The sequence below is a fragment of the Rhinolophus hipposideros genome (genome assembly GCF_964194185.1).
Source record: "Rhinolophus hipposideros genome assembly, chromosome: 23".
NCBI classification, from domain to species: Eukaryota; Metazoa; Chordata; class Mammalia; order Chiroptera; family Rhinolophidae; genus Rhinolophus; species Rhinolophus hipposideros.
Genome location: NC_138069.1, coordinates 6708285 through 7285000, shown reverse-complemented (window position 1 = coordinate 7285000; position 576716 = coordinate 6708285). Strand labels below are relative to the sequence as shown.

At 42.2% G+C, this 576716-nt stretch overlaps 8 protein-coding genes and 1 pseudogene across 35 annotated transcripts; 4 read left to right on the top strand and 5 right to left on the bottom strand.

Annotated features, from left to right (window-relative positions):
• Positions 1-116168: 116168 nt before the first annotated feature.
• On the bottom strand, positions 116169-155654 carry LOC308491980 (isochorismatase domain-containing protein 1-like; annotated as a pseudogene). The gene is made up of 5 exons: positions 155468-155654; positions 124277-124789; positions 117941-118064; positions 117650-117835; positions 116169-116348 (listed from the first exon to the last, which is right to left on the bottom strand). The product of its transcript is annotated as an isochorismatase domain-containing protein 1-like (transcript).
• A 12055-nt stretch (positions 155655-167709) lies between these two features.
• KPNA7 (karyopherin subunit alpha 7) lies at positions 167710-193507 on the top strand (the record flags this gene model as incomplete). The annotated part of the gene is made up of 9 exons (XM_081035563.1): positions 167710-167775; positions 169415-169540; positions 182363-182445; positions 182876-183144; positions 184493-184575; positions 186595-186858; positions 188295-188528; positions 189964-190146; positions 193364-193507. 9 exons carry the CDS (start codon positions 167710-167712, stop codon positions 193505-193507), a joined length of 1452 nt encoding a protein of 483 aa, XP_080891689.1.
• A 24330-nt stretch (positions 193508-217837) lies between these two features.
• On the top strand, positions 217838-319566 carry SMURF1 (SMAD specific E3 ubiquitin protein ligase 1). 5 transcript variants are annotated; one of them, XM_081036080.1, is made up of 19 exons: positions 217869-218211; positions 287690-287728; positions 288871-288979; positions 290159-290292; positions 290438-290503; positions 291748-291823; positions 293272-293513; positions 294290-294374; positions 295008-295085; positions 295982-296128; positions 297182-297380; positions 299004-299107; positions 307025-307139; positions 308355-308533; positions 310202-310339; positions 311134-311254; positions 312665-312866; positions 314431-314506; positions 316346-319566. In XM_081036080.1, exons 1-19 carry the CDS (start codon positions 218157-218159, stop codon positions 316443-316445), a joined length of 2265 nt encoding a protein of 754 aa, XP_080892206.1. In that variant the 5' UTR covers positions 217869-218156; the 3' UTR covers positions 316446-319566. The 5 variants fall into 5 exon arrangements, with proteins under 5 accessions (XP_080892208.1, XP_080892209.1, XP_080892206.1 ...); XM_081036079.1 differs by having other exon boundaries at positions 314422-314506; positions 316346-319565; XM_081036082.1 differs by lacking the exon at positions 295008-295085 and having other exon boundaries at positions 217838-218211; positions 314422-314506; positions 316346-319565.
• An 11657-nt stretch (positions 319567-331223) lies between these two features.
• On the bottom strand, positions 331224-451686 carry TRRAP (transformation/transcription domain associated protein). 17 transcript variants are annotated; one of them, XM_081034885.1, is made up of 73 exons: positions 451549-451686; positions 448447-448607; positions 448039-448088; positions 442905-443015; positions 441790-441894; positions 440690-440773; positions 438835-438891; positions 437398-437523; positions 435676-435753; positions 435385-435473; positions 434460-434556; positions 433512-433650; positions 430493-430571; positions 428674-428908; positions 427635-428001; positions 427447-427544; positions 426810-427004; positions 425936-426127; positions 423797-423962; positions 421912-422168; positions 419894-420094; positions 414083-414234; positions 409888-410087; positions 408253-408470; positions 407928-408125; positions 407027-407287; positions 406373-406534; positions 404093-404189; positions 402614-402735; positions 401238-401408; positions 397765-397833; positions 395205-395258; positions 395066-395086; positions 393341-393460; positions 392985-393104; positions 392459-392620; positions 392186-392367; positions 391760-391958; positions 391185-391313; positions 388953-389219; positions 387459-387665; positions 386515-386673; positions 386266-386400; positions 384837-384947; positions 383719-383865; positions 381727-381940; positions 380872-380997; positions 378682-378828; positions 377326-377528; positions 376591-376712; positions 376061-376274; positions 373669-373848; positions 371380-371526; positions 369917-370036; positions 369416-369703; positions 369113-369250; positions 368339-368451; positions 367758-367893; positions 364159-364350; positions 358496-358724; positions 357627-357892; positions 356963-357063; positions 354210-354411; positions 352814-352978; positions 351228-351318; positions 349729-349928; positions 348686-348947; positions 347185-347410; positions 345983-346200; positions 344456-344640; positions 336719-336922; positions 336436-336630; positions 331224-332349 (listed from the first exon to the last, which is right to left on the bottom strand). In XM_081034885.1, the coding sequence occupies exons 2-73, from the start codon at positions 448544-448546 to the stop codon at positions 332065-332067; spliced, it is 11658 nt and encodes a 3885-aa protein (XP_080891011.1). In that variant the 5' UTR covers positions 448547-448607; positions 451549-451686; the 3' UTR covers positions 331224-332064. The 17 variants fall into 17 exon arrangements, 16 of the variants coding, with proteins under 16 accessions (XP_080891011.1, XP_080891025.1, XP_080891023.1 ...); XM_081034899.1 differs by having other exon boundaries at positions 349729-349874; XM_081034897.1 differs by having other exon boundaries at positions 358529-358724.
• Positions 451687-458545: 6859 nt separating this feature from the next.
• NOP16 (NOP16 nucleolar protein) lies at positions 458546-463630 on the bottom strand. Its single transcript, XM_081034883.1, has 5 exons — positions 463363-463630; positions 463162-463270; positions 461935-462004; positions 459496-459602; positions 458546-458958 (listed from the first exon to the last, which is right to left on the bottom strand). Exons 1-5 carry the CDS (start codon positions 463467-463469, stop codon positions 458815-458817), a joined length of 537 nt encoding a protein of 178 aa, XP_080891009.1. The 5' UTR covers positions 463470-463630; the 3' UTR covers positions 458546-458814.
• A 112-nt stretch (positions 463631-463742) lies between these two features.
• On the top strand, positions 463743-464398 carry HIGD2A (HIG1 hypoxia inducible domain family member 2A; the record flags this gene model as incomplete). Its single annotated transcript, XM_081034884.1, has 2 exons — positions 463743-463896; positions 464232-464398. 2 exons carry the CDS (start codon positions 463743-463745, stop codon positions 464396-464398), a joined length of 321 nt encoding a protein of 106 aa, XP_080891010.1.
• A 2420-nt stretch (positions 464399-466818) lies between these two features.
• On the bottom strand, positions 466819-484736 carry CLTB (clathrin light chain B). Of its 2 annotated transcripts, XM_081034881.1 has the most exons (6): positions 484201-484736; positions 479170-479216; positions 472158-472275; positions 471820-471931; positions 470115-470168; positions 466819-467272 (listed from the first exon to the last, which is right to left on the bottom strand). In XM_081034881.1, the coding sequence occupies exons 1-6, from the start codon at positions 484385-484387 to the stop codon at positions 467101-467103; spliced, it is 690 nt and encodes a 229-aa protein (XP_080891007.1). In that variant the 5' UTR covers positions 484388-484736; the 3' UTR covers positions 466819-467100. The 2 variants fall into 2 exon arrangements, with proteins under 2 accessions (XP_080891007.1, XP_080891008.1); XM_081034882.1 differs by lacking the exon at positions 470115-470168.
• Positions 484737-500257: 15521 nt separating this feature from the next.
• Positions 500258-554401, top strand: FAF2 (Fas associated factor family member 2). Of its 2 annotated transcripts, none has more exons than XM_081034878.1 (11): positions 500258-500395; positions 527209-527277; positions 536182-536316; positions 538078-538154; positions 540674-540812; positions 542425-542510; positions 542609-542700; positions 544058-544235; positions 545540-545711; positions 546289-546432; positions 551168-554401. In XM_081034878.1, the coding sequence occupies exons 1-11, from the start codon at positions 500333-500335 to the stop codon at positions 551348-551350; spliced, it is 1338 nt and encodes a 445-aa protein (XP_080891004.1). In that variant the 5' UTR covers positions 500258-500332; the 3' UTR covers positions 551351-554401. The 2 variants fall into 2 exon arrangements, with proteins under 2 accessions (XP_080891004.1, XP_080891005.1); XM_081034879.1 differs by lacking the exon at positions 500258-500395 and adding an exon at positions 501002-501164.
• An 11198-nt stretch (positions 554402-565599) lies between these two features.
• On the bottom strand, positions 565600-576324 carry RNF44 (ring finger protein 44). Of its 5 annotated transcripts, none has more exons than XM_081035928.1 (11): positions 576111-576324; positions 571031-571182; positions 570638-570818; positions 570079-570246; positions 569494-569667; positions 569235-569396; positions 569031-569155; positions 568621-568708; positions 568416-568537; positions 568178-568277; positions 565600-567998 (listed from the first exon to the last, which is right to left on the bottom strand). In XM_081035928.1, exons 2-11 carry the CDS (start codon positions 571135-571137, stop codon positions 567936-567938), a joined length of 1290 nt encoding a protein of 429 aa, XP_080892054.1. In that variant the 5' UTR covers positions 571138-571182; positions 576111-576324; the 3' UTR covers positions 565600-567935. The 5 variants fall into 5 exon arrangements, with proteins under 5 accessions (XP_080892054.1, XP_080892053.1, XP_080892052.1 ...); XM_081035927.1 differs by having other exon boundaries at positions 569494-569670; positions 576111-576242; XM_081035926.1 differs by lacking the exon at positions 576111-576324 and adding an exon at positions 575347-575699 and having other exon boundaries at positions 569494-569670.
• Positions 576325-576716: the final 392 nt, after the last annotated feature.

The following is a 576716-nucleotide window of genomic DNA, read 5'->3' as shown; positions in this document are numbered from 1 at the left end:
TGAACTAAGAACTTTCCTGTTATTTACTGAGAAAGCACTTCTCTCCTTGACTACAGGACCTACCTATTATTTTATCCCAGATCTTGAGGCAAAACACAGCTCAAGAACTTACAAAACCCAGCTTCTTGTTCACAGACTCTTAACCAGGTGTACTGAGAAACTGCTAAAAGTGGGTCACAACCAAAAATAATGGGTCAATACAAAAAGACTTAGGGAATCATGCAAAATAAGTGACCTCTTTTATTACTATAACTGATTACTTCAAACATATTTTTTTAAATCAGCTTTGTTTTAAGGTCACTCGAGCATTATAAAACTTAGTTAGAAGTTACTTCAAAGTCTCGTCACTGGCTTTTCATTTTGTTAATGTTAATACACAGAACAGAAATAACAGGCATGATTTAGAACTCAGAACAAACTGCAGAACCTACAGAGTTCCCAAGTGCCTAGATCTTGGAAAAAGAACAGAAATATCAAACATCCCTACACCTCAGTACAATAGTTAAAATAAAAGAAGCTTCTCTGTGTACCTGCATTGTGAACTGGTCTCAGTTTTTATTGTCATAGACATGTATCAGAATGCTAGCCAAGCCAAAACACCTGGGTCTTTAGAATTGAGCTTTCATACACATTCTCTGTTGAATTATTGAGTCCATGTGTCAAGTTTCTGCCTTCCTGATCACATCTGACCTAGAGGGTTCTATCGGTGGAGTTGGGCCAATCAAATATTACCTCTCAAGAATTTTAACTGAAGGGGACAGATAGACTGGCAAAAACAAGTGAGGAGACAGCGTGCATGCACGTGTGTACATGCACACACATGCACACACGCGCGTGCAAACACTCACAAACACACACACTGGAGTGCATGCATAAATCTCAGATGAGGCACATGGCTTGTAAGAAAATACTTGCTCTCCTGAAATCCACCCCACCTCTCCTTCTGGCTAATATACGAATAACTAGGAACAAAACCTCAGCCTGGCCCAACTGGGAAAGTACTGACCCTACCAAAAGATAAAGGGGTTATTCATATGAGAATCTTCAAGATGTGGCAAATAGGTTTCAGCAGGAACTCAGAGAACATGCCTGGGAGTGGGACCCAAGGGTACTACCATGTTTCCCCGAAAATAAGACCTAGACAAACAATCAGCTCTAATGCATCTTTTGGAGCAAAAATTAATGTAAGACCTTATATTATATTATATTACATTACATTGTATTATATTATATTAAAGACCTGGTCTTATAGTAAAATAAGCCCGGGTCTTATATTAATTTTTGTTCTAAAAGATGTATTAGAGCTAATGGTCCGACTATGTCTTACTTTCCGGGAAACATGGTAAACCAGGGTAGAATATATAGCTGGATAATGGAGAGTTTGCTGATTGGGGATATTCTCCCAAGACTTAGAATCAATGTATTTGCAACAACTCCTCCTAAAGGGGGTCCAAATGAGGTGAAGGTGCTAGAACTGCCTTGGCATTGTTGGCGAAGGGAACGAAAGGCTCAGATGTAGCATATTTGTGTGAATCTATTATAAAAGACTCAAGAACATATCAGGTGACTGTTCACCCAGAGGAAAAGTAGAACATGCCTTGCACTAACACATAAAGAGATATGCTAGTGAAGAGGTTACAACATCCCTGAGAAGCTCAGTAATGGCTGTCCTCTGCTGGTCAGCCATTACTGGATTGATCGGAGGGATGGTGTTATAGAACTGGGATCTCTGTTAACAACTGAGGGATGATGGGATTCTGGAACAGAAGAGGCCAGGTAGCAATACTTAAGCATCAGAGTCAACTTTGATGTAATTACCCCAGGTGGCAGCAAGGCCAGATTGCTAACCAAGGGACCCTGGCCCATGGAGATGCATGATGATGGCTAATAAACACAGGGGCCAGATGGGTGGGAAACCGTGCTTCATGTTACAGGCTGAAATCTGTCCTGATTAGGCATTCATAGAATGACCACCAAGTGGATTTGGGGATTCAATGGCCTCACTATTAGATGGACCTGGTCAAGATTTTATTACTTGTATATGTCATATGGGGCTATGACAGCATTTTGGGGCCCTTTAGTGAAAATGATAGATCAGATCTTGTACACAAAAGACTTGGAAAGATCTAGACAGTTTTTCTAGTGTTCAATTACCTAGTAAGTGGCTGTTGATCCCCTTTTACAAGTAGACAAAGCCTATCCAAGCAAATCTCTAACTGCTGAATAAGGAAACAAAATAATCCCAATGGTAAAACAAATAGCTGCTAAAGTTTGGCAAATATTGTTTATTCCCCTTATAGCAGCATTAGAAGATGAAGATATGGATGGATGAATTAACCATTCTTAGGAAGTGAAAAGGAAAATAACACATTTTACCCAAATTGAACACAGAAAAATGCAGGTCTTGCATATCCTTAGGGAGCTCATTTCTCCTGAACACATGGCAACTGTTACGCTTTTGTGATCTTTATCACTGAGGTTGTCTTTTCTAAAGAACACCATCAATGGGAACCCAAGAAGTCCTAAAACAGTTTCTATTCCCTGAAGATTGTGTCTTGTTAATAAAATCTCAGAGAATACAACTGCCCCATTCATTCACTTCTCCTATTAATATGTGACCCAATAGATCCAAATACTCCCATTTTTCCTACTTGCTCCCATTTTCCAATTTCTGCCTTTGCCCATGCCATTCTCAGTACTTATAAAGTTGCTTTCTTTTTTTTCTTTTTTTTTTTAATTTATTAGTTTCAGGTGTACAAGACAAGGTAATACTTAGACGTTCATCATTTATATCCCTCACACTGTGAACCCCCCTCCCCCCATCCACTATCCCTCTGACCTCGCACCGAGCCATCACATTATATATATAAAATTATAGTTGGCATTCATTATTGTTTAGCTTCTGGTGTACAATGCCATGATCAGGCATCCACAGTATCCCTGAGGTGGTCTCCCAAATAGGACACATGTCCATCGGATACCCAACAAAATCTTTACAACATTATTGAATAAGTTCCCCAAATTAATTTTCAAAAACCCTGAGGCCATTTTGTGGTTACCATTTCCTAATCCCTTCACCTTCCCCCTTATCCACACCCCCCTCACCCCCGCCCATCTAACAACTCTCAGTTTTTCCTTTTTGTCCCCAAAACTGTTAAAGTTGCTTTCTTAACCATCTCCTTTCCCTAGCCTCATTTTGGGATTGCCTGGTTGCTAAAACCCACCTCAGAGATTACCTTCAGCTTTCTGTCTTTTCAGCTCAGAATAGTAGTGGTTAACAGATGGATCTTAGAGTCAGACTGAATTTGACACCTAGCTCAACTACTTCCTAGTTAGGGGCAAATTAACCTAACTAGTTTCCTCCTCTATGAAATGGAGATTAAAGGTTTAACTTGCCAGAGGATTATGTGAGGATCAAATAAATTAACATATGGAAAACACTAGACCACTGACTAATGCAGAGTTTTCCATGTGGCTCAGCTATCAAGTGCCAAAAGTGAAATCAATCCTCTCCTCCTCTAGCACTTTTTATTCTTCTTTACCAATCTCTCTCTACATTGCATTAGTTAACATGTACAGCAAACTGGGTCTTTTCTAAGGGTAGAATAAAAGCCTTCCTTATTTTTTATCCTCTATAGCGTTTGCATACTCTAAGAATGGGAAAAACCTTTACTGAGCATACAATATGTGCCAGAAATGATGTGAACTTCTTCTATGCAGTACCTCATTTCATCTTCATAATAACCCCGTGTGGCAAGTAATATTAGTCATCCCCAATTTGCAGGTGAAGAAATAGGTTTAGAGAGATTAAGTAACTTGCTCAATGTTACATGGTTAACAGGAATTTTCTGATACCAAGTCCCAAACTCTTAACCACTGTTACATAGTCTCCTAGTTGCTATACCCTAAAAATATTAAATGACCATAATCTTTACCATAAAAATTTGTATAGATTCTGCTGTGTGGTGGGCATACCATAAATAACCATTACCTGACTTAGAGAGTCATGTTGGACCATTTTCACTGTAAAGAATGAAGTTAACAATAAAGTTTAAAGAATTGATTATTGAGCCATAGAGGGAACTGAAGCACATTCACCCATACAGCTGTTGTACGGAGTCTGGTTACTCAGAGTGGTCCAGCAGCATCAGCATTACCTGGAGGCCTGCTAGAAATACAGAATAATCTTGCACCCCACCCAGATGCACTGAATTACAATCTATATCTTAATAAGATCTCCAGTTCAAGAATCATTTTCATAGAATCATGAACTAACAATTCTTTACTTCTTAACAATAGAATACATGAAAATTGTTTGGAGATTTTCTTTTTTAAAAGTAAATGTTAAGAGATCATGGAATAAAATATGGAAGGAAATGATAGGAGTCCCTTTTTGAGAAGTTATTTTAAAATAATAAATGATAATCTATCTAAGAATCCTCAACTAGGAAAAAGTTCCTGAGCCTGTGAAAGATTCTAATTCTAGAATATAAGCGTCCTGAAAGCAGCGTCTCATTTATTGCTGTATTATCGATACATAGAAGAGTACCTGGCACATAGTAGGGACACTAGCGATGTATGATGAATGAATAAACATATGTTTTTAAAATTCTTAGAGCAATTTGAGTATATCCTCCAAAAAGTAGGATTGGGAAAGGAATAACTTCTAGTATTCTACTGGCTCAAACTTTAGCGATGTGATTTGTTTTAAGTGTCCTAATATAGAACAGGTTTTCTGCCATTAAGGACACAAGGAGAAGATAACACAATGTTAATAACTTAATATCCCTTACATAAAGGACAATCATGGATTGCATAGCAGAAAGGAAAATAAATCATCTTTTCTTGATGGCCGGGTATCAGTTCCATTTTCTTGTTTTAGAAAAGTCTTGAGCATAATAAACTCTGAAGTTTGTTCTTTGAATGGTTATCCCATGAGTTTTGCTGGGGACAAGACGACTAACTCGGCACCTATTTCTAGACACCAGGGAGCACGTCTCAGAACAGGCCCAAAAGAAAGCCAGATCTCTAGCTCAGTTTATAGAGAACACCTGTTTGTACTCGAGCATCTACTCTTAATGATGAACTCTCACAGTATGTCACATCCTCTTTCTACGCTCACCCTCAAGGCCAGACATATAATCCTGACGATATCATGAAGAAACACAATAAATATGTATCCAGATGTCAAATCATACACGGTCTAATTAACCCTTAAGTTTATAGTTAAATTGAACAAACGTAGACACGAAAGCCCTTGTCTCATTAATTACATACTGAGTGACTTAGATTTCTTCTTATCCTTAAGTATTAATAATACCTGATTCATTTACTGATTTCACAACTAGAATGTTACAAAGGTTGCCGATGTTTGACTATCTTGCATCCACCATTAGTGCTGTGAAGGAAGGAGTCATCTATTCTAGAGTGTTAGAACAAAAATGGGTTTTTTTCCATTGTAAATAGAAATTTTGAAATGCTTTTAGCTACATAACTGAAATAAAAGCAGTACAACTATTATTGTCCCACAAAGCCACCTATAATGACAGTGTCATGACAATAGCAAATTTTGTACTTATTTTGGTTTTTTTAAACATAACTATTTCTTTCTAAGGAAGATCATTCTAAAATTTTGTGTTTAGTTTTACCATCATGACAAAAATGAAATGTGTAAGGAAAAGCAAATTTACTTTGTAAGAGTTTAATGCTAGCAAAGCACTTAAACAGGACGCTTTTCTCCAGAGAGGTTCTTGGCCACGTCCTGGTGGTGCCTGCCTCCGAAAGCCATCTGCTTGCCTCTCAGATAACTCTCCTGGGTAAACCCAGGGCAGTATTTCCTATGACAAGGAAAACTGAAAATATCTGCAGTGGAATGAAGCAGTATTTCAATCTACGGAGCAAAGTAATTCCAAAGGGTTGATGGATGAGAGGTCGAAAATGTCAAGTGCTCCAAAAATTAAATAGTTCACTCGTAAATCATTCAACCTAGGCAAGAGCAAAAATAATAGTGCTTGTCTTAACAACCACATTCCAACCACAGTGACAATACTGCTTTCTCGGGTAATCCCTAAACAGCAGCATGTTAGGGAACATAGGCAGGACAGAGAATAGAAATATCCATCTTCATGGGCGGAACCCTAAGACAAAGGTCCAAAGAGTAATCGAAAAGAGCAGCTCTCATGCAGCTGCTCATGCAGAGAGCAAAAGAAAAATTCCCCCTCCCCCAAAAAAAACACCCAGAAATGTGTCTTTCAATAGAAAGATCCCTAAAATACTTCTACAACTAGAAGAACACTGAGCATAACAGTCACCTTAGGCTGAAATAGACAAAGGAATTGCAAGGACTTGGGCTTGGGACAGGCCTGCTTTTTCCTTTTTGATTTTACAAATCGAAAGATGTTTAAAAGGTTCAAGGTAAGTAGATATCAACTTAATCATACAGATGTGAGTTGCCATGTCCAGGTAGGTAAATGCTGCCTGAGGCGGCTTCCCTAAAAGTGCAGAATGTCACATGACTTTTGTCTATTGTCTTCTTGAACCCGTGTTTTGACTGAAATATAGCAGTTACTGGCATATTTGAAACCAAGGGTTCTCATAATTCTGATTTGATTTAAACTGTAGTTTTGAAACAATCCTTTTTTCCTTCCTCTTTCTCAGCACCCTTCACTGACCAGAGACCTGAGTCTCTCACTTTGATGACTGTTGACCGCTGAGGCAGCAGAAGACAAGAGCTGGTTCTGCTTAAGGTCACAAGGTCTAAGCTCCTGGCAGGCTCAAGATAACATCTTCATCTAGGATGTGTTGCAGCCCCTGTGCCCTAAGAAGAGACAAACGCCTTGGCCACCTCTCCTTCAAATCTGTTCTGGAGGCAGGAGCTGCTGACCTTGGAGTTGTCCTCAAGACCTGAAAAAATGATTTATTACCCTTATCTCATCTCCAACCCATCAGCTCCTAACACGACCCAAACCCCTAAACCCAGGTGTCTTGAGATTTTGTCCTGTAAAATCTGTACCCTACACACTGGGGAGTCTGGTCTTTCAAAGCATGAGCTCGCCTGTCTCTGGATCAGCCAGTTCTAACAAACTTATTCCTTTCTTTACTGCAACACCTGCTTGTGCATTTTTTGGCTACAGTGTGCAGGCAGGCAACCTTAATTATTAGGGCTTGGTAACATATTCTTCTAAAACTTTATATTTATATTTATATGTGTGTGTGTTTATTTGTGGAGAATATAAACAAACTTTATATGTATGGTTGGTTTGTTTTCTCCACAAATAAAAGCATACTTTATATATACACAGGTACTATTCTGAACCTGGTCTCTTTTTGCCAAAAATATATTTCGGAGCTATTTTTTTGTTAGCACATAAACATCTGCCTCACTTTAAGGGACTAGATAATAATATTGATTGGATGGCCCTGCATTTATTTAACTTGTCATTAAAACAAGTTTTGTTCTTTACAATTAAAAGTAATGCAGGGAGCTCTTTATAAAGTTATCGCTGTACATATGTACGAATATGTGTATAGGATAAACTTGCAAATATTGACTGCTGGTCAAAATCTGTTCCTAATTTTGATAGACCTCATCAAATTGTCCTTTGAGGATATCAATTGTCCCTTGAAAAGCGTTTAATCCACCACCAAAACTTTACGAGGGTGTCTGTTTACACATATCCTCATCCACCCTGTATTTGACCTTTGATAAATCTGATAGGTAAAATGGCATTTTAATTTTTATTTTCAAAATTATGAATATTAACATCTATTCATATTTTAAACACCATTTTTATTTCTTTAAATGTAAATATGGATCGTTCATCTTTCATGGATTTGTCAAAGCCCATTAAGTTCCATATTTCATCAAATCTAAGACATGATTAATTGTAGCATAAAGGAAAAAAAATCTCTGCCCATCAAATTAAAAACATTGTTTTCTTATCACCTACAATTTGTAATTTGAACATATTAAAATAATCCTTTTACGCTTAAGTAGGCAGATCGTTCTATCATATTTGGCTCTTGCACATATAGACAGGAAATAAAGTCAAACAAATTTCTCCAATTCGATGTCTGACTCTTCAGAATCACTTGGCAACACTGAGTCCTCTCCGTCCATGGTTTTCCCTGTCACACTGTCTTCTGTGCGATCAAGAGTAGTGTTAGCACTGAGTAAAGCATTCCTTAAAAACAGTTCCTCCAAGAAGTGAAAGCCACCAGGCCTGGGTTATTGAGCTGACTTTGCAATTAAGTAGAGTGACTAGCCTGCTCTAGACTCCAGAGGCAGGAACGTTGCTGACCGCGTCTAATACCCCACCTCCCTTCTCATGGCACCTGATTCCTACAGTGATGCCATTTTAAGAAGCTTCCCCGCATCCCTATTCTAGAGATGTTGAAATGTGAGGAAGATGTGAAATGCAACTAACAAAATCCTTCATAAAGAAACTAGCCTTTGCGTTAGGGTTATAAATATTTATTTTATTTTATTTTGACTAATATTTTTATCATTGAGAACACTTACATTTTCATGTGTTCAAATGTTTTTCTGTTTGTTTGTTTGTTTGTTTTTTATGGAGTATGAATTTTGTGTCTTCAGCCTCCCCACACCAATATTATAGAAAATTAAAACCATATTTTCCAAGGAACAGTTTTGTTTTTCAGCTTTTAAATTTCTGATCTAATAGATGTAGTGTATGTGTTGGTTGTGTGTTCAGTAGAATGTCTGAGGTAGAATTCTAGCTTTCTTTGTTCCCAAATAATTACCCAGGTTTCCCACCATCATCATATACTGCTAAAGTTTCACATCTGTGTTAGTTTATTTTATAGTTTATCTTCCTCTCTTTTATATGTTGATCTATTTATATTCTCATAAAGTGCAACAAAATTGTCTTCTGTAGTGACTTTGTGAAATATTATAAATCTTGCAAGGCCACTGGGTTTTCAATACTCCCTGTCCTTAAGTTTTCTGCATTTATTTGAGTGCTTATTTCTCGAGTTTTCTGATCAGTTTAAGTTACAAAAAATCATTTTCCTCCTTTATTGTCACAATACTGAACTTACATAATTTAGAGAGTTGCAATCTCTAGAATACCAATGTATTAAAAACAACGAACTCATTCTATTTATTCAAATCTCATTTGATGTTTTAAAGCTTTCGATTACATAAGTCCAGTTAACTTAATATTAAATTTCTATCTCAGTATTTTATTATTTGATTGCTATTGTGAATAGGTTTTATCTAACATTTTCTAACTAGTTACAATTAATATATAAGAAAGCTATTGATATCATAACCAGGCTGATTACTCCAAATTCTTCTTAGTTTTAATATTTTGCATGATTTTGAGTTTTCCAAGAATACAATCACATTTTCTATAAAAAATTATAATTTTGCCTCAACTTTCAGTTTTTAAAACTTTTTGTAAAATGTGTGGAATATCATTTATTGATATGTCCACAATATTACACAATATTAAAAATAAAAGGCACTTGGGTGGCCAATTAGCTCAGTTGGTTAGAGCATGGTACTAATAACACCAAGGTTCCCAGTTCGATTCCCACATGGGCCACTGTGAACTGCACCCTCCTTTAAAAAAAAATTTTTTTAAAGGACAAAAATAAAGGGCACTTTGATGGTAATGCTTCAAGTAGTTCAGCCTTGAGCATGACACTGGAACTTTCTCAGAGATACAATTTCTATTAAGAAAGTATCCATCTCTACCTAATTTATAGATTTTTGTGGGGTTTTCTTGAGGAAATAGAAGTTAAATTTTTCAATGCCGTTTCTACTGCTATGATCTTTCTTGGACCTATTAGTGTTGCTTTAGAATGATCTACTAGAATCATATTAATGGCAGAATTAACATAAGGAACTGGATTATTGAATTATCCTTACATTACAGGAAAATTTCCCAATTTAGTAATGGTGTGAATTTTTTAATGTGAGGCTATATTTGTTAATATTTTATTTTGGACTCTTTGTACTATGTCCCTAAGAAATATTTATTGGCAGAAGTTTTTGTGATGCTTATGTGTTTCATTTTGGTGCTACCTTTTTTAAGTTTTGATGTATTACCTTTGCTTCATAAAAATAGACTTTTTCTTTTTCTCTGGTTAATAGTTCTGAAGAATTATCAGAATTCACTGGTGAATTTGAATGGTTCTACAACTTTTGCTAGGCAACACATGGATAACATTTCAAATTCTGCCAGGAAATTGCTCTGCTAAAATTCTCTATCATTCGGTGGTCAATTTTGATGTTTTATCATTTATTGGAAAAATATTTTATTAAGGTTTTCAAATGTATTTGCATTATTTGAACAAAATATGCTTATATATAATTCTTGCAATCTAGTTATTTATGTGTTTCTGCATTTCACCATTTTAATCATTGTTTATTAACTAGTAGTTTTAGGGGAAAAATTTTCTTTTTCTTGGGTCTAGTTTACTGGGTTTTCCAAAGAATCATTGTTTTGATTTGATTATTAACTCTTTTTTTTTTCTGTTTCCTTTTTCACTAATATCTATCTTCATCTTTACTAGTTCCTTCTGAATGTTTTTCTTAGATTTATTTTGTTTTCTACATTTGTCATTCAGTTCTAACTTTAATGCACCACGGTCAGAGAATGAGATAGTTTTCATTTAATTGAACTGATTGAAGTTTCATAAAAAGCACAATATGTAGTCAATTTACTAAATGCTCTAAGACACAGTAAAGATGTCTTCTGTATTTTCATAGTATAAAAATATACCAAAAAAATATATACAGAGTACATGGCACTTCCTATGGTGGGACAATTCCATGGCCCACTCGTGCCCCCAGATTTGTATTCCAAGTGAAAGTCTCTTGACGAAGCCCTTCAAGTCTTAAAGGACAGTGTCTAAGATACACTAAAATATACATACTCTTCAGTATGTTCCTTGATTTGGCCAAAATTGCAGTGTTTGTCTACCACTCTTTGCAATTAGTAGACTGGATTTTGAATGTGTACTAATGTCATTGAAGATGAAGCTTTCTTTTTTTCTTTTAATTGGTGTCATTGAGAAACACATTAACATTGCCATCTTCAGCTAGAAGAATTCCACTTTGTGTTTACTGAAATAATTTATAAGTTTGAGTTTCTCCTGATACAGTTGATTCGTTTTTGAAATCTTCAGTGGGGAGAGTAAAAAAAGCTTATATCAAATTTTTAACCTTTCTCTACCAGCAAATACTTTAGAGGCTTTTCAATTTCTCAATTTTCACCTCTTTTCAGGATGTTCAGAAGTTTCTATCATTATGGCAGACTGAGCAAAACCCTATACAATGACACATAGAAATTACAGATAATATATCACAAAGAATGAAATTTAATGCCATGCCAAGTTTGAAACTGAGAATATATCTAAGTTCTAGAAATAAAGAGGGAATTCAAAGTCACAAAGATAATTGAGTGAACATAGAATTGCTCGTAGGAATACTGGGCATAACACCCGAGAACTTACAGGAAGTTGGGCCTGATGCCAATGTGGAAAAGGTGTTTGGAATTGATCCACCTTCATAAAAGTGAATATCACCGAGTGTTACCTTATCTGTAGTAAGGGGCTAAAATATCACGACAAGCCTGAAAGTTTAACAAAAATTATGACAGGATAAATGGGACTTCTATTGCCCTAGAGTTGACAACTTGGACCCACAGATGAAAATACAGGCACTAAACATCCCTTATTCTAGAAAGAAACATCAATGTCTGGGGCTTCCTAAAAGTTTCCAGAACTGGCCCTACTATAATTAACTATCACCTAAGACCAAATGTAAGTAAAACATAAATCAGAGCAATTCTTGGGGGTTGGACTGAAGTCTACAGCATTGTAGGAAAATAGAATGTCCCCAATGAAAGATACTATTCCTCCTCCCCATGGGGAGAATGTAAGCTTACTAATAATATCTTCATTTCTCACAGTGACGAGTAAATAGATGTGGATAAATCAGGTAGATAAAACAAGAAATAGAAACTTTTAGTAAGCAAGGAAGGTATCAAAGACTAATAGCTTATTTTAAAATGACCAAGAGGTAAACATGTTAAGCAAAGTTACAAAAATGTGGATGTCTAATGAATAATGAATGCACACAACCCTTGAATTCATGATAACACCCCAAAACTAAATGCTAATTCAACATTGGAAATAACAAAAATAATTTAATAACCCAGCTGTCACTTGATTAACTGGAGCATCACTAAATGTGGGACAATCCAAATGTGCAACAAATTAATGGCAGAAAAAATGAGAGGAAATAGAGAGGCACACTATTCTAGAACAAAAGATGCTTAAAAAAAATAATCAAATCCAATGAGTGGACCTTGTTTAGACCTTAAGTCAAACAAGCCAGCTGGGAAAAAAATTTTTTGAGAAAATGGGAAATTTAAGGATTGAGCATTAGATTATTTGAAAGTGTTAATGATAATATTAGGTATAATAAAATTATGGTTATGTAACAAAACATGCATTTTTTAGAGATGCATACATAAATACATATGGAAAAAATGTAAAAGTTGGAATTAACTTTAAATGATTTCAGTAAAGAGTAAAAAGAAAAAAATGAATAAACCAAAGTGGCAAAAAATAATTGATAGTTGTTGAATCTAGATGATGGGTATATGGGGGCTCATTATACTACTATTATTTCCACTTTAGTGTACATTAAATTTATATCAGAACTTTAAATAATGTATGTTGCTTACTAACTGCTTTAATACAGCTGTTTGACACTAGTTTGGAATGTTGATTTTATTTATCTTCACACATTCCTAAAATGATTTCCTAACAAGACAAAATTAACCTCTAGGCTTAACCTTGCAAAACTCTAACATGAATATTAAAGTCAAAACAGAAAAATTATCATCATAAAACTTAAGAACTGGGATGAATTACATTTCTGAACAATATAATGAGCTAGTTGCCTGAATCAACCTTTCCACCACAAACAGTATGTATTCCTTGATATAATGTAGAAAACATCTTCCTCAATGCATTAAGGAGTTATCATGAGAGTAAGAAATACTCAAGTCTAAAAAAATTTTAAAAAGCAGGACTCTTAGAATATAAGTAGAGAACTGCTGGCTGCAGTCACTGGATGGTATTTGCCTTTGAAAGAGTAATAATAGTGTGTTCTTCCCCAGGGAATTGAGCACCAAGAACTGTATCATCCTATAGTAGTTAGCCACTAATCCTTTAAACCTGGGTACAGGGTTGAAAAAGGAAAATATCACTGTTGATAATTTGTAACCAAAATCTGTTTTAAAGACCAAATTGTAATGATTCTAACTAAAAGAAAAAAACTCAGGCAAAATTTTCATTCTGATTGATTCAGAACCATTAGTATCCCTGGGCATTGGAAGGAGCAAATGAAAAATCTCTGTGGAAAAGACCTCTCCCTTCCAAGTTCTCAAAGATTGTTCAAAAATAAAATAAGGAAAATAGCATCATATCAAAAATAATGAAACACTCAAGAGCACTGTTAAGAAGGTACAGCCATCAACAGAACCAGACTAGGTATGGATGGCCCAAATAGTCAAAGTGGAAAATAACCATAATGAATATATTAAAGGCTCCAGAGCAAAAGGTGGATGACATATATGAACAGTTGGGGAATTTTAGCAGAGAAATGAAATATTTAGAAAAAGTCAAATGGATAGAAATAAAATATGTAATAACAAAAATTAACTTCACCAGGCCCATCAGTAGATAGGACACATCTGAGGAAAAAAAGAGTGAATTTGAAGATAAATCAATACAAATTGACCCAAACTGAAACACTTAGAGAAAAATGAGTTAGGAGGTGGGAGAGGGATAGAAAACAAGAGAACCTAAGAATTGTGGGAGGGCAGACAGGTGGCTCAGTTGGTTAGAGCACGGGCTCTGGGCAACAGGGCTGCTGGTTCTATTCCCACATGGGCCAGCGAACTACGCCCTCCGCAACTAGAATGAAGTCAATGAGCCGCTGCTGAGCACTCGAGTGGCCAGATGGCTCAGTTGGTTGGAACATGTGCTCTCAACCACACAGGTGCTGGTTAAACTCCCGCAAGGGATAGTGGGCTGTGCCCTCTGCAACTAACAATGGCAACTGGACCTGGAGTTGAGCTGCGCCCTCCACAACTACGGTTGAAAGGACAACAACTTGACTTGAATGGAGCTGATGAAACACCAATGTACTATGGAAAAGTGATGAGAGTCCTGGGAAAAACACACCACTGTTCCCCAATAAAAAGTCCTGGAAATACACTGTTCCCCAATAAAGTCCTATTCCCCTTCCCCAATAAAATCTTTAAAAAAAAATTGTGGGAAAGTATCAACTGGTCTAATATATATGTAGTTGAAGGCCCCAGAGGGAGAACAGAAGAAACATTGGAAGAGAAAAGGCTGAGAAATTTTATTTTAAAAAGTCATCAGTCACTATAAAGCTCAGAACATCAAATATTTTTAAAAATCATACTTCATCTGCTGAAATCCAGACATAAAAAGAAAACCTTGCAGGAAGTCAAAGGAAAAAGTGGGGGAAAGTATTTATAGAGCAACAAAGATAAGAATGATAGCAGACTTCTCATCAGAAACTAGGCAAGCCAACAAAAAAAAAAAACACGTTAGCAAACTTTACATAGTGAAACTATCTTTTCAAAAACTGGAGAAACAGATTTTTCAGAAAAAAACAAAATACATTAACAGTAGAACTGCACCATAGGAAATGTTAGAAGTTCAAGAAAAACGAACGTCATACCAGATAGAAACTTGCTATGTTTAATTGCTCTGACAGTAATCATCTAAAGAAAAATAGTAGCAATGTACTATGGAAAAGTGACATGCAGTATCAAGATAACACGAAAAATAAGAGGGAAGAATTTGAAATATATTGTTACAAAGTTCTTACACTACATGACAAGTACTCATATAATAATACTATTTGAAGGTAGACTAGCTATTTAAAGGTATATATGGTAAATTCTAGGGAATCCACTTTACAAAAATGAGAAAAGACGTATAAATAATAAGCCAATAATAGAGGTAAAGTGGAAGCAATAGAGAAAAAAAACTTCAATTAATAAAATGCAAGCAGAAAGAAAAAAAAGAAATGATGAAACAAGTAGAAATTATTAAGCAAGATGGTAGCTTTTAACCATATAAATAATTACATTGAATGTAAATGGCACAAATATGCATTAGTTAGAAGTCTGAGATTGTCATGCTGTATTTTAAAATAACTTAAATATACGTATGCTTTCTATAAGAAATACCTGTCAACTATACAGAAATATAGTAAAAGACGATGGGAAATAATATACTGTGCAAACACGAATAAAAAACAACAAAAATCTGGACTGGTGATAAAGTAGACTTCAGAACAAAGAATATTATCAGGTATCAATAGGTACATTACACAGTGATGAAAGGGTTCATTCACCAAAAAGTCATAGCAATCCTAAAAATGTATACATCTAACAAAAGAGTCTCAAAATACATGAAACAAAAAGTCATGGAACTGAAAACAGAAATAAACAAAGCACAACTATATTTAGAGATTTCAATACTCCTCTCTCAATAATTGACAAAACAAGAACAAGTCATTAAGAACATATAAGACCAGCAAAAAACTACCAGCCTATTTGTCCTAAGTGACAATTATAAAACAATTCCACCAAACAACAAAATACACATTATTTTCAAGTATACATGTCACTAGGGAGGGTAAGGTGAAAGCTATATTGATTCTGAGACATCTCCAAAGTTCTCTATCTTTAGGGAAACACTATCTCTACTTTCAAACACATGTTTGTTATTCAAAAATGCCCTCTGTTCAGAGGCTTGAACTGCCCAGGACTGCAAGAAACTCAGGGAGAATTATACCCCCATAACAAGAAGCTGTAAGATATTTCAAGGAATCGCAATCACAGAATTTGCGTTCTATGATCATAATGCAACTAAATTAGAGACCAACAACAAATTATTAATTCAGTCAAAGGCAAAGAGATAGTCTCAAATGAAATTAGAAATGTTTTCAATTAAAAAGAAAATAAAAATATAAAGTATTAAAATTCACAGGGTACAGCTAGAACAGTGGTTAAAATTTATAGAATTAAATGCTTATATTTGAAAAATTAAAAACTGTGTTAAACAAATCAAGTATTAACCTTAAGAAACTAAAAAAAATGAGCAATTTAAACATAAGAACAAAAATCAATGAAATTGTAAACAAAAGAGAGAAAGATATCAATGAAACCAGAAGCTGAATCTGTGTAGGGATCAATAAAATTGATAACCTTCTTGACAGACACATAAAAAAGCCATGAGAGAGAGGAGACACAAAATACCTATATTAGGAACAAAAGGAATATTCCTGTGGCTCCAAAAGGCATTAAAAAGAATAAAACAATATCACCAGTGTTTGCCCATATATTCAACAACTTAATGAAATACATGTAGATCAAAAGGACAGAAAGGAAGCCCAGAAACAGACCCACAGGGAAAAATAGCACCTAAATCATACTTTATATGACATATAAAATGGACCTAAATATAAAGCCTAAGTTAAATTAATTGAAAACTTAAAATACCATTTATTATAACATCAAAATATATGACCTGCATGGGAGTAGATTTAAAAAAATAATATGCAAGTACTGTACAATTTTAAACTGTTGTAAAGATATTAAAGATGGTCTAAGTAATTGGTGAGATATATCATGTTCACACTTGGAACACTTACTATTATGTCATTTCTCTTTAATTCCATCTGTAAATTTAACAAAATCTACTGCAAATTTTAGCACACTTATTCATATAAAAAGCTGATTCTTAGATTTATATAAAAATGGAATGGATCTAAAATAGCTTACACACATTTTTAAAGAAAGAATAAAGCTGTAGGAATTACATTATCTAATTTCAAAACTCGTAATAATGCTATAGTAATCAAGACTGCGTAAGGACAGTCTTCTCCTTGACAGATCAATTGAACAAAATAGGAAGTTCAGAAATTCATCCACATATATAGGTATATAGTCAATTGATTTTCCACGTTTTCAAGATAATTCAATGTATTAAGGAAAATATTCCCAGCAAATGGTACTAGAATGACCAGATATTTCTATGTAGAAAATAGTAAAATTTGACTCTTATGCCATACTGCACATGAAAACTAATTTAAATAACCACAGATTTAACTCAAAAGCTGTATCTGTAAAAGTCCGAAAGGAAAACAAAAGAGAAAGACTTCACAAATCTGCAAGTAGGCAAAGATTTTTTTAGATAAAAGTTTTTCATGGCAAGGGCCATGACACACAGAATAATTTTGCTCTTTGAAAGTCACTGGCTGGACGTAATCAAATGGTGGCGTGAGGTAAGCCTCTGTAAAGCTCCCCTGGAATTTACAACTAATCAAACAACAATAACTCCACAAAGGACTCCGTGCACAGCAGACAGGCAAGCCAAAGAGGCCCACTACTGAATTCACCTAAAAGTGGGCGAATCGCCCGAGCTGGGGAGGAGGGAAGGGAGAAGTGCAAAGACAGAACCTCGCGGGCGCAGGACGCAGACCTAGCTCAGTGCTCCGAGCTCACTGCCTCCCGGAACTACCGCAGCTGCGGAAGAGGAAGAACTCAGACTGCTAGGGCTCCGCTTATGTCCCACAGGGCTAATAGAACAGAATAAAACAAGGCTGAACCCAATGCTCATGGCAGAGACCTCAGAGAAAAGACTGAGGGAAGAAAGCTGAAAACAGTGGTTTAAGCCCTCACTGCCGAGCAGAGAACGGAAGCCTTAGGCACTAAGACTAGCCGCCCCCTCCCAACCCTCCCAGAGCTCGCCCCGCCCCCACCTGCCCGGTGCTAGAAGCAATAAAGTAGCAGTGTCAGATCAAAGGACAGAATATTTCCTGTTCTGAGAACTGTGGACCGCAGACACAGATTCGCAGCCCAACTACTTCCGTCAAAGGGGAGGGAGCCATGGAAGCAGGACTGGCTGTGGTGGTGGTCGCTGCCATTGCTCTGGGCCACCTCTCACAACTCACCCTGCCCCTGGCCCCACCTATCTGGGCGGATCCCTGCAGGAGTAAACAGAACTGCTGAAACACTTGGGCCCTGAATCTGGTACAGGAACAGCTTTGTAACTTCAAAAGCTCTCCACATCCCTGCATGGACATGTCACCCTATGACGCAGGTGAACTGTTAACAGAGGAGAAGCCCATCTTCCAGGGAATCCCCCCATTGTGTGAGAAGCTGGAATAGTGCAGAGAAAACATAACACTACAGTGTGAAAGAGAAAAAAAGGCTGCAATCGGAGAAAAAATAAAACATTCTACTAACATGTACTGGAAAACAAAAGTAAAACCTCTTCCTATCAACCTGTTGTAGAACCCACTCCTGTAGATGTCTAGGAAGTGAAATAATAAATCATCAATTGCCATGAATAACCAAGGCAACAAGACAGCTCAGAAAGAAAGTGAAAAGTCTCCAGAAAATGAACATAAAGATATGGAAATATGTGACTTAAGTCACAGAAAATTCAAGATTGCAGTTCTGAAAAAAAACGAGATGCAAGAAAACACAGAAAGGCAGTTTAATGAACTCAGAAACACAATCAAAGAACAACATGGAGAGTGACGTCATAGGAATGGCGGCAGTGGGGTGCACTTTCTGAGTTCTCCTCCGGATCTTGTTGCAAACGGGACATATAAGCCATCGAGGAGTTCTTTGCTCATCACGCAGAACAGCTGGGAGACTCGTGGAAGAATTACTTGAAGGTGCGTGCTACCTGCGAGCAGGGGAAGAGGCAGGACAGCGAAGTGGAAACGTGCCCCCCCCATGGCAGAGCCGCGGCCCGGCGGTGCCCGAAGCTCCAGGGACACTAGGGACCCAGGGCAGAATGGAGAACACAAGAGCCAGGAGAACAGCTAAGAGACTCGTGGAAGGTTTGCTTAGGGGTGCGCTAGTTGGGCGAGCAGGGGAGGAAAGAAGAGGGCGAGAGGAAATGCGCCATGCCCCCCCCCACAGTAGAGCCGCGGCCCTGCAGCACACCAACAGCAGCAGCAGCGCGGGAGCCAGGAGCCGAGAACAGAACAGAGAACACAAAAGCCAGGAGGTGGGCTCTTTCCCTGTGTCCCAAGGCTGACCTCTGCCACCGAGGCGGGCGGCTGGTGGGCCCTTGGGCAGACAAAGAACACAGACTCCACACCTGGGCCTCTCCCCCTGCTCTTCTAATCCTACCCCCGCCCTTCCAGAGACTTAAACTGACCCCTGAACTGAGGAGTAGTGTCAGATTACAGAGGAGCCTCAGTGCTCAGGCTCTGGGAAAATTGGAAGCCAGCTCTTACGCACGGAAGAGGCTGGGAGGAATGGGATTTTCGCTGGACGAGGAGAGAGGAGACTCCTCCACCCCAGCCACCACGTTTTTGGGCCTGCGGGAGGAGTGTGACACAGCTGACCTGGGAGAGAGAAGACCCCTCCATCCCCAGGTCCCACCCTTTCTGGCTGGCCTGGGGCAGGGCAAGTGCAACTGTGGAGGCACTCCCTGAGATCAGCAGTAAGCGACAGAGGCAGCTTCTGGCTTTCAGCGGCTCAAAAATCTCTTACCCGCGTCCCCCCCTCACCCCCCCACACACACACTGACAAAGTGTCCTAAGTCTCAGGGCTGGTGGTGCTACTCTCAGCGTGCATATGTGCAGGTAAAGGCAGAAACTGCACACACTCTCTAAAACATGTCATCCAGACCCCTCAGCCCCTCACATTTAAATCTACAGTCGCAAATTCACTCTGGGCACCAGGTGACCGGTGCTGCCTGCACAAAGGGAAGGGGACTCTTTGGCACAGCAGAGGACAACCTGGAGATTACTTGGTGAGATTAAGCCTAGACTGGTGCTGCTTCTTGTTTTGCTTGGCGTTGTTTCTTTTTTTTTTCCATTCTTTCTTTTTTTTTTCATTTTGTTTTGTTTTCCTTTGTTTTGCTTTGTTTTTTGTTTTTGTTTTGTTTTTGTTTTTGTTTTTGTTTGTTTTGTTTTGCTCTGTTTTGTCTTTATTTCTTTGATATCTTTGCCGGTGTTGAATGGGGGTTGTCGGTTGTTTTACATGTGAATGTACTTGATTTTTTTTCTCTGTTGTTGTTGTTGTTGTTGTGTGTGGTGATTTGCTTAGTTCTGAAACTGCCTACCAGGGCCCAGCTTAAGAGGCACAAGATTCAACATATCCAGAAGCCAACTCCAGACCAAACCAGAGTACTAACGGGTTTGACCTACAAGTCACACACCCACAGGGAATTCTCTGCAGGCACAAGAGCCCATAGAGGCCAAACCTCATTTAAGTGGTCAATCCTTATGCAGCAGAACACCCTGCAGTGGGCAGAGCCAAGTCTCACAACTAGTCAGCATAGGAGTTAAACCCACCTACTCACAAGCAAAAAGCAATTAAAGTTATTCTTGAACAGGACAATATACACAACACAAGAGTCATCTTTAGAGCACACGCAGAGGAGAAGTACAGAGTAGTGAAAGTCAAATATAAAGGACATATACTACATAAGATAACCCAACAAAAACTAAGAACTCTAAGGGATCTACCTCATACATAAAAGCAAACACAGAGAGTCAGCCAGAATGGGGAGAAAAAGAAACATGTCCCAAATAAAAGAACAGAAGAAACCTCCACAACTGGAACCAAATGAAGCAGAGGTGACCAACCTATCAGAGACAGAGTACAGAACACTGGTGATAAGAATGTTTAAGGAGCTTAGAGAAGACATAAAGAAGGATGTAGAAATCATAACAAACAACCAGTTAAACTAAAGAACACAATTACCGAAATTAAGAACTCACTTGAAGGAATTACCAGCAGGTTAGATGAAGCAGAGGATCGAATCAGCGACTTAGAAGACAAGTTAGCAGAGATCACCCAAACAGAACAACAGAAAGAAAAAAGAATAAAAAACAATGAAGATGGTTTAAGAGACCTCTGGGATAACATCAAGTGCAACAACATGCGCATCATAGGAATACCAGAAGGTGAAGAGAGAAAGCAAGGGATTGAGAACATATTTGAAGTAATAATGTCCGAAAACTTCTCTAACCTGATGAAGGAAACCAACATACAAGCCCAGGAAGTGCAGAGAGTTTCAACCAGGATAAACCCAAACAGGCCCACAACAAGACACATTATAGTTAAAATGGCAAAGATTAAAGACGAACAGAGAATCCTAAAACCAGCAAAAGAAAGACAGAGGGTTACATACAAGGGACCTCCCATAAGACCATCAAATGACTTTTCTACAGAAACATTGAAGGCCAGGAGGGAGTGGCAGGAGATACTCAAAGTGATGGAACACAAAGGCCTACAACCTACATTGCTTTATCCAGCAAGGCTTTCATTTAAAGTTGATGGAGAGATAAAGAGCTTCCCAGAAAAGAATAAACTGAAGGAATTTATTACCATCAAGCCAGCATTGCAAGAAATACTAAAAGGACTTCTATAAATAGAAGAAAGATGAAAACAATATAACTACAAATTTTAAAAATGGCAATAACTATGTACCTATCAATAATCACTTTAAATGTAAACAGATTAAATGCTCTAATCAAGAGACATATGGTGGCTGAGTGGATAAGGAAGCAAGACCCTTGTATATGCTGTATACAAGAGGCTCACCTCAGATGAAAAGACACACACAGGCTGAAACCGAAGGATTGGAGTAAGATATTTCATGCCAATGGAAATGAGAAAAAAAGCTGGAGTTGCAATACTTATATCAGACAAAATAGACTTTAAAATGAAGAACATATTAAAAGACAAAGATGGGCACTATATAATAATAAAGGGATCAATCCGACAAGAGGACATAGTAAATATCTATGCACCTAACATAGGAGTGCCTAAATATATAAAACAGGTACTGACTGATATAAAGACAGAGATCAACAGTAACACTATCGTAGTAGGGGACTTCAACACACCTCTGACAACAAAGGACAGGTCCTCCAGACAGAACATCAATATGTAAACAACAGCCTTAAATGATACATTGGATTTAATCGACATTTTCAGAGCATTTCACCCCAAATCTGGAGAATACACATTCATCTCAAGCGCACATGGAACATTTTCCAAGATAGATCATATGTTAGGCCACAAAAACAAGTCTTGATAAATTTAAGAAAACTGAAATCATACCAATTTTCTTCTCTGACCACAGTGCTATGAAATTAGAAATGAACTACAGGAAAAAAACTGGAAGACACACCAATTCATGGAGGTTGACTAACTTATTACTAAATAATGAATGGGTCATGCAAGTGATCAAGGAAGAAATCAAAAGATATCTCGTGACAAATGAGAATGAGAACATGACGACCCAAAATCTATGGGATGCCGCGAAAGCAGTCCTAAGAGGGAAATTCATATCACTGCAGGCCTACCTAAAGAAACAAGAAACATCACTAATTGACAGTTTATCTTCATTCTTAAGGGATCTGGAAAAAGAACAGCAAAATAAGCCCAAGGGGAACACAAGGAAGGAGATAATAAAGATCAGAGCAGAAATAAGTGAAATAGAAACCAGAAAAACAATACAAAAAATCAATGAATCCAAGAGTTGGTTCTTAGAGAAGATAAACAAAATTGACAAACCTTTAGCCAGACTCATTTAAAAAAGGAGAGAGAGGACCCAAAATAATAAAATCAGAATAAAATCAGAAATTAAATGTAAGTGACAACAGAAATGTAAGTGAAATGTAAGTGACAACAGACACCGCAGAAATACAAAAAATTTTAAGAAACTACTATGAGCACCTATATGCCAACAAATTTAACAATCTGGAAGAAAGGGACAACTTTCTAGAGGCGTACAACCTTCCAAGGCTAACTCAAGAAGAAACAGAAAACCTGAATAGACTGATTACCACCAGAGAAATTGAATCAGTAATCAACAGTCTCCCAACAAACAAAAGCCCTGGACCAGATGGCTTAACAGGCGAATTTTTCGAAATGTTAAAAAAAGAATTATCACCTATTCTCCTCAAACTCTTCCAAAAAATCCAGAAGGAGGGAAGACTCCCAAACACTTTTTACGAAGCCACTATCACCCTGATCCCAAAATCAGACAAAGACACCACAAAAAAAGAAAACTGCAGGCCGATATCTCTAATGAACATAGATGCAAAAATCCTCCACAAATTTTTAGTGAACAGAATTCAGCAATACATTAAAAAGATCGTACAGCATGATCAAGTGAGATTTATCCCTGGTATGCAAGGGTGGTTCAAATCTTCAAATCAATTAATGTGTTACACCACATTAACAAAATGAAAAATAAAAATCACATGATCATATCGATAGATGCAGAAGAAGCATTTGATAAAATCCAGCAACAATTTATGATAAAAACCCTTAAGAAAGTGGGAATAAAGGGATCATATCTCAACATAACAAAGGCCATATATGACAAACCTACAGCTAACATCATACTCAATGGGGAAAAGCTAAAACCATTCCCCCTAAGATCAGGAACAAGGCAAGGTTGCCCACTATCTCCACTTCTATTCAACATAGTGCTGGAAGTTTTAGCCACAGCAATCAGACAAGAAAAAGAAAGAAAAGGCATCCAAATTGGTAAGGAGGAAGTAAAATTATCATTATATGCAGATGATATGATACTATATAAAGAGAAACCTAAAGACTCAACCAAGAAACTATTAGAGCTGATAGATGAATTTAGTAAAGTAGCAGGATACAAAATTAATATTCACAAATCAGTTGCATTTGTATATACCAATGATAAAATATCAGAAGGAGAAATTGAAAAAACAATTCCATTTACAATTGCTCCAAAGACTATAAAATATCTGGGAATAAATCTAACCAAAGATGTAAAAGATCTGTACTCAGAAAATTATAAGACACTGAAGAAAGAAATGAAAGAAGACATAAATAGATTTAAACCATTCCATGTTCATGAATAGAAAGAATTAATATAGTTAAAATGTCTATACTGCCTAAGGCAATATACATATTTTACGCAAATCCTATCAAACTACCTACGGCGTTTTTCACAGAAATGGAACATATAATCCTAAAATTTATATGGGACCATAAAAGACCCCGGATAGCCTCAACACTCTTGAGAAATAAGAACAAAGTGGGAGGTATAACGATACCTGACTTCAAATTATACTACAAGGCTACACTAATCAAAACAGCATGGTACTAGCATTAAAATAGACACATAGATCAATGGAACAGAATAGAGAGTCCAGAAATAAACCCATGCCTATATAGCCATTTAATCTATGACAATGGAAGCAAGAATGTACGATGGGATAAAAACAGTCTGTTCAATAAATGGTGCTGGGAAACCTGGACAGACACATGCAAGAAAATGAAGCTGGACCACTCCCTTACACCATATACAAAAATAAATTCAAAATGGCTTAAAGTCTTAAATGTAAGATCTGAAACTATAAAATATCTAGAAGAAAATATAAAAAGAAACTTCACAGACATTACCTGGAGTAAGATTTTTACTGATATATCTCCTCACGCAAGGGAAGTAAGACAAAAAATAAACATGTGGAATTATATCAAACTAAAAAGTCTTTTCACAGCAAAGGAAACCATCTTAAAACAAAAAGGGATCCTACTGAATGGGAAAGGATATTTGCCAATGATATATCTGATAAGGGATTAATATCACAAATATATAAAAAAAGTCACTCAACTCAACTCCAATAAAACAAACAACCCAATTAAAAAATGGGCAGAGGACTTGAGGAGACATTTTTCTAAAAATGTCATACAGATGGCAAACAGACATATGAAGAAATGCTCAACCTCACTAACCATCAGAGAAATGCAAATAAAAACCACAATGAGATACCACCTCTCCCCAGTCAAAATGGCTATCATCAATAAATCAACAAACAACAAATGCTGGCGCGGATGTGGAGAAAAGGGAACACTAGTGCACTTTTGGTGGGATTGCAGAATGGTGCAGTCACTGTGGAAAACGGTATGGAGGTATCTCAGAAATCTGAAAATGGAAGTAGCCTATGATCCAGTAATTCCACTCCTAGGCATCTATCGGGAGAAATCCAAAACTCCAATTCAAAAATCTGTATGCACTCCTATGTTTATTTCAGCACTATGCACAATACCCAAGACATAAAAACAAGCCCATCGGTAGATGACTGGATTAAGAAACTGTGGTACATTTATACAATGGAGTATTACGCAGCCATTAAGAAGAAAGAAATCTTATCATTTGCAACAACATGGATGAATCTAGAGAACATTATGTTAAGTGAAATAAGTCAGAAAGAGAAAGACAAGTACCATATGATCTCACTTATATGCGGAATCTAAAGAAAAGAATAAGTGAATGAACTAATCAGAAACAGTTTGGGGGACAAAGAGGAAAAACTGTGGGTTGTTAGATGGGGGGGGGATAAGGGGGAAGGTGAGAGGATTAGAAAACAGTCGGTAACCACAAGATGGCCTCATGGTTTTTGAAAATTAATTTGGGGAACGTAATCAATAATGTTGTAAAGACTTTGTAGGGTATCCAATGGACATGTGTCCCATTTGGGAGACCAGTCAGGGATGCTATAGATGCCTGATCATGGCACTGTACACCAGAAGCTAAACAATAATGAATGCCAATTCTAATTTTAAATATATAATGTGATGGCTCAGTGCGATGTCGGAGGGATAGTGGATGGGGGAGGAGGGTCTACAGTGTGAGGGATATAAATGATGAATGTCTAAGTATTACCTTGTCTTGTACACCTGAAACTAATAAAACATAAAAAAAAAAAACATGAACATTTTACCAAAGAGATTGAAATTTTAAAAAAAGAACCAAATAGAATTTCTGGAGATTAATAACTCAATAAAAGAAATGAAGAATGAAATAGCCAGCGTAGGTAGTACTGTTGACCAGATGGAGGAAGGTCTCAGTGACATCGAAGATAGAAACCTGAAAATGACACGGATGGAAGAAGAAAGAGACTTGAGACTTAAAAGAAATGAAAGAACTCTACAAGAACTTTCTGACTCCATCACAAAGAGCCCATATAAAAATAATGGGCATACTAGAAGGAGAAGAAAGAGAGAAGGCCACAGAGAGTATATTCAAACAAATAGTCGATGAGAACTTCCCCAACATATGAAAAGAACTGGATCCTCAAATCCAAGAAGCAAATAGAACACCTAATTACCTCAATCCCAACAGGCCTTCTCCAAGGCACATTGTATTGAAGCTGTCTAAAATTAACACCAAAGAAAGAATCCTCAAGGCAGCCAGGGAAATAAAGACAGTAACCTACAAAGGAAAGCCATTAGATTATCATCAGATTTTTTCAGCAGAAACTCTACAAGCCAGGAGGGAGTGGAACCAAATATTCAAACTATTGAAAGAGAGAAATTATGAGCCAAGAATAATATATCCAGCAAAGACATCCTTTAGATATGAAGGGGGAATAAAGACCTTACCAGACATACAGAAGCTGAGGGAATTTTCTAATACATGACCTGAACTACAAGAAATACTAAAGGAGGCTATTCGACCACCATCAACAGAGACAATTTGTGCCATAACAAGGCATAAATGGGGGAGAGTAAAGGCGTGAACCGGAATATGGGAATGGAGAAAGTAGGCATGCTGAAGAAAATGGATAACTCTAAATATCAAACTTTCTTTTACATAAACTTTATGGTAGCCACTCAAAAAAAAATCCAGAACTGAAATATATACTGTAATAAAAGAAGAAACAGAGAGAAACATCGTAGAATGCCACCACACAGAAATAATAGGCAACAACAAAAAGGCAAAGAAACAATGGAGACACAGTCTTTCCAGAAAACTAAAGATAGAATGATAGGAAATCCTCACATATCAATAATCACCCTAAATGTAAATGGACTGAACTCACCAATAAAAAGGCACAGAGTAGCAGATTGGATCAAAAAAACTAAACCCAACCATATGCTCTCTCCAAGAGACACATCTCAGCTACAAGGATAAGCATAGACTCAAAGTGAAAAGGTGGATATTGACACTCCAAGCAAATAGTATCCAGAGAAAAATCAGGTGTAGCCATAATGATATCAGATGAAACAGACTTCAGGATGAAAAAGGTAACAAAAGACAAAGATGGACATTTCATAATAGTAAAGGGGCCTACACAACAAGAAAACATAACAGTCATCAATATATATGTTCCAAATCAGGGAGCACCAAAATATACCAAGCAACTACTAACAGAACTAAAGGGAGAAATTTACCAAAACACAATTATACTAGGGGACCTAAATACATCATTGATGGCTATGAATAGATCATCGAAACAGAAAATGAAGAAATAGTAGCCCTAAATGACACATTAGATGAAATGGACATAATTGACATCTATAGAGCACTTCATCCTTGAACAACCTATACATTTTTTTCTAGTGTACATGGAACATTCTCAAGGATAGACAATATATTGGGACATAAAACTAGCCTCAGCAAATTTAAGAAGATTGAAATCATACCAAGCATATTCTCTGCTCACAAAGCTTTGAAATTGGACATCAACTGCAAAAAGAAAGCAAGAAAAACCACAAATACATGGAGATTAAACAACATACTTTTAAATAACGTCCGGGTCAAAAAAGAAATTAGAGGAGAGATCAAAAGATACATAGAAACAAATGAGAATGAAAATGCATCCTACCAAAATTTTTGGGATGCAGCAAAGGCAGTTTTAAGAGGGAAATTTATATAACAGGCCTATCTCAAGAAACAAGAAAAATCCCAAATAAATAACCTCATGTTACACCTTAAAGAACTAGAAAAAGAAGAACAAATGAAACCCAAGGTCAGCTGAAGAAAGGATATAATAAAAATCAGGCAGAACTAAATGAAATAGAGAACAAAAAGATAATAGAAAAATCAACCTAAAATGAAAAAGAGGAAGTTATCACGGACACCACAGAAATACAAAGGATCATCCAAGAATACTATGAATACTATGCCACCAAATTCAATAACCTAGAAAAAACGAACAATTTCTTAGAAACATATAACCTTCCAAGGCTGAACCATGAAGAACTGGAAAATCTAAACAGACCGATCACCAGTAACGAAAATGAATCAGTCATCTAAAACCTTCCGGGACCAGATGGCTTCACTAGTGAATTCTACCAAACCTTCAAACAGGATCTAATACCAATCCTGCTCAAACTCTTCCAAAAAATTGAAGAAGAGACAGTACACCTTAACTCATTTTATGAGGCCAACATTACCCTGATACCAAAACCTGGTAAGGACAACACAAAAAAAGAAAATTACAGACCAATATTTCTGATGACTACAGATACAAAAATCCTAAACTAACTTCTAGCAAATCGAATTCAACAATGGATTAAAAAGATTATTCACCACGATCAAGTGGGGTTCATCCCCGGGGCACAAGCATGGTTCAACATCCGCAAATCCATCAATGTGATACATCACATAAACCAAATAAAGGACAGAAATCATATGATTATATCAATTGATGCAGAAAAAGTGTTTGACAAGATACAACATCCATTTATGTTTAAAACACTTAATAAAATAGGTATAGAAGGAAAATACCTTAACATAAAAAAGGCCATATATGACAAGCCCTCAACTAATCTCATAATTAATGTTGGAAAACTGAAGCCCTTTGCTCTATGTTCAGGAACACTACAGGGCTGTCCCTTATCACATCTGCTTTTCAAAATAGTGTTGGAAGTCCTTGCCAGAGCAATCAGGCAGAAAGAAAGAAATAAAAGGCAGCCAAATTGGGAATGAAGAAGTTACATTGTCACTCTTTGCAGATGACATGTTGCTATATATAGAAAACCCTAAAGACTCCACCAAAAAGCTATTAGAAACAATCAACGAATACAGTAAAGTTGCTGGCTACAAAATCAACGTGCAAAAGTCCATTGCATTCCTATATACTAACAATGAAATCTCAGAAAAAGAAATACAAAAAACAATCCCCTTTGCAATTGCAGCAAAAAGAATAAAATACCTAGGGATAAACTTAACTAAGGATGTAAAGGACCTTTATGCTGAAAACTATAAGACATTTTTGAAAGAAATTGAAGAAGACACAAAGAAATGGAAAGACATTGCGTGCTCATGCTTTGGAAGAATCAACATAGTTAAAATGGCCATATTACCCAAAGCAATATACAGATTTAATGCAATCCTCATCAAAATCCCAATGGCATTTTTTAAAGAAATAGAACAAAAAAATCATCAGATTTGTTTGGAACCACAAAAGACTCCGAATAGCCAAAGCAATCTTAAGAAAAAAGAACAATACTGGAGGTATCGCACTCCCTGACTTTAGCTTGTACTACAGGGCTACAATAATCAAAACAGCATGGTATTGGCAGAAAAAGAGACACATAGACCAATGGAATAGAATTGAGAACCAAGAAATAAAATCACATAAATATGGACAGATAATTTTTGACAAAGAAGCTAAAAACATACAATGGAGGAAAGACAGCCTCTTCAATAAATGGTGCTGGCAGAATTGGATAGCCACGTGCAAAAGAATGAAACTGGACTGTTATCTGTCACCATGTACCAAAATTAATTCAAAATGGATCAAAGACTGTTATCTGTCACCATGTACCAAAATTAATTCAAAATGGATCAAAGACTTAAGCATAAGACCTGACACAATAAACTGCATAGAAGAAAACACGGGTACTAAACTTATGACTTTGAACCTTGGGTTCAAAGAGCATTTTATGAATTTGACTCCAAAGGCAATGGACGTAAAAGCTAAAATAAACAAATGGGAGTATATGAAACTTGAAAGCTTCTGCACAGCAAAAGAAACCATCGACAAATTAAAGAGGCAACCTCTGAATGGGAGAAGATTTTCGCAGACAGTGCCTCTGATAAGGGGCTAATATCCAAAATATATAAGGAACTCATGAAACTCAACAACAGAAAAACAAACAACCCAATTGAAAAATGGGCAGAGGACCTGAAGAGACATTTCTCCAAAGAGGACATACATACAAATGGCAAATAGACATATGAAAAAATGCTCAACATCCCTAATCATCAGTGAAATGCAAATAAAAACCACAATGAGATATCACCTCACCCCAGTCAGAATGGCTGTCATCAACAAGACAAATAATAACAAGCGTTGGAGAGGCTGTGGAGAAAAAGGAACCCTCATACACTGTTGGTGCGAATGCAGACTGGTGCAGCCGCTATGGAAGGCAGTGTGGAGATTTCTCAAAAAAATACAAATAGAATTACCATATGACCCAGCAATCCCTCTCCTGGGTATCTACCCAAATAATCCGAAAACATTTATCCATAAAGACACGTGTGCTCCAATGTTCACTGCAGTTTTATTTATGGTGGCCTAGACATGGAAACAACCAAAATGTTCTTCGATAGATGAATGGATAAAGAAGTTGTGGTATATATACACAATGGAATACTATTCGGCGTTAAGGAAAGATGATATAGGAGCATTTGTGACAACATGGATGGATCTTGAGAGTATAATGCTAAGTGAAATAAGTCAGACAGAAAAAGCAGAGAACCCTATGATTTCACTGATGTGTGTTATATGAACCAACAACAACAAAAGAAGAAGCAAACAAATGAGAAACAAAAACTCATAGACACAGACAATAGTCTAATGGTTACTAGAGAGTAAGGGGGGAAAGGGTGGTAGATGAGAGTAAAGGAGATCAAATATATGGTGATGGAAGAACTGACTTTGGGTGGTGAACACACAATGGGATTTATAGATGATGTAATACAGAATTGTACACCTGAAATCTATGTAACTTTACTGACAATTGTCACCCCAATAAACTTGAATTTAAAAAAAAGAATCAGATACAAGAAAGTCACTGTAAGAAAATGAAATGACCAGAAACAGACTCGGAGAAAATATTTCAATGAAAGTATCTGTATACAACCTATACCTCAGGAAAATTTTATAAAAACCTAAATAAACCTTGATAGTAGAAAATAATAATAACTTGTTAAGTTACTAAAACAAGGCAAAAATGTACAGCAACTTTAAGTTCTTAAAAAGGTAAGGAAATGAATGAAGTCAACATTTTCTAAGACCCTTGTCTGCAAGTGAATTTTAAAAGTTGACTATAGATTTTGATAGACTTTAAGATGCAACCATTTATATTAGAGAAGTAGATAGAATTTATCACTTCTAAATTAGCATTATTTTTAAAAATTGAGAAAAAGGGGCGGCAGTTAGCTCAGTTGGTTAGAGTGCGAGCTCTTAACAACAGGGTTGCTGATTGGATACCTCCATTGCCAGTGAGCTGTGCCCTCCACAACTAGATTAAAGACAATGAGCTGCCGCTGAGCTTCCAGCAGGGTGGCTGGATGGCTCAGTTGGTTAAAGGGCAAGTTCTTAACAACAAGGTTGCTGTTTCAATTACCACGTGGGATGGTGGGCTGTGCTCCTGGCAACTAAGATTGAAGGACAACAACTTGACTTAGAGCTGATGGGTCCTGGAAAAAACACACAGTTACCCAATAAATTTTTTTAAAAAGTTTTTTTCTCAGAAAAAAATGTTTATTATCCTGAAAGGAAAGAGAAACCTACAAGATGCAGGACAAGGAGTACAAAAGTCTAAGACTGTCATACTTGATTTTCAAAAATCAACTTTAATATGAGGAGACATATCAAAACATATAGTGAAAGTAAAATGATGGAAAGAATTTTACTAGGCAAATTATCACCAAAAGATAGTTATAGTATTAATATCAGACAAAACAGACATCAACAAAAAAAGCACTACTAAAGATGATCATTTTATGGAGAAAAACATTCTATTCCCCAGGAAGATATCAATTCTGCATTTTAAATCTAATAACACATCAAAATGTATGAAAACCTAGTGAAAGGGAAATAGGATTCATGTTGTTACCAAGTTGGTCAGGGTTCAATGTTTCAAAAATGGAGTATTTTTTCCTCCAAAAATATGCCATCTACATTCCAGTAAAATCCAATTCTCTGATTTAAGGATTTTCCCTGTTCACACAATGACTGAAGCATTTTGTGTCCACTTGGCCCCAATAACCAGTCACCCTCCTTTTGTGGACAAAAGCTCCACAGATGGAAAATATACAGTGTGAGTATGTTTCACTCCATTCATTTCTCCTACTATTAGCACAGCACATTCCTGAGCTAAATCCCTCTTTAACTGATGTTGCAGAAAAATTGTGACATAAAATGATCAATGTTGTGCCACTGAACTCTAAAGATGAAAAATGAAAGTAAAAATGTTTACTTTGGATTCAACAGAGAGCATACTGAAAAAAGATTTCAAATGTCAATAAAGATAATTTTTCTTCTCTTCACTCCCATTTTTGTAACAGGCTGGTCTTCTATAAAACACATCACCCGCCAGATTCCATACCATATGTCAATCATAAAACAAAGAAACTTGCTGATGTGTGGAGGTTAAGTAATCTTTAAATGACATCTCTGCTAGTGGTGACATAAAACTGGAAATATTTGAAATTTTTATTCATTCTCAAGTTTCTATGGTTACAATTTTTTAAAGTTATTAAAATACATTCAGCACATACACAAAAATTCATCTTTGGCAATAGTAATCTATAGGTAGTTTTATGCCCTTTACATAGCAAATATTGCTGAAATTTGAAAAATTTTAGTAAATTAAATCTTCTAAAGGACTCTCAATGTCAGTTTTTGGGTTTTTTTTTCTGGCATATCTGTTGGTGAGGCAAATAATTCTCTCAATATAAGTGTCCATCCCTCAATGTATATAATTTTGACGTTGATATTTTTCCATTATATACATACTAAAAACATAATGGTTGCTATAAACTATCAAAGGCTTATACAATTATAAAAACAGAATTTAACATGAAAGTTCATGTTTAGTGATTTAAACATTTTTCTGCATATTTGCTTAGTTTTGATGTGGTACAAACACAACTTAGTATGTTTATAATGGCAATATTTTTTTTCAAGTGTGCATATGGACTTATATCATTGAGATTTTCCCCTTCTTTCTCTGGAAAACGTTTAGAAAAATATTGATTAAATCTAGCTCTGTCTTTGGGCAGGAATATGACTCAATTATCTCTAACTTGTGTTCTCTTGAAAGACACTGAGAATATTGATTTCGGTTTCCTCAATACACTATTCTAAGATTTAAAATCCTCAGAGATATGAGATAACTACCAACCAAGACTTTTTAAACCAATCATCTCTTCTCTTAGATGCAGGTCACTTACTGAGTGAGGAGGAGCTTCCCAGCCATGACTGGAAATCAAAGCGTCAAGGGAATTTTAATCCAATTGCATTACCCCTAGAAAACAAATACCATAGCCCAAACCAGTGACTGCCTCTCCACATATCATAAAACACTGTCTCTAATGTTAGGACCCAATTTAGAGCTGTGACAGAAACACAAGTCAAACCAACTCAATCAAAAAATGGGATCGCCATAATATCGAAGGCAACTCCAGAAACTGAAGGGGAAGCTGGAACCTGGGAGGTTCAAGTAGTCAGGACTCCCTGTCCATTTCTAATCTCTGCTTCTTTAGCACATGGGTCTCATGCTCTCCTACCAGATTAGCTTTTTGCATGCCCTCAGGGGCATGCCACCGTCATCTCTGTGTTCATGCCCAAATTACAGAAGTAATGCATGAGGATAGCAAAACAATAACAACAAAATGTAAAATGGAAAGTAAGACTTTCACTCAAGTAATAGGGGAAACAGGCAGGCAATTTTATCAGAACTAAAGGATAAGGGTCTCAAAATGGGAACCAATAATCAAGTGCTTAGCATAATGAATGGAAGAAAAAATTATGTCATTCTACGTAATGAACGATAAAGATCCCTAAATCTCCAAGGGGTGAGGGACCTCTGCAAAGAAAAGAGGAATCACAAAGTCTCTGGCTTCTCCACCAAAACTGAGTACAAGTCAGTTTTATATAGTCCAAAGCCCATCATTCTCTACACATCCAAATTATCACTCACGAGAGAACAGAATGAAAATCTTCTTCAGTCAGCCAAGGACTCAAACATGTTATGTCCCATGATTTCATAAGTATTTACCAGAAAATATTTTAAAATCAAGTGAGGGAATAAACCAAGAAGAAGGAAGGTCTACATCTACAAAACATCTAATCCAGTTTCCTCTCCTTGATTTCCAAAGTTACATATTTAAGTTTTTGGAAATTGGTTTGATGCATGTACCACACCTGGTAGAACAAGATAGAGTAGAGCAGGACGGGTGATCCCAAGGTCAGACCTAGAGCAACAGGGCTAGTTCAGAGCAGGGAGATGTAGGACTGTGCAAGGATGGTCCTCAGAGGGGCAGAAATAAAAGCTGGCAGAGGTCGGGATCCATGTGACATCACACACTATAAGGAGTAAATGTCATATACTGTAAGGTGTGTGACTGAGCTGTATGTGTACTTGAGGGGAAAATGCACTAAACATCTACAAAGCAATCATTTACAACATAAAGCAAAAAATTACAAATGTTAGGAAACTCAGCTACAGCCCATTGCTTGAATCAGCACGGAGCAGTATTTCCATAAGTATGCAAACGCTGACTCCTGATTTAACTATAAATTGTGGTATGGTAATATTGAGAGAACTATATGTGGGTGGTACAGCTAAGCCTTCACTCCAAAGAGAAGTCTTAGGTAATATCTAAACAGAGCAGTGAAAGCCTATCATTTAGAAAAAGTAAGTTAAATACAAAGAAAAAAAGAAAACAAACTAAGAGTTGAAAGTGATTGCTTTTATAAAATTTATAGAATGCTTTGATTTATTAACTACATGTAATCATTTGATGAAAATAAAAATTAATTTAAAATAAACAAAAGTAGTCTTCCCCACCCCATTTATATTCCCCAGAAATAACCACTGAAAACAGTGTCTATTCTATTCATTCTGGTGCTTACTATTAAACTTCAAATAATATGCTTACTTTGTATTTTTTAACAGAATTTGAGATATATTTATTCTCATATGTGAAATATAAGGAATTTTATACATTTATACTACCTTCCAATTCTTGTGCTCCTCTCAATTTTTATTAGTCATGTTATCACTTATTCATATACTCAAAAACATTTATTGAACCGCCACTATACATAAATGAACAAAATGAAAACCTTGCCATTGTGGAGTTCACATTCTAAAAGGAGAAGACAAAAAAAGTAAACAAATAAACAATGAACACAAGCAAATAATATAGCGATATTAGAAAATGACAAGGCTGTGCACGTGCCAGGCCAGAGACGCTACAATTGCTTGGTCACCATTATCGCTGGGCACAGACCCACCAAGAGAGGCCCCAGAGGATCTCCTGCTTTTCAGAGACATGTGTCTCCACATTTACTGTACATCATCAGCCATGGCTCCTCCTGGCCACCAGTGAATTATCCTTGCCAACGGTACCTCCTTTCTGGATCTGAGCGTCTGTGGGCATGAGGAGCTGGAAGTCTCCATGTAGTACTCACCCCTGCAAGTTCAGTAGACCCCACCAGCACCCTGTCCTCTGAAAGAAGCATTCTAAGAACCTAGAAACGTCTATGCCTGCAAGCACAGGAATGGCAACTCTACAAGGGGGTCACCCCAGGTGATGGTGAGAAGAGCCCATCTTGCTACAACCCCTATAGTTCCCAAAGTACTGTATTCTACTTAATGAGAAAACACCACTATGTGCTGGACAATTGGTTCACAGCCTGTAGGACAATCCAGACCATCAGAGTTTTGTCCTCCAGCTGGTGTCTTACCTGAGCCTACGACAGGCTAGTCCATCATTCTACTTCTGGGTCGTGAGGCATACGGAAAGTAGATTCCACTGTCGTGAGCCAGTTATTAGATCTCTTGATATACAATATGTTTCTTTGTTGGAGACTATGTTGTATAGAATACCCATAACAGTGGATTATGCACTCTAAACCCAGGAAAAAGTGAACATACATAGGCACTGTGGGCAGGCGAGAAAACCACGTGTCCTTAGAAGGATGAATTGCTGCCCCTCAATGATGGAAGATCACATCAATCTGCCACTAAGTGGCTGGGCTATGTCCTTGAACAACAGGGCGGCGTTGGTCTCCGTTACTGATACCCACCCTCTCAAGCACATGCACTGTCCTAGTACTTCTAGAATAGTTCTAGCATATTTGTCACTTCCTGCTACCTGGTCCAGTTAGCATGATGCCAACAATGTACTAGTTTACCGGCATGATGTTCTATACAATAGCAAGGTGACAGAGGTCCCTGCAAACTTTGTCATGACATAAATCAGGGAGAATTAACATAGCCCAAAACAAGAGTATAAATATCTCTCGCTTCTCTTCCCACATAAAGGTAAATTGATGCTGATTTTCCATGTGGGAACTGAGAATAATACCGTGAATTGTATGTTCCAAACGTTAGAGAATTTAATTATCTGTTTAAGTGAAAATATCAGGTCTGGTATAGCAGCTGAGACAAAGACCACTACTTGGGTCAGTTCAGAGGCCTTTTTTTTTTTTTTGCAGGAGGCAAATAGGTGAATTAAAAGGGGTTATATTGGCAACCACTGCTCCTGCGGTCTTTGAAGATTAGAATATCTTGAAATTCCTGGAGAAATGCAATTATGCTTCAGACTTGATTTTTTTGTGCAAGGCTGGAATGTTTTCTATCTGGCCCTTCTTACTTAGCCCTTATTGGCTATTACTTCATAGGTTGGCAAAAAAAATTGAGGCTTCTGTCAGTTACTGAGTCAGTGTGTTTATCCCTACTTACCTACTTACACAGGTACCCACTAGAACCACTGTAACAGTAACTTTTGTGCCAGAACTCCATTTAACAGCCCTATAGCTTCTTTTCTAATTAGAGAACCGTGGTGGTGATTCAGATCGCCTGGTAGCAGCATCAGTTCAGAAATCATATACCAGAATATTCAAACAGTCTAAATATTCCACTTACACCAGCATACAGTTAACCTGGTAAGTAGCTGTTCATTCCTTTGGGAATGGATCAGAGGAATGTTTGTCATATGTACTTGCGGTTTGGGAAGTTCCTTCCAGAAGGATCTTCAATCAGTGGGTTCCGGGTCACTGAACTGGCTTTGATCTGGAAACTGGGTGAAGAACTGTGATTTTTCCATTGCAGAGGCTGACATCAGCTTTCTGCTTGCCAAGTTTGGATTATTTATTCTTATTTTATTTTTATATTTTTGGGTCAGACAAGCCAAATCACGTCCAAATTAGTAATTTATCTATCTCACCATTTGTACATCAGAATCTATTAGCCATCTGCAGATATGGGCGGGGGGTGTCAAAGCACTCTTGAAGTTATTATGTCCACTTTGCCTCAGGTAGGTAAGTGCCACTAGCTGGCTTCTGCAATTTCCCTTCAAACCAGGAACGCCACACATCTCCTAGAGTCAATCCAGCCTACAGAGGAAAGCATCGCCAAACTTCTCAGACACTGGTATCTCCCTCAGGCATTCCATTGCCTTAGTGAATCAAATCCGTACAATGCTGGACAGTGGATGGAGTGCGGGCTTTGTAATTACATGGGTCATGTGTTAACACCGGCTCAGCTATGCACTAACTGTGACATTAACTTCTGAACTGGAGTTTTCTCAGCTGCAACTATGAAGCAAAAATATCTACTTTGCAGTGTTGCTTTCAAGGTTCAAAACACTCTAGCACAATACCTAAGACATACATGCACTCAAAAAATATTTCTTCCTCTTCTTTCCTGTCACAAGGAAACTCATAACATCCCCTCATTTTCCACACCCACTTTTTACCACTTACTCATAATCCACTCACTATGTCTATAATTTTTACCTATAATTCTCAAAAACAGTGAAGGCATTAAGCAATGTCAGGGATTCCTTCCCTTCTTTTCCTGATGTCTCTTTTTTTAATTAAAATTTATTGGGGTGAAAATGATTAGTAAAATAACATAGGTTTCAGACATACAATTCTTTAATACATCATCTATATATCGGCACTGTGTATTAACCACCCAAAGTCAGTTCTCCTTCTATCACCATATATTTAACCCCATTTACCCTCATCTACCAACTGCCTCCCCCCTTTACCCTCTGGTAACCACTAAACTATTATCTATGTCTGTGAGTTTTTGTTCCTTTATTTGTTTGTCTTGTTCCTTTGTTGCTTTCAGTTTTATATCCGACATATCAGTGAAATCATAGGGTTCTCAACTTTTTCTGTGTGACTTATTTCACTTAGCCTAATAATCTCAAGATCCATCCATTTTGTTGCAAATGGCACTATTTCATCTTTTCTAATAGCAGAATAGTGTCCATTGTATATATATACCACATCTTCTTTATCCAATCATCTATCAAAGGACACTTTGGTTATTTCCATGTCTAGGTCACGATAAATAAAAATTTCCCTCAATTTCCACTAAGAATACAGTAAAACGTGCCAAATTTATAATGATGGCTTGTCCTACAATTTTTAAACTAAAATAAGAAAACTAAGATATTGTTAGGATTTGCATAAATTGTAAAAGCTTATGTATATTATACATATTCTAGAAAAATCACAATTTTTCTGGCTAAGAAATAGGCAGTACTAAAACTGAAAAAAATTATCCTCTTGGAAATATTAGTTCCAGTGGAGTTTTTTTCTAAATACTTGAATTCATAAAGATTTTTTAAATCTTTTAGCACCAAGAACAGAAAAGTATAGTATAATGGAAACTATGACCTGAAACTCTAAACTAACCAGTTCTCTGTTTGATTCACTCAAGTCTCTATTTCAGGTTCTTCAGATCAAGTGTAAGCAAACTACTGTCTGCAGGCAAATCTGGCCCACCACCTGTTTTTATAAAGTTTAACTGGACATAGTCACACCCATTCATTCCCTGATTGTCCACAGCTCCTGTTGGGCTACAGCAGCTGGGTTGAGTGGTTGTGACAGAGACCATCTAGCCTACCTGGAAAGCCTAAAATATTTCCTCTGGCTTTTACAGAAAAAGATTGCCAATCTATAATCTCTAACATGGATCATGAGGGGTATCACAGACAATTGTGTTCAAATTCACATCACAAATAGTTAAACCAGCATTAGTGGAATGTAGGCATTGCTGAGTACATCTGGAGTCACTGAATGAAAACCTATGTTCGGAGTTATTTTCTTTCTTATACTTGTAACATTTTGAATCTGTGAATGAATGGTCATCTTCCTAAAGGTGAACCAAGTACTGAGTGAGTTCTTCTCGAATGCTACCATCTACAATTACAAATATTATAAAAGATGTCTTCCAACCGACTAAGAAGGTAACTTAAACATTGCTTTGTTCTTTGAAATGCCATATACGAAAACTATGAATAAATGGCTAATTCTGGATAAAATTTCTGAAGTATACTTAACGAAAGCTCTAGAACACAACTTTCCTGGTTAGAATTGCCACAAGTCAACTCTCTAATCTCAGATTAAAGACTGTACTACCTAGGCTTCAGCCAAAGTTTTGTAATTTCACATGAGACATTAAGGTGAGCCATGTAAGGTTTTGAAGAAAGCCTGGAAGCTGACCACAAGTACTATTTTGTTAAAACCAGACTAAAGCAATCGATGGTAAATGCATATCCATTTTCATCAATCGTGACTTGAAGCATACTGGTAAGATTCCCATTCCGTTAAGAATGAATAAAAATGCTGAAGCAGTGCCCTGTCACTTTGATTTGTCCTGGCTGAACTTGGTTTCTGGTGATATTTTGTAGGGAGGAAACTCTTCTTCTTTCCATTGCCAATCTCTTGGAAATTCTAAGTCAAAGTTTGATTTCTATCTGCATGATCTTACTGGTTTTAATCGCATTTTCTAAAAGTACTTTTCCTGGAACACAGGACCCTACTGAACTCAAAGCACTCTTGCTCTTGGCATTCTGGCTAAGAAATTAGGCCTTTTCCCACCACCATTAGTTTTTTATCCCCTCTTTCCACCTACTCCCTCCTCACTTGCTCATTAAAATATTAGAATGGATAGCATCTGTGAAGAGATGTTATTACTGAGCAAGTCAAAACCCACAGCTAATACCAAGTAGAGAAAACGTCCCTGGTTTTTATGCGGAAACTGACCAGTGCACAAACAGATTCAGATTCACGGATAAATTTGCAAGCTTGGTTTGTCCAGAGGGTGCTCCCTCATATGCGTGGTGGATAGCTCTGTGTTAAGAAGGCATTTTTGCCCATCATCCAGCCCCATTTCACCATGCAGCCTCAGTGAGGGCTCTCCTTCCTGCTGTCCAGTTCAGTCACACTGCTAGGATTCCTGAAGCACTACAACCTTCTGTGACCTTCCTCCTGCCTATACACACCCTCCTAATGTCTCTTCTCCATCTAAATCCTACCCGGTCCTCAAACCTCAGCCTTGGTCTAACACATTCTTTGACCACTCCGTTTTGTAACTGTTTTCTATGAAAATCCTAGAGCACTCTCTCTTCCACTTCTCAGACACCACGTGTACTAACTTACCATGTTTCCCCAAAAATAAGACCTAACAGGACCATCAGCTCTAATGCATCTCTTGGAGCAAAAATTAATATAAGACCGGGTCTCTATAATGGGATGGGATGGGATGGGATGGGATACGATACGATACGATACGATACGATACGATACGATACGATACGATACGATACGATATGATACGATACTGGGTCTTATATTAATTTTTGCTCCAAAAGACGCATTCGAGCTGATGGTCTGGCTAGGTCTTATTTTCGGGGAAACACGGTATAACCTATTTCTCTTTTCCAGCATGTTGTCTTATCTCTGGCATATTATCCAATATCTTCCCCAATATTCACAGCAATTCCCAAAATGAGTCTGGTCTTTCCTGAGCACAGGAATACTCCCTAGTCTGGTCACTGTCATAGCCTCATCACACTGGCTCATGCTCCCACCCATCTAGCAGGGAAAGTGGGGCCACATGATTGACAGCCCAACTGAAATCGAGTGGAATTACAGAAGCGAAGCTCACAAAGAGAAAAAGGATGCAGGTCAGGCAAAATTTTCAAATGTTAACTGCACAAATTAAGTTCCAGTATTAAGTAGATAAATCCTTCAGGGTTTGAGATCAAACAACTAGAATTAAGAATGAACTCTGAGGCTTTTAATGCAAATTCTTCAAAAGCACAAGTAAATTCTCAGGCAACCAGGAAATTGGTTCAAATGATTGAAGAGATGAGCAACCCTCCTTTGCTTACTAGGACCCTTGTGATTACACCAAGCCCACCTGGATAATTTCAGATCATCTCCCCATCTCAACACCGTTTATTTAATCACATTTGGAAAATCCATTTTGCCAAGTAAGATAACATGTTTACAGGTTCCAAGGATTAGGACTCGGATATTTTGGGAGGCCATGTTACTGTCACTCAGGTTCATTTCCTGCTTGCATTTTCAGGCAAATATTAAAGAATTTTGCTTGTGCAATTGTTTTTAAAGAAAGGAGGGACAGAAAAGGCTGATTGCACTTCATAGGACAGGTCTTAGGGTATCTAAAGCAGAGTTTTCTCCAGAATAATTCTTTATAGAGCCCTCAGTGAATGAGGTTTCTAATTTGAATCTTCAGGAGGAAGTTTTCTGGAGTGCACCCACACATTCTTGAGGTGAGTATTCTTGGGGGGAGTGGGACATCATTTTAAATGAGGAGATGACCTGTGCAGATAGGTCAAGGTTAGACAGACAATAGAGATATGTATGGCGCTGATGAACCCAGCATCCAAACAGCTACTGGGCAAAATCTTTCTTGAGACTAAAATTTTTTAAATGCAAAGCACCAATTCAAAAAGATACCTACACCCCTACATTCACTGCAGCATTATTTACAATAGCCAAGATATGGAAGCAGCCTAAGTGTCCATCAATGAATGATGGATAAAGAACAAGTGGTACATATATACAATAGAATATTACTCAGCCATAAAACAGAGTGAAATTTTTCTATTTGCGACAGCATAGATGGACCTAGAGGGTATTATGCAAGTGAAATAAGTCAGACAGAGAAAGACAAATACCATATGATCTCAGTTGTAAATGGAATCTAAAGAACAAAATAAACAAACAGAACAGAAACAGACCCATAGATACAGAGAACAAACTGATGATAGTCACCAGATGAGAAGGGGTTATTGGGGAACAGGTGAAAAGGGGGAAGGGATTAAGAAGTACAAATTGCCAGTTATAAAAACATTCACAGGGATGTAAAGTACAGCATAAGGAATACAGTCAATAATATTGTAATAACAATAATAAATGTATGGTCAGATGGGTACTAGACTTACTGGGTTGATCACTTCAGAAGATATGTAAATGTCTAATCACTATGTTGTACACCTGAAACTAACATAATATTGTATGTCAACTGTAATTGGAAACTAAATTAATTTTTAAAAATTCCCAATGAGGGACTGGAAAACACGGTTTCATAGGAGAGACAGCTTTGGATTGACTATAAGAAGAAAAGGAATGGAATTCATTTCAATAGTTACCTTTTCTTTAAGAGCATGATCTTTTATGTGAACATAGGGACCAGGTAACGCTTGAAAGTCTGAAAGTGGACTCTATTTGCTCGCTGAAAATGACAGCATGCACAGGGGAATATGATTAAGCTGGTTGGTAATACAGTAGTACCTCAGTTTTCAAACATATCCGTTAATGAACATTTCGGTTTACAAACACTGTAAACCAGGAAGTAAGTGCTTTGGTTCTCGACATGCCTCGGAAGTCAAATATGTCACGTGGCTTCGTTGAGTGCAAGATCCTGAGGCCTAGCTAGCGGCTGTTTTCGAATGTTTCAGAACTTGAACGGTCTTCCAGAACAGATTACGTTCGAAAACCGAGGTACCACTGTAATAGGATCTACCTCCACCTCATGCCAAGACTGTAGAAGGGCAGAGTCCAAAATCCTACAATGAACTAGAACAGCATCTCAAAGTCAGTCTGAACTATAATGACGATTCAAGCCTGGAGACTCGGACACCTCTGTCTTCTTAAATGACTAACCCATTGGTGTGTTGTCTGAGCCTACAGGCTGCAATAAAGCAAGAATAATATATATGGATATATATATATATGGATATAATAATAATATATATGGATATATGTATATATATCCATTCTTTTAATGTTTTTTACAGCATGATATCAGCACTTAGATTTTTTGGCTAAAAGATGATTGCTTACTTAACATTTTAATACTAGGAAGAAACATTAAGAAGCTTTTAAAGTGGTATTGAAATTTTAGGATATGGTCTTGACTTACTGATAAGTGAGAAACATCCATAAAATAAATGGAAATTTATCTTCACAGCCACATATACGTATATATTAAGTAGAGCTATGCCGTACCTGTTAGAATTAGGGAAATGTGTTATCCAAGACCGACATACATTTCTACGGACTATAAACTCATTGAAAACTGAAAACTTCTCTCAGCTTCCAGAAACTGACAGTTAGGGAGGCAAATCGTGCATCAGAAGTAGAAGAAAGGAGTGGATGAACCACCTGTGAAAACAGGGAACCCAAGGGTCCCTGTTGAGTCCGTATGGGGTCATTCTTACTGAATCTGATCAAATATGCCCTAAACGAACAAGGAACTCTTATGAGAAGGTCAAGAGAACAAAAAATATAAATCTCAATAGTCTTTTCAAATTCAGTACAGTCTGGTGTCGTAAGGTGGCCAGGTAGCACTCTATACGCCTCCCCCACTATCCCCACCCCCACCCCCACAGCTAACATTTTCTTTCTTTCCTTTATAAGAAACTTGGCTCCTTAGCTACACTAAGCTCCAAGAATGGTGAAAATGTTCCTTGCAGCCAAATCTTGTTCTCTGGGAAAACAGACCACAGGCAGGCAGGCTTTAGTTTATTGAAAGAGCTATATTTTAAGTGTTCCTTGGAATATAAATAGGTTAGTACTTGGAATTAATTCTCATAAAAACCATGCTGTGAATGAGACTTACCACTTTGCAAGTTCTCAAAAGTCTATTTAACCTATATTGTTCTTGAAGCATGGTTTCAATGGCACTATTTTAATTAGTTACCTACCACTCAACTTTTTTTTGAATATCAATTTCTTTCTTTCACATAGTTGCAGAGGTATGCTGTGATACAAAGTTTATAGTCTCTGAAATTACTTTTCCCATTCTAATAGCCTGCCATTGCCAAGGAAGATGATCATAGGAACAAGAAGTGAATTTATCTATATCCATACGTAGGCCTATATCTATTTACCTAGCTATTCAGAATCTTGACTCAAGACTTCCAAGAACACACATGTACTCAAGGCCACATCCCACCCCCTGTTGTTCTGTTCTTTCTTAGCAATGACAGACTATGAGCAGGATGGGAAAGACACTCCCAGATACTATAAACTTTGTACTGCGAGGTAGCTCTACAACCACGTGAAAAAAACAACAATCAATCATCTTGTTCAGAGGTCCCACCAAGCTGGAAGCCAGAAGATTAAACGCAACACAGCATTTTCTCAGACATGCATAGCACTTAAAAATATCCTGAATTACTGATTGGCATTTAAAAATTGGATCGACCTCACACACAAATCTAGATGTTTATCTTAAGAGACTGGAAGGTTGGCGAGACCAGGCCCATGTCTTGAATGCTCTTTGATATTTGAATGGCCGTTTAAAATTGAATGGCTGCTGTGTTTTTCCATGGCGATGCCCCTTCCTCAGGGTGCCAGCGTCTCCACTGCTCCTCCTCATCCTACAGCAGGCTGTGTTCCCTGTGTTTGTACTAACAGACTTCTCTCCGGATGCATCTGCTTTACAGCCTGACTGTTTGTTCTGAATCAGAATACAAGTGGTCACTCCTCTCATGGAGGAAGTGGGGACTGGCCCAGAACACAGTCCTCCCATCATTCCCAGGCATCGGCCATTTCCAGGAGTGTGTGCACTTGGAACATCGCCTACCGCCTAACAATAGATCTGCATTAAAACTTCAGAACAACTTTGCTTAAGCAATGTCTTAGGCTTGTAAGCAAATGGAAAAGACACTTTAGAAAGTAACACGTTGTACTCTTGGTTGTTTGACAAATAAGGATGCAGATAATTGGAAAACATTTTTTTCCTGGATGGCTGACATTCTAATTTCTATACTTCCATCTACTTTCTATTTTCAGCTACACTTCAAAAAGTTTTTCTTTAATCTTTTGGAAACGGGAGAAAACACGCAAATGGTTATATTGAACTCCAAATGTGATTTGAAGGCCCCCATGATGTCTATCACACCTCTCAAAGCAATCCTCTAAGTCACACCTGTTCGCCATGCTAACACGTATCCAAGGGAAGCCTTCTGCTCCCCCTCTTCAAAATAAAGCAGCATTCTAAGACTCTCACATACAGAAATTCTGGAGTCTTCCCTTAAATGATATTTAAACAACCCAAATGAAAAGTAAGTTCTCTCAGTTAAACCCCCAGTTCCTCTCCTGTAAGGCACCGCCACTAACAACCGGCAAACTTGTTGTTAAGAGCTGGCATGCTAACCAACTGAGCCATCTGGCCTCCCCTCTGGAAGCTCAGTGGCAGCTCTTTGTCTTCAATCTAGTTGTGGAAGGTACAGCTCACTGGCCTATGTAGGAATTGAACCAGCAACCCTGTTGTTCAGAGCTCACACTCTAACCATCTGAGCCATCCGGCTGTCCCTCTTTCTACCCTTTTGGAGGCTTTTCTTTTTTTTAACTTAAAAGCAGGACCAAGAAAGTACTGATACAACCACTCAAAGGCAATAATAGTTTCTATTCGTAGCTGATATAATACTCTCTATAAAACTTTCATCAATGAGGTATTAAGGAAAAACCAATTCACTCTAAACTGGATTTTTCAGCTGAATTTCCTAATTTGAATAATCTCTCGCAGTATTTGAGACTACTGAATAGAGGGTCAGTCTTTTAGCTTTTCATGACCTTGCCCGTGGTTTCCCCAAGATGTTTCCCGAGTTTTCTCATGACTGCGAGGTAAAGGTATCTCCCAAGTGTGTTCGCGAACTGGATACATTGAAATACAACCAACCCTTTACCCAGGTGACTACTGTCATCTGCTGCTGTGTGCTTCTTCCCACAGGTTGCAATTCATTCATTGTACAGGTATGACCAAGTATATAAAACACATCAGACACTTCCCTAGGCACTGGGCTGAAGTGGTAAACAAAACCAAAAATCCTAACTTTCAGAGCGTACATTCTAGCCAAACAATAAACAAATGAATAAAAGATTATTAGTTTAATTATTATAAGTCCAACAGGGGAACAAAAAGTAGAAATGGAGATAGGGAAGGTTGCTATTATTACAAGGTCATCATGGAAAGAAGGCCCCTACTGAGAAAGTGACATTACAGAAAAGATGTGAGTCTATGCACCATACAATCATCTAGAGAAGGAGAAGTGAGCAAGGTACGAAATCCACCTTCAATCCATCATCTATTTTTGTACATCCCTTGAGCTAACAATGGTTGTCATATCTTTCAATTATTGAAGAACATCAAAAGAATATTTTGTACCCCATTAAAATTATATAAAAATTCTAATTTCAGTGTTTAGAAATAAAGTTTTCTTGAAACACAGTCATGTCCCTTTGTTTGTGTACTGCCTATGGCTGCTTTTACACTACAACTGCAAAGATAAGTTGAAACAGTGATCAGGTATGCAAGGTTGAAAATATTAACTCTTTGGCCCTTTACAGAAAAAATCTTGCTGACCTCTAACCTAGAGCAAGAGTATTCCAAGGGTTCTTTTTTCTTTATGCCATTTTTGAGTATCTACAGACTTTCAAATTAGATCTTCATTATGGATTTTATCCTTTGCTTTTTACCTCTTTAATCTAATTAATGGTTTGCATCGAATTAATAAAATATTTTCTGATATTTATATTATGATTCCCAACTTGGGTTGCATTTCACTGGCATGTCTTTGTCCATCCTAACTTTCATTCTAATTCAGGTGTCAGTGCCCTTCAGCCAAGAAGACCAAGAAGTCATCTATAGTTGAACAAATTTGGGTTTATAACGTGCTGCAGTGGGGGAGACCACATGTCATAGGAACCATGGAGTGGTTCTTAGTAAGAGGGTGTTACAGCATTTGGGTTTGTGTTAGGTGATTTGGAAAAAGGCTCAGGGAAGTAGGGCTTGGCTAAGGGTTACATGATGTAATGAAGTGGGAGAAATGTTATGATTGTATCTTTAAAATTCTTATCTGTGATATGAGAAGAATGAAACAAGGCTAACCTATAATTGGCAAAGCAGCAGCAGTCACTCATATTAACCATATTAATCATGGGAGGGGTATATCTGAGCATTTTTGTGGTTTGGACAATCTTCTTTCTTATCTGTGTTCAGACATGACTACAGAGTGGTTTAGTTTGCCTTGATCCATTACAGTGACAGAGTGACTTTCTGATGCTGCTGTTCTGTGAAATTGTCACGTTCAGTGGAAGAATAGCCAGATCCTCCTAGCAACAATAAGGTCTAGATGATATAAAAAATAAGGCAATCAACAATTCTTTATTCAAACTATTCTTCAAAAATGGAGAAATAAAGACATTTCCAAATAATCAAAGACTAAAAGAATTCAATGCTATCAAACCTTATTTACAAGACATACTAAAAAATCCTTCAGGCCAAAAGGAAATGACATCAGACAGAAAATTAAATCCACATGAAGAAATAAAGAGCACCAGTAATGGTAATTACTTAAATATAAAAGAAAGTATGAATATATTTTTTTTATTTTCTTCTCTTGACTGACATAGAAGTACATAAAAACATATAAAACTATAACTTCTATCATATAATATTTAAGAATGTAATATATATGACAATAGCACAAAGGATAAGAAAAGGGAGAGAGCCATATTAGAGCAAAGTTTATTTTATTGGAATTAAGTTAGCATTAATCTGAAGAGGACTGTTTTAAATTAAGATGCACATTAGAATCTCCAAGGAACTATTAAAAAAAAAACTCCAAAAAAAATGTTTTCAAGAAGAATTAAAGTGATATCCTAACAAAGATCGATTTAATGCTTTAAAAGAAAAAAAGAAAAAAAGCAGTAAAGCAGGAAGGAGAACAGTAAATAGCAAAATGTCTTATTTAATCATCACAATAATTACATTAAATGTAAATGTATTAAACACCCTGATCTAAAGGTAGAGATTGGCAAAATTATACATACGTATACATGATACAAGTACCTTCTAATCCATAAGATACAAACTTTAGTTTTAACAATACAAAGAGCTGAAAGTAAAAAGGAATGGGGAAATTATACCAGGCAAATAGTAACCATAAGAGAACTGAAAAGACTATACCAGTATCAAAAGAAAATACACTTTCAGAGTAAAAAATGATAAATGATCAATTCAACAGAAAAACATAAAACACATAAACATATATGTACCCAAAAGTATAACCCCAAAATACATAAATTTGAAAAAATAATAATTACAAAACTGAGGGGAGAAAGAGAGATTTCGACAACAATAATTAGATATTTCAACACTACACTCTCAATAATGAACAGCAACTAGACCAAAAATTAGCAGGGATAGAGAAGATTGGACAACACTAGCAACCAAACTGATCTAACTGATCTCTCTCAAACACTCCATCCACCACACAGCAGCACACATATTCTTTTCAAGTACAGATGGAACATTCTCCAGAATAAACTACATCCCAGGTCATAAGTCATACCTCCAGACATTTCAAAGGATTAAAACACTATAAAGCACGTGATTACAAATCAACAACAGAAGGAAATTTGGGAATTCATGAATATTAGAAAGTAAACAACATACTTCTAAATACCCATTATGTTTTCATTAATATAAAATACCCAGAAAAGGCAACTCTGTAGAGATAGAATGTAGACTAGTGATTGCCTAGTGAGAGCCAGGACTTAGAACCACGATTTACTGCAAAGAAACATCAGGAATCTTTATAGGTGATGGAAATGTTGTCAAACTAGATTGTGGTGATGGCTGCACACCTATGTAAATTTACAAAACAATCACTGAGTCCTACCTTTAAAATGGGAGAATTTTATGGTACGTAAGGCACACGCGGTCTGACAATTAAATTCGCGAACTCACCCTACAAGAAATGCTACATACCTCACTGCTGACTATCACTATAGTCACTTTTGAAGTACTCCCTTTGGGAAGCTATGCACCAATGCCAGCACCTAGTCCACCCTTCAAAGCAATTTTGGAACTCTTTTTCTGGAATGGCCATCAGAGCTGTCATTGTATTACCCTTGATGTCCTGAATGTCATCAAAATGTCTTCATTTCAATATTTCCTTTATCTTTGGGTAAAGAAAGCAGTCATTGGCGGCCAGATCAGGTGAGTAGGGAGGGTGTTCCAATACAGTTGTTTACTGGCTAAAAACTCCCTCACAGACAGCAGTGTGACCTGGTGCATTGTCATGATGCAAGAGCCATGAATTGGCAAAAAGTTCAGGTCATCTAACTTTTTCACACAGCCTTTTCAGCACTTCCAAATAGTAAACTTGGTTAACTGTTTGTCCAGTTGGTACAAATTCATAATAAAGAATCCCTCTGATATCAAAAAAGGTTAGCAACATCGTTTTGACTCTTAATTTGGACTGACGGAAATTTTTTGGTCATGGAGAATTGGCTGACTTTCATTGTGCACTTTGACGCTTTGTTTCAGGGTTGTATTGGTACACCTATTTCATCACCAGTGATAAGACAGCCAAAAACATTGTCTTGACTCTCCAAAAGGTCTTGGCAAACTTCGACTCTCCTTTGCTTTTGTTCGTTGGTGAGTTTCTTTGGGACCATCTTTGCGCACACCTTTCTCATGCCAAGATTTTCAGTTAAGATTTTCCTAACTGTTTCTCTATCGATGTTTACTTGGTCTGCTATGCTTCTCACAATCAACCAACGATTTTGACACACAAGTCAACAAATTTTTGCAATGTTTTCATCAGTTCTGCTCATTACTGGCCGCCCTGACCTCTCTTCATCAGTGACATGTTCTCTCCCCTCAGAAAAATGTTTAATCCATTTGTACACTGCCATTTTCTTCATGGCATTATCCCCATAAACTTGGACTAACATGTCCCTGATTTCACTTCCACTCTTGCCAAGTTTAACAAGAAATTTAATGTTTGTTCATTGCTCTAATTCAAGCTCAGACATTCTCGCGATGGCACACAAAAACATGCAACAACAATAATGAATGCCACTCATCAAGACACCGCCATATGTCAACACGAACACAGCTGTGAGATACTGATGCACCAAGGTTATGAAACCTTACCAAACTGTTTTTACAGTGTTGCCAATGTAAGCCCATGATGGCAAGTTCATGAACTTAATTGTCAGTCCTCATATATGATATGTAATGTTTCTAATTAAGCCATAGGTTAAATAAATCAAAAAAGAATTAGAAACTATTTTTCTCTGAAAGAACATAAAATGACAACATACCAAAATTTGTGACATGTTGCTAAAGCTGTACTTAAAAAAAAGTTATAGTAGTAAATGCCTACATTAGAAAAGAAGAAGGTCTTCTATATTAGAAAAGAAGAAGCTAAAGACTAGAAAAAGAAGAGCCAGTTAAACCCAAATTAGGAAGACTGAAGAAAAGAATAAATGTTCGGGGTAAGGGGGAGAGATCAATAAAATAGAAAACAAAGAATAGAGAAAAATCAACAAAACCAAAAGCTGGTTCTTTAAAAAGTTCAATAAAATTGATAAACAATTCACCAGGCTGAACAGGTAAAATACGAAAGACGTTTACCAAGATCAGAAATGAGAGATATGGCATCGAGACATATTCTACAGATATAAAAAGATAAGGAAACACTATTTTTAAAACTTTATGAAAATAAATTCAAAACTTAGATGAAATGGACAAACTCCTTGAAATATATACACAAACAAAGCTCACTTAAAATGAAACAGATAACCTAAATAGTCTTATATAAATTTAAGAAATTTAATTTGTAATGAAAACAATCTTCCTACATTGAAAATTCCACACCTAGTTTTCTTTAATGGTGAATTCTAATAAATATGTATAGAATTCTATACAAAAAAAACTTTCAAAAAATTGAAGAGGGGGGATACCGTGTTTCCCCAAAAATAAGACCTAGACAGACCATCAGCTCTAATGCATCTTTTGGAACAAAAATTAATGTAAGACCTAGTCTTATTTTAATATAAGACCGGGAATATAATATAATATAATATAATATAATATAAGGCCAGGTCTTATATTAATTATTGCTCCAAAAGATGCATTAGAGCTGATGGTCTGGATGGTTTCACTTTTGGGGAAACACAGTACTTTCCAATTTATTCTCTGAAGCCCTGATCCCAACACCAGACAAAGACATTGTAAGAAAATGACAGACCCAAATCCCTCATGAACATAAATGCAAAAATTCTAAAATTTTAAACAAATGAAGCAGTATAAAAAGAGGGTAACAATCATAACTAAGCAGAGTTTTCCCAGAAATGTCAGGCTGACTTAACATTCAGAAGTCAACGAATGTAATTCATTATGTTTGCAAACTAAAAAGAGAAAAACTATATCATGTCAATTGATGCGCAAAAAGTATTTGACAACATCCAACATCTATTCCAAATGGTGAAATCTCAGCAAATTAGAAACAGAACTTTTACAGCATGATAAAGCACCCTCAACCCTGCTCTAACCACGAGAAAACCATGAGACAAACCAAAATGAAAGACATAGTGTAAAATACCTGACCAGTAATTTAAAATGTCAAGGTTATCAAAAACAAGAAATGTTTAGAAACAGTTATGTCTCTTTAAACTCCTTTGGGCTGTAACAGCTAAATGTAATGTGATATTTTGGATTGGATCCTGGAAAAAGACATTAGGGAAAAACGAATACATTTCAAATAAAATACGGAGTTTAGTCAATATAGAAAAAAAGGAACAAATTACTGATACATGCAACAACATAGATGAATCTTAAAAGAATAATGCTAAGTGAAGGAAACCAGGCAAAAAAAGGGTATACACCTCATATTATTCCAATAGTGAGGATAGTTGCAGGACACAGTTGTGGGAGTAGGATCTCAGGGAAGTGTTCCCAGTCTCTGAAAGGGATTTTACTGTTCCATCTTTTTACATGTTTTATGGGTGGTCAACTTGTTCCAGGGAGACATTTCATTCTCTTTACATGGAAAATCCGGAGAAACTAAGTTTTGCTAAAGAACACAATAATTTAATAGAAAATAAGGTACCTGCTATTTGTCATCGCTATACCTGCCCTAGGCCAGATACTAAATTAGTTATAAAGTGTTAGTATCAGGAATTTTAATTCAATTCAACTCATGACATTGTTTAAGGAGAATGGGACTTCAAGGACTTGGGGGGATCCCTGTACAGGAAGAGACAATTGCTCTTCCAAGTTTATGTAAACAGAGCTTGGCTTGCTGTAAAGCTGGTAAGTTTATCACTTTCTCAAATGTTCTATCGCCTCCAAGGATATTCTTTTTTGGAATACACTTATGTGACTTTTCTTTATCCCTTTTTTCCTACTACCGTCAACCACCCTATAGCAGCTGGTTTCAATGAACACTTTGAAAGTCAGCAGATTACTCCCAACTGAAATGTCCAGCCTTGATCTTGTACCCTTCTGGCAGTGCTTTATGTCTTCTTACTGGTTGTTTCCCCTAAGAATAAATATATTTGCTTTCCTCACACATAGTTTTAAAAACGCCTCTTATTTTTGCCAAAGATACAACCATCCCCCTCGGTCCCCAGACTCACATTATTGGAATAACTGTTTAATCCTTTCTCCCCCTTCATCTCACATCCAATCCATCACCAAGTCTTTCCAAATGCCTTACCCAAGTCAAAGCTCATATTACCTAATATCTGTACTCTTGAGATGACCTTCCTTCTCTTGCCTCCATTCATTCTCTGTTCCGAAACAAGCTGTGCACTCTCCTACAACACTTTTAAATATCTTTTCGCTGACACCTCTTTCTGTACAAGAGTCTATACTTCCCAAGGTCTGCTATAATAAATCCAAACTTCAGTGTCCAGCATTCAGTACCTTGTTATCAACTGCTCTTCTGTATATTTGTACACCTCAAAAAAAAAAATCTGTTTGCTTTTAGTTTAGGAAACTCCCTAAACTAAGAGTTTACTGTGTGCTAATTTGCACACATGGTTCTCATAATAAACTTATAAAATAGATACTACTATCATCACCATTTTACAGATGAGGAAACCAAGAATCAAAAAATCAAAGTAATTTAAAAAATAACTTAAAAAAATTTTTAATCAAAGTAATTTGTCATAGGTCACTCAGTTTGTAAGTGGTAGAGTTATTACTTTTTTCTAGATCATTCTGACTCCAAAGTTGTACTCTAAACTACCATACTCTACTGCCTTCACACCCAGTACCTGCCTTTGCAGGTGTTGTTTCCTCCTAGAATCTCTCCTCTCCTTCAGTCTTCTCCATTTTGAGTCACCCATCTGTGCATTCCCTTCTGTGGCTCTTGTCTACTGTATCTGTTTGCTCCTGCTTATATAGGTGGTCTGCATTCAAAGCTGCAGAAACTGCAACTTTGAGAATTACAGGTGTCTTGTACAGCCTGTATTGCCAGCACTTAGTAAAGTGCCTCCTCAATTGAACATGATCAATACATATCTGTCAAATGAAAAACAAAAAAACAGAAATAAAGAATGGAAGTTCCATGTCTTTGAATCTTTTCGGTGGTTAGTACACTTCTCTGCACATAATACTTGATAAACTGCTATCTCGCTATGCTCCTTATACTTTAACTATGCCAGTGCATGTAAATGCTGTGGGTTTTTGTTTAAATCCTTGAAATTATCTGGGTTCTCTTAGATTTTTTTCTCTTTAGACCATGAATGTGCACAGATTAGGCAAGCAATGGCCGTGCACGAGAAAGCATTCAGAGGCTGGAGCTACTTTCCCTCAGACCAACAAACGTGGGGTTTGGGCATCTCACACCACATGGAAATGAAATAGAATTGAAAATGGCCATAAAACAGTAGAGCCTATGCACAACGGGCAATATTTTAACATTTGAGTATCGTCCTTTCAAGGTCCAACATGATGACTGCCATTGTTGCTAGTGAGAAGACACCTTAAAATAAATACCTGGATAACAAGAGATATATGGAAAAAGAAGAGAAGTGATATTTGCATTTACATAGCATTCTACCATTCCCATAATCATTTCACAATCATTCTGTTTCCACCCTTAAAACAACACAAGCCAAGACAGTTTTTATTATTATCCCAATTTTACTTACAATGTTATAAACACCATGAGATTAAATTATTTCTGCAAAGTGATGAGGCCAACAAGCCAGAAAACTGGGGACCGACAGTCAGGTTTTCTGAACCACAAGCCAATATTCTGACATATTTCAATGTTGCTGTGTTCGCAGCCAATAATTCATTCACAATTGCTTGTTTTGAGATCCAGGGGTATATTTGTTAAACAGTGCTACCACCTGCTGGTAAGTTGTCCAAAAATTCACATTATAGCAAATCCTAAAACGGCCCCCAAAACATGTACAAAGGTAACCACTTTATTATGATAACTACTTTTATCTACCACATTCTCTAACTGTACTTCCTGTTGTCCCACCCTGTCTACTTAGGCACTTCTTTATAAAGTAGCCCAAAGAATCTTGCAAGATTAAATGTCTAAACATTTCTCATCTCAAGAATTTATAATTACATAAGTTTTCTCAACTTTCTAGAATGTGCATATTTGGGAGAACAGTTTACCAAACTTTTATACACTATGATACCAAATTTGGTGCCTACCTGGAATGTCAACCAGTAATTTTCAATTTTGTGTGCACATGAAACTCATATGATGAGCTGAAAACACAGCTCTCTCTCTGAGAGAGTCAATTTTATGTGTCAAATGGAGTGGGCCACAGAGTGCCTGATGAAACATATTTCTAGGTGTATGTGTGAGGTTGTTTCCAGATGAGATTGGTATTTGAATCCGAGAACTCGATAGCTTGACCTCCCCAAAGTGGTTGGGCATCTTACCCACTAGGGCCCCGAATAGAACAAAAGGCAGGAGGAACAGGAATTCCCTCCTTTTTTTCTTGCCTCACTGATGAAGCTGAGACATTTCATGTCATCTCATCTCTTCCTGCTTTAGGACTTGGATTCACACCAGAGGCTCCCCTAGTTGTCAGGTGTTCTAACTCTTACTGAAGTACATCACTGGCTTTCCTGGGCCTCCAGTTTACTAGTCCTGAGACTTCTCAGCGTCCATAATCATGTGAGCCAATTCCTATCAGATCCTATTATATATGTTATATGACATACAATACAGATGAGAGATGATTTACACAGAGAAATCACGTCTGTATAGATCTATATATGTCCTATTGGTTCTGTTTCTCTAAAGTACCCTGATTAATACAGATTTTTTTGTACCAAGAGCGGTTTTAGAAGAACAGATTGTTAAAGATGAGTTTTCTGAATTGGTTCTGGGGTTTCTGGGATTGGCATTCTGATTTGATTAGATTAGATTTGATTTGATTAGATCTAAAGGCCCTATTTCTAGTAATAGAGAGAGCACTCAGAGACCATGGCGTGATCGGGCAATAAAGATACAGAAAACATCTGCACTGGCTATTCTTAACCAGTGACTTATAAGTAAGGAGCTGGGTAACGCCGTATGACACTTTCTAAGATTTTTAGAAAACATGAATCGAAAGATGTCGGCTGGTTGCTCCTCGTGTCCCTGGAGAAAGCGGTTCAAGGAAAGGGTGAGCTCAGGGATCTGAATTCCTAGCTCAGGCACGGCATCAATAACCTAAGAGCCGAATGTGCCCCCTGAAGGGGACTCATCTCCTGTAGCCTCCAGGCTGAAACTGCTGAGAAGGAAAAGCAAGACCTCGCACTGTGGCTGGCTGAATCACAATGGAAGTTAAACTGCAGCCTTGCAAGGTGTGTACTGTGAGGGTATCGGTTGAGAAAGAACGGGATTCTGTATGCTTGCACGGGGACATGCAGGAAGACCCTGATGAAGCTGGGGACACTGAGCCCCTAAATTCCGAGGAGCCTTCTTTTGCCAGTGGGAGGAGCCTCTCCACCTTCATTTGAGGACATTAAACCTGCATTGCCTGAGAAAGCTGTAATGGCCTCCTGATCGTCTTCAGCACCCATCTGACCACACCTCTTTGCTTGTAGACCTATAACTAGGTGCGAGTCCCAGCAGGCCTGTATCCCACATGAATGCTCACCAAGCTTATGACGTTGGTTAGTTAATCATGGTGTTCCTAGAAGTGAAATAAATAGGAAACTACTCAATTCTTAATCTGTATAAGCAGAAAAGTTCTAGGTTAAGGGAACAAAGGTCAAAACTGAGTTTTCAGGTGAGGTACAGCGTGTGATCCATGGGGAGACAGGCATGCTACACTCCAAAAAAATGTGCTAGAGTGTTAAATTTATACAGACAGAAATCTAGGCAATGTGTGTGAAAATGGGTACTAAGAGTGTGAAATAATGGCATAATAAACATAAAGTTGGGTCAGGCTGAATTTATTGCCACGTGCTCACTAAGCAGAGGTTCTGCATGTCAGTTGAAGCTCGGGGGTTAGGAAGGGCTCTAACAGTTTGGTTGGTTGGCTGAAACGCGGACCAAAAGGTGGCCCACAGCGAGCGAATTGGAAATGCAGCACATGCCTTACTTTAGTGTAGAGGAAGGCATTCACAGACCTAGGGAGATGGAATATGAGAGTAGCTTCGCCTCTTAAGACGTACTCACCCACCCCAGGAGTATCCAGAAATACATTTGACCAAGATAGTGAGACATGAATTTGTGAGGGGAGCCTCCACACCCTTAAAGAGCTTTATGACTGCTCTTCTCTGAAAGCCACCTCACAGCAGAACTGTAGTCACTGAATTGGAAAATCTGAATGCAGTGGGAGTAATTGGATCATGAGCTGGCAGCGGCCAAGTGACAATACTCAGTCACCAAAGATGAGGTGGATGTGGCCACTGTAATAGACAGCAGTCAGAGCAGCCATCAGAACAGTGTGACTCAAGCAAATCGATGACACTGGTTAGTTAATCACGGTGTTCCTAGAAGTGAAATAAATAAGAAAGCTACTTTATTCCTACTTATTCTGTATAAGCAGAAAAGTTCTAGGTTAAGGGAACAAAAGTCAAAACTGAACCAACAGAATAGAAAATCATAGCTCCTCAGTCAATTCCTAGACTTGAACCACTTTACAGACCCAAAACCCCCTGAATGAGGGGGAGGCCTGGTCCCCTAAAGGGAGGACCCCATTACACTACCAAAAATGTATACTGTTAACTTTTCTCCCAGCCTTCCCAAAATGGACCTATGGCCTTATGCCAGGGTAACTGTACATTGGGGAAAAGAAACTAATCAGACCTTTCGGGGACTACTGAACACTGGCTCTAAACTAACATTGATTCCAGGAGACCCAAAACATCACTATGGCCTACCAATCAGAGGAGGGGTTTATGCAGGTCAAGTGATGAGCTCAGGTCCATCTCACAGTGGGTCCAGAGGGTCCCTGAATGCATACTGTGGTTATTTCCCCTTTTCCAGAATGCATAATTGAAACAGATATATATTTCATCTGGCAGAACCGTCACATTGGTTCCCTGACCTGTGGAGTGAAGGCTATTATGGTAGGAAAGGCCAAGCAGAAGCCATTAGAATTGTTTCTACCTGGGAAAATAGGAAGCCGGAGGTAATACTACATTCCTGGAGGGACTGAAGAGATTAATGCCACCATCAAGAACTGAAAGATGCAGGGGCAGTAATTCTCACTACATTCCCACTCCACTCTCCTACTTGGCCTGTGCAAAAGACAGATGGATCTTAAAGAATGACAGATTATTATTATAAGCTTACCTAAGCGGTGACTCCAACTGCTGCTACTGTATTAGATGAGATTTCATTGCTTGGGCAAATTAACACATCCCCTGGCACTGTACCTAGTATGCAGTTATTGATCTGATAAATGCTCTTTTTTTCTATCCCGGTCCTTAAGGTGGGTTGTTTTGTTGTTGTTGTTCAGCTAACAGGGCCAGCAATACACCTTCCCTGTCCTACCTTATGGGTATATATCACAACTCTCCAGCCCTATGTCATAATTTAGTTCACAGAGCTGTTGATCACCTTTCCCTTCCACAAGCTATCATACTGATCTATTACATTAATGACAATTAGGATGATTGGACCTAGTGAGCAAGAAATAGCAAGTAGCCTACACTTGGTGTTACCGACCCACCAATCCATAAAGTTGGGCTTGTAGAGCAATATTTCACAATCAAGTTGAAGTGGTATATACATGATCAGCCCCAAGCAGTCCCTGAAAGTACAAGTTACATGAGAAAGTGGCACAAATGCCCATGCCTCCCTCCCGCCCGCCCTCTCTCTCCCAGTTTGTATCTACAGCCTCATGGGGATTTCCTTACCATCAGCTGGCAGAAGATGGAAGCCTGGTTTACAAATGGTTCCGCACAATATGCAGGCACCACCTGAAAGTGGACAGATGAGGCACTATAGGCCCGCTCTGGGACATCCCTGAGGGACCACAGTGAAGGGAAATCCCCCCAGTGAGCAGCACACCTGGTCCTGTACTTTGCTTGGAAGGAGAAATGGCCAGACATGCAAATATATACCCATTCATGGGCTGTGGACTGGATGGTCAACGATTTGGAAAGAACGTGACTGGGAAATTGATGACCAGGACACTTGGGGAAGAAGGATTGGGATAGACCTCTCTGGGCAAAAAGCGTATGGAGATATTTGTGTCTCATGTGAAAACTCACCAATGAGTGACCTCAGCAGAGGAGGATTTTAATAATCAAGTGGATAGGCTAACCTTTCCTGTAGAGACCAGCCCCTTTCCCCAGCCACTCCTGTCACTGTCCTATGGGCTCCGGAACAAAGTGGCCATGATGGCAGGGATGGAGGTGATGCATGGGCTCAGCAACATGGACTTCCACTTACCAAGGCCAACCTGGCGATTGTCACCACTCAGCGCCCAATCTGCCCACAATAGAGACCAATTCTGAGCCCACGATATGGCACCATTCCCTGAGGTGATCCGCCAGCTACCTGGAGGCAGGTTGATTACATTCATCATGGAAGGGGCACTGTTTTGTCTTTACGAGAATAGACACTTACTCCAGATATGGATTTGCCTTCCGTGCACTCAACACTTCTACAAAAACCACCACCCAAGGACTCACAGAATACTTTATCCACCCTCACAGTATCCCACACAGCATTGTTTCTGATCAAGGGACTCACTTCACAGCAAAAGAAGAGCAGCAATAGGCCCATGCTCATGGAATTCACTGGCCTCACCACGTTCCCTACCATCCTGAAGCAGCTGGCTTAATAGAATGGTGGAATCGCCTTTTGAAGATTCAATTACAGCACCAGGTAGGTGGCAGCCCCTGCAGGGCTGGGGCAAGGTTCTCCAGAAAGTTGTACGTATATGCTCTGAATCAGCATCCAGTATATGATGCTGTGTCTCCCACAGGTCCAGGAATCACGGGATGGAAATAGACGTGGGATCACTCAATATTACCCTGGTACCTACTAGCAAAATGTTGCTTTGTGTTCCTGAGACTTTATGCTCTGCGGGCCTAGAGATCTTAGTTCCAGAGGGAGATATGTTTCTACCACGAGACACAACAATGAACTGGAAATTAAGACTACCACCAGGCGGGCTCCTCACGCCTCTGAATTAACAAAGAAGGGAGTTTCAGTGTCAGCTGGGATTGATTTATACCAAGGGGAAATTGGGCTACTGCTCTACAATGGAGGCAAGGAGCAGTATGTCTGGAATACAGGCAGTTCCTTAGGCATCATTTAGGATTACCATATCCTAGGGTCAATGGAAAACTATACTAACCCAATCCAGGAAGGATTAGTGATGACCCAGACTCTTCAGGAATGAAGATTTGGGTGACCCCACCAGCTAAAGGACCATGAACAACTGAGGTACTAGCGGATGACAAACGGAATACAGAATGGGTAGTGGTAGAAGGTAGTTACACATACCAGCTACACCATGAGACCAGTTACAGAAAGTAGGACTATTTCTATTATTTGCCATGTATATATGCATACACACGTATATATACATATACATACATATATGTATACAGAATATATACATATATACTCACACACATTTGTTTTCTTTCCTCTCTTACTCCTTTATCGTGTGACATAATACTGATTTTATATTATAGTAATTTAGTATTAATTTAACATCACTGTCACGCAGGGTGTCATGTGGTGTCTCTGGTCCCACTCCCCACATAAGAACACAGGACATGGTGAGGCCAAAAAGGAACACCCACAGAGCCACAGATTGGGAAGTCATACCACTATATTCTCGCTGGTGGCTGGATTGGAGACACAGGAAGCAGGAGCCATAAGTTCCGAAACCCACCATCCACTTGTCTCTGCCAACCAACCACACTTGCTAACTGCAGTCCGCCTCCCTGCAATCCACAATCCACACTCTGCTCTTGCTAGTTCAGCCACTATCTTCTTGCTAGCCCCCATTTTGCTACTAGCGTAGCCACAGCAGTTATATTAGTGGCCAGTGGCTCACTGGTTACAGCTGATGGCCATCCAATCACAGTTGATAGCCATTTACTACCTGAGCCAGCACCTTTCCATGTAAGGCCGAGAGCCTGGAAACTGCTCTCCTGGCTCTGTCTCCACAATCACAGTGTGTGTTATGGGATATCATGGAGAAGAGTAAACGTCACTGAAGGACTTTACCTGTTTGAGGGAAGGAGTTAGTACATCTTCCGTTACACACAGCACTGTTGTCTCATAATAGGCAGAATTATGACCTTGTTATTGTCTTCATTTGGAGATTAATTATTGTTTAAGGAGATACATGTATAGGTGCCACGTTAACAAGAGGTAAAGTTGTAATGGTTAATTTTGGATATCAACTTGAGTGAGCCTAGATTAAACATTATTTCTGGGAGTTTCTGTGAGGATATTTCAAGATGATATTAGCATTTGAATCAGTGGACTCAATAAAGTAGCTTGCCCTCCCCAGTGTAGGTGCACCATCTAATCTGTTGAGGCCTAAACAGAATAAAAGGCAGAGGAAGAAGGAATTTGTCCCTTTTCCTGCCTCATTGTTTGAGCTGGGACATTCCATTTCATTTTTTCTGGCCCTCAGACCAGGATTTACATCATCATCTGCTCTGATTCTCAGGCTTTCAGACTTGGAGTGAATAACACCACCAGCTTTCCTGGTTCTCCAGCTTGGAGATGCCCGATTGTAGGAGTTTTCAGCCTCCACAATCACATTAGCCAATTTCTCATAATAAATTTCCACATGTACATATCACCCTCACCCACGCCCACACACATATCCTACTGAGTTTGTTTCTCTGGAGAACTCTAGTACATTTGATTTCTTTTCCGAACATTCTAATTTGCTCCTTTCTGAGATGGAGTCAGAAAAAAAGTAGTTTTGTTTTTAATAAGCATCCCAAGTGATTCTCATGATAAGGAAAGTTGCAAAGCTCTGACTTAAGCAAGCAATTTATCCTGGTTCTACCCAAGGTTGGCTCAGTGAGTCTGACCAAGTCAAAGAAACTTTCTAAAACTCAGTCCTTCATAAGTATGGGGATTGTAGCAGAATCCAATAACTAGATATACTCTACGAAACTGCCATTGTGCACATTCTCTTTCCAAAAGAAAAACTTTTGGATAGCCATAAAATTGATCTATGGAAAGCAAAGCCATATGTGATAACTGAATTTTCACAACTGAGATTACTGGAAAAAGCTTAAGTATTTAGTCAGGAATGTTACACTTTCAATTAATAACCCCACTGTAGCATGAATGAGCTGCAAAAAAAAAAGAAAGTTAACCTTACAAAATAAAGGAAAAAAGAAAAAAGACTCGATATCAGTGGGCTCAGGAAAGTAAGAACTAATGTGCTTTTGAACTAGATGTTTTATCACAATCCTTTACCCATTCAGAGTCTAACTGAACAATGCCAGAGCAGAAAGATAACAACCAGGAGAGACTGTTAAGAGATTCCTGGCTGTAATTGCATTAGCTAATAGCCTCCAGATGCTGAAATTCAAAGCCCCACAATTAGGAGAAAATTCTTGAAAAATTAGCCTCACTTGGAGAGTGTTGAATATGTAAACGAATAATGTTAAGAGAAGTGGGAGCTGATTTAGGACAGACTGACCTGGGGAAAGGCAGATGAAGCCATTGAGTGCCTTACAGACGTACTCTCTATCCTGTAAAACCAATACTGGCAACATACGAGATCCTTCCAGTGAGTGAAACCATCTGGGACTCATTAAAATAAAGCACAAGAATACAGAAGATCTATGACTCCCACTCTCCACTCCTTTGTCCTCAGACTCACCAGCACTCAGCATCACAAGGAGAGCTAACCCTTCCATGTGGTAAACAAGCACATGATCCAGGAAGGGGACTGAGGTAGTTGGTTAGGAACCGGCTTTGCCACCTCATGTTTAAGATTTCTGGATTCATAGGCATGCCTTCATCTGGTCATTAAAAAATCCTCTTTCTTATCCTCATTTACATGTTGCACATCTCCAGATGTTGTGGTTCGACTTCAAAGCTGCCTTACAGTTTAGCCGGATTTTAACTATGAGAGACTGTGAGCTGTGACAGAAGAGTTGAACCACAACTGACAGTCTCACTCAGCGGCAATCCAATCATTTTTCCTGTTGACTGAAGGACTTCACCGAACTGCTCCATTCAGAGTGACAACAGGAGTAAACACCTAATCCTAAAGTTTATATGAAATGACAAAAGACCCCAAATAGCCAAAGAAATATTGAGAAAGAACAAATTGGGAGGTATCATACTCCCTGATATCAAACTATAGTACAAAGCTACAATAATCAAAACAGTGTGGTACTGGCAGAAAAACAGATATACAGCTCAATGGAATAGAACAGAGAGCCCAGAAATAAATCCTCACTTATATGGTCAATTAATCTAGGACAAAGGAGGCAAAAATGTACAATGGGGTAAAGACAGTCCCTTCAATAAGTGGTATTGAGAAACTGGACAAATACATGCAAAAAAATCAAATGGACCACTTTCTTACAACATATACAAAAATAAATTCAAAATGGATTAGACTTAAATGTAAGACCTGAAACCATATAACTCTTACCATGTTTCCCCAAAAATAAGACCTAACCAGAAAATAAGCCCTAGCGTGATTTTTCAGGATGACATCCCCTGAACATAAGCCCTAATGCATTTTTTGGAGCAAAAATTAATATAAGACCCAGTCTTATTTTCGGGGAAACATGGTAGAAGAAAACATAGGTAGTAAAGTCTGACATTGCTTTTACCGTGTTTCCCTGAAAATAAGACCTAGCCAGACCATCAGCTCTAATGTGTCTTTTGGAGCAAAAATTAATATAAAACCTGGTATTATATTATATTATATTACATTACATACGACCCAGTCTTATTTTTCTTATTTTTAATGTAAAATAAGACCGGGTCTTATATTAATTTTTGCTCCAAAAGACGCATTAGAGCTGATAGTCCAGCTAGACCTTATTTTGGGGGAAACACGGTAGCAATATCTTTTTCGATATATTTCCTCAGGCAAGGGCAACAAAAGGAAAAATAAACAAATGAGACAACATCAAACTAAAAAGATTTTGCATGGTGAAGGAAACCAACAAACAAAAAAAAGACATCCAACTGAATAGGAGAAGATATCCATCATCAATGGTACATCCAACAGGAGGTTAAAATCCAAAATATATAAGGAATTCATACAATTTAACACCAAGAAAAAACAAACAGGGGCAGCTGGATGGCTCAGTTGGTTATAGTGTGAGCTCTCCACACAAGGTTGCTGGTTGAATTCCCACATGGGATGGTGGGCCTGCAACTAAAGGTTGAAAATGGCACTGGACTTGGAGCTGAGCTGCGCCCTCCACAACTAGATTGAAGGACAATGACTTGGAGCTGATGGGCCCTGGAGAAACACACTGTTCCCCAATATTCCCCAATAAAATTTAAAAAAGAAAGAAAAAACAAACAATTCAATTAAAAATTGGGCAGAGGACATGAAAAGACATTTCTCCAAAGGGGACATACAGATGGCCAACAGACACATGAAAAGATCCTCAACATCACTGATCATCAAGGAAATGCCATAATGAGATATCACCTCACACCTCTCAGAATGGCTATCATCAATAAATTAACAAACAAATATTGGTGAAGATGTGGAGAAAAGGGAACCCTCATCACTGTTGGTAGGATTGCAAATTGATATAGCCACTGTGGAAAACAATGGAAATTCCTCAAAAAAATTAAAAATATAATTACAATATGACCCATCAATTCCAGTTCTGGGTATTTATCCAAAGAAATCCAAAGCACTAATTGGAAAAAGTCTATGTACCCCTATGTTCATTGCAACATTATTTACAATAGCCAAGATAAGGAAGCAACCTAGGTGTCCATCAATAGACAAATGGATGAAGAAGATATGAGATATATATATATATATATATATATATATATATATATATATATATATATATATATATATACACACATATATATATGTATGTATGTATAGCCTCCCCCCCAAATAAAAAGTGTGTGTGTGTGTGTGTGTGTGTGTTTACCAGGGGTGCCAAAAAATATGTACAAGTGGACACTTTGCTCAACATTTTTCAAGCAGTACTCCTCCATAATCAGAAGTATCTGGATGCTGATGGTAACCACTTTGAGCACCTCTCAAAGTGATTAATTGCAGAAGTCAAACATGACTTGTATTCATCTTATGTTGTCAGTATATATTGAGTATTATAATTTTAATAGTTTTTTTTCCTTTCATAGTTTTTTGGCACCTTTTGTATATATATATATATACAATGGAATATTATTCAGCAATAAAAAGGAACGAAATTTTACCATTTGCAACAATATGGGTATTACACTAAGGGAAATAAATCAGACAAAGACAAATATTGTACGATTTCACTTATATGTGAAATCTAAATAAACAAAAATGAATAAATAAAACAGAAACTGACCCATAGATATAGACAATAATTTGATGGTTGCCCAAGGGGAGGGGAATGAGAAAATGTTTTTTAAGTTTTATCTGGGTTTTTTGTTGTTGTTGTTGTTGTTGTTAGTTTATCTTGAGAAACAGTGCCGGTCCCTGGAAACAGTTATATGTGGAGGAAGAGTTCAAGTTATTAAACAAAAACTGTTGAAACTCCTACCACCACGCTCTTCTATCTGTCTGCACTGAGAGTATTCCAGCCTGAGCCCAAATTCCCCATTTCTAATGCCAGGCTTCGCCCTTTAACCGACAGGTCCATATAGGACCTGGAAAGGCTCTGTGCCCTGAAGGTTCTGAGTGGCTTGATTCATCCTTAAAGAGACCTGGCCTTTGTTCATAGCCTGGGAGTCTTCACATCCCTCAGAGGATGTGGGCACATCTTGCTTTCTAACAGTCAGGAAAGCAGGGAAGTATCAGAGTGAAGCTTCTGGGCGCAGCACCTGGAGGACCAGCTGTAGGAAAGAGGACCACGGGAAGCAGAACATCAAGACATCGAGTTCTTTCCCACTTGCAATGCTTGAGACCCCATATTGGCATCTCTCACTTAAAACACCACAGTCCTAGGACGCTGGCATCCAAGATACCATCCAAACTCCTCAATCTGGTCCCGGTAGAGCAGCCCCACCCATGTGTCTGTCCCTGTGGCCTCACACTTCCTCACACCCTTGGCTTCTTTCCACCTCCACCCTTTATTCCAGGATGGGGCTGCCTCCCAACCCTCTACTGGAGAAGCTGAAAGTTGTCCAAGGTCACACAGGCTGAACATAGCCTCCTTCCCCCCACCCACCCCCCAAAAAGGTGTGTTATGTGTGTGTGTGGGGTGTGTGTGTGTGTGTGTGTGTGTGTGTGTGTGTGCTCGCGCTAGACAGTTTGTTTTGTGATTTTTATGTGAATATTAATAGATTTCTCAGTTTTATTTGGAGCAACAAACCTTATAGTCAACGCAATATTTGTATCCTGTCCAGTATAACCTTTTACTTCCAGAGGAAATATAATTAGTACCTTTGAGACAGACACTCTGGGGGCTTTAAAGTAGGAAACAAAGAACTTGATTGATATCAATAAAAATAGCAACTTTAAGTTAAAAGCCTAGTCTATAAATTGAATTCTGTGTCATAAATCCATTTTTCTTAAAATGTTAGCAATGAAATATAAAGGAGCCAAAGTTATCTCATTTTTAAAAAATCACAGAATATTTAAATATTTATACTAGAATAGTAAAGTATAAATTTAAATATTTTAATAATTCACATGCCCATAGTGTATTTTAAATATCTATTCCTAAGAAAATTTTAAATAAAAATTATAGCACAGGTAAGAATAATGATGCCTTTCATTTTGGCGGTGGGGGGTCCCATTGTCCATACTTATTCATTCAACACAAGCTATTTGTTGAACACCTACAAAGTTCTAGGCACTTTTGTAGGTACTTGGAATTCATCAATGAAAAAGACAGATAAAGATCGCTACTTGCATGGAGCTTATATTCCAGCGTGGACAGAAAGAAGTGAAGAATAAACATGGTAAATTAGTAAGCTATCTACCATGTTAGAAGGTAACAAGTGCCTTGGGGAAGCAAAGTAAACCAGAGTAAAAGAGATCGAGGCTGCCAGACTTGTATGTATAAAATCCTCACCCAATCAATCAAGTATATGAGTATGTATTTTTCCATCACACCAATATTTTAATGAAACATAATAGTACAAAAAATATCCTATGTTACAAACGCCATATGCATAGGTGCCCTCTGACCCAAGGTTTATTACATAATAAACATTCCTTTGGATTGAGAGTTCCTTTGGAATTCCAGTTGAATTACATTCCATTGATTTCTTCATAATATCTCATGTAAAAAAGTCACAAGAAAAGTCCAATTCAAAATTACAGGACATCTATAATTTATTTTTCTGTGAAACTTTTTTCAGGTGAAACAGTTAAGCTAAAATTTTACTACAATATGTTTCTCTCTCAAGAAACCAGAAAACTGTAAGATATTATCCAGTGTAAGGTTAAAAGTAGATTAACCTTGGACTAGTTAATATGATTATGATTTATCATCCTATGCTTTATGAGTATAAATATTCTGATTTATCATTATGATTTCTCTTATAACACATTAGTTAATTCTGGAAAATTTAGAATGGTCAATAGGTACACAAGTTTAATATCTTAATTTTTCCTTTTTTTTCTTTTTTTTAATTTATTGGGGTGACAATTGTTAGTAAAATTACATAGATTTCAGGTGTACAATTCTGTATTACATCATCTATAAATCCCATTGTGTGTTCACCACCCAGAATCAGATCTCCTTCCATCACCTTATATTTCATTCCCCTTACCCTCATCTCCCACCCCCTAACCCCTCCTTACCCTCTGGTAACGACTAAAATATTGTCTGTGTCTATGAGTTTTTGTTTCTCATTTGTTTGTCTTGTTCTTTTGTTGTTTTTGGTTTATATACCTCATATCAGTGAAATCATAGGGTTCTCTGCTTTTTCTGTGTGACTTATTTCGCTTAGCATTATACTCTCAAGATCCATCCATGTTGTCACAAATGCTCCTATATCATCTTTCCTTAACGCGGAATAGTATTCCATTGTGTATATATACCACAACTTCTTTATCCATTCATCTATCGAAGAACATTTTGGTTGTTTCCATATCTTGGCCACCATAAACAAAGCTGCAACTAACATTGGAGCACACATGTCTTTATGGATAAATGTCTTCAGATTTTTTGGGTAGATACCCAGCAGAGGGATTGCTGGGTTATATGGTAATTCTATTTGTAATATTTTGAGGAACCTCCACACTGCCTTCCATAGCGGCTGCACCAGTCTGCATTCCCACCAACAGTGTATGAGGGTTCCTTTTCTCCACAGCCTCTCCAACACTTGTTACTATTTGTCTTGTTGATGATAGCCATTCTGACTGGGGTGAGGTGATATCTCATTGTGGTTTTAATTTGCATTTCACTGATGATTAGGGAAGTTGAGCATTTTTTCATATGTCTATTTGCCATTTGTATGTCCTCTTTGGAGAAATGTCTCTTCAGGTCCTCTGTCCATTTTTCAATTGGGTTGTTTGTTTTTTTGTTGTTGAGTTTCATGAGTTCCTTGTATATTTTGGATATTAGCCTCTTATCGGAGGCACTGTTTGCAAAAATCTTCTCCCATTCAGTTGGTTGCCTCTTTATTTTGTCGATGGTTTCTTTTGCTGAGCAGAAGCTTTTAAGTTTCATACAGTCCCATTTGTTTATTTTAGCTTTTACTTCCATTGCCTTTGGAGTCAAATTCATAAAATGCTCTTTGAACCCAAGGTTCATAAGTTTAGTACCTATGTTTTCTTCAATGCAGTTTATTGTGTCAGGTCTTATGCTTAAGTCTTTGATCCATTTTGAATTAATTTTGGTACATGGTGACAGATAACAGTCCAGTTTCATTCTTTTGCATGTGGCTATCCAATTCTCCCAGCACCATTTATTGAAGAGGTGTCTTTCCTCCATTGTATGTTCTTAGCTTCTCTGTCAAAAATTATCTGTCCATATTTATGTAGTTTTATTTCTGGGTTCTCAGTTCTATTCCATTGGTCTATGTGTCTGTTTTTCTGCCAATATCATGCTGTTTTGATTATTGTAGCCCTGTAGTACAAGCTAAAATCAGGGAGTGCGATACCTCCAGCATTATTCTTTTTTCTGAACATTGCTTTGGCTATTCGGGGTCTTTTGTGGTTCCAAACAAATCTGATGATTTTTTGTTCTATTTCTTTTAAAAATGCCATTGGGATTTTCATGGGGATTGCATTAAATCTGTATATTGCCTTGGGTAATATGGCCATTTTAACTTTGTTGATTCTTCCAATCCATGAGCACGGAATGTCTTTCCATTTCTTTGTGTCTTCTTCAATTTCTTTCAAAAATGTCTTAAAGTTTTCAGCATATAAATCCTTCACATCCTTGGTTAAGTATTTTATTCTTTTTGCTGCAACTGCAAAAGGAATTGTTTTTTGTATTTCTTTTTCTGAGATTTCATTGTTAGTATATAGAAATGCAATGAACTTTTGTACTTTGATTTGTAGCCAGCAGCTTTACTGTATTCGTTGATTGCTTCTAATAGCTTTTTGGTGGAATCTTTAGGGCTTTCTGTATATAGCATCATGTCATCTGCAAAGAGTGATAACTTAACTTCTTCATTCCCAATTTGGATGCCTTTTATTTCTTTCTCTTGCCTGTTACTCTGACAAGGACTCCCAACACTATGTTGAAAACCACAGGTGATAGGGGACAGCCCTGTCGTATTCCTAATCATAGAGCAAAGGGCTTCAGTTTTTCACCATTAATTATGAGATTAGCTGAGGGCTTGTCATAAGTGGCCTTTATTATGTTAAGGTATTTTCCTTCTATACCTATTTTATTAAGTGTTTTAATCATAAATGGATGTTGTATCTTGTCAAATGTTTTTTCTGCATCAATTGATATAATCATATGATTTCTGTCCTTTATTTTGTTTATGTGATGTATCACATTGATGGATTTGAAATGTTGAACCATCCTTGTGCCCCGGGGATGAAACCCACTTGGTTGTGGTGAATAATCTTTTTAATGCATTGTTGTATTCTATTTGCTAGAATTTTGTTTAGGATTTTTGTATTGGTATTCATTAGAGATATTGGTCTGTAGTTTTATTTTTTTGTCTTGTCTTTACCAGGTTTTGGTATCAGGGTAATGTTGGCCTCATAAAATGAGTTAAGGTGTACTGTCTCTTCTTCAATTTTTTGGAAGAGTTTGAACAGGATTGAGGATTAGATCCTGTTTGAAGGTTTGGTAGAATTCACTAGTGAAGCCATCTGGTCCCGGACTTTTGCTTTTGGGAAGGTTTTGGATGACTGATTCAATTTCGTTACTGGTGATCGGTCTGTTTAGATTTTCCAGTTCTTCATGGTTCAGCCTTGGAAGGCTATATGTTTCTAAGAACTTGACCGTTTCTTCTAGGTTATTGAATTTAGTGGCATATAGTCCTTCATAGTATTCTTGGATGATCCTTTGTATTTCTGTGGTGTCCGTGATAACTTCCCCTTTTTCATTTCTGATTTTGTTAATTAGTGTCTTCTCTCTTCTTATCTTAGTGAGTCTAGCCAAGGGTTTGTCGATTTTGTTATTCTTTTCAAACAACCAGCTCCTTGTCACATTCATTTTTTTTCTATTGTCTTTTTGTTCTCTATTTCATTTAGATCTGCTCTGATTTTTGTTATTTCCTTCCTTCTGCTGACCTTGGGTTTCACTTCTTCTTCTTTTTCTAGTTCTTTAAGGTGCAACATGAGGTTATTTATTTGTGATTTTTCTTGTTTCTTGAGATAGGCCTGTAATGATATAAATTTCCCTCTTAAAACTGCTTTCAATGCATCCCAAAAATTTTGCTAGGATGTATATTTATTGTCATTTCTTTCTGTGTATCTTTTGATCTCTCCTCTAATTTCTTCTTTGACCCAGTCGTTCTTTAAAATTATGTCATTTAATCTCCATGTATCTTTTTTCCTGCTTTCTTTTCGCAGTTGATATCCAAAATCAAAGCCTTGTGATCAGAGAATATGTTTGGTATGATATCAATCTTCTTAAATTTGCTGAGGCTCATTTTATGTCCCAATATATGGTCTATCCTTTAGAATGTTCCATGTACACTCGAAAAGAATGTATAGTCTGATGTTTTAGGATGAAGTGCTCTATATATGTCAATTGTGTCCATTTCATCTAATGTGTCATTTAGGGCTGCTATTTCGTTATTTATTTTCTGTTTGGATGATCTGTCCATAGCTGTCAATAATGTATTTAAATCCCCTAGTATAATTGTGTTTTGGTCAATTTCTCCCTTTAGTTCTGTTAGTAGTTGCTTGGTATATTTTGGTGCTCCCTGATTGGGGGCATAAATATTGATGACTGTTATGTCTTTGGTTGTATAGTGCCGTTTACCAATATGAAATGTCCAACTTTGTCTCTTGTTACCTTTTTCACATTGAAGTCTGTTTCATCTGATATCATTATGGCTACACCTGATTTTCTCTGGGTACCTTTTGCTTAGAGTGTCAATTTCCACCCTTTCACTTTGAATCTATGCTTGTCCTTGTAGCTGAGATGCGTCTCTTGGAGACAGCATACGGTTGGGTTTAGTTTTTTGATCCAATCTGCCACTCTGTGCCTTTTTATTGGTGAGTTCAGTCCATTTACATTTAGGGTGATTATTGATACGTGAGGATTTCCTGTCATTGTATTTTAGTTTTCTGGTAAGGCTGTGTCTCCATTGTTTCTTTGCTTTTCTGTTATTGTCAATTATTTCTCTGTGGTGGTATTCTATGATGTTTCCCTCTGTTTCTTCTTTTATTACAGTATATATTTCAGTTCTGGATTTTTTTTGAGTGGTTACCCTTAAGTTTATGTAAAATAAAGTTTGATATTTAGAGTATTCCATTTTCTTCAGCACGCTTACTTTCTCCATTCCCATATTCCGGTTCAGGCCTTTACTCTCCCCCTTTTTATGTTGCCACAAATTGTCTCTATTGATGTGGTCGAATAGCCTCCTTTAGTATTTCTTGTAGTGCAGGTCATGTATTAGAAAATTTCCTCAGCTTCTGTATGTCTGCAAAGGTCTTTATTCCTCCTTCATATGTAAAGGATATTTTTGCTGGATGTATTATTCTTGGCTCATAATTTGCCTCTTTCAATAGTTCGAATATTTGGTTCCACTCCCTCCTGGCTTATAGAGTTTCTGCTGAAAAATCTGATGATAATCTAATGGGCTTTCCTTTGTAGGTTACCGTCTTCTTTTCCCTGGCTGCCTTGAGGATTCTTTCTTTGTCGTTGATTTTAGACAACTTCAATACAATGTGCCTTGGAGAAGGCCTGTTGGGATTGAGGTAATTAGGTATTCTATTTGCTTCTTGGATTCAAGGATCCAGTTCTGTCCACAAGTTTGAGAAGTTCTCATCAACAATTTGAATATATTCTCTGTTCCCTTCTCTCTTTCTTCTCCATCTGGTATGCCTATTATTCTCATATTGCTCTTTCTGATGGAGTCGGAAAGTTCTTGTAGAGTTCTTTCATTTCTTTCAAGTGTCAAGTCTTATTCTTCTTCTATCTTTGTAATTTCCAGGTTTCTATCTTCAATGTCTCTGATTCTTTCCTCCATCTGGTTATTTCATTCTTAATTTTTCTATTGAGTTCTTAACTTCAGAAATTCCATTTGGTTGTTTTTTAAAATTTCAATCTCTTTCATAAAATGTTCATGTTGTTCTTTGATTGAATTTCTGAGTTCATTAAATTGCCTTTCTGTGTTTTCTTGCATCTCATTGAGTTTTTTCAGAACTGCAATCTTGAATTCTCTGTCATTTAAGTCACATATTTCCATAACTTTAAGTTCCTTTTCTGGAGACTTTTCACTCTTTCTGAGCTGTCTTGTTGCCTTGCTTATTCATGGCAATTACTGATGTATTATTTCTCTTCCTAGACATCTACAGGAGTGGCTTCTGCAACAGGCTGATGGGAAGAGGTCTTTCTTTTGTTTTCCAGTACTTGTTGGTATAATGTTTTATTTTCTCTCCAACTGCAGCCTTTTATTCCTCTCTCACACATTAGTGCGATGTTTTCTCTGCACTATTCCAGCTTCTCACACAATGGGGGCATTCCTTGGGAAACAGGCTTCTCCTCTGTTAACAGTTCGCCTGGGTCATAGCGCGCCACGTCCCTGTGGGAATGCGGAGAGTTTTTGAAGTTCCAAAGCTCTTCCTGCACCAGATTCAGAGCCCGTATGTTTCAGCAGTTCTGTTTACTCCTGCAGGGATCCACCCAGATAGGTGGGGCCAGGGGCACAGTGAGTTGTGAGAGGTGGCCCAGAGCAATGGGCGACCACCACCACAGCCAGGCCCTCTTCCTCAGATCCCTCCCCTTTGCCGGAACCAGTTGGGCTTAGAATCCACATCTGTGGTCCACAGCTCCCAGAACAGCAAATACTCTGCTCCTTCGATCTGACACTGCCACTGTTCCGCTTCCAGCACCAGGCAGGTCAGGTTGGGGCGAGCTCTGAAAGGGAAGGGAAGGGCGGCTAGTCTCAGTGCCTAAGGCTTCCATTCGCTGAGGCGGTGAGGGCTTAAACCACCGTTTTCAGCCTTCTTCTCTCAGTCGTTTCTTTGAGGTCTCTGCCGTGAGCGTTGGGTTCAGCCGTGTTATATGCTGATCCCTCAGCCCTGTTGGTCATAAGCGGAGCCCTAGCAGTCCGAGTTCTTCCCTCTCCCGCAGCTGCAGTAGTTCCGAGATGCAGCGAGCTCGGAGCACTGAGCTAGGTCTGCGTCCTGCGCCCGCGGGGCTCCGTCTCCGCACTTCTCCCTTCCCTCCTCCCCTGCTCGCACAATTTTCCCACCTTTAGGTGAATTCAGTAGTGGGCCTCTCTATCCTGCCTGTCCACCATGCAGGCAATCCCTTGTGGAGCCATTGCTGTTCGATTAGTTGTAATTTCTAGGGGAGCCTTACTAGGCTCACCTCATGTCGCCATTTTGATCCTCTTACTGTCTTAATTTTAACAGCACTCAATAATTTTCTATTGCAAAACCGAGTAGACTTTGAAGTGGCTCAGACATAGCTATGCATGTTGCGTAGTTAATACTGGTTCACTGACCCAAAACAGCAGAAAACAGAGGTGCATATGAATGCTCCCTGGGAATAATAATTGGCCTGTCCAAAGTCAGCTTCAGTTACCAGAGAAGAGGCCAATTGCCTCTGAGAAGCACCTGTTGTGATGAAAAGTGACAGCCTAGTGGAATGTTCATACTGTAAACTTTGGGCCAGAGGGCATCTGAGTCACAGACAGCCACAGACACGTCTGCAGAACAAAAACCAGTCAGTCATCAGCATTTCCTGCTCTCCACAGCCCAAGGTAGTCGCATGGCTTCGAGGTAGCTTTAGCACCAGTAATTAAAACTACTTTAAAAAAAAAAAAAAAAAGAATTTTTATAACATATGAAATCACTATAGTCTTAGAAAATTATTAAGATTCCTGAAATTTAATAATGGTAATATTTGGGAGAACAAAAGAATCATACTAGATAAGACTCACAGAACATTAAAAAACCTAGAAGCCTGGCATCTCCACAAATAACCAGCTGAAAACATGGCCTCCTCCCACTTTGCAGCACTCCTGCCCCTTACCCCCAACCCCTTCATGTCTTTGCTTGTTTATTTAGATTTAATTTTGCCTTCTTCTCCTCCTCTAAACAATGGTAATGAAACCTAACAGGAGTGAAGGTGACTAGGCCATCAGGGAAGTGGAAGACACTGAAGTGTAACAGGGCAGAAAGTTTTGTGCGGCTAGCAAACTCAGTGTGTATCTTTTAGAGGGATTAATGAAATGACATCATTCTTGGGATCTTGGTCATGGGAACACACCCATGTTCATCACTCTTCTGTCGCTTTTAACTTCACAGTAAATGGATGTGAGGTTCACTTGTCAGCTCAAGTTAGAAATCTAAATGCTTTTGTCAAAATCATGATGTTAATGATATTCATGCTCATTTCAAGAATTCTTTTTTAAAAAATGTGATATACTCTTGGCTCATGGGCAAAGGCATTCATTGTCCTGTCCACAAAGTACAAAAAGTTTAAGACATATCTTATCCTCTATATCCTATGTCCAGTTTAGCAAGGAATTTCAGATGTACAAAATTAGTTCTTTAGAGCCAATTGCACACAACAGAAAACTTAGGATGGAAACAAGCCTAGAATTGGTTGGGTGGGAGAAGACAAGAGAAATGCACTCTCCTTTCTCCACCTCCCCAAGCTAGAGAGAGGGGCTACTGAGAGAGGGGCAAATTTAATACAAACTCAGGCTCCTTGTAGCTTTGGGTATCACAACTAATGGAACAGGAGCTCTCTCATTGTTTCCATGGAAATGTGGACCTCTGCACAGTCCTCTTCTACCTCATAGTTCTTTCTTCTACTAAACCATAATCAGTTTAAACTCAAGGATAATATTAAAATGTTTCTGCAATTCTTGCAACCAACACAGTGCTTTGCTCACAGAAGACAGTAAATAATAAAAATGCTTGGTTATATGACCCAAGTAATACCCCAATCATCAAATATTCCCTTATTGTTTTTCAAAGGCTGATGCTAATCTTCTGCAGATTAGACAAAACACTAGCTGTTTTGTTGTAAAAATAAATAAATAAATAAGTTCAGCACCCTGCTTAGGTTTCATCAGACACCAAACATATAGTATTTAAATGTTATAAAACTCCGTGAAGTATACAAGACTCTCTTGGCCTAGGAACATGGTCTGCACAGGTCATTCTAAAAGCATATTGATCACGAGTAGTATTCTAAAAGTACTCTTCTCAAATGTGTGCTCATAATTCATTCTTATTTTAAAAGACTTACTTGTAGACTACAAAAGGTGCATAGACAAGTTTCGTGTTTAATCAGAGTTACTTAACTGAAGTCAAATTTAAAATACATCTATTAGAAATTAAATTATACATGCTTTGACTCTATGTAAACGAAATCCCAGTCACTGGGATGAAATGTTTAGGCATATATTCTCTTGTTAAATTGGAACAGGTCTTCCTACTTTACGCAATGACAAAAGGTTTAAATGACAATGCAAGGTTCTTAGCTTATAAAGGGGTCATGAGAAACTGTTCTCAAAGGAAAACCCTTTCCTCTTAAAATAATTTTGCTAGGAGATTTTCTACTTCCATCATCTTGCCCATTTCCAGCCCTGTCTTTTCATTAACCAATGAAAAAGAGTTTAAATGATTTTGGTAAATGGAATTTACCAGGAAACCAAGTGATTTCATAAATTAAATAGAATCTTTGGGGAGGGGCAGCAATGTGAGGAAGCAGTGGGGGGTCACCTGTTTGCAGAAATCAGTAACAAGTTTCTACCTGTAACGACTCTTACAAACTTACAAAGTGGAGAATGGGAAGACATTTTTATGAATACCTGGCACAAAGAAGTTTTTCAAAAAGTAAAAATAAAAAAATAACAGGCAGGTACATCATCAGGAGAAGTAGCATAAAGAACAGGGTCTCTTCAGGATCAGTGTCAGATATGGTCTTACTTAATATTTAAGTTTGCAAACAGCCATAGTAAACATCTCTGGACATTGAAATACCAAACTGATGAGGGGAGGGCTCTAAAGGTTATAGGGACAGACAGACATATTCCAGGTAAGGTCAAGTTAGGGTGTATAGTAATATAGTTAGAGGGAAGGGAATCTATAGAGCCCATCATCAATCGTAATCCAGGGGGCTCATTTCTATGCTTCTGGACACCTGAACCCAACACAGAACAGTGGTCATGAAAGTGATGAAGCAGACATACATGGAAGGAAAAGGGACAAGAACTGTCACAGAGCACCTGGTCTGTGCCTTATATAATGCTTTTTAAAAAGAACACTTTCATAAGCAGTAATAGGATTAGAGACTTTTTCCCGAAAGTAAGAATTGTTGAAAAAAACTAAAAAAATACAGTTTTAGATATGTACATATGCATATATGTTGATGCCCTCAATGAGATATTAAGGAAATCTGAGTATTTTTGGCTCTTCAACTAATTTTCTGAGTCTAATAGCAAGGACAATAACCAAGTCCTCCCACAATAATCCTTTGGTGTTTCTGCCAGACAGAGCACAGACTTAGATGGAAATCATTCATTTAGTTAATCCATGTCCTGAAAACACATAAAGGAACAACCTCTTCTTTGGTTAACTGTCTGTAAAAGTTTTAAAAATATGTATGTTGGTGCTTGTGATGGAAGTCCTTTAATTTTCCCTATATATGTCTTATATATTTAAAAATGTAATAAGAAAAAAATTCCCCTTAAAGTCACCTTTATCAACCAAATAAAGTGCAAACAAGTCTCGCCTGTTTGAGAGAGTGCAGAGTGTGCACCCCCGCTGTTTCATGGTTATTTAATTATGCAATGATTCATCAAATTCTCATTTAGTCAGAGGATTATAAAAAAAGAAATCATAATGAATTCGTCACTGAGGATAAGTCCACCAAGGAGCAGGATTTTGAAAGTTACATTGCTGGTTTCCTTCCTTGCTGGGCCGTAAGCCTAGCATTCCGCATGTTGGTTAGAAATCACTCACCAGTGAGAATGATGAGGAACTTTCAAGATGTGTTGATGGGATATTGGGATGTGCTCAACTTACCTCTGCCTGCTGGCATTCTTCTGTGTCCGCTTATGGTTTTTATGTCAGAGAAGGTTATTTTAAAGTCAGAAGACAGTTTTGGAAATGCTGTGGCTGTGAAAAATGCATGAAGTCAATCTCAGATGACTCTATCAAGTAGATAACAGTAACCATCTTGACTGGGTCCTGGCTGAGGCACAAATTTTAAGCAACTCTCCTAACTCAATGTATCAGAGAGTTCCAGAGTGAAGACTGAAACCCTAGAATCTGACCCTGTCACTACTACCATGGAGGAACCCTTGCCCATTTGAACACTGGCTATAGGTGAGTATAGCAGAAAAAGGCCTGTGGAGGTGTGAGGCTAACAAGCTTACCTGAGATTGGCAGAGGAAGGTTAGGATGAAAAGGGAGCTCCTTGGTGCTCATTCAAAAATTACACATATCCCTGCTTCTCCTCCTCCTTCCTGCAACAATAAAGCAACACAGAAATGAATAAATTTCTAACAGTGAAGAAATTTGTAGGTGGACATTTGGGAATTAGAGACTAAATTTTCTGGAAGTCTGAAAAAGTCCAGCAGGTCTTCCAATATAGTGTTTTACTTCCAACATAGTCAAGATGCTGTAGGAACTTAATTCTTTTACAAGTGCCTCACTTAGCCTATGGTGAAGTAGGTCTCATTACATGTCGGTTCACTTAAGGTTATGGAACCTAGCAAAGACATTAACTGAAGACTTACGGTATATGGAAATCTGATAAGGAAAAAGAAAGACCAGGAGGAAACCAAAATGCAGGGGAAAGCCAAACTCCCCAGAATGGATAAGTGAAATGGAGGCATGGATCACAGGAGTAAAAGGAGCAAAATAAAACAGGAGTTTTTATTTCACGTCTTTCTATAGAGCAAACACACTAGCAAATACACCTACACATGCACACATACCCCTTGCACACACACACCATGCTTACTTACGTCCTTCTTCCCATCATAAAACACACTTAACCTCTTCTAAAAAAATTGTCAAGAGCTGTCTAGAGAAACTACAGTACACATGGGGGTGTGGATACCCCAGAAAAAGTCCTCATTCTAGGATTTGGGGAAACTCCTAATTTAGAAGGCAGTTCTCTGCCTCTGACTGCAAAACTTGTCCGTCAACAAGACACACCCACAGGGAAAGAAAGGCAGAGATTCCACTCAGCCTTCTCATTCAGCGGAGAGTCCTATGAGTAAAGCGCATGTACATATACAACATCAGAAACCCACACCTGGTGTTTGGTATAAAAGGCACAGTTTTTTTATTTTTAAATATGAACAAACAACCTCTAATTACTGGCTATATGAAGATAGCCGGCAGTAAAGAAAATAAGATCAACAGATAGAACTGATCTTGATAAACAAATAATTCAGGGACAAAAAGACACTTTTAAAAATGTTACCAAGCATCCCAGAAGACCTTAGATTATATTGCACCCAATGTTAATGTCTGTTCAACTGGCCTAGAATCTGACCAGTCCAAATTAGCATAGGAATCAGTGGACTCTGAGAAGTCTGCCTTCAAAGAAAGAATGCGATGACTCTGGGCCAGCCTGGTGGCTCAGGTGGTTGGAGCACTGTGCTCCTAACGCCGAGGTCTCCAGTTCGATTCCCACGTGGGCCAGTGAGCTGCGCCCTCTACAGGTAAGATTGTGAACAACAGCTCTCCCTGGAGCCGGGCTGCCGTGCATTGCCATGTAGCGGCCGACCAATGACTGGCAACCAACTGCCTCAGCCGGGGGAGCGCACGGCTCATAACACCAGCGTGGGCCAGGGAGCTGGGTCCTACACAACTAGACTGACAAACAAGGGCTTGAACCGGAGTAGGGTGGGGAGGCTGAAGAAGAGGGGGAAAAACAAAAAAGAATGCAATGACTTGATTCAATAAGTAAATGTTTGAAGGGATTTAGATAATTCTTTTTATAAGAAAAAAATGAAGGGTTTTAAAAAATAAAATAGTATTTAGCAAAAACTAAATCTAAAGCAAATTAAAGTGTGCCATGATTTTTGAGCACTAAAGTAGGAGAAAGGAAAACTCATTTGACTTGTATGGATTCCCAGCACATAATTACATTTTGCAGTAGAGTATTTATATGCCCATAATAATGTAAGTTATATATTGCTTTCCAACATTTATAATTAATCTATAGATAAGGCAAAAAAGACAATGTTGATAGCAAAAAAAAAAAAGTAAGTTTGCCTGTCTTAAGTGTCTGTATTAATTTCCTATAATTTAGGGATTAATTTTCTATTGCTATATAACAAATTAACTAAAATCTCTCAGTTCCAAGAGGCCACTCTCAGGTAATAGCCATGTGGCCCTCTTGCAACATGGGGATTACTTTTTCAATTCCACAAGAAGAATCTCCCTCCAGTCTTATACAAAGCAGTGAGTAGCTCATCACCTTTGTCACTGTCCCATCAGATTCCCATGCCTAGGCCTCACTCAAGGTGAAGGGAATTATATACAGTATATACCATGTTTCCCCCAAAATATGACCTAGTGGGACAATCAGCTCTAATGCATCTTTTGGAGCAAAAATTAATATAAGTCCCGGTATTATACATTATATTATATTATATTATACCCAGTCTTATATTATATAAGATGTGGTCTTATAGTAAAATAAGACTGGGTCTTATATTAATTTTTGCTCCAAAAGACGCATTAGAGCTGATTGTCCAGCTAGGTCTTGTTTTCAGGGAAACACAGTATATACTAGGGGGTGGGAGCTTTAGGGGTCATTTTAGAACTCTGCAGACACTATTTAAAAGTGAGTGTGGCCTAGATTTAGTGACTGGCTTCTGAAGACTAGAGTATGAAAAACAGTAACTTGACAGTAGAGAAGCCTGGCAAACACTACCTTAACCAATGATGAAGGTTAACGTCACCTGGGATGTCATGTGGATGTCATTTACCCACCATGTGATGTGTTGTAGATACTTTAATTCTTTGGTATTCTTTCCAAAATCTCACAATCCTGGTATAATCATGAAAAATATTATGGTACATCAGCCAAAATACCCAACCAGTACTCAAACTTTCAAGGTCATTGAAAATAAGACAGAAACCGTCAGACCAGAAGAGGATAAGGAAATATGATGAGTAAATGAATTGTGTGCTGGACTGGGACCTGGAACAGAAATGGTTCAGAAACAGAAAAACTAGTGAAATACAAATGAAATCCAGCATTTAGTTACTAGTAATGTACCAGTGTTGTTTTCTTACTTTTGACAAAAGTACCTTGGATATGTAAGAAGGTAATAGGAGAAACTATATGATTATTTTTATTTAAAAAATTGATGTTCAAATATATGGTGATGGAAGGAGAACTGACTCTAGGTGGTGAACACACAATGGGATTTATAGATGATACAGAATTTTATACCTGAAACCTATGTAACTTTACTAACAATTGTCACGCCAATAAACTTTAATTAAAAAAATAGATGTTACAGATGACAGAAATTAAGAAGTAGAGAGTCACTGGTATTTATGCCTAACATAGTAGAGAGGCAAGGGAAACTGCTTAAAGCTGACAGCAAGAAGATAAAAGAAATCATGTTAAGTGACAAACATAACCCACAGAAGGGGTAATTTAATCAGTTTTGGGAGGAAGGTGAGCACAGACAAGGTGGGTACAGTATAAGTGCACATACAAGGGTGTCAACTTTTTAAAAATACACATATGTACATACACATACATACACGTACACAAGTGTACACATACATGTACATACCACATACACATACACACACATATATATATACATACATATAAATGTAACTTAGAGGAATTAACCATCAGAAGTAAAAATAGAAATTGCTGAGTGACTAGTTCTTATACAGAGGGTGCCAAAAAAATATACACACATTTTAAGAAAGGAAAACTATTAAAATTGTAATACCTCGGTTTTCAAACACCTCCGTTGACGAACATTTCGTTTTACGAACACAGTAAACCCGGAAGTAAATGCTTCAGTTTTCGAACATACCTCCGAAGTTGAACATGTCATGTTCAACTTGCACTGAGTGCAAGATCCTGAGGCCTAGCTGTCGGCTGTTTTCGAACATTTCAGAACATGAACGGTCTTCCGCAACGAATTATGTTTGAAAACCAGGGTACCACTGTACTCAATATATACCTATAGCAAAAGATGAATACAAGTCATATTTGACTTCTGCAATTACAAGAGGTGCTCAAAGTGGTTACCATCAACATCCAGACACTTCTGATTACGGTGAACTACTGCTTGACCAACGTTGACCAAAGTGTCCACTTGTATACATTTTTTTGGCACCCCCAGTATATTGCTTATAAGAATGTAAAGTGGTGCGACTGCTTTGGAAATCTGTCTGCCAGTTTCTACTAGAGCTCTGTAAACATACAACCTATGATCTAGTCCTACTCCTACTCCTACTAATATACCTACTAATATGCATACAAATGTGTGCACATGTTCACTAAAGAGTCATCTACAAGGTTGTTCGCAGGCAGCACTATTCATCACAGCCCAAAGCTGCAACCACAAATGTCCTTTAATTTTGATCAAGTTCAAAAACAGGCCAAAGTAATCTATTAGAAGTCAGATCAGAATTTACCTTTAAAGGGAGAGAGAAATGAGAAAAAAGGCACAAGAGGGGCTTTTGAAAAACTGATAATGTTCCAATTCTTGATTTACTGGTTACCTGAGTTTGGTCACTGGGTGCACTCATTGACATGTTCAGGTATGGTTTGCACACTTTTCTGGGCATATATTATTTAAAAAGGCTTTTTAAAAGAGGTTGGTGTTTAGGGATGGGCATGTTGTTTTTTATTATAGAAATTTTATACTATTTTATTTTTAGAACGTGTTTTAAAAATTTGAATTTTAAACTGAGGCCAGAGATTATCTGGTTTACTTTTCTATCTCCAGCATAAAATATGTGGCCTACTAGATAGTAGGTGTATGGAATGAGTTGTGTGAATGCATGAAAGAATAAGTGGCAACCTGGGAGTTGCTGGGAACTCTGCAAATAAAGGGCTGGAAGAACATGAAACTGTTTCAACAGAGAGCCAAAAATTATATGTACATATAACTAACTTGGAAAATGAACAGTTAACTGTATTTGATTTACAGATGTGAAGGGAACCATCACACACCTATTAGAAGGGCCAAACCCCAGAACCCTGACAACACCAAATGCTCACAAGGATCTGGAGCAATGGGAACTCCCATGCATTGCTGGTGGGGATACAAAATGGGGCAGCCACTGTGGAAGACAGTTTGGAGGTTTCATCTAAAACTAAACACACTCTTACCATACTCTGTTGTCTTTATCCAAAGGAGTTGAAAACTTATCTCCACACAAAAACACTGTACATGAATGGTCATAACAGCTTTATTCATAATTACCAAAACTTGGAAGCAAGATGCCCTTCAGTAGATGAATGGATTAATAAACTGTGGCTCATCCAGACAATGGAATGGTATTCAGCACTAAAAAGAAGTGAACTGTCAAGCCCTGGAAAATACATGAAGGAAACTTAAATGTATGAAAAAAGCCAACCTGAAAGCTACATACTGTAAGATTCCAACTATATGACATTCTGGAAAAGGCAAAACTACGGAGACAATGAAAAGACCAGTTCTTGCCAGGGATCGGGAAGTCTGTGTGTCGGGGGGCAGGAAGTAGATGAAGAGGCAGCGCACAGAGGATTGTTAGGGTTAGGAAAATATTCTGTATGATATTATAATGACTGTATGTAATTTAACATTGGCCCAAATCCACATAATGTACAATACCAAGAGAGAACCTAAGGTAAACTATGGGCTTTGGGCAATTATGATGTGTCAATGTAAGTTCATCCTTGGTTAAAAAAAAAAGTTTCATTAATGATGGGGAAGGCTAAAAGAGGGAAGGGGTTGAGAAATCTCTACACTGCCCTCTCAACTTTTTGGTAAGCCAGAAACTGCTGTAAAGAAATGAAGTCTTAAAAAATAATTTTTTCTGGAAAATAGAAAAAAAGTTATGAAAGGAGACTTAGGAATGGCACTAAAGAATAAGATGGAATGAATGCAGTAGTACTCAATCAAAATGGCGGCGTGATGTGAGCCACTGTAAAGCGCCCCTGGAATTTACAACTAATCAGACAACAATAACTCCACAAAGGCCTCCCTGCAGAGCACACAGGCAAGATGAAGAGGCCCACTACTGAATTCACCTAAAGGTGGGAGAATCGCGCAAGCGGGGGAGGAGGGAAGGGAGAAGTGCGGAGACGGAGCCGCGCGGGCGCAGGACGCAGACCTAGCTCAGTGCTCCAAGCTCGCTGCATCCCAGAACTACCGCAGCTGTGGGACAGGGAAGAACTCGGACTGCTAGGGCTCCGCTTATGGCCCACAGGGCTAAGGGGGCAGCATATAACACGGCTGAACCCAATGCTCACGACAGAGACCTCGGAGAAAAGACTGAAGAAAGATGGCTGAAATGGTGGTTTAAGTCCTCACTGCCGAGCAGAGAATGGAAGCCTTAGGCACTGAGACTAGCCGACCCCTCCCTACCCTCCCAAAGCTCGCCCCACCCGTCTGCCCAGTGCTAGAAGCAGAACAGAAGCAGTGTCACATCAAAAGGAAGCATATTTGCTGTTCTGAGAACTCTGGACCGCAGACACAGATTTGCAGCCCAACTAATTCTGGCAAAGGGGAGGGAGCTGTGGAAGCGGGACCAGGTGAGGTGGTGGTCCCCACCATTGCTCTGGGCCACCTCTCACAACTCACCCCGCCCCTGGCCCCACCGATCTGGGTGGATCCCTGCAGGAGTAAACAGAACTACTGAAACATACAGGCTCTGATTCTGGTGCAGGAAGAGCTTTGGAACTTCAAAAGCTCTCAGCATCCCCACAGGGACGTTGTGCACTATGACCCAGGCGAACTGTTAACAGAGGAGAAGCCTGTTTCCCAGGGAATCCCCCCATTGTGTGAGAAGCTGGAATAGTACAGAGAAAACATAGTACTACTGTATGAGAGAGGGAGATAAAGGATGCAGTCGGAGAGAAAATAAAACATTATAACAACAAGTACTGGAAAACAAAAGAAAGACCTCTTCCCATCAACCTGTTGCAGAAGCCACTCCTGTAGATGACTAGGAAGAGAAATAATACATCAGTAATTGCTGTGAATAAGCAAGGCAACAAGACAGCACAGAAAGAAAGTGAAAAGTCTCCAGAAAAGGAACTTAAAGTTATGGAAATATGTGACTTAAATGACAGAGAATTCAAGATTGCAGTTCTGAAAAACACTCAAAGAGATGCAAGAAAACACAGAAAGACAATTTAATGAACTCAGAAATGCAATTAAAGAACAACATGAGCATTTTACGAAACAGATTGAAATTTTAAAAAAGAACCAAATGGAATTTCTGGAGATTAAGAACTCAACAGAAGAAATTAAGAATGAAATAACCAGCTTAAGAGTAGAGTTGACCAGATGGAGGAAAGAATCAGAGACATCGATGATAGAAACCTGGAAATTACAAAGATGGAAGAAGAAAGAGACTTGAGACTTGAAAGAAATGAAAGAACTCTACAAGAACTTTCCGACTCCATCAGAAAGAGCAATATGAGAATAATGGGCATACCAGACGGAGAAGAAAGAGAGAAGGGAACAGAGAATATATTCAAACAAATTGTTGATGAGAACTTCTCAAACTTGTGGACAGAACTGGATCCTCGAATCCAATAAGCAAATAGAACACCTAATTACCTCAATCCCAACAGGCCTTCTCCAAAGCACATTGTATCGAAGCTGTTTAAAATCAACGACAAAGAAAGAATCCTCAAGGCAGCCAGGGGAAAGAAGATGGTAACCCACAAAAGGAAGCTCATTAGATTATCATCAGATTTTTCAGCAGAAACTCTACAATCCAGGACGGAGTGGAACCAAATATTCAAACTATGGAAAGAGAGAAATTATGAGGCAAGAATAATACATCCAGAAAAGATATCCTTTAGATATGAAGGAGAAATAAAGACCTTTCCAGGCATACAGAAGCTGAGGAAATTTTCTAATATACGACCTGCACTACAAGAAATACTAAAGGAGGGTATTCGACCACCATCAACAGGGACAATTTGTGGCAACATAAAAAGGGGGAGAGTAAAGGCCTGAACCGGAATATGGGAATGGAGAAAGTAAGTGTGCTGAAGAAAATGGAGTACTCTAAATATCAAACTATATTTTACATAAACTTAAGCGTAACCACTCAAAAAAATATCCAGAACTGAAATATATACTGTAATAAAAGAAGAAACAGAGGGAAACATCATAGAATACCACCACACAGAAATAATAGACAACAAAAAGGCAAAGAAACAATGGAGACACAGCCTTACCAGAAAACTAAAATACAATGACAGGAAATCCTCACGTATCAATAATCACCCTAAATGTAAATGGACTGAACTCACCAATAAAAAGGCACAGAGTAGCAGATTGGATCAAAAAACTAAACCCAACCATATGCTGTCTCCAAGAAACACATTTCAGCTACAAGGACAAGCATAGACTCAAAGTGAAAGGGTGGAAATTAACATTCCAAGCAAATGGTACCCAGAGAAAATCATGTGTAGCTATAATGATATCAGATGAAACAGAATTCAGGATGAAAAAGGTAACAAGAGACAAAGTTGGACATTTCATAATGGTAAAGGGGACTATACAACAAGAAGACATAACAGTCATCAATATTTATGCCCCCAATCAGGGAGCACCGAAATATACCAAGCAACTACTAACAGAACTAAAGGGAGAAATTGAGCAAAACACAATCATACTAGGGGACTTAAATACATCATTGACAGCTATGGATAGATCATCCAAACAGAAAATAAATAACAAAATAGCAGCCCTAAATGACACATTAGATGAAATGGACAAAATTGACATATATAGAGCACTTCATCCTAAAACATCAGACATAAAACATTCTTTTCGAGTGTACATGGAACATTCTCAAGGATAGAAAATATATTGGGACATAAAATCAGCCTCAGCAAATTTAAGAAGATTGAAATCATACCAAGCATATTCTCTGATCACAAGGCTTTGAAATTAGATATCAACTGCAAAAAGAAAGCAGGAAAAAACACAAATACATGGAGATTAAACAACATACTTTTAAAGAACGACTGTGTCAAAGAAGAAATTAGAGGAGAGATCAAAAGATACACAGAAACAAATGACAATGAAAATACATCCTACCAAAATTTTTGGGATGCAGCGGAAGCAGTGTTAAGAGGGAAATTTATATTATTACAGGACTATCTCAAGAAACAAGAAAAATACCAAATAAATAACCTCATGTTGCACCTTAAAGAACTAGAAAAAGAAAAACAAGTGAAACCCAAGGTTAACAGAATAAAGCAAATAACAGAAATCAGAGCAGAACTTATCATCAATAAATCAACAAACAACAAATGCTGGCGTGGATGTGGAGAAAAGGGAACGCTAGTGCACTGTTGGTGGAATTGCAGATTAGTGCAGCCACTATGGAAAACAGTATGGAGGTATCTCAGAAATCTGAAAATGGAACTACCCTATGATCCAGTAATTCCACTCCTAGGCATCTACCCGGAGAAATCCAAAACTCCAATTCAAAAATCTGTATGCACTCCTATGTTTATTGCAGTACTTTACACAATAGCCAAGATATGGAAACAACCGAAATGCCCATCGGTAGATGACTGGATTAAGAAGCTGTGGTACATTTATACAATGGAGTATTACGCAGCCATAAAGAAGAAAGAAATCTTATCATTTGCAGCAATATGGATGGATCTAGAGAACATTATGTTAAGTGAAATAAGTCAGAAAGAGAAAGACAAGTACCATATGATTTCACTTATATATGGAATCTAAAGAAAAGACTATGTGAATGAACTAATCAGAAACAGTTTTGGGGACACAAAGAAAAACCGAGAGTTGTTAGATGGGGGGGGGGGGGTTGGGGATAAGGCAGCTGGTAACCACAAGATGGCCTCAGGGTTTTTTCGAAAATTAATTTGGGGAAGGTATTCAATAATGTTGTAAAGATTTTGTTGGGTATCCGATGGACATGCGTCCTATTTGGGAGACCACCTCAGGGATACTGTGGATACCTGATCATGGCATTGTACACCAGAAGCTAAACATTAATGAATGCCAACTATAATTTTATATATATAATGTGATGGTTCAGTGTGAGGTCGGAGGGATAGTGGATGGGGGGAGGAAGGTTCACAGTGTGAGGGATATAAGTGATGAACGTCTAAGTATTACCTTGTCTTGTACACGTGAAACTAATAGAAAGAAAGAAAGAAAGAAAGAAAGAAAGAAAGAAAGAAAGAAAGAAAGAAAGAAAGAAAGAAAGAAAGAAAGAAAGAAAGAAAGAAAGAAAGAAATCAGAGCAGAACTAAATGAAATAGAGAACAAAAAGACAATAGAAAAAATTAATGTGACAAAGGGCTGGTTCTTTGAAAAGATTAACAAAATCGACAAACCCTTGGCTAGACTCACTAAGATAAGAAGAGAGAAGACACTAATTAACAAAATCAGAAATGAAAAAAGGGGAGTTATCATGGACACCACAGAAATACAAAGGATCATCCAAGAATATTATGAAGGACTATATGCCACCAAATTCAATAACCTAGAAGAAATGGTCAAGTTCTTACAAACATATAGCCTTCCAAGGCTGAACCATGAAGAACTGGAAAATCTAAACAGACCGATCACCAGTAACAAAATTGAATCAGTCATCCAAAACCTTCCCAAAAGCAAAAGTCCTAGACCAGATGGCTTCACTAGTGAATTCTACCAAACCTTCAAACAGGATCTAATACCAATCCTGTTCAAACTCTTCCAAAAAATTGAAGAAGAGAGAGTACTCCCTAACTCATTTTATGAAACCAACATTACCCTGATACCAAAACCTGGTAAGGACAACACAAAAAAAGGAAATTACAGACCAATGTCTCTGATGAATACCAATACAAAAATCCTAAACAAAATTCTAGCAAATGGAATGCAACAATGCATTACAAAGATTATTCATCACGACCAAGCGGGATTCATCCCAGGGTACAAAGATGGTTCAACATCCGCAAATCCATCAATGTGATACATTAAATAAACAATATAAAGGACAAAAATCATATGATTATATCAATTGATGCAGAAAAAGCATTTGACAAGATACAACATCCAATTATGATTAAAACACTTAATAAAATAGGTATAGAAGGAAAATATCTTAACATAATAAAGGCCATCTATGACAAGCCCTCAGCTAATCTCATAATTAATGGTGAAAAACTGAAGCCCTTTGCTCTACGTTCAGGAACACGACAGGGCTGTCCCCTATCACCTCTTCTTTTCAACATAGTGTTGGAAGTCCTTGCCAGAGCAAGCAGACAAGAGAAAGAAATAAAAGACATCCAAATTGGGAATGAAGAAGTTAAATTATCACTCTTTGCAGATGACATGATGCTATATATAGAAAACCCTAAAGACTCCACCAAAAAGCTATTAGAAACAATCAACGAATACAGTAAAGTTACTGGCTACAAAATCAACGTACAAAAGTCCATTGCATTCTTATACACTAACAATGACATCTCAGAAAAAGAAATACAAAAAACAATTCCCTTTGCAATTGCAGCAAAAAGAATAAAATACCTAGGAATAAACTTAACCAAGGATGTGAAGGATATATATGCTGAAAACTTTAAGACATTTTTGAAAGAAATTGAAGAAGACACAAAGAAATGGAAAAACATTCTGTACTCATGGATTGGAAGAATCAACATAGTTAAAATGGCCATATTACCCAAAGCAATATACAGATTTAACACAATCCCCATCAAAATCCCAATGACATTTTTTAAAGAAATAGAACAAAAAATCATCAGATTCGTTTGGAACCACAAAAGACCCTGAATAGCCAAAGCAATCTTAAGAGAAAAGAACAATACTGGAGATATCGCACTCCCTGATTTTAGCTTGTACTACAGGGCTACAATAATCAAAACAGCATGGTATTGGCAGAAAAACAGACCCATAGACCAATGGAATAGAATTGAGAATCCAGAAATAAAACCACATAAATATGGACAGATAATTTTTGACAAAGAAGCTAAAAACATACAATGGAGGAAAGACAGCCTCTTCAATAAATGGTGCTGGGAGAATTGGATAGCCTCGTGCAAAAGAACGAAACTGGACTGTTATCTGTCACCATGTACCAAAATTAATTCAAAGTGGATCAAAGACTTAAGCATAAGACCTGACACAATAAACTGCATAGAAGAAAACATCGGTACTAAACTTATGGACCTTGGGTTCAAAGAGCATTTTATGAATTTGACTCCAAAGGCAAGGGAAGTAAAAGCTAAAAAAAACAAATGGGAGTATATGAAACTTAAAAGCTTCTGCACAGCAAAAGAAACCATCGACAAAATAAAGAGGCAACCAACTGAATGGGAGAAGATTTTTGCAAACAGTGCCTCCGATAAGGGGCTAATATCCAAAATATACAAGGAACTCATGAAACTCAACAACAAAAATCAAACAACCCAATTGAAAAATGGGCAGAGGACCTGAAGAGACATTTCTCCAAAGAGGACATACAAATGGCAAATAGACATATGAAAAAATGCTCATCACTAATCATCAGTGAAATGCAAATAAAAACCACAATGAGATATCACCTCACCCCAGTTAGAATGGCTATCATCAACAAGACAAATAGTAACAAGTGTTAGAGAGGCTGTGGAGAAAAAGGACCCTCATACACTGTTGGTGGGAATGCAGACTGGTGCAGCCGCTATGGAAGGCAGTGTGGAGGTTCCTCAAAAAATTACAAATAGAATTACCATATGACTCAGCAATTTCTCTCCTGGGTATCTACCCAAAAAATTTGAAAACATTTATCCATAAAGACACGTGTGCTCCAATGTTCATTGCAGCTTTGTTTATGGTGGCCAAGACATGGAAACAACCAAAATGTCCTTTGATAGACGAATAGATAAAGAAGTAGTGGTATATATACACAATGGAATACTATTCGGCAGCAAGAAAAGATGATATAGGAACATTTGTGACAACATGGATGGATCTTGAGAGTATAATGCTAAGCGAAATAAGTCAGACAGAAAAAGCAGAGAACCCTATGATTTCACTGATATGTGGTATATAAACCAAAAACAACAAAAGAACAAGACAAACAAATGAGAAACAAAAACTCATAGACACAAACAATAGTTTAGTGGTTACCAGAGGGTAAGGGGGGGTTGGGGGGGTGGAAGATTAGGGTAAGGAGGATCAAATATATGGTGATGGAAGGAGAACTGACTCTGGGTGGTGAACAATGGGATTTATAGATGATGTATTACAGAATTGTACACCTGAAATCTATGTAGTTTCACTAACAATTGTCACCCCAATAAATTTTTTTAAAAAAGAATAAGATTAACAGAAAGAATCTAATGTACCCCAATTTTATGTATCAAATAGGCTTAACCACATCTTGTGATATTTTGGGTTTCAAAGTTCCTTGTATGCATGTGGTCAAACATTGGAGCAAGTTATCAAAAGTAACTTCTCTCCAAATATCCTTAAAATAGAAATTCCTTTTTGCCTTCAGTTTTTTAAAAGCAACTCAGTTTTTGTGGGTAAATAAACCACAGAGATGTGCGAGCATGCACAGGTATGTGTGTGCCTGTGTGTGTGTCTGTGCACACGCCTGTCCCTCAAATGTCTGCCTTTTGGCAAAAACCCTTTTGCAGGCATTTTGCTAAATTTACCCTAAAACACTAAATCATACTGTTGGTTTGAAAAGTGGCCATGTACACGGAGGGCACAAAGACACCAAAGAAAAAGGCAGACCACTCCAGATTGGCAGGTGGCAATTCCAATAAGCCTGGGCTTGTTTTGGTGGCCACGAGACCAGTAACTCTCCACACCCACCGCCAGAATCCTAAAAGTTTATATAGAGGCTTTACCTGGTGTCCGACTGGATGGTGGCCCCCCTATAAGGTGTCCACGACTCTGGGAGCCTACGGCAGCAGCAGACTACCAAAAGGTAGGCGGCGCCAGCTTTGGCCAACAGGGTGGCACGCCATCCAAAGGTTTGAGAGGACCACCAATTCAACAAGGGGTCACGTTTCTCCCAGGCAGATCGCATTTCCGGCTTCTGGCGCAGCTCCTCCCGGCTTCCCGAGATTGAGTGTTCATGTGCAGAAACTGCTCCACAGCCCTTCGGAGAGCTTTCGCCGGCACCATACTCTACTTACTGCACTAAGTGTAATGCAGGATCTGAGCTCCCAGCAGGATATGGGAGGCCAAAAAGGAAGACCAACGGAGCCATAGATAGGGGAGTCATAACACTATATTCTCCATGGCGGCTGGTTCAAGACACAAGAAGGAAACATCCGCCAGTACCTCAACAAGGAGTCTTCCTGCACCAGTCTCGCTGGCAGCCAGGCGAGACACAGGAAGTAGGATCCACATGATCCTCACCATCCATAATCCGCATTTCCTAACCACAATACGCACTTGCTAGTTTAGCCATAGCAATTATATACAAAACAATAGTGGCTAATGGCCAACTGGTTACAGCTGATGGCCATCTAATAACCGAGCCAACACCTTTCCACATGAGGCGGAGAGCCTGGAAACTGCTCTCTGGGACTCTGCCCCTACACCTGGGTTCAGTCACGTATTTATTCCAGATGGTCTCAATACCTTACTCTCTCAAAATTCCATTCTTTGAAAGTGCTCCAGCTCTGGGAAGGTGGGCAGAGCATGCATTCCACAAATGGGGGATGGGGTGAGGAGCCTCTGAGTTCCGGTTTCAACTTGAGGTCAACACAGGGTCACATCCTCTTAATGACCTCCTCCAACAAATACTTGCTGTTCCTAAAGCCTGTTTGTTAGGCAATCTAGATTGAAAACTCCACCTTCATTTTCCAGGTTTCTATCAGAGCACCTGTCATTTTGACAATTTTAAATGACAACATAACCTGATTGATTGTATACTCACGATCTTTCACAGAAATGCAGCTTTGTCCCTTGCATACGTGTCCCATGTAAAATTATTCCAGACATTTGTCCACTGACTACTGATTACCTTATCAATTAACATAGTTTATTTTAACATGGTGGCCCTGGAAGAAGCCAGGAAAGTGGGATTTGGGCTCTGGCTTGGCACCTGTGTGTGAAAACTTAGACAAATCACCTATCTCCCTAAACCTTTGTTTCCTCAACAGTAAAATACAAGTATTAACTCAGTATTCTCCCTATGTTAGTCCAAATGTCATGGAATTATTTTCATCGTGAAGGTTGAACATGATCTTTGGGACATATGCTTGGATATCACAATATAATTAGCTTACACCCTAACATTCACGTAAAACAAATTCTTAAGCACTACTGTGAAAGAAAGTCTGTTCTTTCTCATGGTGGCTGGATGTCTTCATATTTCAGGTGGGAAATTGCAAAGTCTTTCTTGCTTCCCAAGTCATCTAGCTACTCTTGGACTTTTCTTCCCCAACTAAGACTTGTGGCCCAATAGTGTATCTTTTGGAGGGAAAGAAAATATTACATGAAGGTGAGAATTAGCCTCAAATAAGAACACTTGAACACTTTGGCCTATAATTTGGAAACTTCTTTCCATTTCATTCTTCCAAGCAATCTTTTTTAAGTTTTAAAAATCATGTCAACTGGTCAGCTTTTTGTCTACCAAGAAACACTGATAGTTTGAGTATGCTCACAAACTTTAAAATGTCAGGTTAAAAAATTTCCAGCACGGTAAAGCCTATTAATTTTAACTACTAAGAACACGTGTTTGTTTTCATTTTTTATATCTGGTTGATTGGGTTTAATTAAATAACTCTCCTCAAGTTTTAGTACTAGAGGGAAGTTCAGTTTATTTTCAAAAGATTAAAAGGGAACTCTAAACATTTCCCATAAAGGCAACTGTGGGGAAAGAGCCCCAGAGAGCAGTTTCCAGGCTCTCGGCCTCACATAGAAAGGTGCTGGCTCAGGTAGTAAATGGCCGTCAACTGTGATTGGATCAGCCATTAGCTGTGGCTAGTTGGCTGTCAGCTGTAACCAGTGAGCCATTGGCCACTAATATAACTGCTGTGGCTACACTAACAAAAAATGGGGGCTATCAAGAAGATGGTGGCTGAGCCTGTAAGCGGAGCAGTGAGGCTTGCGAACAGTGTGGCTCCTGCTTCCTGTGTCTCCAACCCAGCCGCCAGCGAGAATATAGTGGTATGGCTCCCCTACCTATGGCTCCTTGGGTGTTCCTTTTTGGCCTCACCATGTCCTGCGTTCTTATGTGGGGAGCGGGAGATGACACCTCGCCTGTCACCCCGCACGACAGCAACCTTAACAATAAATAGTTCAGGTTAGAGACCTAGGAACACTGCATAATCAACAAGACGCAACACTCTGAGAACAAAAGGAAAAGTGCTTCTACTACTACAAAACATATGTCCTTGAATCTGTCACTTAACTTCTCTAACCCTAGTTTTCACATCTGTCTAATGGGAACATTATTAAATTCTAAATGCACATAGAGTTGAGGGGATAAAACATGAGCTCAGAACTATGAGAATCATGTTTCACTCTAGACAAATATAAGGGCTATAGTGAAAGCATACAATTAAGAGCTGGGCTGAGAATTAGTGACATCATTTTGCTCCTAATATCTTGAAGCAAATGATCCCACCCACCTGGGGCTCAAATTTCTCATCTGTAAATGAGGGGGTGATATTAGACAATTTGGTTTCCCTATCAATCAGGAAGTTTAATGACTGAATAATTGCAAGCTGGGTACACTTATGATTTAGTAAGTGTGTGAGTCTGGGTGAAATGACTGTCTTGGTCTCACGTAGCCCACTGGGGCAGGACTCAAATCCAGTGCATTTTCCACTCTGCCATTTTAGAGAGTCTGCAGATCCCAAACACTTTCTAAATGTTCCTAAATTAATCAACAAATACCTATTGAGGGCCTCCTACATGCCAAGAAACATGCTAAGCTCTAAATAAAAAACATATTTGAACTTGTTAAAAATGGCTTCTCTCTTCCATTGCTCTCTCCTCAATAGAAACTTTCAAAAATAAAACAAAAACAAATCTCTTTGATAAATAAAAATTACAATGTACATTTAAGTGCATCAATATCTGTTGAGTTTCCCAAATAAATCTTGGGTGTTTCATTAGCTAGTGAAGCTGTTTTCTTGTTTTAGACTAGCACATTCTTTCAACATGAATGTCTCCATTGTCCTATGTCTCCATGATACAAGACAAACACAATTCTTGCACAATAATTTAAATAGTCCATGCAAAAACCGTTACTTGAAAGTAATCTACATTTTTGTAGCAATTTACAGGAAATACAGGGATGTGTTCATATATACACATAATAACTATTCCTATGAATTTCTGTAAACACATTTTCTTGTGTTTAATTTGCTTTAAGAAATTGTAAAGGGAAAATAAAAGCAACAAACATGTATTCAGTGACATTTTAGTGCCTATGATTAGAATGGTACTTTTATGACTACCATATTATCAAAACACTAAAAATTGAATCTCAAAGGTCAAGGTGGTGTCACAGGGAGAGAGAATAGTCTCAGGGATTTTGATTTCAGGGAAAACCCCTTACCCATTCCCCCCACAACAAATGTTTTCTAAATTCTTGCTAAGATTCAACATCCCTCCAGAATGGCACAAAACCTTCCATCCACAAAATGCAAAAATCCCAGGAAGGAGTAAAATATCTACCTCTATTTGTTAGTTACAGTTCTCAGCTAAGAAAGGCGGGTTTGAGAGCACATAGCACAGAGAGTGCCCACAGGACCTAATGCCACAGGAAGGTAGAAATGGACACTTTCCCAGATAGAGCTGAATCAGGAAGCAGAGATGAGAGACCACCTGGGTCTACTTCAAAATTTTATCCAATGTTAGGTCATGACAATGCTTGAAGTACCACCATTAAAGTAGACTTTAAAATGTGCCTTAAACTGGCACTAAGTCTCTGTAGGATTTGCAAGTGTATTTAAGAATCCTTCAACTGAGAGTTTTCGATTGGCCTGTATTCATTTTGATGCTGGAAGCAAGGCAAATTTGTTTTGCTAGTTGAAAAGCCGACAATTATCTTTTTCAGTGATACTTCCACTTGGAAGACTTCTTCAGAGAAAAATGTATCCCTTCCTCAGGTTAGTACTTGTCAACCAAAGGGACTTAGACGTCTATTAATTCTGAAAGACTTTTCCCCTTGAGCATGGGTGACTCAAGTTTGAGACACAAAGGCTAAGTATGAAAACTTACAAAGAAACAACCATTTATGCAGAAGGTGACCTAGCTATTTCCATTCAGTCTGAATCTACTCCATGCAGAAAAGAAGAATTCCGTAAGTAGACTTCAAGAAAGGCTCAGCATATAATTGTGCAGAGGACTTAAAGCCACTAAAGAAATGCGATGTCTATCTGAGGGCTAGACTAAGAGACATGTTTCCTCGGAGACGATAATTGAACATCCTACAGCTTACTGGGATATGTCCTTCAAGCCCTAGGGTGCTTATTCTTGGTATTTTCTTATGCGACCACTGCCATCAAAACCATTTGAGACAAGCTGATAAAACTACAGAGGCATGGCCCAGCCCCAGCCCCACTGATTCAAATTTTGGGGGCAAAAGCCTAAAAATCCGCTTTATATTATGCTCCCCAGGTCATTTTGATACACACAGAGATTAAGAACTACCACTCAGCGTTAACAGGTAATTATGCAACAACACAGCACCTATCCCTAAATAGCCCCATGTCTTCCTCCCCACCACATATAAGATGTAGTATGTATTGAAAATGGTAAACATGTCAGGTACAATGCCATTCTGTTATCATCCAGGGGCATCAGTGGTAAGAGAAATGTCTCCACAGTCTCTTCATGTTTTTTTCATTCTTAAAATTCTCAAAATACTTTGCTGTCACAAGAAGTTTGGAAAAATGATGTCTCAGAAGTCTACTATTATCTTGACATGATGATGGCTGTAAATAAGTTAGTATATTACACATTTTTGTTTACAGCTAGGGCCTTCCTGGCCCAATTCAATAGGTAACATGTCAAAATACTCAGGAATAAGCAGAGAATCGTTTCTTTGGTTAAAATATTTCAACCTGATATGATACTTAAAAAGAACAAATGTTCGTCTTTTGACTAGAATAAATTAAGTAATCTGTATTTCTGATAAGGTAAGTACATTCACTGGAGGAATTTAGAAAATACAAAAAGGTATAGAACAAAAGATACTGAATATCAGCCTTAACTAGAACATAAGCTCTATAAGCAGGGCTTTTTCTTCAGGCATCACTGTATATACAGTTATTTGACTGGTTCCTTGAACTAGGCAAATTGGCTATTCAATAAATACTTGTTTAATTTGATTGAAATAGATAACTATTATTGACATTTTGTTACATTTCCTGTCAACCATTTTATCCATCCATGTCTCCTCCCTCATAAACATTCATTTATGTAAGATGTTTCATTCCTTAAGAGAAATTGTTATACTAGAATTTAAAGAACACACACACACACACGTATGTATATATGTATGTGTATGTATATATATATATATATATATATATATATATATACACATTTATATACTTTTTTTAAATTTACTATCTTTCCTCTGGAAAGTTTGTACCAACTTATACACAAAGCTGTATCAAATTGCGTTTTTGTTTGTTTACTTTTGGAAGTATTAGGAACAATGGTACTTTCCTATTTTTACTTGCATTTTTGGATGATTAATAACTTTGAATTTTTTTTCATGCTAAGGTCATTTGCATTCTTTTTTTTGATAAATGCCTGATAATTTCCTATTTTCCCATATTTCTAATGGTAAAAAAGCTGCCATGTTTTAAAACTGGTAACAAGTCTTTACCTAAAAAAGAATCTAACTTCTTTTTAATAGAATGCTGCAGAATTTTCCCCAGTCGATGTTTGCCTTTTAACATTACAGGGTTTTGTCCAATATAACATTTTAGTTATTTTTTGGTCACATTTACTAGTATTTTCTTATGACTTTTTTCAACCTGAAGATAAAAGGTGCATATCTGCTCATTACAAATGGGGGATCATTAGTTTAGAGTTCAATTTGGTGAAAGTGTCTCTCTTGGGAAATGTGACCTGACTTACAATATTAAATAAATTGTAAATAAATGAATAAAGTTCTGCCATAACTTCAAAATTATGAGAAATTTGTAAAAAAAAAAAAAAAAGTTGATCTATTATTGAGTTAACGTCTTTGATGAAAGAAATACAAGTTATAAGTATGAATATTTAGAATACTTTTTTTTCTTACAATGTGGCCCTTATATAATATTTATTATTATTTACTTTTCCTTCAGATTGAATAAGGTAGGCTTAGAAAATGACCATTCATTTTAAGGTCTTAGTCATCTTTTCGAAACTACCTTATTAATCAATATTCTCTACCTTGTTGAGAATATTGATAGTTCATTCTGCCATGTAAACGAACTTTAATCTAAACCCAGTCTACTTTGTCAATTTTTGAGTGTGGTTCTCTGAGAGAAAACAAACACTGTATTTAGAAGCTACAGATGTAAGCTTATATTCCCCTGAATTTACCAGCTCACTCCTGTCCTTATTTTAGAATTGACAGTAAAATCAATTATCATGAGAATGCAACTGAATTCAGTTAACATTTATTTTTAAAGGAATACAGGAACCAGGCTCATCTTGCTTTTAAAATAACCTAGAAAGAAAGTCCAACTCAGTATGGTGAAAATTCACTTCAGTTTTAATGTTTAAGTGAAATAATGCATACACACTATTTTGTTATAAAATTCAAAGAATTCTCTCAGAATATTATTCCTAAATTTTGTATAAAGGGGGTGTTTCTTTGTCTTTAATAACCTGAGACCATACAACTACACTAGAATTCACTAGAGAAAACAATGCATTGTTGTATTATGGCTTTGCCAAAAGTCTATATTGGATTTAAATTATGATGTTTTGTAGTATTTCCTATACTGATACAATCTAACTCCATTTAAAAAAAAATCATAACACATTTCTGAATACCTAAAATAAAGAATTTAGTTTCGATAAATATTTGGGTGAAAATTTAAATTTTTATTATATATGACAGTATTGTTAGTAATTATGGATGTTTCACTCTTGAAGTCTTAGATGAATCAGAATTTCTCTCAAGTAGGTAAGTGCCTTAAGGTTGGATCATTCCTTATTATGTCTTTGTATTCTCAGAATCTGTCTAACATGTAGAACACACATACATACACAAAAATTGATGTTGACAGAATGAACCTGCAGAGAGAAGAATGGCTAGAGACAGAACACAGCCAGGAGAAAGAAAAATTACCCCCCTCTAGTTTGGTTTTAGTCCGATTTCTGACTATTAATAATAAAGGGAAGAAGACAATCAGATTGCAAAGTACCAACAAATACCAACAGTTAGGTCTCATTAGCAAAACTCCCAGCAGAGCACTGGAGTTTTATTGTAGTTGCTCATTTCCTGTCCCCTGCACAGTAACTTCCTTATTCAGCCTTCGCTGCATGCACAGTGCAGAGGAGGCACTGAATACAAATGTCAAATGTATGCATTCATGAAGAACACAAATAAGTAGTTTAAGATCACCTGAGGCATTTATATCAAATAGTATATGCTTCTTGTTAGCTAAAAATAGTAAGCATGCTAATTCAAAAATAATTTTCTAATTTATAAATTTTCATGGTTGTGGGGGGGTCTCTTTTTTGCTAATTGACACTTGCCCTAACACAAAAACATGAAACACCAGCTAAGAATGGAGAGTTCGGCTCTATAGAGCTTCAACACTTTATAGCAACACCTGATGCTAAGTCTCAGGTACACAGTTCTCTTAACACTCAACCAGTAAACACCAAAGTCAAAACAAGAGCCAGAGTTGCGAGCTTCAGCCTAATTACCTGTCATTCTATACTGAGACAAACTACACAATGTTTTGGATCAAAGCAATATTTTCCATCACTGATGTTTATTTTGTTAATTTATTTTTCAATTACAGTTCATATACAATATTATATTAGTTTTGGGTGTACAACATAGTATTCGATTTTTATATGCCTTACGAAGGGATCACTGCAATAAATCTAGTACCTATTATAAATTTACATTTATATAAACAGTAAGCAAGGAGTCCTCATTTTTCATAGCTTGGTTCAACTTTTCTGTATTTGAGGTTACCAGGTCTTAAAGTTTTGGTTACCAAATAAACAGCTCTGGGGGAGCCCGAAGGCCTGGGGGAACCCGAAGGCCACGATGGATTCTGATTAGGATGACACAGATGGCTGACTGAAAAGGTAAGTTTGCATGACAGTATTTCTTTCATAAAGGAAATTGATAACTTCTAAGGTTACATTTACTGGACATTTCTCAGATTTCTAAGTTAGCCTTCATAATCTCTCAATATATCGTACATCTAAGTTTATTACAATTGACACCAAAGATATATACCTTTCCACAAACAAAAACAGAAAACCAGGGGGAAAATACCTAAGAACCTGCTATTAAAACAGACTCCGAAAGAATTGTTGGCAATAACTCAGTGAGAAGAGATCCTGTATTTTCATTTTCTTCAAATGGTTTCTAGGTTATCAGATACATTTTTATAAAATGAAAGCTGAGATACCACCAGAATGTAAGCTCTGCAAGGCAGGAACTTTTTTTACTTTTCCATAAATGAGAATTATGTGAAAAATAAATAAGAAAACAAGAGCAGAGCGAGCTGCTATGGATAAAGCCATGTTGAGAGCCTTATTTCCACAGTGTGCCCAAGGGGGCGCCATCGAGCTCCCCGTGCATGTTCTGTGACAAAGTACGTGGCATCCACGTGTGCTTATAGGGACCTTGCAGGCCTCTGAGCAGCCAAAGCATTGTGTCATGTTGTCCTAGACAAGCTTTATCCGTTTGCCCCAAAGTACCCTAGAGATGTTAATAGCTTTTCTTTTTTAGTCCCCTTATGATAGAAAGATTGAAAGCCACTGTAGCACATGACACAGAAATTAGCCTATTAAACTTGAACATGTGTGATCTGTTGGCCACTGTGACCAAAGAACCTTAGTGAGAATCTTAAAGTACCTTTGATTGGAGGCTCATCCACATGAATTAGCTTTCCAGCATGGCCCACAAAGCCAAATAAACTGAATTGCTCAACTGAGTTACTTAGTTTGTCTGGGGGGAAAAAAGAACTTACTTTTCATATTAATGAGGATCATTTGGCTTATTGGGGATACTTCTGGTTCTTTATGATAAGCCACGCCATCTGCATAAGGAAAGACAGTTATTTTTCTATTTATATAACTGGAAGGAATGTAACTAGTTCATTTTTTTAAAAAAAAAAAAAACCTGCTTGAATTTGCGTAGACATTAAAGAAAGGGGAGCCAAAGTCCTTGATAAACACCACTTCAGATGAATATCTTCTATCTGGAGAAGAGGGATTGGGCTTTGACAAGTATTGAGAGCTGACACTACGCTAAGCACTTTAGAAACATCATATGAAGTTCTCTCATAAATAGCACAAGAGATCCCATTTTTTACAGCTGAATAAACTGTACTTCACAGGAGTAAATGAAGATATACTTTGATTTATTCCAAGTGATCTCTAAGTCCCTCAGGTAAGACACCTGGTTGATTGAGCCATTCCTGTAGCTTATTGAGGGCCTGCATTTGGGTGACGGGAGCACTGACGCTACCCACCACCCCATCAGAATGACCCCTTTGAGGTCTGTGCAAACAGTCCAGGTGGTTGCGCATAAGCATGTTACTTTTTGAAAAGGTCCCCGATGATTTTGCTGCGTAGACAGACTGAAACACAGAGCGAAGGACTGCCTGTTTACAAACTAGGAGTTGACTAACTCTTAAATCTACCTTCAAAAGTAGCAGCTGAAGAGTTAATTAGTGTAAATAATCAGAAAACATTCACACCGAGATATAACCACTAACAGTCTTGGTAGCAGGTGAAATTCTCCCAGTGCCTTGCTTAATATAAATTATCACATGACTCTATAGTACAACTATTAGGTGAAGACAAGTTCATAGATCTACCATGTTTCCCCCAAAATAAGACCTAACCGGAAAATAAGCCCTAGCATGATTTTTCAGGATGACATGCCCTGAATATAAGTCCTAATGCATCTTTTGGAGCAAACCTTACTATAAGACCAGTCTTATTTTGGGGGAAACGCAGTATACGAATGGAGAACTACATAGAATGAAGGAAATTGAACTAAGGCAGTTAATTGTTTTCAACCTTGGTAGCATATTAAACACATTGGGACAGTTTTTTTTAAATATTGATGCCCAGGACTCACCACACATCAATTAAACCCACATCTCCCGAGGTAGGCCTGGATACAGGTACATTTTTTTTTTAACTCCCTGGTGATTTTAACTTGTAGCTGTGATTAAGAACCACTGTCCTAAGGCTTAAAAGTGAGGTTCAATCGGTCACTTGATAATTAGGCAATGCTTCTCAAACTTGAACCGGCATAGGAATCACCTCAAATTCTGTTAAACTACAGGTTGTCTTGGTCGTATGGGTGGGGCCTGAGGTGCTGCGTTTGCCACACGCATGGTGGTGAGGCTGTGAGCTGCACATGGAGTAGCAAGGTTTCCGAGCAAAGGTTCTGAGGTGGCTGCACCCTGGAACCGCCTGGGGAGTTAAAAACCCTCCAATACCTGAGTCCCACCCACGGGGATTGATTTCATTGGTGTGGGACATGCTCTGGGTATCGGAGCTTTAAAAGCTCCCCAGGTGATTCTAATTGGTACAAAAGTTGAGACCACTGCCTTAGAGACCTTATAAAGAGTGAAACAGAGACCTCTAGTAAACAAACCTGAATGAGCAGGAATCAGAAGAGCATCACGTGCAGGGGATGCTGTATCTAAGAGCGATCTGCTGGGCTATGAACCAGCATCTAAAACATCAGGCTTTTCATGTTCTCTAGATTTGGAAGCTCTGCCATCACTGCATACCCGTGGTGCCAACCTGGTATATCTAAGTAGGGCCTGCCCTTTAGAAGGTACATGCACGTTCCCATGTGCCAGGCATACCTGTCCCATCTCATTTATTTGTATTACCTGCCTCGCTCCATGGGCAATCAAATTTGAGACTCTTTGTTAACCAATGCCTAGTGTCATTGACTCCAGGCCACTTGGCAATGATTCACAGGTCCTCAGCAGAGCTGTCTTCCATCAACAGTGACCAGACATAAAATGAATAATTAGCCCACTCAGAATTCGTAGACATTGCCCAGGTATATGGATTAAAGAGCTATCCTTCCCCACAGCTGATACTTACGAATATTCAAAGGCCACAGAGTTAGTGAGGGACCCGTAAAACAAAGTGCTCACATTCCAACTCTCAGCTCCAGGCACTGAACTTCTGTGTGTGAGGATAATTGGAACAAGCTGACATGGTTATGAGAATTATGCATAGCAAAGTGCCTGGCTCACAGTAAGGGCTCAATCCATGTCAAGCTGCTCTTATAACCCATGTGGTGCCTATGCCTTTCACCTGTGCACAGGAGCTGGGCATGCCCAGTGCACCTTGGGCAGCAATTTTTAGACAGCTAGACTATAAGCTCCTTCAAGTGACTATATTGGCACATTTCCTATCCAGTTAAGAAGAGGCTGGAAAATACTTTGTATATTAACCCAAACCAACCAACCACCAAACAAACCCTACCAGAAGGAATTAAAATGAAAAGCTCTGGACTTGAAAAGCCCTAATCCATCTGGGGAGATGTTGTCATGTGGCATTTCCTAGTTGTGTCCACTACCCCATCTTTGTACTAACCACCCTGTGACACCTTTGCTTGGTCTCTCACTGTACTGGGTTCCTTCAGAAACAATAGCTCTCTTTCTACCACCCAGGGGAGGCTTCCACAAGGTAGGTAATCAATACAGCAGTACTGAAAGAACAAACAAATAAACCCTTACGCAGTAGTACCTCGGTTTTCGAACATCTCCATTGATGAACATTTCAGTTTACGAATGCCGTAACCCAGAAGTGAATGCTTCGGTTTTTGAACACGCCTCGGAAGTCGAACATGTCATGCAGCTTCCGCTGAGTACAAGATGCTGAGGCCTAGCTGTCGGCTGTTTTCTAATGTGCAGAACTCCAACGGTCTTCCAGAACGGATTTCGTTCAAAAACCAAGGTACCACTGTACACTCATCCCCAAGAACTCTTGGTAACTACGGTTTGCTTGTATTATGTTTCTTATGTGTTAAAATACTTCAAAACCTATGCTGCCAGTTATCATTGACAAAACAGCTTCTGTTGGATGATGTTAATATAAATGAATCCTTATGCACCTGGACTTACATCTTTACACGAAGTAGAATTTGTGTACCATGCAAATGTTAACAATTAATAATGATAGAACGCTTGTTGATTTTTCCAGAACTGTGCTTTGCTATTTTGCAAGTTAGCATAGATGGAAATCATTTAACACTTTCCTTTCCCAAGCTGTCTTTCACTTATATATTTATTAGGTCTTTCAATAGAGTAGAAGCTATTCAAGAGGTAAAGAGATGCTAAACCCATTTTGAGAAGTTTCGACCAAACAAGCTGATCTAAACATAGTACTATTTAGCAAATTTGTGTATTCACAGAATTTATTCCAAGATCTAAAAAGTCTATAAAAATGTGTTTCAAAAAACTAAGCACTGAGCTCTCATTCATTTGTTCTTTAAAAAAATCTTATCTCAAACAATGTAGTCAATCTACACTATCTCTACACTAGTCCAGATATTCCATAAAGATAATTTTTAAAATGCTCCCAACATGCTTATGCCTTATCCAATCATTGTATTTTTTTACAGTTATCAAAGTCCTGCATTTATAATTGTTTGCATTTTCCAAGATACATAGCTCTCTAAGTTAAATAGGGCACCCCTGATTGAGCAATTACAATGATTTCTTTCCTCTTCTAAGACTCCATTTAACACTTGAATGAAACCAGCCATACTGTGTTTGTGTTGCTTGGTTATATGAAAATTCTGAGGCTCAAGTTTTTGCCTTAGGTAACTTGTAGATATGACTTTAAACGAAGGTTTTCAGAAAAGTATAACACCTAATATCTAGATGAAGGGGTAGGTATGTTTTTTGCCTTTTCATCCAACTCCATTTCCTGTATAGAGAACCTGGAGATCTCCCAGAAAGGCTCATTGAAGGCTGCTCCAGACAGAGAGAACTGGGGTAAGAACCAGAGCCTTGCCAGATTCCGCTCTTCCCACCACAGTGCTCTGTCTGTCTGTCGGGAGATACAGTCCCCCTTGGGCATCTTGCACTCCTACATGTCCTACTGGGTGTGTCATGTCTTCAAAGCCCCAAACATGGCACCCAGCCCATTTCCCAATGTTGTTTATGCAGCTGGTAACCTTAAAGGATGAAATTTGCCCAAGTATAAAAGCTATTAAGAATGGAGCCAAGTCATTTCAATTATACAATGAGTCACATAACCAGTGACTCTGTCCAGTATGAAAAGGAAAATCCCTCATTCTCTTTCCTACCAATTCCCTTCACCACTAACCCCAACCATTTTTTTTTTATTTGAAAAGGAAGATACGTGTATGTGTGTGTGTTATAGACACACACACAATGTTATATCTAAACCATGCTGACTGCAGGAATAAATTCCTGAAATCCAGTATTGACATCACAAGATGCAGAGTATTTCAATTTTGTCAAATTCTCCAAAAAAATAAAGCATGCAAACAATACAACCAAAAAGACACTAATATTTGGGTGGCGGCTAACAATTTACACTTCCATTCTTCATTCCTATGTTTCATGCATTCTTTATAGGGTCTTCAGGTCTTGGAATAATCTCCACATTTCCAATAATTGATAAGGCATTTCACATTTACAGTTGGGGCTGCCAAACAGGCTATTTTGAAAGCACAACATGCATTTTCCAGAGGTCCCATTCAAAGTGGCATGTATCTGAGACACGTTAGCAATGAGTACTTGTGTATTAACTAGAGGTTCTAAGACACATCACCTTTCATTTCTTGTATTTACTGTCTGAAGTGGGAGAAACATTTCCACAAGGAAGCAGCTGCTAGAACAATGAACAAATCCAAAGCCATGTGACTTTGAGTTGAGTAGTGAATATACACAGTGGAACTAGCAATTACATCAGGAAATGAAGCCGCACATATGACAGATGTACTCTAAGTTGACCATTTTCTGCCATGAAAAACACAAAAAGTTAACCTCACAATAAAATTAAAAAAAAAAAACTCTACCATGTTTCCCTGAAAATAAGACCTAGCCAGACAATCAGCTCTAATGCGTCTTTTGGAGCAAAAATTAATATAAGATCCAGTCTTATTTTACTATAAGACCGAGTCTATAATATAATATAATATAATAAATATAATATAGTATAATATAGTATAATATATAATATCCGGTCTTATAGTAGAATTATATATTATATTATATTATACTATATATTATATAATATATAATAGACTGGGTCTTATATTAATAGACCGGGTCTTATATTAATTTTTGCTCCAAAAGATTAATAGACCAGGTCTTATATTAATTTTTGCTCCAAAAGATGCATTAGAGCTGATTTTCCAGCTAGGTCCTATTTTCGGGAAAACAAGGTATTAACATAATAGACTATAGGATATACAGAGGGTGCCAAAAAAAGTATACACATTTTAAGGAAAAAACTATTAAAATTATAATACTCAATATATGCCAGTAACAAAAGATGAATACACATGTATACATATTTTTGGCACCCCCGGTATATTTTCCTTGCCTGCCCCACTTTTCTAGAAACAAATTAACAGGAGCTAATTAGAATTTAAGATACAGGCTTATTCTCTAGATGGCATCCCACTTATTTCCTTCCTCTTCTTCACGAGTGCAAATTTAAAAAACACAACAAACCAAACAAAGCAAGTATATTGGTTTTCTATAGCTGCATCACAAATGCTCACAAACTTAGTGGCTTAAAACAAGAGGAACTTATGACGTCACAGTCTGGAGGCCAGAAGTCCAGGTACCACTGGCTGCATTCTCTGATCAGGGTCTCACAAGGCAGAAATGAAGGCATCAACCAGCCCGTGCTCTTACCTGGGGGCTCTGAGGGAGGCTTTGCTTCCCAACTCACTCAGGTTGTTTGCTGAATTCAGTTCCTGGTGAGCATACAGCTTAGGTCCCCATTCCAACACGCCTGCATTCTTAGCCTTGTAGTGTGCCACCCACCCGGGCTCCCAAGTCAGCACTGAGAACCTTCATCCCCTTTCACCAGGAAAAGCCCAGGCCCTTTTAAGAGCTCGCCTAATTAGATTGAACCATAAAGGCTATCTCCCTGCCTCAAGGTGAACTGATTTGAGACCACAGTTACCCCAGCAAAACTCTCCACAGCTGTACCAAGATTAGTGTTGGATTGCCTGAGTGGGTGACGGTGTGTGGGCACCAGTGTGGGCGCCTTGGGGCCATTTCAGAATTGTTTCCTACAGCAGGAAAAGCAGGATTATAATCTCTCCAATAGGAATTACAGGTTACCTATTTCACCTGACCACCATTTTAGATTGGAATCTCTTCTCAAAATAAACTTAAAAAAATTTTTTTATTAGTTTCAGGTGTACAAAGCAACATAATAGTTAGACATTGAAACCCCTCATAAAGTGATGACCCACCCCTCAAGCTACTACCCCTCTGACATTGTCGTGGGGGGCGGCCTGCGGGGTCTCTGGTCCCGCTCCCCACATAAGAACGCAGGACACGGTGAGGCCAAAAAGGAACACCCATGGAGCCATAGATAGGGGAGTCAAACCAATATATTCTCGCTGGCGACTGGGCTGGAGACACAGGAAGCAGGATCTACATAATCTGCAACCCGCCGTCCTAACAGCAGTCCGCGCTTGCCAGCCACCATCTTCTTGCTAGCCCCCATTTTTCTGCTAGCATAGTCACAGCAGTTGGCTTACGAGTTACAGCTGACGGCCAACTAGCCACAGCTGATGGCCATCTGATCACAGTTGATGGCCATTTACTACCCCAGCCAGCACCTTTCTATGTGAGGCCGAGAGCCTGGAAATTGCTTTCTGGGGCTCTGTCCCCACAGACATCTTATATAGCTATTACAACACCATTGACTATCTTCCCTAAGTTGTACTCCACATTCCATGACCGTATATACCTATATATTTAGTTATAGTTGACATTCAGTATTATTCTACGTCAGCTTCAGGTGTATAGTGCATTGGACACAGTCTATGACGTGATCCCCGTGGTAAGTCCATCTGGCACCTTACATGGTCTTTATAACACTGTTGATCATATTCCCCATACTGTATTGACTATCAGTTTGTATTTCTTAATGCCTTCACATTTTTCACCCTGCCCCCAACCCCATTCCCATCTATCACCCTGATAGATCTAGTACCTATCTGGCACCATTACAATATTATTGACTATATTCTTATGCTATATAAAAATAAACTTTCCTAATAAAATGTCTATTGTTCATGCTTAGAAGATAAAGGAAAGCCACATGGAAATAATTCTAAAAGCCAATAGCAGTTATTTTAAAAATCCATGTCAATTATATCTAAGTAGTTGATGTATCTCAAAATGGTAGCCTAGTGATTTTTTTGTTTTTCTAGCTTCAAAGAAATTTTATTTTTAAAAATTATTTTAATTATGCTCAAAGTACTATACTGTTGGGTGTTTTTTTATTCCTATCCCCCCACCTCCCCACCCTTTGGAAACCATCAGCTTGTTATAGCTCTGGGTCTGTTTCTGCTTTGCTTTATTTCTTTTTTAGTCTAGTGATTTCTAAATTCTCTTCAATCAAGGGTTAAGCAGTGATAATAATGCTCCATGAAGGATTAAGGAAGCATTAGTAATGTGGGGCTATTGATTTGTAGTTATTTGGCAATGAAAATGATGATACTTTTCCTATTATCAGCCATTCTCCTGAGTTAGAAAACCATCCGAAAGAAGTCTAGATGGAAGATGGTGACACAGAGAAAGCTATCAGCACCAGGAGGATCCAATTAGCTTTGCTCATGTGAAATAGTGTACTGTTTTATAGACTGTAAAACATATCCTTTTTATTGTTCTTTCCTTCTGATAATCCTTGGCATTACCAATTAATGTACAGGTCAGGTGTTAAGTAACCTGGTTCTCACTCCATTGTGCCTTTAACTACCTGTGCAGTTTTAGAAACAGCATTTACCTCTGGGCCTCACTAGTCGCATTTGTGAAGTAAAACAATTTTAGAATTTCACAGCTAAAATGGACCTTTGAGATCAGACCTTTAAGTTCCAGCCAGCTCTCAAGTCCTATTTACCCAAATATCCACTTTTAAAAAGGGAAACTATCCCCCCCCAATTAGAGAAATGTAATAATTTAATGGATATAGATAGCAGGGTATTTGGTTACCTGGCTGAAATAACTTATCATTTTTATTACTTTTAACTTAAGTTTCTGCACATGTTTAAGCATTTCATCAAATGAAGAGTCTTGATCCTGCTCCTGACCCCCTTTGTGATTCAGTACACTAGACAATTCTGCTTATGTTTTCAAGTTCTTTATTTATATCAGTTCAAAGATTTGGTTATCCTACAAAATTACAGACACTTCCAAATTCAAAGCCTAATGTATTAACATCAATTTAGTTTTCCTATAATAATAATAATACCTTGTCACCTTGCTTTGCATGATCTACAAAAAAGGCAGAATTCACAGTTACGTTACTCTGAATTTTACTGTTGTATTGCCATTCCTGAACCTTTGATGTAACTTAATTCAGTCCACATTACTGATTTTTGTACCAGACCATAAGTTTCGTAGAGGCATCTTTTTATCCTCAACACATAGCACAATTTTTAGAACTTAGTAGGTTCTCAAAATATGTTTCCAGAATGAGTACAGAAAATATACGGGTCCCATTTTCAAGGAGCTTACAATCTAGTGGGAAAGATGGATGTTAGACCAGTGAGACCCATTTCACACTTTTAACATACAGAACTGTAAGATAATAAATTCGTGTTAAGCCACTAGCTTTGTGCTAATTTGTTTTGGTAGCTGTAGGAAACCAATCAGAGTCACAACCTTGGTTTCAGCTCTAAAAAGGCTTCACTGTGGTGGCATTGCACAAGAAAGGAAGGGCTTGGGGCAGTGAAGGGAAACAGGTGTTATTAGTTAAATCCTTGTCCTCAGAGTGTGGTCCCTTCGGAGCAGCACTGGTGGAAACTGGTCTTTTTTTTTTTTGAAATGCGGAAATGTCAGGCCCACCCCAGACCTACTGATCCAAAGTCAGCATTTTAACAAGTTCCCCAGGGGATTAGCATTCATATTAAAGTTTGAGAAGAACTAGGTTAAATATGTTAAAACCTACTTCAAAATGTGGAGAGATCTTTGATATTTCTTTACTGACACAAAAGTTTGCTGTAAAAAAAAATTGGTAAACACACTCACGAGAAGAATGCTAGGCTGCGGCTTCTTCTCACTGACAAAAGAACAAGCATTTCTACTGCTCTGAAATCAAGAAGAAGGCCCTTCAGTAAAATCCATTTGCCCCTTCCTTTCAGGACATTCCTTCTTTGAAAATTCCCATGAGTTAAAACATTATAAATGTCAAAAACTTTATACCCTTAAACAAATATTAGAATCCCTGGAAAAATACAACGTCATGTTGTGGGGGACAAAATAATTTCCTTCACATAATACATTTTAACTACTTTAATATAAAATACAGCAATATTCCATAGTTCACATATTTTTACAAAATTGTTTTAAAACCCTCTAATACGTGTTTAATGAAAATAAATTTATTTCAGGGTAGCCATGACTACAAAATTAATACTACCAAACTATTACTGATGCCTTTTGATTAACAATAATTGGAGAGTAGGAAGGTGGAGAAAATACCAAACAAAAATATGGATGTTCTAAAAGTACATTTTATCCAGCCTTTATCTTTTTGCTAAATATTGTGCATATTAGATGACGTATTCACGATGTATTAGACAATGTAAAGATATTCAACTAAAGTAATACTTCAAAGATTTTAAAACAGCCGTCCAGTAATGATATGGTATTATAAATCATCCTGTCAGTTTACAAAATTAAAACGAGCAATGACCTAGTGAGTCTTTCCAAGTAAAAGATTCAGCTGAAAAGAGAACTTTAACAGAGAATTAGTGATGTTGACCAGAATGAGAAAATCAGCATAATCAAGAAAGATATATAATCACTGAACCTAATTTTCTCTGGTTAGATCAACGCAGCTCACTCAACAAGTAAGGTGGCTGTCTTGTGAGGTGAAGGGTGACATGGAGCAGCGTTCTGTTTTGAAATTTTCATATCACAATCCTATTTGAATCACCCCGTAAATAAAAGCACTGAATCTGTGTTAACATTATAACATATGTCTTACAATAATCCAAACGTCAAAACATTTTTCCATACATCTTTTTCTTTATAGTACACAATTTAAGAAAACGTCATAAGTGTGGCACTTTTGAAAGTTATGATCAATGGATACAGTATAGATAAAACAGGCATCTGCACTGTAATATTTTTTAATAAATAAAAGCACATGAACAAAAAAAAAGGTAAGCAGCACCGGAAGCCTTTGACATTTACAACTAAATGCTGGTGCCCAAATGGTCTAGCTGGTTAAGTTTTATTGAGAGACACAAAGAAAAGGGGGGGAAAAGAGCCAATTTTACCTTGACATTTTAATTCTAGTAGGGACAAGAGCTTGTCTGGTTTCAGTCCTATCACCTGATTGTGAGGAGTACACCTGTCCACCAGCCCTTCCAATGTCCTTTGGAAAGCAGACCTGACTCGGGTGCACTTACTTAGATTCTGAATTTCCTTGAATTTTAGATGGCCTTTATCTCCAGCTACAGCAGAAGAGCCTCACTCATAGTTAATACGCATGATCCCAGTTCAAGCAAGATGTTTTAAAAAACAAAAAAAGGATAAAGACAAATCAGGAAGTAAGCATAAAAATGCACACTACATTAAAAGGGCAGAAAGTATGCTGGGACAGAGCAATTGGTGTCCTATTTCTGTTAAACCATGGTTCTTCGCCATCCCATCCAATTCAGTGATGGGAACAGATTCTAAACTAGCCCCACCACAACCCATCGTAATTATTCTCAATATTAGTAATATTAGTAATATTACTAGAAACAAGTACAAGAAAACATGTAGCCGACATTATGACTTACATATACCAGGAATAGAAGGGAAATCAAGGCTAAGGACTGTACACAATGCTTCTTAATTTCTTTTTTCCGTCTCCAAGCATCTGTCATACAGCATGGGTGTCCTTCCCATAAGTAAGAAGTGCCTGTTGGTAGAAAAGCCTTGTGTAAGGTTTCAGAATGTGCCCCTGGATGATATCAGAACCACCACCGCCATTATTAACTTGTTAGAATCACTAAAACAGAGTATAATAAATGTAAGTTTGCATCAAGTTTCACTGACAGGTCAAAGAATATCCTTGCCAAATTGCTCCAGTGGAATCACAATAAAGAACTAAATAAAGGACAGAAATCTCAAGGAGGGAGAAAAGGGAGGAAAAAGCCAGAGGAAGGGAGGAGGGCAAAGAGGAGAAAGTTGAGGAAAGGGGGGAGCAGGCAATGGAGGAAGGGGACAAGAAGACAATTCTAGAGTAGAGATTCATTCTCTGGATGTATTTGTTATCAGAAACTCTAGACAAAAAAATGGGCCAACTGTCATCCCCAGAAACATTCACTGTAAGAACCATGGAAGATGACGCGGTTAGAAAAATTCCTGGGCAAGTCAGAGGAAAAGACCAAGACACAGATCCGTCTCTTGTCGTAGAGGAGGAGTCACCTGAATAGCCAGGACACCCCTGTAGAATGAAAGTCAATCCTCTTTCAGATGGTTTTCCATCCGCAGGCCCACCCTTTTCCCTGGCAGACTCTTCCTTTTTGTCCCTAAGGACACAGAAGGAAGTATAAGCCATTGGATCTCAACAACCAGGACAGAGGAGCGTGCAGAGCAGCTGACCAGAACTCTCAAGAAATGTAAAAACTGCAGAGAGTTACGCAGGAAAGAAGAAGAAAAAGCAAGGTTGCAAGTGCCCTTTTATGTTGGGACGAATACCACAGGGTGTGTTAGCTCTGAGTTTTTTTAAAGGTTCTGGAAACTAATTTCCTCCTCCTTACTTTTCAGTCAACTCCTGACTATCTTATCAAAACCCTTAGAAATCTCAAAGGACTGTGTGCTTGTTTCAGACAGAAGGGCAGGGAACAAATCTCGGACTCGCTGCAGCTCAGCCACGTGACTGTGCAGTCATGCCAGCTCAGCTCTCAACCCCTCCAGCTGGCTGCCCTGCCCTGCCTTCCTTACCGCTCATTGTTCAATCAATGGACTTTCAGTGATTCAGTCTAAATCTGAATCTCACACTTGCAATGTCTGTGAAAGCGCTTTACATACTCCAAAGTGCCAACGAGGGTCAGTTGTCACTAATCTTTCTAGTCTGCAGTATGGCAGGAGGAACAGAAAGTTGTTCCCAGATCTGAGGAAGAACTCTGATGACCCAGGAAGAAGCCAGATTTCCCTAGAACTCTGCTGACCAGAGCCTGGTCCACTCTAGGCCAACCATCCTCGATGATGCTCAGAGTCAGGTCCCTCCCAGTGACAGGGGTAGGCTGGGATGCTCCAGGCACAGAAATACGTTATAGTAAATTGAAACCTACACTTAGCTTCAAGACTGAGATATGACCAATACTGATTGAATTCCAAAATACTCAGGCAAAAACCTGTGTTAGGGGGATGGCTCAGCAGAATGCCAAGGTTTTAGATCAGGCTTGTAGACCTTCTTACAGTGCCTGCCCAGCCCCAATCTGAAAGGGTACCTGAGCAGGGAGGAGAGCAGCAGCTTTTCCAGATACTGACAGGTTCCAGCCCACCCCCTACAATACTAGTCCCAAACTTACTTGCTTTCCTGGCTTACAAAGGGGCAATTAAAACTCCAGTTTTAATTGGGTACATGGCTAAGAGGTTTCCAAAATTCTTCCCTTACACTCGCAAACCCAGTCCAACTAGGCCAAAGGAAAGGAAAGATTACTTTGACCCACTAACCGAAAAATGAAAAAGCACAAAGCCATGATAGCCTCAGAGAGGGCAGGGGAGGGAAAGACAAACCCATTACCTTCTCAAGTAATACTAACAACTCCCCAGGAGTACAAGAATGTCAAGTTCAAGAGAGGGCTGTATTCTATTTGACTCTGCATTTACTCTACAACTCTACTAGTTGAAAGAAACAATGACAGATGGCAGGGGCTCAAAAAATTTTGTTGAATAAAGTACACAGCACAGACCCCGGCACAGAAGTTTCAGTATTGGTAACCATAAATCTTATTAGTATAATCATCTTAGCTGGCAGTATGGATGGGCTTAGGAATTATCTTCAGGAGTTGTGTTCTAAAGGAACAGAGAAGAAGGGGAGCTGGCCAGATTGCTATTTAACTTTCACAGCCATAGAATAAAAGAGAAAACTTAACACCAATAATTTCAGGACACACTACAACACCCCCATATCAAATTCAGACTAAGAGGAAACATCTGAAATGTGGCACGTCTCCCCCCAATATGACCCAATTCTTTTTTCCCTCTCAACCCAACAGTGTAACCCAAGGCAATGCTATTCATTCCAGACTCTTCCAAATACCCAAACCATACTCTTTCCTTCCCTTCTCAAAACTTCTCAGGACAAGTCCCTTCTGGGTCTTGGACACTAATGTATGATTATACGTTTCTGGTAAGACTAACCTCATGAAGACCAAAAAAAATCAATAAAAATAAAAGCAGCAGCTAACATTTGGGTGTTTACTGTATCAGGCACAGTACCAAGCGCTTTCAGCACATTCTCTCACCTAAATCCTTCCCCGAAGTGGATATTATTATTTTCGTGTCACCAGTGAAAAATCATGAGGCATAGGCATTAGGTATTAGATAATTTGTCCAAGGACACAAATTTACAAAATGCCAGAAGCTGCATTCAAATCCATGTTATCCCTCCACTGTTTGGACTCCTAGTCACTGAGATTACAGACTACTTCTCAAAGGATGAGGTTCAGATGGTAAATAGCTATGTTTTTATTCTGAGTCCTGTGAGAAGACAGAATTGCCAACAACAAAAAGCTTCCGAAATAAACACCATAATAAATACATGTCTAAAAAATGCATATGGCTATAGAACAAAAGTCCTTGAAATGTCTTTACAAGCAAGGGAGATTTGGGGGTTTTGTATGTTTTTAGTTTTCACTTCCTTGGAAACACTTCAAGTTCTGGACCTCAGCATTTCCATAAAGATAAATTATCCACAGGGGAAAACTGCTGCTTGCTGAGAGGTGAGCATCTGACATTGGAAGTGTTTAAACTCAGATTACTGAAGAAATCTGAAAAGCAGAAGTTGATTAACTCATGACTGTAAGAATAGCTAACGATCTTCACTGAGATGGAAACAACAACACTTAGCACCTAACTACCAGAGAACCCAATGGTCCAAACGGACTTAAAAGTAGATAAACAAAATTAAGAAAACCATTTCTACTTGTAATCCCCAAACACGGCTCACTGCTTCAGCAGTAACAGAGAAGAAAGGCCAACCAGGCCTGAACACCATTGCAACTGCCAGCTCCCACCTGCTCCCACTGACTTTACCCCCACCTTTATTTCCTCTGACTCTTTCTGATGTGGCCTAACTCACCGCCCCAGGGAACACGTTAGAGAAAGATCCTTTAGCAATCCCATAGAGAAAGTGGTGCATAGGCCAGCTTGTGCGTGGACACTGGAGGGTCTCATTAAAAAAGGTTTACATTTGCCATTCTCAATAAAAATAATCAGTTAAAGAACTTGGCAACTCAATTCATACACACATTACTATAAAATTATTACAGAATTAGAATTAAACGTGAGAGAGAGAGGAGAGAGAGAGAGAGAGAGAGAGAGAGGGAGAGAGAGAGGGAGGGAGAGAGAGATCTACAATATGGAGTGAATGTTTCAAAGGATTATGTGGTAGGTTGCTTTTCAACATCTTGGAATAGGAAATGCTTAAGTAACACTACTGTTACGCAACCCTGATTAAAAATCATTGACTCTCTGACTCCATGGTCCATCCTGACTTCTACTGCAGAGAGCCATGAAACACCGTGAGAGGTGTGCCCAGGCAGTGACACACCTCTTCCCAGGAATTCAAATCTGAGGAAACCTAATATGAGGTTGAACCAGGCTTAGGCCACTGAGCCCTAGGTTTGCCTAGAGCTTGCCTGAGTTAAACCTACATGAGCTGTTTTTAACTTGCAAATCTCTAAATGGTTGCTATTAAGCTTACTGGCATACTCTTAGTTCATGCATAAAACTACAGCAAAGTTATGAGAAAAGATATAAAAGATCTTTTGGCATCACTAGAAATCTAGACCTAAGGAGACAGAAGATATAAAATAAAATATGGTGGTGAGGCCTCAAAGGTCAGGCAGCACATCATCCAGACCCTGGAAATTACTGCATCTGATATTGTCAGACCACGCTCAAACTTAAGAGATAAATCTTCCATGGCTGTTACATATTCTATATTCTTTAAATTTACTTGGAAAACTTGGTAAATGATTTGTTTTCAAGCAGGACATTTACCTTAAGAGCAAACATCCTGTCCATGGTGCTTCTCGATGAGGTGGCATCAGCAAGAATACGAACCCCAATACCATGGCCAACCAGCTCCAGAGCTGTTTGTTGGATGCATGTGAGTCTAATGGAAAATAAAAACTCCCATAACGCCGTCAATGAAAAGCATTTTACAAAGTGCGGCAGCGTGATAAAGCAGAGAGAGCACTAAGCCTAACCCCCATGCCCTACACCTAGCTTTGCCTCTAAGACGCCAGGTGGCCTTGTGCTTAAACAGCGTCTCTGGCTTTGGTTTCCTCTTTGTAGACTCAGGAATCGAATGACATCAATGTTCCTTATACTAGAAATCATGGACATATTCTTAGGGCTTTGTGAGAATTTTTTAAAGGATTGTCACCTATGTCATTTGGGTGGCCTTTGTACAGCTGACTGCTACCAGTAGGTTTTGATGCCACTCCGTTGGGTTTATTTCAGAATTTACACCAAGTGCCTCAGACAAAGAATTCAGACTGTGAAAGGAGTGGGAAAACTGAGTCGTTCCAAGGCACCCAGGAGTAAAGGTAGGCCAAGTTAAAAATAACTTGTGACACAGGCAGAAAAAATACAGCATATATCACCAGCAAATGCATTATACAGATTCCATCTCTGTAAGCAGTAACTTGTAACAATTCATTAGCAGAGACTGTAGAGTAAAAACATGCTCCAACAATAACTGGATTATACAACCAATGAAAGCAGATTTCACTAATGCCATGATGTCAAACTTACCTTCACATGACAGGAGAGCTTTGGAGAATATCAACTGACACCTCATTAAAATTAGCACTGGAGGACTGCTCAAAAATGATTTTCATTACGCATGAGGTCTAATAATGATGAACGAGCAAAAAAAGTGCAAAAGTCAGCAACAGCATTTAGGGTGACATTTATACAAACAGGCTTCCTCTATACTGTCATTTTTGAAGTCAAAATACAGAGATATAAACGTACATCTAAACCTGAGACTATACTTTTCTATTATCAAAACCTACTCCTATAAAACCGACTATCAAAATAGTATAAGTATATTAAATTATTGTTATTTGGATTTCATTGTTTTTATAGTTTTTTTCATAATTTTTGAATTTTAGTTCAACAGTTTTTTAAAAGCCATGAATAAATATTTACATTCTGTTTGTACATGTTCTCGTCTATACTATGGGGAGACCTAGAGTATTTAGCTCAGAGGGTTGCTGTGGGAGTTTAATGAATTAATATATATAAAGTATTTAGATCACTGCCATGCAAAAAGGCAACACTTTATAAACAGTGGCTATTTTTCATCATGATTATCACCTACACGGTATTCTATATTCAAAATTGCATTCTGGAAATATCAGGTTTTCCACAAATGATATTATGTCCAAAACGTAACAGGTACTTACTCCTACTCCAAATCACACAACACTCCTGATTCCAGGAACCTCTGCTAATGCTGGTACTACTTCTGATAATACCACTGAAAACTTGGTCTTTGCAAGTACCAACCTTACACCTATTAAATCAATTTCTTGAACAACGCTTCCAAGACCTTTAGGGTACTGTTCTGTTATAAAAACTGGAATTCCTAAAATCTGGGCCCCTTATAACTGGAAAAACAATAGCAACAATAAAGATAATTAGCAATACACAGATGTTTGTATATATGAATGTAGATAATGCTTCAATAAATTGGAGAAATTAAACAAGCATACCGATCTTTGTCCCACTCTAATAATATCCCCAAAATACTTGATAGATAGCTGGTCTGAACCTTTCCTGCATATCACAGCAAAAAAACACAGTGCTTGCAGGTGTAAGATTTCCTAGGGTAGTGAGCTGAGGACAAAAGAAAAAAGAATGATTTAGCACTCATTACACAATGACATTTTTTGCAGTGAGGTCAATCAAGGAAGAAAAACGGTCCTTGTGTTTGACCCTGTAAGTCAATTTCTACAACTATTATCCTAAAGAAATAATCTGAATTACAGAAAAAAAAAATCCATGAATATGTTCAATGAATTGTTTGTAATAGTGAAAATTAGCAATAAACCAAGGACAACAATACAGAAATTATTTCACAAATTTTAACACATTCACATGACAAAATATTTTTAGCCAATTAAAATAACTTATGTATATGGTTTCAAAGAATTTGTACCATCTATGAAGAAATTATCATAATCTAATGTTAATGTTAAAAACAGTACAGCTCAATAGCATTTCCGTAATGTAAAAATATGAGTAAAAAGTAGAAGCAAATATATGAAAATAATAACTAGTGGTTATACAGTTAGGGGTAGTGGTAATATTTTTTCTTTATGCCTTTCTTATATTTTCCAAGGTCTATTTAAAAACATTTCCCAAATGCTATTTAAAAATCTGTATTACTTTTATAATCAGAAAAAAATGTTACAACCATAAAAAACTTAAATTTGATGATGGCATTGCTTACAGAGTAAAATTTAAAATAATCTGTAGCAGAGACCATGGAACATAAAACCCAAAAGCAGGTAGAAACAAATCCAAAATTACTGCTATCCAACAAGCTTTTGTTAAATTACACACTGACTATATAATTCAAGGACTTCTTACTTTAACCCATGAATTCCTCTTAAGGCAAAACTTTGTAGATAACTAAAAATGCTGTTCACAGTCAAACATTTACATATTTCAACTACAAGATAGCAAATTAAAAGTGGACTTGACCAAATGCCATCACAAGTAAAAATGCAGCAATTACACATCACATATTAAGGAGCATGAAAAAAATCACATATAAAAATATGTGTGTATGTATATACTCACATTCTTATATCTACATAGATTGCTACATATATACATAAATAATACACATTTCAATCTATTTAAATACAAAAAGTTGATCACAGCCAATGGCTTCCTCAAGCAAGAGTTTAAGAGATCAATTTCAAGTATAAATTTTTTTGTCATAGCTGGGATTTGACCTTAGATTTCATATTCAAAAGATTTTTCATTCACAAGTTCCATTATTACCATTATCATGACTGTATTTACCCTCCTTCACAACCACAGATCCTGTGACCACTTTCTAACAATGGCTGCCACATCTGCGAGGCCTGGGCTCCTCCCCGCTCAGTCCCCCTGGGTACTCAGGACAGACACACACAGGGTGGCTGGCCTTGCTCAGTGATGCCGTGCACCAGTCCTGTTCTCTCCATAAAAGTGATGCATGTGAGTGCTACATGTTGAATTGTGGCCTCCAAAAGCCATATGTTGAATTCCTCCCCCTCAGTGCCTCAGAAAGTGACTTTATTTGGAAATTGAGTCACTGAAAATATAATTAGTTAAGGTGAGGTCATACTGGAGCAGGGTGGGTGCCTAATCCAACAAGACTGGTGTCCTTATAAAAATGGGAAATTTGGACATGGAGGCCTGTGAACATGAAGGCAGAGATCAGGGAGACCTGTCCATAAGCCAAGCAATGCCAAAGATGGCCAGCAAATCACCAAAAGCCAGGAAAGAGGCATGGAACAGATTCTCCCTCGCAGCCCAGAAGGAACCAACCCTGATCTCTAGCTTCCAGAACTGAGAGAAAATAAGTTCCTGTTGTATTAATATAAGCCACAAAGTTTATGGTACTGTGTCACAGCAGCAGACTAGCAAACTACCACAGTGAGTAAACAGTGTATCTTTAGGCATGATTAAAGTTTGAAATTGTCAATATGATGTTTTCAAAATTCTGGTAGTCTAGTATGGTTACAAAATAGACAGGATCTGCTTGGGAGAGAGTCCAGAGGAGAGATGGGGGATCATTACTTCACTTAGAAGTGTTTCCAAGGAAATCTGAAACCACAAGTATAGTAAGACCTTGCTCCAATACTGCCTCACTTAAAGGAGGGGTCTGTGTCACGTGACTCCCCCGGGTTACAAGACTCCCAACACAGTACAGCCTGTGGACACAAGAATCTAGGCCCAAATCTCAATTTCACCAATTTCAATTCCATGAAATTAGACAAATCATTAACATCTCCAAAGAGCAGTTTCTTAATCTGTAACAAAGCAAGAAAAAATGGTATCGACCTCATAAGACTATTGCAAGAATTAAAAGAGTTTCATGCAATCTGTCAATAAATGTATTAGGCGAATGAATATCCGTCATATAGGAAACATACAGTATACTTTGAAGTTCAGCACACGGTAAAAAAAAAAAAATTTAACCTCATTAATTTTAATGAGGTTAAAATACCATTTACTACAAAGATCCCTTAAAAATAATATATACAGAAATACTAATATTGCCTAACTTGTTATGTTAACCTAGTCTGCAGAATGAAGAAAATGACCCATAAAGTGGATTTCTAAACGTCACCAAAAGACTCTCATTACATGAAACAAGTTTGGGGCTTTTTAATTTAGGCTGCAAAAGAATATTTATTTCAACCTGCTCCTCACCACATGCTCCCATGGTGAAGATTCCAAATCCAAAAATCACTACCTTCAAACTAGCCCAAGGGGAGCAGATTCCTTTCCCTGCCTTCTTTCCAAACCCTGCCTTCTCTCCCTTCCCACCATGAACTCCAGGGTCTCTTTGAGCTATAAAATGTCTGTGCCCGTTTTAAAAAATAGTAGTAGTAATGAACTTCCAAGAAATGAGAGCTGGAGCCGAATCTATTCCCAATTAACCATCTTGGGAAAAGGTCAAAATAACCTTCCCAGGGAAGCCCTTGCCTTCTGCCCACACACCGCTGCGAGAGTCTTTCCTGCTCTGCACAGAAGCAAAATCCTCTCACTGGGGTCCTTCTCACAATGGCTGTTTCTTCCTGTCTTCTATGTGGGCTCGGCCTCCCCTGGTGACAAGCTGGAAAATACATGGGCAGTGGTACAACATCAAATCTATGTGAGTTTCCAGGTTGAATGTTTCCATTAGTTAAAACCTGGGAAATACTTCTTGAAATTTTAAAACTTGTCAGTCACAAAAATGACCTAAATTCCCACTGCATAATCCTCTCATTTCTTCCCCTGCATCTTAAAATTCCTCAGACTTCAAGCATCTGACCGAGCCACGAAGATGCATAAGCCATGCTTGAAACAAGCTGTCTTCAGCTACCTGAGCTGTCAGTAGACACTTAGTCACTTGGACAGAATTCTTTCAGAAACAAAGACACTAAAAAGTGACTACAGCCTAATACTGGTAAAGGGGTCCTTAAGGATCAGTCCTCACAGACGCCCCCACGGAGAGGAACGAGCAACCACTCTGTTTTACAAGGTCCTCAGCAGTGACAGTCAGAACAAGCATGAAAGCAAACTCAGACCCCTATGTAAACGAAGAATACATTCTAGAATATATAGTATGTGAGCCAGGACGACAGCAGCTCTAAGGCTTACATCTGGAGAAACAACAAGTCACATTATTTAAGCAGTGGACGACATGTGACCAAACTTCTGTTCTTTGTCCCAGCCTCTGGGAGACGGCGCCTACCACCCCAGCAGCATGGCCTCACTAATGGGCTGTCATGAGTCTTTCTTAAGTGACAGGCATCTATTCCAAAAACCAGTGAACAGCATCAAAACAAACGCTATTACAAACTCAAGTCTGTGGCTTTTCTTCCATTCTGCTTGATATTTTCATTAAGCCTCAAAAGAACACGAATGCTATGGTTAGCTCTCAGGGAGGATCTCCATGTTCTTTGCTATCTCCATTACGGCGGAACCCTGGGCAATTCCTTCTATGTTCTGCTCTTCTGCAAAATGAGTTCGATTATTTGGTAAGGAACAAGAATTGGGTCTTATCCATGTTGGCACTCACTATGCCAGGCACTTATAGCCGCCACTGAAATGTTTGTGGAATGATCTCTATGGTCTTGTCTAGCCATAAAATGTCCCTGTCTCTGTGATTATACAGCTAGTTTCCAAAAATATATAGTAAAATGGTCATGAAAAGAAATATCTTCCCTTTCTCTTCTGAGAGTGTATATACATAACATACATGTATGTACGTGTGCATATAAATATATATCTTCTCATATGAATAGAAAGTTATCAGAATAGGTATATGGACATGTATGTGGGGTATGTATATGTATATGTGTGTATCCCCTTTTTAAGCTGGTGGAGGCACCTGGCTGAAGAAGTCAAAGTATTATGATTACCAAAATGAAATAATATAAAAGAAAAATATTTTTAAACACTTTACAATGTATCAAGTATTATATAACAGATACTTAAGAATTCTTGGACTCTTAGTGAGAAAAAAATAACATGTTTAAAAGGATAGAACAGAATAGCATATTGCTATTATTCTATTTTAAACATCACCACAAAAAAACTAACTACACATTATCTCCTATACCAAGCAAAATATTTCAAAAGCCACAAGTGACCTGAATTATATGTCTTTTGAGAATGTGCAAGACATTTCAAGTATACACATATAGTATATTATTAATTTCCAGAGTGGTTAATTAAAAAGAGTTGTCAAACCCAGGCCTTGAATTTTTCAAAATAAAAAATCCTATCTTGCGCGGGGGGAGGCGCGGAGGGGGGAGGGAACCTTATAAACGTCAGGGGGGGCTCATTTGGCGTCCCATCTTATGAGGTGCCCGCCTACCCTTCTCCCTCCCAACCGTACACGACATCATCACAAAGAAGTCAGCCTGTTCAGTGTAGCTCCATGCAGCCTCAGATGTTGGATTCCCACCTTTATTAATGGCTGTTAAAGATGCATCAAACTTCACAGGTATTTTGACAACAGTAATCTAAAGACAGACAAGGAAGGCTGCAGAGAGGTGTCAGCCACGAAAATTCTTGAAGACATAAAAATAGAGAGTGGTCAACACCTCGGAACCACAATTCTCCAAATTCTCCATATGGACAGCACGGCAAATTCTGGGGTGTCAGAAACCATCTGTCTCCCTCTTGGCTCTCCAGAGGTGGACAGTGGACTGGCAAAGCCTTTGTCCTCTGAACACAGGAACTTTATTCATGTGAAAGTACCTGTTCTGGAAGCTTCTGGGTGCTGTGGTGACAGGAAACAAGACCAACTCCACGGTCAACTATAGCTTGGGAACAACCACCACAAAAAAAAAAAAAAAAAACTAGAGAATAATCCTCAGAAAATAACATTTGAATTTTACAATGCCCTCTAACCCCAAATTCCACATTTCAGTTTGGTCTTCTGAAGAAATGGCTTCATTTCTCAACCAGGGGGATGGCTTCATTTCTCAACCAGGGGAAAAGTGTTGATGGTGTAGTACCTAAACCATGTTCTTTCTTTTAAAAAAATATAAATCCTCCAGTGAATTCTCTGAGCGTAAAAAGAGGACAGGAGACCGACCCGCCGGAGTATGAAAACATGGCTTAGAAAAAAATTTAAAAGCTATCACATAATCCTCAGACATCACAACTTACTCAGCACGACCAGGAAATCGTGATCTAGCTAAAGTTGATATTTAAGACGGTGTTGCAGTCCTGTGGTCACATGACGTTTTCAGTGTAGGAGGGGCCTGTGTGATCAGATTCAGCTGACAGTGACCAGGAAGAGGCCAAGCAAATGGTTATTTCACTGAAGTTTAGGGGAGGCTTAAGTTCAAGAGACCGACAGATGTGGCAGAGGATGGGAAGGGGGCTGCCTCCTGAAGTTTGGGTTTCCGCACGCGGTGCACACAGCTCCGGGGAACACGCCCCAAGGCCAATACTCCCACGCCTCTGCACCCCCGGTTCTGCGTCCCCCGAAATAAACACAGCCACCACCGCACAGCTCTTGGGTCATGCAGGAAGCCGGGACTGCTCCTGGCACGGCAGGCGCACGTGGGCGGCGGAGGACCACACGCGTGGGGGCCCAGCAGAGAAGCCCCCGCCCCCGCCTCGACAGAGGACAGCTGGTGACCGTCACCTCCGAACAGGCACATTCTCAGGGCCGTCCCCGAGGCCGGCGAAAGAGGCGCGGCCCTTCGGCCCGGGCGAGGCGCTCGGGGCCCGGGCGGGGCGGGGCACCCGAGGAGCGCGGCGGGGACACGGACGCCCGAGGACCCGGAGCGACGCGGGGCGCGCGGCCGTCCCGCAGGATCCACGCGGCTCCGCAGCTGCACCCCGCGCACTCGCAGCGCTCGCTCACCGCGAAGCCCTCGGGCAGGTCCACGTACGCGCCCCACGCCTCCGCAAAGAGCTGCGCCCCAAATTCGCGGCGCACGTGGAGCAGGTCGCCGTACGGGCTCAGGAACTGCTGGGTGAGCAGCTCGGGGCCCGCGTCCTGCGGCACCGACCAGGGCCGCGCGAAGAGCGACGCGCAGAAGAGCACGGCGTCCCCGCGCCCCCGCCGCCGCTCCGGTGCGCGAAGGGGCGGGTCCCGGCGGGCTCGGCTCCGGGGGGGCGGGGGGGTCCGGGAGCGCGCGCGCCCAGGAGAGCCTGCGCCCCCGCCGCCGCCCCCTCCCGCTGTCCCCGCGGCCGCACACTGCCCCTCCCGCAGCCTCTCCAACCGTCCGCAGGGAGCCCGGTCGCCTCGGCTGCCTCGGTGCTGTGGTCCACAGGCGAGGTTTGGCACGCCCCTCCCACCCCGCTCCCCCCATCTTCGAAGGATCGGTGTTCTGGGGGGGGGGGTATGGAGTTGTGCTTGGGGACACAGGGCTGCCGGGCTGAAGCCGCTGGCCCGCGTTACCTGCCCGCCTCGCACAGAGGCCCGCAGTCCCCCCGCAGCTGGCGGCAGTAATCTTACCAACAGGACGGGTTGATGGAGCTTCTAAGAGCCGCGGAGTTTACTGTGCTTCCTGAGGGCCGTTGCAAGGCTCAGGATTTGGTAGGGTTTTCAGCCTCACGGAACACAGTATCTCTGGGAACGGATTTGAGATCTTGACCTCCCGTTATTTCAGCCCAATTTCCGGGAGAACTTGGAACGAGAATGGCAAACTATAAGGAGGTTTGAGAGTAAAAATCAGGACTTTCTAATCCTCTGCCTTAGGAACACTGTAAGAAACTATAAGTAACTTGAGTTAGATGAGCGTACACTCTGAGCGACGTCTCCTTAACACCAACTCCTGGGAAGGTAGGGCATGAGTCGAAACATAAAATTAGATTTTAGATATTAGTGGTTTCCAATTCTTACAATGTAATAACTTTTAAGGCATTGCTGACATTTGGAATGGACACCGCTTTTTCATGTGGGCGCTATCGTGTGTATTTGTCGTGTTTTGCAGCACCCTGTCCTCTATCCACTAGATGCCAGTAGCACTCCACTCCTCCCCAGTCTTCAGACTCTGAAGTGTTTTCAGACATTGCCAAATATCCCCCAGGAGGCAAATTTGCCCCCAGCTGAGGACCACTGCTTTAAACTGATGCTAAGACCGCCCTTTGGCCTTTATTACTCATTTGTACCCAAGCTACTGAAAATAGTCTGTTTTCTGGCTTCTTCTGAAATTAAGAGGTTACAATTAAAACTTGTTTGAACCCATCAGACCCAAAATGATATTTTTGCACATATCACTCTGTTGCAAGGTCTTCAGTACGCAGACTTGCAAATGTGTGCTAATAAGACAAAGGTACTTCCTCTACGATGACTGATTTTAAAAGGTACCTATTCTAGGTGGACTAATTTTAAGTGTTCCTTCCAAGCTATGGGCAAGACCTGACAGAACCTTTCCATCCACACCAGTGCTACCACCCAAGACCAAACAACCATCATCCCTCATCTGGCTGTAATACCATCCTCATAAATGGTGCCCATTCTTTGATTTTCATGCCCCTAAAGTCCATATTACCACATGACAATCAGTGAAGTACTTTTGCAAAATAATAATTTCAGAGTACATCACTTTTCTGTTCAAAATTCTCCAGCACATAGACCTCAAGAAAATCTAGATATTGGAATTAAGAGAAAAGAAGTTTGTAATAGTTATTACAAGTACATTTAAGAATGTAAAGGATGGTCATAAGAATGAACAGATGGAGAATATCAGCAGAGAAATTAAAAAGACAAAAAAATAAACAAATAAAAGTTTAAAATGGAAAAGTACAAGATCTGAAATGAAAAATTCACTGGATAATCTAAATATCAGATTATAGGTTGCAGAAGAAATTATTAGTGAAATTGTAAGCTAATGGAAATTATCTAATGTGAAGAACAGAAAGATTTGGGGTGTTATCTCCACTTTATTTTTTAAATTTAATTTAATTTTCAACTTATTTTTCAGTTACAGTTGACATACAATATTAATTTCAGGTGTACAACATACTGTGTAGACATATATATACCTTATGAAGTGACCACCCCAATAAATCTAATACCCATCTGACACCAAACATAGTTATTACAGTATTATTGACTGCGTTCCCTATGCTGTACTTTACATCCCCATGACTATTTTTATAACTGGCAACTTGTACTTCTTAATAACTTTTACCTTTTTTGCCCATCCCCTCAACCCTACTCCCCTCTGGAGACCCATCAGTTTGTTCTCCATATCTATGAGTCTGTTTCTATTTTGTTTGTTTATTTATTTTTTTCTTTAGATTCCACATGTAAGTGAGATGATATGGATTTGCCTTTCTCTGTCTGACTTATCTCCTTGGCATAATACCCTCTAGAGCCATCCATGTTTTCACAAAGGCAAAATTTCATTCACTTTTATGGCTGAGTAATGTTTCATTGTATATATGTACCACCTCGTCTTTATTCATTCATCTGTCAATGGGTACTTAGATTCCTTCCATATCTTGGCTATTGTAAATAATGCTTCAGTGAACATAGGGGTGCATATATCTTTTTGTATTAGTGTTTTGGATTTCTTTGAATAAATACCCAGAAGTGGAATTACTGGGTCATATGGTAGTTCTGTTTTTCATTTTTTAAGGAACCTCCATACTGGTTTCCATAGTGGCTACACCAATTTACAATCCTTCCAACAATGCATGAGGGTTCTCTTTTCTCCACATCTTCACCAACATTTGTTGTTTGTTGATTTATTCATAATAGCCATTCTGAAAGGTGTGAAGCAATATTGTGGTTTCGATTTGCATTTCCATGATAATTAATGATATTGAGCATCTTTTCATGTGTCTGTTGGCCATCTATATAGTCTCTTTGGAGAAATGTCTATTCAGGTCCTCTGCCTATTTTCACTTGCATCGTTTATTGGTTTTTTTCTCTTTTTTTTTTCTTTTTTCTGTTATAAAACAGTAAGCAACCTGGATTCTTTCTTTCTTTTTTTTTTTTAAATTTATTGGGATGACAATTGTTAATGAAATTACATAGATTTCAGGTGTACAATTCTGTATTACATCATCTATAAATCCCATGGTGTGTTCACTACCCAGAGTCAGTTCTCCTTCCATCACCATATATTTGATTCCCTTTACTACCGCCCCCCTTTCTCCTTACCCTTTGGTAACCACTAAACTATTTGTCTGTGTCTATGAGTTTTTGTTTCTCATTTGTTTGTCTTGTTCTTTTGTTGTTTTTGGTTTATATACCACATATCAGTGAAATCATAGGGTCCTCTGCTTTTTCTGTCTGACTTATTTTGCTTAGCATTATACTCTCAAGATCCATCCATGTTGTCACAAATGTTCCTATATCATCTTTTCTTGCTGCTGAATAGTATTCCATTGTGTATATATACCACAACTTCTTTATCCATTTATCTATCGAAGGACATTTTGGCTGTTTACATGACTTGGCCACTGTAAACAAAGCTGCAATTAACATTGGAGCACACGTGTCTTTATGGATAAATGTTTTCAAATTTTTTTGGGTAGATACCCAGGAGAGCGATTGCTGGGTCATATGGTAATTCTATTCGTAATTTCTTGAGGAACCTCCACACTGCCTTCCATAGTGGTTGCACCAGTCTGCATTCCCACCAACAGTGTATGAGGGTTCCTTTTTCTCCACAGCCTCTCCAACACTTGTTACTATTTGTCTTGTTGGTGATAGCCATTCTAACGGGTGAGGTGATATCTCATTGTGGTTTTTATTTGCATTTCTCTGATGATTAGTGATGTTGAGCATTTTTTCGTATATTTATTTGCCATTTATATGTCCTCTTTGGAGAAACGTCTCTTCAGGTCCTCTGCCCAATTTTCAATGGGGTTGTTTGTATTTTGTTGTTGATCTTCATGACTTCCTTGTATATTTTGGATGTTAGCCGCTTATCGGAGCCACTGTTTGCAAAAATCTTCTCCCATTCAATCGGTTGCCTCTTTATTTTGTCGATTGTTTCTTTTGCTGTGCAGAAGCTTTTAAATTTCACATAGTCTCATTGTCTATTTTAGCTTTTACTTCCATTGCCTTTGGAGTCAAATTCATAAAATGCTCTTTGAACCCAAGATCCATAAGTTTAGTACCTATGTTTTCTTCAATGCAGTTTATTGTGTCAGGTCTTATGCTTAAGTCTTTGATCCATTTTCAATTAATTTTGATACATGGTGACAGATTGCAGTCCAGTTTCATTCTTCTGCACGTGGCTATCCAATTCTCCAAGCACCATTTATTGAAGAGGCTGTCTTTCTTCCATTGTACGTTTTTAGCTTCTTTGTCAAAAATTATCTGTCCATATTTATGTGGTTTTATTTCTGGGTTCTCAATTCTATTCCATTGGTCTATGTGTCTGTTTTTCTGTCAATACCATGCTGCTTTGATTATTGTAGCCTTGTAGTACAAGCTAATGTTAGGGAGTGCGATACCTCCAGTATTCTTTTTTTTAAGATTGCTTTGGCTGTTCGGGGTCTTTTGTGATTGCAAACAAATCTGATTATTTCTTGTTCTATTTCTTTTAAAAATGCCATTGGGATTTTGATGGGGATTGCATTAAATCTGTATATTGCTTTGGGTAATATGGCCATTTCACCTATGTTGATTCTTCCAATCCATGAGCACAGAATGTCTTTCCATTTCTTTGTGTCTTTTTCAATTTCTTTCAAAAATGTCTTATAGTTTTCAGCATATAAATCCTTCACGTCCTTGGTTAAGTTTATTCCTAGGTATCTTATTCTATTTGCTGCAATTGCAAAAGGAATTGTTTTTTGTATTTTTTTTTCTGAGACTTCATTGTTAGTATACAGGAATGCAGTGGACTTTTATACGTTGATTTTGTAGCCAGCAACTTGACTGTATTCGTTGATTGTTTCTAATAGCTTTCTGGTGGAGTCGTTAGGGTTTTCTATATATAGCATCATGTCATCTGCAAAGAAGGACAATGTAACTTCTTCATTCCCAATTTGGATGCCTTTTATTTCTTTCTTTCTGCCTGATTGCTCTGGCAAGGACTTCCAACACTATGTTGAAAAGCAGAGGTGGAGACGTCATCTAAATGGCTGCGTGAGCTGAGCCTCTGTAAAGTTCCCCTGGAATTTACAACTAATCAAACAACAATAACTGCACAAAGGACTCCCTGCACAGCACACAGGCAAGACGAAGAGGCCCACTACTGAATTCACCTAAAGGTGGGATAATCGCGCGAGCAGTGGAGGAGGGAAGGGAGAAGTGCGGAGACAGAGCCGCGTGGGCGCATGACGCAGACCTAGCTCCGTGCTCCGAGCTGGCTGCATCCCGGAACTACCGAAACTGCGGGAGAGGGAAGAACTCGGACTGCTAGGGCTCTTTTGGCCCACAGGGATGCGGGGCAGCATATGCTGAACCCAACACTCACGGCACAGACCTTGGAGAAAAGACTGACAAAATACGGCTGAAATCGGTGGTTTAAGTCCTCACTGCCAAGCAGAGAACGGAAGACTTAGGCACTGAGACTAGCCGCCCCCTCCCTACCAACCCAGAGCTTGCCCCATCCCCACCTGCCTGGTGCTAGAAGCGGAACAATAGCAGTGTCAGATCAAAAGAACAGAATATTTGCTGTTCTGACAACTGTGGACCGCAGACACAGATTCTCAGCCCAACTAGTTCTAGAAAGGGGAGGGAGCTGTGGAAGCGGAACTGGCTGTGGTGGTGGTCGCCACCATTGCTCTGGGCCACCTCTCACAAATCACCCCACCCCTGGCCCCACCTATCTGGGTGGATCCCTGCAGGAGTAAACAGAACTGCTGAAACATATGGGCTCTGAATCTGGTGCAGGAAGAGCTTTGGAACTTCAAAAGCTCTCCGCATCCCCACAGGGACGTGGCGCACTATGACCCAGGGGAACTGTTAACAGAGGAGAAGCCTGTTTCCCAGGGAATCCCCCCATTGTGTAAGAAGCTGGAATAGTGCAGAGAAAACATAGCACTACTGTGTGAGAGGGAAAAAAAGGCTGCAGTCGGAGAGAAAATAAAACATTCTACCAACAAGTACTGGAAAACAAAAGAAAGACCTCTTCCTATCAACCTGTTGCAGAAGCCACTCCTATCGATGTCTAGGAAGAGAAATAATACATCAGTAATTGCCATGCATAACAAAGGCAACAAGACTGCTCAGAAAGAAAGTGAAAAGTCTCCAGAAAAGGAACTTAAAGATATGGAAATATGTGACTTAAATGACAGAGAATTCAAGATTGCAGTTCTGAAAAAAACTCAACGAGATGCAAGAAAACACAGAAAGGCAATTTAATGAACTCAGAAATGCAATGAAAGAACAACATGAGCATTTTACGAAAGAGATTGAAATTTAAAAAAGAACCAAATGGAATTTCTGGAGATTAAGAACTCAATAGAAGACATTAAGAATGAAATAACCAGCTTAGGTAGTAGAGTTGACCAGATGGAGGAAAGAATCAGTGACATCGAAGATAGGAACCTGGAAATTACACAGATGGAAGAAGAAAGAGACTTGAGGCTTAAAAGAAATGAAAGAACTCTACAAGAACTTTCTGACTCTATCAGAAAGAGCAATATAAGAATAATGGGCATACCAGAAGGAGAAGAAAGAGAGAAGGGAACAGAGAATATATTCAAACAAACTGTTGATGAGAACTTCCCAAACGTGGACAGAACTGGATCCTCGAATCCAAGAATCAAATAGAACACCTAATTACCTCAATCCCAACAGGCCTTCTCCAAGGCTCATTGTATTGAAGCTGTCTAAAATCAATGCCAAAGAAAGAATCCTCAAGGCAGCCAGGGAAAAGAAGACGGTAACCTACAAAGGAAACTCCATTAGATTATCATCAGAGTTTTCAGCAGAAACTCTACAAGCCAGGAGTGAGTGGAACCAAATATTCAAACTATTGAAAGAGAGAAATTATGAGCCAAGAATAATATATCCAGCAAAGATATCCTATAAATATGAAGGAGGAATAATAGACCTTTGCAGACATACAGAAGCTGAGGGAATTTTCTCATACACGACCTGCACTACAAGAAATACTAAAGGAGGCTATTCGACCACCACAGGGACAATTTTTGGCAACATAAAAAGGGGGAGAGTAAAGACCTGAAACGGAATATGGGAATGGAGAAAGTAAGCGAGCTGAAGAAAATGGAATACTCTAAATATCAAACTTTCTTTTACATAAACTTAAGGCTAACCACTTAAAAAAAAAATCCAGATCTCAAATATGTACTGTAATGAAAGAAGAAACAGAGGGAAACATCATACAATATCACCACACAGAAATAACAGACAACAACAAAAAGGCAAAGAAACAATGGAGACACAGCCTTACCAGAAAACTAAAGATAGAATGACAGGAAATCCTCACGATCAATAATCACCCTAAATGTAAATTGACTGAACTCACCAATAAAAAGGCACAGAGTAGCAGATTGGATCAAAAAACTAAACCCAACATTATGCTGTCTCCAAAAGACACCTCAGCTACAGGAACAAGTATAGACTCAAAGTGAAAGGGTGGAAATTGACACTCCAAGCAAATGGTACCCAGAGAAAATCAGGTGTAGCCATAAGGATATCAGATGAAACAGACTTCAGTGTGAAAAAGATAACAAGAGACAAAGATGGACATTTCATAATGGTAAAGGGGACTATACAACAAGAAGACATAACAGTCATCAATATTTATGCCCCCAATCAGGGAGCACCGAAATATACCAAGCAACTACTAACAGAACTAAAGGGAGAAATTGACCAAAACATAATCATACTAGGGGACTTAAATACATCATTGACAGCAATGGATAGATCATCCAAACAGAAAATAAATAACGAAATAGCAGCCCTAAATGACACATCAGATGAAATGGACATAATTGACATATATAGAGCACTTCATCCTAAAATATCAGACTATACATTCTCTTCGAGTGTACATGGAACATTCTCAAGGATAGACCATATATTGGGACACAAAATCAGCCTCAGCAAATTTAAGAAGATTGAAATCATACCAAGTATATTCTCTGATCACAAAGCTTTGAAATTGGATATCAACTGCAAAAAGAAAGCAGGAAAAACCAAAAATACAAGGAGATTAAACAACATACTTTTAAAGAACGACTGGGTCAAAGAAGAAATTAGAGGAGAGATCAAAGATACATAAAAACAAATGACAATGAAAATACATCGTACCAAAATTTTTGGGATGCAGCAAAAGCAGTTTTAAGAGGGAAATTTATATCATTACAAGCCTATCTCAAGAAACAAGAAAAATACCAAATAAATAACCTCATGTTGCACCTTAAAGAACTAGAAAAAGAAGAAGAAGTGAAACCCAAGGTCAGCAGAAGAAAGGAAATAACAAAACTCAGAGCAGAACTCAATGAAATAGAGAACAAAAAGACAATAGAAAAAATGAATGTGACAAAGAGCTGGTTCCTTGAAAAAATTAACAAAATTGATAAACCCTTGGCTAGACTCACTAGGATAAGAAGAGAGAAGACACTAATTAACAAAATCAGAAATGAAAAAGGGGAAGTTATCACGGACACCACAGAAATACAAAGGATCATCCAAGAATACTATGAAGGACTATATACCACCAAATTCAATAACCTAGAAGAAATGGACAAGTTCTTAGAAACATATAGCCTTCCAAGGTTGAACGATGAAGAACTGGAAAGTCTAAACAGACTGATCACCAGTAACGAAATTGAATCAGTCATCCAAAACCTTCCCAAAAGCAAAAGTTCTGGACCAGATGGCTTCACTAGTGAATTCTACCAAACCTTCAAACAGGACCTAATATCAATCCTGTTCAATCACTTCCGAAAAATTGAAGAGGCAGTACTCTCTAACTCATTTTATGAGGCCAACATTACCCTGATACCAAAACCTGGTAAGGACAACACAAAAAAAAAAAACTACAGACAAATATCTCTGATGAATACAGATGTGAAAATCCTAAACAAAATTCTAGCAAATCGAATACAACAATGCATTAAAAAGATTATTCATCACGACCCGGGGCACAAAATTGGTTCAACATCCGCAAATCCATCAATGTGATACATTAGATAAACAATATATGGACAAAAATCATATGATTCTATCAATTGATGTAGAAAAAGCATTTGACAAGATACAACATCCATTTATGATTAAAACACTTAATAAAATAGGTATAGAAGGAAAATACCTTATCATAATAAAGGCCATCTATGACAAGCCCTCAGCTAATCTCATAATTAATGGTGAAAAACTGAAGCCCTCTACTCTACGTCAGGAACATGACAGGGCTGTCCCCTATCACCTCTGCTTTTCAACATAGTGTTGGAAGTCCTTGCCAGAGCAATCAGGCAAGAGAAAGAAATAAAAAGGCATCCAAATTGGGAATGAAGAAGTTAAATTATCACCCTTTGCAGATGACATGATGCTATATATAGAAAACCCTAAAGCCTCCAACAAAAAGCTATTAGAAACAATCAACAAATACAGTAAAGTTGCTGGCTTCAAAATCAATGTACAAAAGTCGATTGCATTCCTATATACTAACAATGAAATCTCAGAAAAAGAAATACAAAAACAATTCCCTTTGCAATTGCAGCAAAAAGAATAAAATACCTAGGAATAAACTTAACCAAGGATGTGAAGGATTTATATGCTGAAAACTATGAAATTTTTAAAGAAATTGAAGAAGACACAAAGAAATGGAAAGAGATTCCATGCTCATGGATTGGAAGAATCAACATAGTTAAATGGCCATATTACCCAAAACAATATACAGATCTAATGCAATCCCCATCAAAATCCCAATGGCATTTTTAAAAGAAATAGAACAAGAAATCATCAGATTTGTTTGCAACCACAAAAGACCCCGAATAGCCAAAGCAATCTTAAGAAAAAGAACAATACTGGAGGTATCGCACTCCCTGACTTTAGCTTGTACTACAAAGCTACAATAATCAAAACAGCATAGTATTGGCAGAAAAACAGACACATAGACCAATGGAATAGAATTGAGAACCCAGAAATAAAATCACATAAATATGGACAGATAATTTTTGACAAAGAAGCTAAAAACATACAATGGAGAAAAGACAGCCTCTTCAATAAATGGTGCTTGGAGAATTGGATAGCCACGTGCAAAAGAATGAAACTGGACTGTTATCTGTCACCATGTACCAAAATTAATTCAAAATCGATCAAAGACTTAAGCATAAGACCTTATACAATAAACTGCATAGAAAAAACCATAGGACCTTGGGTTCAAAGAGCATTTTATGAATTTGACTCCAAAGGCAATGGAAGTAAAAGCTAAAATAAACGAATGGGACTATATGAAACTTAAAAGCTTCTGCACAGCAAAAGAAACCATCGACAAAATAAAGAGGCAACCAACTGAATGGGAGAAAATTTTTGCAGACAGTGCCTCCGATAAGGGGCTAATATCCAAAATATACAAGGAACTCATGAAGCTCAACAACAAAAAAACAAACAACCCAATTGAAAAATGGGCAGAGGACCTGAAGAGACATTTCTCCAAAGAGGACATACAAATGGCAAATAGACATATGAAAAAATGCTCAATATCACTAATCATCAGAGAAATGCAAATAAAAACCACAATGAGATGTTACCTCACCACAGTCAAAATGGCTATCATCAACAAGACAAATAGTAATGAGTGTTGGGGAGGCTATGGAGAAAAAGGAATCCTCATACACTGTTGGTGGGAATGCAAACTGGTGCAGCCGTTATGGAAGGCAGTGTGGAGGTTCCTCAACAAATTACAAATAGAATTACCATATGACCCAGCAATCCCTCTCCTGGGTATTTACCCAAAAAATCTGAAAACATTTATCCATAAAGATACGTGTGCTCCAATGTTCATTGCAGCTTTGTTTACAGTGGCCAAAACATGGAAACAACCAAAATGTCCTTCGATAGATGAATGGATAAAGAAGTTGTGGTATATATACACAATGGAATACTATTTGGCGGTAAGAAAAGATGATATAGGAACATTTGTGACAACATGGATGGATCTTGAGAGTATAATGCTAAGCAAAATAAGTCAGACAGAAAAAGCAGAGAACCATATGATTTCACTGATATGTGGTATATACACCAAAACAACAAAAGAACAAGACAAACAAATGAGAAACAAAAACTCATAGACACAGACAATAGTTTAGTGGTTACCAGAGGGTAAGGGGGGGTTGGAGGGGTGGAAGATGAGGGTAAGGGGTATCAAATATATGGTGATGGAAGGAGAACTGACTCTGGGTGGTGAACACACAATGGGATTTATAGATGATGTAATACAGAATTGTACACCTGAAATCTATGTAATTTTACTAACAAATGTCACCCCAATAAATTAAAAAAAAAGAAAAAAGAAATGAAAAATAAATTGTCTGCAATCGACTTTCTTAGAAGGAAGCATTTAAGCTGTGATCTGAGTGGTAAGAAAAAGTATCCCAGACGGAGAGAAGAACAAGTGGTAGAGCGCTTTGAGTTCAACAAGCCTAGTATGTTTGAGGAATGACGTGGTTGGAAGGTAGTGAATCGTATGAGATGAGAGATGTGAACAATGGTTGTAACTACATAAAGAATTTGTTTTTGTTCCAAATAAAATGTTTTAATCAGGAAAATGGCATGAAAACATTTATGATTTTTAAAAATTCATCGTAGTAGGAGAACTGCTTGTAGGAGGTCAAAAGTAGGAGTAAGGGAGACCGGCTTGGTTGGCTGTTATAGTCATCCAGGTAAGAGGTGGTGGCAGATGGCTCCGGGGCAGTGGTTCTCAGTGGGGGCAATTTTCCCACAGCATATTTGGCAATGTCTGGACACACCTGGTTGTCACAGTTGGGAACTGGGATGCTGCTGGCACCTAACAGGTAGAGGCCAAAGACGGTGCCAAGAACCCAGAAATGCACAGGGCAGCCCCCCACAGTGAAAAATGATTCGGCCCAAAATGTCAGTAGTGCCAAGGCTGAGGAACCCTGCTCCAGGCTGTTGGTTCTGTAACTGGAAATGAGTGGATGAATATGCTATTTTTTGGAGGTATAAGCAAGGTATCTTTCTATAGACGATGTGAGAGATGAAAAGGCAGCAATCCAGAATCCTAGCTTTTGTGCTTGACTATCTGGCAATGCCAGAGTGCCGTTCCTGAGAAGAAGACTAGGCGTTTAACATATTAGGGGTGAGAACCAAGAATTCTGTCTTGGTCATGTTAAGTTTGAGATACTTATGAGGTATCAAAAGCAGGTGGTGAGTAGGGAGTTGCACATAAGTGTCTAGACCTCACAGGAGAGGAGGTCACGATATGAGACATTAGCACAAAGAAGATATTTAAACCATATAGGTAGATGAGATCACCTGGAGGGAAAGAGCTAGGGTAGAAAATAGGGCCAATGACAGGGAGTTAAGGTTAAGCAAAGGTGGTGAAAGTAGGAATGAGATTGATAAGGAATAGATACTGAGATAGGGAAAAAAACTCTGGACACTGAAATCATGAAAGTTAAAAAAGTATTCGTGTTACATCGAGCCAAATGAAAACTGCCTAACTCACTTTAGACCTACTACAAAACCAGAAAGTTCATATAGTTCCACCTCACAGAAAGAAAGAATGACCAACTATGTCAAACACTGCCAGGAGGTTGTGATGAGAATGCACGTGGAGAGTATGGTGACACAAAGGCTCTTGGTGACTTTGAGAAGGGCAGTTCCAGTGGAATATAGGGCGTAAATCCTGGTTTTAGTGAGCTAAAAGAGAAAATTGGTGGTGAGAAAAGAGTCAAGCATTTATTTAGATTAAGAGGGACAGAGATTTAGAAAAACTTATTTAATGATAGAAAATGCTAGAAATGTTAGATTACTGTGCTGCACTGGTGAGAATAAACCAGGAGGAAGGGACAGATTTACGGTGCAGTGGGAGAGAGGATGTTTGAAAGATTACGGTCCTTGAAAAGGATGGAATCCAGAGCATAGAAGGGGGTTGGGGCTTCTTGTAGGATCAGAGACATTTGTTCTATTGAGAATGAAAGGCAGAGAGGTTGGGTAAACATACAGGCAGGTTAATAACTTTGGAGTAAGAAAATTAGGGAGTTGTCCAATTACACTTTCTTCTTTATCGTATATAACTGTATACTATTCTTAAGCATCTATTATCCTTAATTCTTGGTATAATTTAGATATATATTACTATATTAAAGGCAGTCATAATTTTGACTTGGTATGGTATTCCTAACTTTATCTTTAATTATTTTCTTTTCAAAGAACATACTTTCAGAGCCTTATTTCTACTTTAATACATTCACCTTGCCATGACCATCTTTTGAAGATAGAAAGAGATTTATAATGTATTATACTTTGTATTTCAGAATTTACATCAGCAAGTTTTTGTCCAGTGCTGAGTCTGGTTCATTTTTCAATAAAGGGACTCCTGGAGAGCAAAGGGAAAAAAGCAAAATTGTATACTCCTGCCCAAATCTTTAACTCCCACTGTCTCCAAAATTTATCCAGCCATTTGATACTCATCTTTTTCATAAGATTACTTATGAAGTGTGCACACCACATGAAGGCAGAGACTATGTCCATCTCTCATCAAAGTATTCCCAGTAGCACAGTGCCTGTCAAATAATACAAACTCATAAATACTTGAACAAATCAGTGAACAACTAAATTTGATTTCTCTTTCTCCTTAATATTCTTTTTATTCTCTGTTGAGTAACTTGAAGTCATTTCCCACCCTCTTCCCAAAGATGTAATGTACAGTACTCCCTCGATATCCACGGGAATTGCTTTCAGGACCCCCATGGATACCGAAATCCACAGATGGTCAAGGCCCTTATATAAAATGGTGTAATATTTGCACATAACCTACAGCACATGCTCCAGTATACTTTAAATCATCCCTAGATTACTTATAATACCTAATACAATGTAAGTGCTATAATACCTAATACAATGTAAGTGCTATACAATGTAAGTAAGTGTTATACTGTATTATTTAGGGAATAATGACAAGAAAAAAAGTGTGTACATGTTCAATGCAGACTCAACCATCGTAGGCCTACCTACATAGCACACGTCAGCGACAAGGTAACTTTTTTAAAAAAATATTTTTGATCCACAGTTGGTTGAATGCCTAAGATGTGGGTACAGAGGGCCAACAGCTTAGTGGGCCCCAAGGTCCCTGAACTTAAATTATTGACAATCTGAATGTATTTGTATATATTGTATCAATTACAAATACTGTTACTTGCAAGAAACAGAATACCTGGCAAATAGATTACATTTGCATGTAACTAGAAATCCCGAGGACAGTTGGTGGCTGCAGTGGGGGCAGCAGACATATAATGTCATAGCTTAAGGTCTGTATCTGTGATTCTCTCACCCTTCCTCTCACTGTCCCATGATACACACTGCAATTCCAAGCATCACACAACTGTATTCTGTGGCTGGAAGCAAGGGCAGCACAAGGGAGAGACATCTCTCTGCTTCCTTTGTCATTACTGCAGAAAAACATATCTGTTCCGGAAACCCTTGCTTAAGCAAACTTCTCCGGGCATGTCATTGGCCAGAAGTGGGCCACCCTTAAACTTAAAATAGGTGATCTTAGTACTAAGGAAGAAGGAGGTAGTGGCTTCTGGTGGGGGAAAAAAAAGAATAAGGGCTATAAAGTATCACAAAGTTAGCCAAATTCAGCTTTTCATCTTGGACTTTGCTTAGTGAAGGCAGCAGATGGCATTGCCCCAATTCCCACTCCATTATTCTACTCGCCATCTTGGGGTGGTTTTCAACACACGAGTGCTGTGAGTGAAGCAGACAGGGAGGCCTTGTGCTTTCTCCACTCAGCTAATATGTGTCTGTGTGGCCTCTGTGGCTACTTTATATTGTCAATTCTTTCATCTCCATGAAATTTTAAAACCTAGCTGTGAAGAGTTTAAGTGATTTCTCATAATCTCCTCTCTGGAGCTAAAACTTGGTGGAAAGATTTCTATAATTAATACTGCTTTGATGGCAGTAACAACTTTCGTAGACAGGATATTTCCCCAATTTAAATTTATTTAAAAGTTGGACTATCTCCTATTACTTTTTCAGGAACAACCTCTCCAATCCTATTATGATACCCCCCCCCAAATGTTGTGCTACTGGATTTTTCAGCTTTAGAGAGTAAAGAAAACAATATTTGGAGCTAAAATAAATAAATTTAAAAACCTAATGGAACTTTGTGTGCACAAATTATTTTACGTTCCCTGAGCCTTATTTAAGTCAATTGTCTAGTTAATCCTCCATGTTTTTTAATAAATTTGTGCTTCCACCTTTTTTGGACTCTCTGTTGAATATTTATTGCTCACCAGGTCAAAGAATAAGCACTTTTTATATATTACTTAATTTGATTCATATAATAATCCAATGACGCAATGTTTTCTCTCTCCTTTGCCTCTAAGTCCCCGCAGTTTACCAAGAAAACAGGCCCAGAGAGGTGAAATAGGGTTTGGGCTCATGTAACTTGTCCCTGCAGAGTAGGAGCTCAGTAAGAGACGAGTTTATCTGACTCCAAAAGTTTGTGGTCACTATAGTAGACCACTTTCTCTTACATGAGTTACTTATCATTCTTTGGGAATTAATATTGCTTTGATGCCAGCATCTACTTTGGGAAGCAAATTTTAGCTCCAGATACTGTTGAGAATGACTGTTTTCAAGGCTTTGACAAATGCCTCCCATACCCTTCCAGGTGATTTTACTACCTAGACTATAAATAGGACATCTTCTTGTTTAAGCAGAAAGGGGAGGCTATAGAGTATGGCCACTGCCTCCCTTATCTAAGGCGACAGGGGTCCCTTCTCCCTTGTTGCATATGATTAAAAGTTCTGCTGGTAGAAAGTGCACTGCCAAATGGCATGTTCTATTCACTTCCCTCCTCAGAATAAGCTTCTGTCTGGAACCCCCTTCTGTGCTCAGACACAAATTCCCTGAAAATACAGTTAGCGATCCTTGAGCTGTCCAGTTCTCAGTATTTCAGAGTGTAAACTTCTGGCTATTTTCTTGGCATACTAATAACAAACACTTGTTATAATGCTTAGCATGTTACAAGCATGGGTATAAGTATGTGTATTCATTTCCTGTGCCTGCTTTAACAAATTGCCACACACTAGGCAACTTAAAACAACCAGAGTTTATTCTCTCACAGTCCTAGAGGCCAGAAGTCTGAAATCAGTATCACTGGGGCAAAATTAAGATGTCAGCAGAGCCATACTCCCTCTGAAGACTCCAGAGGAGAATCTGTGCCTTGCGTCTTTCAGCTTCTGGTGGCTGTTGGCATTCTTTGACTTGAGATCACATCGTTCCAATCTCTGCCTCCATCCTTACCTTTCTATGTCTGTCTGTGGTCATACCTCCCTCTGCCTCTCTCTTGTATGGATACATATTATTGCGTTTAGAGTTCACCTGGATAATCTCTTCATATCAAGATCCTTAATCCCATCTGCAAAGATGCTTTTCACCATATAAAGTAACATTTACAGGTTCCAGGGATTAGGACCAGACATCTTTGGGAGCCATGATTCATCCTACTGCAGTATTTTACACATATAACTCACTCGATCACACAGCCATTGAGATAAATATTGTCATTATTCCCATTTGCTGATGAGAAAACTGAGGCAGAGACACATCATACAATTTATCCAAGATTATATAGTCAGTAAGGAGCAGTGTCTGAATTTAAACCCAGGAAATTTGTGACCTTAAAAAACAGCTGCCACTATAAGTTTAAAAAAAAAAAATGTTCCTATGGAGTTCTCCAGACTGAATGTGTCAAGTAGAAGTCAAATGAAAAGAGGTTTTTCCTTTAAAGGCAGTAGACCTACATTGTGAAATTTCCCCAGTTTCTCATCTTTGGCAGGACTCCTTGTTCCACCGTGTACTTTTATCATCTTATACATACACAGTCACTGTAAGTGCAGGGCTGTTAGAGTAATGTGAGAAAAGTGTGCTGTATAAACTGCATGCAATTGAGGTATTTGCTGAACAAATGGACTTTTTAACCAATCCATTAAAGAAACACCATGTTTGAGTTGGCAATAAGCAGTAAACAAGTTAGATACACCTTATCATTTTTAAATTTTAAGACAGGCCCTTCCAGTACAGCTTGCTGGACTCCTGTGCCCCCAATACCCCAGCCTAGTAAAGTTTCTTCTGCAACCCCTAGATTCCAGGAAAGGGTTCTCTAGACTGAACATCCTATGTCATCTAACTGTCACACTTCTAGCAGACAATCCCAAAAGTACGTTATCAGAAGTGAAATTAAACTGAGGTTTATTAAATATCACCACATTCATCTCTTATTGAGTTTGTATTCTACTAGGACTATGTGAGGTTCAACTTTCCATACCTTTTTGCCTATTATCTAACAGACGTTTTCTCTTTTTTTGCCAGTCTTATGGTGTCTAATGATTGCTCTCTGCCATTTTTATTTTCTTTTCACTGATTAATTATGAGGTTAAACATTTTTCTTATTTTTGTTTTAGACATTTAGATTTCATCTTATATCAATTGTAACTCTTTGCCATTTGTGTTTATCTTTTACTTATTAATTTACAGAGTTGTTTTTTTTTTTTCAAAACTGAACTCCTTTTAAAATATAAGCATCCCAAATGTCATTGCCTATTTTGTGGCCTGATCTGTTGTTTAACGAATAAACTTAAAAATCAAACTATGGAAGTGATGTAAGCATCATGGCAGAGTGAGAAGTCTCCTTTGTTTCTCTTCTTAAATTTACAAGTCTCCTTAAATTATAACTATAACTCAACAGAGGATCCTCTGCACAACACACACACACATGCCCAGAAGATCCATGCATTGGGACATCTGAAGGCAGGTGGACTGGAATTAGTAGGGGCGGCAGGACAGGGACAGTTGCCATAGATGCAGCTCGGTGCCCACTGAGGCTCCCGTGAGTGCAGCAGCAGTGGAGAAATCAGGCTACAGCACTCACATTATGGCCTGGAGCATCAGAGGGACAGAAGTAATAGTCCCCCAAGGAAAGGCATCTCTCTTTTCCTCTCCCCATTGCAGCAGACCCCAGTAGAGGTCGCTGGAAAGCTTAAAACAACACAGCTCTACTGACAGCCATTACTGGAAAGGGGGTGGAGCAGCAAGATCTGGAGCTTGCCTCCATCATGGCAGAGTGAGAAGTCTGCCATGGGGCTAGCGACCATTAGTAAAAAGGAGGTAGTGCTGGGAGCTCACAAAACTGGTTCTCCACTACCGGCCACATACCCCCACCACAGTGGTAGTGCCCCATAACCAAGGTGAGCTGGTCACAGAGGAGACACCCCCATCCCATTGGCTATGCAGCATTTTCCTTAATCAAAGTGCTGCTGTTCCACTGCGACCCCAAAGGTGCAAATAGATAAGAGAGGACAACAATTTGTATTATAATATCATAGAGTGGAAAACAAAACAAGAAAAGTACCCTACATATCAACCTCTGAATTGTTGACAAAGAAAGAATTCTCAAAGCAACCAGGGAGGAAAAGACTGTAACTTACAAAGGAAACTTCATTAGATTATCATCAGATTTTTTCAGCAGACACCTTACAAGCCAGGAGAGAGTGGGATGAAATATTCAAAATATTGAAAAAGATAAACCATCAGCCAAGAATAATATATACAGCAGTTAACCTTTAGATATGAAGGAGAAAGAAAGGCTTTCCCAGACAAACAAAAGCTGAGGGAATTTACCACCACAAAGCCTGCATTACAAGAAATGTTGAAAGAAGCTCTTCTACCTGAAACCAAAAGTATACAAAACTTTGAGTAAGATGAGAGACAGAAACTGTATTTCTGAAAAGGGTATTAATAAATTATAGCATAAAGGTTAAAGATGGTGAAAAAAGCATTTTTAAAAAGACTATAATTTCTGTAATTTGGAAGTGAATGCACAGTACCAAAATGGATAATTTGTGACAACAAAAACATGAAAGGGGAAGAGGAAAAGGACTAAACTTGCACAGGTGAATGAAGATAAGATGCAATCAGAAGAAAAATTACTATTGTATGTATGCAATATTTTTTTACATAAATGTAATAGTAACCATGAAACAAAAATCTAGAGCTGAGACATGTAACATAAAAAATAAAGGAAATGGAGGGGAAAAAAATCATAGATTACCACCAAACTAAACAGAAAGAAACACAAAGGAAAAGAAACAATGGAGATTCAGAGCTACCAGAAAATAAAGATTAAGTGACTGTAGTAAATCCTCAAATATCAGTAATCACCCTAAATGTAAATGGACTGAACTCACTAGTTAGAAGGCACGGAGTAGTTGGATGTAGTTAAAAAACAAGACCCAACTATATGTTCCCTTCAGGAGACCCATCTCAGCTACAAAGACAAACATAGGCTCAAAGGGAAGGAGTGGAAGATGATATTGCAAACAAATGGTATCCAAAGAGAATCAGGTATAACTGTACTTATATCAAACTAAATAGATTTTGAGATTTAAAAAAGTAACAAGAGACAAAGATAGACATTTTATAATCATAAAGGGAACAATTCATCAAGCAGACATAACAATTATTTATATACATGCACTCAACCTAGAAGCACCAAAACATATAAAGCAATTACTAACAGACCTAAAGGGAGAAACTGATAAAAATACAAGTATAGTAGGGGACCTGAGTACCCTATTGACAGCAATGGATAAATCATCTAAACAGAAAGTTACTAAGGAAATATTGGCCTTAAATGACACACTGGACCAAATGGACATAATCAATATTTATAGAACTTTCCATCCAAAAACAACAGAATATACATTCTTCTCAAGTGCACAGGTAACATTCTGAAGGATATGTTGGGGCACAAAACTAGTCTCAGTAAATTTAACAAGATTGAAATTATAAGTATATTTTCCAACCACTGTGGTATGAAACTGGAAATTAACTGTAAGAAGGAAGCTGGAAAAACCACAAATATGTGGGGATTATACAACATGCTACTGAACAACTATTGGGTCAAAGGAGAAATAAAAGATCAAAAGATACATAGAGACAAACAAAAATGAGAATACGAAATACCAAAATTTGGGGGATGCTGCAAAAGTGGTACTAATGGGGAAGTTTATAACATCATCGACCTATCTCATGAAACAAGAAAAATCTCAAATAAACAGCCTAACATTACACCTCAAAGAACTAGAAAAAGAAGAACAAAGCCAAAAGTCAGTGAAAATAAGGAAATAATAAAAATTAGAGTAGAAATAAATGAAATAGAAAACAAAAAGACAATAGAAAAAAATTAATGAAACAAAGATCTGGCTATACTTACTAAGGAAAAAAGGGAAAAGACTCAACTAATATCAGAAATGGAAGAGGAAAAGTTACAACTGACACTACAGAAATACAAAGGACTACAATAAGAATACTATGAAAGGGTGTACACCACCAAATGCAGTGACCTAGAAGAAATGGACAAATTCTTAGAAATATATAACTTTTCTAGACTGAACCATGAAGAATAGCAAAACTTAAATAGACCAATCCCTAGTAAGGAAATTGAAACAATAATCAAAAACCTCTCAAAAACAAAAGTCCAGGACCAAATGACTTCACTGGTGAACTCTACCAAACATTCAAAGAAGATTTAATACCTATCCTTCTCAGACTCTTCCAAAATATCGAAGAGGGGGTAATACTGCCTAACTCATTTCATGAGGCCAACATTACCTTGATACCAAAACAAGGCAAGGACAACACAAAAAAAGAAAATTGCATAGATGAACTAGAAAATTACTCTGATGACTATAGATGCAAAAATACTAGCAAACCAAATACAACAATACATTAAAAGGATAATACAACATGGTCAATGGGGTTTATTCCAGAGATGCAAGTATGGTTCAACATACACAAATTGATGTGATATACCACATTAACAAAAGGTAAAAATCATGTGATCATATCAATAGATGCAGAAAAAGCATTTGTCAGGATACAACATCCATTTATGATTAAAAAGACTATAATTTCTGCAATTTGGAAATGAATACATAGCACCAAAATGGATAATTTGACAACAAAAACATAAAAGGGGAAGAGGAAAAGGACCAAACTTGCACAGGTGAATGAAGATAAGACATAATCAAAGGAAAAATTACTATTGTCTGTATGAATTTTTTTTTACATAAATGTAACTCAATAAAATGGGTGTGGAAGGAAAGTACCTCAACGTAATAAAGGCCATATATGACAAACCCTCAACTAATATATTCAGTGGTGAAAAACTGAAAGCTTTTCCTCTGAGATCACAAACAAGACAAGGAAGCCCCTCTCACTACTATTATGCTTTACTTCATCCTCCATCATGACAATGCCTGTGTCACACATTGCTTCTTGTACATGGCAAGTTCCGTCATATAAAAACATTAGTGTGTCCTCATCCACTTTATTCACTGAATCTGGTACCATGCGACTTCTGGCTCTTCCCCAAAGTCAAAATGATCATGGAAGAAAAATGTTTTTAATCGATTCAGCCACGACAGTGCAACTAAAGACACTCATGAAAGAGGACTTCCAGAACTGCTTTAGAAAGTGACAAGAATGATTGGATAAGTATGTTCAAAACAAGGGGGAGTATTTTAAGGGGGATTAATGACAATGTGTCTTTTACTGTAATAAATTTTTAAAAATTTAAACATTCACCATATTTTTTATTACACCTCATAGAATAAAAGGTCCTCAAATTTGTATGGAACTACAAAAGACCCCAAAAAACCAAAGCAATCCTGAGAAAAAAGAGCAAACCCATAGGTATCATGCTCCCTGACTGGCTGAAAAACAGACCAATAAAACAGAATTGAAAGCCCAGAAATAAACCCAACCATATATAGGCAACTAATTTTCAACAAAGGGGCCAGAAACCTACAATGGAGAAAGGAAGTATCTTTAGTAAATGGTGTTCGGAAAACTGGAAAGCCACGTACAAAAGATTGAAACTAGACTGCTATCTGACACCATTCACAAAAATTAACTCAAAATGGATTAAAGACTTGAATATAAGACTTTAATATAAGACCAGAAACAATAAAATACATAAAGAAAATATAGGCACTAAACTTATGGACCTTGGTCTTAAATATATTTTTGTGAACTTGACCCCAAAGGCAAGGGAAGTAAAAGCAAAAACAAATGAATGGGACTAGATCAAACCAAAAAGCTTCTGCAGAGCAAAAAAAAAAAAAAAGCCATTAACAAAACAAAGAGGCAAACAACCAAATGGGAGAAGTTACCTCTGATAAGGGACTAATACCCGAAATATATAAAGAACTCATGCAACTCAACAACAACAAAATCCAATGAAATAATAGGTAGAGTATGTGAACACTTTTTCAAAGTAGACATACAGATGACTAACAAAAGGTAAAAATTATGTGATCATATCAATAGATGCAGAAAAAGCATTTGTCAAGATACAACATCCGTTTATGATTAAAAGGACTATAATATCTGCAATTTGGAAATGAATACATAGTACCAAAATGGATAATTTGTGACAACAAAAACATAAAAGGGGAAGACGAAAAGGACAAGACATGAAAAGATGCTCAACATCACTAGTTATAAGGGAAATGCAAATCAAAACCACAATGAACTTCCACCTCACACCTGTCAAAATGGCTATTATCAATAAGACAAGTAATAAGTGTTGGAGAGGTTGTGGGAAAAAAGGAACCCTCACACACTTCTGCTGGGAATGTAAATTGGTGCAGCCGCTATGGAAAGCAGTATGGAGGTTTCTCAGAAAATTAATACAGCTACCACATGACCCTGCAATTCCTCTTCTGAGTATCTACCCCCCAAAATTTGAAAACAGTTATTCATAAAGATATGTGAACCCCTATGTTCATTGCAGCATTAGTCACAATAGCTAAGACATGCAAACAACCTAAGTGTCCTTCAGTGAATGAATGGATAAAACCGATGTGGTACATATATGCAGGTAAATACTCCTCAGACATGGAAAATGAAATATTGTCACTTGCAACAATATGGATGGATATGGAATGTTACGCTAAGTGAAATAAGTCAGATTGAAAAGGACAAAACCACATGATTATACTCATGTGGGATAAAAAAGAAAAAGCAACAAATGAACAAACAAAACAAACCTACAAGCAAACAAAAAAAAACCCTCATAAATACAGACAAGAGAATGGTGGTTACCAGAGGGGAAAAAAGGTGGGGAGAGGACAAAGAGAGTAAAGGGGGTCAAATACAAGGTGATGGATGTTGTATTATAAAGTATACACTTGCAATCACATTATTAACCAATGTTAAACCAATACATTTAATAAAAATTTGTAATTCACAAAATATTAAACATGCATGATATGGTAGTCATAGATCTAATGGCAAGTCTAATAAGCACTGTAGTTTTGAAGCAATGAGAATTCACAATCTTTTGAGCTCTCTGCAACAATCATAATACGCTATGAAAATATTAGTGTCTTCCATTGCTGACAAAGTCATAGGTACTGCTAATATGACTTATGTGTCGCCTGTTAAAAAAGGGAGGAAATGGTACATTTCAGTTAAAGGCAGTGAAACTCACGATGGGATTGTTTTCCCCCTGAAGATCCCTGAGTCCAGAATAAGAACCCTCCCCAATCCCTCCTGATGGTCACTGAGAATCCCTGGGCTGGGAGTCCTCGGTTTCCACAGATAGCTTCGAGCAGTCTTTGTCCTGCATCCAGGAGAGTTGGGTCTCAATTAGCCAGCCCTTTCTGGAAGCTATGGTTGCTCAACATAATTTTTTTTTTTTTTTGTCATTTGTTGTCCCTGACGGCTCAATTGCATTGTCATCCTCCCCTTTCTTCTACCTCCCCCCCTGCAGTTCAAGCCCTTGTTTCTTAGTCTAGCTGTGTAGGACACAGCTCCCTGGCCCATGCTGGTGTTATGAGCCTTGCGCTCCCCCTGGCTGAGGCAATTGGTCACCGGTTGGCTGCTCACAGCAGCTCATGGCAGCTCTCGCTGGCTGCCGGCGGCTCATAGCAGCACGTGGTAGCCCGCACCAACCTCCAGCTGCTCACAGCAGCCCAGCTCCAGGGACAGCTGTTGTTCACAATCTTAGCTGTAGAGGGAGCAGCTCACTGGCCCATGTGGGAATCGAACCGGCTTCCTCCGTGTTAGAAGCACAGCGCTCCAACTACCTGAGCCACCAGGCCAGCCTGGCATTGTCTTTTTAGCTGTCTCATTTTCACGTTTCTGTTTAACATAAATGGAAGTCACCAGGGAAATGAGACCAAAATCCACATAAAAAGAAAATGCAAGTATTGGCCAAGTCAGACTAAAATGCATTAGACTTGTCATTAAAACAAAACAACTGCTTGTCTTTAATTGTTCTAATGGGGAAGGAAAGGCCAGACCTTCTCCTTTGTTTATTCCAATATGGCTGCTTGTACTTTTTAAAATAGGGTTTTGCTGTGAACCACAAACTAAGATGTCATTGCTGTTGTCCTGGCCTGGTGGCCTGGGGCACAGACCCCAGGACTAGACACTGCCCATAGGGCTGTGCGGCCTCTGACACCAGGTTCCACCCCTCTCACTGGCCACCAGCCTCCTGTTCAGTTGTGACCCCCACTCCCAGGCGCCCCCTACATCCAAACCACTACTATCTCTCCAACAACAGCACTTTCCAGGCATTTTTTGATAACCAAGACCCATTTTTTAAATTCATGAACCACAAAACTTAGAAAAAAACTCAACTCGTTATGTTGGCTATATTTTAACAAAACTCTTTAAAAATAAAAGACAAAAAACTCAGCTTGCTGAATGCAAAAGCTAAACACATCGTCAGGAGGAAGTGATGCATTACAGAGCCCAGGAAGCGCAGGCTGGGATTGAAGCCACTGTGAATCCAGTACCCCCTCCATCCCCTCATGGAAGGTGGGTGGTGCAGTGGAGTGGGGCTGATCGGCGTTCACACCCCAGCCACGCCTGCCTCAGTGTGGAACGCAGCACGAGTCCTGGCAGCTCTCTCCTCACTGGTAGGCCCAGGTCCCTTGGAACACTGAGTGAGATGCCCTCTCTGCAGCCTCTGGGGCAGGCAGGTGCTCAAAAAATGCTTAGCCCCTACTCCCCCTTGCTCATCTCTCATTATTACGTCTAATTTCCTCAGGTGGCTCCTCCACGGCACCCCGCATCCCATTTCCCACCTCTGCCAGCATCCTCTGTGGTACCCACTTGAGGCCATCCTGGAAGAGACTGGGTGCCCAGCAGGTCTGAGCCAGCAAAACCTTGGAAAAGAAAAGAACCCCTCAGGGCTCCAGTGGCTCAGCTGGTCTCATCTTCCAGTGCCTGACTGGACGCTCCAGTCGGTCAGGGCGATCAGTGAATGTTCTAATTCTAGGACAGTTGCCTTCGTCCCATGGCCCTTGTGGGGAGATTGTTGACCTGAGCCCAGGGGTGCAGTCTGTGGGAAGAAATAGAACAGCTGGCTAATGAGTTTTCCTGTAACTGCGCTCATGGATGGGGCCGACTCAAGGAGGAGGACCGGGTTGACTCACCCAAAGCCTTTGGTGTGGATGAGCCTGGATAGCCAATTGCTTGATGAGTTTGTCCTTTTCACATGCTCAGGCCAGCAAGCCAGTGTGAGCTTGAACTTCAGTTGTGCAAACACGGCGATGGGCCCCCTTCAGCCCACCAGGGCCCTCAGAGGCCACGTGGCATCATGGTGCAGTGCCAGCTTTGAGTTCTAAAGCCCTGCCTCTAACTCCTCCGTGGCTTCTATGCATGTTTTGTTATTGAGCAAGTCCCTGCCCTCTCTGGGCTTGCCTTTCGCATCTGTAAAATGGAATGGATAGACTCTAAGAGTCCTTTGTGCCCTTCTCTAGCTCGGAGATGACCTCTGAGTCTGGAGGCAAAAACTGCCTGGGGAACTCTCCTCCTGGCATCTGCCATCGCCCCTATCTCCACCCTCCAGACCTTAACTCACTTTTTTTTAACTGACAAAAAGTATTAACATAAAATTAACCATTTCAAGTGACTAACTCAATGGCATTTAGTATATTCACAAAATTGTGCAACTACCATCTCTATCTAGTTTCAAAACATTGTCATCAGCCCAAAAGAAAAACTAGTACCCGGGAAACAGTTTCTTGCTGAGCCCCCCGCCACCACCAATCTGCTTTCTGTCTCTATAGTTTTATCTATTCTAGATATTCCATCTGGATGGAATCATACAATATACGATCTTTTGTGTCTGGCTACTTTCATTTAGTGTAATATTTTCAAACTTCATCCATGTGGTAGCCTGTGTCAGTGCTCCATTCCTTTTTATGCTGAAGAATATTCCATTGTATGTATAAACCACAATTTCTTTCTCCATTTGTGTATCAATGGACATTGGGGTTGTTTCCACCTTTCAGCTATTGTGAGTAGTACTGCTCTAACAGTAAGTGTACATGTGTTTATTTGCGCACCCATTTTCGGTCCTTTGGGATAAGTACCTAGGAATGGAATTGCTGGATCATTTGGTGATTCTACGTTTAGTTTTTTGAGGAACCATCAAACTTTCCCACAGCAGCCGAATCATTCCACCTTCCTACCAGCAATTCACAAGGGTTCCAATTTTTCCATATCCTCACCAACATTGTTATTTTCCTTTTTTGTTTTTATTATTACCATCCTACTGGGTGTAAAGCGGTATCTTATTATGTGTGGTTTTTTTACATCTCCCTAACGGCCGATGTTCAGCATCTTTTCACGCTGGTCATTTGTATATCTATGGGAAAATATCCATTCAGTCCTTTGTCCGCTTTTTGTTGGATTGTTTGTCTTTCTGTTGTTGAGTTGTAAGAGTTTTTTAATATATTTTAGATACCAAAGGTTTACCAAACATATGATTGACAAATATTTTCTCCCATTTTGTAGGCTTTTTCACTTTCTTGATCATGTCCTTTGATGCACAAAAGTTAATTTTAATGAAGTCCAATCTCTCTATTTTTTTCTTTTGTCACCTGTGCTTTTAGGGTCATATTTAAGGAACCACTGCCAAATTCAAGGTCATGAAGGTTTGCCCTGTGTTTTCTTCTAAGAATTGTATGGTTTTAGCTTTTATATTTAGGTTATTGATGTCTCAGTTCACTCTTAAAGGAAAAAGAAACCTACCTGAGCACAGAGCGGACTTCCTTTTTGGTCTCTCTGAGTTTGGGCTGGGAAGCAGCTACTTTAAACCCAAAGAACCTTTTATTTAGTACATATTTTCCAGATGCTTTCTGTTATCACCTGATACCTATGGCGTGTTATTGTATTCTGACCACTGGAATCCTGCAGTGAAGGATCGGATTACTAAGCAATTATGACATTGATCTTCACTAACACCTGCTCTGCCTGAATACTTCACACCTGAGGGTGAACCACACTTCTTCCTTGCTGGGCCTCAGTTTCCCCAAAGGTAAAATAAGATTTTGGCTGAGGTGCCTGCAAGTATGGCTCTTGTTAAGTGCTGCTGAGATGTCATGTCACCACTGTGCTGCTCCCCAAATTCTGACCACCTGACGGGTTGTTATTAATTTCTTTAGCAGGAGAACTTTTCATGGGCAGACCCTTGGGCAGAAGTCTGTGTTGTAAACAGATAAAAGTGGATCTTCTCTGAGTAGAGCAGGAGAGGGGGGCCTTCCCATGGTGCCCTCTCCCTGGGGTCTTTGAGGGCAGTGCCCAGATATCCAGGAAATGCTGTGGGGGGAGTCCGTCTTTGGAATGTCCCCCCCAACGCCTGGGCTCTGGGGTACTCTGACTTACTCCTACATGATCTTCACTCTCAGGTGTGAAGTATTCAGGCAGAGCAGCTGTTAGTGAAGATCGATGTCATAATTGCTTAGTAATCCAATCCTTCATTGTGGGATTCCAGTGGTCAGAATACAATAACACGCCATAGGTATCAGGTGATAACAGAAAGCATCTGGAAAACATTAATATGTGCTAAATAAAGCCTAATGAGAATGGGGGCCAGTGAGAAGAAACAAGACCCTGTCCCACCATGATTCTAGGAGGGGATGTTCCCAGCAGGAGGTTTTCCATCCAGCCCCAGCAGGAAAGAGCACGCTCCAATGGAGTCACTGCCTAGAGTTTAATGGGGCAGGGTTAAGGGGGACACAGAGGGGATGGTGAGCTGCCCCCCACCTCTGGAGAGGCAATGGGAAAACAACCACACCCCAGATATATCTGCAGGAAAACTGTGTCCCTCTGGGGGATGGCGCAGCTACTGCCCAACTGGACCCAGCTGGGCTAGTTGTCTCTCCGGCCTGCTCACACATCTCCTCCCCACATCTCCTGTAGCCAAACCCAACCAGAATCCAGAGAGCAGGGACCTGGAGAGGCAGGGATATAAGGCAGTGTGGCGAAGGGTGGCAAATGGATCCGGAGCAAATGTTGGACATCTAGAAACTGCCGCTTGGTCCCTCATGGTTTGAGCTTCTCATAGGGGAGTTTTTAATGGTCAGTGTTCCAGAAAGTTCCATTTCAGTAAGAATGCTTGGTCTGGGGAAGGCCCTCGAAGAACTTCAAGTGACTACTACTTCCCAATGTAGTTGTAGTAATGTAGGTGGGTGCATGCAAGGCTCTCTGCCTTTATGTATACAGTACGAATCACACTGGATTTGGAATGAATCTGGCTCATAAAGATATTTGAGGGAAGCTTAGTGATGTCTTTCTCTGGAGAGCTAACTGACTTAAATCCCCTAGGGGAAAGAAAATTCCCTGGAGTCACGGGTTGGTGCCAGTACAAAAAATAAAAACAAAGGGCTCCCATGTCCATTATCTCGTTTTGATCCTTCCAACAACCTGGGCAGGTGGGTGGGCAGATGAGTAATGACCTACCTTTAGCAGATAAGAAAATTTGCCCAAAGACACACAGCAAGTCAGCATCTAAGACATGGCTTTTTTCTTTCTAGCATTTATCGTTGTCCAACAATGCATTATAGATCTATCAGATGATTTCTAGGCTCTTTCCCCCTTAGAATGTAAGCAAGGTGAGAGTAAGGGCTTGGCCTGGTCCCTTTACTGAGAGGTAGTAGAGTATGGTGGTCAAGTACTTGGACTCTGAACCAGATTCTCTGGGTTTACTCTTTACTAGCTCTGTGTCCTCTCCGTGCCTCAGTGTTCTTGTCTGTAAAATGGGGATAATAGTGGTACTTAGCAAATAGGCTTGTTCTGAGAATTAAATGAGCTCATATATGGAAAGTGCCTGGCACCTACGAGGCACCTATGAGTATTTGTTGAATGAATGAAAGCCAGAGCCTTGTCACAGTAACAATGACGGCACACACCATACTTTGTTTGGTTGGTCGTGGAAGTGGGAATTGTCTTGGCATCCACATTTAAAAACCCCTGCACTTGGCATACGGAGGACTGGGCCTGCTAGCCCTCTGTCAGTCTCTCCCCGCCCTGCCCCCTCTTCCTTCCTTTCCCCAGTTCTTTGAGCTCCGTGCCAAGTTCTTAGTTAGACGCTAGCAAAGATATACAATTAACTAGACACTTTCTCCACCTTCAAGGAGTTTGCAGTGTTGCCTCTTGGCCTCTGGTGGGGAAACCCTGTGCTGAGTGCTTAATGGGTGAATAATGGACAATGGACGGGGGAGGGCAGTGGAGGTACGGGAGATACAGGTGGAGGAGAGGGAGGAACCGTGATCAATCGTGTGCCTTCTGCTCCTCTGTCAGCCTGAAGACCCCCATCATCGGTGCCCTTGGAGAGTCCCCCAGTGCCAGAACCACAGCCCAGAGACTCAGCTGGAACCAAGTGTGCAGTCAAGGTCAGTCGAAATACATCGGACCCCCATCTAGTCCAGGGCCAGGAAGCCAAAGCTACAGATTTCCTGGTGTGTGCCAGGCCCCCTTTCTATGAAGCAAAGTGCCAGTTATAAAAAGGCCAAAGAGAGCGCGCTTCCCAGCCTACGAGAACTCCTGCTATCCACCACTCAACAGCCACTTGCTCCACACTTTAGTGGGCAACCACAGGGGCAGGCCCTGTGCTGGGTCCTACTGCTTCTGAGGCCAGTCAGGATGGTGGGGGGTATGTGGGCGGGTGTGGTCTTCTCTCCTTGCTTAAAATGAGAAGTGTGGCCTTGTCCAATTGGATACGAAGTATTGGCTTCTAGAACATTCTTAGAATGCAGAAACCTCCCAAGTGGAAAGAGTTGCGTGCTTTGAGCCTCAATTCTGACCTTAGGCAAGTCACTTAACTGCCATGTGCCCCCATTTCTTCACTATCAAATTGGAATAATAATAATAACTAATCTCACAGAATTATGAAACGATCAAGTGGGATTATGGATTTGGAAATGGTTCTTTAAAATTTTAATCATCATCAATTAATAACATTGAACATCTTTTCAGGTGCTTGTTTGTCACCCGCATATCCTCAGGTGAAGTCTCTGTTTTATCATTTGCCTATGTTTTTAACATTAGGCAGTTTGTTTTCTTACTGAATTGAGAGAGTTCTTTATTCCAGATATGAAGCTGTTGTGGGGTATCTGCTTTGTAAATATTTTTTTCTTGGTCTGTAGCTTATCTTGAAAATGCTTTTAAGTAGTAGACGCTACCTACATGTTAAGGGTCTCCCCGAATGACTCAGGATGGAGACCTCAAGAAATTGCACGCCCATCCACTTATGCGTGTCTCCTGGGCTGCCTTCCTGGAGCACGTCAGGCTCCTCTGACTGAGCAAGGTCGAGGGTTGGAGTTACGAGTTTTGATAACTTGGCTCAGGGCTGGTAGTGGGAGGGGAGAGAACAGTCAGAATAGCCTTCTCAGACCTCGGTGTTCCTCAGCTGGTTTCTGCAGGTGCCTGCAGGGTTGTGTGTTCAACAGCCTGATCCCCGGCTCTCCATGGGAGTGACTCATGACTATCCCACTTCCACATTCCACACAGTTTGGATGTGTAGGTTATTGTCAGGCTGCTGAGACAGGGGGGCAGGCTAGGCCCAAACCTCTAGGGTATTCGGCCTCTAGAGCCCTCTGCTCTGGAGAAGAGCAGCTGACACAAGCCTGAGGCTTCCGGCCCTCCCACCAGCCTTGGGCCCAGAGCAGCCCCTCATCGGGCAGTGCCCACACCAGGTTCCTGCCTCCATTCCTTGGGGGAATCCCTTTAGAAGCCCAAGTGTCATCAAAGGTCATCTTTCCTTACTCCCTCCCTCCGCCCTTCCTCCCTCTCCCTCCCATCCTCAGACAACTCTGAGGTGGCTTTCCATAGAAAGGAACAAAGGGGGAAATTCTGTAGGAAACTACTGTTGGGGTGGTCAAACAAATTGTAAGAATGAAAAGTGGAGCCAACTTAAACATCTATCCATAGGGGATTAGTTAATAATGTGAAAATGAATAAAGGTGCAATGGATATTTTTAAAACTAACAATGTAAATTCTTATTTGTTGGCACAGAGCAAGGTCCACAGCCCACTGTTATTTTGTGGTTTTGTTTTGTTTTTGGGGTTTTTTTAAAGGGTTATAGAACAGCTCCAGCCCGTTTTGTAAATAGGTGTACCTAGAGCCTATCTGAAAGGATGCTGAGCTAGGTGATCACACCCGTTCGTTCTGGGTGGTAGGATTTCAGGGCTTTTTTGTTGTTCTTGTTAAACCTTTAAATTTATGTTGCCTGAAGGTTTTTCAATTAGTAGGACTATTTTAAGGATCTGAAATTATTTTTTTAGGAAAGAAAGGAAACAAATGTCAGTGGATGTGTCTTAAGAGACTCTCTTTGGTTTTCCACCGCAGGGTGGTAATTAAAGGGTCCTTCCTGGCATATTCCAAAAACTACAGTCACAGATGTTGTTTGCCACCTTGGAGGAAGGGGGTTCAGTGCCCTCCAGGGAGGGGTGCAGGATGAAACTTTGGCAGGTGGAGGAAAATTCACAGTGTGCTTCTTGAAGACCAAACATAAACACGGAGTCTGGGCCAAGAAATAGCCCCTTGCCCCAGAGACCCCTGGAATTCTACAGGGTCATGTCAGGCAGGGGACAGCCTGCCAGGTCACTGCTGGAAGCTTCTTCACAGGCTCTAAAATGGCAGGTGGGGCCTAGGACAGGTTTCTCTGAACCTAAGGCTCTGGAATTTGGGGCAGAGACAAGCTGGCACCTGGACAAGGGGTTCTCCAAACTCAGCCCAGCTTAAAAAGTCTCTGATTCCAAGCCAACTGGAGATTTCCTAATTAATTGTGAATTCTATGGGATCCCAGGAATATAGTAGTCAGATTTATGGAAGATAAATTTCCCCCACTGCATTTCTTTCTTTTTCATACTGCATTTAGACTTAATATCCCAATTCGATTTTATTTGGCACTAAAGTGCTGTTTTCATTTTATTATCTCAAAAATATCTCAAAAATCTTCAACTTTTTATCTCCCCGCCAACACCAACCAACATTGTTCCTCTTCATTAAGAAGTATTTATTCTTATTTTTCCAAAGGAGTGAGTCTCTTTACTTGCTATGAATCTCCCAAGGTTAAAGTGTCTGAAAATCTCAGTATTTAAACCCCAACTCAGCTGGATAATTTCTTATTCCATCCATTCATCTACTCATCCATCCATCCATCCATCTATCCACTCATCCATCTATCAATCCATCCATTTATCTATCTATCCATTCATCCACTCATCCATCCATCCATCCACTCATCCATCTATCAATCCATCCATTTATCTATCTATCCATTCATCCACTCATCCATCCATCCATCCCTCCATTCATCTACTCATCCATCCATCCATCCATCCGTCTATCCATTCATCCATCTATCAATCCATCCATTTATCTATCTATCCATTCTTCCACTCATCCATCCATCCATCCCTCCATTCATCTACTCATCCATCCATCCATCCATCCGTCTATCCATTCATCCAACTATCAATCCATCCATTTATCTACTCATCCATCCATCCATCCATCCATCCATCCATCCATCCATCCATCCATCCATCCATCCGTCTATCCATTCAATCTATCGATCCATCCATTTATCTATCTATCCATTCATCCACTCATCCATCCATCCATCCCTCCATTCATCTACTCATCCATCCATCCATCCACCCATCCATCCATCCATCCATCCATCCATCCATCAATCCATCCATTTATCTATCTATCCATTCATCCACTCATCCATCCATCCATCCCTCCATTCATCTACTCATCCATCCATCCATCCATCCGTCTATCCATTCATCCATCTATCAATCCATCCATTTATCTATCTATCCATTCTTCCACTCATCCATCCATCCATCCACTCATCCATCTATCAATCCATCCATTTATCTACTCATCCATCCATTCATCCATCCATCCATCCATCCACTCATCCATCTATCAATCCATCCATTTATCTATTTATCCATTCATTTACTCATCCATCCATCCATCCACTCATCCATCTATCAATCCATCCATTTATCTACTCATCCATCCATCCATCCCTCCATCCATCCACTCATCCATCTATCAACCCATCCATTTATCTATCTATCCATTCATCCACTCATCCATCCATCCATCCACTCATCCATCTATCAATCCATCCATTTATCTACTCATCCATCCATCCATCGATCCATCCATCCATCCATCCACCCATCCCTCCATTCATCCATCCATCCATCCATCCATCCATCCATCCATCCATCCATCCATCTATCCACTCATCCATCTATCAATCCATCCATTTATCTATCTATCCATCCATCCACTTATCCATCCATCCATCCATCCATCCACTCATCTATCTATCAATCCATCCATTTATCTATCTATCCATCCATCCACTCATCCATCTATCCATCCATCCATTCATCTACTCATCCATCCATCCATCCATCCATCCATCCATCCATCCACTCATCCATCTATCAATCCATTCATTTATCTATCCATCTATTCATCCACTCATCCTCCATCCATCCATTTACTCACCCATCCACCCACTCAGCACATATTTATGGTGCTCCCTCTGGGGCCAGGGGCTTGGCTGGAGCAAATCTTGGCCTTCTTCTCCTCATTCTCCTGTACTCTGTGAGGACAGCATGTCCCCCATGGAGTCATCTCACAGCGGGAACATCGTGCAGGACATACAGAGCTGTCTTTGAATACCTCCCTCACTTCCTTATCGGAGATGATAATGCTGTCTATCTCCCATCCCAGGTTGTTACACAGGTGAGGTGATAATAATAGTGTACCAAAAGGCCCTATATGATTATTAGAGCCTAGGCACTCAAGGATGACAGTGAGGAGATTTAAGTTCCCTGGAAGCAGACATTGTCTGGTTCACTTCTGCACTGAGTAGGTGCCCAGTAGCTGCTCCTACATGGAGCCTTGTCCATGCCCTGCTCCTGAGGTACATGGTGTTAGGAGAAGGCTACACATGACTGTGGACTCTGGGTGTGATTTGTGCTTCTGCTTTTCAGAGGGCTCAACGAAGAGAAAATTCCGTAGTCTACCCCCACACCTCCAGAAAAGAAAATGCTTAGGAAAGTCAGGCAGATGAGAAAAACTGGGAGCAATCGTACTGAACCAGCCCATAAAACAACACATTTTTAGGAAATAACTACTGTGTGGAGGGATTCAGTTTGGGATTTTACTGAAGAGCCCCCAGACCCGATCATCAGCGTTGGTTTCCTTGGTTGTCTTCCCACTCGCTTTTTCTTTCTTTACTATGCCCTTTCCTCTTCATCTCCTGGTTCTGGGCCAAATGGCATCTACCAAGAGTCTAAAATTAGCTCTTTAGGGGTCAGCTTCTGGGAAGTTCAAGTCCCCCCAGACCCTGTGGACTTTCTGACACATGTGAGCACTCAGAGACACACACAGACACACACAAGCTCACCCTCCCAGAGGCCAAGGATGTTTACAGCTGCCTTCATCAGGAGCCAATGGATTCCCAAAGATGATCCTTGAGCATAAAAACTTCCCCGAACTCCCAGCGGCACTGTGACATCAACTCTCTAATTCAGGGATACTTTTTTTAAAAAACCCTTTTTGTAGTAGTACTATAATGAATAGGCATTTATAAATAACCAGTGATGTACTGTTACCAGGACCTCAATGTTTGTTTGTTTGTTCTTAAATGAGTCAGTCAGTCTGCATGCACTGGCCCAAAGAAATGCACAACAGGAGTTTGCAGTACAGAAAGTCAAATAGTGTAATACTGAACTGGCCAATACAGAGCCAAGGAGCTCATTGTCTAAAGCCCCGATTCCCCAGTGGTGTGTAGGTTACAGATTCTATCGGGCAAAAATCACAAGACACTGTGGGGTTGGGGTTAGGATCGTGCTGGGAGCTGATTGGTTGGAGGTGAGGTAAGGGTAATAAATCATGTCTTCAGATCTTCAGGACAGTTCTGGGGTCTGTTTCAGCGTCCCTCTGTCTGGTCTCAGGGGAAAGTAGCCGGGGGTCTCTCCACCTTAGGGCTCAGGAGCTGGAAACATAACTTAGGTCAAGATGTTACATTTAGTTGCCGGAGGTCTCACAGTGTGACCATTAGTCAGATCCGGGCTACTGTCTTCTGCCGCTTCACGGCTTGCTGATTATCCCGGAGAAAGGCTAGGTCTGTGTGTGTATTGAGGTGATTTCTAGACCTAGAATTTAAAGCTAAATTTAATAAAAGTCATAGGGATCCTCAGTTTCAGTACCGAGTTGGGGGGATGGAAAAAGCAATTGGCCAGGGATATGGGCAACAAGGGGGTGCATTGACTGTAGAGGATTTAAAAGCAATAACAAAAATTGAACAGAAATCAGTCTGCTTTTATGACCCACCCTGTGCTGGCCAGTATCCATGCTGTCCATCATAAACACGCCTCCCTGCCAAGGGGACCGCACCCCCCCGCACCATGTGCTGTGATGCCTCTGTAAATAGCAGGCGTAATAATACCACAGAAACATGGAAAACGTGTCCATGTTTTACAGAATGAAATCAGAGGGAAGGCAACTCTGACACATACTACAATGTGGTTGAACCTTGAGGACAGTATGCTAAATGAAATAAGCCAGTCGGAAAAGGACAAATCCTGTATGATTCCCCCTTATGTGAGGGCCTGAAGTGGTCAAATTCACAGAGACAGAAAGTAGAATGGGGGATCCCAGGGACTGGAGGAGGGGAAATGGGGAATTAGTGTTTAATGAGTGTAGAGTTTCAGTTTTACAAGATGAAAACAGTTCTAGAGATGGATGGCGGTGATGGTTGCAAATAATATGAATTCACTAATGCCACCAAACCGTACACTCAAAAATGGTTAAAATGGTCAATTTGATGTGTATTTTACCATCATAGAAAAAAACGCAGGCACGATCCCAGCACAGACAGGAGAGCACTGAGGCCATGATGGGCCCAGATAGATCTGGCCTTTCCCCATCATGTAACCTTGAGCAAGTCACACCGATGTTGGCAGCCTCAGTTTTCCACTCTGTGAAATGGGACTGGTTATTGCTACTACATCACAGGAGGCAAGGGGATTTAAACAAACCAGGTAACAAGCCCATCCAGGTAATCCAATGGCGAGAATTTAAGAGTTTGTTGGTTAGGTATAGGAAAGTGCTGCCAGGCCAGAGTTCCCCCAGGTGTTAGCTCCAAGCAGAGGTTGGGAGGGCTGAGGAGTGTGCTCAGTGAAGGGTGGGGCTGATAGAGGAAGGAGACTGGAAGAGAGAGGCCAACATCAGACCGGGCCCCCAGCCTCGGTGGTGGTGTGGCCCTCACACACGCTTTGGCTTACGAGTAGGGAGGATGCAGTGACTTCCCTCTGATGACTCAGATTCCACCCATATGGCTTTTCCTAGTCCATGCTACATGCACTCAGAGCCCCCACTTCTCCACACCACTCATCTCCCCTAATTGCAGAGTCCTGGGATCAGACCCTCTCCTCTCCACACTCACGGCCCTGACCGGCTACCTCCTCTGGGCTCCCTCTCCCCCCAGGCCCACCCTGGAAAGAATCCGCCTCTTACCTCCCCAAGGCTAGTATAAATATTCCAACATGACACACTCAGAGTGATTGTTGGTTTTGTTAGGTGTGCTCATGGTCTGTGGCTTTAGTTTTTAAGGTCTGTTAGATATTCGTTCTGGATATTTATGGATAAAAGGATATGATGCCTGAGACTTCCTTTAAAACATACCAGCAAAAATCAATAAACACGAAATGAAGAAGGTGAGGGGAGAAGGAAGATGGTGTTGGTGATCATTGGACATGGGTGACAGGTACTTGAGGATTCGTTTGTACTGTTCTCTCTACTTTTATAGATTTGGAACTTTCCATAATAAAAAAAGTAAAAACAATGCAAATAGGAGCACATCCCTGCTGAGGCCTTCAGGGCTCCCTGCTTCCCGCAGGATGAAGCCCAAACACTTTCAGAGAGTGAGGAACAAGGTGGGTATAGAATCCCTGTTCAGAATCCCTGGCTCGTGTTGATAATAAAAAGCAAACAGACTTGTCCATTTATCGTTGGTTTAAAACCCCCGACACACAGTGCAACCCCTTCCTGCATGGACCAGAGTGGACGGCTCCCACTGCCCGCTCCCCTGAATCCCAGCCCATCTTTGCCATGGCACCAGACCGCTACCTTTCTCTGGCAATCCTGAATGGCCTGTGTTCCCAGAGGGATTGTGGCCATTTTTCTTGCCTCAGTACCTTTTCCTCTGATGGGAGAATCTTTCTCACAGTTTTTCACCTGCTAACTCCTGTTTATCCTGAAAAATTTGTTTTTGGTACCACCTCCTCCAGGAAGCCCTCCCTGACCTCCCCTGTCATGCGTTGTCCCTACTGCTGTCCTGCTTCCACTCTGCTGGGAGGGCCCATCTCTGCTCCTGATGGGAGGGTGGGGACCAGGTCATCTTGTTCACTGTTACATGTCTGGGCCTGGCACACAGAGGGGACTCGATAAATATCTGTTGAATAAATACATGAAATTTTGTTCTTATTTTCATGCAATACGAAGCAAACCCACCACTCTGTCTCCTTGCCTGCCGCGGGAATAAACGCTTGCTAACTGTTCAAGAGCAGCTTTAAGCCTAACACTCAACTTTAGGAAGAGGACTCGCAATCTAGCCGTTCCCAGAAGCCTCAAACACCCAGTGTGCAAACCCTTCCCTGCCCCTCTCCTTGAGTAGTTCATCTGAGGGTCTCAAAAGGCTGCAGCGACAGCACTTCCAAGGCCCCCCATCTGTACCTCATTGGGACATGAGAATCACCTGGAGACCTGGGCCTCCCCCAGACCAACTCAGTCAGTCTCTGGGCCGGGCAGGCCCAGCTGCCGGGTGTTCAGAGCTCCTCACATGATTCCAGTGTGCTTCCAGGGCTAAGAACCATTGACTTATGTCAGAAACCACACCTGTGGGGAAGGGCCGAATGCCAGAAACACCTGCCACCTGCTGAGGACATTTAAGGCTGACCAGGGGCTGGAGGCTAAGGCTCCCTGCCAGGTGAGTGACACAGCGGGTGCCGGCGGCTCCTGGTTTGTCCGTGTTGCCCCAGCCCTCTCTCTAGGGATTGATCAGACACCTTGCTCTTGTTCAGGTAATAACCACGAAGCTGTTTGAGATGCTGGCGAGAAGAGGGGCAGTCTTGCCTCCCCACTGGCCCTTCCCCCCACCCCCACCCCCCACAACCAGTGGCTTGCCGGGAGGAATGGCTCTCAGATGGAGGCTGGGTCTCTCCTTGTTGAATCAGCCTCGGTTTACAGAACTGTGCTGCTCAGGGGCTCTTTGCTTGTTCCCGGGATGGGTAAGGAGGACGTGACAGATGTCAGGTGTATGTTTACGCCGCACAGCCCAGTGGGCGTTTGCAGGGTGTGTGGGCCGTGTGTGACCACACAGCAGCCTGTGGACCTGTGTGCCCTGCACCTTTGCTTGTGTTCCTCTCCTTGAAATATCCCTCGGGACATGTCCTCCTGCGGGAATTGTCCACCTGACTCTGCCCCCTCCCACAAAGCCTTCCCAAGCCTTGGAGGTGGGATCGCCTGGTCTGCCTCCTCCTTTGTTGTGACACCTGCCTCCCCTCTGGGCCAGCGTGAGCCATGGAGGGAGGCATCCCTGCATCAAACGTGGTGTCTGTGCGTGTCTTGTCCATGTTGGCAAAGCCCTGTGGGAGCCCACAAATGCCAAGGTGGAGGCTCGTTCCCACCCTGGGGTCCTGTTCCCGCCCTGCGGTCCCACCCCAGCCCCGGCGGTGCATGCTTGCTGATGGGTGCTTGTTCCCACCCTGAAGTCCTGTCCCACCCTGCGGTACCCCCCCAGCCCCGGCGGGGCATGTTTGCTGATGGGTGCTTGTTCCCACCCTGGGGTCCTGTCCCACCCTGCGGTCCCCCCCCAGCCCTGGCGGGGCATGCTTGCTGATGGGTGCACCTTGGAGCAGAGGTCAGCTCAGTCCTCTCTGGGGAATAAGCCTCGCTCGCTCCAAAACAAATCCCACTTTGAAGAAGGTCTGTTAGTGGTGTAGATCTGAACGTACTGACATGGAAATATGTCCCCGGCACAGGCAAAGTGGAGAAGCAGGTCCCCAAACCGTGTAACCAGATCCCCTCCTGTAATGAGCCCGGGTGCACGTGGAGCCTTGGGCCCTGCAGGGGTGCTGTGGCTGTTTAAAGGTTAACTTGGAGGAGGAGTGGTGTTATTGCAAGTTAACGCTCAACACGTTGCTGCAGTGTGTTAATTTAAAATCAGAAAAGACTGCTTTGGAGAAGCCAACTCTTGGATGATGAGATATATATCTTAATTTAACACAGTTCTCCGTTCACGAAAGAAGCTCACAGTCAAAGATGGGCTACATCAAGAAAAGCATAGAAAACCCCAAAATGGCCTGTTATGCCCTAACCAGCGAAAGTGACTCAGGACCGTTAACAAGTTTCAGCCAGGGTCCCTTAGCTAGGCTTCTGCCACCTCACAGCCAGGCCGGGGGTCTCAGTGTGTGGGGAGCAGCAGACCTGGCCTGAGGCCGGGGAGGAGTCCTGCAACATTGGTCTCTCCTCTTTCTAATGTGTTGGGGGATGTATAGCACGTAAGTTGGTGACATTTGCCTACATAACCAGTGTGGCTTTCTCTGGGGCTCAAACTCAGAGAAGCTGCGGGTGCAGAATGACGGTAGCTGGCTCTCCTGGACGCTACAAATAGCAGTGTGAGGGGAAGGAAGCACACTTAGAGCTGTGACTAGAAAAGGCTGTGAAAGCCAAAAGGCTTTGCTTTGCAGCTGGCTTTGTAGAATGTCCCCCAATGAAGTGGTTTGGCCAAGCCTGTGACTTTCAAACTGCTCCCTCAAGGCACCTCAAGGATGGGGAGGACCTCCACCGATCTGCAGCTGAGCTTTCTCTGCTTATGCCATCTCATACTAGCCTTTCACTTGTATTTGATTTAAAAGGAAGTGGCAGCCATCTGAACCCCTGGATCCACTTCCAAGGTTCCTTATGGCCATACCTTCTGGGAAGTGGCAGAAGGATGAATAGTTCCCTAGAACTAGGCACTGCTTTGGGTATCTCCAGAAGCAAAAGCATTTTATCTGCTTGTACTAAACTGGCCTCTTATGCATATTCAGCGAGTCTCATGAGCTGGGCTGGTTTTGCCACTTACAGTGGGTGAGACAGCAATGAGGTGGCAACATAGAGCACTGGAGAGGTGGTCTCCACAGTTTCCATGGCTTAAAACACGCGCTTTCCTTGTTTCTAACATCTCTCCCCATGTGTTAGTGCTTGGTGGTCTCCTAATCAGACCTTCTCACAGTGTGGGCTGCAAAGCTTAGTGACGCACAGCACGGAGGCGGGAATCAGACAGATCTGGGCAGAAGTCCTGGCTCTGATGTGTGACAGCTGTGGGAACACGGGGCCTCTGTGATGTCTGGGATGGTTTCCCCACCTGCAAAATGGGATTATCTCAACCTTCCTATTAATGTTGCTTCATTTAATCCTAAGTGTCCAACTGTCCTGGCGTGGAATCATTGTGTTTTGGTCTATTGCTCCCTGAAATAGTCCCCTAATACTAGTCTACTCCAGACTTATAAAATGCTATATGTCTTAACCTCTTGGAGATGGAGGATATAGCTTCTCATTCATCCCAAACCTCGGATCCCAACTGATAATCCTCTTGCAACTGGTTATTACAGCCTCTTCTGAGATGGTGTTTTAAAGGATGTCATAACTAACAGCAGTGATTTACCTTTTGCTCATTAAAAGCCACTCTTCCTTACAGGGCAGAATTTGAATTTACTTAAAAGTAGGTGAAAAGATAGCACATGGTTGCTCTCTGGCCTGACATTGCAAGGCTGAGATTGTCCTGCGATGTAGGTCTCTCCTCCTTCTGATGTGTTGTGGGAGGTAAAGCTTCCCCCAGCTTGAATTTTTAATTGAACTAATCTAAAGCCTAAGATTATCTTAAGCCAGCTTCTGTGAGGTGCCTTTCCCTGCTTTAAATACACAGCAGCTGAAGGACTGTGGGTGTCACTGAGGCCCCTCCACATGGAGGTGGGGTGGCGATGGAGAGGTGGCTGACGTGACCTGTTCACAGAGTGGCTGAGAGCTCCCTTAGGGTTCCTTTGAAGCACTGTATCACTCCCCACCTCTCCAGATTGGGCTGTGCTGGGGGCTGTAGGGGTGGGGGATTGGTCAACTCCAGGAATTAATTTGCATTTCCCATTTGCGGATTTGCAGACAAGTTGTAGGCTATTCTTGCCCAAGCTCCTAAGGAGACCAATGCTTTCAAACATGCAAAGTCACCACAATGAAACCTCAGCCTTAGCTGACGTGTTCTCCTGTCTTGCTGTGGCTGGCTGGTGGCACTTTGGTTTGGGGCTTGTCCCTGACCTGGTAGCCACCGTTGCTGGTGGTGCCTTTGGTGCTCTGTTCTGTTCCGTCTCGAGTTCCATCTTGTCTCCTAGTCTCGCATGCTGTTCATTCTCTTGGACCCTCATGTGTGTCACCAAGACTCGATTATTCCTGTTCTGGTCTCACACCGAGTTCATCTCCTTACGTCTTAGCTCTCTACTCTGGAAATTCTCCAAGGTATCTACATGATCCCTTGCAAACTGATAGGTCTAAAGTAGTCTTTCCTACCGAACCATTCTCAGCTGTGGTCCACTCAAGACGAGAGTCAATAGACTCGGGTCTTTATCAAGCTTCCTCTTTTCCATAAAGTCGTCTGGCCCGTTCTCTATACTTGGAAACAGACAGATATTCACTACACACATGTAAGAAATATCATTCTCTGCTGCCTGGTAGAAAGTTCAAACGTTGCCTGATTTTAATAATCTCCTCTAACTGGGGGCCAACTCCCTCGGTGACCTTATCACTCACCACCCTCATGCAACAAACATGTGGGTACTTACTTACTGTATGCTGTGCCTTGTGACGACGCTAAGGAAACATACCTAAGACACACATGGTCCTACTGTTTTGCAGAGTCGGGGAAGGAAGAGGAACAATAAACAAAGTATTGGGTGGTGGTAAAAGCTATGGAGAAAACAGACCGAGTGGGAAGTTACTTAGGTTCTTAGATGGGAAAGAGTTGTTAGAGAGGGAGTGGGCTAGGGCCAGGTCACTCAGGGTATCATAGGGAGTTTGAGTGTTCTCCTAAGGTCAGTGGGCCTCCCGTAGAGGGTTTTCTAAGTGGGAGGAATTACATGATCAAATTCTTATCTCTAAAAGATCACATGGCATCTGTGTAGAGAAGAGATTGGAATAAGACAATGGAGAATAGTTGGGAGGCAATTGCGATAGTGTGGGCAAAAGATGATGGTGGCCTGGTCCAGGGTGGAGGCAGTCTACCGAAGAATTAAGAGGAGTGGGTCACCCTTGAGGCTGCCCTGACTCAACTTGCTGGTGGGTTGGATGTGGGAGGAGAGGACCATCTTCCTAGCACAGCCTGGTTGGGTTCCTCACCATCCTATTCTGTACAAAACTCCTGGACACAGCCACATGGAAGGGTTCAGTGCTCTACTTCCAGCCTACCCTAGCCATCAAACGCCTGGTTCAGACTAAACGCCTCTGAGACGTTTCCCTTCCTCCTGCAGCCCGGGACTGGTCCCCTCTGAGCTCCCACAGTACTCGTCACTTATTGAACTGGCATGAACGTCCTGAGTCTGCTCTCCATCCCACTGTGAGCCGCTGAAGGGCTTAGAACCTGGATGGCCTTAATGTACATAATCCACACACTGGACACTGAAAATCTCTTTGTAACTGTTCTATCTACAGGTAGTTTGCTTCTGCCAGTCAACATGCCGACTTTAGAAGCTCCAGACAAGAGGCGGAGAAAATTTAAGTACCGAGGCAAAGAAGCATCTGTGAGTATGAAGCACCTGACTCACTCTGCCAGGATGAGGACAGTAGAAAGCACTGGTTGAAATGCATTAAAAACGGAGTGGAGGGTAGGGAGAGGGAGATGACAAAGCAAAATGTTCATTGTAGATAGGTGTGTGGGTGTTCACCAAATAATTCCTTCCACTTTTCTGTATGTTTGAAATTTTCATAATAAACTCTTGAGGGTGAGCAGAACAAAAACTCAAGAACTTAGGAGTCAGGCACTTATGGACTCAAATCAAGGTGTCCATGTGATCTGGAACCTGTTAACTCAGAGCTTCAGTTTCTTCGTCTATAAAACAGGGCTGATACCTGCCTCTGAGGGACTGGATAGCAGCATCAGATGCCTGGCATACTACAGCCACTCATGTCCCGGAGGCTTACCAAGGAGCTAAAGTGTTTGGAATACACTGTGGCCAATAAGCACGTCTTGCAGAAATAAGACTTGGAATTGCAAAGTCCAGACTGTTCTTGCAGCTGCTCGGCTGAGCATGAGGGCCGGGGTAGGGAGCCTGTGCTGTGTGTGGATTCTCACTCTCATTCAGTTTCTCTGGTCTCAGTTTTCTAGCTCTAGCTCTGGGTCCTACATCTATGTATCTTAACTGTCATATAGAAGGTTGGGTACACCTGGGGAATCTGAAAGGCAGCTGAGGATGAGAGAAGCACAAAGTCACACAGATGGCCGGTTAGGAAAACACCCAGAGCCAAATCACTCTTACTCCCTTTCCAGCAAGCATGGCTGTCTGGCTTCCAAGACCACTACAGATGAAATTGAACCCTCTCTGTGGAGACCAGCAGGAAGGGCCAGGAGGTGAGAAGGGAGAACACGCAGCGAGGGGCCCCTTAGTGATGGGGCAACAGTACAATTGGCTCTCTGAGCCCCAAGGTGTCCCTGCGTTGCCAGATAACACCACAGTGACCCTATTTTCAATCAAGAAGGACATGGCTCGTTGAAGAAACCAGAAGTATCTAATACATATAAACTTCCTCAAATTAATACTTAAGTCTTCAGCCTAAAACTCGTCTGTCCATATGTGTTAGATCATTTCCCCAGGATTCTCAAAACTACAGTGTCTGAATTTCACTTGCTATAAGGAGACAAGGGTTGTTTTTATTTTTAATTTTAATCTCCTTCAGTCTGGTGTCCAAGTAAAATTCTCGGGACTGGATTAAGGTTTGAATGACTCAGGGAGTGATTCCCTAACAGCGGAAATGGTCGGGGACATCTGGGCCTGGGGGTGCCATTCGTAGCCCCAGGTGTCACCCCACAGTTGGAAGACCCAGGCCTGCTCTTCGGGAACTAATAGCACCAGTGACAATGTGCTCAGACTCAGAGCAACCGATGTCCCCACAGCCGAGAATCCTGGGCTGCCAAGGGCTTCCATGAACTTCCTTTACTTTGGGAAGAAGTTCGATTATTTTTCTAGATGGGGTGTAGGAGGAGAAAGCAGAGGAGGTAAACCAAGCCAAGACTATTTACTGGCTGTGTGATCTTAACTCCCAGCCTGTTGCACCTGTAAAATGAAATCAGATGCTTTGAAACGCGTGCTAAAGGCTAAACATGGTTACAGCCTGACTTCCCTGGTCTAAGTGCTCCAGCGCTTGCTTGCTTTCCCTCACTAGATGCGGCGGCAACAGCGGATAGTGGTCAACCTGCAGCTCCGGAAAGCCAAGAAAGATGAGCAGGCCTTAAAGAGAAGAAATATCAGTCTCTCCCCTGATCCAGCTTCTGAACAACTGACCAAAGGGGTATGTTGGAAGGTGGCATTTAGAGCATTTGTGTGTAAAATACGTCCTTAGTAAGTTTCTCTGGCTTGAAAATGTTTGGTTCAGAACTTGCGAGCTCTAATTGAGGGTCTTGAAGGAAAGGCTGTAGAGAGATCATCGTGAGAGCTAAGCTGGTGTGGTCCAAAAGATAAAGGTCATTATCTCTGTGGCTGTGAGTCTGGGATCTGAGTTCTAACGGGAAGGTGCTGCCTCTAATGGACAATTCACTTGCCACCACTCAGCCGGAAACAGGAAATGAGGGGTCACTAAGGTTATGACATCTCCTCACGACAGGTCAAGACTTGCCTAGCAGTTGAATGCTCCCCTCTGTTTTCCGTCTCCATCCTTGCTCAGTACAAATCTTGCTCAATACAACCTTGCTAACCTTGCTCAATACAAATCTGGGGTTGACCTCAAGGCCAGTACTGTATGTTTTTGTGAATCCTTTCCAGAATGCCCTGCCCAGGTTGTTTCCCTTCTTAGAACTCCAGTAGGATTGTACCTATTGTACATGCCTTTCCTGATCCACTCCTATCGGTGTCCCACTTTACCCACTCTGCTGGGCTTAGGGCTCCTAGAGGGCAGAGATGGGTGCCTTCTGGGCAGATGGACCTAGTGATGTGTTGCCGGCCATCGAACAGAGTGGCTGTAGGGCTCTACTTAGCTTCATTTGTCTAGAATGGTCCCTAAGAGGCCCCCTACCCAAGGAAGATGAAACTATGAAATGAAAGAGTTGTTTTCCTTTTTGTCCTGTACTAGCATGCCTTTAAAAAAAACAATTCATGCACCACAGAATTGACCCTTTTAAAGTACATAATCGGTGTTTTTCCGTGTATTCACAAGGTGTGTGACCATCACCACTAGCTAATTTCAGATCATATTCATCACCTCAAATAGAAATCACATACCCAATTAAGCAGTCACTCCCCAGGTCTCTGGTGACCACGAATCTACTTTCTGTCCCTACAGATTTACCTATTTCGGATATTTCCTATAAATGGAATCTTATAATATGTGGTCTTTTGTGCCTGGCTTATTTCATTTAGCATCATGTTTTCAAGGTTCAGCCATGCCATACCTTGTATCATTGCTTCATTCCTTTTGTGACTGAATAATATTTCATTACATGGATAGACCACATTTGGTTTACCCACTCATTAGTTGGTGGACATTTGGGTTGTTTCCACTTTTTGGCTATTACAAATAATGCTGCTATAAACATTTGTATACAAGTTTTTATGTGGACATGTTTTCAATTCTCGGGGGTATACACCTAGGAGTGGGATTGGTGGGCCATATGGTAATGCTATGTTTAATTCTTTGAGGAATTGCCAATGGTGAACTGAATAATGGCCCCCCAAATGTCTCCATCTCCTAATCCCCAGAATCTATGGATGTTACCTTATATGACTAAAAGGACTTGATAGACAATTAAGGATCTTCAGAAGGGGAGATTATGCTGGGTTATCTGATGAGTACAGTGTCATCACATCGATCCTTATAATAAGGAAGCAGAACAAGTCAGAGCAGAAGGTGCTATGATGACAGAGGCAGAGGGCAGTGTGCTGTGCTTTGAAGATGGAGGGAGGATGTCACAAGCCAAGGAACACAGGCGGCCGCGCCAAAAGCTGGAAAAAGGCAAGGAAACAAGTTCTCCCCTCAGAGCCGCCAGGAGGAACCAGCCCTTGACTTTAGTCCCGTGAAACTGATTATGCACATCTGACTTCCAGAACTGTGAGAGAATAAGCTGGTGTTGTTTAAAGCCACTAAATTTGTGGCACTTTTTACAGTAGCAATAGGACTCAAATATGCTGCCAAACTTTTCCCAAGGAGCTGCACCACTGTATTCTGACACTCTTACTAATACCTCTTATTGTCCATTTATAGATGACAGTTATCTACTGGGTGCGAAGAGCTATATTGCTGTGATTTTGATGTTTTTCTAATGACTGATGATAAGCATTTTTTCATGTGCTTATTGGCTATTTGTGTATCTTCTTAGGAGAAGTGTCTATTCAAACCATTTGCCCATTTTTAAAATCAAGTAAGTCGTCTTTTTATTGTTGAGTTCTAAGAGTTCTTTATATATTCTGGATACTAGACACTTACCAGATATATGATTTGCAGATAGTTTCTCCCATTCTGTGGGTTGTCTTTTCCCTTTTTTGATAGACTCCTTGAAGCATAAAAGTTTTAAACTTAGAAGCAGTCCAGTTTATCTACTTTTTTCCTTGGTTGCTTTCCTTTAGAATCCATGGCCTAATCCAACGTCTTGAAGCCTTACCCTGTGTTTTCTTCTAAGAGTTTTATGGTTTTAGCTCTTACATTCATGTCATTGGTCCATTTTGAATTATTAGGTTGGTGCAGTAATTGTGGCTTAAAAGGTTAAAAATCATTGCAAAAACCGCAATGACTTTTGCACCAACGTAATAATTTTTGTACATGGTGTGAGTGTGGTCTAATTTCATTGTTTTGCAGGTGGATATCCAGTTGTCCCTGCACTGCTTGCTGAAAAGACTATTCTCTCCCCACTGAATGGTCTTAATACCCTTGTCAAATATCAATTGACTATAAATATGGTTTATTTATAGACTCTGAATTCTCTTCCATTGACCTACATGTTTATCTTCAGGCCAGCACAACACAGACTTGATTACTGTAGCTTTGTATAGGTTTTGAAATTGGGAAGTGTGAGTCCTCCAGCTTCGTTCTTTTTCAAGATTATTTTAGCCGTTTGAGATCCCTTGCATTTCCATATGAATTTTAGAACCAGCTCATCAATTTCTTCAATAAACACAGCTCAGATTTTAATGGAGATTGCATTGAATCTGTAGATCAATTTGTGGAATATTGCCATCTTCACAATGTGAAGTCTTCCAATTCATGAACATGTGATAATTTTTTAATTTATTTAGATCCTCTCTAAATTCATTTATAATTTTCAGTATGTGTTACACTTTTGCTAAATTTATTCCTAAATATTTTACTCTCTTCAATGCTACTGTAAATAAAATTGGTTTCTTATTTTGCATTTTTCATTGCTAGTATATAGAAATACAATTGATTTTTGTATGTTAATCCTACAACCTAGCTGAACCTTGTTTATTAGCTCTCAATTTCTGTGCATGTAGGATTTCTATATCCAAGATCATGTTATCTACACATAGAGATGATTTTACTTCTTCCTTTCCAATCTGGATGCCTTTCATTCAATTTTCTTTCCTATGTAGCCTCTCTAGAACTTCCAATACTATGTAGAATAAAAGTAATAAGAGTGGCCATCCTTGTCTTCTTCCTGATCTTAAGGAGGAGGCTTTCAGTCTTTTACCATGATACCAGCTGTGAGTTCTTTTGTAGATGCCTTTATCAAGTTAAGGAAGTTCCCTTTTATTCCTAGTTTGTTGAATTTTTATTTTATATTATTTTATTTTATTTTAATCACAGGAGGGTGCTGGATTTTGTCAAACGCTCTTCCTGCATTTGTTGAGATGATCAGGTGATTTTTCCTCAGCATTCTATTGATATGGTATACTAAACTGATTTTTTTTAATTTATTGGGGTGACAATTGTTAGTAAATTTACATAGATTTCAGGTGTACAATTCTGTATTACATCGTCTATAAATCCCATTGTGTGTTCATCACCCAGAGTCAGTTCTCCTTCCATCACCATATATTTGATCCCCCTGACCCTCATCTCCCTCCCCCCACCCCCTTACCCTTTGGTAACCACTAAACTATTGTCTGTGTCTATGAGTTTTTGCTTCTCATTTGTTTGTCCTGTTCTTTTGTTGCTTGTGGTTTATATACCACATATCAGTGAAATCATAGGGTTCTCTGCTTTTTCTGTCTGACTTATTTCGCTTAGCGTTATACTATCAAGATCCATCCATGTTGTCACAAATGTTCCTATATCATCTTTTCTAACTGCCGAATAGTATTCCATTGTGTATATGTACCACAACTTCTTTATCCATTCATCTATCGAAGGACATTTTGGTTGTTTCCATGTTTTGCCCACCGTAAACAAAGCAGCAATGAACATTGGAGCACACGTGTCTTTATGGAGAAATGTTTCCAAATTTTTGGGTAAATACCCAGGAGAGGGATTGCTGGGTCATATGGTAATTCTATTTGTAATTTGTTGAGGAACCTCCACACTGCCTTCCATAACGAATGCACCAGTCTGCATTCCCACCAACAGTGTATGAGGGTTCCTTTTTCTCCACAGCCTCTCCAACACTTGCTACTATTTGTCTTGTTGATGATGGCCATTCTGACTGAGGTGAGGTGATATCTCAATGTGATTTTTATTTGCATTTCTCTGATGATTAGGGATGTTGACCATTTTTTCATATGTCTATTTGCCATTTGTATGTCCTCTTTGGAGAAATGTCTCTTCAGGTCCTCTGCCCATTTTTCAATTGGGTTGTTTGTTTTTTTGTTGTTGAGCTTCATGAGTTCCTTGTATATTTTGGATATTAGCCTCTTATCGGAGGCACTGTTTGCAAAAATCTTCTCCCATTCAGTTGGTTGCCTCTTTATTTTGTCGATGGTTTCTTTTGTTGTGCAGAAGCTTTTAAGTTTCATATAGTCCATTCATTTATTTTAGCTTTTACTTCCATTGCCTTTGGAATCAAAATCATAAAATGCTCTTTGAACCCAAGGTCCATAAGTTTAGTACCTATGTTTTCTTCTATGCAGTTTACTATGTCAGGTCTTATGCTTAAGTATTGATTCTATTTCAAATTAATTTTGGTACATGGTGACAGATAGCAGTCCAGTTTCATTCTTTTGCACGTGGCTATCCAATTCTCCCAGCACTATTTATTGAAGAGGCTGTCTTTCCTCCATTGTACGTTTTTAGCTTCTTTGTCAAAAATTATCTGTCCATATTTATGTGATTTTATTTCTGGGGTCTCAGTTCTATTCCATTGGTCTATGTGTCTGTTTTTCTGCCAATACCATGCTGTTTTGATTATTGTAGCCCTGTAGTACAAGCTAAAGTCAGGCAGTGTGATACCTCCAGCATTGTTCTTTTTTCTGAAGATTGCTTTGGCTATTCGGGGTCTTTTGTGGTTCCAAACAAATCTGATGATTTTTTGTTCTATCTCTTTTAAAAATGCCATTGGGATTTTGATGGGGATTGCATTAAATCTGTATATTGCCTTGGGTAATAAGGCCATTTTAAGTATGTTGATTCTTCCAATCCATGAGCACGGAGTGTCTTTCCATTTCTTTGTGTCTTCTTCAATTTCTTTAAAAAATGTCTTATAGTTTTCAGCATATAAATCCTTCACATCCTTGGTTAAGTTTATTTCTAGGTATTTTATTCTTTTTGCTGCAATTGCAAAGGGAATTGGTTTTTTCTATTTCTTTTTCTGAGATTTCATTGTTAGTATATAAGAATGCAATGGACTTTTGTACGTTGATTTTGTAGCCAGCAACTTGACTGTATTCATTGTTTGTTTCTAATAGCTTTTTGGTGGAGTCTTTAGGGTTTTCTATATATAGCAACACGTCATCTGCAAAGAGTGATAATTTAACTTCTTCATTCCCAATTTGGATGCCTTTTATTTCTTTCTCTTGCCTGCTGGCTCTGGCAAGGACTTCCAACACTATGTTGAAAAGAAGAGATGATAGGGGACAGCCCTGTCGTGTTCCTGAACGTAGAGCAAAGGGCTTCAGTTTTTCACCATTAATTATGAGATTAGCTGAGGGCTTCTCATATATGGCCTTTATTATGTTAAGGTACTTTCCTTGTATATCTATTTTATTAAGTGTTTTAATCATAAATGGATGTTGTATCTTAAATGCTTTTTCTGCATCAATTGATATAATCATATGGTTTTTGTCCTTTATTTTGTTTATGTGATGTATCACATTGATGGATTTGCGAATGTTGAACCATCCTTGTGCCCCGGGGATGAACCCCACTTGGTCGTGATGAATAATCTTTTTAATGCATTGTTATATTTGATTTGCTAGAATTTTGTTTAGGATTTTTGCATCTGTATTCATCAGAGATATTTGTCTGTAGTTTTCTTTCTTTGTGTTGTCCTTACCAGGTTTTGGTATCAGGGTAATGTTGGCCTCATAAAATGAGTTAGGGAGTACTGACTCTTCTTCAAGTTTTTGGAAGAGCTAGAGCAGTATTGGTATTAGATCCTCTTTGAAGATTTAGTAGAATTCACTGGTGAAGCCATCTGGTCCAGGACTTTTGATTTTGGGAAGGTTTTTGATGACTGATTCAATTTAGTTACTGGTGATCGGTCTGTTTAGATTTTCCAGTTCTTCATGGTTCAGCCTTGGAAGGCTATATGTTTCTAAGAACTTGTCCATTTCTTCTAGGTTATTGCATTTGGTAGGATACAGTCCTTCATAGTATTCTTGGATGATCCTTTGTATTTCTGTGGTGTCCGTGATAACTTCCCCTTTTTCATTTCTGATTTTGTTAATTAGTGTCTTCTCTCTTCTTATCTTAGTGAGTCTAGCCAAGGGTTTGTCAATTTTGTTAATCTTTTCAAAGAACCAGCTCTTTGTCACATTCATTTTTCCTATTGTCTTTTTGTTTTCTATTTCATTGAGTTCTGCTCTGAGTTTTGTTATTTCCTTTCTTCTGCTGACCTTGGGTTTCACTTGTTCGTCTTTTTCTTGTTCTTTAAGGTGTAACATGAGGTTATTTATTTGGTATTTTTCTTTTTCTTGAGATAGGCCTGTAATGATATAAATTTCCCTCATAAAACTGCTTTCGCTGCATCCCAAAAATTTTGGTAGGATGTATTTTCATTGTCATTTGTTTTTATGTATCTTTGATCTCTCCTCTAATTTCTTCTTTGACCCAGTCGTTCTTTAAAAGTATATTGTTTAATCTCCATGTATTTGTGTTTTCTCCTGCTTTCTTTTCGCAGTTGATATACAATTTCAAAGCTTGTGATCAGAGAATATGCTTGGTATGATTTCAATCTTAAATTTGCTGAGGCTGATTTTATGTCCCAATATATTGTCTATCCTTGAGAATGTTCCATGTACACTCGAAAAGAATGTATAGTCTGATGTTTTAAGATGAAGTGCTCTATATATGTCAATTATGTCCATCTCATCTAATGTGTCATTTAGGGCTGCTATTTCGTTATTTATTTTCTGTTTGGATGATCTATCCATAGCTGTCAATGATGTATTTAAGTCCCCTAGTATGATTGTGTTTTGGTCAATTTCTCCCTTTAGTTCTGTTAGTAGTTGTTTGGTATATTTCGGTGCTCCCTGATTGGGGGCATAAATATTGATGACTGTTATGTCTTCTTATTGTATAGTCCCTTTTACCATTATGAAATATCCATCTTTGTCTCTTGTTATCTTTTTCAAACTGAAGTTTGTTTCATCTGATATCATTATGGCTACACATGATTTTCTCTGGGTACCATTGCTTGGAGTGTCAATTTCCACCCTTTCACTTTGAGTCTATGCATATCCTTGTAGCTGAGATGTGTCTCTTGGAGACAGCATATGGTTGGATTTAGTTTTTTGTCAAATCTGCTACTCTGTGCCTTTTTATTGGTGAGTTCAGTCAATTTACATTTAGGGTAATTATTGATACATGAGGATTTCCTGTCATTCTTTCTTTAGTTTTCTGGTAAGGCTATGTCTCCATTGTTTCTTTGCCTTTTTGTTGTTGTCTATTATTTCTCTGTGGTGGTATTGTATGATGTTTCCCTCTGTTTCTTCTTTTATTACAGTACATGTTTCAGTTCTGGATTTTTTTTTTGAGTGGTTAGCCTTAAGTTTATGTAAAAGAAAGTTTGATATTTAGAGTATTCCATTTTCTTCAGCACGCTTACTTTCTCCATTCCCATATTCCGGTTCAGGCCTTTACTCTCCCCCTTTTTATGTTGCCACAAATTGTCCCTGTTGATGGTGGTCGAATAGCCTCCTTTAGTATTTCTTGTAGTGCAGGTCGTGTATTAGAAAATTCCCTCAGCTTCTGTATGTCTGCAAAGGTCTTTATTCCTCCTTTATATCTAAAGGAGATCTTTGCTGGATATATTATTCTTGGCTCATGATTTCTCTCTTTCAATAGTTTGAATATTTGGTTCCACTCCCTCCTGGCTTGTAGAGTTTCTGCTGAAAACTCTGATGATAATCTAATGGAGTTTCCTTTGTAGGTTACCGTCTCCTTTTCCCTGGCTGCCTTGAGGATTCTTTCTTTGTCGTTGATTTTAGACAGCTTCAATACAATGTGCCTTGGAGAAGGCCTGTTGGGATTGAGGTAATTAGGTGTTCTATTTGATTCTTGGATTCGAGGATCCAGTTCTGTCCACAAGTTTGGGAAGTTCTCATCAACAATTTGTTTGAATATATTCTCTGTTCCCTTCTCTCTTTCTTCTCCTTCTGGTATGCCCATTATTCTTATATTGCTCTTTCTGATAGAGTCAGAAAGTTCTTGTAGAGTTCTTTTATTTCTTTTAAGCCTCAAGTGTCTTTCTTCTTCCCTCTGTGTAATTTCCAGGTTTCTATCTTCGATGTCACTGATTCTTTCCTCCATCCGGTCAACTCTACTACCTAAGCTGGTTATTTCATTCTTAATTTCTTCTATTGAGTCCTTAATATCCAGAAATTCCATTTAATTCTTTTTTAAAATTTCAATCTCTTTTGTAAAATGTTCATGTTGTTCTTTGATTGTGTTTCTGAGTTCATTAAATTGCCTTTCTGTGTTTTCTTGCATCTCGTTGAGTTTTTTTCAGAACTGCAATCTTGAATTCTCTGTCATTTAAGTCACATATTTCCACATCTTTAAGTTCCTTTTCTGGAGACTTTTCACTTTCTTTCTGAGCGGTCTTGTTGCCTTTGTTATTCATGGCAATTACTGATTTATTATTTCTCTTCCTAGGAATCTACAGGAGTGGCTTCTGCAACAGGTTGATAGGAAGAGGTCTTTCTTTTGTTTTCCAGTATTTGTTGGTAGAACGTTTTATTTTCTCTCCGACTGCAGCCTTTTTTTCCTCTCTTATACAGTAGTACTATGTTTTCTCTGCACTATTCCAGCTTCTCACACAATGGGGGAATTCCCTGGGAGGCGGGCTTTTCCCCTGTTAACAGTTCTCCTGGGTCACAGGGTGCAGTGTCCGTGTGAGTATGTGGAGAGCTTTTGAAGTTCCAAAGCTCTTTCTGCACCAGATTCAGAGCCTGAATGTTTCAGCAGTTCTGTTTACTCCTGCAGGGATCCGCCCAGATAGGTGGGGCCAGGGGCGGGGTGAGTTGTGAGAGGTGGTCCAGGGCAATGTCGGCGACCACCACCACAGCCAGTTCCGCTTCCACAGCTCCCTCCCCTTTGCCGGAACTAGATGGGCTGCGAATCTGTATCTGCAGTCCACATTTCTCAGAACAGCAAATATTCTGTTCTTTTGATCTGACACTGGTACTGTTCCGCTTCTAGCACCAGGCAGGTGGGGGCGGTGCGAGCTCTGGGAGGGAAAGGAGGGGGCGGCTAGTCTCAGTGCCTAAGGCTTCCGTTCTCTGCTCAGCAGTGAGGGCTTAAACCACCATTTTCAGCCTTCTTCCCTCAGTCTTTGCTCCAAGGTCTCTGCCATGAGCGTTGAGTTCAGCCGTGTTATATGCTGCCCCCTCAGCCCTGTGGGCCGTAAGCGGAGCCCTAGCAGTCCGAGTTCTTCCCTCTCCCTCAGCTGCAGTGGTTCCGGGATGCAGCAAGCTCGGAGAACTGAGCTAGGTCTGCGTCCTGCGCCTGCCCGGCTCTGTCTCCGCACTTCTCCCTTCCCTCCTCCCTCACTCACGCAATTCTCCCACCTTTAGGTGAATTCAGTAGTGGGCCTCTTCGTCTTGCCTGTGTGCTGTGCAGGGAGTCCTTTGTGGAGTTATTGTTGTTCGATTAGTTGTAAATTCCAGTGGAGCTTACAGAGGCTCACCTCACGCTGCCATTTTGATGACGTCTCTGTTTTCATTCCTTTTATTTTTAATCCATTTGTGCCTTTGAATCTAAAGTATGTAGGCAGCATGTAATTGGATCATGGATTTTTAAAATCCATGCTACCAAAACTTGCTTTTTATTGGAATGTAATGTAATGTATTTTAAATGTAATGTATTTACATTTAATGCAATTACTAATAAAAATAGTATTTATGTCTACTATTTTGCTATTATCTATATCTAATGTCTTTTTGTGCCTATATTTCTCCATTTTTTGTGTGTGCTAAATAAATATTTTCTAGTTAAATATTTTACTTTTCCTGTTGTTTCTCTGGCTGTGTTTTTTAAGTTGTTTTCTTAGTTTTTGTCCGGGTGATAGTTAACATCTTAAAACAATCTAGTTTGGAGTTATATCAACCTAATTTCAATGGTATACAAAATTTGCTCCTCTATAGCTTCATTCTCTCCCCACCTCCTTTTGTTCTTTTTGTCACACAAGTTACCTCTTTATACATTGTATGCCTATCAGTATAGCTTTATAATTATTGCTTTATGCAGTTGTCTTTTAAATTATATAGAAAGAGTTACAATCAAAAACGTATTTGTATTCTTTATGTCTTTTACAGTTACCAATATATTTGTCTTTTCTGGTGTTCTTGATTTCCCATTATGACTTGAATTATTGTCTAGTTTCTAGTACCTGAAGAACTCTGTTGTACAGTGGGTTTCTAACAACAGATTTTCTTAGTTTGTGTTTATCTGGGAATGTCTTAATTTCTCCTTCATTATATTATAGTTTGCTGCATATGGAATTCTTGTTTGATAGTCTTTCATTCAGCATTTAGAATATGTCACCTTCTGTTCTCTGGTCTCCATGCTTTCTGATGGCAAATCAGCTCTTAATCTTATTGAGACCTCATGCATGATGAGTTGCTTCTCTTTTGCTGATTTTTTTAGATTCTCTCTGGTTTTGGCTTTCAACAGTTTGATTCTGATGTGTCTATGTTTGAATCTCTTGGGTTTTTCCTATTTGGAGTTGTTTGAGCTACTCAAATATGTAGATTAATTTTTCATCAAATTTGGTAAGATTTTGGAAATCATTTCTTCAAATATACCTGCCGCTTTCTCTCTTTCCTCTCTGTCCTATTTGTTATGTATCATATGTTGGTATGCTTGATGGTGTCTGACAGATATGCTAATTTTCATCTTTATTCTTTTTTATTTATCTTTCTCACAGTAGATAATTTCAATTGACCTATCTTCAAGTTTTCTAATTGTTTATTCTGTGTGTTTACATCTGCCCTTAAGCCCCTTAGTGAATTGGAAAGTTATTGTACTCTAATTGGTTCCTATTTATAATTTTTATCTCTTCATCAATATTCTCTGGTGGGACATCATTCTCATTCTTTCCTTTAGTTCTTTAGACGTGTTTTTTGTTTGTTTGTTTTGTTTTCTTTTCTTTTCACCTTGAACATATTTAAAGTCTTTGCCTAGTAAGATCAATTTTGGGGCTCCTCAGGGACAGTTTCTATTGATTTGATTTGCTTTCATGTGTACATGCCATACTTTGCATGTCTTGCAATTTCTTAGACAACTGGTCATTTTCAAAGATACAATATGGCAACTTTGGACATCAGATCCCTTTTGCCCAGGGTTTTTAGTTGTTGTTGGTTGTTGTTTGTTCAGTGGCTTCTGAACTACTTTTGTAAAGTCTGTTTTCTTTGTTATGTGTGGCCACTGAGTTCTTTGCTCAGTTAGCTTACTGGTCAGCTAATGATTAGACTGATTTCCTTAAACACCAAAAATTAACCCAATCTTTGCCAAGGTGTTCTATGTACCTGTTGGGGCATGCCTTCAACACTCAGCCAGGCCATTGACAACCCTGACTTAAACCTTCACTTCTTGCTTGCACAGACCATCAGGTCAGTCAGAGATAAGAGCTCAGTGCCTTCTCAGTTTTTTGTAAGCATGTGCACAGCCCCATACATGCCACATGGCTTTCTGGTTTTCAGGAGTATGTCAGAGCTTCCAAAGCCACGATGAACATCTCATTCCCTAGCTTTTCCTTTTTTTTTTTTTTGTTCTGTTAATCTATTTTTTTGCACCAATTGTTATTCAGCAAACCCCTTCCCCCAGTCAGCTGTGAAGTTAAACAACTTCCTCTAATTGTTTTTAACAAATACCCTCAGGGAAAAGAATTGTGTATTGTGTGAGATATCGGTCAAATAAAATGAATCTTACAAATGGGATCTCCCAGAAAACTACCAGACAGGTCAAATAATAATTGTCTGGGAATGAGACTTTAAAGGAGCAACAACTATTCTGTCTCCTCCAGTGGCTGCTGAGCTGTTTGTTTTCATGGCTACCATGAATCTGGGGGGTAGATGGGAATAAGGTAAGGCAAAATGCTACAATGCTCACTATTCTTACTTAGATCTAGATATTTTTCTTGAACATATCAAGAATTTAGGCTCTCATAAAACAAATTGCTAGAAGCTTTTGGTCAGTTTCTAGAGCTCTGAAAAGTGGATTCTGACGATTGTCAGTTTTCTTATTGCATTTATGGAGGAGAGAATTTTTGGAGGTCCTTTGCCATTTGGGCTGACATCCACTAGCATGTTCTTACTGCATGCCGTAAAAAAAGGTGTTGGGGATCCAAGTGACGATAGGAATTACCTGTCCCCTAGAGCATGAGGAGTGTGCTAGAGATCTGTGAGACCTATGAAACCACCAAATGCTCTTCCCTCTCCTGATATAGACCAGCATGCAGTTTGGAACATACTCATCAAGCCAGCCTGTTCGAAGCAGGTAGATGGCTAGACTAGACGACCTTCATGGTTCCTTTTGGCAGAAACTCTGACCTGAATGTGTGTCTTTTTGCAGGTCAGCCTCACCCTGGAAGAAATAATCAATGGTGTGAATGCCTCTGATCCAGCCCTATGTTTCCAGGCCGTCCAGGCAGCCAGGTATCACCAAACAGACTTCTGCTATTGGCAGGTTCATAGCTCGAAATGAGCTCCGGTGGCCTATTTGGTTTCTTGTCAGTGGCAATAATGCCCACACAATATAAGACAAGGCTAGTGTATCCAAAAGTGAGACTAAGTGTCTCCTCTACACTGTCCTTGAGAACAACTTAAGATATACAAGTGTTGTCAGAGATGAATTGCTTAATTTAAGTTGGCCTCTACAGGAATCCCGGTGATAGATAATACCTGAAGGGGAAAATGTGGCTTCATCACTGCAAAGTGCTATAGGCTAAACTCGAGGACATTAAGTGGCTCCGGTCAGCTGTTTGTGTCATGTGATAGTTAGGAATGCCAAGAATATCGAGAAAGGAGCTTCTTAATACCTGATTTATGTGGCTCATGTTTTGTTGTTTTCTACTTCATTGCAAAGGAAAATACTGTCGCAGGAAAGGAACCCTCCTCTAAACCTGATTGTTGAAGCAGGACTCATTCCCAGGCTGGTGGAGTTCCTGAAGTCTTCACTTCACCCCTGTTTGCAGTGTGAGGCCGCCTGGGCTCTGACCAATGTTGCTTCAGGGACTTCGGAGGAGACTCGAGCTGTTGTGGAAGCGGGAGCCATCCAGCCCTTGGTTGAGCTTCTGTCTTCCCCACATATGATTGTGTCTGAACAAGCAGTGTGGGCCCTTGGTAATATAGCAGGTGAGACTCTCCCTCAGGGGGGCTAAGAAAACAGTGGGCCAGGCACGTGGCATGCTATGGGAGTCCTTTGGATAGTATCGTGGACTCCATACTCTGAGTGCCTGGAAATTTTCCAAAATTGAGTCAAGTTCAGAGGCCAAAAATGGAAGCTAAAACCAGATAATGCAGTACATACTGAAGCTACAGGCTACCTAGGGACATCTGCCAATACCAGGTCCTACAGCCTCAGGTCTTGATGGTTTCGGGAACAAAGACAAGCCTTTGGTTCATGCAGAATGGGGGTTTATGACAGAGCCTTACATAACCTAGGACCCTAAAAGAATTCTACCTCCAGTGAAAGTTGCCAAAAGAACATACAAAAAGTGTTTCCTTAGCTTGGGGTAAAGGTCTTCCCTGAAAACACAATCCTAAGATTAGCCTTGTAGATTTGGGACTTGATGCCCTATTCCCTGCGTGGTCCAGGAAAGCCCGAGCTGGTGTCAGTGATGCAGGGTTGGTGGCTCCGGGATTCCTAGCTGAATATAAATAAAATGTTTTCTGGGGGAAATGAACTCAATTGCATCCCTCAGGATTTTGACAAAGTAAGATCAGCCAAAGATTAGCATTTTCAAATTCAAAGAATCAATACCCCACCAAGATCGAGTTAGCAGAAACAAACAGTATGATTTGACCTCCAAGGACTTCAGATATTGGGATTAGCAAACACAGAATATAAAATCAGTCTCCTTGTTTAAGTGCTTGCAGAAATAAAGCATCTATTGCAGAGACTTTGTCTCTCATCTTGCTTGATTCAGTAAGGAACTGGCAAAATTCGCTGGTATAATGTAACTTATGCCTTCCCTGATAGTTGAAGAATCACAAACTGAGGCTTCTAAGGTCTAAAATTGGTATACTAGCCAAAGTTGCAGAGAGCTGATGACAGCATCTATCCATCTCCCAGACTGTGCTCTAAGTTGCATTTGGAAGTTACTGCCCTGTGCCAAGGTCTTCTGGGAAGACAGTTTGGTCTGTAATGGCCTTTGTCTTCCTGAGAACCGCGCTGTGACATGCCGACAGCATTTAGAGCACACTGCCTAGGTCCAGGTGGCTGGCTCCTTTATGCGTCCACAGATCAGATTGCACATGGCTGTCCCTGCCAGGTGGTGCCTGCTCTGCACCGCACGCCTATACACCCAAACTTCATGGTGGAGACCCAGGGTCCAGTTCAGGGCTATCCTATCATCTACATGCCCAACCCAGGAAAGAGTTTTGGCCTCTTACCCTTTGCACAGACTTTTAAAATATTAGTCACAGACCTCAAGATTCTCTCTGTTCCCTCTTTGAAGGTCATGTTCTTATCTCTTTGTAGGTGATGGCGCAGAATTCAGAGACTTGGTTATCACGAGCAATGCCATCCCACGTCTGCTGGCCCTGGTTTCATCAAATATACCAGTGAGTATCTTTAAATTAGAAAACCCAGTTAGGTAAGAAGTTCTCAAAGTTGGGAAGTTGGGGAAGTACTTCCAAATCAACGCGAGGCCATGTGGTTATCACCTGGCCCCGCGTGACAGCAATTATAAACAAGTCCTAGGACTGACTATCACTTCAGATAGAAATTGATCCAAATTTGTCCTCGGCAGGCAGGAGTGCTGATCTTTCTGTTGAGGGTATTGGAAGGAGTCCATTAAGCTTTTTCTAAGCTTACATTCCAGCAAAAGTAGATGACTAAGCTCTCCATTCGAAGAGCACAGAATTGGTGGCTCACCAGTTCTCTTCTTAGGTAATAGGGTCTAAGTTTGAAGCTTAGAGTCAAAATTGATCGATGTGACAAGAACAGAGGCCTCCCTGGATTAGAAGTTAAATTTGGGTTGTAGCTTTGCCTCAAACAAAAATGAAGAGAGGTTAGCTTCCAAAACCCAGGGGAATACACACTCAGTCCTCAAGGTGGGAGAAGATCTGACATGGTTAAACCCAGAAAAGGCTGGCATGACCACGGGGTTTGTAAGAGAGAGCAGTGTGAGGTGGCACGTGGGCCAAGGGACTTTGCCGTCATCCTGGTGTCACAGAGAAGCCTTTGGAGGATTTCAAGGCAGGCAGGGAAGTGGTCTGATCTTTCAGAAAGACGCTCCTGGCTGCTTGTTGTAGGATGATAGCAGATGATGGTGAAGCTGATGGACCTGGGATACCGCTGTACCAGACATAGAAGTGAGACAGAAAAAAACAAGGATGCCCCAGATTCTGGTGGTTTGAGATGACTGTCCTCCTAGAGACGTGAGGACGATGGAGGGAAGGAGGCATCAGAGGCTTAGTTGTACATTTAAGTTGAAGTCAGTGAGAAGCACCGTGAGAGCAGTGTCAGGTAGGTGGATGTGCAGCTCTAAATACTTATCTCTGTGCTCACGTGTGTCACCCAGCTGGGCAAGACCAACCAGAGCAGGGCTCAGCAAACCCAACCTGGCCAGCTGCTTGCTTTGTAAATAAAGTTTTAGTGGAGCACATTCATTGACGTACATATTGTCTGTGGCTTTTGTAGTGTTACAAGGGCAGAATTGACTAGTTGTAACAGACCCTATGGCCCCGCAAAACTGAAAATGTTTACCGCCTGGTCCTTTACAGAAAAGTTTGCCAACCCCCTGACCTAGCGTGTGAGGAGAGCCCGGGACCAAGTCCTGGGGCTCTGACATTCATAGGTCGGGCAGAGCCTGCCAAGAACACCGAGAAGAAAGTCTATTCAATAATAGAAAACCAGGTTTGGTATCACAGATGCCAAGAAGGAAACAACTGGCTACTAAATACAATGGAGAGAGACAGTAAATTTAGGACGGGAAAGCAGCTGTGGGATTTGGTGACTTGGAAGGAGCTGATTTCATCACTAAGAAGTAGGGACAGAAACCAGAAGGACAGATGGAAAGCTACAGGGTGGATAGCGAATATAGATGGCTCCTTAAGAATGGACTCAGAAATAAGAAGTGGGATGATAGCTGGAGAGGTGCCAGGGGTCAGGGTTGAAGGTTGGAGAGTGTGTTTCTATACTGATGGGAGAGATCCAGGGGAGAGGTAATCTGGGGACTGATCTTTAAAAGTGAAAAGTGATGGAATCCAGGGGCAGGCAGGGTAGGAAGGCTGGTCCTCGGCTAGACGATCAGAAGAGTGGTTATGATGTGTTGGTTTCAGACGGGTAGGAAGGATATGTAACTCTTGCTGCAGCTTTGATTTGCCAGTGAAAAATGAAATGAGGTCATCAACTGAGTGTGGTGGGGAAGAACTCTAAAGAAACCTCCATCAAACATTTGCCTATAAAGCATAAAGCTCATTCTTGGTGTCCCTCACTATAGAGGACAAATTCCTGTTTGACGCTCAAATGTTGTGGTTCATGCTGGTCAATAATATCAATCAAAGCCGGCAAGGACATGGTGCCGCCTGCGTTGTTTCTTCTTGGCACGCGATGCTGGAAGCAGTCTCTTGTTACAGATTACATTTCTGCGGAACATCACGTGGACCTTGTCCAACCTGTGCCGGAACAAAGACCCATACCCTTGCAAAAAAGCCGTGAAGCAGATGTTGCCCATCCTCTTCCACCTCCTGCAGCACCAAGACAGCGAGGTTCTCTCTGACGTCTGCTGGGCCCTCACCTACCTCACGGATGGCAGCAATGAGCGCATCAGCCAAGTGGTTGACACAGGGTTCCTGCCCAGGTTGGTTGAGCTCATGGCCAGCTCGGAACTCAACGTCTTGGTAAGTGTCCCAGGTCCCATCTGTGTCGGTATGGGCCTGCCGATAGTCATGCATTGTTTTCACTTTAGCAAGGTCTGTTCTTTCCCCAGCCCTGGTCTTCCACACTCAGCTCTAATCCTTTACCTCAAACAAAGTTTGTTGTCTGCATTTCCCTGGTCTCTGCCACTCTCGAAGCCAAACACTTGTATCTATTTTGATCCCAAATCCTAGAGGGTCTTAAGTAACGTACTTTTCCTTAATCTGATAACTAGAAAATACAGATTAAAATTGCTTACAATCCCTCCAATCAGTCAACTATTATTTTGCGGCCTTTCCTTCTAGTGGTCTATGCAAGTAGCCATTAATAAATTTGTTTATACAGGATGTGTGTGTGTGTGTGTGTGTGTGTGAGTGAGTGTGTGTGTGTAAAACTCATGTAATATTTAAGTTTCTTACTAAAGTGTAAAAGGAAATTCCCTCTTATCCTTTCCCTAGTTCTCTGAGACTATTTCAGATATAGATGAAAAGTAAGTAAAAGCAACATCAAATACTTTTCTGTGTCATGAAACATGCCACTTACAGAATATACTTCTTGAAAATGTAGTTTACAATGTGGGTGCCCCTTTTGACTTCTGTGCATGATGCTGTATGTTACGCAGCCTTCGTGATCATCTATTCTGAGAGTAGCATTGTATTCCTCAGAGGTCAAGGTTAGTTTGCGGATAGTGCTGGTGGATGGAGGGTGTGAAGAGAATATCTATAAGAAGTTCCTCATTCTGGGGGTTTGGGCCCAAGTTGCCGGTCCTGGCAAGGCTGTGATTGGCCTATAGCATGCCTTCCACCTGTCACCTGAGTAGCAGATACCCAGTGTAATAGGCTGGGGAAACTCTAGGATTGTTGATGGGCTGCACTGGGCTGCCACCACAGTGCAGAGAAACCAAAATAAAGCCACAGTCAATCCTCCTAGGACAATTGTCTTGAGTCCAATCGTAGACCCCTCCTGCGGACCTTCAGCGTTCTTGAGAGGGGTGTTTGTGATGATGCCAACAAATGCCGTTGGGACCTTATTAGCTCCAATTAAAGATACAACAGAAACGTGACACTGGTGCTAGCTATAAATTCAATCGACATTATAAACACCATCATCAATGTTGTAGCTTTCCCAGTCTAAGGATGTGAAAGGGACCACGTCACTTCTTGATAAAAGTATCCCTTGACCTCTATCCCACTTGAGTCAGAACTACTAGGAAGCTGGCAAGTACCTATAAGCTCTATAAACAGCTATCAATGTGTTGAATTAACAAGGGTCGTGGATATAACCATTGTTCACGGGCTTCCAGAGAGCCATCAGCATAGCATGACTCATGCTTGGGAGGGCACACATCGTGGTGTGATTGTCACCTTTCACTGGGATAAACCTGCAATACTTGGTGACGCTTCTAGCCTTGTTCTTCCAGACCCCCTCTCTCCGCGCTGTGGGGAATGTCGTCACGGGAACGGACCTCCAGGCGCAGGTGGCCATCGATGCAGGCATTTTGAGTGTGCTGCCCCGACTCCTGAGGCACCCCAAATCTGCCATCCAGAAGGAGGCAGCCTGGGTCCTGAGCAATGTGGCTGCGGGGCCCCACCAGCACATCCAGCAGCTGATTGCTTGCAATGTGCTGCCTCCCTTGGTGTCGCTGCTAAAAAATGTAAGTGGCACACTTGGTCCAACTGGCCGTGTATTGAACTCCTTCAGGAATTCAGGCACAGGTAAAGAAGCTAACTAATTGAGATCACAACGGAGCTATGAAACATTAGCTTCCTAGCTCTCCCCAAAACAAAAACAAAAAAGAAAAGGTCATCGCATTTTGAACAACCCATGAAAAATTTAGAAGACTAAACAAGCATTGTTCATCAAAAAGGTGGCCCCACAGCTCAAATATCCAGAAAAATCTTGAGCTGATAAATAGTGGTTTATCTCTGTGTAATGTTCAAAGAATGTGCCACCTACTCTCTACTTGCCAAAAGAGGGAAAAGTTTTGTTTTGTTTTAGGAGGAAAAACATATCTGGTTATGGTGATATAATATACTGAAGAAAGGTGGCCTTTTCAGTATAAAAATCACATTGATTAAAGTGGTAATATACACAGAAAATCCAAATGTGAAAGTCGAAGTACAATAAAGCTTCCTTCTTCCTCCTGATTGTCACTTCCGTACTCCCCAGGACAATATCATCAGTATTTCTTCTTGCCACCTTTTTAATAGATGAGGTGTGCTTTCCTGCTCAGGTGTTTCTGCTCTGAGATTGGATGGTGGGTTCTCAGGTTTCCATTAAGTATGAAAAGCTAGGTCAGGTGTAAAACCCCAACCATAGCATCTTCCAATCTATTAGACGCTTCCTATCCTGTGTTCTGTGAGTCTGTCCATATTCTAATCAGAAGCCTCCAGTCATGAATCAAGAAGTAATCTCATTTCAAACTCTGCCTTTTGAACTATAACTCGCTTGGAGCCATAAGTTGTTTGGTTTTTTATTTTTGCCTTAAATTGAGGTCACAGTTTTCCCAGGCCACAAAATGGGAACAACTCCTTCTGCCCAGGCCTAGAAGGATCCAAGATAAATTACTCCCATATCTCTGGGCCAAATGCTTTTCATAAATGCAAGGGATGCAATGAGTGATATTTCAGTGGTCTTCTGTCACCTCGGGGCTGGCTCAGTCCCTAAGATCACATCTGTGTGCTCAGCTTTATAACTATGGAGCTTCTTGCCCAAAGTTTTACTGGGCAGAAAGACTGGAAATGTAGACATAGGCTAGAATCTAAACTTCCAAGCATAATGTCTAATTTAGATCAATTACCTGGATTGGTATATATTGGTTCTATTTTTCCCATAACCTGACTTAAGGAAATGAGTCTGTTTGAACTTAGAAACTGCCTCTCAAACCCCGTATGAGTCCGCCTGCCTCTTTCTTGGCTTTTCACAGATGCTGTCTTTTGCTACAGAACTAGAGGCAAGTTTCAGGGTGTTCTATGTAAATTGCATGGACAGTTCTGGCTGTCACAGCCTACCTAGAAATTGAACCAAGTTAGTCTTACTATATTTAAGTACTTCAGGATCTGTAAAGAATGTAAATATTCTTTCTGCAGGGAGATTTTAAAGTCCAGAAAGAGGCTATCTGGACAGTGGCTAACTTCACAAATGGGGGCACCGTGGACCAGCTGATCCAACTTATCCACGCTGGAGTCTTAGGGCCACTGGTGAACCTGCTCACCATCCGAGACACCAAAATTATCATCATCATCCTGAATATCATCAATTTTCTCCTCCAAGTGAGCTGTTCTGAACAGGTTGGTTTCTCAATAGCAGTCACCAGACTTAAGACATTTAATGTGGTTCTTAGAACCCCTTCCCTCTCCTAGCCACCCCCACCCCCATCCTTTTCCTCTGTCCAGATGTTCTACGGAGAACAAGAATAAGAGGACTTTCAAAGAAGGTCCATTATCTTCATTTTCTCAAATGAGAATCTTTGCGCCCAGCACTGTTTTAGATGCTCAGGATATGACAGAGCAAAGTCCTTGCTCTCATCGAGCCTATGTAGTGGTAGCGAAGGGAGCAGACACATCAGGTGGGGCGTTGTGGGTAATGTAGCTGATAAAGAGGTAGTCACTGATGGCTCAGAGTGCGGAGGGCACGATGATCTTTAATATGCAATAGTTACGAGGAACTTCTCTGAGGAAGACTATTTGAGCAAAGACCTCAAAGAAGTGTGAGTCATGTGGCCACCTGGGAAAGAACATTCTAGGTCAAAGGAAGAGCAAGGGGGAGGGTGGCCAGAACAGAGCAAAGGGATGGAATGGAAGATAATGGGAGATCAGACTCAGGGCACCCAGGGGCCAGATCTCATAAGGTCCATGAGATCTCTGATTGACTCCAAGTGAGATGGAGAAACCAATCGATGGGGGTGGGGGTTGGGAAGGGAGATTGTCATTTTGTGAGGGGTGAAATGTCTAACTATTGCATTGTTTTATACACCTGAAATTGAAAAAGAAAAAAAAGAAGAAAAAAAGAAACCAATCAATAGTTTGAAGCAGAAAACAAATAGGGAGCCACGTGACGGGCTCTTTTAGAAGGCTGAAACATAGGGTATACTTGAAGGAGCAGCAAGAAGTTAGCAGGGATATATATAAGGGACCATACTAGAGGTATTTTCCATTCATCTGTGTGGCTGGGATAATGGACTACAAAGGCTTGAATTAGAATTCTAAAAAGTCCTACTTCTGAAATAAAGGTAAGTTAAGCCAATATTTTTATACTGTTTGTGTTCGTTTTCTATTGCTACATAACAAATTAGCACTCAGTGGCTTAAAACACGCATATATTGGCGGTGGCCGGTTAGGTCAGTTGCTTAGAGCGTGGTGCTGGTAGCACCAAGGTTGTCGGTTCGATCCCCACATGGGCCACTGTGCGCTGCGCCTTCCTTAAATACGAAAACAAAAAACCCACGTGTATTATCTCACATATTATAACTTCCGAGGTTAGGAGCAGCTTATCTGGATTGTTCTGGCTCAGGGTCTCTCATGAAGTCCAAAATGTCACTTGGGGCTTTGGTCTCATTGGAACACTTGCTGGAGGCTCAGGGTCAGCTTCCAAGATGGCTCCCTCACACACCTGGCAAGTTATTCTCACCACACGGACTTCTCCATTGGATGCTTGAGTGTCCTCACGTTGTGGCAGCTGGCTTCCTCTGGAGCACATAAGCTAAGGAAGCAGGTGGAAGGCCCCCTGTCTTTTAGGATCTATAAAGGGGTTCATTTCAGCAACATCCTATTGGTTACACAGATCAGCCCGAGCCTACACAAGGGTGTGAATAGCAGGAGACAGGAACCATCTGGGGCTAACTTGGTTAAGATCCTTTTGAAAAGTTTCAAAGTAACACCAGGGAACTCCTTTTGAAAGCTCCCTTTAAGCACCCTTTTCATGTAACTGTCTTGGAAAGAACAGACCTGAGTCAAGAACAGATTTGAAACACAGTCCAATTAGACACTGAGATTTCGAGTAAATCACACAGAGAGTAGAGAGTTGGCAGCCAGCAGACAAAGTTGGACATAACACATTTGTGAAAGCACACTTGTGCTTTCATCTGCTTCATTTAAATTAAACACTTGGGATTTTTCCTTGGGAGAGTCTGATCAAATCACATCTGATGAACCAGTGAAGCCCCTGGATCAGAGACAGTAGGTTAGAAAGATCGAGATGAAACAGGAGAAAGCCTCAAATGGGCAGCAGAGTGCACTTGAGGTTCTTTGAAGTAACTTTGGGGCCATTTGCTATTAGGGTCCAAAGTCCTTCTCCAGGGCTCCTGCTGCTCCACAGCCCAGTTTTCTTTCTGAGGCTAACTTAGCATGTCGATTCCTCTCTTACCACGTTTCCCTGAAAATAAGACCTAGCTGGACCATTAGCTCTAATGAGTCTTTGGGAGCAAAAATTAATATAAGACCCAGGGAAACTCGGTAGTTTATTCACTCAAATCCAGTAACTCATTTTGGACCCACAGAGAGGCCCAGAGGGTGTCAAGGCTTAAACAGACTCTCATTGGGTAAACAATATGGCGCAAAGGATGTTGCATTTGCTCCACAAGAGGTTTTTTATTACTGCTCACAAAATAGCGAGCAGAGTCCTTCCGGGTATGACAGCAAAGTTTGTTCTTTATCTCTCTCTGCAGCTGAACTACTCCCTCGTCTCATAACATGCAGTACTTACTGCTTCAAAACTTTGTCCTCGCCGTTCCTTCTTTTGGGAATGTCACTCTCCTATGATCGACCTGGCACAGTATTGTTCATTTATGCCTTGTATTACAGTCGGAGCCATCTGTGCACATCTTCTGTAACTTAAACCTCTGACCATTTGCTACATTATACTTTCTACACCATAACAATTATTTACATATTTCTACAACATTACAATTATGTCTCCCCGATAGTATGGGTTACGAAAAGTCTCCTGTAAATCACATCAGTATCTCCAGTTTGCTTGCCTCGCCTATCGTTTATGGACACATGTTGGAGTGAATGAATAGCCCTGGACGATAAAGCCTCCCACGTTATTTGTTTCCCGGGACTTCGTTATTTGCTGTGGTACAGTTACTGAGGGCCTCTTGTCTCATCTCTCAACGCTTTCAGGGAGTATAGGTCCAAACACCTGCATTTGCCTAGCTTTACTTGAACATTCTTTCAAACTGTTATTTAAAGCAATTTCTGTTAATTAGACAGGGGCTAGCTACTAAATATCAATAGTGATACATGAATGGATGACAGCACATTCAGCAAAAGAAATAGTGTATGTTGTGCAGTGAAGAGAAACCTAAATATGTGTAACACAAATAGCCAAAATGGGAGGGCGACCGTGCAATTTTAAATCAATGTGGGAAAAGTGAAACCTTGACTGCCCATTCGGGAACGGGATTCTTGGTCTGATTCCACCGGGAAAGCTGCCCCACCTCAGGCTTTTGCCAAGAGTCTCACTAGCTCTCATCCCGCCACCCCCCAGGCAGCAGAGAAGCTTTTGGAGAAGGAAAGCCTGTGCCTTCTGATTGAAGAACTTGGTGGGGTTGATAGAATCGAGGCTTTGCAACTGCATGAGAACGATCAGGTTGCCCTGACTGCTTTGAACATTATCGAGAACCACTTTTAGAGGTAGGTGACCTCCTTGTGTAAGACCATGCCCATACCTCTTGGTGGGCCACAATCGCAGGTGATCACCTGGCAGGGGCCTGTGTTGCCACTGCGAGGCGAGTGACAGGACAGGCGGGCTTCTCTCGTGCCTCAGTTCTGAGTTTCTCCCCAAGCCATGCTGTACGGCCGCCTTGGAGTGGCAGCTCTGACTCCTGGAAACCATTCTAGTCCCACAGAAGCCTGTCCTGTTGCCTCTGGTTTCAAATTTCAGTCTTGTTTTCCTACTTGTTTTCCTACTTTCCAAACTTTGCGGGAGGGGAATAGGATGAGAAGGGATGTAATGCTAAAATGACTTGTTATTGAAAAAATTAAACGAGGGCAGGCCAGCTTTTGAAACATCATTTTGCTATTTACTGCCTTCTGTTTCTTTCCAGAATAGGATGTTTGGGATGAAGTCTACAAGAGGCTTCTAAGTTTTCTGCAGGAGCAGGGAATAATGATCAGATAACAGACATTTTTTAAAAACTTTCATTGTAAAATATTACAAAATGTACCATTTTAACAATTTTAAATGTATAGTTTAGTGACAATTGCTGTGCAGCTATCGCCACTGTGCAATTCAGGACTTTTTCATCTTTCCAAACCATAATTCAGTCCCCTTTAATCACTAACTCCCCATTCCTCCTCCCCCAGCCCCTGGTAACCACCATTTTACTTTCTGTCTCAGTAAATTTGACTACTCTAAGTACCTCATTTAAGTGAAATCGTTAGTATTTGTCCTTTTGTGACTGGCTTATTTCACTTGGCATAACGTCTTCAAGGTTCAACCATGCTGTGGTATATGTCCGGATGTCTTCCCTTTTTAAGGCCAAATAATATTCTACTGTATGGATGGACCACAGTTGGCTTATCCATTCCTTCACTGATGGATACTTGGGTTGTTTCTACCCTTGGGCTATTGTGAATAATGTTGCTATGAGCATGGGAGTAGACATGCCTGTTCAAGTTTCTGCTTTCAGTTCTTTTCAGTATAAACTCAGAAGTAGACTTGCTGGATCATATGGTAGTTCTACTTTTAAAATTTGATGAGCCACCATACTGTTTTCCACAGTGGCGGCACCATTTTACATTCCCACCAGCAATGCACAAGGGTTTCCATTTCTCAGAATCCTCACTAATACTTATTTTCTCTTTATTTTTTTGTCATCGCCATCCTAATGAGTGTAAAGCAGTATCTAATTATGGTTTTGTTGGGCATTATGTTCGCTATGTTTCCTATGAGGAAGGTGAGCTCAAAGTTCTAGGTGGCCAGGTAAACATGGAGCGAGGAGGTTACAGAACAAGTGATACTGTTAGGTGTCAAACTTGAATCAGTAGCATAATCCAGAGCCATACAATAAATAAGACCAGGGCAGTGATTGTTGCTACCCAGACGCAGCTAATCTTGGTTTGGGACCAAGAGAATGCTCTCAAAGCAGAGAAGACCCAGACTGTTGATGAGCATCTTCTGAATTTAAACCTCCTCTTAAAACCTTATAATTAGGAGACTTGTCCCTTAAAGAAGGTTCGGATCAATAGGACTCCTCTAAGGGCTCGAGGTTAAAGACTTCTGATCTAGAAGTAACAGCTACACCCATTTGTATCCTTACTCACTGTAAGGCTAGCAGTCTATGTATCAAAAAACTGTTTTTTTATTTAAAAATAAGCCAGATACAAAAGAACAAATACTGTATAATTTCACTTACGTGAGGGACCTAGAGTAGTCATACTCAGAGAAAATAGAGTGGTAGTTTCTAGGGGAATGGGGAGTTGTTTAATGGGTACAGTTTTGGTTTAGAAGGATGAGAAAGTTCTGGAGATGGACGGTGATGGTTGCACCATGTGACTGGACTTGATGCCACTGAACTGTCCAGTTAAAAATGATCAAAGATGGTAAATTTTATGATATGTATGTTTTATCACACACACACACACAAAAACTGCATTTAAGGTCCATCCTGAGATATTTCAATGCTTCTCCTTCAATTTCTCAGAGGGAGCCTTGAGGCCAATGTAGAGCAAATTCTAATCTACAGATGTTAAGGAGCTGATGGTGGTAACAATGTGTTGAGAGCCTGGAGATATAACAGTGTCTCTTCTCCTCAGAAGGAAGAAGAAAATGGCATGATATTACCAGCCATGGACCAAGATAATGAATTCTTAAAGCTCTTAACAAAAAAATACCAAAGCTCCACAACTTCTAAACCAAGGACCAAACCCTAAAGGGTTAACTTCTTTAAGAAGCAGCACTCCTATATCTTGTTGGACCACTGTTACAAAGCTTTTTAAACTGAATGTTAATAAAATTTTTGACATTTTCACCTCTATCAAAAATGCAGTTAAACCACTTGTGTCTTAAACCCATGTGGAATTCATCTCCTGAGAATGTGGTTTAATAGTTACTTAAAGTAAGCTACAGACCATTCTACTCTGTTTTGAAGATCTATCTAGACAAACTATGATTTGTAGATTTGGTTGAACCAGTATTTCTTAAACGTGTGGGTCCTCTTTCCTTTTCATTTTTATGCAATGCCTATTAATACAGAATATTTCTCAGGAAAAGCTATGTGGGTCATCAAAAGGAGGTGAAAAGGAGAGACAGTGCCTGGGATGGGGAACACAGCAGTAGGCATTGGTAATGGATGTGGGATATGTTTAAAAGATTAGATTTGATTCACATAGTTTGAGTGTAGCTATTAGATCAAGTTATACAAAGCAGCACATGTCATACCCAAAGCATGTATTTGCTGGTCCTTGATGGGTGAGGAGAAAAGATGTGTGGGTGTCCATCTAAAACACTGCTGGAAGACAGTTCATATTCGCACAAACTTCTCAACCAGTGCTGAGAACAAATCTACAGCTTAGTGGACATTGGGCCTTCCAGTCAATATTTTCATCTCCTTTTGGGGATGACTATCTGCCCACTGCTAAAAGCTGTGTTGGGATGGATCCTCAAAGTGTTCTGCTCTCCCACATGGAAATGGAGGGGACCTGGGAGATTTCTTTCAACTCCCTCTTTCGTTCATCAGCTCAGGACATCCTAGCATGGCATGCCTTTGGGCAAGCAGAATCTCGCTCTCTGAAAACTTTGCATCTTAGACTCAGGCACTGAGCACAGAAGAAACAGAAGTAGTTGGCGAGTGTTCAGTTCCTCCAGTGGCAGGGCCTTATGCTCGGTGTAGTGGCCACTGTCAGAGGCTGCCTGCCTCCTGCTTTTCTAAGGCCTCCCTTTGAGTCCTATACTCTCTCCCATATTCTTCAAATAGGTTCTCTTTTTGTTTAAGTAGCCAGGGTTAGTTTCTGTTGCTTGCAACTAAAGAATATAACTGATATACATGAAGAGTAAAAATATAAACCATAACTAGTTATTATTTAAACCGAAAAGATCTAGTAAATCCCACTTTAAGACAGATGTATAAAATTTGAATTTTTAAATTAAAAATATAAATTATATATAAGATATATTACTATGTAGTGTATATAATGTTTTATTCTATGTTGTATATAAATTTATTTTTAAAAATTAAAAACAAAACCAAGAACGGAAAAAAAATGATCCTACCACTCCAACACAACTATTTTTATGTTTACAATATACACATTATTTTTGTCTGATTGGGATCAGATTCTTATTCAACATTTTAAAATGTCACTTTTTCCCCTAGCAGTAGACTGAAGTTGAGGGGAAAGCAGAAAGTGAGATAGTTTACCAAAATAGTTGAGGAAAAAAAGTTTGAAACCCTGTTAAGGTTAAACACTGTTGCCCAAATGGTCTGACCTGGTTGGCTCAAAATACTGTTAACTTCTTTTTTTTCTCTTCTCAGTCAACTATGTTTTTACTGAAATTGCATAACAAAGGAGTATTTGTAGTGTAAAGATACTGATACCAACTTGTCTAGCGAGGTTTTAAATAAAAGTGTTATTTGCCTATTATACATGTTTTGGGTGCAAAGAGATGGTGTTAGTCACCTTCGGGCTGGGTGCCCATGCACTTGGACTCAGCGTGTTGAAATGACTGGCAGAGCAACAGAGAGCGGAAGGAAGGAGTAACTGGTTCTATGTTGGCTTTACAATGTAAAAGCAATTTGAATTGGAACGAGTCTGACCCTCTTGCATTTATTTCAGATTTGTCATGTGCCATAGAAGAAATACAATTCCCTTGGTTAACCATGTACAAGCCATAATCTACCTGCTTTCTATTTTCCTGAAATATGGAGTGACTGTTTAATGTTAATAGCATGTGATACTTTAGGCATCATAGGGGAAATAACTGGACTTGGAGTCATGACCCCTGGATTCCAGTCCTCGCTCCTTTTCTAAATAATTGAAGCCTGGACAAGTCACGTAATTCCTCTGTACCTTAATGCCTCCTCTGTCAATTCTTTCCATTCCTTTGGCCTTCCAGTTTTCATATATAAAATGGGGGTTAGTTTTGATAAATTAATAGTTGTATAATGTTTTATATTATGTGAGACTCATGACAACCCTGAAAAGTAGGTGAGACAAAAATGGTCATCAGTTTCCAAGTAACAAAACTGGAGCTCAGGAAGCTATCCAACTTGTCCTGCATCTTTTAGTAAGTGGTAGAGCAGGGACTCAGGTACAAACCCTGATGTATTAGTTATCTGCTAATACATAACAAATTTCCTCAAAACCTAGCTTTTAAAAAAAGCACTTATTATAGTTTCTGTGGGTCAGAATCTGGAGATAGCTTAGCTGGTGGTTCTGGTTCAAAGTCTCCCATGAGGTGGCTTTCAAGCTTCTACTGGAAATGCACCTTCATCTGAAGGCTTAAATTGGAGAGGATATGCTTCTAAATTCACTTATGTGGTAGGTAGTTGGTTTCTCTTCCTCCATGGCTATTGGCTGGAGACTTTAGTTCCCCACCACACCGTGTTTCATTGAAAATAAGACCTAACCAGATGATCAGCTCTAATGTATCTTTTGGAGCAAAACTTAATATAAGACCTGGTCTTATTTTACTGTAATATAAGACCCAGTACAATATAATATAGTATAATAAATATAATATAATATAATATAATATAATACCGGGTCTTATATTACTTTTTGCTCCAAAAGATGCATTAGTTAATTGTCCAGCTAGGTCTTATTTTCAGGAAAACATGGTACACTGCCTGAATCTCCTGACCACAGGACAGCTCACTTCCTCCAGAGCAAGTGATCTGAGTGTGTGTGCATGGGAGGAAGAGAGTGCCGAAGACAGAAGCCACAGTCCTTTATAACCTAATCTCAGAAGTGATATGCCATCACTCCTGACAGATGCTATTGGTTACACAGACTAACACAGTAGAATGTTGGAGGAGCTACACAGGTTGTGAAGATTAGGAGACAGGAATCGTTGGAAGTCACCTTGGAGACTGACTACCACATTCTGCCACTCTATCATATATTCACATTTTTAAAGACATCATTTTGATGATAGTCTAGGGTCACTGAATCTCAGCAAAGAAATAGAAGAGATAAAAAAAAGAACCAAATGGAAATTTTAGAACTGAAAAATACAATAACTGAAATTAAAATTTTACTGGATGGGTTCAACAGCTGAATGGAGCAGACAGAGGAAAGAATCAGTGAACTTAAAGTCAGATGCAATCAGCAAAATCTAGACTGTGAGAAACTCAAAATGACAACTCAGTCTCCAATACATTCCAATTAAAAAATTGCACATGGGGGAAGCTATAAATTGAGGGCTAGCTCCAAAATGAGACTGGAAAGACATACTGGGAGTGTGTAGCTCAGTTCTGGTTCAAAGTCTCCCATGAGGTGGCTTTCAAGCTTCTACTGGAACTGCACCTTCATCTGAAGGCTTAAATTGGAGAGGATATGCTTCTAAATTCACTTATGTGGTAGGTAGTTGGTTTCTCTTCCTCCATGGCTATTGGCTGGAGACTTAGTTAGCTCAGTTGGTTAGAGCGCGAGCTCTGGGTGACAGGGCTGCCGGTTCAATTCCCACGTGGGCCAGCCAGCTGCGCCCTCCGCAACTAGAATAAAGTCAATGAGCTGCCGCTCAGCTCCTAGATGGCCAGATGGCTCAGGTGGTTGGAGCGCAGGCTGTCAACCATAGGGTTGCTGGTTTGATTCCTTGACTCCCACAAGGGATGGTGGGCTGCACCTCCCGCAACTAACAGCAACTGAACGTGGAGCTGAGCTGCGCCCTCCGCAACTAAGACTGAAAGGACAACAACTTGATTTAGAGCTGATAGGTCCTGGGAAAAACACACTGCTCCCCAATAAAGTCCTGTTCCCCTTCCCCAGTAAAATCTTTTAAAAAATAAATAAATAATAAAAAGACACGTTGGCCTGCCAGAATGTGTGGACCTTATTTGTATTCTGATTGCAACATATAAATATAAAAATAAATAAAACACATATGACATGAGATAATTGGAAACGAACATTAAATGGATGTTTGATGATGTAAAAAAATTAACTTTTCTTATTTTGTATAATCAAGGTTAATTTAAAAAGTCCCTATCTGTTAGAGGTAAATACTGAATGGTTACAGATGAAATGATGTTTGCAATTTGTTTCAAAGTATTAGGTTGGTGTAAAAGTAATTGTGGTTTTTGCAATTTTTAACCTTTTTAAACCACAATTACTTTTGTGCCAACCTAATAAAATGGGAGGAGGGAAGCTGAAGAGAGAGATATACATATGGGGCAGAACTGGAAATGTGTTGAAAGCTGGAGATGTGTCTCCATGGAGAGTTATCATACTAGTCTGTTTTTCCTCCTGTTGGATATTTGAAGTTCTCCATAATTAAAAGTTCAAAAGGAAAAAGAAGCCACTGTATCTTTCATGAAGCTGATCATCCTCCCCTTCACCCTGGCAGTAAACTGGAAGTTCATTTTCACAATTGTTTGAAAAAAAGTCTCTACACTGGAATACATTAGGCAAGGTTGAAAGCAGATTTATCATGCTGAATGCAGGAGGATTAAGTAAATTACACAGGGAATGGTGTGCCCCCCCCCCCAACCTCACACCCCACTGGGTAAATGGAATGCGGGCCAGCCAGGTTGATATCTTCCAGGCAAAAAACTACATCTTTCTCTGGGAAATCTGACCATCCTAAGAAGAAAGACCAAAAGACACTGACATGGTGGGTTCCACAAGGAATCAACCTGGCCAGGTTACCCCAGGCTCACTGAGCTTGAGATCAGTTCTTCAGTACTTTACTCTTAAATTCACAGACCAAGAACTGCCAGACATTTGAGGAAGGCCTCTGGCATAATAGAGACAAAAAGAAATGGTACTGATGGGGGATTTGGAAGAAAAGCCATGCAGGGCAAAGAAAACTGAACAAAAACAATCTTAGCATAATTGAGAGATAAGAGAAGATATTTCTTCCGTGAAGCAAAAATAGAATGTTATTTTTAAAATGTCCAAGAACAAAAAGGACTTGAAAAATTTAAAAATGTTAGTAAAAATGAATGACTCAACAGTAGGGTTGGAAGATAAAGTTGGGGAAATCTCCCATAAAGTAGAGCAAGATGACAAATATTTTAAAACATAGAAAAGATGAAATTATATAAATCTTGGAATCTCTGAGGTCCAAAATCTGAATAGAGGCATTCCAGAAGTAGAGAATGAAAAAAGTATAGGACAAAAATAATCAAAGAACTAATTCAAGAGCATTTCCCAAAGCAGAAGAAAACATTTCCAAATTTAAAGGATTTAGTGACTGGCCCAGAAAAAAAATGGATGAAAATTAACATATACCAAAGCACATCATTGTGAAATTTCAAAAGTCTGATAAAAGAGCCTACAAATTTCCAGAGTAAAAACAAGTCACATGCAAAAGATCAAGAATCAGAATGGCTTTCTTTTTACTCAGCTACCACTCAAGAAACCTTTTGTCACATCCATAGGGCACCCTATTCGCTAATCTATTGATGAGAGAATCCTAATGGGAATACTTAGATGTGTATATATAAGAAATCTGAACCAATTGGTCCAGAAAAATTAACTCAGGCTCCCATTCTTAAATAGACATGATCAGGCACAAGAAAACCAACACATGGTGTAAGAGAAAGGCCAAGGTGAATGAAACAACTATCCTCAGAAGAAACAGTCATAATGCAGAGAAGCGAGGGAAATTAACTCTCAGATTTGAGAACATAAATACTGCAGCCATAAAAGAGAAAGACATTATGAAACAGAAACCTCAGAAATTAAATGATTGTCACAAAAAAATAATAAAGAAAAGTGTTGGAAGATAAAGGTAAGGAAATCTTTCAGAATATAGACCAGAAATAAAGTTGATAAAGTTGGGAGAAAGATAAGAGAGGATTAATTCAGGAGGCTCACCCTCTGCGTAACTGGAGTTCCCAAAAAAAGACAAAAGAGAAAACAGAGACATTATTAAAGAAATCATAAAAGAAAATATATCAGAATTGAAGGAATCTCTAGGCTGAAGGACCCACTGAATGCCAAGAAGAATAAATGAGTAAAAGATCAACACCTACATTCAGTGCCGTGAAATTTCAGAACACCAAAAATAAACAGAAGAGCTGGGAGGATTTCCAGTCAAGATGGCATTGAAGGTAAATACTGTGCTTGTCTCCTCTCACGACCACATCAAAATTACAACTTAACTACGAAACAATCATCATTGAGAATTGCCCGAAGTCTAGCTGAACAGAAGTCCTATAAATTAGGATACACAGAAGAAGCCACCTTAAGACTGGTAGGAGGGGTGGAGACGTGGAATGGGCTGGCCCCCACACCCATATGTGGCTGTTAAGAATCAGGTGGGATGTCACAGCTGCAAAACTCCCCTCTGAGGAGCAAGGGGTTTCAGCTCCACACCAGCCTCCCCAGCCCACAGATCCAGTGCCAGGAAGAGAAGTACCCACAACTTGTGGCTGTGAAAACCAGTGGAGATTGTGGCTCAGATGAAGGGTGGCTGCAGTCCCAGGAGCTCCTCTTAAAGGGTCCGAGAACAGACTTACTTGCTCACAGACTCACTTGCTCTGAACTCTAGCATTTGGCCAGCAGCTCAAAAGAGCCAGTGACATATGGGGAGGAACTGAATTTTCTAGTCTCAGGGTGAGGGCTGGAGGTAGAGTTTTCTCCCAGACAGAAGTGCTGGCATAAGCCATTTTTTCTTTGTGGAGCCCTTGCCCCTCCTAGTGTGCAGCTGCAGACAGCTGCCTTATCTGAGTCTCCATCAACCTGGTTAACACCATTCACCCCATCCTAGTGATTCCCTGAGACCCTCACCCAACTTGTGGACCCACCCAAGCCGCTTCCAGTGACACCAGAGCACTGCTAAAGTGAATCCTGCTCTGTAGGATCAGCCCCTGCCAAACAGCTCCTCCACTGTAGTCACAGCCAGTCCTCACAACTAATCAGTCTAAGGGCCAATCCCCCCCCCCCCACTGATGTGCAAACAGCAACCAAGGCTCAACTACAACAGGACGGCACACACACCCCACACAAGGGACACACCTGGACCACCTGGCTCTGGTGACCAGGGAGACTGCACCACTGGGCCCCACAGGACACCTACTACATAAGCCACTCTACTAAGACCAGGAGACATAGCAGCCCTACCTAATACATAGAAACAAATAGAGAGGCAGCCAAAATGTGGACACAAAAAATCCCAAATGAAAGAACAGAACAAAGCTCCAGGGGGAAAAATGGAGACAAGCAATCTACCAGATGCAGAGTTCAAAACACTGGTTATTAGGATGCTTAATGATCTCAGGGAGAACTTCAACAAAGAGACAGGAAACATAAAAATGAAGACAGAAAACAAAGAACCAGTCAGAACTGAAGAATACAATAACTGAAATAAAGAATACATAAGAGGGAATCAACAGTAGGTTAGATGAAGCAGAGGATTAAATCAGCAATTTGGAAGATAAGGTAGCAGAAAACACTCAAAATAGCAAACAGAAAAAAGAGTCCAGAAAAATGAGGATAGTTCAAGAGGCCTCTGGGAAAACATCAAGTGTGCCAACATTTGCATCATTGGGGTACCAGAAGGAAAAGAGAGAGAGAAAGAAATTGAAAACCTATTTGAAGAAACAATGACTGAAAACTTCCTTAACCTGGTAAAGGAAGTAGACATACAAGTCCAGGTAGCGCAGAGAGTCCCAAACAAGATGAACCCAAAGAGGCCTACACCAAGACACACCATAATTTAAATGCCAAAGTTTAGAATCAAAGATAGAATCTTAAAAGCAGGGAGAGAAAAGCAGTTACTTACACGGGGGTTCCCATAAAACTGTCAACTGACTTCTCGACAGAAACTGCAGCACAGAAAGGATTGGCAGGAAATATGCAAAGTGATGAAAAGCAAGGACCTACAATCAAGATTACTCTACCTAGCAAAGGCATTATTTAGAATCGAAGGACAGATAAAGAGCTCCCCAGACAAGAAAATGCTGAAGGAGTTCATCACCACCAAACCAGTATTACAAGGAATCTTAGAGAGCCTTCTTTAAGATGAAAACAAAAGATCAAAACTATGAACAAACATGGCAATAATTACGTATCTATCAACAATTATTTTATATGTAAATGGATTAAATGCTCCCATCAAAAAATAGGGTAGCTCAATGGATAAGAAAACAAGACCCATACATATGCTGCCTACAAGAGATCCACTTCAGATTGAAAGACACACACCAACTGAAAATAAAGGGATGGATAAAGATATTTCATGTAAATGGAAACAAACAAAAAAAGCTGAGATAGCAATACTTATATGATACAAAATAGACTTTAAAACAAAGTCTATAAGAAGAGACAAAGAATGGACTCAGTAATCCACTTCTGGGTATTTATCTGAAGAAACCCAAAATGCTATTTTGAAGGGACATGTGCACCCATATGTCCATTGCAGCATTGTTTACAATGGCCAAGATGTGGAGGCAATCTGAGTGTTCATCAATGGATGAATGGATGAAGAAGAGGTGGTACATGTATACAATGTACCACTCAGCCATTAAAAAAGAATGAAATCTTGCCATCTGTGACAACGTGGATGGACATAGAGGGTATTGTGCTGAGTGGAATAAGTCAGACAGAGAAAGACAAATGTCATATGATTTCACTTATATGTGGAATCTAAAGAACAAAATAAACAAAACAGAAACAAACTCATAGATACAGAGAACATTTTGATGGCTGCCAGCTGGAAGCAGAGTTGGGAGAAGGGGTTTAAAAGGGGAAGGGATTAAGAAATACAAGTTGGTAGTTGCAAAATAGTCATGGGGATGTAAAGAACAGCATAAGGAATATAGTCAATAGTACTGTAATAACCATATATGGTGTCGGATGGGTACTAACTTTATCAAAGTGATCACTTCATAAGTTACATAAATGTCTAATCATGATGTACAGCTGAAACTAATATAATATTGTATGTGTACTATGATTGAAAAATTAAAAATTATTTTAAAAAATAACAAGATCCTAAAATTTTCCAGAGAAAAAATAAGTTACCTAAAAAAGAATGAGCTCAGGTTAATATCAGATTTCTCTTTGGAGATACCGAATGCTAGAAGATAATGGAACGATGCCTTCAAGTTTTGAGGGAAAATTATTCAGAATGGAGAATAGCTATGTAAGGCATAATCATATTTTCAGATATAAACTCAGAATTATTACCTTTCAAGTACTTTCTAAGCAAGCTACTTGAGAGTGTACTCCATCAAAAAAGTATAAAAGCAATCTGTCCCCACTCCCACCCCCCAAAAAGAGATGTAAGTTTCAAGAAATGGTAGAACCATCCCAGAAATCCAGTGAAAAACCGTACCAAGATAAGAGTTGTGCAGTGAAGCTGGAAAGGTGTTCCAAATTAAAACAGAAAGGCAAGGAGCTCCTGGTAGAATGTCTTCAAGAAAAAGAATGAAATAGATCCAAGTAATAGAATATCTAAGATCCAGATGATGTTAATGACACGATGAAGAAAATATGTCTTTTGCTTCCATCAAAAAGAAGAAAGTAGGGCTATTAGAAACAACAGGGGACAAATTGTGTAAGAAACTCATGGCCAAAGTGAAGCAAATCAAAGTGTCGTGTAATTTTGATCTTGACTCTAAAACAGTTAGGGAACCAACAAACAAAACAGGGAAGTCAACTCCCTGCAGAAGAGAACGTGAATGTTGCCATCCTTGACATTGTCAAAATATAGCTGACAGAAAATGAAAGTGGGCGAGTAGAGGAGAAGTGGAGCAAAGGTAGCGTACCCATGTCTTCATCCAAAGTGGAGGGGATCACAAGTTATAGGCTGATAGAAGAGCAAACACAGGTTTAAAAAAATTATGTAAAAGTACAAATAGAAGAACCCAAAATAGTAACCACAAAAATGGAAGTAGAAGGAAGGAAGTGTTAGCTACCCAATTCCTCATCTTTCATAATGAAGAGCTAACAGATAATGTCTCAAATTGGTGAATCAAGAAACACCAGTGTTGGGGCCGGCCCGGTGGCTCAGGCGGTTAGAGCTCCGTGCTCCTAACTCCGAAGACTGCCGGTTCAATTCCCAAGTGGGCCAGTGGGCTCCCAACCACAAGGTTGCCAGTTCAATTCCTCGAGTCCCGCAAGGGATGGTGGGCAGCATCCCCTGCAACTAAGATTGAACATGGCACCTTGAGCTGAGCTGCCACTGAGCTCCCGGATGGCTCAGTTGGTTGGAGTGCATCCTCTCAACCACAAGGTTGCCGGTTCGACTCCCGCAAGGGATGGTAGGCTGCGCCCCCTGCAACTAGAAAACAGCAACTGGACCTGGAGCTGAGCTGCGCCCTCCACAGCTGAGCTGCACCCTCCACAACTAAGACTGAAAGGACAACTTGAAGCTGAATGGCACCCTCCATAACTAAGATTGAAAGGACAACAACTAGACTTGGAAAAAAGTCCTGGAAGTACATACCGTTCCCCAATAAAATCCTGTACCCCCTTCACCAATAAAATCTTTTTTTAAAAAAAAGAAATACCAGTGTTTATACCATGTTTCTCCGAAAATAAGACCTAATTGGAAAATAAGACCTAGCATGATTTTTCAGGATGACATCCCCTGAACATAAGCCCTACTGTGACTTTTGGAGCAAAACTTAATATAAGACCTGGTCTTATTTTCAGGGAAACACAGTATATTATTTGTATGAATATTATATATCTGGTAGTATATGTATAGAAAAAAATTCTGGGAGACTATTCACCAAAATGCTAACTTCTTGCTGGGAGACACAATAGAGAGGAGTCCCAATTTTATCTTTGGTAGTTTTTTAGTAATAATTAAAAATGAAAAACTTCAGGGGCAGCCAGATGGCTCAGTTGGTTAGGGCGCAAGCTCCTAAGAACGTGGTTGCTGGTTCGATTCCTGCATGGGATGGTGGGCGGCACCTCCTGCAACTAAGATAGAGAACAGCGACTGGACTTGGAGCTGAGCTGTGCCCTCTACAACTAGATTGAAGGACAACGACTTGGAGCTGAGGGGCCCTGGAGAAACACACTGTTCCCCAATATTCCCCAATTAAAAAAAATCCTCAAAGACATTAGAATTGTATAATCTCATGGTGTATTGCATGACTTAGGATTTGAGTCCTAAATTCCTAAAGCATAACTACGTACAATGAAAGTCTGACAAATGACTTGGGAGTCAACCAGTAATAAAAAGGCGTTTCAGTGTGTGAGCATCGCTCCTCCAAAGTCAACACCCTTTCACGCCATTTGGGTGAATCATAAATGGGAAAATATATCCCTGAATGGCTTGTCTTTGAGAAACAGGATTATTTAGAAAGGCTTTAAAATGTTGGGGTTTTTTTTGGGGGGGGGGGTAGGGAAATGGGGAATCATAACATTTAACAGTTGTTAATAATTATAGGAACTTTTCTTATTTATAAAGTTCTGGTCACTCCTTGCACATTCAGTTGAGTAAATATATGAGGCAAACACAAGTCCCTCTCTGGAAGCTTGCAGGTTTAGCTACAAATACCTCTAGATTAGGAACAGTCATCTATATGACACTTTTACAAACTATTTTCACAGATAGTGTCTTTCATACCAGAAAAGCTTATAATAACGGTTTGATGGTGATATTGTATCTATTTTATGGATGAGGAAAGTGAAGCTCAGAGATTTAAGAGACTCACCCATGATCACACAGCCAGCAAATAGGGGGATATTTAAGCCCACTCTGCTGATGCCACATCCAGTGCAGCTTATATCCCTAATGTGGAGCTTGCTAGGGAACTCATTGCTGTGGGCTTTATCCTGGTTTCATGTACCTTGGGTTTCTAGTTCCCTGTGCATTTTGAGGGAAGGAAACTCTGACAATTGTTAAACAGTTCACGACATGTCTCTAGTATTGAGGAAAGGTGGGGAAAGTAATATTTGGGTGATAAAGAAATCAGAATCCAGAGGAAGCCTGAAAGCCATTTTTGTTGGACTCCTTTAGAAAGAGTATACCCACCTTAATAAGCTGGTATTTTGTAGAAAGGGGCTTTCTCTCTGCCCACAGCCATAAATCTAGCTTTCTACCTGCAGTTTCTCTTCTCCCGTCAAAACCCCAGGAAGTTTTTCATCTGAGTGACGAGAGGTCCAGACAAGTCTTCCTTTGGAACTTCAGGCCGATTCTTCCTGAGAAGAAGAGAACTCGCTCTTTGGCAAACAACCTAGTACTGCTCCCAAACACCACATTCCAGGGAACCGGCAGGCTCCTAACTTTCCTGAGTCATTTATTGTTGGCACCAATCCCCTGCCGCCCCCCTTCCCCTCCCACTTACATAGGACTCATTCTGCAAAGGATTGCATTAGGAAGTGGAAACTCCTTCAGGGCAAGGATGCTCGGCTCCCATGAAACATCTCTAAGGATACTTAGCTCCACCCTTTTTCCAAGGGAAGTCTTCTCCTAAGACCACCCATTATTATCAAAATATTCCACTCTGGCATAATGTGGTTTATTTAGGATAACAATTCACATTCAAGTCTCTTCATTTTTGTCAGTGAGTTGCGAATCCAACCATAATCCGTAAACTCAAGTGTAGTGAGTACGGTCTTTCTTCTTTGTAGCTTGTACTTCCCTTAGTGAAAATAAAACGGTTTTTTCACTTGATGCCAAGGATTCTCACTTATTAAAGAGAGACATTGCAGCCACGTCTCGTGCTCAGTTAAGACATCACTCACTTTGCTTTGAGCAAATGGCAATGTCTAAATTGGTATAATCAACAGAAATAGATGTGGCTTGTTGAGAAAAGTTGCTCAACCCGTTTAAAAAGCAAAGGTTGGGGACTGCTTTCTGAGAAACAAAATTACCAACCCTATGTCCCAAGATATTTCAACTGGCGATGCTCCTGAATTAATCACTGCTGATGTTTGAACCTTTTCAGAAACTTGCTGCTTAAGATTCGGGGCACAAATGCTCATCACCTTCCACATGCTTCCAGGTAAAGCTGCTGCACCCTTCCCTTTGCCCACTGACACCAAGAGCATATTGGTGTCTACAAGAAAGGAAAGCCTTCAGTCTGGATTTTCTGCCTCATTTATACATCGTTTTAATGATTTGCTTATGTGATGGTCTCCACTACTAGATGTAAGCCCCCAAATGCAGGGACCATACCTAATCGACCTTTTAAAATTCCTTGCCAAACAAGCCAATTCAAAAATAGGCAAAGGACTTGAACAGACATGTCTCTAAAGAAGATTCACAAATGACCCACAAGAGCACGAAAAGATGTTAAATATCATTAGTCATCAAGGAAATGTAAATAGAAACCATAACGAGTTACCACTTCACACCCACTATGAAAAAACTAGAAAATAACAAGTGAAGGACAGGATGTTGAGAAATTGGAACCCCTGCGCCCTGTGGGTGGGAAGGTAAAATAGTGCAGCCACTACGGAAAACAGTACAGAGGTTCCTCAAAAATTAAAAATAGAATTACCATCTGACCCAGCAATTCCACCTCTGGATATATATTCAGAAGAATTGAGAGCGGTACATTATTCATAGCAGTACACCCACGTTCATAGCAGCATTATTCACAATAGCCAAAAGGTGGAAGCAACCCAACTGTCCATCGCCAGGTGAACACATAAGTAAAGTGTGGTCTATCTCTACAATTCAGCTTTAAAAAGGAAGGAAATTCCAACACATTTTACAGCATAGATGACCCTGACAACCCGATGTTGGGTGAAATAGGCCAGTTATAAAAAGAAAAATACCATATGCTTCCACTTATAAGAGGTACCTCATGTAGTCAGATTCACAAAGACAGAAAGCAAAATGGTGGCTGCCAGGGGCTGGGGAGACGAAGGAATGGGGAGTTAGTGTTTCATGGGTGCAGAGATTCAGTTTGACAAGATGGACCAGTACTGGAGAGGGGTGGTGTTCTGGTGATGGAACTCGACATTATGAATGTATTTAATACCACTGACTTTACAGTTAAAAGAGGTTAGGATGTTCAATTTTATATTGTGTATTTTGCCACGATAAAAAAAAATGGGAAAAAGAAACACTGACAGGTCATATCCAAACTACATAAAGAATACCTATAAATCAGTAAGAAACACAGAAACTCCCATAGAAATATGAACCATCTTCCCTCACCCCAAAAAAACCCCAAAACCTTGAATATGCACTTCACTAAAGGGATTCCAAATAACCAAAGAAATGCCCTGTTGTTAGTAATTAGAAAATGCAATTTAATATAATATTCAGATTAGTCAAAATTTAACACAATGTACATATTAGCCCCAAATTGGAACAATCCGAATATCCATGAAAGGATAAATTGAAGTATTATATTACTCAGTAATAAAAAGGAATGAACTCGTATAGAATACTATACAAACAATAAAAATAAATGAACTATAGCCACAACGTGGTAATATGGATAAATCTCAAAAAACGTAGTGTTGAATAAAAAAAAAAAAGATGCAAAATGGGACATTTATAGAAAAATCAATATCAGACAAAAGAAAACTATGCTTAGAGATTTATACTTAATGGATAAACTATGAATAAAAGCAAAGACATGAATGTGAGAGTCAGGAGAGTGGTCTTCTGGGGGGGAAGCTGGGAGAGATTGGGATCAGGAGGGTGAATTTGCAGGCGTCTTCTGGGGCCGGGCTATGTGGTGACTACATAGGAGTTTCACTTTTCTGTAAATGCGTCACAATACAAATGATTTTAATAGCAAATAAAAATTCTTTGCACATTAGCACATTAATAAATGTTTGTTTAATATTCTACGTTACAATAAAGAGGAAAAGTGAACTCATAAATCGGTGCATACAAATGACAAAACTGTGTTTTCTAAAATGTGGTTCCCGGGAAGAAACAATGGAAGTCTTACAGCTATTTTGTGGCCCAAGCCCCATTCATCCAGGGAGATCCTGGACAGATTGGGGATTGATGCCGGCTGGAGGGATGGATGGATGGACAAAGTGTTAGCTTTCAGCAACCTCCACCGCCTCCCTACCCCCACCCCCCCAGTGCTATGACAGGCATTGAAAAAGGGAAGAACCTGGATCTGAAATAGCTGTTCTCGAAAATCTTTATCACATTCACTAAGCAGGAATGGAAGCTAATAATTATAGAGCAGCCCTCCCTTTCACAAACCAGAACCCCAAATTAATTTAATTTGTTTATACTAATGCCTTTAAGTAATGAGGTACAGTTCCCACCCTTTTCGGTACTAGGGGAATCTTTGTCACTTTCATCTGTAGTTGTTTCTGTTTTTTGCACAATCAGGGTAAGATTAGAGCTTCGCCGGATCTCAGCAGAAGGATGAGTTTGATTTAAACACTGGGCAGAATGCACAGAATGATTCCGTTACTGGTTCAGTGCATCTGTAAAGCTGGGGAATTGGGTCACCTCCTTGCCAACAGAAAGTGTGGTTAATATTTGCCACAGATGGGCACTTAGTACAGCCCTTTTTTGATCATTAGTGCAAGAGTCTGTGATTCATGAATTTTCCAGTTCATTTTAAATCACAGACTTCCTTCACTCTTTCCTCTCGTTAGGCTGCTTCCGTCTTCACATTTGAGTCAGTGTGTGCTTGGGGAACCAAAAATTGAACTCTAAATTATTGATATCAGTTTAATCAAATTATAGGGAATGTTAATCTGCTGCCCTCCTTCCCCCATCACATTTCTGAGGCAGACATTAGCCATTTGTGGCCTATTCTGTTCTCTATCTATTAGGGAGAGAGCCCTACTGTGCATACTTTGGGCAGGAGGCCGTGCCCCATTTCCCACTATGTAAGTAAAAGAGGCTTCATCTTTCCTTGTCGCTGTCCCCAAGCAGCCAGTCCATGGACCTGGACTAGACTCAGCCAATTGGGAACTCCTTCCAGAGCTTACAATCTTGAGAGAGTGACCCCAAGATAAAAGGACAATGGCATTAATTCCTAGGAGAACAGGCGTCCTGGCCATACTATTTCTGATAAAAGTCTGGAGTGGTGACTGAGAATTTGCATTTCTAACCAGGTGACCACTGCTTTCCTGTGACCACATTTTCAAGAAACATTGGCATAGAATATAGTAAAGCTTCCTCCAATGCTGTCCAAAAATAAGCAAAAATATTTAGCCAATAAACAATGTCTCAGGGTCTTACTTGGTATTTCATTTTGTTAATTTGTCTGGTTATTGTTGTTTCTGTATTATAGATGAGATATGATGAATTGGGAGAATTTTTATCTTATTTTTTTGAACCAATAAAAATTGTAAAATCTTGTAGTAGACCAGAAGCCTAGACATTTCTTTTGTTTATTTACAATAAAATTGTCACGTCTGAATTTTTTAAGTTGAGCTTATTATATTTCTAATAGTGTCTTAATTATTTTTATTAGGATAATCAATTTAGTTGTTTAAAACACCGCTCATCTAAGTGGGAACTACTCTCTAAAAATTAGGTTTTTAATAAATAATAGCAGTTCAATAATAAATAATGGCAGTTTAATAAAATAATAACAGCTCATTTTCAGTGATGACCTTCCTGTTTTTGAACATAGACTGTGGGATTCAACTAGGATCTTTAAAGAAAGACGTTTTTGTTGTTGTTTTTTTAAAGAAGACCTTAAAGAAAGACTGTTTTTCTAGAATTGTCCCTAATTATCTGGCTGCATATATTTGAAGAAATAATCTATACCTCAAATAATTCCACAGCCATAAAACAATAACTACACACCTATCAGGATGGCAAAGGAGAATAATGACAATACCAAATGCTGGCAAGGATGCTGAGAAACATTGCTGGTAGGAAAGTAAAATGTGTTGGCCACTCCAGAAAACAGTTTGGCAGTTTCTTATAAAACTAAACATGTAATTTCCAATATGACTCAGCAGTTGCACTCTTGGGCATTTATCCCAGAGAAATGGGAAACTTATGTTCACATAAAACCTGTACACGAGGGTTCATAGTAGTTTGTTTGTAATGGCCAAAAATGAGTTAGCCCACCTTCAAAGAATGAATGGTGAAGCAAACTGTGATACATCCATACTATGGAATACTACTCAGTAATAAAAAGGAACAAACTCTCGATACATGTAACAACTCGGATGATGAACTTGATACATGTAACAACTTGGATGATGAATTTGATACATGTAACAACTTGGATGATGAACTATTTGATATCTATAACAACTTGATGAACTTGATACATGTAACAACTTGGATGATTAACTTGATGCAAGTAACAACTTGGATGATGAACTTGATACATGTAACAACTTGGATGATGAACTATTTGATATATATAATAACTTTATGAACTTTATACATGTAACAACTTGGATGACTCTCCAGGTAATCACTCTGAGTGAGAAAAACCTATCCCAAAAAATTACATTTTGTATGATTCCACCCATGTAACATTGTTTAATTGACAACATTTTAGAAATGGAGGACAAATTAGTGGTTGCCAGGTGTTGGGAGTGGGGCAAAAGATGTGTTTATAAACATGATGGATCATGGTGTTGGAACTGTTCAGTATTTTGAGTGTGGTGGTGGATACTTCAACCTACACAGGTGTTAAGACTATAGAACTTAGTACAAGTAAAACTGGGAAAATCTGAATTTTGTTGGATTGTATCAATGTCTGTATCCTAGTTGTGATACTATACAACGACTTTGCAGATTTTACTATGGGGGGAACTGGGCGAAGTGTCCAAGGCTCCCTCTGTATTATTTTTTACAACTTGCGTGTGAATCTACAATTATCTCAATAAAAATTTCAATTAAAAATCTCAAGTAATAACCATACCAATGATCATAGTATAGTAAGACTTCCATAGTGGTAATATAAAGTTTAGGTTGTAATTTAGAGGAAGATCCTGAAGTCTTCTGGGCATAAAAGAATAAACAAATGTGCTAATTAATCACAATTTTGTACATCCAATGGTTTGAAAAACTTGATGTTCAGGTGAAAAGCAAAAGAAGACTAGACCTAGACCTAGATCTAGAAAAGACCTTAAAGACTAACCTGATCTAGCCACTCGTTCCAGTGGCACCAGCTCAGGAACAACAAAGTGCTCTCAAGAGGCGTTTGTCAGCCTTTAGGGACCTTCTGCACAACACCCCAAACAGATTTCTCCAGGGTCACAGCACCAGCAGATTTCTGAGCAAAGACACACATTTTACATGTATTAAGAGCTACCATTTACTGAGTGCCTGATGTAATAGACTGCTATATCTACATTCGTGGTTTAATTTAAATCCATGGTTTCAGTTAAACTAAAGATTTAAATTAAATCCATGATTTATTTTAACTTGAGTTGAGAGGCATTATTATCTCCATTTTACAGATGAACAAAGTAAGGCTTGCAGAATTTAATTAACTTGCTCTAGCAATGTGATGGAGCCAGGGTATTGTGGGTCTGTGTGGGTGACAGCTGCCATCCTTTCAGCATACCCATTGCTTTCAAAAGGGGCTACAACTGTGCTGGCTCCTAAACAAATACACACAGGACATTTCCAGTGTTATTTACTTGATCATTTCCTTTAGATTAGGACTTCTTAACCTAGGGGCTATGAGACCTTATGAGAGCCACAAGTTTCAGGAAATCATGTACGCAGTGAAATCAGATACAAAAGTTGGTGTGTATTTGCACATACAAGTTTTTCTGGGGAAAGGGTCAATTGTTTCCATCAGATTCTCCAAAGAGGTTTGGGACTCAAAAACAGGTTAAGAATGCCTGCAGTCGGATCCAAAGAGAGGTTTTTTCCCCACTGGAAAATGTTTCAAATGCCCAATAGCACTGTGTCAGGGAAGTGATACATGTGGGGGAAATAAAATCAGCTGTCAAATTCTACATAGAAAGCAGGGTCAAAACTGCTCTTTTGTAAAGTCATTACAAAGAGGATACTTGAAGACACTCACTGAACTTCATCTCTGTCTCAGAATTGTTTGACATTTCCCAACTATTTGTTCCAGCTATCTTTAGAAGATAGTATTTTTGATAAATGTGATACAGGATGCGAGGATATCAAGGTACACCTTAAGTTCAATATACGGGCTGGCCCACAGCCTTAGCACAAAATTGTGCCTGATGATTTTTAAGTGGGCAAATATCTTTTATCATCTACCAACTTTTAATGGAGTGGGGTGTAAAGATGGAAGATAAAGCAGCTGTGTGACTGTGCTTACACTGAAATCCGTTCATTTTCGTGCCTTTGCACAAGCTCTTCCATCGGTCTACAATGCCCGTCCCCACTTCTTTGCCCAAGAAACTGGAACACGGCCTTTAAGCCCTACATCAGGACTTCCATGATTCTTCTAAGATCTCCCCCATTTCTCTGATCCCAAGCAGACTCGTCCTGTAATCTACGTTCTAGCTCTCTGTATGCATTTCCATCACTGTATGGTTGTCAGTTGTTTTCGTGTTTCATCCAGTCAGCTGAGCCTCTGAAATGCTATAGCTGTGACTTATTTGTGTTCCTTGCCCCTAGCCACATAATGGGTGGCCCGTGTTTGCTAATGAATAAAACATTAGCTTCCATTTAGGGAGGTGCTTCTCGTGTAGGCTGTGTTGAAAGACACCGTTAGCTGTATCTAGTTAAGTGACAATTTCTTATTAATGAGTAAACTAAATAACTTTTAGTAACTTCCAGAAGTGACCTCCTGACTCGGGTGTTGAGGAAACAATCGAGCAAAGGAAGATCCAGACGTCTAGGCAAGTAAGAAAACAGGTTAATAAATGAAAGGTTTTTCGGTCAGGAAAACAGCTGGAATCAGAAGAGTGGCCATAGAGATGTTTAGTCTGGTTTAGAAAAAAGAGACTAATTGAATATGGGGGGAATGAAGACGGAGAAATACTGACTGGAAGAAAGAGGAATGGGGATTACTTGGATCGTTTTCTGACCCCGAGACTCACTCTCAGAGAAACAGAGCTGGATTCTGGATCTACTGCTCTGTTACTTAAACATAGCTTGTATTCTTGGATATTCCACTGGAATCATTGAAAGTTTGATCTGCAGTGGGGCAGAGAAATGACATAGGCCTGTCCTTCTATTTGATGAAGCTCAAAGAACCCTGGAGTCCAACCCAGGAGACTGCTTTCACAGAGCTCAGGCAGAGGCAGGCCTATCAAGGGGCTCTAGAGAGAGGGCTCTACTTTGGACTGTGACTTCAGAAAAGGCCCAAGTCTGCAGGGGATGGCAGCCATGGCTCAGAGCATGGTTTCCTTAGGACACAAATCAAATAAAGGCATTAAAAGAGTTAGGTAGTTGGTCAAAAAACGAGTTTGGGGGGGCCGGCCTGGTGGCTCAGGCGGTTAGAGCTCCATGCTCCTAACTCCGAAGGCTGCGGGTTCGATTCCCACATAGGCCAGTGGGCTCCCAACCACAAGGTTGCCAGTTCAATTCCTCAAGTCCCACAAGGGATGGTGGGCAGCACCCCCTGCAACTAAGATTGAACATGGCACCTGGAGCTGAGCTGCCGCTGAGCTGCCGCTGAGCTGCCGCTGAGCTGCCGCTGAGCTGCCGCTGAGCTGCCGCTGAGCTGCCGCTGAGCTGCCGCTGAGCTGCCGCTGAGCTCCTGGATGGCTCAGTTGGTTGGAGTGCATCCTCTCAACCACAAGGTTGCTAGTTTGATTCCTTAACTCCCGCAAGGGATGGTGGGCTGCGCCCCCTGCAACTAGCAACAGCAACTGGACCTGGAGATGAGCTGCGCCCTCCACAACTAAGACTGAAAGGACAACTTGAAGCTGAATGGCACCCTCCACAAGTAAGATTGAAAGGACAACTTGATTTGGAAAAAAGTCCTGGAAGTACACACTGTTCCCCAATAAAGTCCTATTCCCCTTCCCCAATCAAAACAAAAACAAAAACCGAGTTTGATAAACTAACCCAGCTTTTCCGAAGAGCAAATTATTTCCCCTCTATAACAGGTTAAGAGAGGACTTGGTTTGTTGGAGACAGCATCATGAACTTTCCAGTTCTACCTGGCAACTCTGGGAAGGGAAATGTGAGCAGAAGGCAGAGAAACACAGGCTGTACAGCTGCCGTTTTGTTTGGTTAAATTGTATGCAGACTGGATAATAACAAACATCTCCCTCTTCATGTATCCTTTTTTCGAATCTTGCTCACTTTGTCCAAATGTGGCATTTCCTGTGATTCTAGCAACTTTATTACAGGTCCATACAGAGCACTAGTTCCAAACACATTTAGAGGACTTTGTCTCTTTGAGAAGTCACTCCCTTGAAATTGCATTATCTAAAAGCCTAAAATGTAAAATAAAATAAAATAAAATAAGATAAAAAAAAGGGAAAGAAGATATTGCCTATTTGTAGAAGGTGCTTGGTATAGTAACAGGCTACGTCTTCATGTAACCATCACTTCAATAACGATCAGGAGCCCGGAGCCTTGAGTCAGAGACCTGGAAAACCAATTCGGTTCTCCGAACCTCAGCGTCCGCATCTGCAAGTAGGTTTCCTCCCAGACTGTGTCGAAAACCGAAGGCGACCGTATGCGGGCCGCGCCGTCCCGCCCGCACGCCCGCCCCGGGGCAACCCTGGCGCTGCCTGCCAGCGGCCTCGTCTCCGCAACGCCGCAGCCCAATGCGCGGGCCTCGGCTGCGGGGCTCCGGGGCGCGCTCCGACTCCGGGCCCCGACCGCCTCCTCGGGATCCCAGCGAAGTGGCCCCCGGCCTGCGGGGAGCAGGAAGCAGAGACACAGGTTCCAGACCCCGCGCGCCCGAGGCTGGGCGGGCAATGCAGCCGCGCGGCGCGCCCCGCCTCTCCCGCGGGGACGCGCACGCACGCGGGGGCGCACGGCCCGGGGGCGCGCGCGGGGCCGGGCCGGCACGACGGCGGGAGCGCGCGCGGCTCCGGGAGGCGGCGGCGGCGGCGGCGGCGGCGGAAGCGGCGAGGGCGGCGAGCGTCCGGCTCTGAGGTGGTGGAGGCGGCGGCTCCGGACGAGACTGGTCTGGGAGCAAGCGAGGGTCGGGGCGCCGGGTGGAGCGCCGATCCTCCGGCTCGACCATCCGCCCGCCGCCCGGACGCCTGGGCTGCGGAGTTTGTGTCCCGGCTCGGACCCCGGCGCCCAGCCCGGAGCCGTAACCTTGAGGAGGCGGCGGCGGCGGGGCTGGGCCGGGCCGGGCCGGGGGGCGGCGGCGCTGGATCCGCGGCTGCACGATCGTTGGCGGGAGATGTCGAACCCCGGGACGCGCAGGAACGGCTCCAGCATCAAGATCCGTCTGACAGGTACGGCGGGGGGGAGGCCCACACTGCCCCCCGCACGGCGCGGAATTTCCCGCGGAGCGCCCTGCTCAAGTGGCCCTCCCCCACGCCGGCCGTTGTCCCAGGACCTCGTCACCCCCCTGGGCGAGTGCCCCTCGCGTCTCCCGCCGGCCCCGCCCCCTCGCTGCTCCCCGGCCCCGCCCCCTCGGTTTTCATAGCCCCCCCCAGCCGTCCTCTCGCTTCCCTCCTCCCTCCCACCTGCCCCCGCCGTCCTCCTCGCTCTCCACCTTTTCCTCCCCGGGTCCCCTGGCTTCTCCCCTCCTGGCTCCTCCCCTCGCTTTCTTTCCTCTCCCCTCACCTGCCCCCTCGCTTTTCCCTCCCGGCCCCGCCCCTCTCTGCTCACCACCTTCCCATCCTCTCCCCCCAGACCATCCCCCTCGCTGCTCCCTCCTGCCCTCTCCCACTTGTCACTCCTTTCCCGTCCGCTCTCTTGCTTTCCCCTCTACCCCGTCGCCCCCTTGCCTCTCCCCTCCTGGCCCCGCCCCTTTCTTCTCCCCTGGTTTCGCCCCCTCACTCTCCTCCTGAACTCCGCCCTCATTTCTCCCTAGCCCCGCCCCGCCTCTCCCAGCCCCGCCCCCTCGCTTCTGTCTCGCGGCCTCCACCCTTTCCTTCAGCCTCGAATTCCTCAGTCCTGTCTTGTAGCTTCTCCCGGCTCTCTTCTCACTTCCCCTCTGGTTCAGACCGTTTCAGTCTGGTCCACTTCCTTTCTCACTCTGGCCAGGCCACGATCTACTTCTGACTGTGCTGCTTCCATGCTTTCCTTCTCTGCATTGCACTTTCCCATCGCCCCCTCCGCCCCCCATCCTTAAGCCTCGGTTGGGCGTGGCTTCCCCGCCCCCCCGCCCCCCCACACACTGGAGGCTGTGGTAGGTGGCTGCGCTAGCGCAGGCTCCTTGGTTCACTCTCATTTAGTGTCAATGAAATGCCGCTGCCTTCTAGGTGGCTCTGTAGTGCCACCTTCTAGGGTGAGCGCGAAGCTCTGCTGTCGGCCTGCGACGTGGTGGCTTGGACGTGTGCAGGTGCCGACGGTGTCTGGTGGAGGTGCCCCTCGCTGGCGGACTCCGGAGGCCCGGACCCGTCTGCACCCTCAGCTGCCCTGTCCCTCTCTTCAGCGTTACGGGCGGTGCTGGGGCGGCTGCTCGTCTCCCAGTTTCAGTTCATAGCTGGGGCCAGAGTGTAGTGTTGGAAATACTGTGCTGCGGGGGGACTTTCCAAACGCGAATATTTCCAGCTCTGAAAAGGAAATAAAAAGTTTAGGCTAATCCCTGTCAGGGGTTTTCCCCAGGATTTTTCTGTTCAGTGGCAGTCTGGTGAGGACTCCAAAATCAGATCCCCTTTCAAAGAGACAGTGAGCGTTTGGGACACTTCATGGCAGATGCAGAGCCCTAAATCATCAGTAAAATCCGTGAAAACAGCAGCAATGGCTGATTGTTTTCTAACTAAAATTTCCTTTGAAAGTCCAGAGTTGTTGCGTGATCCATCTTTTGTTTCAAGAGGAGGGTTATAATTTGTTTTAGATATATATAAAAATGTCAGATCAGGTTACGATCAGATAATATAACCGGATCGGGTGATTCAGACCCAAACCCAGATCCTGGTTTTGTAAAGTAACAGGCATATCCCAGGGATCTTTACTTCTAGAGAAACATAACCCTTTATTCTGGGTCTGGTAGGAAACACTTCTCATTTTATAGATGCATATACATTGTTATTTTTATGGTTATATAAAAGCCACATTTTTAACTTTGCAATGCTTGTAAAACTTTAATTACTGACAACTTTAATTTGGCTTTCATTTACAAAGTAACCTATAATTGACATCGGATTTGTTTCAGTTTTCTTGTTAAAAGCAAAAGTAACTGATTTTATGAGTTTTGGTGGAAATGTGATTAATGTATTAGAAGGAATAGATTTTAATTACAATGTTTGTGTCAGGTGTATATATGTATTAATTCTAGTAGTCAGGTCTGGATGGGGCTTTTCCTCATGAAAGGGAAGACTTGGTTTGTTCTCTCAAATTATTTTTGGATTCAGGAATTTATATGTCATAGATGTAGAAATTCTTTAAACAGTTTTAATATCACTTGGTAGTGAAGGATCAGGTGATGAGTGTTCTTTCTGAAACACCTTTCCCTTTCTCCCAGCTAATGTTATTGTTGATAAGAGAGGATCTGTGAGTATGGTCATCCCTGCAATAGAATTGAGAGTTTAGAGATGATTGCAGACACACGTGATGCCACTTGTCTGTTAATTTACGTGGAAACGTTGGAGCTAGATATTTTGTTGAAGATAGGCTAGGTTTTGGCTTCATCTTTATGTCGCCAGGGGAAGTTTGAAATATCTTCTTCACTTCTGGCAAGTTGGATAGACATCTTTCAAAAGTCGTATACTTTTGTTGTTACAGGTTTCAGAGTTTATTTCCAAATGTGATACTTGAACAAATGACGTTTAGAAATGAGAGCTATTCTAACTAGTGAATAGCACACAGCGTAATTCAATGCAAAATATGAGGATATTGGAGTTAGAGCATTTAGAACTTTCGGGTCTAGAGTTGTATTTGGTGGTAAGTAGAACGTTGGATTTAGAATTAAGTACCTCAATTTTGGTCAGATCTGCCATAAACTGCATAATATGGAACAACTTATAAAACCTTTCTGAGTCTCAGTTTCCTCATGTAAAATGAGATTTCAACTCCTTTTATAGCATTCTTTAATTCTCCTCGTAGGATCTATCAATTTGGCTTATTCCAAATTACTGTTGGGTGCTTGTACTTTATTACGGCCCGATCCTGATATTCAGAAATTTGTGTTAAAACACAGGACTCATGTTTGATGTCAAGCATTATTTTTGTGTATTGATTACATTTATGATTTCTTCCTTTTTTTTTCCTTCCTGTGGAACCCCGTGTTTTTTTTTAAAAAAAAACAACTATTGGATAGCATGCCGAATGGCTTTGGAAACCTGGCCTAAACAGAAGAATGTTTGAGTCTTTATATATAAAAGAATATAATTTTAATGAACATCTGTGGTTTTTTAGCAGGATAATAGTTTGTAAAGTTTTCGGTAGGTTTGGGGGCATAATATGTTCAAAGTCGAGTGATCTTTGTTAAAGAGCATTATCTTGCAGACATTTTAGAGTTCACTGGCAAACAGACACTTGGGAAACATTTTCATTTTAAATTCAAGCAGGATTTGCAAAAACTTTGTTCTTATGTGGTACACAAATGAATCCCAGATATGTTATTTAGGCCACTTTGGGTAAAAGAATGGAATTTTGAGCTCTAAGTATTCCACAGTGCTCTTCAAATTCAATTTTATTCTAATGTTAACCAGTTAGTTGAAACACCAAATGACTAAACTTTTTTGTGCTTTTATGCCTTGAAATAGTCTCAGACCTCCTTGTGTTTTTATATGTTTTGGAACATGACTATGTATTGTGAAGAGAGAAAAATTCTAATTCCGAGTGGGGGGTGGGACGGGAAGAGACCTTCCGTGGTAGCATTTGGGAATGGAGGCTGTTTTTAAAGTTGTAGTACATACGATGTGTGGCTGACTTGTGTTCTGGCATTCAGATGATGCAACTTGGAGAGAAATAGTCGTAGTAATAACTGTTAATAAGTTTCATTGATCGGTAACTGGTGACCGGAGAGAAATAGTCGTAGTAATAACTGTTAATAAGTTTCATTGATCGGTAACTGGTGACCTGATTGATTCAAAATAGTTGTTTCTCTGAAAAAAACATCTATTAAGAGCGTTGCCTTTGTCAATTTCTCCTAATAAAGAATCTCCCTGTGTAAGGCAGGCAAAACTTTTAACAACTAAGTCAGATAAGATGGAATTTCATGTGCTACGCATGAGTTTCTGTGTTTTCCTCAGGATTGGCCTCAAGTTTATGAGGTACTGTCGAGATACTTCTTTGAGCTGAATTATCTAAGGATACGGGATGGGTTCAATCAAATACTACTACGTAACTTAAACTACAATTGTACTTTAAAGGGAGTCATATACTGCCAAATACAGGTTCTATTATTGATTTCATTTGTGATTTGGTCACATTTGTGTTGTCTTTAGAAAACTCTTTTTTAAAAATCCATTTTCTTTCTTTTTACTTTTCTTGACCCACCTAACAGATTTGAGAAATGAAATATCTCATATACTTTACTTCTGTCTGTATTTTTACAGTAGTTCTGATTTATCAAATTACAATTTTTGACTTCAAGTCTGTTTATTTGTCAAAGTTCAAAACTCCTATTTTTGCAACCATTAGAGTGGTGTCTGGACTTCAAGGTTTTCCTTCTCTTTTACAAATTTTCATTTTTTTCTGTTTGGTCGCCTTGTCAGGTTCTAGTGTGGAATATCGGGTAACCCAGGGAGGTTCTGGGGACTGAGTTACTTCTTCAAAATGTATTTCCTCATGAATAATAATAATAATAATAATAAAAGACTCACCCATAATATTTCAACATCAGCTCAATGATCCAGTTAACTAGACTGGTTGTTGTGTAACACATTTGTGGGCACTGGTTAAAAGTAAAATAGCTGAGTTGTGCATTTTAGTGAGTGCTGAAAGCGATGTTCAAAAGACGAAATGGATGAAGTAATTTGGTATTTTCCAGTTGAGAAACCCTAATTTTTAGGATTCTTATTTGGATCAAATTTCAAAACCATTTTAGAGGTTAAATATTTTTTAACAAATAGAGAATGAAAAAAATGTGTGTTTTGAGGTCACTGAACAACTTAAATTATTGGTTTGCTTGTTGTAGGTGAATTTTTATTGAGAGAAAGCCCCAAACTTAAATTGGCTTCTTGTCCACAACACTGACTCCAGTTGACCAGTCCCTAAAGGCCACTCGAGTCAAAGAAGAACTGCAGGGCTGTGTTGGCAAAACAAAAGCCCCTCGCCATGTGGATCAGGCAAATCTTCTTCTTTAAAATGTTGGAATTACTGTTGTGTCTACAGATGCAATTTACTCCATTTAGATATTTAAACTAAGTGGAATGTTGTTTCTGTATTTCTGGATTAAAGGGGGGAAAAATCTCTGTGTTGTTTTCCAACAAGGCTTAAATAATGTACAATCAGTGCTGCTGGGGATGAGCCCACTCGGTACTTCCAGCTGTGTTCACCTCCATTGCAGCTGAAAGGAATTCTAATTGGCTGAGGAATGTCAGCAACATCATGTATCACCGAGCGTGAACCTATTATGCCGGCTGCTGGGTGATGCATTTCAGATGTTTGAAACTCCTGAGTCCAACTTGGAAGTTGCTTTCAGGAGGCTGGAAGAGAACGTTGTGAAGCTGAGGGCTGTAGACAGCAGCCTGCTTTCTTCCTCGCGTGTTGGGCATTGCTGAATTCTCCAAAGGCCACGGTGGCTTAAACACTGGATTGGGAATCAGAAAGTCTGAATTCTGCTTCTAACTCAGAAAAGTGCCACAATGAAGAAATGGGGTGGGTGGAATTACAATCTTTTCATGACTCACTTTTTCTATCACTAATGCAAGATAAGTTTGAATTATTTATAGAGGAGCACAAGGTAAATCCAGAGTCCTAGATTCCTGTTACGTCTTATTCCATGTAAATGCTAACGCTAATGATGCGCTTTGACACTGAAGAAAAACTACAGAACCCACTGGTAAACATGGGAAAATAATCCTCAGGAACGAATTAGTAAATTCTCTATGCATTCAGAAAGTTCCTTAGAGAAATAGTGTTATAAGCCAAAGCCAGCATCATCCTTAATTAGGAAACCTTGGAAGCATTCCATTAAAATCAGGGACAATACAGGGATGTACACTGTCACAGTTGTTAATAACTAAAGAAAGAGAGCAGAAAGCAAAATTGCCTATTACTTGGTATGGTATGCTTTTATATCTTAAATCCAAAAGAATCAGCTGAAAAATAATTATAAACAATAAAAAAAGTTAGTCATTAGAAAATTTCTCCATAGTAAAATAAAATGGATAAAAATTGATAGGCAAAGACAAACTAGGAAAAACAATTTGCAATCTATATGAAAATGGAAGTCTAGCTTCCTTAATATATAAAGAGCTTTCAAAATCAATTAGAAAAGGCCAATCACCTATTTAGCAAAGAATAGGAACAATTCACAGACCAGAATGAAAATGGTTTTCAAAACAAAATATCAATATTAAAACTAAAGATGAAACAGTTTTTCATGTAGCAGATCGGCAGAGACCAGAGAGTTTGAAAGTGTCTTGATGACAAAGGTGTACATAAGCAGAAACTCTTGTCCTGTTGGTGGAGAATGTAAGTTGATGCAGTAGAGTAAGGAGAACAGTTTTGTTCTAGCAGATAATAAATGCCTATACCCTTTGATCTAATAATTCTGGCCCTAGGAATTTTTCTTATAGATGCATTCCCACATTTATGTGACTTCTTAGGTGCAAAATTATTGCAGCATTGTTACAAATTGTAAAAGACTTAGTACAGCCTAAATGTGCATCAATAGAGAATTAGTTAAATAGATTATGGTATATCCCCAGGGATGTGTAGCTGTTTAAAAGAATAAGTTTGTACTTTATATTCTGATATGAAGCATTCTCTAAGATATACTATTGAATGGGACAAGGAAAGCATGTTTCAGAAGAGTTGATATTTTACATACTACTTGAATAGTAAAACAAAACAAAAAATAAAAGGGAAATTTATAGATGTATTTGTATAGAATATCACTGTGAGGCTACTGTTGAAAATCTTGATTATGTTTACCTCTGGGGAGGAGAATTGGGACTGGAGGGTCCATGGAGAGAAACTTGTTTTCACTGTATTCCTTTTGTATTGTTTAATCTACCCCCTTCCCCTCCCCTTCTTGAGCATAGATTTCTTCTCAAGAATCTACGGCTCTTACGAGTTTTTTAGAGCAACTAGTACATTAATTGCCAGTAGTAATTGTTTTCAAAAGTAGGTGTTCTGAAAATTCAAAATAATTGTGCCAAATAATATTTCCAAGAGCTGAAATAGTATCTAAGGGCATATACCCCTGTTTATGTATGTTTCCTTACCAGGAAAAGTAAAATACTCTGCATACTCTATAGATCTGAACAAACTTATTTTTCCAGAGAATGTTTATTCTGATACTGAGATATACCCCCCTCCAAAAAAAAAAAAAATGTTCCAACATGATATTAAAGTAAGCTCAAATGACACTTTCCAGATTCGGAAATCTGGTCCTGCTTAGACCTACGTTCTGTGGTGAGTCTTTTGAAAGACGGGGGTCTTGATTCTGAATAGTGGTGCTGGTTTATATTATTTATCTGGAATGTTCCTTGGGGTCATCTCTTGCTTTTTCTGTAAAAGTAGAAAAAGTTGTAACCAGTAGGAATTTATTGCCTTTTCTTCCTCGTAGGTGATTGGGATAAAAATCCTAAATTTTACTAGATTATGTTTCTACATATATTACCTGCAAATTATACATTTGAGAATTGCTTGATGCCTGTTTATACATGTCAGTATTATTAACACTTTATATCTTAGATTGTTTCATAGTTTCCAAAGAGTTTCTCCTACACGTTTCCTTACTTGAGCCAAGATATCAAGCCAAAGTCTAAAAGGTTTGGGTTGGTTTTTTTTCTCTCATGTGTTTTTATTTCTGGGTTAAAAAAGAAATAAAACATGCTAGTATATAATTTTATTGTTTAAAAGCACATTTTATAGGAGAAAAAGGATAGTTTCCTAAATGGATAACCATTTCACGTGCAGATTCAAAATACTCAGAATCATACATAATCTAACTATAATAAATTCACATGCCTTACAAAAAATCAATAATCATGTGCAGGAGAAGGCTTACATTTACTTGTGGGACATCGATTTAACTCTTGTTAGGCTTTAGTGAGGATAATTCACATTCACAATATTAGACAAGCTTTTGGGGGATAAGGTAGCCCCCTTTTCCCTCCATAATTATTCAGGGTTGGAAACGTGATGTTCCTGTTCTCCCCCAAATGTGTCTAGTAAACACCTTAATGTGTCTTAAGACAATCTTCTTGATTCCTCCTCCCCCAAATCCTCCGTTTCCCCCATCTTTCCCACTTCATTAAATCTACCAAGTTGTTCAAACCACAAATGAAGACTCATGGTCATTGTTCCTCAAGGCCCCTCGTTTCGGCCACCACACTTTATCAGGTCTGTGTCTTCCCTTCATGTCCGTTGCCCCCATCCCAGATCAAGCTGTGATCATCTCTTGCTTGAACAAACACTTTTTGCCCTTGTTAATTTAAATGCTACTTGCAACCCAAACCAGCCTGCTACAATATTAGTTATTTATTTCAAAGATGTTACTAAGGATGAATTTTGCTCATTCTGAGGTGGAGATGGAGCGTGACTTGCTGGAGTTGCCCTTTCTCCGTGCTGGTGCTCCTCTTCCCTCGGCTTCTCTGGCCACTGCCTCAAGTGTCAGCTCCAGGAGCAGGGGTGAGGATGGCTTTGTCACGGTAACGTGGAGCTTCTCATGGTCTGATGATTTAGGGGTGGCCAGTGACAAGTTTAATTGTGTACAATGGTGGAGAGAGATCAGGAAACCAAATTGAAGACTACTGATTGAGCCGAGAATGGGAAATGCACAGTAGTCGTTACAGTTGAGAGCTTGTCTAGTACAGGAGCAAGCATGCTGGTTGTCTCTGGATAACTCATGATTTTATCACCCCCCTCTCCCCATGATCATTCCCCAAGATGCTCTGACCCTAGTCTGCCCCATCGTAGTGACATCATCAACCAGTCAGTTGCTCAGACCAAAAACCTTGGTGTCCTCCTGGAGTCTCCTCTCTCATCGGCTAGAAGTTGCCAACTTTTCCCTCGTATGCCACATCCTGAATCTGTCTGCTTCTCTCCATCTCCACTGTGGCCCCCCCTAGTCCTTGGCAGTCACCTCTCACTTGGATGCCTGCAATAGTCATCTCCTAAATGGTTTTCCTGCTTCCGTTTATTGAAATACCACATACATACAGACAAGGGCAGTGTCCCTTTTGTTGCTATTTTATAAACTGAGCATACCTGTGTAACTATATCTTGGATCACTGGTTCTCAACTCGGGGCACTTCTGCCTCCCAAGGGATGTTTATCTGGTGATGTCCGGAGGCGTTTTTGACAGTCACAGCTCTATGGATGCTGGTGGCATCTGGCGCATAGAGGCCAGCGATGCTGCTAAACCTCCTACAGTGCGCAGAACAGACCCCACAACAAAGAATTGTCTGGTCCTGAGTGTCAGTCGTGCTGGAGAAACCCTGACCTAGGTCAGGGAATAGAATGTTACCAGTACCTGGAATATCCACAAGCTCCTTCCCAGTTTCTACAGCCTCGCCCCAAGCCCCGCCCCCAAAGATAGTCACTATCCTGACTTATAACAGCCTGCTTTGGATTTCATATCAGTGGAATCGTACAGCATGCATTCTTTCATGACTAGCTCCTTTTGCTCCACATTATATTTGTGAGATTCACCGATGTTGTTGTGTGGTTGTGTATCATTCATTCTCTTTGCAGAGTAGTGTTCTATTATGTGCGTATGCCGTAATTGGTCTCTTTACCAGATGATGGACAGTTGGGTAGCGTCTAGTTGGTGCTGCTATGAACATTCACGTGAGTGTCTTATGGTGAGGATGTGTGTGCACGTCTGTTGGGTGTATACTTAGGAATGGCAGTGCTGGGTCACAGAGTGGACAGGTGGTCCCCTTGAATAAAACTGCCAAACACTTTTCCAAAGTGCTTATACAGCAGTGTATGAGAGGTCCAGTTGCTCCATGTCTTTGCCAACCTTGGCGTTTTCTTTTTCATTTTAATTCTTATGGTTGGTGTGGCATGGTGTCAATTTGGGGTTCTGCTTCTACTTTGACTGATCTCCAATCCATACCATTAAATGGTAGCCATAGACAGCTTTTATTTTTAAATTTATTTGTTTGTTTATTTTAGGTAGGCTATAGCTTTGGTATAAACATTGTGATACCCAAGGTTTTTCCCTCTTCCGAGAGACAATGTTCACCACCCTTCTAGGGAATACTCCCTGCTGAGAATGAATGATTTACCCACTGTGTGTCAGAATCAATTCAGGGGCTTGTTAAAACTCAAGATTTTTGGCGCCCACGCCAGCCGCTAGCAAATGTGTTTATATAGAAAAAAATCTAGGTCTGTATTTGGATGTAAGGTAAAAAAGGTAGCAAGAATTTTAGTCAAAATCTTAAAAACTTGTTTTTGTGAGTAGTTTCTAATTTATTACTTAAATAATATTTTATCTACATACCAAGTTTCCTCCCTGAAATCTCCTTTGTAGATTCAAACTTGTTTTCTTTTCAAATGACTAGTACCGTATTAAAATACTATGAACAGAGAGAATTATATAGACTACTATATTATAAACCTAAATTTAATACATTTGGTCCAAAAAGAAATAGATGCATACTTTTCACACACTCACCATGTGAGTTTTATCTATTTAATCTTTTATTATTATAAACACATTTGTTCTCCCTTAAAGCCCCCAATAAAATCACTTGTATTTTATGGGTCAAATATTACGAGCATTATCTTACGATTTGTTTAAGTATGATTTTTCATGCTTTCCGTTTTTAAAATTGATTTTTAAAATGAGGTATAATTGACATACGACATTAGTTTCAGGTATACAACATAACGATTCAATATTTGTACATGTTCACCGCAATAATCTAGTTAATGTCATCACCTTACATATTTAAAAAAAATTTTTCTCGTCATGAGAACTTTTAAGATGTACTCTCAGCAACTTTCAACTATGCAATATATTTTTAACTTTAATTTTGAAGTAATTATAGATTCACAGGCCGTCACAGAGACAGGAAGGTCCTGTGCCCTTCACTCAGCCTCCCCCATTTTTATCATCCTGCGTAAGTGGTGTAATATCAAAACCAGGAGACTGACAGTGGACGCTGGGCGTATTCGGATTTCACCCCTTACATGTGCGAGCGCGCGTGCGTGCCTGCGCGTGTGTGTAGAGTTCTGTGCAGTTTTCTCACGTGTAGATTTGTATAACCACCAGCACAATCAACATGTGTACTGACACCAGAAAGCTCCTTTGTGCTGTCCCTTTATAGCCACAGCCACCCCCTGGCCCCCATTCCTGGAACCCCTGGCAATCACTAGTCTGTTCGCCATCTCACATCTTTTCAAAGCATAAATCAGATCATGTCGTTCTCTTCCTTAAGATCCTCTAGTGGCTTCCTACTCAGAATGAAATCAAACCGCCTCTGATTCTGCCCTGTCTGCCTCTCTGGCCTCCTGTGTCACTCTCTCCCATGTCCTATTGAAGGACGCCCTTCCCCAAGGCAGCGTGTCTTAGTAGGCCACTCCTTTTTGGCCACATTATGAGTTAGGAGGCCTGGGGACTGGGCAGTCACAGGCTGTCATCAGCCAGGCTTGAGGTTTCTTTGACCACATAACACCACAACACCGAGTCTGCTTTCTCCTCAGCTTCTGGGCAATTCCAGGGGCTTGAACCAAAGCCTGAAATGTTCTCAAGTCTAGAATTTTGGCCCACTTTTTTGCCCTTGGTTCCCTGGCGGTCCCCTTGGCCTCTCCCTCAGGGCCATTGGAAATAACTGGTTGGAATTGAGGGACATCATTCGCTTACCCCTCACTCAGGATGCTTTTCGCGCATCTTGAATGACATTTCCAGTTTTCAGGATGAGAATACCTAACAAGAGTGTCTGGTCTTCAGATGCCTGGGGATCAAGATTCTTCTGTCCACCCTACCCCACAGTCTCTCTCCTGCCCCGTCTACCACCGCCCTCCCTGTCTTTAGCCTGTTCTCTCTCTTTAAATCTCTTGGATGATAGTTCATAGCAGAAAGGGCCTTTTTCAGCAAAGGCACCTTCTCTTCCCTTTTCGTTTATCTCTTTGTAGGTCCTTAGTAATGCTGTGATAAGTAGTCAGAACATTTCCTTATCTGGAATCTTTCCTACCAAGTCCCTTAATACTCCTCATAGTCTTGATGGGAACATCAGACCACAATCTGATTGTCTCTTTCTTAGATAATAAAGATAGTTAAAAGCTCAGGTTAGATCATTAGGGTGTTCATTGAAATTCTTCAGCCAATTTCAGTTTTTTACTTTTATGTTACATTAACAATATCACATTTATTGTTATTAGTTTTTTTTTAAAAAAAAAGGATGTTTCAGATGTAATTGGCAGAAAACCTAGCTTAAATTGGCTCAATAAAAAGAATTTTATTCAATAAATTAACTGAGTGCGGCCGGATGGCTCAGTTGGTTAGAGCGTGAGTTCTTAATAAGGTTGCCAGTTTGACTCATGGGATGGTGGGCTGCGCCCCCTGCAACTAAAGATTGAAAACGGCGACTGGACTTGGAGCTGATGCGTCCTAGGAAAAACACACTGTTCCCTAATAAAGTCCTGGAAATACATTGTTCCTCTTCTCCCCCCACTCCAAAAAATGAATTAATTAATTGATTGATTAATTAATTAACTGAAAATCCAAAAGGAATTCCATCAGCATGGCAAGAACCTGGTTTCTCTCCATTTCTTAGTGCTGTGACCCCAGAGCCATTCTTGGCTCTTTCTCTTGTGATCAGAAGGTTGCTACCAGCACTTCTCGTGGCTTTTTGCTTCTAGCTTTTAACCATGTTAAGAGTCTGCTTCCCAAACAGCTTATTCCTGGAATTCCAGGATAAGCACCAAAGCCATTCAACCAAACAAGAGTTGAATCTTCTTGTTTGATTGGCCTAAGGTGGGTCACATGTGCAGCTCTCAGCCAACCACTGTGGCCAGGATGGTAGGATGTGCTGGTTGGACATTTAAAACCCATCCTGGAATCTAGTACTGGTGTTACTCCCACCCAACATATAGGATGGGGAGCTTTGAGGGAACAGGAAAATGGATGGTAGGGAGGCAACTAACAATTAGACAATACCATATTTTTAAAAATGTATAATGCTAGCTTTGTGTATGCAGAGTGGAAGGATGGTAAAACTACCATTTAATGAACTTCTGAAAAAGAAGTATGCCTTCTTTGTAGAAGTGTGAAGCAAAAGATGTATTTTTGTAAAAGTGCCAAATATTTTTGCCAAGAGTTAGGAATGGTAGCTTTATATGTGAGCTCACCCCAACAAATTTCATCGTCAATATGTATTTTCGAATGTTTCTGTCCTGTTGTATAGTGTTGTTTTATTTGGGATTATTTCAGTACTAAGATTTAAACAAAAATTCAGATTGTAGGAACACATTCTTATGTCACTTCTCTAGAGATAATAGGGTATTTTAAGAAAGAAAAGTACATGTTAATTGTTTGTAAACTTAATTCAGGTTGTATAGAAAGCAAAAAATTGGTTCTTATGCAAGAGTATAACTTTTTATTAGATGACTTCCAACGCTTCCCTATAATAAAGGCTTTGAATTAATATATCTGTCATATTTCAGTGAACCTAAGTTGACTTTGATTGCAAGTCACACCATTGTTTTATCTACACTAAAGAAACACCAGTAATTACAGTATAACATAGGATTCATTTGAAGATTTCAGAGATGTTAAAATATGAAAACGTGTGTCTTAATATCAGTGATATATATGGAATTATGGCTGTCTCTGACTTGAAAGTCCTGGAAATTGTTTGCATGCCCACAAATGAATGCCATCTGTCTTCAATTTAAACACAACACAGTGTGATCTAAAGTTTCTTTTCATTTTCGTCCTAAACTTAGTGTTGGATTTGGTCTTGTGTGTTGCAATATTGGCAATGTAATACTGATCATCGTATAGGTTTAATAATGGATAATACAGTACGCATGACAAGCTTTGCAACTTTGGTTATTTGCTTTACCTCAGCGACTTAGAACACAATTGAGATACATTTTTGGAAAGCATTAATATTGGTAGAATAAGCCTATTGGGAAGCTAAAGGCAGGTTAAATGATAGTGCCCGTACCTTTTACAATAGCCCAAGTTGTTGGCAGAGAGCCTGGTGAGGAAAATGCCTTTGGTACCCAAACATGTTCAGTGTAGAAAGCATAATCCTGATGTTTGAAAGCAATGAGTGGTAGTTGATTTTCCATTAAAATATAAATGTGGACAGTGTATTGTAGAGCTGGAGACATAGTCACAGGCTATTTATGTACCAACTTGGTGTAGTAAAAAGTTGCCATGTCATATGCTTAGCATAAATTTAGAAGTAAAACCAGTAAGGATATCACATAACCTTGCTAGAGTGCTATTTCTCTTGGAGCCTGGTATTTAGAATGTTGTGAATGGGATAGTATGAGCCTGAGTGTGTGTTTTTTTTTTTGTCTTATTTTTTTATATGGATTATGGAAGTCTTTTTAGAGACTTGACCTGTTTACTTACTGCATTATTTATGGCTTACTTCATAAGCAGAATGTCAGCAGGATTCTACTTTTGTTGAAGACACCCACATGAGTGGAGCAGATGTGCTGTTGGGTTATCTTGTCAGAAGCACCAGAGGCTGTCCTCTGGCACATCTGGCACGTGAAGCATATTATTTGAGGGTGTTGGTTGTGATTTTGGAAAAGGCTATCTCAGTGCATTCCATATTTTAACAGCAGTGTTTTCTTTTTAGAAACCCCAGGAGGGCTTGTTTGCTGTATTTTGTTTTGTATAGGATTCAGCTTAACAGTACAAAAAACATACTTTTAGAAAAGGAATTTTGCTTTAGAAAATGGTACTTAAGTCGAAATAACGGGAAAATAATTTCCAAAAGGAGACATTTTATCAACGTTAAGTGCTTTTCTCATCACCTGCGTAGTAGTGATGTTTATATTTAGAATAGACAGAAGCCAGTCCAAGATTTCTCAGCAAGGCTTTACAAAAGGATGTGATTATGTCAGTGTTACTCCAGGTGTTTAATTTCAGACAGGATGAGTCAAGGATTTGGTGTTTCTTATATTAGAATAGACTGAACTTTATTCAGAAAAAAACCGAAACAACTCATTGATATGAAATGTATACATCACAGCCTAAAAACACGTATTTTGGGGTTTGGAAACGGATAAAGCGTATGATGTAAAAGGGTATCCATTAAAAATAAGTCCTCCTTCCTCCCTGTCCCTGTTGGTTGGCTCCAGAGAGGTAACTATTACTGCGACAGTAATACTAGCCTCTCCTGTATTCTTCAAGAGACTTTGTGTTCCCTTTCTCCCTTGCTCTTTAGCACAGATGACAGCATACTATGTGCATTGTTGTGCATCTTGCTTTTTCCTCGTAATCAGGGATAGGTCCATTTTCGTACCTCCGGAGCTGCCTCTGTGGCAGAGACTGTCTGTGTGCCCTCCAACATTTCCCAGCTGCCCTGCAGTGAGCGGGGACCACATGATTGGTTCTGGCTACTGAACTGTGAGAGGAAGGGATTTGTCCCACTTTGGGGCTGTAGTAGTAAGAGCCTGGGGGCCCCTGAACTGTGGAGTTTCTATCAGCCTGAGTTCCTGAACGATTATGTGGAGCAGAGGGACCCCATCTGCCCTGGCCTGCCCCACCAGGCCCAACCTATATTGATTATGTAGTGACAGCAAGGAATGCACTTGTGATGCATTAATTTGTTTCTACATCTTATCAGCCTCTCCTGATTGATGTCAGATGATCCCATAGTTTGTTAAAAAAAAAAGGGGCGGGGCATCTAATTAGAGAATAATCATTTTAAATAAACAAATACTAGGGAAACAGATTTTACCCCAATATGTTACTATATAAATGTAGCACGTCTCTATAGTTTATTTATTTATTTATTTATTTATTTATAATTTTTATTGGGGAACAGTGTGTTTTACCAGGACCCATCAGCTCCAAGTCAAGCCATTGTTTTTACTCTAGTTGTGGCGGGCGCAGCTTACTGGCCCATGTGGGAATCGAACCAGCGACCTTGGTGTTATGAGTACTGCTTCACTGCGCTCTAACCAACTGAACCAGCCTGCCACCCCTATAGTTTCTTTTTAAAGACTATGTACCATTGGAAAATATAAAGGAAAATAAGCAATTTTTATTTTAATGAGGCTTAATTCTTTATAATTCATAGTTTTTGCATTCCAATTTGATACTAATTTTCTAGCCAGATTATTTCTAAAGGAGGATAAGCACCAAAGCCATTTACCTAGCTTCACCCAGTATTGAGCCGGATACTTAAGGCTGAGAGGAGAATTAAAAGATGTAATCATCTCTACCCGAACTTAACAGTACAAAGTAAGTGAAACATTCACTAGAAACAGTTAAGCACAGTAAGAAAAGTGCCAGATTGAAAAGGGAGCTCCTTGCCGCCCAGAGAAGTCTAGCTTCTGGGGAGGCCAAATTTGGAGTGGCTCTGGAAAGATCCACATGGGGAGAATGACGTGCGATAAAGACAGAGTGGAGCCGGTGTGTCCGTGTGAAGGGCAGGCCCACGTACGAGATGCCCGACAAGGGCAGGGAATAAAGGGCACAGCTTCAGCGGCAGGCAGGCTAGGCGCGGTCTCGGTGGGGTGTTGGCTGCGGGGGAGACTCCATCAGAAAGTCAGATGAAAATTCTCATTTTGGAGGCCTGCCGTGTAGAAGGGCTTCTTGTGTGCTCAGCGGGCAGCACAGGAGCCTGTGACTGGAGTAGCGTAGTGGCTTTTAGCCTGGGCCCTGGAGGCCCGGGTTCCAGTGCTGGCTTTGCCCCTTTTAGCTGTGGGAAGTGTGCGCAGGGTAAGTGCTTCCTTAGAGAAGTCAGTTGTGATGTCTACTTGTGCTGCTGCCGGGAAGGAACTTGGGAACAGGATCCTCTAATGAGGGAATAAATTAGGCCCCTTCACAAAGTAGTGAGTGTTGCTACTGTGTTTATGCAAATACTAGATGGTAGGCTTGCTAGGGTGCTTTACAAGGATCCTTTATTGGGGCCAAGTTTAGACTAAATGGTCTATAAAGTTTCTTTTAGCAAACATTTATTGGTTAACTGCTATGTGCCAGGTGAAGGGGATAAAGATCAGAGGAAGGAAACATTTATTGTTTACGGAGTCTGTGCATTGTTACAAAATTAACATCAGATTCCGTATTTTACCCTTGAAAAACCATTCCAACTAGAGTAGGTAGGTCTGTAAAGCATGTGAAATGTTATAAGTGTGAACTATGTTGCCCGCGCTGATAAAATGCAGCAGGCCCTCGGGAAGTTGGGTTAGCCCTTCCTGCGCGCTTCACTGTCTCGCTGGTTGATTGCAACGCGCTCATTTAAAACCCCCTTAGGAGTTCTCCTCGCGGCCCAACTGCTGCTCCTCCCGTCGTGATGATAAGTTGGTGTTTGTGTAGGGATTTTCTTTTCTTTTTGACACTGGGCCTCCTTTCATTTACAGTCAGGTACTGACTGTTTCAAATCTTTTTGTGGGCAGACTGGGTCAAACATAAAGTGCTCGGGCGGGAATTGCCCCGGCTCGGGAGCCCGTGGAAGGTCCCGCCCTGTTTATCTTGTTTCTCTTCCCGTAGCTCTGCCCTGGATCGCTTAGACTGGGGCGGTGCAACATTCATGCCCGAGGTTTGGAGTCGCTCCAAAAATAGTCTAGAATGAGAGTCTGACACATGCTAGCTTTAGAGCCTCAGTGTTGGGGTGTAATTCTTTGGAATGCCCCTCTGTCCTTCGGGCTTTTTTAGTGGAAACTGCGGGAGGTATGCAGCCTCTAGACCGTAGAATTATAAGGTGAGCACATGGGTTTTAGAGTACAATTCACCTGGGGTTCAATTCCAACTTGGCTGCTCAGGAGCTGAGTGACTTTAGGCAATAATAATAAAGATATTTGTCAATTATTGAAGCTTTTACTACTTGCCAGGCGGACACTATACTAAGCAATTGTTATGAGTTACCATTATTTCCTCCTGTCAATGAGCTTATGAGGTAGGGACTATTCTCGGCCCGTTTTGGAGACAGTGGAGTGCACTTGAGGCAGCAGACCCGATTCCACCACATACCAGTGGCCTTGGGCGAATCCCGCGTTTCTCTTTAAGCCTCAGACAATACCTACCTCATAAGGTTGTTGCAAGGAATAAAGGAACTTGGCACCCAGATGTTGGCCAGTATCTGGCAAGGGCTGGCTTTCCTGAGGCTTCAAGTTTATGACCCAAGTTTAGGAGAGAATTTGCTCGTACAGAAAATTGTTGGGTCTTGGAGACATTTTGAACAGTACCCAAATACAGAACCAGTGGTTGTCCAAAGGACACAAGAGAAATGATGTGAAATTATGATTATGTAAAAAAAAAAAGGGTGGTTGGTATCAGCGTGATTGAGTCAAGTGTTCTCAGTGCAGGAACAAGGACATGAGCATTTCCAAAATAAAAGAAACAGGTCACTCTCCAGTAGCTGTTTTCATTGTGTCCTAACAGCATCCAGCAGCTACCAAGGTGGCACTGTGAAGGAGCCAGGCAGTGTCCCAGGTAGTGGGACGTGAGACTCTACTCCCCTTCCCTGTCCCCGATTCCCGCAGGAGCAAGTACTGTTGGGAGCTCGTCCGAACAATAGTTTTCTCCTGAAGTTTGAGGAGCTTGTTCTTGGGTGTGGTGCTTCCCTCCACCATTTGTATAGTTTCCAGACTGCTATGATTTTATCTCTCAGCAATGTTCCAGGAGGTTTTAGTGAAAATATAAAACCGCCAAACCGCCTATCAAACAGAGTTTGAAAAGAGACCTCTTGGGAACGGACAAACGAAGTATTCTAAGTGGTCTACCATCCAAAGCATTTCCTGGGCTGAGTGTTTATCAAGGCTGGGCTTTGCTTCCAAACTAAGCTTGGGAAGAATCTGGGAATGTTTCCCAGCTGATTGGGGGTGGGGAGAAGAGGAGGAAACAAGTCTAAGAGAACAGAGAAAATCTCACTCTTTTTATCTCTTACACAGTTATCTGCTGAAACCTGTCTACAGATGTGGCTTGCAAAATAGAACCACGTTGGAGTATGAAGTGGGATAGGCTGTTAAATATTCTTAACAATTCTATGTAATATTTTATATTTTGGGAACATTGAGTCAGATTAATTTTTCAGTGGATCAGGCTTATTCTTCAAGGTTAAAAAAGATGCAGAGACAAGAGCATTATCTCCGTATTAATTGTCATAAATCTCCAGTCAAACCTTTGTTTTTGCTGTGACTTATCACAGAGTTAAAGGTGTAAATTCACTCGTTTGGGAAGAGTGAGGTGTTGAGGAAGTGGCATTGGTAAGCAAGTAGATGGTTTTTCCTTCCTGTCTGACTCAGTGTTAGAGGACTCTAGACAATATGTTGGTTTCAGTTCCTCGGTGCTGGGTTATATCCTTACAGACATCCTGGTACAGAGAGAAAGTAGTTCTTGCTCTCTTAGCAGAAATCTTCTGAAGAAAATTTTCTGAAGAAAATCTGTCTCCCTGATTTCACTGTTTCTATCCCTTAAAGTTTTTGTAGTCACTACTCCTTTATTGAGAATTAAGATGCTGGTGATGCCAGAAGAAAACTTCTTTGGCCTGACGAGTGCCAGCTTTACTTTCCTCAATGATGACACATTTATATGTATTGTATACTTGTTCGTCCCCCCACCCGCACCCCCAGTGTGCTGCGTGTGGGTTCCTCAGTTGAAGAGGCTGGCATTGGTGGTGAAAGACTTCCATCTAAATTTAGATTCTTTTCAGAGGTTTGATAGAATACTTCCTGAAATTAAGTCACAAACTGCAAAAGCTGCTGCTGCACAGGGCTTCCAGTTTTGTTGTTTTTTTCTGCTCTAGAAATGAAGATAGGGAAGGAAGGACTGTCTCTCACTCCCTGCTGCTTTGGAACCTTCTGCTATTGTAGCCAGAATCACTCAAAGCTTCTGTAATGAATTTAAAGATTAGGGGAGACCTCGTGGTGGGTGATCTGACAGAAATGGCAAACTATCGCCCGTCTGAGGGAGTGTGGGTAAAACAAGCACTTTGTTTGGGTTGTAATTGTAGGTTGTAGGTAGTAATGGATAATGATAGGACTTCTTTTTGTCTGAGCCCTGTAAATGTGCCCGGAGACGAGTGAGCCAGGAGCTAAAACAGTACGTTTAATTTTTAGGGATAGCAATACAGTTGGAATATCTTTAGAGTCAAGAGAAAGTTGAGAATGGGCTGTTGGACTGTACTCGTGGGTATTTTATACAATCTCCCTCTCTCTCCTTGAATCATTGAAAAGGTGTTTTAAGGCTCCTTTCCATATGGAGACCCCCCTACCTGTCAGTGCCAAGGCCCCAGACTGGAGAGATCTGAAGTAGAAAGAGGAAGGAGCCCAGGCTTTCGTGCCCCTGGGGAGTCGGGTCCTGGGGACAGCGTGCTGTGCAGCCGTTGTAGTTGGATGGGCCTGTTGTCACACACTCACACAGCCTTTCAGTTTCTGTTATGTAAGCGTCACACTGTTTATAAACCTTATATTTGGGAAATGTGTAACTGTGTTCCTAAAAAGTATTCCAGCATCTTTCATTGTTAGATAAACACGTGTACAATCTCATCCCCAGTGTTCCCCCACACACACCACCTAGCATGGCTCAACAATCTTCCCATGAGCATGTTTTCATTATGTAACTACCCCTTTATTTCAATATTTGCGCTTTTTAAAAGGTTCATTTGTTTGGGGGGAAAGGTAACATATACATGGTGCAGCATGTAAACTGTACAAGACGGCTTATTTTGAAAAGGAATTCTCTTCACACCTGCCCCTTGCCCTCAAGTTCTCTACCCAGAGACAATCCACTGGTAACAATTTCTTGTATATTTTTGCAAAGATGTGTTAGATAAAAATGCTTATATAGTCTTCCTCTACTCTGCCCTCCCCCCTTTTTAAAGGAGGAGTTTATGACCCACAATTTTATACTTTTTTCACTCAATATTGTATCTTGAAGAGCTTTACATATTAATATATGTGGAGCTGCCTCATTCTTTTTTTTAATTGAAGTAAAATTCACCGTGTGTAATTCAGTGGCTTTTAGTACATTCCCAGTGTCGTACAGCCACCATCGCTATCTAACTCCAGAGTATTTTCATCACCCTAAAAATAAACCCAGTACCCAGTAAGCAGTCTCCGTTTCCCCAGTGCTGGCCCTGGCACCTACTAATCAGCTTTCTGTGTCTATGAATTTGTCTATTCTGGGCATTTCATTAAAATGCAGTCGTGTAACGTGGCCTTTTGTGTCTGGCTTCTTTTACTTGGCACGTTCTAAAGGTTCATTCATGTCATGGTATGTATCAGTACTTCACTCCTTTTTATGGCTGAATGATATTTCAGTGTATAGATATATCACATTGTGTTTATCATTCATCAGTTGAACATTTGGGTTGTTTCCGCTTTTTGGCTGTTATGAGTTATGCTGCTAAGACATTCATGTGCAAGTTTTCTTGTGTGAACATGTTTTCAGAGCTCTTGGGTTTATACCTAGGAATAGAAATGCTGGGTCATATGGAATTCTGTGTTTGAATTTTAAGGAACCGCTAACCGTTTTACAGCGGCTGCGTCATTTTTCTGTCCTACAATGTCTTCAATGTTCTAGCCAAACCTTGTTATTGTCTATTTTGTTTTGTTTGTGAGGTTACTATTATAGCCATCCTAACTGGTGTGAGGCGGTATTTTATTGTGGTTTTGACTTGCATTTCCCTAATGACTACTGAAGTTAAGGATCTTTTCATGTGCTTATTGGCCATTTGTGTATTGTGTTTAGAATAAACATTTCAAGAAATCTCTGTTAATAGGATTGTCTTTTTGTTGTTGAGTTGTAAGAATTCTTTATATATTCTGGATGCTAGGCCTTTATCAGATATATGATTTCCAGATATTTTCTTTTATTATACAGGTTATCTTTTCACTTTCTTGATAGTATTCTTTGATGCACAACAGTTTTTAATTTTGATAAAATCTTGTATCTATTTTTAAATTTTGTTTATGCTTTTGGTATCATATTTAATAAACCATTGCCGTGCCCAAAATAATGAAGAATTTATCCCTATTTTCTCCTAAGACTTTTATTGGTTTAGCTCTTACATATAGGTCTTTGATCCACTTTAATTAATTTTGGTATATATTGTGAGGTAGAGGTCCAAATGTATCTTTTTGCAAGTGGATATCCAGTTGTCCCAACACCATTTGTTGAAAAAGACTTTCCCCCATTGAATGGAACTTGGCACCTTGTTGAAAATCAGTTGACCATAAATGTATTGCTTTATTTCTGGAATCTCAGTTGCATTCTGTTGATCTATAATATCTCTCCTTATGCCAGTATCACACTACTTTGATAGCTATTGCTTTGTAGTAAGTTGAAGTAGGAAGTGTCTTCTAATCTTTTTAAAGATTGTTTTGACTATTCAAGGTCCCTTGCAATTGCATATGAATTTTAGGACGACACTGTACATTTCTGTAAAAAATGCCATTAGAGGGTCTTGATAGGAATTGTTTTGAATCTGTAGATCGATTTGGAAATTATTACCATCTTAACATTATTAAATATTGCGTTCCTGAACATGGGATATCTATTTAGGTCTTTTTAATTTTCTGATAACAATATATTGTAGTTTTCAGTGTACAAGTCTATACTTCTTTGGTTAAATATATTGCTGAATATTTTATTTTTGATGCTAATGTAAACAGAATTGTATTTTTAATTTTCGTTTTGGATTGTTCATTGCTAGTGTATAGAAATACAACAGATTTTTGTGTGTCCATCTTGTGTACTGTAATTTTGCAGAGCTCATTTAGTAGCTCTACTAGTGTTTAGGTGGATTCTTTCGGGTTTTCTATATAAGATTATGCCATTTGTGAATAAAGGTAGTTTTACTTCTTTTTCAATCGGGATGCCTTTTATCTGGCAAGAGCAGACATTCTAGTCTTATTCCAGTTGTTAGGGGGAAACCATTCACTCTTTCATCACTAAGTATGATGTTAGCTGTGAGTTTTTCATAGATGCCTTTTATCCAGTTGAGGGAGTTCTCTTCTTTTCCTACTTGTTGAGTGTGGTTTTGGTTTTGGTTTTGTTTTTGTTTTACCATGAAAGGGTATTGGAATTTGTCAAGTGCTTTTTTTCTGCATCAGTTCAGATATTGCGCTTTTTTTCTTTATTAATATATTACATTGATTTTTGATTGTTGAACCACCTTTGCATTTCTGAGATAAAACCCACTTGGTCATGGTGTGTAATCCTTTTGATACACTGCTGTATTCAATTTGCTGGTATTTCATTAAGGATTATTTGCATCTATACTCATGCACAAGGGATATTGGTCTGTGATGTCTTCGTCTGACTTTGGTGTCCGGTTGATGCTGGCCTCACAATGAGTTAGGAAGTATCCCCTCCTATTCTGTTTTTGGAAGACTATGTGAAGGCTGGTGTTAATTTATCTTTAAATGTTTGTAGAACTCACCAGTGAAGCCATTTGGTCCTGGTCTTTTTCTATTTTTGAAGTTGATTATTGAATCAATCTCTCTACTTGTTATAGGTATACTCAGATTTTCTGTTTCTTCTCAAGTCAGTTTTGGTGGGTTATGTGTCTTTAAAAATTTGTTTTATCTAATTTATTGGCATACAGTTCATAGTATTCTCATAATTCTTTCTATTTCTATAAGATGGGTAGGAATGACCCTACTTTCATTCCTTATTGCAGTGATTTCATTGTCAGTTTTGTTGATCTTTTCAAAGAACCAACTTTTGAGTTTGTTGATTCTATCCATTGTTTTATTCTCTATTTCACTTAGCTCTGCTCTACTTTATATTATCTCCTTCTGTCTGCCTTGGGTTTAATTTGTCCTTCTAGTTCCTTTAGATGGAAATTTAGGTTATTCATTTGAGATCCTCCTTTTTCAATGTAGCCATTTACAGCTATTAATTTCCCTCTTTGCACTGCTTTTGATGCATCTTGTACATTTTGATGTGATGTATTTTTTTCATTCATCTCAAAATATTTTCTGAATTACTGTGTAAGTTTTCTTGACCCACTGGTTTTTTTTAAAGCATGTTGTTTAATTTCAACATGTTAATGAAATCCAGACTTCCTCCTGTTATTAATTTCCAGTTTCATGCCACTGTGATCAGAGAAGCTTTGAATGACTTCAGTCTTTAAAATTTAATTGAGACTTGTTTTATGATCTAATATATGGTCTATCCTCGAGAATATTCCACATGCACTTGAGAAGAATGTGCTTCCTGCTAGCGTTGGGTAGAATGTTCTGTGTATGTCTGCTAGGTCTTTGATGTATAGTGTTAAATCTTCTGTTTTCCTTGTTGATCTTCTGTCTAGTTGTTTTGTCCATTATTGAAAGTGGTGTATTAATGCCTCCAACTATTATTGTAGAACTTTCTATTTCTCCCTTCAATCCTGTCAGTTTTTCCTTCATATGGCTCCAATATTAGGTGCATATATATCTATAATTATTATATCTTCTTGATGAATTGAGTCTTTTATCATTATTTAGGGTCTCTGTCCCTTGTACTGATTTTTTATCTTGAAGTCTATTTTGTCTAATATCAATATAGTCAATCCAGCTGTCTTTGGTTACTGTTAGCATGGAATATCTTTTTCTATCCTTTCACTTTCAACCTATTTGTGTATTTGGAGCTAAAATGAGTATCTCGTAGACAGCATATAGTTGGATCATGTTTTGTTATCCGTTCTGCCTTTAATGGAGAGTTTAACATATTTACATTTATGTACTTGCTGATAAAGAAAGACTTCTATTTTGATATTTGTTTTCTCTACGTCATATGTCCTTTTTGTTACTCTATTCATCCGTTACTGCCTTGTGTGTGTTAAATCAACTGACCCTCTTTGATGGACATGTAGGGAGGGCGTCCCCAGCCTTGCACACGATGCTGCCGTGAATATCCTTGACTATGTGTCAGGTTACACATGTGCGAGTATATCTGTTGGTAAATTTCTACAACTGGAAATCCAGCTGCTGCTGGAGTGATGCTGACAAAAATAGGAAAGCAGGAAGGAAGCCCCTTTCTCTCCTCTCTTTCAGCCTCTCTCTAGGACTTCCCATTGGCAGCCATGAAGAGGCAGCCAGCCAGCATGGGGATCTTAGAGCTCCAGCCTCAGCCTCACAGAGTAGTGTAGAGTAGAGCAGGCTCGGAGAGGAGAGAACAGGGGTAAATAAGTGTGCATAAGAAATCATCATATTCCCTTAACGTCTTATTTCCAAATATACAGACTGATTTTCAAATTCTTAAAATTTATTTAAGTTAACTTCTTAATATCGAATTCAGAGAAGTCAATCTCTTCTACATTACAGGTCATACTGCAGATTTGTTAATCTTGTAGATTCTGAATCCCATCCATGGTTCTTACTAACCTTCTTCCTTGATTTAAGGTGTGCATATTTAGGCTTGCAGTTGTGTCTTTAGTGACTGAATTGAAAACATGGCTCTGGAAAGTGCTGTGCATGTAATGGATGGTGCTTCTGTGTCCTTTTCAAATCTTGGATGAGCAAGAATGCCATCAGTTCCTGCATTAATGTATTGGGCAGACAACATATTTCAAGTATTTCAAGTCTGAGCCAGATCTTACCTTCCTTTCCCCCAGTTCCTATTATTCTGTCATTATCAAATAGCGTGTCTAAGAGGAGGTGACTTATTGCATGTTTTGGCATCCAGAGAACAGTAGAAATGTCTCTTGGAACTGGAAAAAAATGCATCTGGTGGACATATTCTAGAGTAGCCATATTTCTGCTTCTGCCTATAACAGTTCTGTTTTAAACTTGTTATCCTGGCATAATTAATAATAGTACCCTTTCTTTTTCTACAAAGTGTCCTGGTTTGGTCGATATGATCACTTGATATAAAATGTACCTGTCTGACTGGTGTTCTAGCCATCTTCTCTGATATAGTTCTATTCTTAGAAATTGTAAAACTTAACCTCTCAGCTGTTTAGTGGTGTCCCCATGTGAGGACACAGCACGAGGCTAAAGCCTGGGGTTGGCATCACCAGAGGGACCCGAGACTGAAGGCATCTGTAGGTAGACATACAGACCATATGCAGGGTCGCTACTATCTGTGCTTCCGCAGGACGTACACTTGCACTTCCAAGCACATGCCCAGCTCTAAAGAGATTTTTTTGTGTCGTATGTGTTGTTATCCTTTACTAAAGGAAGGAGTCTTTTCAAGATGAGCGATCCTATCAGTGTTTTTAAAATTGAAAGTCTGGAGTGCAAGGGCGTCACAAGGAATGCCTGGTATGGCAGCTGTCAAGTCTCCACACAGCAACAAGGGCCGAGTGTTCCTTTGGTTGGGAGCAGGATGTGAGCTCATTCTGACTCGGTCAGGTCTGTTCCGTTAGTGCCTTTCCCAGACTTTCAGGGACTTTCTTAAACTCTCAAGGGAATTTGAGGTGTCTGCTATGAATGATATTTTAAAAAGAAGAATGACTTTTGAAAATGTTCTCACACCGGCAGATGAGGTTCACAACCTCGCTTTTCATCCCTCCCACACTTTTGGGATGTTTAGCACGTATTTTCTGGGTCAGGTATGGATAAGTGTAAATACGTCTGCTGTCGAGGTGAGCAATAAAATGTCTCACTACATTGCTGTTGCTACTCAAAAGAACAAGTACGATTTTGTTAAGAGTAACCTCTTCTCTCTGGGAATGCCATTGGATGCCAATTTGCAATTGGCATCAGGAAGGTTGGGACCTGCTTAATATTGCCTGCCTCCTACAACTGTGTGCTATTTGGCACAGGGCGGCCCTGCAAATAGGACAGAAAGATCACTTCCAGTGGGGACTGTTGGAGGTTGTTACCCAACTTTCTCTGTGTCTGAGAATAGTTGTTTTCTGTTGTTAGTTGTGTTAGGTGCAAGGGATTTCCAGGAACTCCTGATGAGCCTGGCTCCTCAAGCATCAACCCAACCCTGTCAAAAAGATTTCAGTGTAGGTTTATACTTTTAAAAGAGAGGCTTTAGTTTTCTGAACAGAATGTGCTCTTTGAAATGCTCCTGCTCTCGAGGGTTCTCATGGTGGCGGAGGGCTGAATGAATCACGTGGTAACGGTGGACTTCATTTCCACCCCCTTCCTGCAGACACAGGGCTGTGTTTCGTCCTGAGGGGGTGTGGGCAGTGAGTTGTCTTTGTTAAATCTTGTTTCTTTTGGTGACACAAGAATGTACCTTCACCAAAAACTTGTCACAGAATCTACAGTATATTATTTCCACTTGGTGAATAATTAGAACTACATTTGGATTTCTTCCTACCATTTCCACATTTACTTTACTTATCGATACGGGGAAAATGGAAAGGGACTTTCATCTTCACTGCAGTGATAGACATGTGACTCAAAAATTGCAAAGACCTTCTTAGCTTTGGTTTAATCCATACATCACTTGAGGAAAACCAACTGAAGGGAGAAAAGAGATCACCGAACGCAGCGGGATTCTTAAAGTGAGAGCTGGCCACCTGTCAGGTTTGTCAGCAGTCGTTATCCATCCTGCTTGTTCTGGGGCAGCCAAAGGAGAGGCTTTTTCCTTGTGGTTCGTGTGACCTTGTGTTCCCAGTATTTACCAAATATTTTAAATAGTTTTCCAGAAAATTTCTTCCTTCATTTCCCACAGTGTGCACATTCAGACCATAAAAGGACCTGTTGAGATAAATGTTAAAATTCCACAAATAATAGTGTCTCTTAATGATAGGTTTTTAGATTTACAAGGGCTTAGAGTAGTTTAATGATAAGCTAAGTTTTTCTAAAGTTTTGATATTTTCTAGTTTGCTTCCTTGGGATAGTCCATCTTGATAGCAAAGTCTTCAACTTCAATAGACATTAATTGAGCAACTACTTATTGCAATCTTTTTTCTCTACAGTGGAGAATACCCCATAAAAAGAAGAGAATTTAGCAGATGTAGTCCCTGCTTTCTAGACTCTCACATTGGGAAGGGAGAAGTTGGGAGGAAAACCAGTACTTTGCAATAATATATGCTGTACTGGAGGTAAACAGAAGCCCAGGAGTATACGGAGCAGGCATCTTCACTCCATCTGGATGGGTTTGAGGAAGGTTTTTGGAAGATGTAGCTTTTGAACTTGGCATTGCATTATTGGATAGAAGTAGGCATGTGGGTGATGGGTTGGGAAGGTATTTTAAATAGTGGGAATAGCTTGACTGACCGCATAGAAATAGAATGGCATTAGGCATTTGTTGGGGGAGGGGAAAGATAAATTGTTCTGTGTTCCAGAGTCACCGTCTTAGTGGGAGAGGCTATAGTAGAAGTTGAAGGGTTTATCGGAGTCCATCTGTGTGGTAAATATCCTCTTGCCATTTAGGCACCAACTACGACACCTAATAATAAAAAAATAATATATGATCAGAAATCAAAAGACTGTCATTATAAGATAAAAATCAAGAAGCAGTATACATGGTGGTTAAGAATACCGATTATGAAGTTGAGTTGTATAGGTTCAAATCCTAAATAGCTGTGTGACCTTGGATAAGTTACTCAACCTTGCTGATGCCTCAGTTTCCTCACATATAACATGGGGATAATGATAGTACCTATTTAAAGGTTTATTGCAAGGATTATATGGCTAATATGTAAAGTAGCTACAACAATGCCTGGCACATAGTAGAGTGGTATGTAAGTATCAGTAATTAGTATTTGGGTATAATGTGCAATTTGATTTTCTTTCTCTGAGAAAGATTAGATTAGTCTTTCTGTAGATTATATAGTCTATATAATTTTGCATTAGTGAAATTGTAGCCTTCCCGGGCCTGTAAATGCATGAAAACTGTCATATGAGAATTTTCTTTGGAGTAAAATGTCTTTCTGTTTGAGAGCCTTTGTACTTTTCATTGCAGCTCTCTAGTTTTACCCACTGCTTCCTGGGACATAGGTTGTGAAGGTTGGTTGGTTGTGTGGCTTATTCATGTGTGTGTGTATGTGTGTGCACACACGCATGTGCACATGTATATTGGTTTTCAATGACTCAGTTCGGAAATTAATGGGATATTATGGGAAAGAATGATATCTTGTATATCAGTAAAGTAGTTTGGTTATAAGCAACAGAAACTGACTTTGGCTGCTTGAAGCATAAGAGAATTTATCGGAAGGCTGTTACAGACTTCTGGAATGGTAAAGGCTGGGCACCAAACCTGAGAAAAGGCCAGAACTAGGGGAGTTTGGGTGGCCAGCAAGCACAGCAGCCATCTTACAGGCAAACAGGCTGGTCTGCGTGTTGCCCTTGTCACTGTCACCGCACTGTAGGATATCTACCTACAGTCAGCCATTGCTAGACTCCTTGTGTAAATGCCCCACTGTAATAGCAAAATATTGGAAACAGTTTAAATACCTAGCCATAGGAGTCAGAATACATTACGGAACAGCTATGTGATGGACCACATCGTGGCCCTTAAACATTTTCTATAAGGATATTTAATGACCTGGAAGCTGTCCACACATTCTGTTAAGTGAAAATGGCAGGTAGCAAAACAAACTATGTGGGTAGGATAATTATATTTAAAAATTCAATGAAGTGACTACTGTTATTATTCCTATTTGATCCGCGAGGCTTAGAGCTATTACTACTTTGCCCAAGGTCACGTGGCTAATAAGTGGAATAAAAGGTAGTGCTTTTATTATTTATTCTACTCTCTATGTTGAGCGTGTGTTACTTCTATAGTGACCAAACTGATTCTAAGTTACTGTAAAAATTTTAAGTTTTAGAATACTTTTTTCCAGTTGAAAAGTTATGTGTCCAGAGATTTCCACTGCAGATTTCTTTTCATATATAACAAGAAGTCCCAATAATTATCTTCATTAAAGGTATGAATTTCCTCTTTGAACTCGTATGTGTCATACAGTCACTAGGACAAATGATTACCATCATCGAAACCAGAAAATGTAATTGGGGTTTTAAACTCAGTGTTGTGGCATTTTCAGGATTACATCAAAGTATTGATAAATAGTTCATATTTTAAGTGGAAACGTTTTAAGATTTGTGTTTGTCATGTCTTGGCATGAGCTTCTCATTAGTAAAGTCTGGTTATAAAAAGACTGTGGTTTCCATATATATATATATATATATATATATATATATATATATATATATATATATATATATATATATATATAAATAAAATACTCTGAGTCGTGGGTTCAAATGAGTAATAGACACTTTACCTAATCAGATTTCTGCTTTGTCATGCCATAACATGAGGCAGTGTGCATTGATTTTAGTACTTGAAATAACAAGCACATCACATTGGCAAAGTGGTATTCATTTTCGGTTCTCTTCCCCAGTGTTTTTATATTACTTTCCAGAAATTACGTTATTGGACTGAAAATTTGTGTAAGATTTGAAGGTCAGGGAACGGGTCCACGTGTGTTTGCACACATGTATGTGATATTGTGAGTGGTGTATATCTGGGTGTTTGGAAATTAAAAGCTCCATGTCTCCATTTCCCCATCCTTTTTACGAAGTCTCAACTCAAATCTAAAACCTCATTGGGTGTGAGATGTGCCATTAGATGCACGACTAAAAGGGGAAAAGTGCTGCCGTCTTTACCCCGAAAATAAGACCAGGTCTTATATTAATTTTTGCTCCAAAAGACACATTAGGGCTGATGTTCAGGGGGTGTCATCCTGGAAAAATCATGCTAGGGCTTATTTTCCAGTGAGGTCTTATTTTCAGAGAAATACGGTAGGAATTAAACGATGACAATGCTTTCTTATTATCTCTGGTTTTTATTTCTGTATAATTACACTATTGAAAGCACGACTTATTTAAGTATAGGTTTTAATCTTGTAGTATTCTTGTGCATACATAATTTAAAAGTATAAGCCACATAGATAGATTAAAGAATTCCTAAAATATTTGCACAGTGTCCATCTCTTCTGAATCAACTGTTTAACAGACTCAACAATATTTGTGTTTCTCCACATACTATGACATAGAAATTGTTCACAATGCAAATTTTTAAAAAGTATTCCCTTCTTATCGCTAAGTTTTTAAACTAATTTATTGAGATATAACTTCCATACCACACATTGTCTCCCACTTAAAGTGTAAAATTCATTGGGGTTTTTTTTTTTTGTTTTGTTTTGGGTTTTGTTTTTGGTGTTTTACGTTATTACTTTTTTTATATTGTGGTGGTAAAATATATAAAATAAAATTTGTCATTTTAACCATTTTTAACTATACAATTCAGTGATATTAATTACATTCATAATGTTGTGCAACCATCACCACTGTCTGCTATTTCCAACCCTTTTTAAAAATCACCTCAAACGGGGCAGGCCCGGTGGCTCAGGCGGTTGGAGCTCTGTGCTCCTAACTCCGTAAGGCTGCCGGTTCGATTCCCACATGGGCTGGTGGGCTTTCAGCCACAGGGTTGCCAGTCAACTCCTCGAGGTGGGCAGTGCCCCCTGCAACTAAGATTGAACACGGCACCTTGAGCTGATTTGCTGCTGAGCTCCCTGATTGCTCAGTTGGTTGGAGCACGGGCTCTCAGTCACAGGATTGCCAGTTCGATTCCTCAACTCCCACAAGGGATGGTGGGCTGTGCCCCCTGCAACTAGCAACGGCAACTGGACCTGGAGCTGAGCTGCGCCCTCCACAACTAAGACTGAAAGGACAACTTGAAGCTGAACGGCACCCTCCACAACTAGGATTGAAAAGACAACAACTTGACTTGGAAAAAAGTCCTGGCAGTACACACTGTTCCCCAATAAAGTCCTGTTCCCCTTACCCAATAAAATTTTTTATAAAAAAAAAAAAATCACCCCAAACGGAAGCTTTGTAACCATTAAGTAATAACTCTCCATTTTATCCTCTCCCAATCCCCTCGTAACCTCTATTTTTTGTTTTATTAAATGTATTGGGATGGCATTGATTAATAAAGGTTTACAGGTGTCAAGTGTGCAATTCTATAACATTACTTATATATTGCATTGTGTGCTCACCACCCAAAGTCAAATTTCCTTCCATCACCATATATTTGAACCCCTTTTCCCTCTTCTACCAGCCCCCTGCCCCCTTTCCCTCTGGTAACCACTAAACTGTTGTCTGTGTCTGTGAGTTTTTGTTTGTCTTGTTAATTTGTTGCTTTCAGTTTTATATCCCACATATGAGTGAAATCATACGGTTCTTAACTTTTTCTGTCTTATTTCACTTAGCATAATAATCTCAGGATCCATCCATGTTGTTGCAATGGCAGTATTTCATCTTTTCTTATGGCAGAGTAATATTCCATTGGGTATATGTACTACATTGTCTTTATCCAGTCATCCATCAAAGGACACTGTGGTTGTTTCCATGTCTTGGCCACCATGAATAATACTGCAGTGAACGTCGGAGTACATATATCTTTACGAATAAATGTTTTTAGAGTTTTGGGTAGATACCCAGAAGAGGGATTGCTGGGTCACCTGGTAGTTCTATTCTTAATTTTTGGAGGAAACTCCGTACTGTTGTCCATAACGGCTGCACCAGTCTGCATTCCCACCAACAGTGTATGAGGGTTCCTTTTTCTCCACAGCCTCTCCAACACTTGTTACTGTTTGTCTTGTTGATGACAGCCATTCTGACTGGGGTGAGGTGATATCTCATTGTGGTTTTTATTTGCATTTCCCTAATAGTGAAGTTGAGCATCTTTTCATATCGGTTGGCCGTTTGTATGTCTTCTTGGGAAAACTGCCTATTTAGGTCCTCTGCCCATTTTTTAATTGGATTGTTTGTTTTTTGTTATTGAGTTGTTTGAGTTCTTTATATTTGTATTTTGGATATTAGCCCCTTATCGAAGGTGTTGTTTGCAAATATCTTCTTCCCTTCAACAGTCCCCTGGTGACCTCTAATCTACTTTCTGTCTATCAATTTGCCTACTCTAGAGATTTCTGTAAGTGGAATCATACAATATGTCTTTTTGTGTCTGGCTTTCACTTAGCATAGTTTTCAAGGTTCATTCATGTTGTAACGTGTTAGAGTGTCCTTCAGTTTTTAGATTGAATAATATTTCATGGTATGGATAGATTGTAACTTGTTTATCCATTCATCTGTTAGTGGTCACTTGGGTTCTTTCCACCTTTGTTGTGAATGATGCTACAATGGGGCTACAAGTATCTTATTTGTTTCTACTTTCAATTCTTTTGGAAGTCGAATTGCTGGGTCATATGGTTATTCTGTGTTTAGCTTTTGTAATCTCTGTAAATTTTAATGCTGATACTTTTGATCTCCAGACAGGCACAGACAATGACTATTACATCATATCACTGGCTGATTGTAAAAGCATCTCAATTTCAGAGATGTTAAAGTGCAGGTCTTAGAATTGATGAAATGCTGTATTTTAATATTCCGTGAAGTTATACCTTTAACTCTATGGTGAGTCAACAAGCCTGTATTGGAAGATTTTCATCTAAATGTATTCTGAAAAATCATTTTTTTAAAAATGCAAGTGTTCCCTTATAGAGGAATAAATACATCTTCATTGTACCATATTTGGGAAAAAACAGAAAAGTCTGAAGGAAAAAATAACCTGCCCATTCCCTCTTTCTCTCAGAAATACTACTATTAATCTTTTACTCTGATTTTTTTTTCCAGTTATTTTGTCAGGCATATATATTAGTTTATAGTCTTTATCTGTAGAATTCCTGACAAAGGTAATGTACTCAATTGTTAAATTACAGGATTATTTGCCATAGACAGTGAAAGCTGCCTGTTTGTTCTCCAGCACCCCCCCCACCCACCCCACCCCGTTACCCCATAAGATGATGTTGGTTACAGAGTTTGAAATATGAACCTACGTATTTTATGCCTGTATCAACATTTATTGCTAATATTTTATTGTCATTATATTCTCTTGTCCTGGTATCCTACTAAAATTGTTTTATAATTTGTTTTTCAAATTAGAAACAGATCTATACGTAAAGAGATAGATAGCAACTTCATTTTATTTTATTCTTAATTAAAGTTTTTATTTTTGAAAATGTAACACCTGCATATGGTAACACATACAACAATAAAGTAGAACAGGAGAGATTAGGCTGCAGTTGACAATATCTTTCCCTTCCTTTCTGCACTCCCCTGAGTTTCTATGTTAACTCCAGATAATACAATTATATTTCTCAGTGTTTGCTTCATTTTGCAGAACAGTATAACTATACAGTGAAAACGTCCAGGTTTCATAGATTCTGTTAGAAGATAGCTGGTATATGTAGTTTTGACTTTTGCATACTGGGCCCCCCCACTTTTCTTTATAAGCATCATATCTGCACTTTAGGCCAGAGAACAGTCCTTACTCCATTATTGAATTTCTACCAGACCTATTTCTCCCTTTTCTTTTTTTTTTAAGCAGAATTTAGGAATTCACCCTCCCCTGCGTCATATAGCATGCTTTTGTTATAGTATCGATATAACTAGGTAAATCCTCTTTCATGGCTTTTTAGAGACAGATGTATAGCATGTTAGAACAGAAAAATATTGAGATGATTCCATTAACATGCTAGATTTTAGAGTAACATAAAAATTTCAAGTTACTATTTATAGAAGATTGTATTTTACCTCTATTTTGTGCAGAGTATAGATTTAAATGGGATCAAAAGTCAGAATCGTAGTATGCTCCTATAAAAGGATGGCCAACTCATAATGCCTTTTAAAATGTCAAATGCACGCCATAATATCACATTCTTTATCCCTCTTAATAATATCATATAAAATAGTCTTTGAGCTTACCTAGACGTGGATGTGCAAAATAAGAAAAACTAAATTACTGTGTGTTTTTGTATGTATCATCTTCTCCCTTCACTGTGAAATGAAAATGTCTGGACCTCTAGATGTGGAATTCCCATCTCCATTTATAAAAATTGATTGCACATCGTACCATAAATTAATATATATATATTGTGTTTCAATTTGAAATTTAACTGTGCATGTCTCCTGTAGTGTATTTTTGTATCTAAACCTCTGTGCCAAATACAGCCAGGAATACTGTATCTCAGTTTTTAAATTAGTGAAAACGTCATGCTACATTCTTAACACTACCCCCCCTTCCTGTCCCTCCAGATTTCCTCAGGACATAATGTCATGTTCCTTATCAAGAGTCAAACTGATTGGTAACTTTTCAGAAAACTGAACTGAGTTCTAAGATGAAAATAAATGGCTGAAAAATGTATTGGGTGCAGTTAAAAATTGGTTTCTTGGGTTTGGATTTAAATTTTAATGAGGCTTATTTTGTATCTCTTTTTGACTGAATATTCTTGTTGCTTCACATGGTTATGTCTAAACTTCATCTTCTTCACTCCACATCATGAAATCATCCTTCTCTCGCCTATTTCAGACTGTTTGATCATTGATATACTGTTTCTAGGATTAACTTATAAGCTATGAGTTAATGATCATTTTAACAAAGATATAAAACTTATTCAAATAAACGTGCTTCTTTGCACGCATCACCTGGAAAGGCTGGATATATATTTCTACCATATTGGGCTCAGAATTTGCAACTGCAGATTCTTAAATTGAGGTGCTGATTGTTCTCTTCCTTTCTTACTAGATAGAGTGCAACATCTTTCCAGCACTAAATTCGTACATTTCCTGCCATCTGACCTGTTGATAACCTCAGTGTATTTAAGTGAACGTTTGAGCATTTGTTATTATTTATTTATTTAAGGAGGGTGCAGCTCACAGTGGCCTATGCGGAGATCGAACCGGCAGCCTTGGTGTTATTAGCCACATTCTAACCAACAGAGCTAACCAGCCACCCCCCATTTCAGTAGTTACAAGCTTTGGTTATTAATAATGATCCTGGACCAATTGTTTAAAACAAAAGGTAGAATCCCTTTTAGTTTCAAGGGTAATTGGCTTCAAATCCTCTGAACACAGGAAATAAATGCCTGGACTCCCCTTCTGTCCCAGCCAGTTACGTTGTTACTGCCCATGTCTTTACCTTGTACTTTTATTCCCTGTGGTGTTATTTAGCCCACGTGTCCGAATAACTCTGGACTTTGTAAAAACAGAGACTGTTCGCCAAACTGAGGAGATTAACTCGAAAGTTTTTAAATAGATTTGTCCTCTGTATTTAGAGTATAACATGTTGGCATTATTTAATGTTAAAAGTCTTTCATAGAGTCAGTATCCCTACGCTGTTCATCCCACCTTTGTGATGATTTTCTGGTTCAGTATTTTTCCAAATAATTTTTAAGCTGATTTTAAGTTTATAGAAGAAAAAAAACCATCAGTGCAGATGCCCATCTAACTGATAAACCATAGATGGGTACCATCTTAAAAAAAAAAAGTGTGTGGGGGTATGTGTGTATATATAATATATATATACATGTATATACTTACATATACATATCGGCTTTACTGAGAGAGAATTGACCGTCCGAGTCACCTTTTAAAAGTGTACAATTTAGTGGCTTCTAGTATATTCATGGAGTTGTACAACCATCACCATGACCTTCTTTGAGAACATTTCCATTACTCTGCGATCAGTTGCCCAGAGTCAATTGACATAAATGTAAGGGTTTATTTGTTGACTCCCAGTTCCATCCCATTGATCTAAATACTCGTACACATCTAGCCTATGCCAGTACCCACCACACCATCTTGATGCCATAGCTAAGTCGTAAGTTTTGAAATTGGTAAGTGTGAGTCATTGTTTTGCTTTTCCATAGGAATTTTAGGATTTTTTTTGCATGAATTGACAGAAATATTAAAAAAGGACAGCTGGCATTCTGATGGGGGCTGCTTTGGGTGGACGCTGTCCTATTTTAAACAGCCCACCAAATGTCTCCTGTGGATTGCATTCAGGTCTCTGTTACTGGGAGTGTTCATAGAGGATGTGGATCGTGGTGGCAAAGTCAGCGCGAATCCCAAACCAGATTATGTGGAAAAACTCTACACAGGCACTGTCTATACATTGAACCCTTTCCTTGGTCTCGTTATTTAAAAATACATGTGTGGTATCCTCTGGCCAGAGTATTTGCTTTGCAGAGTTTTAAAAAGTGTATTGGATGACATTGGTTAAATGATGTTATGTAAGTCTCGGGCATACGATTCTATAATACATCCTCTGTATGTTGTGTCACCACCTGTTTGACCCCATCCCCCCTTTTTTTCCTTTAAGTGTTCCACCACTGTTTTGAGATCAGTGAAAATGTACCAAAATGAAGACAAGGATATTTTGTGAGAACCTGGGTTCTTCAGGATCTGTATGTTAGGATGGTGTGAAAGGCATTGGTGGTTTCTAGAGTGGACATGGCGTGGCCTCCCCCACTCCCCATCGTGAGAAAGGAATTGCCTTAGAAAGCAGGAAAGCACTTGGTGAGAAATGTAGGTATTTTTCTCTTAGAGTCAATTTAGGTCAGCACCACTGTTCTCTCACTATGTGTAAGGCACCACGCTAGGTGCTGCAGAAGGAGGGGAAGGTAGAACAAGCCCTCCTTAGGCTATTGAAACAACCTCCAAGTCGGTCAGTCTTCTGCCTCCTACCTCTCCCCCATTCCTTCTCATTTTCTACTCCAGTGCCAGAGTTTATGGCTTCCTAAAAGGCCCAGTCTGGCCCTGCTTGGTTTCTTATTGCCCACGGGGTAAAGTCCAAATTCCTGAGCGTGCAGATCAGACCTTTCTAGTCGGACTCTAGCCTTTCCTCTTACTCCTGAACCACACATCCCATAGAAGCACACTTTTCCCGGAATGCCCCATGCCTCTCAAACATACCCTTACACATGTTCCTTCTCTGTAGAATGACCTCCCGCCCTTCCTGCTTGGCAGGGTCTCGTCACCCTTTTTCTTCTACCCACAGCAGTGTCCTCAGAACCTCCCTGTCTTTGTTGCTGCTAAAGAGAGAGGCAGAGACTGAATCACCTGTTTCTCCAGTGGCACAGGGCCTGGCCGAACTAGTAGGTTGGTAAAAAGTAATTGCAGTTTTAAATGTTTAAAAAGAAAATTGCAAAAACTGCAACTACTTTTGCACCAACTTAATAGTTCTTAAATGTTATCGTGAATGAATGAGGAAGAATACCTGCTTAAGGGACATTATACAAGTAATCTAATGGGGAGGGAAGACTTTCAGAGGGCTGAAAGTCCCTATTACTGTGCTTCCCCAAAATTAAGACCTAGCCGGACCACCAACTCTAATGTGTCTTTTGGAGCAAAAATTAATATTAGAGCCGGTCTTATTTTCCTATAAGACCGGGTATAATATAATATAATATAATATAATATAATATAATATAATACCAGGTATAATATAATATATGGTACAGGGTATAGTATAATATAATACCGGGTCTTATATTAATTTTTGCTCCGAAAGACGCATTAGAAATGATGGTCCAGCTAGGTCTTATTTTCAGGGGAACACATTATATGGCTGAATGGAAAGCAGTGTCTTATTCAGCTAAATTCTGTCATTTCTCTTGACCAGATATGGTACAAATATAAATCTGTCTGGTTTTAATCAAGCGTGTATAGCTTAGTGTTCTCTGTTGTTGTTTTCTGTGTTGCTGTCCTTTGTTCCATAAAGCTCCAGGCAGAGTGCCTATGAATAGGGGCCTGATGTGTGGTGACACAGGCAGAAATATGAGTCAATTAGCGATGAAAATGAGAAAGTGAACTGTTCTACATTATGGGCAGTCATGTCAGATTTTTAAACAATGTTCCTTCTGCGTTGTGAGCCACCTGGCTTTCTGTGTTTTATCTGGCTGACTTTCTCTACGGGCATGAATTCTCATGCTCATAGACAGACGTCCTTCTAACTCAATTGCCTTTTGTAATGTCCCTAAGAAGAAGTTCATTATTATAGTTTCCCCTACCCTTACTTCAATTTCTTTACCTTACGAAAAATAAGATAATTGCCTATTACATTTTAAATGCAAGGATCAGTTTAACTCCTGAATGTAAGGAAAGAGGGCAGATTATTTTATTTATTCTTATAGTAAATTTAGCTTTATTGTATAATTACTTTATAAAACCTCTCTGTTTGGGAACTCCAATTTTTTTGTTTTGTTTGTGTTTTACATGAAAGCATCTTGTGAAGGAAAATTTTGCTGGTGATTAACCCAGGTTTTGTTTGTCTGAAGAAATCTGTATTTTGTCTTGATTCTTGAAAGCCATTTTTGTGTAGTGAGAATTCTAGGCTAGCAGTTGTGAAGTCAGTCCTGTCTTCTGACTTCCACGGCTGGTTTTTGAGAAGTCATCAATCAGTGCTCCGAAAGTAATCTTTTTCTATGGCTGCTTTTGCGATTTTTCTTTCTGTCTCATTTTCTGCAGTCTCCCTGTGAGATAGCCAGGTGTATAGTTCTTTTTATTTATTCTCTTGGGATTTTTGAATTTATGAATTGATGTTTTTCATCACTTCTTGAAAATTCCCAGTCAGGATCTCTTTCATTGTCACTTTTGCCCCATTCTCTCTCCCTTTCTTGTCTTTCCGGGACCCCAGTTCAACTTAAATTGGAGTTTCTCATTGTAACAGTTTGTTTTGCTCTTCTTTTTCGAATTTCTTAACATATAAAGTTAGATTTTTCATTTGCAACGTTTCTAATAAACATTTTTTCTTATATGTGACATTTTATGGATGACTACCTTGACCTCTGATTATTTAATATATTTTAAGAGATATAAATTTATTGTTTTGTACATTTTATCAAAATAAACTAGCTAATTGAGGATCTTTTTTCATAATTCCTGTACCATCTTTTCCTATCATTTTTTACTCTATTGATTTTTTTTTGTTTGTTTAATTGGAAACATACCCTATTAAATAGCTTGAGTTGAAAATTTTAAGCCAGATTGGTTAGGACTGTCTTGGACATTGAGGCACACACACACACAAAAATACTTTAAACATTCTGTTAGAGTTTTTCTTAGTGACTTTGGTTTATTAATGAATCTTGAGAAACTGTACAAGTGCAGCTTAAATTAGTTAGTGTTTATTGATGTTTTTTAATCCTAAAGTGGTTACGTGGTGGTGGGTCTTCAGCCCACTTTTGCAGCACTGGGTATCAACTCCCAGAAAGTGACTCAAGTTTAATTTTCAGATGTGCCTCCACTGTGACCTTTACATTAGAAAAATAGAGAAAAAATTTTTGTCTCATAAATTTTCTTGTAAGTACTGCTTTGGTTGAAGTCCACAAATTTTGATATGTTAATTTTTAAATTTTCTTTCAGTTGAAATTATTCTTTAATTTCCCTTAAGACCTTTGCTCTGACCCCTGGATTATTTAGAAATGTGTTTACTGTCCATGTGTTTGCAGATTTTTCTGTTACCTTTTTGTATTGCTTTCTAATTTAATTCCACTATGATCAGAGAACATATGTTGTACAATTTCAGTTCTTTCAAGTTTGTTCAGATTTGCTTAATGAATGTTCCGTGTGTACTGAAAAGAATGTTTGTACTGCTGTGGTTGTGTGCCGTGTTTTATAAATGTCAGTTTGATACAGTTAGTTGATAGCGTTCAGTCCTGTATCCTTGCTGACTTTCCGTCTCCCAGTTCTATTGATTACTGAAAGGGGTGTTGAAGTCTCCAGCTGTCATTTTGGATTTTTCTGTTTCTCTTTTCAATTCTGTCCATTTTTGCTCCATGTGTTTTGAGGCTCTTTTGTTAGGTGCATCTCTTAGAGTTTAGGATTGTTATGTCTTCACAAATTAATCCTTTTGTCGTTATGTAATGTCTCTCTTTATCTCCTATCATTTTCTTTGTTGCAAAGTCTACTTTGTCTAATTTTAATATAGCCACTCCAGCTTTCTTACGGTTATTAGTGTTTGCATGGTATATATCATGTTCCCCTATAGGAGTTGGAATTTTCCTGGTTCTTTGTATGCTGAGTAATTTGGGATTATGTCCTGGAGATTTTGAATATTGTGAGACTCTGCATGTTGTTTAAATCCGGTGGCAGATGTGTTTTGGCAGGCATTGATTTAGTTGGGTTCGGGACATGTGTTCTAACCAGCCTTCTGTGGGTCGTGGTTTCCGTGACAGTCCCATTTTCATAATTTACGCAGGGGTATTTGTACCTGACCTACCTGTGTGCCACTACTGACCACCTGAAGCTTGATCAGTGGTTTACCAGTAGTTCAGGTGTGCCGGACATCTGCACCTGCGAGTTATCCATAGCAGTCTGGAGCCAAGGCTTGAGCTTCCTTGGCCACCCAGCTGGTACAGAGGTGGCCTGCTGTCTGAACTCCTCCCGGCAGTGTGCTGCCTTCTTGGGGACCAGACTGAGAGAGGGTTCACCGGGACCCCATCATTGGCAGTTAACAGATTCCAACCCTTGACCCCAAGCCCTAAAAAGTTACCTCTCAGCAAGTGACTCCAGGGCAAAAGCAGCTGGACTTCTGGCTTCTCTCTAGGTTCAAGTACTGATTGGATCTGGGCTCTACATTCTCACTAGCTTGTTAGCTCTTTGGTGCTCTTCGGGAGATAATTTTTGTGTTTCCTCCAGCATTTATTGTTTTCAGCAGACTGAATTACCTCATCTACCATTACCAGGAGCTGGAAATAATGATAACGTTTAACATTTTCCAGTTTGGGAATTCGAGATTGTTAAGGATTGCATTCTGTCCCTCCCAAATTCCTATGTTGACCCCCAGAACCTCAGCGTCTGATCCCATTTGGAAATAGGGTCCTTGCAGATGTAATTAGTTAAGATGAGTCGTAATGGGGTTGGGTGAGCCCCCAGTCCAGAATGACTGGTGTCCTTATCAAAGTGGGAAATTTGGACACAGACACGCATGAAAGGAGATGCAACGTGAATGTGAAGTGAAGGTAGAGAGCTCAGTCAGCTAAGGAACACCAGAGAATGCCAGCAAACCACCAGAGAAGCAGGGAGCGGGGCATGGAACTGATTCTCCTTTGCAGCTCGCAGAAGAAACCAGCTCTGCTGTCAACTAGATCTCAGACTCCTACCGTGTTTCCCTGCAAATAAGACCTAGCCGGACCATCAGCTCTAAGGCGTCTTTTGGAGCAAAAATTAATATAAGACCCGGTCTTACTTTACTATAATATAAGACCAGGTCATAATATAATATATGATATGATATGATATAATTATAATATAATATAATAAATAATGCCAGGTCTTATATTAACATTTGCTCCAAAAGACGCATTAGAGCTGATTGTCTGGCTAGGTCTTATTTTCGGGGAAACAAGGTAGTCTCCAGAACTGTGAGACAATGAATTTTCTGTTGTTTAAGCCACCCCATACCTGGCACTTTGTTATGGCGGTTCTAGCTAAGTAATGAGCAGCTGTTTAAGAAAACATATTCTCTTAGGTCCTAAAGATAACTTTAAGTTTTTAGCCCATCACCTGTACACAGTAGGTAGGATAAGTACTTAAGCTCTTTCTGCTATATTTACGTTCCTGAAAAACCTTGCATTCTGCAAATCATACACTAAAAATAGCATCCTCTGAGAAAAATAAGATTGTGGCAGATCTCTCAAAATCTATGCAACTTGGTAACACTGGCAAAAGCAATAATTGTACCTCAGGAGATTCCCTGGACCACCTGGGCAGACATCTCAATGTGGATGAAAGTTGCTAAAATCGATACTAAAAATGTACAAAACCAGCAAAGAGGAAAGTCTTGCAGTGCTTGAATTGGTACATGGGTGGTGTGTGTTGAGACAATACAAAGAGAAGTGAAGTTCTGATATTATTTGTAACGGGCATTGACAGGGCCAGTGCAATAGCCTGAGTGAGACCTCAGCCTGGCTGAGAATGAGACCCAGGTACAGCCTCTCTTGCACAGTTTTCTTAAAATATAGTTTCTGGCTAAAGCCCAATTAGGTGAGGACTTTGGTTTTCTTGCCTAGGATTTCAGATAATTCCATTTCCTCCACTTCAGTGCTCTGGAAACTCACAAATGAATCAATGGGACTTCCTGCTATAATGATGGCTTTCCCACTGAACAATGGAACACGAGTTCATCTGTGTCAGAGAAACTCACAGGTGTTTGAATTGAATGGAATTCCCTTTTCTACTCTCAAATTTACCTCTTAGTCTCCTGAGCAGCTGCTTATGTTAAATTTAAGTGACTTAAAAGACACTGATTAGTCAGAGCTGTAAGTGTTTTTAAAATTACTTGTTGAGTTACTTAGAAATAAAATTGCCAAATATTGCCCTAAATTTGTTCAGTTTTAACCCTGGCAATTAATAGGAGATATTCTCTTTATGATATATAAAACCATTCATTGTTCTTCTTTTTTAATTTTTTTTTAATTGGGGAATATTGGGGAACAATATGTTTCTCCAGGGCCCATCAGCTCCAAGTCACTGTCCTTCAATCTAGTTGTGGAGGGCGCAGCTGAGCTCCAAGTCCAGTCACCGTTTTCAATCTTTAGTTGCAGGGGGCACAGCCCACCATTCTATGCGGGAATTGAACTGACAACGTTGTTGTGGAGAGCTCACGCTCTAACCAACTGAGCCATCCAGCCGAAGCTCAGTGGCAGCTCGTTGTCTTCAATCTACTTGTGGTGGGTGCAGCTCACTGGCCCATGTGGGAATCGAACCGGCAACCCTGTTGTTCAGAGACCTTGCTCTGCTGAGCCATCCGGCCGCCCCTCATTGTTGTTCTTGATTTCCTTTCTTACAAAAGGGATTATTTATGAATTTCTATTTTGATTCTGTTTGTATTTCTAGTATTTTTAGTTTGCTGTCCCAAAATATTTAAGGTTACTTTTATGTCACATTCTATTTTAATTTTGAGATATCATATATATATATATATGGTTTCAAATAACTTCTGTCAGGTATTTTTAATCTTGTGTATAAATTTCAACTGAGATATTAATGAAAGTTATAATTTGACTTTTGTTCTCTGTTATTTTTGAAAATTCAAATTAGTGTATTACAACATAGAAAGTCTTATTTATCAAAGCTTTAATATTTAGACAGCAAAACTTATTTTAGCAAAACACTTATAAACCATTCATAATTGAAAAATCTCTCTTCAACCTGGGAATATGTATTTGGCTTTTTTAAAAAAATGGAATATACATAAAGAAGAGCATGCATGTAGGATGATATGCTTTGGAGTACACTTCTTCTAAATTAAAAAAAAGTCTTAAAGAGCAGCCCTCTATATGAGGAGAGAAGAAATCATAAACTATATTTAGCTTGGCATAAAGTGATTTTCACATGAGAATTTTAGAAATGAAAATGCAGAAACTCAGGATTTTGGTGCCATTTCGGTAGGGCTCTAGCAATTTGGTAATAATTTAATGCTGTTATACGGTGGTTGCTTTGTTGCATTTTATTGAATTTTTGGCAGTAATTCCAGGGGAATTTTTGTTTTCCAGGACATAATACAGTAAATCTTTGTGGTGATAAAACTGTCCATATTCTCACGTAATTTCAGTCAGCTAGAGCTAAAGACAGAGTGGGAGAGTGGCTTTGAAATGAGAAGAAAGGAAATGCGACAATTATCAAGAATGCAGACTGAAGGCAACTTTAAATTTGATTCATTAGTTTGTAATTCATTTTGGAAACATTTTCTGAATCTAGGGATTTCAGAGATTACCAAAGCTTCCAGTAATTCTGGAAGTAAGAAGGAGCAGAGTTTTCAGTGTGGAGCTCACATGCTCTCCTCTCCTTATTTGAACTATGTACAATTGGACCACCACATTTGCTACAGCTTTTCTTCATTCTACTCTTGTTCCTTCCTCTGTGTCCGCTAATGGTGTGGTGTGGGCTATGGGAGTGAAAAGTTCTGCTGTGGGTCTGTGTATAGTATCTGAGGTGCTGATAATACAGACCCAACAGTCAGTAGAAAGAGGATTGTGCAGAGGATTCTCATTATTCCTGGTAACTGTGTTCTGTCAAGTCACCACAGCACGGAATGAGTGAATACTGAACTATCGCTCCTAAGAAATACAGGATTTGGGTCCTATAAGCCTCTGGCCACATTTTCATCAGCTGATCAAATACATATGCTTGTTTCATGTGTGCTTCTGCTTAAAGACATCTTATTTACTATATATTGCTGATTCATTAGCATTTAACTCACTGCCAACCACGCTGTAAGTCACGCCTGAGTGAAATCTGTCTAACACACATATGGCCCATGATGGCCTTCTTGAGTTTAGGAATACTAGATAGCACTTCAACATTGTCCTGGGGGCTGTTTCAAATAGCAACATCACCAACAAAACACCGAAATTGAAAAAGGTGGGCTTAAACAGACCTCAAAAAGGACACTTGTTTATAATATGAGAGTTGAAACAAGAAGGTAAAATGTCACGTTGTTCAGCTACAGCTGGGAATGTGTCCATTGGGTGACTCAAGTTTTTTGTCACACTACACATGTCTGGGAACGACCAGGAAAGTTCCACAAGTATTGATTTCGGGGTTACAAGTAAATTTTAATAAGCAGGCAAATTCACAAATACAGAATCCATGAATAATGAGGAGCAACTGTACTTGAAAGAGTAGGACTGGAGTCCTGACCCCACCAATTAAGGTGTATTATCTTAAGCAAGTTACTTAACCTCTTTGTTTCCATATTGGTAAAATGAGGATAAATATCACATACTTCAGAAGTTTGTGAATTTAAGTGAGTCACATTGCCAGGCATATAGCTAGTCTTTGATAAGTGGTAGTGGTGTTAGGAATAATCATTTCAATAGGTTAATATTAATAGCAACTCTCTTTGTTGAGTACCTACTCCGATGCTCACAGTCACCCCAAAAAGTAAGAAAAGTATTCCCTCTGTGGTGCAGATGATAAAATTAAGGCCCAGAGAGGTTGTCACTTGTTCCGTGTTATCCACCTGGTAAATAGCTGAGCTAGAATTTGAACCCAGGACTTGATAATTTCAAAGTGCATGTACGTTGTTCGGCCTGCGATAGTGAGGCGAGATTATACATGACTTCAGGTCCCCAACAATCCAGTTGGAATCTATACATCCAGGTGAGGGCAGGAGGTAGTTTGGCAAAGGGGGACACGTTGTGAGAGAAGGAAGTTACAGTTGCCACCCAGAGTGGAAGAAATCAGGGCAGAGCTAGAGCCCAGAGTGATCTAAGTGACAAGTTTTGGGATTCAAAGTCATAAACATACCATAACTTAGAATGAGGTAGAAGCCAAGTGTAGCTAGAAAGAATAGAGGCTGTAGCTGGGGTGCAGCTGGAACAAGGACCTGGGCAAGGAACATTTTCTATTTGAAGGAGGTGATGAATTTGAAATTCTTTAGCATCAATACTTTGGTCATCTTCCTAACTGTCCAAAACTGGACTTGTAAAGAATAGCACTTAAAATTGTGTTCCTTTCCGCACTTCTGACCTTTATGTCTTCACACCTACGGGAAAGTTAGCATTTGGCGAGAGCTCCTTGTGTCTCGAGAGCTCCAAATGACTGACTTACGAGTGTTATTGTCTTCAAAGTCTTACTCCAGAAATGGGTCCTTTCTTTGGGTGGTTTTGGAGCAGGGCTTCTCGTACTCACACAGTGAGAGATTGTAGGTGGAGTGAACTGGGAACCGTCCCAGTTCTCATGGAACCCCCAGTGCCGGGCCCTTTGTAATGGAGGCCTCCTAAAGGCCCCTTGTGCCCTCCACTCCCAACGATGAGCCAAGGCTGAGCCAAGTGTTGTGAATACCCAGACTCTCAGAGAGATACGTGGAAGTTTTCTCTCATTTTCTGCTTGTAGTCTGCACATATTTTTCAGTACACTACAACATAGCAATTTGAGAGGAATGCTTCCTGGTGTTCTTGCAGAATGATGATTTCTTACATCTGGTTCAAGTTGGCTGGGTCTAGCATTGCATGAATTTCACCAAGTTGTGTTTGTTTTTAACAGCCATATAAATAAATGAATAAGTAGTCAGAAGGCAGGAGAGTATTTGGGGGGCAATGTTTTTCCTTCTTCGTGAATCCCACTGAGGTTGTCATGCACATACAGTCAGCACTACGATAGATTGGGAGCAGGGGCCAGCACGCGTCCTCTGAAAGGCCCGGACAGCGTACATTTTATGCTTTGCAGGCCGTGCAGTCTCTGTTATAACTATCCAGTTCTGCCGTCGTAGCCACAAACACTGAGTAAGCAGGTGTGTGTGGCTGTGTTTCAGTAAAACTTTATTAACAAAAACAGGCAGTAGGCCTGGTTACAAAACTTGACCCCCCTTTTCCCCCCAGGCCGAAGTTTGCCAGTCCCCGATCCTAGAGCACAGCTGTTTCTTCAAGACCCTCATAACTTCCTTGTTAGGGTTAAACCCTAGCAGGATTTTAGGTGTGCAGCATTTTCAAGTTTGCATTATAACCTTGGGCAGTGAAAGTAATGTTATATATAACATTTCTATAGAAAACGTGCCATCTCTTATGAACGTTATAGGTAACACTTTTTGGAAAACTTGTCATCTCTCCTGAATTTCACTTTAAGAAAAAGGTTCTAACGCCAAGGTAGTACCATGTTTCCCCAAAAATAAGACCTAACCAGAAAATAAGCCGTAGCATGATTTTTCAGGATGACATCTCCTGAACATAAGCCCTAATGCGTCTTTTGGAGCAAAAATTAATAGAAGGCCCAGTCTTATTTTCGAGGAAGCACTGTAAGTTCACTGAACATTCTGTTTTGTTTGTGGTAGGAAAGGAAAATGGAAATGACATACAAGGAACTCTTAACAGCTTGATCACATCATGCTAGTTTTCTCCTATTACAAAGTATGCATTTAATGATAGATTGGGGGTATTTAATATCTTGGGACAGAGATCATTGATTTAGTTCCTGAAAATGTAATGCATTCTCTCCTCCCTTCTCCCCCTTCTTTCCCTCTCCCCATCTCCCCCAAGACTTGGGTTAGGGAAGTTGACTGTAAGGGGGATTTATGTGGGAGGAAGATGGGGGTCCTGACAGCAGGATATGACCACCTTCCATGCAGGAAGCAGCAGGGAAGGAAATTGGGTAGGTTTACAGCTAGCTCCCACCCACCATCACCTTGTGTGACCCATGCGAGTTTCATTGTTTCATCGTGATCAGTTAGTAGGAGATCCATTTCTAAAGAGCTTTGTTTTCATTCATGCCCCCTTCTCAGAACACTTGAGATTACAACCCGACTTTGTGCCACCTAGTCTAGGATGAGTCACAGAGGAGTCATGGTATTTGTGTGCAGCTGCTGTTGGGAAAACTAGTGTACGTTCAAGAAGCATCAACTAGTATCCACCTGTTTCCCACATCCTTTTCCAAACTGGCTTTTACTAATTCATGTCCATGAATATATTGTTTTGTAGTTGCCAGTCTGAAATTCATGGTTTGTTTTTGTTTTTGTTTTTGTTTTTTTTTAGGACATAAGGCCTTTTACATGCTATCATGTGAAGGCCACAGGTCCTTTCAGAATTTGCAGTAATGTTATAATATGAACTGTCTTATAGCACATGCTGTCTATCTGGAGATTTCACTTGAGTAAACAGAAAAGGGTAGTGTGATAAAAAGATGTGTGCAGGTGGGTTTGCAGAAAATTAACCTCAAATCCTGTCACAGGTGAGTGAGTAACAGACTGAAAGGGTAGACCTGTCAGGGAAAGAAAGCCTCAGGCTGTTAAGTGGCTCAGTGCCTGTTTACATTCCAACATTATTGTGACTAATAGTGTAACATTTTGAAATTTCTGAAGACAAAAGAAATAATCGATTGTGTTTTAAAGATTTAATGTGTTTCTGAGTCTAGATCCTCCCTGTGAAATGCAAGCAGTTGACACGTGGATCTGGGATATGCTCTCCCCCATCTGATTTCTGAGGCTATTTCCTCTCCCTAAACCCAAATCTCCCTGCCCTTTGAAATTCACCTTGTCTCACCTCCACAAAAACAACCCTTCTAAGTATTCTCACAATAGTGTTCTGTTTCTCTGAATTCTTGTAGTCTGTCTGTACAGCTCATTTTCAAATTTGATTCCATATGGACGTGTTTATTTAAGCAAGATGTTAATCTTGGATTTACCTCGTCATGGAGCCTACTTTCAGTGAATTAAAAATCTGGAGAGTTTTATGAGTAGCTACTAAGAAATGTAAGTAACTTTACAGGGCAGGAGAGGATAGGGGACAGATGATGGAAGAAGGGAGACTTCAGCTAGGCCTGGAAGCCCAGGTCTGGGGGAGTGAGAGGAGGGCGGCGCGAGCGACCGAAGCAAAGGAGAGCAGAAAACAATGCAGGAGGGACGTGGGGGCACAGTAAGGACTGGAGTCCCCCTGGAGGGGAGGGGCTTGATAGCAGATGTGGGTGATTAGACCAGAAAGTGAGTGGGGCAGGATTTATCTTACTCTCTTTCCCCCCGACCTCTATCACTTTCTGACTGTCTCAGACAGAGCAGGGAGGAATTTATATTTCATTTTGTAAACAGTGCTAAGCTCAGAGGTTTATGTGTAGGGGAGTTGCATAATAAAGAGTATTTTATTCATTTGATCCAACAAATAATTATTTCATGATTAAAATGAATTAGAGAAAAGAGATGCCAGAGCCCATTGTAATAACCCAGACATGACACAAGAGTTGCCTGGAGTTGAGCGATAGCAGTGGGCCTGGAAAGAATAGATTGAAGATACTACAAAAGATGAATTGATATGACTTGATGAGTAATTGAATGTGGTTAGCAAAAGCGATCTGCTTTGCACTATTGTTTGGTTTCCTTGCTGATGCCATTTTGTTTGTCGAGCTAAACTGTAAACTCTTTTGGGACAGACACTGGCCATTTTATGCTCGATTTGTAGTAGATACCCGTTATCTTTTTATTCCTGTTTAAATAATTTATTTAACACCTCTTATTCCACACAGTATGGCATTTTAAACAATGACCTAGAACTCCCTAGTAAGATAAAACTAAGGTTGAAGAGTTTGTGTTAGAAACAAATACCGCATATATTAATTTTCAAATTACCATTGCATTTAGTTTTTCCATTGAAATATAATTATCATACCATAAACTTTACCCATTAAAATGTACAATTCAGTGTTTTTAATCTATTCAGAGTTATATAATCATCATTACCTGACTTCAGGATATTGTCATCACCCACAAAATTTTGAAACCCCACATACGTTAGCCGACACTTATTATATTCCCTTTGTCACCAGTCTCATCTATCCCTTAATCTACTTTTGGTTTCTATAGCTGTCTTGCTGGTTTGTTTGGGCTGCTATAACAAAATGCTACAGACTAAGTGGATTCTAAACAACAGACATTTCTCACAGTTTTGGAGGCTGGGAAGTCTGGGATCAAGGTGCTGGCACATTTAGTGTCTGGTGAAAGCCTTGTCCCTGGTTCACAGACAGCTGTCTTTTCGCTGTGTCCTCACATGACAGACAAAGGGGCAAGGGAGCTCCCTGGGGCCCCTTCAGAAGGGCACTAATACCATTTATGGGCCTCCACCCATGACCTAGTCACCTCCCGAAGGTCCCACCTCCAAGTACCATCACCTTGGCGGTTAGGGTTTAACATGGTAATTTGGAGGGGACACAGCCGTTCAGTCTATGGCGAATAGATTTGCTTATTCTGGACATTTCATGTAAATAGATCACGCAACGTGTGGTCTTCGTGTCTGGCTTCTCTCACTTAGCATATGTTCAGAGTGCATCCATGCTGTAGCCTATGTTATATGTCAGTACTACATTCCTTTATGGCTGAATAATAGTGCGTTGTATGGAGGGACCACATTTTATTTATGCATTTATCAGATGATGGACATTTGGATTGTCTCTAGTCTTTGACTATTATCCTTAACATTGTTATGTACATTTGTGTGCAAGATTTTGTTTTCCATTCTTTTGATTGTTTAAAGAGGAGTACAGTTGCTGGGTCATTTGGTAACTCTCTGTTTAACTTTGAAGACCTGCCAAACTGTTTTCCCAAGTGACTGCACCGTTTCACGTTCCCACCGTCAACGTCTGAGTGTTGTCGTTTCTCCATATCCTTGTCAGCACTTGCATTTGTTCATCTTTCTTCATTTTGGCCGTCCCAGTGGATGTGAAGTGGTATCTCCTTGTAGTTTTTATTTTCATCTGCCTGACAGCTAATGACGGTGAGCGTCTTCGATGGACTTACTGACCATGTCTGTATCTTTGTAGAAATATCTGTTGAGATCCTTTGCCCATATTGTAAGAGTTCTTTATAGATCCCTTACCAGATTTTGCAAGTATTTGATTTACAGATATCTTCTCCCATTCTATAGCTTGTCTTTTTACTTTCCGTATGGTGTCTTTTGAAACAAAAGTTTCTGATTTGGGTGAAGTTCAAATTATCGGTTTTTTCTTTTGCCGCTTGTGTTTTTGGTGTTACATCTAAGAAACCACTGCCTCGTCCCAGGTCATGAAGATTCATCCTTCTTCTGCTTCCTGCATATGATGTCAGGTTGGGACCCAACTTCATTCTTTTGTGTGTGGGTATCCGTTTGTTGAAAAGACTCTTCTCTTCCTATTGAACTGACTTGGCACCACTATTAAATTTTAATTCTCATAAGACATCGCATTCATGAAATAAGGTGCAGATACCTACTGTTTTAACAGATCAACTTTAAGTAAAAATCGTTGTTTATTGGGTTTGAATTTTCCCAGAGGTTGCTTAGATTAGTGGTGATTGTGGATTTGGAGAGTCTTGGGACTTTTTCTAACAACATGTGAGAAATACTGGCAGTGTCACGACACTCGTGGTCCTCGCCGAAGCCCCAACATTTGCAGCTAGGAGATGCCATGCTGCCCACCTGTCTCCCTGTGTTTATGGATTGGCTTGTGATAGCCCTGATTTCTTCTGATAACTTATGGTTTGCATCAACAAGGAAAACTTCAAAGCATTTGTGTGGAATTTTCACCAGCCTGATAAGAAAACAACTCAATTTTAAAAAGTGGGCAAAAGACCTGAGTAGACATTTCACCAAAGAAGATGTACAGATGGCAAATAAGCACATGAAAAGATGCCACATCGTGTGTCATCAGGGAAATGCAAATTAAAATAGCAATGAGATACCACCGCAGAGCTGTTAGAATGGCCAAAACCCAAAACACTGACAACACCAAATGCTGGGAGGACGTGGAGCAACGGGCTCTCACCATTCCCGTGCGGACGCAAAATGGTGCAGCCATTTGGAAGATAATTGGCGGTCTCTTACAACACCAAACGCTCTCACCGTAGGGTCCTGCAGTTGCCTTTCGTGGTCTTTCTTTAACCAACGGAGTTGAAGGCTTATGTCCATACAAAAACTTGCACACAGATGTTTATGGCACTTTATTCACAGTTGCCCAAACTTGGAAGCAGCTGTGGTACATCCAGGCAGTGGAATATCATTCATCACTAAAAAGAAATGAGCTATCAAGCCATGAAAAGACGTGGAGGAATGGTAAATGCGTGTTACTAAATGAACGAAGTTGTTCCGAAAAGGCCCCATACTGTGTGATTCCAACTATGTAACATTCTGGTAAAGACATAACTTAGGAGATGGTAAAAAAAGGTCAGTGGTGGCCAGGAGTTAGGGGGAGGACAGGGTGAGTAGGGAAAGCACGGAGGATTTTTAGGGCAGTGAAAATACTCTGTCTGGTACTCTTATCGATGGCTACATATCATTACACATTTGTCGAAGCCCGCAGAATGTACGGCACTCAGAGTGAACCCTAGTGTAAACTGTGGACTCTGCGTGATAATGACCTGGCTCTGCAGAGTCACTGATTGTAACAAATGTCCCACTCTGACGGGGGATGTTGAGAGTGGAGAAGGCTGTGCTTGTGTGGGGGCAGAGAGTGTATGGGAAATCCGTACCTTCTGTTCAGTTTTGCCGTGAATGTGAAATTACTCTAAAAAATAGTCTCCTTAAAAAATGTAATTCAAGGTAGTATATATAGATTTATGTGTCAAAGGCAGGAAGTACTTTAGAAATTCAGAGAAAGGAGAGATGACTGTTGGCTTAACAGGGAAGAGATAGGATTTGAACTGTAATCCAAGAAGGAATAGAATTGCAGTCACTGGACAACGGGTTGGGTGTGTGTAGCCTTGGGCAGGTAACCTCCAAAACTCTTGGTTTCTTCATAGGGTTTATGGAAGAGTTTCAGGAAATAACACAGGGGAAGTGCTTGGGAAAGAGTCTAACATAAAATAAGTAGAGCTCTTCAATAGATATTGACTGAGCACCTACTATGTGCCACATATTGGGGTTGATCCCACATTCTAGCTCAAGAAATAATGGTTAGATGTCATAGAAAGAGGACAACAGGCAAAATGAAGAAAGGCCCAGAGGTAAAAACCGCTATTCTGGGGTCTGGGAACAGTTAGGTAAACCATATTTTGATGATAAGTTGATGGAGTATTTTGTGTCTTGAACTCCAAAGAAAGTAGTTTGTAGGCAGTGGAGACCCTTGAGATGTTGTCAGAAAGGGTTTTGATAATATTTCGAGAATAATTTGGATTTGAATCAACACAGGGAGCAGGGGTTTCCAATAAGAGACTATTGTAATAATTTTGAAATCACTGCAGCAAGCTATAGTTGGTTTGTTTAACGGGCAGGTTATTTACTTGTCAAATCTAAAATGTACTTGATGAACACAAAAGTAAAGCAGTAGTTGGTTTTTTCCCCCCTAGTTTAATATTATGGCAGTCATATCAAACTTTGCTTCAGACTAATTTAACAGGTTTGATATTTCCAAGTAAATCATCAGTGTCCTTTTTACATTGGCCTGGGGAAGTAAAACCACTTTAGTATTGAGATAAATGAAAAAGTACAAAATGCTAAGAGTTTGTTTCATCTACTCAATAGGTTTAATTCTCATTTTCTCATTCTCATATTCTCTCTCCCCCTCTCCCCCCTTTCCCCTTCTCTCCCCCAACTCCCGTAACATCTTTATTGAGATATAATTTACATAATGTAAAATCCATCCACCCATTTAAGTGTAGCACTCAGTGGTTTCTAGTATACTCAGAGTTGTGCAGTCATCATTACAATAAATTATATAACATTTTCATCACCCCAAAAAGAAACGCTGCATTCCTTAGCTATCACACCCAAATCCCCTCATTCCTCCCTTCCCTATGCAGCCACTAATCTACTGGGAACGAAATTTTTTTTTTTTAATTTATTGAGGTGACAGTTGTTAGTAAAATTACATAGATTTCAGGTGTACAATTCTGTATTACATCATCTATAAATCCCATTGTGTGCTCACCACCCAGAGTCAGTTCTCCTTCAGGGAACGAAATTTAAAAACAGTTCCTTTTAAAATAGTATCAAAAAACTATTGAGGAATAAATTCAACAATAAAAGTGCAAGACTTGTACACTGAAAACTCCACAACATTGTTGCAAGAAATTGAAGACCTAAATAAATGGAAAGACATCGCATGTTCATGAATTGGAAGCTTAGTGCTGTTGAGATATCAGGACTCTGAGACTCATCCACAGCTGCAGCACGGTACCTACCTAGCAAAACCCCAGGATGCTTTATGCATCATTGGACGAGCTGACCTTAAAATTCATATGGAAATATAAGGGATCCAGAATAACCAAAACAGTCTGGGAAAACGAGAACAAAGTTGGAGATCACACTTCCTGCTTAACTTATTACTAAACTATGGTAATCAAGGCAGATATTACTGACAATAAGGACAGACATATACTGTGTAGATCAGTGGAGTAGAACTGAGAGTCCAGAAATAAACCCTCACGTTGGCAGTCAATTGATCTTTTTACAGTGATGTCAAAACAATTAGATGGGGGAAAGAATAGTCTTTTCAAGAAATGGTGCTGGGAGAGATAATAAGTGGTGGCAAGGAGGAGGAGAAATTGGAACCTTTGTGCACTGCTGGTGGGAACATAAAGTGGTGCAGCCGCTTTGGAAAACTGTTCAGCAGGTCCTCAAAATGCTGAACACAGAACCACCACATAACCCAGCAATTGTACCCCTGGGTATATACCCAAGAGACTTGAAAGCATAGGCCTGCATAACACTTTCTTACATGAATGTTCAGTAGCAGCATCATTCACAGCAGCTAAAATGTGGTAACAACTGAAATGTCCGTAATCGACAAGTAGTTAAACAGAAGTGGTATTATAGTCATATAATTGAGTATTGTTTAGCAGCAAAAAGGAATGAAGTACTGATACATACTGCAACATAAATGAACCTTGAAAACATTATGCTAATTGAAAGGAACCAGTCATAAAAGGTCATATATGATTCTATTTATATGAAGTGTCCAGAATAGGCAAATACCTAGAGACAGAAAGTAGATGAGTGGTTGCCAGGGACTGGGGGAAGGGCGGGTGGGGAGTGGCCTCTAATAGGTACAGGGCTTCTTTGGGGGATTATGAAAATGTTGTGAAATTAAATGCTGGTGATGGTTGTACAACTGTGACTATATACTAAAAGCTATTGAATGGTATTCACACTTTAAAAGTATGTGTTTTGTGGTTTGTGAATTATGTCTTAACTAGTTGTTATATTTGAAAATGTATACTTAACGAGATACCATTACTTTACAATTTTTTTTCATTCTCTAGTTAGAAGCAGGATCTAGCAGATTTCCCTTTTTATTTTTTTGTCATATTTGTTTGCTTTTTAAAAAATATGTTTCTCTAGAGTATTCTGGCTTCCTTATGTTGTATGTCAGTTTCTCATAATTATACCATAATTACACCTTTTCAGAACATACTGTATTGAAGTAGGGTGCAGCATAGAACTTGAGCTCTGCAGTCAGATTCAAGGTCTTACAGGCTGTGTGGTCTTGGACATGTAACTTAATCTCATCTAACCTTGGTTTCCTTATCTGTTGTGAGAACTAGATAAGATGCAATCTGTAAAGTGGTATTAATAGTATTGGGCACAGAATAAGCTCATTGAATATTAGTCATTGTGAATTTCACAGTTAATAATTATTGAATCTAACTCTAGGTATATGTGTCCAGTTAGGGAAATTGCTTCCTACAAAATCAAACCTAGAAACTTTTGAAAAATAAATCTTATGTTTATTTTCTGCCTGGCTTAAAAAGAAGGTAAACAGAAAACAATGCACCAACATTTAGATAGTCTCATCTGTTAAAAGGGTGGTCTCAAGTGCTCTTCCAATTCAAGATTCTATAAATACTGTGAGATTCTTTTTCAGTTATTAAATTTTAAGTGATTTCTCTCCTTTCCCTCCTGCTTAACTTTCTTCCCTCTTTCAAGTTTTCCTTCTTCCTCTCCTCTGTCCACTCTCTTTTCTCATTTTTCCTGGACCTGTGAGATTTATTTTTAATTGAGAAGCAATATACTCGTCTAAATGAACACATTCTCCTTATGGACAAGCACAATGTTAGGCTAAATTCCCCTTGTCCACCAATTCCAAGCCTGCTGTTCTCCCTGCACCATCCCTCCCCGCCCTCCTACCCACGCTCCCCAGGTAACTAACTGTTCTTTAATTTGTGTAGTTGTACATTGTGATTCAGTGGCCGCTGTTTCCTCATAGTCATTCAGATACCAAGGCTGACAGGGGTTCTGTTTCACCACGTCAAGTGGTGGTTTCAGGCTTCTCGGAGGCATGGAGACCTTTCACCTGTGTTTTTGTGCTTTGACCCGAAGTGAGACACACCTTCTGCTACGGAGAAATACTCCAGTCACAAGGTCCCAGCTAATTCAGGGGACCTGGGAAGTATCGCCTTCCGTTTACCCTGAAGGACAGGAGAACTAGATGTTGGCAGCCTTAGGGACTTCACCCCCAGCTCATCATTTTCCTTTCCTGTAGTTTCTGGTTTACGTATCAGCCTTGTAAACGCAGGCGGAGTGGCTTCCTTTTTTTTTTTTCAATAAGGTGGGAATTCTGTACCTTGAAATCTTGGTAGATTTCTCCTGTAAAACTGTCTGGGCTTGATGCCTTGATCTTGTGGGTAGATTTTTCAATTACCATTTCAACTCCTATGGTTATTGCTCAACGTTTTACTACTTTGGGGGCCAATTTTGGAAATTTATATGTTCCTAGAAAAAATTTTATGTTTTGCCGTTGGTTTAAAGCATTTGTGGTACACTCTTAAGATTTGTAAAATTTACTCTTGTGGTTTCATCTCCTCCTTTGTCTGCATGTGGATCATTTGTGCCACCTTTCTTTTTTCTTGAACTTACTTATAAAAGATTTGTTCATTTTTTAAAAGCTAATCCTTTAAAAGAACTGGCTTCTGATTTTACTGACAAGTCTCCTGTTTTCTTTTCATTAATGTGTGCTACTATCTATGTTGATTCCTTCTTTCTGCTTTCTTTGGACTTATTTAAGTTATCTTTCTTGGAGTTAGAAACTTAGTTCATATACTTTCCATCTTTCTGGGATTTTAATGAATGGAGTTAAGCATATGCATTTTAACATGTAATATTCTTTGTTTTCATTTGATTCTAGTTTCTCATTTCCACTTTGATTTTCTTTTTAATACAAGTTATTTTAAAATAGGTTTTAAAATTTCCATGTTTGGATTTATTTGTGATATATATTTGGAGTGGATTTTTTGTTCTGTTTGGTAAATGAATGCAGACTGTTTATCAATTTGGGGAATTTGTTTCCTTTATAGCTTAGTACATAGTCAGCTTTTCTAATTCCATGCATGTTTGAAAAGAACGTCCTCTCAGTTTTAAGAAGAAAACTATTTTATTGAATTTATTTTTCTTTTTCACAATGTGACTTTCTGTAAGTGTTTGGGGATTCTTAGTTATATATTCATTTTTGCAGCTGGGATTTCCTGTTTTCTTAGTGAAGGTGCAAGAGGAATGGCGGGAGGGGCTGTCATTCTGTGCAGTGAACGAGCTCCGTACATGAGTCACCCCCGGCACTGTCCCCTGTCCCAGGGCCGTGCTTCACACCCCATCTTGCAGCTGAAGGCAGAGCTGGGCCCTGGCTCACTGGCCCCCGTGGACAGTGGGCATGCCTGGCTCATCCTAGCCCAGCTCACCAGTCAGGTGGCTTCCCCTGGGCCTCACCCTCCTGACTTCACACCTGGAGTGCCATGAGTGCTGGTGCCACCTTCTGCGGTCGCACTTGCCTGCATGGGGCTGTGCCGTCTGTCTATTGCTACTCTTTCTCTCTCCTTGTTTGCTCCATCTTTTAGGGATTTTTTTTTTAATTTGTGAGCAGAGCTATGTGAATATATATCCTCAGTATGTATTTTATCATTCCCGTTGGTTTTGTGAGGAAAGGGCAGACAGCATGTGTTCAGTCTGTCAGCCTGGAAACCTAATAACCTGTCAGTTTTACTCAGGCTGGAAGTGTGATCAATGTGGTGCCGCCATTTTTTTCTAACAGAACGAAATTAAAAGCCACAGTGTTTCAGATAGCAAAGCAGTAAGCGGAATAATAGAATGAGCACTTTCAGGGCTCTGTGAAAACTATTTTGTTTGTGACTTTTTTGAAAACGTTATCCTGAGAACAGCCTTCAAAGCTTTGTATTTTAATGTTCTTATGCCTTCACTGCTGTCCCTTTCTTTATTTGCGTCTGTCTCTGCTAACATCTTTATGGACCAACCTGGAAAATACCATTTCCAGCCCTTTGAGTTGCCTGATAGTGGGAATCATAAATAGCATATTAACAATCTGAATGAAGAATAGGAAATGGCAGTAGTATTACTGCCTATGCTGAGAAGTGGATTAAGAATCCTTGTCGTCATGACACTTTTTCACAAGTCACTAAATTTTTAACTTAAAAAGTAAGATTTTATTTTTTCTTATAAATGTTATTTATGCAGTCATTCTTTGCAGAAAACTTAAGAGTGCAGCCAAGCAAAAAGAAGACAATAAATTCGACCACAGAAGTGTATATCATTCCAGACTTTTAAATACATATTATCAACACACACACACACACACACACACACACACACACACACAGGTTTACTCAAAAAGGAGTCATACTGTACATACTGCTCGTTATAATCTGTTTTTGTTTTAATTTTTTATTCATACTTTATTTTTTTGAACAATTTTAGATGTACAGAATTATTGAAAAGCGAGTGCACTTTTCATATTATGCCCACTGTACACACCTGCACACCATTTCCCCAGTTACCAAAATCTTAACATTAGTGTGGTACATTTGTTAAAATTAATAACCAATATTAACACATTATTAATAACTAAATAATTTATTAAGATTTCCTTAGTTTTTACCTCATGACTTTTTCTGTTCCAGGATCCCATTCAGGATATGACATTACATTTAGTTATGATTTCTCCTTGGACTGCTCTTGGCAATGACAGTTTTCTCATACTTTCCTTGTATTTGATGACCTTGACAGTTTTGGGGGGTACTGGTCAGGTATTTGTAGCATGTCCATCAGTTGGAATTATCTGATGTTTTTCTCATGGTTAGACTGGGATTATGCATTTTATGGGGTAAAGTGCCATTCTCATCACAGCATGTCAAAAGTGCACATTGTCACCATGATTTATGACTGTCGATGTTGACCTTGATCACCCGGCTGAAGTAGTCAGACTTCAACTGTATATTTAGTTCTGCCTGGTTTTGTGCTTTGCGTAAATGACATAGTACGATATACATTGTCTATATATACATGGTATTCATTAAATACCATGTTTGTGAGATTCATTGATAATTTTGTGTGTAGCTGTAGTTTGTTTTTCGCTTTTGCTGTACAAGATTCCATTTTGTTAATACCACAACTTCTTTATTATTATACTGTCAGTGCACACCTCAGCGGCTCAGTCTTTAACTGTTATTAACTGCTGCTACAACCATTCAGCTACATGGTGAACATATGTACCTGTGCGTTTCTGTCAATTACATACCTAAGGGTGGAATTGCTGGGTCATGATTGGTTTTCCTTTTTTAATTTAAATGATCTTATGAATCTAATGTTGGCCACATTGATTTGAAATTTGTAATGTTGTAACAAATTGTTTCATTCTTAACACTCAGTTGTCATAATGAAGGAGAATAATTCAGTGAATTACATGGTTTCCATTCATGGATATATCGAGTTCTTATCTCCATCACTAACTTTGCTGGGTCACTTTGAGCAAGTTGTTCAATCTCCTGACTTTCTGTTTTTCTCAACTAAATTGAGCATAATGATTTCACTCTGACTTACACCGTAATGTGAAAAATGATTAGCTAAATAGTTATAAAAGATTTTATGATAAAACCATGCAAAATAATACCTTTAAATACTTCAGTGCTATAGAGCCTAGCACTATAATATGATAAATGGGAAAGAAATTATAAGGGACTTTGTTCTAGATGGTGTGTTATGGGTTTTTCATAACCATGTTTGGAAATAATTTGCAGTGTATTAACTTGCTAAATTTGTCCTCACTTCTGGGTTTTCTGTTGATTTTTTTTTAATGTATCAAATTAATAAAGCTTCGTTTGTCAGCTCAGTAATTGAAGGGGAGAAAATGCTGACAGAACTTTCTCTTCTATTGTTATTACTTTTTTTCCTTGCCTATTTTTTGTAGATGTGGTGTGACTATCAAGTTGTAGATTTGCTTGCTTCATTTTAGCTTTCTTCCCAGTAAATCTCTCAATTTCCCCTTTACTCTCAGCAGTTATCACCTTGTTTAAAATGGTTTCCTCAGTCAGAAGAACACAGCTTCATTTTATATGAATAGGTCTTCAGGAGTCAGGTAGCTGAGGATGTTTGGATTTATGTGGGGTTTTTCTCCCTATTAACCTGGGATTATCTCCTGTTAATGGAAATCATTCAGTTTCCTCCTAAGGTGACAATGTAGTATAATTTACTTAATGGCAGGCTTTTTGGTTAAAGTTCATTTCCTTACTGACAAAGTTGAGCATTATTTTATGTATAACTAGGAAATAGTCCGAGCTTGAGAAGTCAATTTTAAGCAATTTGTGTGTGTGTGTGTGTGTGTGTGTGTGTGTGTGTTTTATAATGATCTTAGTTTACTTTCTTCAAATATCAAACCCTCAGGCATGGGACGTACCTCAGGACAAGCAACTTTTTGTTGTTGTTCTTCTAGAATCCTCAGAGTTTAGAACATAGGCTTGGCCTATATATATAATCATGAAATATTTAAATGGATAAATGGATTCACTATTCAGAAGCAGCAGCGTTTAGTAACTGTGACTTTGGTCAAGTTATGTAATCTTTTAAAGCTTCAGTTTTCCCATCAAGAAAATGAACAGATAACAGTAACTGTCTCGTGAAATTGTTTTGAATAAATTCTATCATGCATGTCAGATACTTAGCATAGTTGCCTAATTAATTACCTTGTAAAAAATTTCAGTAAATTTTAGCTTCTGTTATTAGTTATACTACAGGGAATTAGATTTCATTTTTCAAGTTTCACAAAGCAGTGACTAAGTTTCCAAACCTTCCAAACCGTCCACTGTGATTCCATTGATAGGTTTCATCAAATGTTGTGGCAGAGATATTAGTCAGATGGTTGCCTGGGAGACAGTCTGCTTTCTAGGGTGGTTTTGGAAGCTCAAGTTGCAAAGTGCTCCTTAGTTCCTGGTTGTAAAATCATGGAAAATCACCCTGTGCTTTTCAGGAGATGACGCACTAGACAGCTAGAGCTGAAGTGTCAGAGTTAATAAACATTGTCTTTTTTTTTTTTTTTTTTAAGATTTTATTGGGGCAGGGGAACAGGACTTTATTGGGGAATAGTGTGTACTTCCAGGCCTTTTTTCCAAGTCAAGTTGTTGTCCTTTCAATCTTACTTGTGGAGGGTGCCATTCAGCTTCAAGTTGTTGTCCTTTCAATCTTAGTTGTGGAGGGTGCTGTTCAGCTTCAAGTTGCTCTCCTTTCAATCTTAGTTGTGGAGGGCGCAGCTCAGCTCCAGGTCTAGTTGCCGTTGCTAGTTGCAGGGGGCGCAGCCCACCATCCCTTGAGGGAGTCGAACTTGGCAACCTTGTGATTGAGAGGATGCGCTCCAACCAACTGAGCCATCTGGGAGCTCAGTGGCAGCTCAGCTCAAGGTGCTGTGTTCAATCTTAGTTGCAGGGGGCGCTGCCCACCATCCCTTGTGGGACTCAAGGAATTGAACAGGCAACCTTGTGGTTGAGAGCCCACTGGCCCATGTGGGAATCGAACCGGTAGCTTTCGGAGTTAGGAGCACAGAGCTCCAACCGCCTGAGCCACCGTGCCGGCCCATAAACATTGTCTTTGAATGTGGTATTTGAATAAGTACATTTGGATGGAAAAATTAATGTGTTTAGGGAGAAAACATTGATAATTAACTGATCTAAGAACTGATTACTATTGGAATATAACTTTAAATATTTAGATAAAACTTTCACTAATGAAAACCTGAATTTTCCTATCTTCTAAAGCAAGGAAATAGGCTTCCACCTGTAGAATCACCCAGACTATTGATGCATTTGAGCCACTCTAACATGGTTGAAAAACATCCCATTTGGTTTGTGTGAGACAGAAACATGATCTGGAAATGAAAATTATTCTGAAAGACAGAGACTTTAAATGAGATACTTTTTTTTACCTTCCAGGGCAGAGGTATATAGCCAGTAATACTTGGGAAGAAATCAAACAAAAGCCAACAGGAAATTGCTCCCTGTGAGACCTGTAGGTTCTGCAGGGCAAATCCAGGGTATCAAGAAAAGCAACATTTTAAGATTAAAATGTAAAAGTGAATATGTCCCTCAGGAATGTAATGGACTAATCAGTCCTCCGAAATCATCCCTTAAAGTGTAAAAATGACTGTTCATTAAAAAGGGCTTGGTTCAGACAAAAAGTTCCAAATGCCCTCTGGACTTGACTTGTTTTTTTGGCATGCCTGTTATTTCTCCCTCATTGTACTATTAGTCCTGGTTTGAAACTGTACGGGAACGGTTTTTTTTTCTTCGTGCCAACCAGCTATCACTAATGGTACCATAAGGAATAGCATAGACCTTCCCGAAGAACAAGACCTGTCAGGCAACAGTATATGTGCAAAGCTGCCAGGCCCTGGACTCCTGGGGGGGTATGGGATAGCGGCCAGACGCACCACAGAGGGGCTCTAGCAAAACTATCTCCTTTATTCATTCATTCATTCAGGCACTTATTCATTTATTTCAGCAAACATTTCTTGAACATTTAATTCATGCCAGGCCTTGTGCTCCATGCTAGGAATGTAACCGTTCAGGAGAATGGTCTCTGCCTTCTTGGCGCTTTTGTTCTAGTGAGTAGTTAGTTAAGGAAAAACAGTTATTACCGAATTCATTTATTCAGCAAGCATTTTGAAAGCAACCCCCGCGAGCACCATACCTGGATACAGTGGTGAATACAAAAGACATCACAGGCCTTGTTCCAGTGGGTATTTTTGTAGGGGAGAGCCAGACATGAAGCAGCATACAAATAAAGAGAGGATTTCATTTCAAACTCAGATAACACCTGTGATGCCGCTGTGATAGTGTACTGTGAGGTGGGGGTGGAAGTGGGGACGGCTGCTGAGTCTTGCTGAGTCTTAATAATTCCACCAATAAAGTGGGGGGAAATGACACCTGCCCTGGGTGCTTTAGGAGAGTGGGTACAAAAGTAGGGGAAAGGACAAGTTCAAGAGACATTTAGAAGAAAGAAAAGATAGGACTTGGTGACACATAAATATAAGAGGAGAAAAGAATAAAAATTACAACCACAAATACTATTTGGGAGACCCTGTGTTTTTGTCAGGGACCTGGTAAAGAAGCTTGGCTTACTAACTAACTGTGAATGTACAACATAGCAAAACACTGCCCTTCCATGTATGTTGAGATGCTAAGTGACCATTATGTAATTTGCGCTTACTTCATCCCCAACATTAGGAAACTCTGGTATGTGATTTAGAAATTATGGGATGTAAGAGCAGCATGATTCCAAGAGGGACACTTCAGAATTGAAGTTGAAGCAACCATGTGCTGGTCTACACTGAAAAACTAGGCTTCGTTTTCTGTACGAGTAAATGTCTCCGTTCATTGTTGCATCCCCAGAACCTCCCTTATTATTGGTGTACAATATATGTATTCGTTTAAAAATGAGTGGTATAGCCAGATAGTGTGGGGTTTTACACTGTATAATAAATTATCTTTTATCATGATATCTCTTAGGGTGGACAAAGCGAATTCTATCTCAAGATCACAAAATTATTCGGGTAGGAGAAATCATATGCCATTAACCAAACTAGATTCAGTATGACCCCAAATGATCTTTGCACACAACTGAAGCAAAATAATCTTCTGCTGACACTGTTGAAACCTTTTCCACTTTGTGATAAAACCAAATTCCACTGGAGTGAGCCTTAAGTGAAAACATTGCTAGTCTTTTAAACATGAACAAAGATTAATCTTTTTGAGATGTTACGAGAATTCTTCCAGTCAGAAGCAATCCAGCACCAGCACCTCAGAAAAACTAGAGCCCAAAACTGGTGGATAATATTTGAGGCTGGAGAGTTGAGGTAGATGAGGGTCAGAGCATGACATGTCTGGAGTTTTGCAATAGGAAGTCTCTGTGGAATTTTTAAGAAGGAAAGAGACATGAGATTGAAATTTTGAAAGGATTACTTTGTGATGGCTAATATTGGGGTCTTGAACAAGGGTAGAGATGGCAAGACATCAACACATTGGAGAGAGACGGAGAAGTAAAAGTGTGACTCACAGATTTCTGGCTTGTGCAGTTGACGGGTGTTTGCTGATGATCTCTGAAGTAATGAATCCAGGTTTTCAGGCAGAGTGGGAAGATTTCAACTTCAGTTTTGAACACTTCGAGTTTGATATGAGGGTCCTTGAGACATTCAAGGCTGTGGGGGGAAAAGGGAAGTTGAAGGAAACAGAACATCACAGGCCCACTTTAGAGTTGGAAAAAGGGCGTATTTAAATGAATGTAAGTAAAAGCTTTTCTATGTGCAAATAACAATTAGAAAATGCAATGAAACGAGCACTCCCATTCACAATAACAGCAACAACAAAAAGAGTCAACAGTAAACCCAATTAGGAATGTGGAAAACTTTTATGAAGTACTTTAAAACTTCACTTAAGGGCATTAAAGGAAGATTTAATAAATGGATAAATATACTGCATTCAAGAATGGTAATACTCAATATTGTAAAGAAGTAAATTCCCCCAAAATTTATTTATTAAGTAATTTTTTTAAACTTGCCTAAAATGATTCTAAAGTTCAGTGGGGATAAAAAGCATGTGGGACTATCCTGGAAAATGCTAAATAAAGAGTTTTAGGGGCATGCATCTTCAATTTACACATTTCTAAATTTTCACTTTTTTACAAATATATATTACTTTTCTAGTTAGAGAAACAAGAAATAAAACACCATCAGAAGCTGTAATAAATTATGATCTATGCACCAAAAAGACTGGCGGGGCGGGGGGGAGAGAGATTTACATTGTAAGGGAAGGTTATAAAGATTATAATGAATAGGAAGTATTACTATCGACTATACAGAAATAAAGAAGGTTATCAGGGAATACAGTAAACAGCTTTGTGCCAACAAATTGATAACTTAGGTGAAATTGACAAATTTCTAGAAAGACACAAACTACCAAAGCTGATTCAAGAAGAAATAGAAAATCTGAATAGACCTATAAAAAAATAAAGAAATTGGATTAGTAATTGAAAAATGCTTCCTACAAAAAAAACACCAGGCCTAGATGGTTTATTGGTGAATTCTGCCAAATGTTAAAGAAGAATGAATAACAGTTGTTCACAAACTCTTCAAAAGAAAAATAGAACAAGAGGGAATACTACCCAACTCATTTTATGAGGTACGTTTCACCCTCATACCAAAAAAATGTGAAGGAAAATAAAAAGAAAACTGCAGACCAATATCCCTTATGACTATAGACAAAAAAATTCCTTAACAAAATGTTAGCAGACTGAATACAGTGTCATATTAGGATTGTGTCCCCTAAGCAAGTGGAATTTATCTCAGAATGCAGGGTTGGTTTAACATCTGAAAATCAATTAATGTAGTACATCCTATCAATAGAGAAAGGACAGACACCAAGTTATCATCCCAATAGGTGAAGAAAAAGCATTTGACAAAAGCTAACACCCCTTTATGATAAAAACACTAAACAAACTAAGAACAGAAAACAACTTGCCCAACCTAATAAAGGGCATCCATGAAAAACCAACAACTAACATCATATTCAGTGGTTGAAAGACTGAATGCTTTCCCCTAAGACCAGAAACAAGACAAGGATGCCCACCCTTTGTATTCAGTATTGTATTGGAGATTCTGAGCAGGCAGGCAAGAAAAAGAAAAGACATCCAGATTGAAACGGAAAAGTGTCTCTATTTACAGATGATGTGAATTTCTTTAGAGAAAATTCAAACCACAAAAATTATTAGAGCTAATAAATGAGTTCAACAGAGTTGCAAGACACAAGTTGAAATACAAAAATCAGTTGTACTTCTGTACACTAGACATGAACAATATGAAAATGAAATTAAGAAAACAATTTCATTCGCAATAAACATCAAAACAATACTTAAGAATAAGTTTAATAAAAGGTATAAAATTTATACTCTGAATATTACAAAACAAAGTTAAAATTAAATAAGATCTGAATAAATGGGAGGATATCTCATGTTCATGAATTAGAAAATTTGATATTGTTAAGATGACAATACTCCCCAAATTCACCTGTTGATTCAGTGAAATCTATATCAAAACTCAGGTTGGCTTTTTTGGAGAAATTGACAAGCTGATCCCCAAATTCGTATGACAATTTAACAGATCCCAGGGAGCCAAAACAGTTCTGGAAAAAACAAAGTTGGAGGACACATGCTTCCTAATTTCAAAACTTACTACAAAGCTGTGGTAATTACTATGGTCTGAATGTTTGTGTGTTGAGATCCTGCCCCCCAAAGGTGATAGGGTTAGTCATGAGGTGACTTAAACCATGAGGTGCTTAAGTCATGAGGGTAAAACCCTAACGAGTAGGATTAGTGCCTTCTAAAAGAGACTCCAGAGAGATCCCTCGCCCCTTCTGCCATATGAGGATACAGTGAGAAGTCTGCAACCTGGAAGAGAGCCCTCATCCAACCATGCTGGCACCCCACTCTCAGACTTCCAACCTCCAGAGCTGTGAGAAGTCAATGTTTGTTATTTATAAGCTGCTGAGTCTAGTATTTTGTTATAGCAGCCTGAACAAACTAACACAGTAATCAAGACAGTGTGGTCATGGTACAAGGAGAGATACATAGATCAACGGAATAGAACTAAAAGTCAACAAATAAGCTCTCACATTTACAGTGAATTGTTTTTCAAGAAGAGTGTCAAGACAAGTCAATGGGGAGAGAATAGTCGTTGCAACAAACGGTGCTTACTGGTACAAGTGTGTATCCACCTGCAAAGAAATGAAGTTGGACCCCTTCTTACATCATACACAAAAATGAACTCAAAATAGATCACAGACCTAAATGTCTATTTAAAAGTAGTGTAAGAATAATTTAAGAGTATTAAGAGTAGTTAGAGTAGCTAAAGGGATGAAAAAGCTGAAAGTATAAAACTCTTAGGAGAAAATATAGGACTAAATCTTTAAGACTTTTCGTAGGCAAAGTCTTCTTAGACATGACACCAAAGCACAAGCAACTAAAGAAAGCAGATAAATTGGACTTCATCAAAATTAAAAACTTAGCCGCTTCAAAGAACACCATCAAGAAAGTGAAGGCAAGCCACAGAATGGGAGACTATTGGCAACTCTGAAAAGTATATTTTATCTTTAGCTAAAAAGGCAAGCAGCCAGATAAAAATAGGCAAAAAAAAAAAAAAATCTAAATAGAAATTTATCCAACAAGATATATCAATAGCTAGTAAGCAATGGCTAGTAAGATGCTCAAAGTCGTTAGTCATCAGAGAAATGCAAATTAAAACCACAGACATATAAACCACAGAGCCAGACAATAAGAAGGATTGGTTGGGGATGCGGAGAAATCAGAACACACATACACTGCTGGTGGCAGCACAAAATAGTGCACGTGCTGTGGAAAACAGTCTGACAGTTCTTCAAAATGCTAAACATGTATGTAACCCAGCAACTCCACTCTTGGGTTTGCAAGAGAAGTAAAACACATATCTATACAGCAACTTGTACAACATTTTTCAGGATAGCCAAAAGGTGGAAACAACCCAAATGTCCATCCTTTGATAAAGAAAATGTGGTATATTCATACAATGGAACATTGCTCAGTTCAGGATGGATATATGCTACAACAGGAACTTGAAAAACGTTATGCTAAATGAAAGAAGGCAGTCACCGAGTACCACATATTATATAATTCTATTTATATGAAATGTCCAGAATAGGCCAATCCACAGAGACATAAAGTAGATTAGTGATTGCCTAGGACTGGTAGGATTTGAGATTAAACAAAGAGTGACTGCTCATGAGTACGGAATTTCTTTGGGGGATGATGAAAATGTTCTAAAATTGATGGTGGTGGTGGTGGTACAACCCTGGGAGTATACTAAAAACCATTGAGTGATACACATTAAATGGATGAATTGTATGGTACATGAATTATATCTTGATAAAGCAGTTATATAAAAATATTCTGAGTGAAGTTTGCAGAACAATTATATATATATTATAGGAATATATTTTTGTAAGTAATATATAGGTTCATAACAAAACACTGTATTCTTAAAAATTAGCAAAATTTGTGAAGCAGTATAAAAGAGACGTTGGTGTATCTTCCCTTGATACAGTAGCTTTAATCATGTAACAGATCTGGTGACAAAATTTCTTACAGTAATTGAGTAAAATAACACTAGCATTTATTGCATTCTTTCTATATGCCAACATTGTGCTGAATTCGTAACATACATTTTGTCATTTGTTTTTCACAATACCGAGCGATGTCCCCATATGTTCTATCATGCGCCCCTTGCTTTCTATTCTCCAACATACCAAAGTTTACATTTACAAAATTGTATTACTTATCATAATATCAAAAACGCACACTTCCTTTTGTTGTTGTTAGGAGTGGCTAAAAAGGTAAATACTGTAGGTCTTAATTTGAATTGGTAGTTAACTGAGCAATTATAAGAGCATATTGATATATTTGTCTATGTTTAAATCAGAATTTAAGTTTAAACTAAAAGAGTTTGTATTTGTTATTGATTCCCGATTAGAGGAGAAAACACTTTTTTGTTACTTGTCAGTTTTTTGTTTGATGTAGTACCAAATTCGAAAGGCAATCATTGGCAAAGATAATTTTTAGAATTTTTTTCCACTGTAAATATAGCCCAGTGTCTCGGTCAGTTTGGGCTGACATAACAAAATACCATGGATTAGATGGCTTACATAACACACATGTGTTTGTCATAGTTCTGGAGGCTGACAGATTCAAGGTGGCAGCAAAATCCCCCGTTGATGAGGGGCCTCTTCCCAGCTTGTAGACGGCCACTTTCTCACTGTACCTTCTTCACACGGAGGGCAGAGTGAGAGCGAGCGCTGTGGTCTCATCTTACAGAGACATCTCCCATCATGAGAGCCCTCGTGACCTCATCTAACCCTAAGCACCTCTCAAAGGCCCCGCCTCCAAATACCATCACATTGGGGGTTGGGGCTTCAACATATGAATTTGGGGGAGTGGGGGACACAATTCAGTCTATAGCTACTAGCTGTGGTGAGAATCTCGTCCATAAATGCTAACCCTGGCGTTTTCTGTTTGTTTTTAGTATTGTGTGCCAAGAACCTTGCAAAGAAAGACTTCTTCAGTAAGTAAACACCCATTTTTGCTCTCTTACAATATTAATATTCTTCACATATTTCTGAAATTGTAAACTTTTTTTAAAAAAACTGGGTATATTCTCCTAAAAGTCCTGCCCTGACTGAATAGAAACCCGTGATTGGACAAACTTCACTTCCCAGTTGACTACCACACCAAGGCTCCTTAGCGCCAAGGCGCGGAATTTCTTAACTCAGACAAGAAAACGTTCTGCCTCTCTCATTCCCTATTCTGGCCACACCCTGTTTCCTCTGTCTTTCCACCCATTAATGCTTTGCTTTCTGCTGGATGGAGTGTTCTCAGTTCAAATACAGATGAGACATTTTTCTGTAAAATAGCTGGGTTTGAGTAAAATTGTTAATCAAACTTTATCAATTAAATCACATTTTAAAAGCCTTGTAATTAAAGGGATTTTTAAAAATAGAGGATCCTTTTCTAAAGGAAGGAAACACCCCTTAACTCAAGAAATTCACCTACTATAAAGTGTATGCCTGTAGCATGAAATTCTTCACACTCTTTCTGATCCTCGCAAGAACACTGCTCAGTTCTTCAGTGGTATTATTCACACTTTAAAGGAAGAAACTTAGGCTCACAGGCTTTATTCAAGTCACTAGGAAACTCCAGAGGGGTGGCTCACAGACAGGCCTGTCTCCAAACCCTTACCTTGCCACCTCTCTGATCTTGTAATCCTTTCTGATTCATTTAGGAACTTATTAAGACTTGGTGAGCACTTGTTTCCATAGATAAAATAGACAACAATCAGTAAACAAGATTTCTAGGCACTGTTCCTTTTTAGAAAGTATAAATACAATTAATTATAGACACCTTTTCTCCATTTAGTTAGCCCTACTTAGTGATAATCAAAAATGGGAATTTGAATTTAAGCTTATTTTTATAATTTTCTTTAAGCCTAGTTTTTTCTAGGCTCAAAAAATCTGAGGGTGACGTCATACTGGATTGCCTTTCTTAGAAAGCTAACTAGATCAAAACTAACCTTAAATTAGAGAAACCGGGGTAATCATCGTTACCAAATTAGATGACCTCGAAGCTCCCTTTAGCCTGCAAGACTGTTCTGTGTCACCTTGGTAGATGTATAGCCTCATCCAAGTGTGGCTGTCCCCTCTCCTCTAGGACTCCCCGACCCGTTTGCAAAGATTGTAGTGGACGGATCTGGGCAGTGCCACTCAACGGACACTGTGAAAAACACATTGGACCCAAAGTGGAACCAGCACTACGATCTGTGAGTTGAATATTCCATAGCTATTTGGGGAGCAGCAGGAAAGTAGGTATCAAGATTTTAAAGTGAAGCATGTCATTAAAAGAAAGGATTTCTAACTTCTAACTGATAACAAACGTGGATAGCCAAATGAATATTTGTACTCTAATTTTAGAATTCGTACTCTTGGAAGTTTTTATGTTTGACATTTTCATAGATTTTTTTATGGTTTGCTTTCATAACTATGATCTTCAAACTTTTCAATCTTCCAAAGGTCCATAGTTCAGATCCTCTATATACTACTGTTTTCTCAGTGAAACCCTAAACCTGGTTGTAGAGTTTTTACTTTAAAAATGCATCATTATTATTATTGTTGTTGTTGTTATTGTACATGTTTCTTATGCAAATGTACATTTTATATATTTCTGATGATTTTTTTTTAATTGTGCTTTTTAGTACAAATATATTTTCTGCAAGAGAAAATAGTTTGGTATGATTGAATGTATATAAGCCTACACCCCATCAGACAGTTTCCTACATTAATCCATAAAATGGATTGCACTTTGAAAACCACTATTTTACTTGCACTTACGTTTTCATGTCCCTGCTACGAAATTTTTGTCAAAGTAATAATGATAATTGGTTTTGTAGTAACACAAATTGTACTGGATTTGGATGGGATTTTTAGGAGCTGGATTCTAAGACTCTCTTTCAGTTGCACTGAGGTGCCATTAGTGGTCTGGAAAGCGGTTGTCAGTCCTTGTCCTGTGGGTGACTTACTCTGAGAATAAGTGGGGGTGAATGTCCAAGTTAGGCCCCATCAGTGTGCTTTGGACGGATCTGTGGGTTTCTAAGTAATCTCCTGTTGCAAACTAGTGTTCAGTAGTAAGCCTAACACTGGTGGGCATTTATGAATCGTGCCATTGTCCTTTGGAACTAGTAAAATATAGTAAATCTCTGTTACCAGAGTATTATCTTTCTGTGGTTATCTACATTTGCTTCTTAGATAATGGGTTGTAGTTCTTTTCCCAGCCTGTTGCAGTTAGTAGACATATATTTATTTAGTGCCTGTTACGTGTGGAATATAGAACTAACATTATTTTAAAAGGATTCTTCTATACCAACAAGTCCATCAGATAAAATCTCAGTGGGCTGTTATAATTCAGAAATACAATTAAAGATGAGTTTACATGTTGCTTTCAGATATGTTGGGAAAACTGATTCCATAACCATCAGCGTGTGGAACCACAAGAAAATTCATAAGAAGCAGGGAGCTGGCTTCCTGGGCTGTGTGCGGCTGCTGTCCAATGCCATCAGCAGATTAAAAGATACTGGATGTAAGAACCAAACGCTTTTCTGCCTCTAATGCAACTGAAGAAGGCTTATGAGTCTTTTTTTTTTTTTGAATACTGAATACAGAATTCCTGCCTTCCTCCCTAGTTAACATTTCCCTGGGTTAAGTTTTCAATTGTTTGTTTGCAGACCAGCGTTTGGATCTATGCAAACTAAATCCCTCAGATACTGATGCAGTTCGTGGCCAAATAGTGGGTAAGAACTTTCTCATCTGTATAAAGAGATGCTTTTACAGAACTTAATATTCAGCTCTTCATCACTGAGAAAACACATACAGGCACTGACAAGGGTGACATACTTCGAAGGACAAACCACATACGTGGGCCATCTCTTCAGTACTAAAACGTTTCATCTTGTGTGGTTTTTATTATTTTATCTAATTCCCTTCAACCTGTCATTGAAAACTGAGTTAAAATGACTCAGGTACAAAAAGACTTAGGGTTATAATTTTCAGGGTCATTTTTATCATCACATTAATGGACAATGAATTTGTCATTGTATTATCCAAGGGTAGATGATAAGATTGGTGGCCACATATTCAAGAGTTAAGAAATAGTTTCTTCAGGAAGACCCATCATCCATGTAAAAAGCAAAGATGATTTCTGAAGACTTCCATGCAATATGATTTTATAGTGAGAGGACTGAATTATTTAGAATGAACAAATGAAGTGTGCCATTGTTACAGTATTGACTGGCGGTATTCTGTTGGAAATGATGTGTCTGTTAAGTAGCTCATCCTGTTTACTCAGATTTTATTAGCATTTTAGGGTGACTCTAAAATGCTGTCTGCTGGTTGTACACATTGCGAGGAATCAAAGAAAACATAGTATGTCAGCAACACACCAGAGGGACTTACAACCCCAAATCTTTTAGGTATTGTCTTATGTAGACTTGACCCGAGATAAGTGAGCAGTGAGTATATACATCCTGGAAACTGTCATAATGGAAAAGTTCTCACTTAATGCTTTTCTGTTTGTGATTTCTCCTCTTTGCGGAGGGAGGTGCTGGGGGAAATGAATAAGTGGGAGCAACTTTATAAATGTCTTTGCTGTTCACAGTAGGGACCGACAATAAATATTTAGCTTCATCTAGACTTTGCACATTCCGGAAGTGCTCTCGGTGTCCTTCATTAAACATTAGTCGTATCCTTCTTGAAAGATAGGTAACTTACAGGAAGTGAGTATTTTGTTCTGTTCTGCTTATGGAGAGCACGGAAAACACAGAACCTCTTCCTGCTCCACATTTACAAGGAATGTTCCAGGCGGTGTGGTCTGCAGCTCCTGGATGAAAGCATAGGAATATATGTGTGTGTGTAGACGTCCATGCCTCACTTTTTAAACAAATAATGTGCATCAATTATACATTTACAATGGCTCATTGTATTATAATTGTATACCATGCCACTGGATTTTAACGCAAGACGTTCTTTTCTGTTTTAGTCAGTTTACAGACACGAGACAGAATAGGCACTGGAGGGTCTGTGGTAGACTGCAGAGGACTGTTAGAAAATGAAGGGTACGTATTACCATGACAATGTCTGCTGAGTTCTCTGCCACCTTGGGCTCTTGCTCCCGCTCTCTCTGTGAAGTTACCCTTCACAGCTTTTCAGGGTGCTGAATGCTTGAGACACAGGAAAGGACTTTGGGGTGAAACTGGAATCCAGGTTCCTTGTGTTTAAAGGAAGTTGTAAAGACTAATGGAGTTGTGCCCAAAAGACTCAGGATCCAATTTAAAGAGGTTCTCACTGGCCAGAGGTGGATCAGTTGGAACATCAGTAAGAATTATAACTGCAATGGATTGAAACACGTCAAATATATTAAAAATGAACATTATGTATTCATAGTGACCCAGGGAGAAAAACAAAACCCTAAAACACCTAAAAAGAAAAACCAAAAACCTCAAAAAAATCTCATTGGTCCACAACTTGGCGATCCCCAATGAATTAATGAAGCTGAGTGATCATCATTCGTAGCTGTTAACAGCATCATAAAGGAGAGATGATCTGGCATTAACGGAAATCCAGGGGACAGAAGAATGTGGTGCACAACCCTCAGGGGTGCAACAACCACCATCTAGAAGAGGGGACTCTGTAGAGTGTAGAAGACACAGCCCAGTGTCTTCACAAATACACTGCTAGGAAAGTAAATCGCAGGGAAGGAAAAGAACCTGTAAATTAATAATAAGAGAGACTTAAGAGACATACCTACTAAATGCAAGTGTGGACCTCGTTTGGATCCTGATTGAGACAATTGACTGGAGAAAGTGAACACTGGTGTTTGATGGTATTTAAAAAATTAATGTACATTTTCTAGTCATGATAATGGAAAAAGACCTTCTAGAGGTAGATGTGGAAATAATCGAGGATGAAATGGGAAAATGTTGGGATTGGTTTCAGAATGGCTCAGTGGAGAGAAGAATTGGTAGAGTAGCACGAGCCAATTGTCATCGTAGCTGGGTCGGGGGGATTCATCTCCCAATTGGTGGGTATATTTGAAATTTTTCAATGTAAAGTATTTTTTAAAAGTACTTGCTTATAGGGAAAATAGCCTATTAAGGTAAATTGTCTTCAAAATTGTTCAGAGCTGAAGGTTTATGTTAAAGAGTACTTACAGTCATTATTGTGGAAAATAACAAGAGAAGCGGAATGTTTGGATTTGACTTTAAATCAAGAAAAATCAAATCACATTTCATGAGCTCCTTATTGTGTGAAGTTGGTTTTTTCAGTCATTCAGCTCTACCCGAGGATGAAGCCCCGCAGGTGACCTTGATGGCACTTTATTTATGGCTCCCTTTTGGCCACTTGTTCCTCATGCAAAAGTCTTTCTATTTAAATAGGACATTTTGATTTTTATGAAACTAAGCACTTGGCATTGTTCAAGAAAAGCAAAATAAACAGCTGTGAGAGCATGCCGTGGATTTCCAGGTCTTCGTGCCCACGCGTGCTGTGCTCTTTCCCGTTTCAGCACCGTGTATGAGGACTCCGGGCCCGGAAGGCCGCTCAGCTGCTTCATGGAGGAGCCAGCCCCATACACAGACAGCACCGGTGCCGCTGCTGGCGGAGGGAACTGCAGGTTTGGGGAGTCCCCAAGTCAAGATCAAAGACTTCAGGCACAGCGACTTCGAAATCCTGAGGTCCGAGGGTCACTCCAGACGCCTCAGAACCGACCACATGGCCACCAGTCACCAGAACTGCCCGAAGGCTACGGTGAGAGAATTCACCCTGCTCTCCTGAGCTTTATCTACCGTGTTCCAGAGAGCTTTGATTTTTTTTTTCAACCTTTTTTAGTAACTTGTACTTGCCTTAAATGCTGATGTTTGCAGAGCTGTGCCCTACGATGGTTGTGTCAATGTAAAGACAACTGGGAAAAGATGGTGGTAAATCTTGCTTGTCACGAATTTGTCAGCAATTGCCCCAATCTCCCAGTTTAGCAATTGTATGAAAATTTTAGGCAAATGAGTACCAAAGGAAATCAAGATGGTACGTGGGCTAGATGAGGGTATTTGTAATGCTCTGTGATTTGAATGTGGAAAGGACAGTATGGGGTAAGAGTGAAAAACAGGGATCACTTGACAATCACAGGGAGAACCTAAGGAGATGGAATATAATTGAGATATGGCAGATCATACCAGAAGTAAGAGCATAAAGAGGTAATAGAGAACAAGGTAAGGTCACTCCTAGGTACTAGATACATAAACAGCGTGTCATCCAGGCTGTGGCTCAGTAAGGAGAACACGCCTCTCCAGGTGTGAACAGGAGAAAGGAAGACAGGCCCCAGCATTGGCATAGGGCTTGTGATGTGAGGAAGTCGGGCAGAAGTTAACCACTGCCCTTTCAAATCCTTGATAATTTTAAAGAATGTTGAAAGACAGCTTAGACTTTGTGCTTGGAGGATTGGTTGAAAACTCCCCTTGGAACTGAATTTTACCTAAGTAATTGTGTCCACCACCATCTCCCCCCTTCCCCCCCAATTTCTTACACAGAACAAAGAACAACAGTGCAAGGGCAAGTTTACTTTTTGCACACACAGACTGGAGTTAGCACGTGGCACGACCCCAGGATACCAAGGTAGGTTTCTCCAGTGCGTGCCGGAGCCGGTTTTCCAGCAGTTGCCTGGATCCCCTGACTGGATGAGAGAGCCCCTTAGTTTAGAAGAGCGGCAGCTCAAAGAGGACGTCGTCTCAGGGTCCTGGACTCGGGCTCCCTGGGTGAGGGTCCCAGCTCTGCTGCCATCTCCAGACTCTCCATCTAGTAAATCGGCAGCTGCTGGAGTACAACGGGCCTTTAGAAAGCAGTCCTGTATCTTGAAATCAAATCACATAACCAGAAAAGGCCCTCATACCTAGATTAAATCCAATATGCCCTGGCTTGAAAAGCCAATAAACCCTTTAAGCTGTGTTGCTCTCATTTTAAACTAAAAATACTGATGGAACAAGTGATAGGATGTATGGGATTTGCTTCAAATAATTGTTGTGGGGGCAGTGATTAGGGATGTATTTAAAACAGGTTGACAATGACTTGATAATTGTTGAAGTTGGTTATTCATTATGGTCTCTCTCTACTTTTTATATGCTTAAAAGTTTCCATAATAAAGGAAGGAAAAGGAAATATAAAGACTATAGTAAAAAGACTATAGTTAAAAAGGAAATATAAAGACTATCACCCTTTCTCTCTTCTACTTTACTGTCCCTATTGCCTCAGTCCCTTGGGGACCATTCCTGGGGGAGATGAAGCTTTTCTATACGAATTCCTTCTACAAGGCCATACATCTGAGCCCAGGTCAGAGAGACTCCCGCCCCACCCGTAACAGAGTTATGTTTGTTTGTTTGTTTGTTTGTTTGTTTTTCTTTGCTTTGCCTTTTTAAATTTTTTTGGTTTGTTTTAGAATAGCATTACTACCTAATAACATTTATTTAGTAATGCTCCTTTCCTTTTCATTCATAATTTTCTTTATCTGAAAACAAGCTTCCTGTCTTTGATTTGTCAAGTCTATGTTGAATTTACGATTCCCTTTCATAGTGAGAATGGACATTACCTGCAAATGGACGAGGTGTCTCTGTGGTTAGCCACCACAGGAAATATCAGTCATTTGTGCTAATTGGAAACGCCTCTTGGTCAGTAATACTGTGCTCCCATATGACTGGATTATACTGAAGTAATTAATCAAGAGGTTGGAATGAGAAACACTTTCTTAACAAAGCCAACTGAAAACTGAGAGTGACTCTTTCCCGGTATAGCTGTTTAGAATTGTGAGATGTCAAATGCATGTTAATCCATCCCCATCAGCTTTAAAAGACTTGGCTGTCTGGGGGCTTTTCAACGAAGCAGCTTCTCAGACCTTGAGCATTTCATTTAACCTGCGAATTCAGATAGTTTTCCGGCAATATAGGCGCTTCCTACTCTTTGGCCGTCTCAGGTCTGAGAAAGGCTATTCTCCAAGTAGACCATGTTCCCTGTCCTGCTTATAGGCTCCGAAAGTTGCCTTTTTATCTGTAGGATTTTGCTGTCACTCGCAGCACAGCGGCCCGGCCTCAGGGAGTTTGGCGTAAGTAGCACCATGGCTGTCAGTTAGAACTGGGACACGGCCGCACTGCTAATGGGCTCCTGTGGCTCCTCTCGCTGAAGTTCTGGTCTCATGCCTCCGGACAAACCTCTCTGTGTCTTCTGTTTGGTAGAGACCTTAACAGCGTGAACTGTGATGAACTTGGACCACTGCCACCAGGTTGGGAAGTCAGAAGTACAGTTTCCGGGAGAATATATTTTGTAGATCATAATAACAGAACAACCCAGTTTACAGACCCAAGGTTACACCACATCATGAAGTAAGACTTTTACAAAATCTTTGTTGACCTCTTCTATTTATCATTGAATGTTTTCTGTTACTATTTTTCTGAATTTATCTACTGCATTGTTTGTTGGTGGAGAATAAGCAAAAACAAAATATGATAAATGTCTGATGGACAGTTGCGTGTTTTAAACTCTTAAGTTAGCCACGAGCAGCATTGAAGCCACGCGGTTGCCACCCTTTTCTCTCAACCAAAATGAAATTCACCACGATGGCAGTATTATGCAGGTTCACTTCCAAAGCTTCCACATGTGCACTATGATGAAATGCATGGCCCTTAGGGTGAGAAGCAGTAAAATGAGGTTTTCATCACTGTCTAGAAGGGCTGCCACAGTCAATGCCACTTGCAGGAGCCTTTCCCTGTGCTCGTCCTTCCAGATAACTGGGAATTATCTTGGCTCCCACGCCCAGTGTTCCAGGCTTCTTGTGTTCTTAGAACATAAGAGCCCACGTGGCTCTTCTCATTGACAACCGACATCAGTAGCAAAACATGAACAAGACAAATGCCACTGTATCTCTCTACTAGTCCTAGTCCTTCTATGGAATTTTGCTTTTAATGGGTGGGCTTAGATATCCGTTGGTTCTGAAAATGAATGGCGACCATTAGATTTCACTTGAGTAGTCTGTTCTTGTGCATATTGCCCCCCTCCACTATAATCTGCTTGAAAAACGTTTCACATCGACTCCATTGAATTCTAACCGCCAAGGCACAGCTACTAGTGTGCTGATCAGTGTCTTACTCGATGCGTGACAAATGATAGCAGTTGCTGTCTTTATTTATAGCGATGGTAATGTATCAGCTACGCTGTTGCTTGGAAGTAGGATAGCTCCTTTGTTATATCTGAGACCTATATTTAGGCTAATGGTGGCCACCAGCAATTTTTACACGGCCATGTCATCAGAGAAAAAGTGTCTGCTTGAAGTTCTGTGTAATGAGCTCTCTTCTTGGCCCCTTGGTGTGGGGGGCATCGCTTGCAGCTCCCTTGACCGCTGCTTGTGGAGTGACTTTGATGCTTCTGTCCTTTTCAAGTCACCAGTGCCAACTAAAGGAGCCCAGCCAGCCGCTGCCATTGCCCAGTGAGGGCTCTGTGGAAGATGAGGAGCTTCCCGCCCAAAGATACGAAAGGGATTTAGTCCAGAAACTGAAGGTCCTCAGACACGAACTTTCACTTCAGCAACCCCAGGCCGGTCATTGCCGCATCGAAGTGTCCAGAGAAGAAATATTTGAGGTATGCAACTTAGTGCAACTAACAATCAGGCACAGTCTCTGCATGCATGTTAGTAAACAGGGCAATTCAGCCAAAGGAATGGCCCCCCAGTAACCTCCTTGGTTTTAAGGGGGTGCTCTCAGGGGACTGCTGTGCAAGCGATTTCTGCGTTTCAGCAAGCTCCTCTTTCTGGTTGCTGTTTCAGGTATTGATTTTATTACTCCGTAAAATGCAGGCATTTATCAGGAGCAGTGCCCATGTAGAGAGAGGAAACTGCATTTCCTCCTGTGATAACAATGTAAAAACTGAGATGACTTCTGAGGTGAAAATCTAGAGGATTATGCAGAAAGAGGAACTGAGCATTGTAACCCCCTTTCCGCAGTACACACTTTATATATCTCTGTGGTCTGCACCAGTCACTCCTGCTATGTCCTCGTATGGAACTTGGTCCGATGGCACTGCCTTCTCAGAGATGCTGAGTGGCCGAGTAGCCATCTTGTTGTCTCTTCTGGAAATAGGAAGATCAGATGGCTCCTGGGAAGGGTTCTGTCCATTACCCAGCCCCCTGACAGGATCAGGGTCCCTAAATAGGCAGGGCCCTCTTGTAGACAGGGCCCTTTTCTCAAGGAAGATGATCATAAGGTGGCATCTCACCTGTGTTTGGGCCATAGCCCACCTGCCTTGTGGCATCACTGGCAGACGTGACCAAATGAGACAGGGTGAGAACTGAACACATTCCTGCAGCCCGAGAGGCCGCAGATGCCACTGCAGGGAGCCCAGCACCCCGAGAACAGCGGAAGGCACCAAAGAAGCGCCCGGGGCCGAGCTTGATGCTGGTGCGCAGCCACTGTTGGACGAGTGGGTCAGCTGAAGTGCCCACTTTTGCCCACTGAGCATCTTAAATGGTTGCCAGGGTTAGAAAAAAGCTGAATTATTGACATTTTGCTGCTGGATCATTTCCACTCAACCTCCTCTTTCCCACTCGGGATGGTAGAGTTTGAATTACATTAAATTTAAAGCATGAAAAGATTCTTAAGTGCCTTATCACTGAACATATCTACAAACACTTAGCTAGTCCCACTCAAAATGCTGAATGTGAGGGAATATCAGGCTGACCACAGGTTTTCTATGTTTTGGATGAGGTACTTTATCTCACGTAAACCCGTTTTTGCTTTGTGACTCAGTGAGAGTCGTGTGATTTTTCACTTGAGATATAAATACAGGCTCAGAATTGTTTTAATATTCAGACTTTCTAGTGACATCTTCATTTGGGTTAAAATATATAAAGTGTTTATAGTATACATTGAAATTAATTTGTGTAGAGAAAATCAACTCTGCTGAGGACATTTGTTCTTAAGTCATTAGTGGTTGTGCTGAAAAGTGAATATGTGTTTCCTTTAGGTACAGTATTATCTGGCACATGATTGTTTTGTTGTGCTTTCTGAGCGAGAAACAGTGGGAGAAAAGATGGTGGAAGCAGAATGTACTAGAAGCCAAATAAACATTCTGCACAGGGGCCAGGTAGAACTCAGATTTGAATGAATGCTTATGTTGAATCTGGCTCCATAATCAGTAACTTTTCATCTTTTTATAACTTGAAGAATAAGAAAAGTTCTTATCTGAAACTGTAATTTTCATACGTAGGAGTCTTATCGCCAGATAATGAAGATGCGACCGAAAGACTTGAAAAAACGACTAATGGTGAAATTCCGTGGGGAAGAAGGTCTGGATTATGGTGGAGTGGCAAGGTGAGGTGCTAATTTATTCACCCTTTCCGCTGCACAGACTTTAGCATAAACGTGATACTTACAGAGAGAAGTTGTCACTTTCTGGTGCTTGGCTTGGAACAGTCAGGACTTGAAGCGCTGCCTTCAGTGAGCTTTCTTAGAATAAGAAAACCTCAGAGCATGTGCGCACTAGCATCTCGCCATAACCTATCGGAATGTACGTGGTCCTCACCATTAATTTCCATTGTATAAAGTGAGAATTAAACTTTTAAACTTTCCCCCTTCTTCATCTGACATGACTGAACCTGAACCCTGAAGGACGTGCTCCTGAAATTAATCAGGGAGGCGGCCTTGCTTGTCTCATTAGAGGATTTCCGGGCGTGGGCGCTGGGCATGTAAGTTGCATTTGTGTCAAAGGAATTTTGTAAAATGACATTTTGTTCAAAATAATTCATGCCAATGATTTTTTAAATAGAATATAATAATGAAAAGCTACTACTGTGTTTCCCCGAAAATCAGACCTAGCCAGACCATCAGCTCTAATAAGTCTTTTGGAGCAAAAATTAATATACATAAGACCCAGTCTTATTTTAATACAAGACCGGGTCTTAGACTAATTTTTGCTCCAAAAGATGCATTAAAGCTGATGGTCCGGCTAGGTCTTATTTTCAGGGAAATATGGTATTTACTATCCTACCTCTTTCACCTTCGACATAACTGCGTTTTTGCTCTTTTAACTGTTTCTTCTAATAGGTATCTTTCTGTCATCGAATCGATTAAATTGAGATATTATCTATTGATTTCATGATTTATGGTCATAGACACAGACAGACTGAATAATGATTGTGGTGAGGGTCTAATTTAAGACTCTCACTTCCCAGTTTAGTAACGTCAGGATGTTTAGATCTCCTATCATTGTCTTTGTGACTTTGCGTAAGGTGTTTTCACCATTATTTTCTGGTTGGTCAACTGGAGACATTATCTTTTGTCTTCTCTTTTTCATAAGAAAAGGGTAGTAATACTCGTGACTTCCCCTTCTGCATTCCTTCGGTTTCCCTCTGACATTCTGTCATCTGTAATATTACTTGTGTATTGTCAAGGTTGAAGACTTATATTGTGTTCTGTATCTAAAATTAAGCAAGTCTCCTATGCTTGTCTGCCTTTTTTTTTTTAACTTATTTTTTTTAAAAATTGGGGAATATTGGGGAACAATGTGTTTCTCCAGGGCTGCTCAGCTCCAAGTCCAGTCGCCATTTTCAATCTTAGTTTCAGGTGGCGCAGCCCACCATCCCATGCGGGAATTGAACCAGCAACTTTGTTGTTAAGAGCTCACACTCCAACCAACACAGCCATCCGGCTGCCCCTCCGGCTGGCAGCTCATTGTCTTCAATCTAGTTGTGGAGGGCACAGCTCACTGGCCCATGTGGGAATCAAACTGGCAACACTGTTGTTCAGAGCTCACACTCTAACCAACTGAGCCGTCCAGCCGCCCTTGCCTATTGTTTTTAAGAGTTGAAAACCAATACATTGTTTATACTGTTGTGGCAATGTAAATATTCTCTGGTAGTCTATAATTTATTTTATCCTTTTGAACAAGTTTTTCAAAGAATTTCTCCTTTTTAAACTAGGCTTTGTCTTTACCACCCCATTAAATTACTTTTGCCATTACTTTTCCCCCATCCCCCACCAAGTCTCCCTCGTGGATACTGTCCCATCTGCCTGATGATTCTCCAGGCCTTTTGCACAGTTGTCATCATGGGACTTCGCTGCTTTCCTGGGTCAGAGCCGTGTTTTGTGAACCTTATACCTTCCTCTTTTCTTGGTTTGCGACCTTCTGTTACTACAGTATATCTTCAAGTACCTTTCTTAGAAAGGATGGTGTGGGAGGTGAATTTTCCAAGATCCTGTGTCTGAAAATATCTTTTAATTTACATTTTGAGTGATAGTTTGGCTTTTTATAGATTCCAGGAAGAAAATCATTTCCATTCAGAACTTTGAAGGCATTGCGGTCCTATCTCCCCGCACCCAGTGTCACTGAACAATGGTCTGGTGACAGTCTGGTTTTCGTCACGTCTCCACCGCACGTTACTTGGCCCTCTCCAGGAGCACGCAGCATCCGTAGTCTCTACCACCTTTTTCTGTTTTCCACCCACCCCTGTCCTCACTTCCTCCTTACTCGTAATCACACCATAGTCACTCCCTGCACCTCTGCTCAGCACCCACTCCTCTTGCCATATGCTGCACTTACCTGGCAAAAGCCCAGCTCTGCATTAACCCATCGTAGATGGCTCTGTGCCTCACCTGAGCAGCTCAGTGCCTCACCTGAGCAGCTCAGTGTGACGAGGAGCAAACGTACTTCCACGCTGCTGGCCTTTCTCTGCACCGATGGCCACAAACCCCAAGGTATCAGTTCTCTTGTCACCCCTCCTGTTCTTCTCAGATTCTAGCCTCACTTCCATCTAGCTGCTGACTTTGCTTCCTACTTTACTGAGGAAGCAGAAGCAATCTGAAGTCTTTGCTCAGCCCCACCAATACCCAGTCTGCCTGTATCTGCAGCCAGGGCTCGGCCTTTCCTGCCATGATCCCGAGTGGTCCTTGGTGTTTCTGAAGCAAAGCGACCCGTGCCTTGCATGAGGCACCCCAGGCCTTTGGCTTCTATGTTACTTCCCATCTATCTCATTTCATCAAAATGTCCTTTTTTCTTGGGTCAGTCTCACCACATACAAATATACAAATGTGTTTCAACAACTCCCTCCTTAAACAAACATGCCCCCACAACTTCCCTGGACACTGCATCCCTTTCCTGTCTAAGCTTTAAGGAGGCAATAAAGGCAAATAAAGTAAAAAGAAAAACAATTAGAAATTCCAGGACAGACACAAATGTGTTCAAGAATGCTTAACTCTCAGTCATGGCCCTGTTTCTCCGTTCTCTTTATAGCAAACCCCTCAGAAGAGCTGTGTGCACCCCTATTCCTGCCTCCACATCCCTCGCTTTCTCTTGACTCCATTCCACGCCCTTTGAAGCCCGTTGTGTCAGGGTGACCGTGACCTCCATCTCACCAAGCCCAGTGCTGCCTCCTCCGTCTGTGGCCTAGTCTGTCAGCAGTACGTGGTGTAGTTGGTCTCTCCCTGCTTCTCGAAACACTGTCTGCACTTGGCTCCTACGACCCCACACTCCTGGTCTTCCTCTGCTCGCCCCCCGCTCCCCTTGCTGGTGCTTCCCTCTTCCTTACGTGTGAGCGCCGGCGTGCCTCCTCTGCCCCCCTGGGTGGGTGTGCCGAGGTCCCTGGCTCCGTGCTGAGGGCACTCAGAGGCATCCCTGCTGCTGACTCCTCTCCCTCAGCCCCACACTTGTTTATTCAACTGCCTCTCACCCCTGCTTGGATATTTTTAAAGCATCTTCCACTTAAGAGTCCAAAATTTCTGACTTGCCCTCTCATACCAGCTCCTCCCTACTTTTTCCCACCTCACTAATGGCCCCACTCAGTTCCTCTGGCTCAGCACCAGTCCAGCGCGTGGTCCTCGCAGCTCTACCCTCAGACGAGAGTCCTGCCCCCTCCTCCTCCCTCCCCTCTGTCTGGCTCTTGATTGCTTACTTACCTGCCTACTGTCTCACTTATCTCAACAGGCCGTTGCACCCAGAATGACCTTTCTAAAAACTCAGCTGAGTCTCTCCCCTGTGCCTGAGCCCCCAGAGGCTTCCCCTCCCACCTGACTGCCCTGCCTACACCGCCTGGCCCACACTGCTTGGCCGCTGCCTCTGCCCCTCCCCCCCACTCCTGCCACCTGGTGCACAGAAGGTGTGTCCGTCGGCCTAGAAATCATCCCCGCGGTGTCACACAGCTTGTCCCATCGGTTCACTCAGGTCGCCCCAGGCTCTAACCCGCCTGGCATGGTGTGCTAGGTGACTTTCTCCCTCTGCCTGCGTCTCCAGCGGGCACACAGCCTGCGGGCAGGAACTCTGTGTCCGTGGAGGCTGAGTCCCCAGTTCTTGACAGAGCAGCTAACACATGCGAGCGCTCATCTCGATAAACATCGCCGAATGAATGAGTTTTACTTTTCAGTCATTTCTTCTCCCCCATGTCCTTGCTCTGGTCTTTCTGAAACGCCTTTTAACTTGGATTTTGGATTCCTTAGGTTGATCCTTTATGTTTCTCATCGCTTTTATCTTCTATCTTTGCTGTTTCCCCCTCACACTTCTTGTGGGAGATTTCCTCAACTTCTCTTCCAGTGCCTCAACACTTTTTCAAATCACCATAGCATATCTATTCACTGAATTCCATTGTGATAAAATATAAAATGAAAGAATTAAAATAATGTGTCTATCATATGACCAAATCTTCTTAAAGGAGAATACCCCTATAATTTGTATGCCCTTGTAAGAATCGTATTTGTTCATTAACTTAAATATTGATCCTCTACCACATCCCTACTAGGCACTAGTAGGGATATGGCTGTGAGCAAAGTTACACGTTCTCGGTCCCCTTTACCCTCCACATGCCCCATGTAAAGGAGTTCTCAGTCTGATGAGGTACGGGCATCAGTCAAAGAATTACACAAGTAAATATAAAACCATAAGACTGGTAGGTGCTACAAAGGAGGACCCAAGAAGATGTGTAATAATGGCCCTGTCGGGAAGTCTGGATAGGAGAGCCTCACATCTTCACAATTTAGAAAACACAGGCAAATTGTCAGCCCTACAGCAGTTTTTCCAAGCAAAATTATGTTCTGATATGCATTATAATGAGGTCTCATTCAGCTTCTGGATAGAGTTGGGATATTTCAGCAGCCAAAAGGAAAGAAATAAAAAGAAGAAAGTATATGTGGATAGATAGATAGATAGATAGATAGTCATATCTATATCTATATATTAATATATACATATATTTATATATCTATCTATATATATATATACCTTGTTTCCCCAAAAATAAGACCTAGCTGGACCATCAGCTCGAATGTGTCTTTTGGAGCAAAAATTAATATTAATATAAGACCCGGTCTTATTTTAGCATAATATAAGACCGGGTCTTATAATATAATATAATGTAATATAATATAATACTGGGTCTTATATTAATTTTTGTTCCAAAAGACACATTAGAAATTAGAACTGATCATCCAGCTAGGTCTTATTTTCAGGGAAACACAGTGTGTGTGTATATATATATATATATGTCACAGGATGTGGAGTACAGCACAGGGAATATAGTCATAGGAACTGTAACAGCTGTATATGATGTCAGAGGCGTAGTAGACTTGGGGTTGTCATTTTGTGAGGGGTGTGTCTAATCATTATGTTGTTTCGTACACCTGAAACTAATATAAAAATTGAATTAAATTATAAATAAATAAAAGAAAGTCACCACATGCCCTCTGGTCCTAGCACAGAACCATCCCACTAACTCCTTCCCTTTCTCTGGCTCTTCCTTTATCTTACCCTCCCCCCTCCAACTTGTCCTTGACTCCCTCTGGATAAGTGTCCGGAAAAGCCTGCGTTTTCCTGAGTTCACATTGGTATTGCCTCCCCACAGGAAATATGTTCCTTTCACAGTTGTTCCAAGTTTCTTCCTTGATCTTCTCCCTCTTGATTCTAGAAACCATCTTTCTTGTCGCAAATGTAAGTTCTCTGTATGCTCTTGATGACACTAATTCTATTTCCTGACAAGAGGCTTAGGCTCTCTGTCCCCCTTTTTAGGTGAGAGTCTTGCCATTTAGTCATTCATATTTGTCCTAACAATTCAAATCAAATCACTACTTTCTCGTCTGTGCTATTTCCTATAGTCTCAAGATGTCTCTAGAGTTCAGTATCTCAAACTGTTTCAATTTACCGTTATTCCTTTGCATGGCTGGTATTCTGTATTCCTAGGCATGCATGTGAATAGCTTGGCTGAGTTTGGAAGGAGTTGTGTTCTTATGCATTTTCCAGTTATCAAGTCTTCCACGTGCAGATAAATGTTTGTGTAGCTCCCTGGATTGACGTGGTGCTGTAATGGAAAGAGCTGTGAGTCCTTGTTCTGCCACCTCCAATTTGATCTTGCATTGTTATTTCACCTCTCAGATTCTACCCCAGGTCTAAATGGGATCATACCTATATAGACGTGAGGGAGAGACTTCAATTACATATACGTGTATGTGTATATTCATTATCGATGAGAATCAGTCTACACTCATTTTCCCAGTGTTTGGTTCTGGACCACTTCCGTTCTCTCTTTTGCCTATATAGATAGCTCTTCCCTTACACTTCCAGAACATTCCTAATAGGCCTCTTTACCTTGTCTACAGCTTGGTCAGAATGTTTGCTTGCATTTTAATCACTTCCTGTCCTTAGTTTTTGTGAAAATGATTCTTCTCAAATTCAAACTCCAAAACTTAGGAATGAATCAAAGTACTATCACTGGGAAATTTTGCCTTTCTAGTCAGTAGACTTTATAAGATTTATAATCTCATCTCTCTGGCAGTTCCTTTCTGTTCTTTGGAGTTCGACACACAACTTTGTTATGGGCCTGATAATTTTTTGGTTATTCTTACAATTTTCATAGATACTTGCGTTTGTGCTTATCCTTTTTCTATTCTTTCTCAATTCTCTATCTTTTCTATTTGAAAGAGTAAGGAATTCCAGAAGAAAATTTGAAGCTGTTATTTTAGTGAGATTTATCCATTTGAAAGGAGTTTGAATAGAAAGAATTAAAAAGTTATGTGTAGAACTTCCGTAGGTATTTGTGTGAGGTTGTCCCATACGTGGGCTTGTCACAACCTGGCCATACATAGCAATCGAATCATACAGATTCTATTTAGAGCGCTTTTTAAATTTGTTTATGATTTGTTTTTTTTTTAATAAGGAACTGATTCAAAGGAATTCAGAAAATAATTCATTCTTATGCACCCCACCCAGATTTTAAAACTCTTAACATATTTTTAAGCTTTAAACTAGTTTTTTAAATTACAGAAATGATAAATGTTAATGGCAAAAAATAAGAATTGAACATGACAGAAACTTCATGAAGGGCAGAAGATAGTTTTAAACAACCCCTGCCTCCCCAGACTGCGAAATGTTTTCTCCTTATTTAAACATTATTACATGTTACAATTGATCAGAAACTTAAAAACTAGAAAGAAGCAAAAGAAAAACATGAAAATGCCCCAGAATGTGATTCTGCAGTTAACTATTGTCAACATGTTAGTGAGTCTTCCTGTCTTTTCTGTGCTCTGCATATGGATTTTCTGTTTTGTGTCTGTGTGTGCACACGCTTTTTAAATAAGAGAAAGATCATATTGCTTTTTACTGCACTTCTGTTAGTTACTAACACATCATTAACATCATCGCCTAAAATGCGTTTTTTTGTGTGTGTTTTTAAATTGGAGCATATTGGGGAACAGTGTGTTTCTCCAGGGCCCATCAGCTCCAGGTCGTTGTCCTTCAGTCTAGTTGTGGAGGGCGCAGCTCAGCTCCACGTCCAGTCTCCGTTTTCAATCTTAGTTGCCGGGGGTGCAGCACACCATCCCAAGTGGGAATTGAACCAGAAACCTTGTTGTTGAGAGCTCGAGCTCCAACCCACTGAGCCATCGGTCGCTACTCATCACCTGAGGTTTCCATCTTTGCAAACTAGCAGAGTAAACCTCAGCTGGGCCAAGAACACCAAACGGACTGCTGAGAATGCTGTACTTTTAAGGTGCTGCTGATTCTCGTCAGCCACAGTTGTTTCTCAGCTTGAGTTGTGGTTGGCATTTTGGCCAGAAAAGCCATTTGTGATGCTACTGGAAGCAAGTTTTTACTTCTTTAGACTTATTTTCCCTATCTGTACAAATCACATTCACTCCCAGCCAGGTACTCTTACCAGTTTGGCTTTCCAGGACACAGCGGTACAGTCCTTTTGTTAAGATCTAAATAGATATTTTAACACATATAAAATGTTTCTCTTCTTCCTTTGTTCCTAGGGAATGGCTTTATTTATTGTGCCATGAAATGTTGAATCCCTATTATGGACTCTTCCAGTATTCTACAGACAATATTTACATGTTACAAATCAACCCAGATTCTTCAATCAACCCTGTAAGTATTGTTGAATAAAAAGGTAGGGCATTTAAGCTGGAGAAGTTTTTTAGTGGATTTTCAGCTTCAGTCTCAATTTTTGGTTTATTCACCGTCAACTTAAGGTCTGTGGTAACTAGAACATTGAAAACTAGAGTGAGAACTGGATTAAGAGGGATGATTTCAATCCTGTATTTCTAGTGACTGGGACCTTTGGGTATGTTGTTTTCAAGGAGAACAAGGCAGACATTGAGCTGCTCATGTACTCAAAGCGTTTTATTGCCACTTGAGGGAACTCTGCTATGATGACCGTGTTTATTGACAGTGTCATTCTAAGAAGTGAGCGGGTTACAAAGTCCATCCTCCTCCCAGTCAAAATTGGAATATTTCCGTAATTGGCCTTTTGGCCATTGCTGCAAACACTGTTCGCTGCTTGTTTTAGAGATGAGGAAATAAGTGCAGAGTGAGCTTCTGACCCAGGGCTGGGCAGTGGGTGAGTATAAGACTCTTTCTGTGGGGCCCACGGCCTCTGGGGCCATGTTACGGACCAGCTCGACCGCAAGCGTTCAGATGTGACCAAACCTTTTCCCAACATGGAAACCAGGTTTTCATTAATTCTCTGATTATGATTCCAACCTGAATGTAGAAATGTGAGGTTCCCTTTTTAGTTAAAAACCAGAACAGCTTGGGTTTTAGAATGGTTGGTTCTTCTTATACTTCGATTTTCATATTTATTTTCCTGTGTTCCTTTTTTAGATTTCTTCTCTTCCTCTTTCTTGGGGGAGGGGTGGCAGAGGAAGAAGGGAATTGCCCCTTGCTCTTTATTTCTTTTTAGTACAATGGGAAGGAGAAGCAGGGCCAGCTTCCAGGGTGGGCACTCAGAAGGACCTGTGCTTGGTTTGACTCTCTGCTGTCGCCATGTTGAAATTCTTAATTTTTGAATAAGGGGTTCTGCATTTTCATTTTGCACTGGGTCCCACAAATTATGTAGCCATTCTGAGGAAAAGGTGTTTGAACTAACAGCAAATAAAATGTTCAGACGATCTATACAAAAGACATGCTCAAAATTTTGACTAAGCAGCCTTCTTTCATTTGGCCACGAGTACAGCCTGTGAGTAACTGATTCAGTGTCTGGTTGCCTGTGGGACCGTTCTCCCTAGAAGCTGGAGAAATCCCAAGCTACACTTTGGCCTGTCGTTTAGCTAATGAATTCATGTTCTCTGGCTCCCCCTACAGGACCATTTGTCTTATTTCCATTTTGTGGGTCGGATCATGGGTCTGGCGGTGTTTCATGGACACTACATAAACGGGGGTTTCACAGTTCCCTTCTACAAGCAGCTACTGGGGAAACCCATCCAGCTCTCTGATTTGGAATCGGTGGACCCAGAACTACATAAGAGCTTAGTGTGGATTCTGTAAGTATCGACTCACTGCTCAGTCAATCGGAAATTAATATGTAGCCCCCCTTCTTAGTATATGCCATATACATTTGTTCTGTGTATGCATGTGTATATATTTTGGAGATGGGTGTGAAATTGGAGGAGATATAAACAAACTATTGTTTGTCACCAGAAATATAAAAGTAGATTTAACCAAAAAAAAAAAAAACTTAATTGACTTATTTTCCTCATGATATTTGGCTAGTTTCTTTTCATGGACTGTTTCTTTTGTTATTTCCTTGAATGATTAATGTATGATCACAAATATTAAACCCCAGGCCTGGTGGTGGTTTGATTTTCGACACTCTAAGGCGTCACCAGTTAATCGCTAGAGGGAAAGTATCAAAAACAAAATTAGTATCAAAGCATCTAGTGTCAAATGCTTGGATATAAGAAAATATCAAAACAAAATTACTATTGGGCCGGCCCGGTGGCTCAAGCGGTTAGAGCTCCGTGCTCCTAACTACAAAGGCTGCCGGTTCGATTCCCACATGGGCCAGTGGGCTCTCAACCACAGGGTTGCCGGTTCAACTCCTCGAGTCCCGCAAGGGATGGTGGGCTCTGCCCCCTGCAACTAAGATTGAACACGGCACCTTGAGCTGAGCTGCCACTGAGCTCCCGGATGGCTCAGTTGGTTGGAGCGCGTCCTCTCAACCACAAGGTTGCCCGGTCGACTCCTGCAAAGGATGGTGGGCTGCGCCCCCTGCAAGTAGCAACGGCAACTGGACCTGGAGCTGAGCTGGGCCCTCCACAACTAAGACTGAAAGGACAACAACTTGACTTGGAAAAAAGTCCTGGAAGTTACTGTTCCCCAATAAAGTCCTGTTCCCCTTCCCCAATAAAATCTTTTTTTAAAAAAATTACTATTTAGTCACCTTGGCTTAGAATATCCTGAACACTCTCGTAAAAGCAGCAGGCACAGTTCCATGGCGTTCCCACGGTGTAGTAGGTGTCGTGGTCCTTGTGCAGGGACCGGTTTCACAGGGATGACAGATCAGGCTCTGGCAAAGGGAGGACAAGCTGATGAGCTGAACGGGAGTCAGGCCTCTCGATTTTGTCCTATGTGCTGGTCATCCTCATTTCACATGTCCCAACTTGAAATAGGTAGCCTGTGGGGGTTAGGGTCTCCATCCTGTAGGAAATCTTTTACTCTGTTTCCAAAAATATGGCATATTAAGAAGCCAGTTTTAATTTTCAAGTGCTTCTTTGTTTGAAAAACTGATGCACTTGAAAAGGCTGCCTTAAAAAGGGGGAGTGATTTTTTTCTTAATATGGCTTCGTGCAGGTTGATTAGTTTTGACTCAGTTCCTCCTCGCGATTCCCTCCTTTCTGCTCAAGACTCAGTTTACAAAGCAACCAGGTATCTTATAAAATCATAGAATGGTAGAGGTACTGTCACCCTCCTGTGAATGAGAAAACCGAGTCCGGGACACATCTAGAACCGGGGCTTCGTCCAGCACCCACACCCTCCTGCCCTCACTCGAGCTGTGTCCACTTGAGGCTCTCCTGTCCTCTCTGGTCTGGCAGTCAGTAAATGCTCACTTGCTCTCTCTTCCTACTGCATTGTTCCACTTAACATTCCATTCACTACCATGTGGCGGCAAAACTCTAACTGACATCTGTCTTCTGTCCTGACTTTGCCAGAGAGAACGATATCACCCCCGTGCTGGACCACACCTTCTGTGTGGAGCACAACGCTTTCGGGAGGATTCTTCAGCATGAACTGAAGCCCAACGGCAGAAATGTTCCTGTCACGGAGGAGAACAAGAAAGAATATGTCCGGTAATGCTCTGGGGAACCTGGTGGTTGCCAGTGGGGACAGACACCCAGGTGCCCAGGGCCGTCTGGGCACGGCTGAGTTCATGGACTGTGGGACTCACTTGCTGCGTGAGATTTGCCTGTCCCCGCCAGCACTTGTGATCAGAAGCACATTACAGAAGAGACGTCCAGAAGCTGTTAGGTTCAGCAGGGGCAGGTCTGCGGGGAGGAGCGCAGATGCGACCAGGCCTGACCTGGCGGAGGGAGACTGACCCCAGAGCCCAGGTGGGGGAAGGACTTTCAAGTGAAAGTCCCAGATCCGTCCGAAGCTGCCAGAGCGTAGGAGAGAGAAGGAAACCTAGACGTTTCCTTGAGCCCAGTCTCCAGGAAGTCTACTCATTGTAGTCTGTTTTCCCACTTCTTAATCACAGCCAATAAATGACTAGTCACTTAGAGTGGAGATTTAGAAACAAGGACACCTCCGTGTGCTCAGGCTGCCCAACTGGTATGTAGTTCTCACAGCATCCTGTATTTTAGTTTCAAATACATTTTTAAATTGTAGCAGTTGTTGGGACAGGTCAGGTTAAACCCTACTGCTATTTCTAGCAGTGAATCAGAAGATATAAGGGCATGAGCTGGTTTATTTTAACCTGATCCTTAGGCTAGGTGTTACCAACTTGTGGGTTTTCCTCCCACCTCCGGGCGGCTGGGCGGGCAGGGCATTGGATTCAGCAGACAGATGTCAGAACCTGCTAATGGAGAAAAACTTTTTTCATGAACTGTTGGTACTGCTTCCAACTTGTGAATTTTTCTTTCAGGTTATATGTAAATTGGAGATTTATGAGAGGAATTGAAGCCCAATTCTTAGCTCTTCAGAAAGGGTTTAATGAGCTCATTCCTCAACACTTATTGAAGCCTTTTGACCAGAAGGAACTCGAGGTACGTGCTCAGCGTGCTGAGTCAGGCTTTCCTTAAAGGGCCCTGAGGCTTGCAGTGATTCCTCACGGGCGTGGGGGTCTGTCGGGGCTCCCAGAATAGAGTCAGGGCTGGAGTGAGACGGGGGTCGAGGAGGTTTGAGCCAGTTTATGACAAGGCCAGGCGTCTACTTGGCATCGGTGAATCCAGATAATTCTGGGGACCTTATTCAGGGTGGTTTGTGGCTGATCGTATTTTTCAGGATCTCTAGCAGTGGGGATTCCTGACCCTGTCCTGTGTAGTCACCTCAGATCGAGGAAATTATCTCGTATATTGCCAGCCTTTCCCCCAATGTCAACTTGCTGTTCTTATTCTGCACTTACTAGACTCTGAACAAAGTATTACTGTTTTCTCTAATCACACTTCACGTACTTGAACAATGAGGCATTCACCTCCTATCCATCTATTTGGTGCCAGATAGCTCAAGCCTTTAAAATTGTTCTCAGTCTTTCCGCCACCAGTGAGATGCGAGAGCTTGAGCCAAGCGGAGCCTCCCTTGGGTGGGACAGTAGCTCTCCAGAGGGAACTTTTTAAGCAAGTTGCAGAAACCAGCATGTAACTCCTGCTTCATTCCCTTCTCTTCAGATTTCTTTTTTGGGGGGAGGGGAAGGAATATTAGGGAACAGTGTGTTTTTCCAGGATGTCAAGTTATTTTATTTTTTTTCAATCTAGTTGTGGGGGTGTGCAGCTCAGCTCCAAGTCAAGTTGTTGTTTTTGTTTTTCAATCCAATTGTGGAGGGCACAGCTCACTGATCCGTGGGAATCGAACCAGCAACCTTGGTGTTATGCATACACACTCTAACCACTGAGTAAACTGGTCGCCCACCGGTGGCTGAGCTCCAAGCTCAAGCCTTTGTTTTCAATCTAGTTGTGGAGGGTGCAGTTCACTGGCCCATGTGGGAATCGAACCAGCAACCTTGTTAAGAGCTCGCGCTTTAACCAACTGAACCATCTGGCCACCCCTCTCTTCAGATTTTAAATTCCACACATCATTGTCGTGTGAGGTTCCTGTGATGTGCGTGGCCCCGTTTTACACTCGGCTCCATGCAGTCTTGCCGGTGGTTCTTCCATCCACACAATGTGGTGCAAAAACACAAACACAAACTTGGTGGCAGAAAATGACCCGTCAGTGTCTGTGTACCACAGTCCTAGGGGTTGGAAACCAGCCTGAGGTGGCAGAAAGCCAGGCGTTGTGCTTCAGGCGTACTGCTTGCTTGCCTTCTTATTTAAATGTGTGTCTAGTTTATTTGGACATAGCTGCTACTTTGCTCTGGGACCACGTTTTTAGCTCCTGTCACGTACTGGAGACCTGGGAGGCATGTCATGACACTGGTTTACACATCCGAGAAGTAACTGCCTATGAACCCTTCACAGCTGATCATAGGCGGCCTGGATAAGATAGATTTGAACGACTGGAAGGCTAACACCCGGCTGAAGCACTGCGCAGCCGACAGCAGCGTCGTCAGGTGGTTCTGGCAGGCTGTGGAGACCTTCGACGAGGAGAGGAGGGCCAGGCTCCTGCAGTTTGTGACAGGATCCACCCGAGTCCCACTCCAAGGCTTCAAGGCCTTGCAAGGTGACTGACGTGGGGGCGGGGCCACTGGCACAGGGCATCTACACTGGGCGTCTTCTCCACTGGGCCAGAGCGGGGAGAACGGGAATGTGGGGGGGTGGTCTTCCTGAAACGCCTAGAAAGCAACGTGACATGCGCTTTCATCACCACGCAGTGCTCACCTGGCAGAGGGGCCTCTGACTCTCACTGGCCATAGAGACCCTTTTCCCCCATAAAGGTGATGGTCACTTGGTTGTCGTTATCTCTCCCAGCTCCCAGTCCTCAAGGCTCTGCTATCCTTTGCCCAAGTTGAAAGAAAGTGTCTGTAAATATAAAAGTGTAGGAGAGGATATCAGCAGAACAAAATCCAGCCTCCTGTCACACCCACCCCTCCTAGTGTTTCTGCAGCCAGAATCAGCAGGTGGACGTCACTTGGCAGCAGCCGTGGCGGGTGCTGACCAGCCTGATGTCCACTCGGAGCTGAGTCTGGAATGATCTGAACAAGGAAGGACCCACTGGAGCCCAGTGTGTCTCTTCCTATAGAATTGGTTGACAAAGGAGGGTACAAATAACAAGCTTTTGCGAAAGAAATCAGAGTTTTTAAAGTGTACTATGGATTCATTTGTAGATACTTAGGTCAGGCCCCTCCCTCCTGAATCAAAAGACCCAGTCTATTGCTACCATGTGGGTCATTAGCTCCAGAGGTCCTCCCTGGCCTTCAGTTTCCTCATCTATACAGGGGCTGCCTGACAGGCTACACTGTCCAGTTAGGTACCCACGTGCGCTCTCATGCCTTCCAGCTCTGACTGGGTCCCTGGCTCACCCAGGTCTGGAGTGGCGGTTGGAAGTCTATAGATGCTGAAGACTTTGTGCCTCACCAGGAGATCAGAGAGGCTCAAGGTCAGCCACAGCTAGTCAGCTGGGAAAGTCCTCACAGGCTTCTCCCCAGCCCTGTGACTTGTACAGTTTCAGATTTTTGTCACTTGATAACCTTGATAGCCAGAAGGAGTAAGGAAGAATAGTAATATATTGAAATTTAGTAAATTGAACTTTGCATGTTAATACTGAGAACAGAGATATTTCACGTATAGAACATTCTCTGTAGACTTTTTCTTATTTTAACCACTTCTTTGAGAGAAGTTATTTCCATTTCCTTGGGCTTTGGTTCTAGGTGTTTGTGTCTGTTTCTTTTTCCATCATACCTCTCCCTGAAGATATTTTATGACTATATCCTGCTTTTCTTTTATTACTGCTGTCCTCTGTCAACCGTGGGCCTGCTTGCTAAACATTTCTATTAAAAGAAAATCCCTGATGATTTAAGGATTCTACCTGCAGACACCTCCACTGGAGGCAGCTCATGGTCAGGGGCACAGGCCATTGCTCATGAGTCTGCTCCGCGCCAGGGACTTTCTAAATGTCTGATTCGTCACTTGATGGCCAGGCAGAAGCTCCTGTTGCCATGGCAACTCCGTGACCCTCTGGCGGGACAGCCCGCCTGGGTGTTGGGCAGAGGGTGTGGTCAGCAGTGGGGCGCAGGCCCAGCCTCTGAAGTGCATTAACTAGAATGTTGTCTTGTAAGGTTCTACAGGCGCGGCAGGGCCCCGGCTGTTCACCATCCACCTGATCGACGCCAACACAGACAACCTACCGAAGGCCCACACCTGGTAAGCAAAGGGCTGTGCAGGAGCCATCCCCTGGGAGCTTCTGCAGCGTGTGTTCCCTCACGCGACTTTCTAAGCTGTCTCGTTTATGCAGAGTTCCAAGTAACAACTGGCAATGGCACCAGTGTCAAATGGGACAAGCACTGGGCAGCGTGTCACATGTAAGGGTTATCAGAAGTCTCTTCCATGAAACCAGTTTTGTGGGATGTGATTGGTGTTGGCTGCCACTCCCATGGGCTCGTCTGCACATCTGCCTGAGCGCACACGTGTACCTGTCAGTGGGACAAGTTGTAGTTTTAAGTGGGAGTTACTGGTCTTCACTTTATCTGACCTTCCTGGGGCCCCACTGTCCCCTCAACTTTGCGTGTGACAGATGCACCTTGCCTATTTTGAAAAATACATCCTCCCTAAATTTCAACTTAATACCATGTTTCCCCCGAAAATAAGACCAGGTCTCATATTAATTTTTGCTCCAAAAGAGGCATTGGGGCATATTTTCAGGGTTGTCTTATTCTTTTCACATACAGTCTACATTTATTCAAATACAGTCATGTCATCTTCTTCTGGAACATCCTCATAACGTACTAAATGCGCCCGTCTGGCTGGCGATCTTAACTGGGATTTATTTTCAGGGTAGGTCTTATTTTCGGGGAAACACGGTATCTGTAGTGGATTATTTCCTTTGTGGTTTAAAAATCAAATCACTTACATACACTTCGTCTCAGAACAATTTATTGAGAACAGTCACCTGTAGTTCAGGAGAACCAGTCCCACATATTGCCGAGAAGCATTGTGATGTAATGTAAGCCGAGGACAGGGGGTGCAGATGCTGGCCTGGACACCCTCTGATATGTGACTTTGGGCAAGTTACTACATAGGCTAACTGGGGTTTGCACATGTGTGAAAGGCTGTGAAAGCTGTTTGCGGGACTGTGGGGGCGTCCAGAGCGCTGCCCCTCGCCTGGCGCTGCAGGAATGGTGCTGTGTGCACACACCCCCTCCTCTTAGGTTTTTGTCCTTTCCTAGTTTAGTGCCTAGAATAAAACAGATATGGAAAATCTCCCCCTATGCTAATGCTCCTGAAAAAAGACTGCAATACCATTTAGCCCGAGTCCTTAACAAAAACCATCCTTAGTTGCCTAATCCCTAGTAATTCAATAGGCCACACTGTGTCCTCTGGGTCACAATTTTGTATTTTTTGATTTGTTGAGATAATAGCTTCTTAGAGAGTGTCTTTTTCCTTGCACAGTCACTGGAAATGAATTTCCCCATGGAAATACTGAGTCCGAAATTTAAGATTCATTTCATCTAGCAGGGATTTGACATTTTATTAGTTTTGAGATACAGTTTCTGGTTTTGCAGGGGATTTTCCAGGCTGCCCCATTTTGATCTCAGATCAAGTCACAGAGGAATAGACCGACATACAGTAAATTATTAGTGGCAATTTGACTGCCGGCCAGTCTGGGTTGTGCTGGTCTACAAAGATGGTATTCCTGGTACTGAGTGATTTCTCCCAAAGACAAAAAATGCAAACAAAACAAGTTCAGAGCTTTGTCCTAATATCAACAGTAGATAGTAGTTTGGTTTTATTTTAGTTTTAAAGACCTTTATTGCTGTGTGTTGAAAACTCTTGGCATTAGAAGCAGAAAAGCACAAGGGGGTGTGGACAACTCACCTGTCCTCCCCCATCCCCACCCCCGCGTACTGGTGACGAGAGACTTCCACCTTCTCATTGCCCTGCAACCCCCGCAAATGCTTTGCTCCTGCCTGTCCTTGGCCCTGAAGCAGCTCCTAGGGCCAGACTGTCCCCAGCAGTGACTGTCATTCTTTTGTCCTGTTCCAGCTTTAACCGGATCGACATTCCACCTTATGAGTCTTATGAGAAGCTCTACGAGAAGCTGCTAACAGCAGTGGAAGAGACCTGTGGGTTTGCTGTGGAGTGAAGAGCAACCAAAGGCAACAGATTCTAGCTCATGACCGCCAGACCAAAAGCATATCGCTTTCTGCGCACCTCCTGCAAAGCGGGCTGAGGCACTGGAATTCTAGATAACCTGAGGGAAAAGGTTGTCTCCCCTCCTTTTCATTGGCGGAGCGAAGGGGGCGGGGGGACTTTGGTTGGTGGCTCCCACCCATATTTTCCTCCATTACGACAGTACTCCCACCCCCTTCCATCACCCATCCAATAAAACGCAGCCAGGTTTAGATTTGGCTTCGGTCACACAGGATATTCTGCTCCGGTTGTGACACGGTGACAGGCTCATGGCCCTGTGCTCTTTATAGGAGTGTCGACCTGCAGTTACGGAACCGAGCTTGGCTTACTGAGGGTTTGTAACTGGTAGCTATCCCAGCTTTTCTGCCTCAAAACAAATTCCAAATTTCACATCCTAGCAGCCTGCTCTGGGTAGCAGATTAAATTCTACCTGAAAAGTAACTGTATAATATATATGCTTATTGGAATTCTGCCACAGCAGGAAGCTTGAGTCCAAAATGTGCTTCCCTTTTTGAAAGGTAAAGGAATTGAGGGGCAGCGTTAGCTGGAGGCCCAGGGTAGGTCTTTTCAGGGTATCCTGGTGGAAAATTTTGTTTTACTTAGAGAAAAATGATCTTTCCTTTAAAGAGTCCCTGTTGCCGCATTATCTATCCAGTTCAAAATATTTTTCCAATGAAAACACCACGTAACGAAGCTTATGAAAGAACAGGCCAAAACCAGCCTCAGCTCCCAAACTGTGGCTTCTGCTACCACCTGTACGTAGATGGCTGGCAACTGAGCCACTTGAATACTAACAAACTATCGTGCGGAAATGGCTAAGATCTAACCTAACTCAACAAAATTCTGTTATTCTAGTTGCTGGGGTGGTGCAAACTAGCTTCAAAGGGAGTGGGAATGCAAAACCGCGATGACCAGAATCCACGCCACATTAGTTTTGCATAAAGGAGGGCATGGGTGTAAACCTGACAGCAGGGGGCACGCATCCACCCTGACTCATTCAGCCCATTTCCCCAGTGTCAGATGGGGACAGTGACACCTGCCACTCGATTTACTTGCCCAGATGTCTTCGTATGATGAGCAAGGCCAAAGCAAGCCTCGACCCTAAATTTCTAACACCATTTTCCAGTTTGCACAAAAGTTCACAGCGTTTTAACTAAGTGGCTTAATTTTGGATAGCTGAACCTCAGTGGACAGTGGCCGCAGCAGCAAGCTCTCCTGTCTGGTTTTTTGTTGTTTTTGTTTGGGGGGCAAGTGCAGGATAATTCCTTAGCAAGACATTTCACTGTTGAAATTCTGCTGTTGAAAAATTTGAGTTAAGCGTTGGAATCCAGCTGTGGGTCTGAGATGGGTTTGGAAGGAGCGTGTGGACGACTGTTTCACTGTTCTTTCTGTTACTAGCACCGGGAGTCTGGAGGTATGGAGCGTACTCACCCTTCTGCGCCAGTGCGGTCCTTGGCTTCCCCAGCCGGGTCTGCAGTTTGGCACGGGCAGCGCTCAGCCCCCTTAGGAAAGAGAGGTAGATCCACCCCGTGTGCTGAGCTTTGCCCAGTGGGGGCCACGCGTCACCAGCTGTGGGTTCCAGGGGCTGCGAGAGAGCCTAGCTTCTGTACTGACTGGGGATCTAGATAGAAGGGGTGTCCAGCGTGATCTGCCACAGAAGGAAAACTTAGTCCACTCATGAAGTCCAGGTGAAACGGTGGGCTGGCTCTTTCCAGAATTGGGCTTTGTCCCAGTTGGACTTATCCTGTGTCTCATTTGCCATGATACTTACCGAGGGCATTTTAGAAGCTGGCTCCCCACTGATTCCATCTAGTCCTCCCTCGTAATCTTCCTGTGGACATGAGGAAATGAAAATACCGACCATCCACCAGAGATGTGAAAGTGAGAAGACCCACCCGACTTTTCCTGTGGTGGTGATCAAAATCTGTAGTAATTAGGAAGGAAACGAGGGTTGAGTGGCTGGAAAGGCTTGGGAGCAGGCACGTCGCGTTTGACTCCTTCCTGCTGTTGGGAGCGTGCATGAGCCTCAGAACCCGCAGCCCAGGCTGCTCTCGCGTCACATGTCTCCTCAGTGAGATCCAGAGGGTCGTGTCCTGCTCCTGCAGGGGCTGCTCAGGACCTACCGGTTACCCGCCAGTAAGGCCTGGCTCTCGGCTTTCCTCCTAACGCCGCATGTGGCACGCCCATCAGCTGTGCGTGTCACCCAGGCGCCTGAAAGAGCAGAGCTTTCCAGAGCTCCGTTTACTTATGCCACGCAGGCCTGCCCATCAGCAGCACTGCACTTCTAGAAGCTTAAACATCCACAGTGGTTGGGCCTTGGATCCACCCAGAGAACAGTGTAGCTCCCGATCCGCAGGAACCCCGTCCACACCACACACGCACTCTTCGCTGGTCACCCCTCCTGGTGATCCCAGACACCCACCCCGCCCACCCCCTCGCCTCTGCCCAGATGCCTCAGGGGCGCAACTTCCAGGCTTGCCCTCGCCAGCGGTCAGCAGCCGACCCTCAGGGATGTAGCGAACCACCATTCTGCCAGCGCTTTGGGGAGGAAACGTGGAGGGGCGGCCTGGGGGACAGTGACTTGCTCATGACGTCTGCAGGGTGATTCCGCCCGCGGGATGGAACTGTGGCCCCTGAGCCTGCCCCGCCTAACGCTCCGCGTTCCGGTGGGCAGCCCTCAGGTCAGCTGTCAGCACGGGCTTCTGCAGCCAGGGGTGTGCCATGCGCACCGCAGCCTTCCCGAAACATAGTATGAATTTTTAAAATTTGTTTATTTTTGTTTCTCAACCACTTTATAATGTATTTTTTAATTTATTTTGTAATGTCTTGTTTTTAAGTATTGCTGCTATCCTTGTTATTCTTCCCACTGTTTTTATTGCCGATTTATTTTGTGAAAGTTGTACACTAATGTTCTGTTTTATGTCAAAATCAAAAGTATTTAAAGAAATACTAGTTCTATTTAATGTGGTTATGGAACCAGCTGGAAATACAAAACAAACAGTGATTGTACAGCAGGCTGGGCCCGGGAGGTCAGGTTCATTTTGTTACATATGCAATAAATTCACAACTTTACATTTTTGGCATCTGTTATTTCAGCGTGGACGTGATATTCCAATTTCCTAGTGATATTCCTACAAGAAAGGAAGTCAGTGGTCAGAGATACTGCAGGGGCCTTCTAAGGAAAAAGGACAGACAAGCATAGAATTCTGGAAGAAACTCATGAAAACATGGCAGTCAGCCATAAGTGCTCTACCCAGCAGAAACGTGTGCGAGTGAAAACATCGCCAATCTGTTGACTTCTTCACACACTGGTCATATTTGTTGGCTTGTTTTTTTTCTTTTTTATATATTTTTATGGTAAAACATATATAATACCTATCAATTTAACTAACATTGTTTAATGTACAATTCAATGGCATCAAATTCATTTCAGTGTTGTGGGACCATCACCATTATCTATACCCGAAACGTTTTTATCTTCCCAAACTGAAACTCCCCTTTCACTAGTAAGTCCCGTTCTCCTCTGACCCCAGGCCCTGGGAACCTCTATGAATTTACCTATTCTTCATATAGGTACTTCATACAGAGAGACTCATACAATATTTGTCCCGTGTCTGACTTACTTCCCTTCGCATAATATTTTTTCAAGGTCCATCCATGTTAGAGCATATATCGAAATTTCATTCCTTTTTATCACTTTATAATACTCCATTGTAGGAATATATCACATTTTGTTTTACCGTTCATTTGGCGGACACTTGGTATGATTAATGTTATGTGAGAACTTGACTGGGCCATGGTACCCAGAAAAGATTACAGACTAATATCTGAATCTTCTTTAATTTCTTTCAGCAATGTTCTGTAGTTTTCAGCATGTAAGTTTACTCCTGAGAATTGTGCTCTTTTCAATGCTATTTTAAATGGAATTGCTTTTCTTTAATTTTCTCTTTGGATTGTTCATTGGTAGTGTATAGAAACAACTGATTTTGGTTTGTTGATTTTGTATCCTTCAACTTGGCTGATTTCATTGATTAGTTGTAACAGTGTGTGTTTTCTAGGATTTCTACACATAAGATCATGTTATTTACAAACAGATCATTTTATTTCTTCCTCTCCATTTTGAGTGCCTTTCATTTTTCCCTTGCCTGATTGCTCTGATGGCTAGGACTTCAGCACTATGTTCAATAGAAGTGGTGAGAATGGACATCCCTGTCTTGTTCTTTAACAGAAAAGCTTTCAGCCTTTCACTACTGAGTTTGATTGTTACCTGTGAGACTTTTCACATATGGCTTTTATTATGTTGAGATAGTTTCCTTCTGTTCCTAATTTATTGAGTTTTCATTATGAAAGGTGTTGAATTTTGCAAATGATTTTGCTGCATCAACTGAGATAGATGATCGTGTGATTTTTTCCCCGTTATTCTGTTATATGGTATATATTACATTGATTTTTGTATGTTGAGTGATCCTTGCATTCTAGGAATAAATCCTACTCTGTCATGATGTATAATCCTTTTACTATGCTGTTGGATTCAATTTGTTAATATTTTGTTGGAGGTTTGGCATAAATACTCATGAGGAACATTAACCTGTAGTTTTCTTGTAGTGTCTTTGGCCTCATAGAATGAATTAGGAAGCAATTTCTCTTCTTCAAGTTTTTTGGAAGAGTTTGAGAACAACTGGTATTAAATCTTCTTAAAATGATTGGTAGACTCCACTAGTGAAAGTCTGGGCTTTACTGTGTTGGGAGGTTTTTGATTCCTGATTCAATCTCCTTACTAGTTATAGGTCTATTCAGATTTTCTATTTCTTCATGATTCAGTCTCAGTAAGCTGTGTTTCTAGAAATTTGTCCATTTCATCTAGGTTATCCATTTTGTTGTCATACAGTTATTCATAGTACAGTTGCCCCTTAACTGCACAATCCACTTATTAAAAACCACGGTTTTATTTCACAAATGTATTAGAAAATTTTTTGAGATTTCCTTAGTACTGTGACGCAATTACCTCAGTTACAGTAGGCTGCCATAAAGCAATCACGTTGCTGCTGCTTCATTATCAGTAGAGGAATTGTAAAACGTGTAAGTAAATATGAATTTCTTTTTCACATTCTTTTCATTTTTAATGTCTAATGTCTATCATACCTATAACATCTACAGTGTTCTGTATAAGACAACATTGATGCAGTTACTGATAGGCAATTCATCTTATAAACAGATGGCGTAAACCTAGCGTATCAATAAATACAGTACAGTACTGTAAATGAATTTCCCTCATGATTTTCTTAACATTTTCTTTAGCTTACTGTTTTATAAGAATAGTGTATAATACAACATACAAAACGTGTTGACTTCTATGTGTTTTTTTTTTTTAAGGGGAACAGGACTTTATTGGGGAACAGTGTGTACTTCCAGGCCTTTTATTCCAAGTCAAGTTATTGTCTTTTCAGTCTTAGTTGTGGAGGGCGCCGTTCAGCTTCAAGTTGTCCTTTCAGTCTTAGTTGTGGAGGGCGCAGCTCAGCTCCAGGTCCAGTGCCGTTTTCTAGTTGCAGGGGGCGCAGCCCACCATCCCTTTGGGGGACCCGAGGAATTGAACTGGCAACCTTGTGGTTGAGAGCCCACTGGCCCATGTGGGAATCGAACCGGCAGCCTTCGGAGTTAGGAGCACAGAGCTCTAACCACCTGAGCCACCCGGCCGGCCCCTTGACTTTTATGTTATTGATAAGGTGAAAAGTTATCAGTAGTTAAGTTGGGGAGGGGGGTCAAATGTTATACACAGTTTTCTGACTGCACTGGGCTTAGCACCCCAACCCCTGCATTGTTCAAGGGTCAACTATTATTCTAATAATCCTTATTTTTCTTAGTCATTTAGCTAAAGGTTTGTCAGTATGTTGATTTTTCTTGAAGAAACAACTCTTGGCCTCAATGATTTCTTTGTTCTCTATTCTCTTTTTTATTTTTCTGTGCCATAATGTTTATTATTTCCTTCCACTGCTAGCTTTGGGTTTATTTTTTTTAGTTCCTTAAGGTGTAAAGTAGGTTGTAGCTTTGAGACCATTCTTCTTTTTTAATGTAAGCATTTACAACTATAAATTTTCTTCTTTAGCACTTCAGTTTTGATATGCTATAATTTCACTGACATTTATCTCAAGATATTTTCTAACTTCCCTTGTGATATGTTAATTTCCACATATTTGAATTTTTTTTTCATTACTGATTTCTAATTTCATTCCATTATGGTAAGAAAAAATATTTTGTATGGTTTCAGTCTTTTAAAATAATTTATTGAGACTTGTTTTATGGCCTAACATCTGGTGTATTCTGGAGAATGTTCTATGTGCACTTGGAGAGGGTGTGTATTACGCTAGTGTGGGGTGGGCTGTTCTGTATATGTCTGTTAGATCTAACTGGTCTGTTATGCAGGTCCCCATTTTCTTACTGATCTGTCTCATTCTGACCTATAAAGAGTGAGGTGTTGAAGTCTACTATTATTGTGGAGCTCTCTATTTTGCCCCTTCAGTTGTTCTGTGTTTGCTGTGGGTCTCTTTGAATTTATCTTAGTAGGAATTGGAGTTTCTTAAATTTGTATGTCCAGTTCTTTCCTGAAACTGGAAAAATTTTGTCCATTATTTCTTCAGATAAGCTCTCTGCCTCTTTTTCCTTCTGGGACTCCAGTAATGCATATGTTGGTCGGCTTGATGGTATCCCATAATCCCTTAGGCTGTCTTCACTTTTTCTTTTTACTCCTCTGATTCAGTGATTTCAAATGACCTTCAAGTTCATTGATTGTTTTGCCTGTTTGAGTATGCTATTGGACCCCTTTATTGAACTTTTCAATTTAGTTATTGTGTTTTTCAGCTCCAGAATTTGGTTCTTTTTTTACTTTATATGTACATGTGGGGGGGAAGGGGTGGGAGGAAACTAGGAATTGAGCCACTTCCTCCCCACCACGCAGCGCTGTGCCTGGAAGGGTTGATGCAAAGGCAAGTAAAAATGCCACAAAATTGCCTACCATTTTAAATGTGACTTTTTCTTGATCTTACTTCTTCCATTTTATTACCATGTTTCCCCAAAAATAAGACCTAGCCAGTCAGTTCTAATACATCTTTTGGAGCAAAAATTAATATAAGACTGGGTTGTATGTTAATTTTTGCTCAAAAAAACACATTAGAGCTGATTGCCCGGCTAGGTCTTATTTTCAGGGAAACACGGTATTCGTTTTCTATATGCCTTATAGTTATTGTCTTTCATTTCCTCCATTACTGCTGCCTTTTGTGTTTATTTGATTTGTTATAGTGACATGGTTTTATTTTCTCATTTCCTTTTATGTATATTCTATAGATTTTTTCTTTGTGGTTACCATGGGGAGTGCTGTTACATTCTAAAGTTATAACAATCTAATTTGAATATGTGCTAACTTAACTTGAATAATATACACAAACTCTGCTCCTATACGGCTCCAACTCCCCCTTCTGTTATTGATGTCACAAATTACATTTTTGTATGTTTTGTGCCAGTAATATATATTAGTAGTTTTTTATGCATTTGCCTTTGAAAGCATATGCAAAATAAAAAGTGGACTTACAAACCAAAATTACAATAATAGCTTTTATAATTGCCCATGTATTTACCTTTACTGGAGATCTTGATTTCTTCTTACAGCTTCGAGTTACTGTCTAGCATCCTTTCATACTGAAGGACTGACGCCCTTTAGCATTTCCTGCAAGGCATGTCTGTTGGTAATGAACTCCCTCCAGCTTTTATCAGGACATGTCTTCATTTCTCCTTCATTTTTAAAAACAGTTTTGCAGGATACAGAACTCTGACTTTTTTTTTCTTTCATCTATTTGAATAAATCAACCACTGTTTGTCTGGCCTCCAAGGTTTCTGATGGAAAAATCTGCTGGTGATCTTATTGAGGATTCCATGTATGTGATGGTCTTTCTTGCTGTCCTCCACGAATCTGTTGTCTTTTGACAGTTTGATTATAATGTCTGTCGCTGCCTCACACCCTGACAGAAGGGCAGTGCTGCGGGACTTGGGGAAGCCTTTGCACCCTCATATTGGCGAGTAGTCTTTCCCCCAGTTCTTGATATAAATAGATTTCCAGTGTTCCATCCAGGGCCTCCAAGCTCCGGAGCTGCCCCTCACCCTGTCAGCTGCCACCCTGAGCCCTTCCGGGCGCTGAGCCATCTGCAGTCTGCATGCCCAAAGCTGCGCTCTCTGGCACCAGCTATCTGTTGAGCTAGGGGCCACCTGGATGGAGGGGAGGGCCAAACAGCCACACTTCACCCCTAACTGGGCTCTCCTCCCACTTTTGCCCCCTCTCTTCCACTCACCACACAGCAGCCGCGGGTAATGGGTAAAGATGTGAGTCCACCAGCTCGGTCCCACAGGAAGGGCCGGCGACATTGTGGAGAGGACATGGACAGTGGGATCTTGGACCTGGAGGTGACAGCTCCATTAAGAAATGCAAATCCTTCCGAAGGCAAATTGGAAGGATTTTTTAAGAAACTGACTGAAGCGGCTGAGTTAAAATAAGTATACCATGTTTCCCTGAAAATAAGACCTACCCGAAAATAAGCCCCAGTTAAGAACATCAGCCAGATGGACGCATTTAGTACGTTATGACGATGTTCCAGAAGTAGATGACATGACTGTATTTGAATAAATGCAGATTGTTGTACATGAAAAAAGAAGACATCCCCTGAAAATACGCCCCAATGCATCTTTTGGAGCAAAAATTAATATAAGACCCACTCTTATTTTCGGGGAAACACTATTTTAAAACTCTTGAAGAAAGATGAAACCAAATGTATGCTAAAGTAGCAAAGAAAGATAAACTCATCGATGCTCTTAAAGATCGTATTGAAAAATCCCTGAACAGAATACTTCACCATAGTCAGAGAAAACAGTGGTAAACACATAAATCATACTGTACACCTTGGACTAATAATACACTGATATGTCAGTTATATTCAATAAAATGAGGAAACATTAAAATCCACAAACTTCTATAAAAAAGTTTGAAATCATTTTTAATGTATCAATGGTATTTCGTATATGAAAGTTATAGGATCTTGGGGGTTTGAAAAATACTGAAAACAGGCTTGACACTTACCTGCAGGCGTTGGTGTCAGCCTTCCTGCAGCGTGAGGGGTCAGGACTGCTCTGCTCTCGGGAAACCAGCCTCGTCAACTCCTGGTCACAACTCACAGCACTTGCGCTTGGACCGGAACCTGGGTGTTGAAATGTCCCATCTCCTTTATGACTCTAAAATTAAAACAACAGTGGTAGAAAGTGAAATGGAAAGTTCTGGCAGAAACTGCCCTGAGAGAAAAACATGAATTTCTATTGGATATTCAATCAAGAGCAAATTCCCTGTGAAAAGAGAGGAGAACCTTCCCGAAGTAAAAGATCAGCCATGCATGCGAAGAGCTGGGACTCGCATCAGAGACCCAAATTCTGGAAACAGAAATCCTCAATGGCCATTATCAAGGCCGGCTCATTTCCACAAGAAAAACACCATTTACAAAAAGAGAATGCACACTCCAGATGAAACTTACCAGAAGGAATTTAAAGTTGAACATATGTCCCTGATAGTTCGAGTGAAGCATCTGGCAGAGGCCTGAGAGGCCCACAGAGAACCCTCTGGAAGCCGGACTGCTCAGGAAGAAGGGGCGTCGAGCTGTGAGGTAGAGGCCCCCAGGCTGGACCCATGTGCTCCCCCAGGCTGTCCGTGCTCCTGATAGCCAGGCAGAGCCCAGACACTTGGACACGCACCTGCCCGGAGCTGCTGGCTGAGTTCTCCCCTCAGACACAGGTGTTACCACGGGCTCCCAGGGAGCAGCCTAAGAGCACCTGTCCTTCACTATATTCAGGATAACGAGGATGAGGCCCCCCAAGAATTCTCTCCAACAGTCTTCGTTGGCCCAACATGCACTCCACCAACAACAGAAATGTCTACATTGTGAGCTGGATTCCCCCTCTGTCCACCCAGCCTGAGGTACAGCCTCCAATGCGCCAATCGGAAGACCCAGAACCTCAGCCAGGCTCTGTGCTCAGTAATTTCTGTACTGAAGTAATTTGGAGTTTTTTTCTCCTTTAGCTTCATTGCTTTTAGTTCAGAAATTATACAGCGGTTCAACTCAGAATCTTGAAATAATGGTTAATAACTGAAGACTATGTAAACATGAATCATCTCAGTGAGTTGTTTCCACTCCGTTCTATTTGTAGGTACTGTTACTACAGAATTGTTGTTATTAATACGTCCTCTGCAAGAATCCATCAGCACAGCAATCATTATTTTGTCTTCTAAAATAATTTTGACCATTTTCTCTTTAAGTTTAATTGCAGTTGTTTAGGTGATTGCACAATAGTTCAAATGAAAGCTTCATAAAACTATCAGTTTTAGGATATGATTTATAAACATACAAGATGAAATGTGATCTTGTTGCAAATTTATTTCCATCTTATTTGGCTTCTGGCTAGTATAAAAATAGTACTTTTGTTTTGCTACTTAAGTTTTTTCTATTGGCCCAGAAAAAGAACAAATTCTTCTCTCTCCTCTAAAATAGTGTTGAGTCCTCATAAATGGCAACTCAACAATAACTAGAGTCCTCTGAGGCATAAAGTTGTACTTTATTTAAAAGTGAGTCTCCTGCAGTAACTGTTCCCCTTTTTTCTGTCTAGAGAATATGAGGCGGGGAGGACAGGTTTTGGCTGGTGCCATGTCACTCACTACATGGTCTGTACTGAGAAGACCCCAGCGCTTCAGAGCTTATTTCTGTGAACCACAGGCTGGATTTAGTCTAATTTTAAAATCAATGTTTACACAATCATTTACAATCTTAAAAACTGATACTTTTGTAAATTACAGCTCAATAAAAATGAAAAATTTCAATCAATTGCCTCGTGTGACCTCAGCAGTATGGAAGACGAGGCAGCCCCAGGTCCTCAACCCGCAGGAATCATTAGACAAACAACTAAATACTGGCTAAAATACTATGGGAGCTCTGGGAATCAAGCAAAGAACTAAAACCAAGCAAAAGCCCCATTCATACATAGCAGTAGGAAAACTGAAGACATTTTTACGTGCCTTTGGCCGCCTCCTCTCTGGTGTGGCAGCACGGTCTGGGGACACTGGCACCTTGGTCCCCACCCCCTTTCACAAACCTGAAAGCAAAGCAGACCAAACATATTCTTATATATAGAAAAACCTAAGAAACACATACCAAAAAACCCTGTTAGAGCTAAAAAAATGAATATATACCAGCTTCCCAGCTTCCCAAGGAGCCTTTTTAGGAGTTTTTATCTCCTCACCCCCCGCCCCCCGTGATAAGGGAACAATATGACTTGTATTGCTAAGAACCCATGGTCTGGTGTGAACAGTAATGACAATGTGTCATGGAGTTAATAACATAAAAGTAAAACATGCAACATTAATAGCACAGTGGGAAGGGAGAGATGGAAGTTTACTGTTACCAGATTCTTCCATTATAGGTGAAGAATAATGTCATTTGAAGGTAGACTGATAAGTTCCAGAGGACTGTAGTAACTAGATAATTCCTTTAAAATGATGCATGTTATCCAGAAATATATGAAAAGGATAATGCACCATTAACTCGGTTTTATCACACTACGTTCACGAGGCATAGGAGCAGAATTATACTTGGTAGTATTTTATTTAAGATTTTCATCCATATGTGTATGCATGATATAGGTCCACACTTAGGAGACTCTTCATTACATTTTGGAATTAAATATAAGCTATAGATTAAAATAAATCATACACTATAAGGAAATGCATATAAGCATGAGATGTTTAAACTACTATTTCCCAAACTTTTCTCTTGTATACCAGTTATATTTTTCCTTTGTCAACTATGACGTTAAAAATTAATCACCTGTAGCAGCAGCATTTACGAACACTATCAACAGAATGGGAGAAAATAACTGCCAATCGTATCTGATAAGAGGTTAATATCTAGAATATATAAAGATCTCCAACCACCTGATTAATAAATGGGCAACAGGTGTGAACAGGTATGTCTCCAAGGAAGATACACAAATGGTCAATAAGCTCGTGAAAACATGTTCACCACTAATCTTTAGGGAAATGCAAATCAAAACCACAAGACAGATACCATTTTACACCCATTGGGATGATTATCATAAAAAAACAAGTGTTTTTATCAGAAAACAAGTGTTGGTGACGATGTGGAGAAAGAGGAACACTTGTGCTTGTTGGTGCACGTGTAAGACGGTGCAGCCATGATGGGAAACTGTATGGCAGTTCTTCAAAAACTGGAAAACAGAATTGAAAGAGCCAGCAATTCCACTTGTGTATATTCCCAAAAGAATTCAAAGTTAGGAGTCAAACAGAGCACTGCCCACCCGTGTTTCTAGCAGCACTGTTCACTAGCCAAGAGACAGCAGCAACCCAGTGTCTATCGATGGAAGATGGAAAAACAAAATGTAGTGTATATATACAATGGAATATTATTCAGCCTTAAAGGAAGAAAACTGTCATAAGCTACAAAATGAATGTACTTTGAGGATATTATACTGAGTGAAATAAGACAGTCACAAAAGGACATGGGTCGTATGATTCCACTTAGACGAGATGCCTAGAGTAGACAAATTCAGTCAGAAAGTAGGAGAGTATTTTCCTGAGGCTGGGGGAAGAGAGAACAAGGAGTTAGTGTTTAATGGGGGCAGAGTTTCAGTTTGGGAAGACGAAAAACATTTTGGAGATGACTGTGGTGATGGTTACACAATGTGATTGTACTTCATGCCACTGAACTGCACACTTAAAAATGGCTAAAAGGGTAAATTTTGTGTTTGGAGACTCTGGACATATACCGTGTGGGCCCCCCGGTAAATGAGCCCTTTCTCTGACCTTGCTCGTCTCCCGAGGGCCCAACTTCCAGCGACGCCATGTTCAGGTGAGAGCGCCGAGGCTCACGGTCCCGGAGGCTCTGGCTCTCTGGCTTGGGTCTCCGGACTCCAGCTCCTTGAGATTGCCACTTCCAGATGGAGCTCAGAAGATGCTGGATCTCCCCTGGAACTCCTGCCCTGGCTGTTCAAAGGTTGGTTTGCCTAGAAACCGGGGCGTGGTGTGGGCGAGCCTGAGATGATGGACTCCAGACTCCTTGGACCCAAACGCCATTCGTACATCAATCACCATCTTCCACGTGATTCTCCAAGAGCACAAAGGTAACTTAATGTGTCAAACGACCTGACCCCAGGCTTGGAGGCCTTGTTGCACAGTGAGGCTGGTCAGGGGGCACCTCCTCCCCTGGGGGAGCAATGGCTGCTTGACAGCACCTATCACGGTGTTTCCCCAAAAATAAGACCTAATCGGAAAATAAGCCCTAGCATGATTTTTCAGGATGACATCCCCTGAACATAAGCCCTAATGCGTCTTTTGGAGCAAAAATTAATATAAGATCCGGTCTTATTTTCGGGGAAACACAGTAGCTGCCTGTCGGCCGTCACCTGTAATTTCAATACACGGCTCCTCTCACAGACACTCACCAAGACAGCCCTCCAAGTAATTGTACAATAACGTAATTAACTCCAAAGAAAGAATGGGAACGTATAGTCGGATGGACAACCCCTGGCCCCTCAACCTCCAACCCTGTCCCAGGGTGCAGGGCGAGGGGGGAGGAGGGTTGGAGTCAAGCTGGCCAAGGTTGATTCCGTTTCTCCACAGTTGGCTCTGAGACTGCGGATGAGACCCTCACCCTCTGGGAGCTGAAAATCCCTTCTCTGTAAAGTGGGGGCCGCTGCCCGGGGGCTGATGGACCATCTGCACGAGGACTGGACACCAGTATAACCTCCGCTGTGGCCGTGGGTCCTGCCCACTGCAGGTGAGCGGGCATCCCAGTCACGACCCAGCACCTGCAAGGCCGAAAGCTTCGCCTCTTCTAGCACATTGCGTTATGGCCCTTGGACTGGGCCTCGTGGTGAGGTTTGAGGGACCCCACCTACAGGCTTCACCCCACGCTGCCGGGGACAGGGGGGGACAGCGTGGGGCACGGGGAAGGCCTGGGCGAGTCGGGCCTGAGGAGGGCTCCGGGCCCTGGCGCTGACCAGCCCGAGCTGTGGAAAAGACGTCCTCCCAGCGACGAGGCACTTCAACGGGTGAGTCACTTTAGGAGCAGCAGCAGCCCCATCCTGTCCGGCTTCAGTTTCTCACGCTGGGACATCGCAGTCCGCGTGAGGAACTGACCCTCCCGTCCTCTAGGGCAGCGTCCTGCTTGGCCACTCCCACCGGCGGTGCTAACGAGCGGGGACGAGCTGGTGGAGCTGAGCGCTCAGATGCTCCCAGCACCAGGAAACGGCCCTGCGGGGGGCACGGATCCACGCTGAGGCCTCCAGGCCCCAGGAGGCGCTGTCCCCTCGCTGTCCCCTCGGCGCACGGGTCACACGGCAGCCGCCCTGAAATGTGTAAACAAAACGGAAAGGGACCAGATTCCTGGGTGCCTTTGCCACCATCGCGATCAGGACCAGCATTCCTTGTCACCATTCCAGCACACGCGGAGCGGCTGGTGCAGACCCGCGTTCCAGGCCGCGACCCTGCCAGGCAGCACCTGTCTGTCACCACAAAGCCACATCGCGGCACGGCCCACGCTGGCCCAGGACCTCCAGTGGCCGAGGGCCAGAGAGACGCTTAGGTAGAGGAAACACCTCCTAGAAACAGGCATTTTAACACACAAGGGACACCACACCCTTTTATAAAATATTTATTCTAAAAAATCACACTGTACAGATTTAGATAGAACATTCTCAGTACTCATATTTATAAAAATGTGAACACACACTGGAGTTAACAGACAAACTTGTGTTGCTGTTTCTTTTTAAATTAGGAGGAAGGAAGGAGTTTTTTCCAGGTACAGTGATAGTTAATGCCGAGAAGACATCCAGAGCCAACCAATAAAAAGTGTGAGTCACCGGCCGCTCTCCCAGAGGAACCCACATCTGAGTTTGTGAGAAATGGCGGTCCCAGCAGGGTGACGAGGTGCGTGGCCCCATGTCACACACTCAGTGAGATTCCCAGAGCGGTTCACACAGAGTAAAAGTTTGTGCTTAGAGAAAAACCAGCACGATTTGTTCATAATTCCTGTTTCTCTAACAAAGTGGGTTTTCTGTACACTTGTTACAAAGGCCTGTACAAAAGCATGAAGCTCCTATGGGGTATTACTTCTGAGTTAAAAACAATCGTACACAACTGCTTCCTACAATTCCATCCGGGTGCTCGCACGGAGGGAGGGAGGCGATAAATAATTCACAAAGAAATGCCAGGCCAGAGTCCTGCTTTCTCGAAAGGTTGTTTTCAAAAATTAGAGTGAGGTTCGGCTCGGCCATTCGCATCACCTCACCATCGTAACAGCCCAGCTTCCCTCCCAACTGAATTCATCCTCTTGCACACAAGGTAACAGGGCGACAGACAACTGCGCCGCAGCAGAACTACAGGACTTCTGAGAACCAGCGAGTAAGGCAGAGAGAGTTGGAAGCCGGCGGCTCGGGGCCTGAGGCGCCCTTCACATTCCGGGGGCTGAGAGCAGCTGTCACAGCCAGGGGTGCCAGGCGGGGTCCATGCGGCATAAATTATCCAGGCTGTTGGCGGCGGCCACCAGGGTGTTCACTTTGCTCTCCCCACCTTCAAACTGGGCAAGGTTGTGCAGGCGGGTCATGATGGCAGTGACAGCTTTCTGAACGAGGGACACCAGCTGCTGGCTGTCCATGTTCTCTGGCTGCCCAGCAGCCGAGAGAGGAGAGGACGTGTCCTCCTGCGTTTTTTTGTGCCAGGCGATGATCTCATCCCGAAGCACAGTTTTCAGGATGCCGTCCACCTGTGTGAGGAGAGAAAGAGACGATCTGTGTTTAACCAAGGACGACCCAGAGGGACAGCTTCCCAACGAGGGCGAGCTGGGCCCCAGGGACAGGGGCAGGGCATGCGTCCTGCTGATGTGCTCGGGGAGCCTCCGTGCGGAGCAGTGGCCTAACCGCGGCGCCGAGGCACGCCATTTCTGTCTGGTCTGCAACAGAGCCAGGGCCCACCCTGATGGCACCTGCCACCTCGCGCTGCTCACTGCTGCCGATCTGTCTGTGCTCGTCCCACTCCATACATGTGAGCTCCTGGTGGGCCAGTCAGGAAGGCCGCTCCTGGCACTGCAGCTCAGGGCACAAATCAGAAAGCCCAACAGCCCTGCCCACATGCAGCTCACGTCCCAACAAAGGAAAGTATAACATGCCAAGTGGGGATGGCACAGTGGAGAAAAGAGCAGGTGAGGAAGGCTCGCGGGGGTCTCAGAGGGGCGTGTGGTGAGTTCGGTCACACCTAGGAGGAGGTGGGAAGGAATGGAGGGTGCACAGCATCTGAGTGCTGCAGGGAACGTGTCTCAGGCCCAGGGAACAGCACGCAGAGGCCTGAGCTGTGCGAGTCCCCTGATGATGGTAGAAGACCCAGGACAGCTGCCCCCAGGCCTCTGTGTGGTCCCAGCTCCACCACTTCCTAGCTGGGGGACGCTGGGAGAGTTACTGGACCCCATGCCTCAGTTTCCCCTTTATAAAAAGCACAGTAACAGAGCCTCCCCAAAAAGTGTTGTGAAATTCAAAGAGTAGTGCGTAAATGTAAAGAGCCCAGAAGAGAGAGGACACTGCTGAGATGACCACCTGATGCTGGGGAGCAGTGCCTGGGGGCTATTGGGGGTCAGGGGGTCCCATGCCCAAGGGGAGGGGCCACCCCAGGTACAAGCTGAGACAAAGGAACCATCCAGAAGGGGGGAGGGGGTGTGGTGTGGAGACATGTGGACAGGCTGGCAAGGGCAGCCACTGAGCGTGTGGGGGCCAAACAGCGGGAGAATGGGAGGGGACATTTATAAAGGGGAAACTGAGGCATGGGGTCCAGTAACTCTCCCAGCGTCCCCCAGGTAGGAAGTGGTGGAGCTGGGACCACACGGAGGCCTGGGGGAGGCTATCCTGGGTCCTCCACCATCAGAGGGGACGATGTCTGTGTTAGCAACTCATCAGAGCGCACAGACGAGACACAGGCACCAGTGGGTTTGGCAGCACATTCTAACAGGTGCCAAAGTGAAGCCATCCACTTTCCGGACATGCACTCCGTGCTGGCATCATCTGCATCTGCCCGTCTCACCAGGAGTGGTGGGCAAGGAGTCCGCAGAGGGCGAGCACAGCAGGGGCTCACCCAGGGGACCTAAAGTGAAGGAAGGAAGCCAGGCGAGAGGGACCTAAGGCTGCAACTCTCCTGGGGCCAGGGAACCACTGGAACTGCACCCAGTGGGAGGGAGCTGGAAAGACTGGAGGCGGTGGGGAGAGGGGGTCTTGTGGCATCGTGGAGAGCGCGAGCGGAGGGAGCAGACTGGAGGGGGGGGGCCGGGGCACCCAGAGGCTGGACGCTGGTCCTGAGATCACCAAGAAAGGACAGGAGGTCAGTTCAACACACTGACGCCAAAGCCTGCAAATCTTCATGAACTGAAATATCCAACAACCATCCATTGTCATATTCAAAGGGTGCAGAGCACTTTCATTTCAGGAACCCAGGACTGTTTAAAAGTAGCCTCAACAGTAGTCAACAAAGGCTATTACTAAGTCCACTATTTCCATGAAAAACAATTTTTAAATAAAAAGTAACTTTAGACGAACATCTGGAGGGTTTTACTCTGTATTACTAGGTGCCAATAGAATGTGTTGCTAGAAGAGATTCCCGCACGTTGACATCTGAGCTTAATGCAAAGGCACTGACTACATTAGGCTGTGAGGAAATCTGGGCCCATCTACACCAGCAGTCTGTGCAGCGAGCACGGCACGGTACTCCTCCGGCTGTAACAGGCCTTCACAACACGGACAGCCTTGTTTTCAATAAATCAACAAACAAGTGCTGGCGAGGATATGGAACAACGGAAACCCTCGAGCACTGTTGGTGGGGCTGTAAACTGGTGCAGCCACTATGGAAAACAGTATGGAGCTTCCTCAAAAATTTAAAAACAGAACTAACTTATGACCCAGTGATTCCACTTCTGGGTACTTATCCAAAGAAATCCAAAACACTAATTTGAAAAGCTATATGCACCCCTAGGTTCATTGCAGCATTATTTACAATAGCCAAGATATGGAAGCAATGTAAGTGTTCATCGAAGGATGACTGGATAAAGAAGAAAAGATGTCAGATATATATATATACTGTGTTTCCCCAAAAATAAGACCTAGCCAGACCATCAGCTAATGTGTCTATTGGAGCAAAACTTAATATAAGACCCAGTCTTATTTTAATATAAGACCCGATATAATACATAATACAATATAATACCAGGTCTTATATTAATTTTTGCTCCAAAAGATGCGTTAGAGCTAATGGTCCGGCTAGGTCTTATTTTCGGGGAAACATGATATATGTATACATATTTTTTAATGAAATATTACTCAGCCATAAAAAAGAATGAAATCTTGCCATTTGCAACATAGATGGACCTAGAAGGTATTATGCTAAATGAAGTAAATCAGACAAAGATAAATACCACATGATTTCACTTATCTGTGGAATCTAAAAAACAAAAATGAACAAAACAAACTCACAGATACAGAGAATAAACTGGGAGGGGAAGGGAGGGGTAGGGATGGGTCAAGAGGTGAAGGGATTAAAAAGTACAAATTGCCAGTTATGCAAACAGTCACAGGATGTACGGTACAGCATAGGGAACATAGTCGATAATACTGTAATAACTACGCATAGTGCCAGATGGGAACTAGGCTTATCTGGGTGATCATTTTGGAAATTATATACATGTTGTAAACCTGAAACTTGTACGTCAACTGCAATTGAAAAACAAATTAACAAAATAAGATAAAGAAAGCCTTCTTCATTCTTTTTAAAGTTTTCAAATTAAATGCCATTCTAAGGATTACCCTATGATTGTTTCCAGAAGTGGAACATTTCTATCTAAATGAGAAGTTCGTATTTCAAGCCGTAAAGCCCAAGTCACTGCATTTGAGCTCAAACACCTTACTCAGGAAAACACCTAAAGGTTACTTATTTTTATTCATGTTCACAAGTTATTCCCAAGATCCCAAAACAGCATTCCCCACTGATGTACAACCGAACATCAAAAAGAGCGAGATGTGTATGTAACAAAAAGTCTTTGTTCAGAGTTTATTCAATAATTTTAAAACTGTTCCGAGTAAATGTTTTGGGAAAGCAACTGGTGTCTGAAGCCTTCTCTAGACACAAAATGCTTATCTGGGGGTAAAAAAGAAAAAAGAAAAAGAGAAAGGTATGGCCGGTCTCATAAGTTAAAAAACAAAAAAGTAAACTGTGTTCTGTCCCCAATTGTGAAGAGTCAGAACGCACTGGATCTGAATCCCCATCTGCCTCCCCAGCTGTATGACCTCTGACATGCCGCCCACTTTCCCTGGCCTCAGCTGACGACAGCGTGGGCAGAGCTGTCACACAGCCTCACATGGCCAAGGGCATCTTAGCACATGTCACTTCCCTGGGGGTTTGCTATGTGCCTCGCATGTCACATTCATTTAGGCCCCGTCACTACAAGACAGGCACCACCCTACAGAGAACACTCGCACCCTTTCACAGCAGAAAGGTTTGCAAAACGAGAAGCAGAAGGCAGCTATAAAATGGAGTAAACAAAACTGACATGCAAGGGTAACAGTTGGGGGAAATTATCCAACAGCGGCTTCTAGATGCCTTTTTATAAACTGGGTTCCTCAACATCCTAACCACTTCTGGACAGAGAACATTTTAACCCCTTTTCCCAAATGAATGTGCTTTCAGTGTATGGAACACCGACCTCTTCGATCTCACTCAGCTCTCTCCACCTCGCTAGCGCTTGACACTTCCTGTGAGGCCACCACGTGTGCTGCGTGACCCCAGGCCGCGCTTCTCACAAGACGATCTGGGGACCTACCTTAAAGTTGGGCTGGGCGAAGCAGCGGGCGACAGCGATCATGGAGGCGGTGAGTGGGCCAGAGACGCCAATGGTGGTCAGGAATTCAGAGATGTTGGGTGTGAGGCGAAAAGGGACAGGACGGTTGGCATCTAAGTCTCCAGTCGCGTCGTTTATATCAAATCGAAAGTAGGCAACGTTCAGTTTGCCGGTGTCCTAACGTTCAGAAGGAGACAATTTAGGAACATAAACACCAGAGAGCAGACGTCTAAAGGAGAGGGTCTGGCTGTTCACCCCGAGTTACCTGAGCAATCTGTAACATCTCGGGGTTGAGTCTATTTAAATGTAAGACAAATTCTGCAAAGCCAATCAGTGCGAGCTGGATGGTGAACATCTTCCGGAACGTCCAGTAGTCTGTGGCGTTGGGAAAAGTGTGCAGAGCCCACTCTTTCAGCATGCTGCGTGGCACCATGTTACTCTGAACTTCCTTGAGGATGTCTCGAAGGACCTGGGATGATATATCACTATCACTCCATGACACTTCCATCTCACTCTCATTTCTTTCTTCACAAGGAAAACTGGCTGTTGCTCTCTCTCTCTCGCTCACTCTCTCGTCCTCTGTCTCTCTGTCTCTCTCTCTGTCTCTCTCTCTGTCTCTCTCTCTGTCTCTCTCTCCCTCTCTCTCTCTCTCTCTCTCTCTCTCTCTCTCTTTCCTGCCCACCTTGGTTAGGCCCATTCTCTTCCCTGAGAACTTATCACTAATAAACCGTTGCGTATTAAAAAACAAAAAGGAAAACTCTCAAATTGTAATTTCTTAGCACCAGTAGAGTGAATTTTGTCGACAGATACATAAGCAATGTCCTCTGACAAAACATGAGGATGGACAAGATCAGCCAATTTCCCTCCAGGGTTCCATGTCTTGTGCTTAAAGCAACAATGGAGCTGTCTAAATGAAAAGCCTCACCTGCATGATATGATGTGTGATACGTCTCACCGAAAATTTAGGCAAATATCTGAATATTATAACATGCTAACTACAAAATGTGCCAGGCCAGTTAACAAAGAGAACAAAAGAACAGGTGGATACCAACACCACCGCTTCATATCTAAGACTAGGAAAGACTAAAGTTTCAGAAACCGAAGAAGTTAGTCTAAAATTAGAGCAGCTGCTACACAACACTTTAAACTGAATTCCGTACTGGAAGACTCACAAGACTTTTGCAAACAACACAAATTTAGAGATGGTCTCAGTAGAAAGTTTACTGATTTAATTTAGTTCCTGTTAGAACAACTGGTAAAGGTACAAGGTCTGTTCTGGGCGAAGTCCTACCCATGTTCTCTGAATAACCACTAGAATGCAGGCCTTAAGCAACCAACAACCACGCAAACCGTCAATCACACATTCAGTTTCTGTTCGTTTCCTCATTTGTAAAACAGACAGAAGCATTTCTGAGATCGCAGAGTGAGGACTTCCAAAAGGTGCTCCTCCATAAAACCAGTAAGAACACTGGCAAAAATCATCAAAATAATCTTTTCCAGAACTCTGGAAATTAAACAAAGGCTTACAACAATCTGAGCAGCTTTTATTCAAGAAAAAAAGGCTTGAATAAATCAGGTGAGAACAGTGAGCTTTGTGGCATTCTAATTGTCCTTTTTCCATGTCCTTCTCCACACCTCCGGCACAGCCTGGCAACCATGGCTATAAAAGCCAGCAGCCTAACAGTCACTGGAGTAAGCAGAATGGGTTTGGTGAAACCCCAAAAGCCTCCTCTCCAGAGAATTGTCACAATTTGACCTGTCTGGCAGCTTCTTTAATCAGGCTTGTCTCTGTTTGACTGAACTCAGAGTTCACAGTGAGGAACATCCTATTTAAATCGAAAGGCATTTGTTGAAAAGAAATCAGTGACAACGGTTTAACACTGCAGGTGCTGAGGCAGTGATACCAGCCGGAGCAAACGAAGCTGGCCAAGCAAGATAACAAGCTGGGGAATAAGATGCCATACAGGGCTTTGAAAAGCTCCAACATACTCCTGGGAACCTGGGAGGCCACTCTCATGCTCATGTAAAAATCCCAGAAGGTGCTACGCACTCACCTGTACTCATGCTCATAAAAAAAAAACCCTGAAGGTGCAATGCACTCACCTATGGTTGACCTTGAGACTCTGCCAAAGCAGAAAGTGAGGGTGCAGGCAGTTGTAAACTACCTGGCCAGGCAGAAGGTACACCCCAACACACACACACACGCACCTCACATCACATGCATGCACACCCCCACATCACATGCATGCACACACACCCCATCACATACATGCACACACACCCCACATGACATACATGCACACACATCACATGCATGCACACACCCCACATCACATACATGCGCACACACATCACATACATGCACACACACCCATCACATGCATGCACACACCCATCACATACACGCACATACATCACATGCATGCACACACCCCACATCACATACATGTGCACACGTCACATACATGCACACATCACATACATGCACACACCCCACATCACATATATGCACACGCACACACACACATGCATACACACACAGGCCCTCAAAAAAGGTGTAAGATTTCTTGGGTCAAGGCATTTAAGAAAATCGCTATCAAACTTAGCCGACTGCTGAGCCAACTGAGCAGACTTCAATGGCTGCACATGACAAAACCTAGACTTTACAGAATTAGTCTAGGAAAGTCACTAAACAAACAGCAACAACGACAAACCTTGAGGGGAAGGATCTGATTTCTACAGTTGCCACATTATTTGAAATGTCCAGTTGTCAACAAAAAAATTACGACATGCAAAGTATGCGGAGAACCCAGCCTATGCTCAGGGAAGAAAATTCAGGTGCTTGTACTAAGTCACTCAGACGCACCATATGTAAAGCTTAGAATCCACAATAAAAACACAAATCACCCAATTTAAAAATGAGCAAAGGGCTTAATAGACTTTTCCCCAAAGAAAATATGCAAATATCCAACTAGCACATGAAAAGACACTTGATATCACTGGTTGTCTACAAAACGGGCTCGCACCTCACACCCACAGGGACAGCCAGAATCAAAAAGATAGACAATAATAAGTATTGACAAGAACGTAGAGAAATCAGAACTCTAATACATTGTGGTCATTTTGGGAAAGAGTTTGGCAATTTATCAAAATGTTAAAGATGTAAAAGTTACCACAAAACCCAGCAATTCTACTCCTCGGTATGTATATAAGAGAAATGCAGACATATGTCCACACAAAACTTTGTACATGAACGTTCACAACAGCATTAGTCATAATACTCAAAAAGTATAAACAACCCAGAAGTCCATCAACTGATGAATAATTTAAACGTAATCTATTCATACCGTAGAATACTATTCAGCAATAAAAAGAAATAAACTATTGATTCATACTACACAATGGAAGAACCTTGAAAACATTATTCCAAGTGACAGAAGCCAGCCACGAAAGAACGCACAGTGTATGATTCTATTCATATGATACGTCCAGAATCGGCCAATTTACAGAGACAGAAACGTTTGTGGTTGTCAGGGACTGGGCATAGAAAGGAATACTACGGCATGACTAGTAATGGGTCTGAGGCTTCTTTTTGGGGTGATGAAATGTTTTAAAGATAGATAATGATTGTATAATTCTGTAATTATAATGAAAACAATGAATTGTATGTTTTAAAGAACTTTACGGCATGTGAATTATATCTCAATAAAAGTTATAAAAAGGCAGAAGACAAAGAGTTAATGCAACCAACTAGGATACGAAGAGTAAGAGGAGGGCATGAACCTAGGATCGTTTGTGTTGTCACATTTCTAGCTGGTTCAGTAGGACCCCAGCACTGTTTCTAAGCTGGACCAACCATCAGCTTCATCAGTTACACATGCTGTTTATAAAACAGGGAAATCCTGATGTGGGCATGTATTTGCAAATAGAGGTCACTGGCTTCCACACTGTCAAAGGTAAATGTAACCTTAAGAACACAACCCAGGGGCGGTTGGTTGGCTCAGCTGGTTAGAGCTCAGTGCTCATAATACCAACGGTCGCTGGTTCAATTCCCACATGGGCCAGTCAGCTGCGCCCTCCACAACTACATTGAAGACAACGACTTGACTTGGAGCTGATGGGTCCTGGGAAAAAAACACTGTTCCCCAATATTCCCCAATAAAAAAATAAATAAATAAAAAGGTATCTTCAACATTCATATGTGAGAAGTGGCTTAACAGGTATATTAGTTATCTATTAAAAAAAAAAGAATATAATCCATTCATCTCCCACAAACACCTCAAAACTGCCCATGGTCCACAGAGTGACCTGTGCCCTGATGAAACGTTGACACCAATTCCCAAAGCAGGCGACAGGCTGTCCACAGAAGCCAATCAAAACGGAGGGATTTCCCTTCACTTTGCGTGTACAACGCGGGAGGCGAGAGCAGACCCCGTGGCCTGGACCACCTGCCTGCACCCTCAGGTCCCGCTGGCACTCTGAGCACTGCCACGGCGGAGGAAATGAGCAACCTGTGGGCTCCATCTTCCTAAACAAAAGCAAGTCTTCCAGGCCCCAGACTAACCAAAATGAGTCCCTGGGAGAGTGGAAGCAAGGTCACGGCTTCCAGCTGTGGTGCCTTCCTAGAACCCATGAGGCTCTCTCAGGAAGCACGGGCAGGACCAGAGCAGTCTCCAGGAGGGGAGGAGGGGAGGCCAAAACAGCTGCCCCTGGGGAAGCACCCAAACCCAGACAATCCGTCTCATCGGGGCCCACACCCGCCCTGCCCTCCACCCAGGGCCAGGGGAACGCAGTCCGCCCGATGGGTGTCTGCGGTGGCACCGTGATCCCACCCAGGCAACCAAGACAGCTGGGCGTGGCAAGTTTTCGGGTTCGCCACTTTCTGTGCTTTGGAGAGAACACACAGTGCAGAGACTGTACGTCCCCTAATGCCCCAGCAGCAAACCAGAGGAACAGGAACATGAAGTGAATCAACAGACTCATATCACGTAGACCAGGTTTGGCTGCCAGTGAGCTTGCCATAAAGTTAGCTTTAAAATTCTAGCTTCTGAGCTGTTTGTGAAGTGCAGGTAAAGGATTAGAAACTCTCCAAGGATGAAAACTTAGCCCTTTGTCCTGTTACAACAAACAGTCTGCAGCAAACGTCACTTCACTAAAGCCCGTGGCCACCTCACTTCTACCACTGCACAAGTCCACACCAGGAAGCTCTCAGCACCCCTCGCCCCAACACACACACACACACACACAGGAAGCTCTCAGCACCCCTCGCCCCAACACACACACGCACACACACAGAAGCTCTCAGCACCCCTCGCCCCAACACACACACGCACACACACAGAAGCTCTCAGCACCCCTCGCCCCAACACACACACACACACACACACAGGAAGCTCTCAGCACCCCTCGCCCCAACACACACACGCACACACACAGGAAGCTCTCAGCACCCCTCGCCCCAACACACACACGCACACACACAGGAAGCTCTCAGCACCCCTCGCCCCAACACACACACGCACACACACAGGAAGCTCTCAGCACCCCTCGCCCCAACACACACACGCACACACACAGGAAGCTCTCAGCACCCCTCGCCCCAACACACACACGCACACACACAGGAAGCTCTCAGCACCCCTCGCCCCAACACACACACGCACACACACAGGAAGCTCTCAGCACCCCTCGCCCCAACACACACACGCACACACACACAGGAAGCTCTCAGCACCCCTCGCCCCAACACACACACGCACACACACACAGGAAGCTCTCAGCACCCCTCGCCCCAACACACACACGCACACACACGCACACACACCCAGGAAGCTCTCAGCACCCCTCGCCCCAACACAAACACGCACACACACAGGAAGCTCTCAGCACCCCTCGCCCCAACACACACACGCACACACACACAGGAAGCTCTCAGCACCCCTCGCCCCAACACACACACGCACACACACACAGGAAGCTCTCAGCACCCCTCGCCCCAACACACACACGCACACACACGCACACACACCCAGGAAGCTCTCAGCACCCCTCGCCCCAACACAAACACGCACACACACAGGAAGCTCTCAGCACCCCTCGCCCCAACACACACACGCACACACACCCAGGAAGCTCTCAGCACCCCTCGCCCCAACACACACACGCACACACACAGGAAGCTCTCAGCACCCCTCGCCCCAACACACACACGCACACACACACAGGAAGCTCTCAGCACCCCTCGCCCCAACACACACACGCACACACACAGGAAGCTCTCAGCACCCCTCGCCCCAACACACACACGCACACACACAGGAAGCTCTCAGCACCCCTCGCCCCAACACACACACGCACACACACACAGGAAGCTCTCAGCACCCCTCGCCCCAACACACACACGCACACACACACAGGAAGCTCTCAGCACCCCTCGCCCCAACACACACACGCACACACACGCACACACACCCAGGAAGCTCTCAGCACCCCTCGCCCCAACACACACACGCACACACACACAGGAAGCTCTCAGCACCCCTCGCCCCAACACACACACACACACACACAGGAAGCTCTCAGCACCCCTCGCCCCAACACACACACGCACACACACGCACACACACCCAGGAAGCCCTCAGCACCCCTCGCCCCAACACACACACGCACACACACAGGAAGCTCTCAGCACCCCTCGCCCCAACACACACACGCACACACACAGGAAGCTCTCAGCACCCCTCGCCCCAACACACACACGCACACACACACAGGAAGCTCTCAGCACCCCTCGCCCCAACACACACACGCACACACACCCAGGAAGCTCTCAGCACCCCTCGCTCCAACACACACACGCACACACCCAGGAAGCTCTCAGCACCCCTCGCCCCAACACACACACGCACACACACAGGAAGCTCTCAGCACCCCTCGCCCCAACACGCACACACACACACACAGGAAGCTCTCAGCACCCCTCGCCCCAACACACACACACACAGGAAGCTCTCAGCACCCCTCGCCCCAACACACACACGCACACACACACAGGAAGCTCTCAGCACCCCTCGCCCCAACACACACACACACACAGGAAGCTCTCAGCACCCCTCGCCCCAACACACACACACACACAGGAAGCTCTCAGCACCCCTCGCCCCAACACACACACGCACACACACACAGGAAGCTCCTAGCACCCCTCGCCCCAACACACACACGCACACACACAGGAAGCTCTCAGCACCCCTCGCCCCAACACACACACACACACACACAGGAAGCTCTCAGCACCCCTCGCCCCAACACACACACGCACACACACAGGAAGCTCTCAGCACCCCTCGCCCCAACACACACACGCACACACACAGGAAGCTCTCAGCACCCCTCGCCCCAACACGCACACACACACACACAGGAAGCTCTCAGCACCCCTCGCCCCAACACACACACACACACACACAGGAAGCCCTCAGCACCCCTCGCCCCAACACACACACGCACACACACACAGGAAGCTCTCAGCACCCCTCGCCCCAACACACACACGCACACACACACAGGAAGCTCTCAGCACCCCTCGCCCCAACACACACACGCACACACACACAGGAAGCTCTCAGCACCCCTCGCCCCAACACACACACGCACACACACAGGAAGCTCTCAGCACCCCTCGCCCCAACACACACACGCACACACACACACACACACCAGGAAGCTCTCAGCACCCCTCGCCCCAACACACACACGCACACACACAGGAAGCTCTCAGCACCCCTCGCCCCAACACACACACGCACACACACAGGAAGCTCTCAGCACCCCTCGCCCCAACACACACACGCACACACACAGGAAGCTCTCAGCACCCCTCGCCCCAACACACACACACACACACACGCACACACACACACACACTCACTCACTCTACTTTTCTCGGCACACCCGACCAAGCGGCCACATCTGAGGCCTCAGGCAGCACCCGAGTTGGTACCTGGTGGCTGGCTTGGGTCCCACGCGCCTGAACGGTGGCCAGTCGGTCGTAGTACCGGGAGATGGGGTTGTCGTGCTCGATTCCCTTCTTGGCGCAGCGCTGCTTGTAGATCTCCACGAGGGACAGAGAAGACGGGTTGTCTTCCACGAGGCGCATCTGCGGGGACACTGCCACAACGCGTGGTACTGAGGAGAGAGGGGAGAGGGGGCAGCTGAGAGCCAGCGACCAGGGTCAGCATCGCTCACCTTCAGGGACGCCCTGGCGGCACAGGCTGGGTGTGGCGTGAGTGGAGGGAGTGTGCGTGGGGTAAAGCTGGAAGGACGCTGGTCACACAGTGCGTGCTGACGCAGCTCAGGGCACGAAGCCTGAGCTGCCATCACCCTGTGTTTAAGACACTGGTGAACAGAAATCATCTAGGAGGCAATCTTAGAAAACAAAAAACAAAGAGACTGACAAGCACACAGGCACTGCCAAGCCGGTGAGCGCACGCAGCTGTGACCCTGTGCCGACCCCGCCGTCTCTAGGCCACCAGGGCCGCCCACCCACGGGCTGAGTGTCGGCGTGGGGCACACAGACGCTAACTTCTGACAAATGGAGTTAATTTGGTCTAACGTCAGTTGGACCACAGCTACTGGCGTGCAGTCACGTCTTCAATCCACAAAGAAACTCCAAAGGGCCTCCAGGGCACACGTCTGGGCTGCCATGGGGGCTCGGCACTATAGGTCACGGGATACCCAGGTTAACAAGCAGACAGCTTCCTATAGACTTGTGTTTTTTTTTTATTTACTTCACATGTGGGGGACACTGAACTTAAGGGTAAGAGATTTTTGGTCAAAATGGGTTGAATTACACCTTAGCTATGAGAAGAAAGTTCCATATGCAACTAGATAATTAGCATTGCAACGGGCTCCAAACCTCAGGGATCAAAAGCTAAAATGTTTTAACGGAGGTTTTCTTCTCTGGGTGGGATTACAGGCATCTCATCTCTGCCCGTTACGGACAGAAACGGGCTACTCGTGAATCACCCACGACATGTGTTATGGAAACCCTCACTCACCTGCAGCTGGTTGCCACCTGCCCAAGATTTCCGGCCTTCCAAGCCCCTCAACTTGCCCGAGTCCTGCATTTCCGTCCCTGAAGCCGAGCTCGGGCAGTGCGCACACTGCAGGGTGGGTCCTGGAGACCACACTCAACACGCAGTGGGCCGGGAGCAGGCCCACAAACAGCCCTCGTTCAGCCCAGGTGCCCCAGAGCGTGGTGGACTCCTGGGAGTGAACATGCCGAGTGCACAGGCACAGCGCCTCCTCTCCCAAAATACGCCTCAGGGAACCGGTCGTGCAGCAAGGAGCCTCAAGGCCGGAAAGGCTTCCTGCAGGAGCAGGGCTCTGTAGGGGTACCTGTCCCTCCTCGCAAGGCCTTCCCTGCCTGTGCCGCTCAGCGCCCCCGGCTGCTGACACATGCTGCACAGAACTCCCGCAGAGGCTAAGGTGCGCTGTGCGCCCCCAACCCCACGCACAGCTCTCCTACCTGTGAAAAACAGGTGCCTCTTTGTGGTTTCCTTCCTCTTCTCTAAGCAGGGGTTCAGCAGGCGGAGCAGCTGCAGCACGCGCTCCTCCCTCCGCGACTCTGTCAGGCAGGCGTCATTCATGACAAGGTACGGGTAGATCTTGCCGTTGTGCCCGCGGATATACAGTCTCCTGGCTGCGGTGTTGTGCTTCTGGACAATCTCCACCCTGGGCATAAACCTACCGAAACAAGCAAACCATGAAACACCAACTCCCCGAGCTTTGATTTCCAATTGTTTTCTTTGTGAAGAAAATGGAGCTTTCCAAAAGCAGTAGTCAGAATTGTCATGGGAAAAACAGACTGTGTAGTTAGAGCAATCATATGTTAGCTAAGTCACACCCCATCTCATTCTGACAAGGTATAACCAGTGCAATGATATCACAAAACAAGACAAGAAACCTCAGCAGAGGGAAAACAAAAGGCAAAAAAGATGAAGCCGGAGTTTCAAAGAATCATGCCAGGGGTCCAGCTTCAGGAGCTACCAAAGGGCCGCCAGCCTGGCCCTGAGCACAGCAGAGAGCTGGGAGGGCCCAGGCCTGGCCGTCGGGAGCAGGATAGTCCCGTCTGGAACTCACAGGTACCCCGAGGAGCGGGCGTGGGGCCTGGCACACACCTGCTCTCACCCTCCTCACCATGGGCCTCGGCCGCTGCCGGAAGTCAGGGAGGAGGAGGGCTGGCCAGGGCTAGAGTCAGGTTTGGAGGAAAGGGAAACCGAATTCTGGACCTAAGGAGCAGAGCCCTGCGTCGATTTAGAAATAAAATAAACACCTATCTGTTAAGGGACGCTTCTTCACAGTGCTCTTTACATGTCAAAGGAGATGCAACATACTCTACTAAATTTTACAACTGTCTGATCCTGTTTTGAATACAGGATCAAAACAGGAATACAGGAAATATTTAGGAATTTACAGAAGACCAGGAAACTTTATTTTGTCAAGTTCTGTGGTGATTCAGAAAAGGTTCTTTCAGAAGCAAACACAAACTTGACTCAAACAGGACACTTAACCCATCAGTTAGACCAGGCTCTTCCAGGGGCTTGATCAAACAAATTCTGGAACAAACTCATGCTCTCTGAAATGTTGCATGGGGTCTGCCCTGCAGGCCTGTCACGGCTCTGTTTCCTGCGGATGTGTCAGTGGGCAGGCCCGGCCAGAAACACTCACCGAGCAATCTTGATATAATAATGTGTCGGCTTCGGCATCAGAAATTCCCCCGGAATTTCTACTTCCGCCGTCTGTGCTGAGAAATTGCTCAAAAAACGGCATTTTTCTTCTATGAGGAAGAATTTGGGAAGCTGCTTGGTTTTGGCCTCCAGGATTTTGATCCATTTTTTCAATTTGGAAATAAGATTATGAAGCTTCATGGATCCTGGAACACTGAAGTCAAAATCTTCAAAATAAAATAAGATTAAAAACATTTTTAGTCCTCTGGGCTGTTTCTAATCCACCCCAAAATCACTGCACAAGCACCTCCCAGCTTCACACAGCAGTACTTTACATCTAGTCGGGCGCCAAACCCCGGAATCCCTCTTGCTCAGTAAAGTGAAGATGAGGCCCAAGAGAACAAGCGAAGCCCTCGTGCCAGCCAGCTCTCCCAGCGTCTGGGACAGACTGCCAACACAGAACCTCACCCCCACCCCCAAACGTCCCCTATAGAAAGGCCACAGGGCCCCCAGGAAGCTCCTACATAAAGGTCCCAATGCTGTATCTCTGAAATGCAAGTCTTTAAAAGATACTTCAAATACCTAAAAATGTGAACCATTTATTCTATGCTCTAACATATCAGTGAAGAAAGAATGTTTTAGAAACAAATCAAAAAGTAGTAATTAAGCTACAATGTTTCTTTTAGCTCTGGGAAATTTTACCAGACAAATCTTGTTCTCATGATAATCACCCAAGGGTTGACACTCAAGACACAAAAGCCTGCAGACGTCACTCAGGCTAGAGTCCAGGCCCTGGTGCTCCCGGCAAGAGACAAGCTACGCAGGCGCCTCTGCCAGGGGAACGGGCAGGTCAGTAAGGGGGGGGCAGAGCGAGGGGTGGGGACGGACACTGGGTGAAAGGCGACTGCTGTGCGCTGGGAGGGCCAGGATCTCCAGCTAAGAGATGTAAGCTCGGGCGAAAGGAGACTGGCCCACTCACCTCAGACCACGCAGAGCGTGGTGGTGCCAGGATTCGTGCCCCTATGGGTCCAGGAAAATGCATGAACCTGAACCGGGAACAAGTAATACAAATACAGTCTCCCTACATTCTGCCACCAGAATCCACTACAAGTTTGAACTTCACTTGTCACCCCAAGCCCTGCACCTTTGAATCTCACTAACTTATCTTATTACTCTGTTGATTCTTCCTACGAAAACCAAGTGGAGGGAGGGATCAGGGAGCAGAAGGTTCCCCTGAAACCATCCTGTTTCTATCCCCCGAGGGGGAGCCCAGCACTCTGGCTCCAAACCTCGACCTTGCACTGGAGAGAGCACGTGTCGTCCCGGCTGGGGAATGTCATGGCTTCCCTGGGAGCTGAGTCTAAACACAGTACAACCAGCTCGCCCAGGACAGTGGTACGAAAAGCAATGACTACAATTACCTCACATGTTAAAGACTGAGGAGAAACAGCGAGAGGAGCCTCCTCGAGTGCCGAGTGCCGGAAGAACAAAGCCAGACTTACCGGTTGTGAACTGGCCCTTCAGCTTCTGGAAGACGGGGTCCTGGGCAGTGGCCTGTGCCCGCCTGGCCAGAGACTCGGAGGCCGCGCTGGAGAACATGGTTGAGACGTTGGACACGTTCTCCAGGCCCACCCCAAACGTGCTCACCAACTTCTTGACAAAATTCAGAGTGTGGGGGGTAATTTTGGCATCCGACACTGCTCCACTTTTCTCAAACGCAACAGAGTAGCATTTCGCCAGGCCCTGTTGGAGCTGCCGGAGAACCTAGCGGGAGAGGAGACCAAACAATTCACAAAAGCGAGCTTGATTCAAACAACTAACCAACCACACAGCATGTGTCCAGCATGTGTCCAGCACGTGCCCAACACCAGGGCCACTGCTGTGGCCCCTGTACACAGTGTAAAATCAGTGTGTGTCCCACACCAGGAGCTGCATTTTTAACAATAAGGAGTAAGTATCCTGAACATAAAAAACAAAAAACCCAGCCCCCCCCCTTTGGGTCCTACTCATACCCGTCTTGATTAACGAAGGGAAAGCCTGATTTCCAGGGGCCTCCGTTTTACTGCTGCACGTCTGTGTGTGCAGACAAAAGAACACAGCAACAGCAGGGGGCCTTGTGGCCAGCCAGGTCATTATCTGGGCGACAAAGGCTGATTACGTCATCACCAGCGTACACAAACACATTAAGGGGGTGGGCTGGCTGGTCACTGGAGCGCTAACTCCCTCGTCTAGGATTAAATGCCGGTCCGCTCCCCACGCTACCACTCCCACTCTGCCCGATCAGCCGGTGGTACCGGAGTGATCCACTCAGACACGTGAGCAAAAGGGAGCATTTTAAGGGCAGGCATGGTTTGCTCAATTTCATCTTCTTTGGAAGGCTTCCGCTCCAAATATTTAAGGCCGCACCCGTGTGCCCTATTAACTGTTTGCCAGCTCCATCATTCAACTCAACCACAAATATCCAAGCTGACCAGGCAGCTAACTAAAGATCACACAGCCACCAAAGCATACAGAACGACACACTCCTGAGCCCAGAGCCAAATACCTCTTCGTGCCAGTTTTCTCTGAACCAGACCATCTGGTCGACGATGCCTTCCAGGGAAGACAGGAGGGTGGGGTGGAGCTCCCTCTGCATGTGCATGATTCGGCTGCAACGCCACATGGGTGCGGTTGCTCGTATGGGCCCTGGATCTGATGCAGAATGGGACTGGTTACCCACTGAGCTTGGCTGCTGCTGTCCAGAATCTGAGAGCGACACACACAACGCCAGTGTCAGCGCACAACTGACCGATGCAGAGCTCGGTGCTCTAGAGGACCCACCGGGCAAAGGAACACTGGTTCCTGCCGGTGTGCACACACCGCGCGGCCGCTGCCGCAAGGCCTATGGGAGAATCCCTGGCTCTAAGGAGAGGTGCGCGGAGGGACTTGGGCACAGACCGTGTCTACAAGCTGGCTTCACACGGTTCCGGAGAAAGCGTACACGCTGACAAGAAAGCACATGTGGCAGCACGCTAGCTGGTGAACCTACAAGAGGTTGCACGAGGGTTCAGGGTACGCCCCCTTTTTAACTTGACTCTACATGTGAACATTTTTTAAATGTTCAGAAAAAGTGTGATATAATACATTCCTGGTACTAGAGCCCAGAGAATCTAAAAGAAGTTAACGAGCAAGTCTACATTTTTTTCATCTGGAAAAGCCAAACCGCATGTGTAAAATATTTTGGAAAAAATAGTCACTTGATCTATGAGGAATACGTTGTAAAACCCGACCCGCACTTTCCTAGCTTCAGCTCACTTAGAATAAAATTCTTCATTTTGAAATGACCAAATCGTGACCTGGAAGGTTAGAGCTGAACTGTGCTGTGCTGTTCCCTACTCGGCCCAGCTCACGGGCAAACAGCGTTACTGCAGTCCAGCAGAGAGTCACCTTCTTAGAAAGACGCTGGCCTCGCAGCTTGGATGTCTGGGTATTAAAAACATCATGAAGCAAATGGTCCTTTAATTGTTTAAAAAGTACCATGCTTAGTGGGTAACTAAAACCATCAAATAAGCTACTTCTTCTATGCATGCTGGGACTACTCAAAATCGATTACAAATCGTATATTTTGAGTAAATTTTTACATCTAGTAAGATTGATTTCTATGCTGATTCTTCTGACAGCTGAAGACATTCCTTGTAACCTAAATAACATAAACATAGTAACTGACACTGCTCACCAGTATGTATTTATAACTAACGAGGCAAATTCAATTTTGTAATTATCCATAGCTAAAAATTTCCTGTATGATTTCTATTGAAGGAGCAAATCAATCGCTCAGGTAAATGGACACTCAATGACGTTACGGCAAAGGAGAACCAGGAACTTCACTGAGATCAGGCTTTGCCTTCTGGCCCCAAAGTGCCCTCTCACTGGCTAAAGGAAAGACCGGCCCACGTGCTAGGAGCCAGCTGTGGGCAGGAGTTTGTCCACAGCAGTCTGAACGTGGGATGCCCCCATGAAACAAGCGCTCTGCGGCCCAGCCAGCTGGCCCTGCCCAACACTTACCGCTCTTGTAGCGTTCCCGCTGCTCTATTTTCAGGGTCAGGTACAGGGTCCGGATGGGGAAGTAGACAGCCTGGGGGTACACTCGTCCAACCTGCTCAGAGACACGGAGTAATGAGAGCACTGCTCCCACTGTGCTTCTGGATGAAGACAGCTGGTATCGAGCTAACTGATGTCAATCATAAATGGGTGGCTGGTCTGCACTTGGAGCAAGGAAGCAAATACTGCATGCACCACTGCTCAGATACACGAGGGCAGATTAAAGAGCAGGTAAAACGTCTAGTTTAGCTTTAAAAGAGCCGAGAAAGATCAACACAGTGCACTGCAGTTCTCCATGGAAACTGTGAATGACATAGAAACCAGACTTTCATTTGAGTCGGTAAATCTCAGGAAGGCGAAGTGCACGAGTGCCTGGATCGCACTCAGGCGAACAACAGGAAAGCACAAGCTGATCTAAGTCAGTCTTTGTATTTGGCACCGTTACTGGGAATTGTGAGACAACTCCCGCTAACTGACAAGTCAGCTCATTAGTGAACAGCTTTACTCTGCATAATGGCAGCAAGGAGGAAATTGAAAATTTCCTACTTACGGTAAGAAAAACCGGTTTTACCAAACTGGGGTTCCATGGCTCCTGCAAAAGGGCTGAGCATGTATTATCTAGGTCTGCCACAGGGTGGCTGGCTAACGTACACTAAGAGAGGCTCTACGAAGGAAAATACAAAGAGACCGAATATACATCTCGACAGATGTATAATCTGTCCCCAAGCAAAATACCTGCATCCAGAAACATAGCTACCTCCTCTCAAAGGAAAAAATAAAACCATTTCTGGGTACAACGCGGATGATCCACCGCACGTAAAAAGCAAAGTAAACCATAGAATGATGAGCATCACGTTCCTAAGAGCTTGGTGCCAATGCTCTTCATCCATGAACAATTACATGACTATAATTTTATACAGGGATGTGCAGTCAAAGGTGCTGTATCCCAGACTGAACTGTAGCTCCAAACTTCTACTCTTTTGTCCTTCCTCTAACCCCCACGTGCTGGAACCATTCTCAGATAATGGTCATGAAAGCTACCTGTCCAATCCCCTAAGCCCACCCCAGTACACACAACGTTCAGCTCCTAACAGCTGCGGCCGGACAACTGTACAAAGGGCAACAACCACCACTTACAGGTGACTTGTATTGTGAAGGGAAGCTCGAAGAGCTCCCAGCACACAAAAGGAAAGCAGCTATAAAATATCAACCAGATACACATTTCACTGTGACTAACTCTCAGAGTACTCACTAGCAATCTTACATTTTAAGACAATGTTTATTTTACTTGCATCTTATGTGGCGACATGCTCAAGCAAAGAAATTACCATTTCAACACTGTAATGCTACAGCAGATTATTTCACTTCAACCCTGAGATATTCTTCAATAACTTTTAATTGTTTTCGATCAAGTGATATCTAAATGTGTACATGTTCCCATCTCTGTATTTTAAATACTCTGAGCATGCACATTTTCTTTCTGGTAAAAAAGAATGTGTAATGAAGACATAGTTTCTTTTTTGTGAACAAAGAAATCTGGTTATTCCCACCTGGCTAATAAGGTTCAAAAGCAGCTTTCCTTCAGAACCAACCAGGCAGGTGAGCAGCTGTGGGATCCAGGCCAGCCACTGGATGGGTGGCACGCCAATGCAGTACTTGTCGACAGCATCTGCCAAAGTATTTTTGTCATCATCAAAACTCAAAAGCCACAGCACCTAAGACAGAAGGAAAAATTCTAGAGTTGAATGAAAATCCTGAGGCCCTTACATGGCTTTTCCCCCACGCTACAGCACCAAGTAGAGTAGCTGTACTGGCAGCATGGAACATATTTACCTAAGGGGCAACAATATTGCTCAACTTAACAGATAAATCTTACAGATAATTGAAACCGAAATTTGAATGAAATTTTTATATATCCAGATTTAACTTTAATGCCAAATACTAACGGATCTAACCAGCTGGTCAGCGGTGGCCGGTGACCCTAGAAGCAACAGGCAGATGCCAGGGCCTGCCAGCCTGCTAATTCACTCATGATTGCACCAAAACAATGGAGTTTTGCTAAAAACCCCAGAACGATACTACCCTACCCTCAGGGAGGCCAGATACACATGTTAGCAGCCTCGTGTCCCTGGATGTCTGAAACAATGACATCTAGAAGTAAGCAAATTTGGAGTCACGTAGTTTCTTTGTGTTGCAGTAGTTGGTGTATTTCTATAGTCGGTTGTAATCACTAGATGCTGATGTACAGTCCAAATTTTGGTATCACATCAAGGAATTCTAAAAAAATCCCAACCTTTAATGGACAAAACAGAAAAGCAGAGTAACTTAAGAATTCTTAAGTTTTCTGCAAGAATTAATTCTGGGTTGTATGTATGTTTCTTGGCAGGGACGAGAGGGAGAAATACTGAAGAAGGAATCTCAACTTGAAGCGATCCTCGTTGGGCATGCCCGGCGCTGTAATGGGGCAACATGGGGCGAGAGCACCAGCAGCCGTGATCTCGCCCTGCAGTGTGTGCAGAAACCATGTGATCCACTGTGACCTGCGACTAGAGCTGACCAGCTCTGTGATGTGTGCATTGTCCCTGCAGGTCAGGGACACAATCTAATGGTATCTAGCAGGTAAGTTCTCCTTGCAGACCCCTCCCAGTCTGCAGGATCCTCTGTGCAGCGTAAGATCCCACAGAGAATACTGGATTCAAGTCCTAAGACCCAGACTCCAGGCTCGGTTTTGCTGCTGAAAAGTCCTGAGATCCTGAATATGTCCAGGCCTCAGTTTTCTCAGCTTTAAAATGGAATTGTGGAAAATACTTTGAAGAGTGATGAGAATTCGGAGTTAAGGCATGAAATGAGCCTCACACCCAGCATGGATTCAGAAATCGCGGATTTTCATCCAAACTTGAAGGCTACCACATGATCTTTGGTGGAAGTTAACTCTTTTGGCCTCACCTTGGCTAAGTATTTTCTTGATTTGCTCTCATTCTGATGCCGGCACGCATGCAAGTAACAGGTAATGGCAGACACACCAAGATGCAGCTGCCGCTCCTTCACAAAGATGTTTTCCAGGTAATCGCCCCACATGGCCCATGCTTTCACCAGCACGTCATGCATTTGCACAGCTGCCGAAAAGGCTTTGTTTGCTTCTTCAGACCTGTGAGGACATAAAACCAAAACATAAATTTGGTTTTTTTCCAGGTGAACCTCATACAACATAAAGTTAACCATTTTAAAGTGAACAATTCAGTGTCATTTAGTACATTTAAATGTACAGCTATCACCTCTATGCAGTTCCAAAACATCTGCATGGTCCCAAAAGAAAACCCCAAGCCATCAAGCAGTCATTCTCCATTACCCACAATCGCTGGCCCCTGCTGACCGCCAATCTGCTTTGTCGCCACAGATTTACCTATTCTGCATATTTCATATTAATGGCATCATACATTATGTGATTTTTGTGTGTGTCTGGCTTTTCACAGCATAGTGTTTGAGGTTCATCCACGTTGTAGCATGCAAGAGTACTTTTTTCCTTTTTATGACTAAATATTATTTCATCATATATATATGTGTGTGTGTATATATATATATGTATATATATACATATGCCACATTTTGTTTATCCATTCATTTGAGTTGTTTTGACATTCTGGCTACTGGGAACAGAGCTGCTGGGAACATTCGTGAACAAGTGTCTGCATGAGCACCCATTTCAATTCTTTTGGGTATATACCTAGGAGTGGAATTGCTGGGGCATATGATAATTCTACGTTTAATTTTTTGAGGAACTGCCAAACTGTTCTCCAGTGTTTGCACTACGTTCGTATCACACCAACAATGCAGAAAACATCATAAGAGAACTACTTACCCATATCCCTTATGTATACAAATGCAACATCCTCAACAAAATACCAGCAAACCAAATTCGGCAGCCCATTTAAGTATACACAGTGACCAAGTGGGATTTACCCCAGCAAGGCAAGGTGTGGCTCAACACACAATATTCAATCCATATAATACACCCCACTAACAGAATGAAGGAGATCAACATGATCATCTCAGTTGATGAAGAAAAAGAATCTGATGAAATTCAACACCTTTTCATGATAAAACACTCAACAAACTAGGAACAGAAGGAAACTATCCCAACATAATGAAAATCATATATGAAAAGCCCACAGCTAACACCATACTCAATTATGAAAGAGTGAAAGGTTTTCCTCTAAGATCAGAAACAAGATAAGGATGCCCATTTTCACAACTTCTACTTAAACTCAGTGCTGGAATTCTTAGCCAGAGCAACTAACTAGGCAAGGGGGGGAGGGGGGACGCATCCAGATTAAAAAGGGAAATGCAAAGCTATCTCTATCGGCAGATTATATGATCTTCCATGCAGAAGGCCCTACCTAAAGAATTCACAAAAGAACTATTACAGCAAATAAATTCAGCAAAAATAAAAAATGTAAGATCAATATATAAAATTCAGGTGTATTTCTATGTTTAGCAATGGAAAAATCTGAAAATAAAATTAAGGAAACAATTTATAACATCAAAAAGAAGAAAATTAACATAAGAAATGTAAGACTTGTACACTGAAAATTATAAAACGCTGACCTAAATAAATGCACCCTGTGTCCATACACTGGAGACTTAGTACGGCTGCAGTGACAATATTCCTCAAATTAATGTACAGATTCGGTGCAATTCCTATCACATTTCCAACATCCTTTTTTTCCCCCCAGAAATAACCTAAAATTCATATGGAAATGTTAAGGACCCAAAAAGCTAAAACAATCTTGAAAAAAAAGAACAAAGTTGAAGAACAGTTCCCGATTTCAAAACCTACTGCAAAGCAGTAGTAACCAAGACAGTGTGGTACCAGTGTAATACACATTAATGGAATAAAGGCTTTTTAACAAATGGTGCTGGGACAACACGATATACACATGCAAAAGAATGAATTTTAGACCACTACCCTCATGACATGTAAAACACATGTATCTTGACAAAAATCACCTCTTTGTTTTAAAATAAGCCAAAAACGCAACTCCTAGATACTGAAAATTGAAAAATGACCTTTAAACCTCTATATATGGCAACAGGCAGCACCTTATAAGTCCGTCTCATTTGTATACTTTTTATAAAATTTCATCTGATGTTCATTCCTCTACAACAGGGTACAGCCACCTTCTTCTGTGATGGGCCAACTCATAAATGGCTTAGGCTTTGCGGGCAGTACAATTTCTGTCACAACTCCTCGACTCTGGCTGGAGCGTGCGCAGCCAGTCACATCCATGGTGTGCGTGAGTCCCAGTGCGTAATTCACAGAAACCAGACGCTGGCTGGTTGTGGCCTGCAGGCCACAGTGGACTGACCCCCTGCTCTAAAATCAGAAGCATCTCCATCAAAGATATCAACTCTGTTTCCAAACTGCATGCTGAGAAGTGGGGAAATGAATCCATGTCATTCAGCAGTTCTGTGTTCAAGCAACTCCTTTTTAAAAAGAAAGTACTACACATCAAACTGGCTTATCAATCAGCAAGTTACTATCTGTGCAGAGATCGAATACCTGAAATATCACACCTGACAACTATTACTAAATCACACCAATTTCCAGCTTGATCTTCACACGGGCTTCAAGTTATAAATAACTATTTAAATAACCTGATGAGTTTTTCTCTTATTCTGCTCCTATATAACATACATACTTGTTGATCTGAGCCAAGAACATTCCTTTCAGTGCATAAAATTCAGCTGTCATCTCTTTTGTGAAGTATTTTAAGTTTGTAGATTCTATAACTTCAAGGCCCTGTTTAAAAAGAGTAGGAAAAAAGGTCTTGAAATTTCTAGACAATAACGTCATTAAAATATTTATCTAGACAATACATTCTAAAAATCATTGACAAGTATACTTCAAATTGACAACAGATTCGCCTACCGTGAGTATTTCTTGACTGACAAGTAGTACTTGAACTGAACCACTAAACGCCAAATTCAGTTCTAGACACCTTAAGGGTACTTATTGTTTTTCTCCAAAGCTGTGTATGTCTAATCAGTTTCATTGTTTTTATTAATATTCCTCTGAGCACAGCCACCCTCATACTTATGCAGTTTGTTTTTTCCTTAAATACATTAACCAAGTACATGGTAGAACGGAGAAGACAAAATGCAATTAATTCAAATACTCAAGTGGTTTCCTTTCCCTTTCTTGGTTATAACGGACTGTTTCCCACTAATAACGGTATGTTTGTAGAACGTTCTAACCCTTTTCCCCTATTATCTGAACCAGAAGTTTCCACGTGGACATGCCCATCATTCTTTACCCGACCTCCTCGGCACAGGGGCAGGCCCCAGGTCCCATTGGCACTCTACCTGCATACACTCGTTTTTCCCCATGACTCCTGCCAGTTGGAGGTAGCATTTGACTTGCTGTCGAATCTTCTGGAAGCAATCCACAATCGGAACAGTTGGAATAGTATGAATACGACTTAATATATCCAGAGCCACATTGACCAGTCCTTGTTTTCGGGCAATTTTTCCATATTGGATGATTGCTGAAGCTGATGCGTGAACTCCAAGCATAGCGTTATTTGAACTTGGATCATGCTGAGAACTATTTTCATACGCAGTTACAATAGCTAGAGAACAAAGAAATGACTTATCAGTCCATGCCCAACATTTTCAAAGTGTTCCACAATAAGCCTTAAATAAAAAATGAAAAACAAGCACATGTGACTTACGAAAAGGGAAGCTCCATGATAAGCCCTCATCACTTTTCCTTGTATTTTATATGAAAAGTAAGACCCAAAACGCACTACCTATCGAGCTGAGTTGCCACCACCTTGGCTGAGTCATGAAGGCTGCTCTAAACAAACACATGCCCGGCAGGTTTAGGATGTGCAGAGGGGACCAGGAAAGTGGAGAAGGCTACACATTGCCACGTGAATGAGAGCAGCTCTCCCTTGGGGGGACTTCAAAGCAAAGAGTGCCACAACCTAGAGCACCGATCACAGTGGCCTGAGCTGCTGCTCAGGCCGTGTCCAGCAGCATTTCTGTTCTAGCTGGAAAATGTAATAGGTGCGGGAAATTCTTCCCGTCTTTCACCACCTTCATCTTTACCCTCTTCATACCACCATCATCTACCATACCCACCCAAAACAGAAAATCTGGTAAAATAAAATAATTAAAAAAAAAAAAAAACAAGACATGAAACCAGAACAGTGGGGTGTCTGGAAAATTACATGATGAATGCATGCCGGACCAGGTAGGTTTACCCTGGTAATGATGCTGCCGCCACATGAAGACGCTGCTCCAGTGGGACAAGTCGTCAGACACGATGGGCAGCCTGTTCCTCCAGGTCTTCACCACCGTCTTCATGTCGTGCAGGCTGTTGTTCCTCCCCAGGTTGGTCGGCTGTAAGCCTGCATTGATTTGCGCAGCTTCCTGAAGTTCAATGATTTGTTGGGCTGCCTGAATGGGACCGGCATAGAAGATTCCACAGTAAGCATTGTATCAAAGATCAAACGAGAAAATAAACCACAGAGTCAATCAGGAATCTGATTTATCGCCAAGACCTCACAATTCGATTATGAAAGGCAGCACTCTAACATAACACAGATACCTTACATTCCACATTTAACTTACTCTTCACCTCCAACACTACTCTCCTGATCCTCCCAGTTTTAAAACCCCAGCTCCGTGCGAGATAGGAGATGGGGAGAGGAATGGTGTAGACACCAAACTTTGCTAATGGGTAGCCCCCAAAACAATTCTCTTTTCCAACTATGGTTGGCTGTTTGTCTACTAATGTCTAAGAAGTGAGCAGTCTAGTCCCCCTGCCCTCAAGCTTTCCTTCAATCAATATTTAAAATCCCACAGCCGTATCAAACATCTTAAAACATGGTTCTGATGACGTCTTCGGGCTGGTATATATATTTTCAATCATGTCCCTTATGAGTCTAGTTCACTACCTTTTAAACCCCAGGTGTGTTGCTAACTCTAAACTTCAGTGCCACCTCCTTATCGGGAACGCCCAGGTGACAACTCTGAACCTATACAAATTCTACTGGTCAAGTTCCACCCCCCTGCAAAGGAATTTCTCTCTTTTCTAAAGGCTTGTGTTTATTTTCTGTCCTATCTGCATGGCACTGAATCATAGTCTCCCTCTTATTTTAAATTTTGCTTCTTATGGATATGTCATCTCCCTCCGGGTGGATGCTCCTCTGAGGCAGAATCTGTTTTAAATTTTTTTGCATCTCCCAAACCCAGCACCTAGGTCAGTACTCAGTATCTTGTTTGGTCTAAATTTTTAAAATTGCCTACAAGAATTTATGCTTTCCATCTATATTTCTAGCTCATTACATTTACATTTTTTAAACCTTTATCTAATCCTCCCTCTGACCAAGAGCTTACTGAAAACAGAACGAGATATTTGTTTTATAACAGATTTACTGATATATACTTAAAACATCATTGAAATTGCCTTGTAAAGTATACAATTCAGTAGTTTTAAGTATATTCCAAGTTATATAACCATCACCACTATCTAATCACAAAACATTTACATCATTCCCAAAAGAAGCCCTGGTTCTATTGGTAGCCACTCTCCATTCTCTCTCCCCCAGAAGATGACAACCACTAATCTGCTTTCTGTCTCTATGGATTTGCCTATTCTGGACATTTCATATAAATGGAATCATACAATATGTGGCTATCTGTGTCTGGCTTCTTCACTTAGCATATATTCAAGGTTTACCTATAATGTAACATGTATCGATAGTTCATTCCTTTTTATTGCTGAATAATACTCCATTGCATAGATGTACCACAATTAACTTATTCATTCGTCAGTTGATGGTCATTTTGGGTGTTCGCACATTTGGACTATCCTGAATATCACTGCTATGAACATTTCTGTATAAGTTTTTGTATAAACATGTTTTAATTTCTCTTACATTTATACCTAGGAAACTGTTGAATCATATGGTAATTCCATGTTTAATATTTTGAGGAACTGTCACTCTGTTTCCAAAGAGGCAGAACTATTTTACATTCCCACCAGCATGCATGAAGGCTCCAATTTCTCCACATCCTTACCAATACTTCTTATTGTCTCTTTTTTACTCTAGCTCTGTTAGTGGTGTGAAGTGGTATCTCATTGTAGTTTTGATTTGCATTTCCCTAATGACTAACAATGTTGAGCATCTTTTCCTTTGCTTATAGGTCATTCACATATCTTCTCTGGAGAAATGTTTATTCAAACCTTTTGCCCATTTTTAAATTGCATTGTCTTTTATTGTTGACTTACAAGAGTTCTTTATCCATTCTGGATAAAATTCCCTTATTAGATTTGCAAATATGTGCTCCCATTCTGTAGGCTGTATTTTTACTTTCTTGGTATTGTCCTTTGAAGTACAAAAGTTAAATTTATTCCTAAGTATTTTATTATTTTTTATCCCATTTTAGATGGAATTGGTTGCTTAATTTCATCCAATTTGGGCAGTTTTCAGTCATTATTTCTTCAAATATTCCTTCTTCTCCCCTTTTCTCACCTTAGGCCTTCTTGGACTCCCATTACAAGTATGTGGTACGCTTGATGATGTCCCACAGGTTCTGAGGCTCTGTTTCATTTTTGTTCCTTGTTTTCTTTTGTTCCTCAGACTAGATAATGTCAACTGACCTATCTTCAAGTACACTGACTTTATCTTGTACTTGCTTGAATCTGCAATTGAGCCTCTCTAGTGAATTTTTATTTTCAATTATTATACTTCTAAATTCTATTCCTTTCTTTAAAGTTTCTATCTTTTTATTGATGTCTTCTGTTTGGTGAGACATCATTCTTATTCTTTCCTTAAATTCTTTACATGATTTCCTTTAGTTCTTCGAACATATTTACCATAGCTGATTTAAAGTTTACGAATACTAATTCTAACAACTGGGCTTCCTCAGGGACAGTCTCTATTGACTGCTCTTTTCCCCCTACATATGGACCATATTTTCCTATTTTTTTTTCATGTCTCATAATTGTTGGAAAATTGAATATTTCAGATACTTAATGTGGCAACTCTGGAAATCAGATCCCTTCTCTCTAGGGTTTGTTTTGTTTTGTTGTTTTGGATGTTTCTGTTTAGTGACCTTCTTCTTGGACTAATTCTATAAAGTCTATATTATTTGTAGAATGCAACCACTCACGTCTGCTCAGTTAGCTTAGTGGTCAGCTAATGATTAGACAGAGATATCTGTAAAGACCTGAAACAATGAGACTCCCTTTACGAAGGGGTTCTGTGTGCCTTGTGCAGCATGCCTTCAACACTCAGCCAGGCAATTTTCAATTCTCCCTTAGCCTTCACTTCCCATTTCTATACTGCCTCAAGGTCAGCCGGTGGTGAAAGCTTAGGGTCTTCTGAAGTTTTTCCTGAGCATGTGCACAAGATGTATGTGGCCTTCTAGATTCCCAGGAATATGTTAGAGCTTTTCAAAATCCTCTATGGACATTTCATTCTCTAATCTTCCCCTTACTTGACCAGTCTCTTTTGTGCCCCTAGCTGGTACTACTACATCAGACAGCTGTGATGTTAAACAATTGCCACTGACTGTTTATGATAAACGCCCCTGGATATGGCTTTCCCTACTAAGAGGGTTCTGAGTCAGGTCAAATAGTGACAAACTCTGCTCATAGGGCTTTTCTAGGGAGCTGCAATGCTGGTCAAATAGTGCCAGTTCTCTGGGGCTGGGGTTTTTGGAGTCTCTAAATATGTTCTACCCTCCACTGGTGGCTGCTAGGCTACTGGCTTTTCACAGCTCCTAGGACTGGAAGCTGTTGGTTTTCAAGGCTACTGCAGAACTGCAGAGAGCCAGAATGGGAATAAGAACATTAAATGTGACAAATCTTGCTATTCTTACTAAAACACAGCTGTTTTCCCTAATGCTCCCTGGATTGTTGCAAGTCTTTGTTTAATTTCCAGAGTTCTAAAAGTTGATTTTGACAATTTTCCCCATTGTAGGTGTGGCTTTTATGAAAAAGTAGAGCTTCTACTATTCCAGATGATGTCTTAATATCATATTAATGCTGCTCTCTCCACAAGACTCAGACTCTGCTTCTCGTAGATTAGTGGTAGACCAGGAATGCGGTATTAGTGTTTTCATTATGCCAAAGTGATAGACTGGTCATTTAAAATCTCTATCAAAACTCTGGGGTCTAAGAATCAGTAAGATGGGAACGTTAACTGTGCAAAAGCACCAAGACTTTTCCCTTCACTTATTTTTTTGGGGGGAGTGGAGTGGTAGTTATAGGAGGAGAAGGGAGAGACAGAAGCCATAGTTCAAAATATGTATTTTAAAACTTAATATAATACAGATTTTTAAATTAGGCATTGTTTTAACATTTATTAAGTTTGGACAAAAGGTACTTACTTGGTTTAATTTTAAAAAAATAAGCACTTCTTAAACTCATTCTCTCTACCTTACTTGTCTCAAATTCTACATAAATCTGACCCTAAACATTAGGAAGTTACCAAAATGATAAAACTGAAATGCTGTTAAATGGTTTCCTAAAGTCATTCTTATTGACATTGTCTTTATTTTCTGTAAGATTTCTCAGCTATGTTGGTTGATAGTCCTGTTGGGAGGTGGAAATTATCTCTTTAAATACAGTCAGATTTTGTGCTTGTTCCAGCAGAACACATACTAAAATGAATAGTCAGATTTGTAACCTAGATAATCAACATTTATCAAAAGTCAACCACAAGCAAAGCAGTGGAAGAGAAATAAAACTACCTTTAATTTCACTGCCAAAATACTTGGATCACTATTGTCTGAAATACTGCATTTTAAACTCTATGCTTTAAATATATAACTACACAATGATTTCTCCTTAGTTACTTACAATTAACATATCTTGCACTGACAGCTTTTTCCTATTTTCATGCAATAACTTTTTCCTAATAGCTGCAATAGGCAACCCATCTTACTCGCACTTTTAGAGAATATGGAGGGAAAAGTCCACTCTTAATAAAAAGCTTTAGAATATTTTAATAATCTAGATTAGAGATGTTATATATCCGCAAAATAGTATTACCTTAGTGCACACCTTGAAAAAAGTAAAAGATAGTATACAAAAAGAAAAAATATCAAAACAAAATAATTGTTTCAATGAACTTCTGCTTAACTATGAAGACAAGAAAACCTAAGTACATTAGTATCAGTTTAGTCTCAAAACTACTTTTCAAGAGAAACAAAGTGTGACCATCTGCATTACGGCTGTAACATCAGCATAGTTTTACTCACCCAATAACACTGGTAGCTGCTCTGCGCCAGGCACCAGATAAAATAGGATAAAAGTTGGCACAGCCCCCAGGGGTGTGTGTGCATTCGTGCATGTGTGTAGTGCACATGTACATGGAGCTGGGAGGAGGAGGGGGAAAGGATGTTCTGTGGAGAGAAGCAGCACGTGCAAGGGGATGTGGGGACAGAGGCAAACAACTGAATGGTGGCTCGTGTGGCTGGAACAAATTGTCAGAAATAGTCAAGATGATACACAAAGGAAGAAGCCGAGGCAGAGTCTATTTAACTAGAAGTCTTAGGAGTCTCAGAGGATGAAAATGTTCTCAAACTGAACAGGGGCATCACATTGATGGTGGTGTGGTGGGCACTAAAGAATGTTCCTAAAGCAAAAATGAAAATGACCAAAATCACTCCTGAGGATGTCTCTGTCACTTAAATCCCTTGGAAGCTCCAAAAATAAGCAGCAACATTTTACTCCTCCACGGTTTCACTGTGTTTCTCCTCTCACTGAGGATGAGTTTAAATGGAGGAGTTTCCTCTATGCCATCCAGCTCCGTTTATGGACCTACGCCTGGACCAGATAGGCCCAAGACACTGTGTCACATGAATGCACCGTACCCACCTGGAGAAGAGGTGTGTGCACATGCGACACCACGTGGGGCAGCCGCCGCCACTCGCGAATGGCCAGACTGCTGGCCATTTCCACCAGGCGCTCGATGAAGCTGAGCTGCTGCTCCTCAGGGTGGCAGATAGCCAGGTATCCACGGTACATGTTGACCTTCCAAGCCATCTCCTTGGGACAACTTATTTCTACCTGGTGGTAAAAGAACATTACATAGAAAGCTATGAGTTCTCCCTCTGCGTAGAAAGAGTCAAAAACGAAAGTCATTTTTCCTGTAGCCAATTTTGCAAAGCAATAAGCAGAAATTAAGCTAGAAACAGACATGTATTTTCTTTAGAGAAGTCATGCATTTAGACTATTCTTTCTGGGTACTCTCCTTTTCTGAATACCAGTCAGTGGCCAATCTCACTAGCTGTGAACGCATGCCACAGGCTCCTTGCTTTAGGTCATCAGTAGTTCCAGAAAAGGGGACACTGATCAACACTGTCATGACAGACCAGATTAACAATCACCACTGGGCTACAAAGTCAGCCAGCGAAGTTTTAAAGTAGTCAATGTATGTTCATCTCCATTCTGATAAATATCACAATAATTTTGAATTGTTTCCAATTCAACTGTTATCCCAGGAAATTGATCTTAACTTGTTCTACATTATACAAGGAAGCAGAAGGCAGTGATTCAGGTTTGTAAGAATATGAGTGAACAGTCACAAATTTTACTGTCTTCTAAGAGCCATACTTTATTATCTATTATAAAATTTTCCCCAGATTTCTCATATCTTGGTTATCAGTTCTGCTGTGAAGTGCTGAGCACGGCGCCGTCTGTCAAACCTCCTCGCCCTAACCCCAGCCTGGCTCCCACACACACAACTACAGCCAGGGAAAGGCTCCACGTGTGTCCCTGAGAGCCCTGCTCACCAACTTCTAAAGAAAGCATTAGAACTCATCACATTTTATCAATCTCATTAAAAATGTAAATGATAACAACCAAAATGTCCTTTGATAGATGAATGGATAAAGAAGTTGTGGTATATATACACAATGGAATATTGTTCGGCAATAAGATGATATAGGAACATTGTGACAACATGGATGGATCTTGAGAGTATAATGCTAAGTGAAATAAGTCAGACAGAAAAAGCAGAGAACCCTGTGATTTCACTGATATGTGGTATATAAACCAAAAACAACAAAAGAACAAGACAAACAAATGAAAAACAAAAACTCAGAGACAGACAATAGTTTAGTGGTTACCAGAGGGTAAGGGGGGTAGTGGGTGGGAGACGAGGGTAAGGGGGATCAAATACATGATGATGGAAGGAGAACTGACTCTGGGTGGTGAACTCACAATGTGATTTATAGATGATGTAATACAGAATTGTACACCTGAAATATCTATGTAATTTCACTAACAACTGTCACCCCAATAAATTTTTAAAAAGTCCCTAATTATAATAAAATCAAAAAATGTAAATGATAAAAAATTAAAGTCTTTTCAAAAGTATTCTCTTTATGTAAAAGATGAAAGGCTATCTCTTGTTGAGGAGTTGTATAGGACTTGCTGTAACAAGAACAATAAACATTCAATGTGAAGCACTTTGGGAAATAATAAAAATTAGACACATTTTAGGGCCATAATGCTCTCTGTCCAAATGAGGTAGGAGTAATAATGGTAACAATAATGCCATTTAAATGACACCTTGGTTGTTTCTTGTTATCTTACTTTTTCAGAGCACATTAATAGCCCCTGTTAGATCTCAACAATCCTTTGATGATGAAATTCAGGAAGGCAAAGTTGTTAACACATCTGTTTCCAACATGATCTAAAATTACACCAATCTCACATTTTCTGGATTTAAACACTATTTAACATAGGCTTATGTCAATCACAACACCTATCTCCTGTAACACTTAAGAACAAAGGCATCTCTTTAATTTCTCCTCCAATAAAAAAAATTACCCCAGCTATTAAATCATACCAAGAAATGCACTACCGCAAGTAGCCCTATAATCGCAATTCACAGGAATAAAAACAAAAGTAATTTGAGGTTTTTATTATAAACACTGGCAAATGAGTAAATAATTTAGTACTATCCAGACCATTTGAAATTAATTTACTAAAGATTACCCAGGATGTTTATCCATATACTTTGAACTTTTTTCTAATCAGTAAGTGTATCACAATTTTGGGAAAATAATCAAAACTTTGTGAAAGAAGAAATTCATTTGTCAGACCTATGGACAGTGGGATACAGCACATAACCAGCTAAGTGAAATCTTGTAAAGGAGATTTAAAAAGGTTAGAGTGAGCTATAAACATTTATTCAGCAGAATGTTTATCCAAATAAAGAATAATCAACTATAAATGTATTCTGTTAGGAATATATATATTTTTTAAACCTTTGTAAGTGACTGGTTATTTCTCAGAGTAACACAAACTCCTTGCATCAGATGCATAATTTGCCAGATCCCAACCTGAAAGTCAAGATTCAGGCTCTATAACCACTCTGTGGTTAGTAGTTTGTGACTATTTCAGTTCTGCAATCTTGCATTTTTTTAAAAGTGATATTAGTAATGAAATAAGCACTGTAGCCACAGGTTAAATTTTTAGGCTCATCATTTCAAAGTGGCCTATAATCTCAACGTGCTTTTGTAGTCTCCAGATCAAGACAAGAAAACCACTGTTGTGCACGTTAGCAAACACTCACTGGTGAAGGGGGTGAGACCAGGAGGAAAGCATTTCCCTCCTCTACACCCCGTTCACATGAACACCACACAGAAAAGGTCAAAAACTGAACACCAGCAGCCAGGAAAGGGGCTGCGGGAGAGCATGAGGGATGGGCACAGATGCAGGAAAACACAAGGAACAAGAATTGCTGCATCGAAGACGATGATAAGGTGGTGATAATGTGTTGTGGTGTTCGGATAACACACAGAGCTGCACTGTCCAACAGGCTTCTGACACCCCCGACAGAAGCTGCCCAGTGGGAAAATGGGGACTTATCCCATATGCCCACTCGCCCATCGAGCACCAGATTCCTCTGGACGGAGTTTAATTTTTAAAACTGTGGTGCTCTACCACGTTAATGACTCAGCTTCACTTACACTACACCAGCATCACTTCCATAATACATAGCGTTCTTTGAATATGATAGCTTGTTAGACTACAAACTTCTATTGACAGCAACTCATCTGCCAGGCCTGGGCTTGGAGGAGTCGGCCTCGCTGTCCTCACTTCTAGCAGTGCTCCCACCACCACTCAAATCCACCAGTAAAATTGACCTGTTCTTCCAAATTTCTCCAGGCACTGTTCTTTTGTTTTCTCATAGAATCCAAGGTTTCCGCACCTAATGCTTACTGTAACTGAATGATGACAAACACTTAATGTATAATTTAACTCAAATTCAGGAAAGGGATTAGAGATAACCAAAAATAATTCCTGCATCCCAACAGCTATCTTTAATCTGCCAAAATGCCCAGCTTGTTCTCAGTGAACTGAAATCTCCAGAGATTTCAGGGCTTTGGCAAAAGGAACCCACGCGGTGGGGAGTATGACCTGAGTGTGGACGCGTCAACAAGGACGTGGGAGAGAGGTCTCACCTGCACCAACGCCTCCTTCATGGCGGTCCAGTTGGACACTCGCCAAGCACACTCGAGGACGAGGTAAGGGTTTATGTGCCCTTTGGACTGGCCATATTCCGTCAAGGCTTCCCACTGGTTCAACTCCTTCGAGCACCTAGAAGACCAGGGAGTCACGAGCAAAAGTTCAGTTACCGACAAACCAACATGTTCAGAAAGGGCAGGGGACAGTCATTTATTTCCATTCCACAGAAGGAACCCCTCGACCTCAGAGAAGAGTGGACTCCCATGGGTTGGTCCGCTGCAAGACGCACCTGCCCTCCAGAAGCCAGTGCTGCCCTGAGGACCAAGCCCTGCCCGCTACACAGCTGAGGCGAGAGCAACGCACACAGCCAGTGGAGAGGCGGGAGCCATTTACTGATTCTCCAACAGACACTTTCAATTACTCAAGACTTTATTCACAGATTTTTGTTTGTTCTTTTTTCTATGGAGCCATAAAGAAAGTAGCAAAGTTCCCTTTTAAAAACACTCATTATGAGAAAATTTCAGAGATTTTTCACGGGTTCCCTTAACTGATTCAAATCCACCACTGCCCGGCTTACCGAATCCAGTGATCTTCCCAAAGCTGGTATTCTGGAAAAATAGCAGGGGATGCGTTACTCCTCTCGTGCTCTTTTTTGGCTTTATCCATTGCCTTCTCATAGGATTCCTGTGCCTAAAAGAGTTAATAATGCTTTCAAACTGCTGTTTAACGAGAAACTTTTCCACAGCCACTGCTCAATTATTTAGGGCAAGTTGATCACAGACCCAGAAGTGCCTCACATTCTTCTCTGTGATCATTTCCCCCCCAGAATTCTCTATTCACGGAGAACAGAAGAGCAAGAGGAGAACCAAGGGTGCATAATTCCCCACACAGAATGGAAAGAGCAGGAGACTGCTTGGACCCGGGGTGAACTGCTCTGTTCCTCAGTGATGAGAGCAGGAGCCACAGCCTGTGCCTACGCTGCCGGAATTTCTGGGGCTCAGTGTACTACACAAGGCTGGGAACCGTACCCATGACCACAGCCCATGCTACATTGAAAGGACATGCACAAGGATTAAAATTTAAACACAAAATGCCATCTACCTTCCATTTCCAACAGGACCAATGAGCGCAGATAAAACACATCCCCATTAGCTTCTAATGGTGACGGATTTAGGACTCAGCTTTCAAAATATTCACGTCATGTAAGTATATTTCTCTTAAGTTGCATCTTCAATCAAAGGGCCTTTGTAAAACAGTCAACTTCCTACTTAAATGTGAACTGACTTAGGGACACTGTAATAATTATATAATGTAACCATGCAGCCCAGCCATTTCATTCGACAATAGCTACCTGCTCAAAGAATCCATGCTGCTCGTAAGCAATAGCAGTTGCCGTCTCGGAATACTTGCAACGTTTCTGCCATAAACCAGCCCACATGTCTTCCTCTTGTAACAACGAGTACAGTTCGGCAAGGGAATCCAGTATCTCCTGAAAACACAGGTCATGGTTTCTGGGTGCTCACGACAAACACTTTTCTTTCCTTCAGTAAAGCAACCTCACTGTGCTGGGATTTAAAATCACTTGGGAGATGGTTACTGAAACCTTGAGTCACTGCCAAGGATGACATAATTCACAAATGAGGGGAGGCCTCACCTGCTGAGGTGGAGTTATGCTCTCCTGCTCATAAAATTCTGTTGTCTGCTTCGGCTTAATCTGCAGGCTCAGACCTTTTTCAAAAGCCTGGTGCTCTAGCATTAATGTGGAGCGGAACCAAAGGTTGTGTGTTTTCCCCAAGTACTTCAGAACGCAGGGTCTGATGGGAATCGGAGGCACACACTGGGACATGGCTTCCACAAAGCAGTTCAGTGCACTCGGCTGACAATCCCGCTGCACCTGGTGGCTGCCACTGCACAGGAACGGGCTGATCTCACCGGCGAGAGCCTAGAACCAAAGGTCATGTTAATTCACGTCTTCATTCAAAAATCAGCACGTCTTTACTCTCTCTCACAACATCTGCAACTATTTTTGCTACTTCGCTTAGATAACAGTCAGGAGTTCCTCATCCTTTGAAACTCAATCAAGATTTTGTTTCATAAATACTTCTCAAAAGGTAAAACTACGTTTTCTAAAAAAGGATGTTAAAAATATACTCACATGCTGTTGTCTGTCAGACAGAATTTTCCACAATCTGGGGAAAAGCTGGACCCATGTCTTTTCTGCCAGTGTCGTGGAAATGTGACACAGCTGGACAAAAGCGCTGAGCAGTGCCCCAGTCTACAGAAAGAAGACAGATGAGTGTAGCCAGGCTTGAGCTGCTGCTAAACACCCTGCCACGCAGCTGCCTCACACGTCCACACTCAGGAGACATTGCTGACAGACTACCACAAGCTCCTCCACTTTCAAACTTTCAAAGATCTGAGCAAGTGTCGTGTAAGAGTGGAAACATGGATTCTGAGCACCAGAAACCAACCCATAGTGCACTTAGCGGCCAAGCACAGATGGGTACAGGACTCATCAGTGACACACCTCCCTTTTGTAATTTCAAGGGCATTTCCAAATATGCCAGCGCTGAAAGAGTACCTGAGAGGTACACAGGTGCCACTTTCAGCAAAGGCTGAAAATATGAAAGAGGAAATAGGAAAAGTACACGCATGTGATGTAAGTTATTTGCCAAAAGGTACAATTCTGAAGAACAAATCAAGGACTGTAAAAGTTCAATCTCTACAATTGACAGCAGACAAGAGATGGGAAAGTGACTGGAACAGACTAGAACAGAACACCTTACAAATGGGGCTGGAGCTGGGATCTGAGGGCCCAAAGAGCATATCAAATCCACAGACACGTTTTGTTGTTTTTGAAAATCTGAATTAGCTGCCAACTTTTCTTATAAACAGCCAGGTTTCTAGCCTGCTTAAAGCCCATGTGGCCCACCGGGCTCCTTAATGAGAACAGAACTATCCCTGTTTCTTTGTAATACTCTTCAAAAGTAACTTGGTACACATAGTCGTAAGGGATTCTGAGTCATTATCCAAAAAACAATCGTATCTATGATTAACCTGAGACTTGATGAAAACCAAAGAGCTTCCATCTGGATAGATCTCAAAATAGATGCATTTGGAGGTTCCCTCCCCCAAAAGTGGACTTGATTTACCACATTAACCAATTTTCTCCTTTTATATTACACTTGCAAAATAATCCAGCAATGTCTCATCAGGTATGTTTAGTAAACACTTTTACTATTTCTTTCAAGGGATAGTAATGGGGAATTAACCTTTTTTTCTTATTTTCTCCCATAAGACAATTTAATTCCTTTCTCAAATCTTTTTTTTTCAAAGGAGGGCGCAGCTCACAGTGGCCCGTGGGGAACGAACAGGCAACCTTGGTGCCATCAGCACCACGCTCTAACCAACTGTTCTAACTGGTCACCCCCTCTCAAATCTACATAAAACATATACTTCAGAGGCTCACAGAACTATGAATGGTTTCAGTTGAGAAAGGACAGAAAATGTAACTTGTAAAAGAAAACTGTATACTGATGTGGAATAATCCTGATTTAGGACTCAAAATATTCAAGAGGAAAAAAACCAATAACTATCCCTCCAAACTTGCACACAGACCTTCACTTCCCGGAGAGTATCAAGAAATTTGTCATGTCTGTTGGTTAACATATGCAGCTGGTTCCCAATGTCCTTTTCAGAAAGTTCTTTGGTTTTGGGGGTACTGGTCTGATCTCCAGGAGCTAGTTCAATATCTATCTCTACATCCTAAAAAACAAACACAAATAAGCACAACAAAAAGTCAAATAGTTAATATCTAAGAAACACAACTCTCAAACTTCTTACACTTTTGGCAAGTAAAATTTTAGTTCATTTCCTGGAAGTTTATAATTATTCAAATAATCTTAAATTCTAAAATAAACAACAGATTAACAGACCAGACCTATCTCTCTCTTTTTTTAATGACAATATAAAAATGTCACTATTTTGCTTTCATATTTAGATTATAGAAAGCAAAATAACGTACAGACTTTAAACAATGAAAAATATAAGGATTATTAGGAATTACAGCCTATCATTCCTCAAAATGCAGCATAGCTGCCTAGCTGATTTGCTCATTCAGTTTTAGAAGAGTGACAGGCGAAATGTCAGCATAGTCTGGGTACACGGTAGGTACTTAAAGGCTCTGGGGCCCTTACTCTGCTGCCCCCTCAGCTGAGTCCTAGGATGAGGAAACCCTGTCCAGGTAGAGGGGAACTTGTGGCTTCCACCTGCCCTCAAAAAGAAAAAGAATAGTGACAGGCCACTGTGTGGGACCTTGGTCAGCACAGTGTTTCACACGGCTCACTTGCAAAAAAGGAATAAACCTTATTTCTGTCTGAAGCTTCTGGGAAGTCACAGTCAAAATTCAATCATCAAGTTAGCCTCTAAATCAAGTTATCCACCATTTGGTATATGCCCTTGAAAATGCAGAAGAATCCCTTCAAAGTTGGCAATTTACTTCACACAGGATTACAGAAAGAAAAGCTTGTATCACCAAAGGATCTACCGTGTTTCCCTGAAAATAAGACCTAACCGGAAAATAAGCCCTAGCATGATTTTTCAGGATGACGTCCCCTGAACACAAGCCCTAATGTCTTTTGGAGCAAAAATTAATGTAAGACCCGGTCTTAGTTTCAGGGAAACACGGTAGTGTTTAGGGACATAGTGAAGAAAATTTTTAATTTTTATTTGTTAATAAAATGAGTACCTATCCCACACAGGAGAGGGAATAAACAACCCTTTTTAGAACAAAATGGGTGCCTCCTCCTTCAATGCTGGATGGCTGTCATCTAAAACCGGACACTCCAGGCAGAGCTTCCAAGAGCCAACAAAGGAAAGACAGTTTAAAGACCTACGCTGGAGTGGTGTCAGCCACGCCCATGCAGTACCCAACACCATCACATCTAGGCGTCAGCCCTGCTGGCCAGTTCCTGGCTCCAAGGCTGCCACTGCCAGGACCAGGCAGAGACAGACGTGGGTGGTCCAGCGCAGCCTGCTGTGGAACCAGCGAGACAGAGCTGTGTCCTTTACGGCGGAGTCACGCCCCAGAGCAGTGCTTTATTTATAATACAATGTGGGCTACATGTTGCTTGGAGAGAAAAATCACCAAACAGTGAAATACCCTAACTAAGCAGCACGAGCTCACGGTACAGTCACCTATCTCAAAACTGAATGGCAACATGAGAGTTTTATCAAGTCTAACTCCAAGAAATCTAATTGGCTGGAAACAACTTAAGTGTCCATCAATGTCCACAAATAAAGAAAATGTGGTATAATATATATACATACATATATACACACAATGAAATCTTATTCAGCCATAAAAAAGAATGAGATCTCACTATTTGAGACATGAATGGGCCTTGAGGGTACGATGCTAAGTGAAGTAAGTCAGACAGAGATACAGAAAACAGATTAGTGGTTGTTGGTGGGGGCGGGGGGGACGGGGGAGGTAGAAAATGGGTGAACGGGGTCTAACTTCCAGCTATAAAATAAGTAAATCACGGGGATGTAACGTACAGCACGGCAACAATAATCATACTGTATTGTGTATATGTAGGATGCTGAGAGTAAATCTTAAAACTTCTCATCACAAGAAAAACAAATCTGTAACTATGTGGTGACAGATGTTACGACACACTGGAATGCTAAATTTCACAGTACATGCCAATACCAAACGTTATGTTGTACACCTGAAGCCAACATATGTCGATTATATCTCAATTAAAAATATCTAATTGAACGTGGGTACCACATTCAGAGCTTTCAGGTAGAGACAGGTTTTAATACACTGCTCTTGCCCTAAAAAACCTAAGGCTGATGCAGAATTGGAGAAGCGGGCCTTCTGCCACGAAATGCGAACATTACCTCCTCTTTGGACTCGCTGTTCTCTCTCTCCCGAGGCTCCTGCTTGACATGGGTGACCATGGCGAAGGCCGCGCGATCATGGCTGTCGGCCAGGTTGATGACGTTGGTGATGGATGGGAGCATAGCACCCTGGCAGCTGGTACCAATGGGCGTGCTCTTCTCACACACGGCCAAAAGCAGCTGGAGGATTTGGGGCAAGAATTAAAACCTAGACACACGCCTGGCATTTGGGGTGTGTGGACCCTCAGTTAATACGTAGGCATCCGACAGCCGAGAGCTCCCGGGCCCGTGGCTCTCCTCTGCACGTCTCCCCAGCTTACACCCAGTCTGAACCTCCCTTCTGGGCATCCCTCACTCAAGCACCTCTGACCATGTCTAAGCTTAGCTCAGCTAAACATCTTTCTTCCCTACCACACAGGCTTCTTCTCCTGTTCTCTCAGAGGCATCTCCCAGGGAAGACAGTTAGCCTTTCCTCATCTATTTCTCCTTCTCTCTCATCCCGCAGAGCACGTCACCAAGCCCTGCCAATGTTACCTCCTAAATACCTACACAGCCACCACCTCCTGCCTGGACAGAACTTCCTGACCCACCCTGAGTACTCCTCTCAAACCCACCTTCTTCCACACAGCTGATATCAGTGCTCCCCTCACCCCCTACAATGGCTTCCCACAGTCCTCTGGGGACAGCAAGCTCCTCAGCATGGCTCACGAGATCTTCTGTAATGTAACACTCCCTATTTGCATGTAACACTTGCGTGACTATTCCTCACCCCCCAACATGCTTCACCACCCGGCCTTTGCTCATGCGCCGCCCTAATCAAGTCAAGCTTGCATTCTTTCAGCAACTATTTACTAAACACCCACCAGATGTGGTGTGAGGCCCTGGAGACTCATTTGTCAACTTCACAAACACCGTGTCCCCTACCCTCGTGGAGCTGAAGTGTCACAGGAAGGACAAGACCAACCTCGGCCCATAAAGAGACACATACTCCACGTGATATTATAGCAGCCAAGGAACAGTTGACTGACAGAGAAGAGGGTGCCCCGCTTTAGCCTGGGTGTCAAGAATGTGGCATGTTCGAGAACACGGAAGGCCAGCAAGGCTGGAGACTAACGAGCGCAGGAGAGAGGGACAGCAGAGGGCTGAGAGAGAGGCCTAGGTCTGGTCACTCGAGGCCGGCAAGACCATGTCCTGGAAGCTGGATTTTGTACCGAGTCCAACGGCAAGGAGCAGCACAACCTGCTTTGTTCTTTTAGAACAAATTCTGTAACAATAAAAAAACTGTGGTGGGTGGGAAGGAAGGGGAGTAAACACTAAGGACACGTCGTTATAAACGACGATGGTGGCGAGAGGGCGGCACAGAGGGGACAGAAGCGAGTGACCTTGAACTGGTAAGACCTGGTGACGAACCAGATACACAGGACGAGGGAAGAAAGGAATGGAGGATTCCTGGCCTCGTCCTCTATCGATTCCTGTGTACCCACCAGTCAGTCTTTCATCTTCGGATCTGTGGAACCTGCCCCAGGGCCTGGCACCTAACAGTAGCAATTGACTGGTCTCTTGAATAAAGGATAAATTTATCAGGGAACTTGGCCCACTATCTTGCCAACAGCAAAGTTCCAAATAATACATGCTGTACACAGCACTAAGAAAACGTACACTCGGCGTAAATGGAAATATGTTCACAAGCTCTCGCTGAAACCCAGTGCCACAATTTCCTCCTTTTCCCTCAAAGAGAATTGCGCGGCCGCCAATCTCATTAAACAGTTTCACAACCTAGTTTCATTCGCTCTGGTACGTAGACTAGAATTGTGTGCACAGTATCAGTAACCTGGGTTACCTGGTGCAGTAAGTTGGTGATTAAGCCAAAGAGAGCTGATTTGAAGAATAAGGAAACAAGAAAACAAAAGGGCTCATTACAATCGCCTTAGAAACATCCGAGAACATGTGACTTAGCATCCGCCGAAACCGTCTAACCGTTTCACACAGGCCGTTACCACCGGCACCTGCGTTCTCACACTGAGGGATGAGAGCCCACGGCAATGTCGGGCTGGCCTGGCTGACTGCTCTACCTTCTGCTGTAAGACAGATAAGAGCTGACAGTTACAGCACACTAAACCTTTCAGGGCATGTAGACAGAATTTACTATTTCCATATTTGAGGAAAAATGAATCTTAGCTACAAACTAAGGAATATTATTCAACTTTCCAATTAAAGGGCTTAAAATCACTCAAAAGAAGCTTTAGATGGAAACATGGCTTTAAGTCTTTTTTCCTTCCTACTAGAGATTAAAAGCGGTTTTAGGGTAGAGCTATCTAACTCATCGTGGCATGTGTGGACGCCGCCCAGCTTCGGTGCCCCAGCCGCGGATGGTGAGCTGAGCCCATCTTACCTCAATGCACTGCTTAATCCAGAAGTGGTTCCCCATGGCTTCCCAATTCTGGGAGCAGGTCACATAAAGCAGGCGCTCGTAGACCCGACGTTTCATAGAGTTGTCGAAAACCTCAAAGAACTTGGCCCTGATGAGCGGCTGGGCACAACGCAGCCCCGAGAGAAAGGCAGGCTCGAGTTTCGCAGTCAGCTCACTGCCAGACAATGTCTCGTCCCTGCAACACGGAGATGGAAGAGTTATGCTAGCAGTGGACTCCTCATGCCGGAAGCAAACCAACAAAAACCAAGTAGATACCAACTTCCCAAAACGCCTTTATGAAAACCAAGAGTACGTTATAAATCATCGTAGGCTGATGCGGTATTTGTGCAAAAGATTCACTAAATGATGCCACAATGTTACGTGATTTAGTATTTAAGTAAATATATGAAACTTAGGCATGACAAAAAGATTCAAAAGTCATGTGATGCTAGTTGGTCAGAGAACACATTATGGACTGACATACAAAATATTTGATTAATTGCTGTAATTACCTGTAGACATAATTAACAAGGTCTAAGAACTGGGCATTTAATTCAAGGTCTTCTGGAAAACGCTTCTCTATGTAGGTCATCATTTTCACAAGCAAAATGGACTTCTCCCGGAGTGTAGGTGTCTGCATGAATGTTTTTTTAAAAGAAAAAGTCAATTACTTCTATTTGAGAAATGACACGTTCAATAGTATTTCAGCCATCTGCTCTACTACTTTCTAAGCTCTTACAATTTTGTCACGTAAAATAAGATACTTCACAACAACAACAGAAAATCAAAGATGGCGCTGGTTATCTTTGGATGATTAAAATCAAGACAGATTCCAACAGAATTTTCCTAGGGGCTACAGATCACTTTGGAGAGAAAGCAACTAAATTATAAGGCAAAGCAGAAGTGTGCAAGTATCTTATTAAATAATTGTCCCTTGTTATTAGAATTTTTTTGGCTTACCTTCCCCACCATAGAAGAGTAACAAGCAAGGTTCATTTAATATTTTAACAGAAGTAAAACCACATTAAAATGAGTGGCCAATTATCTCAAGTTTCTATTTAAAATCTGTTCAGCACAGTGAAAAGATCCAACTTAAAAAAAATAATACTGGGAATGCAAATATGGGAGAAAAAAAAGTTTTGCTTGACTGAGAACTTTCAGAAGGAAGAGTTGAGAAAGCAATGCTTGAATTTTCTTTCACAATGAAAGGCCACTTGGCCAGACCACAGCTCCTCTTCCCCACTCACCTGATTGGCTGCCATTGGGGAATTATTTTTAACCCATTCTTCCACAATTTTAACCACAGCCCGGAGGATTTTGGCATCGGGGGACTTTTCGATGAGGGAGGTCAGGATGGCCTGAATAAAGTTCTTCCTCATCTCCATGCTCATCACAGCCAGCCGCGTTTTCACCAGCTCCAGACTCAGCATCACCAGCTCACTAGTTCCTGCTCAAGAGAACACACCCCAACAATTCCTACACACGCATGTCAACAGGCAACCACTTGGCACTAAGTGGCATGTTGATTCTGCCCATTTTTCCCCCAAATATTTTCTGCAGCACCCAGAGCTCTGTGACTTGAAGTGCCTCGTCACTTTCTTGCTATTCTGCCACCTTGCAAGGGTGGCCTTTTAGGAGGCTCCCCACGGGGAAGAGGATGATGGAGCTGATGGGACCAGTGTAGGCAACTCCAGGGTACAGCCAAGTCCTGACGTCACATTCATGGCACTGTGTACCAACGGGCACGGAGCAGCAGTGCCTAGCACAGCTTCCCCCACACACAACATGTCACCCAGACTCCTGGAGCCCTCCTCACATCTGAAAGCTGAGACTTAATTCTCCATCTGACATAACAGCTCTGATTAAACAATCTGTTTTATATCAAAATTATTAGGTAATTCTCATGTAGTGGTGAATGTTCCACATAAATGTCCAACAATTTACATTTCTTCACTCTTCCATTCACAAATTTTAAAAGTAATTCATTTTACAAAGAAGCCTCATTCTGGTTTTAAACGAAAAGCTCAGAAACTTTGTTAAGAGCAAATGATAACAAACTGCATATAAACAACAGATTCTCTGGGGCAGCCGGATAGCTCAACTGGTTAGAGCGCAAGCTCTGAGCAACAGGGTCGCCGGTTCAATTCCCGCCTGGGCCAGTGAGCTGCGCCCTCCGCAACTAGGGTGAAGACAACGAGCTGCTGCTGAGCTTCCAGAGGGGCGGCCGGATGGCTCAGCTGGTTGGAGCGCATGCTCTCAACAACAAGGTCGCTGGTTCCACCCCTGCATGGGACGGAGGGCTGCACCCCCTGCACCCAGATTGAAAACGGCCACTGAACTTGGAGCTGAGCTGCACCCTCCACAAGACTGAAAAGGCAACAACTTGATTTGGAGCTGATGGGTCCTGCGAAAAACACACTGTTCCCCAATAAAGTCCTGAAAATAAACACTGTTCCTCAATAAAGTCCTATTCCCTTCCCCAATAAAATCTTTAAAAAAAAAAACAAACAGTCTCTAGTGTGCAATTTAGAATCGAGTCACAGAGCTGGCACCATTAAACAAAGTCTGAGGAGAAAACCTGGGGACCATGTCAGGTGTGTCACCTGCGGTAGCCTCTGTGCTGCCGGACGCTGCCTGCGGGCTGAGGTGCTCTCGGACCATCTTCTGCAGGGAGCGCATGAAGACCGAGATCAGCCTGTCTATGTAGCTCGGGTTGTTGCTGCAGGCAGACTTCAGGATCATCAGGGTCCCTGAAAAATAGACATCGCCAGATGTTTTTTTAGAAAAGTTTTTAAAATTGAGCAACGACAAAAATGTGCTACACAAAAATGGCTGTTTCCAACAAAAGATTAACCCCAAATGTCAACATTATAAGCTTTTGGATGGCACATACTACATTTGGAAGCATTATATGTTCTCTCTTAATTCTTTATTCATGATCAACATCCTCAAGCACGAGAAGTGATTTTTGTGCTTCAGTAGAAAAAAACACTCTTGCCTCCAGTTCTGGATTTTATTTTTAGGTTATGGGAAACCACTCTAAGTCAAGTCTCTTTTGTCCCATGATGTTTGGAGGGTGGGGGGGTGGATTTCTTTTTCTATGTAAACTATCTGGGCATGACAAATGTTTTAGTTAGAACTCATTTGTACCTCATTCTGAAAAACTGCATAAAATCAATAAAAATCAGCAAAACTAACATCAGAACATGAACACTGAATATGTGAAAAAAAACTTTTTCTTTCATAACTGGCAATTTTATAAACATCCTGATGTTGACCTATACATTAAACTTTAAATCTGTATTCATGGCTCACATCATACAACACTAAAAGGGTATTTATTTGTCATTTACGTGTGCAGTCATCCCAGATCTGGACAATTTCAGGCCTGCTTTGTTAAAAGGCTGATTCTCAGCGGCACAGAAAACAGATGACCAATCTGATTCTATAGGCAACCCATGACACTTGATGATGACAACGATGAATATGGGACGTGTTCCGGCTGTTCCTGGCTGCCACATTCGCTTCTACGGCGCAGCCGTCAGGAACGGGCCGTGGACCTCGCACACAGCGGACAGCAGTGCGGCCAACTCCACAGGCCCACTGGCCCCAAAGCCGTCCCTCACCTGCGGTCACCCCCACAAAGGGGAAGGACGGGGGGATGGTGGTCAGCTCTTCTTAAACAGAGCCCTCTAGAGAAGCAACGCACTGCAACGGCAGCCAGGCTGCAGAGCAGTATCTACTGTACGACCCCACTTAAAAAACGTCACAAAGCATTCCTCACTGTCCAAATCTATCTGGTTCCAGAATACAGACACCAAGTGTGGAGAGCAAGGGAGACCATTTTAACTATTAGGTTGGTGCAAAAGTAATTGCGGTTTTTGCAACTGTTTTTAACCTTTTAAACTGCAATTACTTTTGCAGCAACCTATGCATTTATCTGGCTTCTGAATTTCAGGTAACAAGTAGGAAGAGTTTGGAGAGCAAGAAATTCATTTAAAAATAATGTATTTAGTTTGCAAATGCATACACAAAAGTCGGCATAAGAAGAGCTTTCTGTATATATACTTATATATATGTGTATAGAAAGGAGACAAGCACTCCAAAATGTTGCGTATTACTAATAGAGAGGCTTACTGACAACTTCTAGCTTTCCTTTTTTTTGTATTTTCAAAGTTTTATACAATTAATATGCAGTAAGGGAGAAAACACTTTTAGGGTTGCTAATCCAGTGTCTAATTCTACTGACAGATGTAAGTTAGACAAAAAACAGAGTCTATACATTTGACTTCCGGGTATCGGGAGGCAAAGTCACCCGGCTGCGCTGATTAGCCGAGAAACCAATTTTCATTTCACGTGGGGCAGCCAGAGCCTCCCCAAGCAGATGGGGATGAGTGGTTGGCTTGTGAGTGGCTTGCTAAGGTGCCCACGTTGTGACAGGCAGTGCGTGTACATGCCCGCACCGTTTGGCAGCAGCTCAGTGCCTGGTGTAAAAGTGGGCCAGCAGATCTACGGGGCAGTTCCCCCTGACCAAGTCCTGCACCTGAGGCCGAGGCGGAAGGAACTGGGAAGCACTTGCGTGGGGCAGAGTGAGGTTGTTCACCTCAAAGGCCACAGGAGACCGTGGCCTTGCGTGCACCAGGCCGCACAGACACCCTCAACAACGAGTCAGCTGGAAGCTCCTCCCCACAAGCTGAGCCTTTCCCTTCTAAGAAAAGCTCGTGCAGGGAGCACAGATAGATAGACGCCCAATGGAAGCACTGCTGGGCAAACCAAGTCGGACACACACTCACCGAACAGCTGGGAAGGATTCGCGTTGGTAGCCTTCTCGTAGTTGGTGAGTCCCTCATAGATGACCTTCCCGACGGCCGCATACAGGCACTCCAGCTCTTCGTACTTCGAGGCCACACTTGAAGTGCCTGAAACAGAAGAAAGAAACTTGGGCTCTGGAGTTTGGGTCCTCAGGCCTGCCAGGCCCTGGGACGTTGATTTTCCTCACAGTAGGGGCTGAGCTTTAGTTACCGTGCTTCACCAAAAATAAGACCGGGTCTTATATTAATTTTTGCTCCAAAAGAATGCATTAGGGCTTATGTTCAGGGGATGTCATCCTGAAAAAATCCTGCTAGGGCTTATTTTCCAGTTAGGTCTTATTTTCGGGGAAACATGGTACTTTGGGATCCGTGGCAACTGGCTGGGCACCTGTCTCCACTGCAGGACCTGCTGTGCTCACCTCTGGACTGCTTCCCTATTTTACGGAGCCAGCTGACAACCTTTTATCTCACCAAGGCTTACCTGAACACACTCTAAATACACTTAACATTATTTACAGTATGCCAAAATTTAATCTTGTCAACTGTTTAACATTTCACAAAATACTTTAGCCTAACTTCCCTTCAATACATTAAGATAACAGAAATGTTCAGCTGATGAAGAATTGCATTTCCAAAGCAAACAAAAAATACACCATAATGCCTGCTGTCGTTAAGTTTTTATGTCAGTTTTTTTTTTTTTTAAAGAAAACATGAATGTACAAAGCAAAGTGCGGTAATGAAACACTCCATAGAGTAACTAGAGGATGAGCACTCTCAAATAACAAGCTTTGTGCCCGTCCATCCACTTGGAAAGAAAGGCATGAAAAGGTCACATACTTGGCTCTGTTGGGAAAATACTCATCAGGCGTGAGAGAAGGCTATGGACTGCTCGCAACACTTTGGTGTTTCCACACGTCATACAGGCAGCGATTCCACGCTGCAGGGGTTTGAAGCTACTGAGGATGGCTGGAGACTGGAGAACAGTTAGCAAGAAACTCAGCACTTCCAAGCCTGTGCAAATATTTCCATAGTTAACTTGATTCGGCTGCTCCTAGAATGGAGAACACACGTCACACACAGATGAAATCAACTCTAGTACGGTGAATTCTAGAAACCTAAGTCAAGCAAAATTTAAGACTGTCCTATTAAATATTTAGAAATGGAGTAAAAAACTCTAAATAATGAGCACATCATACATATGTGACCACGGTAGGATTTCATGTTTAATAAGTTTGCTTTAAATAGTATTTAGTTAAACCTTTTTTGAACGCTCATGAAAATATTCAATGTTAAAATTTTGAAAATCATTAAAATATAGTCTAGAAAGGCAATTACTGCAATGAATTTTGCTTCTCTCCTTCCATTTTTTTAGTTAAAATCCAAATATTCTTCCAAAAGGAAGTATCCTTGAAACTGTATCATGATGAAATCAACCTAATAGATGGGCCAGAACTTTAAAAAACAACAATAAAATAGAAAGTGGAGTGCATGGTTTATAGTACAGATAAGTACTGCCTCATGCAACTTTTGTTAGTGGTGTATACACACGCATGCCTAGCCAGGGTACTGTGTGTACACTCTGGGTTGTGAGATAAAACCTCTCACTATGGGGAAAAGGTAGAAAGTCACTGAGCATAGCACATTACGTTATGAAAATGTTAGCCTATTTACGGGCAGAGGCTGTCCACATGCGACTGAGCTCGATTAAACTGTGACTGTATGTGACAGTAAAGGAATCCGACCCCTCAAAGAGAAAAAAGGAAAGAAACCTGCAGGCAACCCAGAAGTTATACACCAAGCTGCAATCAAAGCATGAGCAGCAGACTTAGGGGACTGTGATCCTACTGTTTTCACAGCACAGGTAACCTGTCAAAAAACTTCAGCCACATGTTCGTCTTCACAATGCAAAATAACAAGTGCTTACAATAGGTTTGCAACCCCCAGCAAATTACAGGATCAAGGTTTTTACAGAAACAAAACAAACCAAAACCCCACCAAATAATCAGCATTTGGGGCTATTTCTTTGTTACCTGACTATACAGTGCTCAGTAACAAATTTTATGTACATATGCTTTAAAAATTCAAGTCTATTTTAAAGGTTGCTGCACAAATCAACTAAAAATGTTTATTTCAAACCAGCTAGTAGGTCAGTTGAAGAAATGAGACTTCAAAAAGCATGAGGACTATTATGTTTTCAAAACCAACTGTACTTTTGGCTGGGTGGAAGTGAAAGCTGAGGCTTTGAAGCCATTTTCTGCAAGTGAAACACCCTCATTATCAGTATGAAAATTAATAAAAGGAAACCTCATTTAAAATGGAGTCGGAAGGCCAGAAGGGGGGACCCTCAGGCTCTACCACTACTGGCAATTAGACCCCAACAGGAAGAACTGTCAATCACAGATCTCAACAGGAAAAACACCCCCACTACTTCACTGTTCCAGCAGGAGAAAGGAAGACCTCGTTCTTTGCCCATCAGCTCAGCCAATGAGACACCTTCACCACCCTGAACTCTGGTTTTCCTCCATTTCTCCAACGGACTTTTGTTTAAAACACCCCCTCCCAACTTCCTCCTTTTTCTCTAGAAAGGAACGTTTCTCTCCTTTGCTTGCTGGACTTGCCTATGGTTTCTGCTATTGCTTACAATTCCTCTGCCATTCCCAAATAAACCAATTTTGCTGGTAAAATAACTGGCTGTTTTATTTTTAAGGTCAACAGTGGCCAGAAGAGAAAGTGGAAGGGGCCACAACTGGCCAGAGGAACAAATCAGAGGTTTGGGTTTGGGCAGGCCAGCCCCGAGCCCCGGCGGCAGCAACAGCCCGGCACACCTACCACGCTCATCAGCAGCTTATCGAACCACTGCAGTTTGAGCTCGGACTTGGACCACATGTCCGGTCGCAGGGCCGTCTTCAGGAGGGTCACACACCGGCGAGACAGCACCTCCCCAGGGGAGCCGGCGGTGTTGGTGTTGTCGTTAACCTGGAAATTCACTCAAATTCAAGCCCCCAGTTCTCTGCAGACGTGTTTCCAGTCACTCCTGTGACACTGCCTCTGCCCACGGCCCACGGCCTTGCATCCCAGCACCTCACGACCACCTCCACTCCCATCTGACTCAACTCAGCCGTCTGTTTCAGGGACCCTCTCCCATGCGACCCTCTGCTCCCATGCAGGGCGTCGGGGGTGATTTGCTACCATTTGTGTGATTGAGACGGGTGTCAACAGGCTCCCCAGAGAGCAGGGCCCACACTCTTCCCCGCCGGAGGGCCGAGGCTGTGCCCAGCACCCTGCAGCCGGCAAGAAAGTGCTGGCTGAATAGTTTAGGAGGGTCTTTCCAACTTGAAGAGCCTCCACAGTATTGCAAGACACATTACTGTATAATAATGAGAAAAACTTAAGGTTCCCAAATTTAAAAAAAATACTTAGGGAAATTTCATTTACAATATTTTCTTGAAATATGAAAATGAAAAGGTTAAAAATGGATTCCAAATAACTCCATGAAAACATATATATGAATGATAAATAAATACAAGAGTTATAAAAGCATTTAAATTGCTAAATGTTGTGTTGGACCATCCCAAAACCTTTAGAGATAGAAAACTTGGAAGTTAAATAATTTGCCTAATATCACAGAACATGTTTCACCGACATCATAGAACTACCATGTTTTACCAACACCAAGATTCCCTTAATTGTAAGATACTTCATGATCTTATCACCAATGAAAGAAAAAATGTTTTTTAAAAATCCTATCAATTTAAGACAAGAAAGATTTCAGAAATATTAACATCATAAAAACCAGTGGAATTCGGGAATGAAAGTGACAGAACTAGCTGTCAGATCTTGGTTTGGCTATTTCTTTTTGGATGAAACTGTCCCAGGAAACATTGTGGAGCTGACTATGTAGTCTTCGTTCTGAAGGGTCCCTGACATAAGACACTGAGAACCCGCACCTGACAAGCCACTCGGATGAGGAAGTTCACCACAGTGTCCGTGTGCTGCTTATCGATGGGCTTGGCAAGCAGCGAGTCCGCTCCAGGCAGCGACTGGCTCCTCCCAAACACCTGGAAAAGGCAGGAAGAGCCTCCTCAACACTTCACTGCAGTGTATGGCACTGACTCATGCAGCCCGCCACCAGGGGACAGATGTCATTCTGGGCACTTGGGGACACTAAAGGCAGGCAGGGTGTCCACAAGACAACTAGTAAACAAAGAAGCCATGAAAAGTAATGGGTCGTGTGCTCTAGACTGAAGGCAGCATGGTCCTCAAAGTGAAAGAGTGACACTAAGGTGGCTCTCACTCAGGCTGAGAAGCAGCCGGCCACGAGAGGAGAGGACACTGCACCAGTGAGAGGAAAAGGAGCTCATGGACCGGTTCTAAGCCAGCCCAGGACTGGGGCGTTTCTCAAGTGGGGAATAGGTGTGTGGCTGGAGTATCGTGAGCAAGATGCAGGGGCACGAAGGCCATCAGAGGGCCAGGTCACGCAGGCCTCGGAGGCCAGAGTCAAGGGAGGGGCCTGCTGAGGGGAATACAGTCTGATTTAATAGATTGTTTTTATTTTGAAATTAGCATAATACTCACCAGACCTTACAAAGACAGGACAGTGATCTCATGTACCCTGCACCCAGCTTCCCCCAAATTAAATTCTGGAAAGATTTTTGATTCTCTGCTTTGCAAAAAGCATACTGAAGAGGGATAAAGGTGGAAAGAGTGAGAGGAACTGGGAGGCAGTTGAGTAATCGGGGTGAGAGGGAGGCAGAGATGAGGGGAGAGGGTAGGTATTCGTGCCTGGGCTGGGCTGGGCTGACAGAACTTGCTCTCGACTGGATGTGTGGAGAGAACTAAGTGGACAGACAGCAGATGGTCCCAGGCTCCTAATATGAGCAGAGGGTGCAGGCAGGGGCCACGTACTCTGGGGAATAAAGGGGACAGGAGGCAAATTAACCTTTACAGTTATAGGGCCGTCACCTCAGTGCGGGGAGGAAAGTGAGCACCCCCAGAGCTCTCTCTCTCGGTGGCTGCCCTCCAGCCAGAATGGGACACACTGTTTTTAAAAACTGAATACAATATGAGCACGTGTTCTCAATCGTGTTTCTTGCCCCAAAGAGTTTCTCTTGAGAGTTCCTGGAAGTAATTAACTATTATCATCCAGAACTCTAATGGTATTAAGTGGTGCAAAGAAAAATGTGTCTGTAGCTTGGGAAACACCTCGAGTAACATGTCATTGGGTTTCTCTGTTACGCGCAGCCTCTCCCAGCTGTGTCTCTGGCAAGGTGCTGGGACTTAGCCCACATTCGAAATTTGCTGAGTAAGTGAACAAACTCCCACAAGGAAGTGTAGAGGCTGTAAAAGGAAGCACACAGCGTGGGCATGTGATCTTACCGCACTGATGGCTCCTGTGGCCGTCCTAAAGCGCTTCACTTCCTGGGCGGAATCCACTGACAGGCCTCTTTTAATGGAAGATGAGACAGAGTTCACTCCTTCTCCACTTGAACTTGGGTCCATATCTGAATCCGGCTTAAAAGACACACACAAACACACACACACACACACACACATTTGATGCCACTGATTTCCACGGAGAAGCGTGACGAATAGTCAGGGAGGCCACGAGAGGGCTGGCTGCTCTACCTGCTGCTCCTTGATCCTCTGCAGCTCCCACTTGATGACAACTTCCGACAGGTCCACAGCCAGCCTTCTCTGCTCGATGGTGACGCTGGGTGTGAAGCCCAACCTCTGCATGGCGCTGACCATGTGCTGTACCAGGTGGTGCCGTACCGGGTAATACACCTGTGGGCACGGGGCATGTCACGCGCGACGCTGGGCTGTGACCCCAGCACACGCACACAGACTCAGGTGAGCCAACCTCCTGCTGGAGAATTCTGAACCGTAACTTCAGGGAGGGAATTCTCATTACCTTGTGTACACGTGTGTTTATCACTTCCCTCGTCCCGGCTCAGTCCCACTATAATAGTGTATTTTAGCCTTTTAGTCGTATCAAAAAAAAGGCTGAAACACTGAATTCTCCTTAGGTAGGCAAGTCTAGTCACATGCATCAAACTTCAGGCTTGATGTCTTAATAGTCTAGCCATGCCAAGAAGTAAATTCCCAAAAGAGCCAGCTATAAAAGCTTTCAACTCAATGCCATTGGGGTTCCCTTTTCCTCTACCCCAAATCTACAAGAGATATTTACACACGAATAAATCCAACAAAGTGAGCAATTTGGCTATGGAGAGGGTACCAGCAACAAGAACAACTTTTTAAGCCAAGTTACCAAAATCCAGTTAATGGTGACTCTTCCCAAAGTAACAACTCATCTTCATTCACTGTTAACTGAGTAATTACAAGAAAACTGCAGCCTTGACAGAAAGCAGCACATACCTGACACATTCTCTGAAGTACAATTTCCACGTTGACAAAGCCATACACACATACACATATTAATCAATGGACCAGAAACACCTTTACTGAAAGATGAATAACCACCTACTATCGCAGAAAATGAAAACTAGGCAAAACTTCAAAGCAAATGACTAAAAATGCATTACACATCTGTCTACAGTCCTTTGACATACCTTAAAATGCTGCACTATCAAATGCAAAATATGAACCAGCTGGGGGACCGTGTGCCCCTCCTCCACGATGATCTTCCTTGTCCAGTGGGTCAGCATCTGGTGCCCATCCTCCATTCTGGCTGGCACTGCCGGTGTCAAAATGGCCATCGCTTGTCTGACAATCGCTCGAGCTTCCATTGCATGGGCCTTGAGAAGACTGTGAAAAACCTGAAATAGAAGAGAAATCCTTCTCTAAGATGAGAATGAAGTCTTTAAAAAAAAGATAAAAACAATAACTTAGAACCACAGCATGATATTTTTACAAAACAATTTTTATGAAATTCCTCCAGGCTCTTACTGGGAAACAACATAGTTGCTTTCTCTTTCATTAGGTTTTGAGCAATGGATACATTCATTCTAATATTTATTGAGCGCCTATTATGTGCCCGTGCTGGGCTCAGGTGGAACATACCAAGACGAATGAGACCTAGCTCTTTGCAGAGAGCTACATCTAGCATAGTTCGTGGGAAGTTAGTTGAGGTATACAGATAATTGCACTCCTGCCACAGTATGGAAAATGGAGTGAAAGAGGCCATGATCAGAGGCAATCTTGCAATAGTTCAAGTGACTGGTGAAACCATGATGGCAGTTCATTCACGGGAACACAAAGGCCACCCGACTGGTACTGAGGGTAGAGGGACAGGAAGGGTTTTGAAAATCAGCAGGACTTGCCCATGCCTGGACACAGGGGAGAACAAGAGGGCATCATAGATGGTCCTCGATCTCTGGCTGGCATGACTGGGGGAGAGGGGGAATTGCCAATCACAGAGACTGTATTTATACCTCAAGTACATGTGAGAGGTGATGTCTGAGAGGCTACGGGTTTTTGGGGGGCCTGGGGTTTAATACCACAGAAATTCACAAGAAGGAAACACAGTGACCTCACAGAATAGAACCCGAGCGGTTACTTACCATATCTTCATGGGGCAGACAGAGCACTCAAGTGTATTATTACATCGAATTCTCACACAGAGACAGTGACCAACCCTCAGCGTCACAGAACTCGTGAGTGGAAGAAACAAAACTCAAATCCTGACGTCAAAGCCTAAACCACTGAGGGACTCAGGGACCATCACATGACAGGGGGCTTATAAGACAATGGTTCAAAAGCACCCACTGTATAGGGCTAAGGAGTGGGCCGACCAAACATTTTCAATGGAACGGAGACTCAGAGGCCAGAATGCCATGGGTAGAGGAGCAGCAGGTGGACAAAGGAGACATTCTGTTTCCAAAGCAAGGCTGCAGAGGAAGGAGAGAACAGTACGGGGGCCACGGGGAGGGGGATGACTGGTCATGGGAGGCCTCCCAGAGCTCCTGAAATGGCAGACACAGCATTTCCGAATGGCATCGGGAAGAGACAACAGAAAAGGAGGTCGCGATTGCACGGGAGTAACGTGGACCTGTGTGGAAACATTAGGGAATGTCAGGCAAACAGGAGGGAGCCAGGCCAGGTACCTGAAGTACAATTTTCTTATGGATTGCGAATTTGGCGATAATGTGTGCCAGGAGGAGGTGGCCGCTGTATTTGCAAGCGGGGTCCACGCAGGCCTTGGAGAGCAGGCAGGGCCACGCGAAGGTCATGAGGCGGCGCAGCTTGCTATTGCGGTTCTTGTTGTTGTCGTGGATGTGGTGGGGCGCGTGCTCCACCAGCAGCGTGGCGTACTGCAGCAGGTGGATCCGCAGGGAGTCCAGCATGTCTGCCTGCTTCTCGGGGTCCAGCACCTGCGGGGACGAGCAGACAGGAGCGCCCGTCCAGTCTGAGCTGTTCCCCACTAAGGGTCACACGCGGATAACCTTACACACGCGCGCGCACACGTTCTACAGGAGGGAACCAATCACGTCATGTCAGTTTTCCGTTCATACACACGGATTAGAAACTCACTGAATTTATTTCAACACTGCAAATAAAGGCAGGCTTATAGTCAAAATGCAGTGGGGAAAGTAGCTTGAGGTGAGGAGGACTTCCTCTTTGATACAACGTTTTATCAGGACTGAGTGTCTTAATTTCCAAGTACTTGATATTTTTTTTTTTTCGTGGTCAACCATTATCTAGTCCTTACTTTTCAGTATTATGATCAGAATATGTTACCTGTATTTTTACAAAATTGTTATGGTTTTCTGTGTAACCAAGTATCTGACAGATTTTTTTATGTTTCGCGCATATAAGAAAAAATGTACACTTTGAAGAATATCCTACATGGCTCTACTGAATCAAATACATTGACTACATCATTCAATTCAACTAAGTATCCTACTTTCTGTCTACCAGAATGATTTGAAAGACGGAAATCTTGCATCACAGCTGTGTTTTCATCAGGACCCTTTAGCCCTCTGTGTCCTCTTGCTCCTGGATTTCCTGCTTCCCTTTGGCCCGACTGGGGCTCCAGCCTGCTGGGCGCCATTTATCCTCATCCAACATTCAAAATGCCAACTCCTCACTGTGCCAGTTTAGTATGGGGATAATCAATAACTCCTTGGACTCAGCTCTGTTCCCTTGGGACAGTGGGGTCAGAACTTCAGGAAGGGACAAAGACTACATAAGGGCCAAGAACTTGCCAATGGGAACCACAGTCCCCTCTGCCTGGACCCTCAGGACAGAACAAGTGACAAAAGAGGTGAGAAAACTATGCCCTTCCAAAGAGCATTAACGTGTACGTGGTATGCTGCAGGCGTGGACCGCCGCCAACGTGGACCGCCAACAGCTCACAGCACTCCAACAAATGGCCCATATACAGAATACGCAATCTAACAATCTGAAGGCAAACGGAACTCCTGCCCTTTGTCCTGCGTCTCATGCTGCAGATGCTCCCCGTCCATCAATCCCTTAGCCACCTCAGTTATCAGATCGGCTGTCACAGTATCTCAGCGCTTGTGTTCACCCTTATTTTACTTATAACGGCTCCAAAGCACAAGACTGGTGACGCTGGCAATTCAGATATGCCAAAGACAAGTCAGAAAGTGCTTCTTTTTAGTGAAAAAGTGAAAGTTCTGGACTTACTAAGAAAAAAAAAAAGTTGTATGCTTAGATTGCTAAGGTCTACGGTAAGAACAAATCTTGTGTCTGTGAAACTGTGAAGACAAAGAAATTCGAGCTAGTTTTGCTGTCGCATCTTAAACTGCAAAGCTATGACCACAGAGCATCTTAAGTGCTTAGCTAAGATGGAAAAGGCACTAAACCTGCAGGTGGAGACATGAACAAAAAACGTGTTACTCCGATTGATGGCAACGTGTTGCAGCAAAAAGCAAGGGATCCTCTGAAATGAGTGACACCAAGCCATTTTGCTACAAAGTAGGAGATGGTTACAGATCCAGGAATAGGTTTGGACTAAAAAATATAAAAATTACTGGAGAGAGACCACATTCACATAACTTTTATTACAGCATATTGCTGGAACTATTCTATTATTATTAATTTCTTCCTGTGCCTAATTTATAAGTCAAACTTTATCATAGGGATGTATGTACAGGAAAAAACATACGATATATAGAGATCAATAACGTTCACGGTTTCAAGCATCCACTTAGGGTCTTGGAACATATCCCCCCAGGATAAGGGAAGACTGCTATATAATGCTCTTATTTCAATGAACCCATCACACACACACACACACACACACACACACACACACACACACACACACTCCTCATCTCCCACGTTACTTCTCACACCAATGCATTGTTAGTCACCTTGGTTATAAACACACTGGTGATGCTTTCTGGGTTATCGCCTTCTGGATTGGGTGGTCCTAAGAGCTGCTCTCCTTCCCCCTTCTCAAAGCTGTATAAGAAAGCAGGATTCAAGATATGCTGCAGAACCTACAAAAAAAAAAAAAAACTAGAATTATGGAGAAGGAAAACAAAGCTATGTTCTTTATTTGATAAGGTTGGCAGGTCCACCAGTTTGGTCATATGGTAAACCAGAAGGTTAGAACTCAATCAAGGGTACAACTGATAATCTTGACTTTTATTCAAAGGGTCAACCGGAAAGGTAGGTCAAGAACTTGAGGAAAACAGATATCAGCCTGGTTTATTCTTTTAACTTCAAACAAGGCATTCTCTAAAAACAGGGAAACAAACTATTTTTCAACACTGATTCACTGCTGGATCTGCCTTGTTTTGCAACAATGGCATTTTCCTCATAAACAGTCCAGACCACTATTTAACTGACAACAGCAACACAGCAGAAGGTGAATGGTGTCCTTGGTTCCCTAGAAAATCAGCTCAAATGCCCATGGCTTCTACTGCATAACAGTGGGGCTCACCTTGGCTTTCAGTTCATCTCCGAAGTTGGGGTCACTGAAGTCCACAAAGTGAAAAAATAGGGCACGTTTTTGAGCAATGCTATAATTCTTGGGAATCTCTTCCTCCATATATTCTTTTAGGAACGTCATGTTGCAGAGAAAACGGCCAGTAAAGGCTCGGAGCAGCTGGAACAGCAATTCTATGTCTCCATAATTCCTTCTGAAGGGTGGAACAGAAAACAGGTTAAATCCTCACAAGTTCCATAACTATGTATGATCCCTGACTTGTCTTTTAAACAACTAAGCTAATAATAACCCATTCTCTACAACAAATGTGTCTACACATATCCAATGAACCACAGCTATACACAATTTAGCAAAGAGGCTCCAGTTTAGGTTATTGGCGAGAACAAGTCAGTTGATGTAAAGCACAACAGATCCACCCACTTGCAGTAATTGAGCAGACAGTAGGCCAGCAGCTTGGGTTCCTTCCAGTTTGTGGCAGCCATGTTCTCCTTCCGGTGTCTTTCTTGAAAGGTTTCACTGACCCACACGCGTCTCAAGTGGCTCACTAGAGAGTGCTGATTGGCCAGCCAGGAGTCATTGTTTTTAACTATAATACTTATGATCTGTCAAAGAAAAGACAATTAGGGAACTGGCAGGGTTCTCTGTGTGTCCACTAAACTTTTAAGATCCCAGGTGTCTAATGAGAGACGTTACCTTGATGGCCTGAAACTGGAGATCCAGGCGCATTGTGCTGGTGCTGGGAGAGCCCGGGCGCACCGTCTGCGTGCCCCCGGGCAGCAACAGGGTGATGAACCTGGTGGGGTTTGCTGCTAGCACATCGCGCAGAGGTCTGGCATCTTTGTGTTTTAAAAAACTCTATAAAAACAAAGCAAGACAAGCTGTTTTAAGCTAATTTAAAAAAATATGTATCACAAAAGGTTCAGATGTGATATAAACTCTAAGACTCTTTCTAAACTTCTTTAGGCAGGCTGAAAACAACACTACAAGCACCCTTTTTAAAAAGTGCTTTTTAAACAGTAATTATACTTTATAATTCTGATAATCCTAGCAGCTCATTTGTTACCACCATCGAAATCCTACACAGAGAGGGATTCCTGGACTTGAACTCTCCACATACACAGTGGTGTTTCTAATATTCAAATATGTTAAGAGAAAAACAGAGCACACCAGCTCACACAAATCTGCAGGGACACGCAAGTCCAGCTCTTCGTGCTCTTACCATAAACATTCTGCTCCACTGGGGGTCGTTCAACGTTGCTTCCATCATGAATAGCTCCACAGTCTGGGAGGGGTGCCGCGTCAGGAACTTGATCAGAGGCTCTCTGAAGGGACTGCCGGCCTAGAAAACATGTAGTGAAAATGCTTCTGCTCAGGGCTTGAGGCTTTTCTTGGTCTATCGACCTAACGTGGTAGGCGTATACATCCCTCCCCCTCGTAACTGAGTGTGCTAACATGAGCAAATATTAATATCTAACATCTTTACACTGTTAGATGAATCCCTCTAAGATCTAACACAGTGAAAACATTATAAGCAACAGAGGAAGAATCAGAATTAATCCTAAATTTGACCATTACCTCAATCAACATAGCCCGTTCTGTTTTCATCACAACCTCTAACAAAGGTTTGACCAGAGTTTGAGGTGCAGCTGGGATCAGATGAAAAAGGTTTATAATTGCTGAACAAATTTTCATTTCCTAATGAAGAAAACCAGAAATTATAAAATAGGCCAATTAATTTCACTAGCTACAGATATCAACATTACTACAGACCCTACTATGGTCTAGCTACATTCGCAAGGCTAGCCACCAGATGCAAAGAGTTAACGTGTAAAAAGCACAACTTACCAGTCTCACGTGATAGCTGCAGCCTAAGGAGACTATGTGCCCTTAGGCCTCAGATTTCACTGTCATGGGGGGTGGGAGGGAGAACTGACTGTGTATACCTGTGATGATTGTGCTGTTTTTTTCACACACTGTAAAGTGTTGGAAGTGACCTTACGGGTTGCCCAGGGAGCCCCTCAGAGGAGAGGATGGTCATGCCCATGGCGGGGAGAGCGTTAAGATTCCCTCAGTTTGCTGTGACATCATAGGGACTTCCCAATGCACTAAGCCCTGAGGGCAAAGACTTATTTTGCCCTCAAAACTCAGCACCAAGTCCTCAAAAGATACTTAAGTATTTACCCTGGAAATTAAGTATCAACTTAAATAAATGATTGACCATGGTGCTAAAAATCTGTCAATCATGCCTAAAACTAAAAGCCAACAAACAGCTTCAGGGAATCACATGAAAAATGTGAAACACCAACAATTTTTCACATTTTAATGTGCTAACAGCTCAGTGGCCAATTGCTCTGAGTGTCATTCCAACTTCCGTTCTCAGTTTCAGTTCCCCCAGTTTTGGGTCTGCAATTCCAGGGAATTCCCCATGACCACAGGGGAGGGCAGACGCTGACGCACCAGCCTGCATGGCGTGCAGCAGGCTGTCCACGACCCCACGCTCAGTAAAATGGGGATGATAAACACCAGTCGTGAGTGAGGGGCCACATCCGGCAACACGTGAGATACTTCTCAAAATGCCTCTTTAAACCATGTCGGCTCCATGCCACCTCTAGAGTTCTCTTCTACAGTGTTTTCAAGTCTTCGCACAGAGTAAGTTCTACTCTGGAATTAGAGTAACATTCTAATAATGCTCCTTTTATATTATGGTTTTCCGTTTTCCAAACACTGTCACAAAGTCACTTCTTTTGGTCTTCCCAACACCACCGGAAGGCAGGAATGACAGATATTATCATCCCCATTTTACAGAAGAGGGAACGCTCAGGGTTGACTGTCCACAGTCACAGTGTTGGGGCCCCATCAGTGTGGGTGCGTAAACGAGACGCAGGGCGCTGGGTGTGGGCGAGCACTGAGGTCGGTAGTGTGAAAGAAAACGTAACTCCTCCTGACTCGTAGCAGGTATAATAGATTCTTTGTGGAGTTTCCTCTTCAGAGGTTGTTAGATGTACGAGTTCATATGAACATTATAGCAAAATCCAACTGAATCTTAAATATTGAGATATTGCAATTCTAACATGTAGAAAAACCAAAGAACTTAGAATCTTGCTTAAAACATCCTAATAGGAAACATGCGTGGCACCCGGACAGGTCACAGCAATGATACTAAGACAACTCTGCCACAGACAGACAATACGGCTCACTGCACTCAAAGGCACAACGCACTCTGTCCATCACAGAACCACAAGTCACAGCAAAACCAAATACGACCACGACCCCCTCCTGCACCTCCACTGAAATTCTCACCTCTACCCCTTCCATGGCAGGCTGAACCAAAACAAAAATTACAGCATGAAAAAAGGCAACGAAAAGGTGAAAAGAAAAGAAATATAAACTGTTCTTCACATTGCAAGTCATAAACTGACTTTTAATAGGTTGTTCTCACCTCAAACTGACAGAATGGAGACAAGGAACATCTCCCGCACTCTGAAATGCTTTCCTGAGGATGGGGAGGAAAATCATCTTTTTTTTCTATTTATGTCATTTACATAAAAACTTCCCACATACTCATACACAGTAGGATTATTGGGGTAAACAAGACAGTAAAGACACAATTATCAGAAAGCACACAATAATTAATAAATGCTCAACAGCAAAAAAAACACCTTCCACCCTTCTGATGTCAAACATAGCCCTTCCGACAGTGTCGAATAGAGTGTATACCTCCCGTAAACCAAATTTTAAAAAAACAGGAATTTTGGGATTCTTGTCTGGGGGGAGAAACCTAAGACCTTGTTGCATGCAAACACATTTAAAAACTGTTTTGTTTAGAGTGAATTATTCAAGATTTTATGTGAAGAGCTAAGACATTTAAAAACAAAAAAAACAAAAAAACCTCTTTCCCAGCTAAAGTCAGGAGAATACCCGGGGGCTTAAATCACGTCAGTTAGGTGTGTCAGAGGCCCCCACACTCAGAAAATCCCACAGGCCACAAGCGGATAGCTGGGCAATCTTGTGAAGTAAAACTGCATATGTGTGCATGTGTGAGTGTTGGATGGGTGTGAGTGTGTGTGTTCATGTACGTGTGTGTGTGTGTGTGTGTGTGTGTGTGTGTGTGTGTGTGTGTGTACAGACATGGCATAACAGGTGGTCATGAGTTCTGTCCTGGAAGTTCAATGCTAAACAGGCCAACTTTCCTAAACATGATGAGGGTGCAAAGTTCTGCTCATTGGGGGTACCCAATGTGACAGAGAGGCTTTTATTAAGTTTTATAGTCAACTAGTCAACATGTCTTCAAATAGTTTCTCAACGAGTCAATGTTATTTGGGGATTTAACCAAGTAGGAACAAACTACTTTCCAAAACCCATTTCCAATCCCGGACAGCATCCATAAAAATGACCAGAGCTCAAGTGCAGACAGGCGGCTTGGCCCTGGGCTGAGGCAGTGGAGCCAGGGTCACGATGCCTGGGGACCCCAAAAGCCATGGTCTGAGTTCAGAACTGAGGCCTCCCTCACGCAGCTGGACGTTCCTGGCTGCTCAGGGAATACACTCATCCGACAACCAACCTGCTTCATTCAGCAGGAGCTCAAGGACTTCCCGATGCCCCCCCCACTCCACCCCTCTGCAACTGTCCCCACCCCGAACCCTTCCAAATAACTTGCTATAAAAGTTTATGGAACTTTTTTGATCTAATGGAAGTCATTCATCCACCCACTGGGTTTTTTAATATTAATTCTAGAACTGGTTATGTGTTTCAGATAATTAACAGCTGATTATAAAAACAAATATAAAATTCAGAGCAAAAATACCTAACAGATGAAACACAGGAGGAAAAGCAGAGGCACCTGTACCTACTCCCAAGAGCCTGGGCTTTTAAATATACTCTGCTCTCTTCCACGAAGATTCCCTGATTTTTATTTTTCCTGTTTATATGAATAATAAACCTTCAAAGAGGTCATGGCTGGCATAACATTCCTAAAAAAGTTAAAAATCCTGGTTTAGTTTTGCTTATTTAGTTGGCTCTTTAAAAGCAGCAGGAAACAAGACTTACAGAAATAAAACACTTGACACACAATGGTCAAAACAAAGCATAATAAAGCCAAAAAAAATCAAGTTGGAATGAAACACAGCATCCAACAAATAGGCACAGGAAGACAAAAAGCCACATTAATTATGCCTCTGAAGAGCTACAGGATTCCCTCATCCGGACTGCTGTACAATTTCACCAGGCAAAACAGGAACTTACGGAAAACACAACCTCACCGACAGGAAAAGCATCCACTTAAAAAATATTTTAAAAGAATATTAACATATACAAGAAAGATTAGAGTCAAAACAGCAAGAACCATTCATTGTTAAGAGACAAAAATCTTTAATGACCAACATTGGAGACTTAGAAAGATTTGACTAAAGTAGTTTTCCCTCAAAACCATAAAAATGTGTTTTGAAGTAAGTACTGGCCATTTGACTCTTGGCAAACAACTGGGGTGGGAGATTTAGACCTAGAAAACATAAATTCTTTTACTTTTCAGTGATGCTTTATTACATTCTCCTAATGTTTTAAGTCCTAAAACCTCTACTTGGTTTTATGAGGCAATGACGATGGGAAGCAATGGAAAACAGCAGCTGAGGAGTGCACCACCATGCAAACAGCAGCTGCCAAGAACAGTCTAGAAAATACACTTTACACATTTTAAAGCAAAACTAGTAAAATGGAAATACTAACATATCAAGCTTCTCAAAATTCTCATCAACAAAAACGTCATATTAAAGTAAACAAAAGGAAGATTTTAAAGAAACGTAAAAAAGAATGTTTCCAACAATTAAGAGAAATAAAAGGAAATAAAATGCTACTAAAATATGTTTAACAATTTAAATGGACTATAATCATATAAAACTCGATTTCTGACCGGCATTTTAATTAAAAGCACTGCTCCAATATTAACATTGAGAACCGCAGTGCCCGGCAGGGTGGCCCCTCCCAGAAACACACAAGTCACTCACGTTTCCGTCGCTCCTCTGGCCCCCTTTATGGGTGAGGACCACAACTTCCATCCACTTTCGCAGATGTTGCTGCGGAAAAAAAACATATCATTAGACATTTCTTCCTCACAACAGGGGCATTTCAATTCCCAAATCTGCTCTTGGGTGAAAACTCAGACGCAATCATTAATTTCCATCATATTTAATATGAGAACGGCAGTGTTCCTATTACTGAAATAGCCCAACCATCACACTAGTGATGAGAATAATCGGCATTTATTTATGTTCTATACACAGGCTGAATTTACCCTGCTCCACAGAAAACATGCCAAAACCTGGCCATTCCAATATGAGGATGTTTACTAGCGTCCATATTACTTCTGTCACCTTACTACTGGGTTACTTGGCGTCACAGCTGTTCACTGAGTGCTAAGGCACTGTGCTAGGTGGCGGGGAAGAGAAGCAAACAAGCAGACATCACCCCTGTCCTCGTGAAGTTCAAGTTCCAGCGAGGAAAACAAGGTAGGACACACAGGTAGATGCTGTGTGGAACAACCGCTGTGGTAAGAGCGGTGAAGGAATAACAGGAACCAACTTTACACGAGGGTGGAGGTCACACGTGCCAGAAGCACAGGAAGAGCGCTCCAGGCTGACAAAAGGAGGGACACAGGCCGAGGCCAGACACAGAAAGGCGGCCACTACAACTGGGGACATGCGCACAAGGGGACCCCGGGCAGGATCCCATCAGGTCAGAGCCATGCACATCAGTGCAGAGGTAGCGATTCCCTTCTGTAAAGAATGAGGGCGATCGTTCTGTGACAGAGCCCGTGTTCTGCTGCCAGAGCGAGAGAAGAGAGATCCCTGAGCCCAGGGCGACAGTGGCCTGACCCGGGCACGTGGCAGGTCCAACAAAACCCAGCAGACAAGTGCACAGAGCCTACAGCGAAGACCACAACAAGACCATCCAAATAAGAAACAGAAGTATCTTCATTACCCTTAAACTATCCAACGTGCTCTTCGAAACACTGATGCCCCACGGGAGCTGAAAGAATTGCTTCAAGAAAAGCCTGCAGTGAAGCAGGCTTGGGGATTGATGGTTTCAATACCCCTACAAACTTTCTCTGAATCTTTAATGTAAAACTTCAAGAGAGGAATATAGTAAGTTGTTTCCCAAACTTGCTTAGCTAGTGAACTGCATCTCATGGAAAACCTCCATCTGGCCAAGGTTCCAAAGAACACACATTGAGAAACACTAAAACAACGCATGTTTCTTCAAAAAACTAAGCACGCTAATGTTTACCAGTAAAATTCCTGGAAGGATATCACCAGACTATATCCTCATGCACCGTTATCTTATTAGAATAGCTATTTAAACCAAAGACATGAAAGTAACAATATTAAAGGTGCAGAAAATGGCCAGCTACGTATGTTTTAGATTCCCCAAAGGAAAAAAAAACAGTGCTAACTGGTATGTAAAATTCATTTTCAGTTCAGTAAGAAGATATCCAAAACAACTAACCACATAACCAAATGTCAAGCAGTTCAAATTTTAAGAAAGGAAAATTTCCAAAGTTGTTTCCATGAGTGCCCAGGTGTCTTAGCTCTTAAAATTATGCTGAAGGCTTGAGCTGTTAACCTCAAAATACATCATATGAGGGACAACAAAGGCTGCGACTGAGTCCAGTTCTGCAGGACATGAGGAAGGGCAAATGTGTCCCTGACCACCACACCTGACACAGCACCGTGGGCACAACATACCTACATCAGGAAGACCCAAGCCACACATGCAAAACACCATCAGCACAGGTCCAGGCTGGACTTGGGCAAGAAGAGTGCCAGATGAAAATGGCTGAACAAACAACAGTTTCAATCATTCTATACCCCAAGTACATCAACACTCTCTGCTTTGAGAGGATTTTCAAACACTCAGAAAGCAGCTATAATGCAGAGAAGGAAAAAAAATTCCCTGAACAAACCAGAAACACCCATGTAGTTTATTTTAGGGAAAAAGACTCCTGGCTTTAATCAGAAACTGCAGAGTATGAGGCCATTTTCTTCACAATGTTCTAAAACAATTTGGATAACATTGCTTACTAAATGAATTCCCCGCTCAAAGCACATCTGAAGGGTTAGACTGGGGGTAGGGAGGAACACAAAAAAAAAAAACACCAAAGTTGCTTCAGGCAGACATGCAAAGACAGCAAGAAATTACAGCTGGCAGAAGGAAGAGACAGAGTAATTTTAAAAAGGAGACAAACATAAAAAGACTAGGACATTGAGAACACATGCACAGACCTCATATGAAAGCACCAATAGTTGTATATTATGTCAAATAAAATGTATACTTGTGCTCTCATTAGGAAGTGATATAATTTCACTTAATTTAACCACGTTTGTTGGTATGCACGTAAATTGGTAAGTATGTATGTGTATTACATATATTTGGAAGCTCAAAGAGAAGCAGTCTTCCAATTTGGAAAATTCACTTCCATATAATACTGTTACCCAATTACACTCTACTATTAGGGCATCACTTACAATTTTTAGGATCAATCATAACTATCAATTCCCAGTGAGGTATTTTGGTCATTGTATATTTTTAGCTGTCTACAGATAAGAAACCAGTATGTGAGGTAAAAAGTTGTGTTGTTTTCATATACACTCCATACCTATATCTAAATCTAGTTATCTACCTACTCCTGTTTACCACTGGGTGGAAAAGTATACCAAAAACAAAAATAAAACCTCCAGTTTCTTAAAATGTCTAAATGGCCAAAGGATACTTAAAAACATAAGCATGAAAAATACACGTATGTTTGCAGTAACGTATCATGAAATCGTTAACAAATTATTTTTAAATATCTATTTACTAGAAACAAAATCAAATACATAAGAAAGTTAATAGCTGAACCTTCTTCATCTGCTTACACTTCAAATTTAAACACTGCCAAAGAGATATTTTATTTGCATACATATTTCCTTGGTAATTCTTAAAAAAAAAAAAATCAAAGGACCTCTAGAGTTCTTACAAGTTTTTCACTGTATCATTGTCTATAATGGCAAAAGACTGGGAACAATCTCAATGGTCATCGGTGGGGGAAGGGTTAAATAAATTATGGCATGTCCACGTAATATTATATCGCCATAAAACAGAATGAAAAGCACTTTGTGTTCTGATATTAAATGATGGGATGGTAATTAGAAAAAGTAAGAACTGTGTGTCTATTATGCTTCCTTTTGTGGGAAACAAAAGAAGATACACATCTCTTATTACAAATGTAAAACACCTCTAGGGACACAAAGCACACTGTTAACACTGGGTGTCCCCAGGAAGAGGTGTGGGGATTTGGAGGACAGGGAGGGAGGGACACTTTTTCACAGCACACCCTTCCATATACTTTGAATTTTAAATCATGTAAATACATTATTTATTTTAAAAAATAATTTAAATTTTCTGGTTTATTATTGAGTATGTTTAAATGCATTTGGCTTACCATCATCTGATCACAAAATTTATCATTGAAGGAGTTTGGGAAGAGCCTGGTAACCGAAGTCAGACGATTCACAACGTTCAGAGTCAAGCTTCGATAATCCCCCAGCATCATCAACAAAGGTCGCATATGAGTGTGGATTTGATCTACTTCTATGGTAGCACCTTCTAAAAACTATTAAAAAACAAAGGTTACAAATGAAAACAGGTAACAGAATATACTTTATAATAAAGTGGAACACATACGCAACTTTAGCAGCAAGTTGTCTTCTCTTGGGAAAATGGAATATTAACCATATTCCAAAAGTATGATGTAATGAGGAAGATTAGTCATTACTGGTAAAAACGAGGTGTGATCAAAAAAATACAATGAATGTTTAAGTTAAACTTATTACGGTAAAAGACACATTGCCATTAATCCCCTTTAAAATACTCCCCCTCGCTTTGAATACACTTATCCCATCGTTCTTGCCACTTTCTGAAGCAGTTCTGGAAGTCCTCTTTCATGAGTGTCTTTAGTTGCGCTATCGTGGCTGACTGGATGTCCTCAATCATTTTGATTTGGGGGAAGAGCCAGAAGTCGCAAAGTGCCAGATCCGGTGATTAAGGTGAATGAGGACACACTGTAATGTTCTTATTGGACAGAAATTTCCGTATAAGAAACGATGTGTGACATGGAGTGTTGTCATGATGGAGGACACTTTAAAACACACCTTCTCTCAACCGTAGCTCACATGTGACTGACTGCACCAAACAAGTTGAAACTTGTCACACACTGTTACTAAGCTTCCATGTGCCTGCCTTTCCATTGGATGGCACTCTACAGCAGCATTCACCATATTTTCTGATCACAACAGAAAGGCTCCGTGTCACACATTGCTTCTGGTACAGCAATTTCTGTCAAATAAAAACATTACTACAGTGTGTCCTCATTCACCTTATTCACCGGATCTGGCACCGTGTGACTTCTGGCTCTTCCCTAAAGTCCAAATGACCATGAAAGGAAACGGTTTTGAATCGATTCAGGACATAGAAGCAGCCACAACCACGCAACTAAAGACACTCACAAAAGACGGCTTCTAGAACTAGAACTGCTTCAGAAAACGGCAAGAACAATGGGATAAGTGTGTTTGAAGCGGGGGGGGGGGGGGGGGGTATTTTCAGAGGGATTAATGGCAATGTGTCTTTTACTGTAATAAATTGTTTTTATTTACACATTTACCATATTGTTTGATCACACCTCGTATTTTAAAACATTCAGTACAACTATGAAACAGGTGGAGACATCATTACAATCCAGCATGTATTAACCACAGGCTCTTCCAGACATACAAAGTAAACAGGAAGAACTCCTTCAGGCACCCACCCACCCCCACTCACCTTTCTCATACAGGCTTCTCCAGCCTCCTGGAGCTCACTATTGGTGGAATTAAGTGCTTTGAAGAGTGCAGCAATGATCTTCTCTCTAGATTGAGGAAGGTAATTGCAGGCAGCAAGTGCATCTTTAGGGAGAGAAATCAATATAATTTTCATTATTAACCTGAAAAATACATGAACAATTTCCCTGTCTAAAGACTCTTACCAACCAACAAAAAATATGCATCACTAAACCTCTTTCTTAGCGTCTGGCCTCAAGAAAGACAAAAGAATGCATGGTCTTCTACTCACATTATCTAAAGTGAAGTCAACAACATGCTAGAAAGGCCATGATAAATCTTACACCCTCCAGATAGGAGAAAGAGGGCTCAAGGGGGAAAACAGAGGGTCCCCACTAACACTGCTGCCCCCAAGACATCTTCACATAGAGTGAGCATGGCTGACCTGCAGGCAGATATACTGAATTCATGCAGACGGCACACCTTGAATTTTGTGGTGAAGGGAACAGACAGACAGACACAACCTGGCTTCTCTCTACTATAATGTCTAATCAGGCAGCCTCCTCCCAACTTGGAGGGATAAAGACTTTGAAAATACAAATATTCTTAGGAAGGGGACACACCTCAATCCTATGTTAGTTATGAGATAACATTCTGACACGAGTAATGTCCGTATCAGCTAACAGGAATGTATGAGAGGCACCCCAAAGAAAAACCCCAACAGGAGAAGTGAGAAGCTGCCACATCCCTGCACAGCACCTTCCCCACTCTGGCTTTCTGTGTCTTCAACACGCCACCCCATCCTCAAGCTCGAGTCTATCCTCAAGCTCGAGTCTACGGTCTGTCTCTCTGCTTCTTACCACTAACTCAAGGATTCTGGCAATATTTTGTTAAGGGTATAAATATCAACAAAGCAAGAGGCAAAGTCAACTAACATGCTAATATTGGGTATTTATTTACAAAAAAAGGGGGTTGGCTGTTTCTAAGTATAAAAGTGAGTACCGATCTAGAACATTTTCCTAAACTTTGCACAATTCCTGTGCCCAACACTGCAAAGTGATGTTCCACATTAAAGCCTCGGGACAGGAGTCTCAAACACGTCTGAATCGTTACAGTCTATAAAGGTTGCCGTGTATCTTACTATATACTCTGCTGCAGATGAAAATGGACTATCGGAATGGCATGACAACTCTCTAAAACCAGAATATTAGGTTCATAAGAGAACTATGAAGAGTTTACTATAGAGTAAAATCCATAGTTTATTAAAAAGTAAGAAATGATTTAAATCCTAACAACCTATATAATCTACTGATACCTCTCTCACTGCATAGTTTGATAACTTTGCAAACATAATGTTTTGATCTCACTTTTAAAAGAACATAAAAAGTCCAAAAAAAAACAACACTAAACAACAACAAAAAAAGGCCTCTATCCCCTTTCACTTTTATACCCAGTAACTCACTTCCGATTTACATTAACTTACTTAATGCTGCAATTCGCAAAGGAACGAGTGACGGAAGGCTTTTGTAACAGGGCAGCTTTGTTAAAGCTGAATCTTCAGCCTCACATAAATTCAAGAGCTGCAAAAGAGAAAACATTTTAATTTCGTCTGCTCTTACTGTAAAGACATAAGAACCTTGCAAATAACTGAACACGGCAATCTTCCACACACCCCACAACACAATTAACAACTGACAAACTAAACCAAAACAATTTAAGTATGAAAATGTGACTGAGCTTCCTTATTCTAAAGCAGTCAGCCAGCCTCATTAGTGAAAGAAATTACTTTCTCACCCACTGATACCATGTTTTTCTTTACACACAGAATCACTTTAACTGCAAATTCCATGATGGCAGGAACACTCATCCTTCTTCAGTAGCTGCTTCCCAATGTCTCAGGCCAGAGCTCAGCAAATGGAAGTACTGTCGTTCAATTATTTGAACAATAATACTTTGTTTTTCAAGTACAGAAAAACATAAAGAAGGAAGTTGAAAGTCACTGGGAATATTATAACTCAGAGATTCTGAAAATGCTTATCCTTCTAGACATTTATTTTATCGTACCAGTATATATTTATATATCTAATATCTAAAATACCACATATGGTGTGTTATTATTATTTTGCCATTCTATTTACATCCGCAAAAAATGGTATAGGCTATACCATTTTTTTTCCTTAAAGATTCCCACCTTGTAAAAGATTTAAAACGGTAGAAAAGGATATACAGTGATAACTACTTCAAGTTACCACCCCATTGCCCTTCCCTAAGAAACCACCATTACTAGTTACTTGTATGCCCTTCAAAACTACTCTCCTCATATAAACAGGGGTGTGTACGCACACATATATAGACAGACACCGATATCCAAATCTAAATAGTTGCAATATAAAGCCCGAGTTCCAAGCGACCATACACCTAAGTCCCGTGGGAAGCTTTCCAGGTAGATTCCCAGGTCTGACCTCAAATCAACTGAACCTGAATCTCTAGGGACAGGACTCACAAGTCTCTTATTTCTCAAAGATCCTCACACCTTTTGATGCAGTCAGCACACAGATAAACACTTAGAAAACCAGTTTCATCTCCTGAGATTTCCCAGTCCCCACCACCAGGTTCTCGTCTGAAGCTTAGTGAGGAATTTTCCACACAGGTTAAAATGCACCTGCCTCTAGAACCACCGAAGGGAGGCCGCCCTCCCACTCTCCAGTGTTTCTCCTGGACCGTCAGTCCAGTCTTAGGAGCACTGACTCTTTCACAAGGGATACACAAGGTATGAAAGAGCAAGCCCGATGACCAAAATGACCCTATGTCCAAGCAAACACACAGGACTTAAAAAACCCACAGCTCCATTTTCATAATTGGAAATTCAGTCAGTATGGATCAGGACGAATGTGCTTCCTTAGGCATTTTGCCTGTTTACTGACAATGCTTCCAGAAGTATGATTCGTGTCCTGTAAAAATTTCACATTTGGGAGTGATCACCAGATTGTTATTGTAGTCTAAGAATTAATGCTTAGCACCTGACTGTATCTAAAATTTAATTTCCGTGTATCACTGTCTAGCATCGCCGCACACTGGAATGTTTACAGTGACGAATGTTCTTAAGATGTCATCTGCCACTGCCCATTATCTTGGGTCAAGTCCGCTGAACAACAGGCAAGCCTGGCAGGACAGGACCCAGGCTCTCCAATGACGGTCGTGGCTACCACCTAAGGTCCTCTGCTGTGGCCTCAGGTGTGTAACAAACCCTCAGGCTCAGTTCCTGCATCTTCGAAATGACAACAATCAGTGTCCCTTCTTCACGGGTGCTGTCAGCTACAGAAGGGCATCACGGGAAGTAAGTTCATAACAGCGCACGGCACATTTAAGTAACTCATAAATTGAGTCAGCTGGCACTTGCTCTGTGCTAGTCTTACTATGGGCACCAGCTGATGGGACAACAATTAAAGCAGACGGCACAGTCTCACCTCCAGTTACAAGTTTCAGGCCCTGAGGAGCACGGTTCCCTGCAGATGGCTAATGGAGTTCAAAGGACTCAGGAAACATTCACGTGTCATTGAACACCTGCAGTTCCCACACCCACCTTCTCCCCAATACCAGGCGTGACATACCTGTGCAAAGTGCTGTGCCGGGATACGGCTGGTTACCTGTGTCACTGCCCGGACCTTCTCTAAACGCTGCCTGACCAGTGTTCACGCACAAAGACAGGTTAGCAGACACACGTCATCGCCATCCACACCACGCCGTACCACCACCCCCCTACCTCTGTGTAGAACACCTTATGCTCCACCACGTTAAGATCCATCGTGAAGAGCCTGGGCTGCAAGGTGGTACAGAATGTGTTCCCCTCCATCAGGCCGATCTGTGCGTTGGCAGGCTGGTGTCTGAGCAAATGCTTCTTGGGTGGGACCATATCCTGGAGGACCTAGGACAGGCAAGGAGGACGCACCACTAAGCAGCTGCCCCTCAAAAAGCCAACACCTCTCATCAAAATACTCGAAAGCAATTCCCAATTTGAAAACCGTAAGCGATGCAAAGGTATTACAGGTGTCTTTCAGTTAGGGGAGGGAGGGCAGGTTCCACGTGCTAAAACTGGGCGCCGAATGTCCAACACATTTAATCCCTAAGGCTCCTGAGTAACCGCTTAAAACAAGCAAACACAAAAAAATGGAACTCCTAGATCGTGCTATACCGACCCAGAAAACCAACCTTCTGCTCTCGACACAATTACCGATATAGCCATTAATATAAGCACCTTGCTTTTTGCATATCTGAGGTCAAAAACAGCATGTATAACAGCACTGTGTGAGGTGTACATAAAATTATAAATTCCATACAGCTACAACTCGGATTTGAAGGAAAAAAAGTTTCAGAAGTTTTGCTCAGGTTATCCTAGTTTCAGTGACAGAAATCTCACCTCTTTATGGGGTTCCATTATCACCGTCACACTTTTTCCAGTAACCTGGGCCAATACTTGCAGTGAATGCATAGCCTGTTTTCTCACAGTAGAATTTGGAGAGGTGACTTCTCGAACCAAGTCATGTGTCACGTGGTGAAAAGACTTTTCCTGAGCGGCCACGATCTCTTCCGCTCTCTCCTCATCTTTTAGAGGTGTCGCACACCTCATCAGAAGCTGCTCCAGGGTGGTCTTGGCCATGGCAACTGCCCCATTGGAAACCTGCAGGCCAGGGACTCCTTAGATGGGAAAGGGGACGATGCTCCCATGGCACCCACGTCTCCTGCACCCCGGCCTGCCATAAACACTGTCACTGGGGGTCCACGCCCCTCACACCAGGTAATTTCACAAGACTATTTTATAACCTCCATAACCTCGGTACTTCAGTAGTTAAATCCCCTACTTATAGGTAATTTGTTTGTCATTCAGAAGAGGAAATGTAGACATGACCCTTGCATTTCCAGTAGAGGGCATTACCAGGTAAGCTGGCAGTGCCTACCACATTCTTTGTCTGAGTTACATGTGCATGTAGGTTCATAAGAACCCGGCTTCTGTAGAACCGTGTGCAACACAAGCACTACTGAGCCCTATGACAAGGCTGAGAAGTAGCACTCCCTTCACAGGTCACAGACGTACTGTGTGAAGTACTCTGGCCTCTGACTGTTCCTTATCAAGGCAGATAGGTATCTGATACCCAGAGAAAGCCTACAGGCGTTCTGATCTGTCCTTCTATTAAAAATGCTGTAATGAAATCTAAGCTTCTAGGAGAGCAAATGTGCAGACCTGTCTCACGCTAACTGTTCTCCAGGGAAATCAGCTTCTTAAAACAGCTTGGTTAGGTTTAGGGCCACCCATCACCTACCTCTCCAGTTAAGTCCATCATGACAAAGAGAAGAGCTTTGAGGAATGTCTGCTGATTCTGGAGAACCCAAGTGAGAGGCAGCCGCTCCATGAGAAACTTAATGGACACCACACCCCCCAGCTTTGCATACCAGGCCTGTTCATAACAACACGCGCACAAGCGTTCCACAATGTAAGAAAACAGAGGCAGCTGGCACGCCTGAAGGGAAAAACAAACATGCAAATCATAATGTGTTACTGCGATCCTTAAACTACTGGTTTCTAGAACGACTACTCTTAGGCACAAGCACCCCCAAAATAGAAGGCCCTCCTCAATCCTTCCTTACCCTCTCCTTTGAGCCCAGGATGATACTTGCAACATCAAATATCACAGCAAGGGCCACCTCTCCGATCTTGCAAAGTTCCTTTTCTTCATATGCCATACAAATAGCTATTGCATCAATAAGAACTAAGGGATCCATTCCTTTCGACCCATTTTCTTCACTGTGAAACATGGCTGTGCTGGGCTGGCTGCCCACCTGGTAGCAAGGCAGCAAGAAAGGACCTGGAGGCGAGCAGAGGGAGCGTGAGAGAGCAGAGAACACACACCAACATTCTCGTCCCTCAAACTGCAGAACTACCGCATTCTTTTCTTTGAGGTTAGAAACGTGATAAAAGTCAGCGTTGGTACCTTTCAGACCAACTTGCGTTAAACAGCAACTATTTTAAGTGGTCTGACTCGCACAAAGGCTATTTTTCTGAATGTTTTCCATTATACACTGTATATTTTCAGATTTTCTCAATCATGAGTCAAAAATGTATTGGTTTAAAATGAGAACCACAATTGGGTATGTTCTTTTTAAAAAAAAAGCATTATATCGGCAGAGCACTGGCAGGACCGTGGGTCACCCTCTGGGCATTCTGACATACAAGTAACAATAAAAAGCAGCAGCATCCAGCTGGAGCACCCAACACACGCAGAGAACAATCTGCCAGCAACTAGTATTAGGTTGGTGCCAAAGTAATTGCGGTTTAAAAGGTTAAAAATAATTGCAAAAAGTGCAATTATTTTGGCACCAACCTAATAATGAATGCTTCACAGGTACCCAGCACCAGCATGAGAGGTACCGAGAAGGTTACACTGCTGGGAAGTTAACAAACACAGAGGAAACACTGCGAAAGAATCTAAACGTTCAACTGTGCAGCACTGACTGTTCTGGCCAAGAAGAGTTAAGGGGAAAGGTCTACATGTTCCGCAGGGTTCAGAGGAAGCGGCTCGTCGATCTTCAGGGGAGGAGGGCTTTATGGGCACTACTGGAGCCGTGCTACTCAAGCCTGTGCCCTGACCAGTGCTGGCCTGGCAGGAGTGGCAAAATTCGGAGTAAGTGTTCAGAAACCCACACAGCACTGGGCATTGCCATGACATTCTCACAGTCTTTTACAAAAGCACCAATCTGCAGTGGTTTAGAAATAAAACCAAAGAGACAAACAAAATCGGTCCTTCACCGCCCAGAGCCTGAGAGCCCTGCAGCAGAGGCGAGCAGCCCCTCGAGGCAGGGGAGCGGACGGGCGACCATCCCAGGAGGACAGAGGAGCAGTGCCAGGGAGACTTCGAGGAGCTGGCTGAAGAGCAGAGAGCAGGTGACAGAGCAGAGAGGTGACATTGGAAAACAACGCCATGGAAGAATATCAGCAACAAGTATGCCTACAAACTCTGTTTTACATGCAGAGCGTCCAACACTATTCAGCCCCCAATTTTCATAAAAAACAAAGGCCAAAATATTGAGTGTATTTCGCAGATAATACCTGGTAACCATTTTCACAATACAGCAAGCACCGTCACTGAAATACTAATTATCTCTTCCAATGGTTAAGTGGACAATTCACAAAGCTCAAAACCCAATCACCCAAACTCAGCCTCTCTGAAACCCCACAATGCCCCGACCAAGTTTTAGAAGCACCACTTCCCCTGGGCCACTCACCGCACTGCTGGGCCACTGCCACCATTGTGTAGTGGCGAATCAAGCTGGCGACGAAGGGCAGGGCGCTGGGCCGGAGGTCTTTAATGACAGCAGACATGAAGGCTCCGGTCAGAGCCTGCTCAAATGTCTTCCGAGCCGGAGTGTCCTGGGCTTTGTAGCGATGTGATATGATGACATTAGGTATGGTCTTTTCTGTAAAGCTGAAAGACAAAACTAAGTCCATCACCACAGCACCAAAATCCTTGGCCGATGATTCCACCATTACTTTTTTATTTTCAACCAGCCCACCTTCCACTTGTTTAGATGGGCCTGAGTGTATTAAAGTCTCTGCTTTAATTTCAGCAACACCCGGAATCAAATACAATGAATTTCATTATAAATATTTATAACCAATGGTTTAACAGACACCAAATATGTTCTACCTGATATTAAAACAGGCAATGCATCAGAAATAAATTACAAAATGGGGGCAGATTCAACATTTTCATATACTTTTAAGGTGATGTTTGATTTTGATCTTTTATAGTTAAGTAAGCCAAATTCTAAGAAGAAACTCCATCAGTGATCAAATAGGAATGAAAAAAGCTATAACTTAAAGGCAACTAACTACACATCTATTATACATTGAAAATCGCACCAAGGATACAGAATCAAACAGGGCTATAGATCTCATTGATAAAGCATTTACCACCAATTATATGAGATTAAAGCAGGCAGAGTCGGGAAAATACACACCAAACACAAGGATAAGAAACAGTCATCAATATTTTAAAAATTGTTAGTTTCTGTGAAACTTGAACAGCTCCAGATAATAGTTCTATGACGAGAAATCCCCTCTAATTTTTTCCCACTAATTCTCCGGTTCTGCCTCTGAAGCCCATGTATTAACATGGGGCCCTTCATTTCCACACACGACATCTTCCAACAGAGTGAAGAGTGGTCATAGTGCTCCCCACTCCACACCTGAAAGTCTTCTCAGCTCTTTTCCAGATCAAGACGATGCTCCTTAAAATGCACTGGGGTCGAGGTGCCCAAAACAGACATCTGATTCCCAGTACTGCCCCCTCAACCTGCTTTTCCCCAATGTTCCCAACACCCCAGTTAGTGGCACCTTTGGCTTAAAGCCAAGAAACCCTGCAGCCAGCTGGAGGAAGTTAGATCCTTTCATCCACTTCCTGTGGCACTTGGAGCACAATCCTAAATCTTCCTCGAGGCCCCGTCAGCCCTGGCCCACCCACCTCTCCCTCACCCAGGGCGGCCCAGCATCACTGGTCACCTGTTGTGCCCAGCAGGAGGCCTCTGCCCCCCCCATTGTCTGAGCTTCCTCAGGATGTTTCCACAATGTTTCCTACTACTGAGAGGACTTCGCTGACCGCCCTATTTTTTTTAAACTGCCCTTTTCACCCCCTATCCCCTTAGCCAGATACACTTCATAGCACTTACCGCTACGTGAAATATTATACCTTTGTTTCTTCCTGACTGTTGCCCTGTCGCTCACTAAAACGGAAGTTCCTTGAAGGCTAGGACGCAGTCCTGTACACAACCCTTGCACAGTACCTGGTACCAGAAGCTACTCCATCTAAAGAGCAGCGAAAATGCACACATGGAGAAAGGATGGTCTTTACAATAAATGGATACTGGATATCCAGAGGGCAAAAAATAAAAGCAGACCACTACTCCACACCGCTACTTCACAAAAATCAATTCTAAAGAGATTAAAGATCAAAACGTGAATGACAGACTATACAGCTTTTAGAAAATAACACAAGAGAGTAGCAGGAAACAATTTCTTACACACGATATAAAAAGCACGACGCAAAAGAAAAAATACATCAATTTGACCACAATAAAATCATGAACTGGTTTACCAAAAAACTCGACTGAAAGACTTAGAAACAATGACACCCCGGTAGCAACGCGCACACCCAGCACAGAAACCTTGGTTTCTATTAATTTCTTCAAGGAACGCTCTTCCCTTTCATAGGGACTGGTGATTCCAAGGTGGGGGGAGAGAAGGCACAAGGTGAAGGAACATCTTGTTGAGCTTGAAAGGAAGCGCTCAAAAACTAATGGGAATGCATCAGAACACAGGAGCCAGCCTGGAGGGGCTCTCGCTGACTCAATCTGGCCGTCAAAATAAATAATGGAGTTTTATCCAGTAAGAATCCATGAACCATGGATTGGGGGTGGGAGATGAGGGTCGGGGGGATCAAATATACAGTGATGGAAGAACTGACTCTGGGTGGTGAACACACAATGGGATTTATAGACGATGTAATACAGAATTATACACCTGAAATCTATGTAATTTCATTAACAATTGTCACCCCAATAAATTTTTTAAAAATCCATGAATCTGTACTGCTATATACAAATATTAACGAAAGAAAATCTCTTCCTTACTTTACAAAAAAAGGGAAACTGAAGATAGAAAATCAGCATTTTATACGCTACAAGAGAATACTATTCAGCAATAAAAAGAAGCAAAATACTGATAAACTGTGTGTCATGGATGAGTCTCTAAAGTATCGTGCCAGGTGAGAGGAGCCAGACACAGGAGACTATCCTCTCTATGGTTCCATCTATGTGAAACATGGAATGTCCAGAAAAGGCAGATTTACAGAGATATGAAGTAGATCAATGGTTGCCTGGGGCTGTGAAAGGGAATTAACTGTAAATGGGCATGGGGGGAGGTGAAAATGTTGTGAAATGTTCTAAATCCGATTTATGTTTGCGACACTCTCTAGGTTACTAAAAATCATTAAATTGCACAGGTGAAGTAGATGAATCTGGGATAAAGTATACCTCAATCAACTTGTTAAAAAGAAAGAGAACCACCACTTTGTAATCCTCATACCAGTACTTGAATCAGGCACAAACGTCAATAATGCTATGGCCAGCAGATAGGACGACATTGATGAGAAACAGGACGTTTACATTGTCGCAAACTTTCTCCCCACCAATTATCAACTACACGTAGTAAATTAACAACCTGACAATAGAGATAGGGTGGACGACACTCTCACCAATGGGACAAGCCAACATCAAACAGTCCCTGATGTGACTTCTGGAGGGTTTCTACTAGACGTGCAGTGTGAATCCTCGTGTGACAAACCCACACTAGGAATATTCTACAAAATAACTGGACTGTATTTTCCAAAAATGTCAATGTCATAAAGATAAAGAAAGGTCAAATAACTACCCTATTTTCTATGAATTTATCTAATTTATTGCAATTTAAAAATCTCTTGGGTGAAAACAGTTGCTCATAACTACTTTTTTAATGTCAAAGACATCTGGAGTGCAAACACCTTTTGATTTCTGACATTGGTTATTTGTGCCTTCTCTTCTTCACTCTGAGAAAGTACAGAAAGAAACTTGACTCTCTACCCTAGCCAGAGGCTTTTCCATTTTATTACTCGTTCAAAGAATCAACTTGGATTTACTGAACCATGCTACTGTATATTTTCCTCTTTTGTTCATTTCTTCTCATTTTTTTTATTTTGTTATATTTTTTCATTTTTAAAACAAGTATTTAGCTTAATCTTTGACATTTGTTCTTTTCTGATTTTTAACAACTTTACTGAGATGTAATTTGTATGCCATAGAATTCATTCATTTTAATTATACAGTTCAAGGAGTTTCAGTTAAATTTATACAGTTATGCAACCATCACCATAGTCCAAATTTTAAAATACGTCACCTCAAAAAGTCAATCACCACTCCCACCCCCACGGCAACCACTGATCACAACCTTAAATTATAAGAACAAAATATAAATATTACATGACAAATATTTGGAGAAAGAAAATACCTGAAAGAAAATAGGGACTGAAAAAGCGAAACATCCACTGAATGCATAGCACTGACAGGAGCTGTGGATATAATGGTGAGCAAAGGGGAGAGAAAAGGTCATGACGCTTGGTTCTTGAAACTTCCAACCTAACAAGGAGGCAATCATAAAGGCAGATCACGACTAAGATAAATTCTAATTCTCAAACATCCAAGTTCTGTGTTCCATTTTCTCTAAAAGTGAAGAGAAGCGCGACGAGGCAAATAACATGTCATTTTCCTGCTCATAACACTAAGCAGTAAGTAACACGCTCATAGCACGAGACATTTGGGAGTCCCTCTCCAACCCTGAATTCTTGAAACAAGATACATCCAATCACAGAGAATTACATTAGCGACATACTTAGGGTGTGCAAGGAGCTGGTAGAGTGCATGTTTATTGTCTTCTAGACTCATCATTGCCACCAGGAAGCACTTGATCACTTCCCACGCCTGCCTTCGGTAGTAGGGCTCAGTGTTGGCACTTTTCAAGCAGTCCAGAGCGGTTTCAATGGCCTGCAACAAAGAAACACAAAAACTAGAGTTTGTACTGAATTACATGATTTTGAAAAGCTTACACTGAAAGCCTCTGCGGCACCCCAAAGAACCTTAATGTGTGTTTTTCTCTTGAAGTGAGCACCTTGGACCTGCACAGGCTGTCAGGTATTCATCCTACGAAACCTCCAGAAGGCAGTGGAAGTGTGATGAAATAAGGAACTGCATGATTCCAATTAAAATGTAAAATAGAAGTTATTAGTTTTGTGCTTAACCAGCCAATGGGAGATTCCAGAAATTAAGTGAGCTCAGAAGGCCCCTTGTGGTAGATTTGCTGGATTACACTTATCAAGGTCCGCATGAGAAGAATGAACTCTCAGCAGACCACAGACTTTCCTGTGTCTAAGTTCAAAACTTCAAAGATGGCTTTCTTAAGCTTTCACTAAATTCCCTTGTTAAAAGAGAAAAAAGGTTTACATCATTTTTTCAGAAAACCTACATAGCTACACACACATTTTATCCTTTTCATTTCATTCAGGTTGACCAGGAAGACAGGGAGGCACAATCACACACACAAAAATAATTTGAAGCCTTTAACAGCGAAGATATTAACCTTCATGCTAATTATGTACATATACATCAAAGAACTAATCTGTGCCAAAGATTAAAGATTTATCCAGGTTCTATGTCAGGAGCCAGTTGGGGAGCTGACAGGGACAGAGGCCCTGCCCTCCAGACCAGGCAAGTGCCACAGCGCATACGGCCACTCGAGTGTGACACGGCTCCTCACCACAGGCCCAGCTGTGTGTCCGGGTTCTACAGGGCATTGCAGAACTGTCGCTCCTCCTACGGCCTCTGATCTGGTCAGCAACAGGTAATAAATCTTGTGGGGATAATTGTAGTAATTTTATTTTTAAGAATTGATTAACCTATGAGTCATTTACCTGCTGAAAAGAATGAAGGACTGTAAAGTATGCCAAAAGCAGAACTGCTCTAATGGAAATTCACTGGCGTGGCCACACTGCCACCCTTAGCCGAGTTGACTGGCAGCTCTGCGGGGTTGGCTGCGGCCCTGAGGAGGCTGCGTGCTGGGAAAGGAGCTCCACGAGCACCGTGACGTCGTCTCCGCAAGGGGCCAGGAGGACTGTGGAAGCCTAGCTTCCAAACTAAGTTTCTCCCATGCATTAGCTACTTTAGGGGAAAGCAATTTCTAAAGGGATTTTCTTGCTCTGCTTAGTCTATGCAGAGGTCAAATAAAAGATGCCCTAAGTTTTCACTACTAATACCAACCTTGCTACTGACAGGGCTAAAGCAAACAGAATCGTAACTTAAGGAAATTACCTAAAGTTTGAGAACATGCTGTAGACGTGTACAGCACAGGATGTGCAATATAAAGACAGAGAGGATTTCCGTTCTCAGTATTCTCGTAGGAGGTAAGTAGTGTTTATTTAGCAAACATCGTGATAAAGGTGTGGGTGAGAAGCTGAGATTCCACCCCGCCCCCGAGGTTTGATAAAGGCAACACTGATCTATTGGGGGGGGGCTGGAAGAGGGGTGAGGACAATGGCCTGTGCTTTCCCACCCCCGTGGCGGGGAAACAGGTGGAGTGAGAGATAATGATAGAAAACAATTCCTGAGTGACATTTACCCATGATAGCTATGCTTCCTCCCAAATGTTTAGTCAAGTCAGGTTTAAAAAAAAAAAAAAAAAAATCACAAAATTAAAAGGATCGTACATCTCAATCAAGTGGGGTGCGTTCCAGGGATGCAAAGATGGTTCATTATACCCAAATCAATCAATGTGATAACAAAATTAACCAAAGTAAAAGATAAAAATCATATGATCTTCTCAGCAGATGCAGAAAACGCATCTGACGAGATACAACATTCGTTTATGATAAAATCGCTCAAAAATGGATATAGAAGGAAAGTACCTTAACATAATAAAGGCCACGTATGACAAACCCTCAGCTACAATCATACTCAACAATGAAAAAGTGAAAGCTTTTCCTCTGAGATCATAAACAAGACCAAGATGACTATTCTCACCACTGTGATTCAACCTAGTGTTGGAAGTCCTCGCCAGAGCAATCAGGCAAGAGAAAGAAAGAAAAGGCATCCAAATGAGGAATGAAGAAGTAAAACTGTATCTATCTATCTGCATATCATACGATTTTATATACATACACACACACAAACACACACACACACATATACAAAATTCTAAAGACACCACAAAAAAACTATTAGAGAAAGTTAAAGTTGCAGGATATAAAATCAATATAAAAAATCTGTCGCACTCCTATATAATAATAATCAGAAAAAGAAATGAAGAAAATCCCACTTACAAAAACAAAAAAGAGTAAAATACCTAGGAATAAACTTCAAGGACATGAAGGACGTGTGCAATGAAAACTAATCTATTGTTGAAAGAAATTGAAGAAACCAAAGACATGGAAATATATTCCGTGTTCATGGTTTGGAACAATTGACATTGTTAAAATGGCCATGTTACCCAAAGCAATATTCTGACTTAATGCAATCCCTATCAAAATCTCAATGGCATTTTTCACAGAAATAAAACCAAAAAAAATCCTCAAATTTGTATGGAAGCACAAAAGACCCCAAATAGCCAAAGCAATCCTGACAAAAGAACAAAACCAGAAATATCATACTTCCTGTCTTCAAACTATATTACAAAGCTACAGTGATCTAAACACTATGGCATTGGCAGAAAAACACACACAGAGACCAATGGAACAGAATTGAGAACCCAGAAATAAACCCACACATATTTTCAACAAAAGAGCTAAAAACATACAATGAAGAAAGGAAAGTCTCTTCAACAAATGGTATTGGGAAACCTGGAAAGCCACATGCAAAATAATGAAACTAGACTGCTATCTGAAACCACACATAAAAACTAACTCAAAAATGAATTAAAGGGCCGGCCCGGTGGTTCAGGCAGTTAGAGCTCCGTGCTCCTAACTCCGAAGGCTGCCGGTTCGATTCCCACATGGGCCAGTGGGCTCTCAACCACAAGGTTGCCAGTTCAATTCCTTGAGTCCCGCAAGGGATGGTGGGCTCTGCCCCCTGCAACTAAAATTGAGCACAGCACCTTGAGCTGAGCTGCTGCTGAACTCCCGGATGGCTCAGTTGGTTGGAGCGCATCCTCTCAACCATAGGATAGTCGGTTCAACTGTCGGTTCGACTCCAGCAAGGGATGGTGGGCTGCGCCCCCTGCAACTAGCAACAGCAACTGGACCTGGAGCTGAGCTGCGCCCTCCACAACTAAGACTGAAAGGACACAACTTGAAGCTGAACAGCACCCTCCACAACTAAGACTGAAAGGACAACAACTTGACTTGGAAAAAAGTCCTGGAAGTACACACTGTTCCCCCCAAAAAATAAAAAATAAAAAATCTTTTAAAAAAATGGATTAAAGACTTGAATATAAGACCTGAAACAATAAAATACTTAAAGAAAATATAGGCACTAAACTTACGGACCTTGGTCTTAGAGATGTTTTTGTGAACTTGACCCCAAAGGCAAGGGAAGTAAAAGCAAAAATAAATGAATGGGACTATATCAAACTAAAAAGCTTCTGTACAGCAAAAGAAACCATCAACAAAACAAAGAGGCAACCAACCAAACGGTAGAAGATATTTCGCAAACAACATCTCCAATAAGGGGCTAATAGCCACAATACAGAAAGAACTCATACAACTCAACAACAAATAAACAAACAATCCAATTAAAAAAATGGGCAGAGGACCCAAACAGATGCTTCTCCCAAGAAGATACATGGTCAACAATACATGAAAAAATGCTCAACATTACCAGCTATAAGATTAGTAAAAATCGAAAACACAATGAGATACCACCTCACACCTGACAGAATGGCTATTATTTCTTAAGATAAGAAATAAGTGTTGGAGAGGATGTGGAGGAAAAGGAATCCATGTACACTGCTTCTGGGAAGGTAAATTAGTATAGCCACTATGGAAAACATGTGGCAGTTCCTCAAGAAATTAATACAGCTACCATATGACCCAGCCACCCCTCTTCTGGGTATCTACTCAACAAATTTGAAAGCACTTATTCCTAAAGCTCTATGTGCTCCTCTGTTCACTGCAGCATTATTCACAATAGCTAAGACATGGAAACAACCTAAGAGTACCCTTCAATGGATGACTAGACAAAGATGTTCATATATACAATGGACGACTACTCAGCCATACAAAAAAGAGAAAATATGGCCACTTGCAACACTATGGATGGATCTGGAGAGTTTATGGTAAGTGAAGTAAGTCAGACGGAAAAGGACAAGAATCATGTGATTTCACTCACATGGAATGGAAATCAGAAAGCAGCAAACTAACAAACAAAAAAACCTCACAACTAACAATTGTCACCCCAATAAATTTAAAGAATAAAAAATTTTTTAAAAATCATCCTCACAGATACAGACAAGAGAACGGTGGTTACCAGAGGGGAAGGGGGTGAAGACAAAGAGGCTAAAGGAGGTCAAATATATAGTGACAGAAGGAGACTAGACTTTGGGTGGTGAGCACACATTACAGTATACAGATGTCATATTATAAAGTTGTATACCCGAAATTTATATAACATTATTAACCAATGTTAGCCCAATAAATTAAACAACAACAAAAATCGCAGAACTCATTATGTGGGTAAATTTCTTATACAGAAAGGTAAACATGCCAAGTTCTACAATATGAGGCAACAGAACAGACAGAGTTAGCCTGGGGGCAGGGGGAAGGGGTGCTCTGAGTTGTTCCAGGCCATAGAACACTGGTATTAAGACCAGATCTGCAAGGAGCTCAGGAATCCCAGCTGACACTGACTTATTAAAATGGCCCAGTCACTCAATACACACACAAGTCTACTATAATACCCTTTACAAAATACCCAATATACCATGGCTAGATAAATGTTATAAAAAGTCATGATAACAAAGGCTGTGTGGCAGGGAAAGGCTGGTTATACAAGAAGAAGGAAAAGTCAAATGTAACAATGTAGATTACAATTAAGTAGAACAGTGACACGTGTGACAAAGGACTAGCAGGTCAAGATAAAGGGAGAATAGTTTTCTATAAGGATAAAGCAAAAGTAGTTGCGCGGATCATTTACAAGATATTGGGAACACAGTTTGTTTGGGTGTTTTGTTTTTTTTAATTTTTCTATTACAGTTGACATTCAATATTATATTACTTTCAGGAGTTTGTTCGTTTTTCACACAATTTAGAAGGGTTCTAAAGGCATGTAGAGAAAAACCAAAGAGCTGCCCGCAGCTGGCTAAGAAGCCAGGAAAGACAGCAGGAGCTGTTTGGATAGACACAGGACAGGAGGAAGCTAGATACCAGAGTGACGGGGATGAGACAAGAATAAAATTAACATGGGTTCTAAACGACACTTGAAGTAAAGCCCATTGGGCATCAAAACAGACTAAGTCCTAGGGCCGGGGTGGGGAGGGGGGGGAAACGCAACACCTAACCATCACCAACCAAGTTGACACTAAATAAATCTCATACTTTGAGTTAGTAATTCCCTCCCCAAAAAGTACACGTTTTATTCACATATTTTCAAATAAAAATTAACTTTCTTAAAATGAAATTTACAGCATCTTTAAGAAGTGTCCAGAGGCTTCCAAACTTACCTTCTCCATTGGGAGCTGAAGAGATGCTTTGCAATCAGAAAACTCCACTGTGATACTGGGGCCTTGAACTTCAGTCACAACATAGTGCAGCTTCTGGGATTCCTTTAACATTTTTCTGTTACTGCCACCAAATTTACCAAGTACCCGATAGGCCACGTGAGAAATGCTATCAGCAGGATTGCGTAAAGTGCGCCATAAAGCCTAAACATCAACATGCTTCCATTAAAATCCTTCCAAGGTAATGCATTCACATGATTCACAAATCAAAATTCAAAAGTTATTAAAAGACTACACAGTGAAAATTCTTCCATCCATCTTTGTCCCCCAAACACACAAGTTCCCCTCCTTGGGGGAAACCAATGTTATCAGTCTTTGTATCCTTCCAGAGAAAGTTTATGTCTTTACCAAACTATGTATTTAATACAAACGTTCTTCCATGCTCCTAAAATACAAATGGTAGCATACTGTAAATACTGCAGAGTTCAAAAGGGAGAAAACTAAGCAATATTTTGCTTAAGCACTTTTACAAAAAGGGATCAGGAAGAGCACAGAGGGAAGTGCAATTTACTGGCAAGGTTCTCATTCTCGAGTTAGATGGTGAGTTCTCAGGTTTTTACCTTTATTATTAGGCTTTATAACTTACAAACATGATATCTAAATTATCTCGTACATCCCAAGAAAGGATGGCAAAGAGGGAAAATGTGGATCATGTGGGGCCCTGCATCATGGGAATAAGTAAGTTAATGTGTGCCTTGTACTTACAGTTAGTAAAAAACACATGCCCTCAACTGTTCCAAAAACTGTCAATTTTCCCACATTTTCCCAACTAAATTATGTCTTGAAAATCACTGTAACTCATTATTTAAGACTATTTTTTTAAAATCACCTTCTATAACAACGTCCAATGTTAATGTCCAACAATAGCCAAAATCTTGGTACTTTTCTCTAAAGCAAATTCCAATTTCTCCTACATTTCTGTAGGTCCAAAGAGGCTTGTCCTAATGACTGCTGGGAGATGCCCCAAGTCTCCTCACCTCCACCCCTGCACCTGGCCCACCTAATCTTCAGAAGGGACTTCTGCTCACCTCCCCAGGAGGGGGCGCCACAGGGAATGAGTGCTTCTGATCTCCCAGTACTCACACACGGATGCAGCTGGTGGATGGGGCTAGAGAGAGACGGCTTGTGACACTTGTCTAGTGGATGGGTTACTGTGCCCCCAAAAGCAAATAGCAGCCTGGACCCTGTCTCTCCCTGGGGCTGTCGGCCTATGGAAAGGCAGGAGGCCCGAGAACCCATCCCTGCCTCCTCCTCCTGCACGGAGCTCACCCACACTTGGGTCAGGTCTTCCCAGTTGCCGTCTCCACTGTATTCTGTCCAGAGACTCCTGTCCTTAGGAGTTACTGAGTCTCCTTCATAGAAAGCTGGAATTATGGCCAGCACTTGGGGTGAAATACTCTATTCTAAAGGGGCAGATGAGTAAGTAACAGGCCTCCTAAACCTCTAGGAGTTATCAAGCACATTGCAAATCAGTAACAGCAGCAAAACATGAAGGAAACACTTGACATTTGACATATGAACTCTAATGGACAAAAAATGTAAAATGTTTTCAGACATCTATACCTTCCCTTAGGAATCTGCATCTCTTTACTGTGTAACTCAAGATCTCTTGTGGATAAAGAAAAGATCACCCTACAGGCGGCCATGTCTGCCTTTGTAAGTCATCGATGTCATGAAAACATAACATTTGTGAACGCCCTCCAAAAAGGGGGGCAATACTGCAAAACAAACATCCACTCGATACTTACAGGACTTCTTTACATATTTTCATAAGCCAGAAAATGCACAAAGTAAGTTCAAAGCTACACCATTCATCCAACAGAGAGCTCACCACTGCGCATGGAGCGCTCAACAGTGGCCCTTCACTTCTGGAAACCACTAGCCTAAAATCCTCAGTAAAAACTACGTAGGTGCGGGAGCACCTGACGCCTTTTGCTGGCACTGATTAGAATCAGACTTACCTGCATGAGCTCTGCGCGCACCGGCTGAATGTGGTCATAGAGGAAATCAGGCTGCAGGTTGTCCACACACAGCTCCAGAGTCCTCAGGCCTTGGCTGACCAACGTCTGAGAGCCATTGAGGGCAGACACCAGGGGGTCCATTAACATGGGCAGATAGGGCAAGAGAGAGCTCAGCCGCACCGGCACCGTGAGACACAGCTCCACGAAGAGGTCCTTCATATGCTGCTTGTGCAGGCCGCTCTGCAACATGTTCAGCCCTAACAATGGTGTGAGGCCGGCAGAGAGGGACGTTACCTTCCAGACACAGGCCAAAGTGAACTGTACAAAGTACTGGTGAACCTTTTATTATAGACATCAACGTGGTAACAGGAAGACTTTCTGTGCCTTATAACCAACCCTGCTCTAGCTGAATCTATTCTACAACTGTATCCACGATTCCTTGTCTGCCATATTCACAGTGACAACAGCAGGCTATGTATAGTTATTATAAATTAAGTTACAATATTATACGCTTAATAGAAATAGTATACATCGATCTTTTAAAATCATGCTATACTATTAATAAGCCCCATCTAAAGACACCGACTTCTGATAGATACGTTCATCTCAGGTTAAAGGCTCACAACCTTACATCTTTCTTCACGCCTCCGTAGACCATTTGACGTCTATGCTCTAAAATAAACATTTTTCTAAAAATCTGCTTTTGCTTTTCATAGAGAGCAACCTCTTTCTTATCCAGGCAACCTCAACTCTTCATGAGGGTAACTGGTATTTACCAAGTTCCTTCCTAACTAAAACGAGTCAAATCAGGACCCACTCACAGAGCACTTACAGAGGAACTAAAAAGAGAAAGTCAAGTGACAGCGGACCCAAGCAATGCAAGATGAAGGGAGCTCAGAAAAGAGGAGTCATCAGGGAAGGCATCACACAGCAGAAGGAGGAGAATGTGGAGAGGGAATAGCTAAGTTACCAGAAGGGGATCCGCTTGAACAAAACTAGGCGGGAGAGATGAGCTTGGGAACAGCAGAGAACGTACAAGAGGAAATCAGGCTGATCAGAACAGCAGGCTCAAGCTGAGGAATGACTGAAGATGGGGTTAAACACGGACAATGGAGCCTGACTATGGGCCATCTTAAGCACCTTGCCTGGTGGACTTACGGCCATGTTACATCCAATATATACAAATATTTCCCAGTTGCCACCTGGGTATACTATGTTGTAAATGGCTTCACTTCTAAAAAGTTTGCAAAGAAAATACAGAAGATTCAATCCATTGCCAAGATGCCAAGAGCTCACCCTTACTCAAACAAAAATTCTTAGGATAGTGTTTCTGATCAGTTCATACCCATAATCATTCAATGGACTCAAGATCCCCTTTAGCTCTATTATCTTGAAAGCATTGCTAATTATGCATGAATTATAGGATTCTGGTTGTGCAAATTAGCAACTAAATAAACACAAAAACTTTTAAGTCAGCTTTGTAACTTGCTTCTTCCCTTCTTGTTCTGATTCTCTTTCAAATCTAGGAATTCCTGGTCTTACAAAACCACTAGAAACAGCTTTCTTTCTAGACTGTCTTAACAAATGCTATTAAAATGCAACCAAATCCTAACAGGCATAACTAAAACCTTCCAACTCCCATTCCACTCCGAGCAGAGGCAGAGAGCCGCCCAGGGCAGGGAGCTTCCTTCAAAGCCCCACTGTCTTTAAAGAGAGAGGGACATGAGGACGAAGATGGGCACCTCTCCCTCTCTCCCTGTGGGGGCACATGCAAGACCTTCACCGTGACCTTCACTGAGTGCAGAGGATGAAGCCCAACTCTCACATGCAGCCAGACCCAGACACGCACACAAGGCTAAAAGGCAACCAAAATCATTGCTCTGACCTTGCAGGAGGTTTGGAAGCAGAGGCAAAAATTCCTGATACAGGAGATCATGGCTCCCTCCCCCAATGGAGCGGAACAGGGCCCGAAGCAGCAGGAAGTAGTTATAGGGCTCTTTGGCAGTCTGTGCGAGCTCCATTGAGCTGTTCACAATCTTGTGCAGGTGAGGCTGCAGAGGGGAGAAAAGGCAGGTTAACAGGCTCTAGTCTAGTGAGGACCCACAACTGCAAGAACCACGCTACACGTTCACGGCAGTCAGACAGGAATGGAAGGTAACTGATAAATTTATGCTAAAAGGAAAGACACAATAAGAACTTTCTAATGCTTACGAGTCCAATTAATTACTCTTACAATATAGGCTGGTTTCCACCAGTTTGGCTGTCAGAGACGCATTTAATAGGTTCCTGTATTACTATGTGGTTACATATGTTGAAAAGATGACACTTTGAAACAGATACTAGAAGGCCTGTCAGCCCTGCAGTTCTTCTGAATATAGTCATTCCTTTGTAAGACTAAATAATCAAACAAGATCAAAGAAGCCTATCTCCTATAACAATTTATTAGGTTAATGCAAAAGTAATTGCATTTAAAAGGTTAAAAAATTGCAAAAACTGCAATTACTTTGCACCAACCTAATAAATACAAAAAGTAACCTAAGGAACTAAACTTTGCTATCAATCAAATATATGTGAAAGCCTCAAAAGATTATAAGGTTTTGAAAGACGTGATCGAAAAATGGGTATTTCTTCAATCAAAAAGCACTTTCTTAGATTTAGTAACTTCCTTAGTAACTTTAATTAACATTTAAACCCGATCAGTTTTCAATCTTATACTTCAAATCCTGGTTTTGACACATGACAGGTTAAGTTTAACATGACATTTTTTTGCAGGTATATTTAAACTGTCGGTATAGCACATGCAGTTCAAAAATTGTTATTGTATGTGGCATGATATATTTGTGTTACAGAATAAATTAACTATATACATTTTCTCTTGACAAAAAGCTATGAATTTGTTTTTTGAGTATTTTTCTTGAACAACTATCTTACCACTAAGTTTTGGTTTTTTGTTATTGTTCTGTATAGAGATGTATCTCATGTTGGCACAAATTAAATTATTTGAAAATACCAAGTTATGTGGACACAGATCACAATTAAATACTTTTATTTTTTTTTTAAATCGAGTATCCCTTTCATATTAACACAAGTAATATTAAAGTTGATAACTGATTACTATATAACTGGGAAAATAACTGAGGAAACCATCACTTAAAAGCACAGATTACTATAGCTTTTTATCACCATCTGTACTTTTACTCTAGGAAAAAAACGGGTCTTGCTTACATCTTCAAAATTTTCCCTTCTCTCTTCAAACTCAACTGCTGATAATATTCCACTATCTATAGGAGTTAAAATATTTGCCACAAGTAGAAGTGAATGCTTATAAGGTTTCTGTTCTGCCGTGTGCCGCTTTTAATGGGTGATGTAACCATGAGCAGGTTTTTAGCCAATTCTAGAATCACGTAACTGATGAGATCAAATTATACAGGATTAGTCATCTATAAAAACATTAGAGACACCTTACTCCAAGACGATCTTAATTAGGGAACACAAAGTAGTTAGAATGCTTGATTTAAAGGGGAAAAAAACAAACAAATATTCCTGAAATGGAATGTATAGGTATTGTCACAGAGAATAGGAACACACAGAAGAAACAAAGTTAAAGTGGACAATGGCTGATGTATCTCATTGGATTTGAGAGGTATCTGAAGACATTTGTTTCCTTCTATAGTCTTTCGTTATCACTTAATTTTTAAAATAAGGATGATGTGCCCCAAATTTTACTGTGTAATCCAGAAAAAAAGAAGCTGAATTTTAAAAAAGAAAATTACTGGTGGGAATACTAGTAACAACCCACTGCCTACCATAAGAGTTCTGAAGTTTTCATTTTAAATCACCAGATAAATTAAGCTCTGCTTAGAAACACAGGAAATGTTTTTTACACTTGGCCCTTATTTGTTGCATATATTTTATTAATTCTAGAGCACTCCACAAATATAAAAAGAGACATTCCAATTTTTGTTCAACATTGAAAACAAGAAACTCTGTCACAAAGCGTGACTTGGGTCTGAACAAGCTTTACCTTTAGCATTTGTTCATTTTCGGCTGCAAACAGTGAAACTGAGCCAAAGACCAACTTAAACAGCTTGAGGTACAGGTTGGAGAGCTCCAGGTTGGAGCCCATTTCTGGCAGGCGGTCAAGGAGATATTCCACCAGGATTGTAGCAAACAGAGCAGAGGTAGTAGGATTTGCCAAGAAGGAGTTGGCAACAATCTGTCAAAACAAGGAAAGAATGTGACAAAAATAATCCCTTCCCCAAAGCAACTTCAAGAAAAAGTAATGAATTTCCCAAAAATGTGTGTCAGAAAACCTGTGTCAGACACTCCAAGAAATTAATTATCCACCAAGGAAAACAAATGAAATAGATTTACTGAGCCTTGAAAGGTGCAGCCCAATTTAAGTACTTAATCTGGTATTTTATCCTTACCATGAAATACGAAGAGCCTACATCTAACACATATTTAATTTCTACTACCATGTTTCCCCGAAAATAAGACCTAGTCGGACAATCAGCTCTAATGCGTCTTTTGGAACAACAATCATTATAAGACCCAGTCTTATTTTACTATAAGACTGAGTCTTATATGGTATAAGACCGGGTCCAATATAATACCAGGTCTTATATTAATTTTTGCTCCAAAAGACGCGTTAAAGCTGACTATTGGGCTTATTTTCAGGGAAACAGGGTAATGAAAGGAACTGGTCCAAAGCATCTTGATCTTTTGGAAAAAATAATTTTAATATTGTAGCTTACTATTTCTCTAAATTTTGCTCTACAAGCACATTCTTAGGCATATTATTTACAAAATCCTCAAAATAAATGTAACAGCAAGAATTCAATCGACACAGAATTTTACAGTTAATGTTGAAGGAACATAAGAAAGGCGTTTTATACCTGAAGAGCATAATTCTTCGAGATTCTTTCCACCATATAAGGGACTGTAGTTTGAAAGATTTCTTTGAACGTTAAGGGATTCATCATTGTGAACACACCAGCAAAGTGTTCCAGTACCTCCTTCTCTTCCTTCATTCTAACAGTCTGGCAGTTTGCTACCCGAATGTATGTTTGTCCATTTCCTGCTATCTGGACCTAGCATAGGAAAAAAACAACCCATGGCTATTAAAACTGAACACGTCTGAACATATTCCATTACCTCATCAGATCAGTTACATACTTAAAACAGAGCACTTGAATTAGACAATAAATACCCCCTAAAATCTTTTAAATTCTCTATTCTTAGCTTAATTTTAGAACGTAATTTTTTTTAAAAAACAACTGTTAGGTGTTCCAAAAAGGAACAAATTTAGTAAACTTGAATCTTGTTTCTATTGCATTCCATTTAGACCACCTCCCCTCCAAAATACACACGATGCCACATAAATAAGAATTCTCACCATAAATACAATGCTGTGCTATAGAACAAAAGCAACTTGGGTACACACATACAGCAGACCATCCAAACACAACAGATCTTTCAAGACCTGTTCCATCGGTGGCAACTCTAAGAGGTGATTTGAGAGCACTCCCTTACCTGATAAATGTCTAAAGCCTGCATTGCATATTTCACAAGTTTTATGTAAATCTGAGTTTCTTTGGGCTGTAACTGCTTGTTGGGAATGAACTGAGCTTCTGGAAAAAAGATAGCATAATAAGTTAATGCAAATAAAACCCACTTTGTGAAAAACGTCCTTCATCTGAAGAATTCAAGAGCGGAATTACCACCAGGTGCTTTGCATGATGTTATGCCCCACGTGATTGTCTTGACGCCACAGACTAAGGTTTTCACCAAACTCCGGCAATCTGTGACCTGGAATGTCTGCTTGTCCTCCTTGTCCTTTTCTCCTTGCTTCTCAAAGGGAGGCACAGGGGCTGGGGTCACAGGAGTGGCGGGGGTGGGTGTAGGGGGTGGGGGAGGGGCTGGGGTGGGAACCGGGGCTGGGGAGGGGGCAGGGCCCGGAGCTGCAGGGGCAGCTGGCACCCCAGGCAGGGCTGCCTCCACGGCTCCGAGTTCTGACTGAGGCTTGCACTTCTTAAAAATGGCAGAGAGCTGGTACCGAGCAATGGTGTGGAATTTGAGAACAAAAACCTAACAGGAAGAGAAAGTAGAGGGGGAGACAAAAATCAGTCCTCTTCCCCAGACCAAAACCTTTCCAGAAGGCAGGAAAAGAAAACCCGTCTGGAACCACCCACTAAAGTCATTCTGCTTCCCATGAAGGAAAATGTGCTGTTTCGCTGTGGGGTAACGACGGATATAGCACTATCTCCACTGCACCTGGGAAGAATCCGCTGGGGACAAGAGCTCGGGACAAGAGTCACTGGCCTGAAAGGCAGGGCCCGGAGGCCGCCCAGGAGACTCCGTCGTGCCCACGACTGCCCACTGCACGGGAATCACGCTTTACACCTTTCGCGCACACCCCAGGGTGCCTCGCCAGAGATGTTCACAGCTAATTCAGCACTTTGCTATACGGTGCCCCGGGAGCTTGCTGGGAAGTGTACTAAGAGGTCTCCTGAGTTGTTTGATTTGTGTCCACAGCCACCGTGTGAGACAGACCCTGGTCATCCCTAGTTAGAAGATGAGTGAGCCGGGGAGACGTTAAGGGTCCCGCCCAAGGACACCTGGCTAGCCAACGGCAGAGCTGGGACGGGAACCCACGTGTCTAACACCTGCAAGCGCTTGGCCAGCTGGCGGCCCCGTGAACTTGCCAGTGCAGCACTGGTTCAAGCTCGGCGGCGGGCGCCACGGCTCAGGGGGCGGTACCTCCAGCATCCGCATCAGCACGTCTCGCCCGTTGCCGCTCTCCTGCTCGCTCTTGGAGCGGATGCAGTCCACCAGGTTCAGCAGCAGCTTGCAGGACATGGTCTGGATGCTGCTGGGCAGGGACTCATCGTCGATGTTCTTGGCAAAGAGCTGGACGGCGAGGGAGAGGTCACTGAGCGGCAGGTGCTGACGGACATGGTGCACGAGGTCGGCCAGCGTGCTGTAGGCGAGGGGCCTGCGGGCAGAGACCCCGGTTAGTGTGCTTCTCAGCACCCCTCAGGGCCAGCCGCCCCTGCAGGCCGCTGTCTCTCCCACGACCTGCTCAGCAGCACCACTGGGACGGCACATTTAGGACACCCTTATAGGGTCCCACTTCCCGAGCGCCACGACTGACAGTGTGGTCTTAGTGCTTCCAGCTTTACTTTCCGTGTTCATGCATATCACTAGCACTGGCACACAGCCAACATGAGCAGAAGCAATCCCCAGCTCGATCGTGCACTGAGTGGGCTTTGTTGCTCAAAGATAAGCACTATGTCAATTACCGCCTTATATATTGGGGCCATTTCACAGAGACACAATAACAATGTCTGGGCTATGAAGTGCTTTCACTCACTCAGTGTTTGGACACCTGCAATGTGCCAGACACTGGGCTAAGCACCAGGGATAGACACCACAGTGACCAAGGGAAACAGCGTTCCTGCCCTCAGGAAGCTTATTTACCGGAGGGGAAACACACACACAAGATGATTAGTGCTGTGGGCGCTGTGAGAAACACCAGTGGGGGAACCACTCTTAAATAGGGGGCCAGGCCAAGCCCCTTTGAGGTGACACTGATGCTGAAAACTTAAGCACTAACGGGGGCTGTGGGTCAAAAAGCCCGGGAAATTTCCAGATGGGAGAAAGACAAAATCCCTGCTGAGGACTGCCTGGAGTAGCCAAGCAGCAAAGGCCAGAATAGCTGCCTCAGTCAGGAGTCCAGCTTTTGTCTCTGGCTACGGGCAACAGAAAGCAAGGGGTTTCAAGCAGGAGTGACACGATCTAATGACATGATCTAATCTCCAGGCAGGTTCAACCCAAAGTTATAAAGAAAGTCTTCCTTATTACTGTATTTTGCCATGTATAATGCGCACTTTTTGCCCAAATTTGTAAGGGAAAAATAAGGATGCACATTATACGTGGTACTGTATAATTCTGTATCTATATAAATGTTTTTAATTCTTTTATTTATGCTTATGAGTTAAAAGTGCAACTCTAGAAATCAATAACGATATACGTAGGCAAAATACCCCGTAATATGATAATCGGTTTTGTTGAACGTATGACGAACTTGCAATGACGAAGAGTTCTTGGCCCTCTACATGTGTAAATATCGTAAATTTGTTACCAGTACATAATATTTCTTATACCTTGTATCTCTTCTTGTGTTTTGTAATTATTTGTTACATAACATCATTGTACCATAATATGTTTAAAAATAAATGCTAAAATTCCTTTATAATACAAAAAACAAGCACCTAAATATAAACAAATAAAAATCTGAATTAAAAAATTAAAATGAAAGCTTTTTTTTCTCTGAAAGTTTGGGTCAAAACCATGGTAGCACATCACACAGCAAAATACGGTATAACTGTTTTAAATAGAAAACAGTGGCAACCTAAGGCATTTCCAAAAAATTCCTGCAATTCTAAATCCACTTGGGAGTAAGGGCCCAACAGCTTATGTTTGTTGAAACACTGATAATGTAGCTAATAACACAAAGAGCCAGGAATCACTGCCCCTCACATTTAATTAACCAGATATCATGGGTTGAATCTCATACCTGAGCGTCTCTCGAGCAGTATATCCTGAACCAATGAGTATGGATTCATCAAACAGCTTGTCCATGCAAGGAATGAACTCTAGAACACAAATATCCATTGCACATTATCACCAACGAAATCAATTGTACGTTAAGTTACTTAACAGTACTTTCACAGTAGCCAATCTGTAATCAACTAGCAATCCAGAAAAACAGTGGAGAAGAGAAAAACAGCATGAACACCATTTTTAGTCAAAGACATTGACTTTACTGGGCCACATAAGCCATCTGCCAACAAAGATGCAGTCAGAATCGCATTCAGTGTCAGAGAATAAACTAAGAAAAAGTGAACTTCATGTCTCCTTGCACAGAATCCGCCCCCAATATTTAACTGGAGGCGCATTCCATCATCCTAAAAAGTTGCCACCATCAACCCACACCCGTCTGGAGAAGGGGTCAGTATCTCCTAAATGCCCCTTTATCCGCTGCACTGAAGCCACCCTTCTTAAACACTGTATGGTTAGTCACCACGGAGAAATTAGGATATTTCTCCATATAAATTACAAATGTCCAGGAAATTTTAGTGTTCTCACAGGCATGGGTCCCAGGTTAAGGGTCCCAACTCCCTGGATAAAGCTGACCAAGAACTCCTGGGGGTTCTTCTGTTCTTCTAATCCTGCAGATGGAACTATCACCAAATCTGCTCCCTCTCCCTGGCAGGCCTGAAGACCTAACGGGTAGGAAGAGCTGGTCTCCACTCAGAGACAATTCTCATTTCTGAGGATGTGCGGACAGGGTGGCAACCCACATTTTCTAGGCCTTTGTTCCATATGCTTCTTGAGGAACTCTGGCCACAAACATCCAAAAGACATTTAGATTCTGGAACAAGCCTGACATTACAGCCAGCTTCAATAACTCAAAGTACATTCTTCACCAGCAAAGAGCTACTGAATCATAGATATAAAAGAAATGTATACACTGGGGAGACACACAGCGCATCTCTGATTAACCCCAAAGCAAGACAGCATAGGGAGAAATGCCAAATGAAAGAAGCAACAGGCAGTTCCTCTAAGGTCAGAGGAAGGACCATCCCTGAACTGTCCTCAGTGAGGTGGCCAAGAGGAAGGAGGCACAGAAGGAAAGATGCGAAGTGCTCAGACACCAAATGCTGAAGGGCTGACAAGGGGATGAGTAAAATGTTCAAGGAGAAGGAATAAGAAATTATGTTGTACAGCATTGGTTTCCAGATCTCCTCCATGACCGAGAATCAGAATCTCGAGGAAAATGGGAAACTGTTAAACCATCAGGTTTTCTCAAACTGCTGCTCTTGAGTATTAGGGTAAATGGGTTACCATTTGATAATGTCTGAGACGCCAAAGTAAGGCTGTGTGAAAATGTTAGTGGGTGTGTAAGTTCTAACTACATGCATACATTTTTGTATTTTATAACGTGGTTAACATTTAACATGATTCTTTAAATGTTTCTTTCAATACAAACTTTTTTAAGAAGCAATGCTGACCTATTTAAATCCCAGAACTACTACAGGCTTCAAAATAAAGAATCCTAAAAGCTGAACTTAACAAGTCTAACGTGATCAACCCCTGGGGAGAAGCATCTCGGAAACCCGCTGATCTTTGCAGAGCAGGCATGAACGAGGCTGAAACCAAGCCTTACGGCCTCATGTGAGGGCCTGGCTGTGCATGGTGGAAAGCCTGAGAACGGTTTCTAGTATGTCAGCACTTCCACAAGGAGGATCCTCCTGTTACACAGCTCCCCGGCCGTAGCTCTAAAGTCCTTTTGACCCAAATCACAGGAATACGAAAAGTTAATCTGAGATTGGTACTCCAGGCACAACGCCACTTCAGTAAACTACAAACGTCCCACTTAAAATTCTTCTATTTTGATATTGTTCAGAGATGAACACATAGGAAAAACCATAAACAGCAAAGGAATCGGTCACCAGAGAAGTCCCAATGGCCTTCAGCTCTGGGTGCAAGTGGGGCTGTAGCACTGGCAATGCTCAAGTACTCAGCCTGGGTGATGCAAACACTCATGTTTGTTCTGTAATCGTTGGTGAAATCATACTTTTCTTTTGTGCGCTTTGCTATATATGTGACATTTCAAAACAAAAATTTAACTCTATCTTCCTTTCAGCCATATCCACGTACAAGATCACAATATAATTTGAAATTTTAATAGCACAAAAATATCTGAGCTTAACTCGAGTGTAAGCACGCAAACTGTGCCCTTCTTTTCATATTTAAAAACTATGTAAGGAAGCCCAAAAATCAGTTTTACGTATGCTCTGACTGACAAGCAAATAAAACATTTAATATTGAAAAATTATTGGGGGAAATGATCATCTCAAAACAATTAAGATGTAACTTCAACCTAACAATTTGGACACACCAAATATAAAAAGTATTAAAAAAAATTATAAATCAATAATTGATAGAAAAAGTGTAATTATCAGAGTATCAAAAAGCAAGTATCAGTCATGCGCATAAAAACAGAACAGCATAGAGAAAGAAAACTGTTTTCTTCTGACCTTTTAAAGATTGCTGGCTGTGAATCAGAAAGCAAATGGTTATTTGGAATTTAAACAGATACACAGTCAAAAGGCAGAAAAGTAGCAAGAGATTCAGAACATAAGATACACTGAGAAAATTACCACATTAATTCTCAGATTGTTGAGAGGATAAGGGAGAACCCCAGTGGCAAGAGGGCAGGCAGAGAGGGGGCTAGGTAGAAAGGCAAAGAAAGAAAGGGAAGGAAAAACCCAAGATAGCAATAAAAAAAAGGACAAGTTGAGTCTAAAATATTTGTACAGTGGAACGAGCTAAAGACTCCGCCCAACAATGAAATGTCAGGCAGAAGATAACCATGTCATCTTACTGCCGCCCAAGACATGCGTCGTATGTAAGTTTCCTTAATAAACTCTTACTATTCACACACACACACACTCTAGAACGTCAGCAGAATCCCACCCCCAAAGATGTGGACAGGGCTCATGCCAGAATTGTAGACAAGGCAGACATACGGTTTCTTAGCTCTGTGGTGAGGATGTGCTTTGCAGCAATCAGAAGCTCCTTTCTCAGGTGTGCAGTCTCAGCGGGACAATTTGACAGTAACTGTAGCATTCCTTTCACCATCTGCTGAGAGTACTTAGTCACCAACTCCTATCAAAATAAGAGGAAAACAACACAGATTGATTGGTGGGTGTTAAGAAAAACCCATTTTATAAACCATTAAAAAATTCAGTAAGACTAAGTGTGGCTCAAAGAACCCTCAGAAAGTAACAGCCCTAATAAACAAGTATTATCCAAAAAGTTTTAATAGTTCATGTGTATACATATTGCCATATCAAAAGGATAGGTAGCAACATAAATAGCAGTTTCTTTTATATAATGGGATTATGGGTGTCTTCACTGTACTTTTCTAATATCTTCCCAACTTTCAACAATGAGTATGTAGTATTACTTCATTACTATTATTATTTCATTACTGTTATTACTTCATTACTATTATTACTTCATTACTATTATTACTTCATTACTGGGGAGGAGGGAGAAATAAATACTGAAATTTTTTTTAAATACTCTTCACTTAGTCATCCCTTTAACGTAAGTTCTGAATGACATCAGAGGCACCTTGAATCAACTCAAAATAAGCTCTAATCACCTTTTGAGGTGTTTCAGGAAGGCAATTCACCATGGTTTAACTCAAGCTGACTAAAATATCAAGGGGTGCCTAATTCTGATTTTTTAAACCAAATAATCCATTCAGTGTTTCCCAGGGTCTGGAGGTGGAAGAAATATAAAGCGGAATTTTGGGGAGTGATGGAAATGTTCTGTATTTTGATGTGTTGGTGGTTACCAACTGTTTGCACTGGCAATCCATACAACTGTTTACATACAAAAGGTGAACTTTATTGCATGTACATTATATCTCATAAAACCTGACTTAAAACAAAAGTCAATGAACTTACCTGGTAAATTCTGATGATATAAGCTAAAAATGACAATGTTTTAATCTGAGCAGCAATGAAATCAGCATACAACTCCTTGTTGTAAAGCTTATGTTGTCTGAATGAGAAGTGAATAAAATTCACATTATTAGCTCTTAACTCTTTAGGTGACATTAATTTTAAAAGCCTATAATAATTACTGAGCCCCAAAGTTTGACCAGAACACAGACCAGAACAACACAGATGCAATAGTAGACACTGTGCACTTTTATGCAGTTCCAAATAAAAATAAGATAAAGGGTTTAGAGACATAAAGCAAGCAGTTCTCCAAGCCATTCCATAATGTATACCCCACAAAGCCACCCATCCAGCAGACAGCATTAGGCTACCGAGTTGCTCAGTGAAAGGCCACGTGTTCAGGCCACAGGGTCGTTAGAGCTGATCACCCTCAGATCCTGCCTTCAAATGACTCAAAGCCAGACAGGACACGAGTCAAGAAAGTAAGTGATAAAGGTCTTAAGGGGGATACCCTAATGTTTGAGAAAAAACTTCAATGATTGAGGGTGACGGGTGAGGGGGAGTAAAGGGGGATAAAGAACAAACATTCCAGCACTCATGCTGAAAGGAACAGCAAGAACAAAGGCTTGAAGGTGAAAAAGACTTGGAAATCCCATAGCTACAAGTGAGCACAGTAATGCCTAATAACTCAATTTACAAAACACCAGAAACCCAGGTATTAACCCATCTTTTCAAAATAAGGAACAAAAATAACTGTTACCATCATCATTGAAATACAAGTTCAAATAGTAAAAAAAATGAATATAATTTTACCAAAATTTTATCACTTAAGATTTTTGTGTCTTACAAATGGCAACAACAAGTGTATTTTTATTTTGAATGAAAGCACTGTGACAGTAAGCTACATCACTGTCCGAAGGAATCTCACCTGGCTTGTGCAGATACCTGAATTGCAATGGTATTCATGATCAAGGGCACAAATTCAGCAACAACATTGTGGATATTCAGTTTGTAGAGCTAGAAGGAAACATCAGATTTTCATGCTTTTACAGTCTCTACTACAGCAAAATAATTGGGCATACCAAAGAAACTACAGGAGTCATTACGTTAGTTAGCATGTGTGTATCATACACATCCATTTGCCACAGATAATTAGATGTGAAGTTTGTCATAAAAGAAGCAGCCAAAAACCCAAGAAACAAGTAAGCAATACACATACCTGATACATTAAAACAACAATAATGGGCAATTCTGCCAACACTTTCAGAGAAAGAGATCCTCTTGGAATGATGGAATGCTGTTAAGAGAGAAACAAGCACGATTGTGGTTATCACTGCGGCACTTCAATAAGCCCCAGTCAATATCCTGCTACCAAGCATCACCCCACTGAAATAAAGAGAAGGTAAAAAACACTGACACATCTTTGTAAATGTCTGTGGTGAAAGATGCAAACTATTTTAAAAACAAAGTGCATAGAACTATTATTTAATAGAGGTGTTTATATTTTCCAATGTCATCAATCACCTGTAGTAAAAAACTTCAGGAAAATCTGTCAAAACTTAAGAGATTCAAATTACCTGAGAAAATTTAAATTCATATCTATTATTTTACTTAAAAGAACAATAGCAAAAGTACAAATTTACCCAGTTTTATTCCAAGATATTTATAAACAGAAAATGCTTACAATATAAGAAAAAATTTGATAGTCTTAATTTAATATATAAGAATTCATAAAACTTTTAAGGAAAATGTCAGCCTCAAAATACAAATGGGCAATTGACAGGAATAGATAAGCAAAACAAAAAACAAAAACAAAAAACACAGGCTGATAAACAGAAAGCAAGTTTCTAATTCAGGAAGTGCAAAGGAATGAAAGTTTTATTCAAAATGCAGTTTCTTGGGGAGGCCGGATGGCTCAGTTGGTGAGAGTGTGAGCTCTAAACAACAAGGTTGCTGGTTTGATTCCCACATGGGCCAGTGAGCTGCGCCCTCCACAACTAGATTGAAGACAATGAGCTGCCACTGAGCTACTGGAGATGCCTCAGCTGGTTAGAGCCCGAGCTCTTAACAACAAGGTTGCCGGTTCAATTCCCACCTGGGATGGTGGGCTGCGCCCCCTGCAACTAAAGATTGAAAATGGCAACTGGACTTCAAGCTGAGCTGCGCCCTCCACAATTAGATTGAAGGACAACGACTTGGAGCTGATGGGCCCTGGAGAAAACACACGGTTCTCCAATATTCCCCAATAAAATTTATTTAAAAATGCAGTTTCTTGTTTACCCCAGCACAAATTAAAACATTCCGCAAAACCATTTCAAGAAATATAGATGATATTCTTAATTCAATCACCAAAGTACAGTCATAGTAAAGGCTTAATACACGTTACCTATGTGGCAGATACTACCTGAAGGCAATACCAGCGTTATCTTCACAAAATTCCACAAGATAAGCTTTTCAGATAATGAGAGGGAAAATTAAGGCCGGAGCAAAGGCTCATGGACTCTCTCCTATAGTCAGAAAACCGAAGTGGTGGGGCCGAACTCATCCCAGAGCTTCTGTCCCCAGAGGCCACCTCTCAGGCAATGAAATACAATGTACACGTAGTTTAAAAGGACTTTATTAATGTCAAAGCTAAGGACGGAACAGAGGGCCCCAGCCTGGTCAGCTGCTCATTCCAACAGGTGACCCTGGACTTCCACTACAATTTTATCTTTGTATCTTTGCATCAGTGTTGAGCAAGAGTTCACCTTCTTAGAGGCTGCACAGCAGAATCAGTGATGTTCTCTCATGCACACATTTTTGTTAATCTTAAATGCCTCCAGATGTTTAAGGAAAAAAAACAAAAAACTTAAGTGGTCTAAAAAATCAGTAGCTCATTTTTGCCTCTACCAAGTATAGGAGACATGGGTAAAAACAAAGCAAAACATCCGGAAAAACTTACAGTCCGTGTCTCACTGTCCTCACGCTCAGGATTCACTTTCACAGCAATTGTTGTGATCATACCGACCATTTCTGGGGGAGGGACTGTGTTCTCAGGGATCACCTGAGGGTTCTCAAAGTAGCGGTTCTACAGAAAAAGAACAGAAATCATTTTTCCTAAAGTCAAACACAACAATTCTTCATAAAATACACCTGACAGGCAGTGGAAGAAACCAAATGTCCTCCATGTTTATGTTCTCCATAGTACCTGGGGTACCCTTTAAGACCATGAGGACAACCACATTCTCCACCTTCGACAACAGAAAATAAACATATGTCCTCAGTATTTTCCGCTCCTTCTTCCTGACTGAGTAAAGATGAGATGCATGCCATATTAGTTATTACCTCAGTGAGGTGGGAGAATGGACCCCATCCCTCCAGTGATAAGAAACTGGGAGCCAACCCCTAATGCATTCACTTTCCAATAGTCTCCTAAACAGAAATCAAAATGGGAACAGAGGCAAAGCACAGAAGGCATTTTTAAAGACCAGGAGCCTCACTGTCATCCTTAGTTCTCAATGGCATTTGAACTTCATGTTAAACAAGACAGCTTCTTATGAAAAGCTCTGACTGAAATGGTAGGTGACACGACTTGGTAATTCGGAATGTAATTAATTTTAAGTTTTACATTATTAACAGATTAAAATCCTTCAAATACCAAAAGAGTCAATGTCACCATATGTTCATTTAAAAAAAAAATTTAAGCTTAAAAAAAAAATCTTTAAAAACTGATAAATAAATTTACGTACAAGGATTTTCACCGAACATTATTTGTGATAGTAAAGAATCAAAAATCAGGAAAACCAGCCACAGGCAGATGATCAAGGTACATGCGTATGACAGGAAAATATGGGGCCACTAAAAACTAGGACTGCTGGAAAAGAGTCTTGGAAGATGTTCCCAGCTGTAACAGCAAGTCCTTCTAGTAAGTGAGAATAAAATGGAGAGGAGATGTTTCTCTTCTATTCCACACACTTTTATTTAGTGTTGGCACTGCTTAGAAAGAGTTCTATCAACATAGGAAAGAATTTTAATGATACAGAAAAATGCTGAAAGTATACACCACCTCCCCAAATAGCCTTCATGACTGTGAGCACAACCATCCTTAAAAAGCACCAGATGAAACAAAACAAAACATCAATGTCAGTGGTTGCTTACAAGTGAGAAAATTATGCATGATTTATCTTGTTTGGTTTTTTTTGCAAAATTTCTACAGTAAGAACATATTGTTTTTATGCCAAAAATACAGTATTTATCCAGAACTCTTTTTTTTTTAATGGTTGATTTACCAACCTCGATTCTGACCTTCACTAAACATTGCCCAAGTGCGCCAAATTCCCTTCAGAATAAGAAAGTAACAAATAAATAATAAATCCAAATAATATTTAAAAAAACATACCACTACTTTTGGAAGCTCCTTGTAAATCTGTTTCACAAAATCCAAAAAATGATGAATCTAAAAAAAAATAGAAACGACAGTATAAGAAAGATATTTATAAAAAGAAAACGCTTACAAGAAAAACGTCAATAGTCTTAATATACAAGAACTCATTAAACAGGTAAGAAAAATGTCAGACTCAAAATACAACAGGCAACGAATATTAACAACAAAAAATACAAAAGACTGACAAACAGAAAAAAAGCATTCTAACTCCAGAAAAACAAAGACATAAAAATTAAATACTACTCTTTGCCTTTCAAAAAGTAATACTACACCACGCTAGAGAGAGTACAGGACAGGAAGATTCTCAGACGCTCTAAAGCAAGGGGGGCCAAATTGCGGCCCGCGGGCCAACTGTGGCCCACAATCCATTTTTAACTGGCCTGCAGCAAATTCCAAAAATATATTTAGTTTACTTAAATAAACCAGGTGAGGCAATACGTACTTCACCTCGAGTGAGTGGCCCGGCTGTTTGTGTATTTTACCGCATACGGCCCTTGGTAAAAAACATTGAAAATGTTTGGACACCCCTGCTCTAAGGGAAGCATTAACTACTGACACCCTTGTGGAAAGCAGTTTAATAATATATACCAAGAGCATTAAAACATTAACACCTTAGACCTGGTAATTCTATTTCAATAAACCCTGTCTATGAAGTAATTTGATCTATAAACAAATATTCACTAATAGTCATAAAATAAAAATCTGTGAAATATTTTAAATATCCAAACATAAGGGCACCCATATGTAAGAATATTACGTATCCATTACAAATTAAGTTCATAAAGAATTTTATGGAGGGGCAGCAGATGGCTCAGTTGGTTATAACTCTCAACAACAGGGTTGCCGGTTCAATTCCCTCATGGGATGGTGGGCTGCGCCCCTTGCAACTAAGATTGAAAATGGCGACCGGACTTGGAGCTGAGCTGCGCCCTCCACAACCAGATTGAAGGACAACGACTTGGAGCTGATGGGCCCTAGAGAAACCCAATATTCACCAATAAAAATTAAAAAAAAAAAAAAAAAAGAAGAATTTTATGATTGGGAAAATGCTTATATATAGTGAATGTGAAAGGAAACAATCAGAATATAAAATGCCATATACAATATTACTGCAATTACATAGAAAACACACATATACATAAGGTGGAGAAAAGGAAAGAAAAACATTATTTTTAAAGATAGAGGGCATTCTATTTTATCGTCATGCTTCTAATTTCCAAATAATCTACAATAGGCATTTACTAAGGTTATCATCAGAGAAGATATTGTATTAATTATTGCTAACAGAGTAATTCATGTTTACTCTGTAGGTGCCAATCACTGTGCTAAGAATTTTAACTTTGACATTTTAATTCTTCAAGCAATCTTTGAGGATATAATGTGACTGTCTCTATTTTAGGGAACAGGCTCCAAAACACTAGTAGTTTACCCAGTATCACATAGCTATTGAATTGCAGTGCTGAGATTCAAATCCAGCTGACTTCAGAACCCACGTCTTAACCCCTGTATAACATAAAATGATTGGAGCTTTCTGGCACATCAGATGTGAATACCAGAACCACCCAAACAGCCGTGCCAGTGTGACTGGTTAACACATATCAAATGCTGAACAAATTCAGTTAAATATTCATATACACATGCAAACTAAAAAAAGGTAACTGTTAAACCCATAAAGAATTTCCCCCAATTTAGGCTGTATTTTCTACACTCGAAAGCATCATGTGTTTCGTCGGCTCTAAAAGAGAGTAAAAATTTACACAGAAGGAACTTGTTAGCACACTTTATAAATTCTATCAGGAAAAATACTTACTTCTTGTGTGATGGGTGGCCTGAACTGTTTGTGTAGCTCAATAATTATTCTGAGACAAATGAGAACGTTTTCTTCATTTTCCGTCTTTAAAAAAAAAGCATTTGAGAGTTATAATCCTGAGTATACTTTAATGTAAAGATTAAAGACTTTTTTCTAAGCAGTTTTCTGCATGCACACCCTCCATCAACCAACTTGGATTTCATATGTTGACAATTATTATCCCACAGAACACAGCTGTCCCAGACAGGAAGTTTTTGTGGTCTTGGTGGACCATCTGAAGGGCATCCCACCAGCGAGTTCTGGGGAGAACACTCTGGCTGATAACAACTGGCATTTACGCTAAGTCACACCATGAACAAAGGTCTAATGGCCCAACTGATATTTTTCATTGCTTGAAGTACTGACAAAAGAATAAACAATTACTGAGCAACCACCATGTACTGGACCTTGTGCTAAACATTTCATATACACTCTGAGTGGGGGGGGGGGGGGGTGCCACTCACACTGTACCTACAAGGAAGCTAAGGCTCGGGGAAGGTAAAGCAACACGGCCAACATGACACAGCTAATAAATGGCAGAGCCGGAATCTGAATACAACTCTCTCCCACTCCACAGCTCATCTTCCCAGAAATACAACAGAATTCTAAACAAAGCAAGACTAAGAACAGCAAGAAAACAATTTTACAGGTTAACTTAACAGGTACCAGATGGATTAGCCCCAAGAATATGAGCAACTCTTTATGAGTATCTACTGTGCTTGACACACACAAAACTAGGAAGCACGAAGCCAAAGAACCCTGTACTGAGTTTGTCAACCACCACCCAATTCATTTTCAAAGATTTCCACTCTGTCTAGACAATTCCCCAGTGACTCAAAAAAAAAAAAAAAAAAAAAAAAAAAAAATCTTCAACTATTCACCTAATGATCTTTCTTAGTAATTTAGTTGGCAAAATCAGGGAAAACAGACATTAAGAAAAGTTTACTCGTGAACCAGAACTTTAGTGAAAGGGAAAGAGTTGTATAACACAAAATTTTACAGTAAGAAAAATCACTACAAGTTTTGAATATGGCTAAATAACAAGAATTCTCAAAGGTTACCTCTAAAAAGCGAAACATCACAGACAAAACATTTTTTGTATGAGGACGAAGATGTTCATTGGTTGGTATTCTGTGAATTATTTCAAGAACTAGCTTCCGCAGTTGCTGGTGAAGAAAAATAAAAAACATAAATACAAACTCCTTCCAGGAGTTCTAAGTTAATTCTTTCACATTCTACAAGTGTCGCACACCTAGCCATCTGTGCCCAGCACTAATATCCACCACATTACAGGATGGATCCCACTTTACAAAGAGTCCTATGAATTATTTCAACGTAATCCAAATACTTTCAATTATTTCTACAAGTGTGTACGAAATCAAGGAAGCCACATTTTTCCTCTCTCATACCTTACTTCCAGCAGAAAGGACACTAGTGTGTGAATGTAGGCTGGATTTAAGATGAAAGAGCAAAACACAAATGGAACTTCATTTGAGATCTGCCTTCATAATCTAGTTTAGCTCCTATAATGCTCTCTCCAATTACCTTGGGCCTAAGGACTAATTCCATCACAAGCTGTACTAAGCTTTCATGATTCCGTCATGAAGCTGATAACTAAAAGGTAGATCAAATATATCAATCTTGAACAGGTACAACATAAAAATGTTTTATTTGGCAATACACTTTCACTAGTATTATGGTAATATTTGTAGAGTTGTTTAGATACATGCTGCAATATTTATAGAAAAAAATGACATGGGACTATTTGAAAATAATCAAGGTGGGTAAAGGGTAAAAAGAGTAGGTGGGGATATAGATAAAACAAAATTAGCCATGAGTTACAAGAACTGAAATTAATAAGAGTCGAGTTGGACAATGGGGAGGGTCATTAAATTACTGCTCCTTGTTCTGTATGTATTCTAATTCTTTTATAATAGTGTACACACACATCACCAGAATATAATATGAACTGTAAAAGAGACGGCCTGGACAAAATAAAACTAAGACATTTAACTGAGGAGGCAATGGCCTTGGGCAAAGCTATCCTTACGTGACAAACCTCTCTCATTTTTAAGTGAAACCATAAGGGTTTTTTTTGAGTTGTCTTAATTCATAAACGCTTGCAATCCTAGCACATGATATACTTTTTTCTCATTGATATTTTCAAATAGATTACCTGGGCTGGTTTCTCCTGAAGAAACTGAACTTCTCCATCTTGGAGAAATGTAAGAAATCGAGGGATGATATGTTCCAGGAATGTAGAATATTGAGGAGATGATGTTACATTCTAATTACACAAAATTAAAAGGAAACCCCATTAAGTTTGAGTACATATTTTCATTTCAAATTCACAGTGTTATAATGCCCTCAAAAGAATATAAAACATTTTAGCAGACCCAACAGTAATTTTTAATACTTTCAGATACTTTAGTGATAATGTAGTTTTAAATAAATTAGGACAATTGTTGCTTCTGAAATCCAATTCAAGAAAAGTAAATGCCAAAATTTACTCTTAGAACTAGAAATACTAACGCTGTGGAAATGCTGAACTTGGAGCCAGTTCTAGACTGTCTCTGCCACACCCTAAGACCTCTGAATAGTCATTTAGCTTCTACAGCCGAGTTTCATGTGGAAAATAAAAAGCCTAAACAAATTGACACCCTTTTCTAATCTAAACATCTAATTTATTAATTAGGTATATGCGATTAGATTATTATCAAGTCTAATCCATTATTTACCCCAGATTTTAAAAGGAAAATAAGAAATGAAACTAGAGTTTGAAAATAGTATAGGAAGATGGCTACTAGTGCAGTTTCTGGATCTCAGTATTGTAAACAATTACTTAACCTCTGTGCCTCAATGCCCCCATCTGTTAAGAGAAGATATTATTTCCTGCCTTATGTAATCACGTAAAGATTATGAGTTAATATATGTAAAGCTTATAACACTGTCTAAATATTACCTGTTATTATTTACAGAGCATCTATGGGCTAAATAAATACCGTTCTATATAATTTTTTATTCTTTATCACTCCAGCCTCACCATAACTCTAAGCTAAGTATTATGCCCATTTTCACATGTAAAGAAAGAGGCTTAGAGAGGTAAAAAACTTGGTGAATGTCAGAGTCAGTAAGTTTTGGAAATGGATTCAAATTAAGAGTATTTAACATCCAAGGTCTTTTTTTCCTTTTAAGGTCTCATTTAACAAATATGTACTGAGTCCTATCATGCGCTCCATGGAGATAAAATGATGAAGTATACAATTCATGCCCTGAGAGATGAGAGAGGCAGTGTGTGGTGGGGAAGATAGGTACCAAGAGAAGAACTAATGGGGGGGTGGGGGAGGCAGCCAGATGGCTCAGAGCTCTTAACAACAAGGTCGCCGGTTCAATTCCCACAGGGGATGGTGGGCTGCACCCCCTGCAACTAAAGATTGAAAACGGCACCTGAACTTGGAGCCGAGCTGCGCCCTCCACAACTAGATTGAAGGACAACGAATTGGAGCTGATGGGCCCTGGAGAAACACACTGTTCCCCAATAAAATTTTTTTTAAAAAAGAACCATTATCTAAAAAAAAAAAAAAAAAAAAGAACTAACGGGTGGCTGGTTGGCTCAGTGGTTAGAGCACAGTGCTCATAACACCAAGGTCGCCAGTTGGATTCCCACATGGGCCAGGGGGCTGCACGCCCCCACGACTAGATTGAAAACAACAACTTCACATGGAGCTGATGGGTCCTGGAAAAACACACTGTTCCCCAATAAAATAAAAAAAAAAGACCTAACAATACAGCATTATGATGGAGGAAGTGCTGGCAACGAAGGGAACATCTAACACTAGGATGTAATTTATAGACAGAACCAATAGTAGAGACCGTCTTCCTAAAGAAGTGATATTTATACTAAAACCTAAGGCCAGAGGAAGTTAACCACATGAAAAAGTGGAAAAGCAGATGATTCTAAGAAAAGCATATGCAAAGGCACAAAATTATGAGAAAGCATGAGTGTAAAGGGCACTAGAAAAGTCCAATATGGCAGGAAAGGGAGTATAAGAGTTAAACTTCTACTATCATGAATTGGACAAGCCTGTGAGAGGAGGCATCTGGGCAGTGAAATCTAAGTGTCTGGAGCTCCAGACACTGACCTGGGCTGAAGATAAAGATTTGGGGTCTATTACATAAGGTAACCTTAAGTGTATAAAGGAAGAAATAAAGAAAAAAGCAGAAAACCAGGTAAGAATGTGATGCCACAGGGGTAAAAACAAAGTGCTACAGTTCTTGGAATAGGTCTCCCAGGCCGACCTGGTGCACAATTCTAGGGGCTTGTTCGCACCGTAGGGGAAGGACCCCAGGAATTGTGCAGCACCTCGACAGCCTCTCCCCAAGCAGACTGTGAATTCACTGGGGACAAGAACTGTGTTTGTCACCTCTCATCCTCAAAGCTTAAGACTTTTTATGAAACACCAAGGATTTAACATTCAAGGATTCAAGGAAAAGAGGGACAAGCTTCATACTAGAACGTTCTCAAGAAATCAAGCTCTTCTATCTGCACAGAAGCCCACACCAACCAGCCGTTCCACAGTCTTCAAAATCTGAGTGTCAAATTTCTCCCATAAAAAAGACTCATTCAACAAGTTGCCCAGTTATTCTGCCAGTATTTTAACTCAGCCCCCAACTTTTTCATCCATATGACTGTTTCGTGTGATTTCTAACCTGAAGGTATCCTTATTTTCTGTCTTAAAAGGTGGTCCATGTGATACTTAGTTAGCCTAGAATCTCACCCCTCAGTGGTTAGTGAAATGAATTTCTAAGACTCCTGAATTCATTGGGAATTTTTTAATTTCACTCATTTCATTTAAAATTTTCTGGGGTGGTAGTGACAGTAATTTAGGATTACTGACTGATGGTCATTCTAGTATCAAATTCTTTGAAGGACTTAGTCACCTGAATTTAAGGTAAATGTCTATGTCACACAGATTTCAAGTCACTCTTTGGAAAAGCCCAAGTATTCTTACTGCTTCACTAACTTTTAATTCTTAATTTTTAATTTTTAATCAGTGCACCTGAGACCAGCCAGGAACTGTGTGACACTAAACAGGAGAGGAAGGGGTCAGACCTTCGATTCAGAGAGCCCCACACCCACACTCAAGAGGCTTGGCGAACACGCACGTTCCTACAGGTTCATACACTGCTCTGGGATTTCAGCCTCTCAAATAAACCTACCAGGGCTCTGGTTCTCTCTTATCAGTTCTTCCAATAAAATGCAGAATGCAGGCCTCTCCTGTTCTACCCGCAGCCTTTTTGAATAGCTTGCATTGGCAACTTGGCCAGAAGAGAAAGCTCTTTAGCTCAATTTCTAAATATCTGGATTTTTTTCCAGCTCAGTTCAAGAGAGCAAGTCTTTGAAAACATCTTTCAAACAAAACAAAAACAAACAAACAAAAAACCCTACCAAATGAAAAGAGTATCCATTCCTACAGATAGTAGGGTATCTGATTCCATCCCATTAAGGTTTATTTAATGTTTATTCCATGCCAGAGGTTAGGAAACATTTTATCTATTGTTCTTAACCACATTAGCTCTATGAGAAAGGTTTTCTCATTCCCACATTGAAAACAAGAAATGTGACTTTCTCTTCTGCCTATGACACTGGCACCATACTAACTGTAGAGTTAGACAAAACCTGAGAGCACAGTTTTCAGGTAATGGACAAGAGGCAGTGCAAGACCATAATCTGCGAGAGAAGGGAAATTCACAAGCTGAGCCCATAGTCACCATGGCTCTCTTCCTAGGTCCAATTTCCCAACTGGGGCTTGGCAGGCTGGGGCCTAAGGAGAGCACAGTGGTCCTGCTGAGCTGTGGAGCAAACACCAGAGCTTAGGGAAGCTGAAGTGGCTGGAAAAGGGGGTGGGGATGGTCTCCCATGTGTCCTTGAGGCTTTGACTGAGGGCTGGGCTGCACTACAGATAAGGCAGCGTTAAGACTACCTAGGCTGACCAGAGAGTGGCAGATTTGGGACTGAGAGATGACCGGAGATATCAGAGGTCTAGCAATGTTAGAGGATGTTGGTGGTCCAGCCCAGCCACAGTGCAAAGACTTTCTTAACACCTCGATAATACCCCAGACATCCAGCTGAGGAAAGGCCATTTTCTAAAGTGAGGCCTATTCCAGACCTGTCCCAACACATCCGAAATTCAACCTCTGATGAAACACCTTGGGCTTCTCTCAGATCCTCCTGACCACAACATAAAACCAAGGTTACACAAGGTCAGTGAGATCAACCAGCAACTGAACTGCCGATTATAATAAAAATATCAACACACGGGATGACCGGTTAGCTCAGTTGGTTAGAGAGCAGTGCTCTTAATAACAAGGTTGCCGATTCAGTCCCCACATGGGCCACTGTGAGCTGCGCCCTCCTTAAAAAATAATAATATCAACACACTTCAAAGGGAGACAACAGAAAGTACAGTCCCTACATTTCACACACAATGTCCAGTATACATTTAAAAACTACTAGGCATGCAAAGAAACAGGGCAATGTGACCCATAGTCAATAGAAATCAACCTTTATAGTGCCCAAATATTGCATTTAGCAGACAGACTTTCGTCATTATGAATATGTTCAAAGAATAAAATGAAAATATGGTCTTAATAAATGAAGACAAGGAATCTGCAGAGAAGTGAAATCTATAAAGAATCAAGCGGAAATTCTAGAGCTGAAACTAATAACTGAAATTTTAAAATGCAAGTTAAATATAAATAAACTAAAATTTAAAAATAACACCCCACCAGACTGGAAATGACAGAAAAATAGTCTGTGAGCCTGAAGGCAGATCAACAGAAATTATCCAGTCTAAAGAACAAAAAGGAAAAACAACTGAAAAATGAACAGGGCCTAAGGGACCTAAGGGACAATATAAAATTGTAGTTTATGAGGCCCAGAAGAAAGAAACGGCTTGATCAAGGTCACAGAAGTTATAAGTAATTGAGCCAAAACTGATACCCAGATCTCATTCCACAGGCATACAATCTGTTGCCTGGACATAAATTCACAGTTGGAATGCATCCTGAGAATACATGCCTAAAAGAGCTACCACATTTAAAAATGAAACAATGTTAAACAACCAAAACCAAAGCAACTACCACTTTGAATTTGTATGAAGCTGGACAATGCAGTGTACACATTTTCAAATTTCAATTTTAAAATACAATAAATTACATTGAGAGAATGTTTTCTGAGTTACTAGTAAAAAGACTGACCATGAGAATATTTACCTCAAAGTGAAAAGTATAAAATATAAAGCTCGTACCTCAAAATTTTCACTAACTTCTTGCATCATTTTTAACTTTGTTTCATCAGCTGTAAACGGCAAAACAAATCATCAGGTAATTGAAATTACATGAAGTATGCTCCTAGAATTCCTGGGTTTAATAAGTTAAGAGAAGCAATCAGATCTTATCAGTTTGACTGTCATGGTCCAACAGAAGGCACATAACTAGTTCCCTACAACCAGTCACACACATTCATAGTCCCAGACATACATGTGCATGCACAGACAAGGAGAGACACATACACGCAAGCGCACACAGACACACAGGCCTCCATGGGGCTCCAGCCAGTAATGCTCATCACTTTGCTTCTCCACAAGGCAGAGACAGGGAAACAGCATTTGAACTGAGATGAATGGGTGCATTAATGACAAAAAGGATCAACTTACGGGTATTTACATCTGTGAGAGCTGCTACAAACTGAAGGTATTTTTTCATCAGAGTGGTTTGGTCAACCACTGTGGCCCCTTGTGTTGCAACAAATGCCATTTTTCTTTTGAGATAGTTTGTTTCTCAATATTAAAGTATCAGGTCCATGAGTTCATCCAGCCTATGAAAAGAAACGCACTGGTCAACTTATTAAGGGCACAGGCTCACAATCTCTATGAAAATCCTAAATGCGTGCATTTATCTAAATACGTTTGCAGTAATCCAGACTACACTACTCCTTCTGCTTTGTAAAACAATAAAATTTGCCTAAATCCATTTTATCTATTAATTTCTAAACATGAGTTTTTACACAGATGCTTTTCCCTAGACAGACGCTACAATATTTCCTTCTTTTTCTAGGCCAGGGCTCCCCAAACTTTCTCTATAAAGAGCTAGATAATACCAGGGGTGCCAAAAAATGTATACACGTGACTTGTATTCATCTTTTGTTATTGGTATGTATTAACACAATTTTAATACTTTTTTCCTTTCTTAAAATGTGTATTGGGGTGGTCGGCTAGCCCAGTGGTTAGAACGTGGCGCTAACAACACCAAGGTCGCTGGTTCGATCCCCGCATGGACCACCATGAGCTGCACCCTCCTTAAAAAAAGTGTATACATGTGATCTCTCACAACTACTCAGCTCTGTTGTAGCAAGAAAACATCCACGGACAGCATATAAACGAATGAGGGTAGCTGTAACCTAATAAAACTTTATGGACACTGCAGTTTGAATTTCATACAATTCTCAATTGTCATGAAACAATTATTCTTCTTTTGATTTTTCCCCCCATTTAAAACTGTAAACACCATTCTTAACTCATCGACTGTACAAAACCAGGTATCAGGCTGGATTTGGTCATCAGACTGTGGTTTGGCCACCTCTGGTCTAGGTGACTGATTCTCAAACTTCAATGTGCCAATTAAATCACCAGGTGCCAAACAAAGATGGATTCCCAAGAACCACAGAGACCACCTGGAGATGTGGTGCAGTGAGGAGCCCAGGATGCTGTAAATTGTTTGCAGCTGACATACAATAGGCACTCAAAAAATGCTCCTTGAGGTGGCTCAGTTGGTTAGAGCACGAACTCTGAACAAGAGGGTTGCCAGTTCCGTTCCCACACGGGCCAGTGGGCTGCACCCTCCACAACTAGACTGAAGACAACGAGCTGCCACTGAGCTTCCGGTCAGCGGGATGGCTCAGTTGGTTGGAGCACGTGCTCTCAACCACAGGTTTGCCGGTTCCACTCCTACAAGGGATGGTGGGCTGTGCCCCCTGCAACTAAGACTGAACAGCAGCAACTGGACTTGGACCTGATGGGTCCTGGGAAAAACACACTGTTCCCCAATAAAGTCCTGGAAATACACAGTGTTCCCCAAGAAAGTCCTGTTCTCCTTCCCCAATAAAAGCCGGATGGCTCAGCTGGTTAGAGCAGGAGCTTTTAACAACAAGGTTGCCGGTTTAATTCCCACATGGGATGGTGGGCTGCACCCCCTACAATTAAGATTGAAGAAAAACGCCTTGACTTGGAGCTAGCTGATGGGTCCTGGAAAAACACACTATTCCTCAATAAATTTTTGTAATGCTCCTTGAATAAATTTAATAAATGCTCTTAAAAGCACCTCCTTGAGTGGGAAACAGGCTGTTGGCCACCCTGTAAGAACTGCGCTACAGGCTGAAAAATAGAGGGAAACTTCATTTCTTTCCTTTTTTTTTTTTTTTTGGAAACTTCATTTCTATTTTGAGAGTCCTCATAAAGGATCTAGAGAACCTGGGGAAACTGCTTTTATACACCTTCTTTGCACGTGTCTAATTTCGCTCTGCCTTAAGAGGCAGTGTCTTGATTTCCTTCTTTCTTCAACACACACCACTGTGCCGCAGGCCTCTCAAAAGCCCTGCCTACCGGATGCACTGCCTGCAGCTCGCACTGCTGCCCCGGGATGGAGACACCCCGCCACCACAAAGGCGCTGCTGGCCGCTCCCCCGGAACGCCGCCAGCACCCCTCTGATGCAGAGGGCACCCACCTCCAGCTCTCTGCGGCAGAACCCACCACAAGTCCCACTCCTCTGACTTACGGCAGGAAAAGGCCCTAACGAGACCAAAGGGAAGCACTCTTGTCAACCGTGCGGGACGACGATCCCTGATTTAGGTCACACTCCCACCTCCAAACCGAAGGTCCTACAGTCCCATTCCTGAAACCCAAGTCACAAGATCACGGCCTTTCTCTGCCTAAAAAATGCTGGTCGAGCCCAAACTTCTTCAAGGCTCGGGCCCCCTTTTCACCGGATTCGTCAACTCTTCCACTTCCCAAGGCCCCACGGGGCCAAGCACCGCTTTCCAGCCTGGGCGCGGGGGTCCCTGAGGAGTGAAAACGTCCCATCCCGCGTGTCCGTTGGAGAGCAGCTCGAAGGCCTCGGGAGCCGGAGGCCCAGATGTGGCTTCCGTAGGGCTCCCGAGCCCGGGCCCCGGCGGGCAGGCCCGAGCCTGTGCGGCACCCGCACTCGAGTGAACGGCACCGCCGCGCACGGCCGCCCCGCCCCGCCCGCCGCCCAGACCCTGAGGCGCCGCCGCCGGGCCAGAGGGGGCGCTGTCGCCGCCGCTACCTACGCTCTCGGCGCCGGCCTGGGCTAGCCAGGTGCCTGCGTGGAGGCCGGGAGATGCCAGGCTGGTCTCGGCTGCCTCCGGGGAAACAGCGTCCCGACCGCACGCTCTATCTTCCCGGTCTCGACCGGCCTCCGCTTCCCTCCTTTTGTCACCGGCCCCGGACGCCCAGCATCCGCCTCCCAGGCTCTGCTACGGCGACCGCCGAGGGCCAATTTCCGCGCCGCTAGACCTCCGCCTCCCGTTGCTCTCCAGCTCGGACAGGCAGCGCCGGAGGTTAGAGGACCGCGCGTGGGACTGAGCCAAGGCGGGGCGCTGGGAAGCCGCAGGCACACGCAGCCTCCGCCGTTCGGCGGAGCCGCCGCGCCGCAAAGGCCTCCCCACGCCTGGACCGCTCCGCACTCGCCGTGCCCGCCTCGCGCGCCTCCCGGGGGCGTTCCGATGCGCTCCGGCACCTACCCGAGCTCAGCGGCGGGCCTACTGCTGCCTTCCCCCGCGACCCCCGCCGAAGCCCGGCAGCCGCGATCCGCGGCGCACAATCCGACCCCCGCTTCAAGCGGCTGCGCCCGCCGCGGGAGAGATAGGCCCCGGCGCACCGCCCCCAAGTGGGTGCGGCCTGGGCCGGAGCGGGGAGGGGAGGAACCGCGCTCGAGGGTCCGCCTGGCCCTTTAAACCGCGCCCGCGTGGGCGGGGCCGCCGGCCGGGGTGGGGCGCCAGGCAGGTGACAAGTGTATTAGATCGCGCGCCTTTTACCCTCCGTCTCCTCGCGGGGCCAGGCCCGGGCAGGGTGAGGGAGGGACGCTCCGCGGCTGCTGTGGGAGTGAGCTCCACCGGCCTCCCTCGTCGGCAGCGATCCGGCCGGGGAAGAGTGGCGGGCACGGCGAGGTTTCCTCCCACGATCCCTGCCTGGGGTCCCTCTCAGCCCGAGAAGACGGAGGAGGCGAGATGCCTTGTAAGCAAAGGAAAGTCCTGACGTTCGGCCTGGAGGTGGCCACGCGGCCATTTATTTGTTCTGTAGCTGCATCACCCGGGGCTGGACCTCGCCCTACAGCGTTCCGGCCGCTCCCGCACGTGCTCGGGCGAGGCCAGCGCAGTGAGAAGCCGAGGAGGAGGGGGCGGGCCGCTCTGCTGCCCGCGCGTGATGGCGTGGGCTGGACCCACAGGCCGGGAACGGAACAGTACGGGCATGTACCGCAGTCTGCAGAGCTTCAAGAAAAGTTCCTTGGCAAGCCCCGTGAGAACCCAACGGCACCCGCAGGTGAGCGGCTGCTGGAGGACCTGGAGGCGGGGAGGACAGTGATGTGGGGAATGAAACGGGAGGACAGGGACGCCATGGGGGACCGGCAGGAGACTGGACACGACTCGTGGCGAGGGGGGCCGGACGACGAGCGTGAAATGTGATTGGAGCAGGAGCAGGGGCCTGGCGTGGGTCGGCCCTGCCTCCCAGAACCCCGCCGCGCCCGACGCCTCCCGCCGCGGCCTCGCCCTAACCCTCCGCTGCCGTGGAGATCTTCAACGTGACGAAAGCAGCCCCAAAGCCGCAGGCTCTCCGGGTGCCGCTCCCCGCCTGCTCTGTCCCCTCCGCAGGCTGCCTGGGCACGGCGGCCGCCCTGACCTACGGCCTCTACTGCTTCCACCGGGGTGAGAGCCAGCGCTCCCAGCTCATGATGCGCACCCGGATCGCCGCCCAGGGCTTCACGGTCGCAGCCATCTTGCTGGGTCTCGCTGCATCCGCCCTTAGGGCTCGATCCTGAGCCCCCGGTCGGGCCTTGAGAGCTCCGCGGGGGTCACGCCCAGCCCAGGAGCAACCACCGGTCCCGCCGCAGGACTTAGTCCCTCGTCCCTCTGATGAACCCCTGTATCGGTGGAGGAGGAACTGGCGAATTGACCAACCGACAGACGCTTTTCCAGGCGTCGCAGGTTGGGCTCAGTTTTGTGGTGCGTACGTCTGTCGGTGCGGCACCTCCTCCACTCCCTACTTAATAAACTCGGACCCACTTGTAGTTGGATGAATTCATTCTCAATCTCACACCCAAGGTCCTTGGGCTTTGGATTTAGGACGGAACAGACTAAAGACCACAGGGACTGTTAGAAATCCTACCGTCTAATGATTCTCGAACCTCCGTGCACCTGGAACACTTGTTAAAGGTAGAGATTCCCTAGAGTAATACTATTTAGGGTAAAAAATGGATCTTTCCAAGAATTTCCCGACTTCCAGTAGGAAAACCTCCCGATGGTCATGGTCCTGGTCCTGTCTGAGGCGGGGGCTCTGCCCTCCGTGGTACTTGTGCTCCTCACCCCGTGCACACCTGAGAACACCTGAGACTCCACTCATCTAGCCCATCCCAGAGTGGTTCTTGCTGCATCTTACAGAACGGGAAACGGGCTCGGAGAAGCAGCCTGGTGTAGTGGAAAGAACATACTCCCAAAGCCTGTCATTGGTGTGTATACTTAGTCTCCTAGGTTTAAGGACGAAAGGAGGCTGGGGACCTAAGCAAACTAGAAGACAGGCAACCTGTGACTTTCACGTTCATGTAGAGCCTCAAAGGAGTTCCTACTCTGTTCTCAGCTCAAAAGTGTTGAAGAAGACACACCCTCTTCGCGGGCACCCTGACAGTCTGGATTTCTAAATGGAGGTGATTATGACAAAGACCAGCTAACTTTCTTCTCCCACCACGGTCTCTCATCTGTATGGCACAGATATAAATATAAAATAGTACATTGTGGTGAACCTTGGCCTCAAGACTCAAGGAACAGATAGAGTGGTGAAGACCACAGAACTTCTAAAGGGGATAGTCACTATTCTTTAATGGTAAGCATTGTGGTGTTCCACGCAGAAAACTATGTTGAAATCTTACACCCAGTACTTTAGATATCCTTATTTGGAAATAGGATCTTTACAGAGGTAATCAAATTAAAATGAAGGCATTAAGATCAGCCCTTAGGGCGCCATTTACCTCAGTTGGTTAGATCTCAGTTGATTTAAACTCAACAACAAGGTTGAGGTTCAGTCCCCACATGGGCCACTGTGAGCTACACCCTCCACAACTAGGTTGAAACAACTACTTGACTTGGAGCTGTTGGGTCCTGGAAAAACACAAATAAATAAAAGTTAAAAAAAAAAACTGGCTTTAAAAAAAGGATGGGCCCTACTCCAATATGACTGGTGTCCTTATTAAAAAGGGAAAACTTTCACAGACAGACATGCATAGAGGACAGGCGATGGTGAAGATGGCGATATAAAGATTAACTCAAGATTGTAGTGATGTACCTACAAGCCAAGAAACCCCCGAAGTTGCCAGAAGTTAGAAAAGAAGTCTGCAGCAGATCCTTCCCTGGTGCCTTCAGAGGCCCATGGCCCTGCTGACGCCTCGTCTTCAGACTTCTGACCTCCAGAATGGTTAGACAATACATTTCTGTTGTTCTAAGCCAGACACTAGTGCTTTGTTAAGACAGCGCTGGGAAACTAATATGGTTGGCAATTACTCAAATCTTTTTAAACATGAACAGGTCACGATATTTTGAATGTTGCCTGTTTGCAACCTCTGCTGAAGGGGAAGAGGTGTGTCCCTGATGGTTTATCCCAAATCCACAGAGGAGCACAGCGGAAGGATGCAGAGCCGTGGGCCCCCCAAATCCAGAGGTTCCTGGCCAATCCCAAGGACGGGGGTCTGGCAGAGGCTCCCTCTAACCCAGGCTGAGACAAAGCCTCTAGTGGGAACCTCTGGATTCCTAGGGGCATATCCTCACCTTGTCTGAAGGCCACGAAGCTCAGAAAGTTCTAAGCACAAATTGAGCCCTGACACCAATTGTGGCTTCCAGAAAAAATGAGTGATAATAAATAAATGTAAAAAGAGTTAACAACACACCCTTTAAGCCAAGAAAAAAAAATACATCAGGAGGGACAGTCACAACTTTGTGGACTGAGAGGGGGTGTGAGGGGCTGGGCCACCAGGCCAGGAGGAAAGGAGGGGGAGAAGGGTGAGGGTTTCCCCTCCCCGTCCTGGGAGATGGGGAGGAACCGAGTAGGCTGTGTGCAGCAGCTGCTGGAGGCATTTCCCCCACCCCTGCCCAAAGCAGCTGCTCCTCTGCCAGGGCCAGCCCCTGCTCAGTGGCCATGCTTGTGGCTGCCACCTAGCGGGACAGCGGCATCTGCTTCAGGGACATGAGCACCGAGCGCAGGCGGGACACGTCTTTGCACTGCTTGCTGCTCTTGGGGTTGAAGTCACACAGCTGGGCCACCTTCTCCCACTCTGTGCCTGGGGTCTCCTCCTTGGATTCCTTCACGAAAGCCTCCTCAGATGCCCTGCGGGAGGAGACAGGCAGAGGTCTCACAGCTGTCTGCCTTTTCCATGTGTCAGTGACGCTCTGCCCCCACCGAGCAGGCTGTGCTGCCCAGCCTGCTCTGCAGTAGTTTGTCCACAGGTCTCCTCCCAGCCCCGTGCCCTGATCTCAGGCCCCCAGGAACAGCCCTGGCATCAGAAGCAGCCTCCTTGGGTCCTGCCTCGGGGCCTCTGCACTTGCTGTCACCTCCTCCTGAAATGCCCCTCCCCCACACGTGCGCAGGGCTTGTTGCTTCTTGTCACTCAGGACTGAGTGTGGGCCTCACCCTCCCACAGAGCTCTTCCCTTGCCACCCTACACTGCATAGCAACCTCCCCCTCCCGCACCCCTGCCCCAGCCTAGGCACTCTCTGGCCATTACCTCCCCATTAAGTTCCCAACCTGGGGCTCCTGGCACGTAGGGGCCCGTGGAGGAATCAACGTGGTACCTCAGCCGTTTTCAACGTCTCCAAGAACCTGGCAGAGACAGGACATTGACTAACCATGTACCTGCTTCAGCATTGTCTCAGTGTCCCGTGGACCCTGTCTCCAGAAAAGGGCGTGGTCAAATGTTGCGTCCAGCACAAGGAGGATTGTGGGGGGGGAATAGGGCAGTTCTGGGCTAAGAAAAGACAGTAGCCATGAATAGAATACAAGCGGGGCCCAGGGTCTCAAGTCTCAAGGACTGAGCTCCAAATCGGGCCAACATGTAGTTTTTATTGGTAAACTTCTAAAGAGGTAAAAGATAATCTCAAGATCTTTGTGTTAGCAGCCTGCTGGCTGTCTTTCCAAAAGTTCCCATTGAGTTCCAGCTTGTACTTTGCCTTCACACACACACACACATCTCCAAGGAATCCATTGAAGGGGAGGGACCGATATAATTTCATCGGGCCTCAGTTTGCTGAGACTGCCCCTCTAAGCAGCTTTGCTGATATCTCTCCATCGGGCCTGTTTGCTGAGGCGCTCCCTTGTGAAATCCTGGGAAGAGCGCGGGGAACAAAGGGCTTGGCAGCTGGAAGGCAACAGTCAAACACGCATAGAAAACTCAGTTAAGGAGAGTCTTGAAAGCCTTTCATGTCTGTCATGCGGGGTCTCAGCTCCCGCTCTCAGCACAAGAACGCAGGACATGGTGAGGCCAAAAAGGAACACCCACGGAGCCATAGGTAGGGGACTCACCACTATATTCTCTATGGTGGCTGGTTGAGATACAAAAGCAAACATCTGCCAGTACCTCAACGAGGGGTCTTCCTGCACCCCAGTCTCGCTGGCAGCCGGGCGAGACACAGGAAGTAGGATCAACACAATCCCCAAGCCACTTGCTAACCGCAACCCACACTTGCTAGTATAATAGCCACAGCAGTTATATAAAAAACAATAGTGGCTAATGGCCAACTGTTTACAGCGGATGGCCAACTGGTTACAGCTGATGGCCATCTAATAACTGAGCCAGCCCCTATCCGTGAGGCCGAGAGCCTGGAAACTGCTCTCCGGGACTCTGTCCCTACAATGTGCTAATGTGCAAACATGGAGTGTGATGGACACAGACTCCACCATATCCGCCGCATGTTTGACAGCACAGCTCTTTTTGTCCAGAATGACTGTTATCTCTCTGCAGCCACAGCTTGGGGACTGCTCCATCCTAGTCTTTGTTTTCGTTGGGAATCAAAACAACCAAACCAGCTTGCGCTGACTCAGTGGAATCAGCTCTAAGGACTGGGGAGGGGATGAAGTTGTCCATCACAGCCTCGGTCCTCCAGAGAGGTGCCAATAAAAATCTCACAACTCTGGCCCATCTGCCTGAAAGGCCATGCAGTCAGCATTCCCCCAGCACTGCCTAGAGCCAGGCTCAGGATTTCCAGGCCTGCTCTTGCCCAGCCTGGTAGGGGATGTCAAGCAGACTAAACCAGTTATGACTGTGATAGGCATTGCTACAGGGAGTCGGAGCATGGGGACTACAGCACACTTACACAGCCTGGGGGCAGGAGATAAGAGTAAGGAAGGCTCCCAACAATTGGCATCTGAACTGGGTAACGAAACAAGGTAAGGGGCTAGCCTAGTCAAAGGCCTGAATTTGGGATACCATAAAGGACAAAAGTTCTGAGGCCAAATAACGGAGGCCCTCAGGAGCTCTACTGCATACTAGACCCTAAAGGGGAGGGGTTCCTGGGACACCCCCAGCCTGTCATTTCCAGCCTGCCCTGATGATGTGGGACAGATGGACTTCCTTCAGGAGCCAAAGGGGAGGACAGCAAGTGAAAGCCTAGGCTTAGCTGTTGGAAAGACTTGACTTCGAAGCACCAATAACACCTCTCACGCCTGTTTCCTTATCTGTAAGATGAAGATAAAACCACACATCCTATAGGGTTTTATGTGTGAAATGATTAATGTAAAAATACTACGCCCTTCTTTTCAAGTAGGAAGAAGAGAGATTTTAGGTGCTTCTAGGAGAAACCTTAGAACAAGAGCTTTTTTGTATTATTAATAGCCAAGGACAAAGTATCAAGACTAAGAAAATGCCCAATGACCACCCCACACTCTGCCTGTGATTCTGCTATGCAACAGTCCTCACCTCCTCCCGTCACCCAAATCAGGCAGGCCTGGCCCCAGAAATGACCGTGCAGTGTGTAGCCCAGGGGTTGGCACACAGTAAGGTGGTACTCAGCTTTCCACCTATTTCAGAAAGCAGGTTTGGGGGCCTCTGGTTCCCTTCAGGTCAAGGCCAACACAAGCAACCTAAAGATAAGCATGAAGGCAGGCAGGAGGCAGACCATGAGGCAGCCACCGCAGCTCCTTACCCTCTGGCAGTTGAGCCACAGCTGGCCTCAGACTAGGGCCTTGGAGAACCAGTCCAAAAGCTCCCAGCCTAGGGGTCAGGCTAGTGCTGGCAAGGCAGGCCCCTTCCAAGCAGCCCAGGGTTTCTGGCAGGTTTCCATAGGAGGGTTAATGGAACTGCCATGCAAGAAACCCAGACAGACCAATGGAATCAGGACAGGGAAAAGAGAAGGGAGGCTGCGCCTAGGAGGGCACGTGAATGCGGCACCCGAAAGCCTGGATGGCCTCCCTGCCTGGGTTGAGTTGGTTCTTACAGGGGTGGCCCCAGCACTTGGCTGGGAAGGGCAAATACAAAACCATCAGAGAAGTAAAATAGCCTTGTTTTATTATGTACAGACTGTTTTCAAACAAACCATCCACTCTGAAAACAGCAGGTTCTGGCTTTTCCCGGAGCCCCCAGAAGAATATAAATTGGAGCCTCTGGGAAAGCAGTTCCTTCCCCAGAGAGGGGAGTGAGATAGAGAAAAACCTTTTGATTCCATGGGGTTTGGCCAACCTCATCTGTAGCCACACACCCCGGTTCCAGCTTCTCAGGTCCAGGAGGAGGCCTCAGCCTGGCAGCTATAAACCAGTCACTCAACCTCCATCTTAGTCTTCTGCAAAGATTCAATGAAGGCTTGCCACTCCAATGGGTAAAAACGCTTATAGACGTTGATCTTATTCCGAATCTGTTTTGGGGTATCTTGATAGTAATTCTTCTCATCTCGGGCCATAGCCTAAGAAAGGAGAAGGGCCACTTGAGGGCTGGAAAGGCAAAGGTTCAAATCCTAGCTCTGCTGGAGCTGGGCAAGTCACTTCCTGTCCCAGAGGTTCAGCTACCTCACCTCAGATGCCATGGTGTATGTGGGGAAATGAGTGCAGATGCCCACAGGTACCAGGCAGGAGCTGGAACCAGCTGAGAAGCCTGGGCTCCATCCATTGCTAACTACTGCCATCTAGGATAGGAGTCAGGTATAGCCTGACAGCAGCCAAAAATGTGGACTTTTGTTTGAAATCTCCCATAATGAAAATGGCACCTATTTCAAGTTCTTTAAAAATACCATGCAAACAAAACAACATACCTGTGGGATAGCCACTCAGCCTATCACAGCTGTAAGCGTTCTGTCAGTGGGCTTGCTTTCCTAGAGTCTTTCTTCCCTGTTTCCACTCAGTCTCAGGAAATAGGCACTAGGCAAGCAGGTCAGATCTCGAATGGCCCGGGTGCCTTCCCAACGGGCCCCAGTGGTTCTTCCTGCCTGGCCTGAGTCACTCACCTTATAGTCCTCCCCGTGGTTCTCCACCATGTAGCGTACGTAGTCTATGAGGTCCCGAGACAGCGTATTTCCTTTCTTTTCTGGGAGGCTAGCTTCTGCCTCCAAGTCTGGGGTGAGAGAGTCAGGAGATGGAATAAGGTGTTGCTTCCTGCACAATTTGAGCTGCTCAGTTACCCGTTTGCCCAGTACCAATCCATACGAGTTGCTACATTAGCCATCTGATGGGTTTTGCCTCTTCATCCCCACATTCAGTGCTAGAACCTTCCTCTTCAGCCCCTGGGCAGATCCCAGGCTCTGCCTATTGACAATCATCTATGAGTGTGGCAACGACCCGAAAGGCATGTCATCTCTGGGCCTCCGGGTGGGTAAAAGAAAGGCACCAAACTAATAATCTTGACTAGTACCAGATCCTGGGGACAGAGATGAAGATACATTGCCTACCCACAGGCTCCCTTCCAGCTTTAAAATTCTGAGAATCTCTTTTCTTGAAGTATTACAACATGTGAAATGTAAACATGTGAATACATGAGAATTGGGGCCTAAGGCTGGGCCCAGGCACCTCTCTGCTCCGTATGAGGGAAAAAGCCAAACAGTGGAGCCAAGAATGGCTTCACTTTTAAAATAGCTACGCAAATACTCCCTATTTCTCATCAATGAAGGAAGAAAAATAGTTCATGGAAATGAGGTAGTCAAATCTTTCCCAGGGTTAAGTGCTAAAACTGCTTATAGTTAAAATTATCAGGTGGCCGGATGGCTCAGATGGTTAGAGCGCAAGCTCTTAGCAACAGGGTTGCCGGTTGGATTGCCACATGGGCCAGTGAGCTGCACCCTCTGCAACTGGAGTGAAGACAATGAGCTGCCGCTGAGCTCCCAGGCGGCCGGATGGCTCAGTTGGTTAGATAGAGTGCGTGCTCTCAACAAGGTTTCCGGTACAACTCCTGCAACTAGATTTAAAAAAAGAGGGCCGGCCCGGCTCAGGCAGTTAGAGCTCCATGCTCCTAACTCCGAAGGCCACTGGTTCGATTCCCACATGGACCAGTGGGCTCTCAACCATAAGGTTGCCGGTTCGACTCCTACAAGAGATGCTGGGCTGTGCCTCCTGCAACAAGCAATGATAACTGGACCTGGAGCTGAGCTGCGCCCTCCACAACTAAGACTGAAAGGACAACAACTTGAAGCTGAACAGTACCCTCCACAACTAAGATTGAAAGGACAACAACTTGACTTGGAAAAAAGGCCTGGAAGTACACATTATTCCCCAATAAAGTTCTGTTCTCCTTCCCCAATAAAATCTGTAAAAAAAAAAAAAAAAAAAAAAAAAGAAAGAAAGAAAGAAAACGGCGACTGGATTTGGAGCTGAGCTGCGCCCTCCAAAACTAAGATGGAAAGGACAACAACTTGACTTGGAGATGACGGGTCCTGGGAAATACACACTGTTCCCCAACAAAGTTCTGGAAATACACAATGTTCTCTATTAAAGTCCTGTTCCCCTTCCCCAATAAAATCTTAAAAAAAGAAAAAGAAAATATAAAGAACTTCCCAAACTCAACAATAAAAAAATAAAAACTAATTTAAAAAAATTATCTCTGACTCTGCTGTCAGGGTTTGGAGGAGGGGGAAATGGGAGCTGTTGTTTAATGGGAATAGTTTCAGTTCTGAATATGAAAAAGTTCTGGAGATTTGCTGCGTGACCACGTGAATGTACTTAACACTACTGAGACATAGATTTAAAAATGATTAAGATGGTAAATTTTATGTCATCTGTTTTTTACCACAAATTAAAAACTTTTTAATTAAAGAATTAAAAATGAAACTTTTAAAAAATTAGCTTCAACTACAATAGTTCAAAAACTATTTTATATGTGCAGTCCAGTGCTGTAATTCTTATGAGAATCGCTAAGATACACTAAACATAGGAACTCAAGGAATTCTATATCAAATGTTTGCTCATTCAAGTCGTTTTACCTTCAGGAGAACTGTTAAAAATCTAGAACAGGTAAGAGGAAGGATGAGCGGAGAATTCTAGAGTATTCATGCTTCCCTGCAGAACTTACTCTCGTTTTAATATTCAGTCTCTACAGCCTTTAATACACATAAAATTGATTTGTCATTGGAAAGATTAAATGAGATGGTGGAATCTCTAAAAATCTGGTCATCTTTAAATCCATGAGAAGCTGAAATGCATGCCTAAGACTTAATGGTTTCTTTTCTATCCTCTCAGGGACCTGAACATCTCTGACCTCACTTCACACACCTGAGTTGTCAGTAAACTGAAACTGTCCCAACCAGGGACACAGTCCTAACTCTGTGAGCCCTGGACCAGCTCTCTTCTGCCCTCTGAACCTTGGTTTCTCCACCTGTAAAATGAGGACATCTGAAGACCTTTTCCAGCCCTCACTGTGCAAAATGATGACCTAAAGGAATGTGGCCAGCACCCACCATTTAGCACATAGGGCTTCCGCACGAGCTCCTGAGGTCTCTCCTCTAGGTCTACCTCCATAGCCTTCACCTGCAGAGAACAGAGCCAGTGAGACCAGTATACCAAGGAAGGATCCCAGATGAGGGAAAATTCTAGCTGCCCATCCCAACACAACTGCATTACCCATAAGAATCCCTACACAAGGTCAGGTAGGAGTAGATGACAAAGAGAACCAATGCCCTGGAGGCTTCATGGCTCCCAAGAAACTCAAGCAAGCAATTCCTCTTTCTGTGCCTATTTACGAAACTGGCATTATACCCCTCGCTTGCCTCACTTCTTGGATGATAATCGAATGAAGCAATGCACATGAAAGTGCTTTATAATTTGTCATGACAGGGAGACGTCAGCTATCTTCTCTTTGAAAAGGTGCACCTGACCGTGCTTTTGGCTGCAGCTTCATATTTGCTCTAGAAACAGTACTGCCATTGCTCTCTGGCATAAAGGGATAAAAAGAAACTTGCCTAAAAGCAATGGGACAAGTTCGATCAGCCAGCCCACTCAGTAGGTTACCCATTCGTGGAGCACTAGTCACATCCTAAGCACCCCTGGGGATTTGGTAGTGAGCAAAAACCAAAGTCCTTGTCCCCAAGGAGAATATGTTCCGGGAAACAGGCACAGACAATCGACATAAACAAATAAATAGACAATATACCATCAAGTATTTATAAGTGTTATGAATTAAAATAAAACTGGGAGGAATTTACGGAGTGGAAAAGGGTGCTATTTTAGAAAGGGTGGTCCAGAAAAAGACTTATTCAGAAGAAACTTGCCCCCGGGAAGCCTCAGACAAAGGATGATTGTATGGCTGGGGGGAGGTGTAAGGAATAGTAAGTAAAGATCCCAAACTCCGGGGAGTTCTCCTTAGGAAAAGTAAGGGCAGAAAAAGACAAATTCCGGAAAATACCACTGCAATGCCAAGGGACCCAAACAGGTTAACTTCAGAGGGGGAAAAAGGAGTGGAGGAGAGCGGCCCTCCATCGCAGGTGCAATGTGTGCTGAGGAGGGAGCACGGGGAAGGTGTAAAGGGGACCCCCGGCCACAGACAGTGCAGGCCGCCCTACTTGGCTGTGGGGACGTCCCCAACCAGGACGCTGTGAGGGAGGGAATCAGCAGGGTCCAGTTCTGAAACCCAGCGAAATACAACGCGGGAACGCGGGTCACAGGCCGGGACCCTACCAAGTCAGTACCTTTCTCTTCCGGAAGGGCAGCGCCTTGTTGGGGTCCATAGCCAAACCCATGTCGGCCAAGTTCTGCCGCACCGATTTGGCGCGGTCCCAGGCATGTCGGATGTGGGAGCTACGGGCAAAGAGAGAGAGAGATCGCGGAACTGTCATCTCCTGGGCCATCCGGGCCAAGGTGCCCAGGCTGCAGAACCCCGGCCCCCTCACCACTCGATCCGCGGCGCTGCCTTCCGTCTAGCATTCCGGTTAAGACGCTTTCGGTTAACATTGTAACCGAACTTCTGCCTCCTGGTCTTCCCCTTGGCCTTGGGCATCGCGCTGACCACCACACCGGCCACTCACGCCACTCCTCCAAGGTCCAGCACCTCGTGGAGCAGACTCCTTCCGGCGCGTGCGCGCACGCTTCCGCAGGCTTTCTGGGAGATGTAGTTCGCCACGTAGTTCTACGTACGTTGCCGATTACGGTGACTCCCAGAATGCAATGAACGGTTGCGCCTACGCGCAACTCTCCGTTTCCCCGCCCTCTTCCACCTCTCCAGGAGGCGTGGTGTAGCGTCCCCATTTTCTCCTACCGCTCTTACCCGGACATGGCGACTCCCGGCCCTCTGACTCCGGAGACACCCATTGATCCATCGAAACCCCCAGTCATTGAGGGCTTCACCCCCAGTGTCTACAGCAGTACGGAAACCTTCAAGGAAAAGTTCCTTCGCAAGACCCGCGAGAACCCAATGGTGCCCATAGGTAAGCGACTGCTGGAGGAACTGTAGACGGAGAGCACTGTGATGGGGGGGAATGAAACAGTGAAGGACCAGGGACGCCAAGGGGGACGGGAAGGACAGTGGACCAGAGGCGGGGCGACGGGGCGCCGGGCGGAGAGGCGTGAACTTGATTGGAGGAGAAGCAGGGCGGGATTCAGTGCGTAGGACGGGGCGGTGTCTAAGTCCTCCCGGACCGACTCCTCCGCCGCGTTCCCGCCACAGCTGTGCTCAGATCGTGACCAGGACAAGGGAGGCCTACGGCGGGAAGGGACCCCGGGGCCTGACGTCCGCTCCCCGCCTGCTCTGTCCCCTCCGCAGGCTGCCTGGGCACGGCGGCCGCCCTGACCTACGGCCTCTACTGCTTCCACCGGGGTGAGAGCCAGCGCTCCCAGCTCATGATGCGCACCCGGATCGCCGCCCAGGGCTTCACGGTCGCAGCCATCTTGCTGGGTCTCGCTGCATCCGCCCTTAGGGCTCGATCCTGAGCCCCCGGTCGGGCCTTGAGAGCTCCGCGGGGGTCACGCCCAGCCCAGGAGCAACCACCGGTCCCGCCGCAGGACTTAGTCCCTCGTCCCTCTGATGAACCCCTGTATCGGTGGAGGAGGAACTGGCGAATTGACCAACCGACAGACGCTTTTCCAGGCGTCGCAGGTTGGGCTCAGTTTTGTGGTGCGTACGTCTGTCGGTGCGGCACCTCCTCCACTCCCTACTTAATAAACTCGGACCCACTTGTAGTTGGATGAATTCATTCTCAATCTCACACCCAAGGTCCTTGGGCTTTGGATTTAGGACGGAACAGACTAAAGACCGCAGGGACTGTTAGAAATCGTACCGTCTAATGATTCTCGAACCTCCGTGCACCTGGAACACTTGTTAAAGGTAGAGATTCCCTAGAGTAATACTATTTAGGGTAAAAAATGGATCTTTCCAAGAATCTCCAGACTTCCGGTAGGAAAACCTCCCGATGGTCATGGTCCTGGTCCTGGTCCTGTCTGAGGCGGGGGCTCTGCCCTCCGTGGTACTTGTGCTCCTCACCCCGTGCACACCTGAGAACACCTGAGACTCCACTCCTGTAGCCCATCCCAGCGTGGTTCTTGCTGCATCTTACAGAACGGGAAACGGGCTCGGAGAAGCAGCCTGGTGTAGTGGAAAGAACATACTCCCAAAGCCTGTCATTGGTGTGTATACTTAGTCTCCTAGGTTTAAGGACGAAAGGAGGCTGGGGACCTAAGCAAACTAGAAGACAGGCAACCTGTGATTTTCACGTTCATGTAGAGCCTCAAAGGAGTTCCTACTCTGTGCTCAGCTCAAAAGTGTTGATTTGGAGCCAGATTCCTTCCATGTGTGACTCCCAGCAGTTTCAACACGAGCTGCAAGCTGCCAGAAGGGGAGAAAGGGAGTGAAGAAGACACACCCCACCCTGACAGTCTGGATTAGGGTTTCCCGCCAGATCTCAGGAATTTTTTTCGCTTTCCCGTTCCCAAATCCCGAGATACAAACTGTTTTCCGTTCTCCATAATGAATCGTTTCCACAAAGTGACGGGGCTGATACTACCAACCACCTGGGTTCAAAGAGCCAATTTTCCAGATTTCCCAACCAACTTTTCTCGGGATTCGGGAACAGAAAAGCGAAAAAAATTCCCAAGAACAGGCACGGGATTCCCGCCCGGAAACCCAAATCTGGATTTCTAAATGGAGGCGTGTATGACTAGGGCCAGCTAAGTTTCTTGTTCCCACCACAGTCTCATCTGTAAGACACAGGTTATGAATGTAAAGCAGTATATTGTGACCCTTGGCCTGAAGACAGAGTGCTGAAGACTATGGAACTTCTGAAGAGGATAGTCACTATTCTTTAATGGGAAGCATTGTTGTGTGTTCCCACCCTCCAAGAAAAATATGTCGAAGTCCCCTCCCCAGCACGTTAGATGTCCTTATTTGGAAGTAGCATCTCTACAGAGGTGATCAAATTAAAATGAGGTCATTAAGGTGGGCCCTACGCCAATACTGGTGTCATTAAAAGGGAACTTTCACAGACAGACATGCACAGAGCACAGGCGATTGAAGATGGCGATATAAAGATTAACTCAAGATTGTAGTGATGTACCTACAAGCCAAGGAACCCCCGAAGTTGCCAGAAGTTAGAAAAGAAGTCTGCAACAGATCCTTCCCTGGTGCCTTCAGAGGCCCATGGCCCTGCTGACGCCTCGTCTTCAGACTTCTGACCTCCAGAATGGTCAGACAATACATTTCTGTTGTTCTAAGCCAGACACTGGTGCTTTTTTACGACAGCGCTGGGAAACTAATATGGTTGGCAGTTACTCAAATCTTTTTAAACATGAACAGGTCACGATATTTTGAATGTTTGCAACCTGTACTGAAGGGGAAGAGGTGTGTCCCTGATGGTTTATCCCAAATCCACAGAGGAGCACAGCGGAAGGATGCAGAGCCGTGGGCCCCCCAAATCCAGAGGTTCCTGGCCAATCCCAAGGACGGGGGTCTGGCAGAGGCTCCCTCTCACCCAGGCTGAGATGGAGCCTCCACTGGGAACCTCTGATCTCACCTATCCTTCCCTCTTGAAGCCACTTACCCTCTGGGAGTCTAGGTGTCTGTGGCTATATGATGAGGACCACAGAATCCCTATCACACAGGCTTATTCAAGGATCAGAAAGGATCAAAGTTGCAAACAAATTCTGTGAGAGGTTGTCTTTCCTCCTGCGAGGAGATGTAGAGAAAGCAGATATAGACAGCGTGGGACACCACCCACTTCCTACTGGGAGTTCCTGGGCCCCCAGGGGAAGAACCTAACCTTGGCTGAAAGCCATGAAGCTCAGAAAGTTCTAAGCACAAATTGAGCCCTGACACCAATTGGGGCTTCAGAAAAAATGAGAGTGATAATAAATAAATGTAAAAAGAGTTAACAACACACCCTTTAAGCCAAGAAAAAAAAATACATCAGGAGGGACAGTCACAACTTTGTGGACTGAGGGGGTGTGAGGGGCTGGGCCACCAGGCCAGGAGGAAAGGAGGGGGAGAAGGGTGAGGGTTTCCCCTCCCCGTCCTGGGAGATGGGGAGGAACCGAGTAGGCTGTGCAGCAGCTGCTGGAGGCATTTCCCCCAACCCTGCCCAAAGCAGCTGCTCCTCTGCCAGGGCCAGCCCCTGCTCAGTGGCCATGCTTGTGGCTGCCACCTAGCGGGACAGCGGTGTCTGCTTCAGGGACATGAGCACCGAGCGCAGGCGGGACACGTCTTTGCACTGCTTGCTGCTCTTGGGGTTGAAGTCACACAGCTGGGCCACCTTCTCCCACTCTGTGCCTGGGGTCTCCTCCTTGGATTCCTTCACGAAAGCCTCCTCAGATGCCCTGCGGGAGGAGACAGGCAGAGGTCTCACAGCTGTCTGCCTTTTCCATGTGTCAGTGACGCTCTGCCCCCACCGAGCAGGCTGTGCTGCCCAGCCTCCTCTGCCGTAGTTTGTCCACAGGTCTCCCCAGCCCCGTGCCCTGATCTCAGGCCCCCAGGAACAGCACTGGCATCAGAAGCAGCCTCCTTGGGTCCTGCCTCGGGCCTCTGCACTTGCTGTCACCTCCTCCTGAAATGCCCTCCCCCACACCTGCTCAGGGCTTGTTGCTTCTTGTCACTCAGGACTGAGTGTGGGCCTCACCCTCCCACAGAGCTCTTCCCTTGCCACCCTACCCTGCATAGCAACCCCTGCCTCCCGCACCCCTGCCCCAGCCTAGGCACTCTCTGGCCATTACCTCCCCATTAAGTTCCCAACCTGGGGCTCCTGGCACGTAGGGGCCCGTGGAGGAACTAACGTGGCACCTCAGCCGTTTTCAACGTCTCCAAGAACCTGGCAGAGACAGGACATTGACTAACCATGTACCTGCTTCAGCATTGTCTCAGTGTCCCGTGGACCCCGTGAGTGTCTCCAGAAAAGGGTCAAACGCGCATAAAAAACTCAGTTAAGGAGGGTCTTGGCCTTTCCCGGGCTAATGTGCTTCCATGGAGGAGTGATGGACACAGACTCCACCACAACCCCCGGCATATGTGACGGCACAGCTCTTCTAAGCCCAGAATGACTGTCATCTCTCTGGAGCCACAGCTTGGGGACTGCTCCATTCTAGGCTTTGCTTTCGTTGGGAATCAAGTTAGAATGAAAACTGGTCCTTCATCAGAAGTTCTGGCTGACAGTTATACTTGTAGAAGCCAGTTTTGAAGGAACAATGGAGGGATGAAATACAGTAAATACAGTTTAGTGGACAAAACCTAAACGTGAGCATCATTAAGATAGACAAAAGGTTCTTCGGTGAGGAGGGCTGGGTCTGTGTTCTGTTAGGCCAGCAAGGATCCCCGGAAAACCCCTTTCTCCTTGGAAGCCCCCCTCACATCTCACGCAGGACCAGGCACTGGCTGACAGAGGGGAGCTGTCCGGGTGGTCCCATGGGCTCTGCCAAGGATGAGCTGGGCCTGGGTTGAGGAACCTGGCCCCTCCCTAGTGATCTTGCTGACATGCTGTGTGCTCATTTCCTGACCTGTAAAGTGAGGATCAGAGCCTGTACTTTGCTGGTCCTGACTGGCCTTAGACTAATCAGGTGACAGATGTTTGCAGGCTTGCAACGATGGATGGAGTTGCACGGCCAGTGGAGCTAAGGGAAGCTTTCCTAGGAGCTGTCCTTCCCACTGACCTTACTGCTTAAAGTGAGTGCGGGGACCTCCAGCATCAGCCTCACCATGGAGCTTGCTAGAAATAGAGTCAGGGCCTCACCTCATTTCCTCTGAATCAGAACCTTCATTTAACAAGATGCCAGTGGTTCACAGGCACATGAAAGTCTGGGAAGCGCTGGTCTACCCTCTCCCTCTCTTTAGGACTCCCTTGGGTGCTTCCTGGACCATTTCCTCAGGTGCCACAGGACCACTGCCACCCTGTGGTATTCCCAAGCATCGATGCCCCTCTGCCATTCCCACTGCTGCTCAAAACTTCCTATGGCTCCCCGCTGCCTTCAGGATCAAGTCCAAGCGTCTTAGCCGGGCACAACAGGCATTTTGCAGCTGGCCCCTAGCTGACCTTCTCCATCCATCCCCACTGACATAGCCTGCAGTCTCAGGCTGCTAGGTATTTCCTGTCTCATCACCTTTGCCCCAGTCGCTTCTTCTCCCACCTAGAATGCTGTTCCCCTCTTCTCACTCTCCCTACCGAGCCGTTCCTCTTCCCACTTTAAGGTCCAGCTGAAAGTCTCAAGTCTCTGAAGCCAGCCCTGGCTCCCCCAGCAGAGGGCAGCGCCAAGAGCTTGGTGTGTCCCTCCATGCAGCTCTTACCACAACACGATCCCGACCAAGAGTAACCTGTGGGACAGACTGTCTGTCCTATTCCTGTCTGGACAGACACTGGCACAGGTAAGTACCCATAAGGACCGGGAGAGTGGACAAAAGGAAGAAGTGGCAGGCTGTTACTCGGGGGTGTCCTGGGCTCTGTGAGAGAAGGGTTAGCCAGACAGCATCAGAGGGTGTGCCCAGCTCGAGGAGCAGCAAATACTTGGCACTTACGCAAGCGGCCAACCTCACACACTCATCCCTGCACTTTTCCCTTCAGCTTCACAATCCCCAACACACCCCCAGGTGTCGCTGTCGACCAATTGGGGTAACCAGAGAGAACCTCTGCCATCTCTGGTCTGGATTAGTCACAGTACCGACTAGGAACGCATGAGAGGGCCCCCTGGTGGTCAGGGCAGGGGTCATGGCCAAACTAGGGCAGAAGCTCTAAGCAGGAGCAGTGCACTTGGGGACAGGTGAGAAGGATGGGTGTGCTCCTAGGAGCTTCTTTGTACCTCCAGCAGCCGGTACTTAGGATTTGCGTTGTTCAACAGAGGACCTCTTCACCCCACCTCGCACCCCCAAGAGTCATCTCACAGGGAGGGGATTGGGCAGCTTTGCCGTTCGCCCCTGCCACCCAGGGATGGCCAGTGCATTCCCTTCTATTCTCTGCCTGGATTTAGCAAAGCTGCCTCCGGGCAGAATAGACCTCAATAAGCATTTGCTGGAGGGATAGATGTCCTCCATTCCCTGGGGTGCACCTCCTGCTCTGGTCACTGCCCCGGCACAGCTACATTCTTAAACCCCACAAGGAGAAGAAACTGTGGCAGCCACACACACAGGCCTTGCCCTCTCCAGCTTCCCCAGACAGCGGAGCAAAGGAGGCACACGTACACGTAGCCGATGATATCAGCATCTGGCTGCTGGTAGAATGCTTTGTCAGCGATCCTTGAGGGAAAGGGGTTAGGTGGGGAAGACAGGATGGCAAGACAGACAGACAGGCAGAGGGTTGAGAAAGAGAGACAGCGTTAGTTCCTCCAGTTGGACAGGTGTTAGGAAGCACAGTTCTGGAAGGCTCAGCAACTATACAAAGCCGAGAGGGGAGAGCGGGGATCCTCCACCCACCCGGTGCCTTTTCTGAAACAGCGCTGGTCATTTTGCTCCTCCTTTTCACAAACATTCAGCGGCTCCCCACCACTTACCCAACACTGGCATTCAGGTGCACAGGTCACCTCTCTCCCACCACGCCCTGATTCCCTGCTGCCCAAGACACAACGTCCTTTCTTTCATATGATTCTGTTCCCGGGTCTAGATGTCCCTTCCCTACCCTGCTCTCTTTTTTCCTGATGAACTCCTAATCATCCTCCAAAGCCCGGTCCCCCACACATGGAAGTCCCTCCCCACTGGCAGCCCTTGCTTCCACAGCCTTCCTGCAGAGGACCCTACTGTTGAGTTCAGCTGGACACGTATGTTTCTCTCCTCTGAGCTCTCTGAAGATACAGACTGGGTCTTTCTCATCTCTGTCTTCCTGGTTCCCAGCCCAGAGCCTGGCACGCAAGAGCTTCTTGAACAGAATTGTGACGGCTTCCCAGAGCTGGCCTTTCCCTTCCTGGCAGGCCTGGTACCTGGAAGGGCACAGCCTCAAAGGCAGGGCTCCGGGGCACATCTCAGAAGTGCTCTGAGACCATTTCCACAAAGGTGTTCTCTGGTGGCATCTGCTATCCTTACCTGCCCATTCCCCCTCCTCCAGGAAGGTCACCCTGATTGCCCTTTGCAGATCAGGCTGCCCTCACTTCAGTGCCTGTGGTTTGGGTGGGACAGACCCATGCACAACACAAGGAATGGGACTATTGCCCATGCTAGGTCCATCAGAGAGTCCCTCCCCCTGGGACAGTCACTGGGCCCAACCCATGAAGATCAGGTCAAGGAGTTATGCTAGAGCTATTGGGAGGAAAAGGTTATTTTATTCTCACTGAGGTTGCCAAGAGAAGAGAGCAGAAGCTTGGAGCCGCTAGCAGCCACCTTTGCCCCCATCCCAGGGGTGTGTGCCCAAGAGTGAAGGCACCACAGAGGAAAGAAGAGCTGAGGGACAGTAACAGTGGGTGCCAACTGACGGCGCATCTGCCGTCCTACCCCTGACTTTTCAGTTATACAGGCCACTAATGTCATTTAACGCTGTAGGCATTCTGGGTCGAAGCACTGTCACTTCTACAAGCAACAAAACCCAGAGTGGTTCTTCTCTCCCAGCCAGGCCTCTGCTCTCTGCGACACTAACCATGGCCGCAGAGGCCCAGGCCTAGCTGCTGGCCGCTGGGCCCCGGCAGTCTGGCTCCCATCCCGGGGTCCTGGGACCTCTTTTGCTGACTGCAGAACTTGCTCCTCACTGTTGGGTGAGGAGGTGAGGGCTTAACAGGGCATCAGCTCTTCAGAGTTCAGGGCTCTGAACTCCACGGGCAGCTGAGGAAGCAGCCTTGGGCGTTTCAGCTTCCCCTTCCTCCGTGTTCTTCCCACCGAATCATCCATTCTCAAGGCAGTCCCCCATACCATAGTTCCTCTCACTGTCCCCACAGCCCCTTCCTGTCCCCTTAGCTCCTCTCACCGGTTGTTGATCTTGTTCTTTTCGACTTGTTCGCTCTGGCGCTGGTTCCACTCCTCTAGGTCCCTCTTGGCCTTCTCCCGCCACTCCTGTTCTGTCACCTTGGAGGCAGCATCTGCAACCCCCACAGGAGAATGAGTGGCAGCTTTCCCACAGGGAGTGGAAGGCACGGCTGCTCTGGCTGCTTCTCCCTCGGCCCCCAGGGGTCATCCTCACACAACTCCCACATTAAGGCAGTGTAGGGCCCCAAATATCCTAAGGCTTCCCCACCTCCCCCTTGTCCCAAACAACCATCCCAGCTGGGAGCCCAGGTTGTGAACACCCCAGCCTTGTGCCCTCACCCAGCTCCTGCAGCCGTTTTTTCTGCTCCTCTCTCCATTTGCGGATGCTCTCGGGTTCCTGTGTCAGCCTGTCAACCTGGGCAATGGCAGCGTAGCCATCAGCTGGGCCATTAGCCTCCTAGAACACAAACACACAGCCGTGCAGCAGCCCATCCACCTGGCCTCCTGTGTCTGCTGCCCAAAGACCAGGATACCCCCTCACATCTCAACCTCACATGCACTGTCTCCTTTGCACTTCCTATGCCCTCTGCCATCTATCCTTCCCCCTGTGTGACCCTGGGCAAGTCACTCAACCTTACTGTGCCTCACTTTCCTCATCATAAAATGGGCTAAATAAGAGTACCCACTCCTTAGGGCTGATATAAGGATGAGTTAAAAAATGTATAGAACTTCTAACACTTCTTCGCACACAATGAGCACTTGTGTTACTATCATTAAAGTCATTCTATTACAGTTTTATTTATCCAATAACAGTAGAAGTGACAGTCACTTTACATTTACTTGTCCATTGTCTGTCTCCTCCATCGGAATGTCACTTTTGTGATGACAGAGACCTAGTCTGTCCCGCTCACTGCTGTGTCCTCAGTGCCCGACCCATAGCAGATACTCAGTAAACACTTGCTGAGTGAACAAGCAGCCTTGAGATGGGCAGGAGGCCTCGGCTAGGATTATGATAAAGGACCTGGGCTCTGGGGCCAGATTATCTAAATTCAAACCCCACCTACCCTTGCTGGGCCTGTTTTCTCATCTGAAATGGGAATAAAACTACCACTAATTGCTGTTGTGAGGATTTGGTGCAACGATTATCTGTAAGATTTAGAAAAGTGCAAGGCATGGAGCGATGGCTCAGTGAGTGGTAGCTAGAATTCTTCTTATACATTCCCATTTTATAGGGGAGGGAATGAAGGCCAAGAGAGATGGCATGATGAAGTGGCAGAGCCAGGGCCAGAATCCAGGCCCCTGATCCTCTGCCCACTTCTCCACGCCGCCTGCCAGAGCTGGGGACTTGAAGTGCTGGGGTGGAGAGCTCAGCCAGTAAGGACGTGGCTCCCTTCTGGTCTGGCCATGCCAGAGACATTTTAAGATCCTATCCGATCTGAGACCCAGCCCCATCTCCCGCCACTTCCGCTCCAGCACTCTGCTCGCCCCACACATTCCTGTCAGCACATATCCTGCCTTTGCTTTCAGCCTGCAATTGTGTCCCCTCCCTTCTCCAGCTGATGAAATCTTACTGCATCCCACGACTTTCCAGCTCAAAAGTCACAAGCTCTGGTATAGTTTCCAACTCCAAGCAGATTTTGCAGCCCTTCCTCTCTGTGCTCTGTCACAGCCTTCATCTTCTACTGTGAATCTCCTGCTGGACCATGAGCTCCTAACAGGCAGGGCAAGACCATTTTTACAGCCTCTAAATCTGTTCCGTCCTTTCATTGCTCCCTATGCTCCTCGTTTCAAAACTTTGATGAGTTTTGAGCACTCATCAAAACTGCCATGAATACTGGTGTTGTTTAATGTCTTCTCCCCATGCAACAGCGTCTGGCATGCCCTGTCCAGTGTGCCACCACTGTCATGGGCACAGATGGTGCTCAGTAAGCAGTGGCTGCATGGATGAAGGCCCCCAGAGCCAACAAGTGCCTGGTTTAGCGGAGGTGCTCAGTAAGCGTTTACCCAAGAGGTGAAGGGGCACATGGCAGTCTCTGCTGTGTGGGAAGAGAGATAGGCGGCCCCAGGGCAGGGTGGTGCAGCCTGGCAGGGCGGGTCAGGCCCACCCTTGGGTGGAGCAGTTGGGCGGAGCTCTTATTCCACTTTTCCTCCTGTACTACATTTGAGTTTGGAGTCTCATGACTTCCCAAGGGGCCTTTCCAGGGCTCGAATCTGGAGAACACAAATTGATCGCTGCTGTTGGGTGAGCCCCACCCTATCAGCTTCCGGGAACAACCCTGCCCTGAGGTCCAGCTGCCAGAACCCCTCCAGTCCTATACAAGTCCCATCTGCAGACAACTGCAGTTACTTTTGTGTATTTGTGTTTATTCAGATGGTACATTTTATCTTCTTTATGGTACCTGTGGCATCTGAAATTACTGGTTTGTTTACTGTCTCCTCCCTCCAAGAAAGTAAGCTCCTTGAGGGCAAAGACTGCCTATGGATAGTATCCATTACAGGGAAGGCCTGGCTGTAGGCGGAGTTTGAGAACATTTATTAAATGAATTAACATGCTCAGGCTTGGAGACAGGAATGAACCAGACAGCCCATCAGCCGGGAGCTTGGCAGGGGGAGTCCCCCAAAAAGGAGGACCCTGGCTGGGATATGCACTGACACAGGTCAGATAAAGAAGGGGGACAAGCGAGGGCACGCCCATTCTAGACTGGGGGCAGAGTAGGAGGAGAGATGGGGGAAGGGCATTTCAGGCCAAGAGCGGGCAGCGTCAGGGCCACGTGGGGCCAGTGCCTTTGGGGAACTCTGAGTACAGAGAAGATGGGGTGAGACAGGTGGGCTGGAAGGGCCTTCTGGACAGGGGTCACATCCTGTGTGTCCTTTAGGAACCACCATCTCCACAAAGTCTGCCCTAAAATGAAGACTCCAGTTGATAGAGCTTTAAAACTTGCAGAGAACTTGCAATTAAAAGGTTCTCTTTGATCTTTACAACCCTACACGGTGGGTTGTATTACCTTTATTTTACAGGTAGGGAAAGTCTAACGCCAAAGTCCCAGGGTCACCTAGCCAGGAACTGGTAGAGCCGGAATTCAAACTAAATTCCTGGGTGTGAACATACTGGACACATAGTAGCCAATTTCATGTGATTTGTGCGTCTACTTTTTGTCTTCTTGATAAGTCTACCTTTCCAGGAGTAGAGCCTGTGACCCCTCCTCCCATGACCCCGAGCCCCATCCCCACCTCTCTCACCCCACCCTGGGTCTCACTCAGTGATTTGGTCAGGAATTTATAAATAGCTTCCAGGCTGCAGAGCAGTTTTCTCCACAGACCGGTGGGAGAAGCAGGACACAGCCTCTGATCCCCATTTTACAAATGAGAGTTCCATCTCTGAGCAATGACTAGTCCAAGGTCGTCTGGCTTTAAAAAGTGGGAATGAAGCCCAGGATGTCTGATTCCGCTGCAGCCTGCCTCAGTCTTTGGGGGAGCAGCCTTGAGGAGCAGCTTGGACCCCCTGGTGCCTCTGTCAGCCCCTGGAGGAGCTGCACATCCAAAGTGTGTTCCAAGCATGTGTGCCCGGAGGCAGCCGTGCCGCAGGCCCTGGCTGAGCCAGGTCCACTTCCTCCACCACTTCCCATGGGCATCCAGGCCCACTGGGCCCCAGGCTCTGGGCAAGCTCAGGACTGAGTGACTGACCCTTTGTGCCTTCCCATATGCTGTCCCCTCAGCCAGGACCACCCACATCCCCGCAGGCTGCCTCAGAACCACTTCCAGCACCCACTCCCTGTGGCACTTCCTGATTTCAGTGCAGCGCCTGGTGCCAGGGCCTGGTTCAAGTCCCAGCTCCTCCCAGCTGTGTCACCAGAGTAAGCTTTAACCCCTCAATGTGTCCTCCTCCTCATCTGTAAAATGGGGACAATGACAGAACCTACATCATAGGAACGTTGGGAGGATAGAATGAGTTAATCCGTGTAACGCTGCTGGGTGGTGTCTGACACATGGTAAGAATCAGACCAAGCTCTCCACACTACCGGGTTTCGGAGCACTTGTCATTCTGCACTGCTGCCATCACTTCTTCCCAGGTCTCTGTCCTCTGTTAGAAACGAGCTCTTTGAGGACGAACATGCGCTGGATTTGCCTGTACGTCCACGGCTCCAGCACAGTGCATGGAACTCCGGGAACGTGATTGACTCAGTGAAGGAGCCAGTGGCTGCCTGCAGAGCGATGTGGAGGGACAGACAGCCTGGGACACAGCATCAGAAGGACTGGCCTTTAACTCCCTTTGTGCCCCTCACTGGATGTGGGACCTTTGAGGGTCCCTTCCCTGGGTTTCTTGTGATTCATCACCTGTTAAATGGGAGTGGCAACATCCCACGCAGGGTGCAAAGCGGGGCCCATGTGCGATAATTGCCGTGCAACCCTGTGACCTGTGGCAGGTGTGCACAGAGGGCTGGCAGGCTGTGTGGCTCACTGGTGCCGCATGGCAGCCCCGTGCATGCCAAGCCAGGCTGCATGACCAGGACGAGCACAGCGGTGTTTCCGGCAGGGAAAGTCCTGAGAAACCATTTGCTGGCTCCTCTTTGGCCGCTGTGGACATGTTTCCCCTGCTTCTACCAGTGAGCAGTTGGGGAGGAGGGCCTGGGGGACAGCCCTGGGGGCAGAGCAGGGCTCCTCTTTAATCACTTAAATGTCCCATTGAGGAAATGGGGTCAGCTGCCATGAGGGCTGGCAGGCCAGGACTCACCAGGGGCAAGCTGGAGAGGGAAGGGGTCAAGAATGGCCAGGACCAAAAGGCAGGAGGCTCCAGGCACAGCCAGGCTTGTCTCAGTGCAGCTCCCTAGCACCCCCGAGTCAGGAACCCTCTTCTGGACACCACATGAGCGCCACCACGGCCATGCTCGCCATACGTGTGCTGTGAATCCAGGGACAGCCAGAAGGATAAGGCATATCCGTCTCTGGTACTAAGCAGCTCAAACTAAGCTAAACTGAGCTGTTGATTTCTCTAAGTAGCTCAACGGTGGATGACGGGAGGGGTGGGGGAAGGGAGAGATTTTGTGCAGGAGGAATGAGTGCTGCAGGGGCCTCCTGCCCCTGACCCTGGCAGTGCCAGATAAAACTGGAATAGGTATGGACAGGCTTATCCTTAGGCCTCATTGGAGATCCGGTCCATACCTGGACCCTCTAGTGGCCCACAGGCTGCCACAAAAACCCACAAAGGTAGCAAGAAACTCTGCCCCAGACTCTTGAAAGTGTTGGGTATGCAGGCTTCTCCTCCCCCTGCAGCACAAGCCAAACTGTTTGATTCTAAAGGTCTGTGGGGGGCCTCCCACAGACCACAGCAAGGATGTGGTGCACAGGGCACCAGACCAGGGGCAGGAGGTCTGGGTGGACCCGGCTGCTGAGTGACCGGCCTCATCTGTGACCCCGTCCTGCCTGTAAGGTTCTGGGATGGCATGAGTGTGAAACAAATAAACATACTTGGGGGGGTGGCCGGATGGCTCAGTTGGTTAGAGCAGGAGCTCCAAACAACAAGGTTGCTGGTTTGATTCCCACATGGGCCAGTGAGCTGCGCCCTCCACAACTAGACTGAAGGACAACGACTTGGAGCTGATGGGCCCTGGAGAAACACACTGTTCCCCAATATTCCCCAATAAAAATTTTAAAAAATAAACATACTTGGGGTTATTAACAGGACAGTGAGAGTAAGAGTTCCCACTGAGATTGGGGAGGAGCTCCAGGGTTCCTCAGATCCGTCAAACACAAAGCAAGACCGGAGGGTATGGAGGGAGAAGATCTCATCCTAATGCATAGAAAGGGAAAATTCTCCTCTCAGTGTTCTAGGTACTTCTGTGGTTCCAAATGCATCTCCAGCTCCAGGTCTGTGTCCACTTTAGGACACAGACCTCTGGGTCAAGCAAAGTCCTTTTCGGTGTGCCCAGGCAGCCTGTGTCTCAATGATCTACCAAACGGTACAGGATAAAACGCTAATTATTTTGGGCTTTCAGGCACATGGACACATGAAATCCGAAAGCTCTAGAGACTGACTTTTCTAGCTTGCAGATAGTTGAGTAATTTTCCAGAGACAGGACTTGGCCGGTTTCCCTGTGTAAGGTACCAGCCCATCCCTCTTACATAAGAAAGTATTGTTTATTCTCTTCGAGAATTCCGGAGGCGCGACAGGGCGGGGCGAAGCAGATCACCAAGCAGCAGCCCTGGGGTTGAGGGTCTCTGCCCCCGTCCAGTGGGAATTAAGGCTCATCTAATGAAAGTTTTGCCTCACCCAGACATTGGCAGGTCGGGGGATGACGACAGTTGTATCTGTGGGGTCCTGGGGATGCTATCTGTGGGCCAAGTTCTCTAAGTCTAAATACTTTTAATTCAAGTATGATTGATATACAATATATGAGTTTCAGGTGTACAACACAGTTATTCATCTGTCTAAATAGTTTTAAACCAACTTATATATATGAGGGAAGGAGAGTTAGGTGGGTACAGAGAGGCCATCTTTAATTAGAAATATCCTTACTACGTGTTTTGGCGTGCGTGTGTGTGTTTGTGAGTGAGAGGGTGGGTGGGGGGGTGCACAGAACCACTATAAAGAATTTTTAAACAATGAAAGTGAAAGCCCTTCTCTTATCCCTCCCCAAGCCCCATTTTGGGGCTAACCACTGTTAGCAGTTGGTGCACAACCTTTCAGATACTTTGTGCAAACATATATCTAACATAAAAAGCAGGACCACACTGTGCATGTTATTCTGCAAGCTGCTTTCCCACTGAATAGATTGTGGGCATCTTTTCATGTCAATACAGAACGCTCTGACTGTCTGTTTAAAAACAGCACGGTTTCCCAATTTGCCCACCCAGGCTCCCAGGGCTGGACCCTTAGGTCATTTCCAGTTTGTCTGCCACTATACATCATCCGGCAAAGAATCTGGGGGTCCTTGTCCAGTTATTTCCTTAGGGAAAACTCTGAGGAATGGAATCTCTGGGTCAAAGGCCTGTCCAGTTCAAATGTTCATGTGTGTGAGGGACGGCCACTCAGTTCGGCCTGGGAGGGACAAGGTGTGCAGGGCCCTGTGCTTCCTTCAGTCCACACCACGGTGGGCTACTTTATCCCTCCCTCCTGGAGCAGGGCATCACTGTGGGCAGCCAGAGGCTACAGTCCTTCAATCCCTGTCTCTCGTGGTCCGTATTCCTCATCACGTTCTCCTACATAACAAAATCACGTCAAAATCTCTATGTTCCCATCCCAATGCATCAGACATAGAGAACCGAAAACTGGGAGCCCTAATCCTACTGATGGGTAAGTTCCTGAGGTCTAGGCCGTCGGTCCCTACCACTGCTAAGGCTGAATCTTGCTTACCTGAAACACATCTCCATTGATCGTGGTCCCTATGTCCTCAGAACCAGCTAGAAAGAGAACAAGGAGACAGCATTACTCGTTGCTCAGCTTATAGGAAGCGCAGAATGGTCCTATATTAGCACCAGGAACCAAAGTCTATGTACCCATGTGAGTGTTGACCCCTCCCCCCAAATAAACATTCTGGATATATAAAAGACTTGAGCTCTGTCCTTAACTGTTCACCATCCCTTCTCACAGCCTTTATCACATTTGATTTTCACCAGTCTTGTGATGAAGTTGACATCAACCCATTTTACAGATACTCAAACTGAGGCTCAGGCTATGTGATTGCCCAAGGTCATCCAATGAGTAATAGCTCCTCACCTGCCTGAAATGGATGTACCCTCTGCCACAGCTGGGAATGGCCCAACTATGGAGCCTGTGCCTGGTGAGCAGGTAGAGGAGCTGTAGGCTCAGGGCTGAGTCTGCAAGGGCTAAGGAAGTGGGACCTGCGCGTCTCTGCCTGTCCCCGGGCTCCTGAGCAACTGCTCCACCTGAGAGAGCAAGAACCACAGCCCCCACCAGACAGCACTGGGCCCATTTTTTTCCTCCTTCTGCCCCTCCCAGAAGGATTTCATTTTGCCCTCAACAATGACTTCTCCTGGTCCCTGACATCTGATTAGTCACAAATTCCTGTGGCTTCTGCTGCAACAGTGACCCTCCAAGTTGCCCTCCACTCTGCCCAGTCTGGCCTCAGCGCCGGCTCTCGCCTGTACAGCTGCTTTGGTCTCCGCCCTGCTGGTGGCAAACACCTGGAGGGGCCCAGCTACATCCTTTGTCCTCACCACTGTCCTTCCCGGATCCCTGCACGGTACCTGCAACTTAGTAAGAGTCAGAACCTATCTGTTGAACAAACAAATGAATAAATGCATGGAAGGAAGGAAGGGAGGAAGGAAGGAAGGCTTTGTCCACTCACAGGCCTCCCTAACTCCAGCTTCATGCTCTCCCAACCCTCTTTCAAACCAACTCCAGAGCTGACATTTTGTAAAGCATACACTTACCTATGTCACTCCTCTCATTAAAAATTTAATAAAAACGAACCAAAAGGAAATCCATTTCCCATGGACCACAGTAGCCTATAGGGCCTGCTCCTGCCTCAGGGACTCGGCAGGCGCTGTTCCCTCTGCCTGGAAGGCTCTCCCACCCGTCTCCAAGTGGGCGGCTCCCTCACTCCCTTCAGCTGCTGTTCAAACGTTGCTTTATTATCTGCCTTCCTTGACCACCCCTGACATTCATCCTTCGGGCACCCCCCTCCAATATTGTCTCTATAGCAGTTACCACTGCCTGATACGTTTACTTGGTTATGTGTTTATCTGCCTTCCCCACTTGAATGGACCCTCCAGGAGGGCAGGAACTTTGTTTTGTCCACTGCTGGAGCCCAGCACCTTGTGCCTGGTACGTAACAGGGGCTCAGTAAATATTTGTCAAATGAGTACATTTGACATAGCACTTGAGGATCTTTACAGCCTGGCCCCACCCATTTTTCTTGCCTCACTGCCAACCAGCCCTTCCCACAAACCCTATATTGTTTCCTCCTTCCCCAAGCACACCACTCCATACCCCATGCCTTTCTTCCTGCTTCCCTGTCTGAAGAATGCTCTTCTGGATCCAGTCACTCTCTAAGGCCCAGTTCATAAGCCATCTCCTCTGGAAAGCCCTCCACTATTGCTCCTGCTTCCCTAGGCACTGATGGAGGGGCTCACCTCTGGTGTATCCCAGAAACTGTACCGCACCCCCTACCCTCTAATGCAATTAATTACTCATGACCTCCCAGGGGTCATGCACTCCCTTGTCAGGCTCTGTATCCTGTTCAGCTCCTGAGGGCTCCTGCACAGAATGGGTGAGAAATACGTATGGATTAAATGGAAGCCGAGTTGTTCTGTAGGGGCCCCTGGTTATCTACAAGACCTGTCTGAGGCCTCTCAGAAACTGCAGTGTCTCCCAGCAAAAAGCCACAGGACGCATGAGATGACCACAGATGGACAAGTATCCCTTTACCAGCCAGACAGAGATGTGAGCAGCAGTGACAGTACTTTCAGCCTGGGGATTGGAGGGAGGGACACTTAATGCGTGAAAATAATCTCCATTCTATATAAATTAGAGTCAACTCTGTTTTCAGAGCAAAACAGGGATCAATTCTGACCAGAGAGGTCAGCGATCATCCCTACTCATTCAGATAGGGCTTCTCCTGCCTGAGTGGCCTGAGTCCTAACTCAGGTGAGCTGGCAGCATCTTCCCCTGGGGTATGTCCTCCACCAGGGCCTTACATTACCAGGGTCCATTCACAACAACGCTGGTCTGTGCACTCGGCCTCTCTGGAGTGGAAGTTGTACCACCCACTCTACCCTGACCAGTCCCAGTCTCAAGCCCCACTGGCCTTCAGAAAGTCTCAGCCCCAGTCTCTCAGTCCCAAGAGTGTTCTTCTGGAGATGAAGTTTCAGCCTTTTCGGGAACCCACAGACACCCACATACAGAAATGCGAGTATGTGTTCCCTTAATGCTTTCTGATGCATCTCTTGAACTTTTATAATCGTGTGTCTGCAGTCAGAGGCCGACAGCACAGGAGCACAGCAGACACAAGTCCCAGACATGACCCCTGGGTGTTGCTTCCCTCAGATTCCTGACCCATTTTGGAACAGGGGCAGACAGGGTCCAGAACATTCCTGGGAGCTTACCGAGGCCCAGCAGGGCAAACAGGCTTGCCAGGAACTGACTAGCAAGTCAGCGGCAGAGCCGGGCTGGGTGCTCAGCAATCTAGGTGTGAAAAAGTAAACCTTCTGGGCCTTACCCAAGGTGATGAATGGAAACAGTGTCCATTGCACAGGCTGGCCACAGTTCCAGCCCTAGAGGAGAGACTCAGTGTAGCTCAGGCTCAGGCCTACACCAGACACCTCTTTTCCCAGGGGCACCTGGGGCCCAAGTCAGGACACTCTGTGCAGGGGCATCATCTAAGAGACAAGACTCAGAGGTGCTGACAGGCAACGGTGGTGGAAGCCAGCTTCCATCCAGCTCCCGGAAGGCCAAGGCACATGTTCCCCACCCATTTGGCTTCTGGCACTCACTGCTAGTCCAGGGGGAATTATTTGCTCAGCACCACGTAGGCTTAGGAGGGCAGATCAATTCCATCCTTTCTGGCCACCTATTGAGCTGCCAGCCACGATACCTCCTGGATCCCTCTGCCCCACTTGGGAGGGCATTTGCAGCTTTTGCAGTGTGAAATTGTGAGTCCCACAGACCCTCAGAGGGCATGTCCCTGCTTCTCTCCCTGCCACCTCAGGCATGCGGCCAATTCATGCCCCACCCCTGCCAGAGAGGGAAACTCTTATCCAGGCTGTGAGCCCTGAGAGCCCCACCGTCCTGGGAGAGGCCACAACTCGCTCAACTCCTGGACGCCTCTGGCTACCTCAGCCTGACTTCTACTGCTTCTCTCTCAGGGGGTTGTGACATCTGCTGTTTTCAGCAGAGCATCCCTAGGCCAAGCCAGACTGGGGAAGCTGGTGGTCTCAAGGAGAAGCAGACAAATGAATACTGGTGCGTGAACATGGGCAGGCATTTCCTAGGATGTGCAAGGGTCTGTCCTGAGGTGCTAGGAGCTGCTGCTTCAGAAGACCTCCGCTGCTGGTTTGGTTGGGTAGCAAAAGACCGTCCCTTCACCCCCACACCCCATCACCTCCCAAGATAACTGCCAACCGCCCTGCCGTAGCATGTGAAACAGCATGGAGCCCAGACTTGGGAGGCCTGGGATTGGATCAAGTCCCAGATCTGTCACTCACGGCTGTGTGACTTTGGGCAAGATACTCAATCTCTCTGGGCCTCCACTTTCTTATATGTTACAAAAGTCTTGTTATATTTCTCATAGCAAGGGGCTACAGAGAGCTTGAAGCTCCTCAAGTCACAGAAACTGTCTTACTCATGTCTGTATCCCCAGTGGGCCTGGCACACAGAAGGTGCTCACTAAATGTTGAATGAATACAAAACAACTCTAAGGAGCCTTACTTGTAAACATGTTTAAAAAATATGTAAGCTACCACTTACTCCAAAAGGCCCAGAAACCCCCACCAAAATAACGACATTAACAGGAAGCAAATGCTCTGTTGGACGCACCCATGAAGGTGATATCTACGTTTTTACTAAATATTTTAAGAAATTATTCTTTCAAGCCAGAACCAGAACAGAAACATCATTGATAAACGTGCTGTCACAAAGAGGAGGCCCCGGACCCTGTATCTGAGGCTAACCACAGCAGCCCTGGCCCACCTTTGAAAAACACCACAGGGCAGGACCACATGTGACTGTGCCCTGCCCCCGACTCCCTTGGTGTCTAACTCAGAGCCAGGCATATGGAAGACAATGTGGTCAGGTGGAGAGAGCTTAGAGTCTGACAGAAACAGGTTTAAACGGTCGCTCTGCCGCTTACCAGTTGTTTTAGTACTGTACTTTTTGAGCCTCAATTTTGCTATCTCTGAAATGGGTTTAATAATGCACATAAAATTATTAAATGTAAGTAAAGTGCCTAGCCCAGTGACTGCAGGATGGCAGGTGGTCCCCAGGGAAGGTTTGTGAGTTCTTGGAGCACCCACTGTCCCCTGCTTTCCCAGCTTTAGGAGAAAGCTAAGTCTGAAGGGCAGAGCGGTCTGCGGTTCTGCCCACACCTTCAGGGCTCAGCTGGAAGCCCACCCAGCCAGGCTACTAGCCCAGGCCAGATTCTCAGGGCTGGGCACCATTGGATTCCAAAGCTTCGCAGTGGTGAAGCTGGCCTGGGAATGAAATGTCATGACGAATTCTTGTCCCGGGAGCCACCAGATCCACAACCCCAGGCGGGGCCTCAGATGAGAATTTCCAAGCTTCCTCCGCAGTTCCCCCCAGGTCGGCCCCCACACCGCCCCCGGCCTGCTCCTGGCTGCCCGCTGGGCCTAGAGGCCCAGTCCGTGCTGACCTGGTACCCGGTTTGCGGCGCAGGCCCCCCCTGCCCAGGCCACGGCGCTGACTCACCCCCGCTCGCGGGTCCCGGCTGCGCCAGGGCCGCCTGGCCCCCGGCAGGTGCCCCGAAGCCTTCGTCGTTCTCTATGCCCGCGATCTCACTTTCCTGCTGGGCCAGGAAAGCAGCCGCCGGGTCCTCCTCGGCCGCCTCGGGCGCCCCGCTCAGCGACGACGAGAAGAAGCCAAAGTCATCAGCCATTTTCCCCGCGTCTCTGCTGGAGGGTCCGCCCGGCGCTCGGCTCTGCCCGGCGCGTGCCCGGCGCTGCGCCCCGCGGCGGCCGCACCGTCACCCGGCGCCCAGGAAGCCGACCTCTGCGGGGACGCGCTCGGGGCGGTGGGCCCGCACTTCCTCTTCGCCCCGGGCCCGACTCTCCTGTCACCGCGGTGCGGACGGGAGGAGCCGGGACGGGAATGCGGTGATGTCACCGGCCGAGGGAGGGGGCCCGCGGCACGGCCCGAGGTCGCCTAGCGGCGGCCACCGGAGGGCAGCAGCAGGACGGAGGCGCAGCCCGGGGGGCCCCGAGGCCGGGCCGGCGCTCTCGTTCCCTGCCAGAGGGCTCATTTCCAGGACACCAGGACACCGCACGGCTCCGGCCGGGTCTGCAGGCGAGGCTCACTGCACAAAGTGGCCACAGCGTGCACAGGGCCACCGCGGGCGGCCAGCCCCGACCTCCAGAGCACGGAGCGGTGGTCGCTGCGCGGAGCTTGCTCCTGATCCACTCTGCAGCGTCTTCACCTAAACTGGGCGGATATTGTAAATTTCATCATTATGAGGCTAGGAGAGGTGACACGAAGTCCCACCGCGTGATTGCATCGTTCTTGCAAGTCCAGAGCCTTCCCCACCAGGACGCGTTGCGTTAGTGCATTTCTCATTTGGGGTGGCTTCAGCTCAGATCGCCAGAGATTGTATGACCTGACTGCACCCCTGCTTAGAGGCTGGGCCCCTCAAACGTCCAGCCTGAGAAAGGCGGACAATTCATCCAGGCAGCCTGCCAGCTCCCACCCAGTCACCCTCACCACACAGTGTCCAAACGCCTCCTCCCTGCCGGTGCTGTGCCAAGCACTAGGGCAACAAAACGTAGCAAAAACCAGCCTTGGCAATGGGGAGATGACAATCTATCAGACCAGCAGATGGCAAGCGGGCCCTCACAGCCCGTGTGCAGGTGCTGTGACATTGAAACGGGGTACCAGGAAACCCGGAGGGGCTTTGGGATCTTCTCTTTCCGATTTGCAACTTGAACATCAAGGAGGAACTGGAAGAGAAAAAGGAAAGATACACCCCAAGCTGTGGTAGCAGTTCCCTTAGTGGGTGGGGGTGTGGCAGTAGAGTTAGGGTGAAGGAGCCTTTCAGTCTTGCTCAGTAATACTTTGATGTAGGTTTCACTCTTAGATTAGAATATCATTAGTAGTGTAAACAAGAAAGAAAGAAATTTAAGGCCCTGCTCAACCTGGTCCAAGCACACCTCTCCACCTTCATTTCACACTTCTTCCTCATTCCCCCAACTACAGGTTGGGGTGCTGAAAAGACCTGGAAAGTTTGCTTGTTTAACAGACCTGTCCTAAATGTCAACTCCAGATTTTGTGGAGACAGAGGACTAGTGAATATGCTATGTGCCTGCCCATTATGATCTCCACCGGGAGTTCTGATTTAATTTCCTTTTCAAATTGTTCATTATTCATGTGAAGAAATGCAACTAAAATTTGTGTGTTGACTGCTACTTTCTTGAATTCATTTATTAGTTCTAACAGTTTTTTTGTGGGATCTGTAGGGTTCTCTACATATAAGATCATATAATCACATGCAGATTATCATATGGCCAAAAAGTCACCGGCATCTCTTATGTGTATTTCTAGAATTCTTGCTTTGCCTAGCTGCCTTCCCTCTAGTACTCTGTCCTGTAAATTCAAGCCACTTCAACATCCCCAAACTCCTATCTCTGTCTCTTTGACTCTTGAGACCACTGGGCTCTGTTTGGGTGCCCCTTTCGTACTCAGCAGTTTAACATTCCTTCAGGTACAAAGCCTGGAGAATCATACTTGTTTGTTTCTCTTCTCTTAGGGAATCACAGTTCTGTTCTACCTGTGTTAATGTCTGAAAATAATTATTTCACACACTTTGTCCAGTTTTCTAGTTGTTTACAGTGGGAAGATAATTTTGAACACTGTTACTTCTTCATGGTCAATAGAAAAATCTCCTCTTAATCTTTTTCTTTTTTAACAAAATGTATTGGTGCAGGATAAATAAATATCATTGCTTACAAAAAGCAGAATTAATCTTCCTTAGAGGATGTGCTTCTGTGAGAGTTAACGGAGTTGCTGAAACTGGATAGAGACATTTCTTCGAACAAAATTTTCTTTTCAGAAGAAGTTGGAGGAAGACTTTCTGGCTGACACATCCCCAAAGATGCAGATGGCATTCAGAGGTTTCTAGCACCCATGATGCATCCTGGCAGGTGCTGGACGGGGCATGTCAGGGAGGATGCTTCCACCATCACTGTTGACCTTGGAATTTCACGATTTTCCTGGGACGTCTGTCTCTGAACTGCCTGTTTCTGCTTAGAAGATTCAGGCCCTCAAGGCCATTTGAATGCTGTAGGGACATCCAGCTAAAGGATCTGCCTACTTCAGGACTCTCTCCTTAAGCATGAAGTTGACATTTTCTTTTCTAAAATCTGCTTAATGCCTTTCTTGTTCTCTCGACTTCCAGCATTTTTACTCCCTAAAAGGTAGTCCCGCCTGGGGCCTAAGCCCTGCATGGAAGCTGCCCTGACAGGCCGTGTCCAGGAGGCGGGTCTGCCCTTTGCCTTTTTTGCAGGCTAAAAGCCAGTGAAACAAACCCTGAATCACAGTTCTAAATTAGCATTTTGAGGAGCCTTTCCCTGGTGTGGTGTGAATTGGAGTGTTTCCCTCCTAGTAGTCTGTTAATCCCTTGTCCTGGGCAAGAAGCTGGTCTCTATGGTACAGGATTCCATACCCCACTCCTCCTTAAAGTTTGCCTGATTTGGAGTGTCTTGGGACCTCAGTCTCTCCATGGGTGGTGACATTTAACTTTGGGGAGCTTCCTAGCCCACTGGCTTGAAGGATGTTTCTTTCTTAAATCTTTTTGGACATATTCCCCCTTTTTTTCCCTTGCCATTTGTTGTTGTTGAAGAAAATCTATTGTTTTGTAGAGTTTTTCTCAGTGTGGATTTTTCTGGTCATATTCCTGTAGTGGCATTTAGCATGCTCTTCGGAACCTTTATTATTTCCTCTGAATTGGTAGTCAGATCTAGAGTAGTGGTTCTCAACCACGGTTGATTTTGCCCTCCAGAGACCATTTGGCAATATTTAGAGACCTTTTTGTACTGTCACAATTTGCAGGAGAGGCACTACCATCTAGTGGGTAGAGGCTGAGGATGCCGCTTAACACCTTACAATGCACAGGACAGCCCCTCATCACAAAGAATTGTTGAGCCCAAAATGTCAGTCATGTCAAGAAATCCTGGTCTTGAGACTCAATGAGATGCCAGATGACTTTTTCTGCAAGCGTGCTCCATACATGGTGTTGGGAAGGTCCATCGCCTCACATGAGATATCACATCGTGTCTAGTTGCCTCTTAGTGATGTGAAGATTGATCAGCAGCTTTAGGTGTTGGCAGCCTGGTCCCTCAATAATAAAGTTCCAGATCGGGCTTTTACCTCAAATTTTGGCAGCCTTTGTCATCTTTATCTGAGTCAATAACTATTTGGGGTTGAAAAATTGTGGTGATTCTCTTTCACTATTTCTGCATTAGCTGGAAATTCTTAAAGACTTTCACTAGTTACTTTCACTCGTTATCCATCTGCTTACCCAGAAGGAGAGTTCACAGAGGAGAGGTAATATAAATGTTTAAGTGTTTCTCTTAATTTACCAGCTTTCAGAAAAGTGAATTGATGTGCTGGCAGTCTCCAAAAGTGAACAACAAGCTATTTGTTGGTGGGTTGTTTTCTTTTTGGTATCATAATGAACTCCTGGATTTATACATATTTGATGTGTTTGAATTCATCGTAGACATTATACTTTTTAAGCACCTTATTTACGTATAATTGACATGGAATATTTCAGGTTCACAGTTTTATAAATTTTGACATGTGGGTACACCTAGAAAACCCTCACCACCATAAAGACAATGAACATATCTAATACCTTGAAAACTTCCTTTGTGCCCTTTGTAACTCCTCTCTTCCTTATCTCTTTGCCTCTCTGCCACCCCCAGGCAATCACTAATGTGCTTTATGTATCGCCTTGAGTTTTATATAAATAGAATCATACAATATTCACTCTCTTTTGTCTGGCTTTTTTTACTCAGCACAATTCTTTTGAGATTCATCTATGTTGTTCCATGTATCAATAGTTCATTCCTTTTTATAGTGCTGAGTACTAGAGTAAGTTTAACTTTTATTTTTATCATTAAGAATTTCTTTTATTTTTTAGAAGGGTTTAGATTTACAGAAAGGTAATACAGATATTATAGTTCCCATATGCCCAATTTCCCCCATTAGCATTTTACATTAGTATAATATATTTGTCACAATTAATGAACCAATATCAATATATTACCAACAAAAGTTAGAATAATCTTATGGTATATCTTAAAACAGGATTTTATTGGGGAATAGTGTGTACTTCCAGGCCTTTTTTCCAAGTCAAGTTGTTGTCCTTTCAATCTTAGTTGTGGAGGGTGCCACCAGCTCAGCTCCAGGTCCAGTTGCCGTAGCTAGTTGCAGGGGCCACAGCCCACCATCCCTTGCGGGAGTCCAGGAATTAAACTGGCAACCTTGTGGTTGAGAGCCCACTGGCCATGTGGGAATTGAACCGGCAGCCTTCGGAATTAGGAGCATGGAGCTCTAACCACCTGAGCCACCGGGCCAGCCCTAAATCTTTTAAATTGGATTGTTTGTTTACTTACTGAGTATTGATAGTTCCTTATATTTTCTGACTAAAGCCCTTCATCAGACATATAATTTGCAAATATTTTCTCTCTGTCTTTTCAGTTTCTTAATAATGTCTTTTGAAGAGTGGAAGTTTAAAATTTTGATGAGTTATAATTTATCAATTTGTTTTTTTATGGATTATGTCTTTGTATCGTATCCAGGAAATCTTTGCCTAAACCAAGGTCACAAAGATTTTTGCCCAATGTTTTCTTGTAGAAGTTTTATAGCTTTCTGTTTTACATTGAGCTCTATGATATATTTTCCTTGAAAGGCATAAACTACCTGAATACCCATACATCTATTAAAGAAATAAAATTTGTAGCTAAAAACCTTCCTACCCAAGAATGCTCACTTTTGCCACTTCTATTCAACATTGTACTGGAACTTCTTCTTCTTTTTTTTTTTTTGACTTTCTAATCATAGCAATTAGGCAAGAAAAAGAAATAAAAGGCATACAAATTGGAAAAGAAGTAAAATTATCTCTATTCACAGATGAAGTGATTTTATATATAGAAAACGCTCAAGAATACACATAAAAAAACTATTACAGCTAATAAATGATTTTAGCATGGTTTCTGTACATAAGATCACCACATAAAAATCTGTTATATTGCTATACACTAGCAATGAAAAACCCAAAAATGCAATTAAGAAAACAATTTCGAGTGACGTCAACAAGCAGCCCTAGCTCATTCTTTACCCCCCCATCTTTCTCCCTCTTGCTCCTTTTCTCCCCCTTTCTCCTCCCCCTCCCTTCTCCTTCCCTCTTCCTCCCTCCCTCTGCCTCCCTCTCTCTTTTCTTCTCCCTTTCTCCCTCCCCCTCTCTCTCCCTTTCTCTTCCCCCTCCCTGTCCCTCTCCCTCTTCTAAAAAAAAAAGAGAAGAAAAGAAAACAATTTCATTTACAATAGCATAAAAAAATACTTAGAAATAAATTTAACAAATGGAGTATAAGACTTGTACACCGAAAACTGCAAAATATTGCCGAAAGAGTTTAAAGAAGACCTACATAGATGCAAAAGCATTCAGTGGCCATGGATTGAAAGATTTAATATTATTAAGATGGCAATACAGTCCACAGTAGTCTACAGATTCAATGCAAACTCTATAAAAATCCCAATAACCATTTTGCAGAAATGGAAAGGTTTACTCTGAAATTCATATGGAATTTCAAGGGACCATGGATAGCCAAAACAATCTTGAAAAACAAAAAACAAAGTTGGAAGACTTACATTTCCAAATTTCAAAATTTACTCCAAACCTACAGTAATCAATAATGTGGTAGTGGCATGAAGATAGACATAGATCAGTGAAATAGTATTGAAAGTCCAGGAATAAATTCATGTATCAATGGTAAGTTGATTTTCAAAAAGGATGCCAAGATCATTCAATGAGGAAGAATAGTCTCTTCAACAAATATTGCTGGCACACCTGGATATGCACATGCCAAAGAAGAAAGTTGCACCCTTGCCTCACACAACATACAAAAATGAAATCAAAATAGATCAAAGAATTAAATGTAAGACCTAAAACTATAAAACTATTAAAACATTTGCATAAATCTTCATAACCTTGGATTTGGCAATAGAGTTTTAGAGATGACACCAAAGCACAAGTAACAAAAGAAATAATAATAGATAAATTGGATTTCATCAAAATGTAAAACTTTTGTGCATCAAAGAACACTATCTAGAAAGTGAAAAAACAACCTATAAAATGGGACAAAATATCTGCAAATTATATATCTGATACAGGTCTGGTATCGAGAATACATAATGAACTCTTACAAATTCAATAACCAGAAGATAAACAATCCAATTTAAAAAATGAGCAAAGCACTTGAATGGACATTTCTCTTAAGAAGACGCTATTCATCTTTATTCATTTGGGAAATAGATGAGATGAAAAGATGCTATTCATCATTATTCATTAGGGAAATACAAATAGAAACCACAATGAGATGCCACTTTACACCCACTAGGGTGACTACAATTTTTTTTTAAATTAGGGAATATTGGGAGACAGTATATTTCTCCAGGCTCCATCAGCTCCAAGTAGTTATCCTTCAATCTAGTTGTGGAGGGCGCAGCTCAGTTCCAAGTCCAGTCACCGTTTTCAATCTTTAGTTGCAGAGGATGCAGCCCACTATCCCATGTGGGAATTAAACCGGCAACTTTGTTGTTGCGAGCTCGCATTCTAACCAACTGAGCCATCCGGAGGCCTCTCTGGCAGCTTGCTGTCTTCAATCTAGTTGTGGAGGGTGCAGCTCACTGGCCCATGTGGGAATCAAACTGGCAACCCTGTTGTTTAGAGCTTGTGCTCTAACTAACTGAGCCATTAGCCACCCCTATAACTTTTTTAAAAAAAGGAAAATAAGTGTTAGCCAGGATGTTGTGAAATTGGAATCTTCACACCTTGCTGGTGGAACCTAAAATGGTACAGCCCTTGTGGAAGACAGTTTGGTGGTTGTTCAAAATGTTAAACATAGAATTACCGTTGGACCCAGAAATTCTACTCCTAGGTATACTCGTGTATCCAAAAGAATAGAAAACAGGTATTCCAACGAAAAGTTGAACACAAATGTTCATAGCAGCACTATTAACAGTAGCCAAAAAGTAGAGACATCCCAAATGTCCATCAACTGATGAATGGATAAAAAAAAAAAGGGTATATACACACAACAGAATATTATTCAGCCATAAAAATGAAAGAAGCACTGAGACATGCTACGACATGGATGAACCTTTAAAGCGTGCTAAGCGAAAGAAGCCAGACACAAAGGCCACATATTGTATTATTATATGCATATTAAATATCCAGAATAGGCAAATTCATAGAAACAGATGTAGATTAGTGGTTGCCAGGGATTGGTGGAGGGAAAAATGGGGAATGACCGCTTAACCGGTATGGGGTTTCCTCTGGAGTGCTGAAAATGTTTTGGAACTAAATAGCAGTAATTGTTGCTCAACATTGTTGTACTAAATACCACTGAATTGTACATTTTACCACAATTTTTTTTTTTTTAGGTTTTATTGAGGAAGGGGAACAAGACTTTATTGGAGAACAGGACTATTTTTTTGGGGGGGGGGAACAGTGTGTTTTTCCCAGGACCCATGGGCTTCATCCAAGTCAAGTTGTCCTTTCAATCTTAGTCTTAGTTGTGGAAGGCGCAGCTCAGCTCCAAGTCCAGTTGCCGTTGTTAGTTGCAGGGGGCACAGCCCACCATCCCTTGTGGGAGTCCAACCAGCAACCTTGTGGTTGAGAGCACCCACTCTAACCAACTGAGCCATCCGGCCGCCCTTCTGGAAGCTCAGCTGCAGCTCGTCTTCAATCTAGTTGTGGAGGGCACAGCTCGCTGGCCCATGTGGGAATCGAACCAGCAGCCCTGTTGCCTAGAGCTCGCGCTCTAACCAACTGAGCCACCCGTCCACCCACCAGAATTTTAGAGACTCAATCAATGTGATTCATCACATTAACTAATCAAAAGAGAAAAACCATGTAATCATCCCAATGCAGAAAAAATCCTTTGGCTAAATCCAAAATCGATTCCTAATAAAAACTCTCAGCAAACTAAGATCTGAAAGGAACTTCCTCAACCTGATAAAAGACAGCTCTGAAAATACTCAGCTAACAACATTAAACTTAATAGAGAAAAGGCTAAATGCTCTTCTTTCAAGATCAGGGTAAGAAAAGGATGCCTGCTTTCATAACTTCTATGTAACATTGTACCAGAGGTTCTAGACAGTGCAATAAAGAAAAGACAGAGAGAAGGAGAAAGAGAGAGAGAGAGAGAGAGAGAGAGAGAGAGAGAGAGAGAGATCCAGATTTAAAAGGAAAAATTAAAACTATTTTTATATACATGCAACGTGATTGTCTTATGTAGAAACTAGATTCCACAAAAAAGCTACTAGAACTAATATGTGTTTAGCAAGGTCGTGGGAGGCAAGGTGAACATACAATGTAAACTGTATTTTTATTTACTAGCAATGACAAAGAGGAAAGTAAAATTTTTAAATGCTATTTACAATAGCATCAAAAATATAAATATCTAGAGATAAATCTAACAAATGATATGAAAGACCCATACACTATAAACTACAAAATATTACTCAGAGAAGTTAAAGATCTAAATAAATTGAGAGACATATTGGTTCATGGATTAGAAGACGCAACATTAAGATGTAAATTGTCCTCATATTCGTCTATAATCAGTACAATCACAATCATAAAAATTCCAGCAGGAACTAAAATAGCCAAAATAACTTTAGTAAGGAACAAAGTTGGAGGACTAACATCTTATTTCAAGATTTATTGTACAGTTACAATAATCAAGACTGCGGTATTGGCATCAAGACAAAAAATAGAGTCCAGAAAAAGTCTTATACATATGTAGCAATTGATTTCTGACGAAGTTGCAAAGGCAATTCAGTGGAGAAGAGATAGTCATACTTTTTAATGTTTAAATTTTCTCATCGTTGGCCCTTTGTAATAATTTGACAGCATCTTTGCTTTCTGGTACAGCAAGGTGTACCTGGCTCATGCTGCACATCTTCACCCCAGACTGGAATCAATCACTTCTTCCAAGAGTTCTATAATCTTTTTGTTTAATTGGGGATTATTGGGGAACAGTACGTTTTTCCAGGACCCATTATCTCCAAGTCAAGTCATTGTTTTTCAATCTAGTTGTGGAGGGCACAGCTCACTGGCCCATGTGGGAATCAAACCGGTGACCTTGGTGTTATGAACACTGTGCTCTAACCACTGAGCGACCGGCCCCTCAGCTCCAAGCTCAAGCCGTTGCTTCTCACTGGTCCATGTGGGACCCCAACCAGCGATCTTGGTGTTATGAGCACCACGCTCTAACCACTGAGCCAACCGGCTGCCTGGGTTCTATAATCTTTTAGTGGGAAATTATATTTAGAAACCAGTCTCTGGACTCTTTTGGAGATAATTATTTCTCATAGACCTCTTCAGTCAACAAAACTAGGAAATATATTTTTCTGTTTGAAAGAGAAAAATATATTGTGTTCTTATTAATATTTCAAATTCAAAGTTAATATTACCATATCTTTACTTAATCTCTTTGATTTTAAATTTTTTCTCTTTCATTGAAAATCACTGTCTAATGCATAACCTAATGACTCCTTTTTTGTCTTATCTATACCTAGCTACATGTATATATAAAATATATAAAATACACATGTGTATTTATAAATAACAACGTCGGTATTATCACCAACATTGTGATTACTGAACATCATTTAAGATTTCTTTGCTGTTCTTTCTGTTTTGGGGACACAACCTACAGGGAATATACAGGCAAATTACTTATTGATATAGTGCTTGAATTCACTTGAAATTATTTTCTCTGTGCTTGAGCCACCAACTTGATATACAGTGCAATAGCCCAGGTTCAACAGAAAACACAGCCGGAATCAAAACCTTCCATGTTTATACCTTCCTGGGAAGGGCAATGCCAAGGAACCAGGCATGAAAGAATAGAGGAAAAGGGAAGGGCAAATACAAGGAGCTGGGAACTGCTTGGCAGGAAGTGCATCCCTCTATCCCGAGGTCTGGGGTGAAACTTCAGAGAGACCAAATGAATGACTGCATCTCAAGACAGCTCATCACAGGACAGGAAGCGGGAAGCTTTTATTGGTGGATCTTATCTCTTACTGGTCAGAGTTTGGCCTCAGGGGGCATAAATTCCCCTGCACGTCTGGATTATGCATGCCCGATGTGCAGCATTGTGCCAGTTGTGCTGATCCATGGCATCTCATGCTTCAGTCACAATAGGCAGGATGTGGTGTGGGAGGCGGGAGACTTGCGGTACCTGCATGAGGTGAGGTACCTGCATGAGAGTTGTGCCAGGGTAAGCTGATCATCATGGTGGTGGCTAAACAGAATCCATGTCGAGTTGGTCACCACGAAAGTGACTGAGGTGAATCAAGTGGCCAAGGGCCTTGGGGACAGGTGTGACTGGAAAAGCTTGGTGGCAAAACATTAAAAGATGTCTGATACAGTACACCCCAATGTTCCACTCAATGCTGCTCATTTCCTCTCATTATATCTGGACTCATACTACAGTATGGGTTCTTCACTAGTTTGGGAACAAAGTGCCCTCACTCCTTCCAAGAGGTGGGTACCAATCTAATCATTCATTAACAAAACTCTCTCAAATGTGGTAGCCAGCCACAATCTCTGTAGACACTTAAGGCGAGACAGTGAGTTAGTGTAACAACCTATAGGTCTCCGCGGCTGCAGCTGGTCCCAATCCTGTTAGCGATAATCATATCATCTCCTTCCTCCATTACTCATTCTAGAGTCCCTCGCTCTTGGCTACTACTTTGGTTGGCCTGATTGATTTCCAGTTTAGTGATCCGGACTTTGTTTTCTGAAGGATCTGAACCTTTAGTTACCTTGCCCTTGTCATGTTGTAATTGCTTATTTTCTGCTATCACTGGGTATGGAAGCACCAAGGGAGGTCCCAGTGAACCCCCGGGGCTCCACAGAGACTACTCCTAACTCTTGTGTGGAACAGCAACCCTGGCCCCTCATAATCAGGAGCATTACCACACTGCCAGCGTGGTAACCCCTCCATCTCCAGGCATAAGGAGCCCAATGTGTCCAGATGGTAATCACTCAGTTCAGTGGTAATCACACTACGTCCCCTGGGACACGTGCTCCCTCCTCCCCTGAAGCAGACAGAGTCTAAGGGTGTGGGGACAATTTAAATGCATCTGGGTTATTTAAACCATCTTTAAATAGGTCTCCTGCTTTTCCTCCCTTTCCCATCCAGCTAACTGAGGTGTGGTTTGAACTTGTTCACAGTGTACAAATCATGTAATTTTTTATGAACATGGGGTTTTAGAAGAGGAATAAAATATCTCTGTTTTAAAGGACAACTGTTATCAGCATTCTGTCTCCCAGCGTCCAACACTGAGGTGGTCCTTTTATCTTTTGATTTGAGATGCTCTAATTAAAAACCATCCCTCTCTATCCCACAGGCAGTAGCTATATTTCCCGATTTAGTTCCCATGGCTTTGTTTTCATAAGTCCACCCACACCCGTAAGGTCTTTGCTCTAAGAATCTAGCCGGTCGCAGTATTTATAGACCTTGTACTCTGCACCCAGTGCAGTTCCTAGCCCTTGGGACTCAGTGGTGGCCCAAGCCAACTTGGCCTCTGTTCTCTTCATGGAGGGCAGAGCTGGGAGACAAATGGTAAACTAGATAATATCATCCAGTGATTTAGGTGCTTTGAAGAAAACATAAACGTTTAGGTCTCCTCTGAGGATGCAGCCTACATATGCTGAGATCTGGATGTCAAAAGGTGGCAGCCCTGTGAGAACTCCAGGAAAGTGCTCCAGGCAGAGGGTACTGCAAAGGCAAAGTCCCCGAGGGATTATGAGAATAACGAGGAGGAGTAGCGGAGTTCCCTGCAACGAGGCCGGAAGAGCAATAGGAGCCTGATCACACAGGGCCTTGTAGGCCCTGGAAAGGAGCTTGGATTCTATTCTGAGGACAATGGGAAGCCAATGGAAACTTTCGAGCCGGAGAGTGACAGAATCTGATTTACTTGTAAAAAATGATTTAATCCTTGCCATGACCCTGTGAGATAGGGACTTTTAGTCTGTTTACAGTTGAGAGATGAGCAAACTGAGGCTTAGAGAGGTTTCCTTGCCAAAATACACAATCAATTAATGGTGGCATCAGAGTTTGTACTCAGGTCTCCCTGAAGAGCATGAGATGGGCTTTGTGACTTATGTAAGGCAGAACTTTGCCTCCAAACTTTACGTTGTGTCATCAATCTAAATATCCCTAGCAGAAGTCTAAGGAGCTATAATATATACTAATGGATGTGGGTATTACCTTTCTCACTTCTGCTCCTACTTTTTGGGATGAATTTAATTGAGTCACCTTAATTAAGTTGGCTTCACTTAACCTATAATGAATAATCTAATGAGGCAGGAGGCCAAACAAAAACTGTTGCTGACATCTCAATGGTCTGCTTTACTCAGCAATGTAGAGGCCATGTCCCCAACTGATAGGAAATATCTTATGTTCTAACTGCTCAGAAATTGAGGGCTTATTCTAGGATTTCCAGGACTCAGCAGGACAGAATTTGTCCTTTATTAGGAACAAAATGGTAAGGTGCCAGCAAAGCCTTATTAATAGGATTTGAGAAACATATATTCATTAAATTCTCGGAGATATCTCTCAGTCACAAATTCCAGTGTGTTATAGGCATGAAATTGGAACTCAAAAACCTCCCCCAGACACACACATCCTTCCAGAGAGTGATGAAATTAATTTTCAATTAAACTGTGTATTCTTAGAGAACAGCGGCTATGTCCTGTTTATCTTTTGTAGTATCTGGTCCAGAGCCATTCAATAAATATTTGTTGAATGAATTCCTAAAATCTGTAGATGAATATAATTAATATATCTATTAAAAAGATCTTTGGAATGCTGTAGAACTGCATTTACAATACAGTAGCCACTATCCATATGTGGAAATTGAGTACTTGAAATGTGGCTAGTCCAAATAGACATGTGGGGTAAGTTGTAAAATACACACCAGATTCTGAAGGCTTAGTATAATACAAAAAAAAAAAAAAAAAGGTATTTTGGATATATTGGGTTAAATCAAATATATTACTAAAATTAATCTCACCTGTTATATGTGGCTCCTAGACTATTTTTAATTATGCATGTGGATATTTTATATTATGATTGGATAGCACTGCTCTAAAAGACAAAATAAAGGGCAACGGGGGAAAATGCTCTTAAAGGAGAGATCAAGCCTATAATTGATGATACTTTCCATGCTCTTCATCTTGAATTTATCAAAAAAAAATCTTAGTTTTCTTTCAAGACCATCTACTCCCACGGCAAAGGAGGCCATGAGGATTCTGTTCAGGTCAGAGGGGCAGACTGGAGCTCATGGGGTGAAAAGTGGCTTGCCATTATGGCTGACTGACAGTACTTTTCCTAAAAACTGAGTTACCACCATTTTAAAACAGGGAGATTTCACATGCATACCAAAATTCGTCGGTGCTCTTTAAAAATGAGAAGTTCTGGCAATACTGGTCTCACACGGAAGCCATCAGCTGCCACTAAAACCAGAAACCACTTTTGGATAGGGAAGGGATTCCCCAGTTTGCCATTTTGTATGCCTTGCACTGAGGCGATTTCTTGTGGAAGAGTCAAAAAAAAAAAAAAAAAAGGGAAATTGTTTGCTGTAACTTTGTCTTTATTCAAAGAAGAAAACAGAAATGTAGACCAAGAACAAGTATGTGTCTTTGAGAAAGTGAAAAACATCCAATGGTGTTTAATGTAAATTCAAAGTATGTCTGTTAAAAGAGCACATCTTAAATTAGAATTACGCAATAAATCCAGAAGGGCATCTGACTTTGCCATCCCGCCCCCAGTTTGTCTGGGTTGAGCATTATTGGAGATGTTGACCAGTACGTCGCCTCGGATGTTTTGAATTGATGTAATGAATTATTTAAAGTCACAGCTATTTACATCCAATTTTACCTTAAAGCTGTAAGAAAAATTCCAAGACATGGAGGTTTGTGCAGACCTGGTAAGACCCGATATAGGCCTGAAAGGAAGTAACCAAAACCTAATGTACTTTTCACAGGACTTCGCTTTCAAAGCTCTTTGTCCTGTCTCACCTGGTCAATCCTGTGAAGTGGGCAGGGGTGGGATTCTGCAGATAGTGAGGACACTGGGGCCTTGCTAGTGATACGGGCCAACGAATGCCCCCCACCCCCGCCCCCTTCCACTGAAACACTTGTTTTCTTTCCTATAGAAATGTTAAGTTTCCTTTCCCCCAGGTTTTTAGCTCCTACCCCTGCTTTAGATAATTACCCTCAAACTTGTGATTCATACTTGTTGATTGTAATCCATTCTCTGTTGCTCGGGTCCGCTCCTATTTCTTTGGAGGGTACTATCTCTTCTAATAAACTATTCTTCCACCATTGTATTTCTGTATCTCGTTCGTGCCATTCTTTGTTCGAGTCGCCAAGTACCTGGACACGGCGCCCAGAAAAGCCAACTCTCCCCTAACACTAGGAGCGTGTGGCAAAGCACGCGTCGGATCCCGACCCCTCGGTCTCCCAAGGTCTCCGGGCAGCGGCAGGAGAAAAGAAGTGGAAACGCAAAAGGGAGATCTAAAGAGAGGGGGCAGGTTGGCAGGGACAAGGAACGCGCAGAGGAGAGCAGACCCGGAGGTGTGGGGTGGGGTGAGGGCCGTGCAAACGGTGTGGGTCCCCGGCCTTCAAGACGGATGCGCTGCGGCCGCAGGGCCGGGCTGCTGGGGATTCCCATTCCGCCAACGGCAGAACGGAGCCCAGCGAGGAGGCCGTGTGCCCAAGGTGCTCATCACTTTGCAGGGTGGGCGCAAGCCCTGGAACCCACACCTCCTGATCCCGGTCACAGGGGACACAGGCCCGTGGGCGAGAGACGCGAGGCCTGAGCAGCAGGAGCAGAGTCGCACGGGGGTGGACGGAAAGCTCTGCCCAAGGCTGGTGGTGCAATTAAACATCAAAGACCAGGGTGGCCACGTCCAAATAACCCTGGCAATCAACTTCCATGCAGCGATTTTCGGGCGGTCACAGCCTTCAACCGCTTGGGACTTGAAGGCGGCGTCGGAAACGCGCAGCCAGTATTCGGGGACTTTCGGCACCTCCCGAGAGGGGGTTAGGAGCTGTTGGAAACGTCAGGGCAGGAGTCAAACATCAAACGATATTTCGGAAGGGCCCCAATTTCCCTAGAAACATTCAAGAATATCGGAGATCCCCCGAAAACGTTTAAGAGGCAGCCGAAATCGGCCGATTCGGGAATCTCCGGAGCTTCTCGAGAAGCATTCGGGGCTTCTCGGCACTTTGCGATCTCTGCAGGACCTTAGGGCCCTCGCGGATCCGTCTTTGTCCAGGTCGCGAGGGCGACTGGAATCGACAGGCCCTCGGCAATTTCCGGAAGTGTTCGAGCTAGGGCTGAGAGTGGCGCCCTCTGGCGGTAAGACTCTCACCACCACCACCACCACCACCACCCCCGCTGGCTGGGCCAGGACGCGCAGATGCAGTTGCGCGCCAGCTGCTGTTCCGACCGGATGTGGTTGCTGCTGAGATCAGTTCCGGCGAGTGACGGTGCGGACGGGTCAGAAGCGTAGAGGCGGCGGCAAAATGGCGGCGCCTGAGGAGCGGGACCTAACCCAGGAGCAGACAGAGAAGCTGCTGCAGTTTCAGGTAGCAGCGAGTCCTCGGTGCAGCCAGTGCCACCGCGGGCTGGGGAGTGGGTCCCCAGAGGAGCCCAGAACCCTCCTGAGACTGGGTCCGAGCTTCTTCTGAGACCAGCAGGCGGCCCCCTCCCCCCCAGACGCCCACAGCCCTGCTGCCCCTGGCCCCCGAGCCTGTGCCGGTCGTCGGCCTTCAGCCTTGGCTGCGGCCATACCCGCCTTTCCCCTCTCCCGTCAGCGAGCCAGCTTCCCTGATGTCCCCTGGCGGCGCGCGTCCTCCGCCATCCTTCCCAGGTCGGACACTCTGCCCAACGACTCTGAGTCTACCTCAGGTGCTTAATCCCCACCGCGGAGTTGGCCTCGTTTCGGGGCCATGGAAAACCTGTTACCGGCATCCCACGCCGTCTCCACAAACGTTTACTGAGGGCTTCCTAGGTGCCAGGTTTTGTGCTGGGCGCTCCGGTGGGGGAAGGGCAGGCCTGGCGCGCGCCCGAAAGGTGTGGGAGGACAGCAGGTGAGGCGACCAGTGCTACGTTAGCGGTGTCATCAGTGGCTTCCGACAGGGCTTACTACCCGGGGCTTTCTCCTGAAGTCACGTGCTTGACTGTGCTTGAGGGGGATGGTAACTTGCAGAAATCTGCCTCGGCGGGTGTGGAGTGAAGAACGTGGGGCCCGCAGCGCTTTTCTCTGAGCGGGAGAATCTGGGTGGAGGCGACCGCCGGCGTGGGTTAACCTTGGCTCTCTGTTACCCTGATACCAGTTTCCTTATTATTTCTAAAGTATGTGTCTTAGCAGTGTTTACTCCCTAAGGGTGTTCCTGGAGATTTAATGAGTTTATGGATGTCTGAAGGGCTTCGTAAACTGTAAAATGATCCCAAACAGTATTGCTGCTTATTAATCATTGTTTACCTTAGGAAAGAATTAAAGTTAGTGGTACATTGTTTTCCTGATATAAAAATGTGCTAAATATTTATTAGTTTCAGCAATTATTTACCAACAACCTTAGTGCTCAGGCACGGCTCGTCAGTCGGTGGTGGTGTCAGATTTTAAGCTGGGTCCATCTTTCTAGAACCTTTCCTGAGCTCCTGACTTGTGTGCTATGCAACCTATATAATAAGTATCAGTGTTCAACTGAGAGTGGAATGCAAACGCTGTGATACTGGGTTTTTTTTGTTTTGTTTTTTAACAAGTTCTCACTTTTCTGTAATTTCCTTGATTCTACCATAATTGATTTTGAAGTGTTTTTTTCCTCTTAAATTGCATAGTGATATCTGAAACTAATAGAATATTGTGTGTTAATTATACGTCAAAAAAAGTGAGCAGTGGGTTGGAAGTGTACCTATAAGTGGAAAAATACTATTGGAAGTAGATGACATTTGATTGGAGTTTTGAGTCGAGAAATGGATGACACGGTAAATTAGAATCAGAATGAATAAACAGCTTCCACTTCCTGGTAGACCACTAATTTCAGAGTTTTGTTTAACTTTGGCAGATCGTTTTACCCACTACAACACTTCAGGGATAAGAGCCCTGTTGTTAAACGTAACGTGGTGCTGAGTTGTAAGTCATGATGTACTTAGGTAGTGTGGTACTGGGAGAACATGATTATGTGGTAGCATTTCTAAGGTAAAGTGCATAGGAACCTCTGGTTTAGTCTTCATCGGACATCTGTATCAGTAAGAGAGGCGAGTAGCACGTTAAAGTTGAATTGAGATTGCTTTATGAAATTGGATTTAATAAGGCAAATGTATTTTACATTTATGTGTTCTTTAAGCAGTTGCTGGATCAGGTTCATCATCCAAATTGCCATTAAACAGTCTTTGAAATTTACTAGGTGTCAAATACCTATGCCAGGTATTTGATGTACATTAACTCTTTTAAACCTCTTAAAATAACACCATAAGGTGTTAACCCTGTCGATTTATTGATGAAGAAACAGGCTCTGAGAGGTCAGGTAGCTTGCACAAGGAGTAAGTGGCCGAGATGTAGAAATCCATATCCATAACCATCTGTTTGGTCTACAACCTAATGGAGAAGCCACATGCGTACATGAATGAGTACCGTGCAGTGTGTTAGTGCTCCTAGTGTGGTATGGTGTAAACAAAGCGCTGTGGGAATTTAGGGAAGGATAGGAGTACTGGTGGGGGTGAGGGGGAAAGAAGGATGGCTTAGTAGTTAATCAGTATCTACTATGCCTTTGTGCTTTTCATCCTCGCAGTGGCCTTGCAAAGTGCCATCGGTGGTATGCCTGCTCCTAGGTAAGGAAACAGATGTATTGAAATATTTGTTTACGATCACTAAGCTATTAAGTAGTGGAGATGGAATTAGAGTTAGAAATCTAGTGGTTCTGGCTCTGGACTTCAAGGCTGGGCTCTTTGCACTCACTGTACTTGGCCACTTTGAAGGAGGAACAGAATTTCAACAGGTGAAGGACACGAGGAGAGGGTTCATAGCTGAGGAAACAGCTCAAGCAAGGTGTGGAGATGGAGTGTGGAATGTGTTTGTTGTGATGGGTTTCTAGAAGTGGAAGTGGAAAATAGACTGGAAAGGTAAATTACAGCCAGGACCTCCAAAGCCTTTGAAAGGTTTAAATTTTAACCTGTAGACATGGGAGCCATCACAGGTTTTTTTCAACTAGGGAGTGACGTAACACTAGGTTTCAGGTTTGCTTCACTAAAGGTGTGGAGCATGCGCTTGGAATCTCCACAGGGGTTGGGACAGAACAGAGTGACACTGCTAGGAGCTGGTTCTCAACATGTTGCTTCATTTGATATATTGAAATTAGCAAAAGTAAAATGTTTTAGAAATCTCAGGTTTCCTCTCTTTCACATTTTTGTGACATGTGGTTTGATTGCAACTCCCTAGGATATGTTTATCGTGCTTCTCAGTCCATTTGATGTCTTCCAAGATTTTTGTAGTTATCCTTTTCTCCTATTTATTTTGGAGCCAGTTGAGTATGAATAACTAATGCAGACATTTGTTTCAAGCTGTTTCAAGTGGGAAATAATAGGTTTTAAGAAGAACTAATACAGGTTTGGGGAAGGTTACTTTTATTGACATCCATTTCCCCAGATTTCCAGATACAGGAGATTTCCCCTAGTGTCTTGGTTTGCTGCCTTTAAGGTGCTGTTTGACCCCCTGGAGAAGGATGACATGGACAGAGAGAGAAGGGTCTAAAGAAGCTGTGCATGGCCAGTGGAGGAAGAAACAGTATCTTTCTGCTTGTATAGGAGTAAGAAATTTCTTTCCTCTTCAGTGAATATTAGGGTCTGACCCTTGTTCTCTTAAATTATAGAAAATTAAGTCTGTATTCTGGGCTGTAGAATCAAACTCATTTTGAAAATTTTCTCTTTTGGCTTAATCTGACTCTTTACTATCTAAAGGAAAAAATATACAATGCTTTTTGTTCATGTATTCTAAAAAAAGTCATAGCGTGATCTGTTTGAATTTTTTGTCAGGGAGTTTGATGTAGAGAAAATATGAGCTTTGAAACTTGAGGCTAATCTAGTTTGACTTAGTTTCTGGTGAGTTCTGCAACCTTGGGCAAGTTCTCACTTTGAATCTTTTCTCATCTATAAAATGGGGGTATTATCTAATTCACAGCTTTTCATTTTTAACTTTAAAAAAATCTACCAAGTTAATACGTGCTTATTGCAAGTCAGCATAAATTCTATAAAAAGGTAATTAAATCTCATCTTTTCCCCTCATCCTCATTCCTGGTTTGTTGTATATCTTTGTATACTTTTCTCTTCTGCATATACAGATACACAGTGCTTCATATGTGAGCTCTCTTACCCTAACCACTTAATCTAACAGATGTCCTCCATTTTCTTTTTTCTTTTTCTTGTTGGATTCCCCCCCCTTCTTCCGCCTCCCCCCCCACACACTCTGTTTCAAGCCGTTTTTCTCAGTCTAGTTGTGTAGGACCCAGCTCCCTGGCCCATGCTGGTGTTATGAGCCTTGCGCTCCCCTGGCTGAGGCAAGCAAGTTGCTGGTGGGTGAGCCCGCGGCAGCCCAGCTCCAGGGAGAGCTGTTGTTCACAATCTTAGCTGTAGAGGGCGCTGCTCACTGGCCCACGGGGGAATCGAACCTTGGCATTGGGAGCACGGTGCTCCTACCACCTGAGCCACCGGGCAGGCCCCCTCCGTTTTCTAAGGTCTGCACTCTAATATGCCCAAGTATTTTTGCTTTCACCAGTTGAATAGTGCTCTTGACAAGAGTCAGTTGTGTTTGCTACCAAACCAATGGCAGTGTGTGCTGCTTGGATTTGTTATATGAATATATTACATAAACCAATAAAATGGCAATGCAAAAAGAGTTTTTGTTTATCTGAAAATGAAAGGCTATATAGGATGGCAAGTTGCTGAAAAATTGCTGTTCACTTAGGGCAGTCTTTGGGGGAAATCATATAAGGATTGTGCACGTACTGCTTGGTCAGGGTTTGAGGTTGCACTCTACTTCAAGAAATCAAATCAGTGTCTTAGGGATCCCATTTATGCTAGAAAGACTCCAAAGAACATCAGTGGACCCATTCCCCAAAGAAAAGGGTAGGTTTTCATCAAAAGTACTGCATAAATGTGTACGCTTTATGTTTAAATGAAGTATTTAATGTCTAGAATGTTTTTATTCCTCATTTTAACTGACTTTTTAATGAATTGGCTCGTTACGGGCCTCATTCTCATGGGGTAAGAGAGCGCTGCTCTTTGTCTTACGGAGATAGAAGCAGATATTTAGGAAAGTGAGCATAGCATAGTAAGTTGTCGTGAAGACTGGCTGTGGAGTAAGAATTTGAATCCTAATTTCTGCAGTTATAGTAAGTCTTTACTTAACATTGTCAATAGGTACTGCAACTTTAAGTGAAATGACATCCTATAACGAAACCGCTTTTGTCATAGGGTAATTGGTATAAGCAAGAGTTAAGTTCTTAGGGTACCTCATCACCTGTTCTAACGAGACGATGCTGAGGACCTGCTTTGCTACCTTGGTGACCTTGGGCAAGTTACTTAACCTTTCTGCCTTAGTTTCTTCATCTAAACACTAATAATGTTACTTACCCCATGGGGTTGTTTCAATAAATGTCAGTGTATCTCAAGCACTGGGAAATATTAACCACTTAAATGTTAAACATAATTATATGGTTTTAGTAGACAAGGTGGACAATCAGGTTGTTTTCATTTTTCAGTTTCTTACAAATAATGCTGCAGTGACTATCCTTGTACGTATCCAGCTATCCCATTCTCAGTCAACCCTTATTTTTTGGCACCTGCTGTGTGCTAGTTATAGTTCGCAGCACAGGGTACAGCAATATGTGAAACATAATTCTTAGCCTGTGGAGCTCACATTCCAGCGGGAGGAGACTGGCAAGAGTCAGAATAAGTGAAATATATACTATGTTTGACGGCGGTGAGTGCTGTGGAGAAAAATAAATAGGGGATTCTGAAGAGTGTTTAATTTTAAATAGGATCATCAAGGGAAGGCCTCACCGAGAAAGTGTCATTTGTGTGAAAATCTGAAGGAAGTGTAAAACAGGATTCCAGATTGAGGGAATAGGTGTGCCAGTGCCCTGAGGCATGGTGTTGAGGGACCTTTTTCAGGATGGCAAGGAGGCCAGTGTGGCTAGAACTGAGGGAGGGAGGAAGAAAGTAGTGAAGATAAAGTCAGCGAGTTGAAGGCAGGGCCAGTTCGTAGAAGGCCTTATAAGCTGTTATAAGGATTTTGGCTTTAACTCCAAAGTAAGATGGGTAGACTTGGAAGATATTTTTTTTTTTTTTTTTTTTTTTTAGGTTTTATTGGGGAAGGGGAACAGGACTTTATTGGGGAACAGTGTGTACTTCCAGGCCTTTTTTCCAAGTCAAGTTGTTTTCCTTTCAATCTTAGTTGTGGAGGGCGCAGCTCAGCTCCAGGTCCAGTTGCCGTTGCTAGTTGCAGGGGGCACAGCCCACCATCCCTTGCGGGAGATGGGTTGTGGTTGAGAGGACGCGTTCTAACCAACTGAGCCATCCAGGAGGCAGCTCAGCTCAAGGTGCCGTGTTCAATCTTAGTTGCAGGGGGCGCTGCCCACCATCCCTTGCGGGACTCGAGGAGTTGAACCGGCAACCTTGTGGTTGAGAGCCCACTGGCCACTGTGGGAATCAAACCGGCAGCCTTCGGAGTGAGAAGCACGGAGCTCTAACCGCCTGAGCCACCAGGCTGGCCCCGCCTTGGAAGATTTTGAGTAATGATAGGATTTATGATTTATTAGGGCCACTCTGGCTATTTTCTTAAGGTTAACCTGAAGGTCGATAAGGGAGGACAGGGAGACAGGTGACTTTTGCAGTGGTTCAGGATGCTTAGGTCAGGAGGAAGGAGCAAGTAGTCATGAGGAGTTGGATTCTGCATACACAGTGGTCCCGCCTTATCCGAGGGGCATACATTGCAAGACCCCCAGTGGATGCCTGAAACCCGGCTAGTGCTGAACCCTGTGTGCACTATGGTTTTTCCTACACGTACATACCTTTTCATTTAAAGAAAGCACTTCCAGGTTCTCTTTGGCATATCCGAACTGCCAGCATCACTACTGTTGTGCTTTGGGGCCATTATTAATTAAGGGTGACTTGGACACCAGCACTGGGACACCACAGAGACAGCTGCTAAATGACTAAGGTATACAGCGTGGATACGCTGGACAAAGGGATGGTTCATGTCCTGGGTGGGGTGAATGGGACAGTGCAAGATTTCTTCAAGCTGCTCAGAATGGCATGCGATTTAAAACTTATAAATTGTTTTGGAATTTTCCATGTAATACTTCCAGATGTAAAAACTGGGGAAAGCGCAACCCCTGATAAGGGGACCACTGTGTACATAAAGAAGAAAAGACCAGCGGGCTGAGCCCCGGGGCACTTCGGTCTTTATCATTCTAAGGATGTAAGGAAGACCTAGCAAAGGAGACTAAATGGCAAGGAAGGCAGGAGGAAATCCAGTGTGCTGTCCTAGAATTCAAGTGAAGGAACTGGAGGAATGAGAACAGGCCTTTGGATTTACATTGTGGGGTCATTGGTCACTGACTAGAAGTTTCGTTGGAATGTTGGGGAGGCGAAGGCTTAACTGGAGTGAGTTCAGGAGACAGTGGCATGAGAAGTTAGAGATTTCTGCAGGTTTTGCTCTAAAGAGGAAAGCGATTGAGCAGAAGCCAGAGTGGGGAAGAGAGATGGATATTTTTTTTTTTAATTTGGGAGAAATATCGGCATGTTTGTACGCTAACCAGGAACATGCATTAGAGAGAGAAAATTGGTGTGGAGGAAGGAGAACTGCCATTGCCATGTCCTTGAGTGACAGGCGGTAGGGTTAGGTGTACAAGACGGGAGGAGGGACCGGCCTTTGCCGGGGGCACAATTCAGTTTGTCCATAGGAAAAGAAGAGGTGAAGGTGTGCCACAGATGCAGGTAGTAGGCTGATGTGCTGGTTGGAGCGTTTGATTCTTTTTTTTCTGTGAAACAGGAAACAAAATCATGACCTAAGAATAAGGATGGAGCAGGTGTTAGATGTTTGAGGAGAACGGCATGGTTGGCTCGGAGAGAGGGAGTGAATTGACTAGACAACTGGTATAAAGGCCAGACAGTATTCCAGACCCACTTGGCGTTAGTGATAATCAGTTTATTTGAAGTGGGACCAGTCAGCCTCCCTTAGCTGTAAGGATACAGGTGCAGAGTAGGCAGAGGTTTGGAATTTTAAAAGATGCTGGTCCAGCCAAGGGAATGTGGTTATGCTAGAGAGGCAAAGGAGTTGAGGATGTGTGCAAGAGGGATGGTAATATTGGACTGTAGACGGGATGGTCAGTAGGATGGGAAATGAGGACATGAGAAGTGCTGAGGTACATGAAAAGGTAGAATCAGTGGATTGTAGGTCCCAGCAGGGTGGAAGAATGTAAAGACAGCAGCATTAGAAGGAGGAAGCTGAAGATGTGGAAGGAAGTGATAGGGGAATGTGTGTGTGTGGCGGGGGCTTGCAGTGATTGACAATGGTAAGGTCTAGGGTTTGAACCCAGAAGTGAATGATGGAGTGGTAGATAAGGAATTGAGAGACGAAAGTATTAGAGCAATTCTGCAAATAATAACACCAGGACACTAATAGAGTTCGAGAGAATGACAGGAAGCCAGGAGCTAAAATTTCAGAGTGAGAAGCAGTGATTTGCAGTGAGCAAATGACCCCAACAAGGAAGGGACAGTGAGTGGTATATACACTGATGAAATTTTGAACTTTGGAGGTGTTTTTGTTTTTGATGTCATGTAAGCGTTTATTGAGCATTTACTTTTTACAGAGTGTTCTAGATCTACTGTATCATTGATTCGTCCCAGGAAACAAATGATGTAGGTTCTGGTATTGGTGAGTAAACCAGGATCCGTAGATAGTTTACACAAGGATCATAGTGATGAGCTTAGATTGGAATCCAGAACTCTGGATTCTTTCCTACCACCTAGCACTGCCTCTCTCGCCCTAAGTGTTGATTTGGTTTCAACTACAGGTGAGTGGGGCCAATAGAAAGAGCTATGTGGCAGTTTTATGGAAGAGAACACAGCAAAGGAAGTCCAAAGTGTGATTCTTATCCTGGACATCATCGCTCGTAATTCTCTAACCTCCTCTTTGTGAAGGTGGACCTTTTAATTAAGGAGAAGGGAAGAAGAATCCTCCCCAGTGGGAAGGAACAAGGAGGACAGTTCCCTCACTACCATTACCCACAGATACGAGAAAGGAAATGGGAGAGAGACAGGGCTTCATGGGAAGAAGTACCTTCAGGGAAAAGCTGTTTCAGTTAGAACACGAAGGTGAAGGAGATGTTCAGGGAAGAAGTTAAGGATGCAGGAGATGTTGCTGATAATAGGGCTTTTATTTTGTAGAATGGAATCCTAAAATGTCATGTTACTGGGTCAAAAATCAATGTACTTTGTACATTTTAATAGCTACTGCTTGCTTTGCAGGGAGTTTTGGCAGCTCACACTCCCACCAAAAGGATATGAGAGAGGACCTGTTTCCCCACACCCTTTCCAGCACTGGGCAATATCATTTTCAATTTTTGTGGATCTGATTAATTTTTTAAAGTTCTCGTTTTAATTTGCATTTCTACTGGTAGTGATGATTGTAGTTTTTGGTTTTGTTTGGCCGTCAGTTGAGTTTGAAAAGCTAATGCAAACACTTGATTTAAGCTATTTCCAATAGGAAAGAATAGGGACATACGAGTGAGGGGTCGGCTCATTGGTCTCTATTTTTAAAGAGATAATGCACGCATCCCTTGGTGCATGGAAGGTTTGCTTTCTGGCCAAGTTGGTTGCAGAATAAAAATGTTGATTTTGAGATTCAATCCCATTGTTCCATAAACTCCTAATTATACATGAGGTTGAGCTTTTTTTGTGTATTTATGATTAGGTATTATGTAAATGGCCTATTCATTTTCTGTTGGATTGTTTGTAGATTCCCCGCCCCTGACTTTTGGAGTTTCAATTTTGTCTAAGAATGCCTTGCACTTAATGAAGTATACAAATGTTGTTTCTAGTTTCTTCAAAATATTTTATAGCTTTCTTTTTAAAATCAGATCCTTAATCCATGGGGAATTTTATTTTTTGTATGTAGAAGAACTTAACCTCACTTTTTTCTGGAAGAGACTGTAGGTTAGCTGAATAATACATCCCTCCCTCTCCTGGTTTAAGAAGCCTTTGATCATCTGTCTGCTGGTACCATTGCCGAATGAATAACAATAGCTTTATTCTAAGTTTTAATATCTGATAGGACAAGACTCTTCCCTTTTCTTTCTTTCTTTCTTTTTTTGAAGAATTATTGGTAATTCTCACAAGTTCTTTCATTTACATTTAAAAATTATTTTTGCTGTTGTGGAATTATTGGAATTGCATAAAATATATTAATTTGGGACTGGTTGGCATTCAGGAACGCGTACGTCTCCTTATTCAGATGTCACATGTCCTTTAAAACATTTTGTAACTTCATCTAGATTTTGTATGTTCCTTATTAAACTTATTCCTAGGTATTTTGTAATTTTGGTCACCCTTGTGAATGGGATATTTATTTCTAAATGGTTACTAATAGAAAGAAATGCTGTTGAATTTTGTACATTTATCTTGATTTTTTGCACCTTCTACCCATTATGTTTTCTGCTCATTGTTAATAGTTTTCTGGTTTGGACTCTTGGGCTCTTTTTAGTTTTAAAATTACAGTTTTATTGAAATTTAATTTACATACCATAAAACGACCCTTGTAAAGTACACAATTCAGTGGTTTTCAAAGCTGTGTGATCGTCATCAGTGTGTACCTGCAGAGCATTTTGGTCATTCAGAAAGAAACCGTGCCCATTGGCAGTCACTCCCCCTTCTTCTCTCCTTGTAACCCTGGCAACCACTGATCTTGATTCTCTCTCTGTGGATTTGCCTATCCTGGGCATTTCATGTAAATGGAATCATACACTGTGTGGCCTTTGGTGTCTGGCTTTTCTCACTGAACATAATGTTCTCCGGGTTCATCCCTGTTGTAGTCTGTGTCAGTACTTCGTATCTTTTTGTCGCCGAATAATATTCCATTGTGTGGCTAAAACCACATTTTGTTTATCCATTCATTAGTTGGTGGCTATTTGGATTGTTTCCATGTTTTGGCTATTATTCTTAATGCTGCTATGAATATTTGTATACAAAACTTGTGTGGACATGTTTTCGTTCCTCCTAGAAGTAGAATTGTTGGGTCACATGGTAACTAACTTTTTGAGAAATTGCCATGCAAAGTAGCCATGCCATTTTCCCCACCAGTACTGTCTGAGAGTTCCAATTTTTTTCACGTCCTCACTAACGTTTGTTAATCTTCCATGTTTGTAGCCATCCTTGTAATGTGAAGTGATATCTCGTTTTTTTGTTTTTTGATTCTTTTTTCCCCTTCCACCTCCCCCCAATCCCACTCCAGTTCAAGCCGTTGTTTCTCAGTCTAGTTGTGTAGGACCCAGCTCCCTGGCCCATGCTGGTTTTAGGAACCTTGCGCTCCCCCAGCTGAGTCAGTCAGTCGCCAGCTCACAGCAGCTCTCGCCTGCTGCTGGCCACTCAATGCTGGCGTCAGGCCACTCATGCTGGCCACCAGCAGCTCTTAGCAGCACACAGCAGCCCGCCGCAGCCCAGCTCCAGGGAGAGCTGTTGTTCATACTCTTAGCTGTAGAAGACGCAGCTCACTGGCCCCCGAGGGAATCGAATGGACCTCGGCATTAGGAACACAGCACTTCAACCACCTGAGCCACTGGGCACATATCTTGTTTTGATTTGCATATTCCTAGTGGCTTAAATGATGTTATACATCTTTTCATATGCTTATTGGCCATTTATCTTTGGAGAAGTAGCTATTCAAATCCTTTGCTCATTTTTAAATTGGGTTATTTGTCTTTTGTTGGGTTGTAAGAATTCTTTATATATTTTGTATACAAGTTCTTTATCAGATCTGTGGTTGGCAAAAATATCCCATTTTGTGGGTTGTCTTTTCACTTTCTTGATGGTACCTTTTGAAGTTTTTCATTTTGATGAAGTCTAATTTATTTGTTGTATCTTTTGTTTCTTATACTTTTGGTGTCACATCTAAAAAACCATAGCCTAATCCAAAGTGACAAGGATTTAACACCTATTTTAAGAGTTTTGCAGTTTTAGCTCTTTCATATAAGGTATGATCCATTTTTAGTTAATGGATGTCCAGCTTTATTCTTTTGCAACATTTGTTGAAAGGGTAAGTCTAAACGTTGCTGAAACCTGGTTGACCATAACGAAGGGTTTACTTCTGGACCTCATTTCTGTTTTTCTGTTTTAAGATTTTTGTAATATTAAAATATGGCTAACATATAATATTATGCTAGTTTCAGGTTATTCAACAGTACCCACCTAGCACTATACAGAGTTATTACTACATTATTGATTATATTCCCTATGCTGAAGAAGTGATCACCATAATAAGTCTAGCAACCATCTGACACTGTCCCACGCTATCACGATATTGATCTTTCCACCCTTTTTAAATTTTTCAATTAAAGTTGACATTCAGTATTATTTTATTAGTTTCAGGTGTATACCATAGTGCTTAGACATTTGTATAATTTAGGAAGTGATCCCCCTGACTAGTATCACGTGGCACTCTACAGTTATTACCATATCGTTGGTTACCTTCCCTATACTCTATATCCCCATGACTATGTTATAACTACCAATTGGACCTCATTTCTATTCCGTCAGTCTTGTATCTATCCTAATGCTGATACTACACTGTCTTGACTATTGTAGCTGTGTAATAAGTATGAAATCAACAAGTGTGAATCCTTGAACTTTGGTTTTTTTTCAAAATTGTTTTGACTATTCTGGGTCCCTTTCATTCCCAAATGAATTTTAGGGTCATCTTGCCAGTTTCTGCAAAACAGCAGCTGGGACTTTGATAGGGATTGCTGTTCACTCTGTTGATCAATATTGGGAGTATTGCCATCTTGACAACACTAGCCTTCCAGTCTGTGAACATGAGGAGCCTTTTCGTTTATTTAAGTCATGTTTAGTTTGTCTCAGTGTTTTATAGTTTTTTTCTGTACAAGCCTTATACTTTTTTGTTAAATTTATTCCTAAATATTTTACTTTTCTCAATGGTAATAAAAAGAGGTGTTTTCTTACTTATTTTCGGATTGTTCATTGCTAGCGTGTAGAAATAGAACTGATTTTTTCATTTCAGGACTTTTTTCCAAGTCAAGTTGTTGTCTTTTCAATCTTGGTTGTGGAGGGTGCCATTCAGCTTCAAGTTGTTGTCCTTTCAGTCTTAGTTGTGGAGGGCGCAGCTCTGCTCCAGGTCCAGTTCCCATTGCTAGTTGCAGGGGGCGCAGCCCACCATCCCTTGCGGAGTCGAACCAGCAACCTTGTGGTTGAAAGGACACGCTCCAACCAACTGAGCCATCAGGAGCTCAGTGGCAGCTCTGCTCAAGGTGCCGTGTTCAATCTTAGTTGCAGGGGGCAGAGCCCACCATCCCTTGCGGGACTCGAGGAATTGAACTGGCAACCCTGTGGTTGAGAGCCCACTGGCCCATGCGGGAATCGAACCGGCAGCCTTTGGAGTTAGGAGCACGGAGCTCTAACCGCCTGAGCCACCGGGCCGGCCCCTAGAACTGATTTTTATATATTGATCTTGTATTCTGCAACCTTGTTGAACTCATTCCATTTTTTTTTTTTTTGTAGATTTCTTAGGATTTCCTATACACAAGATCATGTCATCTATGAATACATATAGCTTTTCTTTTTAATCTGGCTGCCCTTTTTCTTGTTTAATTGCTCTAGTATGATGTTGAATAGAAGTTAGAAGAGCAAACATCCTTGCTTTTTCCTGATCTTTCCCAAAGCATAAATCTTTCACAATTATTACGTTAGCTGTGAGTGTTTCTTAGATGCTCATTTTCAGGGTCGAAAACCTCCCTTGTATTTCTAATTTAAGTTTTTATCATGAAAGGGAATCTTGGGTTCTTAAAAGGTTAAATGAGATAATACATGTAAAGTGCTTGATCCATACTAGGGCTCTATCAAACAAGGGGGCAGTCCTGGGGAATACTTAACTGTACACATGTCCTTTTACATTTCTCTTGATTTTTCTGGGAAATATTTAATAAAGGGTAGAATTGAGAATTTGCAAAAATGTTCTTTTTTTAAATTGAAATTTAGGAGATAAACACTTGTCAAGGAGCCTAAAATATACTTGAAGGGGTCTGAGTCCTTTGCAAAAAGAATATAGAAAAGATTTTACATATAGAAGACTTGTCTGATGTTATTCAAATGTACAGAATTAAACCTGTGGGTAGGGAATTAAAAGTATTGGCAATTTAATATTAATACATTATATTTCATTAGCTTTTTCTAGCCTTTTCTCATACAAAATGATGACATTCTAAGTCTTTCATTCCTTCTTCAGTGAAACCAAAAGTCGGTTCTTTGAAAAAAAATCAAAATTGACAAAGCCTTAGCTAGATGGGCAAAGAAAAAATAGAAGATGCAAATTACTGAAATCAGAAATGAGAATGGAGACATTACTGATTCTGCAGAAATAAAAATGATTAACAGAGGACTATGAATGGAGGTATGCCAACAAATTAGATAACCTAGAGAAGATGGACAAATTCCTAGGAACACAAAACCTACCAAGATTGAATCACAAAGAAATAGAACATTTTAATAGATCTATATCAAACTAGTAAGGAGGTTGAATCCGTAATCAAAAATTTCCCAACAAAGAAAAGCCTTGGACATGATAGCTTCACTGGTGAATTCTACCGGTCATTTAAAGAACTAATTCCAATCCTTCTCAAACTCTTCCAAAAAACTGAAGAGAGGGTGGCCAGTTGGCCCAGTTCATAGAGCGCAGTATTCGTAACACCAATGTTGCCGGTTCGATTCCCACTTGGGCCAGCGAGATGTGCCCTCCACAACTAGATTGAAAACGACTGGGAGCTGATGGGTCCTGGAAAAACACACTGTTGCCCAATAAAATTAAAATAATAATTTAAAAAAATCTGAAGAGAAGAGAACACTTCTTAATTCATTCTATGAGGCCAGAGTTAGATTTGCCCTGATACCAGAGTTAGATGAAGACAATACAAGAAAACTACAGACCAATATCACTTATGAACATTGACAGAGAAATTCTCAACAAAATATTAGCAAACTGAATTTAGCAACGTATTAAAGGGATTACAATGACCAAGTGGGATCTATTCTTGGAATGTAAGGATGGTTCAACATACAAAAATCTATCAGTGTAATATACCACATTAACAACGAAGGGGCAAAAAGCCACATGATTATCTTAATTGATGTACAAGTGTCTTTTTCTTGTCCACATGAAACTAAAGTTTTATGATAGCATTCTCATTTTTAATGTTTCCTTCGTGTTTCTTAATAGCTAACTTAAGCATTGTATATTTACGTGTTCCCCCGAAAAGGAGACTGGGTCTTATATTAATTTTTGCTCCAACAGACACATTAGGGCTTATGTTCAGGGGATGTCATCCTGAAAAATCATGCTAGGGCTTATTTTCCAGTTATGACTTATTTTCAGGGAAACACAGTAATCTTTACAACCCAATGGGTTAATCACTATTTTTATTTACATTTTACCAATAAAGAAATTGAATCTCACAAATATGCCTAAGGTTATTACCAAGATAGTGAGTGGCAGAGTTATAATGAAGGATTATAGAGGACTCTGGTGTCCTCTAACTTTCCAACAAAGCTCAACCACTTATTCAGTCTACTTTTTAATTGCTTGGATAAAGAATATTGTGGGTTTCTTTTGGAAATGTTCATCCATGTGTTGTTTTAACGTAGATTCAGATAGTTGCACATAAAACATCTACACTTGTGTGCTATCGTTGTGTCCAATCAATTAATCAAATATTTAAGAACCTATGTGGGTATGGTTATCTCTTGATTCATGGAACATTTGGTTTGATAGCCAGTGATGGTCTAAACCTGTGGTTCCCAAACCAATTCTATGGGAAAACTCTTTCTTGGCTATTAATAGTGTTCTTTTAAAAAAGACTTTCCTCTATGTGAGGCTTTGAAGTTAAATTTTCTTTTTAAAGGACCTCTCAAAACCTTTAAAAGATTTATTGTGAATTTCAAAAAAGGGGGTTTTGATATGCAGCACTTTAGAGTTTTAAATTTGACACCCAACTCTTTGTCCATAGAGCAAAACTATACCAACAAATTGTTGACCCTGGGCATAAAGAAGAACAGTTTTATATACGTCAATAAGCTGATGTTTAGCTACGAGAAGGTACTATGAAGAAAGAAGAGAATAGGAATATGAAGACTGGACAGTTCTGCCACCCCGTTGCTCTGTGACTCAGGAAAGCTTGTTCATTCTTCCGAGCCTCTTTCTTTTTGTGCAGAGTGAAGGCTTGAATTATTGTCCTCAACTTATCTTCACTTTTTAATGTGAAAATTAGAAACTCCAGATATTTTTTTCTCAAACAGAAATTTGAAATTTCCTGAATTGAAAATTTATTGGAAACGTCTTGTTTTCTAACATGAATTAATCAAATAATGCCAGGAATGTGGCATAGGAGGAGACAACTTGGTCTTTGGGGCAGTTATTCTACGTTTCAGTCTCAGCTTCACCACTTATTATTCTAGACAAGGATATTCTTAGACAAGGTACATAATGCCTTGAATCTTTGGCTTTTTCAGTGGTGAAAATGAGGGCGTTATTACTTACAGTGCCTATTACATAGTAATGGGCGCTTAGTAAATGGAAGCTGTTGTTATTTAATTTGGGAAATCAGTAATTAAATGTGAATAATAAACATCTGAGTGTAAGAGTTTTAGTTATAGATCAGAGCTTAGGTCTGATTACTTTGCTTCCTAAAGGGACTTCAAACTCCATTTCTTCTGCCACTACCAGAGAGGGCATGCTGCTTATTGCATAAAGCAAAGCTATCTGTGTGGTAGGAAGGAGAGAACAAAGATCCCTGGTGTTGCCAAGTTTTTCTCTGGGAATAACTGAAAACAAGTTAAAATACGCATCCTTATCAATCCAGAGCCAGCAAGCCAACTGGAACTTAGGGAGTTCTTAGACTTCAGCTGAGATTTCACACCAACCTCCTACAGTGTTTGTTAGTATAAACAGATGAGGTGTGGAAAGAGAAACACTTAGGAAAGCATTCTAATGATTTCACTTGGGTAGAGTGATTACTCTGGTTACCCAATCCCTATCCAAATAGTTGAACAAGACATCTGGTTAAAACACTACACCATCTATTGTTTGTGATACCTTCCTTGAATCACACATAAGCAAGACATATATCAGAGATCCCATGTTTCAGAAGTGGGTTGCTAAGTGATGTTGACATCCTCTTGTCTTCTGACGTGGGAGATGAGGCAGTTAGACCAAGGCTGGAGTAGGAAAAGGGCATAGAATAGTCCACACACTTCCTCCAGTCTCTCCTTTGCATTTCACTAGTGAGACATTGATTGGGGTTCAGGGTATTTTTTTGCCCTGAAGGTTAATATTGCTGCTCTCCTACTAAGAACTTACACCTTTGTGTAATTGAATGCAGTATTATCCTAAATCTTTGGGAAAGCAATTCAGGGAAGGGGAGTTAGCTCTGAGGTGAAAAATCACCTTTTTTCTTAAATTTTTTTTTTTTTAAATTGGGGAACAGTGTGTTTTTCCAGGACCCATCAGCTCCAAGTCAAGTCGTGTTTTTTCTTCAATATGTTTGTGGAGGGTGCAGCTCACTGGCCCATGTGGGAATCGAACCAGCCACATTGGTGTTATGAGCACTGCTCTCTAACTGACTGAGCCAGTCGGCCGCCCAGGAAAGATCATCTTGAAGCAAGGGCTATTTCTCACTAAGACGGATCTGGATGGACCTACCCAGGGGGATATTTGTAGTAGCAGCTGACGTTAGACATTGGTCCTGAGAGAAGAGAGGGAGGGGGTGTCAAGAGTTAAACCTTTCCGTTCAGGTGTCAGTTACCTTTATATCCACTGCAGCTATTTTGTCCAGTGATATCTCAAATGACCTCAAATGTTAGTAGATCTGAATGTAAACCAGTTCTGAAGAGCAAGCCAGTAAGGAGAGATGGCAGATTTAGCTAACCATTATCGAGCACTTACTGTGTGCACCTGAATTTGTGTGGGGTGCTTCCACAAAATTCTTTTAAAGAGTTGCGATGTTCTCAATTGATAATGGGCATGATGACATGTCTGTCTCATGGGATTGTTGAGGAAAATGTAGTGGAGATGGCCAGCATAGTTCCTGACAAAGTAGGAATTAATGAGTGATAGTGAGAAGAGCGATGTTTAAAAACTAGAGCAATAAAGAAACAAACATTGGCCTGAGGTAGGATTCATTCATTTATTAATTCAAACATTTTCTACTGTATGCTAAGGCATAGCACCGTGTCTTCGGGATATAGAGATAAATGGGTTCTTTCTCAAAAGAAAGTTCCTTTTAAGAGAGAATTACAACCTGTCGAATCCCAAAGAAATTAATTTGGGAGGATCTTGAGACCAGTGACAGGTGATTGACTCTAACATTTCCTTGACTTTCCTGTTTCACCTCTCTTTTGTAAGTTCTGATAGCCAAACATGTTATTGCTAGGGAAACAATTGTAGCAACGCTAATGCATTGTCTCCAGCCAAAACAGTGTTCTTTCTCAACAAAACTAGCATTGCAAAACTCATAGGCACTGAAATGGGAGTGAATATTGAGACATGTTTAGCTTTTGACTCACCTTGAAACCAGCCCTATCCAATGTCAATTGGAATAGTCTTTCGAAGTACTACCTTTTGTCAATGTGTATCAAGAACTTTAAAAATGTGTATATTTCGGGTCTCCCGGTTAGCTTAGTAGGTTAGAGTGCAATGCTGGTAACTCCCGCGTTGCCGGTTCAATCCCTGCATGAGCCAGTGTGAGCTGAGCCCTCCACAACTAGATTGAAACAACTACTTGACTTGGAGCTGATGGGTCCTGGAAAAACACACTTAAATAAATTTAAAAGTTTTAAATATATATATATATATATGCATATTTCTTGGGTCATAATTTTAACTGGATCTTAAGGGGGAAAAATCCTAAATACAGAGGAACTTTATACCCGGAAATGTTCATTAAAGTGCTATTTTAATAGTGGAAAACCAGAAGCAATTATAACATCTATATATAAATTATTTTAGCCAATTGAAATATTATATAACCATTAAAATGGTTATAAGACAAAAATAAAATAAAAATGGTTATAAGGACTAATGCAGAAGGGAGTACTTGATACAATAAGAGTGCTGAAAATTGTAGACTCTAAGAGGGGAGTTGCACACAGAAGAGAAAAGGAGAGCTCCCTAAGCCTGATTGTATGCAGTGATGTGGGAAGTGGCGCTGGTTGGTTGAAAGGGTGGGGTGGAGAGATGGGGCCCCAAGCCAGGAGAGAAAAAAACAGAAGAATCCTGCCAAGATCAAAAAGCAAAGGTGAATGGGTTCTTCTCAAGATGTTTACAGTCTAGAAAGGAGAAGCAAAGCCCCCGTTCCCCTGATAATTAAAAAAAAAAAAGTTTGGAAGGGAGTTTGAATCAAAACCTTAAATCCTTTCCTTGGAGTGTGGGGAACTAGAAGGAAATACACTAAAGTGTAAGCCAGTTGTATTGTATATATTATATGATATATATAATAGTGTTTGGGGCCGCAAACACCTCCCTCTTTCCCAATCTTACTCTAGTATTTAAACGTTCTTTACCTAACTTACACTAGGTTTAAAAATTCTTGGGCCGGCCCCGTGGCTCAGGCAGTTGGAGCTCCGTGCTCCTAACTCCTAAGGCTGCCGGTTCGACTCCCACATGGGCCAGTGGGCTCTCAACCACAAGGTTGCCTGTTCAATTCCTCTAGTCCCGCAAGGGATGCTGGGCAGATCCCTGCGACTAAGATTGAACACGGCACCTTGAGCTGAGCTGCCACTGAGCTCCCTGATGGCTCAGTTGGTTGGAGCGTGTCCTCTCAACCACAAGGTTGCCGGTTTGACTCCCACAAAGGATGGTGTGCTGCGCCCCCTGCAAGTAGCAACGGCAACTGGACCTGGAGCAGAGCTGCGCCCTCCACAACTAAGACTGAAAGGACAACTTGAAGCTGAACGGCACCCTCCACAAGTAAGATTGAAAGGACAACAACTTAACTTGGAAAAAAGTCCTGGAAGTATACACTGTTCCCCAATAAAGTCCTGTTCCCCTTCCCCAATAAAATCTTTTTAAAAAATACATAAAAATGAAAGAAAACCTTGGTAGCCACCCTGTCCTGTTTATGAGTGCAGCTGTTTGAAACAGGAGTGCCAGATGAGTTCAGCATGTTGTGCATTTGACCCTTTGGATGCCCCACTAGCCATCCTGCTGGCTAGCGTGAGGTCAGGCAGTTTGTTCCCCCGCGCGTGTAGCATCATGATAGAATAAATAAAAGTGCATTTGTCTTTGGCACTCTGTTTCCACTTTTTCCCCTAATCTTTGAAAACACTTTACCAGAAATACATTTTTCTCACAAAGATAAGCAAATTATTTCAACAGTTTTTCTCATCCTTGGTAAATAACGCTGTCATTCCATTGGCTTAAGCTTTAGTTCATCCATCATAACATTTCTCTTACACCGCCGCCATATTTAATCAATTGCCGATCCTTTTGGCTATACCTTTACAGTATAGCCCAAACCTGTCCTCTTCTTTCCCTCTTCACCATCCTATTCTAAACCACCATTCATTTTCTCTTTCATTTCCATATAATAGTTTCCTTGCTAGTGTCTTGCTCTCTTTCATGCCTTCTACCGTTAATTCTTCACACAGCAGCCAGACTGACTTTGTAAAAAAAATTCTACTGATGATCATGACACTCCTTCTGGACTTAGAATTAAGGCTCTGGGTTAATGGTTCTCAGCCCTGGCTGTATATTAGAGTAACTTAGGAGCTCTCCCTCCTCTAGGAAATAATTTACCTATGCCTACGCTGCACATTCAGAGCATCTGATTAAATTGTTTGGGGTGGGGATCTAGACATCTGTGATTCCCCTCAGGTGCTTCTGATATGCAAGTAAGGTTGGGAAACAAATGTTCGTTCCCCTGCCTACTTCTCAGACCTTACCTGCCAACTTGCTAAGCTTGTTCTGTCTCAGAAGTACTCTCCCAGTTTTGTTTTCACTTTTGAAATATACTTTTATTTTAGAGTAGATTTACATTTACAGAAAAGCTGCAAAAATAGTACATACACTTCCCATATACCATTTCTCTGTGTTCCCTATTAATGTATTACATTATTAGTTTGGTACTTAGGTCACAATTAATGAACCAGTATTGATACATTATTTTTAAAGTCCATACTTGATGCAGATTTCCTTAGTTGTTACCGAATGTCCTTTTTCTGGTCCAGATTTCATCTAGGACACTACATTAGTTTAGTTGTCTCCTAGGGCTTCTCTTGGCTGTGACAGTTTCTCAGACTTGCCTTGTTTTTGATGACCTTGACAGTTTTAAGGAGTACTGGTCAGGTGTTTTGTAGAATTTCCCTCAGTTGGCATTTGTCTGATGTTTTTCTCATGACTAGGTCGGGGTTGTGGGTTTGGAGGAGGAAGATCACATAACATGCCTTTGCGTCTTGTAAAGGGTACGTGCCATCAACATGAGTTGTTACTGTTGATGTTGACTTTGATCCCCGGGCTGAGGTATTACTCGTCATGCTTCTGCACTATAAAGTTCATTTTTACCCTCCTTTTCCATACTGTACTCTTTGAAAAAAAGTCACTTGGCACAACCCACACTTCAGAATGGAGAGTGACGTTCCACCTCCTTGTATGGAATTCTGCACAGGATGCTTGTCTATTCTCCCCCATTCATTCATTCATTCATTCATTCAGTCATGAATTTATATCAGTACAGACTCAAGGATGTTTATTTTGTACTTTGGATTATAAGCCGTTACTACTTTATTTTGTTCCTCAAATTGTACCCGTTTTGGCCACTGGAAGTTCTTTCAGTTGACTTCTGTATCCCTTTGTTATGCCCCCTGTTATTGTGGAGGTTTTTTGAGAACTTTCTTACTTTCTGGCACTACAAGATTCTCCAGCTTCACCTGGTTTGTTTCCTGCCCCAGTCCTAGAATCAGCTATTTCGGCAAGGAACCTAGCTGCTTTTCTTAGAGAATAGAATTAGAAACGGAGATCTGGCCATTATGAGTGCTTACTGTGGGGGTGCATGTTTTTGTTTCTAGGCTCTCAGCTGACAGCGAGGACGTACATGTGTGTGTACTAAGCTAGTTCTGTATGTGACCACCTCTATTAAGCTAAATGTGTCTATTCAGATCTCTCCAGCACTAATTCATTACCACATGGATCATTCTAGCCTTCTTCCCTTGGTTATCTGTAACTTCCCACTCATCAATGGAAAACTGGCTCCCACCATCTGTTTATTTCATTGTTCAATTCCAGTATAGGTATATAGATACAGTGGCTTCTGATTTGACACATGGGAAACGGCTTTATCAACTAGAGAATGGTGCTTCTGTGCAGTTCCTTTTGCCTTTAGTCTTACAGATTCCATTCATTTCCTAAGTTACTTAGGTCAGCACCTTCCACCACCACCACCACCACCACCACAACTACTTATAGTGAGGTTTTTTCATATATTTGTGATACAATTAGCTTCTTATGTCACAGTCTGTGTTCCATCCTCTGACTTCCTAAATGATTTTTAAAAAATTTATTGGGGAATATTGGGGAACAGTGTGTTTCTCCAGGGCGCAACTCAGCTCCAAGTCCAGTCGCCGTTTTCAATCTTTAGTTGCAGGGGGCACAGCCCACCCTCCCATGCGGGAATTGAACCAGCAACCTTGTTGTTGAGAGAACGTGCTCTAACCAGCTGAGCTATCCGGTGGTCCCTCCAGAAGCTCAGCGGCAGCTCATTGTCTTCAGTCTAGTTGTGGAGGGTGCAGCTCACTGGCCCATGTGGGAACCGAACCAGCAACCCTGTCGTTCAGAGCTCGCACTCTAACCAACTGAGCTATCCGGCCGCCCCCTAAATGATTTTTTAAATGTATATATACTTTAAGGTTCATTCTGCTGTAGAGTTCTATGGATTTTTAAAAACACATGATGTCATATATCCAATTGTCTCAGTTTTTGCATTTGTTGTCTTTCTGTCTGGAATACTCTTCGCATATGTTTTTCCATGGCTACACCTTTATCTTTCATAAGATCTTTGCTGAAACGTTATTTCCCTAAAGAGGCCTTCCTTGAACCTCCAATCCAAAGGAATCCCCTAGCATAAAATTGTTATTTTGCTGTGTGTATGTGGTTTGTTTTGGTCAGTCCCTCCAGTAGGATACAAACGTAATGAGAGCATAAACTATATCTGTATCCTGGATACGGTGAGTATCTGGATCGTGAATATTTGTTGGTGGATTCCTAGGTGTGTCTGGCATTGCTTGTTCCTAGTGCATGTTTTAATACTCATCAGTAGTGATTGAAAGCAGGCTTGTTCAGTTGGCCTTCCAGCTTATCATGATTCTCTACTTAGAGAAGGGTTTTGCTTGCAAATTAGGTTAAGTATTTCAGTATATTGAAGATGTGCAATTACCCTGATTGTTCTCGCCTACAATGTTTATAGCCTTTTTTAAAAAAGTTTTTTTAATGTGACTCAATCTCTGGGCCTACATATAATTGTTCAATACCATGGGTTTCCCAGCCTGTTTGTACATTAGAATCAGTTGAGAAGCTTTCAAAAAAAAGTACTGATTCTCTGGCTCCATCCCCGACTTACTGATCTCCAGGAAAATCCTGCAAATTTGTGTTTTTAATAGCCAGCTTATTTATATTAGTCAGAACATTTAGAGTTAAAAAAATCTCAGGTATTAATAATGTACAATGAGATGCTGAAAATATCTGGAGGATTTCAGTTTATAGGTACCACAGTCGAAGCTTATACAAAATGTTCTTTTCACTTGGACTAACTTTTTCTGCAGCTTTTCAAGCCTTTACTGTATGGTAGGTCGTGGGGAATATTATATAGAGAGAGATGAATTACGGACACTGCTTTCAAGGAGCCTGTATCTTCTGGTAAGGCAGTAGAATGAGTGTAATAATCACAGTAGAAGGGAGAAAATAATAGGTGCATAACAGGTAGAAAACAATTTTGGTATTTAAAGATGAGTGGTCATTCACACCCTGACAAGGTAAAAGTAGAGTCTAATTCTTAAACAGAAGGTACAGAGACATCCCAGTCCTCTGCAGGGTGCTGTAAGGAAACTGGACTTTAAGAAGGGAGCCTATTGGGCCGGCCCGGTGGCTCAGGCGGTTAGAGCTCCATGCTCCAACTCCGAAGGCTGCCGGTTCCATTCCCACATGGGCCAGTGGGCTCTCAACCACAAGGTTGCCGGTTCAACTCCCACAACGGATGGTGGGCTGTGCCCCTTGCAACTGGAAATGACAACTGGACCTGGAGCTGGGCTGCGCCCTCCACAGCTGAGACGGGGGTGGGGTGGGGGGGGAATGACAACTTGAGGCTGAATAGCACCCTCCACAACTAAGACTGAAAGGACAACAACCTGACTTGGAAAAAAGGCCTGGAAGTACGCACTGTTCCCCAATAAAGTCCTCTTCCCCTTCCCCAATAAAAATCTTAAAAAACAAAACAAAGCAAAAAAAACAACTCTTCAGTTGACTGAATAATAAATTCCAAAATCCTCAGAGTGGTATTCAAGTTGTTCCTATCACGTGGTCCCAGTCTAGCTTTCCAGATTATTTTCTCACTATTTCCCCTTTAGATGTCTAGTACTTAACAAATTTAACAGTTCATGTATATATTTAATGACGAAATTTCCAGAGCTAAATCCTTGCCTTCCTTCAAGGTCTAATTAAAAAAGCCAAATCCATCTATCCATCCTTTCCTGCAACACCTGTCTGCTGTTATTGTCTATTCCTTACTATCTCCAAGGGACTTCAAGATGAATACAATAGTCTGTCCTGAAGAAATGCCTCTTAACAACCAGCAAGCAACAGGAGAGATTGATCTCAAACTGACAAGAATGTAGGACAAGCCTGAGGTTCTTACCTCAATTCTGCACCATGACCACGGACCAAACATGTTTAACTCCCAGATTTTAGCTGCCTTTATGTGCACCATGAAGGATTTGATTTGGACTGGATATCCTTCCCAGGATATACTTAAAAAAAACAACTTAAAAATAAAACAAAACAAAACCCGAAGTTTGGTATACAGTTATTTTAAAAAATTACACCAGTGGTACATAAACATTGCTAATAATTTTTTTTTATGTTTAAAATACTGTAAAAACTTCCTACTGAAATGGAAAAGCTCTGTTGAGAACTCTAGAGCTCTATTAGGAGAACTACTGACCGCTCTGACAGTCTGGATTTTAGCTCCTGACCATTCCAGGCCTCTTACCAATTTGGCTATTGCCTTCCGTCTTATATAGGCTCCCTTCTTCTTCTTCTTTTTTTTTTTTTTTAAGATTTTATTGGGGAAGGGGAACAGAACTTTATTGGGGAACAGTGTGTACTTCCAGGCTTTTCCCCCAAGTCAAGTTGTCCTTTCAATCTTAGTTGTGGAGGGTGCCGTTCAGCCTCAAGTTGTCGTCCCCCCAGTCTCAGCTGTGGAGGGCGCAGCCCAGCTCCAGGTCCAGTTGCCATTTCCAGTTGCAGGGGGCGCAGCCCACCATTCCTTGTGGGAGTCGAACCAGCGACCTTGTGGTGGAGAGCCCGCGCTCCAACCAACTGAGCCATCCAGGAGCTCAGTGGCAGCTCAGCTCACAGTGCTGTGTTCAATCTTAGTTGCAGGGGGCGGAGCCCACCATCCCTTGCAGGACTCGGGGAGTTGTGAGAGCCCACTGGCCCATGTGGGAATCAAACCGGCAGCCTTCGGAGTTAAGAGCACGGAACTCCAACTGCCTGAGCCACTGGGCCGGCCCCCAACTGAAGAGTTTTAAGCAGAGGAGTAACGCGCATGCACAGTTAGGAAGAAGAATTAGAAGGAAGGAGAGAAATTAAGTATTTTGACAATTCACTTGAGGTGTTACAAAAGCTTGATTACAGATGCTGGTGGTGGGAATGGAAATGTGGTTACAGATGTAATGTAGAAACTTGATAACTGATGAAATATGGAGGTCAAGTGTGGAGTACTCAAAGATGAGGCTGAGATTCCAGATATCATCTTAGCCTGTGTATTTGGGAGGGTAGTGGTAGTTAACACAGATACAGTGGTTTTAATGGTACATTTGAGGTACAGGTGCCACATCTAGGTGGAAATGTTAATAGCCTATTGGAAATGCACTCTTTTTTTTTTTAAATTTTATTGGGGAATATTGGGGAACAGTGTGTTTCTCCAGGCCCATCAGCTCCAAGTCGTTGTCCTTCAGTCTAGTTGTGGAGGGCGCAGCTCACTGGCCCATGTGGGAATCGAACCGGCAACCCTGTTTTTCAGAGCTCGCGCTCTAACCAACTGAGCCATCCGGCCGCACCCTGGAAATGCACTCTTAAACTTCAGAAGAGATTACAGATCCCGAAATTAAATTAGGAGTCACCTAAGGAGACAGGGTGGTTGAAAGCTGAGGATTAAATGAGGTTTCCAGGGAGGGAGGTATAGAGACAAAAGACAAGGAAACATCCTTAGAGAACTTTCTACATTGAGAGGGATGGAAGAAAAGGAGCCAGAGAGACAAGGTGCGTTGGTCAGAGACAAAGTGAGACCTGAGAACAGTCCAAGGAGGAGTAGGGAATATAGTTATTGTAGGGAAACATTTGAGTTACAGACTCTTTAGTAAAAAAAAAAAAAACAACAGTTCATATTATATGCTATGTTATATGCCAGTAGGTAAAAGGATATAAGTTAATGAAAGCATTCTATTTTGCAGGAAACCTACATTATTATATCATTAAATATCTATAAACAGAATAGTTGTTTAGCATTGGAGAATGTTTTGCTGGACCCAGAGAGTGAAGAAATCTTTAATTTTTTAAACTTGAATTTGAGAGGAGAATATTGATTTTAATCCGTAGTCTTTTTAATTGAAAGCCTTGTTTTAAAAGACAAGAAATTTTATTTTATTTATTTATTTTTTGTTCTCTGGGGTAATAACTGCTATAACTGATGAGATAAATAATGAATAGTAAGGTTTTACAGTACTTCAAAACCTACCTTCAACACTTTTTAGCGTACTTTCCTAGATGTATTCATAAGTATTCTACTGGGGTAAACATATCTACATATGTCCTGTTGGTTTTTCCCTAAGTATTTTTTGTTTTTTTCCTTTTCAGGATCTGACTGGCATAGAATCTATGGATCAGTGTCGCCATACCTTGGAACAACATAACTGGAACATAGAGGTATGATAGGATTTATTCTGAGCTTGTTTTTCCCTGGTCTGATAATGATTGAAAGGCATGTAATTTACCATAGCAGGAATCTTCTTGCAGTAGATTTTTTTCAAATTTACAACTCTTAAGTCTTTAAAAGTAAGTATGTGGAAAAGGTGAAGATTTATGATCGAAGTTATAAAATCATACAAAAGATGGTGCTGACCAAATCCCTCAGTATAGTGCTCCTGCTTCTTTATTCTTTCTTAATGGCTCTTTGGGAAAACTGTTGTTCTTTTATGTATTTGGTTTGTAATAGATACATTTCTTTTTAAAGATTTTTTTTGTTTTAAAGATTTTATTGGGGAAGGGGAACAGGACTTTATTGGGGAACAGTGTGTACTTCCAGGACTTTTTTTTTTCCCCAAGTCAAGTTGTTGTCCTTTCAGTCTTAGTTGTGGAGGGCGCAGCTCAGCTCCAGGTCCAGTTGCCATTGCTAGTTGCAGGGGGCGCAGCCCACCATCCCTTGCGGGAGTTGAACCGGCAACCCTGTGGTTGAGAGGAGGGAGTCTACTGGGCAACCTTGTGGTTGGGAGGACGCGCTCCAACCAACTGAGCCATTCAGGAGCTCATTGGCAGCTCAGCTCAAGGTGCCGTGTTCAATCTTAGTTGCAGGGGGCGGAGCCCATCATCCCCCCCGCGGGAGTGGAGGAAACCGGCAACCTTTTTGTTGAGAACCCACTGGCCCATGTGGGAATCGAATCGGCAGCCTTCAGAGTTAGGAGCATGGACCTCTAACCACCTGAGCCACCGGGCCGGCCCTTTTTTTAAAAGATTTTATTGGGGAAGGGAAACAGGACTACTTTATTGGGGAACAATGTACACGTTCAGGATTCTTTCCAAGTCAAATTCTTGTCCTTTCAGTCGTGATTATGGAGGGCGCAGCTCAGCTCCAGGTCAAGTTGCCTTTGTTAGTTGCAGGGGGCGCAAACCACCATCCCTCGTGGGTGTGGAGGAAACCGGCAACTTTTGGTTGAGAACCCACTGGCCCATGTGGGAATCGACCCGGCAGCCTTCTGCATCAGGAGCACGGAGCTCGAAGAACTTGAGCCACCGGGCTGGCCCCTGTAATAGATACTTTAATGTGAACCTTCTTATTGCATATTTTATACCATGTTTCCCCAAAAATAAGACCTAGCCAGACAATCAGTTCTAATGCAGCTTTTGGAGCAAAAATTAATGTAAGACCCAGCGTTATTTTACTATAAGACTGAGTATAATATAATATAATATAATTAATATATAAATACTGGATCTTATATTAATTTTTGCTCCAAAAGACGCATTAGAGCTGATTGTCTGGCTAGGTCTCATTTTCGGGGAAACAATAGTAGTTTATTATTTTGGATTTTCTAGGTAGTTGTGTGATCTGCAACTTAAGTTATTTTTTTTTCAGGTTATGGAGCGTTTGTTTCTTTTACTTGATCATTGAATTGGCTAGAACAGTTTCAATTAATAATGGTAATAGCAAACACCTTGTCCTCACTCTAATGCCTCTTATGTTTTATTAGCAAGTGTGATGTTGGTGGTTGTTTTGAGATAGATCCAGAAGGATGAAAGCATCATGAGAATAGAGATGTTTCGTTGTGTTGTGTTGTGTTGTGTTGTGTTTTGTTAACTGCTCTATTCCCACCATCTAAAACTAATTCTAGTACCTCATAAGCTCTCAAATATCTGTTTACTATTTGTCTATTCTTGGCATATTAATAGTTTATATCAAGAGTGCATGTTGAATTTTATCAAACAACTTTGATCTCTGTTGAAATTACTGTTTTAATTATGGTATGTTACTTGAATAGGGTGTTGGATTTCTGAAAACATATTCCTAAGTGATATTTAGTCATTTAACACCTTTTTTTCCCCCCCTTCTCCTCTCCCCACAACTCTGAATCAAGCCATTGTTTCTCAGTCTAGTTGTGGAGGACGCAGCGCCCTGGCCCATGCTGGTATTATGGGCATTGCACTCTACCAGGCTGAGCCAGTGAGTCGCAGGCTGATGGCCGGCTGTGCAGCTCATGGCATCTCTCTCCAGTTGCTGGCCAATCAGGGTGGCTGCTGGCTGCTCAATGGCAGCACATGGCTGCTTACGCTGGCTGCCAGCTATTCATGGCAGCCCAGCTCCAGGGAGAGCTGTTGTTCTCAATTTAGCTGTAGAGGGCGCAGCTCACACTGGCCCATGTGGGAATCGAACTTGTAGCTTCGGTGTTAGGAGTACAGCGCTCCAAACACCTGAGCCACCTGGCTGCCCTCAACACCTATTTTTGAGTAATTTTAGGCAGTGGAATTATACAAGAGAATAAGACTAAGCCCCTACACTCATGAAGCTTAATTCTAGATAATTTCAGTTTGTAATAAATGCTGTGGATGAGTGTAGGAAATGTAACAGATAGGATCTGGGGAGTTATTTTAAATAGGATGGTCAAGTAAGGCCTTTCTGAAGAGGTTATATTTGAGCTGACACCTGAATGATGAAAAGGAATGATAAATGTGAAAATTTTGGGGGAAATGATGTTGCTCTGTGTTCTACTTTGGCGCTATCTCCTTGTTAGCTTTTCATTTCAAGCACATGCTGGCTTTATAAAATGACCAACTTGATTAAATTAGGTGAGAAGTGTAAATAGCTTAGATTTGCAAGACAGCACTAGAAAACTTGTTTCTGCCTGTTTTTTATTAACTTTTTCATGTTTTCCCCGTCATTCATAATCTGTTTCACTACATCTTTCTTGATAACCTTTCTTAGAAAATGCTTTCTTTTTAAAGATTTTCCAAGTTTTTTAGCATTGGGTATACAAAGTGTCATAGCTTTCATTCTCCTATGTCTGTTCTATGAACCCCTCTTCTCATTTTTTTTTTATTTTCCTTTTTTAAAAATGAGAGTTCCTAGAGACTGGTTTATCTTATTATTTGTTTTTTAATGAGATGTTCTCGTATTTATCAGTTCTTTCTCTCTGTTTTTTATTAAGGAAAAATTATATATTTTCACACTTTTATCGGTTATATTTTTTTTTTAGCATTTTGGTATTTTTTACAGCTTGGTTAATTAGACTCTTTCTTACATTTGAGACTGTGAACTTTCTTCTGAAAATACATTTTTAAAGTTTTTATTTTCTTCTTTGACCTCAGAATTGTTTAGGGACATATTTAGAATTCCTAGTAGCTTACTTTTTTTGTTTTTGTTTATCCTTTTTATATCTATTTTATTTCATATAGGTATCTATTGAGGTCCTTATGAATTAATAACTTTCCATTAATATTAAATAATACATATATTTTTATTAAATATTTCAAACTTAGAGAAAAATACAGAGATAAAGGGAACAACCATGTATCTACCACCCAGCTCCTGAAAGCCAGACATTTTGCAATACTTATTTCAAATTGGATAAAATTGAAGCCTTATGTAAGTTGCTTAAATGTCGTTCCCAGACTCCGTTTCTTTTCCACCTTTCCTAGAAGGAACCATTCTTGACAACTAGGTGTTTATCAAAGAATGTGTTTTTTGTGGGATAAAGATTTGGTGTCTATACTCAATCAAGCTTATTAAATGTACAAATAAAATCTGCTATTTCCACTTTTTTCCCTATTTACTTAATGAGACTACTTGACATGATGAATTAGAATAAGTTTTTACAAATTTCTTAATTTCCCAGTGGTAATGTCTTTTTTTCTAATTACAGTAACAACGCATGTTTGAAAAAAATCAAAATACAGAGTTTATAAAGTTGAAAATGAAACTTCTTGATAATCACACTTGATTATCAAATGAAACTTGAGATAACCACATTTGATGTTTTACTATATTAATTATATGTCCTTTCAGACTTTCTGATGTTTATAACTCTCCTTAATGTGCTGATAATATATATGTGTATACTTGCCAATGTTAATAACAAATATATCAAAGAGAATGCTTACTTTTTGTTCATGCTGTGGAAAGGCAGTACATGGTGCAGATAAACTGTAATAATGAATTCTGTGTCTGTTTTGTGGTGAGACACTTTCTAAGTTTTATATAGTTTGCCTATTTTATTGGACACAAAGACGTGGCTTTTAGAACTTTCTTGTAATAATAGTATTTGACAAGAAAGATAATAAAGATACAAGTTAACACCAGGTGATCCTTTTTGCTTTAAATTCTAGTTTGATTTATTAATATTGTCCCATTTTATTTCTTGGTTTATAATTATCTGGTATAATATTAACCATCCTTTAACATGACATGACTTACAGAAATATTAAATGCACATATATGTGCACACCCACACAGGCAAAGAATTCCAAAAAATATAAAGAAAATGCTCACCCATAATCCTACCACTTCATGGATAACTAGTGTTAAATTTTAGTGTATATCGTTTCAGACTTTTTTAGGTTCATTTATATGGCTATGTAGATTTATATATAATTTCTTGTCATACAAATGAGATTATGCTGTATTCATAGTTTTTTTCACTTTAGTCTATTTTAGTAACTCATAAAAAATAATACAGGCCCGGCCCGCTGGCTCAGGTGGCTAGAGCTCCATGCTCCTAACTACAAAAGTTGCCGGTTCGATTCCCGCAAGGGATGGTGGGCTGCGCCCCCTGCAACTAGCAATGGCACCTGGACCTGGAGCTGAGCTGCGCCCTCCACAACTAACACTGAAAGGACAACAACTTGACTTGGAAAAAAGTCCTGGAAGTCCAATAAAGTCGTGGTCCCCTTCCCCAATAAAAAAAATAAAAAATAAAAATAATAATATGTAAAATATATAAAATAATTTGTGTTAAAAAGTTTAAACAAAGCCTAAAATGAAATATGAAAAAAATCCACTCGAATCACTTCCCTACAACTATTTCTCAGTCCTACCCTGACAATACAGCAATATTAAGAATTTCTTTTGATTTTCCCCCCAAATATTTTATGCCTGTGTAAAAATGTATATGCATTAATTTTTCCCAAACAAACCAGAGCTTTTCAAACTTTTGGGTGTCACTCTTTGCACTTAAGAATTATTGAGGACCTCCAAAGAGCTTGTGTTTATATGGGTTATATCTACTGATATTTGTTAACATATTACAAATCAAAACTGAAATTTTTCTTAAAGTTTATTAATTTAAAAAGATAAACTCACTTGTTAACAAGTTTTTGCAAATGTCTATAATATCTGGCTTGATAGAAAACAGCTGGATTTTCTGCCTTTAATCTTGGTGATACATAGTTTTAGTTGAGATATGTGAAGAAAATCTGGTTTCGCCCACATATGTGGTTGGAAATAGGAGGAGTATTGCAATAGCTTTTTCAAATCACTGGATAGTCTTTGATACTGTGATAGTTTCTTAAAGGTTAGTTGCAATATGATATTTGAAAAAAATCATATCAAGGAACTTTTTGTTCTCTTTTCTTCGTTGAAGTCTATTGGTCTTCACTTTGATCTTTTACCGATGCATGATTTCATAATTTCATGCATTGATTATTTGGAAAACATTGGTTCACTGAATTAATACAGATCTTCCAGATGTTGATGCATTTTGCTATATAACACGATTCATTAGTAGCACCTCCAAACTCATCAGAGAAGCCTTTAAAAGATATTAGGAAACTATCAAGTTTACAGTGGCAAATACAAGTTTTCCAAAATTCTAATTTTTGCCTAAAAGCTTAACTTTATAATTGATGACAAATATTACCAGTTCTGGTTTTTAAATAGCAGATTTGTTGATAATGTAATTCACATACCAAACAATTCACCCATTTAAAATGTGAAATTCAGTCTTTTTTATTACATTCAGAGTTGTGCAGCCATTACCACAATCAATTTTAAAACATTCCATAAACTTCTTAGAATACTGAGAACATTACCCAGAAAGAACCCCCATTAGCTGATTCCCTCCTCCTGTCCCTCCACTCCCCTCCCCTCTCCCCACCCAGCCCTAAGCAACTGCTAATCTTCCTGTCTGTGGATTTTCCTCTCTGGACTTCCACATGAATGGAATCGTAGTACGCGGTCTTTTGTGTCTGGCTTCTTTCACTTAACATAATGTTCTCAAGGTTCATCCATGTTGTAGCAGGTATCAGTACTTCATTTTGTGTGTGTGTGTGTATGTGTGTGTGGTGTTGTGTTGTGGTAAAATATACATAGCAGAGTTTACCATTTTAACTATTTTTAAGTGTACAATTTAGTGACATTAAGTACATTTACATTATTGTGCAACCATCACCACTATCTGTCTTTAACATCATACCAAACTGAAGCTCTGTCCTCGTAAACAATTACTTCCCATTACCCCCTCTCCACAGCCTCTGGTAACCACAGTTCTACTTTCTGTCTCTATAAAATTTGACTTTTCTAGATACCTCTTATGAGTGAGATCAGACAATATTTGTCCTTTTGTGTCTGGCTTATTTCACTTAGCATGCAGTTTTCAAGATTAATCAATGAATGAGTGAATGATTTATCTATGTCTTAGAATGAATCAGTACTTCATTCCTTTTTGTTGTCAAATAATATTCCCTTGTATGAATATATGTTTATCCTTTTGTCAGTTGATAGACATTTGGGTTGTTTCCGCTTTGGGCTATTATTAGTAATGTTGCAGTGAGCGTCAGTGTATAAGTTTTTGTATGGACGTGCTGCGTTTCCCCGAAAATAAGACCTAGCCAGACCATCAGCTCTAATGCTTCTTTTGGAGCAAAAATTAATGTAAGATCTGGTCTTATTTTACTATAAGACCAGGTATAATATAATGTAATATAATACCATGTATAATATAATATAATACCGGGTCTTATATTAACTTTCGCTCCAAAAGACGCAGTAGAGCTGATGGTCCGGCTAGGTCTTATTTTCAGGGAAACACAGTATGTTTTCATTTCTCTTGGGTGTATACCTAGTGGAATTACTGAGTTGTATGGTAACTTTCACCTTTTGACGAACTGCCAGATGGTTTGTTTCCAAAGAGGCTACACTATTTCATGTTCCCGACAATAGTCTATGAGGGTTCCAGTTTTTTCACATCCTCGCCAGTATTTATTAATTTCTGCCTTTTAAATTATAGCCGTTCTGGAGGGTGTAAAGATGTCTCTTGGCTTGTAATTTGGATCTGCATTTTTCTGATGGCTAATGATGTAGAGCATCTTTTCATGTTGCTTGTTGGTCATTTGTATATTTTCTTTGGAGAAATGTCTATTTAAGTCCTTTGCCCATTTTTAAACTCGATGATGAGTTGTGAGAGTTCTTTATGTATTCTAGATTCTAGACCCTTATCAGTATACGATTTGTAAATATTTTCTCCCATTCTGGGGATTATCCTTTGACTTTCTTGATAATGTGTTTTGATGCACAAAAGTTTTTAGTTTTAATGAAATCCAGTGTTTTTTTTCTTTTGTGGCTTGTGCTTTTAGTGTGATATCTAAGAAACCATTTTCTAATCCAAGGCCATGAAGATTTTCTTCCATGTTATCTTTTAAGAGTTTTATAATTTCAGTCCTTACATTTAGGTCTTTGATAAGAGTATTTTGAGTTAATTTTTTATATGGTGTGATTTAGGGGTTCAGCAGCATTCTTTTGCACATGGATAGCCAGTTATCCCAGGAACATTTGCTCACAGACTATTTTTTCCCTCGTTGAATTGTACCTTAATACTCGAAAACATGAAAACTGTAGGATTAACTTAGAGTAAGCTATAATGCAAAGTTTAAAGCCACCACTAAGGTTAGAGGGCACACAAGTCCTCCAGAAGACCACCCTCTCTCTCTCTGACAGCATCTGCACATTCAGGGAGTTCCCAAAACCACCCTCGCGTTTGATAATTCACTGGAAGAGCTCACTGAAAGCTTTTGCACTCTCAGTAATGGTTTATTACAGGGAAAGGATACAGATTAAATCAGCTAAAGGAAGAGACACAGAGGGCAGAGTCTTGCATTGCAAGCACAAAGGTCCGTACTCCTCTCATGGTATCAGGACATGTTGCCCCCCTGGCATAGATGTGTGGCAATATGCACGAAGTACTGCCAACCAGGGAACCTCACCTCCGTGTCTAGAGTTTTCATTGGGGCTTCATTACATAGGCTTTCTTGACTTCATTGGTTGCCTCTGATGAACTCAGTCTTCAGGTTGACTGATGCTGCGTTACCCAGAGTCCCCACCCCGGGTCACATGGTTTGGTTTTTCTGCAGTGGCCAGCCCCACCCTAAGATTCAGTAACAAAGACACTCTTACCAGGTATGACATGGATTATCTCCCAGAAGCTGAGGCAAAGACCAGACCTCTTTGGTTACGGCCACATTTTTTACTGTACTACAACAAATATTCATTTTCATGGGGAAAATTGAGGCGGGAACGAGATTTTTTACTGAATGTTCATCACCTGACTGCCAGGAATTATATTAGGATCTTTATGTGTGGTTATCTCATTAAATTCAAGTCAACTCTGAGAAATATCGTTCTTTTACTTTCCACATGAGGAAACTGAGGCTCCCAAGCCAGGCCCTCCATCGACACCCCCCGACCCCCGCTCCCCCCCGTCAGGACTGCTCCACTGCAAAGCTCTAGGGGAACTGCCTGCCTGGTACTTGCTGGGGCCAGCTCTCCTCAGGCTTATGCACTGGGGCACCTGGTATCCCAGCGCCCTAAATAACACACGCCCTCTGCTTAGAAGCAGTGTGCTTGCTGCAGAAACGGAGCTTCCAGAGATGTTCCTGGGACTCCTCAACTGCGAATTCTGTAGCCATCACCACACGTTGCCTCCCACGGTGGCAAGTTAAAGGTCCGTGACAGTACACTCCTCAGACGACTTGTTTTAAAACACCAAGCGACAGTTGCCTCATCTTTTTCTCTGAGTTGATTCTGAGTATCACTGAAACTCTTTGTTTCTACTCGGTTTTCCTTCTCAGGCTGCTGTACAGGACCGACTGAATGAGCAAGAGGGTGTACCAAGTGTTTTCAACCCGCCGCCATCCCGACCTCTGCAGGTTAATACCGCCGACCACAGGATCTACAGCTATGTTGTCTCAAGACCACAACCAAGGGCAAGTTTCATGGCTGCAATTTTCCCCTTTTTGTTTTATAAGTCCATTCACTTGGTTATGTTGGGCTCTGCATCTTAGGAGCAAAATAAATATTCCGAATGTCAAGCTGTTGGCTAAACCTGGTTCCTTGGTAGATTAATTGGGTTGTTCATTTTTCCTTGATTTCTTAATGAATCAATACAGTAACTGTCCTTTTTTGCTTTCCTTTTTTGGCTCCTTGCCAGTTATTTGAAAAGTTTTCTGTACCTTGGTTTGAGTGCACAGTAGTTTTATTTGTATATTTAAAGGTATTTGCTACGTGTTTAATAGATCTTCCTCTTTTAAGTTAGAATGTTTACTGAGTTCTTTGTTGCTTCATTTTACTTAATTTTAAGCTAATTCTGGGGAAGTGTTTGGAGTCTTTGTAGGGGCCTTAGCCATATCTTTGAAATTAGGCTTGAAGGGGGAGTAGCAAGGAGGTGGTTCAGTGAAGCTGAGCAGGCATTTGGGAGTGCTCCAGTGCTCCTGGTGTTTTGCTGTTGGGATCCAGAGATGAGTCCCGGGGGAAGAGCCAGTGCTCCTCGTTACATCGCTCAGTCTAATCAGAGAGGTCAGGTGTGGATACTGATCACGCGCTCCAGAGAGCCTTTTGGAGTGTTTCTTATTCTGGGAGTTACACTCACTTCTGGTGCTTGGATTTAGAATTCCAAGAAAGCCCTCCCTTTAACTTGGCAGCAGTTATAATTTCCTCCATCGTTACACCTTTTTGTGGAGTACTTGACAGTGTTTTAAAAAATAAACTTCCTAAGTAGTCATTTGGGGGTATTCCGAAGTAGAAAAGCAGATTCTTAGAGCAATTGTATGAGTCAGGGAGTAGTTCTGGATATGCCCAACGTTTCCTTAGTTTGTTTTGAGCTTGACTCAGTGTGTGGGACCCTGATTCCAGCCATGAGGCTCCAGAGCTCCCTGCTCTGGACACAGTGAGGGTCTCATCACAAAATAGGAACTCTAAGAGATACTGTGTAAACCCTAGATCCCTGTATGAATGCTAGTTAATAACAACGGGGACAATAATCAACATGGTTAAAATAGTAATTAGCATTATTACTAAGATTAGCAGCTATATGGGGATATATCATTTTGGTTAATATAATTGTCAGTTCTTTACAAATGTCCACGGTACCGTGTTTCCCCGAAAATAAGACCTAGGTGGACCAACAGCTCTAATGCATCTTTTGGAGCAAAAATTAATATAAGACCCAATATTATATTAATTATATTACTTATATATTATAGTATAGTATAGTATACCTGGTCTTATATTAAAATAAGACTGGGTCTTATATTAATTTTTGCTCCAAAGACGCATTAGAGCTGTTGGTCCGGCAAGGTCTAATTTTCAGCGAAACACGGTAGTAATAATAATGGTTATCTTTCTTGCTGGTTCTATACATCACATTGTAAATCTGAAAAGAAAGAATGAATATTTATGATTTAGGGAGGAAAACTTGCAATTGAATTTAACAACTAATGGAAGTAAAGCTGCAGAAAAATTGTTGAAGTAGATTTAATTATGTCATAAAAGGAAAATATGATAATATTAGATGAAATACGATCAAAGGCAGTTGGTCTTTAAGAAGGATGAGGTGTTCAGGAAGAGGGGACCGTACTGCAGAGGGAGAGACCACGTGAAAAGATGAGACAGTGAAAATCTATACCAGCCATTTTGTAACGTATTAGGGATTGAGTGAATAATATCTAACTTTGTTTTTGGAATTTCAGGGGCTGCTTGGATGGGGATATTACTTGATAATGCTTCCATTCCGGTTTACCTATTACACAATACTTGATATATTTAGGTACGTGCCTTTAATTTACGTGTCAGTAGCAACAGGGTAGACTTTGGAGAGGAAACGTAGACCAGGATAAGGTTTATACTCTGTCAATTTTGACTTGCCAATTTGTCATCAGTTTGAATATTCTTCCTAAACTATCTTTTAATATAGTATGAAAATATTGTAAATTACGCAAACATAACAACTGATGTTGTGAATTGGAATTGTTTTAAAGTAGTCTTGCTTATTGTTTTCAAGAATCAATTTATCTACATTTATCCTTATGCTGCCTCCTCTTACTATGTTAGTCACCTCTACATTCCCTAGTTAATCTTCACACCCTTTCCTTTCTAACCACCATTATCTACGAGCTTTATGCTCCTTGTAACTTTTACCCTAAATCATCTATAACCCCATATGACTACTTATAATCCCAGCAGATTCTCTTGCTCTGAGATGATTCACTTTTCTGTAGATTCCTCCCACCAGTTTCCCCTCTCTAGACACTTCTGTACGGTTCCCTCTGTCCAGGCAACCCCACAGGTGCTGGCACCGGAGCCCTGCAGTATGTATACCCCCTTGCTTCACACCTTAACCTTTCTTCTTGCTTCCTTCATGTGCCATTTAGAAAGCTCAGCACTTGGAAGCTACAGAGGGGCCAGGGCTAGAAAATGTCCAGGGGACCCAAGTAGCTGGCACATCAGGCTTGGGGTGTCTGGTCTAGAACTGAGTAGTAGATGAACCCACACTGAGGCTTTACAGGAGCTGAAATGTTTGTGGGCTTCCAGGCCAACAGATGGAGCTAGAATGTGCAGTCTGGGCCTCGCATACAGAGCAGCCTGTACCTCCTTCCCAGTAGGGTGGCCTTTGCCTTTCTCTAGAGAGCAGGGGTCTGAAGTGAGGACCCAGCAGCCACAGAAGTGCAAGGTCAGACAACACCTGTACCTTGGCCACTTGGTGTTTTATGAGACTGCCTGCTTAAAGTTCTTATAATTAACCATTTAGTGCTCTTTTCATCCCGGTTTTATTTAAGAATGGGCATATAAAAACCTTTTAAGTAATAATGAAGACTGAGTTAACATATCTATTTTTATAGAACGCTGATTGTCCTAAATTATGTAGGCCATGGGAATATAATGTAATGAGCAACAAAAAAGCCTTTTATCCATTCATTTATCAAGATGAAACTTAAAGAGTAAGAAGATAATTCGAAAACACGTAATTTCAGAGAAAGTTATCAAAGCATCAATCTTCTAAAGGAATTCTAACCGCTCCCCCATATACACAGCTTCTTACATTTGCTTTTAATTTGCTCTGGAATGTTTGTGTCAACCAATTTGATTTGATTACTCAGGAGAAATTCCAAATGAAATTGTGTACACACGGGGAATTTGAGGGGATAAGGAATTGGCTCAAGATTTGGTAAGGAAAGCGTCATAGTTTAGTCACCTTTTCTGTACTGAAAATTCCTCAAGTATATGAATATTGTTTGTTTTCCTTGGGAAAAAATATGCACAGAGTGTGTTACTAATTTTTATGCAAAACTATATCATCTGAGCAACTTGTTTAATGTTATGTAGCGCATTGGCTTATCAAACCTCTGTCCCATTGCCTTCTATGAAATCCAAAGGATGAATAAATGGTGCTCTACAAATATAATTAAGATGGGCTCCGTAGAAACAGATGTGTGGTACCACCCTTAACCTTACAATAGCTTCCAGGTCTCCCAAGTCGGCCAGTGTACTCCAGATCAGTTTTATAATTTCCCCCATGGATGCCATCCACCATAAATCAGTAAGCAGAATTTACTTGCCCCTTTGAAGAGCAGGTAAATCATGACTGCACGTTTGGGTTTCAAGTTCTTGTCCATAATTTGAATAGCTTGGGAGTATGCACTAAAAATTCGTAATTCCAGGAGAACAGAAAGGAGAGGGAAAGGCAAGTGGAACGGCCAGAAAGAGACAGAACTCAGTTCCAGACCAGCACTATCCAGTAGGACTTCCTATGGGGATGGAAACGTTCTGGAACTGCACTGTCCAGTGTGGAAGCCACTGCCCACATACGGCCACTGGGCACTTAATGTGACCAGAGTGACTGGGGAACTGAAGTTTCTGTTGTGTTGTATCTCATTTAATTAAATTTAGTAGCCACGTGGCTGGTGGCTCCCTGTATTAAGACAGTGCCATTCTAACGAGTCTGGGGGCACAGCTTGATCCGTGATCTTTTTAGATACTGTGTCTTCCTTTCCCAGTTCTTCTAGCCCTAAATTTTTCTGCAGAAAGGCACTTGGGATTTGTTTAGGCCGGTGTTGGAATTTATAATCCTAGTAGTTTGCATTCTTCTTGAATAGGCGATGGAACCCTACTTGGCTGCTTTGCAGCTTTTGAGCCAGACTGTGCTCTCAGGTTTGGTGGTCCTCTCCCAGACCATCCAGCTCCTTTGCTGCCCCGCCTCTGGCTCTGGTTCAGGACTCTTTACAAACTGGCCCCTCCATGTGCACTGCAGTAAGCCGATTCATGTGATCTTTATTCCTTCCTCCCCAGGTTTGCTCTTCGCTTTATACGGCCTGACCCTCGCAGCCGGGTCACTGACCCCGTTGGGGACATTGTTTCATTTATGCACTCTTTTGAAGAGAAATATGGGAGGGCACACCCTGTCTTCTACCAGGGAACGTACAGCCAGGTCAGTGCCACAAACCATATAGATGCCAATTTATCGATATGATTCTATCCACAAAGGGAAGGATAGCCAGCACTGATCATGTCATTCTTTTACTCAGAAAACTTACATAGCTCTTCACTGTTTATGGAAGAAACAAACAAACCTTTTAGCTGGGCCCTCCTTGATCTAATCCCCACCTCTTTTTGAGGTCTTTACTGCGTAACTTGTTTCCTCAATACCCTAGGTTCCAGCTAAACCGTTTCTTGAATGACCTGTACTTTCCCATCTCTGTGCCTTTGCTTTTGCTGTTCCCTCCACCTGCAATGCCGTCCTCACGTTTTTTGCTAATTGAAATCTTGCCCATCCTTCGAGCAGCTCATGTCACTCCCTTCTTATGCCCTTTCCTGATTGTCGTGCCCGACCCTGGCCTACCTTGCAATTTTGCAATTTAAAGTAGTAATCTTTCCTTTTGTGCTTTCATAGCTTTGTTTTTAAACCGATAGCGATTTCCCATTCTTCTTCATATTTTAGTTGTTTGTGTCTGTCTTTCCTATCCCAGACTAGAAACCCCTTGAGAGTCAAGCCTAGAGTCTTCTTCGATCCCCCGCAGAGTTGCATGAGGGCATAGATCACACACTCAAGGCAGCACATCTTGTTCAACCGACCCACACAGACCTTCGACTTGCTGCCCCCGGGAGTGAAAATTAAGAGCTCTGTGAGGTGTTGGGCATGTCTCTAGTTGGCCAGAGAACAATGTGGAAGTAACACTGGGCATAGGCCAAAGGGCGGTTCTGTTCTGCAGCCTCCAGGATTCCTGCATCTATCTGGAGAAAAAGCAAAACGCTTACTCTTGCTTCCTGCTCTGATTCTCTCACATCTGCTTTTTCTCATAGTCAGTCTCCCTCACTGGCTGCTCCTACCCCACTCCACGAGCACGAAGCACCTACTGTATGCCAGGCACAGTGCTCAGTGCTAGAGATACTGAATGAGATGGGCACATCCCATGCATTCTCTTTGCTCTGACCCTGAGTGGCGACCACCGGTGGTCATTCAGGAAATCTTAATGTAACGTGCTGAGGGTTATGCAAATGCAAGAGCATATGCAGGAATCTTAGGCCCTCACCTTGTCTTTGAAGATCTTTTAAACCCCAGTGCTTTTTAGAATGCCTCTGGGTCCCACTCCCTCATCCCTGCTTGCTGTATGGCCTGGGGTCATCTTCACAGTATTTATTTATAAAGATGTTATAGCTGTAAAGTGGCAAAATTCTCACCTCCCTTTTCCCTGTCAGGCTCTCCTGTTTTTATCTTCCTTTAGACGGTGGGAACAACTGACTTCTGTGATTTGTTGGGGACATTTATTGTCAGCCTGTCTACTCTCATGTGCCTGATACAGTTTTAAGTCCTAACAACACTAACACCTTTTCATTAGAGCTTGTTAGCATGGACTTTGTGTGGGGAGAAAAACGCCAGGGGAGTGAAGGTAGCAGCCCAGGACTCTGATTTCTTGCTCACCTTTTCCCCGCATTTCTCCTTTTGTTCCTAAATATGTAGCTTTATCCATTAGGACCCTTAACCTAACTCAAAGTTCAAGGCACAGTCCTCGTAGTAATTTGTGACCTTCTGTTTCCCACAGGCACTGAACGATGCCAAGCGGGAGCTTCGCTTTCTTTTGGTTTATCTTCATGGAGACGACCACCAGGACTCCGACGAATTCTGTCGGTCAGTGGATTGATCGTTTTCGTTTACTTTTCTGACCTTCTTTCTGAGAGTTTGCAGTAAGCAAGTTCTTTTTATGTCCTTTTCACTCCTCTCCACAGCAACACGCTCTGTGCGCCCGAAGTTATTTCACTAATAAACACGAGGATGCTCTTCTGGGCATGCTCCACAAACAAGCCTGAGGGGTACAGAGGTAAGTCTTTCCCCCCCACCCTTTCTTCTGCCTCCCCCACCCCCTCCGGTTCAAGCCATTGTTTCTCAGTCTAGTTGTGTAGGACACAGCTCCCTGGCCCATGCTGGTATTATGAGCCTTGCGCTCCCCGCAGCTGAGGCAGTTGGTTGCCAGTTGTCGGTTGGCCATTCACAGCAGCTTATGCCAAGCTCCGGCTGCTCGTGGCAGCCCAGCTCCAGGGAGAGCTGTTGGGGCGCAGCTCACTGGCCCATGTGGAAATCGAACCGGCAACCTCAGCATTAGGAGAGTGGCACTCCAACCACTTGAGCCACTGGGCCGGTCCCTCACCGTCAGTCATTTTAATAGAGCTTCTTGCATAGTGAGTTAGTTGTTTGAGTACCTTGAGTGCTGATGGGGATTTAGAAAGTTCAGCCCTTTGCTGAAAATAACTCTGAACCTGGAGGTAAGTATTTTTAGAAGTCAGTATCAGATATGAAGGTATCCGGTGAAGAAAAATGTAGTTCCTGTGCAGCTACTTACTGTTTGGCACCTGAGTGTGCACCAGCCTTCTAGACTCTGCAGCCTGAGAACCAGGGCTGTAGCACATATTTTGCCTGCATCCAGGAAGCTGAGTCTTTCTTCCTAATTGGTTCTTAAACATCAGATGAGTTCTTGCAGCCTGTGTTCTGCTATTTTAATACAGTTTGGGAGGTGGAGGGTTGTGGATAGAAGGCGACTAGGGATATTTGTTATAGAAGCTGATAAAATCTCCTCTTTCAAACACCGTAAGGAAATCATAGGTAAAACTTTGTTGTGGTAAAATCTCGGTTATTTAGAAGACCAACTTTCTAAACTCCTTTGAAACAGAAAAGCTAGCTCTTTGTTGCTGGGTAGGAAAAGATGTGGTGAAAGGAAGGGATTGGATCAGAGGAAGAGAAGACAGAAGGTGGTGGTGGTGATCAGCACCAATAGCGTAAGGCTGAGACTTGCAGCCTTGTGCCCTTTAGACTTCACCCCCCACACAGGGAAGAGTGGTGCTGAGCAGTAGCCAGATTCTTTATAGAGCCTTTCATACCCATCAAATAGACATTGTCCTTGAACTCGGCGGCCTTTCTTAGCATCATCATGACAACCACACCCCCACCAGAAAAGCCTGTGAATCGGATTCAGATTACCTGGGAAGAGGGACACAAATACAGCACCCCCAAAAAATTAAGAAACTAAGAGGAGAAAGAGTTAGGCAGAGAATAAATGGTACATCCCTTCTTTTCCAGCTGGGAATAAAGGTATTCTCTAGTGCTCGTTGTGGAATTTCTAAGAGTTGATCTGTTTTATCCCAAAGTCCTGCCCTTGATCTATTGGGTCTTCTTTCTGTCAGTCTCGCAGGCCTTACGAGAGAACACCTATCCATTCCTGGCCATGATTATGCTGAAGGATCGGAGGATGACTGTGGTGGGACGGCTAGAAGGCCTCATTCAACCTGATGACCTCATTAATCAGCTGACGTTTATCATGGATGCAAACCAGACTTACCTGGTATCAGAACGCCTGGAAAGGTACAGGGGAGTTCCTCTGGAACTGAGAGAGAGACCAGCTGTAGATTCGGGTGGCTGACCTGGGGCTCCACACGTCGTGATTTCTCTCCTGTAGGCAACTTTAAAAGCCTTGTCCATTTAGTGTTAAAATATGTATGTACTTTGAAATAAATAACTCTCCATCAGATCATCTGTTCTTAGAGATGTAAATGAAAATAAATACAGGGCTCTGTGCTCAAGAATATATATTGTGCCATTTAGAATAGCTAAGCCATGATATAAAGAGCTTAAATGTAAAAAATAAGGAATGGCTATAACTCTTCCCCCCCCCATTGTAGAAGTAATATGTATTAGTTGTAGGAAATTTGGAAAACACAGAAAAGCACAAAGATGAAATTTAAAATCACCATAATCCTACCACTGCTTTTAATATTCTGGTATATTTTCTTTTAATTATATAGATACACACACTCCTATACATACACAAGTTTTTGGAGAGAAAATGGAAAATACACCAAATTGTTAACAGTGTTTTCTCTTTGATTAGTAGAATTCTGAATAAAATGTTTCTACATTTTTCAAATCTTCTAAAATATGTGTATGTAGTTTTTTGGTTTTATGAAAGCAACATATACAAAAATGTGGTAACCTAAAGGGGTATTTGCCTGTAAAATTCATCTGATGATCATTTTATAACAGTAATACTACGCTACTTTTGTGAGAATTGGGAAGAAAAAATAGTGTAATTTGAAATGTTAAAAGGGTGAGAGAAAAGCTTGCTATTTCTTTTTCTGCCAAATTAAACTGGAAGAAGAGATGGCTTGTTCAGATTCCTCCATGCTCTGCTTTGGAATCCTGTATGGTAGTGTGATATAGTCATCTGCCAAGATTGTCAACCTTTTTACCCCAAAAAATTTAAATATAAGAAAATCTAGAGTTCTGATCAAGATGGCAGAGTAGGTCACCGCTGTGCTCACCTCCTCCCGGGACCAAACCAAAATTACAGCTAAACTGGAACAGTCAGCCTGGAGAACCATCTGAAGACTAGCCAAACAGAAGTCATGTAACTAAGGATATAAAGAAGCAGCCACTGTGAGACTGAAAAATAAATGAAGTGAAAACTATTCTTTGAATTTCATGGGTGATGGGGAGAAAATTAAAACTTGACATTTAACTAAAGCAGATAGATAGACCCAACACAACTCATCACTAAATGTATGTTACATAAGTGTAAAAAATAAAATTTATGCTTTATTAGTACAAAGAAAAAAACACCTAGAGCTTTGTGAGATTGCTTTTCTCCTCTGCTTGTGATCTGCCCACAGGGAAGAACGAAACCAGACACAGGTGCTGCGGCAGCAGCAGGATGAGGCTTACCTGGCCTCTCTCAGGGCTGACCAAGAGAAAGAGAGGAAGAAACGGGAGGAGCGGGAGCGGTCGCGGCGGAAGGAGGAGGAGGTAAAACAGCAGAAGCTGGCAGAGGAACGGCGGCGGCGGGTAAGGGACCTGTGTCTACTTATGGCTCCCAAACTGGTGTTGTCTTAAGTGAATGGAAAAAACTAGAAGGTGGTGGGATTGTGGGTGATGTAAATTCTCCTTGCCGTTTTGATATTTACTACATTTTCACAAACAATATTTTAAAATTAAAAAAAAATAATTAAAAAATGTGTAACAGTGAATAAAAGGATAAAGAGCTCTATTCCATGAGAAGTAAATATAAATAATAAGCAGTTCACAACGCTATTTATTCACAGCAGTAATTTTTAAGTATTCATTCTGAGTACCAGTGTTAGCTCATTTGCCATTTCATTCATGATCTTGTTTCATTATGTATTACCACGGAATTATAGCCAGTATCTTTTAGTCATTCCCTTTATTTCCAAGAGTTAAACGTCTATAAATAATATATGTGATGCAGTAGTACTTTGAATTAGGTTGTTTTTGACTCTTGCCAAGTTTTTCTTAGGATACTAGTTATTAGTTTTTCTTTGAGCTGCACAATAGACCTACATGGTGACTGTATTTCCTCTTCCTACTGGAGCCATAGCCTCACCTTTACTTTGTGTCTCTACAGAATTTGCAGGAAGAAAAGGAAAGGAAGCTGGAGTGCCTGCCCCCTGAACCTTCCCCCGATGACCCCGAAAGTGTCAAGATCATTTTCAAATTACCCAACGATTCTCGAGTCGAGAGACGATTCCACTTTTCACAGTCTCTGACAGTAAGGACCTCTAAGTTGTGTGAAGTGTATGTAGAGTCTGGCCTGTAGACTTGGAAGCTGGTAAGGAATCGCTAGAGTACTGTTAGTGTATCTGTTGCTCTGATGAACCGGGGAGGAAGGGGAGTAGAGAGAAGCGTGCTGTGAACTCAAAGCAGTATTAAGATTTTCTTCCATCATGTTTGTGCTCTGCTAAGAAAAAAAGGTGCCATGCCAAGAAATCCCATAAGACGTGTGTGTCTGAGGTGGGCGGCTCTTCCATGCTACTTGGCTTGTGCTGGCTTCAGACTCACAGAGCCCCTTGCTATGGAGGAAAAAATCTGTCTCCACTGACCTAGGAGCTCCGGAATCATACATCTGAATGTTTGTGCACATACACTTCGCTTGCACTTGTCACTCTCCCTACCCATTTGGCCCATGAGAAGCCCCACTTTGTGTGGCTGCCTTGTATATCCAGCATCCATAGATAAATAGCATTTGTCATTCCATAAGGAGGTACTTAAAACCAGAGACTCTTATTAAAGTCTCACAGAATGAAAATGAAATTTTCATTCTTCCAGGGTTATTAGATGTGTTTTCTTGTTGGTATGAATCAGTTGATGTGGTCAGTTGTCTTCGTCTCTAAGCCTGTTTTCTTCATCTGTAAAACAGGTGTAATAGGCACTCTAATGGGATTGTTGTTAGGATTAAGTTCGTACATAAAGTGTTCACCGTTGTGTCTGGTTCATCATAAATTCTCAAATGCTAACTTATTTTTGGTATTTATAACCAAAAAGAAATTTCTGGGTTGTTTCTTTTTTTTTATTTATTTACTTTTATTTTGTTATTAATTTTAGGTGTACAAAACAACATAATGATTAGGCATTTACAAGAAATTCCTGTTTATATTGAGAATTGATTTTCCAAATTTACAGCTACAGTAGGTTCTGCCATTTCCGTGATCACTGGAAATAGGAGTAAGTTGCATAATGGAAATGAGGGTGCACTGTAGTCAAGTGAGGTTGGGTAGCACATTCATAACTTCTCCTATGTTTAACGGGAGAACACTGGACAAGTTACAGAATCCTTTAAAGGGCCTCACCGCTCGTCTGTAAAATGGAAGTATAACCTGCTCTTTGATAACTTTTAACAGGGCACTGTGCTTGGCCCTGTAGGGGTTATACAGATGGTGAGACGTGGTTCTGGAGTTCATGGAGTTTTCTATTCAGTAGGGAATGTAAGATTTAAAAAAGCTAATGTAGAGTAAAAAGTTAGGAGGCATCCTGATGAGTGAGAAGCAGATAGTTTCCTCGTTTTATTTACCTCTCAGGAGTTTATATTGGGGGAATGTGCTCGCATCTCTAACTTTGGATTTTTTAATTGGGATAAAATTAGCTTCACACAGTACTTACCATGTAGTAGGTGGTTACTAAATGATATCCTTTCCCCTGCTGTGTGCCCTAACTTCCGGTTTGCATATGAATTTTAGCTTGCAGCCAAGTTCACTAATTTCGCTGTAGTATGCTTCGGTTTCAGGAGCTTCTGCTCCCCAAACTCTCCTTATGTATATGAAAAAACTAACCAAAACTTATCCTCTCGAGAGTTTTGGAGGAAAGTCAGTTAGTATTGTGGAACAGAATAGGTTTCTGGCCAAAGGGAAAGCAACCCATTTGTTAACCATTAATCCCTGAAGGCTTTAAAATAGGTTCTCAGTAAAAGTGATTTAAAAAACAAACCTTAGACTGAAAAATACTTTGTCATAAATGGGGAAGTGGCTCAGAGATGGGAAAGAAGTGGTAAAGGAGAAGTACAGTGGCCGTGCTGGCCTCTAATTTGACATTTATAGAGTTAATGACACAACATAGTATAGGTAAATATAATGATTTATAGATTTTAGTGCTCTTGAAGACTTTGTGTCGTCTTCCTATGTGCTCTGCCCGTCATAATCTCGAGGAGCGAATGCTTAGTGAAATAGTCAATTTGCACATGATGCTCAGCTCTTGATAGTAGTAAAACGCTACGGTAAAGGATAAATAGTAGGAAAGCCTCTAGGCCCCATAAGTGGGCAGAAAAGTGGCAGCTGACTCTCTTATATGATGCATGTAAGAGAGAATGCAAATTATCCTCAGCCCAGAACTCATTTTTCCATCCATTGCAAACCAGAAGAGACCTTTGGAGGGGATGTCATCTGTTTCCTGATGATACTAGCCCATTGTCAGTGGTAACAAAAAAAATGCCAATTTTGTACCAGTGTTGAGTACAGTAGTCCCCCCTTATTTGCGTTTCAGTTACCTGTGATCAGTTGTGGTCTGAAAATATTAAATGGAAAATTTCAGAAAACAAACAATTTGTAAGTTTTAAATTACACACGTCCTGAGTAGCGTGATGAAATTTCGCTCTGTCCCACTTGGGACGTGAATCATCCCTTTGTCCAGCATATCCACGCTGTCTGTGCTCCCAGCCCCATTCTCGGTTATCTGATCAGTCATCAGAGAGAGAGAGAGACACCACATTCACACAACTTTTACTACAGTATATTGTTACAATTGTTTTATTTTATTACTAGTTATTGTGTATTTCTTACTGTGCTTAATTCATGAAATACATTTTATCATATGTAGACATAGGAAAAATACAGCACCTATAGGGTTTAGTGCTCTCTGTGGTTTCAGACATCCACTAGGGGTCTTGGAATGTATCCCCGCAGATAACAGGGGACTGCTGTATTCTCAAGCAATGATTGAAAAGGAAACAAAATATTATTTCGCCCTTAGATAAAACCCATGTTGGATTCATACCAAGAATACGTGGTACAAGTCTAATTGATATATCTCAAGAGAAAAAAGAATGAATGTTAATGGAAATTGAAAAAAGTCAAAGAAGGGAACCGAGAATAGTTGATGTTGATACACTAATAAATGAGAAGTTTATAAAATCATGAATTAATTAGGTCAGAGGACCATGGATTTACTCCTTAAATTCTAGAGTTATAGCTCTAAATAGAGTTAAGTTTAAGACAAGGAAGGACTGCTTCACACAGAGGGAGATAAACTTATGACAGGTGGAACAAAAAGAAAATAGAAATAGATCTCCAAATAAGGATAACTTGCATGGTATGTTCCTCATCTTTGGGACTGGCCTGAAAGAGGTTAGCATTGCTTTCGCAGCACATACCTCAGAGCCTTTGTTAGAAATAGAGTACGTGAGGAAGAGTGTGCCTTTTTAATGTGTGTATTGAGAGAGAGAGGAAAAAGGTGGCCTGTTGCCCAGGTATTTGAAGTTTTAGCAACGTGAGTTCTCCTTGTTGCTTTACATCTGGTTAGGAATTTACCTGTGCCTTTTCTGAGCCAGAGCAGGGCGAGGAGAGCGTTCCCACAGAGGAGAGGTCCACGTGGAGGGTGTCCACAGGCGGGGCGCTCAGCACAGAGAAGTCGGGGCCCACGTGGCCTGGCTGGGTGAGGAGGGTGTCCATGGCGGGGTGGGGTGAACTCCTGGTCTCTGATAACTTCTGCAGCAACCTGGCACGTGGATGCGGGTGTGCGGTGTGTACATACATCCTCCAGCGTGCTTGGCGCGGCGACACCCCAACAGCAGTGAACGTACCTAGCACCCTGGTTGTGGCTTTCATACCATTGTTTATACCGGGGCTCCTTGGAGGAATGGCTGGTTCCAGGGCTGGGACACCTTGTGCCCGAAAGCAAGTAATGATTCAGAGAACAATGGAGACGTGTCAGAAAGACACGAGCCAGCTTGAATGGACTCCTCCTTCTGACTCCATCTGAAACAATTTGAATGTTGAAATAAATAGTGATTATAACATCATAACTTACTGAATGAAATAAGAAATCATGAGTATAGTAATATAAAAAAATAAACCGAAAGTTTGAGGAACAGAATGTCTCCATAGTTTCAAAGTACCTCCCCTTGGAGTTAATTACAAAAGGGACACGAATAACTTACAGTGGAGAGGCCTGGCCGGTGCCACCTTAATCAGACAATTAATTGAATGTCATGGGCAGTGGAACTGACCAGAAGTGTTGTCCACCTGAACGGCAGTATCTGCACGACTCCGGCCACAGAGGCGTAGCTGGGACCTAATCGTGACAGACAGTTGAGAGACACTCTACAGAATGATTGCCCGGGAATCTGAACATGTGTCAAGGTCATGAAAGTCAGGGAGAGACAGAGGATTTGCTCCAGGTTTAAGGAGGAAACTTAGGAGATGTGACAATGATATGCAATACACAGTTCTAAACTGGACTTTTTTTGCTGTAAAGGGCAACTGGCGAAACTTGAATGGGGCCTGAATAATAATATACGTTATTGTATTATGGTAATAAATGTATCAGTTAAATTTCCTGATTTTGAGGTTGTTACGGTTATGTAGGAGATTGTCCTGTTTGTAAGACATGCACAAGTATTCTGGGATGATGGGACATCAGGCTGGCAGCTCACTCAGCTGGGTCAGAGAAAAAAAATCTATAACTTTTTTGATAATTTGAGTAAAAACCTTTTAACTTTATATCATACAAGTTGTCAAAGAAGAAATAGATGAATCAGTTCAGAGTAAGGCTAACAACGGGCTGCACAATAAATGCCCTAAAAGAGCTGCCCTCGAAATTTGCACTGAAATGGAAAGACCTCAAAGTAGAATTCGAGTGCAGTGTGATTGCTTCATGTCTCAGTCATCCTGCGAGTTTCATGGGGGTGGGGAGGGTCTTTTTCTCACTGCCCTTCTTTTTCTATATGACCTCTGCAGGTAATCCACGACTTCTTGTTCTCCTTGAAAGAAAGCCCTGAAAAGTTCCAGATTGAAGCCAACTTTCCCCGGCGGGTGCTGCCCTGCGTCCCTTCAGAGGAGTGGCCCAACCCGCCCACGCTGCAGGAGGCCGGACTCAGCCACACAGAAGTTCTCTTTGTTCAGGACCTAACAGACGAATGACACTTTTTCTTCCTCTCCCCTCCCACCCCAATCCCTAAAAGAAGTGGAAAAAACAAAACAAAAAAAAGAGAGAGAAATTCATATTATTATTATTATAATACAATATTTTTTTTAAAAGACTGCTGCATCCTAAGGAAGGATCAGAATCCATGCTGCCTGCGAGGTCGCCGCCCGTGTGCGGTCAGCAGTGGACGCTGCAGCCGGCAAGCCCACCGTCCCCACTGCCTGTGCACCACACCCCTTCCAGGGAAAGGAGACCCTTCGCCTCCAACCCAGCCATTGCCCTAACGGGGGAAGGGGACATTCCCACTAGTTCTCATTCATTCTTGCTTTTATGGAAAATAAAAGTGAAAAACCTCCAGCGACCAGCGACCGCAGCATCTGCCAAGGACTTGCTTCTCCTGTGTCTGGAGAAAAGAGGGAAGAGAAGGCACAGAGTGGAGGAGATGTTCCTTGAACTTCCCACAATTTATGAATAACTTTTCCATTTTTTCTGTTGCTTTGTATTGACCAAAGGAATGAGGCTGACAGAGGTGTATGTGTTTTTTTTCCTTTATTTGATAAAGAGCCAATTCTTAAACCCATGAATTCATGCCCTGGGCTCCTTAGCCCACAGGAGTGAATAAAGTTGCGCGGGCTGGTCTGTGCTTCTTTTTGCCATTGCCCCTCTCACGATACCCGGGGAGGTTGTTCTTTTTGGTCCAACTCGTGCTGTCCTTTCTTGCCACCTGTGCAGCCCACTTGGAGCAGTGGGAGGAAATCTGGGTTTGTAGCCCCTGCAAAGGCTGTGGTGCTCAGATACCCATCTGTGCCATGTGAGCTCCGTGTCTACTGACCTGTACACATGACTGCAGCTTTTCCTCGGCGTCTGTACCAGCCGGTCATTACAGGGTCTGAACCAAAGGATAGCAGCTCTTCATTCCTCTTCTGACGTGTGTGCACTGTTCCCGCCCAGCCCTGGGCTTCCCTGCCTTGCCAAGCTCGGTACCTTTCCAAAGGACCTGCAGGGCCTGTGGTAGGGCCAGCAGAACCACGTGAGTGCCCTGCCTGTCTCAGTGGGCGTGTGGTGGTGGTGGTGTTCTAAGGAGAGAAACATAGAGGCCTTGAGGGAAGCTGAGACAGAACGCAGCCTGTGTGAACTGTTAGAAGGTAGATTGCAGTTCTGATGCAGCCGCCTGATGGAGGCAGTTTTTATCCTCTTCCTCTACTGCTGTGTTGAAGTAATAGGGTTTTTTAGCCTCTGGATGTCTCGTTTGTGGTTGAGTTTATGGTAATGGGTCAGTCAGTGGGTCAGGCCACATATTAACAGATGCAAGCTTGAGCTGACAGGCATTCCAAAGTGTTCCGTAGCCAGACTGGTGCGGAGTCGCCAAACACTGCAACCTACTGAGCTTCCTAGTTCCCAGCATGCTGTGAGGCCAGGGGTTCCTGTCGAGATAAAGCATAACTTGTGGGATTTGTGGTCTCCAAAGGCCCTCTCTCTTGCTTAACTAAAACCTGAGGCCCTCTCTTAGTGGCCCTCTCAGTGACCTGGCTGCTGTTCTCTGCATCCTCGGGGGTTGGGGTACACCCGGAGGCAGGCTATCTCCTGGGGAGCCTGAGAATTTCCCAGGGGTCTTGGCACAAGTGTCTAGAACACCATCTCTAGACAATTTAAGTTTGCTCCTGGCTGCCTATTATTTTTCCACTTTATTTCCTGCTGTTCCAAGGCCAGATGAGTGGGAAATCACTGTCTATTGTCATGAAATGTGTCTGCAGTGAACACCAGGATAAACCGTGTTCTCCACTCAACCTTGTGTGAAGTCTGCTTCCTGCTGACAACTATGCAAAGAGGAATTTTTCCATTTAACTCACAGAGCCGCCCTCCCTGATTTCACAGCTGCTCCCCATGGCAATACGTGGGGGTGGGGGGAGATTCGCTAGGCTGGGTGTGCTACGTGTCTTGCCCACACCTCTTTGGGAAGTTGTAAACGTTTTTCCTTAATCTGCATCTTCTACAACGCGCACTTTCAGCCTCATGCCTTTTGATAACTTGTTCAGCGAGGGAGGTCAGATGCCAGAATGTGAAACATTTTCTGTGTTTGTCGGTACAACTCTTGTGACAGCCTGCGCATTTACTTCAGTAGGTTTCCAGAGGTTTCTGAAGCACACGCCCCTTCCTGGTCCATATTGCAATAGCCCTGCTTCACCCTGACCCCATTCCTGTCTCTGCCAACCCTAGAGCTGCTGCCCAGGTGCCATCTCCTTTCCTCCGTGAAAGACGCACATCCTGTCAATGCCAGTACAATCTGTATGTCACTCCCAGGGACCTCTGGGAGCTCGATGGGACCTACAAGGGAGAAAATACCAAGAAGCCTGTGATCTGTAAGCATTTGCTCTTGTTTCCAAATCACCTCTGGATGTTTTCAGCTTTTGTTTCCAAGTGGTAAGTCATCAACTGAAGGAAAACACGTGTGTCAAGTTTCGTTTAGTTCTCCCAAGACAAGTTGTAGATTCAGCTGCGTGACCGTGGGAACTGACCAAGCGAAGACCCCCCCCAGTTGGAGTCAGTTGAATTTCTGCAGCTTCAGTAGGGCCCTTCCAGTCTTTTCTTTCACTTCTGCAGAATTTCCTGCAGCAAATATCTCCTTGCTTGCCTCCACTATGTGTTTGGATAAGAGATGGCCAGGGGAGAATATCTGGGGGGGAAAAAAAGAAAAAGAAACTCGAATCTTCAACTGAGCAGTTATTATGAAAAATGCTAATGGTGCCAAGGCCAAGGAAAGAATTTCAGAAAACGACCGTGGGAAGGAGTGAAAACCCCCCAGAATGCAAAGTCGGGGGAGTATCTGGTGCTTGAACAAGAAGCTCCACTTCACAAGCGGTTTTTTTCGGACTTGGAGGAACGTGGCAACAGGAAGTCCATCCACCACGGATGCAGTGACCGACGAGGACTGCACCTGAATAGTTCCGTGTAACTTACTGAAGAAATCTAGTGTACTTTAAATTTTTTTCATAAAAGTTTACATTGTATTGTAGGTTAACATTAAATGTTTTATAACAAAAAATTTCATAAGTCATGGGTCTTTCTGTTGAGGCAACAGATACTTTCTATGTGTGAAGGGCAGGTTGGAAAACGGGGGGAGGGAACAGGACATTACACTGCCACGCAGCGAGAGAGAGTCAAAGAGAAGCAAGAACTTAAAGTAGACCTTCTACAGTGTGTCCCTGTGGGAACGGCAGCTGAGGCAGTGCGGGGTCAGAGTCGGCTCTCATTTGTCAGCTTTGTGACCTCAGACAAGTATCCAGTTTCCCTGCGCTTTGGTTTCCCCAACTGCAAAGGGGGTGACGCCATCTGCATCAGAGTAGGTCTAGGTTACATCGAATCGATGTGCGTGAAGCCACCTGACAGAAGTGTCAATAAGTGATGTTCCTTTCTCCATGGGAGTATATTTTGAAGAAACATTTTTCTTGCAGTCATAACTCAGTTTCTGCCCCCCACCCCCAGTTCAAGCTGTGTCTCAGTCTAGCTGTGTAGGACACAGCTCCCTGGCCCACGCTGGTGTTAGGAGCCTTGCGCTCCCCCCCCCCCGCCCCTGAGGCAGTCAGTCACCAGTTATTGGTCAGCAGCTCATGGCAGCTCGCACCGGCTGCCGGCCACTCACACTGGCCACCGTCCGCTCATGGTGGCACACGACAGCTCACACCGACCTCTGGCTGCTCAGGGCAGCCCAGCTCCAGGGAGAGCTGTTCACAATCTTAGCTGTAGAGGGCGCAGCTCACTGGCCCACTGGAATTGAACCAGCGACTTTGGTGTTAGTGGCACAGCGCTCCCATCACCTGAGCCACCAGGCCGGCCCCTGTATTTTCATTTCTGAGAGGAAGTTTAAGCCTCGGTTCTTTGCCTTTCTCTGCCCCTTTGTCCTGTGCAAAGACCTCATTCCTGTGAGTTACGGATTCTTGTGACCTTCAGAGTCTGCCCTGATGCTTCCCGGAGAGGTGGCGCCTTTCAGTTTTTAACGTACATCTTAAGTGTAAACTAGCATGTTTTCTCGGTCTCCTAAGTCTGCAAGAAGAGTTTAGTCACCTGACTTGGGCCAGAATGCACTAAAAGTAGACATTTCATAATTGATAGTGAAGCTTACATCTAAAATTTTTGCCATCAGTTAACAGAATCAAGAAAAATTCAAACTCTGATGCTAGATACACCTAGTTCCAAATCCTGCCTGTGGCCATAATTTTGGCCAAGTGACCTCAACTCTAGGCTTCAGTGTCATCTGCAAAGTGGGGGATTATGGCCCTGCTGCAGCCGATGGGCCGGGCACACAGTAGGCACTGGGTGGATAATAGCTCCCAGTACTGTCAAAACAGTTGGTAGTTTGCCCACTGCTAGCGGCTCACCCTGGAGGCGGCCAGGGAGGAGAGAAAAAGGGGTGGGGGTCCAGTTGAGTCTTTGTTTAGGGGCAGACCATGCCGAAGACTTTGTCCTTGAGCCGCCTCTAGTGTTGCAATTGGAGCTCCGTGTGTACTTTTACTGCATGGAGCCACGAACCCCCAGAGTCCCTTCCTCATGCCTGTGAGTTCAGCTAACTGCTGAGCCTCTCCCACTCCCGCAGCCCCACCCCTCCCTTCTCCTGTCTGCCCCTCTCGCTAACTCTCAGGTCTGTGCCCAGAAGTCCCCAGAAGATGGCACTTCAGAATACCCTTAAGCAGGCATGCTCATTTCCCCATGCATCTCGGCACCAGGAGACAGGCTCTGTGCTTCTCCTCTGCTGCTCTGATGCGCTCTCCATGACAGTGCTGCAGAAGCTCGTGCCACTTGCTCGGACTGCCCCGTTCTGGTTGCTACTGGCCATTCCCCAGATGTTGGCAATCGATGCTTTCCTCCCCACCAGCAAACTAGACGACTCGTGGATTCCCTAAACTGACCTGCTGCTCCTGATTTGACTGGCAGCTGAGCATGGCAGAAAGAGGCTCTGGAGTCAAATCTGACTTTGAAACTGCTCTGCTGCTTGCTGACTGATGAGGGCAAGTTCAGTCGTCTGTAAACATCACGCAGTACATCCTTGCAAGGCTCAAGTGCCCTGAAATGAGCTGGTACCTGAAGCCCCTAGCAGTGGGTAGTCGGATGCTTAGTAAACATTCGCATCCTCCCCTCACCCCTCCCAGCAGTGCCAGCTCTGAGTGTGGCCTTCACCCCCAGGACCTCAGAACCACCCCTCTAGCCACAGCCGTGATGGCTCCAACCTCCCTGTCCCTTCTCTGCCCGCCAAGCCTTTCTGGGCCTGCCTGCGTGTCTCAGTTCTCCCTACTGGAATTGACTTGGCTTCACGTCCCTCTCCACTACAAGCCAGCACTCACTGTCACAGTTCCCGAAGTCAGCTCAGCCCTTTGCTTTCTCCTCTTGCTCGTTAGCTGCAGACCCCTAGCATCTACCACAGCGATTGAGGAACCCTGGGTTGGCAACCACTCCATTGATCCAGCTCTCGGGAGCTCCCTGGCATTCCCAGCACACAAGCACCGCTCACTCACCGTGTCCCCCTTTCTCAGGTCCGAGCCCATTGCCACAACAGCCTACTTCCTGAGAAAACAGATCACATCATCATCATCATCATCCTTTTCACCTTGAAATTGTGACATCGCCTGCTTCCTCTTTCCCTTCTGTCTTGTGGGTGTATTTTCTTTTAAAGGAGAGAATTTACCTACAGTAAAATGCCCAAATCTTCACAACTTGATAAAATTTTACCTGTGTGTACCCCAAAACCAAGATGCAGAATACTTCATCACCCCACAAAGTTCCTTTGTACCTTTTCCCAGTCAGTAGCCTCTCAGAGAGAACCACTATTCTGACTTCTCTCACCATTGTTTTGCCTGTTCTTAAACTTCATATAAATGAACTCTGTGTGTGTGAGTGTGTGTGTGTGCGCGTGTGTGTGATTTAATAAGTTGTTTTCCTGATTCAAGTGTAATTCCTATTCATGATAGGAAAAGTTAGGAAGTGTGAAAAAACAACAAATTCGTAATACCACATTGTCCAGAGATGTCAGTGGTTAATGCTCTGATGCAGGTCTTCCCAAACTTTTCATTGCGTATAAAAACAGTTTTCTATAAACTCTAAGCAAAATGGGAATTAGACTTGTTCTGAATACATCTTGAACTTATGAAAGATGTGGTTAAGTGTGGGGGTGCCTGAGTCAGGTAGAGCTAACACGAGTGGGGAAGATGGCAGCTGCCCAGGACTCACGTGCTTGGCTTAGACCATGTCCCTGTGGGAGGTGTTGGGCTCCACATATGTGCATTGTGGGGCAGACAGTCACTGTGGGGTGTGTTTAAAGTCAGCAGTTACAAAATTAGATTACTTTGATTTGTGTTTTCTAAATAGCTCCTGCTTTGTTTTTCAAATTTAAAAAACCTTTTTTTTTTTTTTTTTTTTTTTTAACTACCACAGGCTGGCCTACAGATAGAGAATGGGTGACCAACCTCTCATTTTACCACAATGCAATGTGCTACAGAAAGTTTGAGGGAGGTTTTTAATGTAATTGCACACTGATTAATTGGCTTGCACCAATCCCTGCCTTATGGTCTGTGGAAGCCATCATGCAGTTCCACTGATGCAAAGGGTCTTGTCCTGGCTCCCTGGTCTGATCAGTGCTATCAGATGGACATATGTGTGAATGTTTTATGTTGAAAGTGGAAATGATAACATTTCTCTTGTGTTTTTCATAAAATGTAGCATTTTTTTCTTATGGAAATAAGAGTTTCAGGTGTCTCCATTAGGTCAGATTCATGCACATTGTCATGTCATATCACCATTCTGGAAATGACTTCTGTGGATTTGAAATGGCACTTTTAGTTTTATACATGATACAGAACATTTAAATGCAAACACTACCATTAATTTAATGTGTAAAACATTTGTTGTCAAACCAAGGGGAAAACCACAGTTCACTTATGTGGAGTTTACTTTTTTTATATGAATGTTGTACTGTGTCTGAGCATAACTTCCCTAATGTCATTGCTTTTACATGCCAGATTTAACTGACCACTAACATAACTGGGCATAACTTAATATCCTATGTTATATAACAAGACTCTAAAACTATCTTGAATTGCTTTTTTTGTAAAGGTCTGAACACTGTTAAGGAGAAAGCTGAGTATTGCCTTTCTGACAAACATAAAACCATGTTTCTTGTGCCAGTTTTATTTTTGAAAATACACTTCCCCTCTTTTTAAAAAAAAAAAAAAAAAAAAAAAACAGTTTTCTACAGAAATGGGATAACATTGTATATACTGTTTCATCTCTCACACATTTCTTTTATATATTGTTTAATGGGTATGTTAAAGTTTTTTTTCTTTTTTTTTTTTTCCTTTTCAATGCAGCAGGTTGATAAACATCCCTGTAGCTAAATATGCACATCCATTCTTATTTTTTCAGGGGAGAGAAAAAAATCCTAGATGTGAAGTTACCGAGTCAAAAAAGGAATGGAAATTTTTACTTTTTTACCTGTTCGTGTTATCTCCAAATTGTGGTCCAGAAAATAATCCTGGTAGCAGCAATACAGTCTCCAATCTGTATCATCATCACCAAAACCTTCACCAATAATCCCCTTTTCCATCGCTCAGATTTCTTTATCTCCCATCTAAAAATGTTTGGCATCTGCTCGCTTACAAAACCTCAGTCTTGCTTTACTCACACGTCACAGCCAGCCGCATCTTCTCCCTTCCAAGACGGTTTGCACAACCAGCTTCCACTTCCTTCTTAACGTCCTGTTGTTAACTGTGCTGTCATCTCTCATGGTCACCTGTGACCCCTCAGTACCATTTTCACTGGTCTCTTGCAAGTCCTTTCTGAATGAAGTTCCCCAGCTGATACCTTCACCGAGTAAGTGTCCCTGTTTCTGTTCCTGCACGTTGGGGTCAGAGTATGTGAACTGGGTTAAGGAATTTCGACTTTATCCTGAAGGCCATTGAGGAACTTTAGCAAGGGAGACACATCAGATTTTGGTTTTAGGAAGCTGATTCTGTCACCTATGGGGAGACTGGGTGAGAGGGGCCAAGACGGCAGGTAAGACCAAGGCGACACGATGGGGTCTTAGAGTAGGAGTGGCGTGGGATGGAGAGAAGCTAGTGGTGGCCACAAGCACTACACGGAAGGCGCGATGACCCGGACTTGCAGGCTGGCCAGCTAAGGAGGGGGGAGGGGAGATTGGGGATGGTGCCCAATGGGAAGGCTTCTTAACAACTGGATGTAGGAACAGAGACAGTCACTGGTGACCGTGACAGGTGCTATTTCAGTGGAGCATGGGATGAGAAGGCAGAAGTAATGAAATGGGGGAAGTGGAGAGATTGAATCCAGGCAGCTCTCACACAAGCTGTCGCTGCACAGCACAAGCCAGAGAGGAGTCAGGATGAGGCACTTGTTTGAAGGTAGGGGACACATTGTGCTAAACACTGAAAGCAATGAGGTTTTAGAAGAAGAGGTTGAAGATGCGTAGAGAAAGACATCCCTGGGTTGGTGGGGGGTGGGCCTGAGCAGGAAGGATGGGAGCAGAAGTCAGTGCATTTGAAGGCAGATATTGAGGGCGTCCCTGTATGAAAGCATCTGTTGGGTTTGGGGGAGAAAACAGGCTCAGAGTTCTGAGGACTGAAGATTTGAAATAGCTGTTCGAGAGAAAAAGAAAGAGGATCAGAAGTCTTAGAAGGCTTTCTCGGCAAACTGATGGAGCCCGGAATACATGGTGGGAGTGGGCACCCACTTGTCACCAGCCTACCTTCCTCCTCGCTGCTGCCCATTTCTTCACATATGGACATTGAGAAGCTCTCAGTGCCACCTGAGTCCAGCTCCCCAGCCTGGAAGCCGGAGACCTCAGCTCTGGGACCCTTGGGATCATAGCTTCATTTTTTTCTGTTTCTCCACACAGTCAACTAATTAACCACACAGCTGTCTTGGTTGTCCCCTAGACACACCATGTACTTTCCCACCTAACGCTAGACGAAGACAACTGATATCCAAAGAGAAATGGTTTTTAAATTATGCTGTCAGTTTTTCAAACTGCTCTGGTTGTCAACAAGGCAAGTGCCTAGACCTCATGCTTCTTGTCTTTAACAATCACATCTAAGGCTCTGACTTAACTCTGGCTTCATTATAAGCCAGGCACCTGCAAGGAGAGAAGATATAATCACAATTGGTACAGCGTTCCAGTTCAGACAGCTAGAACATGCATGCCCTGATGTTCTCACACAGCTCTTACCTTTTGGTGCCTTTATCAGAGGTCTTTCATTGGCAAGCAACAAACAGGAAACCAGCTCTAGCTAATTTAAGGAAAACACTGATGCGTTGAAAGATGGGGTAGGTCCCAGAATTGAAAGCCAGACCTCAGAAAGGGTGGGTTGAGGGCAGGTGTGGGAAGTGGGTTTTCAGAGCTAGAGGACACCTTTGAGATGTCAGGACTCCCACCTTTGGGAAGGAGAAGCATAACTGGCAAGCATAGGGGTTCTGTGCTTAGTTGCAGAACCCTTTTAAAAAATTACACAAAAAGATGAAGAAAAACATAACCATTATTCACATTCCCACCACCCAAAATGATTAATATTTTGCATCTTTGCTTCCAGCTTCCTCTCTCCCCTGTTTAACTGACATACTTCAGTTAAAATCATGTAGAATGTTTATACATTTGCAAAAATAACCCCATGCTCCCAATGTGGCTGATTTCTGACTGAGCTGGGCTCCTTGCCGGCCCCTCAGGCGACCTGCAGGGCGTCCAGCCCTCTGTTGTTAGGAGGGCTTTCCCAGCCTGCACTCCTCTGCAGAGGCTGTTTCTGGGGTGGAAATAACAGCAGAGGCTGATGGGTTTGGGATTGTCCCAGCTTGTCAGAACTGCAGAGGCTGGCGTGGGGTGAGGAGTGCCAGGAGTAATCACCATATGAAAGAATCATTGGAGATAGACAGATGGTGGTTAATTTCACTGTGAGGGGACACTGGAAAGAGGGGACAGGCCTATGTAAGATCACCTGGGCCCTGGGGCCTTCCCTGCCAGCAGCTCATTCATTGCTTCACTTACTCAATCATTTATTCAGAAATGACTCGCTGATGCCTGCTGTGTCCTTGCCCTTTTGTTAGGGTCTGGGAGTGTATCGAGTGTGACAGCCCTCGGTCTAGAGAAACAGAGACCTGGGAAGACCAGCAGCCTGGATCACCACTGGTGAGGTGTGGAGAAGAGCAGGCCAGGAGTAGAAGTGTGGCCTGCTCGGGCTTGAGGGAGGGGCTGCGGAAGTTCACTAAAGAGGGGAGCTGGCCTTTGGAAACGGAGAACTTAAGGCATTTGAGGCAACCCAGTGTTGTTCAGGGGCAAAGGGTGCAGAGGGCAGACAAACCTGGGGTTGATCCCAGCTCTGCCGTCTTTTTGGCTCTGAGATCTTGGCAAAGTCATCTCTGCTCTCTGAGCCTCTGGCCTCAGTTTTCTCAGCAGGAACTGTGAGGAAGGCAGTCCGTTTTACAGTCAAGAAAACAGAAGGCGTGACTGTGTGAGATAACGTTGCAGCATGGTGGGCATTCGTGGAATGTGAGTGGTCTTCCAAGCAGAGGGAACACACACAGCAGGGGTGAAAACCACGAGAAACTGGGGGTGGCTAGAGGGGAACAAAGAGAGATGGGGCTGACAAGAACAAGACTAGCTGGGGATACTGGTTCTTCCACTGCCTCCATCCTCTCCCGAAGAGAAGCCAGAGAAAATGGAGACGAGGGAAAGACAAGGGTGGAGACCCATTGCTTTGACATCATCTATCTTCCCCTGAAATGACAAAGGATATTTATATTTGGAGCTGAAATCAGTCTGACTTCAGTCTCCCCATTCATAAAAAAAGGGAAAATAAACAATAAAACTCCTGTGGCTGCCAGCCTCCCAAGAAACCCCATAAAGGACAGAGGACCTCCACTGCCTCTTAAGCCCAGGAAGTTGTAGGTGGCGGTGGGGAAGGGCCCCCTGGAGCCTGGGGGAGGGGGAAGAAGAGACTGAAGGGAGTGGAGTCTCCAACTTGGAGAAGGCAGGAGTAGAGAGCGATTTTCTACCTGGGCCTAGACTGGGCCTCTCAGAGCCTTAGTTCCTCCACATGGAAACTGCATCTAAGCCCGAATTAGATATTATCACGATTTATTATTTGTTTTAAAAATAGGTAGTAATCTTATTGTGGTTTAATTTGCATTTCCCTAATGGCTAACAATGTTGAACTCAAGATATATCCTGTTAAAATGTATGTTGATACCTTTTGCCCATATTCCAATTGGATTTTGTTGTTGTTGAGTTTTGAGAGTTCTTTACATATCAGAGATGTGAGTTCTTTGTCAGATATATGACTTGCAAATTGTTTTAATTTTTGATGGAGTCCAGTTTATTGTTCTTTTTCTTTTATGGATTGTGTTTTAGTGTCATGTCTACCCTTCACCTAGCCTTATGTTCTAGGGAAGATTTTCACTTGTTTTCTTCTAAAGTTTTCTAGTTTTACCTCTAAATCTATGATCCATTTTAAGTTCATTTTTGTACACAGTGTGAGGTTTAGGTCCATTTTTTTTTTTTTGGCTTACAAAAGTCTACACTAATATTATTTGTTGAAAAGACTATCCTTCACGAAACGTTAAAAAATCAGTTGACTGTACTTTCATGGGTCTATTTCTGGGTTCTTTACTCTGTTCCATTGATCTATTTATACTTGTCTTGATTAATGCAGCTCTACAGTAAATCTTAAAATAAGCTATTATGATTCTTCGTACTTTATTCTTGTTTTTTGAAATTGCCTTAGCTACTCTCATTTCTTTGCTTTTTCGTATAAATTTTATATACGTGTCTATCTCAAAAAAAAACACACAAAACTTTGCTGGAATTATGATAGGAATTGCATTAAATCTGCAGATCAATTTGGAAAGAAATGATATCTTTACTGTGCTAAATCTTCCAATCCAAGAACATGACGTTTCTCCATTTATGTAGGTCTTTCTTTCATCAGTGTTACTTTGTAGTAGTACCCCCTTACCCATGGTTTCACTTTCTATGGTTTCAGTTACCCAACCATCAACTGAGGCCCAAAAATAGTAAATGGAAAATTCCAGAAATAAATAATTCATAAGTTTTAAATTGCGCTGCTCTGAGGAGCGTGATGAAATCGCACGCCATCCCACTCTGTCCCACCTGGGACACTTCTCATCCCTTTCTCTGTCATCTCCCCGCTGTAGACGCTCCCCACCGGTTAGTCACTTAGCCATCTCGGTTATCAAATGAGCTGTTGCAGTATCGCTTGTGTTCAAGTCACCCTTACTTTACTTAATAATGGCCCCGAAGTGCAAGAAAAGTGATGCTGGCAATTTGGATCTGCCAATTGAAAGTGTATGTAAAAAAAACCCCCAAAAAACACAAAGACAGCAACCATAGTATATACGGGGTTCAGCACTATCTGCCATTTCCGGCATCCATCGGGAGATCTTGGAGCACATCCCCAGCAGATAAGGGAGAACCTCTGTAACATGTTTTGTTACATTTATACAGTGTTTAATTTCTCTTTTAAGTGACTGCAAATGGTATTATTGTGTTTTTAATTTCAATTTCCTTGCGCTCATTGCTAATATATAGAAATATAATTAATTTTTGTAGATTGACGTATCCTATGGCCTGATGGACTCATTTAGTTCTAGGATGTCTGTTGTAGATTCCTTGGGGTTTTCTACATAGATTTTCTTCGTATCATCTACAAATAGGGAGTTTTATTTCTTCCTTTTTCTGTCTGTATGCCAAGCTGTTTCCTTTTCCATGCCTTGTTGTGCTGACTAGGACCTCCAGTACGAATGGGAGCAGTGAGAGCAGACAGCCTTGGCTTGTCCCTCTTTCAGTGGGAGGCACCGTCTTTTACACAATTAAAAGTTAGCTGTAGGGTTTTTTTGTAGATGTTATTTTATCAAGTTGAGGAAGTCACCCTCTGTTCCTAGCTTGCTGAGTTTTTATCATGAATGAATGTGGGCAATTTTCATTTGCATCAGTTGATATGATCATGTGCTTTTTCTTTCCCATTGGCTTCTTGAAATACTGAAAAAAGCTTCGAGACTTCCCCACCTGACCATTTTCTCAGACTAGGGCCCGGGTACTCAGTTGCTACCTCTGGTCTAGTCCACCATGTCCCAATGTGCTCCAGAGACTGCGACTTGAGCCCTACATGTGGCCAAATGGAAATGCTGCCCCTAGTAGCCACTCCTAGAGAGTTAACAATACATGTCAACATAGCCAAGGCCCAGAAAAGCCCTGAAATGCAGGCTCCTGTTAACTTTCCATGGGATTCCCCAAACTTATTTGGCCACAGAGCCCTTTTTGCCAAAAACCTCGTTATGCTCCCACAGGACTTTCTGAAACACACTTAGGGAGTCACTCAGCTGTTTCTGTCCCCTAATTTGCATTTGACCTAAAGGCCAAGACCAGTGTCCTGGCCAAGGCTACAGATAGTGGCACCACAGACACAAGGTCCCAGGTCTCCACACCCACTGCTCCTGCTCCAGACCGTGCTGCTTTGACAGGCTAACAAGTCAGCCAATATCCCAGCAGCACTACAGACCATAAGGATAAGAGGAATGCAACCATCACCAGTCTGGTTCCTTTGGTGGCTCTCAGGCCCTTTGTCCTTACTGAGCCTGGGGATAAAAGGCTCTGGTCCTCAGTATTGGTGGGGTCAGTTTAGGGAGGGTGGGTGCGTAACGCAGGCCTGGCCTGTCGCGCCGCTGGAGCCCCAGCCGGTAGCACAGGGTTTAGGGATGGGTACATAACCCAAGTACCGACTTGGCTAACAACACTCCACACCAGAAATTGTTAGAATTCCTGGATAGACTGTTTTCCTCTGGAGATGATGCTAACTACAGAAAAACGAGCTCACGTTACCAAGAACCACCACACAGAGTTCCTTCGAAACCAAGTCGTAAGAGGAAGAGCGCCTGTGGCATGTGAGCCCAAGCCAGTCGTGCTTGAAGCAGAACCTACCTCCCAAATATAAACGACAGACCAGGGACAATTTTCTCAGACCAGTCAGATAGAATCACATCACTTGTTAACGGGATCCCGTCTCATTTACTTGTGAAGCAGAGGAAGTTTTCACTGAAACGGCCTGGCAGACTCCTGCCAGGAGGTACCCTCCAGGTTCCACAGCAGCGAACACTCTTCCCCACCCACGCTCAGCTGGACGCGCCCGCACGCCCACTGCCCACCCAAGGACACAGGCAGCCAGAGGCAGCTTGGGCAATACTTGATATACATCATACATTTATTAGTGAATATCCCTCTGAAATCAGCAACAATATTAAAAAAAATAATGATTGCACTACTTGGTCAAGCAGAACTAGCAACTTTCATTTTAAAAAAAGTACAAATCTGTTAAAAATTTCAATCAGTATACACATATATATAATACAACATACTAGTTATGTTAAATGCTACAAACCAATGTGAATCCAATGGAATGGAAAAAAACCACACATTTAAGCTTTAAGAACCATTTTTTTCTCTATATATTAGCATTTTCTCAAATACATACATGGGAAAAATGAGGTAACTGTAAAATGTGCAAGGAACAGGGCCCCCCAAATTACATATACTTATATAGTATATATATATGCAATCACATATATATACATAAAACCTTTCTAACACAGAACAGGTGCTGGGCCCAGCCAGGCTGGGGGATGCTGCCCACTGTCATGCCTAGGCCAGAAATTGGTGAATCAGAGTAAACAGTAACAAGCCCCCACCACAGGAAATCAGTGGTAACATGGCAACTATAGCAAGGTCGGCAAATCACAAACATCCTAAGTAATTGTTTTATAAATCTTTTTTTAATGATTTTTTTTTTTTACTGTTGTGTCCCCCCCACCCCCCTGAAATAGCTGCTCACTGGAACCACTGCTGCAGCCGACACGATCCGAGAGCCTGTTCCGCCTGCCTCAGGAACCGGAGGGTTTTGAAATCCTTTTGTTGGGTGGGGAAGGGAGGGGTTGGAGAAGATGGTTCTCTGTGTAAAACAGGTGGGGTTTCAACACTGCTATAAATATAGAAACGTCACCTGGAGTTATGTACAGTAAGACTTTGGGTTGTCCACGGGGTGGGGCCGGGCTGATGGGGCCCCATGGCAGGCTGGGAAGGGGGCAGCCAGGGCTGCTGCCGAGAACGAGGGTGGATGGAGCATCCCTGAGGCAGCAGGCGCCAGGGGCTGCCTGCTAGGATGTGCCGGCCCCACACGCGGTCCGTTCGTTGGGGGCAGCAACCCCAGCCGGGGGGAGGACAGGAAAGGGACCAGGAGAGCGAGGGAGGGGAGCTCAGCCAGACCCTCCAGTGGGCCTCCTCCAGACCTTGGAGGACAGGGCTCAGGCTGGAAGGGGGCCTCTGGAAGTCGGGCCCACGCCCTGCCTGCTCCCTGTCCCCTTGGGACTTCCCTGGAGGAGATTCGCCCAGGCAGGTGTGAGATGGGCCCTGGCTGGAGAGGGAGAAATGCCCTGAAAAGCGTACAGTCCCGGCAGGCTCTGGGGACGTGTGCAGTCCAGTGCATGGCAGTTATCAGCTGAGCACAGAGCCTCTAACCCTGCCCATGACCACCAGGCGCCCGGCCCGGCCCAGCCGCACACATGCATGCGGACCGGGTGCCACCCCGGGACCATTCCCTGCGCCCCTGGGCATTCGGTCCTGGTTGGTCCCTACACCCCCCATTTAACAAAAAACAAAACAAAAAACCAAAACAAAACAAAAAACCCATACTGTTTAAAACTCCACACCCCGAAAGCCTACACACAATTTTGGGCCAAATGAATTAAAAAGAAAAAGGCTGCTCCTCACATTCATGCAAAATGACAGAGAAGGGAGATAGGACATGGGTCTGGCCCCTGTCACTGCCATGGAGGGATGGCCACCAAGAACACAGGTTACTGTCCTCGGCATGGCCCAGGCCCCTCAGGATATGTGCCTCTGTACAGGAGGCTGGTTCCAATGCCCTCCAGCCTGGGGTAGGGCTGGAATGTCATGCCTGGCGTTCTCTAGGGAGCCAGACGTACCCCTTACAGCAGGCTGGGCCAGGCTGGCAGCCTGAATCTGCCTGGGGTCAAGGCAGGAGGACCCAGGTCTGGGGCTGGAAAAATGGCCTCATGCCACCGTCTGTCGGAACCTGTCAGTGCCACCTGGGCAGAGAGCACACCATTTCAGTGCAAGAGACCAAGTAACTCAGGACAGTGCCCCCTTTGCTCATCCTGGGGCCAAGGATCTCCACCAGCCACAATGAGGGAATCGACCCCTGGCTCCCAGTGCCGGCAGGAAAAGGAGACGAGCCAGAGGACAAACGGGAGGGAGACCGAAGTCAGAGATACTCAAGCAGCCCTGTGGCAGGTGGACTGGCAGCCAGACTGGGGAAGGAGTCTTTGGAGCTTGGCAAATGCAGGGGCTTATTGCAGGGGCTTCTCTCAGGCCCGACCCTGGCACGAGCTCTGGAGATGCAGGCGGGAACGATGGGGCAGACCTGGGCCATCCCCTCCTCGTCCTCCCTGGTCCCCCCGGGTTTCCAGAGCTTCGGGCAGGGTTCTCCTGGGCAGCTGTGGGCCTCACTCGGCCTCCCTGGGCACCTCGGACGCGTCAGCCCGGCAAATGGGACACGTCCGGTTGGCCTGGGGGGAGCAGCCACATATCAGGCCCCACTCTCACCTGTCCCATCCCCTCTGGTGGGGACTCAGTCCCCGGAATACAGCCAGAACTTGTGGGTGATGACAGGATGGAGAAGGAAGTCCCAAGGCCCCCCTCCTCCCTCACCATGAGGAATGCCCGGGAGCGGCCTGGGCTGCGTTACCTTCAACCACTTGTCAACACACTTGGTGTGGAACTCATGGTTGCAGGGCAGGACTCGGAGCAGCTGGCGCGCCTCAAAGTCGCTGAAGCAGACGACACACCTGGGAGGACGGCAGAGCGTCACTTCCATACTGATGGCCAAGGAAAGGCTCATCTCAGAGCATGAGGCCACCCCTGCCCCGGAGGGGGGTCCCCTTGCAGTCCACCTGTGCCCAGAGGGCAGGAGATGGGGCACTCACAGCGTCTGCTCGGACTGATGGCTGTCTGGGTTAAATCGGTAGGCGGGAAGCTGCTCGATGTCTGCTTTGGTGAGGCCTCGGGGCTTGGCATCTCCCAGCCGCTCCGCCAGGCTCAGGAGGGCCTGTAAATGGGCAGGAGGGCACGGTCAGCAGCGGCCGAGGCCAGAGGACCCCCCATCTCCCAGCTCCCAGGACCCCACGGGACCTCATAGTTCTCCATCTCCACGTCATCCACGTCCAGATCCAGGCTGATGGTGGGTCCCACTGCTGTCGGTGACATTGGCAGCATGGAGCTAGGGGACACAGGTACAGGGGACCAGGGTCAAGGTCGGCTGGTGTGAGGGCATAGAGCCGCTCCCGACTCCCTTCACGAAACAAAGCCCAGAGCTCTGCACTGTTCACACCAAGGCCCAGTGTTTGTCCCAGGGCCTGGTAGGAGGGGAGAGCCCAGCTGGTGGGTGTGAGCCTGAGCGTGAGCATGTGTGAGTGTGGTCTGCTGAGGGTGCCAGACGGCCGAGAGGCCCCTGGACCCTACCAGCTGTGTTTGGGTCTAACCGCGGGAGGCGCCAGGAGAACAGAGCAGCATGGCTCGGGGGCGGATGTGCTGGTACTTACAGGAAGTAGGGCAGGAAGCTGGGGTAATACGGTGGCGGGGGTGGTGGTGGGGGCGGCGGGGGCAGCGGCTGTTGTAGGCGGTACCTCTGGGTGCTCAGTCTCCGTGGCATCATGTGGGAATAGGGCTGCGGGAGGGGGGCCGGGACAGGTCAGCCAGCAGCCCGGCTCCCGTCGCCCCAGAGCCTGGGTGGGGGTGGCACTCACCACACCAAAGGACAGCTCCTGGTGCAAGGGATCGTGGGGCAGGTAGTGCAGGGGCACGGACGGGGACAGGCCAGGGCCTGGGCCAGAGGTGGAGTAGGTGAAGCTCCCTAGGGGGTGCTGGTCCCCCCGCAGCTCCACGTCGTTGTCCAGCCGCTGCAGGGGCTGCAAGAGGCAAGGATGGGTCAGCTGGAGTCCGTGACAGGGAAGCCCCTGGCCCCATGCCACCCCCTCCAGCATCGGCCCCATCGCCCAGGCTCACCATACGTGGGTGCTGGGTCTGCAGCGATATGAACTGCCCAAGTGGCGCCATGTGGGCGGGCTGGGGGTGTGGCGCTGGCGGTGGGGGGTGCAGGATGTAGTGGTCACTGGAGATGAGGTGGGGGTAGGCTTGATAGGGCACGGGGAGCTGCTGCATGGTACACGCCTGGATTAGCTGCTGAGAGAGGGGCGGGGGGCTGCAGAATGTTCTCTGGGCTCTGGGCTGGGCCTGTGCTTGTGATGAGGTCCAGGGGTCATTCCATCCAGCGAGAGGTCCCCACAGAAAGCCTTTGGGGGGACCCATCCCTCGCCTACACCACCCCCAGGCAGGACAGTACACTCTTAAGGTCCATAGTTACCACCCGAAACCGCAGGCAGGCACTGGACGCAGGGAGGTCCCTGAGCCCTGAAAAGCTCTTACTGCACATGAACATATGCTTTTCTGGGCAGGGCTGCAGCCTGGAGCCAGGTGGCGCTCTGACAGCCGGGAGGGGCGTCGTAAGCTTGGCAGTTCTGCCCCTGGCCTGTGTGGGCCTTTCTCAGGGATGGGGGGTGTGGGAGGGTGGGAGGTGGAGGCCCCACTCACCGGGGGCGGGAGGCAGCAGAGCGGGTAGTGTTGCCCGCTGAACATCACGGAGCATGCTGGGAGCTGTTGGGCACTGCAGCCAGGGATGTGCTGGCCTGAAGGCAGGGGGAAGCCTTGGGTCGTCACTGTGGTGACTGTGTAGGACAGAGGGACAGGTCCCTGGTGCACCTACGGGCAGAGACGGGCAGGAACTGTAGGGAGGAAGCCTGGCCACACAGCTCCCCAAGGTGAGACAGTCCTACTGGGCCACCTCCCCTCCCTTCTGTAGCTGGCATCTACTGAGCTACTGCCCCGTCTCAGGCCCCAGAAGGCAGAAAGAACCTTCTGGGAACCTGGGAGAGGCTTCCAGCGTTACCATTCACCCACTGTGTGGCCCCAGGGCAGACCCTTCCCGTCTCTGGGCCTGAATTTACCAACCTGTAAAGCAGGGCGCTCCCTAAACATGCAATGAGTTAAGTAAGCAAGGTGAAATCCGGGCCCTGCCACTTCTGCTTTGCAGACAGGCTTGCCAGAGGCTGGGGGACATGGGGTGGGGGTGGGATAAAGGCATTCTGCCTACCTGTTCGTGGAGATCAACCATGAACGGGCTCTGTTGGGAGGCTGGGTGCAGCATTCGGGGGCTCCCGCCGGCAGGAGCCGAGGCTCGGCGTTCCTCTACGGGGAGGTGTGGCAGTCGGGCTGGCGGCTGCTGGGAGGGTAAGCGCTCATCCTGGGCAGGTGGGCGGCCCTCGTGGCCGGGGCTGCACCACAAAGAGGAGGCCTTGGTAGGACTGAGGGGGGGGCCACTCATTCACAGAGCATGGAGAGAAGCCAAGGCCACTGCCCACTGGGGAAGGGGGACAGCTCAGGGCCCTGCACCCCACCACCCTGGCCCGCCTCCGTGCCTCAGCCCAAGCTGACAGCCGAGCACCAGGGGCTCCGGGGTCCACAGAACTGGGAGGTGCCTTCCTACCTTCCTTGGCTCTGGCCTGCAGTGCCGCCAGGTCCTGCAGACAATTGCCGGTGACCCACAGGGGCAGAAGGTGGCCTCCTAGTCACTGCCAGAGCCCATGGTCGCATCAGGAGTGGCAGAGGGATGGAGGAGCTGGGCTGGGATTCACAACCCTAGGAGTCAAACAGACAAAGAAACTGAGGCACAGAGAAGCCCCATCATTTGCCCCGTTTGTCTGGGAGACAGAGTCAAACCTCTGCAGCCTGATTCCAGGGGCTGCTGGTGGCCAGCGCGCCTGGGCTGCCTCCGCACATGTACTCTGGGTCTGACCCTCTTCTTGGCACTGGGGCTCAGGGCAGAGACCAGGGACAGGTTTGGCCTGCAGGCAGCCCAGGCCTCAGTTTCCTGCTCTGCAAAACAGATCTCGCTTCTCCTTGGGGGTTGTGGGAGTGTCAGAGGGCTTCTGAGCCAGGTGGCTCTGGCCAGGCTCCCTCAGGGTGGGGTTCCCCAGCTTCCTCCTCCCACCTGGCTCAGGGTTGGGGGTGGGGAATTCCAATTAGTCTTGGGCCCACTTCTTCTTCCACTATTGCCAGGTAAGAGGTTCTGATCCAGTTCCTGCCCTCAGGGGCTCCCAGTCCAAGGCAGCTCAGTCTTGTTTCTTTCCATAACCCATTCCCACAGTGCCTACCCATGTGTGACTTCATTTACTCTTCAAAAAGAATACTGTCAGCTCCATTTTACTCAAGAGAAAGCTGAGATTCAGAGAGAGGAAGGGACTTGTCCAAATGTCAAAGCTGAAGGGGTAGGTGACCACAACCCTCTCACTGCACCCTGCTGCCAATGGGAGGGGTCTGGCCCAAGGGCTTCCCAGGAAGCGATGAAAGAAGCCAGCCACCAGTGCTTGGCAGGTGGGTCTGGAATGCAGCCAGGCCCTTGCTCTGGGGGCCCCACACAGCCCCTAAGTGGAAGGTGGGGCTTGCTGAGAAAAAAAGGGGAAGACAGAACCTGAGGAAGGAAGTTGAGTGGGGAAAGAGGCAGAGGCGGGGCAGATCTCTTCCCTCCCTGGGAGCTGGGGGTTCAGGGTGCGGGAAGTTGGGGGGACTACTCATTAACTCCAGAGGTTGGGATGAGGCCCCCACAGGGAAAGCTCTGGAACCTGTCAGGCCCTGCAAAGCTGAAGGGTGCATCAAATAGGACCAGCCCTTTGCAGTTCCTGCCACAGGGAGGCCCCACCGTCCCTCTCCATCTGACAAAACACCTACTCATCCTTGATACTCAGCTTTACATGTTGCCGCCCCGTTGATACAGCCAGGGGACTTGTGTACTGTCCCCTCAACACCTCATTCCTTCCTGTCAACAGGGGCAAGAACATTTCCACTGTGCTCGTCTTTAGAACCTGGCCCTTAACTCTCAAAATGAGCCTGCAAGGGAGGCTCTTTTCCAGCTGACAGGACAGAGTCCCATCAAGGCCGCAGTCAGGAAGCGGGAGAGCTGGATTGCACACCTCTCCGGCCCAACTCAGGCTCTGGCCCTTGGCAGAGGGGTGGGCAGGGCCCAGGGACCAGCTTGTGTCCAGCACAAGGAAGGCCTGATGTGATAACGCACACTGGAGAGTCCATCACACAAGGCCAAGGCCACAGTCTGGCAGCAATGAAGTTAGTGCCAATGATTTAAAATTGGGAGACTAGTACATACACATCTGGGTTTTTCTGGTTGGGACGCCCAGAAAATCTGGTTCCACTGGGCCCTCATTTCTGCTTGGCTCGCCTCACTTGCAGCATGAACTTTCTCTCCAGGCCCCCCAGGCCCATGCCCTGCCTGACCACACAGGTGACTGGGTTTGTAACCCCTGGTGTGGCCAAGTACACATCCTTACACGTGTGTGTACAAAAACAGCCTCCCTGATTCCCGCCAACAATCCAGCCTAGCAAACGAAGGCCACGAGAGTCTCAGAAGAACCCTCCGAATAACTGAAACAGGGGACCCCTGGCCCACCCCAGACCTCCTGGATCAGCATCTTTGGACGGTTGGGGAACATGGCACATAGATTTTTACTAAATTCTCCAGAAGTTTTTGTAGCATAGTCATGTTTGGGAACCTCTGCTCTAATAGACCTCAGAGATCCTGGGAACCTACAGTCCTGCCAATGAGGAATAGTAACAAAAACTACGCTATTTCCCATGTGCCATCTCAGTGAGTCCTCACAGCAACCCTCAGAAGTGGGGACACTGAAGCTTAGAGAGGGTAAGGTCCAAGGCCAGTCGACCAAAGTTGTGAACACACTGGGACACGACCTAGGAAGTGGCCTCGACTGCTCCTCTTGTGCCAGGTTATCTTGCTGAAGTCTGGGCAGTGTCAAGGCTCATGGGTGCAGACCCCACAGAGGCCCAGACCCACAGGAATCTGCTCTGTGGCCAGCCCCTCAAAGACACCCGCTCCTCAGAAAAGGGAAGTAGCAAGGAGCTCAGAAACCAAACCAGCAAACAGAAGGGACTCCAGATGTGGACACTGATGCCAAAAATGACAGTGTCAACCCCTACGTTCTCACACACGACACCCCGACTTCTGGCTCGAGTCCTGGGCACATCACTTCCCCTCCATGAGCCTCAGCTTCTTCATCTGTAAAGTGAGAACAGCCCAATGACAACCTCCCAGTTGACTGGCAAGGTGTGCTCACAGGCCACGGGAGGGGTAGTCTGTCAAGTTTTAAGTGTGAATGATCACCATGAGAAAATAACAGAGGCTGCCTTCCGCCCCCACCAAGCAGAAATCAGGGGCTATTACTTCAAGCTCTGCAGGAAGCAGCTGGGAAATACGCCTCCCTAGGGGATACCCCAGCTGGCAACGGAGGGGCCCCTGGTTCCTGAAGTCCTACTAGAAACAGAGGTGGCCAAGAGGGAACATACCCACTTCACAGTTGAGGAAACTGAGACCCAAAGAAAGAAAGTAACTTGCTCTAGGTCACAAAGCCAGAGAGGGACAAAACTGGTCCTTGGTCCTGGCTGGCCCCTGGGCCCAGATTCCCCCTAACTGCTGACTGTCTCACTAGCATCAGTAACCCCCAAAACTGCCAAATCCCAACTCTCTATTCCAGGCCCTAAAGGATATCAGGAGAGCTGTAAGGTGCTTGTGACTCCGCCTATTGTGGAGAAAAGCAAGGGAGGCTCAGAGTTAGAGCTGGCAACATGCTCAAGGTCAAACAGCAAGGGTGGCCATGCTCTCAATGAGGTCTGTGTAAATGGGTCTTGAGGGTCCCATCCCTAAATCCAACCTTGCATGGAAGCAGGCACCAAACCTTGCATCCATACCCTCCCACAGGAGGCAGCCGACTCCCTACTTTCAGTGCCCCGGCAGCTACCCCCATCAGGGTCTAGGGAGGCCCTGTCATGGCATGTCACTTGGGCCCAGGGGCTGTTTGTAGGAAAAAGGGGGCTGTTCTGCAGATAAGCAAAGTCAGCCTCTGAGAGCATGAGTAGAGTAAGCAGGGGAAGAGAAGCCCCCTCCCAACTCTCCCCACCCCAAGAGGTAGGCCAGGCCCAGCAATGCCTGGTGGGCAGGCAGAGCTCTCCCCACGTGAGGTGACTGGAGGCAGTTGAGGGCAGGACCTGCAGGCTTGGAGCTAGGAGTCCTTGGCCAGCCCGACTCCCTGGATCGCCTTGGTCAAGGAAATCTCTGCTTCTGAGCCTCAGTTGCCACAACTGTAAAATGAAGATGGAAAACTCCTTCCCAGAGCGTCCATATAAAACCAGAGACAGGACTTAAGAAACCTTGTGGGCACGTTAGTGGGATAGGAAACCAGTATCCCTGAGGGGCAAGCCCCACCTCAACGCGGGCCTGGTACAGGTTGGGGGGCTCGGGGGAGCTTCCTCAGCCACCCCTCCTCGGGGAAGGAGGACCGAGGTGCGGACACCCGCCCGGAGAGGGGCCTCCCTCGTCCCCTTCTCACTCTTTGGGCCACACTCGGAGGGACGTGAGGGGCGGGAGGCCAGACTGCGGCGTCTGGGCAAGAGCGCTGTGACTTTAAGAGCGGAGGATCCCAGACCATGTGCTCCGCGTGAGACAAAAGCAACAACAAAGGAAGTGGCGGCAGCAGGGGGAGGGGGCGGCTCCTTCCTCTCCAACCGCAGCGCTCAGCCTCAGGAGAAGGGAGACTCGTCCTGGCCTTGGGGGGCGCTGAGAGGAGGATGTCTCCCATCCTAGGTCTTGCCGCTCCCTCCAGACCGCCCGTGATGAACCCCTGCGGAGTACCCTACATCACAGCCCCCAGTCCCAGGGGAGGGGGGCAGAGTTTACAAGGACGCGGAAATCGGGAGTTGGGGGCTCTGGCCCCGACTCACCTTCAGCCGCCAGGCCACACGTTGATTCCTTTGTTCCCGATCTAGGATGGCCAAGCTGGGCAAGGGGGCGGGGGGCCAGCCTGGACACTTTAAGAGCCCCCGCCCTGCGGAACAATGTGCTCCCCTCCCCGCCCCCCAGTCCGGGGGCAGTCCGTCTCCTGCCGGGGCCCTCTCTTTGTCCGTCCGCGGCGTCTGCCTCGCGAGGCCCACGCGCGGTCAGCCTCTCTCCGCCCAGGCCCTCCGGGAGCGGGAGGCGGCGCAGGACGCGGCCAGGTTTGCGCAGCTGCCCGCGGCTGGCCCTTTAAGAACTGTCCGCAGCGCCAGCGGAATGTAACAAACCCCACATTTGATTCACAACATTCGAAGCGGCGGGGTCGCGCGCTGGGCGGGAGGGGCCTCGCGGGGGCGCGCCGGGAGGTTCCGGCAAACAGTAGCCCGCAGCTGCCCGCGGCAGCCCCGCCCCGCGAGTGCCCCGAGAGCCAATCACTAGAAGCGGCTAGGCACGTGATATGCGGGCCGCCATCTTGTAAGGCAGATTTTTTTTAAAAAACCTCGCCCCCACCTTCACACTTAAAGTGACCGCAGCCATCATAGGCAAGGGGCGGGGCCACATGGCCTGACTAAAGATGGGAGACCCCGGGGTGGGCAAGACCAATCAGCTGCAATTCTAACTTGCTATGCAAACTCCCGAACCACTCGCGCCTCTGAGGCTGAATCCCTACTGGAGAAATGGGTCCCGCCGGGAGAGCTGCAACCGGACTTACTGTGTCATGGTCCCCTCCTCGGAGACGAGGTGCCGCCTGGGGCACTGAAGTGCAATGGGGCTGATTTTCGACCAGGCTGGGACGTCCTCTGAGGCCAGCCAGGGTGGTTAGGAAAGCTCTAACAGCCCTGTGCCGGCAAACTCCCCGGAGATGACGTCAGCCCCAAGAGCTACATCGCTGCGATGACATCATGGCCTGGCCGCCCCCCATCTCCTTGTTTATACTACGCGGCGGCTTTAAAAAGCTGAGACGGCCTGGATTGCCCAACGGACCAATAGCGGGCAACCCATGTAAATAAGTTAACGCCTGCCCGGCACGGGGATTGGCCCTGCGCGCACTGACGTCACAGTGATATTTTAACCGCCCCGCCCCCAGCGTGGCCAGGAAAAGGGGCGGGCAATAGTCTGAAGCTTGAACTGCGGGGGTCTGGCGCTCCAGGTGTTCTCAGCTGGGGTCCCGGAGTGCTTCTTGGCTAAGAGGGTTGGGGAACTAAGCCCAGCGAAGTCTTTAGTTTTCAACTGTACTCCTCCTAGCAGCTATGAGACGGAGGGAATTACTACAACTTGCCCATTTTACAGATGGGTGAAGAGGATCAAGAGGGTTGTC

Excerpts from the sequence above, each read along its gene's own strand:
- SMURF1 (XM_081036079.1), top strand. The coding sequence starts at position 218,157 with ATGTCGAACCCCGGGACGCGCAGGAACGGCTCCAGCATCAAGATCCGT. Across the intron at positions 218,212-287,689 it reads CATCAAGATCCGTCTGACAG|TATTGTGTGCCAAGAACCTT; the intron begins GTACGGCGGGGG and ends GTTTGTTTTTAG. Across the intron at positions 293,514-294,289 it reads AGAACTGCCCGAAGGCTACG|AACAAAGAACAACAGTGCAA; the intron begins GTGAGAGAATTC and ends TTTCTTACACAG.
- TRRAP (XM_081034885.1), bottom strand. The coding sequence starts at position 448,546 with ATGGCATTTGTTGCAACACAAGGGGCCACAGTGGTTGACCAAACCACT. Across the intron at positions 393,105-393,340 it reads AACGGGCTATGTTGATTGAG|GCCGGCAGTCCCTTCAGAGA; the intron begins GTAATGGTCAAA and ends CATGTTTTCTAG. Across the intron at positions 371,527-373,668 it reads ACAGCGAGTCCAAAGAGGAG|GATGTAGAGATAGATATTGA; the intron begins GTAATGTTCGCA and ends TTTGTTTTTTAG.
- NOP16 (XM_081034883.1), bottom strand. The coding sequence starts at position 463,469 with ATGCCCAAGGCCAAGGGGAAGACCAGGAGGCAGAAGTTCGGTTACAAT. Across the intron at positions 462,005-463,161 it reads TGCCCTTCCGGAAGAGAAAG|GTGAAGGCTATGGAGGTAGA; the intron begins GTACTGACTTGG and ends TGTTCTCTGCAG. Across the intron at positions 459,603-461,934 it reads GAAGCCCTATGTGCTAAATG|ACTTGGAGGCAGAAGCTAGC; the intron begins GTGGGTGCTGGC and ends CTCTCACCCCAG.
- CLTB (XM_081034881.1), bottom strand. The coding sequence starts at position 484,387 with ATGGCTGATGACTTTGGCTTCTTCTCGTCGTCGCTGAGCGGGGCGCCC. Across the intron at positions 471,932-472,157 it reads AAAACGGCTGCAGGAGCTGG|ATGCTGCCTCCAAGGTGACA; the intron begins GTGAGGGCACAA and ends TGGGGGTTGCAG. Across the intron at positions 467,273-470,114 it reads GCTGATATCATCGGCTACGT|GGCATCTGAGGAGGCTTTCG; the intron begins GTACGTGTGCCT and ends CTCCTCCCGCAG.
- FAF2 (XM_081034878.1), top strand. The coding sequence starts at position 500,333 with ATGGCGGCGCCTGAGGAGCGGGACCTAACCCAGGAGCAGACAGAGAAG. Across the intron at positions 540,813-542,424 it reads ACCAGGGAACGTACAGCCAG|GCACTGAACGATGCCAAGCG; the intron begins GTCAGTGCCACA and ends TGTTTCCCACAG. Across the intron at positions 545,712-546,288 it reads CAGAGGAACGGCGGCGGCGG|AATTTGCAGGAAGAAAAGGA; the intron begins GTAAGGGACCTG and ends GTGTCTCTACAG.
- RNF44 (XM_081035927.1), bottom strand. The coding sequence starts at position 571,137 with ATGCGACCATGGGCTCTGGCAGTGACTAGGAGGCCACCTTCTGCCCCT. Across the intron at positions 568,709-569,030 it reads AGCTTCCTGCCCTACTTCCT|CTCCATGCTGCCAATGTCAC; the intron begins GTAAGTACCAGC and ends TGTGTCCCCTAG. Across the intron at positions 567,999-568,177 it reads GTGTTGACAAGTGGTTGAAG|GCCAACCGGACGTGTCCCAT; the intron begins GTAACGCAGCCC and ends TGCTCCCCCCAG.